The sequence below is a fragment of the Anabrus simplex genome, chromosome 2 (genome assembly GCF_040414725.1).
Source record: "Anabrus simplex isolate iqAnaSimp1 chromosome 2, ASM4041472v1, whole genome shotgun sequence".
Classification (NCBI taxonomy): domain Eukaryota; kingdom Metazoa; phylum Arthropoda; class Insecta; order Orthoptera; family Tettigoniidae; genus Anabrus; species Anabrus simplex.
The window spans coordinates 1,087,806,166-1,088,311,822 of record NC_090266.1 but is presented as its reverse complement, the minus strand read 5'-3'; the positions used below and the strand labels follow the sequence as shown (position 1 = coordinate 1,088,311,822).

At 39.3% G+C, this 505,657-nt stretch overlaps 1 protein-coding gene and 1 long non-coding RNA gene across 2 annotated transcripts; one reads left to right on the top strand and one right to left on the bottom strand.

The window, feature by feature from the left end:
* Positions 1-175,706: 175,706 nt before the first annotated feature.
* On the bottom strand, positions 175,707-473,266 carry LOC136864712 (peroxisomal acyl-coenzyme A oxidase 3). The gene is made up of 15 exons (XM_067142046.2): positions 473,110-473,266; positions 456,972-457,124; positions 432,427-432,588; positions 408,940-409,095; positions 408,696-408,843; positions 356,513-356,687; positions 352,608-352,723; positions 328,520-328,686; positions 301,258-301,380; positions 266,411-266,531; positions 265,845-266,084; positions 255,385-255,539; positions 233,892-234,027; positions 189,406-189,560; positions 175,707-175,924 (listed from the first exon to the last, which is right to left on the bottom strand). The coding sequence occupies exons 2-15, from the start codon at positions 457,104-457,106 to the stop codon at positions 175,823-175,825; spliced, it is 2,091 nt and encodes a 696-aa protein (XP_066998147.2). The 5' UTR covers positions 457,107-457,124; positions 473,110-473,266; the 3' UTR covers positions 175,707-175,822.
* Positions 208,892-277,961, top strand: LOC136864714 (uncharacterized). The gene is made up of 5 exons (XR_010859363.2): positions 208,892-209,047; positions 209,304-209,369; positions 259,241-259,361; positions 277,249-277,393; positions 277,584-277,961. It is a non-coding gene; the product is annotated as an uncharacterized lncRNA (long non-coding RNA).
* Positions 473,267-505,657: the final 32,391 nt, after the last annotated feature.

Here is a 505,657-nt window from a genome sequence, read left to right as displayed (position 1 = left end):
AAAGACCAATTCAACACTTTCTATATTAGGCGGAGCTGTGTGTGTCAAAAAATATGAGCACATTGCAATCATTGTAGAATTGTGGTTCTGTCCTCCGCAGCCATCCGCATAAAGTCGTATAGTTGTGAAGTTTGACAAATCAGTTTGTGATAACCGATGGTAAACTGCAGATGACGTTTCATTAGACCCCTTTTTGAATTCATGCTCCATCCATGTGTATGTAAAAACATTCTCCTTTGTCAACTTGGCCTGTGAGGTACCCCTCACAATGGTAAAATTATAGGTGTACAATTGACTGTAATAGGCAATTTGATCTGGAACTTTTGGATTCACAAGATTCTTTTGGCAGTCAAATGAAAATATTGCCATGCTGTCCCTTTCTTCTTGGAGCTTTTTGAAAAAAGCTGCAGCCCTTAGTTTGTGTACTCTAAGTTCCAAGATTAAATTATTCTTCAGTGCTACGTTTGAACTTTCAAGTTTAATTTTCTCCTTTAGCTCTATGCACTTTGAGCAAGCGTCAGTAACTGGTGTTCCGAATCCTATGTTGTAGCAGTGTGTAAAAATTTCACGGAAGAACCACCGCTTCACCCTGAGTTCTTCAGGCGATTTGTTATACATTTTGTAAAGCTTAGCGATGCTTAAATTTCCGGGTAGATACTGTCTGACCGGTGACTTTCCGCAGCAATAGTGACTTTCACAACACTGCAAACTTTCAATGAAACGTTTCACGGAGTGCCTCTTTTCAGTGTACTCTGGTTTGATCCTAGCTCCTCCCCTCTTTTCTGTTGGAAGTTTCCCTGTCGTGAAGTGATTTCTGGCAATCCTCTGAACCCGATCTTTGCTGACATGCAATACATTCAAGAGTGTCTTTTGGCAGACCTGAATGTGAAATTGTTCTGTATTAGCAAGTTTTATATAGTACTAAACACTGACACCTTTTCTTGAACTTCCCTCCTTGACAGTTCTTTCCCTTTTGGGCTTCTCTATACTCAAATACTTAAAAATGAATGTATCTTGTTGAATCTTATTGTTACATTCATAAAAGTTTCCATGAAACTGCTGAATGTCAATCATCCACAATTTACAACATTTGAAGGTTGGACCATTGTGACTACATTGTGGGTAGTCTGGAGGACTAGTAGGCCCATGCCTGCAATGAAAATGAACGATTTCTGATCAAGGTACTGTATATCGCAAAATTGCTGATGTTTAAGATTTCATAATACAACAATATGCTACTTCTCATTACAGTGAAACCTCATTCCTTCCTCATACTTTTTATTGCTTAGTGTGATAACATTTTACGCGGCCCTGAAAGCATTCTTTGTCCATCCCTTGTGGAATGTGAACCTCCCTTGATCTCTTGTCTAAGCCACAGGACGGACGAAGTTTGCGAGATAACAAGCAGGTAGCTTGACCTTGAAGCTCGTCGAGTTTGTGAATACTGTAACACCTTGTTCCTATGGGTTTGTGTATTCAGTGTGCTGACAAGAAAGTTGAGATGTAGGAGAGAAATTGTTATATCGTTAACTAATGAAGACAAAATTAAAATACCTCCGGTAGACAAGATTGTTCCCTGAGGAAACATGTTATGAGGTTTCACTGTATTTTAAAAGTAGCAGTTCTCAACTAAACTATTAGGATGTAACATTCATAGCATACCTATCTCTTTTTCCTTAGTTTTTCTCCTTGAATCAGGATCACCCTTCCTTCTTCTCCCTTTACCTTCCGCAACCGGAGCAATATTTTCCGTCATCTTAATACACTCTCTGTTCACAGCACAAAACTGCATGAAAGACGAACACAGTTTAAGAACAACTCAAAGAGTGGAGAGAATGGCATAAAACGCAGGTAAGTTGTAGCGTGAGTCACGTGCTGAAATTATCCCTTCCTATTGGTTGATTGTATACGGCGAGTTTTGGAACGACAAGCGCCGTGGATAAGGCGAGTTATGGAACAACAGCCTAAGTTTGGTGACAGATTTTTATGGGAAAAGGCGAGTTTTGGTGCTTAATTTTGTGATACAACTATCACAAACATCACCAAGAAGGCAATGCTACCTCGAACTCATTTTTTTTTTAAAATGGATAAAACGAGTTTTGGAACGGACCACCTTATATATAGTTTACCAGGTCAAACGACAGCAGGACGTTTGTGACCCCACGGTCACGCGTAGAATCATCACCCCTTACACTGCGTACGGCCAGAACAGATCTTCCGGCCGACACACAGACCATACCTCCAAATGATGGCAAAATGTTACAACGAGAAGCTCATTAAAATAAACAGAGACCCAGATTATGACGCACTACGATCACTCCCACAACTCGCACACATGCCATACTCGCCCCAAGTAGAAAGATGGGTCTTGGTCGGCCGTAATAAAAAGAAAAGAAAGAATGATCATACACAAATGATACAAATTCAAAATGTTACATTACCGGCAATATCTATCATCGATTTTAAACCTATAAAACATCCATTTGAAACGTAAAAACGCTGCTCCTGTGTATGAGGGCTCCATGTCTTAATTAGTCAGCTTAATCAGAAAAAAATATTCACTTCTAGGAGAAGATATTAAAAGGTCTCGCTGAGAAATAATCCTTCATGCTCGCGATAGAGGGAGATGCCCTCTATCGACAGAAAGTGGAAATACATAGATACACGGAACAGTCAGATACCTATTCTTTGAGACATCGGTAACATCATCTAAGAAACCATGCTATATTAGCATGTTTCAAAACTAAGACATTTTCTCGGGAGTAGGGAAACTTTGAATCGATCAATTAAGTACAGTCATTTTCAAAATAACATGGCGATTAACTGTAACAAAATTTTCTGGCAAACAGACCTATTAATGCTTTTTTACTGAACTCTAAGGAAGCATTTCTCATTAGCTGCAGCCTTAAATCTACTCTCTCGCTAGTTGACTGTCGGTACTAATAAACCGAGTATCTTAAAAACAGGAGATACATACAAACATAAAGTAAACCATCCTCTGACACAAGTGGAAACAACGCAGGACTCAGCGAAGGGCCCCTTAGACGTCAACCCACACTCTGAATTAAGAGCCCCTTAGGCCACTTGGAAGCCAAACCACACTCCGAAGGTAAAAGCCCCTTAGGCCCCCTAAATCGCATTTTAAGACACGTGGTGGTAAATGAAATAGCGTATGGCTGTTAGTGCCAGGAGTGTCTGAGGACATGTTCGGCTCGCCAGGTGCAGGTCTTTTGATTTGACGCCCGTAGGCGACCTGCGCGTCGAGATGAGGATGAAACGATGATGAAGACGACACGTACACCCAGCCCCCGTGCCAGCAAAATTAACCAACGATGGTTAAATTTCCCGACGCTGCCAGGAATCAAACCCAGGACCCCTGTGACCAAAGGCCAGCACGCTAACCATTTAGCCATGGAGCCGGACACACGTGGTGGTGATTATTGCTATAAGAGCGAGTATAAATAGGCAACGATCCTCTATTAACACTAATCAGAGAGAAATGAAGATATCGGCCAAAGAAAGACAAGGGCCAAGAAGGCAGAGAAAATGAGACTCCCTAGCCCTCGAATCCTCTTATAGCCTCGGGGTCGGAAAAGAAAAAGAGTTGACCATCTGAGGTCGGACATGAGATTAAAAATAGCCTGGCACAAGTAATTGGAAGCAATTCCAGGACTCTGCTAAGGGCCCTGTGGTTGCCAACCCATGCTCCCAAAATGAGAGCTCCTCGGGCCCCTTTCAGTTGCCTCTTACGAAAAGCAGGGGATACTGTGGGTGTTGTTCTATTACTCCCAACTCCACAGGGACTTTTACGACACACAGGGGATATGTGGGCCTTATTCTAACCTCACCCATAGAGGGATATGTATTTTAGGGGTGGTAGTAGTGATTCTTGTTTTAAGAGGAAGTACAACTGGGCAACCCTTCTCTATTAACACTAATTAGGAGGAAAAATGGAAGGGAGCCGACCCTTCGAAAAATGAAAGTATCGGCCAAAGGAAGACAAGGGCCTTAAGGCGTGAAAATGAAAAACTCCCTAGCCCTCGAGTGCTCTGAATCTGTAGGTAAGAAGGGAATGCTTCGAAAATAGTAGGTACAGTACTGCATTCTCCTTCAAAACAAATTTATTCATGGACTGATCAAACAATTCCGGTTTGAAATGTGCTGAACATTCTGGTGTAAGGAGAAGGTATCCAATTTTCCTTTCTAATGGCCTTAATCCACTCTTCTCCTTTCTTCATGAACAGGAAACCTCAGGAAAAATTGACAATGAACAAGTCTAACCTAAAAATTCTTACAAAAAGTGGACGGTGCTTCTGAGACTCCGAAATACTAGCACAATAACAATGGAGGTAATATAATATACTGTACTACATATTACAAGCCATACTTAGAATCTTACTCGTGAAATACACTGACTGACAGAGCAAATGCAACACCAAGAAGGAGTGGTTCGAAAGGGATGAAAGTTGGGGAAAAAACAGAGACGGCACGGACGAATAATTGATGTTTATTTCAAACCGATATGCAGGTTACACAATGCGCACGGCATCGACTCAGTAGGATGTAGGACCACCGCGAGCGGCGATGCACGCAGAAACACGTCGAGGTACAGAGTCAATAAGAGTGCGGATGGTGTCCTGAGGGATGGTTCTCCATTCTCTGTCAACCATTTGCCACAGTTGGTCGTCCGTACGAGGCTGGGGCAGAGTTTGCAAACGGCGTCCAATGAGATCCCACACGTGTTCGATTGGTGAGAGATCCAGAGAGTACGCTGGCCACGGAAGCATCTGTACACCTCGTAGAGCCTGTTGGGAGATGCGAGCAGTGTGTGTGCGGGCATTATCCTGCTGAAACAGAGCATTGGGCAGCCCCTGAAGGTACGGGAGTGCCACCGGCCGCAGCACATGCTGCACGTAGCGGTGGGCATTTAACGTGCCTTGAATACGCACTAGAGGTGACGTGGAATCATACGCAATAGCGCCCCAAACCATGATGCCGCGTTGTCTAGCGGTAGGGCGCTCCACAGTTACTGCCGGATTTGACCTTTCTCCACGCCGACGCCACACTCGTCTGCGGTGACTATCACTGACAGAACAGAAGCGTGACTCATCGGAGAACACGACGTTCCGCCATTCCCTCATCCAAGTCGCTCTAGCCCGGCACCATGCCAGGCGTGCACGTCTATGCTGTGGAGTCAATGGTAGTCTTCTGAGCCACCGCCGGGAGTGCAGGCCTCCTTCAACCAATCGACGGGAAATTGTTCTGGTCGATATTGGAACAGCCAGGGTGTCTTGCACATGCTGAAGAATGGCGGTTGACGTGGCGTGCGGGGCTGCCACCGCTTGGCGGCGGATGCGCCGATCCTCGCGTGCTGACGTCACTCGGGCTGCGCCTGGACCCCTCGCACGTGCCACATGTCCCTGCGCCAACCATCTTCGCCACAGGCGCTGCACCGTGGACACATCCCTATGGGTATCGGCTGCGATTTGACGAAGCGACCAACCTGCCCTTCTCAGCCCGATCACCATACCCCTCGTAAAGTCGTCTGTCTGCTGGAAATGCCTCCGTTGACGGCGGCCTGGCATTCTTAACTATACACGTGTCCTGTGGCACACGACAACACGTTCTACAATGACTGTCGGCTGAGAAATCACGGTACGAAGTGGGCCATTCGCCAACGCCGTGTCCCATTTATCGTTCGCTACGTGCGCAGTACAGCGGCACATTTCACATCATGAGCATACCTCAGTGACGTCAGTCTACCCTGCAATTGGCATAAAGTTCTGACCACTCCTTCTTGGTGTTGCATTTGCTCTGTCAGTCAGTGTATTATTCCAGGAATATTTTTGGATTTCCAATTCGTGCAACCATATGCACAACACGACATTGTAAGAGCTACATCATCATCAACTAAAATATTAGTATCTTTTTACATTTTAGCGTGTCGTACAGTGTTTGCATCTGAAAATTCCTGCAGTTACAATTTGCGTTCACCATATTCACTTGAATGAGCTGTGACAGATTTGACTATCAAAAAATAGCATGCATTCTAGTGCCTATTTACGACCACGCCCCCTATGTAGACCACTCTCATTGGGCTTCACTCTCAGAGCTCCAAGGCATCTCCCTGTATTCTTTACTCCCTGATTGCAACACAGTAAAATGACCCCCTACCCTTGTACGATTTTCCAGCTGGCACTTTCTCTTTTAAAACCAAAAGACCGTTTGGCTCGGCATTAAAAGAAAGCAATGAAGTTTCATCGGCGATGACAATATTGTTAGGTGCCTACAAATTGATTATATGAGTCACGCTCTTTCGTCAACTGTCGGCATCGCCAGTGTTCACGGATTCTGTTTCTCCGCACACTGCCTGCTGCGTGATATTACGGTGTTCCTTAAAAATGTTGAATACGAAAGAATTCCCATTTCACTCGAACTTGACAATTATGAAGCACACTGTACACACACCGAAGTGTGTGAAAGTGCAGAAAGCTATCCCTGCGCGTTCCGGAAGATGCGTTCTATCATGATGCGAATAAATTTTAAATTTAAATAACTCTGTAACATACTAATGATTTAAAATGTAAAGGCAGTTTCGAATTAAAAGTCTGAATTTCGGTAATGAGGCCGACATTGTACTTTGAATTACGACTTATCCATATTTCAAACTAAACAATTTAAAGAACATGCAAAACCGTATCTCATGTGCCGGGAACGAGAGCTTCTTCGAATTAGACAGGATTTTGAATTATCGAGGTTCTACTGTAATTGGCTTTAGAATAGGTAAAATATTCATAATACATTCAGCTTACATATGGGCATATTACAAAGAACTGAGTTTCTTTGAAACACTTGTGAGCATTGTTTCTTCAAATGCAGGTAATAGTCATTCAGAGTAAAATACAAGTATCAGTGACAAAATGAAGGTATCCATTCATACTAAAATCAGATATTGTACTTAGGTGATAGTGTCTGAATTACTTTTACTTAATCAGGTGGAAATATGATTTAAATTCATTTAAATATGTACAGTAAAACCTCGTTAAGACGTTTCTGCAGGGGACAACAAAAGTGAACGTGTTAAGCGAAAAAACGTACTACTGAATATACAAATAAAAATTATCCAACAGGGATATGGAAACACTAGATATATTTTCCTACATGAAGGCATTTTACATCGTTTATCTGCAGGTACAACGAAAACTATATCCACCATTTCTCAAGATAAGAGGTGTGAAAAACACGAGAGAACAACTATGAAAACCTTTTCTGCTGGGGCTTATAAAATACAAGTTCACTGAACAGTGTGGAAAACAACAACAAATATGAAAACATACAGTATGCTCGGGGGCCAATAAAAATATCCAAGTATTGTTGCAGATCACACTCTTTCTAAAACAAATGTTAATAGAAGCCTTTTATTTTGGAGCAGTAGGTTATAAAATATTATTTTCTGGTCACACTCTTAGACAATGAATTGGAGGTTATACTCTGTCATGTGCGATTGCGACAGAATGACTTTTCGTAATCTATAATCTTCATTTCCCTATTGACGAATTGCACAATTAAAAATAGGAGAGGATTTCCACCAATCAATACTTATTTGACCGGTTTCGACCTCATATACAAGGTCATCTTCAGCTGAACCATACATACATATTTATATAATGAAGCTTTGATTAAGATTGTGTTGTTAAAGGAATGCTATATGATGACGATGTACATTTAGTCACATACAAATGGGGCATGTCTTAGCGTGAACTGGCGTATATGTCATTCTGTACAATATTGCAACTGTATGTCTAAAATATTATGTTGAAAGTCTTAAAATTAGTGTATAAAACATATCTTTACTTAAACTAACTTGTACATATATATATATATGTACAAGATAAATACAATATATAAAAGCATTGTATTGTAAAAGTATTGATTGGTGGAAATCCTCTCCTAGAATGACTTTTGCCACCATTTTCAAAAACTTTGACCAAGTCGAATCGATCGAGTCGAAACTTGAAGGTGTGATTTCAACATTCGCGACCTCTGCACGCTTTAAGATGCCAGTGACTTGCTAAAAAATTTTAGTGTTGTCTTCATTAGAAAGGAATTTCACTTTTTCCGTATCCATACCTAAACTATCACAAGACCAATATGCACCACGCTTGTTAATTTCACATTATTATGTTCCTAATCCAGATATGGGCTACCATATCATGCAAAAAAACTTCACCGCAAGCACAAATAGGCTCACTTTCTCCATAATCTTGCAACTCTGGCGACGGCTCTTACCAGAGTTGTAAATCACGTTTCTTTCACAAGGGATGACAAATAAAATTTTCAGGGCTAGGAAAAATGTGATCGTACTAGTAGTAAGCAGTAATAGCGAAAATTCATAGTTCGATAGGTATGTTTATATGTTCCTAATCCAGATATAGGCTATTGCATCACACAACAAATATTTGCGACACTTCACTGTACCACTCAACACAGAATAAATTTCTAACTTCTGAATGGAATGCGAAATACAAGCACAAATAGACTCATTGTGTTATTCAGCAATCTTGCTGCTTACCGGCAAGCATAATTGAACATTCGTGAGACTAACAGCTTGCTCCCTGAACGTGCAACTTATCCTGTGAAGTTCAGGAATTTAAGGCCTTTTTCTCTAATCACGCATCTGTGGCGACGGATCTTACCCAAGTTGGAAATCACGTTTGTTGTGCAATGGATGACAAATGACATTTTCAGGGCTAGGAAAAATGTGATCATACTAAGCGGTTATAGCAAAAATTTGTGAAACAATAAGTGAGGTATTTTACAGATTTAATACGATGAGAATCAGGACTTTGAATTGACAACGTGCTAAGCGGGAAAATGTGTTAATTAGGAACGCACTGATGAGGTTTTACTGTACTCTTGTTGTGCAGTGAAACATTTTTTTCTTTTTAAAAAAGAAAGGTAGTAAGGTGTTCATCGATAGAAATGGAAGAGATGTTAAGCATAGAGATGCAAGTAAAGTGGCTATCGACCGATAGCCTCTTTCCTTTGCTGCCACATTTTTATAATAAATTATATTTCTTGCATAGTGCATATCACAATATTCCGTGTCTGTTAGCAGCAATCTCTGAATTACCAGTAGTTCTTTTCACTACAGATCTTTCAAGATCCAATAATAGTTATATTTGGACAGTGATTGATGCCTAAAGTTCATCATTGAAACCAATGCTTAACTGGGAACTTTGAAATGAGCTTATACCTAATCCAGACTCCCCCCATGTCATGCTGTGGGTGGTGCCACCGTACTATTCAAATTCTATGCTTTATTAGGAGGTCATCAGGCTGTAGCACAAATGATTTCTTATGAGGTAAGATTGACTTCAGTATCAGTCTTAGCGCCATTGATAACCACAACTTGAAGGTCAGACACCAGTTATATTAATGCCAATCTTACCTCGTAAGAAATTGTTTGTCTTACAGCCCAAAGGCCTCCTAACAAAGCATAGTTTTGAATTGAAGGATCAGCCTGCAGTCATCACAGTATAGGCCCTTTTGCCCACCGAAGGAACTCAGGGAGATCTTGACTGAATCTCTAAACCAGGATACATTTTTGGGGGTCAGGTTTTAACATTGCATTAATAATTCAGTTTAGTAGAATTAATCGATGACGACATTTTAATGTATTAGGATATTTGTAATCTTCTTGCAATGTGATTTTATGCTGATAATGTTTGTATTATTTTCATAAGTTAAACATAAAACACAAAGGTTGGAGATTGATGATAAAGTAGAAGTTTCAAGTTATTGATCACCTAAACCATTACAAACCACAGGACAGGATTCTCTTGATAATTGGTGGACACTGAACTCACTGCATCAGCTTTAGGAATAGAGATGCTGTGCCTTTCGCCCCACAGCACTCACCGTTGCCGGCCTCTTGATGTGTGTTATTACAAGAGCTTCAAACATTTTTACAATAAGGCCACCAGGAACTTGATTCACACTCACCCGGGGAAAGGGATCATTAAAAATAATTTTGGAAACCTAAAACTGGCTTGGGAAAAAATTGGCAACATCAGGAAGTCTTACTAGTGGATTTTGAAAATGTTGCATCTATCTATACAATCCTGATATCCTCCAAGACAACATTCTTGAATATAACCCTATGCTGGATGAAAATGATTCAAATATTGTTCAAATGCTGGGGCTGTACCTTAATAAAGGCCTCGGCCACTTCCTTCCAACTCCTAGCCCTTTCCTACACCATCGTCGCCATAAGAACTATCTGTGTCGGTGCGACATAAAGCCAATAGGAAAAAAGAACTTTGCCCTTGAACTCCATTGGTGTTGTCCGAATCAAAACAAATATGAACCTGAAAAGGTCCTAGAGATATTTGGCAGTAAAAACCGCTGAGGAAGAGGACAGTAAGGTCCTCAAAACATGTACGGTATAGTGGGTGAAAATAAGTAATTAGTTAAATAACTTCTAAGTACTGACAAGGCTGATTTTAAATATCAAATGTGAATTTATTGGAGTAAAGATTGTAGTCAATATGGACAGTTATAAAATCAAACCACAACAGTTGAGTTAATAAACTCCAAATACTTGTGATTTTTGATGACTGTCTTTCTCATCCTAAGGTCGCAGGAAACTTGCAAGCTATATGTGTGGTTTTTTAACCACCAAATATTACATCAAAGTTGCAGCCACATGACCAAGGTCTTATAAATAACTTGAAACACCACTACAGAAAGAAATGTGTCCAACAGTTGTTGAGAAACCGGAAAACAGGAAAACAACAATATCAATATTCAGGATGCTGTTGTGATGTTGCAGAAGTCGTGGGATGTTGTAACAGAAAAAAAAAAAAACAATTGCGGACTGCTTCCGCAGGGCTGGTTTTCTTTCTTTCAAAAATGAATTTGAGCTTGAAGAACAAAGAGGTCTGGATGAACCTGTGCCTGAAGAATGGTTGAATAATTGAAACGTTCTTCTTTCTTTTCCTTTTTTTTTTACTTCTGTTTGATGTACGTTGCACTGACACAAATAGGTCTTATGGCAACAATGGGATAGAAAAGGCCTAGGAGTAGGAAGGAAGTGGCTGTGGCCTTAATTAAGGTACAGCCTGGTGTGAAAATGGGAAACCATGGGAAACCATTTTCAGCGCTGCTGACAGTGGGGTTTGAACCCACTATCTCCCGGATACAACTTTACAGCTGTACACCCCTACCCTCACGGCCAATTCGCCCGGTAAACATTATTTCTTTTGAAGAAGATTATGACTTTCATTAACGTTGATACAAATGATTTTTATAACAGAGCATCCCACGGACAGGGAAATCTTAAAAGCAGTGAAAGCGCAATAAGATGGTTCGGAGGAAGAAAACATGGACATCACAAACAATGAAATTCCGCTATCAAAAGAAGTGCGAATTGGAGACCAGGCTCTAGATATTCTGGCCACTTTTCGTCGCTACGTACAGGGACAACCTTTAGTTGAAGAGGATATTTTTCAGCTTTTAACCTGTTAGAAAACTTCATGGAATACCAGCAGTTGCAGGAAAGGAGGCAAAAGAAACTGACAGACTTCTTTTCAAAGATTTGAATTTGTAAGTACTGTAAAATGAAAATCTACTAGCAATATATCTCTCTAGCAGTTTAATAAAATAAGACAATGCAGTAGAATCAATCGAAACTTAAACAGTATGAATACGACAGCATTAAACCCTAGCTGGTAGGCCCACAGGTGAACTTCTCGTAACAATAATAGTAGGAAGTAGCAAAACTTGACCAAGTTTATTAACTTAACCATTGTGGTTTGATTTTACAGTAGTCCATATTGACTAAAATCTCTCCTCCACTAAATACACTTTTGATATTTAAAATCAGCCTTGTCAATACTTAGTTATTTAATTAATTAATTATTTGTTATCACCTCATACACCGTACATGTTTCAAGGACCTTACTGTCCTCTTCCTCAGTGGTTTTTTCACACTACTAATTAACTCTTGGACCTCTTTACTTATTATTAAACACCAAACAGCAAAGTTCTAAACATCTCTTAATTGAAATCTAATATGTGTCGTAATTAAAATATATCGTTAATGTCATAGAATAGCATCGTAGTGTTCTTTTAACGAGTGTCGTACACACTTCAGACGCTGCCGGAATGAGGGATGAGGAAACAATCCTTCTATCAAGCAAAGCTCAAGCAGGGTTATACCCAGTACTTTTTATTGCTGTTTGTTATATATGTGACACTGACGTCTTGTGGCAAGGATGAGATAGGACAGGACTAGGATGAAAGTGACCATGGCCTTAACTGAGAAAACATTACCTGGTTGTGAACATGGAAAACCGCTGAAAACTATCTCTAGTTTGTATTTATTGTTACATTGTGCACTTCTTTGCAGCTTGGGATTTTAGGGGCATGGTCATATTGTGCTGTCCCCATATCATCTCTTCAGCTGCTATCTATGAACACCTCTTCTAAGTCAAAAAGTTATTGAATATTCAGAGGCAGTGAATCTTTGAGAATATATGTGATGGAAATTGGTGCAGTTTGCAAGAATGAAGGTTACATATTATGTACATTATTTCCTGTGCCAAAGTTTTTCAGTTTACTTGTTATATCTAGGTACCTACATTCAAAAATATTTCAAATTAATTTGGAAATCTATCACACATTGACCAACTGAAAAGCCCAAGTTATTGTTCCTGATAGTACCTGTCTAAATATTATTATTGGGACAGCTGTGAAATTGACCCAATGAAAGTGGCTGTCCATAATTAACATTGTTTTATTTAACTTGGTATTCCATTTTATCCATGAAAGGATTTATTATTTTTAAAATGTAACTTTGGTCTTGACATTCATTTTGATAAGAGGATTTTATTATTTATTTCCTGAGTAGCTGCTGACTGCTCACTGGAGTATTGTTAACAGCTGTGTACTGAATTATATTTAAGGATATATCAATGGCAAAATTGTAAGAAAACTACTTATGTGTATTTGCTACATAACTTTGCATTTATATGTGACTACAAGTATATGAAATTATTGATCATTTATCAGAAAATAACTGGCTGCATGTTTATTGATGCATAACTGTATGGCTGTGAATTTCTAAATTGTAATGATGAATGTTTATATTAAAAAATAATCCTGTTGATTTACTATGTTTTTTGTGCCTCAGCAGGAAGAAATGGAAAAGGAAAGTTATTAAACAGTGACCCTTAATTAAGAATATTGGACATCCAATGAAGATGATGATTTTAAAGAACTTCTTCTATTCTTTGTTTTGTTGAAGGAATGCTATCCTTTAACCTTTTCACTGCTGAAATCTTGGACAGGTTGATGCGACCCCTGTACTGGATTATTTCAGCCGACAACCTCAACATAGTTTATCACAAATTAAGATAAAATACAAGCACTAACTACAAAATAATATTTCGAGATAATATTTTAACTCGCCAGATTTTCTTACAGTGTTGGAGACGGTTCACGTTTGGAATCCAGAGTTCGATTCCACACGAGGTGGTAAATATGTCACCCATTATGAAGATATTTTAAAAAATTTCAATGAACAATATTGATGAAAAGTAGAGCAGAACTTGTCTACGAACTTGGCATCAACTGTCTGTTTATAAAATCCCTTCATTCACAAATACCTCAAAATAATCAATTTTAGAGCATCAGGGATCAAATTATTATTTGACATAGCTAGGTGTGGTGCTTGAAATGCATGCACCTTTGGCACAAACTCGTCCGACCATGTGAGCGGTCCTAGGTCAGTGTCGTGGCACAAATCATCACTACTGTCAACATCACTATCACCCCCTATCACTTAAATAATATCCTCAATATTACTACCACCACTATCAAAATCCACATCCAACTCAGTCTCCTCTAAAAGTGTAAGATTTTCTCCAGACGCATTTTACATTCTTACGTGGCAGCCATAATTCACTACTGTTCACAACTGTGTGACAAAATAATGTTTTCCTGCAGACTATACGCGGAAGTAATATGACCTAATTGGTTTAAAGTGTGGCTAATTGATGGCAGAAGCATGTTACACATTTATAAGGCAGATCGAGTATATTCAGTTGCAGCACTGGTGGCGCAAACTCCTGCTCGAAAATACTATATCACAGCACAGGCAGGCCATTTCAGGCAGCTCGAGTATATTCGATCGCAGCAGTGAAACAGTTATTAATATTTTTATGCAGCAAAATCCCTTTGCATATCAGTAGTGACAAGAGTTAATGGTGACTTTTTTTAAAATTCTCATTAATTTTATTAATTGGTGGAGGTTTTTTGTTGAAAAATTTACTACAAATTCTCATTAATTTCTTGCTGTTTTTCAAATAAAATTTGGAGTAATGAGTGAAAGGTAATTAAATAATTAATGATTATATTAATGTATAATTAAAGTAACACTCGTGTTCAGAACTTCATCACCAGATGGCAACATTTATTCATATTTTGGTAATAGGCTTATCAGTCAACAATCACCAAACAACACTAAGGAACTACAGGAGCCTATATATAGCATGTAGTGAAATTTCATTTTTCATACTTATTTTTCAGTCCTTTACAACTACAGGGTGGCGCACGAATAGTTGACACACTTGAAAAGCAAATATAAAATGCAACTTACTTACTATGTTGTTAAAAATTCACGCACACCTTCCCTGTTTCATGGAAATATCTGTACGGGTGACACTGCTGCTCTGTCTCCAAATGCCTGCATTCCAGTGAACTTTCTGCCACGGCCGACCTTCCGTTCAGCAGCGCGCCAAAACAGTTATCTTTTATTGCAAATCAAAAAATGTTACGACGACACAAAGGAAATTGCGAGCTGTATTTCAGATTAGATGGGCACCAGCAAGGAACACCATCCTTCGCTTATACGGAAACTTTGAAGAAAAAGGCAGTGTGAAGGAAGAAAAGCGACTACGTGCACAAGCAGTTCGGTCTTCTGTGGGGCGCCATGCAGCGCAACCCACACAGGTCAACACAGGGACCTCCAAGGGGAAGTGGAATATCGTGCCATTTACTGTAGTTACACGTTACACGGTGACCTTAAATTGTACCCGTACAAAATGACTGTACTGCACAAGCTCACAGATCTTCACAGGCAGAAGAGATTGCAGTGCGCCTTATGGACTCAAGATAAAGATGAAGTACTGTTTATCACTTGGTTCTCTGATGAAGCCTATTTTCATCTCAACGGGGCAGTTAATAAATAAAATTTGCGGTTTGGGGCTACAGAAAAACCAGACATTATTGACCAAAAAAAAAAACACGTATGGAGAAGAAGTGAGTCTGTGTGTACCTCTATCAGGTCATGGGTTAATTGGACCATTTTTCTTCAGTCAGACAGTTAATCCACAGCGATACAAGGCCTCAAATTCTCACTATCCCTAATTATTCGCAGTGGATTATGCAAGATGTTGCAACACCTCACACAACTAACGATGTTTTTGAGAGGAGTATTTGGTGATAGTGTAAAGTCTCTTCGTTACCCACAGTACAACAATAATGGCGGATTCTCATGGCCTTCTTAAAGCCCTGATTTAAACCCTTGTGATTCAAGACCTCAAAGCCGCATGGAAATGCGTGCTCGGATTGTGCAGTTCTGCAGTGAAATTCACGAAGACCTGTGCCGCAAATTTGTCAGAAATATGAGTTCTCGTACTGAAGAGGTCATCCGCCGCAGTGGAGGCCATGTTGAACCTGTGATATACTGAAATGTATTTCCAGGGACCAAGTTGCCTGTGTCTAAAATTTCATTAGTGTTCTGTGAAAAATAAAGTTGTTATTCTAAAATTAAATGTGTCAACTATTCGTGCACCACCCTGTATATTTAGAGAAAAATCTCTCACTGTCAACATTTGATACTGGCAACCAGAGGCATTGAAGGAACTTTTCACAGAAAACATGGTAAGAATCACCTGTTGCTTTCAGTGCTAATAGTGCTGTTACAATATTAGATTTGTTATCTTTGTCATGGTTTAACTATTTAGCAATGCTACTATGCTACTAAGTTAGTAAAAAAAATCAAAATTATTAGAACTGCTTTCATTGTATTTAGTTTGTTGAACTCTGCCATCACCCATGACAGTATTTAAATGATTATTTGATGTAGTAACTAACCTTGAATACCCAAACAAATGATGTAAGGCATTAATTACTATTATATCATCACTTCATCAGTATATTTCATCATTATGAAATCCAGGTTAGATAAAGGAACGCGACCGGAAGCTTTCAAATTGTTCTCCAGTCATTTCTAGCACTGAGTGCTACAAGTTCGATTACTCTATTTCCTAAGTGGCCACACTATTATTTCACATTTGGCTCTTGCTGTTCCAATTCTAGAAAAAACATATGAAGCTAAGGGCTATTTTTAGATTGAAACTCCAAGATTGGATATGATATTAACCTGAAACTATCAGAAACAAATTTTGTCCAGGAATTGAAAGACTTCCTTTCTTAGAAAATAAATAAACAATTACATGAACATATTTTAAAAAGTATACCACTAAATTAAACCAGTGTGTCAATATAGGCAATGTTTAGTTCTTTTAAGCTTTTTTTTTGGCCATATTTTTAATGACAAGTTGAACTTGTGGCACCAGCAGGCGAAACCATAGAAATTATCCCCAGTTATTACTAGAAGAGACTTTACTGATTTCAGTTACGACACTGGCTTTGACATTATTGAAATCAATATTGAAGTCATTTTATGTCTGCAAAATGCCTGAGTTGATGTGGTTGCATTTGCTGCTAATAAAAAATGACAAGAGTCTCTATAAAGGATGTCCTTAAAAAAGATTCCATTACTATGGAGAAAAGGTCCTGTAAACATTGGTCGTAAACCCAATATCTTTGGAGATATGGTCTGCTACCACTACTATCAATGATCACAATATTCCAGTCATTTATGGAGGGCCATATGCAACAAAAGACTGAAATACATTCCTACTTAAACATTGGTTGTAAACCTACTAGCGTGTTCTGTTATGGTCTTATTATGTAGGAGGAGCATATCTTGCACTCCGGGCACTTTGTCACGAAACCATTGTACGTAGACAATTGATGTAGTACATTATGTGTTTGCATTCGTACTGTATCAAGCAAGAACAAAACACACCAGTCAACGTACAGAATTCCACTGCATTCTACAGACCGTATTGCTCTTGCAGTCATGTAGGTTAGTTTCATTAGATGTATGTTAGTGCTCAATTGGTGCATGTCTTGTTTTGACACTGCAGTACTGTAATTTGTTTTCTTGTCTTTCTTCTTTGGCCTTACAGCATGTAATATTATTCAACATGGGAAATTACCAATGTGATCTGTTACTTGCAAGCAAATGGAAGCAAACTACAAGCATGTAATCTGTATGCTGACAAATATCCAATACGCCATACATCATCTGTAAAGATTGAGTACCCTGCTCCAGCGCCTTTTGGAAATGGGATCCTTTGCATCATGACAAGCGATCGTGAAAGTCCTCAAACGATGCACATACGTGATATGGAGCAATGGGTATTAGAAAATGTGGAGGACAATCCCGAAACGAGTGTCCAAAGAATAGCCATAGCTGATGGTATTGCTAAAAGTGGTGTCTGGACAATCTTGTCCATGAGTCAATACAGGCAATGTTTAGTTTTTTCAAGCTTTTTTTTTGGCCATATTTCTCATGACAAGTTGAACTCATGGCACCAGCAGGTGAAACCATAGAAATGATCTCCAGTTACTACTAGAAGAGACTTTAGATTTCAGTTAATGACAACTGCTTTGACATTATTGAAATCATTTTAGGTCTGCAAAACTGCCTGAGTTGATGTGGTTTCATTTGCTGCTAATAAGAAATTACAAGAGTCTGTATAAAGGGTGTCCTTGAAAAAGATTCCGTTATTTACAAGAAGGCAGCACACAACAAACTATGGAGAAAAGGTCCTGTAAACATTGGTCCTAAACCCAATATCTTTGGAGTTATGGTCTACTACCACTGCTACCATTACATATGCAACACATCCAAGCTCTGCTGCCACACAATCAGCCTGCCAGATTGCACTTCTGCCAGTGGTTTCTCCAAACGTGCCCAGGATCTGTATTTCACCGCAAAGGTTTTGTTTACAGACAAAGTGGGTTTCACGAGACACTGTATCATACATACATACATACTGTACCAGTAACTATAGCCCAACTATCAATTATTTTTAAGTTGGCATGAAGTATCTCTCAGGGCAATACCGGGTTATTTCTAGCTAGGGCTTGGTAGAGGAGGAAGGGTCCTATCTACCAGAAACTTTAAAATATATTGGAGAATAGTGTTTTATTCAGAAAAATGCATGTTTTTGAGCACATTACCTTACTGTAGACATATGCTGCCTTCAATATCGCCTATCGGAGGACCCGTGCTCCCAGGTCACCGTGCTGAACTGGACTGGAACTCATTCTGCAGGCTGTTGACGTTATTATGAGATGAGCCTGGAACACCCAGGTCGGCTCGACATGGGATTGAGCTCAAATCTTTGATGTTCTGGATGATCTCCAATGATGTTGCGGGGTATCCACTCGTCACTTAACTCACACGAGTGTCCACAATTGCACAGTCCCCCGACACATTTGTTTAACAGCACTGTTTAATTTAATATTGTCGTGATATGCAGTCAAATTCTCTCAATCCCTTGTAGACAGAATTTATAAGTCTATTAAAGATGAAGATGCAGATAGCATCAAGTTTGGAAATAAATAAAGCATAGTTCATGAATAGAAATAATGAAACTGAAATTGTTCATGCACTAGGCACAGTTCGTGGTGGCTTTCCACTAAATAAGATAGCACTTGACATTTAAAGAAATGTATGACTGCTCTAGAATTTATCAGAGACACTGCTGTCAGTCATGAAATAATAATAAACACTTTGATGGAAAAATAAGGGTGGAAATGATAAAGCACAGTTTGTGGTTATACTCCGCAGAAAGATAGGCGCACTTGACATAAAGTAAAATACGCGACTGATCAAGAGTTTATCAAAAGACACTGCTGACAGTAACGCACAAATAATTAACACTTTGAAGAAGAAATAATACACAGTTCAGAAGGTAGTTCTGTTTGAATCGAATAACATTCACTTCAATTTATAAATTGAAAAATATTAAAGTGGGCAAGTACCGTTGTATATTAACACAGTTTGAATTCAGAATGAACCACTTGTGTCAAAGCACACGACTAAACCTTTTACAGTAGGTAATCACATGCATTAACATTAATGGGAAAGTTTGAACACTTTTATAAACACACTTATTTAATTATGAAATTATGCTGACTGTGATTTTAAAAGAATATCACAGTTCATAGTCTATCGCAGTAGTGTTACATTGAAATTAGTAATATTTGTTCAGAGACCAAGTTCTGCTGACTGAGATTTTAAAAGAATATAACAGTTCATAGTATATCGCAGTAGTGTCACATTGAAATTATTAATATTTTTCAGAGACTAAGTTCCACAATGACAACGTGGTAATAAACAAAGTTCCACATTCACGAAAGTAGGTCACATCGAGAAGATTCAAAGTTCAACTCAACTGATAGACTCAATGTCCATTATAAAGACTTTGTTACATATTGGAGTTTTAACTCGCGCACAAATTCAAAGTTCAACTCGACTGTCAGAGTTTAAGTCCAATACGAAAACTTTGCACAATTCGAAGATACACTCGGTCAGCACTTCGAACAGTAATGCTGCAGCATGGAGAGTCAGGCTAGCATCCCAGCCGTGACTGTGTGATTTGGGTCAAGTGAACTCGCCTTATATTCTGGTTGGGCTCCTCCATCATCAGATAGCATGATATCTTAGAAGTTGATTATTTCAAGAATCCTTCGACGGATTTACTTGAGATTCACAATTGGAGACGTTTATGTGATCCTCTTCAAAATTACTTATCTCTCGAGTCGCTGCAATTATTATTATAATAGAAGTTTTAAAATTTGTTCACATCGAATGTTCGCGAAGGGGTGACGTTCATTACCGGAACATACCAGGTCAGGCGGGTGGCCTATCTTGTTCCTGCCGCTACGTCACACACACACAGCTGTTGCTGGTTCAAGCCGGCTGGCTTCTCCGAGCGTAAACAAACCAAGTTCGCAGTGAATGTCTTGCGTGAAGATGAAATATAATTAATCATCAAAAAATACGGCATGTACCACTCGTTACCGGTATAATACATACATTACATTCAGTCTGCAAGCTTTGTGAATTTACTAAATGTCGTCACAAGCCTCTATTTGCAACTAGTGCTGTGGCCTCGTTTAGCTATATACCTCTTATCTTTAAATCATTAGAAACTGAGTCTAACCATCATCATCTTGGTCTCCCTCTACTTCTCTTACCCTCCATAACAGAGTCCATTATTCTCCTAGGTAACCTATCCTCCTCCATTCGCCTCACATGACCACACCACCAAAGCTGGCATATGCGTACAGCTTCATCCATAGAGTTAATTCCTAACTTAGCCTTTATCTCCTCATTCCGAGTACCCTCCTGACATTGTTCCCACCTGTTTGTACCAGCAATCATTCTCGCTACTTTCATGTCTGTTACTTCTAACTTACGAATAAGATATCCTGTGTCCACCCAGCTTTCGCTCCCATAGAGCAAAGTTGGTCTGAAAACAGACCTATTTAAAGATAGTTTTGTCCGGGAGCTGACTTCCTTCTTACAGAATACTGTAGATCGCAACTGCGAGCTCACTGCATTAGCTTTACTGCACCTTGATTCAGTCTCACTATGTTACCATCTTGGGAGAATACACATCCTACATACGTGAAATTATCTACCTGTTCCAGCTTTGTATCACCAATCTGACATTCAGTTCTGTTGAATTTCTTACCTACTGACACGAACGGCTAATTTTCATACCATACACATTGCACCTATTTTCAAGTTCCAAGATATTAGACTGCAGGTTTTCGACACAATCTGCCATTAAGACTAAGTTGTCAGCATATGCCAGACTGCTTACTACATCCACCTAACTGAATCCCTCCCTGCCACTTAATACCTTTCAGCAGATGATCTAAGTGAACTATGAACAAAGCTGAAAGCTTGTCTAACCCCCGTAAGTACCCTGAACCAAGAACTCATTCTACCATCAACTCTCACTGCAGCCCAATTATCAACATAAATGTCTGATTGATTATAATAATCTACCCTTGATCCCATAGTCCCCCAGTATGGTGAACATCTTGTCCCTTGGTACCCTGTCATATGCTTTCTCTAGATCTACGAAACATAAACAGAACTGCGTATTCCTCTCGTAGCATTTTACAATTACCTGGAGCATACTGAAAATATGATCCTGACAGATCCTCTCGACACTGATCGCACCCTCCCTTCCAAGATGCCAGTGTATACTTTGCCTGGTATACTAATCAATGTGATACCTCGATAGTTGTTGCATTCCTTCCTGTTCCCTTGTTTATAGATAGGTGCAATTACTGCCTTTGTCCAATCTGAAGGTACCTTACCAACACTTCATGCTAATCATTTCCTTTTGCCCTCCCTTCCTAAGATTCTTTATTACTGTCCAGAAAGGTTTCCCTGCTGCTTGACCTAGCTTTTCCAGGTTATTACCAAAATCTTCCCATGACTTCTTTTTGGATTCAAGAACTATTTGTTTCGCTCTGTTTCTTTCATCTGCGTACAATTCCCTGTCTGCATCAGCCCTTGTTTGGAGCCATTTCTCATAAGCCTTCTTTTTACGTTCATAAGCTGCTCTCTTTTCATCGTTCCACCAAGATGTTCTCTTTTTGCTATCTTTACACACAGTTGTTCCCAGGCATTCCCTTGCTATTTCTACTGTATCATAAATTTTCATACTACCCCTGATGCAAATCCACGTCCAGAGGAAGAGAGAGAAAATTAGCACGAATTTAGTATCAACACAAGAGCAGGGATTAGCGGGGACAGATTGATAGATCCCTATGTTCTACGCAACAGTTTGCTTGGTCCTACATATTGTACCTTCTTTTGGGACCAATTACCTTTGTTGCTGGAGAATGTGCTACTACAGGAGCAACTGCAAATGTACATGCATGACGGCGCACCAGTCCATTTTAGTTGTAAGCTGAAGACGACACCTAACACACGTCTTCCATGAGCGATAGATTGGTCGGGTAAGGCCAATACCTTGGCCTGCCAGTTCGCCTGACTTTAACCCTTTAGATTTTTGCCTTTGGGGTCATATAAAGACCATGGCGTATGTGGTCCCCATAAATGCAGTGGATAAACTGCATGAACGTGTGTTAAGTGCCTGTGAAGTGCGTAGCCAAGGAGGTGAAAGTGTGCTTGGTTCACCCTGCAGGTCATTGCTTTGATTCCCCGTCAAGAAGTCAAAAAATTTAGAAAAGATTTCCACTTTTGGAGGGGCACATTGCCCTGCGGTCCACTTAGTCTATACCAAAGATGAGTAACAGATTAACTACTGGGGTTAAAGGCAACCTGACGTAGAGTTAACACCCCATCCCACCTAGTACCAAGGTTGGCTATTATTTTTCTGCTTTTGCTGTACACAGTTGTCCGAGTACCTTTCCGAGGAGGAGTTTGGAGCTTCCGAGGTAGTTACTTTAGCCATGGTAATTATCCAATTCACGTCTTACTTCAAGTGAACTGTAAGAAATCAGAACACAACACATTAGCAACGAAAGCACGACGGAACTGAAAGCTTCGTAGTAAAACCACGAGTTGTTGGGGTAGCCAAAGTGTATTTCAATTTTGCTAGCTCCACATACGATGTTGACCAAATCATACCAAGTGAAGATTAGGGAGCTGAGCGTCAAGAAAATGTGCGCAGATAATAAAAACAGTAAAGATGACGACATACATCTTAAGCGGGTTTCAAATTCAAATATGGGCCGATGACCTTGGATGTTAGGCCCCTTTAAACAACAAGCAACAAGCAAATTCAAATTGGCCATGTCATTTCAACATTTTATCCTTTGCCGTGCGGTTAGGGGCGCGCAGTCGTGAGCTTGCACCCGGGAGATAGTGGGATCGAACCCCACTGTCGGCAACCCTGAAAATGGATTTCCGTGGTTTCCCATTTTCACACCAGGCAAATGCTGAGGCTGTACCTTAATTAAGCCACGGCCGTTTCCTTCCCACTCCTTGGCCTTTCCTACCCCATCGCCGCCATAAGAATGTAAAGCAAATTGTAAAAAAAAAAGGGGGGGAAATGTTATCTTGTCTAGTTCGACCCTCTGGATCCTAGCAGTAAAAGATCTAAATTGTTTACGATAGAAATTTTGTTTTCAAAACACGTTCCCACTGATTTATCCATGCACCTCAGAATATGCATTTCAAGTTCCACCTCTCCACCATATACTGAGATTCGGTCAATTATCTTTTGCATGGCTTTTCATATTCTCAACGTAAGACATGCTTCTTAAAATAGTTTTCAAACTTGGATGCATCTAGATTTCTCATGATGATAATAAGGGGTTTGTAATATGATCGAGAAGGTGGGGTTTTTTTTTTTTTTTTTTTCAGTTTGAGACATCCAGCAAATGCAGAAATAATAGCATACTGAATAATTTTCATTGTTAAAAATAATATTTTAGAAGAAATATTTTAGTAGAAGTATATTTTGAATCTGAACATGTAAGGGGGGGGAGAGGAAGTTTCAGGCAAAATTCAAGAGAATGCTAGATTACCACTGGAAGGACTGAGGTGGTGATTCCAGTTAATGACCACCTGAACTAATTCCTCATGAAATCAAGATTTCCTCTGGAGATAGCATTTAATGTGGACCAAATTGTCCTCATGTTCTGTTCTGGAGATTGAGAATGTGAAGTCTTACCCCTGAAAGCTGAAGGACAAAAGGGGCTCCGATAAAGGCAACATCCGTATTTTACAGTGCTCAAAAATAATTTTATATATTCTGGTTTAGTGCAGCTTTTATTTTGCTATGTGTATGTTTGTACCATTACATTTGAAGGGTATATACAAAGAAAATAACTTGCAGTTAGCTATGGAAAAGCAACAGAAATACAGCAAAAGCCTAAAGTTAGTAATGTGGGATTTTGAACACCAATCATTCATTGTGTGACAGCTCGTTACCATGTATAAAAATCTTTGGCTCTGAGGCATGCTTGAACATGATGAGACATACTCAATGTCAAAGAATCGAACTTGTTTTCGGGCGGATTATCCCACTCTTCGATAGCGGCTTCATTCAATTGCTGAATGTTAACAGGATTAGGACAGTGGGCAATTGCTCTCTTCAGTTCATGCTCTGCATGTTCAGTATATCTGCCGATTATATACTGGCCACACTGTTCGCTCCATGCCATGCATCTCAAGGAACCGATTTGCCACTCTGCCTCGATGGGCACGAGTATTATCATCCACTAGTGTAAGCCCTCACCCACAGTGGCAGCAAATCCTAATTACAGGTTGGAGGATCTTTTCTCTGTATAAAAGATCAGTCCTGTTTCCCTGGATAAGAAACAGACATGTACCTCGAACATACATGATTGCACCTGAAAATATGATGGAACATCCTTGCTGCTAATGGTGCTCAAGGATGAAGGGTTTGTTTCATTTCACACTGGATTGTCTCCAGACTCTAATGCTCTTGTTTGTTTGAGTGCAGGAAAGTGTGTATTGATTGACACATTCACTCCAGTGGCCCTCCGGATATCTTGGTGGAACAAGTTAGCAGTAGTGGTGGGACTACAATGTACTGAAACCAACAAATACCAATCCTCCCTGAGAGTTGTTTTCTAACTGTTTACATCTCCCTGAATTTTTTTTACCAACTCTAGACACATCAATCTGACTCATGCCAACACAAGCAACGATATTCACTTGTTGGTATCCTTCTTGCAGACGTCACGATTTGAATGTGGTCAGTTGCAGACAGCTTCTCTTACCACATTTATCTGAGTCATACATCTGCTGTCTATACACCACCGACTTTACAAGTGTTGTTAAACTGACCGACACGACAAATGCCTTCTACTGTACAAACATCGAACCTGATCTGGGTTTAGCATCGCTGTGTCTCGTACATTATCCTACAGTGTATTCTGTAAACATATTTGAGGTACTGTGACATATACCATGTGAAATCATAATACGCAAAACATATTTTGAGCACTGTATTTCAGAGTTGATCCTCGGGGTCACTGAAGCGAGTCAAATGATTGAATAAACGTATTTTTAAAATTTTATTTTTCAGTGGGTTTTTTTTTGCATAACTCTCACACGTTATCAGAAACACACATACATCATCATTATAGACTGTTATGCCTTTCAGTGTTCAGTCTGCAAGCCTCTGTGAATTTACTATACGTCGCCACAATCCTCGATTTGCAACTAGTGTTGTGGCCTCACTTAGTTCTATACCTCTTATCTTTAAATCGTTAGAAAGGGAGTCTAACCATCGTCGTCTTGGTCTACCTCTACTTCTCTTACCCTCCATAACAGACTCCATTATTCTCCTAGGTAACCTATCCTCCTCCATTTGCCTCAAATGACCCCACCACCGAAGACAGTTTATGCGTACGGCTTCATCCATCGAGTAATTCCTAAATTAGCCTTTATCTTCACATTCCAAGTACCCTCCTGCCATTGTTCCCACTCGTTTGTACTAGCAATCATTCTTGCTACTTTCATGTCTGTTACTTCTAACTTATGAATAAGTTATCCTGAGTCCACCCAGCTTTTGCTCCCGTAAAGCAAAGTTGGTCTGAAAACAGACCGATGTAAAGATAATTTCTTCTGGGAGCTGACTTCCTTCTTACAGAATACTGTTGATCGCAACTGCAAGCTCACTGCATTAGCTTTATGACACCTTGATTCAATCTCACTATATTACCATCCTGGGAGAACACACAACCTAAGTACTTGAAATTATCGACCTGTTCTAGCTTTGTATCACCAATCTGACATTCAATTCTGTTCAATTTCTTACCTACTGACATCAGTTTAGTCTTCAAGAGGCTAATTTTCATACCATACTCATTACACCTATTTTCAAGTTCCAGGTTATTAGACTGCAGGCTTTCAGCACAATCTGCCATTAAGACCAAGTTGTCAACATAGGCCAGACTGCTTACTACAATTCTGCCTAACTGAATCCCTCCCTGCCATTTTATATCTTTCAGCAGGTGATCCATGTAAACTACGAACAGCAAAGGTGAAAGATTACAGCATTGTCTAACCCCTGTAAGTACCCTGAACCAAGAATTCATTCTACCATCAATTCTTACTGAAGCCCAATTGTCAACATAAATGCCTTTGATTGATTTTAATAATCTACTTTTAATTCCGTAGTCCCCCAATAAAGCGAACATCTTTTCCCTCGTTACTGTGTCATATGCTTTCTCTAGATCAACGAAACATAAACACAACTGCCTATTCCTCTCGTAGCATTTTTCATTTACCTGGCGCATACTGAAAATCTGATCCTGACAGCCTCTTTGTGGTAGGAAATCACACTGGTTCTCATCCAACTTTCTCTCAACGACTGATCGCACCGTACCTTCCAAGATGCCAGTGAATACTTTGCCTGGTATACTAATCAATGAGATACCTCGATAGTTGTTGCAATCCTTCCTGTTCCCTTGCTTATAGATAGGTGCAATTACTGCTTTTGTACCTTACCAACACTCCATGCTAATCTTACTACTCTATGAAGCAATTTCATCCCTGCCTTCCCACTATACTTCACCATTTCAGGTCGAATTTCATCTATTCCTGCTGCTTTATGACAATGGAGTTTATTTACCATACTTTCCACTTCCTCAAGCATAATTTCACCAACATTATTTTCCTCCTCCCTATGAGGATGATTTCCTTGTACATTGAGAAGATGTTTCAAATATTCCCTCCACCTCTCCAGTGATTCGCTGGAATCTATTATGAAATCACCTGAATTACTCAAAACACTGTTCATTTCCTTTTTCCCCTCCCTTCCTAAGATTCTTAATTACAGTCCAGAAAGGTTTCCGAGCTGCTTGACCTAGCCTTTCCAGGTTATTACCAAAATCTTCCCACGACTTCTTTTTGGATTCAACAACTATTTGTTTTGCTAGTTTTAATTATTTGAATATTGAAATGTTTTATTGAGGTGAATGTTTTTGATGGAGTGAAATATTATTTGTCAGTTAGTTACATAAGAAGTCTCTATTAGGAAATAAATTTAAAAAAGAATAGTGCAGTAGGAAGAAGAAAGCAAGTAAGTTACCTATAGCCTGCTGAGGATGAGTTGAGCAGCCTGCTTGTACTCTTGTTTACATGCAATTAACTTGCCTGTCTGCTCTCTGGCAAGCATGGGGAAGTTAAAAGCAGAATGTGTATATCTCTGGTTAGAACATCTGTCACTTGAAAGTTGGGACAACATTAATATCTCACAAACCAGCCCCTTAAAACAATATCACAACTTCCACTAACAGTCAGTCAAGGACTTTCTTAGCATGAGATTTTTGACCAATATAAGTCTTATAGCTGGGGGTCATCCGAAAATTTGAGTAACGAAATAGTGTCCTGTGACAAAATGTGCGAGGGGAAAAGTAACCTAAGAATGCTGCAGATGACCATGACTGAGAGACATGTCATATTTACATCATTTGATTGTCCGACTCGTTGGCTGAATGGTCAGCATACTGGCCTTCGGTTCAGAGGGTCCCGGGTTCGATTCCCGGTCGGGTCGGGGATTTTAACCTTCATTGGTTAATTCCAATGGCCCGGGGGCTGGGTGTTTGTGCAGTCCCCAACATCCCTACAACTCACACACCACACATAACACTATCCTCCACCACATTAACACGCAGTTACCTACACATGGCAGATGCCGCCCACCCTCATCGGAGGGTCTGCCTTACAAGGGCTGCACTCGGCTAGAAATAGCCACACGAAATTTATTATCATTTGATTTTCCCACACGGAAATTGACACCATTTTATTCATGTATAATAATGGATTTATCCTAAAACAGGAAGATTTGTGTTTTATGATTACAGTTACACGACACTTAAATGTAATGTTTAGTAAATTTATCCACTATCAGTTTGTTGCTAGAAATAAGTACAAATAAACTAGAATGGTGATGTGTCTTCCCAGCATTAACAGAGACACCTATATAATTTTACTCTGAATCAACTGGCATTTATTAAGAAATTCAGCAAGTTTTCTATTTTACCACTAGGGTTCCATCATAAACCCATAGGTGCTCTTCCCAAGACCAAGGTTTGTTCCATCTTCCAAACATGTTGGTTGGTTCATAAACATTTCTTCACTCAAGTCAACATTTATAGTCTAAAGAAATCTACAGGATGTCAAGTTCTCCCTTTGGCATAGATACTTACATGCAATCTTTCTATGTCCCTTACAACCAATCTTACTATGTCCCACTGGACCACTGAACAGAAGTGGATGCTTCATAAATATCAATGTCCTGTTGTTGAAGAAACTCGTTAGTGACAAGTTCTGCCTTGAACTTGTTATAAGCATCATCTGCATTGCACATAGCTTTGCATCCCCTGTGGCAATCAACAACCTTTATACCAGATGACCCAGGCCACTAGCTGCCAAACTATCTGGACCTAAAAGCTACAGTAAATTTTTGTGTGGCTTGCTATCTACTACTGACCATTGTGCTGACAATTATAATTAATTTTGATTAGAAAAATATTTGTTTATTCCTCGGTTTACAGAAGATAGTAATACCTGTAAGTAAAATGAAACATTCTGAACACAAGTGTTGTGATAGTACATATATCACACCCCAGAATTATATGTAGAAGTTAGAGATATTATTGTCAGTATTCGATTTATTATTATTATTATTATTATTATTATTATTATTATTATTATTATTATTATTATCAGTATTTCATTTGTATATTTTGCCATTTATATTGGTAAGCTGGAAGATATCCACATTTGTAGGTATGAGTAATTTGTTTTGCACGAGTGGGAAAACATTGCTTTAATAACTCTGGTAATTTGAATGAGTCATCTGGCTACCCCAGTGTGTGTTGTGATGTACTTGTGTCAGGAAATTCCATTAGTCATGTATATATCCCAGCCTGATGAGATGAGCTTGTTGTTGTACCAGGGAAGTTTGGTGATTCATGTAAAACTCCCGAGAGTTTGTTATTGTCTTGGGAGGAAGAAGTAGTTCAGGGCTTGGTCTTGACTAGAGATCACTCATGATTGGCGGGCATGCACCAATCCAGACGTATCATCTGAGAGGAGGGGGATGTTGATGTCTATAAAGGTTGATCATACGGCGGCAACCAAGGACATTATGAGAAACATTGTAAGGGTGATTGTAAAGGAACGAGAAGGAAGATAACTACAACTGAGGCACTGTACGGGAAGGAAGTGGTGCTGATACACGGTACTGGAGTGACACGGCTGCAATGGACTGGACTTCAAACGTTTGTGGAGCGTAGTCTTGTTATGTTCGTAGAAAGTGGCTGATTGTGGAGAGTGCTTGTGCATTAAGTATTGTAGCACTTGTGGTGGCCTAGCATTATATGTTGGTGAAAGCTATCTCAGACTTTCCATAATTTATGTTGAGGATCGACAGACGTGTGTATATATCTTTACAAGTGTTAAAATATGTGAACACAGTAGTACAAGGTACAGTATCTGTGTGATGTGATAACTGCCGATTATGAGAATCGGTAAGTCGAATTGATATAGAGACAGTGAAGGGTATTTATCTTCATACATGTACATTGTTCATCGGACTATTTACAAATGGTAACTTAGTTCTCGCTTTCGTTTTCCCACGATTTTCATTATTATTGTTGTTGTAAATATGGAGTCTTCCAGCAATATTTTATGTGTGTACTATATGTATAATGTTGTATGTTGATGAGGTGCTCATGCACGGAATTTGTTCAGAATATAGTTAGCTATTTTAGAATCAGTGTTATTGATGAACCTAGGTGCAGTTCCTACCTAATTAGTCGTTTTCAGGAGGTTAGGTAAGGCCTGCAGCAGATGTACCAGTACGCAGCATTATGTACACGCCCTGGGATATAAAGTTTATCATGCTCTTATCTAAATTCGAGGGATCCATTCTGGTGAACTCTGGTGCCCATACTACGGACATTTCGGTTAATTATGCTTATTAATTTTATTAAGTTTTTGAGTAATTTTTATTCATGATTTATTTTATTATTAATATGATTATATTTATTATTATCATCAATAAAGTTACAGTGTGCTCATGTTAATGGGGTGAATGATACACTCAAACTACAGTTTGAGACTCATTCTAACACAGTTGTTCAGGTGAGAATCAGTCAATTTCAGCACTCATTTCTGATGAGCTTCATGATTGGAAAGATGACCTGTATAGGTAGGTTCAGAAGAATACAGCATTTACCCATAAAGCCACTCGTACAAAAATTGGGCATTTTTCTTTTGCCACAAGGGATCCGAGATGTTGGAACTGACAAAGCCATCTGTTCAGTGATGAGTCATTCAGAAATGTTATCCGTTCAATTTCCAGATCTTCGATGCCTTCTTCCAAAATTTTTGTGACATGATTAGAAAATCTTTCAACATTAACATTCATGTTAGGAGTTAAAACTAACCATGCATGAAGCTAGATTTTTTTAAAGTCAGTAAACCTATGTTGAAACTTTCTTAAGTTGGAAACAGTATCAAGACTATTAAAACTAGTGTAGAAATAAGGAGAGTTTTCATTTTTGATACATACTTTAAAGCAAGGAAAGTGTTATAAGTATCCCCCTGCTGAAATTCTTCTCCCAGAGTTGTGAAGATTCTTGGAGAATGCTTACATATCAGACATCATTTCCCCTAAGCTTTTCTCTTTGCCCTGAAGATTATTTAAGTACTGTACTTTGTCAGTTATGACATTTAGAAAGATATTCTTGAAGCTGCTCAAGAGTCTTAATCCTTTGTAGCTGTGAGCTTGCATCCGGGAGATAGTAGGTTCGAATCCCACTATCGGCAGCCCTGAAGATGGTTTTCCGTGGTTTCCCATTTTCACACCAGGCAAATGCTGGGGCTGTACCTTAATTAAGGCCACGGCCGCTTCCTTCCAACTCCTAGGCCTTTCCTATCCCATCGTCGCCATAAGACCTATCTGTGTCGGTGCGACGTAAAGCCCCTAGCAAAAAAAAAATCCTTTGTAGGGCAAAACTATTTTTTCATTGAAATTTAATTAAACCTTTTTTTATTAGTGTCCATGTTAAGTATTTATACAGATATAAGTGTATGATACCATAAAAAGTTATTTTATTATAAAACTTATTACAATTTTCTGTGGTAAAAAGTAGACCACAATCCATTTAGGCAAACTGAAAATACATGTGGTTTGTGGTTAATATTTTAACCACATTATATAAATTGGTTTTTACTGTGGAGAATAAATATTTTTCACTTCAGAAATGTCATTTATGAAAACCTATAATACTGTACGTAGGAACATACCAATATAAATAACACACTGAACCATATTAGAGAAAATGAAAAGACTAAAAGATTGTATGCAACACACTCGAACACGGTAGAAAGTCTGAAACACGCTACAGAAACCTGAAAAGACTAAAAAGTTATTTGTAACATCCTCTTACACTGTGGAAACTTTCTTTCAAAACATGAAGTAACATCATCAATTTTTCCCCATTGAATGGGGCAAAGCAGGGCTTTTTTTTTTCTGGAAAAAGATGTGCCGGAACTCACAGGAGAGAAATAAGGAAGTAGACATGGGATTTACCGAACATTTAAGAAAGCATGTAATTTTCATCGAAACCTACTTACACTGAATTCTAAACAATTTTCAAATTTTTTACATGTCATCACTCTCCTCAGTTCGTTTTCTGGTCTTGCTTTCTGTATCCATGGCTGAATGACGACTTTGTAACAACCAAGTTTTGACATATTTCGTTGTATCAAATACCATCAAATGAGGTCCAACAATTCTTATAAATAGTAATGACATAGCATACAATTTGTCCATAAAACTCTTAAATCTATTGATGCCAGAAACCTCTTTCATAACATAATAATCTATATAAATAAAATTGTAGGGGGCCGCTGTCTGTAATTTCTTTTTTTTTGCAAATTTTTCAGATATTTATCCGTTTTAGGTCAACTCAAGACCGAATCGGTGGTTTTTACGTTTCGTGTCTGTTTGTTTGTCTGTTCCACCATCACGTCGAAACGGCCGGATAGAACTCAACCAAACTTCATATTTAGAGTATACTCATCCCGGGGAAGGTTTCGATATGCATATCATTTTAAAATCTTTGAATACACGGCGGGGTTTATAGGAAAACCAGAATGGTTTTTTCCACCATCACGTCGAAACGGCTGGATAGATCTCAACCAAACTTCATATTTAGAGAATACTCATCCCGGGGAAGGTTTCGATATGCATATTATTTTAAAATCTTTGAATACACGGGGGGGTTTATAGGAAAACCAGATTTTCCTCCATTTTCTCTTATACTATTGACTTTCTGTAAACTTAGTTTACCGTACGTGAAACGTCTCTTCATTATAAACAACTTTCGTTATATTCATAATTTACCTTACTCTTCACATGACGGAGAAATTTACAATTTTCCGCTGGTATCATGCTCTGCATTGAGTGATCGACAGACCGACAACGAACCTACAGGTTACCATGGCAACGTCTCTGACTGCATGCCAGCAGGGAAGTAACGTATCGCCATTTTCCTCATCATGCTTTTAAATTCGTTGTTGTTCCTTGGGTAGAAGGCAAGAGAGGCGTCAATCGGCCTATCTGCGGGATATTGACGGAATATAGTTGGATGTTATAACCGCCCTCGAATAGATTAAGTAATAACACCATTAGTCATCTTCTTATTATTTGTTTACCTAAGAATCACTGGACCTAAATTTCTCCTCTGTTACCGCTTTATTATATCCATAACTCACACTAGCATAATTTATTGAGGGGCATTTGATTTTCCAATACATTAACTTGGCATTTACATATTTGTCGTCATCCGGCTGTCCTCATTTATAATCCATTTTCTATTACTTTCAACTTTCTTAACTGTATTATTTTCTTACTTAATTACGCCGTATGTACGCGAGTGCTACAAACTACTGGATGTATTTCCACCAAGACTCATATTTAGAATACACCTGTCCTTGATAGGTTTTAGGGCAAATATTGTTTCTAAATCCCTGAACTGACTGGGGGGTTTATACGAAACCGAAACAGTGATTTTGCACTTCCACAAAATATACACAACTAAACTTAATGGAAATCTACCTACCTTGGTAGAAATTAATTTCTAAACCTTTTTTCTCATGTGCATCATTTCGATACGAGGATTAATAAGGGAGATATCATTAACGGACCGTTTTTCTGTACAAGTCCCATCGAACTTAACTCACGAGCGGGTGCGTGTAAAGCGTATTCCTTACAACTTGAAAACTACTGAAGACATTCGAACCAAAATCTATATTTAGCATCCACCTGTCCAAAGGTGGGTTTTAAACGTAAATAACATTTCATGTTCCGGAATAGACTGGCGGTTTATAGGGAACCGAAATGGTGATTTTACTCTTCCGCAATATATACAGAACAAGACCAACCTGACTGGAAATCGACCAAACGTGATGGAATTCCACCTCTAAACCTTTTTTTTTTTTCATGTGCATTTTTTCGTCAGGAGGATTAATAAGGGGGATATCATGAATGGTCACTTTTGCAGGTTAAGTCCAGCGGACATTGCCCAAAAGGTGTTTTACATGTAGCAGATTTCTTATCTATATAAATCAAATCGTAACGACTGTGTGCCTCTACACTGACTATTTTGGCGAAATTTTCGTACAGCTTTCCGTTTAAGGGGTAATAATGACCATCTCCATAATTTTTGGTTTAGTTTCCTGAAAGTCCTAATTTTTACCCGCCTCGCCCAAAATCCAGATTGCGGCATAGTCTGCCAGAAGAAAATGAAGATAATAGAAATTTGACAAAATTATACGTTTTAGCCTGTAACGAACGGAAAACATCCTAGATCATTAAATTTGTCACTTTTGATCCCCGAAGAATATCGAAATATGCAGGCAATTTTAATGATGGTGCTGACCTTCGAAAATTCCTATCACATAACGGAGTGCACAGTCTCCGTTCAATTTGGAATGATCTACAACCTTGGTCTTATGACTTTTTGCCGTATCAGTATCCCTTTTGCGTTTGATTTTTCTCTATTAATCGACGTTAAGTCAATTTGGAATTTTCACATGCATAATTCATACTTTCAATTACTTATATGAAATACAGAATCATCAAACTCTTCACGAAAATTGGCCCACCCAGTAGCCATATGTGAGCCAAATGCTGTATGTAGCTGTCACATAATTATCCGAAAAGTAATGTAATGTGAGATAATCTTACAAAACCTTTACCCTGTTCCACGTTTCTAACTCAATCTGACCCAAGAATAGATGACATATCATAGGACCAGCCATTTAGGCCACTAAATCCGGCGTGTCTTATGGTATAATCCTTTGTCGATATGACGTACATTTAGTAGCAGTTAATCTGTAAATGAAGGTCTTCAATATTGTAAACACGCATATACTTTCGTATGTCGATCTATATATATTCACTGATGTCGATTTTTAGCGATCGAGAAAGGGTGGGTCTGCTATTGTAATCAGTACTCCCCACACCGACTTTGACTGGCAGTAGGAAAGAGTTCCTTCTCCAACTCCTGTGTAACTGTCATTAGTAAGGAAGGCCTACAATTATTGTAATTAATAGTTCCCTTCTCGATTTGACTTGCAGAAGGCAAGTGAGCATGTAGTTTTGTTTAAAACTCCCCTACCCGATTGTGTTTGGCAGTAGGCAAGGGTGCCCGCCATTATAAAGAAATGTCCTCATCTAAAATGTGACTGGCATTAGGCATAGTGGCCTGCTATTTTGATGGAAACTCACCAACTTGGTGTGACTGGCAGTAAGCTGGCTGGCAGTAGGAAAATGGGCCTGGCATTATAATGATAACTGCACAACTCAATTTCGAGTGATAGTAGGATAATTGCCTGCCATTATAATAGAAACTCCTCAACTGTAATCTGTCTGGAAGTAGGAAAGGGGGCTGCCATTTTAACGAAAACTCCCCAAATCGATTCTGTCCGCGTAGTAGGCAATGGGGCCTGCAATTATAGTGTAAACTTCCCAACTCGATTGTGAATGCCAGTAGGCAAGTGAGCCTGCCGTTATATCACAAATCCGTAACAAACACTTTACATTGGAAACAACGTACGGGGACCTCCCCATGCTCTTTCTCGGATAACGCTAAGAGACATGCAATTTTAAAACAATCTTATTTACTGCATGTACACTATTTACTTCGATATTCGAATACAATGTAGAATACCGTAGCGAAGCACGGGTACATTCGCTAGTATATATATATAAAATAACATGTCCTGACATGACTCATCATCGCCGAGCCAAAACTACTGCACATAAAGAAATGAAATTTTGAGGATACATTTATATTAGAGTGTAGGTGCTCACTAAGGAAGGAGTTTCGGTATTCCATCGCTAAAGGGGTGAAATGAGGACATCTGTATCTCAAAAACTTAAAAGTTTACAGACGTAAAATTGGTATTTGGAATCTCCTTTAAAAATAAAGAAACACGTGTTGTTTTGTTTTCGCAAAGTCCCATTAAGGGGGTGAAAAAGGGGGAAAATTGGTTGAATACCTTGTATCTCAAAAACTAAAGATGTTACAGACATGAAAATCGATAGTTGGAATCTCCTTTAAAAATAAAGAAACGTGTATTTTTGTCTTTGAAAAATACAATGAATAGGGGGTGAACGGGAGTGATAAACGGGGTGGAATTAAAAAAAAATATATTTACGCCTACAATATATCTCAGACACTAAACATGTTACAGAGTTGAAAACTGGTACTTGGAATCTCCTGTAAAAGTAAAGAAACAGATAATTTGTTTTCGGAACATCCACTTAAGGGAAACTGAAAAAAAGGGGGTGAATTTTTGAAATGGCTTATCTACAGAACATCTCAAAAAATTAACATGTTAAAGATGTGAAAATTGGTACTTTTAATCGTTTAAAAATAAAGAAACATGTATTTCTGTTTTCGGAAGAAACCAAATAAGGGGGGGGGGGTAAAAAGGACTGAAAAGTGGGTTGATTTGTTTTATTATGACAGCGATATCTCAAAAACTGAAGATGTTACAGACGTCGTGTTTCTTTTTCTCGGAAAATCCACTTAAAGGGAGCGAAGGAATTGAAAAATGTGTTGAATTCTTTTTATGAGGATACTTATATCTCAAAAATTAAAGATGTTGCAGAAATGAAAATTGGTATTTGGAATCTCCTTTACAAAAGCAAGAAACACGGATTTTTTTTTTTTTTTTTTTTTTGCAAAATCTACTTAAGGGGGTGAAAAAATTGAAGAATTAATTGAATTACTTGTATGAGGGTACTTATACCTGAAAAATCTAAAGATATTACTGATGTTAAAACAGGTAGGTCGAATATCTGTTAAAAATAATCAGGCATTTGGGGGGAAAATAAACTTGGGAGGGGGAGGAGTTGAATTCTTTTTATGAGGATAAATATATCTCAAAACTGAAGATGTTAGAGTCGTGATAAATAATATTTGGAAGATCCTTTATAAATACACACCTATTTTTTATTTTAGGAAATTCACATAAGGGGGAATGAGAAAGGAAATAAAACACATTGAATTCTTTTTATGGAGAAAGTTATATCTCAAAAACTGAAGGTTACAGACGTGAAAATTGGAATTTGAAATTTCCTTTAAAAATAAAGGAAACACGTATTTTTGAGTTGGGGGTGTTGGTGATCAAATTAACGGACGAGTGTGGGGGCGGCTGAAAAAGGAGTTGAATTCCATTGATGAGGATACTTACATCTCAAAAGCGGAAGATGTTACAGACATGCAAATTTGTATTTGGAATCTTCTTTCAAAGTAAATAAATACCTATTATTTTGTCTTCAGAAAAACCACTTACGGGGTGGGGGGGAGGGCGTGAATAAATTGGAACATTAATTTATTTCCTTGTATGCGGATACTTATATCTCAAAACTAACGATGTTACAGACGTGAAAATTGGTATTTGCAATCTCCTTTAAAAATAAAGAAGCACGCTTTTTTGTGGAAAATCGACTTAAGGGGGAGTGAAAATAAGAAAAGAAGGAGTTGAATTCCGTGCATGAGGATACTTATATCTTAAAAACTGAAGCTGTCACGGACGTGATAGTTGGTATTTTGAATTTACTTTCAAAATAAAGAAACACGTAATTTTTGTTATCGGAAAATCCACTTATTGGGGAGAGGGGTGGAAAGAAGTGAAGAAGAATGTGAATTCATTTTATGAGAATACTTATATCTCCAAAACTGAAGGTCTTACAGACGTAGGGTGACCAGATGTCCTGCTTTTCGCAGGATACTCCTTTTTTTTAACACCCTAACCCTGCGGTCCGCGAAGAGGCTCGAAAATTGTATAAATATCCTGCTTTTTATAAAATATCCTGCGAAAATATTTTTGCATTATAAATGGTTTCATTTCTTTTGCAGAATATGGTATATGTAATTATTAATGTTTTAAACAAAGGAAAGGGAACGAAAAATAACGAATATTTAATTTAAGATGGCTACAGCTTCAAATATAAACACTCCTGTTTCCGGTTGTCGTTGCGGTCGTTACTTTCATGATGGGAAGAGCAGTTTGGAGCAGTGTAGTTGTGTACTGAGGAGCTGCTGGCTAGTGTACTAATAATTCCAGTCTACAGCTAGCACAGTGCTACAAACCAATGGCAGGAAATCTGTCTTTGAACAGTTTTGAAGCTCCTCTACGTACTCCGAACATTACCGGTACTGCGGCACCATCACACGTCAGTGAAACTAACTTTTCCTTTAGAATATCTTCTGTTAACCCTAGTGCTCCTATAGAAGACGTCAAGCTTTTGTAAAATCCTTTTGCTGTTACATCATCTAACTCAAATCAGTGAAAAGTTTGACCGGTTCTGCCATTTTTATTTATTCAATGTAGGTGCGAACATATACTATCAGAACAGACTTTTGACTTAGAGTAGTTGATTCATCAAGAATAAGAGAGAACTTGCTCTTTGAATCAAGTACATTTTTTATCAATCTGGTTCTCATTTCACTGCCTATGTGGTTTACTATATTTATACAGGCATAACTTGAATGCAAAATTCTCCCCATATCAATCCCGTTCAATTCTTGTAAATCAATTTCAGTTTCAAAATTGTAGAAAGACTGATTCTTTTTTGCCACCTTATAAGCAGTACGAAATACTTTACCAGTAATTTCCTTTTCTCTCTCTAATGACTTCAGACATACTGTTTCAAGTTTTTCTTTTTTCCCTCCTTCGGTTATTTTATTAGCACTATTATGTCCAGCACTTTCTGCGTGGTCAAAAATCTTTTTCCTGAGAGATGTTAACTTCTGTTTACGATTTTCTCCATAAGATACAATTTCACAGTTTATCCACTCTTTTGATAGTCGCATACCCGCATTCTTCTGCACACCTAAACTTCCAACAGTTCTGCACACTGAGCAACCTAACTTGCCGTCATGAAAATACAACCAATCGTCCACCGTTTTTCGGTAAAACTTCCATAAGCGGGCCGGGCATGGCGCGCCTCACACTCTGCTCGCTGTACACGCGGAGACTTGTGTCTAGGGAATGTCGAGAAGCAGCCATCATCGGCTTCGCTCGGGACAGCTCGAGAAATCTCGGCGTTTAGGACCTCCTACCTATCACGGCAATTTCGCGCCACGTGTGGACCAGGAGGAGGAGGAGGAGAAGAAGAAGAAGCAGCTTTGTTTTGCTGTCGAGGGAATGTCGAGGTGCAGCCATAAAGCATGTCCGCCTGTTTCCGCGAGGTGCAGCCGATGCAGTTTTCGTGAAGCCAGCACTGTGTCTCGTGAGCGCAGCGCGTGGAGCCGCTCCCACGTTTTAAAGTATGAATATCCTTCATTCTTAAGCAATAGTACAAATAAAATCTGTCTCTCCAGACGCCGTGCATGTTTGTATAACTTTAAAGCCTAGAGTTTTAACTACGGTACTTAACTATATTTTTAAAGCGTTTTCAAGTCCCTGAAAAATAATCAGGCGGCAAGATTGAACAACGAACGTTAAGTGTTTAAAAATGATAGAAATAATGAAACTAAATAATGATTTTTGCTTCTTCCTATTGCGATAGTTGAATCTTAATACTGATGGTAATAATAAAATTCAATAAGGATTTCAGTTTGTTCGAATCCTTGGCTGAATGGCCAGCGTTGTGGCCGTCGTTTCAGAAGGTCTCGGATTTGATTCCCATCCGGATCGGAGATTTTAATCCCGTCTAATTACTTCTGGCTCAGAGACTGGGTGTTAGTGTTTGTTCCACCACTTTTCTCTTAATATTCAGACAACACACTGAGCCTCCGTGTCTCAAACGGCAGCGCGTCGGCCTCTCACCGCTGGATAACGTGGTTCAAATCCCGGTCACTCCACGAGGGATTTGTGCTGGACAAAGCGGAGACGGGACAGGTTTTTCTCCGGGTACTCCCGTTTTTTTTCTGTCATCTTTCATTCCAGCAACACTCTCCATTCTCATTTCATAGTATCTATCAGTCATTAATAAATCACCTTGGGAGTGGCGATCCCATCGTAGTAATAGCCTGAATATGCTTCATTCATTTCATCCTTGACCCGGTCAAGGAAAACAGGAAGTAGGTTTTTTTTCTTTCTTAAATTCAGACAACATACTGCACTCCCAACCACCGCAGAAACATGCAATAGTGATTACTAGACTTCGGATATTTAGATGTTAAAAGGTCATTTTAGCTGCCTGAAAGACTGTCAAGTAGTTTCTAAAATACTTTTAGGCAGTTTCAATTATACGTATTTTGATAGGCATTAATTAAAATACCATACTTATTTTGCTAAATTGATAATCAATCACTACTGATCTGCATTTAGAGCAGTCGCCCAGGTGGCAGATTCCCTACCTGTTGTTTTCCTAGCCTTTTCTTAAAGGACTACATAGAAATTGGAAATTTATTGAACATCTCCCTTGGTAAGTTATTCCAATCCCTAACTCCCCTTCCTATAAACGAATATTTGCCCCAATTTGTCCTCTTGAATTCCAACTTTATCTTCATTCTGTGATCCTTCCTACTTTTAAACACGCCACTCAAACTTATTCGTCTACTGATGTCTGCTCTAGATTCTAGCTCGTTGTTCCCTAGACACAAGTCACGCCGGAGGCTTGGCGACGGGTGATGCTGTCACCAACTGTTGAGAAAATGTGACGATAGGTTACAACCACTAACTTCACTTTTTCTCGCCGTGCGGGCCTCTCGAGGGGTTCGGGGGCCACTGTTTTCATGACAGAGCTTGGTCTGGATTTACAAAGATAGGTTACAGCTACTAAATTACATTGGTAACCCTGTGGGCACTGATCATGCGACCTCTAGCGGGAAAAAGATATATAGACTTCTTCACAGCTGATCGGAGCTGGCCAATGGGAGTAAAGATAATGGTGGCAATTTCTTCTTTCATGCTGTCTTGCTTTCAATTTTCCTATATAAGAAAGAAAGCTTTTTGGGGCGGGCTGGTTGGTTTATAGCAAGCGTAGAGGAAGGATCTCTCCTCTCTGGTACTCCAGGTATTGTAAAACGTTCCTTTTCAATCTTTACTAATGATTACCAATGCCGGCCCGCTTGCGGAAGCGCCACTCGTTTTTCTTTACAAAATCGTTATTTTGTTCTACAGTCCAACAACTAGGCCACAGACTTTGAAATTCACTTTGAACTTTACAGACCGTTATGGAACTCGTCGACACATCTGTTGCTTCAAGTTCCACACTTGAGTTTGATGGTACTCCAGCTTGATGGACTGACGAACTGCTTGGGCAATTTTTGGGTTTGGTGGTAGGCACACAAAAATATTTTGAAATTCATTTCATTCTCGCCTCGTGGTCGACAGATTTAGGTTATGTCTATTGCCGCGTAAGAAGTAGTACAAACTACGGCTGAGAATGCAACAAACACAGGCAATTATCTACATCAACGAACAGCAATACTCTATATTGTGGGCAATCCAGATGAAACGTAACTAGAACTGGGACCAATATACAAAACAGCTACAAAGTGAACAAAGAAAGAACAAGAACGAATACCGTATATCCATGCTGCCCGCAAACCAGAAGAATGTTTTCGATTTCTATTGATTTCGATTCTCGAAATAATATGCGATATTTCCTTTTCAATTAAGGCAAATACAGTAGAGACAATACACGACACTGAGCGAGATATCGAGGGACAGCTATTGGAGCTCTCTCTAGCGAGTAGACCTGAAAACTACTGATTCTGTCATAAGAGCACGTGTATTTTTGTGTGAAGTTTCTGGTGTTATTTATGCGTTTTCAGTGAGTTGACATAATTAAATAGTAGCGTGTGTCATTCCTTGATATCTCCTCTCAACATGAGGGGAAAGGTGTGTGCTGTGTTTGGCTGGAGTAACTATGAAGTAGAGAAAAATGCTCGGTCGTTCTTCAGGTCCCCTCGTGACAAGAAAATGTAAGTAATATCAAATAGCTTAATATGATAATAATGGAAACTCTCCTCACTTAGCACGCAGAGCAGCGGCGACAGCACGTAGTGCTGCTATCTAGCGGCTCGCAAGGAACACTAACATAACGCGCTATTCAAACACTACACATTTCGACTTCCAACCCAACAAAATACAGATTTAAGACGTTTGCGTCGTTCTTGTAACATAATATAGGGAAGGAAAAAGGTTGATGTTGATCTGAATGAACCAGTGATAAGAATAAAACAAATGTATTATCAAATTAAAACATTAGATCGTCATATTATGACTAGGGCCTACAGTCTTCAAGAGCAAATCACATATGCAATATCTTTTTAAACTTGGTATTTTTACAGGCAATATTTTTCACTGTTGAGTCATTGGTTCAATTCACATATGCCTTTATGAGGATTTTGAAGTACTTGTCAGTCAGTAATTTTGCACAGCTGTTACATATGCCTACACTGCATTCATTCAATGACAAAAACCTTGTCAGTCAATTTTCTTCTAATCCCATCTGTGCTTTCTAACAAAAACTTACAAAAACTATCTTCAAATGTTCTTGATATTTTAGCACCTAACTTTCCCCCACAAATATTCGGAAACATCATTTTAGAATTGTCATACTTTTTTATTTCTATGTGCAAGTTTCCCCATGCTATAATCATTATCATAAGATGACAATACATCCCTACACTCAGCATGGGGAAATTTGCTACATGCCCAGCCCATGACATAATGGTCTGCATTTTCCTGTATTACATCATGATGATAATCAGTTACCTGATCACTTAACTCACACTGTTGAGTGACATTAGCATCAAAATTGCACTTCATCACATCATTATGAGTCAGTAGAAAGTCTGCAACATCAGATTCACAATTGCTGTCATCAGAAGCACAGAGCAATTGATTTATCATAACACTCCTTATGACGCTGTGAAATTTTGTTGCATCTGGGGTTACATTGTTACCTCCTCTTGCTCTGATAATGGAAAAAATGTTTTCAATGCAGTCCTGTGTGAGCCTCCTTGTTAGCAAATAATGAAAACCATAATCACTATATAATTCAGACCACAATAGTTTCAGTGCAGAAATATTGTCTATCCAACCCTGAATACAGAGAAAGTTGCCTTTGCGGTTATTTAAAACTTTGAGTTGTTTTAGACAATCACAAATTTCATCCAGCTTCTTCATATGCCCTGAGTCATATCATGAATACCATATCCTGGTTACATTGTTGGCGCATGGGAGCAGTGATTGGCTGTACAGGAGTATCAACATCAAAGTCTTCATAGCCCTCCAGCTGATCCTTCTGAGGATCATATAACAGTGATGACTTGATGGAAATTTCATCAAATACCAGTGAAATAACCCTCTCCTCCCTTCTCATTTTCTTAGTTTTTATTTCCAGCAAGCTTAGAACCATTTTATTTACTCCAGGTTCCAGTTGAGCATTTTGTAACCAGCTTCTTAATGACCTGGTACTTGGCAAAGAAAAATGCTTTTGCATGAACTTGTATGACTTTGGTGAACAATAATGCAAAGCTAAGGCAAAACTTTTGTCAGTACTTGAATATCTTCGACCCTGAGCTTTACGGTTCCCTTGATTTAGTTGAAAATTTATAAAGTTCTGAGCAACACTGTTATACACAACACTTTTCTCACAGTTACACTTTGACTGAATTTTCTGCAACACACACAATTTCTTCTCAAACTTTTATTCACTGATCTGTACTTGGATAGCAACTTCTGAGAATTCCTATATTCAACATTAAGTTTGAACAGCATTTACTCAGTCTCTCTTCTGCGGGCACTTTATCATCTTCCTGGACTGCACTTTCTGTTGGTACCAGTAACTCATCTGAAATTTCTGGGGTAGGTTCATGCTCTCGTTTCCTTTTCTTTGGGCTACTCCTCAATTTTGTCTGTTTGACATTGTGGCATAACAGTGATGGCACTGCACCTGGCCAGATTCTGTAACAAACATAAAGATTTAATAATCAGGCATTCACTAGTGATAAAAGTAATAATGATGGGAAAATGCAGTGTTTGTACTTCAAACAAGTTCATACGCAAAACTAGAAGAAAATATAATATTATATACCTACCCTTGGCTTAAGAGATTTTTGTTTCTGAGAAGTGGTCCGAGCACACTACATGGCTTTTATTTAAATGTTCTGGTCCTTTGGTCCTCAGAATTTCATCTAAATCTGCTCTTCTGCTCTTCACAACCCACTGAGTACACCTAAAAATCGATTAAATGCATTGGTTTAATCATAACAATACTTTAAAGAAAGTATGTTCTCATAAATAGAAAAAAAATACAGACACGTAAAAACATTAACAGGTAGGCCTATACTCACAGCACTTTGTTGTTAGGAAATCTGTAAAATGACTTGCGATCACTTTGTCTTCTGTAATTAAAACACCCATACATAGCACAAATAACTCCTCTTCCTGCCATTTCCAAAATCGTGATACATAACAAGCACAAAACTATCTGAAATACGAATAAGACACTTCTGGCATGCACAGCTGACAGCAGTAGCAAGAGTAGTTAGCCTCTCAAACCGCTAGATGGCACGCAGAAGCGGTGTCGCCAGTTTCTCGCAGGAGTTTCCACTATTATCATATTGAGCTATTTGGTAATATTGTGTTTGCATATACAGGATGAAGCGTAATTCGCGCACTCGGGCGTCGCAGCGCGACTCCTCACATGCCAGCAATAAAAAATGTCTCTTACAAATTTTCGTCTTGCGAGTATATCCGGCAGAAAAACGACGTTGAAGAGTAGCAATCTGGCAACACTGTAACCACATGTAGGGTAACTACCTCTGTCAGCAGAAGTTAGTCGTACTGTACAGTTGGTGCTGTGGATAGAGTTTTGGGTTAGCATGCAGGAGGTCGAGTGGTCGATCCTCGGTTGAGGCGTACGTTTTTTATTTCGTAAATGTAGTCTAGGTGGTATGGTATCTGGCATCTTAAATCGTCAACAGCGATTGCAGTGGGTCCTCTAGAAACCATTTGTATTTACATACTACTATCCTAGAAATGGACGAACAATCGTTTTCATTGGTCAGCTTTGAAAGGCGCCCTTTCCACGTCGTGGGCGTTAATTTATTCGCACCACTTCATCTACTAGATGTGAAACCTGTTTTCTTTGTATCCTCCTCCAATGGTCCCATAGATTAGTACCAACTATCATTCTTGACTCGTTCAGGTCCATTACATTTCGTTAGGGCCTTACGTTACCAGTAGGCCTAGCAACGTGCTCTGCGAATAATGTCCAAACTCAGTTACAATTTGTATGTGTTATCACCATGGTCCCAATAATTCTGCGGGCCGATGACCTTCGATGTTAGGCCCCTTTAAAAAGCATCATCATCATCAATAATTCTGCCTTTCAACATTACGTCTGGTAACCGCATGCTGTTTAGTACTACCTCAATGTATTATTATTATTATTATTATTATTATTATTATTATTATTATTATTATTATTATTATTATTATTATTATTACATAGATGGGATTGTGGAAACATCAAGTCTATTACTGTTAGGGAAACAGTGTAATTCGAAACCGGCCATTTCACCATGTCGGGATGAATGCAGAACAATATATGTCAGAGAGGTAATGCGCGTTAGGTGGAACAGCGCAGGACTGACGGCGTGTTTAGTACGTAGTGTATGCGCTGTCCACCAGACAGGGACTAGGGACAGCATCTGTTGTCCTGAGGACAAACGTATTCTGTTGTGAAGGCCATGCGGTCGTTAGATGTTGTGTTATTGTACTATGCTATCATCTTTAGCATATCGAAAGTGATGTTTGTGTAGTTAATCTGTCCTATGACTGGTCATTTGTTTCAGCTGTCTATTTCCTATTAGTCTAATCAGGTATTTGTTGTTTCAGCGTTACAAAATGTTGTAAATGTAGGATACATGTGACCTCAGAAACGGTGTCTTACTGTATCACAGTAGGTAATGTCAGATGGAAATTAGCAAATAAAAATATGCGCCACAACCCAGGATCGAACCATCCACCTCCTGCATGCCAACCAAAAACTCAACCCTCTGCACCAACTGTACAGCACGACGAGAAAAGCTGACAGCGGTAGTTACTCCACATACAGTGTTGCCAGATTGCTACTCTTCAACTTCCGTTTTTTACCGGATATACTCGCAAGACGAAAATTTGTAAGAGACCTGTTTTTATTGCTGGCATGTGAGGAGTCGCGCTGCGACGCCCGAGTGCGCGAATTACGCTTCAGCCTGTATATTCTTCCAGTGACAGAGATTTTTATAGTACTTCATAATCTTTTGACCCGCTCGACCCATGTTTTAACTGGCTTAAAATGTAATACGCATATTTTATTGTATAGTGCAGCAGTTCGTTCGTTCGTGATCTGTTTACCCTCCAGGGTCGGTTTTTCCCTCGGACTCAGCGAGGGATCCCACCTCTACAGCCTCAAGGGCAGTGTCCTGGAGCTTCAGACTTTCGGTCGGGGGATACAACTGGGAGAATGACCAGTACCTCGCCCAGGCGGCCTCACCTGCTATGCTGAACAGGAGCCTTGTGGAGGGATGGGAAGATTGGATGGGACAGGCAAGGAAGAGGGAAGGAAGCGGCCGTGGCCTTAAGTTAGGTACCATCCCGGCATTTGCCTGGAGGAGAAGTGGGAAACCACGGAAAACCACTTCCAGGATGGCTGAGATGGGAATCGAACCCACCTCTACTCAGTTGACCTCCCGAGGCTGAGTGAACCCCGTTCCAGCCCTCGTATCACTTTTCAAATTTCGTGGCAGAGCCGGGAATCACGCTAACCACTACACCACAGAGGCGGACTAGTGCAGCAGTTAACCTCCAATATTGATGTGTTGTTGTAGGTGTGATCTGTGGGTTTTGAAATGTCACAGAAGTGATTTGGATAAGGTGTACAAGAAGGAAGGGACGTTACGCTTATATAAGAATTATAAGATCTGTTTAGATCATTTCCAGGCCAGCGACTTTAAAAATCCTCGACTATACAGCCAAGAGTATGTTACATTTTTACTCTAATTGTACGTAAGTATTCCTCAAAGCATCACTATCGACAACATTTTCATACTTTTCTTTCTTGTATCCCTCTTCTCAGATTAAAGCCGGGATTTTATAGATTTTCTTTCTGTTAGTAGGATTCATGTTAAGAGGAAAATTACCGAGCTCGATAGCTGCAGTCGCTTAAGTGCGGCCAGTATCCAGTATTCGGGAGATAGTAGGTTCGAACCCCACTGTCGGCAGCCCTGAAGATGGTTTTCCGTGGTTTCCCATTTTCACACCAGGCAAATGCTGGGGCTGTACCTTAATTAAGGCCACGGCCGCTTCCTTACCCACTCCTAGCCCTTCCCTGTCCCATCGTCGTCATAAGACCTATCTGTGTCGGTGCGACGTAAAGCAAAAAAAAAAAAAAAAAGAGGAAAATTGTCCAGCTATTAAATGTTAATTCATTGCATCATATGTGTAAGGAATGTGCCGATATTTTTATTGACAAGTGTCTTAATGTGATGATACAATGTTTTTAAATGAGCAAAAAGACAAATCCAATCGTAAGAGTTCAGACAGGAACGCTAAACCATAAAAAAAATGCATAAATGAAAGATCAAGCCATTTCACACCTTGTTTATATGTCTAATTTCAGTCTTTGAATAATAACCTTTTAAATAATTCTTCATTCATTTATCCGGAATTGCTTCAGCAACTTCGAAGTTAATAGCTCAATAACACTTTCTTTCTAGACGTAATTTATGTATCCATTTCCGTATATACATTTCCATTAATATTTGAATTTAGCGCGATTTTTCAGGTCAAGTCACTAGGAGCGCCACCGTCGAATTGTCTCCCATTTTAGCAAGGCTAAATCCGTAAGTGTCGCGTATTGTCTATACTGTATTTGATTAAGGTCATTTAGCGCGGGAACAATAAAAATAATATTTTTAAAATTCCTTGACCTGAAAAAATCATATTTGAAGTCTAAATATCTTTTAGAGATTTGTATCCACGAAGAGGTTCCGGAACGCCGTTCCGGTGCGTTCCGCCAGAAAAAATGCCCTGGGACAAAGTATGCAGTACACAAAGATAATTCACATGTGTTGCACTGCAACTTGCTTGTTTTAGGCTTTGCTCGGGTGCTGCAAATGCACACCACCTCGATGTTCGTCCTGAGGGCACAGAATCAGACACATTAGTAAGCTGCTTGGCACGCCTTACTGGTACTGCTTTCCATGACTTGGTCTTAGTGATTATCACTCCTTTAGGATTTGGAATAGGCCCTTGTGTTGACTTTGAACAGAAGTAGTTCGTTAGTTCATCAGATAGTGCACTCCTGAAGGATGAGCGAGTGGCTTCTTTCCCGTGGCTAGTTCGTTTGTTTCTTTGTACAGTATATAAGCATTCACAATAGCCGCAGCAAGGAAGTAATGAGAGTTTCATCCAGCCACGTTGTGCAGAAAGCAAATTGACAGAAACATTGGGACCGAATGGCTCAGGATATGTGAGGCTAGATGATGGGCAACGCTCTCGCTCGAGACTCTCGAGACTCTCGAGACTGACGTCGCAGATCTTGAGACTCGCGAGAATTTCGAGACCGATTCTCCTGTAGTGCGAGCTGTGCAACGTACCAGTAACTACGAGTATAAAATTATATCAGCAGTTATTGCATGAAATAACGTTCTCATATGGAAGCGTGTGAGCCAGTAAGTTTTGTCTAAAGCCTGGAAAAGTACTGCATGTTCAACTTTGAACCCCTTGATACCATTAACGAAAGTGAAAACAGAATTTCAGTATCATAAACTGTTCAAGACTTGTTTGGGGTGGACATCTTAGCTGATTAACCCTGCATAATTTGTGAATAGCTGCAGATAGGACGTATACCTACTTGGATACTAGAGACGTACATTATTCGAACTTGAGACGGGGAAGGATGTGCTTTGCTATGTACGCAACCTCCATTACACATGAGTGGAACGTGTAATCTAAAAAGTTTGCTCCAATTCTTTCGACAGGGGTGATGAGCAACGCTCTCGCTACCGATTCTCGTGTGCTGCGAGCTGTGCGACGTCGCAGTAACTACGAGTGTAAGCTTCATAGTATATCAGCAGCAGTTCTCATATAGAAACGTGTGTGGCGATAAATTTTGTCAAAAGGCTAGGAAAGCACTGCATGTTGATGTATGAGCCCCTTAATACGGTACTAATAACGAAAGTGAAAACAAAATGTCAGTATCTTAAATTGTTCACTAGTTATTTCAGGTGGACTTAGCTGAATAACCCGTATAATTTGTCAATGACTGTAGATAGGATGTACATGTACCTGGATTCTTCGCTATCGACAGGGTAGATTCTTGTGATGCAGACCGAGCCGGAGGTATTCTGTGACGATTCCTCTTCATTGATATGCGTTTTTAAGTGCCGGATCATCCCAGAAGTATTTCTACCAACGTAATTTACTTCTTTTGAACAAGCAACACTGCAGGACATGCTATGTGACATCTCTTCAAAATAACTGATATCCACGACTTACGTTGAGTTTCGGACATCGTCTTCAAGTTGTCGCGTACAACTAGACAAGTAGGGGAGCAAAGGTAGTTCTGTACCACAGGGTGTTCCACAAGTAGGTATACATTTTTGGCGGGAAATTTGAGTTTTGGCGGGAGATTTGAATTGTGGCGCGTAATTTGAATTTGTAAACAATGCCACGTGCTTTTTCTTGACAGCTGTCATCTTGACGGACCTTAACCTCACTTTTAAGGACAACGCATCGCTAATCTCAGTGCTGCCATCTTAACGGCACTAAACCTCAACAACAACAACGCATCGCTAACCAAACTGCTACAATCTCGACGGCACTAAACCTCATCCTTGTGTACGTGGTGGCGGGCAATTTGAAAAATTCCACGTGCGCTTGTTTATAAACAATGCCACTTGGTTTTGACAGCTGTCAACCGCCATCTTTAAACAACAACGCATCGCTAACCTAGGTGCCGCCATCTTGACGGGGCTAAATCTTACTGTTACCAACTTATGCACGAGGTGGCAGGCAATTTGAAAAATTCCACGTGCTTTTTGACAGCTGTCATCCGCCATCTTGCATCGCTAGCCTCAGTGTTGCTATCTTGACGGGGGCAAAATCCTCATGGATGCTACCTTAGGCACGTGGGTGCGCGAAATTTGAAATTCCACGGCTCTTACCTTAGGCTAACCGAAGTAAATGGTTATGCTTCATTGACTTCGGGGGAGTATAGGCTCCTTAGAGGTCTTCCGCCGTAGCGATGTCTCCTCTACTTAAGTGATTGCCCTATGGGGGCAGGGCACGGCCGCCTCTTGCGAGGCAAGCAAGGATGCATTGTCTTACACTAGTATTTATACCCACAGAGTGCTTATTGTAGATCAACATGTGGGTGCGCACCTCCTGCTATCTACTGAGGAGAGCAGTAGGAAATGAGTAAAAACGTTTTTGCAGAGTAAGCACCCGAGCAATGTCGATTTGCGGATTTTGCATAAGAGTGCGAGCCTAACTTTACACTCACCATCTTTAGGGGCGTAACCTTACTTTAACGGCTAGTTGCCCTTCCCGACGCCAAAGAGAGCAAGCCTAACCTCATATCCGCCAACTTGAAGGCGGCTATCCTTAGTTTTACGGCAAGATGCCTTTCCCGACGCCAATTGCACAAGATGGCGGATACACACAGCTTCTTATGAGACGGCCTAGGGGCGCTTGCGCGAGATGGCTGCTGCTCTTATGAGACACTCTAGGGACACTTGCGCAAGATGGCGGCTATACACAGGCTTATATGGAGAAAGCTAGCATAGAGGCTACTGCACAAGATGGCGGCTGCTCTTATGAGACGGCTTAAGGGCGTTTGCGCGAGATGGCTACGAGCCAAGGTCATTGATCATGTGACGTCATCACCACGTGCTCTTGTTTGTAAATAAAGCCACGTGCTTTTTTTCCAGCTGTTATCCGACATCTTGCAAGGGCGCTTGCGCAAGATGGCTGCCGGCAAAGGTCATTGACCCCGTGACGCCATCACCACGAGCTCTTGTTGTAAAAAAGCCACGTGCTTTTTGACAACCACGTGCTTTTTTCAGCTGCCATCCCACATCTTACACCGCTAACCTCAGTGCTGCCATCTTAACGGCACTAAACATTATGGGTGCCACCTTTGGCATGTGGTGGCGGGCAACTAGAAAAATTCCACGTGCTCTTCAAAGCCATGTGCCTTTGACAGCTAAAATCTTTAAACAAGAACGCATCGTTAACCTCATTGCTGACATCTTTACTCTGATAAACTTCATAGATACCACCTTAGGCATGTAGTAGCGGGCAATTTGAAATTCCACGTGTTTTTTGACAGCGGCCATCTTTAATCAACAGAGCATCGTGCTGCCATCTTTAGCTACTACCTTAGGTACATGGTGGCGGGCAATTTGAAAAATTCCACGTGTTTTTTTGTCAGCAGCCGTCTTTAATCAACAGAGCATCGTGCTGCCAACTTTACGGCACTAAACCTCATCATTTGACATGTGGTGGCGGGCAATTTGAAAAACTTCACGTGCTTTTTTGACAGCTATCATCCGCCATCATTAAACAACAACGCATCGTACTCCTATCTTTACAGCACTAAACATTAAAGTTGCTAACTTACGCATGTAGTGGCGGGCAATTTAAAAAATGCCGTCACCTGTAATCTTTAAACAACAAACACTTTAGTGCATTCGCGAACCTAACCTCTCATCCACCATCTTGAAGGAGAGTATCCTTAGTTTTACGACACTATGCCCTTCCCGACGCTAATTACACAAGATAGCAGCTGCTAGCTTAGAGGCTACTACACAAGATGGCGGCTATACATAGGTTGTTATGACTTCCTCCTCTGTCAAGGCATAGCTCTATCGAACAAGTTTAAACATGCATCACGTAAGCAAGAGTGTACACGTGTTGCAGCGATGACGTCATTGTGCGTGTTTAGACTTGTAGACATACTTACGAAGATGCTGTTCAAAATACATATAACTAGAATTACATACTATAGTTAATATCGAACAAGTGTTGAGAACACAAAATAAGTAAATTGCATACTATACTTCAATCTTGTAAGTGTTCAGAACACTGCATTACAAGAAAAAAACAAGACTAGAATCAAACACTGTTCAGAGAGAGATACCTTTGTAGAAAAAATTCCTTCTCAACATACTTACTGAGCTGCTCTTCCTCTGTCAAGGCATATCTCTATTGAACAAGTTTTAAACATTCATCGCGAAGGCAAGAGTGTTCACGTGCTGCAGCGATGACGTCATCATAGATGTGCCTGTTTAAACCTGTTCGTTTGCAAGAGTGTGTACGTGCTGCAGCGATGACGTCATCATACTTGTGCATGTTTAGACTTGCAGATTACAAAAGAAGTGATTGAAACATAAGACTAGAATCGAACACTGTATTTGTTGTCGTTCTCCTCCTCCTACAGAACGCTAGTGCTATAAGAAATACACTGCTTACGTTTAAGTCCCTAGCATTCGAACAAATTATCGGATAAACATGTAACTTGAAATGTTACTTCGGAAATATACTATTTGAATCTGCTGGCATGGGTTTAGCTCATGTGGAAAGTGAAATTAAACAGAACGTCTTGTGCTATAAGAACTACACTGCTTACATTTAAGTCCCTAGCAGTCGAACAAATTATTGGATTAACATGTAACTTGACATTTCAGTTCGGAAAGATTTTAATCTGTTAGTATGGATTACAAGCATGTAGCTTGTGCAGGAGAGGGCTACTATGCAAGATGATTGTAAAAATGCTGAACCGAAAAAATAATCGTGCTACGCACATGATAGGGAATGGAACACAGGGGTCACGTCTTTTCAGAAGGGCAAAAGGATGAAAAGACTCTTCCTCCTAGGGCTAATGGGCTAGGGTCCCTCTCCGAAGATTTTAAATTTCGCGCCTACGCCGTTAAGTTTGTGTACATAGGTTATGCTAAGATAGCACTCGCATACACATGCGAACGTTGTACATTCTAGCGGAAGAAATTGAGTACGATAGTCGATATATGCATAATCGATAGGTAATACGTATTTAGACGCTTTAAAAATATTGCTTTTCTTACGCTGCTATGTTCGCGAGATTTTTAAACCTCGCTTTTCTTACTGCTGCTATGTTCACAAGATTTTTAAACATAGCTATTCTTTATGATTTAAGTTAGCGCGCAAAGGCCCTTCCAAGATAGCAGCACACAATTGCGATCGTTGTACATTCTAGCGGACGAAGTTTAGTACGATTGTCGATGCATGTATTAATCGATAGGTAATATGTACATGCTTTTAAACATTGCTATTCTTACTGCTGCTATGTTCGCGAGATTTTTAAACATCGCTATTCTTACTGCTGCTATGTTTAGCATCACACAATTGCGATCGTTGTACACCCTAGTAGAAGCTTAGTACGATAGTTGATGCATACATAATCGATAGGTGATGTGTACACGCTCTTGCGGAAGAAAAAGGACCTACTGCTGCTATGTTCGCGAGATTTTTAAACATCGCTAGCCTCGCTGCTGCTATCTTGACGGGGTTAAACCTCACTGTTGCTACCTTGGTTATACGCTTTTGTGTTAGTTTACTGTTAATCGTTAAGCTGTTCGCATCATCGAAGTAGAGAGTAACAAGTGTTAAGTAGATTAAAAGGAGAATCTGTTAGCAGAACATAAAGTCCGTCATGGAAAAACCTATTTCTAAGTATATTTGCAAAGAGCGTGGAAAAGCATTTTCCCGAAGCCATTACAAGAGACGTCATGAGATATCATGTAGGACAATTTTTCAATGCAAACATTGTAGAAAAGAGTTGATGAACGCATACAACGCACAACGTCATGAAGCCGCGTGTAATATAGCTTCATCGAGAAGAAAATGCAAGGAGCTCAACCGTAGTCAAGCGAACACTGATTTATTTTTAGAAAGTACACCTCTGCGTGAGATTTTTAATTCTCCCTTGTTGTCTAGGCCTGCTACACGTTCCGTTACTAAGCATACACTTCAAGATAAAGAGAGGAAAAATCATGATTATAATAGTAAGGATAACGATGTTGATAAAAACAGTAGTAAAGGAAAAGGAGAAGAAAAAAGAAAATCTCAATGTTTCATTGCCATTTGAGCTTGATAATTTTACTTCATTTTCCAAGCCTACTACACATTCCGTCGCCGTGCAAACATCTGAAGAAGAGATAGAAGGTGAAGAAGAACAAGAAAATTTCAACGCTTCATTGCTATCAAAACAAGTTAAGTTTGTACCTGGAAACGCTACTCCTTAGCACGTATTACATCAAGACAAGTCCCTACACATGATCTGTCTGCATATAAGCTCATAGTTCACAACAAGCCTCTGTTACCCTATGTAGACATTACATACTGTAAAGACGCCAACGTACTCGTAAAACGTTTGAAAATGTTAAGAGCCTACCAAGATGCTGGTTACACAGAGTACAAAGCAGATATTTTTTAAATAGAGCAAGAATTGCGTCGTGTAGTTATAATTGAGTAATAGCACTCTCTCTCGACAGTACAGCAGCTTAAACACCTTCCCACATTCCCAGCGCTTACCCTTACCTAAGTCATCCTTCTGTAGTATATAGTCGATCGAGTAGCTATATTCGTATAGATTATTTTCTAACATTTTCCCTTCCTTAGGGTGCTAACTCCGCCTCTAGTTGTAGAACCGGTCTCAAGCCCGGGTAAAGAGAGGAGAGGCACCCTAGCCTATTAGCCCTTTAGCTCTTTAGCCCATTAGCCCTTTATCCCTAGGAGGAAGAGTCCTTTCATCCTTATGCCCTTCTGAAAAGACGTGACCCCTGTGTTCCATTCCCTATCATGTGCGTAGCACGATTATATTTTCAGTTCAGCATTTTTACAATCACCTTGCATAGTAGCCCTCTCCTGCACAAGCAACATGCTTGTAACCCATACCAACAGATTAAAATATGTTTCCGAACTGAAATTTCAAGTTACATGTTTATCCGATAATTTGTTCGACTGCTAGGGACTTAAATGTAAGCAGTGTATTTCTTATAGCGTTAGGCGTTCTGTTTAATTTTACTTTCCACATGAGCTAAACCCATGCCAGCAGATTCAAATAGTATATTTCCGAAGTAACATTTCAAGTTACATGTTTATCCGATAATTTGTTCGACTGCTAGGGACTTAAATGTAAGCAGAGCATTTCCTATAGCACTAGCGTTCTGTAGGAGGAGGAGAACGACATCGAATACAGTGTTCGATTCTAGTCTTGTTATGTTTCAATCACTTATTTTGTAATCTGCAAGTCTAAACATGCACAAGTATGATGACGGCATTGCTGCAGCACGTGCACACTCTTGTCAACGAACAGGTTTAAACATCCACATATATGATGACGTCATCGCTGCAGCACGTGCACATTCTTGCCTTCGCGGTGCATGTTCAAAACTTGTGCGATAGAGATATGCCTTGACAGAGGAGGAGGAAGCTCAGTAAGTATGCTGAGAAGGAATTTATTTTCTAAAAAAGTGTCTCTCTCTGAAGAGTGGTTGATTCTAGTCTTGTTTTTTTCCTGCAGTGCAGTTTTCTGAACACTTACAACATTGAACTATAGCATGCGATTTACTAATTTTGTGTTCTCAACACTTGTTCGATATCAACTATAGTATGTGATTCTAGTTATAATATGTTTTGAACAGCAGCTTTGTAAGTATGTGTACAAGTCTAAACATGCACAATGACGTCATCGCTGCAACACGTGTGCACTCTTGCTTTCGTGATGCATGCTTAAACTTGTTCCATAGAGCTATGCCTTGACAGAGGAGGAAGTCATAACAGCCTATGTATAGCCGCCATCTTGTGTAGTAGCCTCTAACCTAGCAGCTGCTATCTTGTGTAATTAGCGTCGGGAAGGGCATATTGTCGTAGAACTAAGGATACTCCCCTTCAAGATGGTGGATGAGAGGTTAGGTTCGCGAATGCACTAAAGTGTTTGTTGTTTAAAGATTACAGGTGACGGCATTTTTTAAATTGCCCGCCACTACATGCATAAGGTACCAACTATAATGTTTAGTGCTGTAAAGATAACGGCACGATGCGTTCTTGCTTAAAGATGGCGGATGGCGAGCTGTCAGAAAAAGCACGTGGAATTTTTCAAATTGCCCGCCACCACGTACCTAAGGTAGTAGCTAAAGATGGCAGCACGATACTCGGTTGATTAAAGATGGCCGCTGTCAAGAAAGCACGTGGAATTTCAAATTCCCGCTACTACATGCCTAAAGTGGTATCTATGAAGTTTAGTAGAGTAAAGATGTCAGCAATGAGGTTAGCGATGCGTTCTTGTTTAAAGATTTTAGCTGTCAAAAGCACATGGCTTTAAAGAGCATTTTTCAAATTGCCCGCACCCACATGCCAAGGTAGCACGTATAAGGTTTAGTGCCGTTAAGATGGTAGTACTGAGGTTAGCGGTGTAAGATGTGGGATGGCAGCTGACAAAAAAGCACTTGGCTATTTTTACAAACAAGAGCCCGTGATGATGACGTCACATGGTCAATGACCTTGGCTGGCAGCCATCTTGCACAAACGCCCTTAAGCCGTCTCATAAGAGCAGCCGCCATCTTGTGCAGTAGCCTCTATTCTAGCTTTACCCATATAAGCCTGTGTATAGCCGCCATCTTGCGCAAGTGTCCCTAGGGTGTCTCATAAGGGCAGCAGCCATCTCGCGCAAGCGCCCCTAGGCTGTCTCATAAGGAGCTGTGTGTATCCGCCATCTTGTGCAATTGGCGTCGGGAAGGGCATCTTGCCGCAAAACTAAGTATAGCCCCTTCAAGTTGGCGGATATGAGGTTAGGCTTGCTCTCTTTGGCGTCGGGAAGGGCAACTAGCCGTTAAAGTAAGGTTACGCCCCTAAAGATGGTGAGTGTAAGGTTAGGCTCGCACTTTTATGCAAAATCCTCAAATTGACATTGCTCATCTACTATACTAGGGTTCAATGTTCTGGCATTGGATGCTGCATTGCTACACTAGTAGTGCTGACTGCGAAAAAAGTGTTGACTCATTTCCTACTGCTCGCCTCAGTAGATAGCAGGAGGTGCGCACGCACATGTTGATCTAAGTATTCTCTAGGTATAAATACGAGTGTAAGACAATGCATCCTTGGCTGCCTCGTAAGAGGTGCCCGTGCCGAGCCCCCCCCCCCCCCCCCAGGGCAATCTTTTTTGTAGAGGGAACATCGCTACGGTGGTAGGCCTCTAGGGAGCCTATACTCCCCCGAAGTCAATAAAACGTAACTATTCATGTAGGTTAGGCTAAGATAAGAGCCGTGCAATTTCAAAATTTCGCGCGCCTACGTGCCTAAGGTGGCATCTATGAAGATTTTGCCCCGTCAAGATGGCGGCACTGAGGTTAGCGATGCGAGATGGCAGATGACAGCTGTCAAAAAGCACGTGGAATTTTTAAAATTGCCCGCCACTACAAGATGGCAGCACTGAGGTTAGCAATGCAAGATGGCGGATGACAACTGTCAAAATCACGTGGCCTTGTTTACAAACAAGAGCACGTGGAATTTTTCAAATTGCCCGTACTACGTGCATAAGGTGGGAACAGTCAGGTTTAGCTCCATCAAGATGGCAGCACTGAGGTTAGCGATGCTTTGTTATTTAAATGTGGTGGATGACAGCTGTCAAAAAGCAGATGGAATTTTTCAAACTGCCCGCCACTACAAGATGGCAGCACAGGTTAGCGATGCAAGATGGAGGATGACAGCTGTCAAAGCAACGTGGCATTGTTCACCAACAATAGCACGTGGAATTTTTCAAATTGCCCGCCATCACGTGCATTAGGATGAGGGTAAGTGCCGTCACGATGGCAGCAGTGAGGTTAGCGATGCGTTGTTGTTGAGGTTTAGTGCAGTTAAGGTGGCAGCATTGAGGTAAGCGATGAGTTGTTGTCCTTAAAAGTAAGGTTAGGGTGTGTCAAGATGACAGCTGTCAAAAAAGCACGTGGCTTTGTTTAGAAATTCAAATTTCGCGCGAAAATTCAAATATCCCGCTAAAATTCAAATTTCCCGCCAATTATTGTATATCTACTTGAGGAACACCCTGTGGTACAGAACTCTCTTTGCTCCCCTACTTAGACACAATTGCACATTGCACCATCATTATCGAAGTACATAATTATGACGCGAATACTCGATAACATTGTAAGGAATTATTTCCTTCGTCACCGAAATATCGGTAAGCACAAACAGTGGTCTTGTGATATTGTAGGTGGGGTTTGATAACGATGTGGTAAGAATTGGAGGAAACTCAAGCATTTTAGATTACACAGTCCACTCATGCGTAATGGTGGTTGCATATGCAGCAAGGCGCATCTTTCCTCGTCTCGATTTCGAATAGTCCATGCCTGTAGTATCCAGGTAGGTGCACTTACAGTAGCCATCAGTTTCTGTACTTACCCTATTCATTCTCTTACCTACCAATGTCAGAATGCCTATCCTTTTTATGTTATACCGCGTCAAAATAGACCTCGGTAGTAATGAACGCCTTAGTCGCTTGTTGACACACATTTACGGAATGGAGAAGGCGCGTGGTTTGCTATACGCATATTCGGCACAAACAGCACTCAGCTCCGATTACCTGTAGGCCTACGACACGCTGCTCGCCACACAATGCGGGGACAACGCTTTCGAGCTCTCTCGAAATTTCTCGCAGGAAATAGTACCTGCGCTAGTTTCGAGAAATTTCGATAAATCTCGAGACCTCGTCTCATACTGCCCAACACTATGTGGAGATGTTGAATATAGTTGGTTTCTTCCCTTGTTTTGAAAATATGTATTGTTTAGGAACTGTTGTTGAATTACCAGATTCTGTTCCTTTCTCAGATTCACTGCTAGCAGCACTGTTGTTTAAGCCTTCATTAGACCTATCTGAAAATCTGGGATCTTCATACTCTGGATCTCAATCGTTGTCATCTAAAGCAAAGTCCATAATCAAGTGCCATGTGAAATTGCGCCTAGATTGTTGGTTAATACTTCCCGATTGCTGATCATATGCTTCCCTGGGTTGGGGCACCGGAAGAACGTCCTAGGAATCTGATCCGATGTCAACCAGCAATTTCCTCGATCTCTGGGGCATTCAAACTCTTTTTTGTCATGATTCTATTCTATAAATAAACAAAAATCAGTAGGTATCAATTTTGCTAACAAAATCATCAATGTTTAAATTGACCCAGTTTCCTTATTTTTAGGCAATTGGAGATGAATTCCGGATTAGGTGTTTGTTGTAGAGCCGGATGCCCTTCCTAACCTAACCTCTAGAGAAGAGTTGACAAGTTGGAAATGACAATGAAACACACACAATCACAGAGTCCTTGACATGAGAGAAGCTATAATTCTAAATAAAATTCCTCACCCAACCTGGAATCGAACCCGGGGCCTTTGTATCCGGAGTCCAGGATGGTATCTACTCTCCTACCACAGCATTCTGACAAAATAGTTATAAAACAGTTAATGCTATGAAAACCCCACTTTCATACTAAGATGCTGTATTCAGTATGTTCCTCAAGTTCACCCACCCAATTTAGCTAATAACATCTTAACCATATATACTGTGTCTAATATAAGTGCAATGTTATAAAGCCTATACTGACAGAAATATGGTTCATGAAAGATCATATACATCCCGCACGTTATTTATTTATAAAGTAAAAGGACATTGTATTTCGCAAGACGTGAGGTTATGGATGAATGATCGGGAATAATACATAATCAACCAAGTTAGACTTCATATTTTACAAAGGGCCTATCAGATTATCTTTTACCATAATCAAAATATCACTGAAACAGAAATTAAATATGAGAAATACATTCACTTACTTCGAATTTTTTTTTTTTTTTTTTTTTGCTAGTTGCTTTACGTCGCACCGACACAGATAGGTTTTATAGCGACGATGGGACAGGAAAGGGCTAGAAGTGGGAAGGAAGCGGTCATGGCCTTAATTAAGGTACAGCCCGAGCATTCGCCTGGTGTGAAAATGGGAAACCACGGAAAACCATACTCAGGGCTGCCGATAGCTAAAAATATAAACCATGCGTCCAACAATCTTCCAGAGTGCACCGTGGTTGATTAATCGACCACAATCAAGGTCTGTCTAGGGAGGTCAAGTCACGAATGCTGCATATGGAGCCGCCATATTGGGTCCTTAAGCGAGCGTAACCAAAGGCAAGTGTATTCGAATTTAGAGGATTTCGATAACGTACATTGAAATAAAAACAAAATACTAACTATTTTTCATAAAGAATTTAAATGGGCATCTACTGTTCATGTATGTATAACTGTATAACACTTAAATGATATGAATACATTCACAGCTATTTGAATAGGAAGATAATAAACAGAGCCTGAAATTCTTTTGTTTTTCCGAGAAGCAAGAATCAACAGAAAAGCTCATGTTCTAGTCTTTTACTTCCTTACAACTGGGTCTTACTGTGTTTCTTATTAATATTATCTGCCAAATATGTAAACTTATTGACAGTAACATAGAAATCTGTGCAGTATCTGTGTCATATTACGATTACCGGTACATGAAATACTGAACATCCGCCTCTGTGGTGTAGTGGTTCGATTCCCGGCTCTGCCACGAAATTTGAAAAGTGGTACGAGGGCTGGAACGGGGTTCACTCAGCCTCGGGAGGTCAACTGAGTAGAGGTGGGTTCGATTCAGCCATCCTGGAAGTGGTTTTCCGTGGTTTCCCAAATGCCGGGATGGTACTTAACTTAAGCCCACGGCCGTTTCCTTCCCTCTTCCTTGCCTATCCTTTTCAATCTTCCCATCCCCCACCCCCCGCCTGGTCAAGGTACTGGTCATTCTCCGCAGTTGTATCCCCGACCCAGGACACTGCCCTTGAGGCGGTAGAGGTGGAATTCTTAGCTGTGTCCGATGGAAAAACCAACCCTGGAAGGTAAGGAGATCAAGAAAGAAGAGAAATACTGAACTTAAAGTACTTGAAGTACTAAAAGGCACTGTAATAAATTACTTTCAGCGTTTTGTTTATTAAGAAAGTAATTACCGATACTGTGTTTCTAAAAGGTTACCCCAGTATGTTGACAAACACTGAATGCTTCTTGAGTTGAGTGCATTAAATTATGCATGGTAACTGTTATTATCCATTCATGTGGTATTTCTTTGAGTTGCAACAAGAGTGATGTTCTTAGCTACTCTTTACTAGTTTATCGATAACCCATGCAGCTATATAGTACAAAGTGGTGGTGGTGATTATTGTTTTAAGAGGAAGTACAACTGGGCAACCATCCTCTATAAACACTAATCAGAAGAAAACAAATGAAAGGGGTCAACACATCGAAAAATGAAGGCCACGAAGTGCATGGAAATGAAATCTTCGTAGGCCTCGAATGAGCTAATGCCGTCGCGGTCGGAAAAGAACAAGTGTTGACCAGGGGAGGTCGGATGGGCTAGAATAGATGAGAGCCTGACACAAGTGAAAGCAGTGTCAGGACTCAGCTAAAGGCCTCGTATATTTTCCCTTGTGGGGGGGGGGCAATAGGATAACACCCACGGTATCCCCTGCCTGTCATAAGAGGCAACTGAAAGGGCGTCAGGAGCTCCTAACTAGGGAGCTAGGGTTGGCGACCACGGGGCTCTTAGCAGAATCCTAGCATACATATTATAATAATGGTTAAGAAAATTAAAGCCAATGGTAGACACGATTCCATAAGAAATAGAAATTCAGTCACTATTAAGTTGAGTTAACCTAGGTTAGGCTATTTTAGGGATTACAGGATATTATGTTAGTCTACGGTAGGTTAAATTACAGTAGTTGGTTAGTACGAGTGAAGCGAGTATTGTGATCATGTCCAGCCACATACTGTAATGTACTCTAGAGAGCATTTTATTTTATTTAATTTTTTTTTTTGCTAGTGGCTTTACGTCGCACCGACACAGATAGGTCTTATGGCGACGATGGGATGGGAAAGGCCTAGGAGTTGGAAGGAAGCGGCCGTGGTCTTAATTAAGGTACAGCCCCAGCATTTGCCTGGTGTGAAAATGGGAAACCACGGAAAACCATCTTCAGGGCTGCCGATAGTGGGATTCGAACCTATTATCTCCCGGATGCAAGCTCACAGCCGCGCGCCTCTACGCGCACGGCCAACTCGCCCGGTTAGAGAGCATTTAAGATGAATGAAATATATATAAACTAGCAAGATACCCGTGCTTCGCTACGGTATTATAATGAAATTTACAATTGAATGCTTATTGTTTTATATATAATCCGCCGAAATTCGCGATCTGACTGGTTATCTGAGAGAATCCGCCAAAATTCGCGATCTGACTCGTTTTCTAATAGATTACGGCAAGTTTCCTCCCATTTTTCAATCTTTCTATCCAGCAATCGATTTCGTACTTCCCGGGCTAGGTCCAGGTATTCCACCCATTCAATTGGGTCCCTAAATCTTTGCCATCTTTTCCTATAATAATTTTTAATATTGATCAAATCCTTGAGGAGATCCGGCGTGGTGTCCTCTTGGGTGCCTTGGCGGTACTGAACCCGCGGCTGGACTGCATTCTTAGTCATTACCCGCCCAGGACCCGTTTCCAGCGCGGTCTGCACATTTGACGACGGTCCAGAACATTATTATTATTATTATTATTATTATTATTATTATTATTATTATTATTATTATTATTATTATTATTATTATTATTATAGATGTTCTGGACCCCACAGCAAGCTGCAAGAAAGCTACTTGGCGGTAAATTACATCTGCTGCCACTGTCATTGATAACAATGTGACCAGCAACATTGTCGCGCGTAGCCAAGTGTGCGGGATTTCTGGTGATACGAATGACATATTCCGTGCATTGTTGACCTTATTATAGAGGTGAACAATTGGACGGTCAATCTCATTCCTATCGTTTATTTCAAAGGTGTTTAAATTTTTATTTATATGCCAGGAAAATGTACTGTAATCTAAGAACGTTCTCCGAAGAAAAAGTTGGCTCTTGAAAACGAACCCAGGAAAGATAAAAAATGATCGGTTTATGATCAGAATAAGTACATCGGAAATCTACAGCCTATTTCCAGTCATTCCACAGGGTCAGGAATGGAATGAATGAAGCCCCCATCTGGCGGCGGCAATAAGAATTGTGCCGGCTGCCGAAACCTGTCGCACTCCTCTGGGGCAATGGATAATGAATGAATGATAAATGAAATGAAATTATATTGGACAGTGTTGCTGGAATGAATCATGACAGGGAAAACCGGAGTACCCGGAGAAAACCCTGCCCCGCCTCCGTTTTGTCCAGCACGAATGTCTCATGGAGTGACCGGGATTTGAACCACATAACCCAGCTGTGAGAGGCACGCTGCCACGTGATCAACGGAGGCTCCTTATAAGTACATTATGAACAGTAATATCAACTGTTCTCACCTCCTTTTACACCCCACCGCCGTTAAGTTTATTAACCCCCCCCCCCACACACAAAAATAACAGAAATGCATGTTTCTTTATGTTTAAAGGAGATTCCAAACACCAATGTTCACGTCTATTACCTTCAGTTTTGAGATATAAGTATCCCCATAAAAATAATTCACTTTTTTCACTTCCTTTCACACTCCCCCCCGCCCCGAATTGAATTTTCCGGCAAAAACCTTGTTTCTTTAATAGTAAACGATCTCCTAAATACCAATTATCACCACTCTTGATTTGTGTGACCTCATGAAAGGAATTCAACTCCTTTTCAAACCCGCCCACCAAGATGATCCCCCCCCCCCAAATAAAACGCGTTTTCTTTGTTTCTAAAGGAGATCCAAATACCAATTTTCACGTCTGTAACAACTTTAGTTTTTATTAGGCGTAAGTATTCTCATACAATTCAATTAATTTTTTAATTCTTTCACCCCCCCCCCCCTTCATTGGATTTTTCGAGAAAACGTGTTTCTATACTTTAAAGCAGAATCCAAATATCACATTTCACGTCTGTAACATCTTCATTTTTGAGATATCAGTAGCTTGATTAAAATAATGGCATTCAACCCATTATTCACCCTTTTACACCCCTCCTATTGGGATTTTCTGAAAACAAAAAATACATGTTTCTTTATTAATAAAGGAGGTTTTAAGTACCAATTTTTACATCTGTAAACTTTTCAAGTTTTAAGATGTAGATACACTCATTTTAAAAATTCATTCCCCTTTTCACCCCCCCCCCCCCATATTTGGATTTTCCAAAAACGAAAAATACCTGTTTCTTTATTTTTAAAGTAGATCCCAAATACCAATTTTCAGGTCTGTAATATCTTCAGGTTCTGAAATAAAAGTAGCCTCATTAAAGGCATTCAACCCATTTTTCACCCTTTTCCACCCTTCCTATTGGGATTTTCCGAAAACAAAAATATACGGGTTTCTTTATTTTTAAAGGAGATTCTAAATACAAATTTTTTACATCTATAAACTTTAAAAATTTTGTGATATAGATACACTCATTTTAAATATTCACCCCCTCTCACCCCCCCCATTAATTGGATTTTCCAAAAACAAAAACACACCTGTTTCTTTACTTTTAAAGGAGGTCCAAAACACCAATTTTCAGGTCTGTAATATATTCAGTTTCTGAGATATAAGTATCCTCATTAAATGCATTCAATCCATTTTTCACCCCTTTCCACCTTTCCTATTAGGATTTTCCGAAGACAAAATATACGTGTTTCTTTATTTTTAATGAAGATTCTAAATACCAATTTTTACATCTGTAAACTTTCAAAGTTCTGAGATATAGATACACTGATTTTAAAAATTCACCCCCCTTTTCACACTCCCATTAATTGGATTTTCCAAAAACAAAAAAATACCTGTTTCTTTATTTTTAAAAGAGATCAAAAGTACCAATTTTCAGGTCTGTAATACCTTCAGTTTCTGAGATATAAGAACCGTTATCCTGATTAAAGGCATTCAACCCATTTTCCCCAATTTTCAGCCTTTTTCACCCCTCCTATTGGGATTTTCTGAAAACAAAAAAATACGTATTGCCTTATTTTTAAAGAAGATTCTAAATGCCAATTTTTACATTTGTAAACTTTTAAAGTTTTGAGATATAGATTCACTCATTTTCAAATTTCACCCCCCTTTTCACCCCCTTAGCGACGGAATATCCAAAAATTCTCTCTCAGCGAGCACCTACATCTTAATATGAATTTATCCCCAAAATTTCATTTCTTTATGTCCAATAGTTTTGGCTCGGCGATGATGAATCAGTCAGTCAGTCAGTCAGTCAGTCAGTCAGTCAGTCAGTCAGTCAGTCAGTCAGTCAGTCAGTCAGTCAGTCAGGACAAGCTATTTTATATATATAGATAATATCTACAGTAGCGTACCGTATACGACTGCTATTAACAATTGTTGTAATGATGGCAAGCTTGACACAGATTGTTGGTTTGAAGTGATAGGCCTATTGTTTATTGTGATTGTAATTGGAAAATGAACAGCATTTCATTTCAAATATCTGTGAAACATTTCTACATTGCATGTAGGGTTAGAAAGTTTACAAGGACAAGTTCGGCTCGCCAGGTACAAATCTTTTGATTTGACGCCCGTGATGAGGATGAAATGATGATGAACATGACACATACACCCAGCCCCCGTGCCAGCAAATTAACCAATTATGATTAAAATTCCTGACCCTGCCGGGAATCGAACCCGGGATCCCTCTGACCAAACCATTTAACGCTAACCATTTAGTCATGGAGCCGGACACATGAAAAGGAAATTTTCATAAACGTCAATACTACTATTACACATTTCTTGTTACTTTTCTTGCTTATTTTGAAAGACAATTCTCTTTCTTTGGTAGGTTTCCTAATATATGTCAAAGACTTGAGAGGATTAGAGACGTTGAAAATTGTTGGGATGGAATTCCACTTGAGTAGTTTCCGTCCATCTGCCCTCTTTAGTTCAAATTGCGATTCTTCAAAATGATGCTAGAAGAAAATACATAATAAGACCTATAAATATAAAACATCGTTCATATAAACATATTATTATTCAGGAATAATATGAATGTATAACTTCACTAACCTCGCACATGACGGAAGTATCTGTAGATTGCCATTTGTCACGCCCACAGTTTTGTACCCACTGAGCTCTCCTTTGCTTATCTCTCGGGAAGCGAAACACTCTAAATCCGTCAGTTGTCTTATTTTGACACTTTGGTGCGGCACAGTATCCCATTTTCCTTAAAAATACAAGTAATTGCGGTAGCGTGACCAGACCTCCCTAGACAGACCTTGCCACAATAACAAAACGGTGCTGCTCTCTCACGCAAATCACAGAAACCAAGGTGTGGCTATGTTTTCGAGCACAAACCATTCCAGGAGGCAGCATTTTAACGTATGGTTGATTATCGAACGAAAATGAAAGAAATATTACATCTAATACTGTGTGGTTAAATTTTAAGCACGAACCTATAAAGGGGTTAAATGTAGTGATGGGCAGTCTGAGACGAGGTCTCGAGATTTATCGAGACTAGCGCAGGCACAATTTCTCGCGAGAAATATTGAGAGATCTTGAGAGCGTTGTCCCCGCCTTGTGTGGCGAGCAGCGTGCCGTAGGCCTACAGGGAGGGGTGGGTGCGACTCACGGTACCTAGAAGAGAGACGGTAGGTGTCACGAAACAGATCCGCAGTAGACTGCCGTGGTCGTGACGTCACTGGACCGTCCCTCCCATTACACTACGCATTGTTTGGCGCGTTAATATGTCTATATACTCTTTGGCGTCGGTGTTTTCATTCTAAGCAGTGAAGTTCGGTGCATTGCTGTTCGTCTGCGGTCTGCACAGTGTTTCTTTAATTATTTAATTACTTTCGAGATGTGCGAATGTTTTGAAAGTCATGAACTTGTGCATATCGTTCGTGAATGAAGTGAATTCCAGGGCATATGTCGTGTTTGTGCGGTTGCAGGCTGTACAAACCATCGCAACAACGCAAAGAATCGTAAGTTGTCCTTTGATAGATTCCCAAAAGACCCGACTCAACTCAAAGAATGGGTACATTTGTTGTAAAAGAAAAGACGCTTTTAACTCTAAAATAGGACATATATGCTCCGAACATTTTCTGTCCTCTGATTTTGAAAGAGATTTGCAATCTGAGCTGTTTGGCCTTCCCCCTAAGCGCTTGTTGAAAAAAGGAACAGTTATTAGAATGAAAAATAAGAGATCACTCAAGAGGTCAGGGAATGAAAGCCGGAATACGGATGCGCATGCTGGCGCTGCACGGAAAAAATCGAAGAAAATGAACAAAATTAAGTCCTGAAAGGTACGCCAAAATTAATAGTGATGCTATTTTTATTATAGCCAACGGCCGTAGCGTGTTGAAACACCGGATCCCGTGAGATCTCCGAAGTTAAGCAACATTGGGCGTGGTCAAGATTTGGATGGGTTGCCACGCGCTGTTGGTGGGGGTAAGGGAATGGAGGAGCGGAAAGGAAGTGGCCACCCTACCGCACGTAAACTCCGGCTCAGGACACCTCAGCGGAGGTTCGGACCTGCCTTCGGGCAGATTACACCCGTACCTTACCTTTTATTATGTAGATTTATTATTATGATCATTATTCTCTTTAACAAATTGAATTTTTAATATTTTGTTTTGAAATATTTTGTGATTATAAACTACAGCCCTAATATACTTTTATGAAATAGGGCTTCATGCTATACTGGATACTTATTATTATTATTATTATTATTATTATTATTATTATTATTATTATTATTATTATTATTATTATTATTATTTGCTAGGGGCTTTACGTCGCGCCGACACAGATAGGTCTTATGGCGACGATGGGAGAGGAAAGGCCTAGGAGTTGGAAGGAAGCGGCCGTGGCCTTAATTAAGGTACAGCCCCAGCATTCGCCTGGTGTGAAAATGGGAAACCACGGAAAACCATTTTCAGGGATTATTATTATTATTATTATTATTATTATTATTATTATTATTATTATTATTATTATTATTATTATTATTATTATTCATGTTTGTTAGTAATAAAAAAGCAATAATGTTAGTATAGTATTTACTATTTTCAGAAAAAGTAACAATATACAGTATTTAATCTTCTGTATTTTATTTATTCTTTATCGGTTAATATTATTTCTTTATAGTTAACCTTTGATTTGTTTAATCTGTACCTGTATAGGGTACTTTAAATTCTTTTAGGTAATCGGGGACTGTAAATACTAAAATTTCCGGTATACTGGAACATTTAAAATTATTTATAAACATATTAACCAAATGTCTCACCATTCTGGATTTCAAAGTAGATCTGCAATATTTACGAAAGCACACAAACAAAATAATAAAAAGAAGTTTTATGCAATATCTTAGTGGTCTTCATGGAAATTATTATATTACAACATAAACGTACTTGTGATAAGGAAGATAAGCGGGGCGCTCGGCACACTGATTTGTGCAGTAAGTTACAGCGCCTGGCAGACTAGGCTCCGCTAATGTTACACGCTCCTGACCAGCTGCGCGTGACACCGTCTCTCTCTAGCTACCGTGGTGCGACTGAAACCTGGAATCGAGAGTGTCGACTCCATCAACTCCGAACACCGGACTCGGTTCGCACAAGACCGACTCCAATCCTCAGACCTTTATGCTACTCTCGATCGTTCAAAGATGGCGAATCGAGTAGCCGGAGTTGTTCGAAATCTGGGTTTGGTTTGGTTTGTTGTTACCGTACTTAGTCTGTGTAATTTTATGAAAGTTGACGATAAATGTTAGTTTCTTTGTAGAATATAAGTGTGCGAGTGTATTTATATAAATCAGTGGACACATACGATCTGTAATTATACGCAGCAATGTGAGAATATGCTTATTTTGATCGTGTTTTTACCCATTAAAGAACATGAGTGCACTAGGTGGACCAGGTTTTAGTCTAACTATGGCAGTGCCTCTCATACAACTATTTTTAAGTTTCCTACGGATTAGAACATTAAGATAGAAATGGATTAGGATTTTACATCGTGATTATTTTGAAGTCCATGACAAAACTGTAGCGTGCATACATCGTTTTGAGAATAATTCTGAGGTTAGGGAAGCCATTTCTCTACTTCCAAACTATTCGAGTTCCTCGAAAAATATGAATTTAGATAGTATACAATTGATATTCTGTTATTCCGTCAGTGTCTATGTGCTTCAAAGTGTCGAGTGATTTAGATGCAAGTTTATTTTACAATATTCTGTGCTTTGCCTGCGGAAATGTTTGGCTGGATCATGGAGTATAACAAAACTTATAAGTTTGATGATTGGAACAATCTGTATACTGTTACACAGAAGAAATAGTGACTTAGAGGGATTAGCTGGGTTTGTAACGTAGGGTTTTACACTACCAGCACCTTCCGATTCATGCTGTGGTTATATGTTATCAAGCAGACTGCGCCGAACTGAAGCTCTTGCATGTGGTTAAATTTCAATGTTTAGTTAATACAGTTTCTGCACTCATGTTCTTTAACAGGTAAAAACCTATTATATCTTTAGTGTCTGAACGTTTCATTACTAAGGTTACTATCAGTGTGTGAAGTGCTATTATGCCATATGTCAACATTACCAGGGCCGTTCATTGGGTCAACATAATCATTTCGGGTGTACTTGGGCTGAGTGGCTCAGACGGTTAAGGCGCTGGCCTTCTGACCCCAAGTTGGCACATATGATCCTTGCTCGGTCCGGTGGTATTTGAAGGGGCTCATATACATCAGCCTCGTGTCGGTAGATTTACTGGCACATAAAATAATGACTGCAGGACTAAATTCCGGCACTTCAGCGTCTCCGAAAACCGTAAAATAGTAGTTAGTGGGACGTAAAGCCAATGACATTATTTCAGGTGTACTTCCCTTTCATTGGGTGGCGAATATAAGAAATTGTCCACTTCAAAAGTAAGGCAACAAATTATGTTTCATAGTTTTTATGAATAAATTGAGAAATAGAAACACTCAAAATTATGTTATAAATATAATTTTTACAGGTATATAATGTATTATTATCTATGCAGCGAAGTGAAATCTCAGAGAAAACGTTGTCTGTCTGTTAGGTCATCAGCCCAGAGGCTGGTTGGGTCCTCAAATAGCATCACCAAAGGCTATGCAGTTATAGGGAAACCACGAAAACCAATGGCAGTACCAAAATGAGGCGTACTAGGCAAGATGAGGAGTGAGGTAGTTTGCCATTGATTTCCTCACTGGGTCAGACAGTGCTATTGTAGCACAACTAACCCTATGAGCAATACCTTTCATGACACTCAGACACACTGGTTGTGCTCTGAATGTCATTAATCAGCATCACCCATACCCCAGTACCTTCCATGTTGTCACAGCCATGGATGAGACTGGGACTTCAGTGGAAGCTACACTTTGCTCTACCCTTCGATTTATCGGAGGCTCTTCCTGTCCGTTGTTGGCCGCTATCCAGGTTCCGTCGTCGTCTACACGGATGGTTCGAGGATAGATACGAAGGTGGGCTGTGCGTTCGTTGTCGACAATGATAGGTTCCTTTTTGCTCTCCCGGAAACCTGTAGTGTGTACACAGCAGAGCTCTATGCTATCCGCGAAGCTCTGCGGTACGCACTGTACAATGAACGCCGACACTTTCTCGTGTGTACTGACTCCTTGAGTTCGCTCCAGTCTATTGATACTTGTTTCCCTCGGCACCCTCTGGTGCAGCGGATCCAGGACCTGCTGGCCGGGTGTTCGGATGCCGGCACCAGAATCACGTTTCTGTGGCTCCCAAGCCACATGGGCATAGAGGGAAATGAATTAGCAGATAAGGCTGCCAAGGAGGCAGTTACACTGCCCCCGTTGCCTTTCAAGGTTCCAGCAAGTGATATTCGCTCTCAGCTGAGACATCTGGTTATGTCCTATTGGGAGATGGAGTGGCAGGCCATTCCACTTCCCAATAAGCTGCGAGCGATAAAAGGAACAACGAAGGTTTGGAGGACTTCCCTTCGGACTTCGCGGAGGGAAGCCGTGGTATTATGTCGTCTTCGGATCGGCCATGGTATCCTGACTCACTCGGATCTTTTGAAAGGGGAACCGCCTCCGATGTGTACCTGCGGCGAACACCTTACCGTGGTACACATCCTTACGGAGTGTGTGGACCTGGTCGATCTGCGCCGTAGTCTTAACCTTCCGAGTACAATCTCCCTTATCTTGCGAGATGACGAGCAGTCAGCAGACCTCGTCATCCGCTTTATGAGGAATAGTGGTTTGTTTTCTCGTGTGTGATGATGTCCTTTGTCTTAGTGATTTTTGTGTCAATAGCGCTTTTATTCCATTTACTTCATTTTAGTTTGTGTTGCGCATTTTAATGTGTTCTTTTAAAGTCTAATGTAAAGTACGTATCTATTTCTGTGCTAGCAAGCAATGCTTTATTCCTTTGTCTCCTGTATTTTTGCTTATTTTATTCCCAAATCAGGCATTGCGAATCAGATCCACTGATTGTTTTAATCTCATACTCATTTTCCATCACCATTTTTTAAACTCTAGTCAGTGGATACGTTTTAAAATTTTAACTGTCATGTATCCTATCGTCCATCTCGTTCCATTAGGGGCCGATGACCTTCGATGTTAGGCCCCTTAAAACAACAAGCATCATCATCATCATCATCATCATCAACACTTTGCTCTGGCCTGTGCCAAGAGATGGATGCAAAAGTACTGTATCCATCAAGAAATGACAGCAGGCAGAGACAAAACGTTATCTGACTATATTAAATTTCTAAATCATCAGCTTGCTGTTATCTTTTCTAGTAGAATATATGTAATTATAGCTGATTGTATGTGGTGCGTCCTTGTCGGCGAAGCGTTTCTACATTTAACATGTTAAATTACCGCCATTGTACGCGATATTTTCGCGTTAGCCAATCCCAGCAATCCGGATACTTCGACCGACATGCTTTTTTTATATATTATTGTCTGAGGATTGGAGTCGGTCTTGGTTCGCATGAAGCTTCGCGACTCCAAGCTAACTTGACTCCAAGCTAACTTGACTCCCGTTGCGGGGCCACTAACTAGGGATGGGACAAATGGTTACTTTCCAGTATCATGTTCCTGTGTATCCGTTACATTGTAGTATTAGGTTGGAGTATTAGGATATAAAAGTAACATAATACAAGTTGCAGGTCAACTTTTGGAAGGAACGTCCTTTATACCTGTTGTCTCTTGTAGCCCCTAACCGCACCTTAGTAAGTACTTATGAATAGCAATACTATATCTTCATCTCTCTTTCTTCTCTCCCACTGTCCCTTTCGCCAGCTCGTCACTCACATTCTTAACTATTCCTAGAAAAATGTTTGCAATGACCCAATTACATTCCGAGAATCAATACTTCGAATATTTCATTTAGAAAAGGCGCCGTGGCTGCTAGGTAGTTATGTGTATTCATAGATGTCCAAGGATCTGTAGTTAAACAAACACTAGGACCAGAATTTATAAAATATGTTGATGAAAGAATGTCACATACACTTCAGATGCCGCCGGAATGGTTCTTGAGGAAATAGCCTTATCAGGCAAGACGCAAGCAGATTTTAACGCAGTAATTTTTTATTCGTTTTTTTACGTCGCACCGACACAGACTGATCTCACGGTGACGATGGGATAGGACAGGACTAGGACGAAAACTACCCCGGCCTTAACTGAGAAACAGTCCCAGCATTTGCTTGATGTGAAAATGGGAAACCACCGAAAACCATCTTGAGGACTGCCGACAGTGGGGTTCGAGTCCACCATCTTCCGAATACTAGCTAACAGCTACGTTACACAAACCGTGTAGCCAACTCGCTCTGTAAAGCCAGCATAAAAGGCTCCAAAATCGTCTTTCTTCATATACAGAAGTTGTGGATATGTGGTAAACAGTGTAAGTGGTTTGACCAGCGTCTTTCTTCCCCCTGTATATCACTCCTCTTTTGCACTGGTAAAAATTACGATAGCAGCTTTTGCTGCACTGCCTCACAGGTTGCAGTCGATGCGAAATTTCAGGACGCACAGATTCACGTCATGGGACTTGCGATAGCCTTTCAGGACCTGATATTTGACTACCATGTACATTATCAGAACCACTGTATATGAAGCGGTAAAATTTTAAATAATTTTAAAATAATAATAATACTTATTATTATTATTATTATTATTATTATTATTATTATTATTATTTTTATTATTATTATTATTCCTCCGTGGCTCAGGTGGCAGTGCGCCGGCCTCTCACCGCTGGGTTCCGTGGTTCAAATCCCTGTCACTCTATGTGAGATTTGTGCTGGACAAAGCGGAGGCGGGACAGGTTTTTCTCCGGGTATTCCGGTTCTCCCTGTCATCTTTCATTCCAGAAACACTCTCCAGTATCATTTCATTTTATCTGTCATTCATTAATCATTGCCCCAGAGGGGTGCGACAGGCTTCGGCAGTCGGCACAATTCCTATCCTCGCCGCTAGATGGGGGCTTCATTCATTTCCATTCCTGGCCCGGTCGAATGACTGGAAACAGGCTGTGGATTTTCGTTTTCATTTTATTATTATTATTATTATTATTATTATTATTATTATTATTTGGTGGCTTATTTCAACGATTTTCTGGAAATAATTTTCGTGAAACACGAGATTCAAAGTGAGAAGACCACGAGTATTTGTTCCGAGGAACTGAGCTACTGTATGTATCACCACCTGTAAGCCTAATACAAAGCACTTCGAATAACTAAAGAATATCTGTAACCGACCAGCAAGTAACAAGATAGGAATATTAGTACTGCCACTGAACTGTTACAAATGTATCGCTCGCGCCTGCGCAGAGTGCGCGCTTAAAGCGAGCTGCTATGCTTCCTAATATCCGTTAGCCAATCAGAAACTCCCTACCCTTCTCTTCGTTGCGCTGAGACAGTTACTTTTGTATTAGGGTCCCCGGAGGAACATAATATTTCTGGAACAGCTTACTGTTATGGATTAGGATACAGTATTATGTTACGATATGTAACTCCCATCTCTACCACTAACATGTCTAAGCGCGGAAAATAACACGAAATATCATGCATGTTTCTGTTCATTTTCCCATTTTCTCATTTTCTAGTGAACTGATTTTATGTTCGTCATAAATATGTCACTTAAATCCAAATTTTTAAGAGTATTGTAGAATGAAGTACGGAATTGTTAACGAAGACGACTAGCGTATTGGTGTAGTTGAAATAAAATTAAAAAAGGGTCAAGTCAGAATGTATCGGCATAGTAGACCACGGTCATTTAATTTCACGTCTTTACTTGTCGTAATCAGTAAACTGATAAACAGATATCGATGGTAAATCATTATGAATTGCTAGGGACCTGAAAAATTAGCATCTATTTCTTTCAAAATTAGCATCTATTTTTTCCAAAATTAGCATCTATTTACGAAGTTAAAATAATTGCATGGTATTATTAATTTTAACGATTCCAAGTCTATGAAGCGCAATTATTGTCCTTGGTTCACGTACAATACAAATTCATTCTTCAAACGAAAGCATTGTCAGTACTTCGGCATTGCCTTTTTTTTAATTGCACCGTCTGTCTGTAACCACTGTGTTGTAATGAGACAACACGCTTTCGCTATCTACATTGTTCGTTGGGGTCCACAAAAACTTAAGGCAGTAGTTAGCAAATATGCTGAACTCTGTCTGAACTGCAGTTAATGCAAGCATGACATCACTTTTTTCACTTTCTTTCATCTGGGTTTGAATTGCATGTTTCAGAGAACAGTGACCAGACCAGATATCGTTTCGCGAGAGATCTATTACTCCAAACAATTTCTCAAGCTCATCTAATGTATCAGTGTTATTCAAAATTATATTTTTTTGGATACAAAGCTTGAGAAATTGATACAAAATGCTTATGGTTGGGGTCTTTAGCTTTCAATGTGGCTAGCTTGCACTGTGAAAAATGAGCAACTTTGACAAATGTGTCTCTACATGCAGCCTGCTGTAGAGTGAGCTTAATCAAAGCATCATTAGTTGCCGCAGAAAAATTCCCCTCACAAATTAAGGTAAAACTGGCGTCAAGGTTATACAGTTTGGGGTAAAGGAGATGAGAGGTAGGATACAGAGACCCTTCACGTTCAGTAAGGAGGTCAACCAATCCAGCTGCATGATCTGTGACAAAAACCATGTGGGAGTGAAGCCTATTCACTTCTCGGTCTCTCAGATTAGTCAGGTACTTAATACCACAGTTGTTGATGTCTTTCATGTCAGACATCTTGAAAAATGTAACAACATCAGTAAATTAAGTACTCAAATAGAAGACAGCCTGAAACCAGCTATTCCATCGGGTTATGACAAGTGCAGGAAGAAGCTTTGCTTCCTTTGAAGCACCATACTTCGATGTTAAGAATTGTAAATAATTATATTTTCGCTTTCTTCTGTTCAAAAATGCAGACTTTACCATCGCAACCACATGATTTAAATCTGTCATCACTGCGACCCAACTATTCCCAACCAAGCTGATCTTATGTGCCCAGCACGGTACATGCATTAAATGATCCCCTATGGCCACACTATAACTGCGCAGAGCTTCTAAAACAGCACGACAGAAGTTTGTAACATTTCCTGCATCAAGATAGTTCACAGAAACAACGTGCAGCTCTCTTTTCGATCCGGCTGGGACTTGGAATATGATGATAAAGACACAACGGCCCATTCTATCTGTAATTTTATCACAAAGTATGTTGATGTTCTTCCCCACTAGAGCCTTTGCTGTTCTTTTTTGGTGGTCAGATGCAACTTCTAGAAAGGAAGACAGACCTCAAATTATAACAAAATAATTTAAAATTACTGGATCAGTTGGGTACGGGTAAGATAGTTCGATATGGAAATCGCACTCAAATTCGGTATCCTTCAATTTTGCGCGTGGTTTCGATGTCGCATTACCTAAACCGTACCCGACCATTGAAATCGAAACTTACCCGGTAAATATACTTCACGTAGAGTTCTCACATATGGCAGCTCTTCATTTGAAAACTCAGTAATCCAGGCTCTTAGCTCTTTGCTCTCTAGCTTTTCCAGAAGTATATTTGCTTTGGTAAATACTTCAACTGTGCGTTTCGCGAAGTTATCTCTGGAAATTTTTCGTCTTTTACAAATATCTAACTGTATAAGCACAGGAGATTGCTTTCTTTGAGACGTACGTGCAGCAGGGTTTGAACTTTCGTTATCGCATCGCTTAACCACGTGTTTTTTAGATTTAACATGTTTCACAATACTATCCTTTTTTCCCATCCAACTCGGCAATTATAATACTTGCAAAACACTGCCGCTGAATCTGTGGCATATAAACCATCCTTTGCATATTGTCCGCTAGTGATGGGCAGTCTGAGACGAGGTCTCGAGATTTCTCGGGATTTCTCGGGATTCTCGAGATTAGCGCAGGCACAATTTCTCGCGAGAAATTTCGAGAAATCTCGAGAGCGTTGTCCCCACAGTGTGCGGCGAGCAGCGTGTCGTAGGCCTGCAGATAGTCGGAGCTGAATGTTGTTTGTTCCGATTATGCGAATAGCCCATGGGCCTTCTCATTTTCGTAAATACGTGTCAACAAGCGACTAGGGCGTTCGTTTATACCGAGGTCTATTTTGACGAAGTATAACATAATTATAAAGGATACGCATTCGGGCATTGTATGCACTGGTAGGTACACGAATGAGTGGTTTAAGTACAGAACCTGACGGCTACTGTAGGTACACGTAACTGGATACTAGAGGCGTGCATTATTCGAACTCGAGACGAGGCAAGACGCGCCTTGCTGCATATGCAACCACCATTACGCACGAGTGGAACGTGCAATCTAAATTGCTACAGAGTATTCGCCTCATAATTAGGTAGGTACTTCGATATATGACGGTGCAATGTGAACTGTGTCGAACTGTACGCGACAACTTGAAGACGATGTCCGAAACGCAACGTAAGTCGTGGATGTCGGTTATTTTTAAGAGATGTCACATAGCACAGCCCACTGTGTTGATTATTCAAAATAAGTAAAATACATCGGCAGAAATACTTCTGGGATGATCCGGCACTTACAAACGCAGAATATCAATGAAGACCGGGCGAGTTGGCCGTGCGCGTAGAGGCGCGCGGCTGTGAGCTTGCATCCGGGAGATAGTAGGTTGAATCCCACTATCGGCAGCCCTGAAGATGGTTTTCGGTGGTTTCCCATTTTCACACCAGGCAAATGCTGGGGCTGTACATTAATTAAGGCCACGGCCGCTTCCTTCCAACTCCTAGGCCTTTCCTATCTTATCGTCGCCATAAGACCTATCTGTGTCGGTGCGACGTAAAGCCCCTAGCAAAAAAAAAACAAATCAGTGAAGAGGAATCGTCACAGAACACCTCCGGTCCGGTCTGAATCACAAGAAACTACCCTGCCGACAACGATTGTGAGGCATCCAGGTAGGATTACATCCTAATAACAATTATTAACAAATTATAGGGGTTATTCAGCTAAGATGTCCACCTGACATAACTCGTGTACAGTTTAAGATATTGGCATTCTGTATTCACTTTCGTTAATGGTAAGGAGCTCATAGTTCAACATGCAGTGCTTTCATAGGATTTTGACAAAATTTATCGTCACACACGTTTCCATGTGAGAGCTGCTGATGATAACTATCAAGCTTACACTCGTAGTTACTGGGACGTCGCACAGCTCGCAGCACTCGAGAATCGGTCTCGGGCCGATGACCTCGATGTTAGGCCCCTTTAAACAACAAGCATCAAGAATCGGTCTCGAGAGCGTTGCCCATCACCCCTGTTACACGTTCCACTCCTGTGTAATGGGGGTTGCATATGTAGCAAAGCACATCTTCCCCGTCTCAGGTTCGAATAATGCACGCCTCTAGTATCCAAGTAGGTGTACATCCTATCTACAGTTATTCACAAAGTATGCATTGTTATTCACCTAAGATGTCCACCCCAAATAAGTCGTGAACAGTTTAAGATACTGACATTCTGTTTCCACTTTAGTTAATGGTATTATGGGGTTCATAGTTGAACATGCAGTACTTTTCCAGGCGTTTGACAAAATGTATTGGCTCACACGTTTTCATAAGAGAACGTATTTCACGCAATAACTGCCAATGATATACTGTCAAGTTTACAGTCGTACTTACTGGTACGTCGCACAGCTTGCGCTACAGGAGGATCGGTCTCGGGATTCTCGCGAGAGTCTCGAGATCTGCGACGTCAGTCTCGAGAGTCTCGAGCGAGAGCGTTGCCCATCACTATCGTCCGCAGTTTCTGTCGTGCGCCCCATAACCTAAATAATCGCTCGACTTTCTACTCTTCACTAGTTTCAATTTTGAACAACAGGAAAACAACGCTGCGCCTATCTCGTTATTTCTGTGACACTTGATTTGCATTTCGATAATAATCGATACAGATCTTATTCCCCTTGCTATTCCCATTGTAAATATCGATTAAAGTCAGCAAGCAGCAATCGATCGGCTTCTTTTCTTCGTCGAAAGGCTTACGCATCATGTTTTGAGTATTTCTGACGGTTTTGCCGAAATATGTTGTTTTCGCCAGTAAAATAGCACATTTTCGCAGAATTCGCACCAAAATCGCATATTCATACTAATTTCGCATTTTGGGTCACAATTCGCATTTTGTCGCACTTCTATTTATGCGTAAAATGATTTTACTCCACATTAGAATTACCGTAGGCTTGGATTCAGTACAAGATTCAAAAATTCGCATTTATTGCAAGTGCGATTTTTTCAGGTCCCTATGAATTGCACATGACAGATGAAAACAAATCTAATATGGGTAATGCCACTAAGATAATTCGAACATAGATGAAACCATTAAAAATAAACACTCTATGCACTCTCCAATTGTTCTTTCTTGTGTCTATTATTTGCAGGGTATACATTTTCACTGTGAGTGTGATATTACCTGAAAGGATTTTACAATGTACTGGTTTTATGTTCGTCATAGATATGTCATTCGAATCCACATTGGCGACTATTTCAGAGTACAGTATTCTGTCAGAATATATTAGTACTATTACCAATTAATTTGGTGTGATCATATACTCTATGTCATATTTTCGTTTTATGTAATATAAGTCCAAATTTGCGGATATTTAAGAGTTTTGTCTTCATATTACATTATTATTGTTATTAACAATAATGGCTTCAAAATTGTTGTAATGTTGCACTTTAAGCAGGATATTATTATAAACAATTACTGAAAAGAAACTGTTGTCAAATTATACGCAATACGCTCGCCGGTGTTTTCTTATTCTGTAATTTAAGTTCATATTGGCAATTACTCAAGATTCTGTCACAATACATTATTAATATTATAAACAATAATTGGTGAAAATGCTGTTATAATATTCCATTAGTAAAAGTTCAAGTTTAAGTTGGCGATTATTGAAGATTATTCTATCAGAGCTTATTATTATAATTTTTATTATTATTCACAAAAGACCCTTTTCGCGACAACATGGCAGGCCTTGGCCTACCAAGTGACCTCTGCCCAGCTGAAAGGCCAGTTAGATTACGAGATGACGTGTGGTCTATGTTTGCTGGCTAATCATCATCTTGTATTCGTCGTATCACAAGGGAGGAACGTGGAAGCTCTGTAATTCCAAGCAGTTCGGAAAACAGTTGTTAGATGGCGTAGGTGCATCAGTGGAGACGACAATGGAGTCGAGAGTGTGTCGGTTCCAGAGGCAGCAGTCTCGACTCTTCGCGACTCCGTTCTCAACCCATCCATGCCTACAAGTATACGGATCTGAATGTTGAATGTGCGGAGTATGCGAACAGCCAACCACGGGCCTTTTCCATTCCGTAAATACATTTCAAGAAGCGACTAGGACATTCATTTCTTTCATTTCTAATGAGGTCTTATTTTGACGCAGTATAACATAATTATAAAGGAGAGGCATTCTGGCATTATATGCAGCGGTAAGTACGCGAATGAGTAGGTTAAGTACAGAAATTGCCGGCTACTGGAGGTACACCAACCTGAATATTAGAGTCGTGCATTATTCGAACTCGAGATGGGGTAAGATGCGCCTAGCTGCATATGCAACCACCATTACGCATGAGTGGAACGTGTAAGCTTAAATGCCTAAGTTTGCTCCAATTCTTTCGACAGGTAGGTGTACATAGTTACCAGACCCCACATTCAATATCATGTGACCACTGCTTGTGTTTAACGATATTTTGGTGGCTAACAAGGAAACATTGGCAATGGTTAAGTCGCCGATCGCGATGAAACTTGGAAAATACATTGAGAAACACGTAAAAAAGATGTCGGCATCAGTTTTGGGTGCCGACATCCATTAGGGCATTAACTAAGGGGCCTAAAATTTGCGACATCTTAAGTTCCGCGCGATCAGCAATGAATATCTGCTGGCCAATGCTAAGCCGGCACACTGCCTGCATGGAGACACACCTCTGCACGTTTTCCCCCCCTCCCCTGCAACTGATCCACCGCCTCACGTTTCCTTTCTCACCGCGCTTGCCGGCTGCTTAGCTGTTAAACGGGACTGGCGCTACACTTTGGTTCTTTTCGTACTATAATTATTGAAATCCTTTGAATAATGTTCCGTTTCACACATAATGATAATAAATAACCTAAACTAATATACCCATATTTTATTCAACTTCTATATTTTCATTCCTGCTAATTCCGGTGAGTTGTCACATTCCTGGGTACAACCCCGAGTTAAGCACCATCGGGCGTGGTCAAGCGTAGGATGGGGTACCGCGTCCGACCTACGCTTAAATTATTTACTTCTAAAACGCCTTAAAACTGTCGGTAGTGTCCTTTAGAGTGGACATACATATGAAATTAATTCAATTAAATCATCCACCATTAAATAAATCACCCACCTTTAAACAACGTAAAATATATTTTCATTTAAGGAAATTACGTGCCCGGGTACAGGATCTCAATGAATGTAATGAGATTCGATACCTCGGGATATCAAAACCTAGTTACAGGTCCAGACCTTCTTTTTATGTCCCCTCTCGCCCCCCCCCCTTTTTGTGTACGCTATCAGTTGTGTCATAACGAAACGAAATCGCGGACAGCAGCAATTATAAACTCCGAGTTTGAAACTACTGGTATTTTCAGTATTGCGTACTCCGGTGTAAGGAATATTTGTGCTTGTACTGAACGATTTATTTATGTTTTGCAATGACAGACACAACATATTTCAATTGCAGGAATGGTTGTCGAATACAAATCAATTTAATGCATAGACAACTTTGATATGAGTATGACATGGAATGTAGTAAAGTTTGACGTAATAAGAAAAGCCTTGAAAAAAAGGTGTGCATTTATATATGACGTAGATATACTGTTACAGTAATCACAGGCAGACCTGTAGTCTTAATTAACGGTACCGATATTAAAGTATCACACTACAGTCTTCTGGATACAATGGCAGTTACATACATAAATGGCAATCGTACGAACTGGTACAACAACAACAAATGAAAAGGCAACACAATAAATGACTCCGTAGACATTACATCGGACGAACTCCCCGTCAATAACTGACAGTAAACAAAAATGATCTTTGGTCTATTCGAAACATTAAAAAGATAGTGAAAAGAAAACTGAAACAAAACACAATTATCAACAGGCACCATACTTTTATCGCGGGACGTATGCTTTACAATAGTGGTGTTCCTCGTAGAAGTGTTTGACGCACAAGTCCTTTGTACACCAAGCACATTTGACAAAACCAGTATTCGGGAACAAAGAACATACCAGGCCAGCACTGTCAAAGGAATACACTACCGGTTGTTAACATTGTCCAGGATGATCATCAAGGTGTCCACTGCGGTACCACGAGTACTTCAACATGTTTTTGAATTGAGGAGAAGTCAGCTGGAAATGTAACAGTGATTGCAACTTTAAGACGGTGTTACGGTGGTGAAGCACGATGCCGGTATTCGTAAGTCGCAGCCCGGAATACATTCGTCCTGTATACGTTTTCCAAATCCGAAACCCATACACGTCAAATGGCTGACAAACTGCTGTAGCGCCGTCTGGAATCGTCATAACTTATATTTTGGTGCCATGGACAAGCGCATTGTGGCCAGAGAAAGAATCTAACAATAAAATGTTTTGTCCATCGGGTAAACTTGGTTTCAAGATGTCATTATACCAGCTCTGAACTTCTGCTTTGCCCATCCTTCCAGACGTGGTGCACACGACATTAATATTTTCGTGTGAAAATATTATTTTCTTAACAAGGGAACCAAAGACACCATTCCTTTCCTTTAAAACTACTAGCAACGGGGATAGTAGCTCACCTTCTGCTGACACGGTAGACATAATCGTGCGTAGTAGAGGGAATCGATTGGACCAACGTGCTAATCGACTCTTCTCCTCGGCGCGCTAAGGTTCTGTCGGTGTACATTTCCAAATTAAAGCCGCTTTGGTCGCTGTTAAAAGCACGTGTAACTGTATTTTTACTCTTATGTTTTCTATAAATATTTCGGCTTCCACCATAACGTCAGTTTCTCTATCAAGTTTTTTCGTTGTCACGACAGCAGTTTGTTGGGACGTGATTCCAAATTTGTTTTTGAAGTCGTACAACCAGCCTGAGGACGCTTTAAAGTCATGGATCCCTCGAGAGCGAGCACTTTGCAATGCCCACTGTTTAATTGTGGCGTCATGAATGGTGGACGTACGGTACTCTGCGTCAAATTTTTCCTTGCAGTCTATCGCAATAAGACCAAATTTGTCTCGGAGAGAGCCTCCTTCATCCACTACTTTTTCCAGGCGAAGAGATGTGCCTCACAATGCAAACGACGGACTTTCTTTTGCACAGTTGCAAATTTCAGATTTTTCCGTTTTCCACTGCTCCAGTAGTTGACTGCTCTTGTTTTTTACTGCAAGAATGCGGTGTCCGTCGAATTGGCACTGTCTTGGCTTTGTCCCGGTTCTGGCTCGCTATATTCAATATCCTTTCGTTTTCCTACGACTGATCAGACCTGTATGTCAAACTTGTAACTTCCTCCAAATAGAGACTGTCACCTTCAAGACAATAACATATAAGCTCTGAAAAACAAAATAAAAAATAATTAAAATACATGTTCTTATATGTATACTAGCAAGATACCCGTGCTTCGCTACGCTATTATACTGAAATTTATAATTGAATGCTTATTGCTTTAGATATATAATCCGCCGAAATTCGGGATCTGACTCGTTTTCTGCGAGAATCCGCCAAAATTCGCGATCTGACTCGTTTTCTAATAGATTACGACAAGTTTCCTCCCATTTTTCAATCTTTCTTTCCAGCAATCGATTTCGTACTAGGTCCAGGTATTCCACCCGGTCAGTTGGGTCCCTAAATCTTTGCCATCTTTTCCTATAAGCATTTTTAATATGGATCAAATACTTCAGGAGATCCCGCGTGGTGTCGTCCTAGGTGCCTTGGCGGTACTGAACCCGCGGCCGGACTGCATTCTTAGTCATTACCCGTCCAGGCCCCTTTTCCAGCGCGGTCCGCACATTTGACGACGGTCCGTAACATTATTATTATTATTATTATTATTATTATTATTATTATTATTATTATTATTATTATTATTATTATTATTATTATTATTATTACTAGCTGATGTACCCGTGCTTCGCTACGGGATTCTCAGAAAGACTGACTTGGTGGTTTTCCTAACTGAATTCAACATAGTTCAATACAAAAACGTCAGTAGGAATGTAGCGATTGAAAGCAATGTTATCATATAAAATACTCGATCAAATGAAAAACCGCACACTTTCTCACTTTCGACGAATAGTACTACGGTGTCGATCTAAGAGTCCAAATTCCAGAGCTGGAATAACCAGGTCGCAGACTGCCGTGAAAACTCCTCTCTCATTATTCCGTTAAATATGCACACTACTCATTCCAATCAGTGCCTCAGAGTAGGGATCGAATAGCTCGAATGCTATGATGAACCAGTGTGTTACGTACCAGATATATCAGAAAATGTATGAACCAGAGGAATGGCATGCTTAAGAAGAAAGTTATCTTACTCCCCAGCTACTTCCCGCCAATATACAGGCAGGCTGTTACAGTCGGTACGACCAGACGAGTTGCCCGTGTGGTTAGGGGCGCGCAGCTGTGAGCTTGCATCCGGGAGATAGTGGATTTGAACCCCACTGCCGGCAACCCTGAAGATGGTATTCCGTGGTTTCCCATTTTCACACCAGTCACATCAGGCTGTACCTTAAAGCCAAGGCCGCTTCCTTCACACCACTATTCATTTCCTATCCCATCGTCGCCATAAAACCTACCTGTGTCGGTGCGACGTCAAGCAAATTAAAAAACCTCGGTACGCTGCAGTAATCCTATCTATAGGGGATGAGAGGAAACAGAAGACAAAAAGCACATCACAACAAACAATGGTCAATGTAATGTTATTGTTAATAAAGTTTATGAGCTTTCTATATTGCAGGCCTTCATATTAGTTTTCTTTCGACTCTGTGATATTAGGGTGTCCAACAAAATGATTTATATCGTAGACTGTAGTTCTTTATTCTCAGACTTTACATACCAATTTTCATTAAATTCTATTTACCCATTCGTGACTCGGCGCTGGTATGGACTTAGTAACAAAAATCCAAATTCATGAATATCTCTGATCATATGCGGTACGGTAACAATGTATAAGACATAAGTGATCGGAAATTTAATAACTACTTACATAACTATAACTAACTTACGACATAACTAAAGTTATGTTAGTTATGTAATATTTATCGATACGACCACTAATAACATAAATAACTTATTTGAGAATTACATTTCAGGCCTTCCCCTACAGTACCATTTCACTCAACGTGAATAAAATAATTTGTAGCCCAGATTGCAGTGGTTCATCACCCGACATTACATACCGATTTTCATTAAATTCTCTTCAGCCGGTTTCTATTGATGCGTGTACAGACAGACAGACAGACAGACAGACAGACAGACAGACAGACAGACAGACAGACAGACAGACAGACAGACAGACAGACAGACAGACAGACAGACAGACAGACAGACAGACAGACAGACAGACAGACAGACAGACAGACAGACAGACATTACGGAAAGTAAAAAAAATGCATTTCATTGTTACTGTGGACATGACAGATACAGAAATGTCATTCATTTCAAATTCTGAGCAATGCACAGGCAAAACACTTATTTTATATATAGATTACATGGTTCAGCTTAAGCCACGAAGGAGAGCAGACGCATGAGTAGAGAGCTCGGGAGTGGGAGTAAGGAGTGAGTGCTGAGTGCAGGAAACTTGTGAGGAGTTTGACAACAATGATTGGAGTAGATCAATACAGGGCGGCTATTGGAGGATGGCAGAGGAGAATCAAGAAAGAAGAAGTAAAATCAGGTGGGTGTAAAGTGGATTTGGTAATCAAAGGAGAAGTAGTGTTAACAGCGGCGGTGGTTATAATGTTGCTACTGATTGGATGTGTAGATCCGAACCCAGGCCCGACATCTAGTGGAAATGAGGGATGGGAAGACATAGAAGAATTCAAAAAATGGGTAAAAGAGACGGTGGTAGAAGTGTGCCCCTTTGAGCAAATTAAGAATATGATCTAAGAACAAACCAGGGAGTTTGGAAAAATGAAGTTATGGCTGCGAGAAATGACGGACGATATAACATCACAAGTGAGAAAGAACGACGAGGAAGTGGCAATATTAAGAGAAAGAATAGGACGACTGGAAGAGGAGACGTTGAAATTGAAAGCGGAAGTGAATGCCAATACAATGAATCGCAGGAAGAAGTGCTTATTTATTTATGGGGTGCCTGAGGAGGTGAGAGAAGACAAAGTACGTACAATTTACAAAGTAGTAGACTTAATACAGGGGAAATTGAAACTTAACTTTAGCGAAGTGGACATAGATGACGTACAGAGAGTGGGAAGAACTAGGGGCAACAGGCCTATCAAAGTAGAACTGTTTTCTACGTTGATGGCTGATGCTGTGATAGGCAATGCGAGTAACATGCAGAGAGAAAAAATATGGATCAAGAGAGACGTGGGATGGGAGGCTATTAGGAATGAGAAAATACTCAGAAAACACAAGATACGTGCGATAAATCAAGAACTGAGAGCTACTATTAAAGGACAAGAGCTAGTGGTATCAGGCAGAAATTGGAAGAGGAACTGGTCTGTGAATAGACTGCTGGACTTAGAAATGAAGATTAAAAAAGACGAAGAAAAAATGAGCAGTGCAACGAGAGGTGGGGAAGTGAGGAGAGATAACAGTAACAGTGTAATGTGTGAAGAGGGTCAGAGAGAGGCGCCAAGTGAAAATGTAACCATTAACAGTGAAGAAGTTCAGGAAGAGGCGACAAGTGAAAGGGTGACCATAAACAGTGAAGAAGAAAGGCAGGGGAGTGAAAGCAGTGAAGTAAGGGAAGTGACGGGCAGAAAGGTGACGTCAGAGGCAACCGGAGGATGTCTCAATAGGAGTTGGGAAAGAGGCAAGGGCAGAAGATTAACGGAGATGATGGGAGCTGAAGGTGGAGGCAAAAGAACACAACAGAGTGAAGATGGTGATGAAGTGGCGGCCAAAAGAGGTGGCAGAGAAACAGGAAAGTATAGAAAACTGACAGGCATGTGGGATTCAGGTAGAAATGAGAAGGGTGTAGTCACTAGAAGTAAAAAGAACATTAGTATAGGGAGTAGTGAAAATATTGTTAGATGTAAGAATGTAGTGTTGAGGAATGAGTGTTTGGTATTTGTAGGTGAAGATGAAGTGATATTTTGAAGGTTGTGATGGTGTATGAGTGTGTGGTATTTGTAGATGGAGATTTATTTGATGGTAGACGAGTGTGTGCTAGGGCTGAAATGTGGTGTTGGAAGTAGAGGTGGTATATTTTGAAATGTGGTGTTGGAAAGGTATGGAGAAGTGGTGGTGCACTCATGAGTAAGTTGTATTTAATGTGATGGTATATGAGTGGGTGGTATTTGTAGATGTTGAAATGTGGTGTTGGAAAAGTATGAAGATGTAGTAATGTAATTTGGCTATTTGTAAATTTTGGTTTGGTGGAAGATGGAGTTTTCGGTAGGTAATTAAGTGTGTTTATGGTTTGTTATGATGGGTAATAGGATGAGTATGAGTGTATGGTAAATTGAGTATGGTAGATGAGTGTGTGCTAGAGATGAAAGGTGGTGTTGGAAATAGAGGTGGTATATGTTGAAATGTGGTATTGGAAAGGTATGAGAAGTAGTGGTGCACTCATGAGTAAGTTATAAATGAAGGTGGTTTGGTATTCAATGTGATATGAAATTTGGAGATGGAGAAGTGGTGGTACTTTTCAATGGCAGATTTTAAGTGTTGAGAGGGACGAGAACTGAGAAGTGGTGTTTGTTTAAGTGTTGAGAGGGATGAGAATTGAGAATTGGTGTTTGTTTGTAAACTTTGGTTTGGTGGACGTGATGATAAATTTCAGGTGGAGTATGGCTTGGTATTTAAATTGATTAAGCATGGCTGACAAGGATAAAGTTGCAACGTGAGCATACGTGAGCATGAATACGCAATGGCAGAATGTAACGTAAGTCTGGACTCAGCAAACTAGAGTGAGTCAAGTCAAATAAGGTAGGAGGAATGGAATGTGCAAGGGTTTGCATGTCTAGTTAAGAGAGGCATGAAGGTCTTTGACATTCTTAATACTGCTGATTTTATTTCAACTTTATTATGTCCTTTAATTATGTTTATTTAAACTACACATTCTGGGAAGACAACAGGAATATTCAGCAAAGACGTTGAACGTGGCATGAAAGGGCCGAGGATGACTACCGTGGTGACCCTCACTTTGGGGGTTACGTTTCCGGAGTATCTGAGGAATTTCATGGCATGTCCATGGAGTACGTTTGATTTTTTTTCTTTCTTATTAATATTGTTTTGTTTGCTCATTTTTGTTCTCTGCGTGTTTTATTTTTCTTTTCTTTTTTCTGTACAGTATGTAGAGTTTGAAAGAGTGAATTTTGGCATGGGCTGAACATGTTATTTTTCTCATTTAAAGGATCAAATGGGTATTATTACTTTAGATCTAGAGAAAAATAATAAAGTAAAGTATTATATAGATTACATTTCAGTCCTTCCCCGAAACTACCATTTCACTCAGTGCAAATAACATTATTGATAGCCTAGATTATAGCGACCTATTCCCCGACTTTGCATACCAATTTTCGTGAAGATACAACCACCAATAAAATAAATATTTGACAATTAAATTTTAGGCCTTCCCCTAAACTACCAATTTTCTCAGCGTGTATAGCCTATATTGTAGCGAATTATTTCCCATCTTTATCTAGCAATTTTCATTAAGACATGACCACTAATAACATAAATATTTGAGAATTAAATTTCAGACCTTCCCCTAAACTACCATTTCACTCAGCGTGATTAAAATAATTTATAGCCTAGATTGTAGCGGTTCATCACCCGACTTTACATTCCGATTTTCATTAAATTATCTTCAGCCGTTTTCTCGTGATGCGTGTACATACAGACAGACAGACAGACAGACAGACAGACAGACAGACAGACAGACAGACAGACAGACAGACAGACAGACAGACAGACAGACAGACAGACAGACAGACAGACAGACATTACGGAAAAGTAAAAAATGCATTTTCTTGTTACTGTGGACATGAGCGATACAGAAATACCATTCTTTTCAAATTCTGAGCAATGTAGAGACAAAACTCTTATTAAACATATATAGATTATTATTATTATTATTATTATTATTATTATTATTATTATTATTAGTAGTATTATTATTATAGATGTTCTGGACCCCACAGCAAGATGCAAGACCGCTACTTGGCAGTAAATTACATCTGCTGCCATTGTCATTGTTGAGGATGTGACCAGCACCATTGTCGCGCGTAGGCAAGTGTGCTGGATTTCTGGCGATACGAATGACATACTTCCGTGCATTATTGACCTTATTATAGAGGTGAACAATTTGACGGCCAATCTCATTCCTGTCGTTTATTTCAAATGTGTTCAAGTTTTTATTTATATGCCAGGAGAGTCTAATGTAATCTAAGAACGTTCTCCGAAGGAAAAGATGGCTGTTGAAAACGAACCTAGGAAAGATTAAAAAAGATCGGTTTATGATCAGAATAAGTACATCGAAAATTTACAGCCTGTTTCCAGTCATTCGATAGGGTCAGGAATGGAATGAATAAAGCCCCATCTACCGGCGACAATAGGAATTGTGCCTGCTGCCGAAGCACTCCTCTGGGTAATGATCGATGAATGACAAATGAAATGAAATATTGGACAGTGTTGCTGGAATGAATGATGACAGGGAAAACCGGAGTATCCTGAGAAGAACCTGTCCAGCCTACGTTTTGTCCAGAACGAACGTCACATGGAGTGACCGAGGTTTGAACCACGGGACCCAGCTGTGAGAGGCCGGCGCGCTGCCGCCTGAGCAACGGAGGCTCCTTATAAGTACATTATGAACAGTAAAATCAATTGGTCTCACCTCTTTTTACACCCCACCGCCGTTAAGTTTATTTACACCCCCCCCCCCGCCAAAAAATTAAAGGAAGACGGGTTTCTTTGTGTTTAAAGGAGATTCCAACACAATGTTCAGGTCTATTACCTTCACTTTTGAGATATAAGTATCCCCATAAAAATAATTCACTTTTTTCACTTCCTTTCATACTCCTCACCCCCCTCCCCTAAGTGAATTTTTGGGCAAGAAATACGTGTTTCTTTAATAGTAAAGGATTTTCTAAATACCAATTATCACGACTCCAACTTCTTCAGTTTTTGATTTATGTGTCCTCACGAAAGGAATTCAACTCCTTTTCACTCCCGCTGCCCAAGATGATTCCCCCCTCCCCAAAACGCGGTTTTCTTTGTTTTTAAAGTAATCCAAATACCAATTTTCACGTCTGTAACAACTTTAGTTTTTATTAGATGTAAGTATTCTCGTACAATTAAGTCAATTAATTTTTCAACTCTTTCACCTCCCCCCACACCTTCATTGGATTTTCCTAGAATACGTGTTTCTTTACTTTTAAAGCAGATTCCAAATATGAAATTTCACGTCTGTAACATCTTCATTTTTGAGATATCAGTAGCCTAATTAACAGAATTCAACACCATATTGAGTCACTTTTACCCCCCTCCAACTCAAATGGTATTTCCGAAAACTAAAAATACACGTTTCTTTATTGTAATGGAGATAAGGTAAGGTAAGGGTTATTCTGCCCGAAGGCAGGTCCGAACCTCCGCAGAGGTGTTCCTGAGCCGGAGTTCACGTACGGTAGGGTGGCCAGTTCCTTTCCGCTCCTCCATTCTCTTACCCCCCACAACAGCGCGTGGCAACCCATCCAACTCCTGACCACGCCCAATGTTGCTTAACTTCGGAGATCTCACGGGATCCGGTGTTTCAACACGGCTACGGCCGTTGGCTTAATAGAGATAAAGAATACCATTTTTCACTCCTGTAACATGTTAACTTTTTTGAGACATACTGTAGAAATTCTGATTTTAAAATTTCACCCCTCTTTCTAGTTCCCCTTAAGTGGAGTTTCCAAAAACAAATCACCTATGTTTCTTTGCATTTACAGGAGATTCCAAATACCACTTTTTACGTCTGTAACGTTTGACGTTTCTCAGATATTCTGCAGATATAGTCTTTCCTAAAGTTCACCCCAACTTGTCGCTCATGTTTAACCGCCATTAATTGGATTTTCCAAGAACAAAAAATATGTGTTCCTTTATTTTTAAAGGAGATCCCATATACAAATTTTCAGATCTGTAATATCTTCAGTTTCCGAGTTATAACTATCCTCATTAAAGGCATTCAACCCCTTTTTCACATCTCCTATTGGGATTTTCCGAAAACAAAAATGCATGTTTCTTTATTTTTAAAGGAGATTCTAAATACCAATTTTTACATCTGTAAACTTTTAAAGTTCTAAGATGTAAATACACTTTTTTTAAAAATTCACCCCCTTTTCACCCCCCATTATTTGGATTTCCAAAAAAACGAAAAATGCCTGTTTCTTTATTTTTAAAGTAGATCCCAAATACCAATTTTCAGGTCTGTAAAATCTTCAGGTTCTGAAATATAAGTAGCCTCATTAAAGGCTTTAATCTGAGAAGACGGATAAAAGAAAGAAAGTTGTGAAAATGTTGTCGATAGTGATGCTTTGAGGAATATTTAGGATAATTAGAGTAAAAAAGCAACATACTTTTGGCTGTATAGTCGAGGATTATTGAAGTCGCTCGCCTGGAAATGATCTGAACAGATCTTATAATTTTTATAAAAGCGTAACGTCCCTTCTTTCTTGTACACCTTATCCAAATCACTTCTGTGGCATTGCAAAATCCACACATCACACCTACAACAACACATCGGTATTGAAGGTTAACTGCTGCGCTATACAATAAAATATGCATATTATATTTTAAGCCAGTTAATATATGGGTCGAGGAGGTCAGAAGATTATGAAGTACTATAAAAATATCTTTGTCACTGGAAGAATATATATCTGCAAACACAATATTTCTTACATTTTCTTGTCACGAGGGTAGCGAAGGAAAGACCGCGCATTCTTCTCTACTTCATAGTTACTGCAGCCAAACACAGCACATACCTTTCCCCTCATGTTGAGAGATGTCAAGGAATGGCACACGCTACTATTTAATTATGTCAACTCACTGAAAACTCACAAACTACACCAAAAACTTCACACACAAATACACATGCTCTTATGACAGAGTCAGTAGTTCTCATGTCTACCCGCTAGAGAGAGCTCTAATAGCTGTCCCTCGATATCTGGCTGAGTGTCGCATATTGTCTCTACTGTATTTGTTAACACTCACCCTCAATCGCTTCATAAAGCTGCAGCTCCCGAAAGTTCAGCGGACCTTTTTCACCGTGACTTCCGTGATATGCTTGAAGGTGATAAATAATTTTTGACACGCTCAACGATATTGCGCTTAAGGGATCGTAGCAAATAATTTCATAAACATTTCAGAAAATGTAAACTGAATAATACAATGTGGAAATTACAAAGGAGAGCTATGAGGAAGGCTGATATAGTACGCAAAGTGTAGCACCGGTTCTGTTCGACAGCTAAGCAGACGGGCCGGCGCGGGAGAAGAGAAACGTGCGGTGGCGTACCAGGAGGAGGGGGAAGGTGAGCAGGTGCAGAAGTGTGGCACAAGGCAGATAGTGTGCCGGCTAAGCATTGGCCAGCAGGTATTCATCGGTGTTCGCGCGGAACTTGAAATGTCGCAACTTTTAGGCCCCTCAGTTAACGCCCTAATAAATGTCGGCACCCAAAATTGATGCTGACATCTTTTTTACGTGTACCTCAATGTGTTTTCCAAGTTTCATCGCGATCGGCGACTTAACAATTACCGATGTTCCCCTTGTAAGAAGAAAATTCCTTACTATGTTATAGAGTATTCGCGTCATAATTAGGTACTTCGGTATATGACGGAGAAATGTGTAATTGTGTCAAATTATTCGCGACAACTTTAAGACGATGTCCGAAACGCAACGTACGTCGTGAATGTTAGTTATTTTGAAGAGATGCCGCATAGCGCAGCCCGCTGTGTTGTTTGTTCAAAAGAAGTAAAATAAATAATGATGTTATTGGCTTTACGTCTCACTCACTACTTTTACGGTTTTCGGAGACGCCGAGGTACCACAATTTATTCCCGCGGGAGTTCTTTTACGTGTCAGTAAATCTACCGACACGAGGCACCTTGAAATATCATCAGACTGAGCCAGGATCGAACCTGCCAAGTTGGAGTCAGAAAGCCAGCGCTTCAACCGTCTGAGCCACTCAGCCTGGCTAAGAAGTAAAATACGTCGGCAGAAATACTTTTGGGATGATCCTGCACTTAAAACACATAATATCAGTGAAGGGGAATCGTCACAGAACACATCCGGCCCAGTCTGTATCACAAGGAGCTACCCTGTCAACAAAAATTGCGAGGTATCCAAGTAAGTGTACATCCTATCTACAGTTATGAACAAATTATAAGGGTTATTCAGCTAAGATGTCCACCTGAAGAACTCGTGAACCGTTTACGATACTGACATTCTGTTTCCACTTTCGTTAATGGTGCTAGCTATAAACACCATTTCTTTCCTTTAAAACTATGTATTAGCAACGGGGAGAGTAGCTCACCTTCTACTGACACGGTATGCATAATCGTGTGTAGTAGAGGGAATTGATTGGACCAGCGTGCTAATCGACTTTTCTAGGGTTATTTAGCTAAGATGTCCACCTGAAGAACTCGTGAACCGTTTAAGATACTGACATTCTGTTTCCACTTTCGTTAATGGTGCTAGCCAAAAACACCGTTTCTTTTCTTTAAAACTATGTATTAGCAACGGGGAGAGTAGCTCACCTTCTACTGACACGGTATGCATAATCGTGCGTAGTAGAGGGAATTGATTGGACCATCGTGCTAATCGACTTTTCTCCTCGGAGTGCTAACGTTCTGTCGGTGTACATTTCCAAATTAAAGCCGTTTTGGTCGCTGTTAAAACATGTGATTCACAAATTATCCAGGATTATTTAGCTAAGATGTCCACCTCAAATAAGTCGTGAACCGTTTAAGATACTGACTTTCTGTTTTCACTTACGTTAATGGTATTAAAGGGTTCATTGTTGAACATGCAGTACTTTTCCAGGCTTTTGAAAAAATTATCGGCTCACACGTTTCCATATGAGAACGTTATTTCACGCAATAGTTGCTGATGATATTCTATAAAGTTTACACTCGTAGTTACTATTACGTCGCACCGCTCGCACTACAGGAGAATCGGTCTCGAGATCTGCGACGTCAATCTCGGGAGTCTCGAGCGAGAGCGTTGCCCATCACTACTGTGACCAGTTTGACCTACGTGAATGACATCCTGCGACCCGTACTCGTACCCTTTCCGCAAGACACTCTAGAACGGCATATTTCAGCCGGGCAATGCGCGACCACATATTGCTGCACAAACACGTGCCTTCTTGTTGTCACAGGGTATTAGAATGTTGCCCTGGCCCGCCCGATTACCGGACTTGCGCCAATCGAAAATGTTTGGGATATGGTGAAACTACGGGTGCGGCGCTCTGACCCAATACCAACCACCAAAGATGAACTGTGGAACCAGGTGAATGCAGCATGGATGGCTATACCCCAGGACGCAATTCGTGCCTTATACGTGTTGATGCCATCACGCATGGAACAAGTTATCAGTGCCCATTGGGGACCCAGTGCCTACTAGGCAATAGGGCACATGCTGAACCTAGGTGACTGAAATTCTAGTCGTTTCTGCAGAACATACTAATGAACGTGTCCTGTGGATTTGAACTTCCTCTCTCTAGTCTTTCAAGGTGTTCTGTTTTTTATGAACATGAGTATATTTCACACTGTTCTCAGTGTTGTGAGAATGTTAATGTTCCTCTTCTGGAAGTCGAATCGAATCAGTCAGAAGCGCTCCAAGCAGATAGCTTGTTTACCGTCCAAATCAGTACAGTGGCTTTGTCATTCATTGTTTAAAAGATACAGGTTTTGCTATGATGATAATATTATTTGTTTTAAGTCCACCAACTGCTTTTTCGGTTTGCAGATACACCAAGGTGCTGGAATTTTGTCCCACAAGAGTTCTTTTGCATGCCAGTAAATCTGGCATGAGGCTGATGTATTTGAGCACCTTCAAATACCACCACAGGCTGAGTCAGGATCAAACTGGCAATCTTGGGCTCAGACTGGCTATAGGTTTTGTGCTTTGGCATGTATTGAACTATACATACATTTTCTCACACATAATTTTTGGAATATAAGAAATAAACAATCTTATACAGGTTGTAAACCAATGTAAAATACGTAGCTCTAAAAACATAAGACATAAAATTTAAGATCTCATGCCAACAATCCTACCTCTAACTAAAGGCATGTACAATAATATTCACGTAACTTCCAGCCCCATCACAGGTAAGCAACACCACTAACACCTAGCATGTTCCAGTGGCGTATGCTGCAATCAAGACATGGGCTATCACTAGACTTAGGTTACCCAGTTTCGATAGTTGGTTTAGTGAACGTCAAGCCTTAAGAGTTTTGAGCTGCAGCTAATAGCCATCGGAGTAGCCTGCTGTGTTAAGGATGGTTCACAAGACCTAGCCTCTGTTACTGCCAATACTCAACACCTGATCAATGTAGATGGTAGCCAACGAATCAGCCTCATCGTACTCTTAATTCCCCTAGCTCGGGGACTGGGTGCTTATGACGTCTTCACCATTCATTTCATCAGGTCACCCTCAAGCCTTTCCAGAGGCTATGCATTATTATTATTATTATTATTATTATTATTATTATTATTATTATTATTATTATTATTTCTTAATCCGTTTGTCCTCCAGGGTTGGTTTTTCTCTCGGACTCAGCGAGAGATCCCACCTCTACACTCAAGGCCAGTGTCCTGGAACGTGAGACTTTGGGTCGGGGGATACAACTGGGAAGGACCAGTACCTCGCCTAGGCGGCTGTTGTGTGTGTCCTCCGCGCCTACAAGCTCCGCAGCCCGCCGAACACAGACGTTTCCAGAGACCACGAGGCAGACTGCAGTGCGCTGACGTGATCGTCGGTGACGTCAGCCAGCGCTATAAAAGGAGCGACGTTTCTCGCCTATCCAAGACACCTACAGTGTCCAACGACTAGACTACACCGCAAGTCAGACACGGAGGTACCCTCTTAAAAATGTGTTCTGAACAGGTGGACTGATTCCTGGTCGTGAGGTTTCACCTCTAGACATTGCCTCATTCATCTTGCATCCCGTAGCCACGTCGAGCACCCATCCAAGCATTCTGCTACTCACTCAAGTCCTCTACAGTGCTCCGACTCCAATCATAGCATTCTGCTATATATGAACATTAGACGCAAGTTCCTTGCAAGTTATACGCCTCCTGTTAGCATTCTGCTAATACGAACTCTCTCTACAAGTTCCACTTGTTATTATACATGACCGATAGTTTTCGACTATCAAGAACATTCTCTCATTTGAACAGACTGTCTCATCAAGACAAGATTGAATGAATATAGGAATCTCAATTTGTAAATATTATTCAGACCCTCAGCCTACTACCTTATATTAACATTAAACGTGTGCAACTCAACACGCTTCAAGAAAAGTTTCGTTCTATTTCATGTACATCTATATATATAAAACTAGCAAGATACCCGTGCTTCGCTACGGTATTATACTGAAATTTATAATTGAATGCTTATTGTTTTAGATATATAATCCGCCGAAATTCGCGGTCTGACTCGTTTTCTGCGAGAACCCACCAAAATTCCCGATCTGACTCGTTTTCTATTAGATTACGGCATATTTACTCCCATTTTTCAATCTTCTTTTCCAGCAATCGATTTCGTTCTTCCCGGGCTAGGCTCAGGTATTCCTCCCGGTCAGTTGGGTCCGTAAATCTTTGCCATCTTTTCCTATAATCATTTTTAATATGGATAAAATCCTTCAGGAGATCCGGCGTGGTGTCATATTGGGTGCCTAGAAGGCACTGAACCCGCGGCCGGACTGCATTCTTAGTCATTACCCATCCAGGAGCCGTTTCCAGCGTGGTCCGCACATTTGACGACGGTCCGGAACATAATAATAATAATAATAATAATAATAATAATAATAATAATAATAATAATAATAATAATAATAATAATAATATTATAATAATATTAATATATATATTAATGTATATATATATGTTATATATTATATTATATATTAATATATATATTAATATATTAATATAATATTATTATTATTATTATTATTATTATTATTATTATTATTATTATTATTATTATTATTATTATTATTATTATTATTATGTGTTGCTGGAATGGATGATGACAGGAAAACCGGAGTATCCGGAGAAAAACCTGACCCGCCTCCGTTTTGTCCAGCACGAATGTCACATGGAGTGAACGGGATTTGAACCACGGAACCCAGCTGTGAGAGGCCGGCGCGCTGCCGAGGATCCTTATAAGTACATTAAGAACAGTAAAATCAATTGGTCTCACCTCCTTCTACACCCCACCGCCGTTAAGTTTATTTACCGGCACCCCCCCCCCCCAAAAAAAAATTAAAAGAAGGCTTGTTTCTTATGTTTAAAGAAGATTTCAAACACCAGTGTTCACGTCTATTACCTTCAGTTTTGAGATATAAGTATCCCCATAAAAATAATTTACTTTTTTCACTTCATTTCACACTATTCCCCTCCCCCCTAAGTGAATTTTCCCGCAAAAAATACTTGTTTCTTTAATAGTAAAGGATCTTCTAAATACCAATTATCACGACTCTAACTTCTTCAGTTTTTGATTTATGTGTCCTCATGAAAGGAATTCAACTCCTTTACACTCCCGCCCTCCAAGATGGTTTCCCCCCAAAACGCGTTTTTCTTTGTTTTTAAAGGAGATCCAAATACGAATTTTCACGTCTGTAACAACTTTAGTTTTTATTAGATGTATGTATTCTCATTCAATTAATTTAATTAATTTTTCAATTCTTTCACCCCCTCCCCCTCATTGGATTTTCCGAGAATACGTGTTTCTTTATTTTTAAAGCAGATTGCAAATATCAAATTTCACGTCTGTAACATCTTCATTTTTGAGATATCAGTAGCCTAATTAAAAGAATTCAACACCATTTTCAGTCACTTTTACCCCCCCCTCCACCCAAGTGGTATTTCCGAAAGCTAAAAATACACGTTTCTTTATGTTTAATAGAGAAAAAAATACCATTTTTCACTTCTGTAACATGTTAAGTTTTTTGAGATAAACTGTAAAAATTCTCATTTAAAAATTTCATCCCTTTTGAGTTCCCCTTAAGTGGAGTTTCCAAACACAAATCACCTATGTTTCTTTAGATTTACAGGAGATACAAACACCCACTTTTTACGTCTGTAACATTTTACGTTTCCAAGATATTCTGTAGATATAGTCTTTCAAAAATTCACCCAATTTGTCACTCCTGTTTAACCGCCATTAATTGGATTTTCCAAAACTAAAAAATACGTGTTTCTTTATTTTTAAAGGAGATCCCATATACAAATTTTCAGTTCTGTAATATCTTTCGTTTCTGAGATATATGTATCCTCATTCAAGGCATTGAACCCATTTTTCACCCTTTTACACCCCTCCTATTGGGATTTACAGGAAACAAAAAATACGTTTTCCTTTATTTTTAGAGGAGATTCTAACTACCAATTTTTACATCTGTAAATTTTAAAGTTTTAAGATGTATACACACTCATTTTAAAAAAATTTACCCTCCCCCCATTTTACCCCCCAATATTTGGATTTTCCAAAAACGAAAAAATACGTGTGTTTATTTATTTTTAAAGGAGATTCTATATACCAATTTTCACATATATAACCTTTAAAAATTTTGAGATAGATACACTCATTTTAAAATATTACTCCCTTTTCACACCCCGCCTAAATTGGATTTTCCAGAAACAAAAAAATACGTGTTTCTTTATTTTTAACGGAGATCCCAAACCCCAATTTTCAGGTCTGTAATATCTTCAGTTTCTGATAAATAAGTAGCCTCATTAAAGGCATTCAACCACTTTTCAGCCCCTTTTCACTCCTCCTATTGCGATTTTCCGAAAACAAAAAAATACATGTTCCTTTATTTTTAATGAAGGTTCTAAATACCAGTTTTTACATCTGCAAACTTTAAAAGTTTGGAGATATAGATTCCTTCATTTTAAAAATTCACCCCCTTTTCACCCTCCCATTAATTGGATTTTCCAAAAACAAAAAATTACGTGTTTCTTTATTTTGAAAAGAGATCAAAAGTACCAATTTTCAGGTCTGTAATATCTTCAGTTTCTGAGATATAGGTACCGGTATCCTGATTAAAGGCATTCAACCCATTTTTCCCCATTTTCACCCTTTTTCACCCCTCCTATTGGGATTTTCTGAAAACAAAAAAATACGTGTTTCCTTATTTTTAAAGAAGATTCTAAATACCAATTTTTACATCTGTAAACTTTTAAAGTTTTGAGATATAGAGCAACTCATTTTAAAATTTCACCCATGTTTTCACCCCGTTAGCGAAGGAATATCCAAAAATCCTCTCTTAGCGAGCACCTACGTCTTAATATGAATATATCCCCAAAATTTCATCTCTTTATGTCCAGTAGTTTTGGCTCGGCGATGATGAATCAGTCAGTCAGTCAGTCAGTCAGTCAGGACAAGTTATTTTATATATATATAGATAAGAGTTTTGTCTGTACATTGCTCAGAATTTGAAAAGAATGGTATTTCTGTATCGGTCATGTCCACAGTAACAAAGAAATGCATTTTTTTCTTTTCCGTAATTTCTGTCTGTCTGTCTGTCTGTCTGTCTGTCTGTCTGTCTGTCTGTCTGTCTGTCTGTCTGTCTGTCTGTCTGTCTGTCTGTATGTATGTATGTACACGCATCACGAGAAAACGGCTTAAGAGAATTTAATGAAAATCGGAATGTAAAGTCGGGTGACGAACCGCTAAAATCTAGGCTATAAATTATTTTATTCACCCCGAGTGAAATGGTAGTTTAGGGGAAGGCCTGAAATTTAATTCTCAAATATTTATGTTATTAGTGGCTGTGTCTTAATGAAAATCAATATGCAAGGTCGGGGTAATAAGTCGATATAATCTAGGCCATAAATAATTGTATTCACGCTGAGAAAACTGGTAGTTTAGGGGAACGCCTAAAATTTAATTCTCAAATATTTATTATATTAGTGGTCGTATCTTTACGAAAATTGGTATGCAAAGTCGGGGAATAAGTCGCTATAATCTAGGCCATCAATAATTTTATTCACTCTGATTGAAATGGTAGTTTAGGGGAAGTCCTGACATGTAATCTATATATATAAAATAAGAGTTTTGTCTGTACATTGCTCAGAATTTGAAAAGAATGGTATTTCTGTATCGGTCATGTCCACAGTAACAAGGAAATGCATTTTTTCTTTTCCGTAATTTCTGTCTGTCTGTCTGTCTGTCTGTCTGTCTGTCTGTCTGTCTGTCTGTCTGTCTGTCTGTCTGTCTGTCTGTCTGTCTGTATGTATGTACACGCATCACGAGAAAACGGCTGAAGAGAATTTAATGAAAATCGGAATGTAAAGTCGGGTGACAAACCGCTACAATCTAGGCTATAAATTATTTTATTCAGCCCGAGTGAAATGGTAGTTTAGGGGAAGGCCTGAAATTTAATTCTCAAATATTTATGTTATTAGTGGCCGTGTTTTAATGAAAATCAATATGCAAGGTCGGGGTAATAAGTCGATATAATCTAGGCCATAAATAATTGTATTCACGCTGAGAAAACTGGTAGTTTAGGGGAAGGCCTAAAATTTAATTACCGGGCGAGTTGGCCGTGCGCGTAGAGGCGTGCGGCTGTGAGCTTGCATCCGGGAGATGGTAGGTTCGAATCCCACTATCGGCAGCCCTGAAAATGGTTTTCCGTGGTTTCCCATTTTCACACCAGGCAAATGCTGGGGCTGTACCTTAATTAAGGCCACGGCCGCTTCCTTCCAACTCCTAGGCCTTTCCTATCCCATCGTCGCCATAAGACCTATCTGTGTCGGCGCGACGTAAAGCCTCTAGCAAAAGCAAAAAATTTAATTCTCAAATATTTATTATATTAGTGGTCGTATCTTCACGAAAATTGGTATGCAAAGTCGGGGAATAAGTCGCTATAATCTAGGCCATCAATAATTTTATTCACTCTGATTGAAATGGTAGTTTAGGGGAAGTCCTGACATGTAATCTATATATATATCATAAGAGTTTTATCTGTACATTGCTCAAAATTTGAAAAGGATGGTATTTCTGTATCAGTCATGTCCATAGTAACAAGGAAATGCATTTTTTTTAATTTTCCGTAATTTCTGTCTGTCTGTCTGTCTGTCTGTCTGTCTGTCTGTCTGTCTGTCTGTCTGTCTGTCTGTCTGTCTGTCTGTATGTATGTATGTACACGCATCACGAAAAAACGGCTGAAGAGAATTTAATGAAAATCGGTATGTAAAGTCCAGCAAAAAGTCGCTACAATCTAGGCCATAAATAATCTTTTTCACGCGGAGAGAAATGGTAGTTTAGGGGAAGGTCTAAAATTTAATTCTGAAATATTTGTTATTAGTTGTCCCATCGTAAATAAAATCGGTATGCAAAGTCGGGGAATAAGTCGCTACAGTCTAGGTCATAAACAACTTTATTCACGCTGAGCGAAATGGTAGTTTAGGGGAAGGCCCAAAATTTAATTCTCCAATATTTGTGTTATTGACAATTTCTATAAAAATAAAGTTACATAGTATTAAATTCCCGATCATTTAGTTCTTAAACATTTTGACAGTACCAGCTATGATAACGGAGATATTCATGTATATGGATTTTTGTTGCTAAGATCATATCAGCGCCGTCACGAGAAAATGGGTAAACAGAATTTAATGAAAATGGGTATGTAAAGTCGGGGAATAAGGGACTATAGTCTACGCTATAATTATTTTTATAAGACGGCCTTATTACAGAGTCGAAAGTAAACCGAATGTGAAGGCCTACAATACAGAAAGCTCATAACATTGATCAACAATAACATTACATTGACCATTGTTTGTTGAGATTTGCTTTGTATTTCTGCTGTCATTCATCTCCGATAGATGGGATTACTGCTGTATACCAAGTTTTTTAAATTTGCTCTACGTCCCGCCGATACCGATAGGACTCATGGCGACGATGGGATACGAAAGGGCTAGGGTGGGAAGGAAGCAGCCCCTACGTTAATTATGTTACAGCCCCAGCATTATCCTGGTGTGAAAATTGGAGATCACGGAAAACCATCTTCAAGGCTGTCGACGGTGGAGTTCGAATCCACTACCTCCCAGATCCAAGCTCATAGCTATGCGCCCCTAACCGCACAGCCAACTCACCCGGTCGTACCGAGTATAACAGCCTGCCTGAAAATTGGTGGGAAGTAGCTGGCGAGTTAGATAAATTTCTGATACTACTGATACGTAATAAACTGGTTCATCATAGCATTCGAGCTATTCAATTCCAACTCTGAGGCACTGATTGGAATGAGCAGTGTGCATATTTAAAGGAATAATGGCAGAGAAGTGTTCACGGCTGTCTGCGGTCTGGTCATTGCAGCACTGGAACTTTGGACCGTTAGATCGGCACCGTAGTACTGTTCGTTAAAAGTGAGAAAATGTGCGGTTTATTAATTTGATCGAGTATTTTATATAACATTGCTTTTAATCACTACATTCCTCCTGACGATTTCAGGTAGGAAAACCACAAGGACAGTCTTCGTGAGAATCCCGTAGCGAAGCACGGGTACATCAGCTAGTATTGTATAAATGTATTGAAGCAATAAACTTTTATGTTTTGCCTTGTATACCAAGTTCCTTGTATACAACAGCGGCCTTACCTGCTATGCTGAACAGGGACCTTGTGGGGGATGGAAAGATCGGAAGGGATAGACAAGGAAGAGGGAAGGAAGCGGTCATGACCTTAAGTTAGTTTCCAACCCGGCATTCGCCTGGAGGAGAATTGGGAAACCATGAAAAACCACTTCGAAGATAGCTGAGGTAGGAATCGAACCCTCCTCTACTTAGTTGACCTCCCGAGGTTGAGTGGACCCCGTTCCAGCCCTCGTACCACTTTTCAAATTTCGTTGGAGAGTCAGGATTCGAACCTGGGTCTCCGGGGGTGGCAGCTAAACACACTAACTACTACACTACAGAGGCGGAGATTGTTATTATTATTATTATTATTATTATTATTATTATTATTATTATTATTATTATTATTATTATTATTATTATTATTATTATTATTATTATTTTCTCAGTTGCAAATAATAAGCATGGCCAACAATAAAGTTTGTGAAGTTCGCATGAGCCACATAACCACCAATACTTTTCATACTTACTTAAGTTCAAATACCCCTTTGTATGGATTCGTGTTTTTCTCCTCCTGTTCACACTGTAACTGTATGAGAGGTGGGGTAGGCTTACCATTTTTAATTATCAACCATTTATCTTCATATTTCAGTTGCGAGAATGGATTATCCAACAACTTACATACGGTTCAGCCATTTCACAAATGTAACATCAAAAGGTCACAGTCACGTTAAACACTATAACTTCAGATAAACTAAAGTTGTTCTGAGATCAACTGAAATATACCAATAATTTCCAACCATAAGCAACCCGTAAGATGTCCTGCGCATGATAAAACAAACTCGTGATACTGTAGCACATGGGTGAATCCCATCAAATCGGACACTTCCGGAGAACTTCGAGTCTTTGGGCCTTCTCTTTCCACCGCTGTCTCTTTCGTTAGCGGCGGCGATTTGACGGACCGAAGCCTAGCCCAGCTCAAGGTTAGGATCCCCTCGTTCCCCGCACCATTCCGACATTCACCAGCAAGCCTCGTGCGGCGGGTCGAGGGGAGTGGGCCGAACGCCTGGGCTGCGATGTTAGTCTCCGATTCCTTGCTCTCAGAAATACGAGCGACGTTCTATCTCAATACTTTCAAGTTTTGTAAATGGAAGAATGTGTACATTACAATAAGATGTAAATTTCCATCGTTCTCATTTGAGGCATGGGCTTCACTGATAGCCTTGGTAGCCCTCCGTATACGCCACTGGCATGTTCGTATGATTATGCTGAAGTTCTCAACATGTAACACTATAATCAGGGATTGTAACCTTTTTGAAACAATCCAGTATTCACTTTCATCTATATGAAACATAGTGGTGCAGATCTTATGACAATTCCTGTGTGAGCAAAGTTACACCTACATGAAGCATGTAACCACTGTTCATTACACATGTACATGCCAATATACAATCAGTCACCACTGATCTGCATTTAGAGCTATTGCCCTGATGGCAGATTCACTTTCAGTTTTTTTTACTTCAAAGAAGTTGGGTAAATTATTCCAGTACTTAATTCCTCTTCGTACTTTCTGTAATCCAGTATTTGCCCCAACGGTGAATTCCAACGTTCATCTTCATATTATTATCCTTCCTACTTGTAAAAACTCCATTCGAAATATTCATCTACTTATGTTATTCCATGCCACCTATCCACTGACAGGTTGAAACATACCACCTAGTTGAGCAACTTATCCCTTTACTCTCAGGTCGTCCCATCCCAAGTTTGCAGTGACAATCTTTTGTCAGAAATCACCTAGGACGAACTGTGCTGCTTTCTTTTGGATCTTTTCCAGTTCTTGAATCAAGTAATCCTGGTGAAGGTCCTATAAACTGGAATAACACTCTGATTGGGATCCTACCTGCAACTTACATCCTTTCTACAACCCCTAAAGAACCCTTACAACCATATGAAGAGATCTTTATTTACAACCTTGTTAATGTGATTACCTCAATGAAAATCTTACATTAACACCAAGGTATTTATAATAATGCACATGAGATACTTTCACCTCATCAAAATAGTAATTAAAACTGTTACGAGGTTACCCGTGGAGCAAAAAGAGGTTAAAGAAGGTGCCGGGGTGAATGGGTCTAACTACAATGTCAAGAATTGGATTAAGACTTTAACAAAGGTTATATTTCTTTTAGGAGTTCAAACTTAACAAATTTTCATAACAATGAAAGAACAGGTACAATTACAAATTTTAAACAAGACAAGAAAAATCCAAAATTTAGTGATTTTTACAAATCCTGGTCTTCACGCCCCTCGCCTTACAATTCCCGAGCTCCTAGCTCAAATTTACAAAAGAGCACAAATTTATTCAAGGGCAGAAATCCCCTAGTTCATGGAGCACTTGCTCCCAAAATCGAATATGTAGCCTTTCAGAGGCACTCTTTACAATTACAAAATTTGAAAAAGAGCTAACAGGCTCTCAATTTCTTACTGCCTACTCAAGGCAACATTACATTAATCTCGGGTCTCTCAAACCACCAATTACAAATGGAACTTTATTTTTATAGGGGTATTAAATACCCAACCTACTGGGCCTTCGTGGAATAAGAATTACAGGTTAAATTAATGGCCCGAACACAAAATGAATGGAGGCGTATACTTGCACTCCTAGATATGAATACTAAAAGACCTAAGGGGCTCTAGGCCGATGAAACAGGGGCTATTCCCAAACTACTGAGGTGACTCGTATAGAAATTACTTTAACATATTACAGTCAAAAAACCGTTACAAAACGAAGTTACCCCAAACCAAGATGAAGGGGAGCTCGAGAGGGTAATTCACTCTCTATCCCCGATTTACAGTTAAAGATTTAATGAAGGTTTTACATTAGCCAGAAGAAAGTTACATTTTAGAAAAGCTGGTTACATAACTAAAGAGTCGGACCTTTCCCTCGGGTTAAACTGCGGAGGTAGCAAGAAAGAAAGAAGTTATGTGGCCATTACCTTGTAGATGTTCTGTTGACCGATGAAAGAGGCCGCCCGCCTTCTGCTTTGACACACGCACTCAGTAAGATGACGATCAATTGGCCAAGAAATGAGAAAAGTCGCAGTTGATAAACCCTCAGGGAAGGTTCGAGATCATTCAAGAATAAACTAGCCACACCCTCTCAATTTTATTGGTAGATTTCAAAAGTAACACTCAGAATCAAACAAGAGGCCTGTGATAGGTGGAAAATTAATTACAGAAATTAGGGATTGGCTAGATTCAAAACTGGCGGAAAGAAAAAGGAAACATTGCCAACCCAAAAATAAATGAACATCATTCAGTTACAAAAACCTAGAAATACAAAACTTCTTTAAATTATAACTTCTTACACCTCGCACCAGGGTGCATGATCATAGTTTTTAGTAGTGTCATCTGTGGAGGACTCGAGGTGAATAGAAATGGGGCTGACGACTAATGGACACCATGCCAGCTGATTCTACAAGCCCGTAACTGGTTGCCGCTGCCCATATATGACGCAGATATCATCTGGATCCGGCCAGCGAACCAAAGATGACTGAATTGGAGTCTAGCCCAGTCCTGTAACGCCAGCAGATAAAAGCTAAGTTCCAAGCAGTTTTATTTATTCAAAGTAACCATAAATGCTTAAATTTAAGATGTAGCGCGTAGAGGTTAGTAATGTGATTTGGTGAAGGTCGTAATTTATATCTTCGAGATTTGATTTCAATGTGCAGTGTCTTCGCAAAGAAATTATCATAATTGCTTTAAAACCATGGATGTAGGTAATCTTCGATTACGTAAACCAATATCCTCATGTAGGGATGCTTATAGTCAAATGTGGAGAGATCGAAAAACGATGTTTTGACGATTACCAAAGAGAAGTGTTACACATAATGTGATATAATCTAATTGTAATGCGGAGTGGAGTTAGATGTTTTTCGTGGGTTATTAAGACTTGGTTATCGCCAGTTCGTGACCACATGTAAGTAAATATGAACCTGATTTGCTCATACATGTATTTCTTTTTCAGGAAAGAGTGAATATATGTATTTGTATAGAAATTTAACCCATTAATTTATCGTTGTCATTTGATATTGGAATATCGAGACGACACGCCGCTAAAGGAGAAATGATTGATATTTATGTGTATAATTAAGAGTATATACGTTGTAATGAAGAAATTATAAGTATAAATATTCTGAGGGATATATATGTTGATATGAATAATGCGAAGTTATAATGTTTTCGTTTGGAATATGGAGAGAGATATATATATTTGCGATTTATTGGTAGTAATTGCGTGACGTGATACTAACCATTGATTATAATTGACGTGTTTGCGGCATGATTTTAATAGCGGCATAAGATGTTTTTGGGTTGATAGGATATTCATACGGTGAAATACGTTACAGAATCCGTAGGCTGATAACCATATACAGTCATCAAAATAAAAACTTCCAAATAATAAATACTAAAGTGTAAATCTGATTTCTTCTAGGAGGATTTCACATGTTGAAATGAGTCTTGTTTGGTATTTGTTATCGAAGCTATGATTTGATAGGGGTAGTGATAGGCAGTCTGAGACTAGGTCTCGAGATTTCTCGGGATTTCTCGAGATTTCTCGAGACTAGCGCAGGCACAATTTCTCGCGAGAAATTTCGAGAGATCTCGAGAGCGTTGTCCCCGCATTGTGCGGCGAGGAGCGTGTCGTTAGGCCTACAGGTGTCGGAGCTGAACGTTGTTTGTGCTGAGTATGCGAATAGCCAACCACGGGCCTTCTCCATTTCGTAAATACGTATTAACAAGCGACTAAGGCGTTCATTTCTACCGAGGTCTATTTTAACGCAGTATAACATAATTATAAAGGATACGCATTCTGGCATTGTATGCACTGGTAGGTACATGAATGAGTGGTTTAAGTACAGAACCTGACGGCTACTGTAGGTACACGTACCTGGATACTAGAGGCGTGCAGTATTCGAACTCGAAACGAGACAAGATGCACCCTGCTGCATATGCAACCACCATTACGCATGAGTGGAATGTGTAATCTAAAATACTTGAGTTTGCTCCAATTCTTTTGACAGGTAGGTGTACGTTGTTATCAGACCCCACATTCAATATCATATTATCTTGTGTTTACCGATATTTTGGTGACGAAGGAAATAATTCCTTACAATGTTATAGAGTATTTGCGTCATATGTAAAGTTAGCATAATTACCCAACAACAACAACAAGAGTACAACAGGCAATTCCATGGAAAGGAAATATTACAAGAAGTACTACTAATTTAACATTCTAAATCCAGCATCATCATGCACAAATTCAGTATTTCCAGTGCTTAACATTACCGCTTACAATACTACAGGTTGAGCTTTCTACTAGCTTAACATTACAAGTGATAATAAAGTGAAGTTAAACCATCATTGCTCTACAACTATAACGACAACAACAACGAAAGAAAATATGACAAGAAATACTACGAGTTTAACCTTCTAAATACAGCATCAGCTTAAGTATTTCCATTACTTAACACTATGGCTTACAATACTATAGGTTGAATGTACTACTAGCTTAACACTACAAGTGATATTAAAGTTAAAACAAAACTACCCGACAACTACAACAACAAGCAATTCCACGAAGAGAAAATATTAGAAGAAATACCGTACTATTAGTTTAACATTCTAAATCCAGAAGAAAACTACAAATTCAGTGTCCGTCATTTGCAGCTTTTAATTTTTTCACTTTACACTAGCATTAATCATCATCTTAAAGGTTTTCATACCGGAAGAGAATCTATCAAAGACTGCTGCAGGTAAGTTATTCCAATCCCTTATGGTCCTGTTTACGAAGGAAAACTTGCCCACATCAGTATGCTGGTTATTATTACACTACTGTTAGTGACAATTGCCACCGGGATATGTCCCATTTTCGATGCATTTGTTATTAATAATAATAATAATAATAATAATAATAATAATAATAATAATAATAATAATAATAATAATAATAATAATAATAATAATAATAATAAGGTACTTCGGTATATGACAGTGCAATGTGTAATTGTGTCTAGTTGTACGCGACAACTTGAAGACGATGTCCCAAATGCAACGTAAGTCGTGGATGTCGGTTATTTTGAAGAGATGCCACCTAGCACAGCCCGCTGTATTTCTTTTATTCAAAAGAAGTAAAATACATCTGCAGAAAAACTTCTGGGATTGTCCGACACTTAAAAAACACATGAGGAGGAATAGTCACAAAACACCTCTGGCCCGTTCTGAATCACAAGAAGGTACCCTGCCGACGATTGTGAGGCATTCAGGTAGGTTTACATCCTAATAAGAGTTATTAACACATTATACCAGTTATTCAGATAAGAAGTTCACTTGAAATAACTCGTGAACAGTTTAAGATACTGGCATTCTGTCTTCACTTTCGTTAATGGTATTAAGGAGCTCATAGTTCAACATGCAGTGCTTTCCTAGGCTTTTGACAAAATTTATCGTCACACACGTTTCCATATGAGAACTGTTAATGATAACTATCAAGCTTACACTTCTCGTCGCCATAAGACCTATCTGTGTCGATGCGACGTAAAGCACCTAGCAAAAAAAAAACAAAAAAAAACAAGCTTACACTCGCAGTTACTGGGACGTCGCACAGCTCGCAGCATACGAGAATCGGTCCCGAGAGCGTTGCCAATCACCCCTGCTGGAAGAATTGGAGCAAAATTGGGCATTTTAGATTACACGTTCCACTCATACGTAATGGGGGTTGCATATATAGCAAAGCACATCTTCCCCATCTCAAGTTCGAACATTGCACGCCTCTAGTATCCTATCTACAGTTATTCACAAATTATGCAGGGTTATTCAGCTAAGATGGCCACTCCAAATATGTCGTGAACAGTTTAAGATACTGACATTCGTTTTTCACTTTCGTTAATTGTATTAAGAGGTTCAGAGTTGAACATGCAGTACTTTTCCAAGCTTTTGACAAAATGTATTGACACACACGTTTTCATATGAGAACGTTATTTCACGCAATAACTGCCAATGATATACTATCAAGTTTACAGCCGTAGTTACTGGTACGTCGCACAGCTTGCACTACAGGAGGATCGGTCTCGAGATCTGTGACGTCATTCTCGAGAGTCTCGAGCGAGAGCGTTGCCCGTCACTAATTCTCTCATTACATGCAGCGCAAGTATGCGAATGAATAGGCTAAGTACAGAAACTGACGGGTACAGTAGGTACACTTATCTGGATACTAGAGGCGTGCATATTCGAACTCGAGACGAGGCAAGATGCGCCTTGCTGCACATGCAACCACGATTACGCACGAGTGTAATCTAAAATGCTTGAGTATGCTCCAATTCTTTCGACCGGTAGGTGTGCATCGTTATCAGACCCCACATTCAATATCATATGACCACTGCTTGTGTTTACCGATATTTTGGTGACAAAAGAAATAATACCTTACAATGTTATATAGTATTCGCGTCATAATTAGGTATTTCGGTATACGGCGGTGCAATGTGTAATTGTGTCCAGTTGTACGCGACAACTTGAAGCCTATGTCCGAAACGCAACGTAAGTCGTGGACGTCGGTTATTTTGAAGAGATGTCACATAACACAGCCCACATACTATCGCTGAAGAGGAATCGTCACAAAACACCTCCGGGCCGGTCTGCATCACAATAAGCTACCCAGTCGATGACAACAACTGCGAGGTATCCAGATATGTGTACATCCTATATACAGTTATTAACAAATTACACGGGTTATTCAGCTAAGAAGTCCACCTGAAATCGGTCGTGAACAGTTTAAGATACTGACATTCTGTTTTCACTTTCGTTAATGGTATTAAGGAGCTCATAGTTAAACATGCAGTGCTTTCCTAGACTTTTGACAAAATGTATTGGCACACACGTTTCCACATGCGAACTGGTGATATAATATCAAGCTTACACTCGTAGTTACTGGGACGTCACAAAGCTTGCAGCATAGGAGAATCGGTCTCGAGAGCGATGCCCATCACCCCTCTCGAAAGAATTGGAGCATACTCAGGCATTTTAGATTACATGTTCCACTCATGTGTAATGGTGGTTGCATATGTAGCAACGCATATCTTTCCTCGTCTCCAGTTCGAATAATGCACGCCTTTAGTATCCAAGTAAGTGTACATCCTATCTACAGTTATTCACAAATCATACAGGGTTATTCAGCTAAGATGTCCACCTCAAATAAGTTGTAAACAATTTAAGATACAGTACTGACATTCATTTTTCACTTTCGTTAATGGTATTAAGGGGCTCACAGTTCAAAATGCACTACTCTCCCAGGCTTTTAGTAACATTTATTGGCACACACATTTCCATATGAGAACTGCTGATGATATACTATCAAGCTTACACTCGTAGTTACTGCGACGACGCACAGCTCGCAATACAGGAGAATCGGTCTCGAGATTGTCGCGAGAGTCTCCTGAGTCTCGAGCGAGAGCGTTGCCCATCACTAGATAGGAGGAAGCATTTTCTTAATTTGAGTCTCTGCCATTGACAAGTAAATAATTGCCATCAACAATATTCTCTAGAATTCCATGAGATAGTAATTGAACTTAGATGCGATCGTGAATCTCGATAGATGTAAGACCTGATAGGATAATGGTTATAATTTATTATTAGGCGATACCTACATTTATTTCTTAGGAAATAATATGGATATATTTATTCAGTATCATGGTGAAACAGATTGATATTTTTTATGCATCAGAATATATTTTGAATAGCTATTTGAAACTATAATATTTGGAAATTTTCTTTCTCTGCTAGCATTACAATTGAAAACAAAACAAAGAAGAATGAGAAGATTAATCACTTAATGAAAAGATAATAAGCACTTTTGATCAAATTCAATTTTGATTTTAACCGCTTTTGATTTTATTTACTTATGATTTTATTCACATTTTAACTTTCTTGACACTTTAATTTCATGAATATTCAGGTAGATTTCTACTTAATGAGATTGATAATTACGACTTACGAGACTTCGTAAACTTTTCCTTGCTTTATGTTATGAGAACCACAATTCTTTAACGAAAGAATATTTTGAGCTCAGTCAAAGACTTTGTTGGATTATCTTTTGAATGAAGAGACGTTGAATGTAATTAAATATTATATCAATATATTAATTCATCCCAAAGCAATTCATGATCATGAATAAATTGAGAATTTAAACTTTTAAATTATTAGTATTGCAATTAATTTCATTATTATAGCATATCAGCTTACATTGAATTCTTGCAGGATTATGTTTGGTTGAATGAGTATGAGTGATGATTTTTTCTGATATTTAAGGAAGGATAGAATTGCTGGTAAATTATATTAAAAGATATGCGGATTCCCAGTCGATCTCACGTAAAAATATACTTTATTGATGCACATTAGTTACCCCTGAGAGGTATCGTGTAGCAAATCGAAGAATATTTTGACGCTTACAGTGAAACGCGGAATGGAGATACTGTATGTGCCTTGATCGGAAATTATGTAGGCGTAATGAATTTATTATTGACCGATTAATAGAGATAAACGTAGCTGCCGATACTTAGCATCATTTTCAATGCATGATCCATTCAGTTGATTCCAATACGTGATGTAGTCGAAAGAGGGGAAACAACCGGTGCAATAGATGGGTCGCCTGTCGTGGCGCAAGAAAGATGTTCCCTCGAAGGATGTTGCACTTACTACCTGACCCCTCACTCCGTTTATCATCATACCATTGTCTGCTGTCCATCTTACAACATTGTCAAGGTCTTCTTACAGCCACTCTATACAGTATAACATCATCTGCAAAAAAGCTTGTCTATGATTCCAGTTCTTCATTTACTCCATTACACTTCATTTACTCCACTTACTTCATTACTCCATTAATATATAAGAAAACAAAGAGGTTCAATAAAACTACTTTGTGGAAGTCTCCCCTTAATGACAGCAAGGTCGGAAAATGCTCCAACTACTCTAATTCTCCGAGTTCTGTTTTCTAGAAATGTATCCATCTATTCTATCACTCCTTTGTCTAGTCCAGTTGCCCTCAATTTTGTCAGTAGTATTCCATGATCTAACCTATCAAAAGCCCTGGATATATCAATAGCAATAGTGTCCATTTGACCACCTGAATTTAAAATACCTGCTATCGAGCTGGAATCCTACAAGTATTAACCCCACTGGAATAACATTTCGTAAACATAAACTGCCTTCTATTAAACCTCTCATTAGTAATTTTGTAAATGTGTCTAATGTAATCATACAGGATGCTTTCCCAAAATTTTCATAAATCATATGTAAATCTGACTGGCATCTAGTTATCCACTTTCCTTTGAACACTGGAGCCGCTGTAGCAACTCTCCATTCATGCGGGTATAGCTCCTTCATGCACACAGTAATCAAATAAGTATTTCACATATTGCATTTAGTATATCCCCAGAAATCTTATCAATTCCAGCTGCTTTTCTAGCTTTCAACTTTTGTACCTTTGTACCTTCTTTATTATCATAGGTAAAATTCAGTACTTTGCTGGTATTATTCACCTATCCCATATGTCTATCTTAACATACTGCTGACTAAATATTTCTGCCTTCTGTAAATCCCCGCATATACACTCCTCTTGGTCATTTATGATTCCTGAAATGTTGTTCCTGGAACCTGTTTCTGCCTTGGATATCCTTCCACTTTTTTGCTAAAATTCATATTGCTGCCAATAATGCTTGCTGTAATATTACCCATACCTGTTTTTTTCTGTTCAATTCAATATGCTAAAATATTCCTTCAAATTCTACTTACTTCTATCCTGCACCTCCTCCTTAAACTCCTCATTTCTCTGTTATAGTATAGTGGGTCTTTACCATCCTTAACCACCTTTAAAAGTATGTACCTGTTTTCACACTCCTCAACAATTTTTTTAACTCATCCCATACTGTGTTTACATTTTTATTTACCATTTTCCACTGATCATAATCACTATTCTAAAACTCTTGTCATGCCTCTCTTATCTATATATACCAGGTGGCTCACGGACGCCGTACTTTCTACTTATAAATGTCCCGCATGCATAAGTGATGTGTGGGGTGTCCACCAACTGATTTTAACAGGGGAACTACTGCTAGCCGGCAGGTTACGTCAGAATATGAAGAGATAAGAAACAGAGTCACACTCGCAGCATGTTACTCAGCGCTGGCGGTCGAATGCACCCCTTGCATTAGTAAACGTTTTCGACCGCATAGTTCTAGGCCGGTGTATTGTACAGCCGCACTATATTTACTGTCTGCTTATCGCCAATGGCTAGTGTGTTCACCAGCGACGAATACATAGACATTATTTTAATCTGGACAACCAGGTCGGAATGCAACCGAAGCTCCAAACAGACGTAGGCCTATGCCTTCTACACAAGTATTTCAACGAACAGTATCGTTTTTGCTTCATACAAGCAACTCTTTTATCGAGTGGAATGTCTACACATGTATAAATTAACAAGTGATTTAATTTCCTTTTCTGCATCTTTGGCGTGTTAACAAACAGTAGCGGCGATTAGGGGGTGGGGCGTGAAGGGAAAGTCGCCCCCGCCCCTCGCCACTTTGTGGAGTAAACATTACATATTCACTTTAGCCACCTGGAACTAGGAATTATTATTATTTGTTTTGCTAATTGATTTACGTCGCACCGACACAGATAGGTCTTATGGCGACGATGGGATAGGAATGGCCTAGGAGTTGGAAGGAAGCGGCCGTGGCCTTAATTAAGGTACAGCAACAGCATTTGCGTGATGTGAAAATGGAAAACGACGGAAAACCATCTTCAGGGCTGCCCACAGTGGGATTAGAACCCACGATCTCCCGGATGCAAGCTCACAGCTAATTTTTTTGTCAAAGAAACGTTATCTGTACAAGCCTTTGTGTCTTATCTGCTAATTCTTTCCTTTATTTTCCTTAATTATTAACATATTTTTTGGCGGAAATAAGCATCAAATGCCGTTCGTCGCGGCTAACCGATTTGTATAGCGCTACGGCAAGTAGTGGAGACTTTGCATGTGCTGTGGGGAAGGGTAGTAGGGGTACAATGTTTTTGCCAAGGTCGTGGACACTGAGTTATAATTCACCGGTATGCCGCACGCATTCGTCAGTCTGGCAGCCTTTTCAGTGTCTGTTAGTTCCTTAGTGTGTATTAAAATACTAAATAACTTTTAATTGCATGATCATGCCGTACTTCTATTTAATTGTACCGGCTGAGCTAGCCGTGGAATTAGGGCCGCGCAGCTGCGAGCTCGCACCCGGGAGATAGTGGTTTCGAATCCCACTGTCGGCAGCCCTGAAGACGGTTTTCCGTAGTTCCCCATTTTCACACCAAGCAAATGCTGGGGCTGTACCTTAATTAAGGCCACGGCCGCTTCCATCTCATTCCTAGGCCTTTCCCGTCCCATCGTCTCCATAAGACCTATCTGTGTCGGTGCGACGTAAAGCAAAATAGTAGAATATTTTTTTACAATTGGTTTTACGTCGCACCGACACAGATAGGAATTATGGCTACGATGAGACAGGGAAGGGCTACGCGTGGAAAGGAAGCGGCCATGGCCTTAAATACGGTACAGCCCCAGCATTTGCCTGGTGTGAAAATGGGAAACCACGGAAAACCATTTTCAGGGCTGCCGAGAGTGGGGTTCGAACCTACTATCTCCCGAATACTGGATACTGGCCGCACTTAAGCGACTGCAGCTATCGAGCTCGGTATTATTATTATTATTATTATTATTATTATTATTATTATTATTATTATTATTATTATATCACCAGAGTAAGGTGCAGTTCAACTTCCCGTGTGAAGGATTGCGTTCAAAGTTTTGCAGTACATTCTGCACAACGCCAGCATTACCGCAGACGGGTCTGTCGCTGCTCCTATGTACCTTGAACGATCCACGAGTTCTTAACTGCAACTCTGTTCGGCGAAATACATGTATAGAAGGCAGACATCTGTTTGGAAACTGCATTGCATACCGTCTGCGAGCGTCGACTGCATTCCGACCACATTCTCCGTAGATTAAAATGATGTCTATGTATTCCTCGCTGCTGAACACACTAGCCATTGTCGACATGCAGACAGTAAATATAGTGCGGCTGTACCATACAACAGCCTAGAACTATGCGGTCAAAAACGATGTTTACTAATGTAAGGGGTGCATTCGACCAGCCGCGCTGAGTAACATGCTGCGAGTGTGGCTCTGTTTCTTATCTCTTCATATTCTGACGTAACCTGCCCGCTGGCAGTAGTTCCCCTGTTAAAATCAGTTGGTTGACACCCCACACATCACTTATGCATGCGGGACATTTATAAGTAGAAAGTACGGCGTCCGTGAGCCACCTGGTATATAATAATATGTCCTGACTTACTGATGCATCATCGCCGAGCCGAAAGTACTTGTATAAAGAGATGACATTTTGGGGATACATTTATATTAGAGTGTAGGTGCTCATTCAGAGACGATGTTTAGATATTCCATAGTTAATGGGGTGAAAAGGGGGTGTATATTGTTTAAATGAGTATTATCTATATCTCAAAACCTTAAAAGTTTACAGACGTAAAAATTGGTATTTAGAATCTCATTTACAAATAAAGAAACATGCATTTTTTGTTTTCAGAAAATCCCCTTAAAGGGGGGGGGGTGAAAATTGGTATTTGGAATCTCCTTTAAAAATAGACGCATGTATTTTTTTGTTTTCAGAAAATCCACTTAGATGGAGGTGCGGGAGGGTGTAGGACTGATCAAGGAGTTGAATTCTTTTTATGGGGATACTTATATCTCAAAAACTGAAGATATTACAGACGTGGAAATAGGTATTTGGAATCTCTTAAAAATGAAGAAGTTTCTTTCTGACTTGAGAAAAGACTGTTTCTTACACGTACAGTTCTATGTCACATGGTCATCTTAGCCCCAAAAGGCAACACCACAAACACGGTTTACAAAGAGTTTTGGGGTAAATGTAACTGAATATTTCGGTGAGTTATTATACTCTAGGGATTTTCATATAATGTTTTAGTATACTACTGAGGAAAGATTACTTTTAACAAATTACGAAATCCATGCAAGCGAAGCCGCGGGTAACTGCCAGTCTATGTATAAAACAACGTCCTGACTGACTGATTCATCATTGCCGAGTCAAAACTACTTAGACATAAAGAAATGAAATTTTGGGGATACATGTATATTAGAGCGTAGGTGCTCAAGGGAGGATTTTTGGATATTCTGTTACTAAGGGGGTGAAAAGTGGGGTGAATTATTTAAATAAGTATATCTATATCTCAAAAACTTAAGTTTACAGACGTAAAAATTGGTATTTGGAACCACCTTTAAAAATAAAGAAACACATATTTGTTTTCGGAAAATCCCATTAACGGGGTGAAAAAGGGGTTGAACACCTTTTATGAGGATACTTATATCCCAAAAACTGAAGATGTTACAGACATGGAAATTGGTATTGGGAATCTCCTTAAAAAACGCATTTTTTTTTTTGGTTATTGGAAAATTCATTGGGGGTGAACAGGAGTGACAAAGGCGATGAATTTTTAGAAAGACAATATCTACAGTATATTTTAGAAACATAACATGTTACGCATGTAAAAATTGGTATTTGGAATCTCCTGTAAAAGTAAAGAAACATAGATATTTTGTTTTCAGAAAATTCACTTAAGGGAAACTAAAAAAAAGGGGTCGAATTTTAAAATGAGCATGTCTACAGTATATTTCAAAAAGTTAACATGTTACAGAAGTGAAAATTTGTATTTTTTAATAAGGAAACACGTATTTAATGTTTTTGGAAAAAGCATTTGAGAGGAGGGGTAAAAAGACTGAAAAGAGGGTTGAAGTCTTTTTATTAGGATACTGATATCTCAAAAACTGGAGTTGTTACAGACGTGAAAAATTGGTATTTAGAATCTGCTTCAAAAATGAAGAAATATGCATTTTTTTAATATCCACTGTAGGGGGAGCGGGGAAGTGAAGGAATTGAAAAATTAGTTTAATTATTTGTATGAATATTCTGTACCAGGAATGCCTACGGCCTGGCACATTGCATTTTTAATTCGTAATTTATTTACGAGTTGATAGCTCTAGCATTTGGAGTCAGCGTGCCGAGCGAACATTCGAGACTCAGCTGCTCGCTATGGGAGTGAGAGAGACAGCGCTACGTCACAGGCAGAGAACCGGCCGGTAGACGTAATCGCCACATGCTGCAGACTCACCCGTCTAGAATGTACTCGAACAGTTTCAATATGTACTAAACGCCCTTAACTACAAAAATATGAAGTACGCCAGCGTGAAGCTCATATTTGAAAAGTAAAGTGGCCAAAATTTGAAGGAAATCCACCTACTAGTTTCCGAGAAAAGAAACCTTTTTTTTGCTTGAAGCAGAAAGCCAGCCAGCTTTCAGTATATAAGAGCCTCGCCTCGATAGTATGGCATGACAAAGCCAAATACCTAAGAGTATTCCTAGACAGAAAGCTCACCATGTTACACCACATCAAAGATATCCACATACGACTTAGCCAGCTATATCCTATACTGAACAAAAAGTCCAGTATAAACACGGAAGTAGCCATAAACATGTATAAGGCCCTAATTAGACCAATAATCATGTACGCAGCCCCAGCGTGGGGGTTCACTGCAATGACGAACCTGGATAAGCTGGAATTAATACAAAATAAATGCATACGAGCAGTGGCCAGACTCCCTTACGACACGCCAATACGCCAACTACGCGGTATTGCGAAAGTCAGCTCAATAAGGCACCACATACGTAAACAGACAACAAAATGTACAGAAAGTCATGGACTAATAAGATCAACCCGTTAGTAAGCGGGATCGGACGCTACGACGTCGATCTTTACACAAAGTATCCCACACCGAAGCACGTTCTGTACAGCCACAGGGTTGGGTGGGCGAGGGGCCGATAGCCAACCCCCTCCCCCCCAAGCTGACACCTATATACAACATAAACCCACACACTGCAGACACCTATGTAAATATGTTTCAGCTGTCCTAGACCCAGGGACCAGGCGAGGAAGATTGATAAGAAGTACAACTTAAGAAGACGACGGCAACGCAGCCGGACGGCCAAGGACGTATCAATCCACCCCCGCCCCCCGACAGACACATGGGAGCTGAACACCAGCCCGCGCCCTACAAACAGCACTAATATCTATCTGTTTAACGAGTTATTTCGCTCCTATTTAGGTAGAACGCTGGACATGAGAGCAGGCAAACAGCCGGCACTCCAATGAGAACCTGTATATACATATGTTATTATTAACCTTAGTTTTAGATCTGGAGTGACAAGTGTGTTCCAACAACACCGCATAGAGGGACATCGACAGGCGGAAGAAGATAGCCCCTTGCATGCAAGGCTTGGCTCTAATTCCCCTTCTCCAAAAGGAGACTTGGCACCAGGGACTGCTGGCTGCTGGACACTGGGACGAACCTGTGGCCCAAAGCCCAGACGCCAGCAGACCCGAGCCGACCCGGCAGTGACATGAAGGACTGATCCCCATAATAACAGAAAATGGCAAGGAAATGGTTATGATTGCATGACACTTATTCCTAACTAACAAAATCTCTGTGGTCTTTTTCCAGCCCACATCTTTGCATGTGCTATCAAAAGATGTCAGGTTTTACACGTAGGCTCTTTCTTCTTTCTGCCTATGTGGTTTTTCCCTGACCCTTCAATACCATACCTCAACACCAACTAACTCTTGCCGTGGTAGCGAGTCTAACTCGAAAACCGGCAGATACTCCTTGTATCACTTCCCACTCTCCCTGCTATCTCTTTTCTACTCAGAAACTAATAGCATGTCGGAGGCAATGTAGATTGTGTTGATTGCCACGCCGGGGGAGCGGGCTACGGAGTACGAGTACAAGAGGTAGTACAAGTAGTTGCAATCCACAACTCGACCATATCAGATGGTACTGTCGCCGTGTCGCATTACGCAAAGTTGTTCGTCGAAGTTATGAGATTTCTGCCGTGCTAAAAGACTTAGAAAAATTCGGCGTGTACTAAGACGATACTTATAAAATTTCTGCTGTGTTGTGAACTTGTAAAAATTCGGTGTGCATTAAGTTGAACTCTGTAACTCTCAAATACAGTGTTACGGACTTGGAAAAGGACTGCGTGTGATGATTTGAACTCTCTCATTATCGGTGTATCTCCGAACTTCATACAATTTCTGCGTGTGTTTAACATTGAACTGAGAATTCTCATAACTTATAGAGTATTTTGATAATCCGAAACTCAGTAATTATCATAGCTTAAATGGGAACAGTTTTCTCAGATATGACCAGTGTTTGAACAGTGATAGCAAACGATTGAGTAAACCTTAAGGACATTTGTCATTTTTAGGAAATACTGACTTATGTGAAGCTAAATAACATTGAAAGCTTCCTTAAGATTTGTGTTGGTGATTAGCTAGAGGCAGTTAAACGCCTCTTGTATGTATAGGAGATGGACTGGACTTACACTCACCATTCCATAAACTTTGAACTTTAAGTTTCTCTTCGAACTCGATACGACGAGTTCTGAATGTCAAGAACATTGTGTTCTACTGTAAATATCCTGCAATATATGAGCTGTGTCTTTTAAAATTCATGTTATTTAAGAAGTGTGAATATTTAAAAACTGTGGATACTTCGAACTGTGACATGTGTTTCAAACGCTTCAGACTGTGCTTTAATTCATTTTAAAAGCCATAACTGTTTCTGATAGTGAGCATTACTTTGAAGTTAGATAATGGACTATTTCAAATTGCACATTACAAACTGTGATTCAACAATTCAATGAATAAACACTTGTTTTCATAAATAACTCTCATATGAAACCTAAAGTTATTTATGAAAACAAGTGTTTATTTCTGAACATTCTAAAGGCTTATGAAACCAGGTTCAACTTATGAATTTCAAGTTTAATTTTCAACTTCATTTATAGGAGAGAATTTTCTGGATTTCAATTTTGGGTTGACTGTACATGGAAGAATATATTTTCAAGTCATTTCTCAGTTTTAAATGCGAGATAGGAAGAAGGTTATTTTTTCGCCTAGATTTTTGAATACATTTTCATTAGCAAAATAACATATATTATTTCACCCTGCGAACTGCTTTCTCTGTACCGGCTCCTAAGAATTGTTCACTACCTGAGACCCTCCACATGCTCAATAGCCCAACAGCTTTTCCTGGTACAATACTTATATACAGTAGTGGCTCGTGTATAACGGAACTGCGCTCGTCGATTCTTCTGCAGTGCGAATTATTCACTGTTTTAAACGATACATACTTATTACTGTTGAACAAAAACTATCCAAAACTAATGCTCTCCACTCCGCAACTGCTAAAAGTGAACTGTATACTAAAATTCTAAACGTGTCGAAAGCTTCACTCTGTGAATGATCACAAGAACATGTTACATGAGGGTAGAAGAATACAAGTGAGTTTGCAATAACATCGCCATAACCCCCACCGCTACAGCTTAGTCTACATTGTCCTTTTTTATTGCGGGCATGTCAAAGCTAGCTCCTGGCTTGACATTTTAAAATGCATTGAAACTTTCACTTTCTCATAGGTTTACTAACCTTCAAAACAGTTATCAATACTCACTGTGAGCAAATTAGGCCGTGTCAGGATAAACGTACAAAACATATAATACAATCATACTTTCATTTTCTCATATTAATTACCTCAGAACAGTGATATCAATTTCGTCTCATTAAATTAATTATCTAAAATATAAATAATATAATATTTCTGAATTCTTTATGTCCAAAAATCTGGTTGGGCTAAGCCCCTTTAGCCCTTAATGACACACCACCCCTGTTTGTAGGCTATCTCATAACTAAAGATCTTGCAGACGTGAAAATTGGTATTTGGAATCCCCCTTTAAAAATAAGGAAACACGTGTTTTCTTTGGAATATTCCCTTTACAGGGTAAAAAGAAGTGAAAAAAATATTTAATTTTTAATGAGGATACTCCCACCTCAAAGCCTGAAGATGTTACAGACATGAAAATTGGTACTTGATATCTCTTTTAGAAATAAATACGTAATTTTTTGGGGGGGGGCAATCCACTTAACGGGGATGAAAAGGAGTGAAAAGGGGGCTTAATTCTATTCATGAGGATACCTATATCACAAAAAGTGAAGACGTTATAGAGAGGGAAATTGGTGTTTGGAATCTCCTTTAAAAAAACTACCACGTATTTCACAATTTTCTAAAAATACACTGAATGAGGTTGAGTGAAAAATTGGTAGAATTTTTTATGACGATAGTGATACGTATACCTCTAAAACTGAATGAAGATGTTAATCTGCGAGTGTTTGGTTCTGTAACGAGCACTCACCTACTTGACCTCGTACGGCTGCTGCTGCTTTGCACATCGCCTGACTTGCTCAACACATCGCTACGTACTTAACTACCACTGGCTTACATCACTCGCCACGTAACTGTGTGTTGTTTCTCGAAGACCTGTGTGCTTCACTAACCTTCTTTTGCCCTATAAATCCTTCCCCCGACCGCTCGGTCTTCAGTCCAGCACTAACACCGAGTGAGGTTGGAGGGTCGTCCTACGAGTTCCCAGTAGTTTGCTGGGAGACTCTGCTTCTCTTTCTTCGATATTGGGTGAGCAAGAGTGTGTGTTATTTATTATTATTATTATTATTATTTGCCCAGTGGACTTTATTATGCAGGCGCAACTTTAACTTCATGAGCATGGGCAGTTTAATTTATGAGTATTTTAACTTCAGTATCCCTTTTTAAACAAAAGAAAGGCATTCAAATGATGCATTGAGTGGTGAGGCTTGAATGATCAAATGTGGACTTCGACTTTAGCAAGTGAAGTTTGAAAAACCTCTGGCTCTTCACATGGTTATGTGCTTGGGCGACTCCCCGTGTTGTGATCCCACCCCGTTCCTTCCTGACCTCCTTTGTTACACACTTTCCCCTTTTATTCTGTTCAAATGATGTTCTCTCTCCTTTTTAGGCTGAGGCTTGGAAATTTGCACGATCCTTTTTTATTATCTTACGTAAATCCTGTGTAAATGGGCTAGGACTCTGTTGTAACTACGTCATTTTTATTCAAACATTGTTGCTGTATTTTCAACACTGTGAAATATTGAGTTTATTTGGTTATGTTTCTACTGGAAAGAATATACTATTTTGGTTAAATGTTACACTTATTTTCCTTGTTCCCTCCATGGACACCTCATTAATCCCAGTTTGCTTCCCATTGGATTGCCCTTTGTTATATCTTTAAATAGTCGCAATTTGGTATATACCCAAACTTGTTACGAATTGGTGTACAGTATTCTGCCCGACATACTCTAATTGTAATAGCTCTTAATGGACCTTTCCTCCTGAACTTATTCTTAAGGGAGGCCTTACCAATGTTCTGTATGCCATAGGATGTTTCCTCTAAGGCAACGCCTTAATAGCCATGATAATATGTGGAGTGTCGATGGATCAACTAAGTGTGTATCAGTAGACTGGTGGAAACCAGCTTTCCAATCGGAAGAAAATATCAATATCACCACAACATTTAACGTAAGAAAGCTATTAAAAACCAACAACAGCACAGTGGTAGGACTGATCAGACTATCACCATATCAGGACGCACAGTTCATTTTTCTGCAAATTTCATTGAAATCAATGCGAGTAAAGCCGCGGATAACAGCTAGTCAACTATAAAGCATTGCTTAATAGTTCTAATTTTACAACCTTCCTTTCTATTACATTTATTTTTAACTCTGACCAAAACGGCTTCGTGATCACATTTACCACCTATCACTTCAGTTTCTTTTTAGAGCTCATCTTCCCTTTATTTTTTATTACTTACTGATTTAGCTATCCTATACTTACTGTCATTCACATTACCTTCCCAGTTAACATTTGAGTCGTCCAGTTGCAAAACCCGTTATGTGCAGACAAACAAATTTTTCAGGAAGTGCAAAAAACTGTCATTTGTTATGCAACGAAGATAGGAGGCTGAAATTTTGTAGATAAACAGTAAGCATTCATCTTCGTCATACCGCAAAATATCCACAAAATTTAACGTATAGAACCCATGTTTTTTGCAAAAAACATTTGGACATAACGAGTTTTGCAGCAGTTTTGTGGAGATAAATGATATGTGCAGCAGTATATGGAATAGCGTGTGCAGATTTATGGTGAAAGAGTTTTAGTAGCTACGTTTGAAAGTATTACACTATGAAAATAGCATGAATGGAAATCATTTAGGTTAGGATATAATGTTTTGATATCTAATCCCCACTCTCTGATTTAATGATTACATCAAGAAATCATCACTCATTCAAAACGTTTTATAAGTTCTTTAACATCTTGTACAGTTATATTAACAATCCGTTATTGTCCTCAACAAAATCTCCCACATCATTGTCACAGTCTGGGATTTCACTGTTTAAATTTTGCCGCTGGTCAAACAGTGCCTTGTAGAACGTGAGGTCATCGTTCCTTATCCACTCTTTCCTGTAATGTTTGGTCAGCTATGTCTGCAGGTCGTTGATCTTTTCTTTCTTAAGAGGAACCCCTTCCTCCACTGGTACTGGCACAATAGCAGAAAAGGATTTCCCATGGTTCAGGATGCTTTATGCTTCCACCACAATCGCTATTATAGTTTACTTCACTTCTTATCACACAGTTGCCTGATTTTCTTCGTGTAATTATGATCCTCTTACAGAGTTCTGCGACATAACGAGCTTTGCTGCATAATACACGCTGGAGATAACGACTATTGCAGCAGTCGTTGTCACCTTTAAATGTATGGATTAAATGGCCTTTTCTCACGCATTACATTATTGGTGTTTGGTGACGAATTGAATGCTGTAGCACACATGTTGTATTACTAAACAGCGATGATTATTCTGGTAGTGGACTGTAGTTTGGTTAAGCACGTGATAAGACCATAGGGCCAAGTCATTCACCAATATTACACGTAATGAAACTTTTATTACAATTGTACATGATTAACAAAATACATAGAAACTATTTACACGTTAAACAATAAACTGAAATGCCTGGATGGCTATTGATTAAGTTGGAGGCCATGTGGCCGTGAATGCATGTCTCGCCGACATGTTGTCTAGTTCGAGCCTCTCTTTTTTTTGCCGGAAACCAGATGCATTCTGGACACTCAATAGAGACGCGGACAAGAGCGCGCTCTGTATAAATTTTCTAAGAGGACGGAACATTCTCCCCTCTGTTGATTGCATTCAATCAAGACAAAATACAGTTTCAATGAAAATAACACTAACATAAAACAAAATGTCATCAGAATACAAATACATAATAATAAATGTTGCACTTAAATGAACGTCAATCACTAATTAACATAGATAAAATGAAATAGAACTATACACTGGTGTGCAGGCTGATGCATTGTTTGTTTTGTTCACAGCTGCACAATGAGAGTTTTTGAATTGTTCATTTTGTTAAATGACTGTACAATATAACTACAAATACAACTTTATACACCAATCAACTAACTGACACTGTAAGGAATCATATTGTCATTTAAAAGAAAACACTACTCGATGGGAAGGGGACACAACTTTACTATTGGTCTCTTGAAAATTCCATGAGCAGTTTTTATGGTGACTGCTCGCACAAGTCCATCGAGACCTGGGTGAAGTTCCTCAACCACACCTAGTCTCCACTGAAGCGGGGGTAAATTGTCCTCCTTGATAACCACCACTGCTCCAAGTTGTATACAAGGTTGCTGGGAGGCCCACTTTGGCCTGTTTTGTAGTTGGGTTAAGTATTCCTTATGCCATCTGGTCCAAAAGTGTTGCACCATTTGCTGCAACCGTTTCCATGCTGAAAGTTTATTGCTGGGTACAAGTGTCAGATTGGATTCAGGAATGGAATTCAAACTGCTTCCAGTAAGAAAATGACCTGGAGTCAAGGGTTGAGGGTCAGTCGGATCTGAGGATAGGACTGTAAGTGGACGTGAATTTAAACAGGCTTCAATTTGTGTGAGCACAGTACTAAGCTCTTCAAATGTTAATGATGAGTTTCCAACAACTCGATGCAAATGATATTTAACTGACTTGATGCCAGCTTCCCATAATCCTCCAAAATGGGGTGAACGAGGTGGAATGTAATGCCAGTTGATACCCTTGTTTGCCAGATTGTTTACAACTTCCTCTTGATGCTGCGGTGATGCTATGAATTGGTGAAGATCTTTTAATTCTCTATCGGCTCCAATAAACGTAGTAGCATTGTCACTGTAGATATCTGCGGGCTTTCCTCTTCTGGCTATGAAACGGCGAAGTGCGGCTAAGAAGGCATCTGTAGTAAGACTGCTGACTACTTCCAAATGTACAGCCTTTGTCGTGAAGCAAACAAATAGTGCGATGTATGCCTTAATACGGACATTGCTCCTCTTGTTAATTGGGCGAAGTAGAATAGGACCTCCATAATCAATGCCACAAACACTGAATGGACGTGCTGGTTGAACTCTATGCTCAGGATAGTCAGCCATGAGTTGATGACTAGTTACGCCTTTCAATTTGTAACATGTTACGCATTTGTGCACTTGCTGTCTGGCTACATTTCTGCCATTCAGAATCCAATAACGTTGACGAAGGGTTGCTAACAACAATTCTGGTCCTGCATGAGCTTGTTGTAAGTGTTCATGTTTGACAATTAGAGTCGTCAGGTGATGTTTTGATGGTAACAGTATTGGATGTTTGGATGAAAACGGAATCGATGCATTCTTCAACCTGCCTCCGACCCTTAGAATATTGTTGTGTAAGAAGGGACATAGGTTCCTTATCTGGCTCTTCTTAGAGACTACGCCTCCGTTTTTCAGGTCTCCAATCTCTTCTGAGAAGGCTGCATTTTGTGCAATACGAATGCAGACTTCTAATGAATGTTCCAATTCTTCAACATTTAAAGGCCCAATTTTCTTGTCCCTGGCATGCTTAGTGTTATGCAAAAATCTGTAACAATAAGCTATTACTCGTTGCAGTCTTATTAATGATGAGAATTTCTCAATAATAGTTTCAGCTTGTGTCACTACTAATAGTGTGGATGATTGTCGCTGCTCTGCTATGGCGAGCGAATCCTCAACATTGTTGTTCTGCGGCCAATTTAACTCAGAAGTGGACAACCAGGCGGGTCCTGACCACCAAATGGTTGAGTTTTGCAGATCTGCTGGTCTGACGCCTCGAGAAATCAAGTCCGCTGGATTATCTTGTGATGGTACATGATGCCAGTCACTAGTGTTCGTTGACTGTTGAATGTGAGCTACCCTATTTGCTACAAAGGTCTTCCAACATGATGCTGGTGATGCTAACCATGACAGTACGATAGTGGAGTCTGTCCATAAATGTGTTTCATTAATGGCCAAGTTTAAGACTGGCATGGTTTTGTGTACCAACTGAGCTAATAATGCTGCACCGAGAAGTTCTAGACGAGGAAGAGTGACTCGTTTAACCGGAGCTACGCGCGATTTAGAGCATAGCAGTTTGACTGATACTTCACCCTCCTGATTCACTGACCGAAGGTAGATGCATGCGCCATAAGCTCGCTCGGAAGCGTCTGAAAATCCATGAACTTGAATATTTGCCAAGTCACCCTCAATTAATACGTGGCGTTCTACTTGTATATTGTCAATGTGTGCTAGCTGCATTTGTAATTTTGCCCAGTCTGATGCTAATGGATCTGGCAGTGGGTCGTCCCAGTGAAGTTGATGTAACCATAAGTCCTGCAAAAATATCTTGTATAGTATCACTAATGGACTGATCAATCCTAATGGGTCAAATATAGATGCTACAACTGACGTAGTGGTGCGTTTAGTAATGTTACTGTTCCCTGGAATGTGTTTGATTCTGTTTGCCGCTAAGAATTTGTCTGACGTAGGATGCCATGATAATCCTAAAGCTTGTATGGTGTCATCATTATCAAACTGGAAAGGTAAATTAATTTCTCTGTCTTCAGGTGGAACAGCGGCAAGTATAGCTTGATGATTTGAGCACCATTTCCTGATGGGAAAACCACCTTTATTGAGTAAGGCTATGAGTTCACTTTGCAATTTTAATGCTTCAGCGATGTTGGACGCACCACACAGGGCATCGTCAATATAAAAATCCCTTTGTAAAACCGTTGATGCCAGTGGAAATGAAGTTGCTTCATCTTCTGCCAATTGTTTGAGGCACTGTGTTGCCAAATATGGAGCTGAAGCTGTACCATACGTGACAGTCAATAGTTCGTAAGTCTTGATAGCTGTTTGTGGCGATTCCCTCCAAATAATTCTTTGCAACTGCGTGTCATTTTCATGAACCCGAACTTGTCTGTACATTTTCGTGATGTCTCCCGTAAATGCAATGTTGTGTGTCCTGAATCTCAACACAATGGAATAAAGGTCTTGTTGTATAGTAGGCCCTACTAACAATGTATCATTAAGCGACACTCCAGTAGTAGTTTTGGCTGATGCGTCAAAAACTACTCTGACTGATGTAGTTGTGCTTTGTTTAAATACTGCGTGGTGTGGCAAGTAATAATGTTCAGAATCATTTGTTGCATGTAGGCCTACCTCCCTCATGTGAGATAACTGTTCATACTCGGACATGAAGTTTGCATACTGTTCATGCAATACTGGATTTTTCTTGAATTTTGCTTCCAGTTGTTGAAATCGCTGTGTTGCCATATCACGAGAATTGCCCAAGGGTGATCGAGTTTCCTTACGAGGTAACCTGACAACGAATCTTCCTTCAGGAGTGCGTGTGGTGTTTTCCTTGAAGTGCTGTAAACACTGTTGTTCATCCTGAGTTTTGGGTTTAGTGTGCAATTCTTCTATTTCCCAAAATTTACGAAGTTGCGTGTCGAGTTGATCTTCCTTTTTGACAAAGAGAGAAGTGACTGTGTTGCATGCAGGATGGCTGTTTGACTGAGGGCATTTACCAGAAATTATCCAACCCAGATGAGTGTCCTGCAATACCGGGTAATCACCTGCACGTTTTTTCCCATCTGTCTTTAAAATGTTAAAGAACATCTCTGCACCAATGATTAAATCTACCTTGCCTGGACTGTAGAATTTAGGATCTGCTAGTGTGATGTCATTAGGTAGGTTCCACGATTTGTAGTCTAACTCCATGGAAGGCATTTCTCCTGTGATGGCAGGAACCACTAAACAATTTATGTTAGTGTTAAAATCTGATGTTGTGGACTGGAGGTGAATATCCACACTGTGTTTCAGAGTTGATGAAGAATTGTTAATGCCTACAATAGAAGTGGTGTCTTCTTTACATTTTAAATTTAATCTGCTGACAGTGTCTGTAGTAATGAGATGAGTCTGACTGCCGCTGTCCAAGAGTCCTCGAACCTTGCGAAATTTACCACTGTGATCCTTGATTTTGACAATAACTGTGGATAACAACACATATGGTTTGTTTCGAGTACATGGATGTTCATTCTTGGTGGTTGTGTGAACGCTGGCAAATACCACCTTGTTGTTCGAAGTAGTTTCGTTAGTTGTACTAGACTTGGGATTTTCAAGATGGAGTAATGTGTTGTGGGCCTTGTTGCATTTGCGACAGTGACTGGAAGTACACTCTGACGTTTTATGTGATGCTCTAAGACAATTTAAACAGAGTTTGTTGTCACGAGCATATTGAATGCGATTTGACACTGTTAACTTGAGAAATGCTTCACATGCAAAAAGTCCTGGTGTATGACCTTGTTTACAATAAGAGCACTGACTGTTAATGCATGCAACATGTGTATAGGACGACGGTTTTTTCTTGTGTGAGCTTTCTTTACTACCGCGCACCTTGCCTTGACTGACAGATGTTTGCATGCTTTCAAGGACTTGGCAGCGATGTTCAATGTAAGATGTTAATTGTTTGAGGGAGGAATTTTTGTTGGCGTTTGCTTCTAGTTCCCAGCCCCTCCTGGTTTCATAATCAAGATGATCAACAATATGTTGTGATAATATTACTTCTTCGAGAGGAGTATCTAATTTCAATGCTTTAAGTGCTTGTAAGTTGCTTGAGAATGTGCCGATGAACTGCCTGAGGTCTTCAGCGGTTTCATTCTCCACTGTTGCAATGTTTAAGATTTCTCTAACATGCTTTGCTGCTATCAGTCTCTTGTTTTGAAACCGATCACATAATAGGTTCCAAGCTACCGTATAGTTTGTTTCAGTAGTTGGAAGGTTCTGAATTAATGCTTTAGCTGAACCTTGAACTGCTCCTAGTAAATAGTGAAATTTCTGAATGGTTGCTAGACTGGAATTTTCATGCACCAATAGTTTGAAATTATCTTCAAACGACATCCAATCTTCATAGTTACCACTAAACATGGGTAGTTTAATCGCAGGTAATTTGATGTTGATATTTTCATGCGACGAATTGGAAGTGTTACTTCTGATACTACCGGCATTTTCGTGTTGGTCTGGCGACAATAATACCTGCATTTTTGCCTTCAAACTGTACACAATGTCATCTACTTCATCTCTATCTACCCCATGATCTCGTTTACTATCCTCCACCTCAAGCTGCGATTGAACTAAATCGTATTTGCTTTCTAAATCAATAAGTGCATCATATCTAACCAATTTATGTTAGTGTTAAAATCTGATGTTGTGGACTGGAGGTGAATATCCACACTGTGTTTCAGAGTTGATGAAGAATTGTTAATGCCTACATTGCAATGTTTAAGATTTCTCTAACATGCTTTGCTGCTATCAGTCTCTTGTTTTGAAACCGATCACATAATAGGTTCCAAGCTACCGTATAGTTTGTTTCAGTAGTTGGAAGGTTCTGAATTAATGCTTTAGCTGAACCTTGAACTGCTCCTAGTAAATAGTGAAATTTCTGAATGGTTGCTAGACTGGAATTTTCATGCACCAATAGTTTGAAATTATCTTCAAACGACATCCAATCTTCATAGTTACCACTAAACATGGGTAGTTTAATCGCAGGTAATTTGATGTTGATATTTTCATGCGACGAATTGGAAGTGTTACTTCTGATACTACCGGCATTTTCGTGTTGGTCTGGCGACAATAATACCTGCATTTTTGCCTTCAAACTGTACACAATGTCATCTACTTCATCTCTATCTACCCCATGATCTCGTTTACTATCCTCCACCTCAAGCTGCGATTGAACTAAATCGTATTTGCTTTCTAAATCAATAAGTGCATCATATCTAACCCTAATGTCTGCTAGGTTTTGAGTAGTGTCGTACTTTTCGACGAAAGTTTTGATTTTTGTGATTCTACCTTTCAGATAACCCCGTTGCTTGATCAGCTTTGCGATTTCGTTCTCGTCCATCGTAAAGCACTGGCTCACACAAATGTAAATAATGCAAGGAAAAGGTAATTAAAGGGAATCTGACCTTGTAAACTGAAGAGTCCCACGTTGCATTGTATGTTTCCAATCCTGCGGATATTTCACACGCGTTTCACTTTTGCCGTGTAATATCGGGCCCGGAAATGGACCAAAATGTTTGGTGACGAATTGAATGCTGTAGCACACATGTTGTATTACTAAACAGCGATGATTATTCTGGTAGTGGACTGTAGTTTGGTTAAGCACGTGATAAGACCATAGGGCCAAGTCATTCACCAATATTACACGTAATGAAACTTTTATTACAATTGTACATGATTAACAAAATACATAGAAACTATTTACACGTTAAACAATAAACTGAAATGCCTGGATGGCTATTGATTAAGTTGGAGGCCATGTGGCCGTGAATGCATGTCTCGCCGACATGTTGTCTAGTTCGAGCCTCTCTTTTTTTTGCCGGAAACCAGATGCATGCTGGACACTCAATAGAGACGCGGACAAGAGCGCGCTCTGTATAAATTTTCTAAGAGGACGGAACAATTGGATTGTGTATTTTCATGAGCTGCATACAATGGCGCTGATAACTCATTTTGAGAAAAAATGGAGATAACGAGTTTTGCAACTGGACGACTCATTTGGTAAATTGATATCACCTGCTACATTCACGTTTCTTTCTGTGTTCTTCTTGATGTAAATCATATCAAATAATTCTGCATCAGCTTTGCCACTTCCAGGTCTGTGCACCCCCAAAACATTAAGTTGACTATAGAATTTCATGCAAAATAGCTGAAAATTGAGAAGCAGAATGCAATATAATGAGAGTATTGAGCAACTGTTATAATTAAAGAGGCAGTAGATTTTTAATTTTTTTAATTTGAAAAATATCAGAATGTACGACCAATGTGCTGCATGATCATACACAGCAGTAATGTCCTAACACATTCTCCTTTCTAAACTTAAGAGGGTGGGGCAAAAGTCATTGCAACCATTTTCTTTCTTGCAGATACCAGCCCAGTTGGAAAATGCGACATATACAGATGAAAGGACGAGGTGGTCACTACCTATGTGGACATTGAAGAATATGTGAACATTGTACCTCACATATTAATTACGGAAGTGTACGGAACAGTTGGTTGGGATGGGTTGTTCTGCCCATGTGCTCCATAATTCTGTTGAACATTCCCTCGATGTATGTTTGCTTACTGATATAGATTCCATTATTTTGAACACTTTTAATTACTTTGCTATATATCGTTGCCGGAACAAAACCTATGTGATAATATTTTTGGAGATATACTGACCCGCAGCACATACATTATGAAGAGCAAGAATGCCTTGACAATATTCATGCAATATTAGTCTGCCTCCGTAGCGTAAAGGTTAGTTTTATTAGCTACTGTCCTTGGAGGCCCTGGTTTAATTCCCGGTACTGTCAGAAATTTAAGAATGGCAGGAGGGCTTGTATGTGGTTAAAATGGTACATGCAGCTCACTTCCATTCGGGGTGTGCCTGAAAAGAGCTGCACTACCTCAGGATGAGGACACGCGTTTACTTACTTCCACCTTAGATGACAGAAACTTCTGAGGTAAAATATTTCACATAGGAGGTTTTGTCCAGCCAGCGACGATATAATGTTTATACTGAGGAGTTAAAACAGTTTTGTTAATTTTCTAGACATTACATATAAGAAGCTCCTTTATCATTCAAAAAGTATGTGGCTTTTGTTTATTCCATGCGTTGAAAGACTGATTCATGTGTTCCCTTCTTTGAAGTCTTACTTCGGTTCTCTGCACCCTATCCCCATTACTATCAATAGACTTTTTGAAGATGAGATGAGTGAAGTGAGGTTATTATTTGTGCATTCTCTGATGTCCACATTTAATGCCAATATTCTTGAATTAGAGAAGGAATCTAAGTGTGTTACTGAAACTGTCTCAAGGTATGTTAGAATGTATAGTGGAAAAATTACAGGAAAGAAGTCATAATTTAGGTCTCTTAAAGTGAGAGAGATTTTTGACAAGAAGAGAGAAGGGGGTTACAGTGCAGTGTGATAATTTTGAAAAGGAAGTTGGAAATGTTTATGCTTCAGGTATAGAGTACCATGATGTACCAGTAACGGCGGTACGAAACTAAGTCCCCGTAATGAAAATTTAAAACTTACGCGTTACGCTCCGGCCCAGCAGCGGAAGACTGACTGAACAGCAAGCAACAGCTGTGTGTGTGACGTAGAGCGGAGTGACGTCACAGCCTGCCTCACCGCAACACAGAGAGCCTAGACTAGTGTGGAATGTTCCTTGAGTTTCTTCGGATAATAACTTTCCCCACAATAATAATTAGATAAAATTAACCACATCATAGTGTAGCCCAATCCTTTATCTACGTTCGTGCAAGGTTTCATATAAATCCGACATGAGACGACGAAGTTATGGAATAAGATGTGAAGGCATGGATCGGATATAAATGTAGTAATGCTTCGCTTAGCAGACCAGTGTGTATGAGCATGCATTGCAGTGGAGTTCGTGTAGTCAGCTCGCGAGGGCCGCGATACAACATGAAGCGACTGTCATATTCCGTCGAGTCCGTGGACTTTAACTCAATAGCGTCGAGTATGAACAAATACGAGTTTCTTTAAATCGTGTGTGATGAACTTCTGCTCCAACGGGGAGTGATATAAATTGTGCTCCATCAAACTCTGAACATTATCAGGCGACTGTTTATTCTGCACGAGTATCTAAGACTTGCGATTAATTTTCCAAGTGCTCGTAATTTAAAGAGTAATGTTGTGGACAGGATTTGGAACAGTTTGCTCCTTACAAAATGATTGAATATTTCGAGTTAACGAGACTGTGCTTTAACGTAGAATTACTCAAATTACAAGCATTAACAAGTGATTGAGTACAGAGTGACTACGTCACTAATTTACAATTTCGTGTGGAGATAATTCTCTAAACTGTGTGAATATTTGTAGGTGATGAACTGTAGACTGTGTATTAGAACTGTGTATTTCAATTCGACGAACATTCGAAATAAGAGCTGTGCATTTTCAATTCCACGAACAGTCGAACTAAGGACTGTTGATAAATGATTAATTTCGCTTTATTTTCATTTCATTTCATTTCAATAACATGCGTGAACAAGATTGACTTCACGAGTAAAACATTCTTACTTCATTTCAATCCAATTGATTACATTGAACGGTGTTCAAACTAAGAAATGTGTCGTGTGGCATAACTTCACATTATGCCAAGTGTCACAAACTTTAGGTGACTATTTATTAGTTAACTTTAATGAAATTCGACGACAAGTTTCGAGTGGATTTTCATTTTATGAGTGTTAAACTTATATACTTATTTGAGTTAGTGACATTCCTTTTCATTTCAAATGATTAATGACTTAACACGGGATAGATTTCAGTGGCATTCTACCGTGTGATGAATCTTCAATCATACAATTCTTACGTGTTATGAACCTTGTTAAAACCATTGTTCTACCTTTTTCTCATCTGTGCAGAAGCAGTTTTTGCATTAACACGCCCCAAGGCTTAACGGTGTTCGTTCACGTTCATCATTTACGTGGTCTATCCCAACACCCTCTACTTCAACACCGTATGGATCTTCTAGACATCGTATGCATCTTCTAGAACTTCCATCGAGGGAGGAATGGTGGTTCAATCGTGCGGAAAGGAGAGGAGCAGCCGGAATTCTAGGACATCGCCAACCCTAGGACGAGGAACGAACACTTCATACTGTTTCTTCTGCACAGAGGTGATACGATTTTGAACTTATTAATAAACTCAGAGAAAAACTTAAGATTTTTCTAAAGAAAACCCTCTCCCTCTGTATGCACTTCAACAGATTGGTACACGCCCTGCGTTTCTCGTGCTCACCAAAGTACCACATTTACTGTTACAGAGGAGAGGGTAAAGAAATTGGCGCCCAAGTCGTGTTAGGCCCGATTTGGAGTCCAGTAGAAGTAGAAATTAGCGCCTCAGCCATATTAGAGCTTAATTATGAGTACAGTAGAAATGAAATTGACACTTATCCATTCTAGGCTGAATTTTGGAGTACAAGTAATAAATTTAGAAGTGCAGTGATAGACAAAGTAGCACTCAAATCGTGTGAAACTTAGATTTCGTAACTTAATCCAGATACATTTACAGTGCTTTGTGTGGAATAGCTATTAACATTCCAGTGAACTTTCTAACAAGATTTAACTTTTCTATCATAAGAAGTGCTATCAATGATATGGGACAATTTTTTTGTGTTAAATGTCTTGAATTTTTTTTTTGAGAATGTTGAATGACTTTGAACATGAGCTTTTAACCATTGGACAATAATGGTGGTACCTGAAATTTTTCATGTGATTTATGATTTACTTATTGTTTGGTTTAAATACATCAAAATGGAAAATATTTTAGCTGCTATTGAGGCTCTTAATATTAGCTTAAATGAAAGTATTGCCGAATCGAATACTAATTTAGGGCGAATAAGCGTGGTTAACGCGGCCACCGCAAAATTAGGAGCAGAATTTCAAGCTCGTATTAGTGAAGCCAACGCCGCAACTGCTCAATTAGGCACTGATTTAAAAGACCGTATTAGTGAGACTAACACTCGTATTAATGAGGCCAACGCCGCAACTGCTCAGTTAGGTACTACTTTAGAAGCTCGCATTAATGAATCTAATGCTGCGACTACAGCCAACTTAGAAAGTCGTATCACACAAGTAACTAAAATAATTGATACCAAGTTTACCGAAGTGAATGCTAATTTAGAACATAGGCTTACTAAACCTGGTTCTGAGATTGAAAAACGATTCTCAGAAACTAATTCGAAGATTAATTCTAAGTTTACGGAAATAAACAAACGCCTCACCCGTGACTTAGAAACAGTAAAGCAGGACCTTAAACTACAAATAGTTGAAGACTTAAAAGCTTCGTTTCCTACCTCACATCAATTAATTAAGGAAGTTGAGAGTTTAAAGGCAGAATTCAAAGAATCTCATGGTCAGTTATCACAGGCACAAGCAGAAATAGCCTATATTCAAGATAACATCCATGAATCTTTTAAGACTAACTTCCAGAAAATAAGCAATGAGGTTAATTTACTTAAAACAAAGCAGGAGGAAACAGATACGCATGTAAAATCCCAATTAGATAGCGCACATACTCAAATCATTCGCATAGGCCACGACGTGAATGAAGTGAAGCAGGTCCTCGAAAAGGAAGTCCAGAGCGTGGAAAACTCCATCCGTGGACAAGTTAAGACTATCAAGGTCGAATTGCAAGGGAGAATGGAGACCATTGATAACACGATATCTCAGGTGGAGATGGAGGTGTCTACACACCAATGTCAAGGGTCTAGCGGAGATACTTCTAGCATTTCCACAGCTTTAAAATTATCGGACGATAAACCTGCAAAACTTTCCGGGAAGGAAGAGTACACAGCGAAAGAATTCCTTCTCAATATTGAAGAATACTTTCAAGAGAATAAAGTACGATCCGATCATAAATTAAGGATAGCTTCTAAATTATTGGAAGGGAAAGCGTTAAATTGGTATACAGCATTTAAATTTTACATTAAAACGTATGATGAGTTCAAGGAAGCCTTGTTGAAGAGGTTTTGGAATTCAGAAATTTAACATTTGATTAAGCTACAGTTGTACTCCAGGAGATACAACACAGCGATTAATTCTTCGCGATATTCTGACTTTCTCATTTCTCAATTAAAAAAGATCCAATTCGTTGATCCTCCTTTGCCAGAACAGGAGTTAATACAGGTAGTAACTTTACAGTTCCCGGCGCACGTGCAAGAAATTCTTGTGGCAGCCAATGTTCAAAACCTAGAACAACTTGATGATTTATTAAGGAAACTTGACACTGCCCATACACAAAATCCGCCCAGGGTTACTAAGACGAAAGAGGTTGCAGCCAACCATGTCGAAGTTAACAACCCGCAGAGATCGAATCTCGAACCCAGTGAAGAAGTAGAACCACGGAGAGATCCGTCATCTCATTTCCGGCGTATTAGGAGACGTCCATACAGGCAAAGTACGCCTTACAGACGTGATCAATCGTGGAGGAAACCTATCGAGCCGCTTACTCGAGATGGAGATTCGCCGAGAGCCGAGATCAAAAGAAGATGGAGAGAAACTCGCGAATATATCCAGAATCGAAACCGGGATGAAGGATTACCTGGCGCTACCTCATTAGAATACCAAGAGCACGCCAGAAGACAGAACACGACGCCTGCGACAAACCCCGAATCGACAGGCGCAATTAAAAAACTTCGACAACACAACAATAACATTGCCTGAAAACCGGAGTAGAGGGGAAATAATTTGTGTCACCAACATTAATTACTGGTACTTGGATGACTCAGATCTCTTGTATGAAGATCCCACTCCCACAACACCGAAGGTCCAACGGAGTCTTCCAGTCATTAACGTTACATTGGATTCTTTTCACGCAACTGCCTTAATTGATTCTGGAGCTCAGGCTTCATTAATTTCTGAGAGATTAATTGAGATGTTGAAGGGGGAAGAAGACATATTATTGATACCGGTCGCACAAATCAAAATTAAAGGGATAGTACCGGACAGACATATCAAATGTAAATTTCAAGCTTTCGTTACATTTGACATAGAAGGTGTCCAATTCGAGCATATATTCTTAGTCATTTCGCCGATGAAATTCAACGTCATCCTAGGGTCAGATTTCCTAGCCAAGTACGGAGGAATTATTGATTATCCTGCCAACGTTATACGATTTTTTAACATCGACTCTATAGAGTTGCAGCTGGTAGACTGTAATAGTTTGAAGTGCCAAGGTCTGGGTACCCCATTTATAGAAGCCGAAGGCAAGATGAGCGATGCTCGGCCTGTCGATGAAAAATATTACGAAGATGGTAGACCCGATCAAGAGGGACCCGTCGAGGGCAAGGAAGTGCCCATTATTGAGGATGTGTTCGTCGAAGGTCGTGATCACTTCATGTTTTTCACCAGTGCGGCTGAAAGCCCAGAGTTCGATTCCCGCGTGGCAGAGGCAACTCGAAAAGTATTCGAGAAATTTCCTGAGGTTTTTGATGACAAACCCGGCGTTATTAGAGATTTTGAATACTAGTTGAATGTCAAGGACACTTCTCCTTACAAGAAACGACCCTATCCAGTTCCTGCGAAGTACCGAGAGGAAGCCAGGACTGTGATAAAACAGATGGAAAATAATGGTATCATTTCTAAATGTGTCATTTCGTATCTAAACCCCCTGGCCATTGTCAGAAAACCGAACGACAGTCTACGTTTGTGTCCAGATGCACGCATGCTCAATAATAGACTTGTATTGGAGAACGATCACCCACCTTCACTCAGGGATGTCATCCGGAAATTTAGAGGCATGAAACTCTTCTCTACTATAGACATGACGTCATCTTACTTCCACATTTTATTGGCAGAAGATAGCAGGAAATTTACAGGCTTTATTTTCGAGAACATTACGTATGCATTCAATCGTCTCCCTTTCGGGACAAAAATTCTGGGGCAATTCTCATCAGGGCTCTTGAGAATCAATTATCCGATGAGATTAAATAAATCGCAACAATTTATGTTGATGATATCCTGATAGCTTCGGAGTCCTTAGGGCAACACATTGAAGATATCAATAAGGTACTCAGCGAACTCAGGACAAAAAATGTTAAGATAAATGCCCGTAAAAGCCAGTTTTTAAGACAGAGGTACTGTTTTTGGGTCACCGCATTAGTGGAGACGGAATCTGGCCAAGATTCAGAGCATTTTGGAATTCCCGAAACCCACAAAAATTAAGCATGTAAGACAATTCCTGGGACTGTGTCAGTTCTTTGCACAGCATTGCCCAGATTACACAAAGACAGTGGCACCCTTGCAGCTGCTGCTCAAGAAAAATAACAGGTGGGAATGGTCAAAGGAATGCGAGGAGGCTTTTATCGAAATGAAGAAAATGTTCAGGAAAGCGTGCAGTTAGCATATCCTAATTTTGTTTGGCCCTTTTGCCTTGAGTGCGACGCCAGCTCCGTGGGCATCGGCGCAGCGCTATACCAAATGGATCCTGAGAAGCCTGATGTCCGCATCTTCATTTCATTCATGAGCAGGAAATTAAGACCACATGAGAGATTTTATACTATCACTTAACTAGAAGCTCTTGCTATCGTGTATTCCTTGTTGTACTGGAGGAAGATTATCTATGGGTATCCCGTGACCATCTACACGGATCACAAAGCCCTCACATTTATCATGTCTTCTAATCTAACTAGTGAGAGAGTAACCCGGTGGGCGCTCTTTATTCAGCAGTTCAACATAACTGTTATCCACAGACTAGGGAAGAACGTCCTGGCTGACGCTTTAAGCCGCAATCCGGTCGATGTCGTCACTATTAATCATATAGAAGTCATGAGCAACGAAGATGAGGAATTTCTTAGGAAATTACAGTACTTACCTCAAGCATAGGGGAGAGATAAGAAGTCCCGAGAATTGATTAGATTTTTTAAGGGTTTGATTCCTACTAATGACGATTACTATCTCCGCATCTCACAGTTGGCTCAATCTTTTTGCTTTCATGACGGATTGTTATACAAGTCTCTTGATCATGCCAAAACGAAACGCCGAATTTATGCTCCTCCGCGCTTAAGGTCCAACATTATCTGGCACTGTCATTCAATATCCGGACATGCCGGCACGGATAAAGTAATGATGATCATAAAGAAAAAGTTCACATGGGAGTATATGAGACGTGATGTTAGAAATATTCTCCGAACTTGTGATGTCTGCCAACGGACTAAGCCTAATAATAGATTATTGAGGGAGATTCCGAAGCCACTTCTTCCCGAAAGAAATATTGGCTTTAGACCTATATGGGCCGCTCCCCAAGGCGAACCGCGGCAACAGGCACATCGTGGTGGCAGTAGATGTCTCCTCTAAGTATACGATGCTACTGCCCATACAGAAGGCTAATGCCGGAAACATCCTCCGAAGGATCAAGAAAAGCATATTCCAGAAATGGGAAAACCGGAGTTCCTACTCACCGATCATGGACCCCAATTTACATCTATGGAGTTCCAAACGGCGCTTGAAGAACTCGGTATAAGACACATAATGAATTCTATTCGACACCCAGAAGCCAATCCCGCTGAGAGAATCATGCGCGAGATTGCAAGGTTTTGCCGATTTTATTGCAGAACTCAACACTGGAAATGGATCGAATTCTTACCCCTGATACAGCATTGTGTTAATTCAACCAGTCATGAGTCTACTCAGGACATCCCCATGACAGTACATAGAGATGTCATGCCCGACAGGCCATGGGACCAAGTACTACCATCACCTCAAGATCCAGCAATCACTCATCAGACTCGCGTGGACGTAACAAGGGAGAAACTCAGACACGCTGCTAGGATTAGGGAAAACCTATACCGAAAGCGCGCGTTTCGACAACCACTTATGGTCAAAGATTATGTTTTGATAAGAAAACCAGCTGTTTCGCACCCCGAACTCCGCATTTATATGAAGTTCTGCCAACTTTATGTAGAACCATATAGAATTGCAGAGGTTCTCGAAAACGGGGCATACAAAATTAATAAACTGGATGGAAGCGTCGAGAGCATTTACAATGAAGCCAACCTAAAGACGTATTTCAGGAGGCAACATCATTGAAAGAAAATCCTATCGAATTTTCTTTTCCCCAGGAGGAGGGGGAGATGTACCGGTAACGGCGGTACGAAACTAAGTCCCCGTAATGAAAATTTAAAACTTACGCGTTACGCTCCGGCACAGCAGCGGAAGACTGACTGAACAGCAAGCAACAGCTGTGTGTGTGACGTAGAGCGGAGTGACGTCACAGCCTGCCTCACCGCAACACAGAGAGCCTAGACTAGTGTGGAATGTTCCTTGAGTTTCTTCGGATAATAACTTTCCCCACAATAATAATTAGATAAAATTAACCACATCACAGTGTAGCATAATCCTTTATCTACGTTCGTGCAAGGTTTCATATAAATCCGACATGAGACGACGAAGTTATGGAATAAGATGTGAAGGCATGGATCGGATATAAATGTAGTAATGCTTCGCTTAGCAGACCAGTGTGTATGAGCATGCATTGCAGTGGAGTTCGTGCAGTTAGCTCTCGAGGACCGCGATACAACATGAAGCGACTGTCATATTCCGTCGAGTCCGTGGACTTTAACTCAATAGCGTCGAGTATGAACTAATACGAGTTTCTTTAAATCGTGAGTGATGAACTTCTGCTCCAACGGGGAGTGATATAAATTGTGCTCCATCAAACTCTGAACGTTATCAGGTGACTGTTTATTCTGCACGAGTATCTAAGACTTGCGATTAATTTTCCAAGTGCTCGTAATTTAAAGAGTAATGTTGTGGACAGGATTTGGAACAGTTTGCTCCTTACAAAGTGATTGAATATTTCGAGTTAACGAGACTGTGCTTTAACGTAGAATTACTCAAATTACAAGCATTAACAAGTGATTGAGTACAGAGTGACTACGTCACTAATTTACAATTTCGTGTGGAGATAATTCTCTAAACTGTGTGAATATTTGTAGGTGATGAACTGTAGACTGTGTATTAGAACTGTGTATTTCAATTCGACGAACATTCGAACTAAGAGCTGTGCATTTTCAATTCCACGAACAGTCGAACTAAGGACTGTTGATAAATGATTAATTTCGCTTTATTTTCATTTCATTTCATTTCAATAACATGCGTGAACAAGATTGACTTCACGAGTAAAACATTCTTACTTCATTTCAATCCAATTGATTACATTGAACGGTGTTCAAACTAAGAAATGTGTCGTGTGGCATAACTTCACATTATGCCAAGTGTCACAAACTTTAGGTGACTATTTATTAGTTAACTTTAATGAAATTCGACGACAAGTTTCGAGTGGATTTTCATTTTATGAGTGTTAAACTTATATACTTATTCGAGTTAGTGACATTCCTTTTCATTTCAAATGATTAATGACTTAACACGGGATAGATTTCAGTGGCATTCTACCGTGTGATGAATCTTCAATCATACAATTCTTACGTGTTATGAACCTTGTTAAAACCATTGCTCTACCTTTTTCTCATCTGTGCAGAAGCAGTTTTTGCATTAACACGCCCCAAGGCTTAACGGTGTTCGTTCACGTTCATCATTTACGTGGTCTATCCCAACGCCCTCTACTTCAAAACCATATGGATCTTCTAGCCATCGTATGGATCTTCTAGAACTTCCATCGAGGGAGGAATGGTGGTCCAATGGTGCGGAAAGGAGAGGAGCAATCGGAATTCTAGGACATCGCCAACCCTAGGACGAGGAACGAACACTTCATACTGTTTCTTCTGTACAGAGGTTATACGATTTTTAACTTATTAATAAACTCAGAGAAAAAACTTAAGATTTTTTCTAAAGAAAACCCTCTCCCTCTGTATGCACTTCAACAGATTGGTACACGTCCTGCGTTTCTCGTGCTCACCAAAGTACCACATTTACTGTTACAATATTATACCTGCAAAATAATTCAGATATCAAAATTGATGATTACTGTGTTTTGATCAGTTTTGTAATGTTCTGAATTTTATGAAAAACTGTTAAACGAAGTAACAGGAATCAGCAGCACAATTGTGGTTCAAATATTTTGACAAGTCTCCAAAACCATCATGCCATTCAGAACTCGTGAAGTTAGCTGAATTTTTCTTTTGTATTCCAAGTCATAATGCAGACACAGAGCGAATATTTTCACTGCTTAATTCACAGTGGACCAAGGACGGGAACAGGTTTACAATTGAGACTGTGAAAGGTGTAGTGTGTTTGCAGTATAACTTCAAACATTTCAGTTGCATCCAGTTTCACCACTATTTGTTGGAGAATAAAATACTTTTACAGAGGATTTTTCCTTCAGAACAGCATGAATGCCACAGGAAAGAAACCAAAAACAGTAAAGACAAAGGCCTGAGATTAAAGTGAAGTCAATAAAAGTGATTAAGGTGCAGTGATTCCAACAGTAGACTGTGTCCTCTTTTCATAGGTTGGTGATAACGTATCCCTAGCTTTAAGCAGTGTACGTTCAAATAGTTGATTTTGTAATAATTTAAAAAAAACACACAAAATGATTGCATTACAATATTCATATAAGCTTCCACAATTTTATATGAAGGGAAAATATTAATTCAGCATAATTATAACCATTAAGAATTGAAGATGTCATTAAAGCGAGACAGTGAATGTCACCCATTTAACCTCACTTTCTCAGTCTTAATTCCCTTTAGTTGTGCTGGGTTCTTTTTTCTATGTTATCCAGCATAATGTTCCAGGTTCTTTTCTTAATTTGTTAATTTAAACCGAACCATGTATTTTAAAACATCTGTGCACCACAACTGTACTTAATGTGACAGTATTTTATGATTAGAAAACTAGGCCTACTTATTAATTCATAGAGCAATGTCACTGATGGTCCGACTTGTTGGCTGGTCAGCATACTGGCCTTCGGTTCAAAGGGTCCAAGGTTCTATTCCCGGCCGGGTCGGGGATTTTAATCGCTTCCGATTAATTCTTCTGGCTTGGGGACTGGATGTATGTGTCCGCCCCAACACTCTCCTCTTCATTATCAGACAACATACCACACTACCAACCACCACAAAAACACGCAATAGTGATTACTAGAGCTCGGAAGTTCAGGCATTTAAATTTGCTAAAATAGTCAGGCAAATAAGCACTTGACATTTAGGGAATAAGCAGTAAAATAATTAAAATAGGCATTTATAATGAGAAAAATGGGCATTAAAATAATGAAGATGCTCTAATGAAAGCTACGTAACACACATCTGCATCGCATTTTAGTACTTAATCTTACATCCCCCTGTGGGTGGGGATGATAGAATAACGTCAACGGTATCCCCTGTCTGTCGTAAAAGGAGGCGACTAAAAGGGGAACCAGGGCCTACGGAGTCTCATTTTCATGTTCTTCGTGGTTCTTCCCTTTCTTTAGCCGATACCTTAATTTTTTGAAGTATCGGACCTCTTCCATTTTCCTTCTGATTAGTGTTAATAGAGGATAGTTACCATATTCTTCTTCCTCTTAAAACAATAACCACCGGGCGAGTTGGCCGTGCGGTTAGGCGCGCGGGGCTGTGAGCTTGCATCCAGGAGATAGGGGGTTCGAATCCCACTGTCGGCAGCCCTGAAAATGTTTTTCCGTGGTTTCCCATTTTCACACCAGGCTTTACCTTAATTAAGACCACAGCCACTTCCTTCCAACTCCTAGCCTTTCCTATACCATCGTCGCCATAAGACCAATCTGTGTCAGTGCGACGTAAAGCCACTAGAAAAGAAAACAATAACCAGCACCAACACTTAATTTTATGTAGCAAGGACGGGACCTGGCAACACTCTGGGCCATTTGGGTTGTGGAGTTTTCATTAGAGACTTGTGTAATATGAAAATATTGTTTTTGTAAATCTTTTATCTATTATCTATTAATTAATTAATTATCTATTAATTTAAATAAAGTAAATTCGTGTCCTCATCCCGAGGTGGTGCAGCTCTTTTCAGGTACACCCCCATATTAACCACATACCAGCCCTCCTGCCAGTTTTAAATTTCTGGCAGTACCGGGAATCGAACCCGGGACCCCGAGGACGGCAGCTAATAACACTAACCGTTACGCTACAGAGGCGGACATTAATTTAAATAATAATAATGTTATTTGCTTTACGTCCCACTAACTACTTTTACGGTTTTTCGAGATGCCGAGGTGCCTGAATTTAGTCCCGCAAGAGTTCTTTTACGTGCCAGTAAATCTACCGGCACGAGGCTGACTTATTTGAGCACCTTCAAATACCACCGGGCTGATATCTATTAATTTAAAATTAAATTTCTTCTTTATTATTAATACAGTACATTGGAATTAATTTCCTTTCCACTGATTAATTTTAATATATAAATAACAGCTGAAAATATCGACGATTCATAACAGGCGAAAAAAGGCATTAAACCATCAAATAGGCTACGGAGGCTAAAATAGGCAAAAAAAGGCAAAATAATAACTGGTCCTACCATTCCCAAACGAACGGAACAATGTTTGTCTCTTTGTGATACTTCATTCTATCAACCCAGATAAAAAAGGCAGTTTGCCTAACTATCGGGCTCTAGTGATTACATCCCTCCATATAGGGTTGGCGTTAGAAAGAGCATCCGGCCGTAAAATAGGACCAAATCCCCATGTGCGACACAGTTCGCATCCACGACCCCACAGGTGTGGGGAAAACGGTAGGAAAAGAAGAGGAAGATGAAGAGCAATGTCACTGATGAAATTCCTACTAGAGTTAAAACATACATGACCATCACTAAACACAGTTGTACACAGTAAACAGTAAAATACTGACTGACTTACTGTAATATCTATATATATAAAATAAGAGTTTTGTCTGTACATTGCTCAGAATTTGAAAAGAATTGTATTTCTGTATTGGTCATGTCCATAGTAACAAGGAAATGCACTTTTTACTTTTCCGTAATTTCTGTCTGTCTGTCTGTCTGTATTGTACCGGGAAATGGTTGTGGGGATTGAGCATTGGAAGGATCTCAGGTAGTGTTCGGTGTTTTTTGGAGCAGGTACAGAGACGGATAGTATCGCAGGGCGAATAATAGATGGCAATTCTTTTTTTGTAAAATTTATTAACAATATCCACAGATATATCACCCTGCAGTCGGAATGGAAAATTCAAATTCGTAGTTAATATTTGCAAAAAATGTGAAGTAAAAGATTTATGTTGTGATCTTCTTGATGTCTGTCTGCTTAAGAATTAAAAAAAAATATTGCTCTTCCATAAATCATGAACAACCTACAGTCTTTCTAATTTTCAATGTAAACACAAAATATCAATTTGCACCTGGGATCAGTTCATTATTTATGCTGCTGACTTAGTCTTTTTCATTTTTAAACCACAAAAATGAACACACACTTGTCATGGAAAGTTTGATAAATTAAATAAAATATTTGGTCTCTTGCTGTATGTCTTTCAGTTCGTTTAAATTGCAAAAATGAAATTAGTTAAGCACTTGAAAATCCTAAAGTTTATCTAGGTAATGTGAATTAAATTAATTAATAACTTTGAAAATAAATTTATAGCAAACTATGAACTTCTTTTAAATGACGATAAAATTATGAATTGATATCCACTCAAAGCACTTGTAAGAAGCGCTTTGTAAAAGTCAGTCAGTTGTGATTACTCACTCAGAATACGAGAAGATCTGCTTACAAGTGTTGGAATTGGTGACTTGGTGTCTGGAACATTCCGCGGAGTGCGGGCGAAGGCTCGAACTCAGCACCGGCGATGTTCAGTGAAGATACCATGTCTATCTCCTACGTCGACGTCCCTCGATGGGTACCATAACTGAAGAAACCACGTAAATCCCTCGTTGGAAGCGACGTTCGATGTAGCAGGATCTCGTAGTACTTTTGCCAAGATTTCCGTTGTTCTTGGAGGTATATCGGAACACGGAAAGTTCAATTGGCACTATTGAATTCACAAATATCACGGATATTACTACTACACACCGTCGTAATGCGCAGTTCTATTTTTACACTGATTTTATGGTGTTGAATTAACATTCACAGTCCATGCTGCAGAAAACACAGTTCTTATATACACGGTTCATGGGTTTGAGATGTAACACAGTTCATAATCGTCACTAATTATGTCTGGAATACGATTGTAAAGTAATAAACACAGTCCATAAGCACTTGAAAATGTGATTTGTAACAGTCTTTATCACAGTCTCTGAACAAATATTATTCACAAAATTAAGGTGACTTTATGGTAGTATTTACACCACACTAGTCTGTACCATTTAATATTCTTGTAAAAAGTCCTTAATGTTCACTGGGTTTCTCACAGTGGTGATCGAAAGATCGAGAAAGTGCACAAGGAAAATAGTTAAGTTTTGCCCTGTTATGGGGCGAATGTCGAGTAAATAAAGTTATACACAGTTCACTGATATATTATCGTAAAAGAAATATGTCTTATACTGAATGAAGTTGTCGTAAATTAGGATGTCAGTTTACCACACGCAATGATTTTAGGATATTGTCACAGTTTTAGTATTATGTGGAATTAGTTAAGTTCACGATGTCGTGTACTAGTCCGTAAAATATTGGGCACTTCAATTCTCACTTCAAATTATAGTTTTATTCTGTTAATAAATTCACAAGTATTATATTACGATAATTCACCTTGAGAAACATCTAGAATCTTACCGTCGGCGCGGCGCGGCGCGGCGGAAACTTTATGTACGGTACGACGTTCTTGGATTATTTCAACAGTGTTCGAGTACGGCCACGATTATGTCCTCGCAAATCGCGACGGAGCATACTTTCTGCACACACTGTGCACACACACAGGGCTCTGTACGTGGGACTGGTTATGGCCTTGGCCCAGTGACTTATTTATACAGGTCTGGCGAGCAGTGCTCGAAATCAGGTGATGAAGAGGCGAGTATTCCTCCCAAACATTTAAATTATTATATTTCGGAAACTACTGGATGGATTGATTTCAAATTTGCAGGGTTTTACTTTCAGATTATTAGCTACAATTCGGCGTTGGTCTCGTGTTAATCGGTCCAGGCATTAAAAATTCATAAAACTAGCCGAGAAACTTCTGTAGGGGAAATAAGCTGCAATCGGCGGTGACGTCACTTGACCTTGCTTGACTTGCGTTCTCCCTCGTGGAGTGCAGTAGGTACGAGAACATTCTCTCACACAGCTGTTCACGTATCGGAACTGAATTGTATGCTAGAAAATAAAATTTATAATTTATATGTGCCAGGGCCTATGCTTCCTGATACTGTATGTATGTATGTACGTATGTACACGCATCACGAGAAAACGGCTGAAGAGAATTTAACGAAAATCGGTATGTGAAGTTGGAGTTGGGGGATGAGCCATTACAATCTAGGCTATAAATCATTTTACTCACGCTGAATTAAATGGTAGTTTAGGGGAATCTCTACAATTTAATTCTCAAATATTTATATAATTAATGGTCCTATCGATAAATGTTACAAAACTAAAGTTATATAGAATTACATTTCTGATCATTTATGTCATACATTGTTATGGTACTGGCTTTGATAACGCAGATATTCATGATTTGTATTTTTGATGCCAAGTCCATATTGACGCCGAGCTACGAGAAAATAGGTTAACAGAATTTAATGAAAGTCAGTATATAGAGTCGGGTAATAAGAAACTACAGTCTAAGTTGTAAAAATTGTATTCACCCTGGATGAAATTGTAGTTTAGGGGAAGGTGCCCAAAATTTAATTTTTAGATACCTACGTTATTGGTCCTATCGAAAAGTACTACATAAAGAAGTTTTTATTCAGTCTTACCGTACCGACTATGATAAGAGTGGTATTTCAGAGTCGGAAGAAAACTAAATATGAAGGCCTACAATACTGAAAGCCCATAACATTGATCAACAATAACATTACATTGACCACTGTTTGTTGTGATGTTCTTTGTCTCTTACGCTGCCGCTCATCTCCGATAGATGGGATTACTGCTGCGTACCAAGTATAACAACCTGACTGAATATTGGCGGGAAATAGCTGAGGAGTTAGAAAAGTTTCTTCTTTAGCATGTCATTCCTCTGGTCCATACATTTTCAGATACCGTACTGATTGTATAACACACTGGTTCATCATAGTATTCAGCTATTTGATCCCTACTCTGACGCACTGTTTTTAATGAGCAGTGTGCACACTTAAGGTAGAGCCTCACTTAGTAGTAGTGCTTTAGAATTACAATTTAGGTGTATTCCTAATTATAGCACCACAATTCACTAAATAACTCAAAATTCAACCCTGAAAAGAGCCGTTTCTTAAAACGAGCTTCTTCCTTTTCACTTTTATTAAATTCTACATTAATTTTATTCAAAATTAGCAGTGAAGAGGGGGTTTCTCCTCTGGCTTCGAAGAAAAATTTGTCTGCAAGTCAGATAGATTTTTCCGCCGCCAGTGTAGTGAATTGAGATTTTCCGACTCATCGGGTACTCCTAGGAAACAGATTAGTAAAAGGGCATAGTTTTTGACCTGGGACTCTCCACTATTCGACCCCCTCCCGAAAAGAGACTACGAGTGCTCACGGATCACGGCTGTCTGCGGCCTGGTCATTCCAGCTCTGGAACTTTGAACTGTTAGATCGGCGGCGTAGTGCTGTTAGTTACAAGTGAGAAAATGTGTCGTTTTTCATTTGATCGAGTATTTCACGTGAAATCGTTGCTTTTACTCACGCCATTCCTTCTGATGTCATTGCAATGACCTATGTTCATTTCAGTTGGGAAAACCACTAAGACAGTCTTTCTGAGGATGTAAACAAGCAGATGGAGAGTGAGTATCTGCCATTATAATGCAATTCCCCAACCTGATTGTGACTGATGGTAGTCAAGCGGGCCTACCATTACAATGAAAATTCCCTAACAGAGTCTTCATATGAGAAAAGACGTTTGGTGATTTCTCCGTCGCGGTTCTAGGGTAACGTTAAGAGCTATGCAGTTTAATTAATACAGTCTTGCTCACAACGTGTACACTACCTAACCTACAATTCTGTATACAATGTAGAATTCCGTAGCGAAGCACGGGTACATCAGCTAATTTATTTATAACTTTCATAATGTATACTGTAAGAAATGAATTTCTTTCTTTCTTTTCCATGCTCATCAATTATCTGAAGATGCTTCACAGACACAAAGGCCCCTACTCATAGGCACCCATAACGGCGGACAAGGGGGGAAATTCTAAAAAGGTTGATGTTCAATTGTTTAATATCATACCAGATTACTTCATAAATTGAACTTACTGACAGTCATCTAACACCTGTTATAACTGGAAATTTTTGTAAATAATTTAATGTTGCTGACGTTATATTGGTTTTTATATTCAAGAAAAATATTCTAATAATGTCATACATTAGGCTACTAATGGAAACAATTGCTTCTATTTCCAATATGGTTACGTCTACCCTAGTTTTACGTATGTTTCCATTACACTAATAATAATAATAATAATAATAATAATAATAATAATAATCATCATCATCATCATCATCATCATGAGTGGCGACTACCTACTTTTGCCACCCCTCGTACGGTGCCTTAGAAATTTGCCCTTAGGACCATAATCAAAAGCACGTTCTGGAGATATTTTAAGAAGCTCAACCCCTAAACTAAGGTCGTGTTTGCTGACTGGTAAGACATTAGTACCATAAGGTCGTGTTTACAAAGTGGATTATTTATTGTGCTCTCGCCTGATTTTACGCTGTTTCATCTTACCGCAATCTTTGTTCGTGTTGTGAAATTCTGTATGTTGTTATTTTTAAGGCGTGCAATAATACGGTGGTTAATTTCTTTTGAACAAAGTGACGATTGCTATAATAGAACGGCAGCCTGCCATTGTTGTTGTACAGTAGGTTTTAACTTGTAGTGTTAATCCATCTACAATTGAATCATTGTATAATACTTCATTGATTCCGCGATGTTTGTGTTGTTATCAAAGTGGCTATTATAGTGAGAAGTGATTTAGTAATTTTTATCTATTTAACTTACCGGTTATAAATTATTGCTAATAAAATAAAACGGTTTAGCGACTTTTATGCATTTGGAATGGATATAAGAAGTTTTTTCAAAAAGGCTGAACTTAGTAACTTAAGTGAAGGGGCTGGAACTTCTGAGGAAATAAGTGCGTCAAGTGACAGTGTTGTACAGAACAAAGAGTGCAGTGTTCACGAACTGGAATCTTCACAAGATATAGAACAATGCTGTGATAAAGCGAAACTTCAAGGGGGGATTATTAACGAAGTGTTTCTGAAAGATGAAAGTGACGGAAAAAACATTGGCATGTTCTTAATGCAGGAAAATATATGTGACACTCTTAAGTGCGAATTATTGTTAAAACCATGGGTTCCACAAGTAACTTACGATTTCGAAGGTGATTTGTGTGCTGGAACCAGCCATGCTTTCAGTGGTTGAATGAAGGATTATTCTACGTGGCTATGTTATTCTCGTGAACTGAAGGGCGCTTTATGCCGAAAGTGTGTTCTGTTTAAGCCGAGCGTTAAAAGAGGTCTTCAAGGTTCATTCATTATGAAACCTTTCACAAAATATAAGGACTTCAATGCCAGCGCCAAAGACCATATAAAATCAAATTGACATAGAAAGGCGAAAAACTTTGTGGACATCTATGAAGGAAGGCAACTCACGGTATCGGTAGCTGATCAAAACAATAGTAGTTGTTCCATTCAAACCAGAAAACCTACCTGACAGACTGGTTTGTCAAAAATGCAGGCACTTCTTATTTTCGGAAACAGTAACAACAAATTGATTTATTCAAGGTAAGACTGTACTTCCGACACATCTATATACACAACATAACCATAACTCCAAGACTGTAACAAGTGACTGTCTCGTGTCCGTGCACCAAAGCCCATCAAACGTAAAGTTATTTCACTCAGCTAGATCTCTACAAAAGGACAGAACGTGACATACCTCCCACCTTGATTTTTTGTTATACAACAAAATCAAACGATCACCCCAAAAAATTATCATCATTAGATTACTCCCTAAACCGAACTGGTACATTCACTGAACGCCCACTCCTAGTCTTCAAGACTGCAGGCTCTACAGCTGGAACGTCAGTTCTCAGGCTGACATCACTATCTCTTTCCAGATGTGGTACATCCTCTGGTGAAGACACCTCCAAGGGAAAAATTCGTTGAATAGGTCTGATGATATCTCTTCCTGCAACTCTAAATTTCACTACTCTCACGTGACCATCTTGTCCTGGGATTACCTCTACCACTCTAGCAACAGGCCATTCCAGTCTTCTTTTATCATCAGAACCAACCAGAACTATATCACCAACCTTCAAAAGTTCCTTGTTTACCTTCCCAGTCTGCTGCTGCACCAAAACACTCAGATACTCCTCCCGAAACCTTCTCCTCAGCTGCTCCCGCAGGTGTTGGACGTACTTTGCTCTCTTCCTGATATCTATAGCATCCAGGTGGTCAAGATCTGCCACCCCAACTGAAAGATTGTCCTGCAGGAACATTGCAGGGGTCAGTGGTGTCAAGTCATCTGGGTCTTCGGACAGGTAGGTTAGGGGTCTGGCGTTAGCCACACTCTCCACGTCGCACAAGACTGTAGACATCTCTTCATAGTTAAAAGAAGCCCTTCCAAGTGTCCTCCTTAATAGTTTCTTTATCATCTGCACCACCCTCTCCCACCATCCACCCCACCATGCCGCAGTGGGTTGGATGAATTTCCACTGGATTTTCTGAATGGTTGCAACCTCCTTTAGCTTGCTCCAGTCTAGTGAGGCCATCAAGCTATTTGCTCCGGTGAAATTTGTGCCATTATCGCTATGAATTACACGAGGCCTTCCTCTTCTTGCGATAAACCTCCTCAAACCCTGGAGGAATGCATCTGTCGAGAGACTCAGAACCAGCTCCAAATGTACAGCACGATAGACAGCACATGTGAATAGCACGATCCATGCCTTCTCACCACTCTTCAGGTAAAGCGGGCCGGCGAGGTCCACTCCAGTTACTTCAAAAACTAAAGCATCATTTACCCTGTCCTTTGGCAGCGGTGCAGGCTCAGCCATTATCTTGTTTGACTCAAATCTTCTGCAGGTAACACATTTGGATATTACTCCACGACGTGTCTTCCTGCCTCTTAAAATCCAATATTTTTCTCTTAGCCCTCCGAACGACATCTGAACTCCAGCGTGTGAATGTTTCACATGGTACTTTTCTATCAGAAGTTGTGTGATTCTGTGTTTGGAAGGTAATATAATAGGGTATCTGAAGTTTTCATCGTCCTCCCTTCGAGTAATTTTTGTTTTCAGCCTTAGAAGGCCATCCCGATCAATGAAGGTGCAAAGTGATTTCATACTGTCACTTTCTCCTTTTCCCAGTGCTTCTGTCTGGACGAGCTTCAGAAGCCTTCTTTCAGCCTCTTCTATTTCATCAACTGTGAGGTCATCGCTTTCACACCTTATCTGCCTCAGCGTTCTGGCAACGAAGCGTAGTATCCAAGCTACAAGTCTGACAATCTGAGTAAATTTGGAAAATCGTCGTAGATACCATGCTGCGTCTTGGTGCGAAGTACTAACCAAGCATGGAGATGACTTTTTCTTCTCTTGCCGAATTTCTTCTTCGTCTGCATTAATACATGATAGGGGCCAGTCCTTTTCTTCCAGCTTTAACCAACCTGGCACCTCCCACCATCGGGAGTCAATCAGAGATCGCACAGAAGATCCTCGCGATGGAAGGTCGGCAGGATTCAGGTCACCGGCTATGTGTCTCCAGTCTTGTTGTCTCGTCAGTGTTCTAATCTCTTTCACACGGTTACTGACAAATGGACCCCACGAATCATTTGTCTTGATCCAGTGCAAGGCTGTAGAAGAGTCAGTCCAGAAATATTCTGGGATGTCTTTACCTAGAGTCTCCCTCACAGTGGCTGCCAAACGGCTCCCTATACAACAAGACAGAAGTTCCAACCTGGGCATTGTTAAAGTCTTCAGAGGCGTAACTTTCGACTTCGCCATGGCAAGTTGCACCAGAACAGATCCTTCCAGTCCACTTCTCAGAAAATAACTGCGGCATAGGCACTTTTGCTGGCATCACAGAAGGTGTGGAGGCTCCAAGTTTCTTCAGTTTCACAAGCACTTATGCGTCTTGGTACCCTCAACTCAGAAAGCTGCGGAATTTCTTGCTCCCACCTTTTGAATTTCTTTTGCATCTCTTCAGGCAATGGATCATCCCATCCCATCTTGAGGTTCCAACTACTTTGTATAAGAAGTTTCGGGATCAAAGTAAATGGACATGAAAATCCAACAGGGTCAAAAATCCTTTGGGCCATAGACAGGATCTTTCTTCTGGTGATTGTCCCCGTTTCAGTCATCATTCGAACGTCACAGAACAGTTCATCATTCTCTTTATCCCATAGCAGGCCAAGAACGGGATTAACACTTTGCAGTCCTATAGTCCTTTCCAAGCAGTTACTTTCCCAGCCTCGAAGTTCGAACTTTGCTTCTGCAAGAAGTCGTGTGGATTCATCAATGAACTGGATCAATTCTTCTTCGGTGTCAACGGACGCAACACAATTGTCAACATAGAAAGATCTCTTTAGCATTTCAGATGTATTCCTTAATTCGGGTGGACTCTTCTCCAGAAGAAGGTTAAGTACAGCACTCAACAAAAAAGGGCTACAGTTGAGTCCAAACACTACTCTTCTATGCCTAAAAACCTTGAATTTTCCTTGGGAAAAATCCTCCCACCACAGAAACCTGAGAAAGTCTCTATCAGGTTGAGCAACAGAAATTTGGAGAAAGGCCTTCCTGATGTCAGAAACTACACCTATTCTCCCACGGCGAAATCTTGTCAGAATCGGTGGAATTTGCTCCAGTAAATTGGGACCCTTTTCTAGGCACTCATTCAAAGATGGAGATCACTTACCCTTGCTGGAGGCATCGAATACCGGCCTGACAGATGTAGTGGAGTTGTCTTAGAAAACTCCCCGGTGTGGTAAGTAGTGGCATTTCTTATTCATTTCTTTGAGTGGTACTTCTTCTATCACTTCTTCTTGTTGCCATTCTTTAAGTACCTCATCATAGTCACGATACTTTCCTTCACAGATCAGTTTCACTGAAGTAGACCTGCACCTCTTCTCAGCAATTTCCAGGTTTTCTTGCAGATCCTCGAACCTCTCATTCCAAGGTAAGCTGACCTCATAGCGTCCCTCACTATTAATAGAAACGGTACTCTTAAAATAGTCAAGTGTGGCCATTTCCATTTCTTCTCGGGACTTCTTTTCCACAGGATCTTTGATTCCAAGAGTGTCTAATTTCCACAGTTCAGTCACACTCGAATTCAATGTCAGCAAGGATGTTACAAACATGTTAGCGCTACAGGAGGAATGACGACCCGCCAAACTTCCCATAACAACCCATCCCAAACGGGTTTCTACAGCTACTGGCCCACAGTTCAAAGTTTTATTTCTCCCGGTCAGTAACAGCCCATACACGTCAGCTCCCAGAAGCAGTTCAATTTCAGGTCTATTGGGACCACAATCAGAAATAAAAATGTTGTTTTCTTTCAGTTCCTTCATTAAGGGACCCCTCTGGAGCCTAGGAATTTCACCACAAATCACAGGCTGATTGAGCACAGGAATCTCACAATATTTTCCATCCATGCTGCAGATCTTCAACTGGTAGGTCGAATGCAACTGCCTGTCCGTTTCAGCACCTCCAAACAAAGCATGAGTTAAGGTCTCTGTACCTGAGGATTGAAGTCCAACAGACAGAGCAGTTTTATCCAACAAATAAGATCGCTGCGATCCACTGTCGATCAAAGCCCTGACGATGCGTTCTTGTCTTCCAGATAGGATCTTCACCATTAGAGTTTGAAGAAGAACCTCTTGACCATAGGTTTGACTGCTCAAAGTAGCACTTTGTCTTTCCGTACTTCGCTCCTCCTTCTTCTGCTCTTCATTCGACTCCTTCGATGGCAAGTTTGGACACACAAGAACACGGTGTCTCTTCCCACATACTTGACACCGCACAGTCGTTTTACAAGCCTTAGCCGTATGACCTTGTTTCAGACACTGGTAGCAGCACCCCGTTTTCATCAATATACTTTTCTTCTCAGACAAAGTCATATTCTGTGCCTTGAAACAATCGTTCGTATCATGGTTTCTCTTACAGAAGACACAATTGCTTCCATTTGATGAACTTCTTGCTTCTCCAGAAAACAGATTACTAGCAGTAGGTATAGATTCAGGTTGAGGTGATTGCTCTTCTGCTTTCCCGGTTTCTGTGAGGATATGTGGAATCCCCCTTGGGCTAGAGAAATTCTCTGTTCTCCCTCCACTTCATTCTTCAGAAAAAGTGATAGCTGTGACAATTTCTCACAATAAAGATTCTCTGCTGTTTCACTGATAGGCAAAGAAATGGCAGTTCTTAACCACACTCTTAGCAGATCTTCTGGGAGTGATGATTCAACTAGGGGGAATAAAAAGGCTGCATATTTATCACTGGTCATTCCTAACGATTCCAGCGACCTAAGATGCGACTCTAATCGATCATGGAGTTGCAAGGGAGTGAGTTTCTGAGTCGCTGTGAAATTCTGAATAACTAATCCTAACAGTTCGCGAACATAAAACTCCACCAATAATTCTTCTCTTCCGAACCTACTCTGTAAACACTGAATTGCTTTCTCATAGTTATCAGCTGTAGGCGGAAAGCTATTTACGACGTCTCTCGCCCTACTGCCCTCTGTAGTAACTTGAATTAGGTACTGGAATTTATCTTCCCTTTCTATGTCCGGATCATCGTGTATCCTACGGAACTGGCTCCAGAAACCTAACCAGTCTTTAACATCACCACTGAATTTCCTCAGTTCGATCTTAGGCAACTTAAGTTTTTTCTTACCGGAACTGGAATTGTCACTCAACACATCGACACCTTCACTCGAGACAGTTGCTACATTCACTGCATACGAGTTCTCGACCTTCTGACGTGCTTCGTCTAATTTATCGCGGTATTCTTGCACTTTATTGTATTCACTTTCATAATCTGCGTCATCGCTACTGTTGAGAAGCACGTCTAAAACTTTATCATCAGCTTCTTACAGTTCAACAGCCAGTCTTTCTAACTTAGTTAAATATAATCTTACCTTGTCGAGTTGTGTTTCCGTCATCAATGAGTCAAAAGTCTTCGTAAATGCTGCACGTATGGGTTTTCTCGACTTTACGAGTCTCTCCATCTTGACTTGCTTACAGTTTCTTCACGTCGAATCGAATACGTCCTGTCACGGTCGCCACTAATGTTCCATTCAAACCAGAAAACCTACCTGACAGACTGGTTTGTCAAAAATGCAGGCACTTCTTATTTTCGGAAACAGTAACAACAAATTGATTTATTCAAGGTAAGACTGTATTTCCGACACATCTATATACACAACATAACCATAACTTCAAGACTGTAACAAGTGACTGTCTCGTGTCCGTGCACCAAAGCCCATCAAACGTAAAGTTATTTCACTCAGCTAGATCTCTACAAAAGGACAGAACGTGACAGTAGTCTCTCACAATCAGATTGAACAAAACAGAAAGAAGCTGGAGTCAGTTTTGTCAACTATAATTTTTTGTGGCACCCATGATATCTCACTTCGAGGGAAAACGTCAGACAGCGGAATTTTCTATGATTTATTGCAATTCTGCCTGGAGGCGGGAGATGCTTTACTACAAGAACACCTCTCAAATTCTGCAAAAAGTGCCAAGTACACTTCTCATCGAATTCAAAATGAAATAAGATTTTGTGAAAAGGAATTATGAGAGATACTGTTTGCGGAAGCAAATTCACGCAATGCTTTCTCTGTTATTGCTGACGAGACAGCTGACATATCAGGAATCAAAGTAGCTGTCTTTTGGAATTCGGTTTATCAAGAACACATCTAGTGACGATTTAAAAGTATGTGAAGAATTCCTTGGGTTTCAGCCTTTAGAAGAAATGAGTGCCGAGTCAATCGCAAATTCAGTTTTGAATTTTTTTAACAAGCTCTGGTCTGGATTTAACCACACTACGTGGTCAAGGATATGGCGGTTGTGCTACTATGGCACGACATGAAGGTAGAGTTGCAAAATTAATACAAGATAGGTACCAAAAAGGCCATTTTCTGTCACTGTGCTAGTCATAAACTTAACTGGTAATGAACGACCTCAATGAACTCTGTTGTGAATAATGTGGCAAGTACCATCAAGGAATAATTCACTTTTTTCGTGAAAGTCCACTCTGAAGAAAGCCAATCTGCAACTTACCTTTTTTCTGTGAAACAAGATGGTCCTCAAAGTAAAAAATTATTAGGCTCTTTTCAGAAAACTTTTCCAGTATCGTGAAGGCTCTCGAAAATATTTGTTTTTTGCTAGTGGTTTTACGTCGCACCGACACAGATAGGTCTTATGACGATGATGGGATAGGAAAGGCCTAGGAGTTGGAAGCGGCTATGGCCTTAATTAAGGTACAGCCCCAGCATTTGCCTGGTGTGAAAATTGGAAATGACAGAAAACCATCTTCAGGGCTGCCGACAGTGGGATTCGAACCCACTATCTCCCAGATGCAAGCTCACAGCCGCGTGCCTCTAACCGTACGGCCAACTCGCCCGGTCGAAAATATTTCTAACTGGCGAAGTTTCAATTCCAAGACTCGACAATGTGCACATAACCTTCACTGTTCAGCATCGAACTCAGCCTTTATTGTTGCAATACACGAATGGCAAAATACAGTGGCATTTTAGAACCTGTAACAAACTCCCTTCAAGCGGAAGGACAAGTTAGAGAACATATCTAGCTACTACTGGACCTTTTTAAAAAGCAATGATCAGATGCAATTACCCGCTTTCAAAGAATAATGGTAGATGCTGAGGACACAGCTTCTAATAGTGGATTTGAAATAACACTGCTGCGCCTCGCTGCCAAGCAGTGTCACAGGGCGAACCACAATGAAGCTAGGGCTGAAGATTATTACAGAGCTTCAATCTACATTCCCTACATGGACTCACTCATACAGTCTCTAGAATCACATTTTGGAGAACAAAACAAGACCATACTGATACTGTATTCTCTCCATTCGTGTGTTATGGTTATGAAGACCTTAAAAAAGGAAGATTTTTTCATTCCATGAAAGTTGTTTCTAATATCTACAAAATAGACAAGTTAATGGTGGACGCAGAATTATAGTATGATGTGTGGCAAACCAAAGACTGTAAACCAGATATGAATTTCCTGGAAATTTTAAAAGAAAATAAGGATTTTTACCCAAATGTAGGTGTTGTTTTAGAAATTTGTATTTACCTGCCTGCGACAACATGCACAGCGGAGAGGAGTTTCAGCTCGCTTCATAGGTTGAAATCTTGGCTTAGATCAACAATGATAAACAATCGATTTAGTGGGCTTTGCATGCTGTCTTTGCACCATGAAAGAGTGGCAGAGGACAAACAGAAGTTTATTTAAAACGTTCTCTCACGATTTTCTAGAGAAGCTCCTAGAAGAATGCAACTTCACTTACCTGATTCTGATGTTTAGTTTAAGGACATATGTTAAAAAAAAAAAATTAAAATATTAATCAGGTTTAAGCGTGGTTTACGTCCATTTATACAAAAATAATGGATAATATTTGTCAAGTGATGTTTTGACAATGAATGTGTGTGCTGGAAATCGTATTACGAAACCAAGCCTTCATATTCGTAACGCTGCTAAATTAATGAAGATATTTTGATTCATACTTTTCTCCTTCTCATTTAAAGTAGACAGAACATTTGCGTAGCCAGTGCTTTTTACCACTACCGTGAAACTAAGTGTGTGAGGAAATAAAATGAACATTACAAAGTTTGTCACTTTGTACAACTGTTTTCTTATTCTAATAAGAGCACTGCAAGATATTAATGATTTGCTGTGAAGAAGAGGAAAAAGCATGGTGATCCACTGTAATGGCGAGTTCAAAACTAGATTTAAAAAAGAAACATTTGGGAACATTATATTTAAGTAAATGACAAATTATTCCACTGTGTGTGCTATTCGAATAATTAGCTAGGTTGAGTTTTAGATATATTTCTACAGTTTAATTTAACATAGTGACCTGGGGTTATCTCAAGATATATCCATTTGTTTAGAAAATCAGCCAACTGGGTTAATATTACCATTTTAAGAACTGAACATTTTGATAATGAGTCACAGAAGAGGAAAAACAAAATTTTGTGGTCAAAATCTCTTAACTAAAGGCTAAATATCCATCCATTCTGTCCATAAATAGCCAACGGTTTCAGAGCAGCAAAGTGCTGCATTTAACAAAGCAAGTAAGAAATGTAACGAAAATGGGTGGGGGTGGTTGTGTATCATCATCATCATCATCATCTAGGTAGGTAATGAAATGAAATAATGTATCTTCTTTATAGCAGGAAAGTTGATCTGGAAAAGAGTTAATTCGCCCCCCCCCCCCTCCCGGAAAAGATCTTACGGGCGCCCATGCCCCCACTTCATATTAAAACTAATTTTTATTGAAGATCGAATGCTGACTAGCACCCAAACCTGCAATTAAAAGCTTATCATCAAAATCAGTAAACTGTCTCTTATCCTCTGAAATATTAGATTAATTATTATTATCATCCTTAGTTGGGAAATCTTCCTTAAAATGATAAAATTAATGTTGTTTTGCCACTTAGAAAGAAATAATGAAAACACATTACTAACAACAGAAACGTCGCTTCAATGTGATATAGGAGGCAGTGCATTACCCAGTGCATAAAAGGACCATAGTGCAGGCTGGAAAGTTAGAGCTGTGCATGTTACAAACCAGAGAAATTGTCATGGCACCATATCGATTAGAGCCTCCGTGACTCAGACAGCAGCGCACTGGCCTCTCACCGCTGGGTTCCGTGGTTCAAATCCCGGTCACTCCATGCGAGATTTGTACTGGGCAAAGCAGAGGCAGGACAGGTTTTTCTCAGGGTACTCTGGTTTTCTCTGTCATTTCATTCCAGCAACACTCTCCAATATCGTTTCATTTCATCTGTCATTCATTAATCACTGTTCCAGAGGAGTGCGACAGGCTTCGGCAGCCGGCACAATTCCTATCCTCGCCGCTAGGTGGGGGCTTCATTCATTTCATTCCTGACCCGGTTGAATGACTGGAAATAGGCTATGGATTTTCATCATTGTATCGAATCGCACTAATTACACACTCTTGAGCAGGGTCAAATTGTCAGAATGCACCAAGCCAGATGGTCAGCTCGATGTATAGCTGGTTATACTGGCCATGCAGTCACACTGGAACACGGTGTCAGTAAACATAGATATGTACAGGTCATAATGTCACAGATCGGGTAATGGTCCCATCAGATGCATTACAGACAGAGAAGATTGTCATATCTGATGTCCAGCAATAGCAGATGGTGATGCCTCATCCATGAGCTCCTGCACTTTATTTACTAATCTCAACTCAACAAGAACCATCTATTGCCGTTTATGATTCTAGACTACAGTAATGGCAACCTCTGCAATGTTTGCTTTAGACTCCTGAACACTGTGCGATACGCCATCAATGTAGCAATGAACGTCGCAATTGGATGCAAGAATGACACATCGTTTTCCCCGACAAGTGATGCTTCAATCTTGTTGCAGCTTGAGGTCGCCTCGGACTTTGGTGCCACAGAGGACAACGCACCAATCTAGTACAGATTTGTCAACTCCAAGTGTTAGCCAAATGTTGTTTAGGGTGCCATCAGTTATGGTTCTCAATCACCTTACAAGTTTGTTGAGATACAGACGGCACAGTGGCACAGTGATATGTCAACAAGGTTCTGCAGCCCCTTTTTCTGCCATTTTTCAACAGCATACCAAATACCATTGTGCAGCAAGATAATGCTTATGTCCATACAACTTACATCACCTAAGAGGCTCTAGGAGGTGTGGACATCACTTGGCCTTCAAGGTCACCAGATGTTGCCAATGAACACATTTGGGACAACATTTCCACTACAGTCACCAACCTGCACAAACATTGGATGATCTATACATGCAATTGCAGCTGAAAGTACCTCAGGGCACTATTGGAAAATGTGTGATGGAATACCTCGTCACATCACTCTGTATAGCAGTGCATGGTTGGCTGTGAAAGGATGCCTTACCCCATACTGAATGGTGCTTTGCAGAAGCTGAACAAGGCATACTCTGTGCATGAAGGTCAAATCACTGCCTGTTTGCGATACAATCTGCCAACCAGCGATGGTTTCATAGAGTTACAAATGCAGTAGAGGAAGAATGTGTATCATTTTCCATGTCTATCGGAGAATGTATCAACAACACAAAGATAAACCTTCAATCTTATGGAATAAAAATATACAAGTCCATTCTAGACAGCAATCTATGGAAAAATGATGGCACTAGAACTGAGAAAGAACAATCTGGATTTAGACCAAACACACTGACCCTTTAGATCTTGTTTTCTCTATCAGAATACTCTCTTTGATACAACACAAGACTGGAAATTCCCAAGGGGCTAAGTTCCATATTTTGAAGAAAGAAAAATAATTTTGACCCAGGCCAATGCCTTGTCACATGACTGCCTGTTTGGCTGTGAAGGGAGGCCTTTACCCATAATGAATGGTGCTCTGCAAAAACTAAACAAGGCATACTTTATACTCACCACCTGGGTGACAGCCCTAATTGCAGATTAGTGGTGATCGGTGGTTGGTTATATGTCAAACTAAGTCCAGAAATGCTCATGCAATTTTCAAATGATAGCTCAATGTGGTATTGGCACCATGTCCAATGGATTTGAAATGCCTAGTCCAGTTGCTGCTACTGAGCAGTCTGTTGTTTTTCAGTTGTCAGTCATTATGCAAGATGACAAATATTGTACCTCACGACTGTGTACTGTGATAAGATGGAAGCAACGAATATGATTTCTGTATTTGCTTTGCTGTGTTTTTAACATTGCATTAACTCTTCTAGGTTTTTTGCAATGGGGGCTGGGGCTGGGACTGGAGAGGTAGCAGCTGAAGCTTTTTAAGGTGCATTTATCTTGTATGAAAATGGGAAACCATGGAAAACAATCTTCCAGGCTGCCGATGGTGGGACTCAAACCCATCACCTACCGGATGCAAATTTACAGCTTCCACAGTCCATAATGTGAAGCCAAGTCATTCCAGAAGCAACATTTTACATGGTTTATGCCAATGTGACAAAAGAACTGAAAATTCCTAAAGATGTACAAGAGTAGTGGAAGACAAGAGTGACACCAGTGAGTAAGGAGGCATGGTGGTGAAATAGAGATGTACAGAAGGAAGTAAATCTTGGATGCAAAGAAATAAATGGGACAAGACAGGCTGTTTGGTAGACAAAGAAACATGTGTATTAGCAAAGGAACATGCAAAAAGAGCTATGGTCAAGGCAAAAAGCGATAGATGCAGCATTTGCAGACTTAGATAGAAATCAAGGACTCAACCAGCTGATTCGAGTAGCAAAGATGCAAGAGTGCGACAGGCCTCAGCATTATTATTTATAAGTTTCATATTCTGTATTGATTGGATTCAATGTAATAGACAAGAAAAATGTTCCACCGGCCTCAGCAACCGGTACAATTCATGTCCTTGACGCAAGTTGGGGGGGCTTCATTCGTCCCATCCCTGACCTGGTCATTGACTTGAAAACAGGCTGTAGGTTTACATTTTCATTATTATTGTTTCACTGATGTGATGACTTTGGATGCATAATGATGATAATGTTATTATCATTATTTTGACCCAGGCCAATGTCCTGTCACATGACTGCCTGTTTGGCTGTGAAGGGAGGCCTTTACCCATAATGAATGGTGCTCTGCAAAAACTAAACAAGGCATATTCTATACTCGCCACCTGGGTGACAGCCCTAATTGCCAAGTTGGGGTTAGAAGGCCAGCGCCTCAACCGTCTGAGCCATTCAGCCCGACACCAGTAAATCTATAATACCAATATAATGGTCCGTTATTGGACATTATAAATTTTCCAGCTAACGAGGGCAAAACACAGGCAACCAAGAATGAGTTAGCTGGAAAATTTATAATGTCCAATAACGGACCATTATATTGGTATTATAAATTTACTCATTCAGGACAAATATTTTAGGTTCCCTATGGGAATCAACATCTACATCATTTGATGGCCAGGCAGGCATTTATTTTTTTGGAAATGAGACATAGCTCTCATAGTGCATTGGCACTGCTGGTGGCTTCAAGTAGCCTATGCAGTGGCCTCCACGGTATGCACTAGCCTTGCGTCTTGGGTGGTGTGCTAAGTCCCAACTGATGAGCCTAACTTAGCACACAAGGGCGAAACGCAGGTTTGAAGATCTTCATCCTCCTGGAATCTCTGCCCTCCCCGCCACTTTTTCAGTCCCGGGAAGAGGTGGAAGTCACTCGGCGCTAAATCGGGACTGTACGGTGGGTGGTCAAAAACGTCCCACCGAAATTCCTCCTGCAGAAGTTGTTGGGTGACACGAGCACTGTGAGGGCGTGCGTTGTCATGAATGAAGAGGATTCCAGACGTCAGCATGCCTCGTCGTTTGTTCTGTATGGCCCTCCGCAATTGTCGTAAAGTCTGGCAATAAACAGCTGCATTGATCATAGACCCCCGTTCCATGAACTCAACAAGCAACCCACCTTTTTGGTCCCAAAAGACTGTAGCCAAAACTTCTTCGGTTTGTTTGGTGAGTGAGTGTGCATCCATTGACGTGATTGTTGTTTTGTTTCGGTGGTGACGTACGAAACCCAAGTCTCATCGCCAGTCACAATTTTCTTCAACAAATTGCCACCTTCAGCCTCATGACAGGTAAGAAACGTCAACGCTGCTGCCATCCGGCGACTTTTGTGGTCATCAGACAACATCTTCGGTACCCATCGGGCGCACAATTTCCTGTAGCGCAACTTGCGAATTTACTCAGCTTCAAGTAAAGTTTAAGTTAAATTCATGTATATATTGTATAAAGTCATACTGAAGCAATAAATATATGTTGTGTTCCAGTATACCTGATCTTGTATAAAACACAACACTTACCAAGTTCTACTTTTTTATTACGTAGCATGCACATATGTGTCCAGTGAAAGCATCAAAACTCATTTCCTGGTTCTGTAATATAAAGGCAAGATATTGTGCTGTATTTATACATTGTGAACTTACAATTTATTTTGCTAATATTTCAAAATGTTGATTTTGGCTCTAAGCATCCAGTTTCCATTTATAGATAATTCCAGACACAACCATGCAAGTGTACACACGAATGTTTGAGACATTGACAGTCCCAGACAGATACTTATTTTGTTAGTGGTTTTAAAGCTGTACTAACACATCAAAAGTTGTCAGCGATGCAGGGATGAGAAAGGGCTAGGATTGAGAAGATAGCAGTCATGGCCTTAATTAAAGTACAACCTCAGAATTTGCATGGTGCGAAAATGAGAAATCATGGAAAACCATCTTTAGGGCTGCCGACAGTGGGATTCAAACCCACCATCAACCGAATGCAAGCTCACAGCAATGCAACCCTAAGTGCATGGCCAACTCTCTCAGTTACAAGACACTAGCCATAAAGACAAATGTATCAAGAAACAGAGTATATTCTAACAATGAAGTTGTATGCCACAATTATCTACAAGCTCAACCAAATCACAGGCAAACAGATGAAGGGCACTGGATATCAGTCAAAGCAACAAAGCTGATAAATAGAATTACTTAAACAATGCATCAAAGAATTGGGAATTAAGAAATTATATTATTTAAAACATACGTATTAAGATCGACTTGTTTCTTCTGACACTATTCTAAAACCGGAAATTAACAGCAGAATACACACAGCTTCAAGACTCTACCAGTTGGTTGGTATACATTGGTATAAAACATTCTCACAGATTTTTTGTTACCAAAAACAAACCAAATAAAAAAAACAGAGTTTGACCTTTGAAGTGGGAGCAGTAATGCTGACCAGATGAGACTACCAACATCCAGAGCAATAGTCTTCAGGAAACCACCTTTTGAAAAAAATTCCTTTACGTCACACCATCACAAATGATAACAATGTGGCAGGAAAGGGCTAGGAGTGGGAAAAATGCTGCCGTAGCCTTAATTAAGGTACATGAGAAACCGCAGAAAATCATCTTCAGGGCTGCAGACAGTGGGGTTCAAACCCACTATCTCCCAAATACTGGAAACCAACATGAAATTCCTTAGTTCTTGACTTCAAAACACCAAATAATAAACAAGAACATTTGGAATCAAAATGGACTGGAATGGAACCAGTTGGAAACTGTAATGAACAATGGTGTTACGGTCAAATGAAGTAAATAGCTTCCAAGTAGGGCTTCAAGAGCACCCTTATCAAGCCAGGAAAGCCTTGTGATGTTGTCAGAAAAAGGAATTTGGAAGGAACTTGCAAAGTATGAGACACTGAAGAAGGGCAGAGTGTGGAGGGATTGGGGGAGTGAGCATGGCTGCAGAGGCGACAACAAACACTTCACATGCACAAAACCACCTGGAAAAGGCTCATATGCACCAGTATCAAGCTTGTGCGAATAAAAAGCAAGTCAAATGCAATATGCGAGTGAATTCAGCAGCTATATTGAAATACAGCGGGCATGAGGAAAATTACTACATAGCAAAGAAGGTAAGGAAAATGACTGTCAGTAATTAGATTACTTTTATTGAATTACTTGCCAACAAAATGCTTTCTGATAAAAGGTGTGTCTAAAAATTGCGGTCAACAGACCGATATTGCAATGGCAACATGTGGTAACACTATGTGCATGCGCTTGTGAATAGATGGACATCTAGGGAAGAACCATGTAGCAATGGGCAAATGGAGCTTAAGCAGGTTAGTCTGCTAAGGACAGTCAAATGTAGTGTGCATGAAGACTCGTGTCATTGTGAAATGGTGCAACGGTAAACATAAGCTTTTTAATAAATTGGTAAAACTGGTAATGGACACACATGCGATGTTGGTGCAAGTGTACAGAACAGAAGCCATAAGCAGAAAATGTGTTTATGGAAGGCTTCTGCTAATGGCTTCTTTTTCATGCACTTGCAACCAACATTGCATGCGTCTTTGTCGCCATTTTCCCAATTTGTAACAAAACATGATGTTCACCTCCTTGTCACAAAATTGTACAAAACTATTTTAATCCTCCTTGTCAGTACTATATATTTTTATGTCCAATTAAGATTAAGGTTAATTCTATACCCTATGCCACAGTACATACAGTCCATTACAGGGCCAAATAAACATATTAGTGTGTGGAAGCTATCAAGTATGCAACCTTACCACATCCCAGGCAATAAGCAGTAAAATTAAAAGTACTTGGATGGGATTCGGAACTTCATGCCCTGTCCACTATCACATATCCCACAGTACCTCTGTAATGTGAGCTACTGCCTACACAATACCTGCCCCTGGTCTGTGTGTGCACCTCCTCTTGTAAGGTACGTGTTATTCATATCTATGCTCATTCGCGGTACCTATAATGAAATAATAGTGGCGCTCACAATTCCTGCTGTCTTCTAGCCCATAACCACACATCTTGTTACATTACTCCGGTTTAGTGAAAAGGACTGATGTATTCACAATGTGGTCTGTTTTGGTGTTTACGAGACTTAATCTTGGGTAGTTATGTATTGTACATGGTATACAGGTCAGCATTTTAAAGACACAGCTATGTCAGCATGGAAAACCAAACAAGAGTAAATTAACCACATTACTTCAAGTAACGTACAGCAAGTTATCAAGGGCAGTATATAAACTTTCTTCAGCTTTTCCTAGTTATTTCTGGAGCCACTTGAATGGACCTGGCTCACTTTGGGTTTTGGCCGATTTCTTTTAAAAGCAACGCCTACTGCCAGATGATAACTCCGGTAAAATTTCACCCTATGATCAATCGGAAATTGAGCCTCAACCATGTGGGTAGTAAACCAATAGCTAAGCCACAGTACAAATCATGCTCAACTTGCCTTCCAAATCCTCCTCCACTAGTTGCAGCGTGTAGTATTTACCATGAATACGAAAGGAAGCTAGTACCGAAATATTTTTTTTTCCCTTTACAATTTGTTTTTCATCACAATGACTCAGAGAGGTCTTATGGTGATGATGGGATAGGAAAGGGCAAGGAGTGGGAAGGAAGCAGCCATGGCCTTAAATAAGGTGTGAAAATGCCTGGTGTGAAAATGGGAAATCATGGAAAACCATCTTCAGGTTCGAACCCACTATCTCCCGAATGCAAGCTCACAGCTGTGCGATCCTAAATGCATGGACAACTTGCTTGGTTATTGATGTACTGTTCAGTATTCTGCCCACTTTGCTTTATTAGAGTGAGTGTTGTATAGCATATAGCAGTCTAAATTATAAAATGTAACTGAATAAAAGTAGAAAGGAAAATTTCAGGATCAATTACAGAAACCAATGCAGAAATGGCTGACAATCCCATTGTTTTCCCCTCAAAATAGCAATCATTGACAGAAGGGGGTGAAGGTTACGTAATAAAGGAAAAGTTAGAGACGAACACATTGGATGAAACCGAGTACACGTTCTGCAGAATTAGATGTTAGGGCTGTAAGAAGTGCAAATAAGAGGTCTTAAGTCCGAATTGAATGGGCTGAAGTTGTAGAGGATAAAAAGATGAGGCAAACCTAGAAATCTACATATTATATATTCCAAAGTTTTTCCGTGGAAGCTATGGACATAATATACAATACTACAAATAAGAGGATTATGGTGATGCTTAGTTCTTTGATAATTCCACAGTGAATACTGAAACGTTTGAATGAAAATGTACATGATCCTTCCAGAAACATGCTCCTGTAGACAGTTACTACATGTTTCCAATAGGGGTAGGAACTTGAAGCAAGTAAGGTGCTGAAAGATATATATTTCCACATCAAATCAACCACACAGTTAAACATTTAAACTTCTTAAGTACAGTATGTTCTTCACAATAAAATGTGTTGTTGAAAGAAGATTTGCTTTTGCCACAATGTAACAAAATACTGAATCAAGTTTTCCTGAATGGTACATGAGCTAAAGTGAAGCGACTGTATATGGATACATTTAGAGCATATACCAGAAATCTTTGTACCACCTCATTCCTTTGATAAGAAACAATGTTGTATAGAAATGTAGTTCTTATTTAATTGTGTTTTTCAAATTAATTGAAGTTCCATATGCTCCACAAAAAGTTGATTTCCTAATTCATAACAACAACTGCAGAAGAGGATTTAGAGACAAATCACATTATGTGATATAGATGTTGATTCCCATGTCCAATAATGGACCATTTATACTGGTGTTATAAATCACATTAATTACACGATAGTTCATTGACAGTTGTTTCTTCCTCTGGGGTTCAGTCTTAGCAAACAAAATCTCAACCATGAGGCTCAGATTTTATTGGACACTGGAGCAGCCATGGTTATAAACATACAATTAACATATATAACAGGATATTCTTTTGGTGAGTATTGCTCCTTTACAGACAGGTAAATAATGGTCCCAAAAACCATAACTTTACATCCAAGTATAAAAAATGAATGAAATTTTGATTCTGTTTAGAGGACCATGTTATCCCAACTCCAATAAGTATATACTGTATTTGTACTTGAGTTTGCTGGGCTGAGTGGCTCAGACAGTTGAGGCGCTGGCCTTCTGATCCCAACAGGGTAGGTTCAATCTTGGCTCAGTCCGGTGGTATCTGAATGTGCTCTAATACGTCAGCCTCATGTCAGTAGACATGTAAAAGAACTCCTGTGGGACTAAATTCCGGCTGTCTCCAAAAACCATTAAAATAGTTAATGGGACATAAAGCCAATAACATTATTAGTAGTACTTAATTTCTGGGATTTAGACTAAATTAGCATCAAGCTAACATACCAAGAACAATGGGAACCTATTAGACTTTAATCCCAGTTTTGTTCTCCTAGCCGAGCTAACAATTCCTATACATTAAACAAAAATATTTCATTACTCTTGCATTACTATATTTGCTGCACTGAAATCCACCTTTGAAGTATGATATTCCTATTGGTAGGGACTGGAAAATTTTGCTATACACAATAAATGTGATCTAAATTATTAATTTCATGTGTTAAATGTAGAAGCTGTAAAGTTGTCCATAAGAGATACTATAGCCCGGAAAGTAAACAAGAGTCATTGGAGGGAACGCAATGCTGTCCGAGTCTTGAGCGAACGTGAACACCGTAGCGTGCCATTCATGACCACGCGTAATATCTCTCTGGATTGGACAGCATTTACACAGGCTGTGTACATCATGACAAGTTGGAAGGGGAAGTTGGAGGTCTATAAAGTTTGTGTTTGGTGCAGTCCAGTGTCATTAATCAAGGGTCTGTCAATGAATGATCTATAATCTATTTTTGTTGTCTGTTTTAAAGTGTTCATGGGCTATAAGGTTCAGTAGCTATTGTCTACTGTTCGATAGCTGGTATGTGTTGGTGAATGGCCACTAAGTCTACAAGCTGTAGACGAGTCTTATGAAAGAGACATGTATGTGGGTATTTTATTTTTTTAAGCAAACAGTGTGATTGTACCAGTGTTAAAATCAGTGAGCGACTACAAAAGCCACAGTGTATCTGAATAGGATACTACATGTCTGGAACGCTGGCCCCGCTGTGTAGGGGTAGTGTGCCTCCATCATACCCGGAGAACCTGGGTTCGATTCCCGGCCAGGCCAGGGATTTTTACCTGGATCTGAGGGCTGGTTTGAGGTCCACTCAGCCTACGTGATTACAATTGAGGAGCCATCTGACGGACAGATGGCATCCCCGTTCTAGAAAGCCTAGAATAACGGTCAAGAGGATTCGTAGTGCTTACCACATGACACTTTGTAATCTGCAGACCTTCTGGCTAAGCAGCGGTCGCTTGGTAGGCCATGGCCCTTCGGGCCTATTGTACCATGAGGTTTGGGTTAGGGTTTTATGTCTGTGGAACAATCCCTGAAAATTGTGTATGTTGAACAAAATATCTAACTGTGTTGCCGGTTATTATTCACCGTTACTACCATTGCCTTATTTCCCATGTATTTATTTCAGCTTTAGATTTGTGTTTATATGTTAATGTGTTAGGGGAAAACCCAGTCTTTCGTTTGTTTATTTTGAAGCTTTAAAATAAGTTTGTTATAAGAGTCTGATGAAGCGGATTTCTGTGAATGTTGCCATTAGAATATAGCAAGGTTATTTCAAGTCACTATGGAGGTTTTATTTGAGGTAGATAACTTTGGTGCAGTTCCCACCAGTTTAATCAATGCACCAGGACGCAGCTTCATGTACATGCCCTGGGAGAGAAGATAAAATTTATCATGCTCTGTGTAACTTCGAAGGATTCATTTTGGTGATCTCTGGTGTCCAAATTATGGACATTTCAGATTTTATAATTGTTTTATTCAGTTCAGGTCAAGTAAAAACAGTAAAATTATAAATGATGACCAACGTGGTTGCATTAATATTACAAGCCACAGTTGCCAACTTCAGCAACAAATCTCTAGCTTTCACGAATTTGATTTTATACTTTGTTATATGATCCAATTGGTTGGTGCATGCATTTCAGTGGGCTTGTTAGACTGATATATAATAGCAACTTCTGGCTACGGGAAACTACCTCACTCCTTATTTCCCTGTCTTGGCCATCTACGACAGCTGACAGCGGAGCTGTTGAGGTTCCAACCAACCTTCGGGCTGAGTACTCAACATAGATATATGATCCGATGTGTTTTTATATTAAAGAGTATAAAAATTTAGAGACTTCTCACATTCCTTTAGTAGCACAAATAGCAATCTATGACAATCTGATGGTAGCATATCTAGTGCATTATATTATTTGGAGTTTGGTTAATCCTAAGTAGCAATCAAAGTACATGAGCAGATTTTGTGGCAAGAGTTGCAAAATACGTGTTTTGTGGAAATGAGAAGACATGCAATAATGGCATATGAAAGAGCTAAGCAGTACAAATTCTAGGGTTTACATTAAACAGACAAAGAGAAAGTAATGTGCAAATTCTGCAGCTGCTAAACAACATCGATCAATGTGTAATGTCAGTTGAACATGTGGCTGAAAAAAGAATAACAATGTTAAACAAGCTGAAACATTAATTCTGAAAGACAACCAAAATTGAAAGGGGAAAGAAAACCCAAACAAAAAAGAGAAAGAAAGTCACTTTGCAAAGATGACTGGAAGAATTTACAAAGGCGAACATCCTCTTGGAAAAACTGAAGTACAAAGCTTTGAGAGCATCAACACAAGAGTTTACAGATAAAGGTTGAGTGGGGGGAGGGCTGCCATGCATGAAAATGTTACGAGAGAGATATCTACCAGGTAATAATACTAATTGTATTGTGTGCACAGCATCTCCGACTATTTATTTTCTGTGCTGTTTTATACTGTGTCCATCTATGATAAGAACTAAGAACTTATGTGACATTCTAAAAAGTTACTCCTCTGATGGTCAGATGGCTCTGCCATCTGTTTTTTAGCACTCTCTTTGAGTCAAAGCCCATTACTTGTCATGAAGAATGTTTTTACTTTGATATTGGTAAACCTATCTGTATTCTGTTGTTGTTACATTTTTCTTTAGTTGTCAAATCTACCTCTATTCTATCTGCCTATCAGAAGCCAGAATATAAAATGATTCACCAATCAGACATTAATAATGACTTGAGGTTGCCCAATCAAAACATTGGATACAAAACATCTAGATTATTCTATCATCTGCCTATATAAGCAGTGAATATTTTGGCCACATGCTCTGATATTATTCGGATGATTGTGTGGGCACCTTGACGGAGGATATAGAGAATCTCCCTAGGGAGATAGGAGACGGGAGGGGCGGGGGTCTGGCCTGTGGAAATCCCAACTAACAAGGTATGGCAGAATAACATTACTAAGTGATAAGAGTTGCACATGTGAGGTGTACAGAAGGTTTCAGCGGCTTTCGTTAGCATGTAATAGTTAGGGCTTATGTACATATTTATTATATTATATATTCCCTCATGGGAAATAGTTTAAATGTTTAGATGTGGTTACCCTCGTAAACTTCCCCTCAAATTCGAACTGTGTGAATGAGTTTTTCTTATCCTTCTAAATTTAACTTGCGTCTTTTGGCTCTAAACATTCCCCGACTTACGTCGCCCAGTAGCATCAGCCTAGCCTCTGTTTCATTGGGCCTTAAGCCCACTTAGTTTTTTGCATCTTAAATTTCAGGAGTGGTTCATTTTCTGCCTCCTTTCGATTTTGGTTGTCAGCCAATTGTACATAAATAAATAAACCCTTTCTTCACGTTTTATGTGGGCAAATACTATGGGCCTCATGGTCTGTATGTGCTTTTCTTTGAGGGTAACTTTGACTTTAAGCAAACTATTAGGTACTGCAGTGTAATAACTTTTGTGATCTCGAATGTAATTTCTCTAGCCCATTATGGGGCAATTTTGTACTACTGTGTAACATGTATTACCTGTTTGTGCCCTGTGATTTGTAAATCTCCTATGAGACGTGGTCTCCTTCCCCGGTAGGAAACTTCTCGAAAATATTGAGGCTAGCCTCCACTTGGTATACCGCAAAACTGGCTGTTTTGAAATGGAAGTTTCCTCTGCTACTGATTGTAATTTTCTGGAGCTCCTATGTTCTCTTCGTAATTTAATCAGGGGGCTAAGAAGTTCTCTTACATTTGATATTGTAATATGACAAATTTCTAAATTGTAAATATTGTTATTCTTCTTGTTATTGTTCGAGATTCCAGCTCTCTTTCTACTATCTTGTTAACTTGCCATAGTGTATTAAATCTTTTTATCCATGGGGAGACAAATAAAAGTTAACCCCACAATAATAATAATAATAATAATAATAATAATAATAATAATAATAATAATAATAATAATAATAATAAAGTAGGTTAAAATTTGCTTTGGTAATCCAGCACATTTGCTTCAGTCTTTTTTTTTCTTTTTCCAGATCTTGCATTGGATTACCAGATAACAACTGCAGTTGCGCTTGGTGGCATGGTGATTGATATCTATGTGATGAAATGACAGATAAGATGGGTCGTTGCATATCTGTTAGTTCACACCAGGCAAATGCTGGGGCTGTACCTTAATTAAGGCCACGGCCGCTTCCTTCCAACTCCTAGGCCTTTCCTATCCCATCGTCGCCATAAGACCTGTGTCGGTGCGACGTAAAGCCCATAGAAAAAAAAAAAAAAAAATCTGTTAGTTTTCATGCACCAGACAGTGAAGAGAACCATTTACTGGCTGTGTGTCCTATTCAGATGCTTGCAATGTGACCACTTGTTTCCGAACAGTCTGAGATGTGTTAGGAAAGTATAAAATAAAATGTACTAAATGTACATAACACAACCTAATAAGTTGAAAGTTAATTTTGATTACAATACGGTCGTGAAAATTCAATATTCATTGACTTGGCCCACAACAGGCGACTTGAACGCACTCTACGGGGTGATGGCAGTAGTGCCAGACCTGTAGCTTAGATCCTTTCCAACAGAACAAGGATGACCTAGGCCACCATAGCTCAATTGGTAGAGCAACCGACGCGAAATTGGGAGGTTGTGGGTTCGGATCTCACTGGTGTCCGGTTGGCCATTTTTGTTCTGTATTTAACATCTCTTCTACACATACTAAATGTACACAACACGACCTAATAAGTTGAAAGTTGATTTCGATTCAATGCGGTCGTGAAAATTCAGTATTCACAAAATGTGAGAACGTGAGTGTGTTTGTAACTCACAGTGCTGCATACATGAACCTTGGTTTTGAAACTCTACAGGTTGTGATTGGAGATCATTTCATTTTTCATTTTCACAATGTGCTTTATGTTGCACTTACACAGATAGGTCTTATGGTGATGATAGGATAGGAAAGGGCAAGAAGTGGAAAGGAAGCAGCCCTGGCCTTAATTAAGATACACCCCCAGCATTTGCCTGGTGTGAAAATGGTGAAACCACAGAAAACCATCTTCAGGGCTGCTGACAGTGGGGTTCGAACCCACTATCTCCTGAATGCAAGCTCACAGCTGCGTGCGCCTAACTGCACGGCCACTTGCTCGGTGATATCACTTCAAATAGGGAATGTTTTTGGTGTCGTGTCATACTTAAACCAGGCTGTTACCGCAGTTAAGTCTTCATTTCTTAACACAAGAAAGAGGGATATATAAGTATCTTGATTACTTGGAGGACAAGTATGAAAATGGGAAAAATTGAACCCCTTTTTCCTCACCAGTACTCGCGTGTAGAGAACAGTTGTTTTGTGCTGTTATCTGTTTGGCTGACTTTCTACAATATTATTCAGTTCATTCAAACACCAGACATGAAAGATGTAGCAAATGCATTGGGGTTACTTTCTTATTTCATCTTGGTAAGAATGAAGTGCTGAACTTCCAGGCTCAAACCACGTTTATCAAAGAACTTGCAAAAGGTTTGATTGACCTATTGATCTTTCTCAAAGGTTTGAAGTATCCCAATGCACATTTTCTGTTGCCAAGGTTAGATGAATTTAACCATGACATATGAAGACAATATTCAAAGGAAGTGTTTACCTTCCACAAAGGAAGCCTTAGCTAAACTAAAAAGTGCCTTTTACAGCAAAAGGCAAGCTTGCAACTCCAACGGAGAACGACCCTTTACGCACGGCACTTTTAAACATTACTAAAGCACTCTGTCAAAAATTCATCATTCAAAACAGAAATGAATATGCTGGCCTGTATAAATTTTCTGAATCTTCATACAGGCAGAAATTTCTGCTGCATACGGGGAACTGAAATCTCCGACTGAAAAGGAGGCCAAAAAGGACAAAGAAATTGACAGAGTAAATACTTTTTGCAGTGTCCATTGATCACAAGCTTTTTTCTAAGCAGTGCCTTCTAGCCTTGTGGACACCAACAAACAACATTGAAAGTTAAAGATATTGTTACTGTGGCAGAGCAGTAACTAATAAATGAAACAGGGTGATGAAAAATAATGCTGAACTATTCACCATGCTCTCTTTTCATTATAAGCAGAACATGGTATCTAAATTAAATGCTTGTAATTTTGTTAATTTGCAAGGAATAATTATCAAAGTATTTTTGAGGGTGGGGTGGGGGAACACACTAATTGTGTGAACATAGATGTTAGTTTCTTAGAAAGTAACTGCTAAATTTTCCAGTCTCTGCCTGCTGGATAGGGGAACTGTACTCTGAATCCCATTCACAATATGAAGAGAATTGAAGAACAATAAGATAGTGTAACTTGAAAAATGATATCGGTTAAAAAGGTCTTCACTTCAGTTCACATGAAATTACAGTGTCATGGCCTTAGCATAGCATGATTCTCAGAAACAGATATATAAAATGCTAAAAAATAAGTAAAATTCCTTGATATTAACATTTTTGGACACATTAAGATCGTCCAAGACATTAAGTGGCAGTAACATGATTACAAAAGACTTTAAAATTTTCTATATTTATATCAAATATATGGAAAAAGTACAAAATTTAGTTGTTTTATAAGAATGGGTGACCTGACCCAGATTATATATATTTTTTATATTTTACATTGGCTATAATTTACAAGATGGCCTTGGTATGATTTCACTCCACCATGAAGGTCTTTCCATTGCTCCTGGATTGTGAAAAAAAGCTGCCTGCAGGTTTTCATACACCTGAAAGAAAACATAAAACCAGATTTGAAGATCATGTTTCAATACTACAATGGGAAGGAAACTTTACAAATTATTATTAAAATCCACACAAGAATATAATTTCTCAAGCCATCAGCAACTGTAAAAGTTAGCACAATATATGTGGATAATAATGGTGGTGATGATGATGGCTGCCTAACAGGGATTGACTAATAACAAGAAATAAGAAAGAGAAATTCTTCAGTCAAGGTGAAATAAGGTTCAAAAAACCAGAACCATCAGAAATTGACTTCACTGATTCCTTAATTAAATAAAAAACACTGGTAAAGAAAGTGAACTTGTGTCCTCATCTAGAGGCGGTGCTGCTCTTTTCAGGCACACCCCCAAGGGAGGTGACGTCCATGTACCATTTTAACCACATACTAGCTCTCCTGCCATTCTTAAATCTCTGGCAGTACCTGAAATCGAACCCTGGCCTCCAAGGGTGGTAGCTAATAGCACTAACCAATGAAGACAGACAACAGAACTGATTAAAATGGACATTAAGGTACACACAAGCAGCTATGAGTGTTACTTGAAACTGAAGGAAAGGTTTCCTTTCTTTGCTGCCTGTTTGACATTGCAATAATTCAGACAGGCTTTTCAACAATGCAAAGCTAGGATTGGGAAGGTAGCAAACATGGCCTTATTTTAGGCAAAACCTCAGCATATGCCTGGTAACGGGAAACCATGGGAAAACCATCTTTTAGGTTGCCAAGGATGGGGTTTGAGACCACTATCCCCCAAATGCTTATAGTTACACTCCCCCGTCTCTCATTTGGAAAGGATTGGTATTTCTGATACCTTTATATGTAGAGAGTAAGCTATCCTCATATCTTCAACGTGAACGTGGGCAAGGTTTCTCACCAATAAACTAAATTTTTATATCAGAGGACATTCCTTGAAGTTAATACTTTAAAAAATCTGCTCCTTGTCATGACTGTAGCACCACCATTAATATTTTTCAACCATCCGGCACATCATCGAGGAGTTTAATATGAGAGTCTACACGGATGATCTGAGAGATGTTTTCAGTGCTACACCATCGAGCCTTGAGTGGATAGCTAGACTGAATGTTCTCTTTTGTTTTGTGTCATTCCTGTAATTCTTTAGTTATTTGTATGTATAGCTGTTCTGGAGATAAACATTTTTCTTCCTTGTGTAATGCCATATGCTAAATACAGGCATAAATAAATAAATAAATAAATAAATAAATAAATAAATAAATAAATAAATAAATAAATAAATAAATAAATAAATAAATAAATAAATAAATAAATAAATAAATAAAACAAAACTTACAAAGAAACAGGATGATACGGCAATAATCTATTTACTGTATTCGGATGATTAACATCCAGGTTGTGGGGGTGGCAAGTGAAGATTTGAACTTAATAATAATAATAATAATAATAATAATAATAATAATAATAATAATATCATTTATTACATATTTACATCTCACTAACTACATTTTTATGGTTTTCAGAGACGCTTGGTGCCGACATTTTGTCCCGCAGGCATTCTTTTATGTGCCAGTAAATCTATGTACAGGCCCAAGGCTGGTTTATTTGAGCACCTTCAAATACCACTGGACTGAGCCAGGATCGAACCTGCCAAGTTGGGCTCAGAAGACCAGCGCTCTACCATCTGAGCTATTCAACCCAGCATTTGAACTTCTTATGTCATGAGCTGTGAGCCATGCCTAATGGCATGTTCATAAATGTGACGTATTTTCAATATGTAAATGGCTTCCTATGGCCTCAATTCGAATAGCTTATGTGTTTCTGACAATGTACTGGAGAAGGCAGCACTGTGTGATATAAACACGGAAGATCGTTCCTTTTGCAAGACGAGATGTATTATCTCTCTAAAGGGTACCTTTGCTTTGTTTGTGGGAGATAAATTAACAATGGAGCCCACACAGAGTAGAGCTGCATTCCTATCTTATAAATGGGTGTTTAATATATTCAAACCTTGCTCATGCATCTTATTATTTTGATTATTCATATCGCAGGTACGTTAATTCTTGTTTAACTTTGGTTCTGCAGTTCTTTAGTATTACTATTGGCCCTATTGATTATGGCTGATCGTTATGCGTCTTCCGCCCCAAACAGCATGAATGGGTCATGTATTTGTTAGTATGTTTGTGACTATGCCATGATGATAACTGAGTCTCTAATTGATTCCATTTATGTGCACTGCATTGTATGGTATTTTGCCGTCAAATATATCTGTGCTCCCCGTGTCGACTGGAAGCTCCATTCTCGTCGTACGGGGCACGTGACATGGTGGTTTTGAGTGCGGGATTCTTCCGATCTTGTTGTTATATTGTTTGCGTCGTGCACACTGCTGTCTGGTGTACGAGAGACCTGCAGTTCGTGACCAGGTGAGTCACCCTATATGGATTGGTGTTGGACTATATTAATTGGAGTAACCACTCGTATTGCCTGCCGTGCTGGCATATGTGTGTGAGTTCGGGAGTGTGTGCGTGAGTGAGGGGAGCGGAAAGATGATGTACCGGTCAGTTCTATTTTAGTTTTCAATTTAGTTTCTGTACCTTTTTTCTGTTCTCGGAACAGTATCACTTATTTTTGTCTTGGTCTCTGTCTCGGGCGCTTGCTAGCCCGTGAGGCAGCCATGTTTGTTTACTTTCATTCTTGTGGGCGATGCACGTGCCTGTGTTTTCTCCTTTGATTTTAATACACTTCTTTGGTCCAGAGACATTCCTCTCTCTGGCGTGATATTGTCTTTCATATTTGTTTTAACTGCCTTTTCTTCTCCATGATGCGGAGAGGTTTTTTCGTAGAGATATGGCTATTGTTGTTGTGTGGATAATGAGCAAAAAGAATAAAAGAAGTCAATCTCATAAAAAGAACGACCTAACTGGGCCGTGTGAGCTGTATTAATACCTGCACATGATGTAACAAGGTTATATTTGAGGCGGCGAGCTTCTGATAATAGTTATCTGTATCTTGGAGTGTAATAACGCCGCGGTCACGTTATAATGTTTTGACATCCATTGAACGAGGTATGCTTATGTTACAATCCCTTTCCCTTTTTAAGTTATTGACATCACTATTTTGCTTATCTGTTTCAAATATACTTCACCAATAAACCCGCATTTAAGTTTTATTCGGATTTTATTGCTGTAGAATTAGATTGATATCCTTATTCATCAATAATGAGGGACGTTTTCAGCTCAAGGCTGTGTTCTCCTGGCCTTTCCTAGTCGTGGTCCACGCCCCATTTTCCCCCTATGTGCGTATCATTTTACGTCTCACGTCATCGGTAGGGAAGGGTGTGGTTCAGCTGATATGTATGAATATTGCTCTGTGAAACTAATAAATGTTGCCAGGCCTGCTTGTCTTTCTTTCCACGATACCAATGCTGTTAGCTGAGAGTAGTCTTCGTCTCCGTCCTCTTGGCTATGACGTAATCGATAATGTCATCATCATCATCATCATCATCATCATCATCATCATCATCATGGGAGAAAGTGACGGGAGTAGAGCTGTCGATACCAAACGGTTCGCTAACTTCTCTCTCATTAAGACTCACTTTTAATAATAATAATAATAATAATAATAATAAAAATAATAATACACTAGTGTCCAAAAATTGAGCATAAGTTACGAGTAAGCAGGGCAACAGGAAATAGACCGCAAATCGCAGGACATATGCACCTACCAACTTTCCGTGTTCACTCTGTATAGGATAGGAGTGTTCCCTGCTTTGACTGGCAGCGTAACCGCAAGGTAAACACAGCCAGTGCCTGCGCCCCATATTCCACTCAGTCGTGTTTGCCCTGTTATAGCGTGCGGAGTGTAGCCTCGTGGTGAACATGACAACATAATGGCAGAACAATGCCATTTGGACCCCGTTTTGCAGGGTAGAATACTCGGCCGCCTGGAAGCAGGCCAGACACAGACTGAAGTCTCCGTATCTTTGAATGTGCCACAAAGTGTCATTTCCAGGCTTTGGAGATGATTGAGACACAGGGGATGTTAGTCGTAGGCCAGTACCAGGTAGACCAAGGGTAACCACCCCACAGCAGGACTGATATCTGGCCTTAACCGCCCGACAAAATGTGAGTGCACCTGCAACACAATTGTTGGCGGAGCTTTCAGCCGCCTCAGGGGTTGCCGTTTCCTGGCAAACTGTGTACTGGAGGCTCAGAACAGCAGGGCTGTTTGCCTCACGTCCAGCAGTGTGCATCCCGCTCACTCTAGCACAGAGACGGGCCTGTTTATTGTGGAACCGTCAACATCGAAACTGGACCATGAATTAATGGAGGCATGTGCTCTTCACAGATGAATCCCGCTTCAGTTTGCAGAACGATTCCCGTCGCACATTAATCTGGAGAGAACCGGGTAGCTGATACAACCAAAGGAACATTGTGGAACGGGACCAGTATGGTGGTGGTGGTGGTGGTGGTGGTGGTGGTGGTGGCGTCATGGTGTGGAGCGGCATCATGTTGAATGGCCGTACGGACTTGCACATATTCAAGGGTGGTCCGAGGAACACTGTTAACGCTTGGAGATACAGGGATGAGGTACTGAGACCACATGTTCGACTCTTCAGAGGTGCGGTTGGTCCAGATTTTCTCTTAATGGACGATAATGCCAGACTGCACCGCGCTGCTCTGGTGGATGAATTTCTGGCTGGGGAAGACATTCATCGCATGGACTGGCCAACGAGATCTGTGGATTTGAATCCTACAGAAAATGCCTGGGATGCACTGGGGAGGTGAACTGCATCCCGTCAGCCTCCACCATGGACCCTCCAAGACCTTCGCATTGCCCTTTCGGAGGAATGGGATCAACTGCCACAAGAGAGCATGCCAAATCGCTGCGAAGCATGTGTGGCCGTTAGGGGTAACCATGCACCCTATTAACAGCATATTTTGTTGTGGAAGACAATGCCAAGTTTTGTTAGTTGTTGTCAAAAGTGTACTTTAGACATCAGAATCTTTCCGACACTTTTTTTTTTTTGGACAAGTTGTGTGACATATGTGCAAGTCAGCTTCCATTTGTTCAGCAATCCGTGTGACATTCCTATCAAGCAGTAAAGCAGTATGGCCTCGTTTAGTGATTATGCTTGATTGTTGGACACTAGTATAACAACAACAACAACAACAACAACAACAACAACAATAATAACAACACTTTTACAGTTTTTGGAGATGCCAAGACAAGTTTCCTTGATTGTAGCATATTGATTATTTCTAATATATCAGAACTTTTTCATAAAAAGGGACTGTTGGTTCATTTTGAAGTTGTAGATAACACCTTGGTTCATAGGGTGAAGAAGGCTTGAAACAATGAGAGGGAGAAATAGGATGTAAACATTCTCACAGACTAAATCTTCAGTAGAAGAATGAGTATGGCAGTTGTCTAGCAATAAATACACAGCACTTTCAGATAAATGTGCTTTGATGCTTGGCACAAAACTTCATGGAACCATGCCCTGAATAGATGGATGCTTATGACATGTTTAATAAACCTTGTATTTTGGAATTTTCCTGTAAGAGCTGGTTTCAATTTTCGCATACCTGCAGCATTTGCAGTCCTTATTCTCTCTGAATTTCATAGGCAATGTTTCATTATCATAGACAAGAAAGAAGAGTTGTAGGCAGTTGCCTCCACACTGATACTGTCCCATCTGCATTACCATGCTGCTCAGCATTGATACCCTCATCTTTCACTATTTTCTGAAATGTTTCTACAAATTCATTAGCATTTACTTCATTGACACTACTATTCACCTGAAACATCTACCTTACAGATATCATGCCTCTGTTTGAAATGGTTAAGCCAGCCTACAGAGTAAATAGTCCCCAGAGTATCAATTTTTTAAATGATATTCCCTTGCCTTTTCTTGCAGTATTGCTCTTGAAATGCATACAACTTCCAATCTCTTAAGCAAAATCTATGAATAAAGCAAACAGTCAATTTTACTACACTGCATAACTATTGAAGATTTTGACAGTTTTCAACTGTTTTTTTTTTTTTTTTTCTGATTTTGAATTAACTAAGAAACTTTGAAGCCAACTGCCTTGCTTCCTAACACCATACAATATTGAACATTCCATGAAAAATTCTTACAGAAATTGCATCCTACTAACTCCTTCTTCCATCTTTTCCACCAATTCCAGCTTTTGCTTAATGTCAGAACATTTTTTGAGGCTTTGTGGATTTATCCATTTTGCTGCAATTCCACACACTGATAAACTGCATGCACCAAGTCTTATACAGAATCTACTGTTGGCATACTGACATTGGACTTCACTTAAGATGAACTGTTTGCTACTGAATGACGTGAGCACGGTCATTAACAATGGCAGGACTAATAAAGGACACCCAAGACTGTAGCATCAGAGTTTCTTGGAATTCCTGAAACTTTATTCTTTTCTCCTTGAGAAAGAATGCCATCGATTTGGAATTGCCATTTATTTGAATGCCAGAAAAGGGGGATTCTCCCTAGTGTAGAATTATACATAACAGCAGACTTGTGAAGGACAAAGAAGTTATATGGTTAAACATGTAAGAGAGTGCAGTAACAAAATAGGATAAGTTGAAACAGATATTGCTATGGTATATACAGAACTGGCACTTAAAAAAAAATGGAGCTGGGGAAAGCTGTACACATACAGGTCAGGAGTGTATGAAAGAGAAACAGGTGGAGTTTCTAATATACCTTGCTGTACCAGTAGTTCTGAACTACTGTCCTGGGAACTACCATAGGCTTTTTCAAAATCAATAAATCTACAATGATCAACCAATCAGGTTTTAACAGCTGTAATAGTGCCAATACCGTGCTAAATGATATTTTCTTAAAATCAATAACTGTCAATGTTGTCCCTACAAACCAGGGCAGCTATAAGGCAAATCTCAGCCTATGCATGTAAGATTTTTGTGATGGAAAGGAGAACAGCTCTTGGAACTCTAAAGGTATAACAAGAATAAAATAATGGTTTCTCATAATATGGAAAATACTATGGCTTATGATCACAAGATTAAATGTTGCATACCATTACAAATTTGTATCATTTGTATGCTGTCTTATTAATTTTTTTGTACCCATTTGTTTCACAACAAAAACCAGAACCACTGTTCATCATCCTCTTCTTATCAAACTGTTCTTCTAATAGAAGTATTTCCACAGTTTCTCTTTTTCTCTTATTCTTCTTTGTAGCATTCTTTCCATTATTGATAGCATGGGATATTTATGGGATTCTTATAAAATTATTACATACATTCTTATCACCTTTTGAAGAATAGGCATTATAATTTCCTGTTCCCAAGCGATGTATTTGAAATGCTGCAGTTGCGTCATGATGCAAATAGACTAACAGGCCAAGAAATAGTGACAGATGAATATAAAGAGGGAACAAAGTCAGTGTATTATGGAGGTGACAGAGTGAACATAGTGCTAATTGCAGATGGTCTGATTTGGGAAAAGGATGACAGAGAAGTTCAAGTACAGTTTGATGTAGTATATGGGAAGAGTGAAGCATGAGGAAATGAGAAACATATTCATGTCTGGGATCTACTACACGTAACTCACTAGGTGAATGCTGATATAAGCATCCATGATATTGATAGAAGATGCTGAGTAGGGGTGAAGTGACCTAGCAAACCCCAGTCTGTAATGGTGAAGTTCATATAATTCAGTGTGTGCAAAGAACTATTTACTAGTGTTGGGAACGGTAGGAGCAGAGCAGTTGTTTTTGCTACATCTCCAGAGGTCTCAGCTTCTTAGAAATGAATTCCACTGCTGCAGAGGTAACAATGTGCCTTGAGGTTCACAAGTCAGATACTAGCTTATTAGTTATAGGTACTTACTTATTATACTCTAAATTCATTTTTTTAAGGATATCTAGTTATTCTTAAACTGAACTGATTCTCTCAGCATTATTTTTAGTGTGCAGATATTTAGTTTTGTATTACTCAACTATATCTTGTTCTCTTTTAGTAATTTACTTATCTACCACTGCAAAATTGGTATTTAGCAGTTCTCCCTGCACACTGAGTTCACAGATTCTATGATGCTGCCAAAATCCTGTAACCCACCCAGAAGAAGTGTTGGAATCTGCTTCTAATCCCACTGCCTCAAATAACAAGTTGGTTTCCTCTGAACAAATTACTCCAGTGTGACATCTGCCTCCATAAGTAGACTTTTTAAAAAGCTTAAATTTGAAGGTTCAACCGCACCATATCATTTTATGGTACATTTGCCTTTTCTGAAGTCTTCAAGTTCCTAGCCAACTCTTATCTACTAATTATTACTCTTTCCCATCATGTGTTATTACCACTATGTAATCTTTCCTTATTCCGGTAGATGGCATCTCATACGTTATCATAGGTCAAAGCATTTCTTTTCTGCTCCGTCTCGTTGGGTTATCTTTCTGGTTGATGGGGTGTGGAGATTTTTGACTTGAGAAGATGGAAGGATTGGATTTCCAAGTCGCCTTCGTGGCATATGAAATATATTTTAATAGATTCAAGATGTCTGTACACATCTCGGCCTTTCGAGAATGTGAATTGCTTATATAATCGAGGTATTTATTTTTCTTTAATCTTTTTTAGTTGGGTTAGAAAGGCTTCCCTCATTACGTGTTTTTTCTAATTTATTCGTGTGTTAACCTTGATTTTCTTTTCTGATCCAATATGTTTATTTTGTGAATTGAAGGTAACACGGATTCGCGTGTGTGTGTGTGTGTGTGTGTATGAGATTGTTTGCTGTGTGTGGCCGAGACCTTTTCTCATGTCACTTCACTAACATTCCGCTTGAGCTCATGTTGTATTATTTTATCGCGTGTTCTGTATAATTCATGTCCAATTCATAGACCTGGTATGAATTCAAGCTAACTACGCGATTTGCTTGCTTCTGTGTGTTTTGGTGTTGGAGATACTCCGTCTCTAAGATGGATAACTTTCTGGTTCATATTGTCTGAGCTCGAGAGCGGTTGTTTATTTTATTATGTGCTGTGCGTTGACGTTCTTATAGATCCCTTTATTTGCGACGACCTGACCCCTTGGTCTCTGTGTAAGCGTGGGTGGTTCTGACACTTTATTCATGATACCTTTTGTGCCTAATTTACTTATTTATTGCTCGTTTCACATTGCCGTCATAGGCTTTCCTTACCTATTTTCTAGTTTAATATGTTTTATTCCTTGAGGGCTGCCTTTCCATATTTTTGTTGTTTTGCGTGAAACCATGGTAACCGCCCTTTTTCCCTTTTCTTCTCTCTGGTTGAATTTTAAGAGCTAGGTGCACCCTTCCCTCTTCTCCCATTTTATGCTCCTTTTACTTTATGTGATTGTATTCTCTGGGGACGTGATTTTATTGTTGGGAGTCTTTGTGTCTTGACCGAGGAATTGAATGAGAGTATGTTATAAAATGAAATGTCGTATGGCTTTTAGTGCCGGGATATCCCAGGACGGGTTCGGCTCGCCAGGTGCAGGTCTTTCTATTTGACTCCCGTAGGTGACCTGCGCGTCGTGATGAGGATGAAATGATGAAGACAACACATACACCCAGCCCCTGTGCCGTAGGAATTAACCAATTAAGGTTAAAATCCCCGACTCAGCTGGGAATCGAACCCGGGACCCTCTGAACCGAAGGCCAGTACGCTGACCGTTCAGCCAACGAGTCGGACAGAGCATGTTATGATGCTATTACTCTCTAAACTTATGACTGTCTTGACCTGACGTGCTACAAAGAAATGTTTTGTACCCACCTAAATTCATATTCTTCAACCAATTAATATAGATGCCAAATCCTTATACCAAACTTTTCGTCACGTCCTTTACAAAGGTAAGCGTGTGTGAAGATACTATTATCATTGAGCCTGGTGTATTTTGATCACGGGCCACATATGATTGATATTACCCATTTGATTTTTGGCCCCCTTGTTTTACTTATACTATTTTCTTTTGATTTTTACTCCATAATAAATTTATGTTCTTACCCTTATTACTGTTATGTTTTTGTTTCTTTGCATCTCTTATATGTTTTTTATCTGTAAGAGACCCGAGTCCAGTTCCTGGCAGTTTTCTTTACGCTAGTTTTGACCGAATCCACCGCACTGGGTCTTCGTCGCGCTCTTAGTGTCAGTTCAAGGTTCACCACTACTATCACTATTGTGCACATAATCCTCTTGCTCTGCTTCATTTTTCTTAAAATTGCACTTAGTTTTTACTCCCATTCTATTATCTGCCACCAGCTTAGCAGCCAACTCTCCCTTCTCAAGTTTCTAACTATGGTACTAATTCTTTTATTGTTAAAATAGTTTTCTAACATTTTTCTGACATGATGAGACAAGACTGAAGATCATGCATAAGATTTAACAACAGAAAGAAAAAAAGAGAGCTATTTTCATGAACACACTAGATCGATAACACTGGTATGGTTGTTGTGCAGTGTGCATTTATTACCATCATAAAAGCTAAATTTCTTAACAACTCTTACTTACAGAAAGCTGGGATCAAAAGTGGGGGTGATAAAAGTACAATAATTACATTTTTCTTTTTAGGTTGCATGAATATCTGTCTAACTGCATAATCAAGAGTTCGCTGGATGTGTATGTAAGCATGTAGTAAAACTGGTTATATGTAAGAAAGTGGCTTAACAGTCCTATCTTGCCAGTATAAATAAGTCTTTTTTTTTTGCTAGTTGCTTTACGTCGCACTGACACAGATAGGTCTTATGGCGACGATGGGATAGGAAAGGGCTAGGAGTGGGAAGGAAGCGGCCATGGCCTTAACGAAGGTACAGCCCCAGCATTTGCCTGGTGTGAAAATGGGAAACCACGGAAAACCACTTTCAGGGCTGCCGACAGTGGGGTTCGAACCTACTATCTCCTGAATACTGGATACTGGCCGCACTTAAGCGACAAAATAAGTCTATTATCTATCCATCTAAAGTCTTCATCACTTCATCTGAGATCTGATCCATCACACTCTCAGCAGTGCACAGCAAGCATTCTAATAATAATAATAATAATAATAATAATAATAATAATAATAATAATAATAATAATAATAATAACCATCATCATCATCATCATCTTTGAAATTATGCTTCCGTGGGTCTCCTAAGATCTCAACAGCCTGTATTTAATTAGTGTGCGATATTTCTTGCTTACCCCATGGTCTAGGGCAGGGATGGCGAACCTTTTCCAACTAGTGTGCCATTTTAAGTCTGGTTTATTATTCTCAACTGTTGACTGTGCCACTTGTTTTCCATTAAGGAATGTCTACAAACACCCACCCCAAGATTACCTTTCTAAATTCCCCATTGTGTTTCATAATATATTATTTATTTATTTATTTATTCATTTATTTATTACACAGATATCTTGCAAATACATTTGATTGCATGTTCCGTGGGGCTGTACCTCAATTAAGGCCATGGCGATTTCCTTCCCACTCGTATGCCTCTCCTATCCCATCGTTGCCATAATACCTATCTGTGTTGGTGTGACGTAAAGCAAATTGTGAGAAAAAATTATTAGGTATAAAAATCAAAAGTATTAATATTGCGAATGGACTTCACTTCCTCCATTAGCTTCATTATCTTTCCATGTTGTCGTAGTTTGTATGCTCAACAATTAAACGAATTTCATCTTCATCACAGCTATCCTTGCTTGTAAAATCACATTCATTCTTTCATCAAAACATACATGTGGGAGTTATCCAAATTAGCTTTCAATTGCTCGGAACTTCTTCACTCATTTTGTTATTATTCTACACTTGACAGCAGTTCAGCTGGTTGACATTCTTTTAATTCTGTTAATTACTAGTTGTTTGTTAGGGAAGTTTTCAAATAAATTGTCGGACGTCAATAAGAAAGTTTCATTCAACAACTCACCTTGAGAAATCGGTTTCCCATGCATGCTGTACTATGCAGTGAGACAGATGGAAACAGCCGCACTGATATTATTCCTTGGCCGGAAAGTTGATACAAAAGAACTAGTTAGTTTTGTGTAATGCTCAATATTTGTGAAAAGAACTCCCTTCTTTCTTCATTTGAAATAGAACAAACATTTGAATGATTAGTCTCGAAATTGAGCTTTACATTAAATGTGGGGGGTACAATTGTTTTCGAACACAGGCAACACCTCTTTCTATCAGTCTGAATTCCCTTGTCCAGAGTTCTTGAAAAGTACGGTCACCACCTTTGATAAGTTTCTGTTCTTTTCGGCACCGAAAACATGTTTGCGATGTCCGTATACAAAACCACCAGAAAATGACACTATTTCACTTGACTTTCGGACCTATCAGTGTAGCAGTGTTGCCATATTGCACATCCGAATGGAACTAGTATTTAGATTTTCGATATTTATTTCTTACACGTGAAAAACTATAAGATATGTAATGTCTGTAGTACAAGACTTATATAAAAACATTATTATGTTCATATGGCGTGCCACCGAAATCGTGTTCGCGTGTCACCTAGTGACACGCGTGTCATAGGTTCGCCATACCTGGTCTAGGGGTAAAGAGTCTGCCTTCTGACTACAGGCACCAGGTTCGATCTCCAGTCAACTTGGCATTTTATCTGGATCTATCACAATTTAAAGAATAAAACTGAAGTCACTAGATTTAGTATCATTCACCACAGCACTTATATCACTAGGATGTAAATGGCTACCTTTTCTCTTTCTCACATTGAAAAAAAAAAAAAAAAATACATAACACAATAAAACATTAGAAAACCTCAAATATTTTCAAGAGAACTGTGCAGATTTCTACAATGCACGCTAATGTTGACATTCGTGACTTCCAACATGTTGATGTTACCACCTGGTGAGTGTGTTCCTTTAGGAAAAATATTACTAAAAAAATGCATAAAACTTGAAACAAAGGAAGCATAGAAATTTAATATTGGAAGGATTCAAAAACTGGCCATCAAATAGTGGCATATAACAGAAACATATGGTATCTTATTATTGTCGACATCGGAGCAGCAGCAACGTCACTTATCGTTGGTGTGTCGACATTGTAGTACAAATATTTAATGGCTACTGCAACATGAAAGACTGCATGTTGGCATTTCTTGATGGATGCAATACTTCAGCATCTGTCTCTTGGCACAGGCTGTAGCAAAGTGTGGTTTCCATGGAAGTCTCAATCTCATCCATTGCTGTAACAATATGGGAACTACTGGGGTATGGGTGGTGCTGAGTAATTACACTGAGAGCACGACTAGTGCGTCTCACTGTTATTAAGTGTTAGTTGTATTGCAGCAGCACTTTATGGCAGTGTGAGGAAAGCAATGTAAGCTACCTTTCCCATCCTGCATAGTATGCCTCATTTCGGTGCCACCACTGGCTTCTGTGGTTTCCCTATAATCACATAACTTTTGGTGGTGCTATTAAAGGATCCTACCAGCCTCTGGGCTGATAACTTAACAGACAATAGGAAAGATAATAGAATTTCCTTCTAGTTACTGACCTTTCCATCTGCTGTTCCCAAAATGGAGTTTAAAATGTAATCAGGAGGTGCAAGGGCATCAACGATTCCAACTGCTTCATTCTTCAGTAAGCTACACAAATGTAAGATTCCTCCCTTTACTAGATCTGCTAGATTAGGACCAGATGCATAAGAACCTAAAAAGAAAACAAAGAATACATGTATTATTTTATAGTAGCCATTACAATGTTTTCTTCAACAAAAAGAAACAGAAACTTGCACATGAACACTACATTAAAAACACACACAGTTGGGGGTGGGGGGGTGGGGGGGTTGAAGGAGGCATCACTGGCCACTGGCTAACAGTACATAGTACCACTCTCAAATTAACTAGAGAATTCTTCTATGTACATTGTACAAAAGTACAGTTACCAGATTTCAGGACATGCCCTCCCTTCTATCTGGTGGCAGGGAAGAAAGTTTTAACATTCCTTAAATGTCCTTTTTTCTAGAAATTCACAACACTCGCTTGTTTAAGAAAATATTTTCCAGTCACAAAAGAAGTAATAAATTTTTAAGTAGCTTGACTGCATGGACAACTGTAGTTTGAGCTGGAATAAAGTTTCCAGGTGGTATGTGCTTCCATGTGATAAGCCTTATAATCATTATAAAATATCAAAGCCATCTTATTAACAGTACTGATGGTAGTAATTTATTATTATAATTAATCATATACAGGTTGTTCACAACCTTCAGGTGACGTATTATCATGTGCTCCCAGCTTGCCTTGTATTTAAAGCTGAACGTTAGTCTAATACTAGATTAACAGCCCGAATACAAGAATAAGCCAGCCCTTCCTATGTTGATCTCAACAGGGCTCCATTTTATCTGTTTTAAAATTACTTCAACTAATTTTGACAACACATCAATGTGAAATCAAATGTTTTTAAAATAATTTTCAACACTGATGATGGACCTTAAGAGCCCGAAAACTGGTTTTGAAATAAAATTTAGTGTGCTGATACGACTCTATATGATTAATTATAATGATAAACCTTAGTCAGCATGATCAAAGGTTGTCAGAAAGTTCTGACCAGCTGTGTAATTTAAACAAATTTCTTGGAAAAGTTCAAGCCTTGAAAAGTCTTTGTCATCATCTAATGATAAGTGGGCAAGATATTTTAGTGCTAGTAAGTATGTAACTTGCCATTCTGAGTTGTTGAAACCTGTAGAATATGTTTTCACTATTCCTGCACATAATCCGAATGTAGAGCAGGTTTATTCATTGATGATGTTTGTTGTTTAAAGGTGTCTAACAGCTAAGTCATTGGCCCCCTAATAGTACGAGGTGAACAAAAAAGATTCAAAACTTCAAAATGTATCCACTGACCTGAATCTAAAATGGATGATGAAAAAATTATCATGAAAAAAATAAATCAGTGGATCCAATTCACAGTGGCTTCATTACTGGGATGATACTCATTATCTAAAGGGGTCCAAAATCCAGGTCAACAGCCCCTCAATGGTACTAATCACTGGTAAAGCAGAACCATGGTGTTCCTCCTATAGTGGTACTAATCACAGGTAACGTAGACTCATGGTGTTCCTCGCATGGTGGTAATCACACGTAATGTAGACCCATGGTATGTAACACACAATGGCACCACTCACAGGTAACAAACCTATGATGTTTTGCACAAAAGGGCACTACTCACAAGTGATGCAGACCCGTGGTGATCCTCACATAGTGGGACTAAACACGGGCGTTAGTCAAACCCGTGATGTTTCTCACTTAGTGGCACTAATCACAGGCAACGTAGACCCATGGTGTTTCTCATAAAGTGGTACTACTCATAGGTAACGCAGGTCCATTCTGAACACAGTGGAACCGACTGGTGGCATACACACGATGACCATGATCACAAACAATGCCCAGACCTGTAGTGTTTCTCACATAATGGTAATGCTCCTACGTAACGTAGACCCATGGTATTCTGCAGTTAATGGTACTAATCACAATATTCTCATGGTTCTAATTTCATCATCCCTTGGTTGCTTCTTTTAGTGGCTCCTTACGACAGGCAAGGGATACCGTGGCTGTATACTTTGTCTGTAGCCCCCAAGCACAGGGGGTTTTAGTCATTGATTTCCACCCAATGGACAGATGAGAGAAACAGGCTATCTGCAAAGGGAATACTTTTAGTTAAATAGGACTTCAAACATTTTAACTGTTTCGAGCTGTAATTATGTTTTAAAGAGGCCGGATATTCTGCAACAAATTGGTACATCTTTTAAATATAACTGAATAATAATAATCCCGTATTGTCGATAATATACTTTTACAGTCAAACGTTCCACCTTTAAATACTATCTTTTTTGATTGTTTAATTAGCAATTAATAAGTGTCGGGATATGTCTCGTCCTTCCTTTTGGACGTCATTAGCCAAAATTACTTGTGAGATGAGTAAAATAGACAGAGTCACAAATACACATTAAAATTTGATTCGGGTTACCATATACGCCAAGTTAAAGCATGATAAAATTCAAAGAATGTTCATTTCAACAGAACTAAAAAGCAGCCGAGCTCCAGCATTTTAAGAACATTCTTCGAATTTTATCATGCATTTTAACTTGACGTATTCAGTAATCCGAATTAAATTTTAACGTGTATTTGTGACATTGTCTATTTTAATTGTCTCACAAGTAATTTTGGCTGATGTCCAAAAAGGAGGATGAAACATGTCCCGACACTTGTTAATTGATAATCAAACAAAAAGAAATTAATATTGTAAAGGTAGAACCTTTGACTGTACCTTTAAAGTATGAGCCACTCCACCCGGCAAATACAAATGATGTTCTACAGTAAAAATAAGACTGATTTTGTTCTTCGTTTATTTAATGTAAAAAAAACCTCTTATTAAATACAGGTTGTTTCCCTGTATTTTTGCTTTTAGTTTAAAATTTCCCAATGTCCAAAATTTTAGAGCATTCCAATAACAAAATCTGGTAGCCCTGTAGAAAAGTATACATGAACCTGCCAACATTAGTTTCTCAACTTTGACAATACATAAACCAGTTTAAACCTATTGAATATTCTTGCAATGAGAGGAAATAACATTTATCCACAGACTTTGACTTACATATTGTGTGTGTTCGAATTGAGAGAGTAAACAACGCACAGGAAAAACCAAACTAAGGTTCCTACGAAAATGTCTAATGAAATTCAAAGTTCTTGGCAGTGAAAATTGAATTAACATGTCTCAATAAGCAGACTAAAACCAGCATGCATCTAGGGTGATAAGGTTGATAAACTTGAAGAATCTACTCACCTGGTCTCAAAAGAAACTACAAAAATAGGTTGCACTGTTGAGATTTCCAGCACAGTTTATCAAGTGTTTGATATGACTGGCATTGAGAAGGGTGAGATGAAGGGCATACAGAAATATGAACAGCACAAATCATGTTTTATTTTAAAATTGCTTTCATAGAAATTTTATCATATCAAGTTATGTGCTATTATCATTAAGTTATAAAATGTCATATTTTAGTTATAGATAATCTCTGGTTAAGAAAGTGACAAATATACAGGGTGTTTTGCCTAACTTTGCAAATTGAAATATATCTGAGATGGAAAAAGATAATGAAGAACTGACTTCACAGAATGCTGACAAATTGAGAAGATAAACATATTCCAGTAAACTAAGAAAATACCCCTTTCAACTCAAAGTTACATTTAAAAAAATGAAATGTACATATTTTCATTGCCAAACTACAAACTAGGCAAAAAATTATGGGCAACAGAATTTATTTTGACGCACAGTACAGTGCACTGCTCAAGGTTGTTGGTGTCTCTTGCAGTACTCTGTGTTGTCTTTGGTAGTACAATAAGGTTAACAGTTATTGCAGATCCAGTAATGTACAGTAATGAAGAAAATGTGGACATGATCTGGCTGTACAGTGCCATAGAGATGCAGTAAGAATGGTGTTATTCTACATGGAATGATACCCTGATCAACAACAACCTTCAACTTGTATAATCACCAACATCTGCAAGAGTCTAGTAGCAAAATGATGCTGAACTCCAAAATGGCATCAACAGAAAATGGCCGCAAATAACGAAGAAAACAATGTTAGTGTTCCGACTTCTATAGCCAACAACCTACATGTCAGAATACATTTTACAATTTACGTCGTACCGACAGATAGTCTTATTACAATGTACAATTAAGAAAATGGAAATTGCAACACCATGAAGGCATTGGTCATTTGTGTTGACTTTCAAGATATGGAACGATGCCATGTAGGTATGTAAACGATCAGTTTCAGACCCACTGGATTGTTGCTACAGGTCTCCCCACGTGATTGGTCGTGGAGGAATCAACTCCAGTATACGGACTCTGGTGTAGCGTAGTTGACTTGCAGTCTGTGCAATGAAGTGTTCCCCGTCAAACATGCCTCGACGACAGAGAAGAGCACGCTATCAACAACTGTCGCCGTTTGAGAGGGCTCGGATAATTGGGCTGTGTGAGGCTGGATTATCGCTAAGGACTGTCGCTGCACGTGTTGGCCGACTGGTATCTACGGTACAACGTGTATGGCAGCAGTGGTCAAATGAAGGTACCAACACTCGTAGACCTGGCACAGGCCCAGCGCGACAGACAACTGTGAGAGAGGATCGTCGCATCATTCGCATGGCCCGGATGGAACCCCATGCAACAGCAGCGCAAATTCAAGTAGCTGTGGCACCCCACGTTACACAACAAACAGTTAGTAATCGCCTGCGTGCACCTGGCTTACGAGCCCGTGTCCCTGCAGAAGGTGTTCCACTGACCCCACAACAGCGACGTGTAAGGCTGGCCTGGTGTCGAGAAAGATCGACGTGGGTCAACGACTGCCATAGGGTCGTCTTTAGTGATGAATCGCACTTCTGTCTTGCCCGCAGTGTGCGCCGATGTACCGGGGAGAGGGGTCGCCCAGATCTTATTGTCGAGAGGCACACAGGGCCAACACCAAGCATTATGGTCTGGGGAGCTATTGGCTTTAATGTGAAATCACAATCAGTGCTTGTTGAGGGCACTATGACTGCTCTACAGTACGTTGATAGGGCACTCAATCCAGTGGTTGTCCCTATGATGGCGAACATTGCTAATGGGATGTTTCAGCAGGACAATGCCCGGGTTCACACTGCACGCATCTCCAGAGAAGCTCTCCACGACATCACAACCTTAGAATGGCCCGCAAGATCCCCGGACCTCAGTCCTATTGAGCATGTGTGGGACATGATGGGTCGACATCCGGCCAACCATCCTCAGCCATCCACAACTCTGGAACAACTGACGCGTGCAGTGCAGCAAGCATGGGCCACAATTCCTCAGGAAGTGATCCAGGGCCTCATTGACTCCATGCCTCAAAGAATTCATCAATATATTGCAGCTCGTGGTGGGCACATCCTGTATTGATTGTTGTCCAAACTTGCGGTCAGAGGGACCTGAAAGTGTAATCATCGAATCACAACTTTTTTTTTTGCTAGGGGCTTTACGTCGCACCAACACAGATAGGTCTTATGGCGACGATGGGATGGGAAAGGCCTAGGAGTTGGAAGGAAGCGGCCGTGGCCTTAATTAAGGTACAGCCCCAGCATTTGCCTGGTGTGAAAATGGGAAACTACGGAAAACCATTTTCAGGGCTGCCGATAGTGGGATTCGAACCTACTATCTCCCGGATGAATCACAACTGAACAGTCGTCCTGCATGTTCAATTGCAGCAGTGTAGCACCACTCCTTCTGGGTGTTGCAATTTCCATTTTCTTCAGTGTATATTGATTGGGCGGACCAAACCTAACATTGTTTCTTAGATAGGTCTTATATGAAGAATATTACAAGAATATTTAATAAGACCACTTACTCAATACATACCAAGAATTTTATAATTAAACTTTTACATAATATTAGAGTGTCTTATTATTAGGTACATGTTTCACCCTCTATTAGCGGCATCATCAGCAGCCTTAACTCAACCTTAAAGTCATTGGTCTTGGACCTTAACAATCCTTGTAATATAAAAAGTTTACAATTCATAACCAATTTAACAATGTGACATCTTAAAAATAACGCACTAGAAAACATCTAAAATATATGGACAGAACAAATGATGGTTGATGGAGGAAACTAGTGATAAAATACACTTTTTTTTAAAAATTAAAATTTAGAACATGATCAGTCCTGACTTATGTGGAGTGTAGAATGTCTAAAAGCAAAATGGATCTTCTTCAATTTACTCTACCATTATAATATTAAAAGACGTGGGTCCAATGACACCTTCTTCTAGGGGAACTTTTGTAGTTTAAAACCTGAGTATAACATTAACTTGTGCGTGATGTGACCTATGCAACATCAATTTTAAGACAAGAGGCATAAGTCAGACCGTGCTGTGCAATTGGATAAGGAGTATTCATTGTAACGTTAGAATAATTAATGTTGTGATAATTGTTATAGGAAAATCTTGCTTCCTGCCATGTGCGTTGATACTGAACATGTAACAGTTACTACAGTGGTTACACGAAACAAAACACTAAACACAATAAAGGGAGGAAAGTAAGAGAAACTACACAATACCCAAAAACACTACACACTCAGTGAAACATCAGCTGAAACTACGCGAGTCTCCGCCGATAACAACTTTAGTAAATATCAGTAGGGCCAACTAGATGACAATAAACTAGGAAGGTGGGAAGAGGTTGGGAACCTACCAAAGGCATGGATATGGCTTAGGTCGCAGATTCTGAAATAATCAACTGTGATCCTTAATTTTCAAATATTATTTACAAATGGATTTTACAAATAAATTCCGAACAAATTCCGCAATGCGGAAGGTACTGACACATAACGATAATAAAATACAACCTACATGTTCAGCTGAGACACACACCAATTATTAATACGCGTTCATTGACAATAGCTTCCTACAAGTTCAAAGATTCAAACAGACTATACATCTAGTTACAAATCCAGTTGTACAATGCAATTTAGTAAGTAAGAAGAAACGTAATACGGCATTACAATTTACAGTGAAGTTAAACGTACTTTTCAAAAACTCAGGCGTACATTAAGTGACATGGAACTGTTGTTGTTGTTTGAGTCATCAGTCCATAGACTGGTTTGATGCAGCTCTCTATGCCACCCTATCCTGTGCTAACCTTTTCATTTCTACGTAACTATTGCATCCTACATCTGCTCTGATCTGTTTGTCATATTCATACCTTGGTCTACCCCTACCGTTCTTACCACCTACACTTCCTTCTAAAACCAACTGAACAAGTCCTGGGTGTCTTTTGTCCTATCATTCTATCTTTTCTTCTCGTCAAATTTAGCCAAATCGATCTCCTCTCACCAATTCGATTCAGTATCTCTTCATTCGTGATTCGATCTATCCATCTCACCTTCAGCATTCTTCTGTAACACCACATTTCAAAAGCTTCTATTCTCTTTCTTTCTGAGCTAGTTATCGTCCATGTTTCACTTCCATACAATGCCACACTCCACACGAAAGTCTTCAAAAACATCTTTCTAATTCCGATATCAATGTTTGAAGTGAGCAAATTTCTTTTCTTAAGAAAGCTCTTCCTTGCTTGTGCTAGTCTGCGTTTTATGTCCTCCTTACTTCTGCCATCGTTAGTTATTTTACTACCCAAGTAACAATATTCATCTACTTCCTTTAAGACTTCGTTTCCTAATCTAATATTTCCTACATCACCTGCCTTCGTTCGACTACACTCCATTCCTTTTGTTTTGGACTTATTTATTTTCATCTTGTAGTCCTTACCCAAGACTTCATCCATACCATTCAGCAACTTCGAGATCTTCTGCAGTCTCAGATAAAATAACATTGGCAAATCTCAAGGTTTTGATTTCCTCCCCTTGGACTGTGATTCCCTTTCCAAATTTCTCTTTGATTTCCTTTACTGCCTGTTCTATGTAAACATTGAAAAGGAGAGGGGACAAACTGCAGCCTTGCCTCACTCCTTTCTGGATTGCTGCTTCTTTTTCAAAGCCCTCGATTCTTATCACTGCAGACTGATTTTTATACAGGTTGTAGATAATTCTTCGTTCTCGGTATCTGATCCCTATCATCTTCAGAATCATAAATAGCTTGTTCCAATCAACATTATCGAATGCCTTTTCTAGATCTACGAATGCCATGTACGTGGGCTTGTCCTTCTTGATTCGATCCTCTAAGATCAGACGTAAAGTCAGGATTGCTTCACGTGTTCCTACATTTCTTCTGAAGCCAAATTGATCTTCTCCCAACTCAGCTTCAACTTGTTTTTCCATTCTTCTGTAAATAATACGTGTTAAAATTTTGCAGGCATGAGATACCAAACTAATGGTGCGGTAGTTTTCACACCTGTCAGCACCGGCTTTCTTGGGAATAGGCATAACAACATTCTGCTGAAAATCGGATGGGACTTCTCCTGTCTCATACATCCTGCACACTAAATGAAATAACCTTACCATGCTGGTTTCTCCTAAGGTAGTCAGTAATTCAGAGGGAATATCATCAATTCCAGGTGCCTTGTTCCTATTTAGGTCACTCACAGCTCTGTCAAACTGACCTCAAAATTGGGTCTCCCATTTAATCAGCATCAACAACCTCTTCATGTTCCAGAACCAAATTATCTACATCGTTACCTTGATACAACTGTTGGATATGCTCCTGCCATCTTTCTGCTTTGTCTTCTTTCCCTAGAAGTGGCTTTCCATCTGAGCTCTTAATATTCATGCACCTAGATTTCCTTTCTCCAAAGGTTTCCTTGATTTTCCTGTATGCAACATCTACCTTTCCCAGGACCATACAGCCTTCGACATCCTTGCACTTCTCCTTCAGCCATTCTTCCTTAGCTATCTTGCACTTTCTATCCACTTCATTCTTTAATCGCCTGTATTCTTTTCTGAGTTCTTCATTTCTAGCATTCTTGTATTTTCGTCGTTCATCAATCAGGTCTAGTATCTCCTGAGTTATCCACTGATTCTTAGTTGATCTTTTCTTCCTTCCTAACATTTCTTCAGCGGCCCTACTGCCTTCATTTTTCATGACTCTCCACTCTTCCTCTATAGTGTTTCCTTCAGCCTTTTTATTTAGTCCTTGTGCAACATGTTCCCTGAAACAATCCCTCACACTCTTTTCTTTCAACTTGTCTAGATCCCATCTTTTTGCATTCTTTCCTTTCTTCAAGTTCTTCAACTTCAGATGGCATTTCATGACCAACAAGTTGTGGTCAGAGTCCACATCTGCTCCTGGGAAAGTTTTGCAATCCAACACCTGGTTTCTGAATCTCTGCCTAATCATAATGAAGTCTATTTGATACCTTCCAGTGTCTCCAGGTCTCGTCCACGTATACAGCCGTCGTTTGTGGTGTTTGAACCAAGTATTGGCAAGGACTAAATTATGGCAAAACCCCAAGGTAAATATATTAAAGTACAATTTACATATTTAGTGAAACAAGAAATGAGGAATGCCTCGAAAACAAACAGGCAAGCCCAGCTGAAAAGCTAAGGCATCATAAATAATTAAGTGGCGAATCTAGGTGAGGTTAGGGTAGACTCCTATATGAAAAGGCAAGCGAACATTACAGGAAATTTAAGCTGGAATGGAAATCAAGAGTGCTCCCCACAGCGAGACGTCAAAACTTCGGACAACCAGACAGACTGCTGACAGACTTAGCAGACCGGTCGGACCAAGACAGACCACAAAATGCTGCCTCGCACTCTTTATAAGGGGAACCCTGGCCTTGGAGTAGCCAATCAGAACGCATGAGCCCGCCTATTGTCACCCAGATTCACCAATCACAACTCCTAGTTCAGTCGCGAACTTTAAATAAGTTCTTGAATACACACGCTCGCGAACCTTCCATTTCCAGAACAGTCGGAAAATACTTTCTAGAATACATAATCAACAAAAGGCAACACACCCTGTTCAAAAATTCGTGTCACGTTTTCTGGACACTTCCAGTAAATATAGAACTGAAATGTATTATTTACAAATATAATATGTTATCAAATATTACACTGTACAGGTTAGGTTGTTACCAATAAAACATTATCACCATACTTCATATCATACAGCAAGTACTACGGAAGGTTTACAAATGAAGTCTTCAATAAACACTTTCCACTTTCCAACACATTCTACACCTGTGACAGAACGAATAATAAGTTCTCGAAAATCTCAACTGGAACTGTTGCTTAACAGTGAAGCAGTTCTTAATGACTGTCTTGTGAGGACAATCGGCCCAGTTGTTGTGTGTTGGTTAGCCTTAGATATGACCGAAAAATTATTTGTTGATATCGTGTTGGACGCGTCTAACTGTTCTGGTATTGCCTGCTTGACTGACACTTCTACTCCTGATGTTGTACTGGTGTGGAAGTGGCAGTGAAGAAATTAAAATGTTACATAAAAAGAAGGCACAATTAAACTTTCAACTTTATAAAGTACATATAATAGTAGCTCAAGCTTTAGCCCCGTTGGAATGGAAAGCTTTTCAATTACATGTGGACTATAAATTAATGTATTTACTGGATAGGAAGCAAGCGATGCTGGCCAAAAAACTAACTCAACTAAAAGAATCTCAAACACAGTTTTCCAAACAGAATATAGACATACAAATTAATTAACTTAACGAGTATTCAGTTCTCTGAAAAGGGGGTAGCTAAATAACTTCAGACAAATTTTGATCCCATTCACACAAATTTAATCAAGAATGCAAAAACCAAAATAGAAGATCATAACATTATACGGTAGTTACAAAAGCAGATAAAAGAGGGTCCATAGTTTTATTAGATAAGAACACTTACATCCGGAAAAAAAAAAAAAAAAAAACCAGAAGAATTCTTCAAAGACAAGATATGCACAATAATTAACAAAGATCCAATCGTAAGAATTCAACGGAATCTAGAAACTTTAATCATGAGTTCTAACCTTTCTTTTTAATGAACAAGAACAACAGAAACTTTATAATATGAACCCAAGTATCCTGACTGCCAGAGCTCTGCCTAACATCCACAAGAAAGACACACCAATACGCCCGATCATCAACTGTAGAAACAGCCCAACCTATAAAATTTCAAAATTCATCCATGTTTTTTTAAAAATCATTATGTTTTCAATAACAAACAACCCCTAAAGAACTCAATTTTTGTGAAACATTAAACAAATTTAATTTACAACCCAACCATATAATGTGCTCCTACGATATCATAAACATGTATCCAAGTATACCAACCACAGAAACTGTCAAAATCATTAATGATAATCTCATAAAACATAGTGACCTTAGTAGGCTAGAAATTGAAGAGTTTATGAAGATTCTAAATTTTGTATTAAATAACAACTATTTCTCTTTTAATGGAAAGTTTTACCAGCAAATTGCCTTAGCTATGGGGGATCCATTATCTGGAATCCTAGCCAACATTTATATGGATTCAATGGAGCACACGAAAATCATATCATAAATAAAAGGTATATTATTATGGCTTCAATGCGTGGATGATACTTTTGTAGTTATTGACAAAAACATCACTCATAGTAACGAGATCCTGGATTCTTTAAACAAAATTGATCCCAATGTAAAGTTCACTAAGAAGGATGAGATCAAGGAATCCTTGAATTTTCTTGACATAACTGCTACACGCGTTAATAGTACTTTTGAGTTTCGAATTTTCAGAAAACCTACACATTCTCCTTTAACCATTAAAAATTCCTCTTTACACCCCAGTACTCATTAGTGTTGGCTAAAGAATGCATGATTCAAAGCAGTGTATCGATTCATTCAAGTGTCCGAATGAATCGATTCACAGGAACGGTAAGCTCACGGCACACGATTCAGCTTACTCCCAGCGGACAGTGCTGAGTGGCGCACTCACTGGACGTTGACGGGGAGCCGAGCTTCTGCTGCAGCGAGACAGTGAATCATGGCACATCGAAAGAATCGTGAACAAGCGCGGCTCAGTGAGACACAAGATACACACGGCTCCTTATCGGCTCACTGGACACTGGCGGGTGGTGGAGAGCCGAGCTTTCGCTGCAGTGAAGCTATGGCACACCGAAAGAATCGTGAACGAGCACGGCTCAGCGAGACACAAGATACACATGGCTCCTTATCGGCACACTGGACAGTGGACACTGGCGGAGAGCCGGGCTTCCTCTGAGGAAATGCATCCAGAGCCATGGTGCATTGAAAGAATCGTACGCTAAATGGACTCCCGAGCTCAGCTCATTTGAAAATAATACCCACTTGCATTCACTGTCCTCTTCTTACAGGGAGGTTTAAATAATAGATGGATTTATTTTCAGTGTTAAAAAGGTAGTCAAAACATAATTCTAAAGTAGCTAGTAAGTAGGTAGGCTATTAGGTTATACTATTTATTAGTTTAATGAATCTTAGTATTATAACTTAGTTGACATTTGACAATTAATTAAACTCGACTCTAGCCTGCCCTATGACTATGAGTCATGCTCATGACCACTCAAAAGTACCTGTTTTATACTGGGAAGAACGGCTCAGTATTGTCTCAGTTCGTATGTCACATCATTGCACAAGACTTCAATAATATGTGGACAGTAAGTGAGCCGAATGACGCAATAACTTAACCAACAGTATGTTGAATCAGAAAACCAGTGGGCTACTGTACATCTCAGGTAGCCTATACAAAATATGATCATTTAAAAAAAATCCTCTGCTGATAGAAAAATACAGTACATATTTTCAAAAATGACTTAGTAAGTTGGACGTGTGGTTAGTATCGCGCAGTTATGCGCTTGCATTCGGGAGATGGTGGGTTTGAATCCCACCGTCGGCAGCCGTTAAGATGGTTTTCCGTAGTTTCCCCATTTTACATCAGAAAATCCTGGGACTGTACCTTAATTAAGGCCATAGCTGCCACCTTCCTAATCCAGGACCTTTCCCATCCTGCATCGCCATAAACCTTCGTTGTATTAGAGTGACAAGCATTTTTTGCTAAGAAAGAAGTTCATGGTATGAAGACCAGATGGCAGCAGCGAACAATGAATGCTGTTGCTGCTGCCTTACAATTATATACTACACAGATGCAGTAGGAGCGGTGACTCTAATATGCCGTGAATCGGATCACTGTATCGATTCAGTAACATGAACGGAATCAAATGAATCGATTCAGTAAAATGAATCTAATGTCCCATCACTAATACTCATAAACAGGCATCATTCTATAGTTTAATATACAGAGCTTTAAAAATTCCTCTTTCTGCCAACAAACTGAAATCTGAACTCAGTTATATAAGGAATCTGGCTAAACTTAATGGGTTTAAAAATGATATGGTTAATCGTTTAATCAAAAAAGTCAAGCTTAAATTGTCCACTAATCTCGTTCCAGCTAAACCTTAAAAAAAACTAAGTTCGCCACGTTTACACATAATAATCCAGCCATTCATCAGATTGCAAATACCTTAAGAAACACAACATTAATGCAGCTTTCAGGACAGTGAATACTAATCAAAACATATTCTTTAATCATAATAAGGTCAATCATAATAGCAGCTGTTATTCAGGGTCTGGGATTTACAGGTTAACATGTACACAGTGTGAATATTCTTACATTGGACACACAGGTCAGAGCTTCTATACGAGATATATGCAACATTACAATGCCAATAAGCATAATAAATACTCGGTGATGAGCTCGCATATGAAGGAAGTAGGACATCATTTCACAACCATAGAGAAAGACCTTACTATTATTAGAGGAATAGGTAAAGGAAAACTTATGAATGAACTAGAAAAATTATACATCTTTTTAGACCAGGCCTATAATAAAAAAGCAAAATCTTAATGATGTTACTGAAGTTAAAAATACTTTATATGAATTAACACCTAAATTATTATGCATTGTGAGTTCAAAACAGATTAATATCCCTAAACAGTACAGCCTTGTTAATTTGAACTAATTGGGACCGGAGTCTGTTCAGATTAACCGGAAAATATTTTCTAATAATTATGTTATTATTTTTACGTCCAACTAACTACTTTTACAGTTTCCGGAGATACCTAGGTGCCGGTATTTTCTCCCGCGGGAGTTCTTTTACATGCCAGTAAATCTACTTACACGAGGCTGATGTATTTGAGCACCTTCAAATACCACCGGACGGAGCCACAATCGAACCTGCCAAGTTGGGGCCAGAAGGCCAGCGCCTCAACCGTCTGAGAAAAATAGTTTCTACAATACAGTTCAGTACACACTGTAATTTGAAATGCCCATTCTTAGCAGTTACATTGATCAAATATTGTATAAAATTACAGTAGGGTAGTTAAGAACCTGCAGAGGAGAAAACGACAATGAAAATGACATTAGCGAGTGGATGGAAGCTGACTGTCATCGGTTACAAACAGACTAAGGAATTGTAGCTATGGTGGAAAAAGAATCTGGAGTTGATGAGGAACAGAGTGACGACGAAGAAGACCACAATGAACAACTAGTGTTACATTCAGATGCCGCGGTCGCCTTAGAACTTGCTGTTTGCTACATCGAGCAACACTCTGCTGCTACGCCCACTGATGTGATGTTTATGAGACGCTGCTTTAACACTGCATCTTAGAGTAGGTTCCAATCACTACGGCAAAAGTAACTAACAGACTTTGTAAAGATAAACGACCAGTGATTGATGGTTTATGATGTGTAATTATGTTTACATTAAGTTATTCTAGTAAAATATGACTAATAAAATGCAAGTAAATCTTCACTCTATAGTATGTTTTTTCATTTCAATAAGGATTTTCTTTTAAATTGAACATTTCAGTTCGGATTAACGGAACTCTAGTGTATTTTTAATTCTTCATACTTAACAGCTCCCTTCACCGTGCTAAACACTACGTCTTCCCAAGCCACTCCTAGTAACTCCCCTCAGACAACAGCACCTGCGATCAAAGCTCCGCCTACTCTCTTCCCCTCCACATTCCTCACCGCCACTTCCGCACCGGTACAACACCAGGAGTAGAAGTGTCAGTCAAGCAGGCAATACCAGAACAGTTAGACATGTCCAACACGATATGAACAAATAATTTTTCGGTCACAACTAAGGCTAAGAACCAACACACAACAACTGGACCAACTATCCTTGCAAGACTGTAATAAGAACTGCTTCACTATTAAACAACAGTTCCAGTTGAGATTTTCGAGATATTATTAGTTCAGTATCAACACATATGGCAGGAAGCAAGATTTTCCTATAACAATTATCAAAACATAATTATTCTAACGTTACAATGAATACTTCTTATCTATTTGCACAGCACAGTCTGACTTATGCCTCTTGTCTTAAAGTTGATGTTGCATAGGTCGCATCACACACAAGTTAATGTTGTACTCAGGTTTTAAACTACGAAAGTTCCCCTAGAAGGTGGTGTCATTGGACCCACATCTTTTAATGTTATAATGGTAGCATAAATTGAAAAAGATCCATTTTGCTTTTAGACATTCTACACTCCACATAAGTCAGGACTGATCATGTTCTAAATTTTAATTTAAAAAAAAAAAGTGTATTTTATCACTAGTTTCCTCCATCAACCATCATTTGTTCTGTCCATATATTTTAGATGTTTTCTAGTGCGTTATTTTTAAGATGTCACATTGTTAAAAAGGTTTTGAACTGTAAACTTTATATATTACAAGGATTGTTAAGGTCCAGGACCAATGACTTTCAGGTTGACTTAACGCTGATGGTGCCCCTAATAGATGGTGAAACATGAACCTAATAAGACTATAATATTATGTAAAAGTTTAACCATAAGATTCTTGGTATGTATTGATTAGGTAGTCTTATTAAATATTCTTGTAATATTCATGATATATGGTCAACTTCAATACGGAACAAATATGAGAGTTTTAACTTGTAAGATAGGTCTTATGGCAACAATGGGATAGGAAAAGGCTGTGGAAAGGAAGAGACTGTGGCCTTAATTAAATTACAGCCTGATGTGAAAATGGGAAACCAATCGAACTATTATCCGAATACAAGCTGAGGATGGTTGCCTAATTGTACTTCCTCTTAAAACAATCACCACCACCACCTAGCTACATGACTCAAACCGTGCAGCCACTTGTTCGGTGTGTCAGAATACAACAGACTGCACATGGTTCAGGAATAAGTTCTGCTAGAGTTGGCTGCAGTTTACGCCGTCATAAATTTCATCCATCCATTTGTCACTAAATCAAGAGCTGCATGGGAAGGATTCTGACGCTTGCATTATATTTTGTTGCTTTGCGCTTCAGCAGTTACACGGCAATATAATTAACTCCTTAGGACTATTTTATTTATGAATGAAGCTATGTTCACGAATCATGGAAACTTGAATTTACAGAACATGCACTAGTCCGTAAAAATCCTTCAACTCATTGGGCCCGAGCCACAGAACCGTTCCGTGCTTCGTCTCGGTGGACCAAACGCCAGACCACAGAACTGTTCCGTTGTCTCATTTTACTACGTAATTCTACTTTTCCTCAAGAGATGGCAGAGTGACTTGCATTTGTGATTTGTGTAGGGACTCTTTCTTTGCAATGTTATATGCTCTTTGGTAATATATATCGATAGTGTGCTTGGTAATATTAGTTTGAAGTGGGCTATCTCTACCTTTGAGATTTGCTTGTAAACAAGATGGCTGCCAGTATAGATATTTACAGATATAACCCCTTTTAGGAAGTAATGATGATTAGGAATGTAATTTTTTCAGTGAAATTAGTAGTAATATTAGTACTAGTGTGAGCAATGCTCCTGAATAACAAATAGATGTGGAAATCGAAGAGAAAGTGCAAAGAGAAAACTGGGTTACAGCTCAGCAGGCGGACTGAGTAGGCCTACGGTCCCGTGATGCTAATAAAATAAAGTGTTTTACTGTATTCCTTGTTCCGCAGTTTGTGGTATGGAAGCCTTTTGTGTTCATGTATATTTAAATCTTTAATGGTCTTGTAACTAAGAAATTTCTCATGATATGAAGCGACACTATATTTCCTCCAAAATAATCCCAGCGCCACTGCAGTTTCAATCCAACAAATATGCAGGGCTCAATGGGTTAATGGCGATGTCTGGCTGACCATCAGGGAATGCTGAACAGAGCACAATACGCATTGTTTCTCTGAGGCATACTACCAAGCCTTAGAGGACGTGGAACTGGAATACCGCCTCTAAATGTGGTTCCAGCATAATGGTTGTCCCGGCTACTTCGCACGTGTGAACAGAGAGGTAGTGAATGACCGTAGAAGATATGCTAGAGTGTATTTCTGCAGAGTGACAATATCTGGGAAAGCAATATGATCTGTGCAACGTCCTCTTGCTGAACATCTCCCCAGAAGCACACGGCTAAATGGCGTTCACATTTATCATCATCTTAAGTGATACTATGGAGTTCCAGTGCTTATTTCTTCAGACAAGGATAAATAAGCACAATGTTTATGAAAATACAGTTTTCAAAAAGGTCGAATTGGGTATTAAATGAACATTATGATAAGATTTTTATTTTGTTATGAACACTGTAATTATACTGGTAGAGAAGGAATTTTTGCCGAAAGAGGTAAATGGACTGCAAGGTGGAGACTGACGTGCTGATTTCAGATCTGGTTTCATTCTTGTCCACACTTGTATTTTTTTCTATTCTTTCATCATTTCTGGTCTGTTTATTTTCATGCGGCTGACTGCAAGACTTCCCCACAATGCACTTGTCATTTCTTTCTTAGCTTCTCTTCTGTTATGCCAGCCCCATGGTGTATGGGTAACATGCCTGCCTCTTATCCGGAGGCCCCAGATTCGATTCCCGGCCAGGTCAAGGATTTTTACCTGGATATGAGGGCTGGTTCAAGGTCCACTCAGCCTACGTGATTGCAATTGAGGAGCTATCTGACGGTGAGATAGCGGCCCCTGTCTAGAAAGTCAAGAAAAACGGCCGAGAGGATTCGTCTTGCTGACCACACGACATAATCTGCAGGCCTTCGAGCTGAGCAGCGGTCACTTGGTAGGCCAAGGCCCTTCAGGGCTGTAGTGCCATGGGTGGGGGTCTCTTCTGTTGTCACACAACTTTCTATCACAGATAATCATCCACATGGAATCATCTTCCTCAGCCACAGTTTGTCTAATGAATATAACACATTCGTCTTGTCAGTAATAGTGAATCATGGTATAGTGATATAAAGATTTTGTGGTACTGTGTAATTTACATCAAATGAATTAGGTGAGTGGCTCTGTATCTTACACCAGGCAATGCAGGTTTTTCTATACTCCTTGCTTAATTTGAGCATATGCCTACATATTTTAAACGAAGTAATTTATTTGGATAAACTCAAAGGAAATAGGTATCGGTACTAATAGGGTTTATTCTGTTGAAGATTAAATCATTTATTACACCCTGAAAATATCTAAATTAATCCTAACAACTTCTGCTACATGAGGTTCCTTCATTCGAAAATCACTAAGACGTACAATCACTTCAGAAACTGTACCTTATTTGGTGATTCTCTTTGTGATCACATGTAGGTAGACCTTGTTCAATGGGCTTAGGGGACTGGGTGGAAAACAAGAAAATGTCAACACCATTTGCCATCCCAGTGATATGGAGGGACCTGAAAAACTACACCAATTGTTATTTTTGTTGTGTACATATTAAGGGTTTCTCATAAAAATAAAAAAACACAAAATTACATACCCAAAGATGGAATCTGCAAGAGGCAAGTCCCGCATGAGGACAGCTTACTAATTCTGAAACCTCCAGAAAATGAAACAGAAATTTCCAAGGAAATGGAATGTCACATGGGTATTGGTAGTTGAAAATTAGAATGTCCTTCTGATTCTGAATACAGCCCAGAGGTGTCTAGTTCTGAGCCACAGCAATTTACCCAACGTGATTTGAACAATCTCACTAGAAATCTTTCAATGCCAAAAGATGAAGTGCAACTTCTAGCTTCCAAGCTTAAGGAGAAATGTTGTTGACAATGTCAGCATCTGCCATTACAGAAAACAAACAAAGGCATTACAAAAATGATTTTAGTTAGATGGTCCAATGGTCTTCTGCAATAATGTGCCTGGTCTCTTTGAGCTACTTAAGCAACAGATTTCACAATTATGTGTTATCAGGTTTATCACAGGGCAGTATCCTTGGACCCGTGCTCTTTGTTCTCTATATACCGGGCGAGTTGGCCGTGCGCGTAGAGGCGCGCGGCTGTGAGCTTGCATCCGGGAGATAGTAGGTTCGAATCCCACTATCGGCAGCCCTGAAGATGGTTTTCCGTGGTTTCCCATTTTCACACCAGGCAAATGCTGGGGCTGTACCTTAATTAAGGCCACGGCCGCTTCCTTCCAACTCCTAGGCCTTTCCTATTCCATCGTCGCCATAAGACCTATCTGAGTCGGTGCGACGTAAAGCCCCTAGCAAAAAAAAATGTTCTCTATATAGAAGACATAACTCTGTGCTGAAAACATTCTTATGTTCTCTCCTCCTGTACACTGATGACCTGAAGATCCTAAGGCAAGTGCCTATGCCCAATGATGATGAATTACAAACAGCACTAAATTTGTGTCGTGACTGGTTCGAGGAATGGAATCTATATTGCAATGTTAAGAAGGTTGTTACAATATATTCACTGCTAAAGCAGGGAATGAATTGGCTTCTCAGGTAAGAAACTTAGGGGTTTTAATTGATAGTAAACTGATCTCTGTTCATATCGAGTCAGTAAAATCTCTAGCTATCTGTAGCCTAGGCATTCTTTACAGTTTATTTGAAATTAATGTTATTAATGCCTTAAAATTATACTTCGTCTCCTATGCTCCCCACACTGACTTTTATGGCCCTATTTGGCCCTCATCTGCAATGACTATATCTCAAATAATATTTTACTCTTCGGTGTTAAAGTTCGGAATTCTGTTTTTAGGAACTCAATTACGAGGGCTGTAAATAAAGAAGTGGCAACGTATTCCAGACAATCGCAGGAAATCGGGTATGTGCAAATAGGATACGAGAGCAGTCAGGCAGTGCTGTTGCCGATGTGTACAGAGCATCTGATGCGCATCCAGTTGAGAGCGTTGTTAATGTGTGGCGTTGAAGTGAAGAATGTCGACTGCACCACTCTAAAGCATGTTTTCTAATGGTTATCAGCATTTGTTCATAAAAATTAATTTTAATCAACAAGTCATTCACTGCATCATTTGAATTTCTATATTAGAGATAAAAAAGAATACCCACTTTAAAGAAAATTCATGCAACATTACAGAGTAATGAATATCAAAGGAAGTGTAAACACACTCCAAGAAATTCTTGGCATTTTAGGATTCATGTGGAAAAAGACAAGGAATAACCAGTGGACTCCAAGAACAATGCAATATCAAACAAATTGCTTCTTAAGTAGAATCCGAAAGTACAGGAATATATGTCATCTGATTGTCTATATGGACGAGACTTACATTCACACTCCTCATATAGCACCATACGGATGGAGTGACAATTCACTACAGGACCCGTTTAAACCTGTTTTGAAAAGAAACACAATCATCATCCATGCTCATGGGGAGGACAGTTTTCTACCGAATCTGGCCAGAAAACATAACAATGACATGGACTTTACAAATAATGAAAAGTGGCTTGGGAAGAGATTAACCTTTTCACTTCCATGCCCGAGTTAACTTGGACATTCGAGTATCTTCCGCTGTCCCAACCACAAGTTAACTCTTATTTCAAATGCCCCGCTCTCTCCCAGTGCCCAATTTAGTCGTATGTTCTAGTTCTTTGCAGGATACTATCCTCATTTTTCCGTACTGAAAGTCAGTTAAAGGAGAACAAAATCAAAGTTTTATTGTTCTCCTGTTCCAGTTCTGTCGCTGAACGTGAGATGGCATCATCTGACAATGCTCAGAGAAGAACACAGCTATCTCGATACATCGTAAGCGCCGTATATTTAGTCTCGACCCTTCTTTGACAGCTGTCTTGAGTCACCCAACATGGTTGCATCCACAAGCACTAGTAAACAAAGTTTGACGGAAAGTGATATTTTAGATGTTTTAGGTAATGAAGACGAGTCTATTACGAGGATAGTGAAGATGATATATTAGTGAATGATTCTGTGGAAAGTGATAGTAGGAGTGATTTATCTGAAGGTGGGGAGGAGGAATTAGAAATCCAACCTGATCGCATGGTACGGAAACGACCGAGGTTAGTGCCACCACATACAGTTTCTCGTAGAACCTGGATAAATGATGCTAATTTTACACCAATAAAACATGATTTTGACCCAACCCAGTCTGGCATTAGGGACGACCTTAACCTCAACGAACATTCTACCGAATACGAAATATTCATTACGTTATTCACAAAGGATTTGTTTTCCCACATATCAAAAGAGTCAAATATAAATTTTTGCGAGGTGCAAGCAACTCCTAATGTCCCACAACAGCAAATGAATGCATGGCATGATGTAGATGAGGCTGAATTGATTGTATTTTTTCTCTAACCATGTTGATGGGTCATGTATTTTTTTTTTTTTTTTTTGCTAGGGGCTTTACGTCGCACCGACACAGATAGGTCTTATGGCGAATGGGTCATGTAAGGAAGCCCAGTGTTGCAGAGTACTGGAGCCTAGATCGTCTCATAAATACTCCAATATTTGGAAACGTCATGTGTTGCAACAGATATCAGATGATTCTAAGAATGCTACATTTCAATAACAACAGTACAATGACACCTGGAGATAGGCTACATAAAATTAGACCAGTAATAACAGCTCTGATGGATCCAAATAAAGTGATAATGCCATTTGAAAACCTTGCCATTGATGAAACTTTAGTGCTTTCCAAGGGCCGTGTGTCATTCCTCCAGTACATACCATCAAAAAGGTCAAGGTTTGGTTTGAAACTCTTTGTGTTAGCTGACTGTGGAACTAGTTACATTCTGGATTTTATCATATATGTTGGTAAAGGTACAGAAATTGACTTTGAGGAATTGAAAGAGGCTGGAATATCAGGAAGGGTTGTTTTGACATTGATGAGGCCATATTTTGACATGGGGCATAAGCTTTTCATTGATAATTGATATATGTCTCCATTTCTTTGTGAGAAACTCCACAAGAAAGGTACAAATGTATGCGGAACTGTGAGAAGAAATAGACAAGGCTTACCAGGACCAGTTGAGAAGAAACTCAAGAAAGGAGAGATAGAAGTTGATAAATTGTTATTTATTCGCTGGTGTGACAAGAGAGAAGTGTATACACTTTCAACAATGCATGACAGTGAAATGGTGACCGTGACAAAGTGTGATAAGCAGACCCTAAAACCCAAATTGATAGTGGATTACAATGAAAACATGGGACCAGTGGATTCTGCTGATATGCAGCTCAGCTTCATCGAGTCGGGAAGAAAGTGTATCAAATGGTACAAAAGAACTTTTCTTTCATATTCTGGACATTGTTAGGAATGCCTGCATAATAATGAAGATACTAACAGGATCAAACATGTCCCTGAAGGAGTTCAGACTGAACCTCATTCGCCAAATGCTGGAGCAGTTTGGCAGCCATCAAGAAACTACCAGGAAAGGAGGCCGTCCATCAACCTGTCCACCACCAATGAGACTTGTGGAAAGACGCTTCCTGTCTCCTACACCAGCTACAGCGAGCAAGAAAGGGCCTACCAGAGAATGTGTAGTGTGTTCCAGGACAAATAAGACAAGCCATAAGAGGAAGGAAACTAGATATGAATGTGTCAAGTGTAGTGCTTCACTTTGTGTACACCCCTGCATGGAAATTTACCACACAATAGTGAAGTTTCGATGAAAATGTGAATGGATAATGGTTTTTTTTTTTTTGCTAGTTGCTTTACGTCGCACCGACACAGATAGGTGTTATGGCGACGATGGGACAGGAAAGGGCTAGGAGTGGGAAGGAAGCGGCCGTGGCCTTAATTAAGGTACAGCCCCAGCATTTGCCTGGCGTGAAAATGGGAAACCATGGAAAACCATTTTCAGGGCTGCCGACAATGGGATTCGAACCTACTATCTCCCGAATACTGGATACTGGCCGCACTTAAGCGACTGCAGCTATCGAGCTCGGTTGATAATGTTTTAATTTCATTTTTGGTCATAAAACTTTGTAAATACAGTAGAGTCTCGCTCATCCGACCTTCGCTTATCCGACATTCCGTGTTATCCGACACTGGTAGACTTAATTTGAACTTTTGGTGGAGACTAAATTCAGGCACACCCGCTGTGGAGGGTGCGACCATGGGACAAGCACTGGCCTGACCGCTGGCGGTAGGACAATTTTTTTCTCAAGGATAGGTGCAGTGAGTCTTCAGTCATTGTTCATTGTAGTATTGGTTGGTTGCGGATGTTGTAGTTTTCATATCCTCTGTGAGTATAGCGAGTAAATGGAAGAAAGTGATTGTTTCTATGGAAGACAAGTTGAGTGCATTAAAGAGACTGGACAAAGGGGAAATTCTTCAAAATGTGGCTTCAGATTATGGATGTTGGATGTGTTACAGTGGGAGACTGGAAAAAAAGAGAGGGAAGAAATTTAAAAGTGGTGCTCTACCAGAGCAGAGAAAAAATGAAAAATGTGAGTACGAAAAAGTAAGTGAAGCACTATTTCTTTGGTTATCTCAACACCGGGAGAAGGACCTGCCAATATCTGGCCCCATTCTGCAGGAAAAGGCTGTGTATTTCCAGAAGGAGTTTAATGAAGGGGACCCTAATTTTCCTGCCAGTGCTGGGTGGCTTGACTGGTGGAAGAAACGGTAGGCATTAGGCAGCTTAATAGAAAAGTTTCTTTTCGTAAGACATCTCGAATGTTTTCGTTCAATACTGCATGTACTGTACCATTGAACTGATAATTCAATAAACAGAGTACCGTAAAACATGTCATTGTTTTAGTACTAGAGTATAGCCTTCCTGTTTGTTTCAGTTCATTTTCAAAGTTATTCTGTATTATCCGACATTTTCGGTGATCCGACGTACTCCAGGTCCCGTTTAGGTCGGATAATCGAGACTCTACTGTAGTTGTAAATATAAAATAAATATTAGCTTATTTCAGCTAGTGTGAAATTATCCAAAATAACCTGGAATGGGGTATGCATAAGCAGGAAAGATACTTGGGAGTGAAAAGGTTAATACCTCATTTACTACCACATACTGTCCTCGTTACAGATAATGTTTCCTCCAGAACAGGCATCTAACTCGTGCTCCTACATCAAACTCTAAAAAGGAAAGAAGTGTCTGGTAGGCAGGTGCAGGGACAGGATAGCCACGGCTGGTCCATGGACCTACAAACTCTACATTCCAACCAACCGAGCAAAGGACTGGTGGCAACCTCTGCATTCAGGGGACGGACGGGGGTGTGATCCCCACTGTCTGCTGTCGTGAGAATGGTTTTCCGTGGTTTTCCATTATTCTGCACTAAGGCAAATGCCGGCACATGTCCATTTATAGACCACAGCTGCTTTTCCTCCTTATCCTTCTCTATACCACCATAAAAAAAACTTCCCGCCCAATCACTCTTTTACAGGCCCGCCGTACCTCTTCTGGGTATGGAATGAAAACATGAGTGAGTGAGTTAGATAGATAGATAAAAGCCTTTATTATCTGTGTTGAAGTTAGTGCTCCTTGACCTTTCTTACACTTAACCACACACGTTATTGCTTATTAATATTATGGGAACCAAGCTCGATAGCTGCAGTCGCTTAAGTGCGGCCAGTATCCAGTATTCGGAAGATAGCAGGTTCGAACCCCACTGTCGGCAGCCCTGAAAATGGTTTTCCGTGGTTTCCCATTTTCACACCAGGCAAATGCTGGGGCTGTACCTTAATTAAGGCCACGGCCGCTTACTTACAACTCCTAGTCCTTACTTGTCCCATCGTCGCCATAAGACCTATCTGTGTCGGTGCGACGTAAAGCAACTAGAAAAAAATGGAAACTGACATACTTAAAATACTAAGATCTACATATAAAATTAGTATGAATATATACACACAAACAAGAAAGAGAAAAATAAAAGGAAGTGTCTACACAATACAGATTTGAAAAATACTAACTTCAATACAACAACTCAAAGAAATACAAAAATAAAAATACTAATAAACTTAATAAAAAACATTAAATAAAAGTAACTAATTTTATTCTAGCAGTAGTAGATATAAATTAAATACTGTAATTACTACTAACTATGTTTACTGTACTACTTTTTTCCTTTTTGCTAGTGGCTTTACATCGCACCGACACAGATAAGTCTTATGGCGACGTGGGATAGGAAAGATCTAGGAGTTGGAAGGAAGCGGCCATGGCCTTAATTAAGGTACAGCCCCAGCATTTGCCTGGTGTGAAAATGGGAAACCATGGGAAACCATGGAAAACCATCTTCAGGGCTGCTGACAGTGGGATTCGAACCCACTATCTCCCGGATGCAAGCTCACAGCTGCGCGCCTCTAACCGCACGGCCAACTCGCCCGGTACGTTTACTTCTAATTGGTAAATACTGATATTTTAAATTTAATTGTCAATATACATTGTTAAATCAGAAAGTCATTATTTAAAAAAAAAGCTTAATCAATCTAGTTACGATGAAAGCTACAGATTTAATGTAATTTACTACTACCCGAGAACTAAATTTGAGTTATCATACTAACCCAATATTTTCTTTAACTGCACAATAATCTCATAACATTATTTTCACACACAATCACTTGTTCCACTCATACAGGTACCTTGCTAAAAGCACTTAACAACGAACTGCTGATAAGAGGTTTTAAATATATTTTTGATGCAGTATCCTTGATGTCTTTGGGGAGCGCATTCCACCATCACGAGACAGTGACGGTGAATGATCGGTGGTATGTGGTTGTGGTTGATGGCCAGGCAGATATCAATTTTTGAAAATGAGAAAGTCTTTCATAGTGCATTGGCATTGCCGGTGGCTCCAAATAGCCTATGCAGTGGCCTCCACGGTATTCACTAGCCATGCGTCTTGGTGGGTGTGCCATTTACCAACTGATGAGCCCAACTTGGCACACTGGGGCGAAACGCTGACAACAGGAATGAGTTAGCTGGAAAATTTATAACGTCCAATAACGTAACCAACTATATTGGTATGTGGTTGTTTGGTGGACAGGTATTTCTAGGAGGGACACTGAGCAAGTATCATGGAGATGTAAAGAACCAGGATGATGAAAATTTCTGGAGAGATAAGCAGGCATGTCTTCCGAAAGCACCTGGTACACAAGAGTAGTTGAATGTACTGTAGTTTAAGCCTGTCGTCTAGTCGTAGCTAAGATAACTGTTTATAGTACGGAGAACTAGAGCGCCATAACCTAAATCCATAGCTTATCTAAGGCAAGTATTTTGTGTGCATTGTAGTTTCAAGCTTAATTCATTTGTTATATCCGTAAAAATTACATCACAGAAATCGAAAATGGGAAATAATGAATGAACAAGCTGAATTTTTAGTGATCGAGGGAATATATTTCTGAACAGTTTTAAGTGGTGCTAACACCTTTTTACAGATATTTGTAACTTGCGCTGACCAATTTAGAGTTTCTGTTATAATAACTCCAAGGTTAGTAATTTATTCAAAGGTATAATAGTATTATTTAAAGTTATGGGAGGAATGCAATTTTGTTTTAAAATATGAAGATTCTTTGATGTCCCGATGATAATGGCTTGCATTTTATGGGGGTTTAATTTTAGGTTGTTTTTAATTGCATAGCCATCAATTAACTCCAAGTACACCTTTAAATTGCATATTGCTTGTATATTGTTAGTTCTAGTGTGGTAATAAATTTGCAAATCATCATCATAAAGAAGATACTTGCAGTGCTTAATTGATCTGATGATATTTATATAACCGGGCGAGTTGGCCGTGCGCGTAGAGGCGCGTGGCTGTGAGCTTGCATCCGGGAGATAGTAGGTTCGAATTCCACTATCGGCAGCCCTGAAAATGGTTTTCCGTGGTTTCCCATTTTCACACCAGGCAAATGCTGGGGCTGTACCTTAATTAAAGCCACGGCCGCTTCCTTCCAACTCCTAAGCCTTTCCTATCCCATCGTCGCCATAAGACCTATCTGTGTCGGTGCGACGTAAAGCCCCTAGCAAAAAAATATATTTATATACAGAGTCTTTATCTATGCTTGGCAAGGACTTTCTCGCTCGACCTTGGCCGCCAGTGATGGTTCAGTTGCCGGCTACCGCGCGTGCGTATGTACGGCAGAATACGGTGCTCAAAATCATTACCATGCATTTTATTCACCATGTTTACAGTTTATGTTCAAAATCATTATCATGCATTACCATGCATTTTACTCACCATTTTCACAGTTTATGCTGAAAATGTTCCCCATGCGCTGCCAAACATAATCGGCATCTCCTAATGAAGTTTTCGGTTACTCTACCAAGTTCTTCAGCACTGATGGATGCAACTGCAGCTCTTATATTGTCTTTAAGTTCATCTAGTGTATGAAGGTTGTTCCCATAAAGTACATTTTTTAACATTCCCCACAAATAAAAATCACATGCCGTTAAATCTGGGCAGCGAGGGGGCCTCAGATTTTTACTTACGATCCTCGTACCAAACATGCTTCAGTAAGGAGATAATGACCTTTACATCTATTTTTATTGTTTACTGAACCTGTACGTTTGAATCTCTTTTATTGTACGATTGATAGGAATGGGTCTTCCTGGAAATTACGCTCAAAACTTTTGTCTTGTCCTAGTGCACGATTTTCTGCACTTAATGTAAGTATTGTGCAGATATACACATTCATGTATCGAATATTTCACACACATTACAGCACTATACACAATCACAATAAAACACTATACAATACAACATACAGTACGCAGTAGCTTCATCGAACACCCTACTATCTCGGTGCTCAGCTCTCAGTAACTGCAAGAAGTGCCAGAAACCACGTGCGCCAGCGGCCGGTAGAGGTCTGTCATCGGCGGCCAAGGTCGAGCGAGAAAGTCCTTGCCAAGAATAAATAAAGACCCTATATAAAGTGAATAGGAGAAGGCCCATGACTGACCCTTGTGAGACACCAAGAATTTTTGTTTGCCATGTTGATTTATTATTATTTACAACTACACACTGCCAGCAGTTTGTGAGGTAACTGAAATTCTAGCACTTTTTGGGTAAAGTTTTAGGGCTGTAATTTTGAAGGAAGCAACATTGGATCATCAGTATCAAATACGCTGCTGAAATCTAAAAGAGTAGTAAGTATTGTCACTTGTTTGTTGTCCGTTGTATATCTAATGTCAGCTGTCACTTTTTCAGCAGAGTTGTCGCGGTACTGTGGTTTTTTTAAAGCCCGACTGGTAAGAGTCAAGTAAAGCACATTTATGTAAGTACGTAAGGATATGCACTCATGTACCAGGCATTCCAGCACTTTGGACAGGATTGGTAGGGTAGAAACTTGTTGGTAATCTGAAGGAATACTTCGTGCATCTTTTTTCAGGATCGGGAAGATGAGGGCTTACTTCCATGCCGTAGGGAAAACTTCCTGGGTCAAACAGTAGTTAATAATGTGTGTTATGATCAGCAGATGGCACCAATGACATATTTGTAGAAAGACAGAGGTATGGCATCGTGTTCAGTGGGATTTGATCTGAGAGAATAAATAACACATTTTATGTCATTTATACCAAATTCTTTAAACACAATTTATCTTGAATTGACATGGAAGTTGTTATTATTATTATTATTATTATTATTATTATTATTATTATTATTATTATTATTATTATTATTATTATTTTCTGTTATGGTGGACTTGGCCGACATGAAGTGTAAATTTACAATATCAAGGGATACATTTGGTACCTGCTTTCATAACTTTCGACATATACCCATCGTTTGTAATTGTTTACATATTTCCATCGATTGGGAGCAAATCTGCCATGCAGTTCTAATACCAAACTAGACATTTGTTTACCATATAATCTCAAGTACCACTCGCCACCGAATAAGACCCGCACCCTTATTTTGAAAAAACAAAATTAAAAAAAAGTGAAGTCAAAAAAATTCTTTACAATCTTTACTAAAACACAACAAATGATTAGAAAATACAAATAAAAGTAAACAAACATTTCCAGAACGATATCCAACGAGTTCATTCATCATCATCAGTACCAACTTCGGAACTTCACCTTCCCACAAAATGTCGTCATCGCTGTCATCCATAACATTAGAAATGCTACATTTCCTGAAGCTCTTCCGTATGAGGTCTCCAGGGATACGATTCCATGCCGTCAAAATCCATGAACACAGCAGCTAAACTTCCAGGCGCTGAATGCGACCAGTTGGCGTCAGTGTGTGATTATCAGTCGTCATCCATTCTATATAGAGCTGTTTCAAGACTGCTTTAAATGGACGGTTCACGCAGACATCCAGCGGCTGTAGCATAGATGTCATCCCGCATGGAATGACTGCTAGGTCGGTTTTCCCATCCTTGATATGTTTCTTCACAGCATCTGTTTGGCCGCGGTAAATGTCGAGAACAAGCAAGCTCTATTGTCCCAATAATGCACCAGGGCGACGTTGCCAGACACACTTTACCCACCCAGTCTTCCAAAAGTGAACTGTCCATCCAGCCGGAGTTCTGAGATCTAACGATAACACAAGCGGGTAGATTTTTAGGAAGTGTCTTTCGCTTGAGAACAACGTACGGCGGAAATTTGGTTCCATCAGCGAAAATACACAACATTACCGTACACCGTTGTTTTTCATTACCACCTGTTCTAATGGTAACACTTTTCGCACCCTTAACATTCACAGTCCTGTCCACTGGCATTTCAAAGCAGACTGGCGTCTGATCTGCATTGCCAATTTGGGAAAGCAAATATGCATTTTCCTTCCGCAACCAAATTATGTGATGCTGAAACAAAAATAACTTCTCAACGCAGGCACCAGGAAGACGCTGTGAAATTGAGGTACGCCTTCGTATGCTCAACCCATTTCTTTTATAAAAATTACAAACCCATCCTCGACTTGAAGAAAACCCTTCCGATGAAAGTTCCTTTGCGATCTCTAATGCCTTTAGCTGACACATTTCGGTTGACACACCGTATCCCAATTCCCGCCTTTCTGTCACATATTTATAAATTTTTTTTCTATTTCTGGAAACTGTACACTCAGTCCACAAAAAGCTCTACGATCACCACTGCATGTTAATAGCACAATTTTCTTCTTTCTCTAATCGCGAATACATGACTCGTTAATACCGTATTTCCTACCGGCGGCACGATTTCCAATAATTTCGGCTTCCCGAACTACTTTCAGTTTCTTACTCGCAGTAAAAGATCGCAAACGCTTTGTGGAATTCATGTTAATACTCCGAGAACGTGCGTGAGACTGACTCCAAGCGCGGAAGTAGCGTATACTGAGTGCGGAGACAGCACTGTTAATACCAATATTAATGATCCTTTACTGTGACACCTCTCTCCAAAGAAATGCTGTTACAATGTCGTCTTTGTTAGCAAACCGTTGTCCACGTAATGGCTTCTTGACTTCGGGGATTAGATCATAGCCACATGGGCTCAGATCAGGCGAATAAGGCGGGTGTGGAAGAACATCCCATCCCCACAGTTGTCAATGACGCTGAATGATGGCTGCTGTGTGAGCTGTCGCGTTCTTGTTTGAATGTCTCCACCCACCTCGCGACTGTTCTGTAGGGCATGGCATGGACACCCAATGCTTCCCACAGCTCTGCATGGCATTGGCGTGCATTTCTGCCGTGGAGAACTGCCATTTTTTAGTATAAGATCGTTGCTCCTGCTTGTTGACTTCCATTTTGTGACGCACTCACTCACACACTGAACTTGGGAGCATGCCTAGACCCACACTGTTGTTTACATATACCATCTAGTGGCATCATACACACTACCTACCGTATGTTTCCAAATGCATATCTTAGATTTTCCGTGTTATCTCCTGCTCGCGAGAAAAAAACCAGTTGCCATGACTTATAACTCGATCTACGTACTATTCACCATAAAGAACTGAAAGTATTGGCGTGCGTAGTGTTTGAATGGTTACAGAAACTAAGTCTCACAGGAGCAAGTAGTCGACCCGCACAACGCTGCTTGCATCATCGCCTAGCCAAGCGCTTGCCAAGGACAGGTTACATAATACCTTCTCGAAACATCCAGTCAAGAAATGTTTCTAAATCTTGAACCAATTGAGATATCAATTTAGAAACAACAGAATCTTACAGTATACATTTGAAATATCTCCTCATGTTAATGTCTCCAAAATCGATTCAGTGATTATGAGGAGATTTACGGTTTTATAAAACATTACGTTAGAGCCACTTCTACATATATAAAAGGGCACCTCCCTGGATACTGTCAAAGCAGTACACCAACAGTTCAACAGCGGTCTACACCTCGACGATATTGGTTCGCCGTGTGCTACAAAGTCATACATACAAGACGAGACTATGTCCGAGTGAAGTGCGAACTTTGGACAGAATAATTCCGGTGTTACGGAACTTATACATTTTCAGTGAGTAGAACCTGGTTAAGGAACTTTTAAATATTCTACTTCGACTCCAGGACTTATGAATCATAGTATAACCAATACGTACGTGTGTCACATATATGTCAGAACAGTTTTAAACTGAACTTAATTGAAAACTTTAACATTACGACTTGAGTGATTGAATATTCAGATAATGGACTTTTCATATTACAAGTGTTCTAGTAGCTCACTTCAGACACTGTGGAGAATGCAGTCATTATAAGTGATATGCTCAAGTGAATTGAAGTTTGTTAATAGAAAATAATAATAATAATAATAATAATAATAATAATAATAATAATAATAATTACAGAGGAATATCTTTGCTACCCGTGACTTACAAAATTCTATCACTTGCCATCCTGGAGCGTTTGGAAGCACAAGTCGAACATCAAATAGGTGAATACCAAGGAGGGTTCAGAAAAGGTCGCTCAACAGCTGAACAGATCCAAAATCTCAAAACGATCATCAGATATTGTACAATAACGTCCAAGCAGTATGTGTCTGTCTTTGTGGACTTTAAGAAAGCGTACGACTCCATTGACCGGGAAGTCCTGCTAAACATCTTAAATGAATTTGGAATCGATTTGAAACTGCTGGCATTAATTAGAGCCACCCTGACCGATACAAAATCCAAGGTGAAGTTCCACGGATGTCTCTCGCATTCCTTTGACATCAAAACAGGAGTCCGACAAGGTGATGGGCTATCCCCGATACTCTTCAACTGTGTTCTTGAAAAGATCATCAGAACCTGGCGGGTGAGATTACAGGAAACCAACTACAGTCCATTGAGAATAGGAACCAAATCCAAGGGGATCGCAACAGACTGCTTAGCATTTGCCGATGATATTGCTGTTCTCTCAAACGACATAGAAACCGCTAGAGCTCAAGTTGAAATTTTAAAGGAAATTGCCGAACAAACTGGTTTGCAGATATCGTTTGAGAAAACAGAAGTAATGACTAACATCAAAGAGGCTCCACCAAAACTCCATACAAAATACGGGGACATCACCCGAGTAGACAAATTCAAATACCTGGGTGAGATCATCATGAAAAATGGACTGGACAAAGAAGCACTTCAGGAGCGAGTACGCAAACTGGAAATAGCCTACCAAACATCCCGCACAATCTACAACAAAAAATGCCTTTCCCAAAACACCAAGATACGTCACTATGAAACAGTTCTGAAGCCAGTAGTTCTATATGCAGCCGAAACCCTGTCTCTAAATGCCAACAAAGGACTCCTTGAAGAACTGGAGAAAAGAGAACGCAAAATTGTGAGAGGAATCTTGGGATCAAAGTACAGAAATGGAATCCATCAAAAGAGATCCAACAAGGAAGTCTACAGCAAAATAGAGAAAATTACTGACACAATCAGAAAAAGACGGGCACGATTTTACGGTCATCTGAAAAGAATGGACCGAAGAAAGTTAACTAAAGAAATCTTTAACTTTTTTGATTCAAACCCCAAAACCACAATTCCCTGGTTTAGAAATACCAAAGAAGACCTGCAAATGCTACATATCTCAGCTGAAGACGCCCTTGACAAAGATCTCTTCCGCAAGAAAATATTGACGAACGGGCTAAACCGAGACGAGCAACCGAAGAGAAGACACGGTGCCCCTTGGACAGAGGAGCGTAAACAGGCCCACTCACAAAGAATGAGGGAAATTTGGGCTCTAAAGAAGGCCAAGTTCAGTGTCAAATGCAACAAGACTTAACGTGGTCCTTGATGGCCCCAGCGAATTATATATATATATATATATATATATAAATAATAATAATGTGCTTTGTGTAGAACGCAGTATTATAAATGCTATTTCCAAGTAAATTGTACTTTGCAAATAGACATTTAATATCACAAGTACAGTCGTAGATCGCTTTAGACATTCGTGCAGAATGCAGTGATTACAGTGATATTTCCATTTTAAATGTGAGATACTAATTGACACTTTATCTCACAAGTGCTTTTGGTTGGTCGCTGCAGACATTTAATTTCCTTATAGAACATTTAGGTTATTGGGGACTATCAGAACATTTTTCATAGTAACAGCCACTACAGACAACATATTTGCAATTAAGACTTAACGATTAGGTGTGGAAACACAAGGAGTCGGTTCATTATCTCCTTATAGATTTCTTCAAGGCATATGGTTTAATTCATAGAGAAAGGCTGTGGAACATCATGATGGAGTTTGGCTTTCCCATAAAATTAATTAACATGTGCAAGCTGTGTATGGATGGCAATGTTAGCTGTGTTTTACTCAAGGGCAGAAAATCAAGTTTCATCCAGAATAAAACTGGTCTGAGACAAGGGGATGCACTACCTCCTCTCCTATTCAACATTGCACTGGAGAAGATTATCAGGAAATTAGCTCTTGTACATGTGTGGAACTAGAGGAAATGGCAGCAAGAACTGGCTTACGGGTAAATGATAAAAAGACACATTGCATGGTTGTACAGAGACCAAATCATGAGGAGGTTGACAGATTGCCTTTGAAGATTGGGAAATATATATTTAAAAGAGTAGAGGAGTTTAAATTCCTTGGTGTATTAATCGATGAGCAAAACTGAAGGCAACAGAAACACCAAGCTAGAATTAAGAATGCAAATAAGGCATTTTACTCTATGAGCCCTATATTTGGCTCAAAGTTTTTAACAAGGATGCAAAAATGATTATCTACAATACAATCATTCGACCAGTACTTCTGTATAGTTCCGAGGCAGAGTATAACCAGGAAAGAGCAGCAGCAGCAGTTGCAAGTCCTTAAGAATAAAGTTTATAGAAAAATATTTGGCCCATGGTTCGATCCTATCTCTCAAAGCTGGCAGAAAAGATCTAATGATGAGATTTACACCCTCTCTCAACAACACACTATAATGGGTGTGATAGAACCCAACAGACTGCGCTGGGCTGGACATGTACTGAGGATGCAGGATAATAGCACCAGTAGATCTACACACGGGATCTCTTAATGGGAAAAGACCTTCAGGAAGACCCCGAAGCACCTGGAAGAAGATCAACAAGGTATGCCGGACCCTCCAAATTGATAACTGGGAAGAGCAGGCTCAAGATCGAAAAGGATGGAAGGGGATTTGGAGATCGGCACGGGAACATCACGTCCCTCTGAAGCCTACGGAGCGAGTATAGAACATTTAGGAATCATTCTAAGTTAAAGTTAGCCTCCGTGGCTCAGACGGTAGCGCGTCGGCCTCTCACCGCTGGATACCGTGGTTCAAATCCCGGTGACTCCATGTGAGATTTGTGCTGGACAAAGCGGCGGCGGGACAGGTTTTTCTCCGGGTACTCCGGTTTTCCCTGTCATCTTTCATTCCAGCAACACTCTCCATTATCATTTCATAGCATTTATCACTCATTAATAAATCACCTTGGGAGTGGCGACCTCATTGTAATAACAGCCTATATATGTTTCATTCATTACATCCCTGACCCGGTCAATGACTAGAAAACAGGTTGTAGGTTTTCATTTTTCTCATTTTCTAAGTTAAAGTTATTCCATCAGACACTATATTTTCTGACGCAAATAGGAATAAACTGTGTGTTTATTGGTGCAAAGGAACAGTGTTAGTTTCAATTTAGTGGGAAGACACACCACACAGGTGAAGGGATTCAAACTTTTTTCTTTTTCCGTGTGTGTGGAAACAACCACAATCTTTAAACACAAGTGCAACTTATTTTACCAAACTAACATTCTGGTTCTAAGTCAGAGCTGAGTCAATGATTAAATATTACATTATGATTACGGGGGACAGTTAAATGTGGACACTCGTGTAATCTAATCAGCGAGTGGTTATCTTGCGCCGAGACCTTCTAAAATTGATGACGACCATTGTTGCTTACAACAGATCGTGGTTCCACGGTTGGGTCGCCATTCAACAAGGAGTATCTATGGAGACAACTTCACTGTAACCAACACAATTGTAAGGTGATCCTTATGTGAATAACTTCAGTATTTTCAATCATTGAACTCATTGTAGTTAGGACCTCTCTTTGTACCCAGCTCCAGGTCTACACCGAGTGTGCCCTGTGGTTGAGATATTTTCAACTCTCCAAAATAACTAGTCGTGGCTTATCATTCAATAATTTCCCGGTTCAATATTCAGTTTTTCTTTAATCGTTATTACTTTGGTGTACACGTCTTTACCGGTGCTTCCGGGATGCCTAGCCAAATCAGACAGTTTCAGTGGCTATCTGTTCACTTTGATTGTCCAGCTTTTGTTCTATTTTTAAAATATTGTTTTTTAAATGATATCTTGGTTAACAGAAAAGGTAATTCCTTTCCCCAAGGACATGCTGAGACTCCAGTTATATTCATTAATCAAAATGAACAAACCAGTTCAGTGCAATTATAAAATAGAGTAGAGAGTAATTTAGTGGAACATGGTCATATCGTATTATGTCGTCCTCTATACCACCCAGAATTGAATCCTATTGAGCTGATATGGGGAAGAGTCAAGAATGGCATTTCGAAACATAATGAGGCAGTCTGAATGGACACTTTATTGTATCTTACGGATGAAAAAATTGCTTCCGTTACAAAAGAGGACTGGAAGAAACACTGTGAGCACGTAATGAAAACTGAAGGCCAGCACATTTCAAGTAAAGATTTCCTGGACCAAGCGCAGGAGATGATCATAAATTTGGGAAGTAATATGGACTTCAATAGTGGCAGTGATGGAAGCAATACTGATACTGCATGTGACGGTGATAGTAAATCCACCGACACTGTCAACAGACACTGCTGGACATTTTGAGCAGCTGCAGTGAGTGTTCTTGGAGAATCCACGTTTCATTTGCATCTTTTTTGCAAGATCTTTTCTTCACTGAAACGAGTGTTTTTTTAATGTTGTTCTCTTGATGTCGTTTTAATAATCTAACATAAAATAATAAAGTATAATTCCAATACCGGTCAATTAAATGCCACCACATGGAAAAGTTTACTACATTAAACTTAGAACTTCTAACATGAGTTTTTCAGACTCACCTCATTCTGTTTTTACTGTTTACTTTTACTGTTTTTGTGCACTATCCTTTCCTCCCATCTATGTTAATGAATAGCATATTTTAAAAATAGGACAGCTTCATTTATTATGTCATTAGTCATTCTTCACTGTTATGCGTTTCATTCGCACCATGTTATGCTGACACCTAGGCTGAGCCTGATAAAACTTGCAAGTATTGTTTCTTCTTCCACCTAGATTATTTTGTCATTATGCTGTTGGCAGTTCTGTATTGAAGATGTGCTTGTTTCATTATTGTAAGAGTGACTAAGTAAACATTGAGTTTCATAAGTAACAGTTCATCCAAGATTAGGAAGAGAAAGTTGACAAAATATAAAATTGGTATGATTTTAGAAGAATGCGAGGATGATTCGAGTGAAGATGGTTTCAATGAAGATGAATCGCACTGTATACCAGAAGATGATGAAAATAAGTGAGAAGGAACATATTGGTGTAGTGAGATAAACAATATAGGATAAATACAGGACAATAGAAAAAAAGGGCTTTGTCTGGAATATGCACCCTTCAGAACCAACCAATGTAAGTAAGCACAACATTCTCAGATTAGGACTGTCAAGCTGCCATGTTTGAAAACCACTGAATCCCTTGTAGACACTTTTGATTTACATTTCATATCATATATACTTGAAAAGTTGTCCTTTACACCAACACAGAACCTGAGTGTGTTTACATAATAATAATAATAATAATAATAATAATAATAATAATAATAATAATAATAATAATAATAATAATAATAATGTTATTCGCTTTACGTCCCACTAACTACTTTTACGATTTTGGGAGATGCTGAGGTGCCAGAATTTAGTCCCACAGGATTTATTTTACATGTCAGTAAATGTACAGGCACGAGGCTGACGTATATGAGCACCTTCAAATACTACCGGACTGAACCATGATCAAACCTGTCAGGTTGGGGTCAGAAGGCCAGCGCCTCAACCATCTGAGTCATTCAGCTCGACGAGTGTGTTTACAGTGAGAAAGGAAGTAATAATTGCTGGAAAAAATGTGACAGTGTTGAACTTAGAACACTGATTGGGCTGCTCATTACTGCAGGTCATTTGAAAAGTAACCTGTCTAACATCAGAATTTTATGGAGTAGAATGTTGTAAAGTGTTCAGTGTAACAATGAGTAATCACACAGTTGAGGAACTGTTGAGGATCTTTGCGTTTTGATAAGTCGACAAGAAGAGAATGAAGGATGGCCAAATTTGATACTTTTAAGGACATATGGGAAGCCATAAATCACAAGCTTTGCAAATATTACCTCCCAGGCAAAAATCTTGTAGTGGCTAAACTGTTAGTTCCTTTCTGAGGGTACTGTGGATTTCAGCACTATATGTGTTCAAAGCTGGATAAATATGTAATCAACATCTGTGGGGTTTGTGACTGAAAATATTTCTATCCTTTCAGAGGTTTGCCATACTTAGGAAAAGAAAGGGAAAGAGAAGTACAAATGTTGGCTTTATTGCTGCCATCAGACTTACCTCAGACTTTGGAAGTCAACAGCAAAATCACAGGGCATATATATATATATTACATCAATGGTGTTGGCAGATAATTTACTCCACAATGGTCTAAGATGATTTACTCCATACTGGTCTTAAGAATTGTGGGAACCGTTCAGAAGAATAGGGTCTTTGTCCCTAAATAATTTTTGCCAAATAAGAACCAAGAAGGGGAAAAGCTCCATGTTTAGACTCATTAATTAACATTCTTTTGTATCATATGTGCCTAAATGGGAAAGTGCATTGTATTTCCTGTATTTCTTTCTACAATTCATCACACACCAGATGTCATAACTGAAGAGGATGAAAAGCCTGAAGCCATTCTTTACTAAAATGAGATCAAAGAGGACGTGGACTCTCTTGATCAGATATCTCATACATACACATGAAAGCGAAAGAGTAGAAGGTGCCCACCTGCATTGTTTGTGAACTGCATTGATGTGTGTGGAATTGCAGCATATGTATTTTCTTGGAGAAAAACATCTGGAATTATCAAGAAAAAAGAAATGTGGACGTCAGGTATTTCTTGCTGAGCTGGCAGAGAATTTGATGAAACCCCATATCAGCAGATGTCCAAAGTTAGGAATCCATAAATCCACAGTTCATTGCACTGCACTGAAAGTGTTGAAAATGACCCTCAGAGTTCATTTCCTGTGATGTCAACAGGAGCATGGAAGAAATTATGCTACCTATGCGATCACAGGAAAGGAAGAATACATAAAAGTGTGGGTTGCAAATGTATGTGGTAAACATCCAAAATCCACCACAAGGTGTGTCAAATGGTTACAGTACTGTATAAAGGATTCTGTACCAGATATGTAGAGAATTTTCTATACATTTTTCTTAGGCCTGGGAATTTTTCAAAATTATCCTAGATTTTCTCATTCCGGTACTGTATTTTAATATTGGTAATGCGTAGAGGCATGATATTTTTCACATTAACGATAAACACTACAAAAAATATTTTGAAGCGATTGAGCTATCTTGACGAATCATATGATTCTGGCAAAGAAAATCATGATTTTTCTTTTGCTAATAGCAGTGAATTAAAGCAAATGTGAAACTTGAGCAAAATTTGTGGAAAATAATGAGCTTGAAATTGTATTACGATATCATGAGTGTTAAGGGAAATGAAAGACAGAATAAGGGTTGCTCAATTCTATAGAAATAGCTGTTTCAGTTTAATATTCTAGGAAATCCCTTAATGGTATGGCCATGGCCATGTAGGGTGTAAGGGTAATTTATTAAGTAACATTGATTAGGGCTATATTATAGTTCTAATGAACATTACATAAGGAATAAAGAATGGTTACAATATTGTTTATATTTATCTACCTTTCACAAAAATAATCACACGAATTAAACTTCTTACAAACAATATTAGGAAATGATTGAAGCAAAAGTAAAGTAGTGGGGTCAGTCCTACTTAGCGAAATAATGCACAAAAATATTCCCTTTTTGTAAAAGCGTATATAAATTAATGAGAAAAATCGTGCCTCCACTAATGCTAACATAAGTTGAATATGAATAAATTCTATTTTTTTGATGAAGCCACTCATATGCTACCGCTTTCATGGTAAAACTGAATTTTACCCACCTTGAAACAATCTGAATCCGAGAGACTCCTCTTGGGTGTTAACATTACTAAAATGCATAGGAGTTATAGGGTTAATGATGGAGAGCTTTACAGTCTGGATATCCAAGGTTTGTATTCCAACATTCACAGTGAAGCAAATAATACCAGGGTGGTACCCACTTCAGGTCCCAGGAAACCTATCCTAACAAGAGGCATACATCATGCTCTTGCAGCTTGTGCGAGTTCACTTCTGATTAGCTGACTTGTATTAGACGAGCTGGCGGATTGTCAGATCATCCAAGTAAATTCAACCCACCATGTGGAGCACAGGTCACAAGGCTGAAATAGAGGAATGAGCTAACATGCTGACTTTAAAAAGCCTAAAGTCCGAACCACTTGTATTTATATGACTACATAGGCTACTAATACTTGATATAATACACAATCAACTTCAAACTTACGTGTTAAAGACACAAATGATATAGAAATGTGATCTTGCTTTAGCATAATACAACAAAACTAGGGTGAGCTGGAAGTTGTCGGTCGCTTATTGGATCCATCTCTTAACTATGAATATAATCAGTGTCTAAAGCTGTTGTCACAGCAAATGAAGTACCTGTGCTTCAATACATGATAGAAAATTTCAGTGCAATGAAGAGTTTGGTTTTGAGTTAATGCTTCCAAGAATAAGGTTATGTTATTTTCTAAGAGGAAAATTCAGGCATCTCTGCTGATAAATAGCAAATATCCTCTATTAAACACTTAGGAACTGTGTTAAATGAACAGTGATTACAAGAGTGAAATAAAATTTAGAACTGATCAGGCCAAGAGGAAACTTATAAGTATGAAACAATACATGTCAATACGGAATTACGATGAAGTTTACTATATGTAATAGATCAGATCTTAGCTTGCAAGTGAGAATCCCAATGATCTGTTGTTAATGAGTTCTTTGTTTTTCTCTATGGATGTAAAAGCCAGACCCTTGATCAAATATAGAGAAAAGAATTCTTGCTTTTGAGTCCTATCTGTACCATCACCTCTTATGAATAACTCTGGCACTAAAAATTTCTAATGACAAAGTTCTTCACTGGATAAAGAAACAAAAAAACTGCTACTAACTATAAAATACTCAATATCTAGGACACATTACGAAAGGCAGCGAGAGGTACCAGCTATTCCAATTTATAATCTAAGCTTTCCATGCTGCAACATAATATTCAAAGCTGGCTATGTGGACCATCAACTTCTGTTAATTTTTTCTACATTCTGGTTTACATTGCACCGACACAGATAGGTCTTATGGTGTTGATGGGGTAAGAAAGGCCTAGAAGTTGGAAGGAAGCGGCCGTGGCCTTAAGGTACAGCCCCAGCATTTGTCTGGCGTGAAAATGGGAAACCATGCAAAACCATTCTCGGGCTGCTGGCAGTGGGGTTCAAAACTGCTACCTCCTGAATGCAAGATGATTGCTACGTGAAACAAACCACACAGCCACTGGCTCGGTCCTCTGTTAAGAGAAGACTTCTTGAGAAGAAAATAGATTTATAATATAAGAACATTAGGACACGCCAATCAGTTACAACACAAATGTGAAGTTCAACAGTCTTCCAAAATAAACACTGTGCACCAACAGGTAATTTACATTCCAAGAGCTATCTGTACTCCTTTTTTGGCGATGTTTGGTTTTAGCTTGCTGAAATTTCTTTTGGCCGAAGCACCTCCCGTCTTCCTACTACCTACTACCACAGGGTCAACCGAACACACAGCATGCTGATACCATGCATACAAGCTACAACTCTGCTTGTTGCACGTGGCACTCTAGGTGTCATGATGAATAGCTAGCTCGCCAGAACTACGCTGGCACAAGCTGCAAGAGTGCAATGCATGCCTCACATCCCAACCTAACATTCTAATAATTACAATTATGTACACGATTACAGATCCCACAGTTAAAATGTTACAGTTTCCACATCAATGACCTAAATATGCCTAGCCCCTAATATGAATGAATAACAACTTATATTGATAACGAAACTAGAAATAAAGTTCACCTGAATAACTGTATAGTTTCTGAATTTCTCTCTCTTCTCTGTCACTCACCACTGCAGGCTCTTTTGCTGATAATTAAAACTGCTCTCCAATAGCCTCAAGCTGTACAATGGACAGTATAGTACCAAGCATAATAGGAAATGCTACTGCTGTCAATGCAGTGCAGCCACGTATTCTTGATCAAATTCTTCCATAACCATGCGTGACAATTTGGTTTATTACAACATGTCACTTTGCAGGCTGTGAGCTACTATCAGTTTTCCTTTGTGCACTCATACCAGGATCGTACATTTTCATCTTACTCCTGCTTACCTCCCCTCATTTGGCAAACAGCAGCCACATTCACTCCTGCTTGGAGGAGGGCAGTAATATCTAATGCCACAACTACCCTAACCACTCTTCTAACCAGGCAGTACAATCAAATCCTGGTATACCTGTTGTCAGCTGCTCTAGTGAAATGCGGGGAAGTTTTAATTTGTAAAAAACAACCCAGATTCGAACAGAAATTTGTGGATTGGTGGATTGCAAGTATGTGAACAGAAGACAATGGACACGATTATGGAAGTACAGGAAAAAATTGGGATCAGGAGAATTTACTGTTGTCAGCAAAGGAGCCCATACCCGGGGGCAAGGTGGGACCGCGGCCCCCCTCCAGCTCTCAGGGAAAGGCAAAAATCTAGTGTAGTCACGTGTTTTCCTTTCAAGAAAATGATTTAAAAGTCATTATTACGTAAAAGCGGTAGTACCGTCCACCAACAACAGGCAGCGGATACCGTGGATTATTCTCCCGCAGAATACAAATCCCCATTTTCTTCCAAAATATTAAAATTACTACGTACCCCCAGGTCTGGGCCCCCCTCTAGAAACTGTCATATGGGTGCCCATGGTTGTCAGGGAAGAAAAAAAAACACTGATAATGACACCCAAGTTAGTTGAATATGGGATAAATTTTCCTGTATTATGAAGGAATTTTCTGTACTCGGTGCAATACTTGTATGAAGATAATGAACAGTGCATGGGCCAAATCTGGATTATTGCACCATCTGTGCAAAAGAAAGAAGAATAAAGAGAGGTTTAAATATCTGAGGATGAAGATAAGGGCCAGTACAATCACACTCGCCTATAGGCTCCACTATACTACAAACAACAGTACTAAGTGATCGTGTTTCGTCTTGCCCAGGACAGGAAATTTGTCCTACCCAGGTGTGAAACAACTTGCTTGCTCTAAGGCAGTACACCCCCAGCGAGTGGTTCAGACAGTTAAGGCACTGGCCTTCAGAGCCCACGTTGGCAGGCTTGATCCTGGCTCACTCCGGTGGTATCTGAATGTGCTCAAATAAGTGAGCCCTGTGATTTACTGGTACGTAAAAGAATTCCAGTGGGGCAAAATTCCGTCATCTCTGTGCCTCTGAAAACCACTGTGGGATGTAAAACTAATAACATTATTATTATTATTATTATTATTATTATTATTATTATTATTATTATTATTGTAGTACATCCCAATCTTTTAATGCCTGACCAGTCAAGCAAGAGTAAGCACAACAAACAGTGGAAATGAGCATGCCTGACTCCTTTTCTCCTATGTAGTGGAGGGATAGGAAAGAAGAACAAAATGGTGATCATTTCCTCCTCACCTTGCAATAACAAAAACAGCATGCGAGTATATACACCAAAGGGTTAGAAACCTAATAAAAAGAAGTGTGAAGTGTATGGATGAATATACAGAAAGGAAAATGAGCATTGATCTGAATGAGTAACACAGAAAAGTAGTGCTTATATACATAATATTCATATACAAACTGGTCCACGAAAGGCTGTAAATTCTTCTATATAATGAAGAAATCTTGTTCCTGCAACTGAAATTTAATATAATATGAACCCGTTAGCAGTTGCTATAAGAACTAAAGCTCACCAAAACAGTCGTATCTGCATTTCCTGGATTCGCGGACATACTGGATCCATCAGAAATGAGAGAACTGATCAACTAGCAAAAGCTGCTGCTCAATCAAATCTGAAAGTCATGTATAATAGTTCTCCCTTATGCTATGCAAGAAGACAAATCAAAGAACTTATCTTGAATCAACGGAACCTCCTTTGGACCTCTGCACCAAATGGATCCGTTACTAGAAGAATATATTTTCCCACAGTTTACAACCAACTTAAGTGCAAACTTTTGGTGCCAAATTTTGAGTTAACACAATTTATGTCAGGCCATGGAAATTTCAAATCATACTTTGAACGTTTTAAAATTATTTTGACAGGTGATTATTCTTGCTTTTTTTTTTGGGTCTACTCAAACAGCTGATCATTTAATATTTGATTGTCCTGTGTTTACAAGAGCAAGATTTGATTTGGACTCTCATTTGAACTGCTGTAATATTCACTTTTCCCAACCACTATACCATATTTTCATACAGAAACGCTGTTACAAACATTTCCTAATTTTCTGATGATGATGATGCTTGTTGTTTTAAGGGGCCTAATATCAAAGGTCATCAGCCCCTTCCTAATTTTCATTCATTGCATCTTTCATAAACTGGTTCTGTAGATCACCATCATTATGTTTAATTTATAATTGTATGTTTCAATTATAACCCTAAAATACTTTGCAAAATAGGGTTCACTTGTATTGGATAACAACAACAACAACAATAATAATAATAATAATAATAATAATAATAATAATAATAATAATAAAGCAAGATATGTTTGTAGGAAAAGACAAAAATACATGTACATATATATACACTGAAAACAAATAAGGTAAATATTATTGGATATTATACTTTAGTTACCTTGATATAGAATTGTTAGATTTTTGTCCAAGCACCAAAGTCCATATAGCAAATATAAATGTTCCAAAACTGGCCTCAAGTTGGGATCTAAGCTTGGATCACAACACTTGTCCCAGAAGTAAACAAGTGCAATATTCTGAAAGAAAAAAGAGAAATTCTCACAACTGGTTTGAAATGTTCAATGTTCTCAAATAATACAAACTTCTCTGATTAACATCAAATACCACCACCATCTACTACTCAAGAATAATGCTTTCGAAGAAGGATGACAGATATCTCTAACACACTACCCGCCGCACTATTTTTGAACTTACAAACAAATAAAATGAAGACAAAACCTATTTGCCGCGACATGACTAGACCTGAACAAGAGAAAGTAGTGTGCAAACTTTACTTCCTTCCAAATTAAGACCATTATCCTGCTAGATATCTGCCTGGCTCCTTGGTTGAATGGCCAGCATAATGTCCTTCAATTCAGATGGCCCCAGATTCTATTCCTGACCAGGTCAGAGATTTTAAGAGCATTTGATTAAATCCTCTGGTCCGGGAGCCAGGTATTTGTGTTAGTTTTAATACACATTCACATACAAAAAATTACAATACAAACCACCACATAAACATGCGATAGTGAATACATCCCTCCACATAGGGCTGGCATCAAGAAGGGCATCTAGCGATAAAACCTGGCCTAATCCATATTACTGGCAATCCCAGGTAATTGGAAAAAGGCAAGGAAAGAAGAATATCCAGTTAGCTATCTATTATACCTCTTATGTGAGGAATTTATGGCATAGTTTACACTGTTAAGTCGTGCCTCGCATTCAGATATTTTAAAAAACTTGAACATTTTTCAAACTTACTGAACTCTAAGGAATAAGGATATGTAGTTACTCAGAATAGCTTAAAATCTCCAAACGCTGATAATTCTTCAGAAACATGGCAGTACTTACTATGCAATCGTGTAATAATCAGCATAAGATGTAGCAGTAATAACACAATGTTATCTCAAGACTCTGCATTAAAATTACAGTTGAACCTGCTTTATACACAACTCTGTTCTGCGTAATTTGTATTTGTACGTAATTTCCTTTAGTTCCCAGCAAAATGTTATTTAAAAGCGTGTTAATTAAACGTTATTTATACGTAATCTATTTATATGTAATTCGCTCTTGTACATATTAAGTGTCAGTTAAATATAACTGAGTTTTACATAATTATAATGAGCACGTGCTTTTTTAAAAGAAACTACTGTATTTTCGAAGTTTCCTCTTTGTCAGCGTAGGCGGAAGTAGAGCGGTCTGGTTTCGGTGCTGAAACTGAACACAAAGAGTTTCGCCCAGTAACATTGTTGACCCTTACTTACTGGCGGGTTAACAAAGGCCAATCGAGCGAGTCCCCTTCACTCTCTATCTCGCTCCTCATCTACCTTAGCCATTTTTTACCTTCACAATGCCGCCAAAGATTAAGATACATTACAAGCAAAGTGGGCGGTTTTGGTGCAGAAACAAAAGAAAATACAGTAAATTTGTTTGAATATGAGAATTTCTTTCGTGGGAACAATGAAGAAGTAAAATGTCCATGGTGCCGGTATCTGGTGTTTACTGTTGAACAGTAGTTTTGTCATTCAGTTGCTTTTGATTAGCCATGGAGAACAGAACAAGGAAAAGTTAGGCCCCATTCACAATGCAAACGTAACCGTAAACTTAACGACGTAACGTAATCGTAAATTTAACGTAAAATTTGTGGTATTCACAATGTAAGAATGTAACATTAACATAAAGAGTACCGGTACACAGCAGCCAATCAAAACACTACCACGTTATTTAGCACGGAAGTCGGGTTTTGGGCTATCTCGCAGTTTTATATTTCAGTACCTCGATGGAATCAAACAACGTGGTAGCGGAATTCATATTACTTCAAACATCTATTGCTTTGCTCCTGGGAGCTGTGTAGGCCTACCTGAAAAGGCGATCTAAAACACGGTGCAGAAAATGGGTTGATCCCTTGAATCAAAGAAGGTTATCTCAGTGCGATTTCGGTAATCTACTGTAAGAAATGACCCTCGTCAGTTCGTTTTGGACATGCGGATGAAACCTGAACTGTTTGCCTTTCTTACGATTTGCTTCCCCTTTTCTAATAAAAAGAAATGTAAGGTCTCCTTTACCGACATCTATGCCCCTATCTATCACACCCCGATGAGATGTTTGGATCTATTTGTTTGGATGATATCGTTTTCGTAAACTAGTAGTCCGTCATAATGTTAAGAAATATACAGGGACACTGTTTTATTTATGAAAGGGATAGTCTCTCGTCCGTTCGCCAGCGCTGCGAGCTTGTCTCCCGCCATTTACCGTCAGATTTCATTGCTACAGGATATTTATTTCCACCTATTATTTTTCGGTACATCGTCTTTGTAATTCTTTTTCCTTTTATCATACATACACACAAAGATTATTTTGAAAGAGAATTACAAGTGTTTCGTTGAAAGAAGTCAATTACATCGTGCACAAAATACAATGTTACCTCTGCTCTGATTGGCTGGTTCTTAAAGTTAACATAAAATTAACTGCAAGAGCTTGGAGTTTGCAATCCCTTAATTTTACAGACTCACAGTTAAGTTTACGTCGGCGCATTGTGAATGGGTCCATTAGATAAGATGGCCGCTAACTTCTAAGTTTACCGGGCGAGTTGGCCGTGCGCGTAGAGGCGCGCGGCTGTGAGCTTGCATCCGGGAGATAGTAGGTTCGAATCCCACTATCGGCAGCCCTGAAGATGGTTTTCCGTGGTTTCCCATTTTCACACCAGGCAAATGCTGGGGCTGTACCTTAATTAAGGCCACGGCCGCTTCCTTCCAACTCCTAGGCCTTTCCTATCCCATCGTCGCCATAAGACCTATCTGTGTCGGTGCGACGTAAAGCCCCTAGCAAAAAAAAAAAAACTTCTAAGTTAACGTTAATTTTAAGTTTACGTTAAGTTATGTTTGCATTGTGAATGGCCCTTTATACCCTAGATGAAAAAGTAAAATTTATACGAGAAGTGGATGCTAATCCACACAAAACAAAAACTGAAATTGCTTCAGACTTGGTGATTGCTTATATCATTCTATGTACAGTCATCAGTAAGAGAAACGCTATTTTGGACAAGTTCTTAAAACTGGGTTCAAAATCAGCAAAGTGCAGCCGTCAGCAAGAAGGACGGTACGTAGATTTGGAGAAAGCACTTTTCACATGGTTCCAGCAAAAGTGGGCTGCAGCTCTACCAATTAGTGGCGACATGCTGATTTCAAGGCTTCATCAGGATGGCTGCAAGGATTTAAAGATAGTCATGGAATCACAGGGAGAACAATTTGCAGCGACTCAAAAGCTGTGGACGATGCCACGGTGCACCACTGGAAAGAAGAGGTTCTTCCGGATATCACAAGCAATTATCAGCCTCCAAACATCTATAACTGTGATGAGACCGACCTATTCTACAATCTCCTTCCTAATAAAACATTAGCTCAAAAAGGTGCCTCATGCCATGGAGGGAAGAAAAGTAAAAGTCGTATAACAGTACTTCTCGCCACCAATGCAGATGGATCTGACAAACTTCCTCAACTTGCGATAGGAAAATCGAAGAATCCGAGGTGTTTTAAGGGTGCAAAAACAAAACCTACGGAATATGAATCCAACAGAAATTCTTGGATGACTTTGCTTCTAATGGAACAGTGGTTGAAAAAACTGGACATTAAAATGCAAAAGAAACAGAAGAAGATCCTTTTTCTTATGGATCGATGAGCAGCTCATCCACCTCAAATCGTTCTGGAGAATGTCCGAGTGGAACTTTTCCCTCCTAACTGTACCAGTGTTCTACAACCGCTTGACTTGGGCACCATTGCAAATTTCAAAGTGCATTATAGAAAAATGCTGGTTCAACATTTAACAACACTGAGTGATGCAGGAAATGAACCTATCTCCATTAATTTGCTACAAGCCAAGGACTTTATTTCGGCTGCCTGGAAACAGGTGTCATCCTCCACAATCAGCAACTGTTTCCACAAAGGTGGTGTCTTACTAGAAGAGGCTACCTCTAATGATGATTATGGAGACGAAGTTTTGTCTGGCAATGAGCTAATGCTACCGGAGAGTGTAGAATTCGATACTTCGGTGCATTTCAATGATAATCTGGCTGTATGTGGAGAACTAACAGATGAAGAGATTATTGCTGATGTATGCCAACAATGTGATGGTGATGGACCAGCTACAAGCGATAGTGACAGTGATGGAAATTGAGATAATGTAGGCATTACATCAGTGCTAAAAGTTGTAGTGAAAATGCTTTGAATTCATTACTAAGTTTGCAAAAGGAGGTTTATACTCTCAATGCAAGAAAATTGAAATAAGCCAAACTAATCTGATTTCTTTATAGCCGGACCAAGTTCAAAATAATATTTTCTGTCTTAATGTATCTATTATCTGCAAGGATTTACACATGTAGGTCTATTTAATTGGTTTTTCAGTACGTATGTGATGTATTGTGCAAGTCTGATTTCTAAGTAATTCTGAGTTACAAGTAGTTTTTTCTCTTCCTCTTGATATACGTATAAGGGTACGAACATGCCGAGTGGATTACTCCTCGCTCAGCGCTCATCACTCCTGTGTCTTCACACAGGAAGCTGAGAGATGCAAAACCCATACATTTCAATAGTAGCGTTCATGCCGGCACTTCACTCATCCCTCTTCTCTCCACTCCTCCCTCAAGAATCAAATCGGTTTGATTTTGGAGCGATGTGCTTCTTGAGCGCTGTTCTGTGATTGGCTGGCTCAAGGCCACGGCCGCCTACTCATAATATTATCGGCCTGCGTTCACTGAAGGTAAAATATCCATGTTGAATATTAATCTTTCGATGAAGTACAGATTGCTTTATTGAAGTGGAGAATAATATTATATTACTACTGCTTACGTTATTGTAATGACCAGTTCTTCTTCAATGCAAATATGACTGACATGAAAGCTGCTGTACTTCCGTGGTTTCATATTGCCTTCAATTCCTTTCAGCAAATATTACAATGTCTGCATTCTTCTTCTTCTTTTTCTACCGCATTTTGCCACACCTTGTGGGGCCGCGGATGCCAACCGTATCACACATGTTGACTGACGCTGTTTTACGGATGGATGCCTTTCCTGACGTCAACCTTATGTGGAGGGATGTAATTACTATTGCGTGTTTCGGTGGTAGTTTGTAGTATGGTGTGTTGTCTGAGTATGAAGAGGAGAGTGTTGGAACAAATGCAAATAACCAGTCCCCGAGCCAGAAGAATTAATGTCGCAAATAAAATCTGCAACCCGGCCGGGAATCGAACCCGGGATTCACTGAACCGAAGGGATCAACGTTGGCCATTCAACCAAGGAGTCGTATACTGAAATGTCTGCACTGACATTCTTCAATAGTCGCGACATTTCTGTGAGTCTTTCTTCACTTCTTGGTATAAATGATGGAATTCACCCAATCTCTGCCTTCTCTTATTAATTGGATGTGCGCTGTATCTTCTGTCAGAACTTGAAATCAAGTACAGTTTGCTTGCTATCATATGCTCATCATCACTTCTGCTACTATACTTAACTATTATGTATGCTATTTTGCTTTACGTCGCACCGACACAGATAGGTCTTATGGCAACGATGGGATAGGAAAGACCTAGGAATGGGAAGGAAGCGTCCGTGGCCTTAATTAAGGTACAGCCCCAGCATTTTCCTGGTGTGAAAATGGGAAACCGCGGAAAACCATCTTCAGGGCTGCCGACAGTGGGATTCGAACCCACTATCTCCCGGATGCAAGCTCACAGCTGCGCGCTCCTAACCGCACGGTCAACTCGCCCAGTATTATTATGTATACAGAGGAGTATCAACATTTTCACGAAACAAAATTACATTTAGAGAACACAACCCTATCTTCTCGTGAATGCTGCACAATCATAACTGGATGGAAAACTTTTCCTCATTAATGAAGAAAGAGCGAGGGTCTCCTACCCGGTATGTGCGCCTTTGAATGATGAGTGATGAGTGAAGAGCACTGCTATGAGCACTGAGTGAGGAGTAATCCACTCGGCATGTTCGTACCCTATGCCAGGTTCAACTGTACTCCCCACTATTCCAATAGTTCCCAAAGGTAAAAGAACAATAATTAACTGAAGTAGTCAAAAGCTTAACAATGGTGGTAATTCTGTATGAAAGCAGTTACTGTGAAGAAATGTAATATGTATTATGAAATGAAGTTAAAAATTGTGAGGGCAGTATCAGGTATGAGATGCTGGGTGTAATCTTGGGTGGAATACTCCCAATAACAAATATTTACAACTACTCATTGATTAACACATAACTATACATCACAATATGAGTAAACTGTCAACCTAATTCCAAAAATAAAAACCATGTAATATTTTCTGATTGTCTCATTCAACTCTAATGCATAATCTGTTAGGTATGTTAAAATTCTTACTTATGCACTTATTAGTTCCTCTCCGGTCTTATTCACGACTCAAACATGCAGCTTATTAGGCCCTTCTCAAAGTCAAAGAAGATATTTTTTTTTTTTTTTTTTTTGCTAGGGGCTTTACGTCGCACCGACACAGATAGGTCTTATGGCGACGATGGGATAGGAAAGGCCTAAGAGTTGGAAGGAAGCGGCCGTGGCCTTAATTAAGGTACAGCCCCAGCATTTGCCTGGTGTGAAAATGGGAAACCACGGAAAACCATTTTCAGGGCTGCCGATAGTGGGATTTGAACCTACTATCTCCCGGATGCAAGCTCACAGCCGCGCGCCTCTACGCGCACGGCCAACTCGCCCGGTAAAGAAGATATTAAAAGGGCTATGGATTGAAAAAGTAAATCTCTTCAATTTTTTTTTTTTTTTCACCATTTCCCCTGATCCAGTTGCAGTCAGGTCAAGGAAAATAGGATTCCTCTTTCTTTTCAAATGTTTTCCATCCAGTCTAGGTTCTGTTGCCTTAGGCTGTTCACCAAATTATCCATTTTTGTGAGGTTAGTCCTCAGTTTCTCTTTTCTTTCACATGCAATTTCATAATTTACAATAGTCCTCTTTTCATCCATTCCTTTGTTTAACATGTTCAAAGTCATTTCAGTCAATTTTTGACCCATTCATCACTTAAATTTTTCACTTTTAATCAGAATCATTAATGATCTGCATTTAGGGCTGTAGCCCAGTTCCAAGGAGGACATTCCAGGAATCATTAATGAACAAGGGAAATGTGTATGCAAGGATTTACAGCAGGAAAAGTATTCAGTTAGCAGTAGGGTAAAGATCATTGGTACAAGGATAATATCCAGATAGAGGAGGTGACTATTACTAATGAAGTATTGAAATTTACCTACAGTAACAAAAATATTTACAATAAGATACAAAAGTTGAAACCTAGAAAAGCAATTGGAATTGGTAAGATTGGCACTGCCGGTGGCTCCAAGTAACCTATGTACTGGCCTCCACGGTATGCACTAGCCATGCATCTTGGTTGGTGTGCTATTTACCAACTGATGAGCCTAACTTAGAACACTGGGGTGAAAAGCTGGCAACCAGGAATGAGTTCGCTGGAAAATTTATAATGTCCAATAACGGTATTATAAATTTACTCATTCGGGACAAATATTTCAGGTTCCCTAGGGGAATCAACATCTATACCATCTGATGGCCAGGAGGATTTTATATATATATATCATTATTTGTAAAGAGACCTCCTATATTGGTATTATAAATTTACTCATTCAGGACAAATATTTTAGGTTCCCTATGGAAATCAACTGCCTTTGCTGGCAGGACCTAGTGTTTACCGTGCACTATGTCTTCTGGTATGGGCTAGAGCAATTTTGTTACTTTCATTGATCTGTCTCTGTCTTATCCTTGGCTTTGACAATATGAAAGTGACTGAGGTATGAGCGATGTTAGTAATGCCATTCCTTCTGCAGCCAGCCCCTGTTATGAATGGTGTGAAAATGTTGCTCATAGGGTCGGTTGGTAAATGCATTTCAGTGGGCTTGGCAGACTGATATGTAATAGCAACTTCTGGTTCGGTGAGGAAAGCAACGGGGAACTACCTCACTCCTCATTTCCCTAGTACACCTCTTCAGTGATGCCTAGGCCATCTATGACAGCTGATGGCAGAGCTGTTGAGGATCCAACCAGCCTTAGGGCTGAAGACAACATACATACATACATACATACATACATGGAAATCAACATTTATACCATGTAATGGCCAGGCAGGCATCAATTTTTCGAAATGAGAGAAAGTCTCCCATAGTGCATTGGCACTGTCGGTGGCTCCATGTAGCCTACGCAGTGGCCTCCATGGTATGCACTAGCCATGCGTCTTGGTAGGTGTGCTATTTACCAACTGATGAGCCCAATTTAGCACACTGGGGTGAAACGCTGGCAACCAGGAATGAGTTAGCTGGAAAGTTTATAATGTCCAATAACGGACCAACTATATTGGTATTATAAGAGAGTAGCGTTGCGAAAATGTTGCAAAGTTTGGGCTGGGAAGACTTGGGAAAAAAGGAGATGAGCTGCTCGACTGAGTAATATGTTCTGAGCTGTCAGTTGAGAGGTGGTGTGGAATGACATTAGTAGATGAATAAGTTTGAGTGGTGTCTTTAAAAGTAGGCAAGATCACAATATGAAGATAAAGTTGGAGTTCAAGAGGACTAATTTTGGCAAATATTTGTTTATAGGAAGGGGAGTTAAGGATTGGAATAATTTACCAAGGGAGATGTTCAATAAATTTCCAGATTCTTTGCAATTATTTAAGAATAGACTGTAATCCACAATAAAGAATCTGCCACCTGGGCAACTGCCCTAAATGCAGATCCATGGTGTTATACCGTCTACCACTTCAGTTTCTCTGTAGAGCTCATCTGGTTTTATCAGCACTACATCCAGAATATTTTTCCCTCTAGTTGGTTCTATCATTTTCTGATTCAGCTGTCCTATACATATTAACTAATTCACCAGTTGTTTGCCATGCTTTCTGTAGTTTGCATTCCTTTCCCAGTTAGCATTTGGTAAGTTCAAATCGCCTACTACAATGCTGTTCCTTTCTTTGTCGTTCCTCACATAGCTGATTATCTTATCAAATAATTTTGCATCAGAGTCATTGCCAGACTTGCCAGGTCTGTAGACCCCATAAACATCACGTTGCCCGTTATCTTTAAGAGATAAGTCTTAAACCTAGAATTTCATGTTTCTCATCCTTAACTTTTTCATAGCTTACAAATTCTTCTTTCACTAGTATGAATACCCCCTCTATTGTTCCTAACCTGTCTCTACGATATACACTCCAATTCCATGAGAAAATTTCTGCATCCATAATATCACTTCTCAGTCATGACTCAATTCCTATTACAAAATCCGGTAAATATACACTGCCTGACAAAAAAGTTAAGCATCCAGAAGGAGCGGTCCAACATTATCCCACTTTGGTATAGATGCATATCACTGATGTGCGAGTTAATGATTAGATTTACAAGGATCTGTGATGTGTAGAACACCCATCATAGTGCATTTGTGATGGCACTACTCTGTTGTGAAGTAGTTACCAGTCAACTGCTGTGAGTCAGAGAGTTAAGCAATACATGCAGAGAGGACTACGTACAGTACGAAGCACCCGTGATGCCTTGCAGATGCATTCGACAGCCTATCCACCAATTGACAGTGCTTGACAGAGGCCGCATTGTGGGACTGCATGAGGCTGGTTGGTCGTATCTTGCAATTCCCAGGCACGTGGGCCATTCAGATGTCACAGTTGCCCGATGATGGACTCAATGGGTACATGGGGGCACCCAATCACATTGAGCAGGTACGGGTCGACTAAGAAACGCGACCCCGAGGGAGGACCATCGTATGGTGCGCCAAGTATTGCGGGATCCCGTAAATTCGGCACCTGCCATCTGTGAACATTTACTGGAGACTCTCCAACATCCTGTGAGTTTCCGCATAGTGTCTTGACGACTCGCATACTCTGGATTGGAGTACTACCGCGCCATGCGTCGATTGCCATTGGCACCAGAACACCAACGCCTGCATTTGGAATGGTGACTGGCATCGCATCATGTTCAGTGATGAGTCCCCCTTCTCCATAACCTCCAATGACCATCATGTGTGGGTTTGGTGGCATCGAGGGCAGAGGGCAGATCCTCGTACTGTGGAAAGACACACAGGCGTAATACCTGGCATCATAGTGTGGGGAGCCATAGGATATGCGTTCAGGTCACCTCTAATGGTGCTTCGGCAGACTTTGATGGCAGAGGAATACGTCCTACCCCTTATGGCACAGCACCCTGGGACAGTGTTCCAACAATATAATGCACGTGTGTGCATGGACTGCCTAGAGCATGTTGTGGTCTTCCATGGCCAGCAAGATTCCCGGACCTCTTTTCCATCACTGAACACTCCGTCCCATTACCAACCTATGGGACATGGAGAGACAGCTGCAACAACTGTGGATGAACTTGCCTCAGAAGAGGATCCGAAGGCTGTTTGACAATATTCCGAACCACATAAGCCTGGAGGGGGGGGCAACACCTTACTTACCTGGCGCCAACATTCCACCTGTAATTGCAAACGGCCTTGTTTCTTTCATCCTATATTGTAACCAGTTCAATAAAAGCACATGATCTTTCAGCATATGTAGTTTTATTCACTTTCAGCCACTCCTTCTGGGTGCTTTAATTTCTTTTTGTCAAGCAGTGTATATATCTATCAAATTACTTAATTCTATTCCTTTCTTTACTATACTTCTACAATTAATAATAATTTTATGTCATCCTTAATTGACTTCATGCTTCCCACACTGTCATCACCACTCCCTAGTCCACCCTGTTTCCCCTGAATGTACCTCCCTATAACTCTCCTAAACAAACCTCATAACTTACATGTATCATTGTGGTTCAAGTGAAAGCTTTCTGAATGTGAATTCCTCTCTCTTGCCTGCCTATTAGGATCTACAAATCTCACTCCCAATTTCTCATGTACCCATTCCAGTCTCATTTAAATTCGGATGTGGAAATTTACCACCTCCTCCTTACCCTCATCCCTCCCTTATATTTTCTCAACATATACCTTAAGCTAATTTCTTGATAACACTCTACCCTGGTCCCCTTTCCTCCACACACTTTCCCCATATTCCAAACAATTGAATCACCCATGACCACAGCCTCAACCCCACCCTCTTCATTAGATCCCCTCTTCTCCAGGTCTCCCTTAACTTCCCTGATGCCTGCAGAACCCACTTCCTCTCACTACCCTGTCCCAACTTCTCCTCTCCCCTATTCTCTACTCTTAAGTTTCCCTTTCCTACCAGTCCCTTTCCTGTTGTCCTGTACTCTCCTTTATAACACTTCCCTGATCTTCATCTTCCTTCTGCTGATCTACCTGCAGTGACTCATACAGATTCCTCACCGAAACCTCTCTAGGGCCCACTCTCTGAGGGAAACCCTTAGCCCTCCTTTTCCTTAAACTAGCTCACCTGTTTTCCAGAAATACTCCCCTTCCTACCCCTCCCTCTTGCCTACTTACCGTATCCAGTGCATTGACTGAGGGAGACCTATCTTCATTCCTGTCCTCCCTTACAAGCCTAATAATCTCCCTCAAACTCTCTCTTCCCTCATTTTCCTTAGTTCCCACTAATACCCACAGTCCTTACACATGCCTCTCTCAGCAATTCTTTCATGTCTTCAAGCAAATGTGAAATAATATGGAAATATCAACAGAAATAAAATAGCGTATTCTGTGAATAGAAGTAGGTATATATGTCAGGAAATAATGTATAATACACAAATATTTAATAACAATAATGCAAGATAAAGTTGGAATTCAAGAGGACAAATTGGGGCAAATATTCGTTTATAGGTAGGGGAGTTAGGGATTGGAATAACTTACCAAGGGAAATGTTAAATAATTTTCCAATTTCTTTGCGATCATTTAAGAAAAGGCTAGGAAAACAACAGCTAGGGAATCTGCCACCTGGGCGACTGCCCTAAATGCAGATCAGTAGTGACTGATGATTGATGAGCAGGAAACCTACTGATAAAATAACTACACTAAAATTATTCTGGTTAGATGTATTCTGATTATAAAATACTAGAAATAAGAGGCACAACAGAAATGTAGAGCTACACTACAAATGTATAGTTATAGACATTATTATTATTATTATTATTATTATTATTATTATTATTATTTGCAAACAGAAAAGGCAAGCAAGATACTATCTAATCAGGATAGTTATGCTACAATTCTAAACAACTACTACTACTACTACTACTACTACTACTACTACTACTTAAATTCTAGTAAGAGCCAACTTTCTACACAGATATTTGCCCTACTACACAAACGCTTCATTGTAATAAAATAAGCATGCTAATTTCTAATAAAATAACTTGAAATGATGAAAAAGTACTGGGAGGACAGGAAAACACGACTCACTAACCAATGATAGATCTATCGTACCCCAAAGAGGGTGAAACGGACAAGAAGAAGATAACTACACTACAGTAATTCTAAACTATGCCCGCATGTACCCTAATTTAAAATACGTTATTACTACGCGCAAACAGATATGAAAATTGCCGTTAAAAGTTGAAATTTGGTAGAACTTCACAAGGACTACACAACAAAGCTAAATACGTAGACAGATTATTATTGTTATTATCGTACTATTTTATTCTACTATGCTCTAACAGAAATGAAAACTGCGGACATATCAAAAGGGTTACCATACACAAGGTTAACATGCAAATATTGCAGGCAAGACACTATCTAATAAAATAAATAGGTACAATACAATTCTCAACTGCACTTAAGTGTATCCTAATAAATTATAACAGGTTAACTGAAACAATAGAACTGGAGTTAAAACACTTGATATTTAGTCACATTATTATTATCTTCTACCTACACTATAACAGAAGAGAGATTTTTATCCTACTGGACAAATATTACCCATTGATACATCAGGCACGATAATCTCTAATAGTATAACTACACAACAATAATTCTCTCCATACGTCTCCAATTCTCACATACTTCTCCCCCTTCACTTTGTCTCCTATAACATCTCAGAAAATTCATTTCTGTTACTCGCAATTAATTTTAATTCTCCTTTGTCACTGGCCTGGACTCAGCCATGTCATAGGTATGTAGTAGCCCATGGTGTGCTATTATTTTTAGCCTTTATTGGTATCCCTGCTTTACAGCAAATTCTGTATTCTGTACTAGAAACAACTGCCATGTCTAAAGGCATGAAAATACTGCAACCTCGATAAATGCAGTCAAAATAAAATGCTACATTTTTACACCTTTTTAAACTTTTTTTTACATCTCATCATAATTGCAACCATTTAAGGCCAATTTCATTGTTGGGAATTTATGTGTAAGAGGACATTATGCCGATAAACTCTATTTCCAGTGAAATATGAGCTAATTCGAAGAATACATAATCTCAAATTTAAAACAAAAATTTTTGGACTGTTTCATTCTTTACTTATGACTAGAGCCCGGATTTCCATGAAAATGCACGTTTTTAAATAAGCTAGTTACATTTCTCAAACCTTGCAAATATTTGTTTTATGACTTAACAATTCCAAATAACCATTCTTTTTCCTGCATGTTTGCAAGTTTTGGCCTTCTTTTTAAAGGAGAAAATTCAAGCATAATGCATATTCTGAAGATTTTGGAGTTAATAGCGAATATTTGGACGTTTATACTGCATAATCCGACTTTGGTGCATATATAATGAGTTTTTTCTACAAGTTGCTTTATGTCGCACCGACACAGATAGGTCTTATGGCGACGATGGGACAAGAAGGGGCTAGGAATGGGAAGGAAGCGGCCATGGCCTTAATTAAGGTACAGCACAAGCATTTACCTGGTGTGAAAATGGGAAACCACAGAAAACCATCTTCACGGCTGCCGACAGTGGGGTTCGAACCCACAATCTCTCGAATACTGGATACTGGCCGCACTTAAGCAACTGCAGCTATTGAGCTCTGGCATATATAATGTTAGGTTGCATGGTAGTGTCTTTTATAAATGTTGGTTTGCAGAATTTGGGACAGTTTTTCCACGTTATACATCTATTATTGAGAGATGGAGAGAAAGAGAATGTATTTGTGACATCCTACCTGACAACCAAAGTTAGTACATATGGTAGAGATCCTATAATCCAATTAGCCAAGCACTTTCTTATCTCTTGCAAGAGAAAATGTGGACCTAAGCTGGAAGGCCCCATGTTGACCGGTGTAATTCTTACAAATAATGTATCCCAGTATAAACTTCTATAAATTGAACTATAAATTTTGCGTTACTAAATGACTGCTCATTTTTTCAGTCTATGTTAGACGAACAAAACAAAACTTACAAACCTTGGTTTTACACTGAACCCTCTTGTATAGTTATCCTACCTGGATCCTCTCACTCGTCACATGTCTGAGGCCAAAATTATTGAAAGAAAGAAGGCAGTTGGGAATCAGCACGCTTTCAGGCTTCAGATTACAGTTTTTGTGTTGGCTGTGTTGTGAAGTGTTATTGTCATGCCACCTGTTGAAAGTGTAAGAAGAGACCTCATGTCTAAATGGATCGAAGAAAAGGAATTCCTAATAATGGATGGTGATATAGTTTATTGTGTTTGTTGCAATAAAGATGTATCTGTGCTTTCTGTTACTTTTCTTTAATAGTTTCTTTTTAAAATATTTCTATTAGCACCTTATACTAGACACTGACCCACTTTATTTAAATTTTACTATTTCTGGAAAATGCAAACATAAAAAGAATGACACATTTCGTTTGCAGATTAAATGTTAAAAAAAGTTTCTAGTTGATCAACATGTAAGTTCTGTTTTTCTGTTTCACACACTGCAAAAATGTAATAACGAAGGGATACCAAAACGGAATGTGTCCGAACATTTATTACAACACCAGCTAAGCTAGGCCCTTATGAGATGCTCTACCAGGGGCAAATATACCACTTAAAAAAACTGGAAAATCCTGTATCGAAATAATTTTTAGAGAAATATACGAAACATGATATCCCAGATCCAACAACCTTAAGAAAAAAATATCTTCCAGTATCATATGCCAGGTACAAAAAAAGCAGATTATTAATATATTCATTTATGCTACTTCTTACATGATCTCCGATTAATATTATTTGGAAATGTGAAATTCATTTTTGAAAAGAGGTAACTTCAAACTTACTTTGTTTACATGAACAGTATTTTACTTATGATTCTGCAAAGTAGGTTTTAGATGGAATTCAATACGACTTGGGAGACTCAAACATATGGGCTTCTGTGGACGAATGTCTCTTGCCCTCTTTCCTCCTATCTTAGCCTCTAGCAATTATTTTGGTATCCTTTCCTCCTGTATCCTCATAACATGTCCAAACCATCTCAATTTATTCTTCTCTGTCCTATCACTCAGTTTTTCTACCCCTATCTCCTTTCTGACCTCAACGTTTCTTATTCTGCCTCTCCTCGCCTTCCCTACCATACTCCTCAGGAATTTCATCTCACTGACCTAAATTTTACTCTCATTTCTTGCTGTTAATGTCCAAGTGTGTGATGCATACGTTAATTTAGGTGTATAGTACACCTCGTGCATTATCTCTTTACATTTCATAGGAACTTCTGTTACACACCAGGTTCCTTACATTGTGGCAGAATGTATTTCCTGCTTGTACCCTTCTGCTGATCTCCTTATCCAACCTTGCATCTTGCATTATTTCACTTCCCAAATATTTGAAGTATTCAACAACCTCAAGGTTTTGTCCTTTGATACTAAAAATTCCTTTTCTTTCTCTTTCTCCTTTTGTTCTTCTCCACACTGATTTTCATACCATATTTCTCAATATTATCATTTAAAGCCTCTAGTTGGATTTGCACTTCTGTATTGTTGACTCCCCAGATCACTATGTTATCTGCAAACAACAATACTTTCATACCCCCCCCAATATCTTGCTTTTGTTTCTTTGAGAATTACATCCATAATAATTATAAACATAGTCCATTGGTTTCTAAACCAATCTGTTCTCCCCACTGGAATATGAACACAAGTGGAACAATTCTTATACATTGCTTTCACTAGTTCCCTTGATTGCCTTCTACATCCTTTTTTTTTCCAGGGTTTCCCACACCTTTTCTCTATTAACACTATCATATTCAATCTCTAGATCACGGAGTACTATCACCAGATCTTTTACATATTCCCACTGTTTTTCCATTAGTAATCTCATAGTAAATATAGGGTCTATCCTTGTTGAAACCCATACAGCTCTTCTGAATTTCTTTCCACCCTTCCTCTCATCCCCCTTTCAATTATTCTCTCCAATATTTTGTGACAACAAACATACCTTTCTGTCACCTTTATAAAATACTGACATTATTACACCTTTACACCAATTATCAAGTACTTTGCTTTTTCCTCCATATGCACCTTCGCAGCCTATATAACCAATGTAGACCAATAGGTCCTGTTGCCTTTATCATTTTCACACATATTTCATCCATGCCTGCTAATTTTTCCTCATTTTATTTGTTTAACAGCCATTTCCACCTCTGCATTGCAATATCACTCCATTTCTGGATCTTTACCATTTACCGCTATGCTCTCTCCTGCACTATTTCTCACATACAGGAGTTTATCAAAATTATCTTTCTACCTATTCTTTATTTCCTCTGGGTCTGTTATTACATTTCTACTCTCTTCCTTCACTTGTTTTGTGTAGATTTTTTTCTTTTTTCTCTTTTTAAATCAATCCATACAACATCCCCTTCCTACCATTTACATCATTTTCAACTCTTGTGAGAATCTCTCCCAACATTTCTCATTTTCCTCATGTACAACTTTTTTACACTTTTAGTTTCCTGATACTTCATTTTAAATCCTTCCTTCCTATCTCTATTCCATTCTTGCTATGCTTTCTTCTTTTGTTTAACAATCTCCTTTCCACCAAAGTGTAGATTTTCCTTCACTCTCACACAAGTTCTGCCACAAATCATCTCTGCACAGATTACAAACATGTCTGTAAATTTGGTCCTTTCTTCTTCTACACCTTCTATTTATGATATAGGGACGTGTTGTTTTAATTCCTCCTGAAATTTCTCCTGAATTCCTTCATCTTTTAATTTCCATACTTGTATTTTCTTCTGTCTTATTTCTTTTACTCTCACAATTTTACCTATTTTCAATTTTGCTACCACTACTCTATGGTCTCCATCAAATGGTTATGCTGTTATATCCAGTAACTGTTTATGATTTACTTTCTCAATAAAAAAAATAATCAGCAACTGTTTCTGTCCTTCCTTCACCCCAGCCATATCTAGTAATCTTTCTTACTATTCTTTCTAAACTGTTACCCACAATCATTCCATTTCTCTCACAAAAATTAATCAACATATCTCCTCCACTGTTTCTTTTTCCATATCCAAATGGAACAATCATGTCTTCTTTACCAATTCTGTTATTTCCAACCTGCACATTCTGGTCTCCCATGACTATCACTTTCACATCTGTGATTACTTTCTCAAGTGTTTCCTCACTGTTTCCAGTTTGGGGTGCATAAACTTGGATGAAATCTTTCACTCTTTCTGTCCTAAGTCACACACTGATTATTCTATCACTAACTAACATAGTCTACCCTATCCTCATTTTCATCCAGGATTTTGTTAATCACTCCTACTCCATTCTTTGCCTCACCTCCTCTACTCCAGTGTAGGGTGTACCCTCCACTAATCCTCTTCACTTCCTTTCCCCTCCACTTGACATCACTCAGTCCCATCACTGCAACATTCTCCTTCTCCATAAAATCAATGAACTCTTCTGATCAGGGTCATAACATTTATTATTCCCATCTTCGTAATACAAAGGTGGAACTTAAATAGTGGCAACTATTTATTTACAACAGATACAAAAGAGTTACATGTTAGCAACCTTTCTTGTCCTTCAATGTAGTCACCAGCGTTGTGTATAACCTGTTGCCAGCGATGTGGAAGTCGTAGTATACCTTTAACAGAGCTTGTTCTCTTGATGGTGCGAATGGAGCGGTCTACTGCCTGTCGAATCTCTGCAACAGTTCTAAGCTCATGAATCGTCTGGTTTCGATCATTGTCCAGTAACACGGCAACTTCTTCTTCACTAATGCTCGTAGGACGACCTGTTCGTCACAGTTTGCCGACCATCGCTGAAGGCTTTTACCCAACATGCCACTGTTCCGTAAGGCAATGCAGTTTCCCCGCAAGACTGTTGAAGACCAAGATGACACTGTCGTGCTGTACGACCTCTGGCACATTTAATCTTGATCCAACTCCGTTGTTCCTGTTTGGAAAACATAGTGACAACGTTACGTTAGATCACTAGCTCACATGTGACTGTGTTTCTCTCGCTTGTGCGCACGCAGGTGATGTGGGAAGGGTGAGTCCATTTGCTCTCAGGTAAGGTAGGTATGTAACCAATGTGTGCTATATTAGATTCCGTTGCATAGCATCTCCACAGCAGTGTTGCCACTATTTAAGTTCCAACCCTTGTATTAACGGCTGGTTGTCCACTTATCACAGCGCTCCCCAGCACAAAAAAACGTGCGCTGTTTTTAGCAGGGTACACTCCAAGATTTTCCCAGGCTGATAATTACCACCACTCATTTTAGGCTACTGTTACGATGGGGTCGCCACTCCCAAAGGCATCCAGCTACTATGGATACACTAATAATGTTCAAAAACTATCAATGGGTTGCATGAAGTTTACAACATATGCATGCATTCTACTTTCATGCAAAACCCACACTAACAAATTTCTCCATACTCTAACCAACTAAGAAGCCAACTACATGCCCAATGTCCACTGTTTGATTCTAGTTTTCAGGCACCCAGGTTTACCAATGAATTATCAGTGATACATCCAATGAACGTCCCCTTCTCATAACAGGGTCAGACATACAAACTCTACCAAAATATTCAGATATATGTTTTATATGAACACTTTGAAAGTACAGTAAATCTAAACAAAATTTGATATTGCCCGTAAGTCAACAACACTCATAGCAATTCCTTTTTCATTGTGTGGAATAGTGCCCAAATTATAACTCTGCCACTATGAAAGGTCACTGTTTCTTGAAAAAGAGTGGAGAGCGAATGACATTCTACTAGCCTCTACAAGTACATTTCTCAAATTTATAGCACGAATGTCAAGAAAGCGCTACGTGCAAGGACAACTGTACTGTACTCCCGAGCCTCAACTTCACAGGAAATTCAAATTTGAATAGCAGCGATGGCAGTCACTGAACCTTTTGAATTCTTACAAAGGCCACGGCTACTCAGCAGTAGAGTTATAATGGATTCACTATATATTGGGAAGAACTTGTCGGCATGGAGTCCTTGGTTCTTTCCACCAAAAAAATTATGTCCCTTTTCTAACACCCTTCACTTTACTGTCCTAAAATATAGTACAATACTTTGTTTTCTTGTCCTCTTGGACACAGGATGTGTATTTTCCTGTCAAGACGAAGAATCAACATCAGAATTACTCCCATCACATAAATGCCCATAAATGTCATTGCTGTGCATGCCGTGACAAGTAGATACCATGTTGCTGGAGACACAAACATGTCTGCAATTTTCCTGCAAATTTATGATAAATCTAACCTTAAAATTATAGGTTGGACCAGGTCCAACATAGGACCTGAACTACACATGAGAAATGTCAAATGGAATCGAATAAGCACCCCAAAGGGTTGAATTTCTGTTTAGGGAACTATTCAGTCAGAACATTATCATGAGCACTGTTTCTATTATAATTATTGGTATTCGTATTTAAATAAATAAATAAATAAATAAATGCTATTTTACATCAACATATCTCCACGAGGGTATATTTTCCGCTACAATACTTGAATGTTCAGCCAGACTTGCAAAATAAGATAATTTACTATTGGACGAGATTCAGGCAAAATAATAGATGTGATACAAAAATGAATTAATCACAATCTTACCAGAAGTCTGAAAATCTGCCTTCCTTATCACAACAAAAATGGATACAATAATTTTCTGATCGTGTCTATTCTCCGAGTCAGTATATTCAGAAGATAAGACTGAAATGAAATATCCCAACTTAACAGCAATACTGAATTCAAAAAAATGAAAAAGCATTTAATGTGCAGAACAAGTTTACACGAGAAGTTTTAGAATTAACAAAATGAAGCATGTATATTTAATAGATGTACGATATTTTGAAAATCCAAAATCCCTAATTTAATAGTAAATATTTATGTTTTTGGTTGCATATCCCACTATCGTTTAATGGTTTTCAGACATTCCGAGGCCCCGGAATTTTGTACGCGTAGGAGTTCTTATATGTGCGAGGAAGTCACCGAAACAAAGCTGGCATATTTGAGTACCTTCAAATACCATTGTACTGAGCTAGGATAAAAATAACCAAATTAAGATCAAAAGGGTGCTCTATTATCTCAACTACTCAGCCCGACTTAATTTTGAAACGGTTCTAAATAATAATAATAATAATAATAATAATAATAATAATAATAATAATAATAATAATAATAATAATAATTCGCTTTACGTCCTACTAACTACTTTTACGGATTTCGGAGACGTCGAGGTGCCAGAATTTAGTTCCAATGGAGTTCTTTTACATGCCAGTAAATCTACCGACACGAGGCTGACGGATTTTAGCAATTTCAAATACCACCGGACTGAGCCAGGATCGAACCTGCCAAGTTGGGGTCAGAAAGCCAGCGCCTCAACAGTCTGAGTGACTCGGCCTCGATTAAAAAGGTTCTGAAATTGAAATAATTTGTACTAGATAATATTAACAACTAATCGTAGAATATTACGCCAAAAATCTAACTTAAAAGAATAATTATAAAAGTTGTCATCAAGTGATTTCCTGCTGTATAAGAACATTTTTACCACGTTCAGTCTCACTAAATCTAGTTTTCTCTTGAGAATCTCTTGAGAATAAGAATTATGTATTTAGGAATCAGGTGAGTTGGCCATGCGTTTAGGGGCGCACAGTTGTGAGGTTGCATCCGGGGGACAGTGGATTTGAATCCCACTGTCGGCAGCCCTGAAGATGGTTTTCCGTGGTTTCCCATTTTCACACCAGGCAAATGCTGGGGCTGTACCTTAAGGCCACGGCCGCTTCCTTCCAACTTCTAGGCCTATCCCATCGTCGCCATAAGACCTATCTGTGTCAGTGTGACGTAAAGCCACTAGCAAAAAAAAAAAAAAAAGAAACTACACACGACATATGGAGTCTTTCAAAAACTGCTAACATTCACAGAGTGAGGACGGTTTACCACAGAAATGAGGGAAAATACTACATAACAATTAACTTAAACTTGATCATTTTAATATGAAAATTGAATATTTTTCAGTTTGCATATTAGGCTAGCTTTAGGGCTTCACACTTCAAACACTGGACAGTACTCACTTCTGCATAAACCAGTGACATGGTTTTGGCTTGATATACTTGAACATTGTTTCTGGCTGTGAACCTGTCCTCATTCTGGTCAAGGTACCTTCGGAATTTCTCCTCAGTTGTTTTCAATAACCAACACAACAGCCACTGAAATGCTTCTGAAACAACTGAAATAAAACATGGAAAAATTTTAAAAGAAGGAAGGATCATAATATGAAGATAAAGTTGTAAATTCAAGAGGCTTTGAGTTATATGTATTTTTCCTAAGCAATATAAGGAAAGCTATGACAATGGGAATAAACGCAAATATCTAATATCTGGTATGTTAATACGGTAAAGAGGTTCTTTAATGTGCTGGTAAATCTACTGACAGATCTTGTTTTTAAGCACTCAACTGCTAATCAATTGAACTGGGATTCAATTCTAGCCTTGAGCACAGATGATGCCTACCTAATCACCTCCGCTATGCAGATGGTTCAATATGGTAAGACAGAAACAAAATTAAAGAAAAAAAATTATCTAAGCTAATGTGTCAATTAATTAGTACATATGAATGCTGAAGGACAACCTGAGAACAACTATAATGATACTAACATTCAGATGAACATAACTTCCAACAGAAATATTTAATTCTTCTTCCACGTTGAGCCGTATTGTTTTCTGTATATTCCGTACAGTTTGCCGACGCTTCAAATGCATTGCATTATTCTTTGCCAAAGTGACTGAAATATCTCTAATCAATCCGAGGTAATCTGTCTCCCAGGCAGCAATCAAACTACGAGAGTAGTTACTGACCTTGGCCTTAAACAGGGTTATTACAAACGATTTGAGTGATTCCAAAGCTCTACAATAACTATTATTTGACACATTGTCACAAGGTTTTGCACACACATAGGAAAAAAAAGAAAATTTTTTTTTTTACATTTACAAATGTTTGGTATGTGCACCTTTATTGATTCTGCAGACATCAAGCCTATAATCAAGTTCGTCCCACACTCGGCGCAGCATGTCCCTATCAATGGATTCGAAAGCATGGTTGATACGAGCACACAGTTCCAGCAAGTTTGTTGGGAGACGAGGTGTAAACACTGAGTCTTTCATGTAACTATACACAAAGAAATCGGATGGGGTTAGGTCAGGAGAGCGTGGAGGCCATGACACGATTTGCCGATCATCAGCTCCATCACGACCGATCTATCGGTTTGGCAATCTCCTGTTTAAGAATTGACTAACATCACCATGGAAGTGGGGTGGAGCACCATCCTGTTGGAAGGTGAAGTCCATTATGTCCTCCAGTTGCGGCATGAGCCAATTTTCCAGCATGTCCAGATACATGTGTCCTGTAACGGATTTTTCGCAGAAGAAAATGGGCCGTACACTTTCAACCGTGGGACTGCACAAAACACATAACTTTCGGTGAATTTCGCGTGAGGATTCTCTACCCCTCAGATTCGCACATTGTGTCTGATCACTGCACCATTAACAAAAAAATGTTGCTTCATCCCTCAAGACAAGTTTCATAATAAACTCATCCTCTTCCATACACTGTTGCAACCACGCCAAGAATTCAAGGCGTTTGACTTTGTCATCAGGAGTCAAGGCTTGTAGCAATAAGGTAAGGCTTCTGCTTTAGTCGTTTCTGTAAGGTTTTCCAAACGGTCGGCTGTGGTATGTTCAGCTTTCTGCTTGCTATCTCCGTTCACTTCTGTGGGCTACTTGCCCGCACGCAATTAACTGTTTCTTCAGTCACTGCAGGCCGACCCGTTGATTTCCCCTTACAGAGGCAGCCTGAAGCTTTAAACTGCACATACCATCGCCAAATGGAGTTAGCAGTTGGTGGATCTTTGTGGTACTTCATCCTGAAGTGTTATTGCACTGTTACGACAGACTGATGTGAGTGCATTTCAAGCACAACAAACTCATTCTCGGCTCTTGTCACCATCTTGTCTCACTGTACACTGCTCACCGCTGCTGTGCTCTCGTGGTAGAAATATGAAGTGAGACTTCAGCAGACCAAAACTTTGAGTTTTTCTACATGACTGTTGAGTTTCATGACCATATGTCAATTCACTGAGCTACAGTGAAATTATGAAATCCTTCAATCATTTGTAATAAGCCTGTATATCTTTCTCTCTGGCTGATGTAAGCCCTTGGCAGTTTTGTGAGAATTCTGGAACATCATGTGTCACAGCCAGGGGGTGGGAATTGCTATGCTGTTATGTAACTTGAGGTTAGTCCTGCATGTTTATGTTATGGTCTGCATCTCATTATCTATGTATGATAGGCATCCAAATATTGCTGATTTATATCCTCCTCCTAAATTCATATTGTTCGGGTGTTTAATTTCGATAGCCTCACAGAACTGCCTGTCGAGATTCCAAGAGATAGCTGCTAGGATCTTGGTCCTCTCAAATGATGTTTCATGTCTCGTTTCACAGGAATGCTTGGTTACAGCTGAAATATCTGTCTTGGTTTTCGGTTTAAGGAGGGTAGAGATCAAACGTTTAGTTTGACCAACGTAACCCGTTCTGCAGCTACATTCAATGTGGTTGACTCCAGGAGCCTGTAATTCTACTGTATTATGTCTTTTGCGGTTAACTTCCGGTGTTATTTATAGATGGTTTTATGTTATATTTCACCAGTATCTTGCAGATCCTGTTTGTAGTGTTTCTAAGGAAGTATCGCTGTTTTTGGGCGGGTGAATTCTTCCTTCCCTTTGTTTCCTTCTACGGTTCTGGTGCAGTGACTTGCTTAGCCTTCATGTTATAGTTGTTTAACGTTAGCCAGTTATTCTTTGTATACTTCGACGTTGTGTACACTGAGTGGTCATATACTAGGTCCCACCAGGAGCCAAATAAACAAGAGCCCATTTCCAAACAACACTTTGCAGCAAATATCGGTCAGACTTGAACTTCATTGATGTAACAGGATATGAAACAGAAGAATTCGCTGGAGACCCGATAGCAGTGGATAGACCTTGTTGCTCAATGTGTTCAACAGCACAGGAGGAGCTGAGAATGAAATCTAAGGCCTAATCCAAAAGTGAATGTTAGCAAACTATTCCCTACCCCAGTTAGGCCAGGGGAGCCACTGATCAGGCAAGTTCAGTCAGAGTTTACTTCTGGTAGGATAGTAAGTTCCTCCCTGCTCCTCTCTAAACAACAGCCAAGGGCTATCTATCCATGTCCATCATTGTTTAACTTAGGATATATCACAAGTTATGACGATTTAACATGGGTATAATACCAATATAATGGGTCCATTATTGGACATTATAAATTTTCAGGTTAACTCATTTCTACTGCCAGTGTTTCACCCCAGTGTGCTAATTTGGGCTCGCCAGTTGGTAAATAACACACTTTCCAAGACACATGGCTGGTGCATACCGAGGAGGCCACTGCGTAAGCTATTTGAAGCTACCAGCAGTGCCAAATCACTATGAGAGACTGTCTCTTTTGCAAAAGTGAAGATTGCCAGGGTATCAGATGATATGGATATCCATATTAACATGGGTATACCATTGGCTTGATAATTAAGGTACAGATCATAATTTAATGAACACATTAATACATATTTCATAATATCTGGTAAAATACAATTATACACTAAATACAAACAAGTCCAAATCAAGTCACAGAAAGACAAGAATACTAAAATGAACACACAATAGGTTGAACATCTGATAGGATAAACACAATGAAAGGTCAGTTTAGGGAGAGAAAGAAAAAAGAAAGAAAAAAAACGAAAGGACAAGGAAAATCTCTACTTCTTCATACACTGCCATCTTCAAATAAACTGGCTCTTTCATCAATCCCAGTTCTACATTCTTTTATTCTCTGACCCTGACAAGCTCATTTCTGCTTCCCAGCTTCATCAGGAGGACAGGCTTCAAAACTCAATCACGGCCGTTGTAACAGATCTTCAGTCTTGATGTGAGAAGTGTAGGATAAGAAGAAAGTCAAACATAGGAAAAGGGAAGGCACAAAAAGGTAAATATGAATACAGTTTTTCTTTTACCACCTGTATTATGTAATATCTGTCTATCCTTGCCACACAGTGTATACTAAATCAACATCTTTTTAAGCATACTAATATACAAGAGTACGGTTTTGTTTTACACAACATAATGAAACAAAATGCTACTTCCTAGGTTAACTGAAAGTTCATGAGGAGTTCAAATGTAATTGACAATACAATTCATCAACCACTTTCATCCATGAAGAAACTATACAGATTTATTTAGGTTATGTTTTATTTCTTGTTAATTAAATCCAGAATACTGAATGATTTTACTTGACAGTTTTGTGGCAAGCTTACAAAAGAGCTACAACTTAGTCTCAAAAACCAAAATGCACTAAAATTAAACTACAGTAGAAGTCCGTTATAGCAGGATTTTCTAACGGCAAAATATGTACTCACTATAGCGGATTGCAATTATATCTGATTTTTTGTAAAAGTTCAGGAAAAAACTGACACAGATTAAAATCGGTACGAAACGGCAATCTGTTTGTTCAAAACATGCATTTTCATAGATGATATCCACACTACGGCTTGTTATTTTTCGAATTCCGATATGTGAACGCGCATGTTCATTTTCATTCTGCAAAACTGTAGTATCATTCCAGAGGCTTCTGTGGCAAACGTTTCAGTTATTTTTAATTCAAACAGTGTCACCTAACCTAACTTAACTGTATATGGACTATGAAAACATATTTCAAGTGCCAGTAGAGAAATAATAACCTTCTCGCTATAAATTTATGAGGGAACAGCCTTTGAGATTTAACCAGACACGAGAAAATTGAACTAACCTCTCAAATCAGTGATGCACTCTGCGATATCTTGAGATCTATCACATTCTTACTTAATTCCAGTATAAGATTAAGCAATCGTTTACTTCAGCCATAATTTCTAACGGGTTAACAACATCTATCATCCATGTTATTTGATCGTTTATTATGAAAACGCATTCTCCTCTTTTATTTCAATTTTTTTTTTTTTTTTTAACAGAACACTAGTCTGTGGATGTTACTAATTGACTTTGACATCACCTTCGAATTTCTATAAAATACTTTCCTGCCTTAATACTTTACATATTTTATTATACATAATTCCCATACATGTTTCGAGAGCCAATTACCCTCTTCCTCAGCGGTGCCAAAACATCAATATTCTTTGGACTTGGTACATTGTAACAGATATGATGATGCTGATGATGCTCGTAGTTTAAAGGGGCCTAACATCGAGGTCATCGGCCCCAGATATACTTATCAACACAACAGTTGTATATAAAAATCTTGAAATTGTTAAAATATTTCTTTGTGTTTCAACTTACTTACTATGTCAACTTATTACAGACTTTAAATAGAAAATTTCTAACCATAAAATGGATATCTATTAAATTAGTCAACTATATGTTAAAATTTTAATCTGCTCTGCCCTTTGAACTTACGTCCTTATTACAGCTAAAAAGAACTAAAATGTTTCTTTGTGTCTAAGTTTACATTTACTTTGTCATTTAATAAAAACACTTAAAATAGATTTTTTAAAATAAATAAATAACATCTATTAAGTCAGTCACTATGTTGAACTTTAAATATTTCTGCTCTCTTCTTGAAACGTTTTTCTTTTCTTTAAGTCTGCTATATTTCTGAGACCTCTCATATAATTTGGAAATTACTCCTCTTAATCATGTCCAACCATGTCAGCCATCTTAACCGTCCAATTCTTCAGTTTCAACTAAATTTTCCACAAATTCAAATGGCATAACACTGGTCTGAACCAAACAATATGTACTCGCTTGCTGTCAATGACCTTAGGGGGCGAGCTGCTACTATGCTGCCGGTTACGTAATGACCTTGCTAGTCTTCAATCTCAAATGGTTACCAAATTTATTCATGAACAAAATATTATTACACTAGTATGAATCAAATAAATGTGTTCTTGCTCTTTGTTTGGATTCAGACTAGTGTAATAATATTTCGATTGTGAATAAATTTGGTAACCATTTGAGACTGAAGACTAGCAAGGTCATTACGTAACTGGCAGCATAGTAGCAGCTCGCCCCCTAAGGTCATTGACAGCAAGCGAGTACATATTGTTTGGTTCAGACCAGTGTTATGCCATTTGAATTTGTGGAAAATTTAGTTGAAACTGAAGAATTGGACAGTTAAGATGGCTGACATGGTTGGACATGATTAAGAGGAGGAATTTCTGAATTATATGAGAGGTCTCAGAAATATAGCAGACTTAAAGAAAAGAAAAAAAGTTTCAAGAAAAGAGCAGAAATATTTTAAGTTCAACATAGTGACTGACTTAATTTGGATGGGTTGCCACGCGCTGTTGGTGGGGGGTAAGGGAATGGAGGAGCGGAAAGGAACTGGCCACCGTACCACACGTAAACTCCGGCTTAGGAACACCTCTGCGGAGGTTCGGACCTGCCTTCGGGCAGAATAACCCTTACCCTATTTATTTTAACCCATTGAGCTCTGCATATTTGTTGGATTGAAACTGCATTGGCGCTGGGATTATTTTGGAGGAAATATAGTGTCGCTTCATATCGCGAGAAATTTCTTACTTACAAGACCATTAAAGATTTAAATATACATGAAAACAAAAGGCTTTCATACCACAAACTGCGGAACAAGGAATACTGTAAAACATTTTATTTTATTAGCATCATGGGATCGTACTCAGCCCGCCTGCTGAGCTGTAACACAGTCTTCTCTTTGCACTTCCTCTTCGATTTCCACATCTATTTGTTTTTCAGGAGTGTTGCTCACACTAGTACTAATATTACTACTAATTTCATTGAAAAAATTACATTCCTAATCATCATTACTTCCTAAAGGGGGTTATATATCGGTAAATATCAATTCTATAGTGGCAGCCATCTTGTTTACAAGCGAATCTCAAAGCTAGAGATAGCCCACTTCAAACTAATATTACCAAGCACACTATCGATATATATTAGCAAAGAGCATATAACATTGCAAAGAAAGAGTCCCTACACAAATCACAAATGCAACTCACTCTGCCATCTCTTGAGGGAAAGTTGAATTACGTAGTGAAATGAGACAACGGAACAGTTCTGTGGTCCGGCGTTTGGTCTACCGAGACGAAGCACGGAACGGTTCCGTGGCTCGAGCCCAATGAGTTAAAAAATCTATTTTAAGTGTTTTTATTAAATAACAAAGTAAATGTAAACTTAGACACAAAGAAACATTTTAGTTCTTTTTAGCTGTAATAAGGACTTAAGTTCAAAGGGCAGAGCAGATTAAAATTTTAACATATAGTTGACTAATTTAATAGATATCCATTTTATGATTCGAAAATTTCTATTTAAAGTCTGTAATAAATTGACATAGTAAGTAAGTTGAAACACAAAGAAATATTTCTACAATTTCAAGATTTTTATATGTAACTGTTGTGTTGATAAGTATATCTGTTACAATGTACCAACTCCAAAGATTATTGATGTTTTGGCACTGCGGAGGAAGAGAGTAATTGGATCTCAAAACATGTACAGGAATTAGGTATAATAAAATATGTAATGTATTGACAAGGCGGGAAAGTATTTTATAGAAATTTGAATATAAGTCAAAACGGACAGGAATAACCAACATGGTGAAAATAATCAATTCTATCACCTTCGCATGTCGACAAGAGAGATTGCTACGTACATAGGGAGAAAATGATACCGAAAATGATCGATCACATGCAATATAATTGCTGGAGTGCCTAAATAAAGCTAATGGAAAAAAATAGCACATGTTTAATCGCTCGTAATAACGGATGTATTAGTGGTAGTGTTCTCGCTATAAGCAGAGGATAATACATACGAGGGCTATGCCGAAAGTTTTTAGCAGAGTGTGAGAAGAAAATGTATTTGCAAAACAATTACAGCTTTTCAAAATACTCTCCATTAGCACGTATACATTTTTCCATTCTCTGAAACCACTTAGAAAACGTTTCAGTCCAAGCTTCTTTCGGGATGTCACTTGGTGCACTCTCGTACGCTGCAATGGCCTCTTCATCTGACGAAAACCGCTGCCCACGTATTTTTTCCTTGGTCTGCGGGAACAGAAAGAAGTCACATGGGGCTGGTCAGGTGAATAGGGAGGATGAGGTAACACTCGCACTTTTTCCTTTTCCAAAAAGTCCATTGTTCTGGCAGCCCTGTGTGCAGATGCATTGTCGTGATGCAGCAGAAAGTACCCACACTTGGACTTTGGGTGCTGTGACCTCCAAGTGGCGAGAACTTTGGGAAGACAGTCATTCATATACCATTCAGCACTGACTGTACGACGTGTGTCCAAGGTCGCAGAGGTGAGATGCTCCATTTTCGTAAAAAATGTTGCCACCATCTTCTTTCCGGAGCTCCGACTTCGAACTTTTGTGGATGGTTCCTCCCCTGGAAAGCACCACACAGAAGACTGTCTCTTGGTTTCAGGGTCATAATGGTAGACCCATGTTTCATCACCTGTGACGATATTGTACGCGTCTTCGGACTGCCCTCCATTGAATGTTTCTAGCATGAAATGACACCAGTCCACTCTCTCCTCCTTTTGGCTTTCTGTCAGGGAATGTGGCACCCAACGGGCACATCTCTTGGTAAGGCCTAAATAATCGTGGACGATGGTCTGCGCTGCCCTTGACCCAATATTTAAGGTCCCTTCAATGTCACAAAATGTAAGATATGGATCTGCTTTGATCATTTCCCTCACAGCATCAATGTTTTCTTGAGTCACAGCTGTTGCTGGGCAACCGGGACGAGGTTCATCTTCAATTGACTGCCGACCCCTTGCAAACTCGCGAAACCAATTTCCAACTGTGGCTCTAGAAGGGGCAGCCTCACCAAAAACAAGCAGCAAAGAAGAATGGTATTCTTCGGCACTTAATTTCTTTTTATCATAAAAAATCATTGCTCGAAAATCGCAGCGCGACAGATCCATCTTGCACCGTGTCTGACTCAGCACTGCCTGTGCTTTCTTCCCTCACTGTGGAGGAACTACCGCTAGGAGGGGTCGCGCGCACATGTTCCAAGGTCGAAAAACATCGCTCTTTCAAATGAAAATAATCCCATTGTCCTCAGAATTACGGTTTACGCGCTGCTAAAAACTTTCGGCATAACCTTCGTAGTTAATACAGGATGCTTCAACGGACAGAAATATCTGTTGTTATAACAGGGTTCTCACTATATGCTGTACTTGCTATAGCGGTCTTCTACTTCTTTCCTATGCTCCTTAACAAATTCAAATTGTAATGAAGTACTGAATTACTTATACTACCTTTGCTGTAATAAATTAATACCTCATGTTTGGAATATTGCAGTCACTGGCAAACAAATACAGTATAACAAGCTACAAGCTAACAACAAATGGAGAAACATAACGAGAACCTTCATCATCTGTCACCACTGATCTGTATTTAGGGCTACTGCCCATGTAGCAGATTCTGTATCAACTGCATCAACTCATAAATGACTTCAAATAAGTTGGAAATTTATCAAATATATCCCTTGGTAAATTATTCCAATCCCTAATTCCTCCTCCTATAAACAAATATTTGTCCCAATTTGTCTTCTCTGAATGCCAACTTTATCTTCATACTGTATAATGATCATTCCAATTTTTAAAAATTCCATTCAATCTTATTAGTCTACTACTGTTATTCTATGCCACTTCCCCATTACAGCTCAGAACACACCACTTAGCTCGGCAGCTAGTCTTCTTACTCCAAAGTCTACCCAGTCCAAAGTTAGCAACATATTTGTAACACTACTCTTTTTTCATGCTGCCTTCTTCTGGATCTATTCTAGTTCTTGAATCAAATAATCCTAGTGAGAGTCTCATACGCTGGAACCATACTAACATTGGGGTCTTACCAATGACATATGTGCCCTCCTTTACAACCTTACTACAACCCCTAAATACCCTCATAATCATATGAAGAGATCTGTAGCCTTTATTTACAACTTTGCTAATGTGATTACCCAATGAAGATCTTTCCTTATGCTGTATATCTTTTATTAAATGAAATTACTACCCTCTTAGTTGGTTTGTAATAGGAGTGGTACAACACTTACTCTCTTCATCTTAACTGAGCTGTCACCAGAATAGTTGTCATCCAAACATAGCACAAATAATATCGACTACTGTCATCATTCTGCGAAAAATTTATCTTTATGATATTACAGCATTTCTCGTAAGAGACTTAACACACAAACGAATGCACATTATAATAAAAAAGCATGTGACTAATGAGTGTCGCAGCTTCACTGTATCGTGCAACTGCCAAGAGTGAAATAATGTTGAACTCCGGCTAGCTCAGAAGACATAATCATTCATTTGTTTTTCATAAGTAGAAATGCCAATGTAAATATCAATTGTCATGTAAAATGTTTTAGTAGTGCACATGTAATACATAAAGGCTATTTTCAAAAAAGTACTAAATCAAGGGCTGGATGTACATACATGAATGAGACAGAACATCCTCCAATTTAGTGCCAGTGAATTTCTTCTTCAATATTGATTCTGCATTAGACAAAAACTGGACTGAGTTAAGAGGTGACGCTACTTCACAAGTTCCATTTTCAGTAGCTAATCTCCATTGTCTCAACAACCAGTTGCTTGCTTGTTGAACAAGTACGTTGTTATCTCCTTCATAAGTGACTTTTGCATCATGATTGTTGCGCAGTTCACCCAGTCCTGCAGCTGGAATGTCGTAAACAGCACTATTATTGAAGATACATTAAGAATATTCCAAGACAGTTTTGAAAAATTTACTGCATGTTTGGGAGAAAAAAGAAATTAGACTCACTCTCCTTCTGTGTGTATATGTGTGTGCCCACGCGTGTATGCGTGTAAAGGATCAAGAAAATATAGACAAGGGACTGATAATCCTATTGTTGTGCACCTTAAAACACACCACAAAATATAGACAATGATGGAGGTTTAAACCATGACAGCAAATTTCCTCAATGAAATATAATGAATAATACATGGATATCCAGACATGTACAGCATTATAATTGTAATACCTCTTAGGTAACCATTTCCTCCACATGCTTCCCTACATTCCTGTATGGCATCATTGCAGGTCCATGTCATAAGAGGTTTGCATGACGTTACTATAGCATGAATCTCTGCTACCATCACACTCTAAAACAAAACATGAAAAAGAAAAACATTGGTCAGCAAATATAATTATTTTTAAAAATAAAGTTCTGAATAGGATATATGTCTACAGGCATAAATAACACAAATTAGAGAAAACCTCATATGTATATCTTCCTTAAAATCAGTGTTATTTTAATGAACTAATAATTAATGTTACTGTTTTTACATCCTACTAACTACTTTTATGGTTTTCGGAGACCACAAGATGCCGGAATTTACTCCTGCGGGAGTTATTTTACGTGCCAGTAAATCTACTGACACGAGGCTGACTTATTTGAGCACCTTCAAATACCACTGGACTGAGCCAGGATCGAATCTGCCAAGTTGGGGTCAGAAGGCCAGCACCTTAACCGTCTGAGTCACTCAGCCTGGCAGTGATATTTTAGGTCACATGGTCACTTTAATTACAAGATACCACAAAGTCTTTTCTTTTTTTTCTGAACACATTTCTGGTAACTGACTGGATGATTCTATTTTTAATGACTGGACAACTATTCATACATCTTCCATAGGTCCTGGAAACTGGTTATTGATGTATCAAAGTATAAAATAAATTATAGGAACATAGTGATGAAGATACTGTAGGCTTAGGAAAATGCTATAATTCTGATCTTCACACCCACAAGTAATACAACAGTAATGTATATGAGAAGTCCTACATCAAATGAGATGTAAGACTAAGGGGAAGGAATGTACAGATTACTACTGTGCTCCAGTTCTTTCCTTCAGGGAAAAAATCAGAATCATTTCTGAGAGCTGCATTTGATTTTGCACCATGGCTATTATTTCACCATTTTCCCTACCAGATGCAGATAGGTCAGAGCAAGGATGATCCTCCCAATTTTACTCTATCTTTCCATCCCTTCCTAACCAGCAACATGTTGCAGTCAAGGTTTTATTACTTTATGGGGTTTTTCATAATAATGCTCTGTTTTTTAGTTTTTTTTTAAAACGCTATTTATTCGGGGCGTCGTCCTAAGAAGATCTTTTGCCCCGACTTTGCACCATATGTTGTGAACCTGCGTATTTGGAAATGGCGGAAGTGTAAAATGTTGAATGTGAGGAAAAGAACATTAAGGACAACACGAACACCCTGTCCCCAGGCCAGGGATATTAATCATTTACAATTCAAAACCCCTGACCCGACAGGGAATTGAACCCGGGGCCGCCGGGTGACAGGCGGACACGTTGCCCCCTACACCGCGGGACCGGACTTGCTCCAACTGTTAACAATATTAACAGATTTGGTAAAATGAACGTACTTAGAAGGTTTAATGCAATAACTTGGTTCCAATGCATCCAAATGACGGACTGGATGATGATACTTGTTTAAAGGTGGCGTCTAGGTCATCAGCCCCTAATGGTATGAGATGAAACAACATGTAATCATAATTAAAATATACCCACTGACTAGAATTTAAAAGATAAAGACGACGATGATAATGATTATAAATTTAAAATAATCAGTGAATCTAATTTGCAATGCCTTATTTTCTCACAAAATGATTTAAAACAAGTTACAATGTATTAAAATGAAATAAGGTATTGCCTCTGAAACAAAACAATATATTTCATTCAAAGTAAATATTTCAAAAACACGTTAAAAATATACAATGCTGGGCTGAGTAGCTCAGACGGTTGAGGCGCTGGCCTTCTGACACCAACTTGGCAGGTTCGATCCTGGCTCAGTCCGGTGGTATTTCAAGGGGCTCAAATATGTCAGCCTTGTGTCGGTAGATTTACTGGCACGTAAAAGAACTCCTGCGGGACAAAATTCCGGCACCTCGGTGTATCCGAAAACCATAAACATAGTTAGTGGGACATAAAGCAAATATTATTATTATTATTATTATTATTATTATTATTAATTAAAAATATACAAGATAGATAAAAAAGTTAAAAAAATAAAAACATGGAAAACAAAATTAAAAACAAATAAAACCTTCATATTGAAACACAATAAAACAGGCCACTATCCCTCAAAACATATGACGAAGTCTGCCGATTGCTCATCATCTCGTAGATTTTTTTATTCTTTTTGCTAGTTTCTTTACGTCGCACCGACATAGATAGGTCTTATGGCGACGATGGGACAGGAAAGGGCTAGGAGTGGGAAGGAAGCGGCCGTGGCCTTAATTAAGGTACAGCCCCAGCATTTGCCTGGTGTGAAAATGGGAAACTACGGAAAACCATTTTCAGGGCTGCCGACAGTGGGGTTCGAACCTACTATCTCCCGAATACTGGATACTGGCCGCACTTAAGCGACTGCAGCTATCAAGCTCGGTATATCTCGTAGATTGAGGAAGATGGTACTCAGAAGTTTTAGACAAGTACACCAGGGGGGGGGGGGGGCTTCTCCCTTCAGTAAGGAGTGCGTTGCTATACCATGCCTGATCTGAAGATGACATAATACCACTGCTACTCTCTGAGAAACCCGAAGGGAAGTCTTCCATACCATCGTAGTTCCTTAGATTGTTCTCAGCTTATTTGAAAGAGGGGTGGCCTGCTAATCCATCTCCCAATGGGACATAACCAAATATCTTAGCTGAGAATATCACTAGCTGGAACCCTGTAAAGCAATGGGAGCAATATGGCCGCCACCTTGGCAGCCCTATCGGCCAATTCATTTCCCGCTACACCAAGTGGCTTGGAAGCCACAAAAACGTGATTATAGTGCAAGCACTCCAACACCTGGCCAGCAGGTCCTGGAGCCCCTGCACCAGAAGGTGCTGCAAGAACATGCATCAATAGATTGTAGTGAACTCAAGGACTCTGTACACAGCAGAAGGTGCCGACATTCACTATACAGTGTGCACTGCAGAGCTTCACAGATAGCAGAGAGCTCTGCTGTGTACACACTACAGGTTTCCAGCAGAGGAAAAAGGAAATTATTACTAACGACAAACTACCGAGTCTGGACACCGGCTAACAACGGAAAGGAAGAGCTTCCAATACATAGAGGGGTCCATGTTCACTTTTGGGCCATTGTGCAGATCCAGGATGATTTTAGGTAGTCTTATTAAGCACAGAGGTTCCTTACTTGGTCGTCTAACAAGACAAGGAACTGAAGGTACATCAAACAATCTGTAACTGTTATCCAAGTGTATACCAACCAGCTGCGATGCTTGTGGATAAGCAGCATACAACCAATAGTTTCCACTGTGGAACACACAGGGATAGCTTAGGTGAAGTAGTATCTGTTGCAAATTCGCAGCATAAGACAATAGCGTCTGTTGGTGTCTAAGGTGTAGGGGCAGCACACCAGATTCAGCGAGCAGGCTAGCAATGGGGCTTGTATGGAATGCTCCCATTGTCAACTTAACTCCACTGTGGTGGATGCTATTCAGTTTCACAAGGATGCTTTGCCTTGCTGATCCATATGCTACATTGTTGTAGTCCAACCTGGATAAAATGTGTGCCCTAAAACACTGTAGGAGCGCCACATGGTCAGCCCTCCACGTAGTGCCACTAAGAAACTTCAAAATATGCAACTTTTTAGCACGACTTTTGACTGATGAACGTGCGGCTCCCATGATCAACTTACTATTGAAAAGGAGCCCAAGGAATCGTTACGTGTCAACTAATGGAAGAGCAACTCCCCCTAAATTAAGTTTTTTTTTACAATTGGTTTTAGGTCGCACTGACAGAGATAGGTTTTTCTGACGGCGATAGGATAGAAAATGGCTAGGAGAGGGAAGGAATCGGCCATGGCCTTAATTAAGGTACAGCCTCAGCCAGCATTTGCCTGGTGTGAAAATGGGGAAACCACGGAAAACCATCTTCAGGGCTGCCGGCAGTGGGGTTTGGAACCCACTACTGTATCTCTCTAATGCAAGCTTTCAGCTGCGTGCCCCTAATCACACAGCCAACTTGCTCGGTCCCTAAATAAAACTCAAGATGTGGATGAAGGGCGCGCTTCTGGCAGAAGTGAACAACGGAGGTCTTTGAAGTTGAAAACCAAGTCATGTTCTAAGGTCCACTGTTCCACTTTCCTAATAGCTTGATTTAATTGTCATATTTTGTGAGCTATAATGCAGAGCAAAATCATCCACATATAGTGATGGTACGACTGCTGAACCAGCAGCAGCGACAATACCGTTTATAGCTATCGCACACAGAGTGACACTGAGAACTGATCCCTCTGGGACTTCATTTTCCTGAACGTGGTATTGCAAATATGCCCTCCCTACCTGGACATGGAATAGACGAAGAGACAAAATAATTCACAATATGACGGACTGACTGGAGAAAATCTAGGAATGTCCAAAAAGAACAGCAACTAGTTTCAAAAATGGATGATCCAACAGCTGAAACAATTTTCATTATGAGACAAAATATAGTCGCTGCTGGGGAAAAATCTCCTATATGCAGCAATGGGTGAAAATAAGATTTTGGTACTACTGGAAAGCCCATACTGCATTCTATAATCTTACCTAAACATCCTATGCGACATTTCAAAGTTATAGCTGCTACTCCAGAGAATATTCTACCTCCTACCCGACAGATTATTCATTAATTCATGCTGTCATAAAGGAAGCAAAACAATGTAGTTTACAAGTAACATGTTAAGTGAGAGTGTAAGTTTACAGGTATGAATCTGCAAGTGCGCTTGTGTGCGTGCGTGCGTGCGTATGAGTGTGGGATCATGTATTTATGTACTGTATCATTATTCCTTCTATCATTGTAATCTGAACTACTGTATTAATTTGGTAAACACTTTAAAACAATAAATGATGTAGTTTAATAAAATAAATCTCCTGTGTTATTTTGCAAAACATGAAATCTCCTTCATGCAACTTCTAACAGAATCATATTAATTTTGTAGCGAATATCAACATTCTGCAGATATTTAAACATCAAACATAAGCTAAGGGGTAATGATAAGCAATAAATGTCCATAATCTTAATCTTTAACTGCATCTCTTAAAAACGAAGGAATTTTTTAGTCTTTCCTGTAAAATTTTGCTTTAGGCGTAGCAGGTTTCTTCCCAGCAGTAACGATATGGAAGAGCACTGGAAGTAGGGAAATGATATGACATTTATTAATTTAGAAAGAGCCTATGATAGGAATTCCAAAAAGAAAACTTGAAAAAGTCTAGTACAGAAAGATATTGGAAAGGATGGTAGAAGCAGTGTATTTCAAATACTGTGGTTATGTCAAGACAAATGTGCAAAACCAGAATGACTTTTAATTGAGACCAGATTTAGACAAAAAGTGTACCATCACCTTTATTGTTTGTAAACAAGACAAAAATTTTATGTGGCATGATACTGTGATCAATGCCATAAAACCAACACTTTTACAAAGAATCTGCTCGCATTTCAGCGACATGTCTTGAATTTAAGGAACATGCATGATTATAGCATGGGAGCAATAGGAAACGGTGACAAAACTCCTGTATATTTTTAAATGCCTGAGGAAACTACGGTCAACAAAGCAGGCGACAAAACTGTTCAAGCTCAAACTGCAGGGGCCAGAAAAACAGCATTGTACTATAATGTTGTGCATCACCACTGATGGGGATGAACTAATGGCTTTTGCAATTTTTAAGTGAAAAGCACTCCCATGGGAAAAGCTGCCCCCTGGGATGCAAGTGAGAGTGCAAGAAAATGAGTGGACTGGTTAAAAACAGTATGGTTTCATCATCCTGGTGCTCTGTTATGTTAGCCATCCAAGTTGAAGATTGACAGCTTCCATAGTCACTTGACACAGAAAGTGAAAACGATGATGAAAAAACAGTGATCTGACATGGTTGTAATTCCTGGTGTAATGACAGGAATACTGCAACCACTAGATGTCTCCATCAACATGCTGTTTAAGGCACATTTGCTGCGTATCTACCGCGAATGTAGGTGCAATTCTAAGGAAATTACATCAAGTGGATGACTCAAGAAACCTTCAGTTTCTCAAATGTGTGAATGGATCCTGGATGAGTAGAAATTAATCCCAACAGAGATAGTAGCCAAGAGCTTCAAAACCACGTCAATTGCCAACACAGTGAATAGGACCGAAGATGACGCATCATCTACAAGTAGCAGTGACAGTGATGAAGTGTCAAGTTATGAATACCTTAAACTATTTTAATCATATTTAGATGCAGTAGGTTCTATGGTATGTAGATGCTAATGCTTTATACTAGTATTCTAAACTAAAGGGTGTTTACTGTGTTTATTTTTAAAATTCAGAGTACAAGCCGCACCCAATTTTTACCTACACGTGTAAATACGGTATGCAGCTTCTGAAGAGGAATTACACAGCTTCATTGAAGAATCTGCTACTTTCTTGACAAAAACTCAGTTTGACCTTTGGAACTGGGAGCACATAGGTCAAGATTCTTTTAAAAGGACTCGTCAGATTCAGGAAAAATCTCAGTGCTGGGACTTCTAGGAACAAGATACAAGATATCCTTTATTGTGAGAATACTGTTGTGATGAAGAATGATGAGAAATTCACTAGGAGAAACATACTGGCTGCTTTGCAGATAATTTTTAATCCTATAGGTTCACTTGCCCTGTTACGCTAATACCAAAGCTACTGTTACAGGCAAGCTGGAAGAAGAAAATGAGCTGGGATGATGAAATGGAAGCTGACATGAAAAATAAATTGAAAATTTGTCAGGAGGAGGTGGAAGTATTTTCTGAAATAAAAATCCCAAGAAAAATCATGACAAATGAAGAACATAACTGGAGTCTGAGTATTTTGCAAAGCAAGTTATTTGATTACGCGGCAGTAGTATACCTGCATTTCAAAGATGATGAAGTATGTTACGCTTTTCTTTGCAAACTCTTGTGTTGCACCGTTGAAGAGGATAACCATTTCATAGCTGGAACTCATGGCGCACTTAATACGAGCTTTCTTGTTCATTCAGTTAACGAAAATTTAAGAGTTCTGAATCCTTCCAGGTTTAATAATAATAATAATATTTGTTTTACGTCCCACTAACTACTTTTTAAGGTCTTCGGAGACGCCGAGGTGCAGGAATTTAGTCCCGCAGGAGTTCTTTAATGCGCCAGTAAATCTACCAACACGGGACTGTCGTATTTGAGCACTTTCAAATACCACCGGACTGAGCCAGGATCGAACCTGCCAAGTTGGGGTTAGAAGGCCAGCACCTTAACCGTCTGAGCCACTCAGCCTGGCAACCTTCCAGGTTTTAGTGGCCTGATTCCATGACTGCACTCTGCTGAAGGAAAGGAAAAGAAGTCTGGAGAACTTACATCGTGAACTGTGCCAGAGAAATTAAACAGTCATAAAATCCTGATTGCTGTCATCATGTACCGGGAGCGAATAATTTTTCTGAAAATAGGGGATGTTCAGCAATTAATCTCCTGTCCTCGAAATGGTAGGAGGAACCACCTTTGTTAAAGAAATCATGAATCTCAATGGCAAAACGAGAATGTAGAGCCTAATATGTAAGGATTAATGAAGAAAGGGAAAACTGTATTTCAACCGTAATGATTTCTACCAAGACAAAATAAATGGTATCTTACATATTTTTCAATTTATATCAAATGCCTGGATTCTAAGATTTATTCAGAATACAAACATAAAAGAAGAGAAGATAAAATCAGCAGAACTACAGGAAGGACAAAAGACAATTTTGAAGATAGTTGAACAAGAGATGCTTAATGGGAAGGAACACACTTCCAATTCTCTAAAGGAGTTTGAAGACAGGCATCGATTGCTATGTGTACAGACAAGAACAGTAAGAAGGAAAGATGAAGAACAATTCCTACCACCGTACCTGCTGCAGTCCAATCATAAATTAGTTCACATATTGATACTGGAAAAAACACAGAATTACCTCACGCTAGAGTACAAGTCCTACTTTCTGCACTATGAGAACGTTTCTGGATAATAAATAGTAGAATAACTATAAGGAAAGAAATTTCTGGTTGCATCAGTTGCAGGAGATATCAAACAGAAGGACTTAATACAGAAGCTGCATCATTACCTGAAGATCGGGTTCATAATGCTGCAGTTTTTTAAACAGTTAGTGTGGACTTTGCAGGCCCCTTGTATATTTGAGGAGGTGAAAAGGTGTAGATTTTAATATTAATTTTTGCCATTCTCAGAGCTGTTCACTCTGAATCAGTGAAGTCTTTATCAACTTTACGGTTTCTGCAAGTGTTAAGAAGGTTCATTGCTCGAAGAGGAAGACCATCTTATTTAGAGTGATAACAGTACAAACTTCGTAGGCACTGAAAATGTATTCAGTCAAATAGATTGGACCAAGTTAAACTATGGGACTACTAGTATGAGAATTATCTGGAAGCTAAATCCACCAACAGCAGCCTGATGGGGAGGATTTTGGAAAGTACAATTCAAATGCTGAAGAAGTTACTGCATTGTTCTTTAGATTATGAAGAAATTTTATCGGTATTGATGGACTGTGATGCAGTGATCAACTCCTGGGCTTTGACCTATATATGTGTGCGTGCGCAAGAAAAGGGACTACTTCTCGGTCAACAGTTCACGAAATAATTGTAAAAAACCACCGAAGAGAGTAAAATGTTGAATTTTCATTTTTGATACCTATGTATTGCTTAGACAGTCATCTATTCACTGCGTGAATTTAAAAGCCCTCTGATAATAATCACTGCTGAAACATGAGGTTTATTTAATATTAAGAAGAGGGACCACCTTTCGCATCGTAGGCGAGGGTCCACACACTCACTCCCTCGCGCTCATAGGTGCGCAAGCATAAGATGACTTGGATGTCTTATGATAAATAAACCCTAGCTGGGCACTTTTAATAAAGGTAGTAGGTTTCATAAACATCCTCTCTGCTCCAAACCTTATTATTCATGTAGTTGTGTATTTAAGTTTATTAAAACATTTTAATAAACTTGACTAGGTTCCAAAATAAGGAGTAATAATTCTCACTATGTCAGGGCCTAGTGATGCAGCAGATGTTATTGTGAAAGCTTTAAAACAATATACAGACAGTGACTTGACGCCGGAACTATCAAATTTTATTTCGGATTATTTCAGTGCACCCCTGGAGTTTGAAAGTGAAAATTCTGGTGAGGATAGTGATTTTGAGGAAAGTGAACCTTTTGAAATATCCACAACAGACGAGTTGCAGGAGGACGCTGTTGATGCGGACGTAAGTGAGGCCACACACCGGACGCGACAACATCTGCAACGCAACATGAAAAAAGACTCACTTGTTTGTCGCACTCGTGATGCAGACTTGTACCCGCACAACACAGAAGCATGTGTCTGCATCAATACGCTACGCATTATCAGCTGTTAACATGGCCTCCTCGAGTGAAGATGTTTTGCTGTACATGTGGTTGAAATTGCGTAACAAGAGGAAAAGAAAATTGATTCACGATTTTAATATGTCATGTGCTCAGCATGGTGCTTATACCTATGCGCATGATTTACTAAAAGATCCAGTAAAATTCCAGTCATACTACCGAATGTACCCCGAAAGCTATACAGAACTTCTTCAGAAAATTTCTCTATTATTAAGAAAACAAGACACAAACTACAGGAAGGCTATAAGTCCTGATGAAAAGCTACTTATAACACTAAGGTAAGTTTAAAGCTTAGAATAATAATTTGTTATTAAAAAAATTAAATTATTTATTAGATAATTAACACAGCTGTGACGAAGTATATAAATAATATATGGCAATGTTTTGGTTTTTTCACTTATAACTCTATACCACACAATGCTGTCTTTGTAACTACGCCTTATCAGTATGAGTGACCACGTTCTTCCTTGTTTTCTTCTGGTAAATTCACAGCATACGATAATGGTGAGATAGTATATGAGGAGCCCGGCTGTCCACCATCGTATTGCAATACGGAAGTTGAAGGATGGGAATGAGTATCACACTACAGTGAACATTAGTGGCTGATCCGTTAGAGCATGTCACTGAATTTTTGCTGCACAAGCAACTTAAATGAGCTTTTAGTTGCAGGTGATAATTTAGCCACATCTGGTAGTAGGCTTTTGAAAAACAACTTATCTGGGTTATTACACTCCGCTTCAGCTGTACGTTTTGCTTTCATCTGAAGATATGAAGAGAAAACTTTGTCAATATCCATATTCGAGGCGCTTCTTTTTGTATCTCTTCTATGTGTTTCAGGTAGCGGCTGCATAATTTCTTGAGCACTATTCTCATCATCACTTTCTTCTGTCATGGTCGCTGATGATGTTTGTTCCCCTGTAGCAGATTTCTCCTCTTCAAATGGATTTTCTACGTTTCCCACTTGTCTTCTTGATTTTGTAAATGGTGTCAAAAATGCCAAGTAGTCTGCAAGATAGTAGGGCTTTTTGGTTACTGCTGCTGAACCACTGGTAGGAGCTTGCCTTAAGTATCTGGAGAAACAGTTCCTACAGTTTCTCCATTTGTCTTTACAGGTGACCACTGCAATGAGAAAATACACTTATTATCATTATTATTATTATTATTATTAATAATAATTTTTTATTTATTTATTTTATTTCATATAAAGGATGTCCTTGAGGGCAGAGCCCTATAGTAGGACTATACATACAACAGCTATACCACGGAATGCTTCTTAACACATACAAAATAAATTCACAACAAACATTTTATAACAAAAACAGTGCAATTCAATTATATTCAATTTATAGAAGGTAAGTATCTGAGTGCAATTGTCAATAGTTTAATTTGGCTGAATTTTTTTTTTTACAAGCTTTTCTAAATTTATTTCCAGGTACTTAGCTACTGGCAACAGCTTCAGATGCTTGAGCTTTCAGTTTGAAATAGGAGAAACAACAATCGGCAAAATTGTGGATGAAGTGTGTTCGGCAGTATGGACAACACGTCAACCTGAGTTTATGCCTGCACCGTCAAAGGAGGTATGGGAGAATATTTCCGAAAGATATTTGTAACTCTGGAATATGCCTAACTGCATTGATGCCACAGACGGGAAACACATTCATATCCAGTGTCCCAGAAACAGTGGCTCATCCTTCTGTAACTACAAGGGCTATTTTTCTATTGTTCTATTAGCTTTGGTTGATGCAGATGGGTTTTTCATTGTTATAGAAGCTGGTGACTATGGCAGAAATAGTGATGGTGGCGTGTTGCAAAACTCAGCTTTAGGAAGAAACCTTCAGCAGGGCACACTGAATATACCTGATCCCAAGAGGCTACCGAAAGATGATGATCACTGTTCACCATTTCCTTATTTTTTCGTTGGTGATGAAACTTTCCCATTACAGAAGCATATCATGAGACCCTATCCTCGAAGAGATCTTACAAATGAAAGGCGGATTTTTAACTATAGGCTTAGCAGAGCTAGAAAGAGTGCAGAATGTTGTTTTGGTATGCTTGCTTCTGAATTTAGAGCTCTCGGTACAACTATAGCCTGCAAACCTGATAAAATAGACAACATAACACGAGCAATTTGTGTCCTGCATAACTTCATTAGACTAAAAGACGGCGTTTTTAGTGAACCGAGTGTAACAGATAAGGATTAAAATACTGACAATACGATGTGTGTGTTGCAGAGATTGCAACCCTGTAACAGAAGAGCAACAGCTGAGGCTCTTGATTTAAGCAATCACTTGTGTTCTTACTTTATTTTATTTTATTTTTTTTTTTGCTAGGGGCTTTACGTTGCACCGACACAGATAGGTCTTATGGCGACGATGGGATAGGAAAGGCCTAGGAGTTGGAAGGAAGCAGCCGTGGCCTTAATTAAGGTACAGCCCCAGCATTTGCCTGGTGTGAAAATGGGAAACCACAGAAAACCATCTTCAGGGTTCCCGATAGTGGGATTCGAACCTACTATCTCCCGGATGCAAGCTCACAGCCGCGCGCCTCTACGCGCACGGCCAACTCGCCCGGTGTTCTTACTTTATGAAACCAAATGTAGCCCTTTCTTGGCAGAATAAGTATGCTATAGAATAAATATAAATATAGCTGCACTATACATCATTATCAGTAATTCTGGTATCATATAAATAATGCACAGTAGAGTTTTCCACCTATTCAATACTAAGTTGTATTTACAATATTTACATTACACGGGACTAGTTTCAACCCTTCTCGGGGTCATCATCAGCCATATTAAAACATACAAAATTTTTGGTGAAATCCTGAAATATGTTTTTTAGCAGTAAGAGTCTTATGAAAATATAATTTTACAATATGAAGTGTGGTTGAAATGTTGCAAATGAAAATGAAATATTACGTGTGATAAGGTGATATTAGGTGATATTATGTGTGATAAGGTGCTCTGTGAACACCTTATTGGTACTTTTGTTCCAGAATTCTCTGCATGTATAATGTACTTGTATTTAATTATTACTCACCTACATCACACGTAATATTTCATTTTCATTTGCAACATTTCAACCAGACTTCATATTGTAAAATTATATTTTCATAAGGCACTTACTGCTAAAAAACACGTTTTAGGATTTCGCCAAATATTGTGTAGCCTATGTTTTAATATGGCTGATGATGACCCCGAGTAGGGTTGAAACTAGTCCCGTGTAATGTAAATATTGTAAATACAACTTAGTATTGAATATGTGGAAAACTCTACTGTGCATTATTTATATGTTATCTCAGTTCAATACGGACCAACAATATGAAGTTCATAACCCTTAATAATAGTAATTCTGGTTGCCCAAGAAATGTTTATTCTTACATAATTAAACATGTCATTACTGTACATAGTTCTAATTAATAAATATGTTACTGAATGTAAGTTACTTACCATTTAAATTTAATTCTTTGGACACTGCATGCCACGCTTTATCCACCTCATTCTTATTCAAATGTCCTAGTAGCGAATAATCATATATTATTCGATATTTCTCCATGGATTGCACTAATTTAACGTTGATTAGTTCTTCTTTCATGCTGGCACTTATTTGATTCGTTCTTCTATTCATGCTGGCACTTGTGTTCACTGGCACTGCTCAGAAAACGCAGGAACAAAACTATACCAGAAAGTGTTTGCTTAAGACATGACGCATAGAAATGGAACATGCAGTGTCTTCTCGCCTGTGTCTGCAACAGGATGCTGATGACATCATCAAGACGCAGACCGGTGTGTGGCGATTTTTGTTTTTCCATTGCTTATCACCGTGCTCCTTTCTGATGTGTCATGTTTCTGTTTCGCTGACGTGACTTGACGCGTCCGGTGTGCGGCCTGCCTAAGTGTTCTGCACGATGTTCCCAAAGTTCAAACAGCCTCCGAATATATGGAGGAGGTTAAAGAATTTATAAATAAGGGTTGTGGCTGTACAAGAAATTGCACTGGTCTTTTTCCTGAAAGCTTCATTCATTCTTCGAGAATAGAATGTCAGGAACTGGATTACAATTGTGGAGAACATGTCAATCACCACCACGTATTAATGATGGGTGCGAGAGAATAGAAAGAATTCCTGTATAACCTTCGTCTTGGTATTCCATCTGGCGTACATTTTGCAGTAACATAGTAGTTCAGAATCCCAAGACTGATCTTTGTATGACTGTAAAAGCAATCAAACTGTAATAGTGAAACTGTCAATTATGGATGAGGAGGAAAAAAGAAATCTGATGAAGAAGGCTATACAACATCTTAATCACGTCCAAGTAGAGTAGACTGCTTATAAAAAAAAAAAAACATAGACAATTGCAGACAATGAATTAGACTACTGGAAACTCCTTTGTCTCTTGGGCCACATAGCTGTAACACATACAAAGGCACAATGCCTTATAGTTATGATTTTGCCCAACAGGTTCACATAGCTCGCGACGACGCCAAGAATGTAAGATCACAACTTAAACATACACTAGGGAAGCTGACCCACACTAACGTTTTTGTAGTGAACGTGCCCCACAGGCATGATTTGAGTAGAGACTCGTGTGTGAACATTGAGGTGGACAAGGTCAATACAGATATTGTTAAAATTTGTAAACATTTTCGGAATACTCAGGTTATTGAATGCAGCAGTTTTGAGAGATACTGTTATACAAAACATGGCCTCCATCTAAACAATTCAGGTAAACGAAAGATAGCAAATATTGTTCTAGATTTTATTAATCTTAAGATATGTACTGTAAAACAGGCAACTCCCTTGAGTTATAATACTGACCAGGAAAACTAGTAGAAAGAGCCAGCTGTACTTCAAGCTGGCTCAGTCAACTAGAAAAAGAAACTCAGGATAGTAAGGAATTTCAAGTTACCCAATTGCAACAGTCAAGTTTTAGGGAGGAAGGGGGTCTGAGATTGCTCTTGGTAAACTGTCAAAGTGTAGTAAATAAACAATTAAAATTCGGTACATTGATGGAATCTTATGAGACTGATGTGGTGATAGGAGTGGAATCGTGGTTGAAAGAAGGGGTGGGTAATAGAGAAGTATTTCCAGAAGGGTACACAGTCTATCGTAGAGACCGAGGAGATAAAAAGGGAGGGGGGTGTTTATTCTGGTGAAGGAAACTTACTGTTCACATGAGTGGTTTACCGATGAAAGGGATGAAATATTAGGGATAAAATTAGTTTGTGATAATATGAAGGAGGTGGGAATTATAGGAACATACAGGCCTGGAAGAGAGGAAAGAGACATGGAAATCTTTGAAAAAATAATAGATTATACTCATAAAAACAATAATAATGATATGGTAATAATTGGGGGAGATCTAAATTTGCCTGAAGTTGAATGGAAAGGAGTTGCAAGTGAAGCCCATGAACAGAAACTGGCAAATAAGTTAATTTGGGAGGGAGGATTTACACAAGTAGTACAAGAACCGACTCATCTCAATAACTTACTAGATGTATTCTTGGTTAAACCACGGGAAATTGTTGATAAAACTGAGGTAATTGAAGGAATAGGAGACCATAAGGCTGTAATAATGGATGTAGGACTCGTACCAAAAAGGCTTAATAAGAGGGCTACACAAGACAAGAAATTGTACAGAAAAACTAAAGTTGATGAATTTGGGACTTACCTTAAATCACAATTCAGTTGTTGGATAAGTGAAGGGAGTAACGTGGATACACTTTGGGCTAAATTTAAAGGAATTATTTGGGAAGGAGAGAAGAGGTTTGTACCTGTTAAGAAGGGTAAAATGACCTCAGACCCTGTTTACTATACAAGGGAAATAAGAAAATTAAAAAGAAAATGTAGAATAGTAAACAGGAAAATCAAAGAGGGTAGGGAGAGTAGAGAAACTAGAAAACAGCTAATGAGGGAACTGAATAGAGTGAAAAAGGAAGCAAAAGAGAATTATATGAATGGCATACTTCAAGAGGGTAATGACCACAAAGGGAAATGGAAAAAGCTGTATTCATATATCAGGAATCAAAAAGGAAAAGGAGTCCAAATTCCTACAATGGTGGGAGAAGGGGGTGAACACTATTTAACAGATACTGAGAAAGCAAACCTATTTAGTAGGGAATTTAGAGATTCAGTAGATGATTGTCAAGAGTTGGAAACCGAAACAGAAGATAGAGAGGGAGAGAGACAGAGGGAAACAAGAAGCTTCTCATTCACAAACGAAGATATTTTCAGAGAAATCCAACTGCTTCAGCAAGGAAAAGCTGCAGGAAGTGATCAAATTACTGGGGAGGTATTAAAGACAATGGGGTGGTACATAGTGCCTTATTTAAAATTTCTCTTTGACTATGTCATAAATAATAGTGTAATACCAAAGGATTGGAAGGAATCTATAATAATACCAATTTATAAAGGAAAGGGTGATAAAAGGAAACCAGAGAACTACAGACCAATCAGCCTGACCAGTATAGTTTGTAAAATTCTGGAGAGTTTAATATCGAAGTACATCAGAGGGATATGTGATGATAAAAATTGGTTCATGAGGAGCCAGTATGGATTTAGAAAGAAATTTTCTTGTGAGGCACAACTGGTGGGATTTCAGCAGGACATATCAGATCAGTTGGATTCAGGAGGTCAGTTAGATTGCATAGCCATAGATCTTTCCAAAGCCTTTGATAGAGTGGAACATGGAATATTATTACAGAAATTGGAGGGAATAGGATTGGACGTAAGGGTTACACGTTGGATAAAAGCATTTCTAAATTCAAGGGTTCAGAAAGTCAAAGTAGGAAATAATGTATCTCAGGAAGAGAAAGTTTGGAAGGGAATTGCACAGGGTAGTATAATCGGTCCGTTACTTTTCTTAATATACGCAAATGATTTAGGGAACAATATAACATCAAAAATAAGATTGTATGCAGATGACATAATTGTTTATAGAGAAATAAACAACATTGAGGATTGTTCAGAATTACAAAGGGACCTTGAAAGTATCCAACAATGGGTTGAAGAAAATAATATGAAGGTTAATGGAGGCAAATCAACTGTTACAACTTTTACAAACAGGAGCTTTAAAACTGAATTTGAATATACTTTGGATGAGGTAGTTATCCCAAAAGATGGCAAGTGCAAATACTTAGGTGTGAGATTTGAAAGTAATTTGCACTGGAAGGGTCATATTGATGACATTGTTGGGAAAGCATACAGATCATTACATGTCATAATGAGGCTACTTAAAGGATGCAACAAAGAATTAAAAGAAAAAAGTTACTTGAGTATGGTTCGTCCATTATTGGAATATGCAAACAGTGTTTGGGATCCTCACCAAGAATACCTAATAAAAGAAATAGATAGTGTGCAGAGGAAAGCAGCAAGATTTGTAACAGGGGATTTCAGGAGAAAGAGTAGTGTATCAGAAATGTTAAAGGAACTTGGGTGGGAAACTTTAAGTAAGAGAAGGGAGAAAACTAGACTTACAGGATTATATAGAGCCTATACAGGAGAAGAAGCATGGGGAGATATCCGTGAGAGGCTTCAGTTGGAAAATAATTATATCGGCAGGACTGACCACAAATATAAAATTAGAAGGAATTTTAGCAGAAGCGATTGGGGTAAATTTTCATTCATTGGGAAGGGTGTGAAGGAGTGGAACAGTTTACCAGGGGTAGTGTTTGATCCTTTTCCAAAATCTGTACAGATATTCAAGAAGAGAATAAACAGCAACAGAGAAAATAAATGAAGTGTTAGAGGGCATTCGACCGGTGCAGGTTATTGTAAATAAAAAAAATGTGTGTGAATAAATTAATTCCATCCCCTGGTCTAAGGAGTTTGGACAGCCAAAGTAGGGGACTGCCTGTAGGGGTGAAGTACAGTGGGGACTTCGAGGGCCCTGGGACCGCTACGGTAGCTGTGAAGGCCCTTCAGGAACTCTGAAAAGTGGTGGCAAAAGGGGCTCTGGTTAAGACGCAGCAGGTCGTTATGCTACTTAGGATCCAGAACGGGTAAAAAAAAAATAGTAAATAAATAAATGCAATGTAAATATTAATGTTATACCAGTTTTATAGTATCATTTGAAGCAATTCCACATACTGTATATCAGTTGACTATATTTGTAAGTAGTACAGGAGATATTATAATTAGAATTTTGTAAACAATATAAATTTATTAAGGATGAGCTGTGTGTGTAATAGAAAACATTGTTAGCGTAAATTGTATAATATTGTATTATAGGAAAAATTTTCTTCTCTTGTTAATGTAATATTTAGTGCTTGACAATAATGTATTTTAGTGTACCATTTGCCACCGAGGTAGACACCTCATTTGCAAATAAAGAGATTTTGATTTTGATTTGATCTGCAACAAGTTGGACCCATTTTCTTTCTTACAGGCTACAAAGTGGGTCTCTCTGATGTAGCTTGTGAACCACTTAACAAATTTGTTTTTTACATTATTCCAGAAGCTTGTATTGCAGGTAAAGGAGTAAATACTGTCTTATCTCTTGTACATCACTTCTTGGAAAATTTTACAGTAGGTGAGGAGCATTTAGAATTCCATGCTGATAACTGTGTTGGGCAAAATAAGAACAACTTAATGAGATACCTCATGTGGAGAGTTATGACTGGAAAGAACAGCAGTTGTAAAATTTCATTTTTGCCAGTGGGACACACAAAATTTCAACCTGATTTGTATTTTGGTTGTTTCAAGAGAGCATTCTGGAAAAATGTAAGTGAATTTATTGAAGATGTAATTAATTGTCGCCCGTAAAAGTTGTCAGGTTTCTAGCTCTATTATTCCTGTCGCTATTGGCAAAGAATCCGGAAATGTAACATTTCCTACTTATGACTGGCTAAACAAGTTCCGTGCTGGAATGAAAAACATTCCACAAATAGCCCAGATACATCACTTTTTGTATATGAAAGAGCACCCTGGAGTAATGTTGACAAAGAAATCCAGAGTTTCTGACGAAGTACCCTACACCATCCTTCCAGAAGATCCACCGCCTGACTTCAGTGACCTTCCGCAAGTCATCAAACCTCAAGGACTTAGCATCGATATACAGATGTATATCCATGAAAAAATTAGACCCTTCGTATCAGAAGATAAGAAAGATGTACTATGTCCTGCTGTAACATCTTTCCCTGCTACAACAATGCCGCTGCCAACCACCTCAAGTGAAAATCTTACCGAGCCGGCTTCTGTTTCTCCTCCTCTGCCATCATCATCTTCAAAAAGTGTAACGCCTAAAAAAAACAAGTAAGGCTCAAAAGAGAAAACCACCAACTCCAAGAAAATTCTCGCCAAAGAAGAGGTCTTGACCCACCTGCAGCTACTGTGGAGAGGTAGGACATTGGGACCAAATGGTGAAAGGGCATATAATATGCCCAAAACGCAGGCTTCAGCATGAATAACTTATACCCCTGTCTTATGCTGGCTGTGATTAACGATTATTAAAGTATGTGATAATTTTTGTAAAGTGCTGTAGTGTTGCAATTAGTTGTCTTCAGTGACCTTCTGCAAGTCATAAAACCTCAGATACTTAGCATCGATAGATAGATCTCCACAAAAAAATTAGACGGTAAATAATATATGTTAGTAATTTTTGTTAAAAAAAATTGTATGTCAGAATACCGGTGACCATGAAAATGTAAACGCCAGCGTAAATTCCAAATAATTTAGTAGTTATTTGTGTCACAAAGTAACCAAATTTTTAAACAGCTCTACTGAAAAGTTATGAAATCTTATGTTGTAACATTACGTGCTAATATAGGGCCTTAATTTCTTTCGGAGGTATTCAATTCAATTATATGATTTTAGTTACATATTAAGGAACACAACAGTACCTTTATCTCAATACCCGACATGTGGTCCCTTTTCATATGCACGCACACGTATAAGATGACCCAGACAATCTGGTTGTGTTGACACCTGCAATGTTCTTTCAGGATATTCCCACAGTGCAACTAACTGATACTGATCATGTGACAGGAAAGTTCTTGGCCAAAGACTCCTACATCTCAGGGAAGAGCTGCGAAGTAGATTCAAATTAGAATATATGGGACAACTAACTAGAGAGAGCAAGAATAAAACCCACATGAAGCTGAAAATTGGTGATGCAGTACTAATTGGAAGCGATTCTTGTGATAGGCATTGTTTCAATTATAGCATGACAAAGGTATTTTATGTGAACTAAGTTGGCAGTACAAAAGAAAAGGATTATGGTTTATCTTTAGAATTGTTACAGGAAGTTGTGGCATAATGTCAGAAAAGAGAGAAAAGTGAAAAGAATTGAAATATTTGTATTTTGATAACTCTTATCAGAATATTGTACAGGGACATTCTTTTATCTACTGTATTAGAGGGAATTGTCGCTCGGCGGTCGCCTGTGCTGCGAACCTGTCTCCCACTAAGCAGTTTGCCGTAATGTGGCCAGCTCTTGGCTGGCACAGAGTCAGAGTGTTTTCACACAAGGTTTATTGTACTTTATGAAGGTATTATGTGCGCGCACACACACACACACACACACACACACTCTCTCTCTCTCTCTCTCTCTCTCAATGAAAATGGCATTGGAACAAAACACCGAGCACTAAACACAGAAATACTTGACTAAACGTCTTTTGAGTGGAGGGGAAGTTTGGTTGAAAATCAAGGGCTCTAATGCTGTTTGTATTGTTTATAGATTTATCGTAATTCCTTTCTAATAATTCTAAGTATCCTAAGATATGCTCAAGTATACTTTATTCTCAGTTAGTATTACATTCAAAACAAGAGGTTACATTCAAAAGAAGACTAAATTAGATAGCGGATAAGTTTTTAATAGTTACTCTTAAAGTTGGTGTAAAGTGTAAAGATGGAGTGAAGAATACGACGTGATGTGTCAATGATAATGTCCAGAGAAGATGAGGTCATTCCTGAAAATCTCCTAATAGCTAATTACTTGGTATAGGAACATATTTAATGAGCAGAATAGCCTGGTGGTAGACATTATCGACAACATTGACGGTTCTCTCTCCCAAATTAGCCACAGAAAATTTCAGGAAAGAATTAAGAACTTAAGGAAAAGTAAGTTGACAGGGCCTGATAATATTGCTGGGGAGGTTCTGAAACTGGGAGGTAGAGCTATTCTATTGCTATTTGAAAATACTATTTACTGTGTCTCTCAACAATACGCAGATTCTAGGTGACTGGAAAAAGAAACAGTAGTCCTGATTTTTAAAGGGGGCAACAGGCTGCTAATGGGCAACTCGAGACCCATTAAACTTACATCCATGGTATGCAAACAAATGGAACATCCCATCTCAGAATATCTAAGGGAACAATGGGAGAACATTTCGTGGATTAATAGCCATCAACATGGTTTTAGAAAAGGTTTCTCCTGCAAGAGCCAGATGCTGTCGTTCTTTCAAGATGTTGGTGAGTCATTAGACAAGGTGTGCAAGTTGTGCTATTGAAATTGATTTTGCTAAAGCATTTGATGTAGTACCACATGATATTCTGATCCAAAAATTGGTGGAAATAAACATTGATAAAAGGATGGTTCTGTGGATCCGGGAATTTTTGACAGACTGCACACAGAGTTGGGAAGTAAATAAATACTCTTACAAAGTTTCTATAACATCGGGAGTAGTACAGGGTACCGGTAGTGTTATAGGGCTACTCCTATTTACGGCATTTTTTTTTTTGCTATTGGCTTTACGTCGCACCGACACAGATATGTCTTTTGGCGACGATGGGACGGGGAAGGGCTAGGACTGGGAAGGAAGCGGCCGTGGCCTTAATTAAGGTACAGCCCCAGCATTTGCCTGGTGTGAAAATGGGAAACCACGGAAAACCATCTTCAGGGCTGCCGACAGTGGGATTCGAACCTACTATCTCCCGAATACTGGACACTGGCCGCACTTAAGCGACTGCAGCTATCGAGCTCGGTTTTACGGCATTTATCAATGATGTGATACAGATGTTGATTCCCATAGGGAACCTGTACTATTTGTCCCAAATGAGTTAATTTATAATACCAATTATTGGTATTATTGGTAACATCTGTATCATCTGATGGCCAGGCAGGCATCAATTTTGGAAAATGAGACAAAGTCTCTCGTAGTGCATTGGCTCCAAGTAGCCTACACAGTGGCCTCCACGGTATGCACTAGCCATGCGTCTTGGTAGGTGGGCTATTTACCAACTGATAAGCCTAACTTAGTACACTGGGGTGAAATGCTGGCAACCAGGAATGAGTTAGCTGGAAAATTTATAATGACCAATAACGGACCAACTATATTGTTATCAACAATCTGCCGAATGAAATTCGAAGTGAATGTAGATTGTGGATGACTGCATAATATACAGAAAAATTCAGAATGCTTTTGATAATAGATTAATACAAGCCGATCTAAATATACTCCATAAGAGGGCACTCTACAACGAAATGAAAATAAATTCTCGAAAATAGTGTCTCATAAGAATGGGAAAGAAACACAGGCAAGGGAACTATCAATACAGTCTTGGATTGGACGCTCTTGTAGAGAGTGACTCATGCAAATACCTAAGAATCCACGTAGGAAGTGTAATTTCTAAAGCGTACAAGTCCTTACACTTCGTGATCAGGGTGCTAAAGCGCAACAGTTCCCAGGCAAAGGTGCAGGGCTATATTTCACTCATTAGGCCAGTCCTGGAATATGGAGCAGCCGTATGGGATCCATACAAATCAGGACTCATTAAAGAACACTAAAAAGATCATGGGAGACTACTGGTAAAAATGAGTGAACTGGACTTGACAAAACAGTGACTGAATTGGTGGCTATGTTTCTGAAAAATAGAACTCAGAGAATTAGAGTAGACGAAGCTTTATCTGTCCCTGTAATAATTAAGAGACGAATTCTTCAAGGCAGTATTAATGGACCTTTAAGTTTTCTTATATATATTGTACCGGGAACGCCGCTACGAGAGAAGTCCGAAGTATGTTTATTGAACTTCGCGCGAGGTGGAAGGTATGCAACCCGCCGAACTCAATGACGTACACAGCGAGTGACGTGACCTTCTTGAGCACGCTATACGTGACCATGTATGGTAATGTCCTAGCTTACCCGCAAAAGTCTATTTTGCGCTAAACTATCGCTATTTCGACACTGCCATCATAAAAACCATTACTATGGACGCAATCTGTCAAGATTTCAGGGAAATCCACCAAATACTTTAGGAGATAATACACGGGTTCTAGACACTTCCACGCGAACGGGTATAAAAGGAGGACCACCCGACCTACGAATTCAGTATCTGTCGCTCCATCGTCTCTGCGACACGGGTGACGGGAGGAGCAATGTGTGTGCCGAACTTATAGTTGAAAAGTCTTCAAAATCCAAGTGTTGGAACTTCGTTAATTTCTCAAGGTGTCGTGTTGGGACTTTGTCATATTCTTCGAGTGTCACATTGGACTTTGTTATTTTCTTAAAGTGACATAGGAACTTCGTCATATTCTTCGAGTGTCACATTGGACTTTGTTATTTTCTTAAAGTGACACAGGAACTTTGTCATATTCTTCGAGTGTCACATTGGACTTTGTTATTTTCTTAAAGTGCCACGTAGGGATTTTGTCATTTTCTTGAAGTGCCGCGTTGGGACTTGATTATCCGACGATGATTGAAAGAACTTAGAATTTTCATGAGTGTTGTGTACCATGTTGGAACTTATGTTTCGAACTTATTCGAACTTGTATTTTCGTGAACATAGAAATTTTCCGAACGTGTAGGTTGAACTTGTGTCCTACCAACATAAACTTTCGTGTGAACGATATGACTTTTTTTTCTCAAGTGCCCCTCGAATTTACGTTCTGTGAAGAATTTTGAAACTTAGGGACGTTCAAACATTACGTTTAATTGTCAAAATATTCAATACTTTCCAAGTACTGCATCGGGACTTGTGTTTAGATTCTTATCCTCATTAAAGACCGTGATAACTCAGAACACGCATGTCACGTTCCCAGAAAGCATAGAACTTTCCAGCATTTTGAGTGAATCCATAATTTATGAAATTAGACTTTTTTTTTTCAAATATCATTATTTGCTTTGCCTATTGACGGAACAGTTTCAGAGTGTTATTTCATTTATTCAGTTCATTGCCAATGTGTTCTAAACCTTCAGAAACTATGTGTTAAGAACTGTGGTGACTGTAATCCTACAGAACATTCTGATTTACTGCAAGCTTTTCAAAATCATCCTGTTCTCCGAGTGATTATTGCAGGACGTTTTTGATTCAATGTTAAGAGTGTAGTAACAATCATTGAAAGGTTGTATCTGTTTAAACAGTGCCATGAATGTGTGGAATGCCATGCAGAAAACTCGCATATGAATCACATCTCAAATCGAACTCTGAACGTGTGCATCCAGAACTTCGAGACATTCCAGAACTTCTCATCCAAGCAGGCGTGGTCCCCGCCCAGGCCGTATCCGGCGCCATCTCAGGACTCGGAGTTGCTAACCAGCCACAACACTTCCATGCTGCTGTACGAAGGTGATATCAACTTGCTTTCAATAATCAATAAATTCAGATTATTAAAAAAAAATCATTAAGATTGATAACTATACCCCTCTCTGTACCAACTCCAATGATAAAGCCACTCCCCAGATAGAATTCATGCTCATTAATTTAATATCAAGCGCCTCAAAGATATAAACCAATGAGCTAGAAAGAGGACTATAGAGTGGCTATTGGACCGCCATATTTGAATCTACTTGAAAGCCACGTCCACCATATTGTAAGCGATCAAATCGAGTGGGCGTGTGATGAAGCAAGTACAGAAGCTGCGGGAATAAATACAGTTTCACAGTTTTCTTTACTAGAGAAGCACTCAAAGATGCATAATGCCTGTTTAAAGGGACATTAAAAATACAAGGTACAGACTACATACTTACATTTTAAAAAATTTTTTTTTTGCTATTGGCTTTACGACGCATCGACACAGATAAGTCTTATGGCGACGATGGGACAGGAAAGGACTAGGAATGGGAAGGAATCGGCCGTGGCCTTAATTAAGGTACAGCCGCAGCATTTGCCTGGTGTGAAAATGGGAAAACACAGAAAACCACCTTCAGGGCTGCCAATAGTGGGGTTCGAACCCACTATCACCCGAATACTGGATACTGGCCGCACTTAAGCGACTGCACCTATCGAGCTCCGTCTTACATATTGTATAAAGAAAGAAAATTAGTGCATTTCCAGTACGGTAGCCCTAATTACAAAACATATCACAATAGTACATTGCCATTAAACAAATTTAGACCTACATACAGGGAATGAAAATATAGAACAGAAAACCTTGAACAAAGTAATATAACAACATCGAGAAATAATGCATATAACTTTAATGAAAATGAAAACCTACAACCACCAGGCGAGTTGGCCGTGCGTGTAGAGGCGCACGGTTGTGAGCTTGCATCCGGGAGATAGTAGGTTCGAATCCCACTATGGCAGCCCTGAAAATGGTTTTCCGTGGTTTCCCATTTTCACACCAGGCAAATGCTGGGGCTGTACCTTAATTAAGGCCACGGCCGCTTCCTTCCAACTCCTAGGCCTTTCCTATCCCATCGTCGCCATAAGACCTATCTGTGTCGGTGCGACATAAAGCCCCTAGCAAAAAAAAAAACAAAAAAAAAAAAAAAAAACCTAAAACCTGGTTTCCAGTCATTGACCGGGTCAGGAATGTAATGAATGAAGCAGATATAGGCTGTTAGTGCGATGGGGTCGCCACTCCCAACGTGATTTATTAATGACTGATGGATGCTATGAAATGAGAATGGAGAGTGTTGCTGGAATGAAAGATGACAGGGAAAACCGGAGTACCCGGAGAAAAACCTGTCCCGCCTCCGCTTTGTCCAGCACAAATCTCACATGGTGTGACCGGGATTTGAACCACGGTATCCAGCGGTGAGAGGCCGACGCGCTGCCGTCTGAGCCATGGAGGCTCCGATAACTTTAATAATAATAATAATAATAAATCCTGGTATTTTGCCAGTTACCTGGATTTGGCATTTGTATGGATTTAGCCTGATTCTACGACCGGATGCCCTTCCTGAGGACGACGCCAACCCTGAGTGGAGTGATGTATTTACTATTACATGTTTCTGTGGTGGTTTGTAGTATGTTCTGTTGTGTGTAGATGAAGATTGTTATCCAGTCGCCGATCCAGAGGAATTAACTGTCAACTACCCGGTAAAAATCCTCAACTCGGTCGAATCCGGGGCCCTCTGAACCAAAGGCCAGCACGCTGATCATTCAGCCAAGGAGCCGGACACAAAGCAACTTGGCAGGTTCGATCCTAGCTCAATACGATGGTATCTGACGGTGCTCAAATCCCTCAGCCTCGTGTCAGTAGATTTACTGGCACGCAAAAGAACTCGTGCGGGTCTACATTCAGGCACCTCGGCTTATCAGAAAAAGTAGTTAGTAGGACGTAAAACTAATAATAATTTACGAAAAATAAGTATTTGTTCACATTACTTCTTTTTCAAAATGCTGGGGAAATGTGCTCTGTAGGATACAATGTAATAATAAATAGTGTTATTAGTTTTTCGTCCTGCCAACTACTTGGTACGGTTTTCGGAGACGCTGAAGTGGCGGACATATGTCCCGCCGGAGTTCCCTTACGTGCTAGTAAATCTACTGATAGAAGGGTGACGTATCTGAACACCTTCAAATACCAAATATGCCAACTTAGCTCAGAATACCAGCGCTCTACCGTCTGAGCCACTCAGCCAGGCAGGATACAGTTTATCGTGTCTGGCTGTCTGGTCAGTTCCTACAACAAAATAAAAGTAGGCCTACCCTACACGTGCTGGATTGTGCTACACAGGCAACGTAATTCTGCTAATCGCCCATAACTGTGTACTTTAGTAAAAAAAAAAAAAAAAAAAAAAATCTTATTTGAAATATGATTACATTCTTCGTGTTTTTTTCTACAATTTATGCATTAGCTTGCCACACACGTAGAGAGCATAATCTATTCGATCTAATCTATTAAAAGTAACGCATCGTAAGCGGAAGAATGGCGCTTAAAGTATGGAGTCGCTATTTCGCCTTGGCACCACCCAGAGCGCTGTAGCAGCCATTTTAGCCACTCTATAGTCCTCTTTCTAGCTCGTTGATATAAACACTTTTCTGGGTACAATATGTACCGGATAATCTTGAGAACCACCCGCACTGGTTTTTCTAAAATATCGCTTCCAAAATTGGGTGCGGGTCTTATTTAAAATTTTGGGAAATTTAACTTTCCGAATGCGTGTAAATCGGGCATCACCGCCGGCGCGACTTTGCAACAATGCTCTCTCCGCTCTCAGTATATGCTACTTCCGCGCTTGGCATCAGTCTCACGCACGTTCTCAGAGTATTAACAGGAATTCCACAAAGCATTTGTGATCTTTTACTGCTAGTGAGAAACTGAAAGTAGTTCGGGAAGCCGAAATTATTGGAAATCGTGCCGCCGGTAGGAAATATGATATTGAAGAGTCCTGTATTCGTGATTGGAAAAAGAAGAAAAATGTGCTATTAACATGTAGTGGTGATCGTAGAGCTTTTCGTGGACTTTATAAATATGTGACAGAAAGGTGGAAATTGGGATATGGTGTGTCAACCGAAATGTGTCAGCTAAAGGCATTAGAGATCGCAAAGGAACTTTCAACGGAAAGGTTTAAGGCAAGCCGAGAATGGGTTTGTAATTTTTATAAAAGAAATGGGTTGAGCGTACGAAGACGTACCTCAATTTCACAGCGTCTTCCTGGTGCCTACGATGAGAAGTTATTGTTGTTTCAGCTTCACATAATTCGGTTGCAGAAAGAAAATGCATACGGTATTTGTTTTCCCAAATTGGCAATGCAGATCAGACGCCAGTCTACTGTGAAATGCCAGTGGACAGGACTGTGAATGTTAACGGTGCGAAAATTGTTACCATTAGAACAGGTGGTAATGAAAAACAACGGTGTACGGTAATGTTGTGTATTCTTGCCGATGGAACCAAATTGCCGCCGTACATTGTTCTCAAGCAAAAGACGCTTCTTAAATATCTACCCGTTGGTGTTATCGTCAGATCTCAGAACTCCGGCTGAATGGACAGTTTACTTGTGGAAGACTGGGTAAAGTGTGTCTGGCAACGTCGCCCGGGTGCATTATTGGGACAAAAGAGCTTGCTTGTTCTCGACAGTTACCGCAGCCACACAACAGACGCTGTGAAGAAACATATCAAGGATGGGAAAACCGACCTAGGAGTCATTCCGTGCGGGATGACGTCTATGCTACAGCCGCTGGATGTCTACGTGAACCGTCCATTTATAGCAGCCTTGAAACAGCTCTATACAGAATGGATGACGGCTGATAATCACACACTGACTCCAACTGGTCGCATTTCGCGCCCGGAAGTTCAACTGCTGTATTTGTGGATTTTGACGGCATGGAATCGTAAATAACTTTGACATCACGTTTTTAAAAATTTTGTTCTTTCAAAATAAGGGTGCGGGTCTTATTCGGTGGCGGGTGGTATTCGAGATTATACAGTATCTATGATGTGTGTTCCGAAGTGGAATCAGAGATAAGGCTTTTTGCAGACAATGTTATTCTGTACACAGTGGTAAATAAGTTACAAGATTGTGAGCAACTGCAAAATGACCTCGATAATGCTGTGAGACGGACAGTAGACAATGGTATGATGATAAACGGGGTTAAAAGTCAGGTTGTGAGTTTCACAAATAGGAAAAGTTCTCTCAGTTTTAATTACTGCATTGATGGGGTGAAAGTTCCTTTTGGGGATCATTGTAAGTACCTAGGTGTTAATATAAGGAAAGATCTTCAATGGGGAAATCACATAAATATGATTGTAAACAAAGGGTACAGATCTCTGCGCATGGTTATGAGGGTATCTAGGGGTTGTAATAAGGATGTAAAGGAGAGGGTATATAAGTCTCTGGTAAGACCCCAACTAGAGTACAGTTCCAGTGTATGGGACCCTCGCTAGGATTATCTGATTCAAGAACTGGAAAAAATCCAAAGAAAAGCAGCTCGATTAGTTCTGGGTGATTTCCGACAAAAGAGTACCATTACAAAAATGTTGCAAAGTTTGGGCTGGGAAGACCTGGGAGAAAGGAGATGAGCTGCTCGACTAAGTGGACTAATATTATTAATTAGAATCCTACAAGTATAGTATCTTCTATCATCATCATCATCATCACCACCACCATCATCATTTCCCTTTATCCAGCTGTAGCCGGGTAGGGGCAAATATGGTTCCTTTCCACTTTCTTCGGTTTTTCCACCACTCCTCCTCCAATAATGTGTCCCAGTCCAGGTTTCTTTCTATAATACTGCATTGGATTGTGTCCTTCCATCTCAATCATGGTCATCCACGGCCTCTCCTTCCTTGCATTTGCATTTCCATAATCTTTTTTGGCCTTCATTCATCACTCATTCACTTTATGTGCCCAAACCATCTTAATCTATCTTCAATACGGAACCATAATGATATTTATCACTTGCAAGTGGTATGTTCCGAGCTGTCAGTGGAGAGATGGCGTGAATTGACATCAGTAGACGAATAAGTTTGAGTAGTGTCTTTAAAAGTACGGAAGATCACAATATGAAGATAAAGTTGGAATTCAAGAGGATAAATTGGGGCAAATATTCGTTTATAGGAACGGGAGTTAGGGATTGGAATAACTTACCAGGGGAGATGTTCAATAAAATTCCAATTTCTTTGCAATCATTTAAGAAAAGGCTAGGAAAACAACAGATAGGTAATCTGCCACCTGGGCGACTGCTCTAAATGGAGATCAGTAGTGACTGATTTAATTGAGGAACTTGAGATGGTACGGAGAAATTCTGCAAGATTCGTGCTTAACGATTTCAACTCTAGAAGTAGTATGACAAGTATGATAGAAAAACTTGGGTGGGAGACAATGGGGACTAGAAGGAAATGAACACATTTGTGTGCCATGTATAATGCCTACACAGATAAGCCAGTTTGGGGAGAGTTGAACACTCTACTAGAAAAGCCCTCTTACATTAATAGGGCATAAAGTAAAAGGTAGATCGCAGAAAACTAACTATGGTAAATATTTGTTTGTAAATCAGGGAACTGATGACTGGAATGCATTACCAGGAGCTTTCTTAGAGCCTTTTCCCAAAAATGTAAGATTTTTCAAGAATAGACTCCAGCATTCTGTAAATTGGGGGTAAATTTCTATGTGATGGTGTCATATTTTAATGAAATGCTCAACCCACTGTAAATTGTAGTATTTAGGCATCTGAATTATTTAACGTATGTGTGAATTTGAACATGAATGTGTGCTGTATTTACAATGCTAAGATAATAGTAATATCAAGACTTACAGTACGTGTGAATTTGTACATGGCTGTGTTGTAATATTAAGCTAGCAACAAGCTCAACCTATAGTACTATAAGCTGTAGTGTTAAACACTGGAAATACTTTTAAAGTTGTGCGTGAATTTGTATATGATAATGATTGATTTAGAATGTCAAACTAGTAGTATTTCTTGTAATATTTTCTTTCCATGGAATTGCTTGTTGTACTCTTGTTGTTGTTGTTGTTGTTGTTGTTATTGCTGCTGCTGGGTAATTATGTCTTAACTTCACTTTATCATCACACTACTGTCAATGATCATTGCCACCGGGATATTTACGAATCGCGATGAATTTGTTGTTAATAACAATAATTTAAAATCCCACAAATTTTCAACCCTTTAGGACTGGTTTGTCCAGTTCTGATTAATGGAAAATTACTTACACAGCTCATGTGGGCAGATGCATTGAAATGATGATATCATTCACTGCAACAGAAATATCTTAAAACTAGGAATGACCATTCTTCCTCGGAGCAACTGAACCAAATCAAGATTATGAGAAACTTTAATCCTCATACTCCCACAAACAAATTTGACCTATTCGGTTTTGGTGACGCTTCTGAAAAGGCATTTGGAACTTGTCATTAGGCAGTTTTGCAGGACAAACGATGGTGACTATGGCTCTTACTTAATTTGTGCTAAGATCAGCTGAGAACAGCTATGCTACCTAGACTTGAGTTAGGAAGGTGTCCTTTTACTTTCTCAACTCATTCAAACGGCAGGAAATTCATTAGTAGAGAAAATCAAAATTAGCCTTTGGAGTAACAGTACAACAGCCTTCGGTTGGAAAGGTACGGAGCCTCGATCGTTGAAAATTTTCGTACCTAACTGAAGTGGCAAAGATCCAGGCGTCAACTGAAGACACAACCAAAGGTCATGGCACCCTCAGAAGGGAATCAGCAGACTGCGTGTCGAGAGGAATTGCATCAATCAAAATTCAAAGTTAGAACTCTTTGGCAGTACAGACCTGCTTGGCTTCAAAAATGAAATCCTTGTCTAGAATCTTCAGAGGAACCTGAAACTTATTTGCAAGAATTGAAGACCACTATTGTGATTCTGACGGCAATGATCAACATAAGTTTTCCAAGACAAAGTCATCTTCATACAGGCTATCAAGGCCATGGGAGGCATGGTGAGTAAAGGCTTCCACTATCCGCAACCTTAACGCTGAGGTAGAGTACATAGCTCTATGCCAGGCCACCTTGCCCCCAGGAATTAATCTGATATTCAGTTTTGGTGTAGGCTGAGTGAACCTCAGGGCCATGTGCTCCTCCGGAAGTGGAAATACTGTTTCTTAAATTTTTAGACTTCCTGTCAGGAAATTGAACCATGTCCTTCGGGGTGAACCGAACACATCTTTACAGCCTTGGTCAGGCAGTCCCTTCTACATGACTTTATCACACCAATTTTCATCATGTTTGAAGATGTGTCGTGTCGAAGCATATTGTCGAAGATTTGTTTTTAATAAGAACAAGAAAGGATCTGGTATACTTGAACAAATGGAAATTCTCCAAGGGGAAAAGTCATAAATAAATGGACACAGAGTGAATAATTTAGGCAAATAATCAAGATCTCCGAAAGAAAAGCCCACTAAGGTCGCTTAGTCCATATCAAGATAGTGATGGGTTGATCAAAGTGGGAAGAAGACTTTGCTTTCCAGAGATCACAGAAGGATAATGGCACTCAATAAGGAAGAAGCTTATATAAAAAAAAATTTTTTTTTTGAAAAGTACACCAATGAAATAGTACGTAAACATATTACATTGTGGTTAAGTTCACAATAATAACTAAACTTATGTCATAATGGTCCACCTTTTCAATACTATATTATGCAATGTTTACATTACATTTCTAATCTATGGACTAGTTTCAGCCTTGGCTGGCCATCATCAGCCTTAATGCAAAACTGTACAAACACAACCAATAACTAAAACAAACGTACAAAAACACTCAAATGACATTAAAAAGTGTTGCAAATATCTGGAATGAACTATGTGCGCAACACGTAAAATACGACAAAATTAAATTTTTTTACAAGTTGCTTTACGTCGCACCGACACAGATAGGTCTTATGGCGACGATGGGATAGGAAAAGCCGAGGAGAGGGAAGGAATCGGCCGTGGTCTTAATTAAGTACAGCCCCAGCATTTGCCTGGTGTGAAAATGGGAAACCACAGAAAACCATCTTCAGGGCTGCTGACAGTGGGGCTCGAACCCACTATCTCCCAGATGCAAGCTCACAGCTGCGCGCCCCCAACTGCACGGCCAACTCGCCTGGTGGAATATTTTCGTGATGGATCGTTGTATTGTAAAGATACGTGGAACAGGCATTGCTAGCAAATTTTCAAACAGTTCTCGTTGATATTATGATGCCAGTTTTAACTTACTGATTATTGAACACGTGGAAATGAAGAATAAGTGTGCAGCCGCAAGAAAATATGGCATAGGCCTAACTAAAGACACTCTTCGGCGTTAGCGTGAAGAAAAAAGATAGTTTAAAAAATGCATACTGTACAATAAATGCATTCAGTGGCCCACAACAAGGACACTTTACAGAAGTTGAAGATAGATTGTGAGGTGTGTGCGCAAAAAATGCAAGGGCGGAATGGCCATACCACAGCGCAGTAAACTCGTTCGTTGACCTTTAACGTCTGCGTCGTTATTAGGCCTATACATTGCTAGCTGCTGAAGTAGGCCAAACCCGGCAAGCAAGACGTGCTTGTAGCGGCAGCCGGTTGTACCTGACGCTGAGAAAAAGTAACAGTTTTATACACAGCAGGAATATTTTCCTGATGGATCGTCGTATTGTAGAGATGCGTGGAACAGGTATTGCCAGCAACAGGTTTTCTTTGCTATTATAATGCTAATTTTAAGTTAATGGTGATTAAACCTGCAGAAATAAAGAAAAATTGTGCAGCAGCAAAAAATATACAGCATAAGTAAAGCCAATATTTGGCGTTGGCGTGAAGACAAAGATAGTCTAAAAATGAGTACTGTACAAGAAAGGCATTCATATGATTTTACAAAGCACTTTTTAAGCCCACTGCAATATTTTTGAAGGAAAAATTGGGGGTTGTCCTGCATCAGGGTCGTCTTGGATTCGGAGAAATACGGTATGTTATTGTTTTTAAAACAAAGAAGCAAATCTTTCCGCAGATCCCCATTAACTGACATTGTAACATTACACTCTAGAAGATTTCACTGTTTTAATCTAGAATCTAAAAGCACAGCTTTGTCTTTTGCTGGGTCCAGGTCTCAAATTACAGGTAAATCACTTAGTTCACCTTAAGTACGTCTGTATGGTTCACCCACTGACACCGGTATGAAATCAGGATCCTGTGATGTCGAAGCCTCAGGCTATGGGGTCTGATGTCGCCCCTCCATACTGTTTTCATCTTCATCAGAGTTCAGAAGACTTCTCTGGAGGGTTAGGTTCACGCAGATTGCCCTCATGTAGCAATGGTCGGAAAGCTGACAATGTTGGAGTATTTTATGCTCAACTTCTTCTTTCTTGATATATCTTCCTTAAGAGGAGGGACCAACCCAAAATAGCACGAATTGTCGGTTCCCTCTAAATTATAGAAATGCTGAAGGGCACAGAACATACACTTTTGCAGATCCATTTAAACAGATTCACAGAACAAAAATTGCAGCAAATGTGGTGCACCCATGTTTTGTCTTGATTCCCACTACATTTTCATACCAAAATAATTGTGGTAGGCTGTAAATATCATATCGCCACATATATAACAAAACTCATCAAGGTTGTTTAAGCATTTACATGGAATCCTAGCTTTTCAAGAATGACCACAAAGTAAACATGCAAACAACAAACAAAACAGACAATGAACAATGGAAGATCTACAGTGACTCCTCATTCCTTCTCTCAGATTTTCCAACCCCTATATTTGCTTCACAAATAGCTGCTTGAAGCACCACATGCTCCATTCATACATACCCTCAAACAACATAAATGGCTGATATCTCGGAAATGAGAGCTAATCATTTTTAATGTCAAATTTGTTTTGATACCAATATGAAATAAGCATTTTCAAGTCAGAAACATTTTCCTTATTGGTCAGTGATACAAGCAAGCAATGTACAAATTGTTGAAGCAGTATCCAGACCCGTGTGAGGACAGAATGGTTTCAAAATGTAACTGGATTAAGATAAGGAAGTGTACTGTCACCATTAATAACTGATTAAACTGTGAAAGAGACAAAGGAAAAATATGGAGACAAGGAGCAGAAGGTAATGTTTGCAGATGACAGTGCTCTAGGGAGCAAATCATGAGGAGGTAGGTCAACTAGGCATATTGGGCGAGTTTATTGGTAATTATGGAATGAAAACTGTAGTGAAAATCACAACAATGGTGTTGACTAGAGGAGAAAGAGAAGGGAAGGGTACCATAAAACATAGGGTCGGTGGGGAGGGGAGACCTTGAAATTATGGAAAGCTTCAAGTACTTGGGAAGCAAAACTGTTGCAGGATGGGACATGGCAATCAGTAAAAGCATTCAGCAGGAAAATGCATTTTACCAGAGTTTGAGGAACTTTACTGGGAAGAAGAAAGTACCAAGGAAGCGTACAGAGGTGATGTACAATATATATAATTGCCCCCATACTGAAAAGTGCAGAAAAGACCTGGACATTGATGAAAAGACAGAAGAGTGATACCAGGCTGGTGAGATTAAATTTTTAGGAAGTATGACAGGAAAGATAGAAGGCAGGGTAAGAAATGAGGATGCCGGGAAGGATATTGGAGAAGACAAATTTTCAGACAGAATACAGTATAGAGAAATAAACTGAGGGAGTTTTGGACTTGTTAAGCAGATGGAAGAGGGAAGAAGCAGATCATGAAGGCTATAACAGACCATGAGATCTATAAAGGTATAGACAAACTAATAGAGGCAAGAATCTAGCCTCACCAGATAAGAGACACGTACCGTATGTGTAATATTCTCTCTACTGAAACTAATACTCAGATTGGGTGCAATGATATTGAAAATATTTTTAATCACTCAGAGAACAGAGAAATAAGATACTTACCAACTTATTTAATTTTCCTCCCGAATTGGATTCTTCCACACAGTCAAGGTACTGGTCAGTGAACGTTGAAATAAATACCTTCAAAGCACAGGCAGCTGCCAAGTATGGGAATAAACGCCATTGCTGGAGACAAATAAAGATATATCAAATTTCCATGAGTAAACCTGACAGAACATGTCATTCAGTAGGCTGGCTAATAGTAATGTTATGGTTTCACATTCCACGAATTATTTTTTAAGGTTTTTACACACCAAGAAAGGTGACAGAAATATTGTCCCACAGTAGTCCCATATGCCAGATGATGATGTTTGTTGTTTAAAAGGACTTAACAGCTAAGTCATCGGCCCCTAATGGTACAAGGTGAAATGAAATGAAAATTAGAACTTCGAAATGTATCTACTGACTAGAATCTAAAATGAAAGGTGATGAGAAAACGATCATGAAACAAAAACAATCAGTGGATCCAATTCACAATGTCTTAATTACTGGGAAGATGCTTATTATCTAAAGGGGTCTAAAATCCAGGTCACCGGACCCTCACAATGGTACTAATCACAGGTAACGTAGACTCATGGTGTTTCTCGCATGGTGATACTAATCATAGGTAATGTAAACCCATGGTATGTCAAACACAATGGCACCACTCGCAGGTAGCACAAACGCATGGCGTTTCACACATAAGGGCAACACTCACAAGAAACGCAGACTCATGATGCTCCTTACCTAGGTGTACTAATCACAGGCACCGGTATTCCCATGGTGTTCCTCACTTGGTGGAACTAATCACAGGGCATGTACTTTCACGGAGTCACTCACATAGTGGTACTAATAATAGGCAATGCAAACCCATAGTGCATCACACATTACGGTAATGCCCACAGGCAACACAATCCCATGGTGCTCCTCACATAATAATACTACTCTCTGGCAACGCAGACCAATGGTTTTCCTTAAATAGTGGTACTAATCACGGGTGCCACTATTCCCGTGGTGTTTCTCACATAGTAATAATAATCGCAGGCAACGTAGATCCATGGTGTTGCACATAAAGTGGTACTATTCATAGGTAACGCAGACCATACTGAACACAGTGGAACGGACCAGTGGAATACACATGATAACCTCTTTCACAAGCAAGACTCAGACCCATAATATTCTGCACAGAATGGTACTGCACCTATATAAAGTAGACCCTCGCAAGGTGGTACTAGTCGCAAGTAACGTCGACCCATGGTGTTCTGCACGTAATGGTACTAATCACAAGTAACCTCATGGTTCTAATGTCATCATCCCTTGGTCACCCATTTTAGTCTCTTACGACAGGCAGGGGATACCCTGGGTGTAGTCTACGTCTGTGTCCCCCACCCACAGGGGGTAGAGAGAGAAAGAGAGAGAGAGAGAGAGGAAAAAAGGAAAAAGAAGGGATCCAACCCTTCGAAAAATGAAGTACCAGACAATGAAAGACAAGGGCCACGAAGGGCGTGAAAATGAAAGAACCCCTAGGCCTAGAATGCTCTAATACCGTCGGGGTCAGAAAAGAACAAGAGTTGACCAAGGAAGGTCAGACAGGATAGATAAAAGTGAGGAGCCTGGCAGAAGTAAGTGGAAGCAATGCCAGGTTTCAGCTAAGGAGCCCGTGGTCGCCAACCCACACTCCCAAGTTGAGAGCCCCTGGTGCCCCTTTTAGTTGCCTCTTACGACGGGCAGGGGATACCATGCGTGTACTCATCTGCGTCCCCCACCCACAGAGGGTCCACATGCCAGTAAATTTACCAAAATGAGGCTAGCATATTTGAGTACCTTCATACTCTAAGTGGCAGATCTGGGATCAAATCTGCCTCCTTGGACACAGGGAGCCAGTGTTCCACCATCAGAGCCACTCACTCACATGACTAAGATGGCGGACGGTTGCAGGCATGTTGTAAGCGTGTTCCTGATAATAATTGTGTTTCTTGTGGTCCGAGCGGTTTTATCGCGGTCACATGTGAATGAAAGTGAACCGACAAGCGTATACTTTGATGTTAAGTGCGGTAAAACTTGTTGGGAAGATATACTCTTCCAATAATAAGCTGCAAATAAGCGCCCACGTGTTGTGTATTAACGGCGAGCAGCAGCGAATGGCGTCCAGTCAGCGTGTAAAGCACAAGCCTTCGGCCAGTGACACATCAATCCTGACGCTGAGTATTCTACTACTAACAGTTGCCGGCAATGTCTAGCTGAACCCAGAACCGGAGGTAAATACCAGCCTTAGCATCTACTGCCAGAATGTCTGTGGTCTGAAGAAATCACTTGTGGACTTTAACGTTGTTCTGAGTGACATTCATTACGACTGCTTGTGTTTAGCGGAGTCCTGGCTCGACTCTTCAATCGACAATAGTGAAATACTGCACGACGATTATGTTATTTTCTGCCAAGATAGGCAAAATATCATTACTAGTAAGAGCAAGGGAGATGGGATTTTAATAGCAGTGAACTCTGGGTACAGTCCAGTGGAACGGCCTGACCTAACGGGAGACTGGGAATGTGTTGTTGTGAAAGCCGAGCACTGTACATAGTCTGCTGTTACCTGCTCCCGGATGAGGTGAAAGTACAGCTCACAGACTTCCGAGAAACTCTGGCTCGAATCAATCACGAAGCAAAACAAAATGACACTATTATCGTGTGCGGTGATTTCAATATAAGCCAATTAGCCTGGGCCTCAGACGATTTGGGATCTATTAATCCTAGCCTCGCCCATGTCAACGAGGAAGCCTGCTTTCTTTTAGAGACCACCAATTAATTTAACCTTCGCCAAGTTTGCGGTTTTCCAACACGAGGAAATAACTTCCTGGACCTTGCTTTCGTGTCTGAAAAAGTCACTAATAATATCCTGCGTGAAGCAACAGAACAGGTAGTACAATCAGATCATTCTGCGCTTGACCTCAGACTTCATATTTTCCGTGTTCCTCGTTTACCACAGACTACAAAATCATTATTCGTTTGGACAAAAGCAGACTTTCCTCATCTACGAAATATCTTATCCTACTGTCCATGGAACTTGCTCGAATCCTGTCCATCTCTTGATGCCGCAGTCGACTTGTTTTATGACTTACTGCACAGCGCTCTTAAGGATGCCATACCTTCCCGCATATTGAAGAGTAGGCATCTTCCCTCTTGGTATGATTCCGAACTTACAGACAAAAATGCGGCCAAATGAAAGAGCAAGGAAACAAGCTGCAAGGTTTTTACTTCCCTCAGATTACATCGAATTTGCGACGCTGAGAAAGGAATACAAACAAATGCAGCGGAGAAAGTATACGAATTATGTTGGGTGTGTTGAGGAGGATATTATCAGACATCCACAGAGATTTTGGAAATTTATTAATTGCAAATCAAAATCTAGGTGACTACCCTCTATGTTGATTAATGAAGACAAGGAAATTAGCTCGCTGAAAGAATTTATGGATAATTTTGCCGACACTTTCAAAAAATTCCATCCACCCAGTGTTCCCTGTAATTCTCACACCGAACAATTCGGGGAAATTAACTTATCATCAGTGGTAACTTCAACATCGGAAGTCTGCAACATCTTGAAGTCGATGGATACGAAGAAGTCTTGTGGTCCAGATCACATTCCAAGAATTGTGTTACGCGAGTGTGATGAGGTGGCAACATCACTTACCACAATAATCAACTGGTCTCTTCATACAGGCAATTTCCCGTCCGAATGGAAGAAAGTATATGTTATTCCAGTCTTTAAGAAAGGTGACAGATCTTTATTTGTCAATTACAGACCAGTAGTTCTTCTTTCACTCAATTCCAAAGTAGCAGAAAGAGTCTTATACAAAGCCTTGTACAGTGCCCCCAGTGGTTTAATTAATATTAACCAGCATGGTTTTGTCCAGAAACGCTCAACTATCACCAATCTTGCTGTGTACTCCCACTTCATATCTAGCGCTCTGGACAATTGCAAGCAGGTTGATGCCGTGTACACAGACTGTTCCAAGGTTTTCGACTCTGTGCAGCATAATGCTCTTTTGACTAAGTTGTCAGCATATGGCATTCATGGAAGCTTGCTTGAATGGTTTAAATGCTATCTTTACGACAGGAGGTATTCAGTAAAATACCAGGGTATAATTTCTTGTCCATATCAGCCTATGTCTAGTGTTCCACAAGGGTCACTACTGGGACCTCGTTAATGATCTGCCATCACAATTCCATTCGAGCAACTACCTGCTCTATGCTGATGACCTTAAAATCTACAGGGTGATTGAAAAGATGAGTGACTGTGAATTGTTACAGTCTGATATAAATAATATTAGTGATTGGTGCAAAAAGTGGCATTTAACCCTAAATATTTCAAAGTGCAGTGCAATATCCTTCACGAGAAAACTGCAAGTTAATGTATTCAATTAACATATAAAGGATCAAGAAGTGAAGCATGTTAATAAAATTAACGATCTTGGTGTTACTTTTAGTAATCAAAAGGGTCTATCTTTCAATGAGCATGTGTTAAATATCGTTAACAAGACATCTAAAACGTTAGGCTTCCTCAAAAGAAATTGTAAGAGTTTTAAATCTGTTGTCCCATTGAAAACCCTGTATTTCTCACTTATACGATCTAGTCTAGAATACTGCTCTGAAGTGTGGATCCCCTCACAGCAATACTTAGTTAATACTTTAGAGTGAGTACAGATCCGATTCTCAAAATGGATAAGTAAAAAGTGTTTGGGTATCAAGCTGTCATCAACAGATTATGACTTGTTTTGTACAAACATATGTATTGAGTCTCTTAGGACTAGGCGCAAGTATGTCAATGCACATTTCATACACAAATGTATCGGTAATTTCATTGACTGTCCCAATTTACTCCAGTTGCAACCAATTCATGTTCCTTCCCACAATACCCGACAGGCTGTCGCCTTTCACTTACCCAGATGCAGAACCTAATCACATAGGAACTCTTGGTTTATGCAGGCCCCGAGATCCCTGAACGAAATTAGCGGGATAGTGGATGTATTTCACTCGTCAGCTAGTGAAATTCACAGACATCTTATGGACGCTTCATAGACAGAGTATTCCTTGTATCTTGTTCTGTGCATTTCGTAACTGAAAGTTATACTTCCCCCTTTCAGTCATTCAAAATGTATAAACACTTTTCTGTTTACACGTCTTTTTTTTTTTCTTCCTTATGTTTTCTGTAAATATGTAGACCCTATATATTATATATTGCTTAGTTATAATTAGTAGTAGTAGTAAGTGCTGTTAATATTTTTATTATCTGAATGTATTATATCATCTGTAATTGGAGAATTAGTAACTCTTGATGATAAATAAACAAATCACTCCAGATACTAGGTAAACTGTAAATGATCATAACTACTACTATTACAAACTATTATTATTATTATTATTATTATTATTATTATTATTATTATTATTATTATTGTTACGGAGTTATCCGTGGTAGTTAGAGGTGAAAGAAGGTGCTGGGATGAACAGGTCTCAATCTACGAAATTAAAGTTAATTTAAAATTTAACAAGGTTATATTTTCTTTTTAAGATCAAGAAATAACAAATATAATAGGTACTTAGTAGCCTAGCAACAAATCGAGAATGTACAATTACAGTGATTACAGGATTTGGGCTCCGAGAGCCAGACACACAATTCTTGAGCTATAAGCCCAACTTGACACGTATACGAGATTCAACAAAGGGGCAGAAGACCCCAATTATGCCCAGGAGCTCTTGCTCCCAATTACACAGTAAAGCCTCCTCGAGGCACGAAGAAACAAATTTTTTGGGAAGAGCAACCCGCTTTCAAAGTTCCAGCCTATCAAAGGCCACACCAAACTCCACCTTCAACCTGACCTCCGAGCACATGAAAACTGGTAAAAATACCCAACCTACTGAGGCCTACTCAGTAAAGAAATAGGACAATTACATGGCCTCCAAAATACCAACTTGAGGGGAGGCGAAACTGCACTCCTAATACATTTTATTTAAAACCTATTTGGCACTAGGCCGCATATGCAAGGGCTAATCCCATACTAAAGAGGTGACACGATAGGAAAACTTATTACATTACGAAACGAAGAAAAATGGTTGAGAAAACGTAGTCACCTCAAAAACAATATGAAAGGGAGCTCGAGAGGGTTAGGCACTCTCTATCCCAATTTGTAGTTTAAAGAGATAGAATTTATACCAAGAGTCTTTTACATTTTAGAGGAAAGTTACATGGTAAGAGGTATCGAACCTGCCCCGAGAGTTAAACTGCTGAGCTAGCAAGAAAAGAAAATATTAAAAGGCCATTACCTTATTGAAGAACTGCTGCCCGACGAAAGAGGCGCTTCCCGCCCCCTGCTACATACCGTATTTCACGGCATAATCATCGCCACTGCGTAATCGTCGCATCCTTTATTTTCAATACAAAAATCGGACTTTAAACCTTTAATTACATAATTTTAGAGGAAAGTTACACGGTAAGAGGTATCGAACCTGCCCCGAGAGTTAAACTGCTGAGCTAGCAAGAAAAGAAGTTATTGAAAGGCCATTACCTTATTGAAGAACTGCTGCCCGATGAAAGAGGCGCTTCCCGCCCCCTGCTACATACCGTATTTCACGGCATAATCGTCGCCACCGCGTAATCGTCGCATCCTTTATTTTCAATACATAAATCGGACTTTAAACCTTTAATTACATAATCGTCGCACGTCCAAATTTTGTTCACTAATCTGGTTAAAAGGTAAATGGAACTTCAACGTAAGTCGCACATGAATGCGCAATTTAAATACGTGTATGGTTTATGAGCAATTTGGCAACACAGTCACGTTTGCGACATGTTGCACAACGTATAAATAAATAATACCGGTATATGTACGACGCATGGCTTACCGGTAGACTATCTGCAGTTTGACAACGTGGTCGCGAGACATTGTACTATTTATTCACCACCTACATATTATGCTTACCGGTAGGCTATCGACAGTTTGACAACGTGGTCGCAAGACAGTGTACTATTTATTCACCACCTACATATTATGAGTTCCCATTTGAAATACGTAAGGCTGTAAGTTATCGCTTATCGGCAATGTCGCCAGGAAATACCGGCTAGGTAGGTTGAATGGACCTCGAACCAGCCCTCAGATACAGGTAAAATTCCCTGACCCGGCCGTGAATTGAACCCGAGGCCTCCGTGTAAGAGGCAAGCACGCTACCCCTACACCATGGGGCCGGCTCCTTTGTTATTGCGCACGAAGTGAAATCCAAGACTATAACGCAGATTTCCACGGAATTATTCAGCCGAATTATTTACGATGTCTCAGTTGTCATCGCTAGACTCTTATATTACTACTACATCAAAAGTGTCCGGGCATGGGATGAAAACTTTTATCCAAGCAGTCAAGATAATTATTATCCAATGCTATTAAAGTTTTATTTTATAAACTCGTCAGTAATGTAATGTAAAATCATCAATAACTGGGAAGAAATACTAACCTAATTACCGTATGTTTAAAAGAAATTGAAAAAATTAATGTTTGTTACTGACGTCTCGGAATACAGTCAACTATACAGTAGATCTACACCGCGCTAGCTAGAGCTCCGGTTTGCGAGCTTTGCGCAAGCGCAGTAGTGTGTCGCAACCAACGAGCTAAACTGATAAATTGTTGCATGCTTCCTTGCTGCCTAACAGTATTGGCTGCTCTGGAATGGACAGATCACAGATGCATTTATTTGTTTCAGATTTACGTGATTACTGTAGACATGTGTGCGTGAGAATTTAAGTTTTTAATTTGTGGTTTGGGTGTTTGCAGAAATAATTTGTTTTAATATTGAACAATTACGGAAAGTCATTTATATCGCAAAACATTAACATGTGAAGCATTTATAAGCGATTATGGGTAAATATAGAAACTATTCTGCGGGCTTCAAGCTAAGCGTAATTGCCTTCGCTGAACAGCACGGGAACAGAGCTGGAGAAAGAAAATTTTCTTTGAGTGAAAAGTTGGTGCGTGACTGGCGGAAAGTAAAAAACAAGCTAAAAAGCACAAACCCTTCTAGACGCACGTTTAGAGGTCCTAAAACAGGGAAGTTTCCTATAATTGACGAAGAAGTGTTTAGGTACGTTAGTGAAATACATAACAATGGCTGCAGTGTATCATATGAAATGTTACAAATTAAGGGACAGGAGGTAGCGCGCAAACACAACATACCGGTAACTCAGTTTAAGGCGACTCGTGGGTAGATTAAGGGGTTCATGCGACGACACAATCTGTCAGTGCGAAGGAGAACAACACTAAGCCAAAAGTTGCCTGCTGATTACACGGACAATATTGTAAATTTTCACCGATTTGTCATACGTTTGCGCAAGAAAACTTCGTACTTGCTTTCTCAAATCGGTAATGCCGAGCAGACTCCAATCTTTTTTGATATGCCTCGCAACAGCAGTATTGCACTAAAAGGATCACGGAGTGTATTAATGAAAACCAGCGGTAGTGAGAAGTTGCGTTGCACGGCAATGCTAGCCATTACAGCTGATGGGAGAAAGTTGCCGCCCTACATCATTTTCAAGAGGAAAACGATGCCTAAGAATATACAGTTTCCCCCGTGGAATTCATGTACGAGTGCAACCAAAGGGTTGGATGGACGTAGAACTCATGCTGGACTGGGTTAAAACTGTGTGGAATAGAAGACCTGGTGCACTACTAAAACAACCAGCTCTGCTTGTTTTAGATAGTATCCGAGGTCACCTCGTGAACGAAGTGAAGCAAATTCTCACTACAAATAAGACACGACAGATAGTCATTCCTGGTGGCCTAACATCTGCTTTGCAGCCACTAGACGTATGTGTTAATAAACCCACTTACGTCGATTTTACGAGTGGATGATGAGCGGCGATCAGCAATTGACGCCCGCCGGAAATATCAGGCGTCCACCCTTGGACTTGTTATGCTCGTGGGTGAAGAAGAGTTGGGATCTTATACCACCTGAACTAGTCTCCAAGAGCTTCAAAAGGACTGGGATTTCGAATGCACTAGATGGTTCCGAAGATGACGCAGTGTGGCAGGGAGACGAAGAATCTGATACTGGTATTAACAGAGGCGAGGACGGCGCATCAGATAGCGAAACCTGCGATAGCGACACCGAAGATTTGGAATAAACTGCGTACCGGTAAGTCCGCATTTCACAACAAAGCGATAATTTTTTGCAAGTGTAATATTTTAACTTTAATACTCAAATTAATGACAAATTAACTTAATACGTTCATTTTTATTTTCAGGTTGGAAAAACGTTCGCTGAATTGTTGCGAAAAATTATGAATTTTGTTTTAGACTATTTTAATTATTTTGATGTATAAACGCGAGTATTACGTGCATCTTAAATTTGTATCAAATACAATTTAGTTATAAATACATTTTTTGAGTAATACAAATACTGGTATTAAATATTCATCGTATAATGGTCGCACCCTACAATTTTTTTTCGAAAATTTTGGTATAAAAAGTGCGACGATTATGCCGTGAAATACGGTAATTTACACAATGATAGATGTCACTGAAGTGGCGCAGAGACCCGAAAATCAGCAGTTTATATACCCTCGCGGATTATTCAAAACCTTTCATGAATGATAACACCTGCCCACAAGCTTTTTATTGGAAGGCCAAAAGATTACAAGTCAAAACTGAAGACGACATCTAGGATTGGTGGAAAATTAATTACAAAAATTTATGATTGGCCAATTTCAAAACTGGCGGAAAGAAAGGGTTAACGTTGCCAACTTAAAAAATGGCAGAAAGAAATTTAATAAAGAACAAACTTATAAATACTAAATTTCTTCCAAAAAAAGTTCTTTCACTTCGCACTAGGGTGCACAATTGTAGTTTATAAGAGGTGCCATCTAGAAGAGAATGTTCACACTTCTTGCTACCGGGAAAACAAAAATACATCGAAAACGACACAGTTCAGAACACTTCAAAATTTACAAGTAGGGACATCTTCTGAGAAACTTGAGACTTAACACGGTAGTTAAAGTTCAGGCTTCCTCCAGTAGAGGAGTTTCAACTGGTGCAAAGTTTGAATTAGCGGCGCGGAGGTGTACCGCCCGGTACAGACCTCCCCCCCCCCAAAAGTCCCTCCAAGGGGTAACACAGAAGAAGATAAACTTTTGTTTTAAAACAAGGTCCAAGTTATGCTGTTGAAATAGAAATTAATTGCAGAAGGATTTACAACCAAATTTTCTTAAATGATTGGGTCCAGTTTCAAACTTCTTTGTAGTAACGTTTGAAGGAATGTCTTTATGCTTGTAGAAGTTGAATTCAGAAGGAAAAAGTTTTAATACTTGAAAGTGAAGAAAAAATTTTCTAAGTCCACCAAATATTGCAGTTGAATTAAAAAATGTAGTAATTGTTGATATTAAATGTCCATGTAGCTGATTAAGTACATTCAATGTTGATTAAGTTTGACGGCCAGACCAGCCACCGCTGCTTGTGTCCAGAGGAGACCGCTCGGACCCATCAAGTACCCTGAGATACCGCTCGCCCGCACTATACAGGTCGCGGGCAAGTTGCAGGTTGTGCGCTGCACATCAGCCTAGGCCGGGAGGAGGACTCCGGCTCGCCGTACACTGGCTGGCCTCACTGGAGAGGGGCGGGCCCATACCCCACCTCAGTGGCGGTACGGCGCCGCGCTGCTGCTGGGGGCACTGAAACATTAAAATCTCGGCGGCAGAATTTTGTTGGACCAGATGATTTAGGGTACAGTCTTTGTGGTGAGGTTGAGGGGCCAGCGGCGTGGAGTTTTGTTTTTCATTTAAATAGCCACAGTTTTATGTGAGCAGGAGACGGGAGCATGGTAATGGCCATGGCAAGGACAGGATGGCAGCTTAACTGGTCGGGGAAGGTGTACAATAAATGCTTAAAGAACCTGACTCCAAGGGCAGAAGGCCTCAAAATGCAACCAAAAAAAAAATATATATATATATATATATATATATATATAACCTTCCGAATTCTTTCAAAAATGTTAAAGCAAATCTAAAATCAGCTACGTTAGCGCGGAAGCTACACAGGTTTCACCTGCGACAGGTGAACTCTAAATATCCTCTCGGTGGCTGGATTGCTTAGTAACAACGTAACCGGCGTAAGAAAATCGAGGATTATGCACGGCCCATGAAATCTGGGGGCAAGCTTACCCGCGGGAACAAAATTCTTGACCATCAGCTGGTCGCCTACCTTCAAATTGGTGGGTCTCCGTCCACGATCATATCTTTCCCTAACCTTTTCATGAGACACTTTAAGATTGGCTTTAGCCTTCTTCCAGAGATCTTTAATATTATCAGGATCTGTTGTCTCGGGTAGAATGTCACTCAGAGACCAGAGGTTAGAGAGCGGCGTGTTGGGAACAAACTTGAACATCAGAGAAGGTGGAGGTAATTTATGTGATTCATGAACCGCCGAATTTAGAGCGAAAGCTAACCAATGGAGGGACGTGTCCCACCTGGAATGGTCTTCATGATGATAAGCAATAAGAGCCGACCTGAGGTTACGATTGACTCTTTCGGCAAGAGATGGTTGGGGATAATAAGCAGAAGTAGTCACATGAGATATGGACAGATCAAAACAGAATTTACGAAATAGATTGGATGTGAAAGCCTTAGCGTTGTCAGACACAATATATTGACACGGACCAAAAGAAGCAAAGATTGAATTTAAACAAGTAATGGTGGACTGAGCGGTAGCCAGCTTAGTCGGGAATAACCTAGAAAATCTTGTAAAACCATCTACACATACAAGGATGAACTTGTTGGCATTCCCCTTTGACTGGGGGAAGGGTCCTACGTAATCAATGTAGAGACGTTCCATGGGGCGCGACGCTTGATGAGAAGACAAAAGGCCTACCTTGGTAGACATGGTGGGTTTACTAAGCAAGTAAGATTTACAAGCCTTTACTAGTTCACGAATTTCACCGTCCATACCCTTCCAGATAAACATTTTCACGGGTTTTAAAGATACCTAAATGCCCCCCTAATGTGGTCTCATGATAGTACTTGAAGATCATTGGTACAAGAACAGCTGGAACTACAACTTTCATCATCTGATCATGCCTCGAAGGGCAACATAAAACACCATTCCTCAGTACATAAGGGACAACATGTTCCCCAGAAGAAAGGGTTTCCATGAACGGAGCCAGCGTTGGATCTTCTCGTTGATATTTCTCAATATCCCTAAAGAGCATGGGAGCATCTGTTAAGATGGCATTAACCTCAGATAGCATGGACTCGGGAGGTGATGAACTATCGACCGATTTATGGGTCGCGCCGTCATTGGAAAACATACGGCTGAGTCCGTCTACGACAACATTTTCAGTACCTCTGATATGCCTAACGTCAAATTGGAAGGCAGAAATTCGGATGGCCCACCGGGCTATACGACCAGTACGACGCGGCCTACCTAAGATCCAGCTTAGGGCTTGATTATCTGTCTCCAAGTCGAATTTGACATGTTCCAGATAGAGATGGAACTTTTCTAAGGCAAATAAGACTGCCAAACCTTCAAGCTCATAGATGGAATACTTGGCTTCTTGAGCCGATAGAGTCCTAGAGGCATAGGCGATGGGTCGCCTCCCTCAGTCTCTTGAAGAAAGATTGCAGCTACCACCGCCGCCGACGCGTCGGTTTGGACGATGAGTTTCTTCGAGAAATCTGGCATAGCAAGGACAGGGGCATTACAGAGAGCTAATTTCAGGTCTTCAAAAGCGGCTTGTTGCGAAGGCCCCCACTCGAATTTTATACCTTTCTTACGAAGAAGGTTCAAGGGCGCCGCTCTATTGGCAAAATTTGGAATAAATTTTCTGAAGAAATTCACCATACCAATGAACCTAGCAATACCTTTGACGTCCTTGGGAGGCTTGAAATCACTGATGGCCTGCGTTCTACAGTGATCGACTGCAACACCATCGGGCGACACAATATGCCCTAGGAATGACAGAGGGCTTAGCGAATGCTACCTTGGACAACTTCACAGTTAGCCCCGCCTTACGAAGGCGACTGAGAACTTCCTTTAGATGATCTAGATGTTCTTCAAACGTCTCCAAAAATACGACGACCATCATCAAGATAGTGGTACAAGTACTCAAATTTGATGTCGGAGAAGACCCTATCTAGTAGCCTCGTAAGCACAGCTGCTCCGGTGGGGAGCCCGAAAGGCACACGGTTGTATTCATACAAATTCCAATCCGTGGCAAACGCTGTAAGATGTTTGGATTCTTCAGCCAGAGGAATTTGATTATAGGCCTGATTTAGATCCAAGATGGTGAAGAACTTAGCTTTGCGAAACCATGAAAAACAAGAATGAAGGTCAGGAAGGGGCACATATTGTAACACCACCTTCCGATTGAGAGCCCTATAATCAATGACAGACCTGAAGCCACCTTGGGGTTTCGAGACTAGAAGAGTAGGCGAAGAATACGCCGACTTAGAGGGCCTAATAATACCATCCTTTAACATTTGATCGATGATCTCTTTCAATGCCTTCATTTTAGGTGGAGATAGCCTATAAGGTGGAAAACGGACAGGAACCGAATCCGTGACCTCAATTTTGTATTCGATCAGGTCAGTAACACCAAGAGTATCCGAGAACACCTCTGGAAACGACTGACACAACTTACGAATACTGTCAGCCTGCTCCTCACGTAGATGTCTAAGATCTAACAACATCTCATCCTGGGTAGGCGAAATAGATGAACATGATACAGAATTACATTTCAATAAGGGGATTTTACAATTAGAAGCAAATTTCAATGTGCATGACTTACTTTGAAGATCGAGCACTAGACCCGTATGGGACATGAAGTCGGCTCCCAATATAATGGGGCAAGATAAGTGCTTGGCCACAAACAATTTAACTTTCCAAGTAAATTTAGAAATACGAATTTTGGTTTTAAGGAACCTAAAATTTCTAATGGAGAAGAATTAGCCGAAACATATTGAACAGAAGATGAGCAATAGTCAGGAAGTTCACAGATAGATTTCAATTTCGAATACCATTCCGCCGAAATAATAGAACAAACACTGCCTGAATCTAAAAGAGCAGTTATAGGCTCATTATTTAACTCAATTTTGAGAAAAGGCACAGGTGCGGGGGTATCCACCGCAATCCTAAGACATTCTTTGGGACCTTCAAAGGATAAATTTGAAGACAGAGTTTTTCCTGAAATTCCGACATGTTTACAAAGGGCTGAGTCTCGGGAAGATGGATGAGTTGACTCAGCCGAAGCCACTAGTCACTTATTATTATTGGCATTGGTGGAAGTTGCACCAGAAGTTAAGCAGGAGGGGGTGCTATTAGAGTTTGGGCAATTCTTGGCGATATGTGAGAAAGCCCCACATTTAAAACAGCCTTGTGATGAACCTGCTCCATTATTTGTCCTACTAGATTTGACCAATGGACTTTTATTGCGAAGATGGTCAGGCGACCCGCAAGCATAACATTTACGGGGTGTGGCTGGTCGGAGAGGTGGAGGCCGGGGATTACTAAAGGAAGGAGGGGGTTCTTTCGCGACACGCAAGTTATCGGCGCATCTAACTCCTTCGGCGGAGACGGCCATAGCCTCTAACTCGGCAAAAGTTTGCGGACGCGACGCAAAACACAAGTATGATCTGTAAGATGGAGAAATGCCTTCCACAATGGCCTGTACAATCTGATCCTCAGGGAAGTGAAGAGCAAACACCCTGGTATAGAATTTAATGTCTTGTATGAAATCAGCAAGATTTTCATCCAGTCTCTGTACTCGATAATAGTACTTCTGAATCAGAGATGACCTCGCACGAGCAGGGATGAAATTTGCAAGGAGGTGTGCATGAAAATCTTCAATAGATGACTGTTCCGCTATTGCCCTAACAATTTTGTCCGAGAGAACACCAATTGCATAGGGATAAATTATCTGCAAAATTTGACATGGAGAAAGAGAAAAAACAAGAGCATGGTCCTGAAATTCAACTAAAAACCTTAAGAATGAAATAATTTCACTGGTAGAGTTAACCATAAACTTAGAAATACTTCTGAGCAACATTGCTAATGGATGAGGTAAGCTGCTGAACCCGGGTGACATAGTAGGTAAAGGTTTAAGTGGCAAGGAAGCTAATTCAGAACGTACATTATTCAATGAGGTACGTCGTTCAGATTCATGGTCTAATGCGGCAGAGGTTTGTTGAACTCCTATCGATTTAGTACTTTCTTCCCCGGTGGGAGAACGGTCCTCGCTGACTACGTTTACCGTAGCGGGTTGGTCGGTTTTTGGAGGAACCTCCCCAGTTAACAATTGGGTAACCTTACTGGACAATTCAGAAAGATTTTAAAGAACACGCTAGCTTCCTTCCTCTGAACGTCATTCAACTTCAGAGACAACAGATCGTTAACTCTATTAGAAAAATGGAATAACCTTGCTTGCACACGTTTAATTTGATTAGGAGAAGGGTCATTTTCTTCAAAAAAGGTAATCACAGATGCCAGCTCAGTAGTATTATCAGTGATCGTGGAAAGAGAGTCGTCAATTTCTTTCTCTCCCAAAGTGGGGATGGAAATGGGCAAATGAAGGGACTCTCTAAGCTTATTTGTGTCTACCGCAACCGTGCCTCCAGATTGCACATTTCTAATTGTTAATTCATAGATTAACTCCTCCTTGCGCAAATAGTTGAGATGGAGGACATCGTGAGGGCCGGGCATGATGACAAACAATTTTGAAAAAAAAAAAGGAAAAATCAAAAAATTCCAGCAACTGAGAAAATTGTTAGAGTTCGAAAACAAAGCACTGTTTAGCCGTCAAAAGAGGCTAATTTGAGACCCATTCAACCACGCTCTGCTACCACTTGTTACGGAGTTATCCGTGGTAGTTAGAGGTGAAAGAAGGTGCTGGGATGAACAGGTCTCAATCTACGAAATTGAAGTTAATTTAAAATTTAACAAGGTTATATTTTCTTTTTAAGATCAAGAAATAACAAATATAACAGGTACTTAGTAGCCTAGCAACAAATCGAGAATGTACAATTACAGTGATTACAGGATTTGGGCTCCGAGAGCCAGACACACAATTCTTGAGCTATAAGCCCAACTTGACACGTATACGAGATTCAACAAAGGGGCAGAAGACCCCAATCATGCCCAGGAGCTCTTGCTCCCAATTACACAGTAAAGCCTCCTCGAGGCACGCAGAAACAAATTTTTTGGGAAGAGCAACCCGCTCTCAAAGTTCCAGCCTATCAAAGGCCACACCAAACTCCACCTTCAACCTGACCTCCGAGCACATGAAAACAGGGGTAAAAATACCCAACCTACTGAGGCCTACTCAATAAAGAAATAGGACAATTACATGGCCTCCAAAATACCAACTTGAGGGCAGGCGAAACTGCACTCCTGATACATTTTATTTAAAACCTATTTGGCACTAGGCCGCATATGCAAGGGCTAATCCCATACTAAAGAGGTGACACGATAGGAAAACTTATTACATTACGAAACGAAGAAAAATGGTTGAGAAAACGTAGTCACCTCAAAAACAATATGAAAGGGAGCTTGAGAGGGTTAGGCACTCTCTATCCCAATTTGTAGTTTAAAGAGATAGAATTTATACCAAGAGTCTTTTACATTTTAGAGGAAAGTTACATGGTAAGAGGTATCGAACCTGCCCCGAGATTTAAACTGCTGAGCTAGCAAGAAAAGAAGTTATTAAAAGGCCATTACCTTATTGAAGAACTGCTGCCCGACGAAAGAGGCGCTTCCCGCCCCCTGCTACATAATTTACACAATGATAGATGTTACTGAAGTGGCGCAGAGACCCGAAAATCAGCAGTTTATATACCCTCGCGGAACATTCGAGATCTTTCATGAATGATAACACCCGCCCACAAGCTTTTTATTGGACGGCCAAAAGATTACAAGTCAAAACTGAAGACGACATCTAGGATTGGTGGAAAATTAATTACAAAAATTTATGATTGGCCAATTTCAAAACTGGCGGAAAGAAAGGGTTAACGTTGCCAACTTAAAAAATGGCAGAAAGAAATTTAATAAAGAACAAACTTATAAATACTAAATTTCTTCCAAAAAAAGTTCTTTCACTTCGCACTAGGGTGCACAATTGTAGTTCATAAGAGGTGCCATCTAGAAGAGAATGTTCACACTTCTTGCTACCGGGAAAACAAAAATACATCGAAAACGACACAGTTCAGAACACTTCAAAATTTACAAGTAGGGACATCTTCTGAGAAACTTGAGACTTAACACGGTAGTTAAAGTTCAGGCTTCCTCCAGTAGAGGAGTTTCAACTGGCGCAAAGTTTGAATTAGCGGCGCAGAGGTGTACCGCTCGGTACAATTATTATTATTATTATTATATTAATTTACGGCCATTTGAGACTGCATTAAACAACAATCACACATTACTGGAAGCTTTCTTCGCAGCCCAAAATCTCTACATTCTTTCTCTGGCAGACTATCTTCCTTCCTCTGTCCATCCCCTATTCAGTTTCTGTTCATCATGGAAGCCTCTGGAGCTGTCTATCACTGATCTATACTTTGTTCGGTTTAGGATATCTTCCCGATTTAATCCAGATTGCTCAAGACCCTTTTGTATCTTCAGTGAACCATTCGTTAGAAACCTTTCTTTCTTTTTTAGAATTTGCTTTACGTCTCACCAACACGGATAGGTCTTATGGCGACTATGGGGTAGGAAAAGACTAGGAGAAGGAAGGAAGCGGCCATGGCCTTAAGGTGCAGCCCCAGCATTTGCCTGGTGTGAAAATGGGAAACCACAGAAAACCATCTTCAAGGCTGCCGACAGTGGGGTTCGAAACCACTATCTCCCAGATGCAACAGTTGTATTCCTCCACATATTGAACGGTCTAGATTATATATCGACCAGTGAGGTCTTTTATCGAACATGATTTTTATATATCGAAAGGCAAAGTTTTAAATACTGAACAAAATATTTATTATAAATCATTTTACCTTCAGACATTATATGGTTGCAATAACGGTCAACAAAATAGAATGATTCTTAAATATAAATCACAAAAGTAGAGGAGGCAATATTATATTAAAATATTCTGAGAAATACAAAAATCAGTTTCTTATCTCTATCATTCCACAGAGAGCAGAACATGTCTTTAGTCTTCCTTTTTCTTTTCTTTCTCTTCAGTTCTTCCTGGTATCCTTAGAAGATATCGCTATGATTTCCTTAGTCTAAACTGTTGTCTGGTACTTGAACTTTGAGAAAATCTTTGAAAAAATCCTCACTACTACTTGAGGTGAGTGAGCAAGCAAGTTCCAAAGCAAATTTCATGCTCATTCAATAATTTTGGCTTGTGAACTTTTACTCCATTCTTCAAAAGATCCTTCCTGAGAGAAGATACATACACCTCTTAACGTTCATCATTCCACATGAAATCATTTCTCTCCTGATCTTTTTCTTCTTCTTGTGAACTGTCTGTAATCGTTTCATTCTGATTACCCGATATTGTTTCACGTGTTGCATTGTACCGAGTTGTAACACTTTTCTAATAAGGGTACAAATCTGGTTCACCATCATTCTGTTTTTCTCCATCACGTCTTAGTTTGTCATTGAACTTATCGAGAATACGAGGAGGCAAGACTTCTTCCAGGTCATCAAGCACAAACTAACTTCTGAATGGAAGTGAAAGGGAATGAAGGGCTGGCTTTGTCACTCTCTTGCTGTTGCCTTTTCAAAATATCTGCAATACATTTTGTTTAGTCCACAGCTTTGGGATATAGTGGCTAGAGACCACACTTACGAAAGGCACTTTTCACAATATCTGGCCTAAGAGCATCATCCCAAACTTTCTTTAACATAGGTGCAAAATTTACCTTGGTTACTGATGCACCGAAAGTTTGTATTTTCCCATGTTGAAGAGCATTTTCACATGCTCTCTTTAGAGGTGCAAATACCCCCCACATCTGCTGGTTGCAGAAGATGGGTGGTATTAGGGTAAAGACAGTACAATATTCTTCCATGGTCAATATGCACTGACTTGAAGGGATAAATGACTCCTGTGTCCATAAAGAAACAGACTAACAGGAAGTGTAATTTTCTCTACCTCTAGCCATGATCTAAAGTGTTGAAGGTAGTTCAGAAACGTTGGGGCTTTCATCCAGCCACTTTCAGTTTTTTGATCCATGGCTCAGCCACACTATCTTTGATAAGTTGCTGAAGTCGTATGGTGCTGTAGACTATCATTGTAGGGGCACAATGCCCGTCGGCACAGAAATTTCCGAGCACTGTTATGCCCTCTATCTGTTTAGAGGTTGCCGTAATTTGAAGCTGTTCCCCTCTGACTCCAAGGTACTTTCCTGAAACCTTATGGAACAGAAAATTTTTCTCGTCTGCTTTGAAGATCCTGCTTGTGTCTTCCATAATTGATCTTACATCCTCAGATTCCAAGTAGCACGACAGTCCAGCAAACCAAATTCTCTCTTCCGAGACAGCAGCCCTGCCCTTGCTAATGGTTTCACCCTTTTTCTGACACAGAAGGATGCCATCTCATAAAACACTTGCACCAGGTTTTATTATGTCTTCCATGCTTAAACGGTGTGCTCCCTCCTGATGACTGCACAATTTGTTGAACAGTGTAAAGTAAATTCTTTTTCTTCAACGGAAATCCTGTCTTAGCCTCTTGATTATCCATTCACTAATACCCTCCTCTTCTCGTGGACTCAGGAACGGCTTCCGACCAAGGGCAGTCAATCTTCTGATGTCCAGATAGTTCAGGGACCTGGTATGTTTTAGATACCTGCCTTTGGGACATCATACCAGACTTAACCTGTTGAACAGCTTCAGTTAAAGCAGATAACGAATACTGACTCAGGTTTTTTTTCTCTCTTTTTTTTTTTTCTCTTTACAGGTTTAACTTTGGCTTTTGGGACATTTCCCTTGGTGAGCATCTTAATTGAATCATTTATTTCAGAAACCACCTAAATAATTTTTTTCAGAAACAACTTATGTTCCATATAAACGATGCTGTTAGACAGCTGTGTAAATAATGTGTTTATTTCAGAAAGAACCCAAGCGCCGTCGCTTAGGTTGTTTCTGCTGTAAATTCATTCCTCCACTCATGACGGTTGGTGGCCCTGTTAGTACAACCTGTTTTGTGATCTTGTTTTGTTTTTACTGAGTTTGTTGTTGTTGTAACTGTAAACACGGAGTGGTAGAGTGTGTGTGTGTAGCGGATATAATAGTGTATTTAGCGATTATTAAGTAGTGATTAGTTCTTAAACCATGTCTGACAGTTCAGAAGATGAACCTAATCCTAAGCGTAAACGTGGAGTGAGACATGAAGGAATATACAAGTGGAACGTTGTATGGAAAGCTAGAGTACAAGGACTGAGATACGTGTCCTGCAAAGGAAAAGAGGTCCGCCAGGAAGCCCTGCCGAACTATGTAAACTGTATGTGTAACTTTAAATGTCATTTAAAACTAACTGACGAAACTATACAGGACCTCTGGAATAATTTTTGTTCTCTGGACAGTAAAAACTTTTATGACAGCATCATTCAATGGCCAACAACCGAGAAAGAACATGCCGAGGATATGCCAGAGGCTGAATAAAGTCAGAAAGCCTATTATTGTTGTAATTTGTATTTAGTGGTTCTTTAACTGATGTCTATTAAATTTTGATGAATAGAACGGTGTTATTTACTTAACCTTTCATCTTAAAACTTGCATAGATTAATCAATTAGCTGCTTTTTAAACAACTGCTACATAAATTAACAGGAAAAGTTGCTTATTTCAGAAACAATCTAAGTGGAATGTTTTAAAAAAATCTTTATGGCATTTAAAAATTTCAAAACATTTCATGTTTACTACACTTTTCTACCATATTAAAGATTCATTTAAAAAATTTGGAAGGAGATGAGACTTCAACTTATACTGCCATACAGTTTTTCTTATTTGCCCAACAGTTTGAAAAACTGCATTTAGGTGGTTTCTGCAATTAGCGATTCAATTTTGATCATTGTCCGGCTCTGAGCATTAGTTAAGAAAAATAAGCAAGAACTGTAAAAATGATAATATTCTGCTTTCTAATTGTAAATGTCTAAAATGTAATATAGTTTTTCCAAAGAGTGGGGGGGGGGGGCAACTGCTCCCGCATACCCCCTCCTGTCACCACCACTTTATTTGCCGACGACAACCCTTGGAAAGTTACAGGATTGTTAAATAAAGTGATTAGCACAACGCATGACATCAAACAGACACAAGACATCGTAAAAGAAATCTAACTATAGCCGATGAGCTTTCAAATTCAGGCCCTCTCAAGTTACAGGTAGGTGCCTCAGCAGTCACAACCACAGAAATGTGGACTTCGATGCTAAAGAAAACAATACTACAAATTAAAATCAAACAGCCCATCAATTTTCAGTGGCGTTCAATATTAAGGGTTGTTTTAGTACTGAATGAACCTCATTTATCGAACGACCTTTCGATATTATGAAATGGGAGTAAAGTATCGAAAAGTATTTTATTTTAGAAATAAATATGAAGACAGGTGCAAACTCGCAACACAAGAAATGAATAAATATGTATGTATGTTAATACAACCTATTATTTAAAGGATGCCTTCTGAAGACACTATTTTACTGGCAAAAACAGATAATCACAGGGACACTGCACCTTAGTAACAATACAAAGATCTCATCAAAATCCCGCCAACACCAAAGTTTTGCGACTTTCTCGCGTTCGCCAACATGGTAACGACTTCCGACCTATCAATTGACAAAGTTAGGTTTGGAGGGGTGAATTTAGAAATCTCAGATGTTATGTAAACTTATCGATATTGTTATTTTTAATGAGATGTGTGAAGTGTTCGATATTTAAAGGGCGTTCAATATATAGTGCCATTACCCTATAAAGCAGCCATCTTTCTTCGCCTAGTGTAATTGGCTTTTCTTTCGCTAGTTTTCAACAGTACGATTTTCCTGAGGTACTTGAAGCTGTTAACTCTTTGTATCTTAACATGCTCTGTCTTCAAGTGATGAGGGGCCATTTTGATGTTGGTCATATATTTGTTTGTTTTTGTTTTCCGAAGGAAATTTGGAGTCCTGCTTTATTCACTTCCTGCTTTAGTAGATTTATCTGCTCTGTAGTTGTGTCATTGTTTCTAGATGGAATCGCAAGGTCATTTGCGAATGCACAGCAATTGATCTTGATACAGTTTTTTAATCCTCCGATGTATACTTAGTTGAGCAGTCCTTTTTTGTCCAGTTCTTTTTCCAACTCACGGATGATCTTCTCCAAAACACAGTTTAAGAGGACTGGAGACTGCCCACCTTGTCTGACCCCTGTTTTGATTTAAAACTACTTCATGAGCTCCCGCATGAACATTACCTTCGAACAGGTGTTCGTTAATGTCTGCTTAATAATTGCAATTGTTTCAGCATCTACTCTGAATTCTACCAGTATGTCGAACAACACTTCCCTATAATAAACTTGTTCATTTTCGGTTCCTATTACACTGGCTGACAAAAAAAATTGAAGCACTCAGAAGAAATAATCGGATGTCAATGTAACTTCGTAAATGTACACACCATCGGCAGTATGTAAACGATTAGAGTTGAAATTCTCTGCAACAAGTAGAACAGCCACCAAAGTGTATTAGTGTTCATGTTTAGTGTTGCTACCAGGCTTGGTAGGGTATGTAAGGAGCGCGAATAGCATCAGATGCCGAGTGATCACTGTGAAGGACGTGGAGATGTCGCGTACTTGTGTGAGACAGCATTAACAGCGCTGATGTAGTAATTTTATTATTATTATTAATTATATACAGTTGTATCAGCACACACTTTATTAAAACATAACTGGTTTTCGGACACTGAGGTCCATCATCAGTGTTAAAATTTAAATTTAATTTCACATAAGTGCGCCGTCAAAATTTGTTAAAATGAGTTTGAAATGTAGCCCTGTTGACATCAACAAAGGTTAGAGCTGCAAAGCAGAACTTAGGCCTCTAGTATCCTGTGTGACACCACCATTGGTCTGGATAGATTAGGGTAGGTTAGTGACAAAACAATTGGTCTTGATAGGTTAGGGTAGGTTAGTGACAAAACCATTGGTCTTGATAGGTTAGAGGTCAGACCAACAGCCTAAGCATGAGGAAAAGCCACTCAGCTGGCTCACAGGGTTTGTATCTACATAGGAGGTGAATTGTACTGTATAATTAAAGTTAAGTCTGATAAAACATTAAATGCAAGAACATACAATACCATGGATTCATTTATTTTTTGAATGATTGTACAATTTTTTGTACTTTCGGCAGTACCGGTAGTTAAGAAAAAATAAATAAAAAAGGACCCAACAACTTCATAGTATTTGGATTTTTATTCCAAATTCTGGCTTTGAATGCTTTTGTTGAGCACATTTTTTGTTTATTTCATTCAACACAAACACTCAGCATTCTAATTTATGTTAGACACAGCAAAACAACACACTTCAAAGATTACAATTAAGAACAATACAACCATAAAATATCTGGCAGTTGCTAGTGGTTAAACCCACACTATCATTGCTAGCCTTCTACATAACATAAAGAACAAAATTACAACACATCCAAAAACCAGAACAAAGTTGTATATATATAAACACACACACGCGCCTAAAATTTAAGAAGCACCCAGCACACAGATATGAATAAGTAACCTGGTACAGTATTTATAAACTCAAAGGAAGTGAATGTTCAAAATTCTACAGTGGATAAGCCAGCCAAAATTTAAAAATGAGGTACACAGAATACATCAGAGTACTTGAATATAAAACAATCTACAGTTACCAATCACTTTCTAGGTAGCAGACAATCATACATCAATAAGAGCATTGGAGGTCTTCTTGTTAACCCTGAAGATACTCTATTCAATATTCTATAACAATATGAAATACTTTATTGTGCTAGTTTTTTTAACGTCACAATAACACATCTAAGAATTTTGGCGATGCAAGGATGGGGAAGTGATAGGACTGGAATGGTAGTGTCTGTGGCCTTGGCATTTGCATGGTGTGAAAATGGGAAACCATGGAAAACAATATTCAGGGCTTCCGATGGTGGGATTCAAACTTGCCCTCTCCCAAATCGCACGGCCAACTCACTTGGTCATAAAATACATTACGGAAAATGGAAATTACAATACCTCGAAAAAATTAGTCTTTTGTGTTAATATTAGAGAAATGGAATGGTGGCAGCTAGGTACGGAACTATACAGGTTTCAAACCAGATTGGATAGTTCATACGTCACTTCCTACTTGGATGGTCATGGATGAACCACCACCTATATCCAAAACCCAGTAGAACTTAGCTGACAAGTTTGTGATGAGCAGTGACATGAAATGTAACTGGTAATCATTTGTGTGCAGCTAGCTGACGATCCCATGTGCCTGCAACAAATGTTCCAACAACACAGACATGCGAGGCTGTACTGGTGTCTAGAACAGTTATGCTGAGCAGACGAAGAGCATAGCGTTATCTTCGGTAATGAATCGGGCTTTTGTCTTGGTCGCAATAACTGTTGCAATCATATCTGACAACCAACCAGGAGAGGAGCTCCAACAATCTTATTGTCAAGAGTAGGGCCCGGATTCATATGCACCAGAAACTCCAAAAATATGCATGCAAATATACATGAAAAATATTGAAAACATGCACTAAAAATTTAAAAAATTCACCTTCCAAACGCATTACTTAATTTTAACTTAGTGTTAAATTGATTAACACGTTTCATTACTTGCAGAAAGATGCATGGCAGTAGGTTATCAACAGTTTTTCGATATTTTCAGGGGTCAATGACTTTCTGTTCAGACAGAATTAATTTATACGCTGAAAATGACGTCGACGGACGTAACTCAGCAATACTTGTACAATGGCACTAACTGCTCGGAACATTCTTCTGGAAAAGACTGCCTGATCCCACTTATGTATTCTCCTTGTAGAACGTTACTCCGGATAACCAAGTTTCCCATCTTGTGAGAGCAGGTTCCGGAGGAAGAGAAACCTGAGGCAGAATAGTTTTGTACAACTGAACACGAGCCGGTGCTTTTATGGACAGATTTAACCTCTTGAAATTACTTTGTTGACTGAAAAAAAGAGGGTACGTATCTCTTCTGCAATACAATGCAAACCATGGACCAAACATGACATGGATGAGATTTGGAAAAAAAATACTTGGAAAGAGCTTTCAACATATACGAAGCTACATCTGTGAATAAATGACACACTTTTTAACAATCACTCTCCAATTCACTAGGCCACAGAAGTCATAGGGAATCGTTAAGAAATCTTGTAACTGTAGCATGGTTGTATTTTTCTAGCACTTTGTACGAAAGTAAATGAGGTTTGCCGTGTTCTTCTGGAAATAATTTACCCACTATGAAGTTCGCAGTCTATCGACCACACGAATTGGTTGTTTCATTTACAATATCCAGACACAGTTCTCTCCTATGTCATATCGTACTGAATCCACAACAGAAGCATGCAATGAAAGTAAACACTTCTTCCTTAAGGTTAGATTCATCTGGTATTCTTTGATTAGCACAATACTTTTCAAGAAACGAGCGTAGATATGGATTATTCAATTTATGCAGCAGAATGTTGCTGCATACAAAATATCAGCAGAAAATGTACTAACTTCACACCGTATTTTCACGTTGGTTAAAAGTAGCCGTTTCGTATTCTTACTCTGTTCTTTTTATCTGAGATGTGAAGTTGTTTTCGAATGCTGTCCAATTTGAAATTTGTTATCGCATTTTTCACTCTTGTCGCACATACGACAGTACACTACATCGCTGTCAGTTGTATAGTCACTATTGCCTGATATTCACTGTTTAATTTAAAAAGACCTAGTAGCCATTATCTTTAGGCATTTTTACAGTTTAATCTGGTAAAACACTGCAATAGACAAAGAACAAGTTAACAGATGAACGCATTTGTTTAAGCAAAGAAAAGAAGGAAATAGCTACAGTATTGGCTATTGGGAAAAGGGCCATTATCTGCCTACCTGCTTGTATTGCGACAATGAAAGCACTTTCCTTGATCAAGAAAGGCTTCTCATTTTGCCAAGCGATGTACAAAATATACAGTTCATTAGATTTTTCATTTCGTTCAGAAATCTTAGATAATAGATCACAACTAAGAGAAAAATATATATCTGTATATGTACTAACATCCAAAATATGCACTCATGCTCAAAATATGCATTTGCATATGAGTATATGCATTGTTTTAAATCCGGGCCCAAATCATGAGGCACAGGGGGCCAAACCTGAGGCATTGCAGTCTAGGAAGCTATTAGCTTTCAAGTGAAATTACCATTAGTGATTTTTGAGGGCACAATTATTGCTGAACAGTATGTGTACTTGGTTGTCAATTCAGTAGTTGTCCGTCTGATGGTGTCCATTGCAAATGGGGTGTTTCAGCAGAACAGTGCCTGCCCACAAACTGCAGGCATCTTCAGGTAAGTTCTCTGAGATGTTACGCTTTTACACTGGCCTGCCAGGTCCCTGAATCTAAACTCCATTGAACATGTATGGCCACCACAAACTGTGGACAAACTAATCATCATGGTGCAGCAAGCACGGGTCTCAATTCTGCAGGAAGTAATCCAGGGTCTCATTGACTCCATGTCACGCAGGATTCAGTAATGTATTGCAGCTCGGGGTGGGTACACATGTATAGACCTGTGTCCATACGCGCATACAGAGGCACCTGAACATGTTATCAATCACTGCCTTGCACCCATTCACAATTGGGGCATTGTAAGCACACCCTTCATGGTGCTGAAAGTTTCTTTTTCCCTACAGTTTGTACACCCTAAATCTCAAGGGACCAGCATTCTCAATGAACAGACATTCAAAGTATGTGTTGTATATGACAAAATCACATTGGACTGCTTTCTTCACCATATTGTAACGCATATAAAATATTTCTGTCCCAATTCCAAATGTTTCTGTGCCAGGAGTTAGTTGCTAAAGACAGCTGTGCAGGAAGTGATTGAAAGCACTCCTTAATATAATTCTGAGTCCAAGAGTGTACATAAGAGACTTTATTTATTTTTTACATTTTCATCTATGCTGAAACAAGATTGAAATGTAACCTATGCAGTAGTAGTCTATACTTGTACAATCCTCACAGATACTGTGGGTAAATCTGCTGATACACAAATCCTTTCTGGTTGTTACATACTTCAGCTAGTAAACAAATGTTTAGAACAATGAAATTTAATTTTTTTAAATTTACCTGCAATTGGTATTCTATTATAGGCAATTCACAATCCTTGTCACTGGGACCAAATTGTCTTCTTACTGCTGAATAACGTATAGCAATACACAGAGCATTAGACAGTGTATTAGCACTTTCCTGCATAATACCCACTCTGCCAGTGGAAAGATTTTCAAGTGCAGCACCTAAAAGGAAGGAAATACAAAGCAATAACCAAATCAATTCAAATCACTCACCCACAACTGACCTGTATTTAAGGCTTTGGTCCAGATGGCAGATTCCCCATCATTTGTTTACCTAGTCTTTCCTTAAATGATATCAAGGAAGTTTGAAATATATCTAACATCTCCCAAGTAAATTATTCCAATCCCTATTTCCTCTTCCTGTATGTATGTATGTATGTATGTATGTATGTATGTATGTATGTATGTATGTATGTATGTATGTATGTATGTATGTATGTATGTATGTATGTCCACCCCTCAGTCTTGTTTCCCAATATAGGGTGGGGGATGATGTGAGATGAAATTATGTGGCAGGTTTTTATAGGCAGATGCCCTTCCTGCCACCAACCTCAGTTGAGGAGCTAATGAAGATGAAATGAATGATTGTGAAGGAAATTGGAGGTGGAAGGTATCTGTCATGACCTGTTAATAGGAACTGTCCTGGCATTTGCCTGGAAGTAAAAATGACACACCACAGAAAAAAATTCTCAGGACAGTTGACAGTGGGTTTCAAAGCTAATCGTCGCCGCAACGCAAAGTTGCGTTCCATAGCCAAATCACATTAACATGTGTGGCAATTCTGCATGGTAATTCCTCTTCCTATGAACTAATGTTTGCCTCAATTTGTCCTCTTGAATTCCATCTTCATCTTCATATAAAGATAATTTCTACTTTCAAATAACTTCATCTATATATATAAAATAACTTGTCCTGACTGACTAACTGACTGACTGACTCATCATCGCCGAGCCAAAACTACTGGACATAAAGAAGTGAAATTTAGGGGATACATTCATATTAACATGTAGGTGCTCGCTAAGGGAGGATTTTTGAATATTCCGTCGCTAAGGGGGGTGAAAAGGGCGTTGAAATTTAAAATGGGGATATCGATATCTTTCTTTGAAAATAAAGAAACACATATTTTTTTGTTTTTGGAAAATCCCATTAAGAGGGGTGAAAAATGGGGGAAAATAGGTTGAACACCTTTTATGAGGAGACTTATATCTCAAAATCTGAAGATGTTAGAGACATGAAAATTGAAATTTGGAAACTCCTTTGAAAATAAAGAAACACGTATTTTTTTGTTTTTGGATAATCCGATGAATAGAGGGTGAACAGGAGTGACAAAGGGGGTGAATTTTTAAAAAGAGTATATCTGCAAATTATCTAAAACAGGTAACAAATTACAGATTTGAAAACTGGTATTTGGAATTTCCTGTAAAAGTACAGATACATAAATATTTTTTTTGGAAAATCCACTTAAGGGGAACTGAAAAAGAGGGTGAATTTTTAAAATTAGCATATCTACAGTATATCGCAAAAACTTAACATGTTGCAGATGTGAAAATTGGTATTTGGAATCTCCTTTAAAAATAAGGAAACACATATTCTTTGGTTTTCGGAAAAGACCCTTAACGGGGGAGGGGGGTGAAAGGATTGAAAAATTAATTGAATTATTTGTATGAGAATATATACATAGCAAAAAAACGAAAGATGTTGAAAACGTGAAAACTGGTATTTGGAATCTGCTTTAAAAATAAACAAACATGCAAACACGCATTTGCAGGGGGGGAGGGGGGGGATCAACTTGGTAGAGGGATATGAAAACGGAGATGAATTCCTTTTATGAGAATATACATCTGAAGATGTTAAAGAAGTGATAACTGGCATTTGGAAGCTCTTTTAAAGAAACGAGTACTGTGTGTTTTTGGAAAATTCACTTGAGTGGGGAGTGTGAAAGGAAGTAAAAAAATTGAATACTTTTTCTGGAGAATCTTATATCTCAAAACTGAAGGTTACAGACTTGGAAATAGGTATTTGGAATCTCTCTTAAAAATAAAGGAACACGCACTTTTTGGGTGCGGGGAAACCAACTTTACGGGCAGGGATGGAGGGATAATGGAGATGAATTCTTTTCATGAGGATACTTATATCTCAAAAACTGAAGATGTTACACACATGAAAATTTGCATTTGGAATTTTCTTTCAAACTAAAGAAACACATAATCTTTTGTCTTTGGAAAATCCACTTAAGGGGGGTGAATTAATTGAAAAATTAGTTGAATACTTTGTATGAGGATACTTATATCTCAAAAACTAAAGACGTTACATATGTGGAAAATTAGTATTTGGAATCTCCTTTAAAAATAAAGAAACACGCATTTTGCGGGGGAGGGGAATCAACTTGGGGGCGGGGGTGGTGAAAAAGGTGTTGAATTATTTTTTATGACGATACATATACCTCAAAACTGAATATGTTACAGTCGTGATAACTGGCATTTGGAAGGTCCTTCATAAACAAAGAAACAATTTATTTGGTTTTTGGAAAATTCACTGAAGGGGGAGGGTGAAAGGAAGTGAAAAATTTTGATTCTTTTTATGGAGAAACTTATATTTGTAAAACTTAAGGTTGCACATGAGAAAATTTTTACTTGGAATCACCTTAAAAAATAAAGTAACATGCATTTTTGAGGGGGGGAATCAACTTAACGGGCTGGGGTGAAAAAGGAGTTGAATTCTTTTCATGAGGATACTTATATCTCAAAAACTGAAGATGTTAGAGTCATGAACATTTATATTTGAAATTTTCTTTCAAATTAAAGAAACACGTGTTCTTTTGTCTATGGGAAATCCACTTAAGGGGTGAATGAATTGAAAAATTAGTTGAATTCCTTGTGTGAGGATACTTATATCTCAAAAAATTTAAAATGTTGTCCGCCTCCATGGCTAAATGGTTAGCGTGCTGTCCTTTGGTCACAGGGGTCCCGGGTTCGATTCACGGCAGGTTCGGTAATTTTAACCATCATTGGTTAATTTCCCGGGCACAGGGGCTGGGTGAAAGTGTTGTCTTCATCATCATTTCATCCTCATCACGATGCACAGGTAACCTACGGGCGTCAAATCAAAGGACCTGCACCTGTGAGCCGAGCCCGTCCTAGGATCTCCCGGCACTAAAAGCCATACGCCATTTCATTTCAACTAAAAATGTTAAAGACGTGAACATTGGTATTTGGAATCTCTTTTTAAAATAAAGAAACACGCACTTCTGGGGAGGGGGAAACAACTTGACAGGTAGGAAGAGGGGTGAAAAAGGAGTTGATTTACTTTCATGAGTGTAATTATATCTCAAAAACTGAAGATGTTACGGACGTGAAAATTAGTATTTGGAATCTCCTTTAAAAAATAAAGAAACACGCATTTGTTGCTTTCGGAAAATCGACGTAAGGGGTGTGGGGTTGAAAATAAGTAGATAAAGAGTTGAAATACGATAATGAGGATACTTTATCTTAAAAATTGAAGCTGTTACAGACGTGAAAGTTGGTATTTTGAATTTCCTTTCAAAATAAAGAAACATGTACTTTTTTGTTCTCGGAAAGTCCACTTAAGGTGGGAGAGGGGTGGAAAGAAGCGAGGTAGAAGGAGCAGAATAATTCTTATGAGTATACATTTATCTCAAAAACTGAATGTGTTGCAGATGTACAAGCATGAAAACTGGTATTTGAATATCCCTTAAAAACAATGAAACCCTTATTTCTTTTTGCTTTTGGAAAATCCAATTGAGGGGCTGGAAAGAATTGGAAAAGTAAGTGAATTTTTAAAATGAGTACCGATATATCTACATTATATGTCGTCCGGCTCCATGGCTAAATGGTTAGCGTGCTGGCCTTTGGTCACCGAGGTCCAGGTTCGATTCCCGGTAGGGTCGGGAATTTTAACCATCATTGGTTAATTTCCCTGGCACGGGGGCTGGGTGTATGTGTTGTCTTCATCATCATTTCAGCCTCATTGCGATGCGCAGGTCGCCTACGGGTGCCAAATCAAAAGACCTGCACCTGGCAAGCCGAACCCGTCCTGGGATCTCCAGGCACTAAAAGCCATACGCCATTCCATTTTACATTATATGTCAAAAACTTAATATGGTCAAGAGACAAAAAACTTGGTATTTGGAAAGTCTTTTAAAAATACAGGAACCTGTACTTTTTTGATTTCCAAGAGGGCACTTAACAGTGGGTGAAAAGTAGTGAAAAATAGTTCAATTATTTTTTATGAGGATACTCATATCTTAAAGACTGAAAATGTTTCAGATGGGGAAAACTGATATTTGAAATCTCCTTTAAAAATAAGGAAACATGTATTTTTGTTTTCGGAATATACATTTAGATGGGGGTAGGGGAAGGACTGATCAAGGGGTTGAATTTCTTTTATGGGGATACTTATACATATCTCAAAAACTGAATATGTTACAGATGTGGGAATTGGTATTTGGAATCTCCTTTAAAAATATAGAAACATGCATTTATTTTTTGACTTGAGAGAAGACTCTTTCTCGCATGTACAGTTCTATGTCACATGGTCGTCTTAGCCCCAGAAGGTAATACCACAAACATGGTTTACAAAGAATTTCTGGGGTAACTGAAACACAATTTTTAGGTGAGTTTTTATACTTTAGGAATTTTCAGATAGTCTCTTAGTACAATGCCAAGGAACGATTACTCTGATCAAATTACAAAATCCACGCGAGTGAAGCCGCGAGTAATTGCTAGTATCATAACATGACCTCTCCTAGTTGTAAAAACTCCATTCAAGCTTACTTGTCTACTAATGTCATTCCATACCATCTCTCCACAGACTGCTTGGAACATACCACTAATGGCTGGTTCAACCATCAGCTGGTAAACTAGAAGGCAGCTAAGCGAGAGGTAAAGTATCTGAGGGTGTAAATCAGCTGGTACTTGGCTTGCGTACTACCACCTCTGCTTAAGCGCTAGGTAGCTACCCAGAGCTAGACACCGATATACGGGGTTGGCTAGACAGATTTTCAGAGACTTCTCGCATTCACCTGAGGAGCTATCTACCGTCAGATGTATGAGGCTCATTTCGATCTTCTTATTTTCCTCTTTTCCTGTGCTGTCATCTGCTGATTATCACCAAAAAGCCTAACGAGGGAAGTCTGTGGAGTTACTGACAATTTACATCAAGCTTTTGCGAGTTTAATCTATCAGGTTCAAAATCAATACCTAATAGCGCTTAAAATCTTGAGATTTTCATGTTTAAATTTTCTTCCACCAATTATAAGCTATCTTGTACGGCGACACAGGTTCACTTTTTTCTTTTTATACACTATCATAGTTCATGGTGTGGGTTACTGCAGTCACGTCCTAGTTCGTGAACCATGGGCAACGGCTGAGTGGCCTAGTAAGTGGTCTTGAGGGTCGGGATTCCAGTTGCTACAGAATGGGAGTGGGCATCTCTGACATATTCTGAGTCATGGCCCTCCTTGTGCTCAGGCGGCTAGGACTACAGTATACAAACCACCAGTGGTCCCTAACCCATTAGAGGAGAGATCCTCACTTGGACTATGCGTGAGCAGGGTAGCGTCCTGCTTCATGAATTTACTGAGCTCAGAACTTTTTAAGCAAGCCTCAGACCTATGGGAGTAACGAAAGCCCCTCCCATTTCACATGCAAGGGACTCCTTGGAAACAACTTGGCAAACGAAATGGAATTCGATGGGGAGCTATCAATATTAATGGGGTTTATGGAAGAAAGAAAGTAGAACTGGCTGAGTCAGCAAAGAGGATGCATATGGATGTGCAAGGAGTAAGTGATATTCGGGTAAGGGGAGATAACGAGGAAGAGATAGGAGATTATAAAGTGTACTTGATGGGTGTTAAAAAAGGGAAGGGCAGAGTATGGGGTAGGACTGTTCATCAGGAATACTACTGCACACAACATAGTTTCTGTTAGGCATGTAAATGAGCGAATGATGTGGGTAGATTTGGCAGTTGGAGGAATTAGGACGAGAATTGTCTCCGTGTATTCACCATGTGAGGGTGCATATTAGAATGAAGTTGACAAGTTTTATGAATCACTGAGTGACATCGTAGTCAGGGTGAACAGCAAGGATAGGATAGTGCTAATGGTATATTTCAATGTGAGAGTTGGAAGTAGAACTGAAGGATATGAAAGGGTGATTTTTAAATGTGGGGAAGATATGGAAGCTAATGAGAATGAAACGCGTTTGCTGGACTTTCTATGCTAGTATGTGTTTAGCAGTTACAAACACATTCTTCAAGCATAAGGCTATTCACCCCTACACATGGGAGGCTAGGAGTACCAGATCCAAAATAGACTACATCTTAACCGACTTTGAATTCAGGATATCTGTTAGGAATGTATTTGAGGAAGTGGAAAAGGAGGTAAATAAACTCCATTGTCATAAAGCAGCAGGAATAGATGAAATTAGACCTGAAATGGTGAAGTATAGTGGGAATGCAGGGATGAAATGGCTTCATAGAGTACTAAGATTAGCATGGAGTGCTGGTAAGGTACCTTCAGATTGGACAAAAGCAAGGGAACAGGAAGGATTGCAACAACTATAGAGATATCTCACTGATTAATATACCAGGCAAAATATTCACTGGCATCTTGGAAGGGAGGGTGCGATCAGTGGTAGAGAGGAAGCTGGATGGAAACCAGTGAGGTTTCAGACCACAGAGGGGCTATCAGGATTAGATTTTCAGTATGCACCAGGTAATTGAAAAATGCTACGAGAGGAATAGACAGTTGTGTTTATGTTTCGTAGATCTAGAGAAAAAGTCTGCCTCTGTGGTGTAGTGGTTAGTGTAATTAGCTGCCACCCCCGGAGGTCTGGGTTCGATTCCCGGCTCTGCCACGAAATTTGAAAAGTGGTATGAGGGCTGGAATGGGGTCCACTCAGCCTTGGGAGGTCAACTGAGTAGAGGTGGGTTCGATTCCCACCTCGGCTATCCTGGAAGTGGTTTTCCGTGGATTCCCACTTCTCCTCCAGGCAAGTGCCGGGATGGTACCTAACTTAAGGCTATGGCCGCTCCCTTCCCTCTTCCTTGTCTATCCCTTCCAATCTTCCCATCCCCCACCAAGGCCCCTGTTCAGCATAGCAGGTGAGGCCGCCTGGGCGAGGTACTGGTCATTCTCCCCAGTTGTATCCCCCGACCCGATGTCTGGAGCTCCAGGACACTGCCCTTGAGGCGGTAGAGGTGGGATCCCTCGCTAAGTCCGAGGAAAAAGCCAACCCTGGACTATAAACAGATTAAAAAAGAAAGAAAGATCTAGAGAAAGCATATAGCAGGGTACCGAGGGAAAAGATGGTCACCATACTGGAGGAATATGGGATTACGGGTAGATTATTAAAATCAATCAAAAGCATTTATGTTGAGAATTGGTCTGCAGTGAGAATTGATGGTAGAATGAGTTCTTGGTTCAGGGTACTTACAAGGGTTAGACAAGGCTGTAATCTTTCACCTTTGTTGTTCGTAGTTTACATGGATCATCTGCTGAAAGGTATAAAGTGTCAGGGAGGGATTCGGTTATGTGGAAATGTACTGAGCAGTCTGGCCAATACTGACGACTAGGTCTTAATGGTAGATTGTGCCGAAAGCCTGCAGTCTAATATCTCGGAACTTGAAAATAGGTTCAATGAGTATGGTAAGAAAATTAGCCTTTCAAAGACTAAATTGATGTCAGCAGGTAAGAAATTGAGCAGAAATGAATGTCAGATTGGTGATACAAAGCTGGAACAGGTAGATAATTTCAAGTATTTAGGATGCGTGTTCTCCCAGGATGGTATTATAGTAAATGAGATTGAATCAAGGTGCAGTAAATCTAATGCAGTGAGCTTGCAGTTGTGATCAACAGCATTCTGTAAGAAGGAAGTCAGCTCCCGAACGAGACTATCTTTACATCAGTCTGTTTTCAGACCAACTTTGCTTTACGGGAGCGAAAGCTGGGTGAACTAAGAATATCTTATTCATAAGTTAGAAATAACAGACATGAAGGTAGCGAGAATGATTGCTGGTACACACAGGTGGGAACAATGGCAGGAGCATACTCGGAAGGAGGAGATAAAGGCTAAGTTAGGAATAAACTCGAAGGATGAAGCTGTACACATAAACCGGCTTTGGTGGTGGGGTCACGTGAGGTGAATGGAGAGAGATAGGTTACCTAGGAGAATAATGGACTCTGTTATGGAGGGTAAGAGAAGTAGAGGGAGACCAAGACGACGATGGTTAGACGCAGTTTCTAACGATTTAAAGGTAAGTGGTATAGTACTAAATGAGGCCACAGCCCTAGTTGCAAATAGAGGATTGTGGTGACGTTCAGTAAATTCACAGAGGCTTGCAGACTCAGCACTGAAATGCATAACGGTCTATAATGATGATGTATGTATGTACTTTAAAATCAAATTTATTTTCGTTCCCTTCCATTGTTCTTAACTCTCTTTAATTATGCGATTCCATATACATATATACACATCTTTCTTGAGGACTTACTGCCTTTGAGCATTCTATCTGCAGTCTTCTGTGATTTAATTGCGTGCCTCCATGATCCTCTAATTGCAACTAGCTATGTGACCTCATTTAGCTCCACATGCTTCCCTTACTGATCATTTATTTAATTCTAATGTTCAACTTTATGAAGATAAGATTGGAATTCAAGATGACAAACTGGGGAAATATCCATTTATAGGAAGATGTTTTTGGAAATGGAACAATTTATCAAGAGAAATGTTCGATAGATTTCCAAGTTCTTTTAAACTATTTACGAGAACACTAGGTAAACAACTGATAGGGAATCTACCACCTGGGTGACAGTTCTAAATGCAGATCAACGACGACTGGAATTAATCATAACATCAATTTCTATAAATAGCACAAACATGAAGGATTTTCCTAACGGACATAATACTGTTACGAATAAAACTCCATCTGTTTCATTACTCTAATTTATTTCAGGATGACCTAATAAATGCACACATACACCTATATACACCCACATAACTCTAATCAGTTATGAATGGCCACACTTACTAATAATAAGTCTATTCACAAGTTCCTCTTCCTTATGGCGCAGCAGGCGGTCCAGCCTGTTGCTATACTTAATCCTTACTTTCACTTCTCCAAGTCCAGTTATCTCATACAGCAGCTGTGTGTAGACTGCTGGATCTGAACACAGGGCTACGGGCCACTTGACACACGATGACTGTTCGTTGGTTTGATTCCAGAGACAGTCCAGTAATTCACGCAGTAACATTGCAGTGAACAACTAAACAGTTCAACAGTATTCAACAGCAGGACGATATTCACAACAGCGAACATTAACACAGGATCATTTACCCTCACACTTACGATAGCAGGTTTCCTCATTGATTCACGGCGATCCTCAGTCCACAAACACACTTGTTTTTTTTTTAAATTTTTTTTTTTGCTATTTGCTTTACGTCGCACCGACACAGATAGGTCTTATGGCGACGATGGGATAGGAAAGGCCTAGGAAGTGGAAGGAAGCGGCCGTGGCCTTAATTAAGGTACAGCCCCGGCATTTGCATGGTGTGAAAATGGGAAACCGCTGAAAACCATCTTCAGGGCTGCCGACAGTGGGACTCGAACCCACCATCTCCCGATTACTGGATACTGGCCGCACTTAAGCGACTGCAGCTATCGAGCTTGGTCACAAACACACAAGCACACAGTACTCTCAGGTAGTACAAGTCTTCCATTTCATCATCTCCAGCCCACCTACTTACTGGATTCTCTGACACCACAACAACAGCTCCTGGTTCAAACCTCTGTGGGACACCAGCAACTGCCAACACCTCTGTCGCCCTCAGCCCAGCCACCGAACCCTAACACACTGAGTCTCACAATGACTTCGCCACGCAGTCCAACAATGACCTCAAGTCCAGCACCAACACTGACTCTACCACGGAGCTCAACACTGAGACTGACTGTCCGTGGCTAGCCTCCCTTTTTATAGCTCAGGTGATTTGAGCCGGAATTTTCCCGAAGTGACTGGAGGCAGAATATTCCTGCTGAATCTCCAAGAAACTCAGAGGTAAGCGGCCGACGAGAACAATGCATGGAAAGGACTACCCCACCCCACAAGCAGACTGGGAGATCTCGGGTCGTGTGAGTCACCAGCCCCTTCCTGGAAGTACCGAATGTTGCTACCATGGGCTGGCACATAACAATACTGTATTTAAATATTTCACTGATATATATTATCAACAAAAGAAGGTATAAAAATAGGCCTGCAGATGAATACCATAACTAATTATAAAAATAAAAACATTCGCCATTATGAAAACTCGAACCTACATACCTCGTAGTACGAAGCGAGCGCCGTAGCCATTATGCTACAAAAACACTTGGAGTGACCCATGTGCATATTATAACTTATATCTGGTGTTTGAAAACTGAGAAATAAAAATTGGAAAGTTAAAGACCATACGAGATGATTACCAAATAGGTTTCAATTTTATATCCTTGTCTAGTTTCTTCACAAAAGCTTGAAATATAATGTATCCCCGATGCTGTATATGCGAGAAGCTGATGTGGCCGTTGCAACTCAAGGGAGGCATTCATGTTTAAAATCCTGCAATACAATACCGATCACTGTTACGGTATCATGCTTTTATCAATATACTAAGCTAATTTAAGCTGTTTGTCACAAAAAATACAGCTAATAATGTTCAGCTTTCAAAACTTGCCCAGCAGGTAAAGTCTTATTTGACCTTTGCAGTGGCCGATTAATTGCGTGCCTGGTAACTATGATTTATACTGCTGATGGCACTATGCGGGAGGGGTCGAAAGGAAATATCCTTTTACGCGGAGGGCAAGTTACGCGCTACTTTACTCGTATGTGGTAGAACCAGCCCTTAGTTGAGCAGCTCAACTTTCTCACAAGTCTTCCCAGTCCAAAGTTCGCACAACATTTTCGCAACACTACTCTTTTGTCATTCTCGAATCAAGTAATCCTGGTGAGGGTCCTGTACATCGGAACCCTACTCTAATTAGGGCCTTATCAGTGACTTACACATACTCTACGTACACCCATACTACAACTTCTAAATTCCCTCATAACCATATGAAGAGACCTGTACCCTTTATTTACAACCTCATTAAAGTGATTACACCAACGAAACTCTTTCCTTATTTTAACACCTAGGTACTAACAGCGATTCCTATAAGGTACTTTTAACCCATCAACACAGCATTTAAAAGTTTGAGGACTTTCCCTCTTCGTGAAACATGCAACCAGACTTTTCACTCCATTTACGATAATACCCTTGTCTAGTGTCAAAAATTTCATTTTTAGGTTCCGTATTGAATCGAGATTTACATTCAAAATTGTTAGGTATGGGGATCCTCCTATTCAATACAAGAAATAGTGATAATTTCACAGTCATCACATATTCATTTTTTATTTATTCGGGACCAGTTTTGGCAATAGGGTATGCCATCATCAGCTTAGGAATTAAGACAAAGACTTTGGACATAGAGTACATTACATTTCTTCAAATTATTAACAATACTTTTTTAAATGTACGTGCTTAAACTAAATTATTTTACATATGTACAAGGGTTTCTATCATTAAAATTGAATATGGAAAGGTGTACACCAAATGTTTGTACAGTTAAAATTACCAAGTGGAATGAGTTTTCTTCACATTGTAAGAACAATATGGGTCGTAGCTACTATGCAGTCATTATGATATATATGAAATTGAGTTTCTTACTTCAGTAATAACATTAGCAGTCATCATAGATAGGCTGGTGGACTAGTTGCATCAACCAGTTGTTTACTTAAATTTCCTAGTAGATGTTCAATAATTATTCAACTTAGATATACCGGTAACAACGTGTGAAGTTTAAATAAATGTCTCATAGGCTAAAATATAGTAAGGCTTCTGTGTAACAGGCTATATCCACAAGGGTTCAGTAAACAGAAAGAATAAGTCCACTGTGTAGCTTGGTCTGCGAGTCCACATGTGTTAACTACTTTCCAGTTCTTGTGGTATATGTAAAGTTTGGTTTATCTATTTGAACATCTTGATGTCAATTTTTAAACATTTGTAATCAATATAGATATGCTGATGAACTAATTGATACAGCCTGTTATTCAAGTGAAAGAAGTTCCTCAAACATGTGTACTAATTAAAATTTCTGAGGCATTCAATTTGGACTCGACATTGTATGGATTTTGTATAAAAATCTCGTATATAACTAAAATCTGATGATATGACACAGTATCACATGTTGTTATATCCCTAAAATTTCATTAAGTAAAATGGGTAATTTCATTGTATGGCTTGGTTTTTTCGTGACCGTAAACTGAGACTTAAAAATTGTAAGTTAATATAAAAGAGCAGATGAGATTTTGAGAGCATAGTATTATCGAGTGGATCTTGCAAAAACTCTGGAAGTATCTCCTGTTATTCAAGTGAAAGAAGTTCCTCAAACATGTGTACTAATTAAAATTTTTGAGGCATTCAATTTGGACTTGACATTGTGTGGATTTTGTATAAAAATCCTATTTTACTCTTCAACGTTCAACTTGGCGCTCGAGGTTCCGTCTTTAGTTTGAGATACGTCCAGAGTTTTTACAAGATTCACTCGATAATACTACTCTTTCAAAACCTCATCTGCTCTTTTATACTAACTTGCAATTTTTAAGTCACAATTTATGGTCACAAAAAGACCTAGCCATACAATGAACTTACCCATTCTACTTAATGAACTTTTTTTTTTTTTTTTTGCTAGGGGCTTTACGTCGCACCGACACAGATAGGTCTTATGGCGACGATGGGATGGGAAAGGCCTAGGAGTTGGAAGGAAGCGGCCATGGCCTTAATTCAGGTACAGCCCCAGCATTTGCCTGGTGTGAAAATGGGAAACCACGGAAAACCATCTTCAGGGCTGCCGATAGTGGGATTCGAACCTACTATCTCCCGGATGCAAGCTCACAGCCGCGCGCCTCTACGCGCACGGCCAACTCGCCCGGTTTCTTTTTGTTTACTGAACCCTTGTGGATGTAGCCTGTTACACAGAAGCCTTACTATATTTTAGCCATATAAGACATTTATTTAAACTTCACACATTGTTACCGGTATATCTAAGTTGAGTAATTATTGAACATCTACAAGGAAATTCAAGTAAACAACTGGTTGTTGTAACTAGTCCATCAGCCTATCTATAATGACTGCTAATGTTATAACTGACGTAAGAAACTCAATTTCATATATATCATTATGACTACATAGTAGCTACGACCCATTTTGTTCTTACAATGTGATGAAAGCTCATTCCACGTCTGTAATTTTAACCATACAACATTTTGGTGTACACCTTTCCATATTCAATTTTAATGATAAAAATCCTTGTACATATGTAAAATAATTCAGTTTAAGCACATACATTTAAAAAGGTATTGTTAATAATTTGAAGAAATGTAATGTACTCTATGTCCAATGTCTTTGTCTTAATTCCTAGGCACCGGGCGAGTTGGCCGTGCGTGTAGAGGCGCGCGGCTGTGAGCTTGCATCCGGGAGATAGTAGGTTCGAATCCCACTATCGGCAGCCCTGAAAATGGTTTTCCGTGGTTTCCCATTTTCACACCAAGCAAATGCTGGGGCTGTACCTTAATTAAGGCCACGGCCGCTTCCTTCCAACTCCTAGGCCTTTCCTATCCCATCGTCGCCATAAGACCTATCTGTGTCGGTGCGACGTAAAGCCCCTAGCAAAAAAAAAAAATTCCTAGGCTGATGATGGCATACACTATTGCCGAAACCAGTCCCAAATAAATAAAAACTGAATATGTGATGACTTTGTGTAATCATCACTATATCTTGTATTGAATAGGTGGATCCCCATACCTAACAATTTTGAATGTAAATACCCTTGTCTGCTGTCCATCTCACAACATTATCAATGTCTTCTTGCAGCCACTCACAATCCTGTGACTTATTTATTACTCTATAAAGTATAATTTGCAAAAAGCCTGATCTGTGATTCAAATTCTTTACTTGTATCATTTATATATAAGAAAACACAAAGGTCCAATAATACTGCTTTGAGAAAACCCCTCTTAATCATTAAAGGATCAGATAATTCTGTATTTCTCAGAGTTCTGTTTTCCAGAAATACAGCCACCCATACTGTCACTTTTGCTTAGTCCAATAGCACTCATTTTTGTCAGTAGTCTCCCATGATCTACCCTATTAAAAGTCTTAGATAGGTTAATAGCAATGTAGTTCATCTGACCACCTGAGTCTAAAATATCTTGCTGGAACCCTACCAGTTAAGTCTCATTGGAATAACCTTTTCTAAACCTGAACTGCCTTCTATCAAACCAGTTAATAATTTCAAAAATATGTCTAATGTTGTCTTCGTTTGAATGGATTTCATTTCCAACTACATGTGGACTATACGTTGAATATTAACGATTTTATCCAAGATTCCGGTGTTGTAAAAATTCTTATGACTCAGGCGACTATAACAGCTAAAGAAACCCCAACTCACGCAGTGATAAATTCTAGTCAATACTATTGAGAAGCCCCAATTCAAGCTGTGATCAATCCAATCTGCAATTGTAGGTCTGGTCATTGTAAAAAATGTAATTCATTGTTCATAAATTCTGGCAAGGTTAATGCACTTATTGTACATACTGTACATATTGTAAACTGTGTAAATAGCATAAGAAAATTGTATTTAGTATTAAGTTAGTTTACTATAAGTTCCAATGTTTATAGTTTTAATTCTTGACCTTAGGATTTTTTTTTTTTTTTTTTTTTTTTTTTGCTAGGGGCTTTACGTCGCACCGACACAGATAGGTCTTATGGCGACGATGACCTTAGGATTAATATAGGCTGAAGATGCCCATAACTAGAGCGAAACATGTCCCTAACTGGTGTGTTTCATTCATGTAGAATTTAACCACTAAAAATATATATTTGTATTGAAAAGGTGGACACAATCATTTTAATCTTGAAAGAGTTTACTTATGTCTAATATAGTCAGAAAGAATGTTTTCCCAGAACTTACATACAACACATATCAAGCTGACTGGCCTGTAATTATCTACTTTATGTTTATCACCTTTTCCTTTGTATGATGGAGCTACTATACATCGAACACTATAGATGTGGTCCCTCTCAAAAGCTGTATTCACCAACAAAACACATGTTAGCACGTATTTACTATATAGGAAGATTGCAGAAGGTAAAGTGATCTCACTTGGACCAAATAGTTTTCAATTAAGAGTGAATGCCTTAACCACTCTACTACAAGTATGATTTACGAAAATCTACCTTACAGGACTGCTTATAACTGGTGTGTGAAAATGTTAACTTTAAAATCTCAAGATTATTAGTATTATTAGCACTTGATCAGCTAGTCTATAATACTCCTTTTGTTCATACGCCACATAACAGCTTCACATTTATCAGACTTTTGCAAGAAGGGTCACGTTTCACAAGGAAGAAGGAATGATCAACATTACCCTACTATATTTCCCCATGTCAAGATCAACTTATATGATTTAATATTGCCAACTTCAGTGACTCTTGAGATACAGGAACCTTTGGAAACCAACTTGACTATTTCATCCCTATAGGGGCTGAATTTAAAAAAAAAAATGACCAAACACAAATATTTTCAATAAGGAATTCATATGCTGAATGTCTCGTCTTCGAATTTAGTGACTTGCAAGATATGGATACCTTTAAGAAAATAAATTCTTCACCCACCCTCTTCTTTTCACTCCTATTAAAGTTGAAATCTGAGAAACACTTGAACAAGTATTTCATTGTTGCAACTAGAAAAACCGCTGTGTGATAATATTTCAGATTAGAACTCTGACCAGAAAGGTTCTGTCATCTAAGGTTCAGTACTGCATGGACAGTATCAATGAATTTTCATTCTAAGTGAAACATTTGCTGCGTGACAGTATTTCTTCCCTAAATATTGTCACATAACTGTATTTTTGGAAACAACAATGATTTATTTATTTTCAATCAAGAGTTCATATGCCAAATTTTACCTCCCCAACTTAAAATAACTTAACGTTCCACTGCTATTACGGTTGAATTTTGAAAAATACTCAAACATGTGTTTGTGAATTTTCCATTTTGAGTTTATATGCCACATTTCACCTTTCCAATTAAAAAACTTGTGAGAGATCGATACTTCTAGTGAAAAACAGTCCCCCTTTTGCCCCTTTAAAGGCTGAATTTTGAAAGACACTCAAATGTATGTTTATTTTTAATGGTAAATTTATATCCCAAATTTTACCCCTCCAACTTAAATGGCTCACGAGATATGGGTATTCTTTAAAAGGTAGACTAACCCTGTTTTCACCCCATTAGGATCCAAATACCCAAAAATTGCTTACTGTCTTAGGCCTGTGACATGAGTGAGTGAGTCAGCGAATGCTTTTATATATTTACCATAAGACCTTCTGTGTTGGGGCAATGTAAAGTAAATTGTAAAAAATATATATAGGTAATCTTAGGGCTAGAACTGAAGAACATGTTCTCAAACTTGAAATAAAGAACTGTTTAAATATTTGCTATCAGAGACCAGAAAAACACTGGAGTTAAGAAGTACAGCTAAGGTGGTCTACATTATATTTGATGCAGCAGCATAAATCAGTGTGAGAGGGGCTGAAACTACAGTAAATTATTTTCTAAACAGCCCTGGAAAAAGAAATTTTCACAAATCTGCCATATTAACCAGGACCTTACTTTTAAACACGCATTCTTCCAATACATGTTACAAAAGCGAGAAGCAGCATTCAAGGAATTTGCAGCGAATTTCATAATTTAAACTCCTTCTAAAACATAACCTATTTATTGGCAAAGTGTAAGTAAATCTCCATTTATTAGCTAGCCACGAAATCTGTTTGTCAATGGGCTCCTTTTCTGCCATAAGCTTTTACTGCTACCTGGGCATTTTCAGCCAATCATCTTTTGCATAACGAAGTGTACAATCCGTTCTCATCTTTCAGTTCAATCCAAATTCTTTTGCTACTTTCAATACATAAAATAGTTTGTACAGTCGAACCTTGATATCTTGAACCTCCATTACTCAAATTTTCAGTATCTTAAGTAACTTAAATTTCCCGGCCGTCTGTCCTATTCTTCACGTGTATTTCTTTCTGTATTACCCGAAATTCGGTTACACGAATTTCTTGATTTTTCAAAGCAAACATTTCCTCCCTTGAAGCAAAAAATACTCTAATTTGAATTTTGTGCAACATTATCTGTGCAATACAGCATCTGTGGTTTGTGAGGAACAGTTAACAAGTAAGGAAAGGGTTATAGTGATGCTGTGAGCTAATATGACTAGAACAAAAAAAACTAAAATTCTAGTGATCGGAAAATCGGCAAAATCTCGCTGTTTCTCAGATGTGAATTATTACCCGTCACATACGAAAGCAACCTCCAAAGTCAGGGATGACAAGATCCATTTACAAATCTCGGCTGCGTTGTTTTGATTAGAAGTTTCAACGTGAAGGGAAGAAAGATTAACAGATTTTTTTCCAAAGATGTTAACGGAGGTATGTTTCTTGTTTCACTACTGTATGTACTGTATGCTGTCTTCTAAAAAGTTACTATAATAAGGGTTATAATTGAAGTGATGCCGTAAAATAGAGGTTGTTTGTGTATTTTTAAATACTGTTAATATTATATCCGGTGTAAGTACTACCAAAGGGTAGAGAAGGGTCCATGTATTCAATACCATTAATATAAGCTCGTAGAAACATACGATTAAATTATGTGCTATACGTACTCAGAAACGGTATTCTCTATATCTAGAAATTTCTATAACTAGAAATAAAATGTACCTCCTGAGGTGATTCGAGATATCAAGGTTCCACTGTATTTAAAAAGGAATGTCTTACTATAATACAAATCGCTGCTTTACATATATAGAGAAATATCCATCTTTTTTGTAGGCCAAATGTTTTCTCCAGCCTATTTTTCCTCTGGTCTGTCTTTCTTTAAAAATAGATTTTCTCAGTTGTTAATCAATATATAGTATTTTCAATTTGAGCTGGGCAGATGAAGTACATGGATATATTATATGTATTTGAAAAATTCACATTATGAACAAAGCATGCGAGTACACCGAATATAGTCATAGGCTGACACGTCTCATTTGTGTTTAATGCTGACTAACTGCACGGAAGTACCACTAGGGTGCATATATGTCCCTCCCTTATTCACATATGCAAGACAACGAATAAGGCCTTAAAAGTAGTGTGAGCCACATAGCTAGGTTGAATATACAATTTCCTTTTCTTCAAATGAGTATCTCCAGTACTCCCCTCTTCATATTCACACAACACACCCAACCACTATAGAATCACGCAATAGTGATTATATCCCTCCACATAGGGTTGGTGTCGGGAAAGGCATTTGGCCGTAAAATGGGGTCAAATCCACCATGTGTGACACCCATAACCCCACAGACGTGGGAAAAGTGGTGGTGGTGGTGGTGGTGGTGGTGGTGGTGGTGGTGGTGGTGGTGGCGGCGGCGGCGGCGGAAGAAGAAGAAGAAGAAGAAGAAGAAAGAAAGAAAGAAAGAAAGAAAGAAGAATGTATTTGTAGTGGGTCCGAAATGATGCAAGTGGATTTTGAAGTGCAATTTAAAATAAAAGAGAATAGCATTTACCATGTCTTAAAATGTCACAGATCAAATTAATGACTATTTGTCTGTTTTAACAAAATGTTATGAGAAGACTCATTCAGAAAATACCAGAGTCCATATCTATGAGATGAAAATATCTCAAGGTTGATATGTTGCTGTTAAATGTAAATTACCTTACTACAGTAAAATGCCATAACAACAAACACCAGTTTTGCAAGTGATAAAAATGAAAAAATGACAAAATGAAGAGGTGCCAAGTCCCAGCTATATCGCTCTGACTCTATAGTTACCATATACATTCTAATCTCTCCACTGCAGTTCATAGCATAAGCAACTCCATTCTATTTCACTAGACCAGCAACAAAAAACAGTAACTTCGTCCTGAGGTCCTTCATACTTTCATTCACGAAATAATATCAATTTAAGTCTCACTGGCATCTCACACCGATGTTTTCACACATCATTCCAAGCTACAAGAAGTCAACTAAGAAAAAGCGAAGGATTCAACCCGCAACATATTCCCAGTAATACAATTACCTACAAATAACTGCCATCATTGTTGGCATTCAAATGCACCGTTTACTCAATGACACCCATTGAGTCTCTGTCCACGCTGACAAGTTCACCGTACCGAACCCGGTGCTTCAACCAGACAACTTTCTGTTTGATGCCTATAGAACCTCATTTGGCTATGGAATATTTTCCCTGCCCCCTGTGATTATAAACTAAGATTAAACCACTCTGCATATTTCTGATATGTCAATGCTACAATCATCTTCCAACGATTAAAACAACGGGACGCACTTGGTACTAGACTTTTTTTTATATATCCTTGCTCACCACGCTGCTCTCTTGTAAATATGTATATTTACTGTATAGTTACCAACCACTGACAGTAATTTTTGTTACAAACATTGACGCCGAGCTCTATACCCTTTCCCCCTGACTGTTATACTGTAAATAATTTCATAAACTTTATCATTTCCTATGAGTGCGTCAATTATTCTTCACCACTGCTGAACTCTGCTATAATTACCCAGTAATTTTAAGCATTGGTGCCGACTTCTTATTCTTTAAACTTATATTGTTTAACCATCATCACTGTACAAGAGTTTCTCGTACTTAATTTTCCCATTGTAATGTGTATTAATTTGTGCATGTTAAATACTAATCAGGTACCTGATTTTTGCCTTGAGGAGGTAATTCGACTGATGATGCCCTCAATGAAGGGCGAAACATGTCTCAAGCGGAATTAATAATAAATTCCTAAATGTAAAATTTATATGTATTGAATAGGTGACAAAATAAACCATTTAGCATCCTACAAACACCAGTTTAACGAAATGTTCAGAATAGCAAAATTATTTTTAGGCCCCCTCCCTTTTCCCTATTTACGGTAATGCGTGTTAAAATATTTCATTGTAATGAATTTCGAACTTTCGGTATAACAAATTAAAATGTAGTCCTTTTGCTTATATTTAACATCTTTTTCCTTCAAAATATAATTGAAATTAATCCTGTTTTAATCTCCGTCTATTTTGCACAACATGTCTCTATACAGCTAACACCAGACGGCACACACTAAACAACACAGGCGAAACTACCCTGAGGATTGGTAAGCAAACACATTACATTTCTGACAAGCGGTTAGTCTACCCAACAGCAGGTGAAGATTATCTTATTCAGTTTTGGATACCAGTACTGAACGTCATTATGTAGGATTAATTTCTTATATATAAAACACAAATTAAAGCCAATTTTCTATTCATAAAAATATCTTCAAATATTGGGGTGCGCAGATTGAATTACAGTATTCCCATTTACACGATACCATCCAGGCAGTCATTTTCCATACATGTACGTGATTGGTCGAGCTGGATATCGATTTCAATGTAACCAACACGTAAGAAGTAATGCTATTGGCTGGGTAGGAACGCCACATTTACAATCAACCAATGAACATTATGATTTCACGTCTGTATACTGAGTACTGCATTCCGTTCATTCATGTCTCATGACGCGTTCATTGTTTATCTTTAGTTCGTGAAGCAACGTGTGTATTAGTGTGCCAGTTAACTCTTTCGCCAATATGGACCAAAAGAAGCAAAAGCCGTTTTCTTTAAAAGAAAAATGTAGAATACTTCGGGAAGTGGAGAAAGGAGGAAAGAAAGGAGAAATGACATCAGCCCTTCAAAGTCGAGAAATTCCTTACTAATGAAGATAAAATTTAAATCTGTCAGAAAGCGGACTGGGCGTCCGCATCTTGAAGCATGCAGAGGTCGCAAATGTTGAACTCGCACCTTCGGGTTTTGACTCAATCACTTAAGTTGGTCAAAGTTTTGTTCGATTCAAAAGGGCGCTAAAGTCACTCCTGCCAGTCGCACATGGTCAAGTGTAACCTCCAATTCATTGCCAAAGGATGTGACCAGAGAATAATATTTAATAGCCCCCTGCTCTGAAATAAAAGGTTTCTACTAACATTTGTTTTAGAGTGTGATCTACAAAAATACTTTGATATTTTTATTGGTCCCCTTGCACATGTTTTCATATTTGTAGTTTGGTGTTTTTCACAACTTTCAGTGCACTTGTTATTTTATGAGTCCCAGCAGAAAAGGTTTTCATATTTGTTCTCGTGTTTTTCACACCTTTTAATAATACTTTCCTCTCATCTTTAGATATGGTAGATACAGTTTACACTGCACCCACAGATACACGATGAAAAGTGCCCTTATATCGGAAAAGGTCGTATTTAGTGTTTCTATATCCCTGTTGGATAGTTTTTATTCGTATATTCTTGCTCAACACGTTCTTTTTTGTTGTCTCCTGTAGAAACGTCTTAACAAGGTTTTACTGCATGAGAAATTAACTGACAAGAGGGTCCACCTTTTCAATACAATATATTAAGTTCTTATAATTGCACTTCAATACGGAACAAAAATGAAATTTATAGCTTATCATTAAGGTTATACTGTATATCATAAATGTCATAAAAGAATACTAAAACTACACTATTCATAGTTCATAAAATAAACATACACTATGTGATCAAAAGTATCCGGACACCTGGGTGAACATGATGTACAAGTTGGTAGCATCCTCCATCGGTAATGCTGGAATTCAATCTGGTGTTGGCCCACCCTTAGCATTGATGACAGATTCCACTCTTGCAGGCATATGTTCAATCAGGTGCTGGAAGGTTGCTTGGGGAATGGCAGCCCATTCTTCACGGAGTGCTGCACTGAGCAGATGTAGCGATGTCGGTCGGCGAGGCCTGGCACAAAGTCGACGTTCCAAAACATCCCAAAGGAGCTCTATAGGATTCAGGTCAGGACTCTGTGCAGGCCAGTCCATTACAGGGATGTTCTTGTCGTGTAACCACTCCGCCACAGGCTGTGCATTATGAACAGGTGCTCGATCGTGTTGAAAGATGCAATCGCCATCCCCAAAGTGTTCTTCAACAGTGGGAAGCAAGAAGGTGCTTAAAACATCAATGTAGGCCTGTGCTGTGATAGTGCCACGCAAAACAAGGGGTGCATGCCCCATCCATGAAAAGCACAACCACACCATAACACCACCGCCTCCGAATTTTACTGTTGGCACTACACACGATGGCAGATGACGTTCACCGGGCATTCGCCATACCCACACCCTGCCATCGCGTCGCCACATTGTGTACCGTGATTCGTCACTCCACACAACATTTTTTCACTCTTCAATCGTCCAATGTTTACGCTCCTTACACCAAGAGAGGCGTCGTTTTACATTGACCTGCGTGATGTGTGACTTGCTCGACCATGAAATCCAAGTTTTCTCATCTCCTGCCGAACTGTAATAGTACTCAGAGTGGATCCTGATGCAGTTTGGAATTCCTGTGTGATGGTCTGGATAGATACCTGCCTATTACACTTGACGACCCTCTTCAAATGTTGGTGGTCTCTGTCAGTCAACATACGAGGTCGGCCTGTACGCTTTCGTGCTGTACGTGCTCCTTCACGTTTCCACTTCACTATCACATCAGAAACAGTGGACCTAGGGATGTATAGGAGTGTGAAAATCTTGTGTACAGACTTCTGACACAAGTGACATAACACCACCACCTCCGAATTTTACTGTTGGCACTACACACGAAGGCAGATGACGTTCACCGGGCATTCGCCATACCCACACCCTGCCATCGCATCGCCACATTGTGTACCGTGATTCGTCACTCCACACAACGTTTTTCCACTCTTCAATTGTTTGAAGTTCGTTAGTTCCGCGGGGCACCCCATTCTGCTCTCTCACGATGTCTAATGATTACTGAGGTAGCTGATATGGAATACCTGGCAGTAGGTGGCAGCACAATGCACCTAAGATGGCAAACGTATGTTTTTGTGGATGTCCGGATACTTTTGATCACATAGCATATCTGTAAGTTCAATAGAAAAATTTCAGAAATAGTCCAACCTATATGATGGCAAAATTTATACAGCTTTTTTTTTTTTAAAGAAGCATTTTAAGTTTACTTCAACAGCAGTACTCAACAACATAATTGAATTTTGCAACAGAACCAAGGATTTTGAATTAGAGGAAAGTAACACAAAGTAACATATAAGTAACATAAAAGACATGTATTCCAACATACCGATTTCTATAACAATAGATATTATAAGTGATAGGAACCCGTGTGATGATGAGGAGGAAGAGGAAGATGTACCTCAAAGTGTTCGAAAGAGTCTGTCATATGAACCATTCAGCCTGGCAGTCCAAGTTCTGTTCAATATAAAACTATAGATATTTTGACTATTATTACCATGTAAAGATATTGTATCATTCATTATAAGTCTTGTAAGCTTACACTATTATACAGCAAGACTGTCTACCATAGAACGCAGAGGAAGAGCAAATGAAACTAGTCACAAACACAGCCATAAACAGCACAAAATTCCTAAACTCCTCAGCTTTGAGCATTTTTTTCTTCATGCCCAGGTTCAGAGAACTTGGGTGCCTTAGGTGACAGTGATTGCTTTAAAGGGAAAAGAGAATCATTCACTAGTAAGACACTGATGGGTAGAGTACTTTTTAGGTTAGAAACTGTACCACCTTTCTGAACTAAACTTGGAACAGAAAGCAAGGTTTTATATTGTTCTACTCACAGCTTCTTTTAATTGACCACCATTCATCTTTACGGCAAGTACTTGCACCATGCTTTTAAATGAAAGTATATTTCCAGCACAAATTTTATGTAAATTACTCTACAGTATGATAAACATTACTTCGACTTTCCTGTTACAAGTAGGCTACCATGCAGTTATTGTATTTGCCCACAACCACTGACTACATGTGTGCATAGCATTGATATAAGACTATTAAACTGCTTTCATAATAATTCATCAACAAAAGGTACATCAAAATTATCTGGAAGGTGACAAACCTAACAGCTGCTGAGGATTTGTGAAGAATGTCTCATATTCTCCTTCTGGAGTGACATTGCTTATTCTGTTCAACAAGTTCTCTCTTGGTATCCTATAGTTCTGGAAGAGGATGAACCTAACAAAAAAAAAAAAAAAAAAGAAACATGCATTAACATGAGTAAAAGGTAGCTGCAACAAACAAGGTTAACAAGAGCCCACACAGAGAAATTTTATTTTCCAGGCAGACATAAGGATGCACAGTAGTAGGGCACTGATATGCATTTCTATTAAACATAGTCACTATACTTGTCCAAACTTTTGTACCAATTGTACACCAAGGCATCAATGCTAGCATAGAAGAAATTATCACCCAGGTGCATCTTACACGGTCCAAAGAGATGGAAATCATTGGGTGCGAGGTTGGTGCTGTACCTCCCACCGGAAGTGCCGTAACAATTCACGCACGATGTTGCCTGCATGTGGTCTGGCGTTGTCGTGCAGCAACATGATGCCTGTTGAAAGAAGTCCAGGTCCTCTTTAATGACTTGCTATTTGCAAACGCACCAGTGTGTCATAGTAACTGGCAACATTCACTGTTGCTCCTCCAATGAGAAAATCAACCAGAAGCACGCCCTATGGGCCCAAAATAACGTTGCCATAACTGGAGCTGTTCGGACTTTCTTGCGAAGTGGGGATGGGGGGGTGTTTCTCTGACATGGATTCTCATTCATCTCTGGTGCCACTCAATGTACCCATGTTTCATCTCCTGCAATGATACAGTGCAGAAACGGCTCTTTCCTCATTAAACCACATCATGTTCATGAAAGAGAACCCCATCTGAGTGGTTTCCTGATCTTCGTGAGGTGTCTTGGCATCCAATGTGAACACGTCTATGTAGTCCAGCTGCTTGCCAAGATGTCGAGCTCATTAGCAATATCGCTAAGTCAAATGCAGCAATCATCCTAGATCAGTCCTTCAATACGGCACACACTGTCATCTCTGAAGGACGTGCTTGGTAGGCCATATGGTTCATTATCTTGCAAATCTATCCTATTTTATCGAACTCAGTGCCACCAATGCCAAACCTAGTTCAGAGACATGACACTTGCACCATACACCTCAACAAGTTACCCATAAATTTCCACTGATGGGGTGCCCTTCAGACGCAAAAACTGATTGCACTATGCACTTCCAAGTTTGATCACGTTCACATGCAAGCAACCATCTTTCACCCAATATTGAAGGGTTTGACGCAGCACATGCACCATCTAAAGCTGCGTTTACACTAAGCGCAATTTCCTCGCGAAATAATTTCGCGACAGAATTGAGCCTAGTGTAGACGCTCCCTCACCCCTGAGTAATTGCGGAGGGAGGGCCCTTGCTGCGAGCCGGAGCTCAGTCGTTTTTGTCCATGCATCAAACAGTTTCGCTCATCGAATTTTGCTCAATGTAAACGTGGTCCCCATAGTTGCGCCAGGGATGAATCAAGAACAGTGCTTGCAGCTCATCGAGCTCTACAAAAATAGAGATTTTATGTGGAATCCGAAAAACAAAAACTATTTCAATCGTAATGAAAGAGAAGATGCATGGAAGGAAATTAGTTCTCAACTAAACTTTCCTATTTCTGCAGTGAAAGGAAAGATGAAAGTGCTACTGGGATCATATTGAAGCAAAAGATCGAAAGAAAATAACAGCAGAGTCACTGGATCAGGTAAGCAATTACTATTGGTTTATACTGCAAAATTGTGTCATTTTATTACTTGTTTGAACCTACCAGTATCTATTTTGAAGCAATCTTGGGTCATTGTGAAGGACTTACACTGACCGGCACGAAAAATGCAACACTTCAATTTCTTACAAAAAGTGAAATTTATTTCAACTTTACGACACTTTTATGACACTAATCTACTATATGATGATGAAATATTGTAGCGGCTGGAGGGACCAAGTTTCCATGTTGGCTGGAAAACCAGAACTGAAGCTTTCAGGCTTGTCGAAAGCAGCTCACCCCACTCGCGCTATTTTTCGCTCTGAATTGCGCTCCGTTTTTGGTAGTGCGAAATTTCACTTGAAGCGAGTAAGTTTCACCCAAGCGACTTTCGCGAGGAAGTTTCACTAGTGTAAACGCAGCTTAACACCTGTATGATAAAGCTGTGGTCTTCTGCTCCAGCCCTGACAAAATATTCAAACACAAGGGGGAATACGTCACCCGCGAGAGCTCTTATACTCATTTTTTCAAGTGCCTTTGTATACTGATAAGCAATTGATTAGAGATACCTGACTAGCTGCGTGTAGTGCCCTCTCACCCAGATGATGGATTTGCGGTGTGACAGGGACTCAATACAATACTGGAAGCAGGGAAGTCAATGTTCTATTACCACTACACAGCTTTCCAGAAACACACAGAAATTGTTTGGAACAAGGTCAACGGTGCACACACCTCTCGACAGCATCTTAGATGTGCTCAATTTGACTAAGGTCGGGTGACCTTAGAAAGCAGGCAAGCACACTCGTGTCCACAGAGTGCTCATTGAACCAATCAACCACAATTTGGGAGTGATTGCAAGGTGCACTGTCTTACTCTATGTACAGGTCTCCTGAAATGTCCTGAGGTGAACAAATGTATTGACATGATCTGACAGTAGGTTCCTGTATAGTTCGTCAGTGAGGGGCACTGTCAGACGTACCAGGGGTCCCATTTCAACCCATGTGAACAGTCTGCACATGATAAGACCTCCGGGCTGAACTGTACCCTGCTGACAAGAGAATCCATTGCCTCGAGTGTTTGGTGACGCAGTCATACCCTGCCATCGGCATGTACTACTGGCTGGTACCATGACTTATTTGTCCAGGAGATCTTTCTCCTTGTGACATGCGGTGAGCAGTGGTACCCAAGTGGTATGGGTGCTCACACTTTGTTGTTATCTAGCATTGAATTTGCGAGTAATCTACTGCACTTTGACCTGTCTATCCGCTCTTACCATCCAAGTCAATCACTGTCATCCCTGTGAACCCATTATACTCTATGGCAGCTGACCCTGACAATGGTGGTTTTGCATTAATCTACGTACTCATGGCACACTCTGTACTCTGTGGTCCAAGTCTGCAAAACTTCGGAAATTAAATAGCTCATACATATGGCATCGACTATCTGGCTGTGATCATACACACCGTGATCTGGTGTGTAACACGTCCTGTACTCACCTGTTACTCACACAGTCAGTTCGAGGACCGACAACATTGCATTCATGACCATGCCAAATTATTACGTTTGCCAGGCCTACCACAGAACCATTTGCCAAAACAGCAGTTATCTTTAATTCAATTTATCATCAGTGTATATAAGAACCAGACAATAAAATATGGCTTTCTGTACGTGAAAACATCTACAGAAGCACATGTTTTGCAATTACTATAGAAGATTTACATAACCTGCAACACCACATAAATCACGAAATCAAAAATTCAATATAACTGGACTGACACCAAAAGGTTCATTAGAACATTTGTATTAACTACTCATAATACTCAGTTATGTGCGTTTAACATCCTTTTAATTACTGTGAATTATAGAGACCCCAGAGGGGCAGACTTTTACCGTAAGGTGTTCTTTAATGTGCAATTAACCTAAAAACACAGGCATCTCATATTTATGCACTCTTAAATGCCAACAAACTGTAGGTCAACCATCACAGTGAAGGTAACACACATATTTACAGAAGGTCATAATTACTAAGCATATACTTATAACTTTTATAATTTCATTGAATTAATTTACCAAAACCAGATCAGTCAGCTGGGACCCGATTTTCACAACAGCCATGAAACAACTTACAATTACTCACTTCCGTATTAAATAACACTGGCACTAAATACTCCTAAGTTTAAATCATTCACAATTAAGCAAAATAATGAATTAAATTACCCATTATCTATTCCATTGAGCCCAGTCTTCTCACCCATGTCCCCAACTATAATTCCAGAGTAAGGCAGTAAGGTCTTTGGATCTCGTATCGGAACAATAAAAACATGTAGCCCATGACAAGTACCATCTGCTGTTATAAGTTGTGCAAACAAAATTGCATGTGTACAAGTTTTTCCTGAAACATATGGAAGGATGTCATTAACTAGGAAACAAAAGGCAGGAAATGAAATCACTTGTAGGAAGATCACATCACAAACAGTAGTTGGAAGAAAACAGAATGAGAATGGAAATGCCTGATGAAAGGAAATTATTGAAGAGTGTACTAACAAAAGCAGAAAATTAAAATGAAGAAAGAATACATTAAAATGAGTATCAAGCAAGAGAAAACACCCCAGTAAAAGAAAGAAACAATTTTCTATGACATTTTAACATGTTCAAGTACATTTATATTTTCCTCTGAAAGACAGAATCATCACTAAACCAACAATGCTGTTATAAAATTCAGATTTTGCAGCAGTACCTAAGAGACATACTTATGATAAGCATTAAAATATCAATAAGAAGAAAATGTCCATGAATGTATAGAGAACAATATATACAGAAACTAACAAGAAGGTCAATGCTGCGTGCACATGCACGTACACACACACACATACACACATTAATGATAGCGAGGAAGAAGATAAGTACCTCACGGAGATGCAGATATAACTATTAAAGAGATTTTCAATGGCAGAGAATGCTTCACATACGAGAATAAAAATAATTTGCAGCCACTTGCACTATCACCCATAGCATGTTTCACAACACAAGAACTGTAACACAACTGGCAATGTTTACAGCATGATATGTATGTTCTGGCTAACATTGGGACAACTGTTTCACTTACCCCATAGCACTCTATATATCTTAAAATGATGAAAGTTGGGATGATCTATCTTAATTATACAGGACTAAGCTTACACACTGACAAAATACTGGCAATACATGTGGAGAGAAATATTTTAATATCTGTAATAGATTTTTCAATCCTTCCCATTATATTCTACACATTTTCAATGGGTTTAAGGTTCTAAGGCCAAGCAGCAATAAGAGCTTCCTTTGAGATGTATGTTGTGTCTTGATCAACCAATTAATATACAATTATGGAGCCATCCTGGTGTTCTGAATATCTGTATTAGGGGCATGGCATTAAAAAAAGATAAATAATATTTTAGTCAGTACTGAGAAAGTTAAAGTCAATACATTTCATAATAATTTATAATTTTATTGCTCATACATATTTTGCCCTCAGGCGCTTCAATTAATTTACTTCTTTTGATCCACAGTATTTTCAATACAAGGTCATGTCATATGCTTGAAGATAAATGATGGTAAGTACATTCATACTGAAACAAAATATGAACATGAAATTATTCTCAATGTACCGAGTTACAAAATCTCGAAAACGTTAAAAGTAATTCAAGTGACAGAAGAACAAAGTATAACCTGTTAAAAATGGAAAATATGACAATGAAAATGACAACCAATATAATGGGAGTAAGAAGAAATCTCTTCAGTGTTTCACTTTCCTGAATGATAAAAAAGAGTTGAAATAAAGAGAATTACAGTACCTAGGTTTACACAATTGAAGTTGTGATCATTTTTTTAATTGAGAAGCAGTACCGAAAAACTGCAACGAAAATAACAGCAATAATACTGAGATTAGAATTGAGAGTATCCGAAATTAGACTACTAAAAGATGAACATACTGTCTTTTGACAAACTAAATCACAGTGATTGCTTTTGCATTGTATCAAACAAATATTATGGATAGAAAAATAAGATATGACACTAAAAATGTTCACTAAAATGAATGGGGGAGAGACTATACAAATGTTACAACAAGTTTCCCATAAGTCATTTTGATACATTTGACAAACCACATTTGCTCAGGATGTTCTAAGCGTCACTATGCACTGAAAACTGGAGATTGTTTCTTTGTGCCAATTCCATAACGCCTTGCTAGCATGGGCTGAAACTTAAGTTTATCTACATCTCAGTTGGCAACACTGACCAGGAATAATTAATACAAACATTCAAAAGCATGAACACACATAGTATGCACTAACATGCACTAACAGTGTCAAAATTCTCTCAGTGTTACTGTGATTTCTCTTCTGATGTATTTGTATTCGTCACAGGTAGGATTTGGAAGGAGGCAACCACGGTCTTCAGAAATATAACATCCCACCACATTCCAGAAGCTACAGCAGGTAAACCATTTCAAGGATGGTTAATAGGGGACTCAAGCTCTCCAGCCTCTCAAACTCAACATACCAATTTGTGTTCTAATGTGATGAGGCACAGTGCTCACTCTATACTACTCCTCTTATATAGGGAGATATAAAAGTGAAGACTGTGGTGTAATCACTACAGCAAAAATATCTGGAGGCACGTAAATATAAGGAGATTGGAAAATAGTACTTACGGTATCAGGAGGTCACAAAGGGACGCGCAAAGTGAAAATTAGGGGCAAATTTCTGTGGTGATATTTATATATCAGTACCAAGAATGTAGCATTTAAATTTGAGATATTCAAGCAGCATTCAAAGTAGGAAAGGAGAGCTGTGCTACCATCCCAGTATTTGCTTTTGGTGTGGAAAGGGCCATATATATATATTGGCAACCTGGTCCTCTAATCGGTGGTATGGAGTTTTCTAACTCAAAGGTTGCATACAAGGAATGAACCTAGACCTCTCTCATGCTATAAACAGACAAGATGGAATGAATAGCTGAAGAAGCGATTGAACATAAAAGCAGATATCCCTTTTAATCAGTGTGCATTAATTTGGGTAGGCAACATCAGATTATTCTGCAACTCCTGTTCTTTCTTAGGGGATTGGTAGCATTATCAAAAAACTAAGTGGTATGGCTATGGAAGTCATTATGCCCAAAATGCAAGTTTCTAAACAGAACACTTGAAGGAGGTTCTACTTTTAGAACCTATCCAAGTTGTGATTTGTTGGAAGTTTGCAGATGAAACATTCATAGTATAGATGGGAAGTACAAAGAAATTTACTTTCATAAATGTCCAATTATGTCCAATGGGTGTTTACATATTTTTTTTTTTTTTTTTTTAAGAAAGCAGATGAATTCCTAAGGTGCTGTGTCTATGACATGTTTACCCACAAGAAAATTGCTACATTCCGTATACACAAAGCCTCACCACTGCACAGCACAAAAGGAAGGAATTCTCACCAGTCTAATCACATGAGCAAAGAAATTATCTTGAATCTGCTTCGGCCACTTGGAAACTACTTCAAAGAGCAATGGTTATACCAAGTTCTTAGAAAACATTTAAGAAAAGGCTAGGCAAACAATTGATAAAGTGTCTGCCACCTGGGCGACAGCACTAAATGCAGATCATTGATGACTGAATTAGACATTTAAGGATGCTGAAATGGACATTAGAAGCTAGTAATTTACTAATACATTAAATTTTCAGGGTAAATTTCTTGGATTTTATATTTTTTAAAGTAGTGAAAGAGACAGTAAAACATTAAAGACATTAAACAGTTACAGAAATAGTAATGATATTAAATCATCACCATCATGATATTTACTAAACTGCCAAATTGTAACAACCAATGCTGGACTACCCAACAGGCAGAATAGGCTGCCATCTATGGGCTCCGAGACAGCCGATCATCATATAGTAAATTATATGGCTGTGCGAACACGGATATGTTTATGAACAAATCTGCGAGTAGTTTATGTATTGCAATGTGATCCAAGTTTCTTTAAGATAACATTTTTCCTGCGAATAGCACTTCCCTTCCATGCAGTTCATGAAGTGTAGATATGAAGGGAAGCATGCAGTTTGACACCTGCTGGCATGGTTGACTCACAAGGAAGTCCCCACCAAATGGTTTAACAGTCCTAATTTTTTGTCCCTGTGTGTAATCCCTTCATTAGTAATTAGTCACCTGTGGTCCAACTCTAGATAAATCTTAAAATATCCTAGTATTGCTAAAGAGACAACCTTCAGTTCATTTAAAACTGTATTACAGTTTGAGCTACACAAGCATGCACACTGCTGTAGTGAATAGTATAAGAGTGTGTACCTTAGTGAAGAAAATACCATGCAAAATAAATATGGAAATATTAATTACTGGAAACAAAAGTCACTGATGCTACGAATAAGTTCTTCTGAAGCACCCAGGTAACTACGCAGCCTGTTTTTCTTTCATATTTGTTTCTTACGATAGATACTAGTGGGTAAATGCAGGAGGCAGTAACTTGCTGGTGCAGTATTTTAACTACTGAACATTTATTTGAGTTATTATTCCTCTCTTATACAAGTGTGAAATGTGTGCTAATGTCTGTGAGTATATGTAAATTTGAGTGATGTAGTTCAATTTTATTGCTTGTACCATATTTCTGCTTACTCATTTGATTTACTGCATTAGCATTCACGAGTGCTGAGTGACTGAAAAGCAATATTTTATCTGTTAAATAAGCAGCAGTGAAAAACATTGTGGCTTTTCTCAGTTCTGTATATTGTACGGCCATATCACATTTTGTTCGCCAAAGAATTGAGGCACGCTATTGACATGCCCTCTAGCTGTCTGAAAGAAGCAACAATGAAGACTTTTTAGTTATGCTAGTGAATAAAGTTTGTAATTTGTTACAGTGGAAGTCATTTCCTTTCAGTTTTGACTTAGGGCCGGTTCTACCACCTACTGGTAAAGTAGCGCGTAATTTGCCCTCCGCGTAAAAGGATGTTTCAATCCGACCACTCCCAGGTAGCGCTATCGGCAGCATAAATCGTCGTTACCCGGCGCGTAATTTCTCGGCCACTTCGAGGGCCCGATAAGACTTTACCTGCCGGGCAAGTTCTGAGAGCTGAACATTATTGGCTGTATTTCTGGTGATATGCAACTCAAATTAGCTTAGTATACTGAAAAAAGCAGTATACTGTAACAGTGATCGATATTGTATTGCAGGATTTTGAACATTAATGCTTCCCTTTAGTTGCAACGGTCACACCACCCTCTCGCATCGGTAGCGCAGGGAACACATTTTATACGTCAAGCTTTCGTAAAGAAACTCTAAAAGGATGTAAAATCAAAATCTATTTGGAAATCATTTCAAATGGGCTTTAATTTTCTACTTTTTCAGTTTTCGGACACGAGATATATATTACTGTATGTATCCTACCTAACCCAAGCGTTTTCGTAGCATAATGGTTAACACGTTCGATTCGTAATACGAAGTGTGCAGGTTCGAGTCTTTATTACGACGAATCTTTTTTATTTCCATTATTAGCGTTGTGTTAATCTGTATGCCTCTTTTCATACGTTCTTATCACAATATTATGTCTACTAGGAAAATTGCTTTATATGTATGCTACCTATAGCAAGTGATGTTATGATTAATAGCACATAGGACTGTCGCCCAGGTAGCAGATTCCCTATTAGTTGTTTACATAGGCTTGTAAATTATTTCGAAGAAACTGGAAACTATTCCATTCCCGAATTCCTCTTCCTATGAATGGATATTTATCCCGATTAGTTCTTTACATTTACAGTACCTTCCAACTTTATCTTCATAAAGTTAAAAATTAAAATGAAATGCTTTATCAATAAATGGAAGCATCTGGAACTAAACGAGGTCACAGAACTAGTTGCAAATAGAGCATCGCGGAGATACTTAATCAATTCACAGAAGCCTGCAGATAGAATGCTCAGAGGCAATAAGTCCGTAAAGAAGATGTGTGTATATACGAATATGGAAGCGCGTAAAAGAGAGTTAAGAACAACGGCAGGGAACGAAAATACACTTTAAAATGTAAATTAGAAATACGATGAAAACCTGCGTACCTTCTATTACGGAGCGAGCGACTTGACCAGTCTACTACGAGAATACCTTCCAAAAACGCTGCCTTGCACGACAGGTTATAACTAGCGTAAGAAAATGTAATCTCGAGATTTTAATCCCAGGTATTGATATTGAAGATCATAGATTAAAATCACGAAAGCTTGACATGAATCGTTGTCCATAACTCTTAAGACTCCCGTTATTAGGCTTTTTGGTGATAATCAGCAGACGCAAGCACAGGGAAATAAAGACAATCGAAATGGGTTTCATGCATCTGATGATAGCACCACACTCGAAAGCGAGAAATCGCTGAAAATCAGTCTAGCCAACCTCATACATCGGTGTCTAGCTCCAGGTAGCTACCTAGCGCTTGCGCGGAGGTGGTTGGACGCAAGCCAAAGTACCAGCCGATTTACACCTCCAGGTAGTTTACCTCCCGGGCAGCTGCCAGCCACTTTACCAGCAGATGGCAGAACCGGCCCTTAGTTGATCTATAACTGTGCGATGGTTCAGTATGTCAAAACTGATGCAGTTTATAAAATTAGAAAATACAGTTCATAAATTTATAAAATACCTGGAAAAGAAAACGTTTTATAGCGGATGATACATGAAAAATAAACTTCCACCAAAACGCAGACAAGCAGGAACTAGAATATGAAGATGACATTGGATTATGGTGAAAAATTACTAGTGAAGTCCCGCAAACTGTAATAGAGATTCTGTCGAATGTCAATTTGATAGCGATTTCTCGGCTTCAGTCAGGCAGTATGAAATAAAAGATACTTTACGCATTTCATGGTCTTTCGAAAACATTTCAGCAGTGAACAGATCAAAAGAGTGTGTCTTATGTATACTCTATCCTTGAGGAATTTTACTGCTTTCCATGCATCCTGTTTGGTAGAGCATAAAAGGTTGCATACAATTTTCAGGTGGATTCTTTCTGACTGGAAGAAAACGCCTTGCAGCAATTGCAGATTCAAAAGGACAGTGCAACACATCACACATGTGCACAAACACTGATTAGCAGACGGTGCACACACGGTCGAATTGACAGCTTTTTGGAAATTCTATTCAGCCAAGAGCAACAATACTGGTTCAAATTTCTGCAAAGAGCAGTATTAGCAATCTCATTCGTCTCACTGCATATATTAGTTTTTCCGTGGTGAGACAGAACATCCTGGTTATCAGCATAATGGCAACTACTTGGGAATAAGTTGGTAACCAGGTTCAAAGGAAACCCTCTTATCTATCTTCTGCTATTTTCACCTTTTCTCACCCCCGTTAACAGGATTTTACAAGAAGAAAAAAAGTATTTACTGTATTTTTAAAGGAAATTCCAAATACCATTTTGCACATCTGTAACATCTTCAACATTTGATGTATAAGAATCCCCATAAAAAGAATTCAAGTAATTCACTTCTCTTCACCCACCCCATGCCCCTAAGTGGATTTTCCGAAAAACAAAAAAATACATGTTCGTTTATTTTTAAAGGAGTTCCTAATATCAATTTTCACATCTGTAATATCTTCATATTTTGAGATACCAGTGTCCTAATAAAATTAATTCAACCCCTCTTTCAGTCCTCTCCCCCCAAAAGTGATTTTTCCGAAAACAAAAAAGTATGTGTTACTTTATTTTTAAAAGAGATTAAATATACCAATTTTTACATCTGTAACATACTACGTTTCTGAGATATTATCGTTTAAAAAATTTACCCCCTTTGTCACTCCCGTTCACCACCCCTTAAGTAGATTATCCAAAAACAAGAAAATATGTTTATTTTTAAAGGAGATTCCTAATACCAATTTTCATGTCTTTATTCAGTTTTTGAGATATAAGTATCCACATAAAAGGTATTTCACCCCTTTCCCACCTTTTTTCACCCCCGTTATCAGGATTTTCTGAGAACAAAAAAATGTGTTTATTTTTAAAGGAAATTCCAAATACCATTTTGCACATCTGTAACATCTTCAGTATTCGATGTGTAAGTATCCCCATAAAAGAATTCAACGAAGTTTACTTGTCTTCAACTACCCCAGCCCCCTAAGTGGACTTTCCAAAAACAAAAAAAATAAGTGTTTCTTTATTTTTAAAGAAAATTCCAAATACCAATTTTCACGTCTTTAAACTATCCAGTTTTCGAGATATACAGTCATTTTAAAAATTCACCCCCCTTAGCGACAGAATATCCAAATATTCTCCCTTAGTGAGCACCTACATTGCAATATGAATGTACCCCCCAAAATTTCCTTTCAGTCAGTCAGTCAGTCAGTCAGTCAGTCAGTCAGTCAGTCAGTCAGTCAGTCAGTCAGTCAGTCAGTCAGTCAGTCAGTCAGTCAGTCAGTCAGTCAGTCAGTCAGTCAGTCAGTCAGTCAGTCAGTCAGTCAGTCAGTCAGTCAGTCAGTCAGTCAGTCAGTCAGTCAGTCAGTCAGTCAGTCAGTCAGTCAGTCAGTCAGTCAGTCAGTCAGTCAGTCAGTCAGTCAGTCAGTCAGTCAGTCAGTCAGTCAGTCAGTCAGTCAGTCAGTCAGTCAGTCAGTCAGTCAGTCAGTCAGTCAGTCAGTCAGTCAGTCAGTCAGTCAGTCAGTCAGTCAGTCAGTCAGTCAGTCAGTCAGTCAGTCAGTCAGTCAGTCAGTCAGTCAGTCAGTCAGTCAGTCAGTCAGTCAGTCAGTCAGTCAGTCAGTCAGTCAGTCAGTCAGTCAGTCAGTCAGTCAGTCAGTCAGTCAGTCAGTCAGTCAGTCAGTCAGTCAGTCAGTCAGTCAGTCAGTCAGTCAGTCAGTCAGTCAGTCAGTCAGTCAGTCAGTCAGTCAGTCAGTCAGTCAGTCAGTCAGTCAGTCAGTCAGTCAGTCAGTCAGTCAGTCAGTCAGTCAGTCAGTCAGTCAGTCAGTCAGTCAGTCAGTCAGTCAGTCAGTCAGTCAGTCAGTCAGTCAGTCAGTCAGTCAGTCAGTCAGTCAGTCAGTCAGTCAGTCAGTCAGTCAGTCAGTCAGTCAGTCAGTCAGTCAGTCAGTCAGTCAGTCAGTCAGTCAGTCAGTCAGTCAGTCAGTCAGTCAGTCAGTCAGTCAGTCAGTCAGTCAGTCAGTCAGTCAGTCAGTCAGTCAGTCAGTCAGTCAGTCAGTCAGTCAGTCAGTCAGTCAGTCAGTCAGTCAGTCAGTCAGTCAGTCAGTCAGTCAGTCAGTCAGTCAGTCAGTCAGTCAGTCAGTCAGTCAGTCAGTCAGTCAGTCAGTCAGTCAGTCAGTCAGTCAGTCAGTCAGTCAGTCAGTCAGTCAGTCAGTCAGTCAGTCAGTCAGTCAGTCAGTCAGTCAGTCAGTCAGTCAGTCAGTCAGTCAGTCAGTCAGTCAGTCAGTCAGTCAGTCAGTCAGTCAGTCAGTCAGTCAGTCAGTCAGTCAGTCAGTCAGTCAGTCAGTCAGTCAGTCAGTCAGTCAGTCAGTCAGTCAGTCAGTCAGTCAGTCAGTCAGTCAGTCAGTCAGTCAGTCAGTCAGTCAGTCAGTCAGTCAGTCAGTCAGTCAGTCAGTCAGTCAGTCAGTCAGTCAGTCAGTCAGTCAGTCAGTCAGTCAGTCAGTCAGTCAGTCAGTCAGTCAGTCAGTCAGTCAGTCAGTCAGTCAGTCAGTCAGTCAGTCAGTCAGTCAGTCAGTCAGTCAGTCAGTCAGTCAGTCAGTCAGTCAGTCAGTCAGTCAGTCAGTCAGTCAGTCAGTCAGTCAGTCAGTCAGTCAGTCAGTCAGTCAGTCAGTCAGTCAGTCAGTCAGTCAGTCAGTCAGTCAGTCAGTCAGTCAGTCAGTCAGTCAGTCAGTCAGTCAGTCAGTCAGTCAGTCAGTCAGTCAGTCAGTCAGTCAGTCAGTCAGTCAGTCAGTCAGTCAGTCAGTCAGTCAGTCAGTCAGTCAGTCAGTCAGTCAGTCAGTCAGTCAGTCAGTCAGTCAGTCAGTCAGTCAGTCAGTCAGTCAGTCAGTCAGTCAGTCAGTCAGTCAGTCAGTCAGTCAGTCAGTCAGTCAGTCAGTCAGTCAGTCAGTCAGTCAGTCAGTCAGTCAGTCAGTCAGTCAGTCAGTCAGTCAGTCAGTCAGTCAGTCAGTCAGTCAGTCAGTCAGTCAGTCAGTCAGTCAGTCAGTCAGTCAGTCAGTCAGTCAGTCAGTCAGTCAGTCAGTCAGTCAGTCAGTCAGTCAGTCAGTCAGTCAGTCAGTCAGTCAGTCAGTCAGTCAGTCAGTCAGTCAGTCAGTCAGTCAGTCAGTCAGTCAGTCAGTCAGTCAGTCAGTCAGTCAGTCAGTCAGTCAGTCAGTCAGTCAGTCAGTCAGTCAGTCAGTCAGTCAGTCAGTCAGTCAGTCAGTCAGTCAGTCAGTCAGTCAGTCAGTCAGTCAGTCAGTCAGTCAGTCAGTCAGTCAGCTCAAATATGTCAGTCTTGTGTCGGTAGATTTACTGGCATGTAAAAGACCTCCTTCAGGACTAAATGCCAGCACCTCGGCTTCTCCGAAAACTGTACAAGTAGTTAGTGGGATGCAAAGCCAATAACATCATAATTATTGTTTGTAGAATTTAAGTCATTTCTTGGGGATTTTGAGCATCTTTAATGATCGCTGAGAACGAGAACAGGCCTTGCTCTCGAAACATGTACGAAACCAATACGCATGAAATAAGTTTATATATATATATATATACTGTGTGTGTGTATATATATATAGATATATAAAATTCGTTGGGGCCATCTAGGACCACGTTAAGTTTTGTTACATTTGGCAGCCTGCTTCGCTTTCTTTTGAGCCCAGAATTCTCTTATACTCTGTGAGTGGGGCAGCTTGGGTTCTTCTGTCCAGGTGATACCTTGTCTTCTTTCCAGTTGCTTGTCTCTGTTTATCCCATTTGTCAGGGTCTTTTTGCGGAAGAGATCTCTATCGAAGGAGTCTTCGGGTTCTATATGCAGCATTTGGAGGTCTTCCTTGGTGTTGATAAACCAGGCTATTGCAGTTTTGGGTTTGGAGTCAAAAGAGTGAAAGATCTGTTTAGTCAGCCCGTTTCCGTCCATTCGTTTGATATGACTGTAATATCGTGCCCGTCTCTTATGGACTGTTTCTGTAATTTTCTCTATTTTACTGTACACTTCTTTGTTGGACTTTTTATATTGGGTTCCATTCTTGTATCATGGGATCCCATGATACTTCTGATGATTTTGCGCTCTTTTTTCTCCAGTTATATATATTTTTATGTAATTGCATTGACAAGTCGAACCTATTACAGCCCTGCATCACAGGTTTTTCGATATGTGTTACTAGTCAATATGGATCAAATAGAACTGAATAGGGTCAAGTTCATTAACAAAGGTAATGCTGACATTCGTTAGACAATGTGCACCACAGGGCCTCCAAGATGGTATAAAGTAGACAAGGAACAGACAATATATTAAACATTTTGTCAATCCTATACATTCATATTACAACTGACTGCTTTGTTTGTGGATAAGCAGCAAACAGTTGGCAAATCTTATTTTCAAATACACAAGGGTAGGTCGGATGAAGTGGCATTTGCCATAGTTTTGCAGCATATAACAACAGCGCTAGCTCACGTCCCAGGTTTAAAGGTGTATACACTGGACTCAGCAAGTAGACTTATATTCCCACTGCCAGCCTACTTCCCTGTGGTGGATACTATTCGATTAATAAAGAACAGATTTGTATGTTGATCCATATGCTGCACTGCCATAGCCTTCTCGGAATAAAATATGAGTCCTAGAAAAACGTAGGGACATTTTGCAATTAGTTCCCCGTTTTGTGCCCCTAAGAAACATCAAAATATAGAGTTTCTTAGTGCACTCTGCTTCTGATGCATATGTGGATCAAAATATAATATGCTATCAAAAAAGAACCTGAGGAATCAGTACACGTAGTAGAACGACATTCCCTATACAAAGTTCAACATGATGATGGAAAGTGCACTTCCAGCATAAGGACAACAAAGGTCTTGTCTGTCGAGAATCGAAAGCCATGTTAGTGTTTCACTCCCCAAATACCTTCTTGTGTCTGTCACTCTGCAACTGCCACATTCAGTGCACTGTAACGTAGAGCAATACAGTCTACATACAACAACAGAATGCCTGCTGAACTTGCAGCAACGACTATACAGTTCATGTCAATTGCAAACAGAGTGACGCACTGTACCGATCCTCGAGGGATGCTTATTTTTCTGAAAAAAGTATTGCAAACATTCTCTCCTTATTTGGACACTGAAGAGGACTAAAAATTTGCAATAAAAACAAGCAAATTTCCACTGATACACAGTTGAAAGGTTGCTAAATGCTACGTGGTGTCATAGCTTTTATTCAAATCAAAGAGAACAGCCACCAAATGCTGTTCTCGGTAAAAAGAGTCCTAGATGAAACTCTCCAGTCATATTAAGTGGTCAGTAGCAAATCAAGCAGCTTGAAAGTCACACTGTTACTCATACAACAGTCCTCTTTTTTTTTTTTTTTTTTTTTTTTTTGCTAGGGGCTTTACGTCGCACCGACACAGATAGGTCTTATGGCGACGAGGTCCTCTTTTCACTGGGCACCAAACAAGTAATCATTCACAATCCTCGCAAAGAATTTTCAAAGACAATTTTTCAGACAGATTGGTTTGAAGCTCCCTCCAAATTTTGGGTCTTTGTCAGACTTTAGGAGAGGAACTACTATTTCCTCTTGTCACTGACATGGAAACTTACCCTTCAAACCAGTGGCGAAGCGTGCTACTATCCGCTGTTACCACTGGTAAGAGTTTAAAAAAATAAAAATAGAATGAAAATCCACAGCCTGTTTCCAGTCATTCGACTGGGTCAGGAATGGAATGAATGAAGCCTCCATCCAACGGCGAGGATAGGAATTGTGCCGGCTGCCGAAGCCTGTTTCACTCCTCTGGGGCAATGATTAATGAATGACAGATGAAGTGATATTGGAGAGTGTTGCTGGAATGAAATATGACAGGGAAAACCGGAGCACCTAGAGAAAAACCTGTCCTGTCTCTGCTTTGCCCAGCACAAATCTCACATGGAGTGACCAGGATTTGAACCACGGAACCCAGTGGTGAGAGGCCGGCACACTGCCGCCTGAGCCACGGAGGCTTATAAAAATAGAATATTCTTTAATATTAATATTTAATATTTTTGTTTCTTCGCCTGGGGCCTATTCCACAAAAGTATGGTCTTGTACATTACAAGTTACTAGTGTGGGTTCTTGTAATGTATGGAGTTGTACATTCCTGTTCCACAAAAGATTGATAATCTCTTGTATATTACTAGTGAATTGTTACAAGTTTTACAAGTGACATCATATCAATAAACATACTACTATGTTGCAGCATGAATCAGCTGTTTATCTTCATATTCCATTTGTTGAATTAGGTTATGCTTGCCTCATTTATCTTAATATCATATTTTAAGTTAAGTTATGTAGCAAAGATTCAAAGAACTCTAATATTTCTGTGAATTTCTCAATGCTACAATGTTATTTTTTAGTTTATTTCTTTGATGATAGGAAATTACTCCGTTATTATCACCCATTCTGTTCTTCCGCGATCCTCGCATATGTTCCACGATAGTCTGACATACCCACCTTGGTCTGTCATTTGGAATCAGATGCCGCTAATAGTGACATTCGGCCACCAAACTTAATTGTTACAAAATTGCACACTCTGCATGAATTGTTAAAATGGTGTCAAGGAAAGGAAGTTATTCATTTTGAAGGAAATAGACAGAAGGAAAGATATTCATTTCGGTCCATTCAGCGAGAGTCTGAAAAAACAAGACAAAATAAAGGGTTGGATGGAAATGTTTGATTTGGAAAAGCTCATGGAGCTTTTGAGGGGAAATGTTGGATTGATGATTGGAATTACTTGGAATTAATGATTCCAGGAATGTCCTTCTTGGAACATGTTTGTGGAGTATTTTCAGGTCAATGAACAATTTGAGGAAATTTTATATCATTTATTGCAGCTACCACAGAATGTATTGACCTACAGACCGAAGATTTTGTCATCCCATGCATATGTGCAATACCATGGTACTGACCACCATTTCCTAGCCAAAGCAGTGTTGTTAGTAGGCCTAACTGTTGTTTAGCAGAGAGAGATTTATTTCTGTTCATAGGATGTTTCAACCTATGCCCAATATCCAACAAAAGTTCTTCCACTTGTATTGTGCTTAACCTAAAACACTCATAGTATTCAAATACAGTGTTAAACTGGAAGTTTATTCTTTCCCTGTACAGACGGTAGTTTTCATTTTCATCACCATCACTGTCACTACTGCTAGACCACATATTTATCAAAATGTATCTGAAATAAGTATATTTAAATAGCACTAGTACATTTATATATTATTGCCCTTTCACTGGTAGAGAATACTTCCCAATTCACTAGTAATTTAGAAGTACTACTACTTTTGTGGAACATACCTATAAAAATTCACTGGTAATTTGTAAGTACAGAGTAGTAAAGTACAACTGTAGAAAATTCTTTTGTGGAACAGAAACTCTGATATTTGTACTGGTTACTAGAGAATTTACTTGTAATGTACAAGACCATACTTTTGTGGAATAGGCCCCTGGACATGTTGCGAGAACTATATTTCATCAGATTGCCACCGTCAAAGTTGAGCGGGAGACTGTTACCACTCCATGCAGTGGTTACGCTTTAAACCTCTTCCAACAGCTAGGCGAGTATTACTGCGCCTGCGCCAAGTGAAGCCCCTCTCCCCTCGCCACTGAGATGTATCATGCAACGTTCTCCGTTCGTGTTACCACAGTGGAAAGTGGAAACAAAAGCCTATAACGTAGGAGCTGAGCTGTTCCGTCCGTTCTGTTCTTTCCGCCACGCTCGACAGCGCATTGTTATAAATATCGTGTTATTGTTTTCTATTATAATACGATGTGACTTCTCCTGTTAAAAGTGTTAATTTATATTAGGTAAGGATAGCCTATAGGACTGCACAATGTATTAAACATTAAAATGAGTGGTGTCTCTTCCACCTCAAAAATAAGCGAGTTGGTGGGCCCAGAATGTTCATGTATAATAGAAAACTTAATGAACACGCCATTTTCGTTAAGAAATTTTGAAGAAAAACTTAATTGAAAAAGGTAGACCCACACCTTCTCTTAAAAATTCAGTCAAGGAATCTAAGAGAACAGTACGATATTTCCATGACTCTGGGTACATAAATCTGAACTGGATATGTGGTTGTGCGAAAATGAATAAACTGAACTGTTGGCCATGTATTCTATTTTCCTCAGAAAATAATGCTTGGAGAAAAGATGGTGTGGACAATTTAGATAGTTTCAGAGTTTTAAAGAGACGCCATGAGGTGTCTCAAGCACACATCAACACTGTTGCCGATATGATTCGGTTCAGAAGGTCCAGAATAGAGTTCTCTTTGAGTACAGCTTACAGAAAGAAAATTGACGAGGATAATGAGCTAGTAAAATATAACAGATATATTGTCAGCACTTTTAATAGATATCGTGTTTTTTCTTTCAAAGCAAGGATTACCTTTCAGGGGTATTGAGAAACTGATAACAGAGGTAATTACAGGGAGTTACTAGCATTAATGGCTAAGAAAGATGACGTACTTCGGCACCACTTAGAAACATATACAGTTTTTTCAGGACTTTCATTTGACATACAAAATGATATTATTGAAGCCATAGCTGCTTCTATGACCAGGAAAATTAAAGACGAGGTTAAGAAAGCAAACTTTATTTCCATTATTTTGGATGAAAGTATGGACGTTTCTAACAGAACACAACTCTCAACTGTATTTAGATATGTTAGTCCCAAAGGAGAAATTCAAAAGATATTTTTGAGATTCACTGAAGTAAGTGGTGACTGTTCTGCTGTTTCTCTCTTTAAACATCTCTTTGGAGTACTACAAGAATTTCAGTGTGGTGAAAAGTTAGTAGTGGAAACATTTGATGGTGCAGCAGTGATGGCAGGACAGCACAGTGGGTTGCAGGAATTAGTCAGGGATAAATATGACCAGATTATATTTGTCCACTGCTATGGTCATAGGATCAACTTGGTATTACAGCAATCTGTTAACCACATCAAGGAATGCAAAGGATTTTTTCAGACCTTGTCCGGGTTAGCGGCCCGCTGTTCCCGACAAAGTAATAAAGAGATGATTACCAACAGTACTGCCTACCTGACGGATATATGCTGGTAGGCTGGTTGAAGTTGTGTCCTCTGTCTATACAGACCTCCTTGAATTCTTCAGAAAAATGAAAGATAACGCAGACGAATGGTACGATGGAAGGAGAATTCAAGCTAAGGGTTACTATGTTACCCTGCAAGACTTTGATTTCTATTTCCTATAAAATTTGCTGAAGTGCTCCCTCAATTTGATCTTCTGTATCATATCCTTCAGAAGCAAATATGTAATACTGCCTTCTGCTGCAAAGAAATCCAGCAGTTTAAAGCATTTTTGCAGACAACCAGAAATAATTTTGAAACTGTGTGTTCAAACTTGCACAACAATGCAGGGAGGCAAGATTACCCTCAAAAGCGCCAGAGGATTGATTTTATAGGAACTAGGAAAACGTCTTACCTCCGATTGTATTTGGAAATAATTGACATCATATCCGTGCAACAATCAGATAGATTTTCTGATATTTAACAAGCTAGAGTTCCTTCGGTTAATTGATATTGACCAGTTTAACGATTTCGCGAAGAAGTTCCTGAACAGTGCCTATCAGTTGTCAGTGAAGACCTATGGACGAAATTTCGACTCCATGAAACTTAAAAGTGAACTGTCTGTCCTCTACACGAAGCTGGATGTTGTGGAAAGTAGTGCATATGACCTCTAACAATATTTGAACACCAGTGGTCTTAAAAAAGCATATCCAGAAACAACGAAATTGAATGACCTCATTCTCACCATCCCAGCAACAAGCACTTCCGCTGAAAGAAGCTTCTCAGTCTCAAAAAAGGATACACACCTTCCAAAGAAATTCACAAGTATAGGACAGGCTCTCTGCACTTTCTCTGATTGCGATTGAGAAGAAATTTCTGAGTGACTTAATGAAGAGGCCTAATTTCTATGATGCTGTGATAGACATTTTAGATGCCACAACATGTCGCCGTATTGACCTGAAGTACAAATAGGAAATACTGAAGTAAGCCTCAAAGCTCCGTTAGAAATTAATTTTAAACTTTATGTTTATGAGTGCCATACGTTTTGCATGACGTGAACTATTTTCAGTTAGTGCATGATCGAGACTGCTAGTTTCTATGATGTTGATGCTCACTAGTGTTCAATACATTATGTGCCATTTCATCATTTTCAAATGATATTTTCTTATACAAAAGTAATATCAATTATCAAGTATTTCACTTTTAATGACATCTGTACTGCTCATAAAAATGCTGCGGTGCGAGCGACAATATACTCTCAGAAGGAGTGTGGTAACACTTTTTAAAATGTCACGCGTCGCCACTGCTTCAAACATTTGATTGAACACTCTTAGAAGACAGCAGGGAACTTTCTAACTCAGTCGAATACGAGTTCTCGCCTTAGTGCAGAGTTTCTTAAAGGTAATCAAATCGGCCACAGTGGGCTGCCTTTGATAGAGTTTGTGAGCACGGCATATGTCCTCTATAGTTGCTGCTCTCTCTGTTCCAACAGGGAGCAAAGTTTACACCAGGAGTCCCAAAGAAAGATGGAATGCGCCCCTCAGCAGCAGCCAGAATTAATTCTGTGATATATATCACACACCTGTCTATGCTCTGTCTATGAACACCAGAGAAGATGGCGCGCTGTGTGAACTTTGGCCAATCGGCACATTTCAGAATCCATTGGTGGGAAGCCTTGATCGATGTCAGTTTCAACAAATTAAGAATGATAGGAAATGATCAGTCAGAGAAATCATCATCTACACCCCACCGAAACAGGACAAAGAACGTACAACAGCATGGATCAATGTCACGAGCTTCTCACAGGTGTGATCAACCCAGCGTAATCATCAAACAAATTATGTTGCTTATTGTTTGCATTTGTGTTTTGTGGGAAACTGCACATCTTGCCGATCATGATCAACAGATTTAAAACATATAAACATTGATTTCAAGGTTAACTTAATTCGTTTAAATTCATCCTTAATAATAATATTATTAATAGACATGAAATGAAATGTCGTATGGCTTTTAGTGCCGGGATATCCCAGGACGGGTTCGGCTCGCCAGGTGCAGGTCTTTCTATTTGACTCCCGTAGGCGACCTGCGTGTCATGATGAGGATGAAATGATGATGAAGACACATACACCCAGCCCCCGTGCCTTTGGAATCAACCAATTAAGGTTAAAATCCCCGACCCGGCCGGTAATCGAACCCGGGACCCTCTGAACCGAAGGCCAGTACGCTGACCGTTCAGCCAACGAGTCGGACATTAATAGACATGATACTGTATAGGCTTTTGGGCTTATGCCGTGTCAAGAAAATAAGGTGAAATTCTTTACATTTCGCAGAGAACTGTGCTCTGCATCATCAGAAGAAATCTCGACTGTCCACGAGAAAGGCTTCTTAAACAATGACTCTTTAAATTTAAACGTTATAATAGAAGTGGAAATGGTACGTTCATTCACCACCAGATGGCTCCCAGGACGTGGCACAGCGCTAGCGTTCGAAGCGGAAGCTGACCGAACCATCAGAATCAGTCTAAGAGGTTCACATAACATGTGTACATAGCATATGACATTGACAGGTGTGTGACATTTACACAAGCCTGCAATGAAACATCTGGCGATGAGGAATGTACAAATTTGGAAAACGAGACGAAATAACAATAGTGAAGGGACAGGGAAGGGAACTACCTACATAATTTCTTAATGGCTGGCAACCAGGTATTACTTAATTGATACCCGGTGTCCCTGTTGAAATTGATAGGATTTCTACGTATTTTCACAGCTTCCCGTATAATCCTGGACCTGTAGTGTCTAGTGTGGGTAAGAGCTCGAGCATCTTGGAACATGACATCATGACCCGACGATAGAGCGTGCTCAGCTATTGCCGATTTGTCTGGATGAGACGAATATTATGTTCATGTTCCTTGATACGGGTACCAATGGACCTGCATGTTTGGCCGATGTATACCTTACCGCAAGTACAGGTAATTTCGTATACACCAGGATGTAAAAGTGGGGATAATTTGTCCTTGGTTTTACTCAGACTGTAAGTAATTTTAGTGGAGGTGCCAAACATGGTTTTTATATTGTGTTTGCGGAGGACCTTGGCAATTCGGTCTGTGGTGTTGTGAATGTAAGGCAAGTAGGCAGTTCCCTTCACTTCTTCCTTCTGTGAGCTTTGCTTGGTCATTTCTCTGGGATGCAAGGCTCTATGTATCTGAAATCGCTGTAACCATTACCCTTGAACACGACTTTGAGCATGTCCCTCTCCACCTGGATATTTGATGGCTCACAAATTTGTCTCGCCCTCTTGGTGAGTGTTGTGAGAATGCCTTCAATATTCAGCAAATTAAGGAGAAAGAAGTCTATTCTTCTTTCTTCTTTGTGCTTTCTACTGAGATGCAGGGACCATAACATCATTCCCAACTTGTGAAGCTGAAGCACACGTTAAATACATCGAAGACCAGGAGAATATGTCAACGCGCTAGCAAGGCTCTTGTGATCGAGAGAGTGCATTACACTCATAGAGAACTGGATTCAGTCTCCCGAGAGTTGTCTCGTTTACACCTGCTGTTAAGCAACACTCTCTCGCGGGAATTGTGGTTGACTTTCGATCACATTACTGCTATACAGGCTGAACGAAAATTCAACCAGGTGTCATTCAGACAGAAATCAAAGTTCTTCCGTCTAGCTCAGAAACAGGCGGTCTCTCGCACAAACCTGGATGCTAGTAAAACTGTTGTCAATCTTTCCAAGAAATCCTTGGACAAGAACCAAACGGCCGTTCTAGCTAGGGGTCTTGATTTTGCTATCGCTCCCTCTAAAATTCCCACTGAAGAGTTAATTACTTCCGTGGAGGCAGCCATCCACAAACTACCTATGGATGAGGCTGAGGAGTTAAGACAAAAATGTGTGAGACTCATAAGGTCCGCTGTTGTACCCGCGCCCAATTTAACAAGAGGCGAAAGGAGAGCTCTGAAGGAACTTAGAGATGATTCTGAACTGACCATTCTCTCAGCCGATAAGGGTAATGCGACAGTGGTTATGGACACTGACGAGTATAAGAATAAGATCTCGGCAATATTGTCAGAGCCTGTTTACAGACTGAGCTCACGTGACCCCACCACTCATGTCCAACACCACCGTGAAGCTCTTAAGGCAAACTTCAATTCCAAAAGAGGAGGCTAAACATCTGTCCCAGGGGGATGCAGTGCCACCTAGATTATATGGACTGCCTAAGATCCATAAAAACGATGTTCCCCTCAGACCTATTGTTAGTGCGATAGATTCTCCTACGTATGCACTGGCTAAATACCTAAGCAAATTGCTTCAGCCACACATAGGACGTACTGAATCATACGTCAGGGACTCTCGGTATTTCGTCAACAAGCTGTCAACCATAACCCTTCAACCCAATGCACTTTAGGTGAGTTTCGATGTGGAGTCCTTATTCCCTAAAGTGCCGATTGACTCGGTCATGTCTCTCATTGAACACCTGTTTCCTGGGGACATTACTAAGCTATTTTACCACTGCATGACTTCCAGCTATTTCTTGTGGGGTAGGAATTTTTACGAACAGACGAACGGAGTGGCTATTGGGAATACCACTTTCCGCCCGTAGTGGCTAATTTCTTTATGGAGCATTTTGAGGAGGAGGCTATTGTTTCGACACCCGTCAAACCTATGATATGGTGGAAGTATGTTGATGATGCATTTGTGGTCTGTACAGAAAATCCTGACAAACTTCATCTATTTCTAAACCACCTAAATCAGCAACATCCTTCAATAAAATTCACTATGGAGATGGAGTCGGACGGATGCCTTCTTTTCTTGGATGTTCTAGTAAGAAACAAACCGGATGGCTCCTTAGGACATACTGTCTATCGTAGGCCTACCCACACAAATCGCTATCTTCATGCAGATTCTCACCACCATCCAGCAAAAAAACAAGGCATTCTCACGACACTCGCCAAGAGACTTACAATAATTGAAAATCTTCCACCTTTTTGATACTTTTTATTTGCTTTTTAGTAAATTAATTAATTATAAACAGTACATGTTTCGTTCTTATTTGAGAACATCTTCAGCTGTGGTATAGCTTAGGTGAATCACTGAGTTTTTGAGTATATTATTTTCAGGTACCTTGTTCCTCTTAAAAACTATTTGAATATAAATTGAATTAAAATGATGTTAAAACAATGTGGTGGTTAATGGGTTGGTGAAATGAGACAGGATGAACACATAGTTAGCCTACTTAAATATATATATATATATTGATTTGAATAGTTGTTGTTAAAAGTTTCACACTTTGTTACACTAAAAAATATCTGTCTGTCTTCTAGTTAAAAGGTTTTTAAAAATGTATGACTCCTTGACACTGTTCTAAATATTGTTGAATGTTCACTTCTTTCACTCCTTCCAGGTTGGCTGTTATTTATTTTGAGCTTAGTTAATGTGTCTTGAATTGAGTTTAATGCAGAACTTTGAAGCTGATTGCCGTTCAATAATTGAGAAGGGAGCTTCGTCTCATTTTCTGAAATGAAATGAGGAAAATAGGGATTTGCTTTTATAATGAAAACATGTGTCTTTATAAAGTAACTTAATGTGTAAAATGATTCCATACCTTACTGTTGTTAAACTCCAATTCTACCGTGGCCCTGGAGGAGCTACGTTTGAAGCTGCTTTACATCTTGTATAATAATGATGTGTGTGTTACAATGTTTGCTCCACCTTCCAGAGAGGCAAGGCTGTGGAGAGGGGAGAAGGCGTGTCGCTTACTGTCATGGCTTTGGCTTTAGAAGGGTGGGAGGAGTGGATGTACAAAATGGCGGAGGCTCGTTCTTATTCATCCTTTTATTGTCTGTGTTGTTTATTTTGCCTAAAGTTTCAAGATTTGATAATATTCCTTCAAATATAGGGTTCCTATTGTCAATTATATCATTCAGGTTATTGTCCTGATTGCTTTTTTTGTTCTAAATAAATGTATAGATTTTCTAATGTATTTAGAAGAGCTCCTTTGTTTATTTTATGTAATATAGTTAAATCCTGCTCTATAGTTGTGAACTGATGTCTAGTTGTACTCATGTGTTGGCCCATCGCAGAAATTTTTTTATGCCTTTCAACACTGACATGTTCTAAGTATCTTACAGTACATCTGCACCCTGTTTGCCCAACATAAGTTTTTTCACATTGATGACATTTCAATTTGTAAACTCTTGATTCTGAATGTTTGTTTTTTCCTAGCAAATTAACATTATTGTAATTAAAGAATGTTTGCTTTGTATTATTACTGGTTGAATACGCAATCTTATAGTTATATTTACACATTAAGTTACTTTATAAAGACACATGTTTTCATTATAAAAGCAAATCCCTATTTTCCTCATTTCATTTCAGATAATGAGACGAAGCTCCCTTCCCAATTATTGAAAGGCAATCAGCTTCAAAGTTCCGCATTAAACTCAATTCAAGACACATTAAGTAAGCTCAAAATAAATAACCAACCTGGAAGAAGTGAAAGAAGTGAACATTCAACAATATTTAGAACATTGTCAAGGAGTCATACATTTTTAAAAACCTTTTAACTGGAAGACAGATATTTTTTAGTGTAACAGAGTGTGAAACTTTTAACAATTATTCAAATGGATATATATATAAGTAGGCTAACTATGTATTAATCCTGTCTCATTTCACCAACCCATTAACCACCACATTGTTTTAACATCATTTTAATTCCATTTATATTCAAATAGTTTTTAAGAGGAACAAGGTACCTGAAAATAATATACTCAAAAACTCAGTGATTCACCCGAGCTATACCACAGCTGAAGATGTACTCAAATAAGAACAAAACATGTACGGTTTATAATTAATTTGCTAAAAAGCAAATAAAAAGTATCAAAAAGGTGGAAGATTTTCAATTATTGTAAGTCTCTGTAATTAGAATTAGATACGGAAAATGAAGTTGATTACTTGCAAACTCGCCAAGAGGGCGAGACGAATTTGTGAGCCATCAAATATCCAGATGGAGAGGGACACGCTCAAAGTCGCGTTCAAGGGTAATGGTTACAGCGATTTGCAGATTCATAGAGCCTTGCATCCCAGAGAAACAACAAAGCAAAGCTCACAAAAGGAAGAAGTGAAGGGAACTGCCTACTTGCCTTACATTCACAACACCACAGACCGAATTGCCAAGGTCCTCCGCAAACACAATATAAAAACCATGTTTGGCACCGCCACTAAAATTACTCATAGTCTGAGTAAAACCAAGGACAAATTATCCCCACTTTTACATCCTGGTGTATACGAAATTACCTGTACTTGCGGTACGGTATACATCGGCCAAACATGCAGGTCCATTGGTACCCGTATCAAGGAACATGAACATAATATTCGTCTCAACCAGACAAATCGGCAATAGCTGAGCACGCTCTATCGTCAGGTCATGATGTCATGTTCCAAGATGCTCGAGCTCTTACCCACACTAGACACTACAGGTCCAGGATTATATGGGAAGCTGTGAAAATACGTAGAAATCCTATCAATTTCAACAGGGACACCAGGTATCAATTAAGTAATACCTGGTTGCCAGCCATTAAGAAATTACGTAGGTAGTTCCCTTCCCTGTCCCTTCACTATTGTTATTTCGTCTCGTTTTCCAAATTTGTACGTTCCTCATCGCCAGATGTTTCATTGCAGGCTTGTGTAAATGTCACACACCTGTCAATATCATATGTTACATACACATGTTATGTGGACCTCTTAGAGTGATTCTGATGGTTCGGTCATATTCCGTTTCAAACGCTAGCGCTGTGCCATGTCCTGGGAACCATCTGGTGGCAAATGAACATACCATTTCCACTTCTATTATAACGTTTAAATTTAAAGAGTCATTGTTTAAGAAGCCTTTCTTGTGGACAGTCGAGATTTCTTCTGATGACGCAGAGCACAGTTCTCTGCGAAATGTAAAGAATTTCACCTTATTTTTTTGACACGACATAAGCCCAAAAGCCTATACAGTATCACGTCTATAAGTACGGGCTGTGAAAGCATCAATGGCAATAATAATAATAATAATAATAATAATAATAATAATAATAATAATAATAATAATAATAATAATAATAATAATAATAATAATAATAATAATAATAATAATAATAACAACTTATATCAGAGCTTACAGAGGAGCTGAGATAGGATCTGATCACAATATGATAATTGCTTGTCAAAGACTGAGAAAAGATGCAAAGTTGACACTGAGAAATTGAAGCAGGAGGATAAAAGATTGAAATGATGGAAATTACAAACAGGCTTGATATTCTGGGGGAAGATCCTACGGAAGACATTGATGAAACAAATGAAGTTTGTGTATGAATCTGGAATAACCCGAAACAAACCATAACACCAGCAATGGAAGTGATACCAAAAGGCGTTAGTAAGAAAAATAAGTTGATCGATGAGGCATGTCAAGATGCAGTTAATGAAGTGGCGATATGGTGTCATAAGTGCTGCAGTCTAATAAAAATGTAGATGTTGAGGAACTACACAGAGAAAAACAGAATGTAGTAAATTAATTCTTAGGAAAAAAAAAAGTCTTCCTGAGAACAAATAGAATCAATCCAAGATGACTACAGAAACAGGAACATCCGCAAGATGTAAGATGTATGGAACTGTCAACACAATCAAAGAAGTATGTCAACCAAGATCGAGTATCACGAGAGATAAGTCTGGAAATTTAATCGCTGATCAGGACAAATTATTAAATAACTGTAAGCAATACATCGATTCCTTGCTGGATTGTGATGATCCAGGAATCAGTATTGGTAAACCATCTAGTTCCCCATCAGAAGAACAAATACTTGAGCCATCATATCAAGACGTATTACAAAGTATTATATGTTTAAAAAACAATACAGCTTCAGGTAGTGACAACATTCCTGCTGAGCTTGTTAAATACGGTGGAGGATGATTACATAAATACATATACAAGATTATTCTAAGGATATGGCACGATGAAGTTATTCCAAAATAATGGAAGGAATCACTTACTGTCCCAATTCATAAAGGAGGGTATAACAAAGAACTTCAAAATTACCGTGGTATATCTCTTGTAAACACAGCCTACAAAATTCTGTCTCTTATTCTTTTACAGTATTTAAAACCATTTGCTGGAAGTGTTATTGGGGACTATCGGAACTGTTTTCGTAGTAGCAGATCCACAACAGACAACATATTTGCAATTAAGACCATTGATGATAAGGTGTAGGAACACAAGGAGTCTGTTCGTTATCTCTTTATAGATTTCTTCAAGGCATACGATTCAATTCATAGAGAAGGGCTGTGGAACATCATGATGAAGTTTGGCTTTCCCATAAAATTAACATGTGCAAACTGTGTATGGATGGTAATGTTAGCTGTGTTTTGCTCAGGGGCAGAAAATCAAGTTCCTTCCAGAATAAAACTGGTCTATTCAACATTGCAGATCTTTTCTGCCAGCTATGAGAGATGGGATAGAACGATGGGCCAAATATTTTTCTATAAACTTTATTCTCAAAGACTTGCAAGATTATCAGGAAATTAGCTCTTGTACCTGCTGGCATCATATTGGGGAGACAACATAAATTCCTTGCATATGTGGATGATATTGTTCTTATTGGCCACAATGAATTAGAAATTAGGCAGTTATTTGTGGAACTAGAGGAAATGGCAGCAGAAATTTGATTACGGGTAAATGATAAAGAGACACATTACATTGTTGTACAGAGACCGAATCATGAGGAGGTTGACAGATTGCCTTTGAAGATTGGGAAATATATATTTAAAAGAGTAGAGGAGTTTAAATTCCCTGGTGTATTCAATGAGCAAAACCGAAGGCAACAGGAACACCAAGCTACAAGCTATTACAATTAAGAACGCAAATACAGCATTTTACTCTATGTGCCCTATATTAGGCTCCAAATTTTTAACAAGGAATGCAAAAATGATTATCTACAACACAATCATATGGTTCCAAGACATGGAGTATTTTTTTGCAATTTGCTTTACGTCGCACCAACACAGATAGGTCTTATGGCGACGATGGGACAGGAAATGGCTAGGAGTGGGAAGGAAGCGGCCGTGGCCTTAATTAAGGTACAGCCCCAGCATTTGCCTGGTATGAAAATGGGAAACCACGGAAAACCATCTTCAGGGCTGCCGACAGTGGGGTTCGAACCCACTATCTCCCAAATACTGGATACTGGCCGCACTTAAGCGACTGCAGCTATCGAGCTCGGTGACATGGAGTATAACCAAGAAAGTCTTTGAGAATAAAGTTTATAGAAAAATATTTGGCCCATGGTTTGATCCTATCTCTCAAAGCTGGCAGAAAAGATCAAATTATGTGATTTACACCCTCTCTCAACAACACACTATAATGGGTGTGATAGAATCCAACAGACTGTGCTGGGCTGGACAAGTACTGAGGATGCAGGATAACAGAGCACCAGTAGATCTATACAAGGGATATCTTAATGGGAAAAGACCTTCAGCAAGACCTCAAAGCACCTGGAAGGAGATCAACAAGGTATGCCGGACCCTCCAAATTAATAACTGGGAAGAGCAAGCTCAAGATCGAAAAGGATAGGATTGTGAGATCGGCACAGGAACTTCACGTCCCTCAGAAGCCTACGAGTGAGTGAGTAATAATAACAATAATGTTATTGGCTTTACGTCCTACTAACTACTTTTACGGATTTCAGAGACGCAGAGGTGCCAGAATCCTGCAGGAGTACTTTTACATGCCAGTAAATCTACTGACACGAGGCTGATGTATTTGAGCACCTTCAAATACCACTGGACTGAGCCAGGATCGAACCTGCCAAGTTGAGTTCAGTAGGCCAGCGCCTCAACAGTCTGAGCCACTCCCTCTGTTAGCCCACAGCTTCAGTGTCATCCATAAAACAATTCTCTAGAATCTGTCCTGTATTTTTGCACTACACTATCTACAAAAATAAAAAATGTAAATGGACCTCTGCCCACAAAGTTTGTTCGATGGTTATAGCCCAGTTAGAACCTCGACCTCATAGTGACATCTCTTGTGGCTGTAACAGCAACCACTCTGTCTCGAATGGTCTTGACGAGTGTGTGCAGTGTGTGGTCTTATAATGCGACTGTTGCTCAGCCCGAAGGCCTGCAGATTACGAGGTGATATATGGTTGGCATAAATTCTGCATTCTCACCATCAAATCACTATTGTCCTCACGTATGCTGAATGGACCTCAAACCACCCGTCAAATCCAGATAAATATCCCCAAACTGAGCAGGAATCTAACTCAGGGCTTAGTAGTAAAGTGAGGAAAAATTTATCAAAGAAACAAGTTTACAGCAGTGCTTAATTTTATTAAGACAGAAGTGAATTTGTAAGTGGACCCATGTTTAAAGTGCTCTGTTTTCAGCCTCGGTAGCATATACGTGTACTGTATTTTGGACACGTAACACATATGCTAGAAATAGTGTGGCAAGAATGATTGCTGGTACATAAGTGGGTTGATACAATGGTAGGAGGGCAATCACACTGGGAGGGAAAAAAAAAAAAAAAAAAAAAAAAAAAAAAAAAAAGAGGCTGTGGTAGGAATGAATACCGTATTTACCGGAATAATCCCCGCACCCTAATTTTAGGACTGCTCATTTTTAAAAACAAAAAAAATTATACAAACTAAAATTCCTTCCATGACAAGAGTAACGTAGGTATAAACAAACATTTCACATCACTCCATGAGGTCCACATTGTCTTTACGCAAAAATGAACATGTAAATTTACAGATATAGCTGCTTTGCCTGAGATGATAAAAATACATTATCACTGCTATGAAACATACCGTTATTTTCCATGAAAATGAGCAAGTAGGCCTACTTACGTGACAGGTATTTCATTAATCTGAACTTGCAATAGGCTCGATTCCCTGTAGGTGGTAAGATTTGTTGTCTCTTGCATCACTAGAGTCCTCTCCTAAATTACTTACAAGTTCGTCACACTTCACGTCTAAAACACTTCTCACACGTGGTCCCTTTTTACTGGACAGTAACACGACTGGTGGTGGATAATTCTTTTCGTGCAATGTAAACACTTGAAATAGACACACCGGCGAAATCTGATGTTAGTTTTGCAATACAGTAAGACCTCGTTAATTCAAAGTCTTTGTAATACAGAAATCGGACTTCCAAATACGTGATTTTGAATTAACAGCCATCTTGTAATTCAGAAATGCCAACCCTCACCAGTTTTTGCGGATTCTGCTTTTCTGCGTGATATTGTGGCATTCCTTAAAACGCTGCATACAAAAGAATTACGATTTCACTCTATTTTCAACCATGAAACACACTATACACAAACCGAAGTGAGTGAAAGTGCGGAAAGCTACCCCTGCACATTCCGGAAGACGCGTTCTATCGTGATGCGGAGAAATTTTGAATTTAAATTACTCTGTAAAATACGGCACCATTAAAAAAAATTACTTTTTTTGCTATTGGTTTTACGTCACATCGACACAGATAGGTCTTACAGCGACAATGGGACAGGAAAGGGCTAGGAGTGGGAAGGAAGCGGCCGTGGCCTTAATTAAGGTACTGCTCCAGCATTTGCTTGGTGTGAAAATGAGGAACCACGGAAGACCATCTTCAGGGGTGCCGACAGTGGGGTTCGAACCCACTATCTCCCGGGTGCAAGCTCACAGCTGCGTGCCTTCCCCCAACTGCACAGCCAACTCACCCAGTTAAAAAGAAAATGACTGAGCTCGATAGCTGCAGTCGCTTAAGTGCGGCCAGTATCCAGTATTCGGGAGATAGTAGGTTCGAATCCCACTGTCGGCAGCCCTGAAAATGGTTTTCCGTGGTTTCCCACTTTCACACCAGGCAAATGCTGGGGCTGTACCTTAATTAAGACCACGGCCGCTTCCTTCCTACTCCTAGCCCTTTCCTGTCCCATCGTCGCCATACGACCTATCTGTGTCGGTGCAACGTAGAGCAAAAAATGGAAAATGTAAAGTCAGTTTAGAATTAAAAGTCTGAATTGTTTTCCGTTTAGATATGACATATGGGGACAGTTTTCTTTCCTCTACAGTTGCACAAAGCATAACTGTACACTCAGCATCGAAATCTAGGTGAGCCAGCAGCGTGTTGGAACCTTGACGCAAATAAAACCTGCACCCCAATTTCGTGCCTCAAAATTTTTTTAAAAAATATGCGGGGATTATTCGCGTAAATACGGTAACGTTGGAGGAAGCTGTGCATAAAAACTGATTTTGGTAGTGGGTCAAATGAGGCAAATGAAGGAGGATGTTGCATTGGGAGGCGATGGGAAGACTCCATTCTTAAAGATGTCAACCTAAGAAGCATACAAGCAAAACTTGTTGCCAATGTGGGAATAAGGAGGTAATTGTTTAATCCACAGAGACCTGCCGACTGAAAGGCATAATGAAGATGAATGGACCTGTTTGTTTGACATATCACAAAACCAACATTCAATAATTTTGCTATTTGTTTTACATCGCACCAACAGAGACAGGTTTTATGGTAACGAGGCGTACGTCATGGCTAGGAAGCGACGATGGCTTAAATTAAGGAACTAGGAATTTAAATTGAAGAAAAAGTCACTGGAACCCAGGCTGGAACCATTTATTGCACAGTGGAGTGATAATTTAGATGTACTCTGACTTATCTGCATTACAGACAGTCTAATTGAAAAATTGTACAAAAAAAAAAAAGTTGACGCAAATAATTTCAAAATTCGGTCATGTGCGTCCCATTCAACTGAAGCAATTTATTGTCCGTCCCCAGCTATGGTCGATAAAACTGTCATTGAGCAGGAAATGTCCGCCGCATGTTACAGATGTAGATTTGTCGCAAATTATTTTGATCAAACGTGCACTGTATTTCACTGAATGTTTTGAAAAGAATACTTTCCTCGAAATACTAATAAAATGTATTTTGTATCTCAACCTTACACATCTACTTTAGTATGATATGCCTCGAAACGGGTTGAAGCACAACCACGGCACATTTCCAAAGGCAGCGCACATTGTTCTTACCTCTTTCCTAACACCTATGTTCTGACAACAAATCCTCGGCTAGTATATTTTTTCTTGTCTGTGGATGAATCTTGAAGATGAAATGTGTCTCTTTTAACCTACCACCATCTCTGAAATCAATATCATTGTCACTGTCTAGTACATCTTCACCAAAATACGTTGTAATTTCCACGCCACTAACATTCATTATACACTGCGAACCACTCGAATTGCTGAAGCCATACCTGTGAGTGATAGTGATCCGACCTAAATATTCAAGGCATATTATTTGCATAATATAATGTGCTATTTATAGGTATTGAAGTTTATTTTTGTAATCTCATGTGTTATATTACAAAATAAGCAAATGCGTCAAACAGACCTCTGCCCGCACTCATAATTCGTAGCGAGAGCTAGCCAGCATATCTAATTTGTAGTTCTGAGCAGGCAGTTCAAATCTCTGGCATAATTTATACTTACACCATTGAACTTTCAGTAGTTAAGAGCTGTTTTAATTTCTGTTAGCTTGTACGAATAAAATAAAAATACTTTCTAATAAGGATGTAGGCCTCTGATACGTTTTTTTGCTTTTTACTACTTTTAACTACATTTCTGTTGTCTCAATCAGTTTAAATTAGAATACATCTAAACAAAGTTTAGAATTACTGTAGTGTAGTTATGTTAGAAGTTATTATGCTTACTGTATCACTGTGTAATATTTGTCTAGCAGGGTAAAATCTCTCTTCTGTTAGCGTGTAGGTAGAAAAAAAATAATAACCCAACTATCAATTATTTAGTTTGAACTCCGATTCTATTGTTTCAGTAATCCTGTTATAATTAGGATACACCTAAGTGCAGTTGTGAATTGTAGTTAGTGTAGTTGCCTGATACATTCGTGTGTTATCCTTGTGTAAGGTAACCATTTAGACATTTCAGCATTTCAATAAATGGCAGATTTTTCTATTGGAGCATAGCAGTGTAAAATACTACTAAGAATAATAATGATCTGTCTACACATTTAGCTTTATTGCTTAAACCTTGTATACCTAGGTAGTTCTTCCAAATTTCAACTTTTAACAACAATTTCATATGTATGAACGCAGTTTAGAATTATTGTAGTGTAGTTATCTATAGTTGGGATGGAAAGTATGGAACACTAATCGATTTTTTTCTTTTTTGCTAGGTGCTTTACGTCGCACCGACACAGATAGGTCTTATGGCGACGATGGGATAGGAAAGGCCTAGGAGTTAGAAGGAAGCGGCCGTGGCCTTAATTAAGGTACAGCCCCAGCATTTGCCTGGTGTGAAAATGGGAAACCACGGAAAACCATATTCAGGGCTGCCGACAGTGGGATTCAAACCCACGATCTCCCGGATGCAAGTTCACAGCCGTGCGCCTCTACGCGCACGGCACTAATCGATTTTATAACAACAGATGAGAATGGGGAAGATATGTCATGAACACAAAGATAATCCCCCAGTGAAAGTATGGAAGGTGATCAGTGATCATAGATTGACTGGAATTAAAACAAGTAAAAAATCCCTAAAATTGTATTGAAGAAGAAACCAAAGATCAGGATTTGGGAATTGGAGAGAGGAGGATAAAAGAATGGCATTCCAAGATTGTATAAAAAGGAAGTTGCCTAACATGGAAATACAAAGTGGAGAAGAAGAGTGGGACAATTTAAGACAGACATTTGTGAAAGCAGCAATTGAGGTATGTGGGAAAGCAAAAGCAAAGGTTAAGAGAAAGGAGACACAATGGTGGACAGACAAAATAAAAAAAGAAATAAAAGAAAGGAACAAGGTGAAGAAAGAAATGGATAAGGAAAAGAAAACTGTAGTCATGCACTGTGGAAGAGAGAAAAAGAGAAGCCAAGTGAACACAGACTGAGAACGGTTAGAGAATGTAGAACAGTTTACATATCTGGGTAGCATTATTAATTGAAGTAATGAAATCAACCCTGAAGTTAATAACAGACTAAGTAAAGGTACAACATTTTATTATCAAGTCAGAGAGCTTTTATGGGATGACAAAGTACTCATTTTTTTTTTTTGCTATGGGCTTTACGTCGCACCGACACAGATAGGTCTTATGGCGACGATGGGATAGGAAAGGCCTAGGAGTTGGAAGGAAGCGGCCGTGGCCTTAATTAAGGTACAGCCCCAGCATTTGCCTGGTGTGAAAATGGGAAACCACGGAAAACCATGTTCAGGGCTGCCGATAGTGGGATTCGAACCTACTATCTCCCGGATGCAAGCTCACAGCCGCGCGCCTCTACGTGCACGGCCAACTCGCCCGGTCAAAGTACTCAAGAGAACGAAATTAACATTATATAAACGGTATTTCATACCAATTGTAACATACGGACTAGAAACGCTGGTAACTAATAAGAGATAAGATAGTAAAGTCCAAGCAGTAGAAATGAAATTTTTTAAGAACATCGGTTAAAAACACAAGAAGAGAGAATTCAAAATATTAAAATCAGAGAAGAACTAAATATAGGACCGTTGGTACAGAACATACAGAAAGCAAGACTGAGATGGTTCGGATGTGTAAAAAGAATCTGAAAGAAACGGGTAGCAAGAAGGGAATTGGAAAGAGAAGTTAAGAGAAAGAGACCAGTTGGAAGACCGAGAAGAAGGTGGATGGATCAGATCTGGAAAGACATTAGAGAAGCTGGATTGGATGTGGAGGAAGTAATGGAGCAGGAAAAGCGGAAGGACAGAAAGGAGTGGAGGAGGCTTGTTAACCACACCCGGGCGACTGGAGTGGGACATTATTGACGACGATGATGATGATGACGATGAGTTATCTTATTAGAAATTAGTGTTCATATTTTATTACTGCAAAATATTTGTGTAGTAGGGGATGCATCTTACTACTGTCGGATTATTTTTATGGACACTCAGGTTTAAGCTTTAATTACAAGCGAACCGATAAGTCTACTGCAAAGTGAGTTATACCAATATTTTCCATGTTTAATTCTGTATTAGGGTACATAAGACACATTGTTTTTGAAGTTCACTGAATAATTTTTATTTACGGTTGTAGAAAATATTGTCCGGGTTTTTGGTTTCTTCTCTAGGAAGCCGCTCACTTAGGAATATATACAGGGAAAACTACTTGTCTGATGATAATTAAATTTTTACCCGTTATAACCACATATATCTGTAGTGTAATACTCAAGTTACAATTCCTTTCAAACACACCAAAAAAAGATATCATTTATCTAAAGCAACTCTTTCTCAGCCCAGGATAAACATACAACAAGAAACTTGGGCTTGTTTTGAAGCACTCACTCATGGTTTTCAGAAACTTCAACTACTGTTACCATACAGTATGGTACTGAATTTAAGAAGAGTAATATTGAAAGGTTTTGTGTACGCCGGACCGTGCGATTAACAGCAGGCCGGGTGGTGAAATCGGGCGCGGTGTTGCCGCATTCAGTAGTAATCGCGAGCGCAATAAGCACGGCTTTTCGTTTACTTTCAACCTTTAATTTTATTTCCTCTTATAAATTCCACTTCTCATCACCTTTTCTCATAAGGACTTTGGACCTTCAATGGCAGGTTTAAAAATGGTTAGCTTCCTAATTTAGAAATATCATACTGTAAAATTTTTACGAGAGTTATTTATATTATGATTTACATAATATATTTACAATATTTAATTCTATCAATTTTCTTTGTCTGAAAAATCACTGTGTTCCGATGAATCGGTGCTGCTGTCATTCATGCTGATTATGACTGGATGGAAAATTCTAAATTCCCATAGAGGGAATTAGATATTTTTCACCAATAGAGCATGTCAAAAACATATCAGATGTAAGGCCTTTCAGGCGTTTGCTCTATCAACCAGCGTTCCGTCTTAGGTCTGACACTAGACTCGTCAGAGTGGGATGTGTCGGACCCTGGTTGATAGAGTTGATATGTTTTTGACATGCTCTATTGGTGAAAAATATCTAATTCCCTCTATGGGAATTTAGAATTTTCCATTCGAAATTGCTAGGCGGGCAATAATTCCATTGAGGAGATTTGTCTCCCGTATGCAGTTATGAGACTGTGCCTCATAAATTGGCTTCTGATAAGCTCACCTGCATGCACCCAGCGTCAGTGGGTAGGGTCTGACACACAGACCTAAGACGGAACACTGGTTGATAGAGCAAACGCCTGAAAGGCCTTACATCTGATATGATTATGACTGGCTCGAAATAAAGGACATTTTCAGACAGTCCATCTTTCTCCCAGTAGTGGTCTTCAATTTTCTTAGCATGTTCAATGCATCGTTTCCAGAGTTTAGGGGTCATGGTATGTAAGACTTCTCGGCGTAAAGCATTAATTGCTTCCATACCTCTACCATTTTCTAATGTATTAGCCATATTTGTTTTTCCCTTTTACGTAAGCCCAAATGAGCTTGATTGGATTAAGCTCGCAATAGGCCACTGGTAACCAAACAAGCTGTACATCTAGGCAAAGTCGTTTAGTCAGTTGTTCTACTGTCTTTTTTTATGATGGACACTTGAGTTAATGCTTTATTTACAAACGACCTAATCAGCCTATTGCAATGTGAGTTATACCAATATTTTCCTTGTTTAATTCTGCAATAGGGTATATAGGACACATTGGTCTTGAAGTTCATTATAAATATTTTTTATTTGCAGTTGTAATAAATATTGGTATAGATGTGGATTCCCATAAGGAACCTGAAATATTTGTCCCGAATGAGTGAATTTATAATACCAATATAAATGGTCCATTAATGGACATTGTCATCAGACAAGTAGTTCTCCCCGCATATATTACTAAGTGAGCGCTTCCTAGGAAAGAAGCCAGAAACCTGGACAATATTTACTACAACCGTGAATAAAAAATATTTCATGAACTTCAAAAACAATGTGTCATATACCCTAATGCAGAATTAAAAAAGGAAAATATTGGTATAACTCGCATTCCAATAGACTTATCGGTTCATTTGAAATTGAGGTCTAAACTCAAGTGTCCATAATAAAAAATCCAACAGACATTTATGTCTTACTAGAATTCTATTGTCGTAATTAGGATACGCTTAACTGCAGTTGGTACCAATCACGTAAGGCAAGCAGGAATAAGTACTAACATAGTTAGGGATATGTGGGATCTGGTTACAGCAGCATGGATGAAGTTTAAGGAAGCACAGACTGTTACCAGTGGGACACTGTGTAGGAGAGAGAATGACTGGAGGGTAATTGCAGATTTAAATGAGAATATGGAATGGGTACATGAGAAATTGGGAGCGAGATTTGTAGACCCTAATGGGTGGGTAGGAGATAGGAATCTATGCCTTGATGGCTTTCACTTGAACTGCAGTGGTTTGTATAATGTAATAGACAAGAAAAATGTTCCACCGATCAATACATTTATTGTGAATGAATTATTGCACTAGTACCGGTTTCAGCCTATCTTGGCCATCATCAGCTAGCACACAAATTTACAGTCATTAGACAAAATTACAAAGATGTTACGTTAGAGCATCCAGATGTCTAATGAAAAATGGAAGTAAAATATATTGCAGTATGTTGCGTTAAAATATCTCTGATTAAAAGTGGTGATGGTTATAATAAACTAAAACCTATTGATTGAGCATGGACATGAGTATATAAACACATTAAAATATATATGCCACATCATAAGACACTAAAAAATATCACACATTAAAACATGGTATATTTTAAAAACGTCTATTAAAATTTGAGTTCATGTTGCGTTGCATTCATTCTTCAATCCTTTTGTAGTTCTTGTGTTGATTAAGTTGTATTAGGTGAATATCGAGAATGTTCTATGGCTGATATATTTTGTATTGGTATGTTATAAGAACTCTTGTCATTAAAATTTGAAAATTGAGTACTGTGCAATTCAACTGTTGATGTAGTCAGGTAAGATTTATATATACAGCAAGATAGGGTTTAATTTTAGAGCAGTTGGTGGTGACACCTCTCTCGTCTATGCACGTTATATGGTTGTTATCTGTAAAGAAAAGCTAATATGAGTATAGCGTATGTATGAAGGAATGTCTGGATGTATGTGTGAAATGAAAAGAGTACTTACTGTTGTTGCTGTGGAGGTTGTGTACCGATATGTTTGGAGATTTGTTGTGTTCTGCTACGAGTACGTCTGGGGCTCATGTTAGCTGTGTGGAGGGATGTTGGTGGAAGGGATGGAGGAGTGGCTATTGTGAAGGTAGGGGCGGGGTTAGGTTTGTGATTCGTCGGTTTGTTATGACGTGTGTTTACTAATTTGAGATAGTCATTTTTTATTGCAGGAATGACTTTGTCAAAGATGATACTGGTTTTCTCTGTAATGTCGTTAATGTTATGATTGGGGTTAGCGTATTGATCCAAAGAAATATAGAAATCTTCGGTTATGTTGAGCAGGGGGCCCTTAGAGTTTATGTTTAATATCATCATGTCATTATTGATGTCTGTGAAGTTGTGCTTAGATTCTTCTACATGTTGGCCTATTGATGAGAAATGGTTGTGCTTTACTGCATTTATATGTTCATTATAACGGACGGTGAAGTTTCTGCCTGTACGTCCAATATAGCTTGTGTCACAGTTGTTACATTTGATGCGGTAGACACCTGATTGGTTGTATTTATTATTATTATTATTGACTGTTTTGGTGTTGTGTATAGTGTTGGTGCTGTTGTGTGTGGTTTTGAATGCTATTTTCAGGTTGTGCTTCTTAAAGATATTAGTTATAGTATATATATATATATTGGTGTTGTTGAAGGTAAATAGGACATAATCTTTTTTCGGTTTGGCTGTTTTGATTAATTTAGTTTTAGGTTGGGATTTTATTTTGTGAATGATTTTGTTGACCATTTCTTTGCTGTATCCATTGTATTTGGCTATGTCGTGGATTAATTTTAATTCATTATTTTGATCTATTGTCATTGGGATATTGAGAGCTCTATGTATCATACTATAATAGGCTGCTCTTTGATCTTCTATTGTCATTGGGATATTGAAAGCTCTATGTATCATACTATAATAGGCTGCTCTTTTATGTGTGTTAGGATGAATGGAGTCATTTTTTATGGTATTTAAAGTGTGTGTGGATTTCCTATAGATCTTGTAAGATAAGTGAGTGTCATGCCTGGTTATTGTTAAGCCCAAGTAATTTAAGGTACGGTTATTTTCTTTTTTCTTTAGTGAATTTAATTTGGGGGTCTAAATTGTTAAGTTTGTCTAGTATAGTATCTGCATCAGTGAATCTATTATCTATAATTACGAAGATATCGTCGACAAATCTACACCAAAAATATATATTATCTATTTTATTAATTGACGTGTGTTCTAGGTAGTCGATATATATTTCTGCTAATATTCCGGAAGCAGGAGATCCCATAGGTAATCCTTGTTGCTGATATATGGTATCATGAAATTTGAAGTAGTTATTGTTTAAGGCGAATTTAAGCAGAATCACGAATTCTTCTATTTCTAAGGTGCTCAAGTTACTATGGTTTTTCAGGTTAGATTCAATTATTTTGACTGTTTGTTTAATAGGAATGTTAGGGTACATGTTTGTTATATCAAATGAAGTAAGGGTATGATGTTTTTCGATCTTTAGTTCTTTAGTTCTGTTGCAAAAATCTATTGAGTTTTGTATTGTTTTGTTTGCTAAAAATGAATAATGCTTTTTCAAAAATTTCTGAATGAATTGTGATAACTTATAGGTTGGACTGGCTTTATAGTTTACAATCGGTCTCATGGGTACATTTTCTTTGTGTATTTTAGGGTAGGCCCTTGCGGATGGTAATTGGGGGTTCATAGTTATAAGTTTAGCAGATTCTGTTTCGGTGAGAATAAAGTGTGTGTTCTTGAGTAGATTTTTTAAATTCCTTTGTATATTATTGGTTGGATCTCGGCGTTTAATTGAAAAAGTGTTGTCCTGGAAACATTCTTTAGTCTTTGTTATGTATTCATTCTTATCCACAATGACCGTAGTGTTGCCTTTGTCGGCTTTTGTTATTAGTAGATTGTTCTGTTTTATTTTGTTTTTGAGTTTGTTTAGGTTCGATTTATTGGTGGTATTCATGTTTAGGTTATTATTGTGAACATTATTGATATATTGCCGGATCTTTCTACTGATTTTGTGTCTAACTTCATTTTGTATATCGTACGGAATTTTCTGTAAAGCGAGTTCTGTTTCGGTAACGGCAGTTATAATATTCTGATAGGATGATGCATTACCCCAGTTATGTTTGGGTCCCCTGTTCAACATAGCCGTCTCTACATCGTCAAATACGGTTAGTGTGAGATTTTTTACGGGTGGGTGGAATTTATGTTAGGAATTCTTGTTAAGATGAGAAGGATCTTTATTTTCAGTTATGGTTAGTGGTTTCGGTTTGCTTTGTTGTTTCAGTGTTTCCAGTTTTTTGTTTAATGTGTTTTGTTTCTTTATGGCTAAATCTTCTATTTTATTTCTAGAAATTTGTTGAGAGTAATTCCAATAGCTATGTGGGAGTTCATGGGATACTTTGAGATTTGTTGAATAAAGTTCATTATTGAGATGTTGTTTCTTATGATATAGGAATTTTATTTCTTCTTTTAACCAAATTTCATTAGTCTTGTTTAGTGTTTTGCGTGTCTGAGCAGTTTGTCTATGTTTGTTATTGTATTTCTGGAGAAATTTTGGTGTTAAGTTGTTTGAAAGGCATTCCTTCAAGAAGGCAATGCTTTTGGTTGCGTTCATTAGTTTGATTTTTAGGTTTTGGTATTTGTATGCATTACGTTTTGCCTGGTTGGCTTCCGTATATTATTTATAAGTTTCATATTCCGTATTGATTGGATTCAATGTAATAGACAAGAAAAATGTTCCACCGATCAATACATTTATTGTGAATGAATTATTGCACTAGTACCAGTGGTTTGTATAAGTTAGGAAGTTTGTTTAAAAGGGTTATAGGGAGGTTTTCCTCCAACATTATACGGAGAACTTTTAACTATGCATTTGGTAAACAAAGTCGATGTCTGCTTTAGAAGTAAGAATCTAGGTGCGAAGATTCATGCAGAAAATATGTCCTTTGCAAACAACTTTATCTTCACCTAGAGCTCCATGAAGAAAAATAGAAAGTTTTATCATCAGACAAAAATTTTGACTGAAAGAGCCAGAAATGAAAATGGTTTGTAAACAATAACGATGGACTACACACAAAATGTACCATTCCCACAAATCTGTTTGGAATACATACCACATCAGGTTTTTTTTTTTTTTTTTTTTTTGCAAGTTGCTTAACGTCGCACCGACACAGATAGGTCTCATGGTGATGATCGGACAGGAAAGGGCTAGGAATGGGAAGGAAGCAACCGTGGCCTTAAGGTACAGCCCCAGCATTTGTCCGGTGTGAAAACAGAAAACCTTGGAGAACCATCTTCAGGGCTGCCGACAGTGGGGTTCAAATCCACTATATCCCGAATACTGGTCGCACTTAAGCGACTGCAGCTATTGAGCTCAATCATCAAATAATGAAGCTTATATGTATCCACATACAGAACTGCAAGGAAGAGTCCATACATCACGTTCTATCGATGTATGTGCCTGCATATGTAAAAAAAAGCTTACTTTTTTTTCCTGTGCTTGCAAGAATCAAAATAGAAATAGCACAATGGTATATTTTCTGTCTAGTTAAGTGCAAACTGGGAGTTTTTCATATATCAAATACTACTATCCAGCCTTCTGACAGAGACTTTACAGTTTTAAGTAAAAGATTAAGAAGGGAAAGTACTCTGTATAGTAGTGAAGAATGGATAGGAAAAATTAGAAATGTGTCATTGAAATGTCAAGGTCACTGAAGTGAAGCAAGAAATGCTCAAGAGACTTTAAAGGTTTATTGGAATCTCTCTTTAAGGAGAAATGCCACACCACGAGAGGAAAAAAACAAAATAAAAAGGTGATACAAAATATAAAATGTATATAAAGGAAATATAGTGATGGTATCAACTCTTAATAACCTTGCTATACACTACACTAAAGAACTTTGTATCAAACCTGCCAAAACTGCTAATATAAAGAAATATCTCAAATTTATCCCTCCCAACCATAGTTCAAGGGCTTTGACTGAATGCTTGGCTAAGTAAATATGTTATATGCAACTATAAGATTAATATTTTTATTATTTCCATAAGAGATTTGTTTTATCATGTGTTAAAAACAACTAAGGATGTATGTTTCCGTTATGTATTGAACCCATAATTCTACAATGAGAAAATTATTTTTTATTTTTCTCAATATTTATTTCAAATAACAAGCTACTCTTATTTGTTTGACGGCGGCCATTTCGTGAGTCTGGCTGCCTCGTGGGAGCGAGCGCCCCGTGTCAGGCCGAGCCGCAAGCTCGTGAAATACCGTGACACTTCGGTGGACTGCGAATATTCAACAATATTTTATATTCACGGAATTCTTCGTAACGAGAGATTTTGGCAACACAGTAAATACAGAAATAAATAATCTAAATTATTCTTAAACCCTACGTGAAGACAGGACCCAAGGGTAAATATAAATGCAGTTAAGCCTAGGTACAAATCAGCGTCAGATCAGTGGACTAGCTCCACGTGCCAAAGTCAATGGATGAAGAAAACCCGCGAAAAGCCCGGGCAGAAATAATTTATTTCACCTGTCGCGAGTGTGGTAAAATTATGAGATTAACATCTAAATAAATCGCAAGTCTGTCCGGAATTCTGGAACAAGTTTCATGAAAATCGGTCTATTGGACGCGAAATTAGCAGACTGCGTAATCAAGCTTAGTGGTGTGAGTAGCGTCACCTCATAAGACTATAAAAGAAACCCCCCTCTGCATATTTCTCAGTATCGGTTTGGTTACTGAAGCAGCGGAAGCTTGCGCCCGTCGTCGGCAGAAAAAGTATATAAGATTGATCTCCAAATAACTTAGTACATGTTCGTGACTATGGTTCACATCTACTGTTAGAAAGGGAAGGTGATAGAAAATTTTCTGAACTTTCGCCGACAAAACTGTGAAAGCATAGGCGTCTGTTTAAATACATAGCTGATTTTATTGTATCACCTCGTGTGTGTTGGAAAGTGTTAAGGGAGTTGGGAAGCTAGTCAGAGTAGTTTTGATTTCGTTATCGGTGGAACACCTGTTGTATTAGGGTGAATGAAGCCGAGTCTGGGGAGAAGGGAGACAGTTGCAGTCGACTGCAGAACGAAGGAGGTTTGCTGTACAAAATCATAACGAAGGAAGTGCGTGATTTATGTTGTCATTTAATAACGTGTGAAAAGGCAGTATTTGTAAGATAGATATGTTTAAGAAGATGATGTTCCTTGTATCCATGTGCGGCTAAGCACGAGGGCAGCTGGCTAAATGTAGCCAGAATATTGAAGATGACATCAATGCAGGTCTGTCTATATTTTGTATTATGTTGTAGTTAGACTTATTGTTTGTCCCAACCAATTTTTCAAGGCGTGTCGGGTGATATTTGTAATTATCAGGCGAAAAGTGTTATAATTTTTGGTCAGCGTGTGAAAATTTTAGTTTTGTAAAATTCACGTCAAGAAACTATAAAATGCAACGTTGGAATCTTGTGTTATTGTTCTTCGAGATATTGTCCGAAGTGAGTAAAATTAGGAAGCTGATCATGATAAAGTAGTCGTGGCGAATGTCAATTTGAAATATCATTTGAATTCAGAAATTTTTGTCAAAATTAATAATAATAATAATAATAATAATAATAATAATAATAATAATAATAATAATAATAATGTCTACCGCGGGATAAAATTTTCCTATCTTAAAAGTGCATTTAACAAGTATGTTTTACAAGGATCGCAGGCATTTAGAAAATTTCCAGTGAAATCCGATAAAGTTATGTTTTATTCATGGGAAGTAAAATTTTGTGACATCGTGTATGTCGATGATACGGAAAATCGCGGTGTGTTCTTGTTTTCTCGAGGTCAGAAAGTTGTAGTAACAGTAAAATAAAGAGGTGTATTTTATAATGGTTATTGTTTTTCACAAGAGGATTGAAATTTGAAAAGGGTCTTTAAATATAATAAAAATGGATTGAGAGCTAAGAATTTATATATGTGGAGATGAGATTGGTAGAAATATTGAAGGTGAAAGGGAGCCTGGATTTTAAGTAATACCGCCGGGATAAGGCGAGGAGAATGAGTTTTGAGACAGGCTATGTTTGCTGAGGAAGGATTTGTGAGACAGGCTGTATATTAAATGTGAGATTTTATGTGGCAGGCTGTAGTGTATTCCGCTAACAATCCGAAAATTGAGACGACTACTGTGTGATGGACAGTAGATTTCTAGTAAGATCCCAAATGAAAAACGATTCTAGTAAAGATTTAAAATCTTGGTAGTAAAATTCAAGCGACTAGTTACGTAAAGTCAGTATGAATATTAGGATAATGTGACCTCAAGGATAAAAGAGCATTTAGAATACACGGTTGGTGTTGTTTGACCGTGTAAATTTATTGAATTTCGTTTCACTGGATAGTCATGGATATGAATATTTGGAAATGACGGTAGGCGATTTGAGGGTTTCCATTGCGGTGGTGATTATTATTTTTGGACAACATCCACTAAATGGTAGACGTGTGTTGGGAATTATTATTCTTCCTAAAACTTCATTGCGCATGCTGAGATCGTGTTTGAGTTGGGGGATTGCTCACCACACAATATTTATTTTCGAGTTCACGTTTTGTAACGAGATAGAGACTTACTGCATTTTCCGACTTGCGTTCGTTTAATAGTAAGAGACGTTGTTCCATTGCGTGTTATTAGTCTGACCAGGTTTACAACTGAAATGTCAGGGTTTGTTTGAAATTGCTAGTTCGCCTGATGTGCCAGGGGAAGCATAATACGACCCAGTTTCCGCCCGACAATAGATTTAGGACGTCACATGTTATCCTAGGAGTATAGGTCTGGGATGTCAGCCGTACATACTCAAGTCTCAGATTAGATGTTTTTGCGAAGTGACCTGTGGAGACAACGATCGTACGACATTAAACATTATGATAATAAAATGCATTAACGCCACACCTGCAGATATCCATAAATGCAGTAAACTTTCCTGTTATTTATATTTAATCTTCCCGTCATGGAACTTCTGGCACTACACGGGCTACTTTATAGCATACCTAACCGAAACAATGTGATCTCTCTTATCTCATTTACAGCTGTTTAGGTCAATCCTGATGTGATAAATGTGGAAAACAAGCATGAAATATACTTAAAAAATCAGGGTTTGGTTTTCAATAACCGCAGTTATGCAAAAAACGCTTCCAGTCACTATGTATTACATTCAGAAGTACAACTCGTAACATACGCTACTTATCAGCTGGTGGTTTGGCACGCTTTCTGTAGCACGTCTTTATTCGGAAGGAGTGGCTTCTGCTAACACAAACACAAACTCTCCAGAAACCATCTGGGAATCACAATTTGGACTCAATAGTCGGGAACTAAACTATTTTTAAAAGTATTATAAAGACGGGACCTCGAGTGCTCTCGATGCATGGCTGACGAGATGGCAGTGAAGATGACAACATACCCGTACCACGGAAGTTGGCAACACAACACGAAAATTCAAATTAAAGCAGTGATTAAATTTACTCAGGTTTACTGTGCGGTAGGCTTAGTGCTCAACTGACAGAGACAAATGACTGGCCATTAAGTTCTTTTCTATCAATATTGCATATTATGATAATACGATTCGCTTATCCCTTTTCCTTACAGGATCGAGTACGAAGCGACACAAATTTTCGTAGCGAGTTTTTACGATCGTAAGCCCTTCCTGACATCAAACTAATCAGAGGAATTAATGAGATGAAACAAATGACATAGTATACGAGTAACTAAAACCGACTATACTTTCTTTATATGTACGCCTAAAAGTCATGTACACTATTTATTGTCTTTTTACATTTTACATTTAGAAATACTGCTTACCAATGAAAATAGCCAGTATAACTCAAATACATTCATAAGTTTGTTTAAGAATAGTGTAGAATGTTTAGATGTACAATTTACAGCTCCTTATACCCTAGAAGCCATCCCCCTAACTTTTTTGGCTGTAAAAGTGGAAGAAAAATAGGTCTAATACGCGAGTAAATACGGTATTTTATTGCTTTGATTTATAGCTAAGCTATCCCACAAGCAATATGATGTTGATGGTCCACCAATATTCATAGAATATTGTTACATTCACTAAATGGACTGGCATTCAAATGTCTAATAATATTTCCAGAAATTAGTGGGGTAAAATCTCTACTCAACAAATTTGAACTATTTTCCCCATAACATTAATAAAATAGGCTGATCTTAACTACCTTGCATGCGCCGAACACGAAAATGACAGTGAAAAGTTTGTAACACATTACGTTTTTGTGTTATAGAATTTACTTGATACATTGAATAAATCAGGATTTCTGATCTATTAAAAATTACTTTGTTCCCATTTTTGTATGAAAAATGTCAATGGTAGCTTAGATAAGATAGAAATGGTATATTAATAACTGACCAGCTATTAAGACTAATAAAAACTACTCTTCACGCAACAAAATAGAGAAAAGTACCTTATTTTTTTCTCTTATGTGAACTGGAATCTTCCCTTTGTAAAAACCAGCAATAATTCCCCATCACTGGAGGATCCTATCCTCCTTGATACTGTTGCCCATTGTAGCAATGTCTTGGTGAAATCTCTATCCCTGCTCATCACTTTACGCGTTCAGTACCTAGCCGATTGTAGCACACTGCAGTACTCCACTGGTGCCAGGCATGAATTTCAAGAGTATTCCACTAGTGCCACAGCAATTATACGCCTTGTATGCAGTTTACATAATCTTGGGATATATTGATATGATGTACTAAGTAAACTTTATCTCACCATACCATGGTCATGTGTGACGCCATATAGTGTCACAGAAGTTTTTGATGCTTTATATGGAATGCACAACACAAATTTCAAATACGTCAAATTTACGTGCTAATTCAAACTAACACAATATTTATGAAAACGTACTGAAATGCAAAACACGTCCTTAAAAATTTGGATAATAACATTAAATTCACTAAAGAAGATGAAATCAATAGCTCTTTAAATTTCTCAGACATCAAAATCACACGAGTATCAAACAAGTTTGACTTCCAAATATACAGAAAACACACCTTTTCTCCAACAACCTTAAAAAATGATTCTTTACATCCCAACTCTCATAAAAAAAAAAAAGCCACTTATCACAGTCTAATATACAGGGTGGCCCACTTAAACGTTTCACCGCAGATATATCTGGAACAACAAGAGATGCTGAAAAATGACTTTCATGGGCATGAAGGCATGAAAGGGGCTAATTAAAGTAAATACTATGAGCCAGTCTAAAGCGTAGGAAAATAGTATTTTCAACATCAACTTACGTTTTTTAAAATGGACTCCCTGTATTATTTCGTGCGCAATCGTTAATATGAAAAATCACATAAGTAATGGCGTTTGTTTCATCGCAATAGGTCAATTACATCCCGAGATATTGCAACGTGAAGTTGACGTTTGAGATAAATGAAACGCGCAGCAGTTGCACATTCCGAGATTCCAGCGCGAATCTCACGGTCCTCTTACTCAGGATATGATTGCCGTACTACAATGCGACAGGCGCTATACTTAATGCTATTTGCACTGCTATCAAGAGGGATGAAAATAAGAGAATTTCGTTACAGTAACTTTGCTGTACGAATTATGTACATTCTGAAGTAGTACAGTACAGAGTACTGCAATGTACTGTGTAGGTAAATAAAACACGCAAGAGAGAAACCGTTATTTACATATCCTTTTGATGTGGCAGGAAATCATTATCTTATTTTCATCCCTCTTGATAGCAGTGCAAATAGCATTAAGTATAGCGCCTGTCCCTTCGTAGTACGGCAATCATATCGTAAGTAAGAGGACCGTGAGATTCGTGCTGGAATCTCGGGATATGCAACTGCTGCGCGTTTCGTTTATCTCAAGCGTCAACTTCACGTTGCAATATCTCGGGATATAATTGACCTATTGCGAGGAAACAAACGCCATTACTTATGTGATTTTTCATGTTAACGATTGCGCACGAAATAATACAGGGTGTCCATTTAAAAAAACGTAAGTTGATGTTGAAAGTATTATTTTCCTACATTTTTGACTGGCTCATAATATTTACTTTAATTAGCCCCTTCCCTGTCTTCATGACTGTGAAAGTCATTTTTCAATATATCTTGTTGTTCCAGATATATCTGCGGTGAAACGTTTAAGTGGGCCACCATGTATAGGGCATTTAAAAATCCCTATGTCCTCTAGTAATTTAAAGAAAGAATTACAATTCATTAAAGAAATAGCTAAATTCAACGGATTTAATACAGATATAATAGATAAAATCATCAACAAAACCAAATTAAAACTAGCTACAAATTTAACCCCATTGAAACCTGCCAAACCAAAATACGCTAGATTCACGTTCACTAACCATGGTATTTATCCGATAACCAATTCATTAATGAAGCACGATGTAAAAATATCCTATACAACAAAAAACACTAATCATAATTTATTCTTTAACCATAACTCTATTAACATCACAGACAATAGTTACTCTGGATCAGGGATATACAGACTAAAATGCTCTACATGTAATTTTTCTTATGTTGGCCAAACTGGCCGCAGCTTCTCCACCAGATATGCCAAGCATTATAATGCACAAAGACATAATAAATTTTCCGCAATGGCCAACCACATGAGGGACACAGAACATAAATTTACTATAACAGAACAAGACCTTCATATCCTCAAAAGAGTCGATAAAAGTAAACTTATGACAGAGTACGAAAATTTATTAATTTTCCTCGACCAGCATTTTAACAAAGATAAGAACTTAAATGACATTATTGATTAAAAAATCCCCTTGTACGAGCAGATTTTGTGTATTACAAGAATCAATTCCCCTCACCAATATATTCTTAAAAGTTTTCAACCTCAAATTAATAAGCCCTCCTACCTCCTCTACAACTAATACACTCCCCTCCCTTCCCCTCACCATCAGCACCTCTAATTCAAATGCAACCAATACACTCATAGCCACACCCACTGTAATATCGCTCCCTCCAACGACATCTCACCGTTACAATACGCGCAGCAATACACTTCCCTCTTTCTCTCCCACCAATAGTAGCTCCCCTCCAAGTACTACAAACAAGCCCATAGTCACGCCTTCGCAAACAGATCCCCCTCCAACTCAACCCTACAGCTATAACACTCATAGTAAGAAGCCGACAGTCGACAACAACGTTCAGTTAATAACGTAACAAATTACCCTCACCATCGTCAAATGGTAAGTGCACACAATTTCCACTTAAACATTTTATTACAATTTTTTCACACAATTAACACCACGTTTCTGGTTTTCTTTTACAGATTCAACTGTCACACTGCCGTTTCGACTAGAATGTCAATAAACCCACATTCTTAACATTTTAGCATTGCATCAAATTGACATGGTTCATAAAGGTCCAATTTAATCATAGTTCTTCAACCTTCAACTACAACTTAGTATTTTTTTATCAAAGTGAACCTCATCACCATATGCCATCGACTTTCGACTCTTGTAAACAAATAATTGCAGGTCACTTGACCATCTTTCATCATTATTTCATTCAACATTATTTTTTATTAAATACGATTTTCTTCGTCATTTTCGTTGTAACCGCTGGTCGGCCAACATTATTTTGTAGCAATCTTATCACTTGTTCATAACAGACTATTGCATTGTTCATTTTAATTATAATAGAAGCCTTCGAATGTCAATATTACAAATACTCATTGTAATATCTTTAAAACCAACTTCATTACAAGTATTTTACCATATGTTAATTTTCGTTCAAGTCTCTCCAAGGCTTTTTAAAAATTTGTTTTATTTCATGTATATGTAAATCAAGTGCCTAATTTCATTTTAAGGTTAAAGTAATGGCTGATGATGCCTAAATACAAGGCGAAACATGTACCATTTTAGTTAACATGCCAGCTTGCATCCGGGAGATAGTAGGTTCGAATCCCACTATCGGCAGCCCTGAAGATGGTTTTCCGTGGTTTCCCATTTTCACACCAGGCAAATGCTGGGGCTGTACCTTAATTAAGGCCACGGCCGCTTCCTTCCAACCCCTAGGCCTTTCCTATCCCATCGTCGCCATAAGACCTATCTGTGTCGGTGCGACGTAAAGCCCCTAGCAAAAAAAAAAGTTAACATGCCAATGTAAATCAACTAAGACAAGACTTATTGTATTGATTAGGTGGTCAAATTAATAAATTAACTTATTGTTATTATTCCAACCAAATATCATCAATACGGATCAAAAATGATATTTATCACATGTAATACTTTCAAATCGCCACAAATTGCCCAGCGATATTCATTATAATTTCTGCATTCAAAATCAGAGACACGTTTTTGTAAGTTTCTCTCATAGCGACTGAATGAGCCACTAGAATGGAAGGTTTTGTATTGCCATTGTATAATAAAACTGCTTTTAAGCTTAGTTTTGATGAATCGATGAACAGTCTCCATTCTTCTGGATTGTATTCAATATCAAATTCATCCATCAGCCCGATCACATTTTTGCACGCACAAACAGTATTTTCCATTGCAAAATAAGTAGTCAACTTATCATTTCATTTTCTGAACACTGAAATCTTGGTATCTCTTGCTAATAAGTTCCATTCTTATATTCTAGAACCTAATAGTTCAGCACGTTGCTTGGAACGACCTAAGTCTATAACTAGATGATTAAGTTCTGCCTGTCATATCAGATGTGTTTTATGATGTTCGGGAATGTAGGTAGGATCAGCGGAAGTTGAAGGGTATTCTGAGGATTCTGATTGTTCATGTTCCTCTGGAATGACAATCTTCCCCACTGGGGGGGAGGGATAGGGACGGGAAGCTCCAGACAATGTGGCACGGGTCTTGTGGCTGATGGCAGATTAGGATACATGATGTTACCTTTAGTTTTCCTTGAAAATCCCTCTGTTTTGGTAATACAGAAGTAACAATTTTCCAGATGACCGGTAGGCTGACACCAAATCATTGGAACAGCAAAAGACATTGTCATATTATCCCCGCAACCACTCTGTTAATTTCACGTAACATGTTACACAACACACGTGTGGTGCCCAATTTTTTCCTCGATCACCTACTTTACAGCCAAAATACAAGTATAATACGCGAACCTTTTCTTGATCCCTGAGCTCCATAGTGCTGAATGCGAACTTGGGCTCAAGAAAAGGTTCACATACTATAATATGCTCTTTTTACATTGTCTATAATTGATTGACATTGTGATTTCAAGGTTAATTCCCCACAAACATAGCAGAAACTATTTGGAGAATTCTTACATCAATCAATCAATCAATCAATCAATCAATCAATCAATCAATCAATCAATCAATCAATCAATACTGATCTGCATTTAGGGCAGTCGCCCAGGTGGCAGATTCCCTATCTGTTGCTTTCCTAGCCTTTTCTTAAATGATTTCATAGAAATTAGAAATTTATTGAACGTCTCCCTTGGTAAGTTATTCCAATCTCTAACTCCTCTTCCTATAAATGACGTTTGCGATCCATTTAACACTATTGCAGAATAACTACTACAGCTCACAACACTTCCACAATCAGAACTAAACATCTGTCTCACAACAAAACAGCAAGCAACTGTATTTTCACAATACAATGGCAAGCAACAATTTTTCATTCCATTAATCAGTTACAGCCGGATGTGCCTAACCTCCATGCAGTTGCATAATAAGGGTAATAAAACAATAAAGCACCGCGAAGGGTAACACTTATTCAAACCACAAAAGAGAAAGTATATTTCAAATGATACTTTAAAAGACCAAATTACACGTATTTGTGTAAAAGATCTATATTAAAGAACATAACCTCTTTCAAAGCGGGTAGGTTTTAACACATTTTTATATGATTCACTAACTAAAAATATGGTTATAAAAGAATGTGACGTGTAGGCAATTTTCCACGGCCATATTTGTAATCAGGACATACAAATTACCTAAAAATAGTTATTCTTGTCAATGTTATGAAAACCTTGTTGAGTAGTGAAATCAAGGAGGATCTTCCTTCAGGTCCAAACGTTTGACGTTTGGAAGATTTTAACTATGAGCACTTTTAAATGATGTTGAGGAGAATGAGGTAAGAAGAGTTTCCTAGAAGTAGTATAAAATTTAAGGAAAAACAGAAAACTCTGTGAGCTTCATAATGACTTTATTGACATCCTACAAGAAACGATTGGCTAAAAGTCACTGAGATTTCATTTCTTTAACACAGAGGTGATTGATGAACCTGGTGTTCATATGAAACAACCAAAACCCAATTTTAGAAAAATATTACAAAGAAAACTAAAAGTAGGGTTGCCTACTACAGCTGATTAAACATCAGTGATGTTCCTGAACAAGAAAACAACAGGAAGGTAAGCATACGGCAAATCTGATCAAGGTAAGCAACAAAGTATTAGAGGATAGACAACAATAAGTAGATTTTTTTAGGAAAGGAATATATTGTAATTAACACTACGCTGGGGCCAAAACATGCATTTCTATTGCCAAACATGTGTTCAGCATTTCACTGTTTTAGATAGATTCCATTCAGGTCTCAAATAAAATGTAAAAATTTGTTGTCCAGTGTAATTTATGAAATTTATGTTATTACAGGGCATGAACTCAGATGTCCAGTGAAGGACGGACTTTCAACTGAAGATACTCAACACTATTTATTTGGCTTCTTTCAAGTGGCGCAGTTATGGCTCCTGGTCCTCTCTTACACTACATTTACAACACTTATCTGCAGATACAGTGACCTATAATCTAGCAGAGTTGCATTAAAATTAAAATAGTATACTGTACATTAATCAATATGAAAAAATATTGCTCACATGCAGATAAATTAAATTTACATATTACACAACTATCAACTAGGTCTACACAAACAAGAGAGAGAGAGAGAGAGAGAGAGAGAGTGTGTGTGCGTGTGCAATTTAGAGGAAATGTACTGAGGCAGGTTGCTGTGTAAGAGTTTGTGTATGAATACAAGTTTATGACATTTACGTTTTTTGTCAGGTTTTCGCCAGTGGAGTTCTTGATAGTAGGAAGTTATATGGGCATCATAGTTAAAAATGAATCTGGGGCAACAGTTCAAAGCTTGCTCAACTTTCATCATTCGATTCCTAAGTTGCGTCAAAAATGATTACATCACAGTAGACGAGGATAGGAAGAATTAAAGTCTGGACAAGTCTTTGTTGCATGTCCGGTGGTAAGACGTCTGTTTCTTTACAATGGATGAAGAGAAACAAAAACCTTTAGACATAAATTTCTGGTTTCTTCCATCAAATTTAGAGTTTCAGTCATAGTCATGCCAAGGTTTCAATTTTATCGTTTATTAGAAGGGTTGAATATGTGTACTGTTGTTCATGCATAAGAGCTTCTAAGAGCCAAGAATTTTGTGTTTTTGATGAGTTTGTGAGAAGCCTCTTCTACTGTATTGTATTCAATTAGTTGGTTCAAGTCAGCATTTATGTTTTGTACTGAATCTGGTAATTTGCTTAAGGATCATCTGCATATGAATGGTAACTACATGATTTTAGTATAGATGAGATGTCATTGACGTACAACCAAAAAAGTAGTGGTTAACACTATCCTGCAGGGTGCCTACTTTCCTAGATCCCCATTCTGAAATGCTATCATGACTGTTACCCACTGCCAACAATCATTCAAATAAGATGTAAAAACTACTTGAGTGTTAACTAAGAGTCAAACCAGTAAGATTCGATTTTCTTCAGTAATTTTTGTAATTCTGTTGTGTCAAAAGCACCACTGAAATCTGCTAGTGTTCGGGTTCATCTGATTTTCTCCTCACCATACTATTTCATGCTCATTACATAGTATGTGGGCAATTTTAAGGAACTGTTTTAAAATTTTGCATGCAAAATCTATCATTTATTAAGCTGCAATGTAAGATCTATTTTCGTATAAAAGCCAACCGTAAAAAGAACTTATCTCACACATGGTCAATGAAGTTCTTCAAATACAGTTGTGATTTCTCGAAGTACAAAAATGTTAATTTAATTACCTAAATTTCCGACCCAACATTTTGCTGCAAGGAAATCTGGGGTGTGAATCACAAATTCTCTTGTTTTAGGATCATACGTTGCCGTTGTTCTCATCTTCTTCGTGTTACTACCATGAGACACCTCAGTTAAAGCAAGGCAGCTTAAAATCTGTGAACACCATGAACAGAAAATACTAACTATATTAGAAATCATATTCCAAATATTAACAGGAGATGATTGAGATTCATGATTAAAACTTTATACCTCTCCAGTCCAGGCTGCTTTATAGAATGGTAAATGTCGCTCAGTGCCCAAAGTTAAAACTGTATTTGTGCAGAGACCAACTCCCACAGCAAATTTTACCGATAGATCCATGTGAACAGCTGCTGTGGCTTCATTAATTGTCATCATACTTCTTGTCTGTAAAAATAAAAAATAAAAAAGCAAGGGTTAATATATTTTACAACAAAATAGTTTACTAGTACATCATAATTCTAAATATTACAGTATAAAAATCCACAGCAGTCATAATATATTCACATATTGATTCCTTAACAATGCACATATAGTCAATGATTCTTATGAAATTACATAATGCAAATTTACTCCCCATAACAGTTTTCAAATAAACTAGCTGTAGTACCCGCCGTTGACAGGAAAATCACCCAGCATGTGCATTATGACATTTTTGTCCACCCTCACACAGTTCTCCAGATTCCGAGTCTCATAAGCGGGCATGTCTTTCCCCAACTGTGGCATGTTGTGAAGCGCACTCTTCCTTGCTCTGCGGCCCTGTGAAGTTTCATTTTTTCTCGTTATGTCTAATCTTGGTCTGATCTCTCCCTTCCAGTATAAAAGAAAGCCAGGTTCCATTAATAGTAAAAGAATACTGGCAGGTTTATAAAGACTTTAAAATGTTGCCAGAACAACCTCCTTAGCAAATCTCTTTACAGTCTATAGAGCTAATTACTGGCCCTTGATCTTAAACTTCCACATGACAGCCACTGATATTTCCCTTATTTTTCACAAGTATATAACAAAAATACGCCATGATCTATTTTCGTGTAAAAGCCAACCGTAAAAAGAATTCCAGTTTTATGCTTTTGAAGCAGCCCCTCCTGGTGAAATGTATTGGACAACTAATAAAGATTTTACTCTAAACTGAAAATCAAAGTTTCATTAACATCCAGCTATCACTTCCCCATGAAGCTGTAACAGACACAGATAAATATTAAACCGAACTTTACATACAAAGATATCGGTATTCTTGTCAGAATACAATATTAACCAACTGGAATGTCGTGGGTAAAAGCAATGCAAATCATTTGAAATGCTCCATCAATGAAAATCGATTTTTGTGATATCTGAAGCCATCTCTTCAGTTCCAACTCAGTTCATTTATAACTGATAGGTTCCTCAGTCTGCCGCAACCATTTTTTTAATAAATAAATTTATAAACTACCTGGAAAAAAAGCAAAAACCATGTGGTAAGAGAATTATATCTGAAAAAGAAACAACTTAATTAAAACAGAATGACATGTTTCGTTCTTGAAATCACATTCAAAATATTTAGAAATGTGTTAATGTTTATTTCTGTTTAAATCCTTAAAAACTTTAAATTTGGAACTTATCTTAATGAAGCCCTCTCTTCTCTCCACTCTAGCATAGAATAGAAAGTCGTTGGCTGGGCTGGTAGTCAGTCTGTTGACCTTCTGCCATGGTTCGCCTCCCACCCTGGCTAGGTCAATGACATGCTATATTTTACTTTTGAGGCATTTTATTTTTAGTGCGCACATTATTATTATTATTATTATTATTATTATTATTATTATTATTATTATTGTGTGTTCAGTCCTCAGCCCAAAGGCTGGATGGATCCTCAACAGTTCCGCCATTAGCTGTCGTAGATGGCCTAAGCAACACTAAGTGTACTGGGGAAATGAGCGAGGAAGTTTCCCATTGCTTTCCTCACTGAGCCAGAAGTTATTACATATCAGTCTCCCAAGCCCACTGAAATGCATGCACCAACTGACCCTATGAATAACATTTTCACACCATTCATAGCATGGACTGGCTGCATAAGGAATGGCATTAGTAGCATCGCTCATACCTCAATCACTATCATATTGTGAAAGCCACGGGTAAGACTGAGACAGATCAATGAAAGTAACAAAATTGCTCTAGCCCATACCAGAAGACATACTGCACCATAAACACTAGGTCCCACCAGCAAAGGCATTAATTATGGTTATAATTTAATTTGTTTTTAAAACAATTTAGGGGTTGTCTAATGACAATATGTCAAGTAACACACTGCAATGCCACATACATACGCCAAGCAAAACTAAACTTCCACACCAGATTTTTTATAATAATAATAATAATAATAATAATAATAATAATAATAATAATAATAATAATGAATCCTCCTCCGTGGCTCAGGCGGCAGCACGCCGGCCTCTCGTCACTGGATACTGTGGTTCAAATCCCGGTCACTCCATGTGAGATTTGTGCTGGACAAAGCGGAGGCAGGACAGGTTTTTCTCCGGGTACTCCGGTTTTCCCTGTCATCTTTCACACCAGCAACACTCTCCATTAAAATTTCATTTCATCTGTCAGTCAATTATCATTGCCCCAGAGGAGTGCGACAGGCTTCAGCAGCCAGCACATATCCTATCCTCGCCCCTAGATGGGGGCTTCATTCATTCCATTCCTGAAATGGTCAAATGACTGGAAACAGGCTGTGGATTTTCATTTGCAATAATAATAATAATAATAATAATAATAATAATAATAATAATAATAATAATAATAATAATAATAATAATAAACTGCAAGTACAGTTCCAAAACAGTTGACGTAAGCAAAAATGACATAACGTAAAATTACTGGTATAATAGGCAGCCCATTAGATTTTCAATAAGAATCCCTACATAGTTTACAAAACAATTTTAACATGATGCTAACAACAACAACAACAACAACAACACCAACAGCAACAACAACAACGTGAGCACTAAAAATAAAGCACCTAAAAGTAAAATACGGCATCTTATTTATCTAGCCAGTGTGGGGATAGCATGGCGGAAAGTCAACGGACTGACTACTCAGCTGGACTCGCGTCAACGACAGAGCAACTGTTTTGCAACAATGCTCATTCTATGCTAGAGTGGAGAGAAAGAGGACTTCATTAAGATCCCTTCCAAACTTCAAGTTTTTAAAGATTTAAACAGAAATAAACATTTATATATTTCTAAACGAGCAATGGATTTCGTAATTTGATCAAAGTAATCGTTCCTCGGCACTGTACTAAGACATTATCTGAAAATATCTAAAGAATAAAAACTGACCCAAAAATTGAGTTTCATTTACCCCAGAAATTCTTTGTAAACCATGTTTGTGGCATTACCTTTTGGGGCTAAGACGACCATGCGATATAGAACTGTACATGTGAGAAACGGTCTCTCAAGTCGAAGAAATACATGTTTATTTATAAAGGAGCTTCCAAATGCCAATTATAACAAGTGTAACATCTTCAGTTTTGAGATACATGTATCCTCATAACAAGGAATTAAACTCCTTTTCACCCATTAAGTTGGTTTACCCCCACCCCAAAAAATGCGTCACCGAACTTGATAGCTGCAGTCGCTTAAGTGCGGCCAGTATCCAGTATTCGGGAGATAGTGGGTTCGAACCCCACTATCGGCAGCCAGAATATGGTTTACCGTGGTTTCCCATTTTCATACCAGGCAAATGCTGGGGCTGTACCTTAATTAAGGCCACGGCCGCTTCCTTCCCAATCATAGCCCTTTCCCATCGTCTCCATAAGACCAATCCGTGTCGGAGCGACGTAAAGCCAATAGCAAAAAAAGCGTGTTTCTTTATTTTTAAAGGAGATTCCAGATGCCAGTTTCCATGTCTGTAATGTTCAGTTTTGAGATATAAGTTTCTCCAGAAAAAGAATTCAATTTTTTACTTCCTTTCACACTCCCCAATCAAGAGAATTTTCCAAAAACAAACAGTACCCATTTCTTTAAAAGAGCTTCCAAATACCAATTATCACGACTGTAACATCTTCACCTTTTGAGATATGTGCATCCTCGTAAAACGAATTCATCTCCATTTTCACACCCCCTCCCCCCACCAAGTTGATTCCCCCACCAAATGCATGTTTCTTTATTTTTAAAGGAGATTCCAAATACCAGTTTTCACGTTTGTAACAACTTTAGATTTTGTTGGTATATATGTATATATTTTCTCATACAAATTATTCAACTAATTTTTCAATTCATTCACACCCGCCCCATAAGGTTTTTTTTTTCTGAAAACCAAGGAATACGTGTTTCCTTATTTTTAAAGGAGTTACCAAGTATCAATTTTCACATCTGCAACATGTTAAGTTTTTGAGATATACTGTAGATATGCTAATTTTAAAAATTCAACCCCGTTTTTAGTTCCCCTTAAGTGGATTTTCCAAAAAAAAATATTTATGTTTCTTTACTTTTACAGGAAATTCCAAATATCAGTTTTCAAATCTGTAATATGTTATGTGTCTGAGATAATTTGCGATACTGTCTTTTTAAAAATTCACCCCGTTTGTCACCCCTGTTCACCCCTACCCATCGGATTATCCAGAAACACAAAAATACGTGTTTCTTTATTTTCAAAGAAGATTTCAAATATCAATTTTGATCCCTGTAACATCTTCAGTTTTTGAGATATCTCCCCATAAAAGGTGTTCAACCCCCTTTCCCCCCTTTTTTCACCCCGCTTAATGGGATTTTCCAAAAACAAAGGAATACGTGTTTCTTTATTTTTAAAGGAGATTCCAAATACCAATTATTACGTCTCTAAACTTTTGAGATTTTGAGATATAGATACCCTCGTCTTAAAAATTCACCATCCTTTTCACCCAATTAGCGATGGAATAACCAAAAATCCTCCCTTAGGGAGCACCTACAGGTTAATATGAATGTATCATCAAAATTTCATTTCTTTATGTCTAGTAGTTTTGGCTCTGTGATGATGAATCAGTCAGTCAGTCAGTCAGTCAGTCAGTCAGGACAAGTTACTTTATATCTGACTAGCAAGATATCCGTGCTTCACAACGGTATTATACGGAAATTTATAACTGAATGCTTTGTGTTTTAGATACCGTTTTCTGCAAGAATCTGCCAAAATTCGCGATCTGACTCGTTTTCAAATAGATTACGGCAAGTTTCCTTCCATTTTTCAATCTTTCTTTCCAGCAATCGATTTCGTACTTCCCGAGCTAGGTCCAGGTATTCCACCTGGTCAGTTGGGTCCCTAAATCTTTGCCATCTTTTCCTATAAGCATTTTTAATATGGATCAAATCCTTAAGGAGATCCGGTGTAGTGTCGTCTTGGGTGCCTTGGCGGAACTGAACTTGTGGCCGGACTTCATTCTTAATCATTACCCGTCCAGGACCTGTTTCCAGCACGGCCCCCACATGTGACGACGGTCCAGAACATTATTATTATTATTATTATTATTATTATTATTATTGATGTTCTGGACCCCACAACAAGATGCAAGACCGCTACTTGGTGGTAAATTACATCTGCTGCTATTGTCATTGTTGACAATGTGACCAGCACCATTGTCGCGCGTAGGCAAGTGTGCGGGATTTGCGGCGATACAAATTACATACTTCCGTGCATTATTGACCTTATTATAGAGATGAACAATTTGACGGTCAATCTCATTCCTATCGTTTATTTCAAATGTGTTTAAATTTTTATTTATATGCCGAAAGAATCTACTATAATCTAAGGATGTTCTCCAAAGGAAAAGATGGCTGTTGAAAACGAACCCAGAAAAGATTAAAAATGATCGGTTTATGATCAGAATAAGTACATCGAAAATCTACAGCCTGTTTCCAGTCATTCGACAGGGTAAGGAATGGAATGAATAAAGCCCCATCTAGCGGTGACAATAGGAATTGTGCCAGCTGTCCAAGCACTCTTCTGGGGCAATGATCGATGACAAATGAAATGAAATATTGGACAGTGTTGCTGGAACGAATGATGAGAGGGAAAACTGGAGTATCCGGAGAAAAACCTGTCCCACCTCCGTTTTGTCCAGCACAAATGTCACATGGAGTGACCGGGATTTGAACCACACAACCCAGCTGTGGGAGGCCGGCGCACTGCTGCCTGAGCAACAGAGGCTGCTTATAAGTACATTATGAACAGTAAAATCAATTGGTCTCACCTCCTTTTACATCCCACCGCTGTTAAGTTTATTTAACCCCCCCCCCCCAAAAAATTAAAAGAAGGCGTGTTTCTTTATGTTTAAAGGAGATTCCAAACACCAATGTTTACGTCTATTACCTTCAGTTTTGAGATATAAGTATCGCCATAAAAATAATTCACTTTTTTTTTTCACTTCCTTTCAAAATCCTCCCCCCCCCCCTAGTGAATTTTCCGGCAAAAAATACTTGTTTCTTTAATAACAAAGGATCTTCTAAATGCCAATTATCACGACTCTAACTTCTTCAGTTTTTGATTTATGTGTCCTCATGAAAGGAATTCAACTCCTTTTCACTCCCGCCCCCCCAAGATGATTCCCCCCCCCCCCAAATGCGTTTTTCTTTGTTTTAAAGGAGATTCAAATACCAATTTTCACGTCTGTAACAACTTTAGTTTTTATTAGATGTATGTATTCTCATACAAATAAGTCAATTAATTTTTCAATTCTTTCACCCCCCACCCCCACTTTATTGGATTTTCCGAGAATACGTGTTTCTTTACTTTTAAAGCAGATTCCAAATATCAAATTTCATGTCTGTAACATCTTCATTTTTGAGATCTCAGTAGCCTAATTAAAAGAATTGAACACCATTTTCAGTCACTTTTACCCCCCCCCCCCTTTCACCCAGGTGGTATTTCCGAAAACTAAAAATACACGTTTCTTTATTTTTAATAGAGTAAAAATTACCATTTTTCACTTCTGTAACATGTTAAGTTTTTTTAGATATACTGTAGAAATTCTCATTTTAAAATTTCACCCCTTTTTAGTTCCCCTCTAAGTGGAGTTTCCAAAAACAAATCACCTATGTTTCTTTACATTTATAGGAGATTCCAAATACCCACTTTTTACATCTGTAACATTTTACGTTTCTCAGATATTCTGTAGATATAGTCTTTCAAATATTCACCCCAATTTGTCACTCCTGTTTAACTGCCATTAATTGGATTTTCCAAAAACAAAAAAATACGTGTTTCTTTATTTTTAAAGGAGATTCTAAATACCAATTTTTATATCTGTAAACTTTTGAAGTTTTAAGATGTAGACACACTCATTTTTAAAATTCACCCCCCCCCCCCATTATTTGGATTTTCCAAAAACAAAAAAATACCTGTTTCTTCATTTTTAAAGTAGATCCCAAATACCAATTTTCAGGTCTGTAAGATTTTCAGGTTCCGAAATATAAGTAGCCTCATTAACCCTTTCCTACGGAATATCTTTGACTCACTGTCGGGCGAAACCTAGAGTAATAATTTGCTCGTCAGGTATAGTTGTGGAGTACTTTCACTAAATAATTTATTCTGTAAAAACCACTTAAAATATCACTTTCAAATTTTGTAACAATGGAAAATACACTATAGTTATTCTAAAATGATACAATGAGATCACCTAATTACACGCAATAACCCCCCCCCCCCCCCTGTTCAAAATGATACATCAGGAAGCATCCAACATGGTGCATAATGTTAAATTGCTTGTTCTTGAAGTGAGTCTAAATTGCTGGACATGATGGGGCTCTTATTTTCTTGGTAATGCAGAGAACGCAGGAATTCACCCTGAATCTTCCAATTTATTTCATTTTCGGGATCAGTCGGATGAAGATATTTAGATAGCAAATCATGCTTCCTCTCGGACATACAAACAATAAACAATTTTTGACTGAATGGGATTAGAAGATAAATTGACATTAGTTGGAATAGGCTATTATGTAATTAAGTAGAGGCTCATAGTCCGAAACAGAATTAACTGAAGAATTAAAACTGATAATTATGTTTTTTACAAGTAGGCCTAATATTTTAAAAGGAGACGGTACCTGAATGAACATTTCCTGTCCTGTGCCGTATTTCGATTTCTCTCAGATTCATATCCTGTCCCAAATGCTTCCCATACCATTTTTATTATCATACCTATAACATCAAACTCACTACCATTGCATTTGTCAACATATTGATCTAATTTGTAACAAATATCCTCCGCCATCAACTGGTTATGGGCAGCCATGTTGCTGCAATGTATTTACATTCAGTCAGCTGTCTGTTCTATCTAAGAAAACGTATAAAAGAACACTTTAGTAGTATCTAGGAAGCATAGGGAATTCACTGGTTCCAAAAAGTTATATGTTTAGCAGACAGATGGCAGAGGAATTCGGTTTGAAAGTCGAGTACGCTTTACTACGCAACCCGCGGGAGACACTGTGCGACCCCAGTACGCTTTACTATGCAATTCATGGGAAAGAGTTAAAGGCATTCAACCAATTTTTCAACCCTCCTATTGGGATTTTCCGAGAACAAAAAAAAAATACGCGTTTCTTTATTTTTAATGAAGATTCAAATACCAATTACATCTGTAAACTTTAAAAGTTTTGAGATATAGATGCACTCATTTTAAAAATTCACCTCCCTTTTCACCCTCCCATTGATTGGATTTTCCAAAAACAAATAAAAAAGTGTTTCTTTATTTTTAAAAGAGATCAAAAGTACCAATTTTCAGGTCTGTAATATCTTCAGTTTCTGAGATATAATTACCGGTGTCCTGATAAAAGGCATTCAACCACTTTTTCACCCTTTTTTACCCCTCCTATTGGGATTTTCTGAAAACAAAACAAAAAAATACGTAAAGAAGATTGTAAATACCAATTTTTACATCTGTAAACTTTTAATGTTTTGAGATATAGATGCACTTATTTTAAAATTTCACCCCCCTTTTCACCCCCTTAGCGATGGAATATCCAAAAATCCTCTCTTAGCGAGCACCTACATCTTAATATGAATACATCCGCAAAATTTCATATCTTTATGTCCAGTAGTTTTGGCTCGGCGATGATGAATCAGTCAGTCAGTCAGTCAGTCAGTCAGTCAGTCAGTCAGTCAGTCAGGACAAGTTATTTTATATATATATACACTAGCAAGATACCCGTGCTTCGCTACGGTATTATACTGAAATTTATAACTGAATGCTTATTGTTTTATATATAATCCGCCGAAATTCGTGATCTGATTCTTTTTCTGAGAGAATCCGCCAAAATTCGCGATCTGACTCGTTTTCTAATAGATTACGGCAAGTTTCCTCCCATTTTTCAATCTTTCTCTCCAGCAATCGACTTCGTACTTCCCGGGCTAGGTCTAGGTATTCAATCCGGTCAATTGGGTCCATAAATCTTTGTCATATTTTCCTATAAGCATTTTTAATATGGATCAAATCCTTCGAGAGATCCGGCGTGGTGTCGTCTTGGGTGCCTTGGCGGTACTGAACCCGCGGCCGGACTACATTCTTAGTAATTACCCGTCCAGGATCCGTTTCCAGCGCGGCCCGCACATTTGATGACGGTCCAGAATATTATTATTATTATTATTATTATTATTATTATTATTATTATTATTATTATTATTATTATCGAGGTTCTGGACCATACAGCAAGATGCAAGACCGCTACTTGGCGGTAAATTACATCTGCTGCCATTGTCATTATTGACAATGTGACCAGCACCATTGTCGCGCATAGGCAAGTGTGCGGGGTTTCTGGCGATACGAATGGCATACTTCCATGCATTATTGACCTTATTATAGAGGTGAACAATTTGACGGTCAATCTCATACCTATCGTTTATTTCAATTGTGTTTAAATTTTTATTTATATGCCGGGAGAATCTACTGAAATCTAAGAACGCTCTCCGAAGGAAAAGATGGCTGTTGAAAACGAACCCAGGAAAGATTAAAAATGATCGGTTTATGGTCAGAATAAGTACATCGAAAACCTACAGCCTGTTTCCAGTCATTCGACAGGGTCAGGAATGGAATGAATTAAGCCCCATCTAGCGGCGACAATAGGAATTGTGCCGGCTGCCGAAACCTGTCGCACTCCTCTGGGGCAATGATCGATGAATGACAAATGAAATGAAATATTGGACAGTGTTGCTGGAATGAATGATGACAGGGAAAATTGGAGTATCCGGAGAAAAACCTGTCCTGCCTCCGTTTTGTCCAGTACGAATGTCACATGGAGTGACCGGGATTTGAAACACGGAGCCCAGCTGTGAGAGGCGGGCGCGCTGCCGCCTGAGCAACAGAGGCTCCCTGTAAGTACATTATGAACAGTAAAATCAATTGGTCTCACCTCCTTTTACACCCCACCACCATTAAGTTTATTTACCCCCCCCCCATAAAAAATTTAAAGGAGGCGTGTTTCTTTATGTTTAAAGGAGATTCCAAACACCAATGTTCGCGACTATTACTTTCAGTTTTGAGATATAAGTATCTCCATAAAAATAATTCACTTTTTTAACTTCCTTTCACACTCCCCCCCCCCCCCCCAAGTGAATTTTCCAGCAAAAAATACTTGTTTCTTTAATAGTAAAGGATTTTCTAAATACCAGTTATCACGAATCTAACTTCTTCAGTTTTTTATTTATATGTCCTCATGAAAGGAATTTAACTCCTTTTCACTCCCCCCCCCCCCCCAAAACGCGTTTTTCTTTGTTTTAAAGGAGATCCAAATACCAATTTTCACGTCTGTAACAACTATAGTTTTTATTAGATGTATGTATTCTCATACAATTAAGTCAATTTTTCTATTGTTTCAAACGACCACCCCCCCCCTTCATTGGATTTTCCGAGAATACGTGTTTCTTTTTTTTAAAGCAGATTCCAAATATCAAATTTCACGTCTTCATTTTCATTTCTTTATTTTTGAGACATCATTAGCCTAATTAAAAGAATTCAGCACCATTTTCAGTCACTCCCACTCTACCCAAGTGGTATTTCCGAAAACTCAAAATACACGTTTCTTTATTTTTAATAGAGATAAAAAATACCATTTTTCACTTCTGTAACTTGTTAAGTTTTTTGAGATATACTGTAGAAATTCTCATTTTAAAATTTCACCCCCTTTTTAGTTCCCCTTAGGTGGAGTTTCCAAAAACAAATCACCTATGTTTCTTTACATTTACAGGAAATTCCAAATACCCACTTTTTACGTCTGTAACATTTTACGTTTCTCAGATATTCTGTAGATATAGTTCTTCAAAAAATTCATCCCAATTTGTCACTCCTGTTTAACCGCCATTATTTGGATTTTCCAAAAACAAAAAGATAGGTGTTTCTTTATTTTTAAAGGAGATCCCATACACAAATTTTCAGTTCTGTAATATCTTCAGTTTCTAAGATATATGTATCTTCATTAAAGGCATTCAACCCATTATTCATCCTCTTACACCCCTCCTATTGGGATTTACAGAAAACAAAAAAATATGTGTTCCTTTATTTATAAAGGAGATTCTGAACACCAATTTTTACATCTGTAAACTTTTAAAATTTTAAGATGTAGACACACTCATTTTAAAAGTTCATCCCCATTTTCACCCCCATTATTTGGATTTTCCAAAAAGGAAAAAAATACCCGTTTCCTTATTTTTTAAGTTGATCCCAAACACCAATTTTTAGGTCTGTAATATCTTCAGGTTCTGAAATATAAGTAGCCTCATTAAAGGCATTCAACCACTTTTTCACCCTTTTCCACCCTTCCTATTGGGATTTTCCAAAAACAAAAAAAAATACGTGTTTCTTTATTTTTAAAGGAGATTCTAAATACTAATTTTTTCATCTATAAACTTTAAAAGTTTTGAGATATGGATACACTCATTTTAAAAATTCACCCCCTTTTCAACCCCCATTAATTGGATTTCCAAAAACAAAAAATATGTGTTTCTTTATTATTAAAGGAGATCCCAAACATCAATTTTCAGGTCTGTAATATCTTCAGTTTCTGAGATATAAGTATCCTCATAAAAGGCATTCAACAAATTTTCACCCCTATTCACCCCTCCTATTGGGATTTTCCAAATACAAAAAATACGTGTTTCTTTATTTTTAATGAAGATTCTAAATACAAATTTTTACATCTGTAAGCTATTAAATTTTTGAGATATAGATACACATATTTTCAAATTTCACTCCCCTTTTCACCCCCTTATAGATGGAATATCAAAAAATCCTCTCTTAGCGAGCACCTACATCTTAAAATGAATATATGCCCAAAATTTCATTTCTTTATGTCCAGTAGTTTTGGCTCGGCGATGATGAATCAGTCAGTCAGTCAGTCAGGACAAGTTATTTTATATATAGAGAGAGATTATGATCTCTCAAGAACAAAACATGTAATTCTGTCTTAATTAAGCTGTTTATTTTTCAGGTAGTTTATAAATGTATCTATTCAAAATTAGTCTTGGCAGACTGAAGAACCTAACAGTTATAAATTCAATGAAAAATGGCACACTTGGTCCTTTTCACGAACAGTACTATGCTGGCATTCTAGCAGTGCCAAGATCCACAGCTGGCTGGGATGACCTGACCACAGACAGTGGAGACACTGTTCTGCACACCACTCATGCAAATCAGCACCTCAGAACAGGGACTGAATAGCTGGAAAACTATGATGAACCAGTGTGTCATGTACCAGTAGTTATCAAAACATATACGAACCAAAAGAATTGCATGCTAAAAAAAAAAAAAAAAAAGTTATCTGGCTCTTCAGCTCCTTCGCACCAATACTCAGGCAGGATTTTCTACTCGGAACACAACAGTAATCTCATCTATCGGAGATGATAGACAGCAGTAGAGACAAAAGTACATCACAACAAGCAACAGTCAATATAATGTTATTGTTGATCATTTCTGTGGGCTTTCAAAGTTATAGGCTGAGCATTTAGTTTTCTTCAGACTGTGATATTAGAGCATCCAGTGTAAAAAGAGTCCTTCTTCATTCCTTTTCTTATTCTTCAAGCAATTGTTCTTTCAAGATTTCTTCCTCATTTTGACAATTACCTTCAAAATTTTCCTTTTCCATATGGGCTGATGACCACACAGTTTTTCACCTTAAGACAATCACAACAAAAACGACCACCAATGCCAGTTAACACAATTGAACAATATTTCCATATTAGCAATTATCAACGATGACATGAACTTCGTTACAAAAGTCTAATTTCATGAACATCTGTTATCATAACTAGAGCCCTGCACAGATGCAGATATCCGGAAAGATTGTGTCTTGGCGGATGCAAACTGTATGGCAGTGCGGATTATTTTGCTGACAATTTCTAAATACTGTAATAATGTTTACTGATTTTTACCCAAAGTAGTCTTTCATACATTTCATACAGTTCTTTTTGCTTGTGGTGAAGCGACCCTTGACATTAGTATGCAAGAATGGCAACATACAAAGAGCACCGAGTCCATAAAGCCGTAAATCTGACCTAAAGGCTAAGTGGCTCCTTCCCACAATTAGTGGAAGGGAGGTACAAAGGTTCCCAAAGAGAACCGCTCAATATGTCGGTAGTTGTCGCAAGAGGAAATCCCTCATAAACCTGGCACTGTAGGGGTGGTGGTACCGCCAGGTATCAGGCCTATCGCATTATGTTAACAGATCTATCCAATTCTTTAGCTTGGGTGTAATATAGTCAAATAGTTGCAATATCCACGTATAATCATTCATGGAAGCGGATGAAGGAAGTGCAGATGAGGATAATGTTTTGTGTATCCACGCAGGGCTCTAATCATAGCCAGTAGAGTATAACTGCTTAAGATATAAATGCCCAGAAATTGTGCACAACTTTTGTTATATAGTATTTATTGATAGAAAATAACAAATAACGAACTTTAAGGTATTAAAAATAAGCCACAGGCCAAAACGTAATACCTCTCTTAATAAGTAATATAACATAATAGCCTCAAGTGTAATGGCCTTTTCTCCAACTTTACATACTTATTTTAATCAAATTCTCTTCAGGCATTTTCTCATGGTGCGCACGCACAAAAAAATAATTAAAAATTCAATTCCTTCTTACTGTGGGCACAACTGATACAGAAATACCATTCTTTTTTAATTCTGCGTAATGTACACATTAAACTCTTATTTTATTCACATGTACAATAAAACCTCGTTAATTCGAAATCGTTGGGACGCAAAAATCGGACTTCGAATTACATGATTTTGAATTAACCGCCAACACGTACTTCGGAAATGCCAACCCTTGTGGCGTCACACGTTACTGCATGCAATTAACCTTGATTCACTGTTTAAAGCTCTCAAATGCCATGCAAAAAAACTATTTCAAAAATGTATCCAACAAGGTGCATTTACAGTATTCAAATAATGCACTTGGATAACTCACTGGCAAACATAACCTCACGCAATGAAATCAAAAGAAAGAAAACATGATTCAAAGGTGAGGAGAAATCTATACTGGCTCCCCTGTGCAAGTGCTATATTCATTGGATTACTGTACTGTACGCATTTTAGATTCCTTGTGCTTGCACGGAAAGTCCCTGACGCCCTTAAAACATCGTGGCTTTGCAAGTGATAAAAATCATTGTTTCCGTATTTAAGATACTGAATGTAGGATGCTAAATGGTTTATTTTGTCACCTATTCAATACATATAAATTTTACATTTAGGAATTTATTATTAATTCCACTTGAGACATGTTTCGCCCTTCATTGAGGGCATCATCAGTCAAATCACCTCCTCAAGGCAAAAATCAGGTACCTGATTAGTATTTAATATGCACATATTAATACACATTACAATGGGAAAATGAAGTACGAGAAACACTTGTACAGTGGTGATGGTTAAACAATATAAGTTTATAGAATAAGAAGTCGGCACTAATGCTTAAAATTACTGGGTAATTATAGCAGAGTTCAGCAGTGGTGCTCTGAAGAATAATTGACGCACTCATAGGAAATGATAAAGTTTATAAAATTATTTACAGTATAACAGTCATGAGGGAAAGGGTATAGTGTTCGGCGTCAATGTTTGTAACAAAAATTACTGTCAATGGTTGGTAACTATACAGTAAATTTACATTATCCAATAGCATTGACATATCAGAAATATGCAGAGTGGTTTAATCTTAGTTTATAATCACAGGGGGCATGGAAAATATTCCATAGCCAAATGAGGTTCTATAGGCATCAAACAAAGTTGTCTGGTTGAAGCACCGGGTTCGGTACGGTGAACTGGTCAGCGTGGACGGAGACTCAATGGGTGTCATTGAGTATATGGTGCATTTGAATGGCAACAATGATGGCAGTTATTTGTAGGTATTGTATTATTGGGAATATGTTGCGGGTTGAATCCTTCTCTTTTTCTTAGTTAACTTCTTGTAGCTTGGAATGATGTGTGAAAACATCGGTGTGAGTTGCCAGTGAGACTTAAATTGATATTATTTCGTGAATGAAAGAATGAAGGACCTCGGGACGAAGTTACTGTTTTTTGTTGCTGGTCTGGTGAAATAGAATGGAGTTGCTTATGCTATGAACTGCAGTGGAGAGATTAGAATGTATACGGTAACTACAGGGTCAGAGCGTAGTAGCTGGGACGAGGCATCTTCTCATTCTGTCTGCGAAGAGGAGTCGTAGTGGCACGCCATATTCGTGCCGATGTGCGCTGGAATTCTAGCGTGTTGTTGAAAGTTGGATTGTATGAAGTGGAAGTTATCTGTAATCGAGATGTTAATAGTATTAGTTGGTATGTAAGAAAAGATCATGGTAAGTAATGAAGAGTAAATGTTATGTTACATACCTGATGTGTCGCTGCGAGGCAATTTGTTGATGGATGTTGGTTGACTATGAAGGAGGCTCAGTCGGTAATACGCACATGTGGTTGGCAATGGCGGCGGGAGGGGCTGGGGAGCTTTGGGAGGGAGGAGCATGGGCGGAGTTCATGCGCAGAGGTGAGCTATCGGAATGGAGGCAGGTAGAGTGAAGGGGTGAGCTTGTTATGTGTTGGGAGTGCTGGTTGATAAAGTGTTGGTTTGTAAAAAGAGAGAGGGTGGGGGATGAATGGACTCTAAAATTACGTGGATAGTATTGATGTCTTTTTATTAATGCGGTTGAATTTTATTCACTTGTGTTGGGTGTTATAGTGTTTTTGATGGTCGGGTGGCTTTTATTTCTCATATTGTATCGAAGGGGTCATAGTGGAGGGGGAAGTGCTTGGGTGGGAGGAGGTATGGGCCTGCTGTCATTGCGTGTGGGGGAATTGGTGGGAATGGGGGAGGTGGGGGGAGGGGGGTAACTGTCGACGTGCTGGGTGAGTTAATATGGTATTAAAGATTTTAGACAAGATGTTGCCTTGAAAATTCATTTTTTGTAGCAAGGTGGGAATTTGTTCATAAAGGGTTTTTTTTTTATATCTATTATCTCGTTGAGGTTTTTGTCTTTATTGAAGTATTGGTCTAGAAAGATGTATAGGTTCTCAAACTCGGTCATTAGTTTACCTTTCTCAACTCTTTTTAGGATTTTTAAATCTTGTTCTATTGTGGTGAAGTGGTGGGCAGTGTCCCTCATGTGGGTGCTCATTGCGGAAAATTTATTATGTTTTGGGCATTGTAGTGTTGTAAATAATGGGTTTGGAAGCTTCAGCCAGTTTGTCTGATGTACGAGAAAGCATAAGCAACTCCATTCTATTTCACCAGACCAGCAACAAAAAACACTAACATCATCCCGATGTCCTTCATACTTTCATTCACGAAATAATATCAATTTAAGTCTCACTGGCATCTCACACCGATGTTTTCACACATCATTCCTAGCTACAAGAAGTTAACTAAGATAAAGCGAAGGATTCAACCCGCAACATATTCCCAGTAATACAATACCTACAAATAACTGCCATCATTGTTAACATTAAAATGCACCGTATACCCAATAACACCCATTGAGTCTCCGTCCACGCTGACCAGTTCACCGTACCGAACCCAGTGCTTCAACCAGACAACTTTCTGTTTGATGCCTATAGAACCTCATTTGGCTATGGAATATTTTCCATGCCCCCTGTGATTATAAACTAAGATTAAACCACTCTGCATATTTCTGATATGTCAATGTTATTGGATAATGTAAATTTACTGTATAGTTACCAACCATTGACAGTAATTTTTGTTACAAATATTGACGCCGAACACTATACCCTTTCCCCCATGACTGTTATACTGTAAATAATTTTATAAACTTTATCATTTCCTATGAGTGCGTCAATTATTCTTCAGAGCACCACTGCTGAACTCTGCTATAATTACCCAGTAATTTTAAGCATTGGTGCCGACTTCTTATTCTATAAACTTATATTGTTTAACCATCACCACTGTACAAGTGTTTCTCGTACTTAAGTTTCCCACTGTAATGTGTATTGATATGTGCATGTTAAATACTAATCAGGTACCTGATTTTTGCCTTGAGGAGGTGATTTGACTGATAATGCCCTCAATGAAGGGCGAAGCATGTCTCAAGTGGAATTAATAATAAATTCCTAAATGTAAAATTTATATGTATTGAATAGGTGACAAAATAAAGCATTTAGCATCCTACATCGTGGCTTATCGAACTTTCCTATGACGAGGGGAGAAAGTCTCTCGCTTCCATCCACATTACAACAGTTTACAGTGATTATACTTGTACGATTTCCCGCCATGGCACTTCTAAGACCCATTTAATGCATGCAATCACCTTGATTCTCAGTTTAAACTTTTCAAATACCATGGAAAACACTATTTCAGAAATTTATCCAACAAGGTGCATTTACATTATTCGTATAATGCACTTGTATAAAAACAATGGCTAACATAACCTCACACATTGAAAGGAAGAATAACACGATTCAAAGACGAGGAAGAATTATTCTGCCTCCCCTGTGCAAATGCTTTATCTTTTGGATTATTGTACTGTCTGCATTTTTAGATGCCTTGTACTGGCATGGAAAATGCCCGACGCCCTTCAAACATCGTGGCTTTTCGAACTTTCCTATGACGCGGGAACGAAGTCTCTCGCTTCTCGATTCTGCTCGAACATAGCAGATATGAAGCACACTGTAGACACGCCAAAGTAGGTGAAAGTGCGCGAAGTTACCCCTGCATGTTCCGGAAGACTCGTTCTTTCATGACGCGGAGAAATTCTGAATTTAAATTACGCTGTAAAATACTACTTTTTTTCAAAATATAAAGGCAGTTTCGAATTAAAAGTCTGAATTTTGGTAATTGGACCGACACTGTTCTTTGGATTACGAATTATCCGTATTTCAAATTAAACGATTTAAATAACATGCAAAACCGTACCTCATTTTTACGGGAACGAGAGCTGCTTCGAATTAGGCAAGATTTTGAATAAACTGATTTCGAATTATCGAGGTTCTACTGTAGATGTTTAACAAATTCAATATTTTGGAACTGACATAATAAAAGGTACAGCAGAAGCCGAATATAACGTGGTTGTTGGAGGACATATCTAATCTCCATGTTATAACTCAACCGCAGAATGCAGGGAGATGGCCTGTACATTTACGAATGACAGGGTGGGAGGACATGGGAAAATACCACATCATAGTACTCCTGTGATTAATTTGCCTTTGACTCCCCGTTCTTGATACGATCAATTATTTTGAGTTTATTACTTACAAAACATGCCTTCCTTTTCTGGGACATCACGCATATGCCGTGAATTTGGAATTCAACACTATACACGACAAAAATGTAATATAACAGCCTACACTTGTTGATGGAAGGAGAGGGCTTTATTGACTAGTTCCAAGAACACCACCGTTTGCCTTGGCAAAAATTCTTACATATAGTTGTAAATAGGTAAGGAATTGTTTGTTCCCAGTTGTTTCTGTAATATCCCAGGAATGCAGTCCTACATCCCACAAGGATAAGACCATAATAGGTACTGTAGCATACTGCTTCCTGCTGACCAGGGCCTTGAATGGATGAAGGAACTGCTGAGTTATAGCATTAACATGCTCGTTGTAGTGAGAGGGCAATACACTAAATAGTAAAACAAGATGTTAACCAACCACTACAGTTCAGGGACTCAGGAGAAAGTGTGTTCTAACCAATGAGCACAGAATAGTAAAGAGATGAAGTGTACTGGAAACCATTCACTCGCTGAAGTAAATTTTTCCGCTCGTCACCATTTATAAAAAAGGTTATCAGAGCCAGCTTATTCCTACGAGAGTCTGTCATTCTAAGGGTATTTCTATGTTGTTATTTTGAAGTTTCACCTATTAAAAGCAACAAAATTTTTCATCATGTTGATCAATCAACACTTTCGATCCCAGAAATACCTGGGATAAACTGAAGAAAGGGAAAGAGATTCTGTTTTTCTATCATCTACTCTAATCAAGTATCAACATTAACGCAGACCGGCCATGTGCAACAACCCTCCCCTGGGCCGAACCCAGCCCACTGAATCCTATCATCCGGCTTGCCTGATGAGTTATATAAAATGTATTTCTTACATAATCTGTTAAACTGAAGTGTAATTATTAGATAACATGGCAGATGACATCACATCAAACATGGAGGACATTATCAATGCATTCTCAATAACTTTGGATGAAAGCTGTGATGTTGCAGACACAGCTCCGTTTTCATAGAAGGTGTCGATAAAAAAAGAGTTCCATTGCACAGAAGAAATTCTTGCCTTGCAACTTATGAAAGGGGCAAGGATAACTGATGTCCACCTTGAAAACAGCCTCCGCAATGGAACATTCTCTGTACCATTGAACAGTGAGACACCGATTCAGAACATGGAGGGTCAAGTTTCCCACTAAAATGATGTGTAAATAAATTTTTTCTGCTTTTCTTTAGTAAGTAAATATTGTGGTTACCATTATAACATTATTTTGTGTTATTTGTTAAGTGTATGATGAACAAATTTCTTCACTGAATGTGGTGGCTATTAAATATTAGTGAATATGTTCTAAATTCACTGCTACACTGGGCCAAAATGCTGGTAATTTCACGATTGAAAAAGCGTAATTGTCACATACGGCCTACGATGCCAGTTGAGTCCTTTGTAATTGGCCCACCCATCTGGTCCACTTGCAAACTGCTGCTTTAGATAATATACTGTGGATGATATAACATGTGAAAAGATTCAACTCTTCACCCAAGGTGTGTCACAATGGCTGAATTTTGCACTGAAAATTAGTTCTTTAACCCCTCAGCGCCGACCTCTATACGTTGTATAGACCCTCTTTTCTTCCGTAGCCGCCGACCTCTATACGTGGTATAGACCCATACATGGTTTCTCATTTACGGCTATAGCGCGAAGAGTTTTGGAATTATGGATTTGCAAATTGTTTTGTTTCCAAGAAGAAACGTTGGGGTTTATCAGTGTTGTGACTGGTGTAAAATAAGAATTGAAGATCGTTAAAATGTAGTTGTTTTTGCAAGGGTAAGTATTTGTCAAGTAAGTTCTGAGCACTAGTAATCTCTGCTTTTTTAAAGGCCTGTTTGCTTCATTCTTTCCCACGTAATAAAATAAAGAAATGATGATCGGAGAAGTTTGTCTTTTCACGTGATGTTCTTTGCTCTATTTGTACGTTGAGAGTGCGAATAATTTATTGTGTCTTTATTTCTCGGCTTGTAATATTTTCGTAACTCTCCACGAGCGCTCTGTGTAGGCATCAGATAGTGCTGCTTTCTGTCATACGATACGAGAACCAGTTGTTCATGGTATATATCTCGCTTGAAAGACGATGTCTCGACCTTTTATCTGAAATATGTATAGAGTTGGTTTGTTTCGTCATGAATGTTATTCCCCTCATTCAGTTTCGTCCTGCAGCAGCTTCATCAGGCCGTATGACGCGCCGCTCTCAGCCGTGGTTTGACTGACAGTAATGTGCTTGACATATTGTATAATTCAGTTGAAAGTTTAGTCGGAAGTAGTAGTGACAGTATTAGCAGCAGCGATAATGAAATAAATGATGCAGCCGTGGCGTATGCAGTGATAAATGATGAGAGTGACGATGAGGAGGAACCAGTACTTGGAAATTTCGTGTAGGAGACTGTTGATAATTATACATGTCAAAGGAAAGTTTTCAACAGTGAATTCGGATTCCTAAATTGCCTAATAATATCCAGACAAGTCGCAGGGACAAACGCTGAGCAGTTAGGCCTATCTTATCGCGTTCAGCTGGAGGAAGGTTTGTTTACAAAATAAGCTTGCTCGGACGGGGAACGAAATATTCAAGGCCGGCGCGCATCAGATAATACAGTTCCAAGGTTGCAGGAAAGACATTTTATCATGAAATTATCACCCAAGGGTGAGAAATACAAACCTCAGAGACGTTGTATCGTATGTTCAAAACACGGCAAAATGACGACGTCGGTGTACTGCTGCCAGAAGTGTGACGTGGGTCTCTGTCTCGAAGAGTGCTTCGAACTCTATCACATGAAACTAAATTACTACGGTAATGTGAAACAATTATGTCATTATATGCATGTACATAGTTTTATCATAAGGAATTCAAAATTTCGTAAATATCGGGCTACTCTTATACTTGTAGTAACGCTTTAAGTGAATCAATGTATTTCAGTCGCGCGTAGTTGAAATCTCATCTGGCCGCGGGGTAGGAAGCTCCTAAAATGGCTGCGATGCTGAGGGGTTAATGTGTCAGAAAATCTGCTAACATGGTTCTCCTGCAATTAAGCAATCTTCAACTATGTTGGGATTTAATCCTGCATCTTGAGATTAGAAGGTACAGGGAGAATATAAGTGTTCAGACTTCTTCTCGCACGCCGTGGGAAGTCCCGAGCGAGCGCCATATGGCTTCTGTCAACACGGCGAGATAAGAAGTGTTCACTGCAGCGCGCAGCTGTTTAGCACACTGTCCCTCAGTTAGTTAGAAAATATTGGACTTTTAAGGTGTGTTGTGAGGTTATTATCATGATGGTTAAACACACTACAGAGCAAAGAATATTTTTGGTCGAGTGTTATTTGCACAAAAAGAAGAAACCAGTTAAAAGGTGCCTTCGAAAATTCCGTAGACAATTTCCTGGTGTGACAGTACCATCAAAACGTTACGTGCATCAGCTTGTTTACAACTGGCGTAGTACTGGTTCCGTAAGAAATAAGAAAAAGAAGCGAAGGAGAACAGCTCACACATGGGAGAGGTTAGAAGATATACAGGCAAGACTCCAGGTCAGTCCACATAAGTCACTTCGGAGAATAGCTCAGGAAAGTGGTATTTCACCTTCTTCAGCACGTAATGCAAGAAAATTGTTACGTTTACGACCTCATCGGACTCATTCAGTCCATAACATACTGCCTACAGATTTCAATGCAAGAATACGATTTTGCAATTGGCTAATAAATAGTGCCCACGACGGTATTGTGGATCCGAACTTTCTTTTTATGAGCGACGAAGCCTGGTTTCATTAGAGTGGATATGTCAATTCACAGAACAATAGAATCTGGGATACAGACAACCCGCACATTTTACAGCCAAGACCCCTGCACAATGTTAAGGTGGGTGTGTGGTGCGCTATCAGTGCCCGACGAATTATCGGTCCAATATTTTTTTCAGGACACGATTACCTCTGATGGTTATATTCACAACATTCTGGAACCATTTTTTGCTGATCTGACTGAAGAAAAGAAAAGGTACGGCTATTTCCAGCAGGATAGTGCAATGGCCCATACAGCACATGGCTCTATGCGACGGTTACGGGAAATGTTCGATGATGTTCAGATCATCAGTAAAGGCTTATGGCCCCCTTGTTCACCTGATTTAAGCACATGTGATTTTCATCTATGGGCAAATCTTAAAGGAAAAGTTTACAGGAATAATCCTCGAACTGCAGAAGAATTAAAAACTGAAATTAGGAACACTGTGCGTTCTATCGGTGTCCATGAACTACAAAGTGTGTTTCGAAATCTCATTATAAGATGTGAAGCTTGCATTGCAGCTGAAGAAGATCACTTTCAGCATCGTCTGTAAATACTGGTGAGTTCAGTTTAATTTCCTAGTTGATTTATTTATTTGTTTATTCATTTACTTATTTGTCCAGAGCATCTATGTAGCTGGTGAGTTCAGTTTCGTTTAGTTTCTATAGGCGTAATCATGCCGCTTCTTTGAGCCGACTATGCCTGCTTGTCATGGCGGGCACTGCGCTCGCTGCCTCCGCTTCCCAGCGCGCCTAATCCTCGGCATTCCGCTCTGAACTTTCAAATTAATTACCCTGTATTTGCCTAACCAACTACACAATCATACAACTAGAAGAGAAAATGAGGAAAAGAGAAAGGCAAATAGAGGCTGTAGTTTAATGTTATGGCAGTGTACTTTCCTACACTCTGAGTACCATGTGATATCAAATATCTGAGACAATCACGATGAGGGGGGAGCTTTAAAAGAGCAACTATGCTAAGAAATGGTAAATCATCTAGTTTATTCTACGAAAATGCACTTTGCAGAAGAGTACAGCCATTAATTGCTGAAGTCAGCTGCCATTTGTATGGAATGTTCTGTCACTTCTTGCTGATACTGTCTCCAATGTTGGTACCTACCAATGGACTGAGTGGAAAACTTCACCACACTGACCTTAGGTTCAATACTGGTGTGTTAATTTTTATCTGTATCACCCAATTTCTGAGAGAATTAAAATCACTAAATTTAAAGAAAGGTCAATGAACATTAATCATACCTTTTTCTTGTAGTTATTTTTAAGTATTTCATCCGTATAAAACCTAAACTGGTGATACTTGGCCAACTGAAGAGCTGCACGACGTTTTTGTTGCTCAACACTCAAAGTGGTAGGAAGATGATGAAAGAGCACATCTGTCTGTAGCATGTCCCAAACCTTCATCTGAAATAAAAAGGAAATATTGTACCTTAAATCAGACAACTAGCTTTTGCAACTTGTTTTTAAACATATAAATTATTTATAATTATTAGGTTCCACAGTCTGGCAGAACTAGTTTTGAATAAATAGATTTATGAACTTACTGAAAAAGAAAACAATTATGCTAACAGAATTCTACCTGAAAAAGAAGCAACTTAATTCTACTTTAATTAACAACTTAATTCTATTTTAATTAAGTTGATTCTTTTTCCAGTATCATTGCTATCACATGTTTTCTTTCTTTCAGGTAGTTTAACTTTATTTACTCAAAATTAGTTTTGGCAGAGAGAAGAACTGAGTGGTTATAAATTAACTAAGTAAAAACTGAAGAGAGACTGCTTCAGATATCACAACAACAAAAACACATAAATGATACAAATGATTATAATAAATGACCAGAAAGAAGACTGACAATATAACTTGCTCCATTACAGTGAGATAATTGTACTGCTTCATTTGCTACAATAGGCAAAAGGAAAGGGAGTATTTCTAAGAAGAATTTTAAACAGTCATCTCCAATTTCATATTCCCTATCTGACATTCAATATTCATAGGTTTCTTCTATCTACCTCATTTGAGTTTCTGCTTCTTACAATTTGCTCTATGTCGCACCAATGCAGACAGGTATTATGGTGACAATGGGATAGGAAAGGACTAAGAGTAGGAATGGACTGCCCGTGGCCTTAACGGGGGTCATACAGTAGATTATACTAAAAAATGTCATTTTTAAAAATACATCTTAGATGAAAGGTTGAGGCTTTCTAAACATAGATACGAAGCTTTATGCAAAAATTCCTCAATTTGAGAGATATTTGCATTTTAGTGACAGCTTGTACATTGTGATGGGCGTGGCTATGTAGCAATGGATGAAAATGTACAGCGCCAGACGGTTGTGTGGTTTCTCTTTTCGTCAATTTCTTTCAACACTGGCTGCATGGGTAGTATACATGTAGGCCATGCCTGTATCCTTGGTTTAGTGAGTTGTCTTTGAGAGCAGAAAGCTTTCAACTTCTGTTTCAAAGGTTTCTGTTGTGTACTCCTTGGCGGTAAAAGCAGTTTGTTCTGAAACTTTCCACATGCTTTTATTACATTGTGTTGTGAATTGTGATCATAATGCCTAAGAAAGGGAACGTTGCAAGTCGGAAAAAGAGGAGATTTTCTGATGAAGAGAGAGGTGATAATGGCAATGTTATTATTGACGTAACCAGTAGGCCTAGTGCATCAGCCAGGAAACTTAGGCCAGAGGTTTGGTCACCTGTCAGTGATGCTAGGGATACTGACAGCGTGTCATACAGGATTATAGATTTTTCTTCTTTAGTGGATAATATAAGTGTTGCAATTGTGTCATGGAAATGTGAAATTAACTGAAAGTAATATATTTGAGTGGGCCAGCACATTTTGTTTATTGTGTGAGAATTGTGAATTCAAACATTATTTCAAGAACAGTCCTCCAAATAATAACAGAGTCACTAAAATAAACAGGAGAATAGTGTATGCTATGCAGATTTTAGGTCTTTCTTTGTCTTAGGGGGTTGGAAACTTTTTGTGGTCTTATGCTATTTTTTTTTTGCTAGGGGTTTTACGTCGCACCGACACAGATAGGTCTTATGGCGACGATGGGATAGGAATGGCCTAGGAGTTGGAAGGAAGCGGCCGTGACCTTAATTAAGGTACAGCCCCAGAATTTGCCTGGTGTGAAAATGGGAAACCACGGAAAACCATCTTCAGGGCTGCTGATAGTGGGATTCGAACCTACTATCTCCCGGATGCAAGCTCACAGCCGCGCGCCTCTACACGCACGGCCAACTCGCCCGGTGTGGTCTTATGGATCTCCAACCAGCTATAAAGCAATCTACTTATGCCCTGATCTGTAACAGACTTCTCTCTGCTACCAGGGATGTTGCTGAAGAAAGCATGAAAGTAGCAGCAAAATAGGAGGTTAGTCTCACAGAAAACCCAGAGAAATGTGAGATTTCAGTTTCTGGGGATGGGTCTTGGAAAACTTGTGGGCACATGTCTCGCCATGGCTGTGTCTGTCATTGGGGTGGAAAGTGGGAAATTGATTGATGTAGAGGTCAAGTCATCAAAGTGTTCTGTGTGTGACCAAAGAAAGGGACCTAAAAAAAGAGCAGGATATAATACATGGATTGAGAAACACCTTCCTCATAGTACAGCAAATCATAAGGGCAATGCAGCTAGCATGGAGTGTAATAGTATGGTAGATATTTTCAAATGCTCAGTCGTAAAGCATGGGTTGAAATACTTACAGTATATTGGTGATGGAGATACTAAAGGCTTTAAAATGGTACATGATTCTAAGCCATATGGTCCAGAAGTAGATTTTGTTTTTTTACAACTGGCTTTACGTTGCACTAACACAGATAGGTCTTATGGCGACGATGGGATAGGAAAGTGCTAGGAGTGGGAAGGAAATGGCCATGGCCTTAATTGAGGTACAGTCCCAGCATTTGCCTGGTGTGAAAATGGGAAACCACAGAAAACCATCTTTAGGACTGCCAACAGTGGGGTTCGAACCCACTACCTCCCGAATACTGGATACTGGCTGCACTTAAGTGACTGCAGCTATCGAGCTTGGTGAAGTAGAAATAAGGAAAGTGGAATGTGTAGGTCATGTCCAGAAAAGGATGAGGACTAGACTAAGAAATCTCAAGAAGAGCCTGAGTGGAAAAAAAAGTTGTCTGATAACAAGAGTATAAGTGGCATGGGTACCAGACTTACAGATACCAATAGACAAACTGTAAGTTTATTATGGCAATGCAATCAGGGCAAATGACTCTCTGAGTGACATGAGGGCTGCAGTGTGGACAATCTGGTACCATGAGGGTTCAACTGAACTGAATCCCACTCACTACTTTTGTCCCAAGGGCTCAGAATCTTGGTGTGGCTATCGATGAGCTGAATCAGAGGGGACAGTTAGTACTTACAAGCACCCACATCCAATTCCCAAACCTCCAATGGACACCATAAAGCCTATTTTTAAAGATCTTAGCAGAATAGAGTTACTGAAAAGATGTCTAAAAGGGAGAAACCAAAATGCAAATGAGTCATTCAACTGTAAAATTTGGTCCATTTATCCCAAGACATCATGCAATGGCAATAAAATTGTTCAAATAGCAACCTACAGTGCAGTGGCCAATTTTAATGATGGAACTAGCAGTAGTACTGAAGGCATTGGGAACGAAAGTTGGGAAGAATACAGTGGAAGCTTTGAGCAAGTTTGACAAGGTAGTGTAAGATTCGGCTGGGAAAAAAAGTAAAAACCAACTTTGGAGGCTAGAAATACTAGGCAAAGACTCAGACTGGAAGAACAATCCAAGAACAAAGAACAATTTTCAGGATACGTGGACAATGTGTGTAACATCTCAGACAAGGTTCAAAACCTTTTATCAACCAGAGAAGATTCTAGCAGACTTCTATTTCCAATAAAACTTGCCACTATTCCCAGAGAACAAAGTCTTTCCTATAATCTAATCATAGGAAGCTGCATTTGCTTAAGTGCGGCCAATATCCAGTATAATATAGATGTTGATTTCCATAGGGAACCTGAAATATTTGTCCTGAATGAGCAAATTTATAATACCAATATAAATGGTCCGTTATTGGACATTATAAATTTTCCAGCTAGCTCATTCTTGGTTGCCAGCGTTTCGCCCTCGTGTGCTAGGGTGGGCTCATCAGTTGGTACCTAGCACACCTACCAATACGCTGGCCAGTGCATACCGTGGAGGCCACTGCGTAGGCTAACTGAAGCCACCGGCAGTGCCAATGCACTAAGAGACTTTGTCCCATCACTAAAAATTGATGCCTGCTTGGCCATCAGATAATATAGATGTTGATTTCCATAGGGAACCTGAAATATTTGTCCTGAATGAGCAAATTTATAATACCAATATAAATGGTCCGTTATTGGACATTATAAATTTTCCAGCTAGCTCATTCTTGGTTGCCAGCGTTTCGCCCTCGTGTGCTAGGGTGGGCTCATCAGTTGGTACCTAGCACACCTACCAATACGCTGGCCAGTGCATACCGTGGAGGCCACTGCGTAGGCTAACTGAAGCCACCGGCAGTGCCAATGCACTAAGAGACTTTGTCCCATCACTAAAAATTGATGCCTGCTTGGCCATCAGATAATATAGATGTTGATTTCCATAGGGAACCTGAAATATTTGTCCTGAATGAGCAAATTTATAATACCAATATAAATGGTCCGTTATTGGACATTATAAATTTTCCAGCTAGCTCATTCTTGGTTGCCAGCGTTTCGCCCTCGTGTGCTAGGGTGGGCTCATCAGTTGGTACCTAGCACACCTACCAATACGCTGGCCAGTGCATACCGTGGAGGCCACTGCGTAGGCTAACTGAAGCCACCGGCAGTGCCAATGCACTAAGAGACTTTGTCCCATCACTAAAAATTGATGCCTGCTTGGCCATCAGATAATATAGATGTTGATTTCCATAGGGAACCTGAAATATTTGTCCTGAATGAGCAAATTTATAATACCAATATAAATGGTCCGTTATTGGACATTATAAATTTTCCAGCTAGCTCATTCTTGGTTGCCAGCGTTTCGCCCTCGTGTGCTAGGGTGGGCTCATCAGTTGGTACCTAGCACACCTACCAATACGCTGGCCAGTGCATACCGTGGAGGCCACTGCGTAGGCTAACTGAAGCCACCGGCAGTGCCAATGCACTAAGAGACTTTGTCCCATCACTAAAAATTGATGCCTGCTTGGCCATCAGATAATATAGATGTCATGTCACTCAGAGAGTCATTTGCCCTGATTGCATTGCCATAATAAACTTACAGTTTGTCTATTGGTATTATAAATTTGCTCATTCAGGACAAATATTTCAGGTTCCCTATGGAAATCAACATCTATATTATCTGATGGCCAAGCAGGCATCAATTTTTAGTGATGGGACAAAGTCTCTTAGTGCATTGGCACTGCCGGTGGCTTCAGTTAGCCTACGCAGTGGCCTCCACGGTATGCACTGGCCAGCGTATTGGTAGGTGTGCTAGGTACCAACTGATGAGCCCACCCTAGCACACGAGGGCGAAACGCTGGCAACCAAGAATGAGCTAGCTGGAAAATTTATAATGTCCAATAACGGACCATTTATATTGGTATTATAAATTTGCTCATTCAGGACAAATATTTCAGGTTCCCTATGGAAATCAACATCTATATTATCTGATGGCCAAGCAGGCATCAATTTTTAGTGATGGGACAAAGTCTCTTAGTGCATTGGCACTGCCGGTGGCTTCAGTTAGCCTACGCAGTGGCCTCCACGGTATGCACTGGCCAGCGTATTGGTAGGTGTGCTAGGTACCAACTGATGAGCCCACCCTAGCACACGAGGGCGAAACGCTGGCAACCAAGAATGAGCTAGCTGGAAAATTTATAATGTCCAATAACGGACCATTTATATTGGTATTATAAATTTGCTCATTCAGGACAAATATTTCAGGTTCCCTATGGAAATCAACATCTATATTATCTGATGGCCAAGCAGGCATCAATTTTTAGTGATGGGACAAAGTCTCTTAGTGCATTGGCACTGCCGGTGGCTTCAGTTAGCCTACGCAGTGACCTCCACGGTATGCACTGGCCAGCGTATTGGTAGGTGTGCTAGGTACCAACTGATGAGCCCACCCTAGCACACGAGGGCGAAACGCTGGCAACCAAGAATGAGCTAGCTGGAAAATTTATAATGTCCAATAACGGACCATTTATATTGGTATTATAAATTTGCTCATTCAGGACAAATATTTCAGGTTCCCTATGGAAATCAACATCTATATTATCTGATGGCCAAGCAGGCATCAATTTTTAGTGATGGGACAAAGTCTCTTAGTGCATTGGCACTGCCGGTGGCTTCAGTTAGCCTACGCAGTGGCCTCCACGGTATGCACTGGCCAGCGTATTGGTAGGTGTGCTAGGTACCAACTGATGAGCCCACCCTAGCACACGAGGGCGAAACGCTGGCAACCAAGAATGAGCTAGCTGGAAAATTTATAATGTCCAATAACGGACCATTTATATTGGTATTACAATATCCAGTATTCGGGAGATAGTGGGTTCGAACCCCTATGGTTTTCCGTGGTTTCCCATTTTCACACCAGGCAAATGCTGGGGCTGTACCTTAATTAAGGCCACGGCCGGTACTTCCCATTCCTAGCCTTTTCCTGTCCCATCGTCGCCATAAGACCTATATGTGCCGGTGCAACATGGAGCAACTTGTAAAACAGCCTAGATGTGTCCTGGCATCATTTTCTCCCACGGCTTTTCCCACACCCTGGTGAGCTTGCGGGTGTGCACTGTGTCACACATGCGTACTATTTTACGGCCGGATGCCACTCCTGACACCATAAAACATATCTGTGACAGTGTGACGTAAAGCCAATAGCGAAAGAGAAAAAAAAGGCTCTTTTCTAGTGCCTTTCCCTTTGATAAAACCAGCCTGTTCCTGCGGAAACTGAGAAGTAAGGTAATTTTGGAGACTTCCTTTCAGAACATACAACATGATCTGGCCTCACTTGAGTAGAGGAAATAAAATGTAAAGATCTAGGAACAAGGATAGTACAAGGGTAATCACAATGACAGGTCATGTGAGAGGAGGGAGCAACAGAAAGGAGGGACATGGACAAATATTAAAACACAACAGGACAGAGAAATACTCAACTGCTTCACACAGATTGTTTTTCCTCATCAATCCTGTTGTGTGTCCTTCGCGATCTCAGCTCTGCGCCTGATAGTCCGCAACACGCCGCAGCCCGGATCTTTCCAGACTCTACGAGGTGACTGCAGTGTGCTTGCTTATAACGTCAGCCAGCACTATAAAAGGAGCAGCATTCTGCTACTCCCAGGACTCCCCAGTGTCCAACTCCAGATTACACTGAAAGTCGAACACAGAGGCTATTCTACTTAAACATGTGTATCGAACAGGTGGACTGAATTCTGGTTGTGAGGTTTCACCTCTGGCACTGCCTCACCTCCCGCTTCCTGTAGCCACGTCGAGCCCCGATGCCAGTACTCTACTCATCCCTCAGTCCTCACTTATGCTCCGACATCAACATTAGTATTCTACTAATTGTGAATATTTATGTCAGTTCCTGACAAGCCTACGACAATTACTAGCATTCTGTTAGTGCGAACTTTCATTGCAAGTTACACTAATAATTCTACAAGGCAGATAGTTTTCGACTATCTTGAACTCTCCTTTATTTGACAGACTATCTCCTCAAGATAGATTCGTGTGTATATAGAAATCTCATGTGTATAAGTGTATATTTCAACAGACCCTCAGTCTACTGTTAATATCATCATTAATTGCGTGTAAGTTCATCCAGCTTCAAGAGAAGTTTAGTTATATTTATATACATATTGTGTAAGAAACTTATTGAAGCAATAAATTTATGTTGTGTTTCTGTATACCGAATCATTGTATACACCAAGTCCCAAATTTAAAAATCATTTCCTCCTAGGCACTAACAAGATTGTTTCAGCTTCCTGACTTCCCCAGGGTGGTAGACTACTTCACTCAATGAAAAGGGTCTTCTTCATGCATATTCCCACGTCCAAAACCATCGACCAAACCTACCACAAAGCATTTCCTACCCCCCCCCCCCCCCCCTCAGAAGCCAGCAACGTATTTCCACACCACATCATCACCCCCAAACCACCCATCGTATTGCCCTCAACCCTGCCAAGAACCCAACCATTGCAGCATCGCAGAAGAAGTCGACTGCACATCCCCTCTGTTCTGCGTTTGCAACACCACCATCTTCCCAGTCTCTACTAAATGTATGGTCCTCATATTCCCACTCACAGATCCCGACCTAATTCCCATCACCTGCAAAACCATAATTAGAACATTCTAGCCCATCTTCAAAGAACACCTCGCTGTAATAGAAGAATCCAACAACAACCTACTCATGGTCACTCCACTCCGCAATACATCAGTCCACCCTATCCTGGCAGCCCTGGAACACACCACAACCCTATTCCAATAATTATAAATTCCAACAACCGTACAACAAACCAGAAAGTAACTATCGAACCCCAGACCGAGTACCAAGAATCTTAAGACACCCTCCCCCATACCCCCCGGCCCACACCAGTAAAACATGCCCACGGATGATGCCACCACACAAGCAACCTCCTGTCCACCCAAGATAAAAACAAAACAAAAGATCAACCACTGTGGAACTCAAAGAGACAGCCCCTCTACCTGCAATTTCTCCATCAAACAAACCTGCCAACCACAGATAAATACTTCCAAACCAACCCTCAGACTGAAGAAAAATCACTACCAAAACAAATTTCACGCACAGAAGGAAAAGTCCTTCCAAGTCACACCAACCAACCAACCAACCAACCAAGGCATGCAGTCCCAAACCCCCTTCCCTCCCCCTCCACCAGTATCAACCTAAAAAAAAAAAAAAAATTCAATCCAAACAGACACCTTATCCCAGCCCCGACACAAACCCAGGTCACATCCATGTCCCCCACAACCCTTGCTCACCATCCTCTCCTACAACTGTTTAAATCTGGACCACCACACAGCTAGCTGCAAGATTAATACCCGCTGCAACAGGTGTAGCGGTCCCCAAGTGCCAAGTACCACGAGACCAGGCGAGACGCACAAACGGCCACGGCAATCACGTAGCCTAGATTTATGGCTGCCCGTACATCAAACAAGCCATCAAGGCCAAACACCACCACCACAAGCACTCCAACCCACCCACCCACACCCTACCCAACCACCCCCACCTCTCCTTCCCACACTGCCGACCACAAGCTCCATCCACCTCCTATTACTACTTCACAACTTTCTCCAGAACCACTACCTACCACATTCAGGGCCACCTCGGTATAATGAGTGGCCGAGACCCTGGAGAAAAAAAAAAATACCCCCCACCAAGAAATACCAAGCATAAAAAACAAATAACACACCAAGCTAAATATCCCTCCCTCCCCCTCAAATCCAAATACCCCGCCAAACTAACAAACACTCAGTATAAGTCTTTCCTTCAATATAATACCTTGCACCCAGTAAAATCTCACTTCCTTTAGCTGCAAGTCTTCTGAACAGTTATGTACACCAACACACGCCACCACTCCCAAAGAAGCACTAGTAGAACAGGACACTGAGACGGGCCACCCACAACATGCAATAGCTGCTAAACAAAGATGCTTAAATATAAAATAACACCTGCAATCATTTAACTCCTACAATAAATAAGTTGCGCAAATTTTACTGTGGAGCCGTTGCAACTTCAAAGCAACATCGGGTGTGGCTAGTACCTGGATGGGTCACCGTTTGGTTCTACCACACCGTACACACTAATTTACTGTGTCACCCATATACAGCAAGCAAGTGATGATCCTGGTCATACAACACACACAGACACCACACACACACAAACACACCTAAAAACGCTTTACACACATCGAATTATTAGCATAAATTTAAATTACCTAAAAATTTAACAAACATCAAACAGATGAACACACACATAGATGACCGACAGAGGAGTGCCGCCAGGAGCGCACCAGAACTGGTACCACTCACACTACCTATCTCTTCGGAGATAGGTGACACATAGGGATAACCAGAGAATAAACTTGATGATGATGCTTGTTGTTTACAGGAGCCTAACATATAGGTCATCGGCTCCTAATGGTACGAAATGAGACGAAATGTTATGACAATTTAAAAATCCATAATCCTCCACTGACCAGAATTCGAAAACGTGAGGACAAAGAATTAATGGATGGATATGAAGTTAACACAATCAGTGGATCCGACCCACAAGGCCCCTCATCCCAGAAACTAGCGTTAAACAATAGTATTACTGACCAAGGGACTGCTTCTAAAGCACAATAATGAATCGATGATGCTTATAGTCAAAAGGGGTCCAAAATCCAGGTCAATGGCCCCTCATAATTGTACTTATCGCTAGGAAAATAGAACCACGCTATTTGTCATGTTGCGGTACTAATCAAAAGTAGCGTAGACTCGCGGTATTCCACACATTATGGTACTACTCACAGGTAATGAAATTTGCACATGTAACACAGACCTATGGTGTTTCGCACACTGCGGCGCTATTTACAGGCAATGCAAACCTATGATGTTCCTCACATAAGGGACTTGCACTATCCAATGGTGTTCCTCACATAGTGGGTACTAAGCACAGGCAAGGCAGAACCATGGTGTGGCTCATCCTATGGTGTTGCTCATATAGGGGTACGAATCACAGGTACTGTAAAATTGCATACTGAGCCACACAATGTCGCTACTAATCACAAACCTATTTTGTACCTAACATAGTGGTACTACGTGCAAGTAAAAGCGACCCATGGTGTTCCCAGCGTGATGGTACTAATTACAAGTAGTCTCATGGTTCCAATTTGATCATCCCTTGGTCACAACTTTTAGTTGCCTCTTACAACAGGCAGGGTATACTGTGGGTGTATTCTTCATCTGCATCCCCCACTCACAGGGGGGTAATAAACTTGAGAATTGAATTAAAATTTAGACCATTTTCACAATTGAATTATATTTTTATTGCTTGTATTTTGTTATACTTTGTATCATATACTGCATAAATTCAAATTACAACAATGCCTGCATCTACTTATTTGACCAATGAACTTGCTGCTTAGTTAACATCTGTATTCCATTGTGGTTGTTTGTCATACATAACATTAGCTTTAGTCTTGTATATTTTACTGTCAAACAGGGACTGTGATGGCTAAAACATAAACCTGAAGATTTAATGAACAGCTTCAATGGTTTAGATATTTTGAGACTTGAGACAAAATTCAAAGACAAATCTTGTGTTGTGTATAATACATGTGGAGTAGGTTTTGCAGTGTTGTACAGCGGAAGAAGTGACATTAACCAATATACTCGTATCCAAAAATGTAAGGATGCTGAAACGTTGAAATTTAGCTCCCCTAGTTCAGCAACACTTTTTTGAAAATTCAAGATGACAAAGTTTAGGCTCTTGAAGGCGTGTTTGCGTATTACTCTGTGAAACATGGGAAGAGCTTCCATTCGAATGACTGTAAGTCAAAGTTAGTAATGAAATTTTGTGAAACAGAGTTTTCGACAGTGTGTGTTAAGAACAACACTATTATGTGTAACGTGCAAAACCCAATTTCTCTGGAAGATATATAGCAAAACTTAAAAATCCTGTTCTAGCATTATGATTAGGGAGTGGTTTTTACGTGCTAAAAATGTGAAAAATACTTTTTTTATGTGCTAAAAATACTAAAAATATTTGATTAAAAGTTTAAAATATTCTGCTTTAAATATCACAACCACTCACGTTCAAGAGGTAAATCAAAGTATTGTATTAAAATATGGTGCTACCAAACATGCTCCTTAAGACAAATTGATGTCTGTACGGAAAAGTGCAGTAGAAGTAAATTTTTGACATGCTATAGTACATATTATGGTATTCACACACAAAAAAAGGTAATGTTTTGTTTACACATGACAAAAAATACCTACCATATTTGAAAAATTTGTACTGATTCGTAATATTAGATGCTAGAAGTTCCCAGAATTACAGTGAACAACAAAGGTCATCTCCAAATTGACCATCACAAATACATGCTGGTTATCTTTAAAGAATGCATTATACTGCAAAAACAATGGCTACTTAAGCATCTTCGCACATTTTTAAAACCCTCTGTTTTTCCTATTTCTAAGTTTGATATTTGATCTTTAACAGTCCCTGTATCTCCGAGGCTGATTGTGAAAGTGAATCTACACTACACTGTTTTGGTCAAAAGGTTAGTGGATTTTTCAAGTACTGTACTTAGTATTTGAGGTTATACAAATTTATAATACATATTTACAGGAAATCCATGTATTAGTCATATTAAACATTGAATAAAAGATAATTTAGCATTTAATAAAATATATTAAACCCCCTAAAACTTTCAATATTTATCCTGTACATTCCTTACTCTAGGTCTCAAATTATATCTAGGTGTCCTTATATCTATGTCTTCATATCTCTTATCCTCCAAGGAAGGTATCGGTGTGTACTGATCCTCCATGAAGTCCGAATTCTTCTGGGGCCCCGTAGAAAGCGTCAACTCCTCGGTCTCTCCGTCTTCTTGTAGGGGTTGAGATAACACCTTCAATTCCAACGTATGCACCTTCATCGGCGGTAGTCTTCAGGAGATACACAGAATTTCCCAACTTCTTATCCACCTCGAAAGGTCCGAGCCACTCTGATGCCATCCCAGCATGGAACTTCTAAAGATTGTTGCTGAGGGGATGGTTTTGACGAAGAACTAGTGCTCCAGGTCTGAACTCCCTTTCCTCCAGTGTATCATTCTCGGCTTCTCTCCTTGAACGCTCTTCGGCTTGACGGTGCACCTGTTGAATCTGCCGCTGGTTCTGCACATGTCATGTATCAGGATCCTCCGGTTTCTCCCTGTGTCCATGGATAAAGATGACCTTGTATATGGGGTCGAAACCGGTCCTGTAGCTTAATATAAGCAATAAACAAGTATTGATTGGTGGAAATTCTTTCCTATTTTTAATTTTAAATGACTGAGCTCTTCAAATGTTTTTGGTTGTGCCACCTTAACAAGCGACTGAACCTTATCATGTAGAAGATCAATTATATAAGGGATGCGCGTGTCAATATTTTCCCCTCGCTGACTCTCTTAAAGAGCTGGAGTTTTTTAGTTACGAAAGCTCCTGCTCTCATCCCACTGGGTTGTGCTTCAGTTAAGAACTTTTTTTTTTTCCAAAGTTTGGACAGCCTCTGAGTCAAATCTCTGGACTAATTATTTCTTGAATTCCTCCCAGTCGAGGCTGAGCCCTTTACTGTTCTGCCACCAAGCCCCTGCTGACACTTTTAGTTGCTGGCTGACAATTTGAAAGTATATTTCCGTAGGTATATTTGTCCTACCCAGCAGAGACTCTGATGTCTTTAGAAATGTTTTAGGACACTCCTCGAGCCTCCCACAAAATTCCGGAAGGCTGTCTTTGATTACTCTGAAATCAACCGGTATCCCAAAGGGGAGGTCCATACCTCTGCCAGATTGACTACTGCCTACAGAAATGATTTTCTGCGGGGTTAAAATTTTTCTATTAACCTCGGATTCAAACTTCGTTTATTTCTGGCCTACTTCAGTTTTAAAATTGTTGGATTCTTGCTCAATTTCTCCAATCTTCTCATCAACTTCGTTTTCCAAGGTGTGTATATCACTTAGGGTAAAGGGGGCTACGAGTTCGCAGAGTCTAAGAGTACGCATAGTTGTTTTCGTATAGTTGGGAGCACTGCAGTTCTGTTTTGGCGGTCGTACAGTGAAGTTATTAGCGATCGTGACTGTATCCCAAAAGTTTGTGGTTTTACCTCGAGTGGTTTGATTTCTACAGGTAAATATCATATTAGTACATTCTAATGAACTTTTTTCTTGGTTCCTTACTTAACTAGCATTAATTTTTAACACATACCAGGGGTAATTTCAGTCCATCACGAAGTAGTGCACTCTATAGCCTCGCTGATGGTATGCATGCTGTCTGCTTGTTTGACAAGTGGTGCGATCTAGCGATGATTATTTAAAACTGTTGCAAAGTGGCCAAGAGTGCGCACTGGTTGGAAGCCCAAGAGTACGCGCGAACTCTTACACGCTTGTCGTGCGTACTCTTTGACGCTCGCCTTGTTTAGGGAAGGAAACGATTGAAGCACTACCTCTTTCACTCACCCTAATGTCAGATACAGGCTATATGAATGCTGATCTCTTTGCTAATAACTGGCTTCCACATTTCCAACATGTTAAGGCGTCAAATGACAACCCGATGCTTTTGATCCTCGACAACCACAGTTCTCATTGCTCACTACAAGCAGTGGAATTCTGTAGAAAGAACAATATAACACTTTCGATTTCTCCACACACCACTCATAAGCTTCAACCTTTGGACAGGTGTTTCCTTGGGCCCTTAAAATCTACTTATGCAGATGAAGTAGTCAAACACATGGTAGCCAATCCTGGGACACCTACACGCAAGACTGTCATAACCAGTCTCTCAGAAGAGCCTACAGTAAAGTTGCAACAGTTCCTCTGGCTGAGAAATCTTTTGCTTGCACTGGAATTTTCCCCTACAACCCAGATATTTTTACAGACATTGATTACAATCCAGCCACAGTGACAGAGATTCCAGCACAGTGTGTGACCTCGGGAGAAAGTGAGACTTTGTCACAAAATGTTACGCCAAAACAGCCCGGGACTGCACCTCATCAGTCAAATTCTCCACCACGTAGCTCACTAAATAGGATTTCTGTTCAAACTCAGACAACACCACCTACAGTTCCTGCTCGTCAAAACTCAGAATTCACAGAGCAGGTCAGTATGCAGCCTTTATACCCCCTGCCCAAACGAGCGGACGAGTCGACAAAGAAAAGAAGAGATTTAGGTCTAAGGTCTGAAATTCTTTCTGATTCCCCCTACAAGAAACAGCTCGAGACAAAATTAACAGCAGCAACGGAAAAGAGTCTGATAAAAACAAAAAGAACTCTGAAATATTCAAAGCAAAGTAGCACCAATAAACCAGCAAGTTCTCAACAGTCAACATCAGGAACAGCAGAGGGTAATGAAAAGCGAATTACATCGAGAGAGGAAGAAGAAACTTATTGCGCTGGATGTGGTGAAAATTTCGCCGAGGAATGGATGAAGTGTTGTATTTGTGATCAGTGGTGGCATGAGGAATGCTCTGGTTATGAAGGGATCGATGCCTTAGTGTGTGATCGTTGCACTTAGATGATTTCTTAAGTGCGAACTCTTAGACGGATTCATCGCGTACTCTTACCCGACAGTTCTGCCAAGAGTACGCAAATACATATTTCATTATTTTTGTGATTTTACGATTTTTGTGCCATGTTAATAACACTTTGATACTGTATATATGTAGGCCGATAGACAATGTATATTAAGTCAAATGTACATGATTATTATTCCAAACATTAAAAATTTATAAGTGATTTTGTGTATAGTGCGTACTCTTAGCCCCCTTTACCCTACTACTACATCTACGTCCAATTCTAAGCTGCTGATTTTGTCTTTAATTTTTGAAATATATTCTTTCAGATCTTCGACCAAAGAATTGATTCAATCCTTTATTTCTTGAGACTGGGCCTCGATTTTCCCCTCGAGATTTTCAGACCAGGCCTCTATTTTCCCTTCGAGTTTTCCACACTGAGCCTCGACATTTTAGACTGAGCCTCGATATTTTAGACTGGGCCTCGATATTTTCAGACTGGGCCTGAATCAAAGCAGTTAGTTGTGCAAACTTAATGCTTACCCGGTCATTTGTTTCTTCCTCCGAGGTGTCTATGAAGTCGAAACTGCCTGGGTCCTCCTCATTGTCTATCAAATCCTGGTGCAGCCTCTCTTGTAAGTCCGCTTTGCTTCCAGCCATCGGTAAACCTTGTAAATTTTGAAAAAATTGCCACAGTCACTTGGTCGATCGTGGCATTGCTGAGTCGCGAAGTGTCCTGTCGCGGTCGCCAATTTATCGCTCTCAAATGCGATTTTATTTGACGTAAATAAATATCACACGAGAACACGTTCACTTCCTTGTGTAAGCTACTTTACTGTCACTGTAAGTCACAACACACAATTACACACAATAGCAAGTGACACTACAACACTTAATAGCGGAGTACCCTGGAGTCTATTCAGACAAGTACAGATATCAACAACACTGACTCACTCACTATAACACACATTCTCTTGAACTGACTGACTCACTGACTGACAGCTCGATACATATACTGTTCGATCAACCGTCTAGAATTATAGATTTCTGGAAGGGTTCTTACAACAATCTAAATGGAACACACTCGAAACATCGATCGACCAGCTAGTCCAGTGGAGTACTCCAGTAATGGATCCAGCTCGAGCTTTCGTTTACTGTTTACCAATACACATGAAAATCTCTCTAACATTCCTAATGTGTCTACATGTATCTGGATAATAAACCTTACAGTAAGTTTCCAGAACCCTTCATATGTACCAAATTATAGCAGAATACACCTAATATATGAACATTAAGCGTTTTCTACAGCTTTCAACTATATGATAGATTTTGAGGTTAAACTTATGCACAATACGTATTTGAGATTATACAAATTTATAATACATATTTACAAAACCCTGTATTAGTCATATTTAACATTTAAAAGATAATTTAGCATTTAATCAAATATAAGATAAAAGTAGCGGTTTTGTAGTAGTTAATTATTGAACTTGGGTACAATGTCAAAGCAACGAAAAGTCGAGGGAGTGTTTAGTCACATGAGCTTCTGAGCATAAATGTGTGTACGATTTTCATGTCCATTATGACTGTAGATTTACCGATTGTTATGTCTTACTGCAAAAAAACATTCAACATTTCACTTTTCATAAGTTCCAGGATATAACTAAACCGACTAACACTCTGTCTGAAATATTTCCTGAACTTTATCCCATCAGTTAAAAGATGACTGTTATGGCATCTTTCCTCGTCGTGTGATGCAAGTATACTGTTAACTTCCCTTCTTTTCCTGCCGAGATAACACATTATTTCTTCTTATTCTTATTATTCTATTAAAAAGTCACGAAAAGCCCTGCCACTACCGAAATCGCCTGTGCTCTTGTCCATTCCTGACAGACTGGAGTGCGTGACTGGCAGCTGGAATTGTGTCTAAGAAAACACCCCACATGCCTGTCGCTGGCGGCTGCTGTTGCCAACGTGTATGGAGACTCCAGCCGCGTTGCTCTGACCGCTGTGGTGGCTATTACAAGTAACTAATCTCATGTTTGTTCCATATTGAAGATAGCAATAATAAGATTCTATCAGAATAAAATTTATTGTGGTGGCTATTGTCGCACCTTAACTCAAGTCAGTGAGGGAAACAACTTGTGCAGCAAATCAAATCACTGTCTAAAGGTAACGACGTAGCCAGTGACCAGCAAGGCTTCATACTTGCTGAGAGTAGTTCACCAATAGCCACATTCAGAAATATGGCGTTAGTTACACTGTTAGAAAAAATACCTTAATCGTAAAATGTGAATAAAAGCATAAATTTATAACACAGAAGCATATTATATTTTACAGAGTAGCAAATATTGCCAATTTATGTGCTTATTATGGATTTTAAAAATATTTGGAGGCTCCAATACAGGATGAAAGTCCATTTCCCACATTTTTCAGGAGATGAGAAACAAGTTTTACACACACTACAGCCTTTTATTTCTGCAATAAAATTATCATAACATTACATAACAAAACAATAAAACAGGCAGAAGACAGACAACACATTTAAAAGGAACTTATCTGTATTACAAGGTTTATTTTTTAAGAAAAGTACATCAGCAGTTGCCCACTAACACCCCTTGCAGAGATAGTGCACAAACTCATCTTTCCAAAAAATGGACTTAATGATACTTTGCATTAGGCCCTCAATTTATTTACATCTAAAAAATGCTTGAACCTGCATGTCAGCTATTTTTCAATGATCAATTTATTTAACATTTTTTTTATTCATACTGTCTGTCATTAGCACTACCATCCTAGATAATTACACTCCATTGTTGAAATCATCTGTACCAGGAAAATGTCTCCGAGCATTACTACAATCGTGGACATGTGGGACCTGAAAATGACATCTACTTACATAAGGGAAGAGTAGGCAAACATTGCACCAAATGCTATCCTAATCAGAAATATGATAGACTTATCTCGATTAAAGATGGGGAGCCTCAGGACATGGAATATCTACTACAGTTCGTTCGTCAGGAACACTTCAGGTTTTATAGAACAACTCTCTTTTGTTGGAAAATTACTGTGACGAACCGGTACATAAAAATGTATTGCGCCACCAGACGGCCCATTTATTCGCATGTATGTTTGGTCCTCGTACAGTTTATTCACTATTTATAGCAAAGATAGAGGTAAACGTTTCAACTTGGTGCTAATTACGTACGGTTCTCACAAGATGATAAATTATTTTCTTAACCTAATAGGCAGCTATAGTCTTGAAGCTTAGGTGTATCGTGGTTGAAACATTCTACATTTTTGTTATATCTGCATCGGGTACACTGTAGATTGGTTTAGAATCTTAGATTAAGAGTACAGTGACCACGTATTCCTTTCATCTGAATAAAACTTGAGATACATTCCTCAGTTAAATTGACCACTATTGCTTGATAGCACTCTTGAAAACAATTTATTAAAATTAATATCCAAAGTAAATAAGTCCAAATTCATTTTTGTTATTTTTAACTTCCCTTTCCCTAAACTAAATGGTGGACGATATGTTGTAGTGCGCCAGAAAATTAAAATTTTGGCACAGTTATAGCTCTTGACCTGCAACCGATGGAGAAATTCCAAAGAGTTCCAATGTTTAACTTTTTACCTCCAAAAATAATTAAGAAGTGGAGGCAATTTTCATGATGGTGCAGCCCATCGTTTCAAGGTTTTTTTGGTTAAACAGTATCGCCAAATGGACAAGATACTCGGAACCCATCATGAATGGATCCCTTATGCCTTAGACAGAGCTGCATTTTCACATTTTACGTCCATTTTTTATATCTTCCATAATTAATTTTACTGTTTTACACACTTACAAGACCGATAGAATCATGAAATTCGGCAGGCACATTGGAACATCCGTGGGTCATATGTGAGCAAAATGCATGATTCTAGCACCATGTAAGAATGGAAAATGAAAATATGTTTTAAAGTGAAATAAGATTTGGGTTTTATGCTTGGGGATGCACAATAGGAATAATAAACTTTGTAAATTGTATTAAAACATATAAAAGAAAAATATGTAATTACATAAAAGTCCAGTCCCTAGTTATGATATGCATCAACGAATCCAGAATGAAGTCTGCAAAGTTGCCATCTCACTCACGATGCCCTTTATATGGCGCCCTTCACAATTAATTTCCAAATTCAATTTTAATTAATATTTGACAACAATCCTTTTGAATAGGATTCCAAATGTTAGTCTTAAAAGCACCATCCTCGAGCTCAGGAAATATGTTATGCCCATGCCTCCAAACACAAAGAGCATTGAGCCCATTAAGCCATAAATCTGATCTAGGCCTACCTGACTCGTGCCCGCAATTAGTGAAAGAATGGAACAAAGGTTCAGAAAGGGAACCACTCGACATGGCTGTAGCTGAGACAAGAGAAAATCCCTCACAAACCTCTCACTGCAGTGGGGCTAGCACCAGGTATAACACTCTCCCTACTCACAAAGCTAAGTATAGCAGCATTTTTGATCTACAAAACACGATGGCTTCCTTACGATTCAATTTATTACAGTGCCATAAACTACCTATCATGACAGAGTTTCACCAAGACGACAATGGGAAAACAAATTTGCCCACAAAGTAACTTTAATCCCAAGAAAGCTGTGCTGCAAACAATGAACATGGTTAGATGCAGCAGCACTACATTTGAACATACATACAGATCATGTAACAGAAAGAGAGATGCATCACTCCTATATACAAAATAGCCCACAACTGAGAAAACAACTCAAAGAGATAATGAAGGTTCTTCATATGCAGTTAACATAAAGGCCGGTCTCCACTGATTAACATTTAACAACAACACGTTAAATGTTAAAAGTGTTCAATGTTAACTGGTGACACCATCAACATGTTAAATGTTGAATACTGTTTCATTTAACATCATGTCCACACTTAATAAACATGTTAAACTTGACTTTCTTTGTTTATATATAGGTAGTTCATCATATCAATTTGCGGTAATACATTTAGGTGGTGTCTAGTATTTTCAAGCAAGGGCAATGGACTCAAATGAAGAGGATGTGGCCTTTGTTATTGCCACTGTTGCTTCTTGTTATGATTTAGGAATGCAGTTTTATTAGACACATTTCCTCCCCTCATACTGCTCATTGCTTCAAAAGCAAACCTCTATGAACTATAAACTTCGCCAGCTCCCACCCCCCGACCTCAGACTTTTCTGAATTTTTTGCAATACTTGACTGAACTGGGAGCGGAGGGACGCTAGGTTTTTTCGATGCACTCGCGGGAATAATTATAGATAATTTTTTTTGCTAGGGGCTCACATGAGCCCCAGACGTACTCTCATCGGTACACAACCTCCACAGCAACAACAATAACAACCATATAACGTGCATAGACGAGAGAAGTGTCACCACCAACTGCTCTAAAATTAAACCCTATCTTGCTGTATATATAAATCTTACCTGACTACATCAACAGTTGAATTGCACAGTACTCAATTTTCAAATTTTACTGATAAGAGTTCTTATAACATACCAATACAAAGTATATCAGCCATAGAACATTCTCGATATTCAACTTAATCAACACAAGAACTACAAGAGGATTGAAGAATGAATGCAACGCAACATGAACTCAAATTTTAATAGACGTTTTTAAAATATACCATGTTTTAATGTGTTTAATGTGCTATATTTTTTAGTGTCTTATGATGTGGCATATATATTTTAATGTGTTTATGTACTCATGTCCATGCTCAATCAATAGGTTTTAGTTTATTCTAACCATCACCACTTTTAATCAGAGATATTTTAACGCAACATACTGCAATATATTTTACTTCCATTTTTTATCAGACATCCGGATGCTCTTACGTAACATCTTTGTAATTTTGTCCTATGACTGTAAATTTGTGTGCTAGCTGATGATGGCCAAGATAGGTCGAAACCGGTACTAGTGCAATAATTCATTCACAATAAATGTATTGATCGGTGGAACATTTTTCTTGTCTATTACATAGGGGCTTTACGTCGCACCGACACAGATAGGTCTTATGGCGACGATGGAATAGGAATGGCCTAGGAGTTGGAAGGAAGCGGTCGTGGCCTTAATTAAGGTACAGCCCCAGCATTTGCCTGGTGTGAAAATGGGAAACCACGGAAAACCATCTTCAGGGCTGCCGACAGTGGGATTCGAACCCCCTATCTCCCGGATGCAAGCTCACAGCCGCGCGCCTCTACGCGCACGGCCAACTCGCCCGGTATATAGATAATTTAGAGTTCCGGGAAACTGTCGGCTTTCTTCACTTTATCTCTATATTCCTTTGATGAGACATCCCACAAACATTATGTCATTAATTAAGTCCAAAGTAATCTTGCTCCACTTCATTTCTGACTATAAATTTTAGTATAGTGCAGAGAGAACGACACGCATGCACGTACCGGTACTGTATTTGTAGCTTATAACAAAGCGAATGAGTGTTGCAGAGTGTTGTAACTATAATCCTACTTCACGAGAAGCACGTTGTTTGTGTCGTTTGGCTATCTGTTGACATGGAAACGGCAAGGAAGTTCCCGAAGCTGTGCCAACATCTCACGAACAACAAATTGACTTGACATGTTTTCCACTTGGAGCGGAAAACACGCCAACATGTTAAAAGTGTTAACCTCAACATTCTGAGTTAACATGCAAAGTCAACTGGAAGACACAATCACAATATACATGTCAATTGCAACATGTTAAATTTAACATGTTGGTGTTAAATATTAATCAGTGGAGACCGGCCTTAAGGAAATAAATCCTGCGAGAGTACATTCTACTTTACTTGACAATAACAGCTGTTACTCTGTTAAATTAATCAGTTAATTAGCAAAATAAATTCTATTTTGATAGCAAAGCAGCATCACAGGATATCATTCGTGTCATTTACATGAGTATATTCAAGTTACTTTTGTCTGTCATACTTCCTTTACGAGAGGCCTTAACACCCAAATGTCCCAAATGTTTGTATTTTACATTTATTTTTTCTTCTATTGTTTACCTTGAATATTATTTAAAATGGTAATAATATTCATATAAAGGCAGAAATCGCCCATACTTACCAAGATCCCGCCGTTATATAACTTCATTCTATTGTTCAACAGAGTTTGATAAATTGTATGGAGTGTCTGGGGATTGTGAAGTCTTACAGGTGCTTTGTAATAGTTCAGCAACACCAAACTGGGAATTAGATATATAAGGTAGAAGATTATACTCTGCTCGAAAAAAAAAAAGGTAGGTACCAATGAAAGAATTTTGGGCGCCATGATGACCTAATGCCTGGGGTGTGTCATGCCCTCCTCTAGACTCTCGACATTACCTGTCTGAGGTGCATATACTTGGATAAAATCCTTCAAACCACTCTCCAAGCCAAATCTGATTTTTATGATTGTCATTTATCTGACAGACTGTCACTATGTATTGTCTTCCCTCACAACGAAACCTACTCCATTCATGCAGCTCACATCTCCACCCCAAAACAATTAGAATCCCTTCCTCAATCCCTTCTGTACCTTTCCTTGCCACCGAGTTTCACTCAGTCCTTACCATGTATTATTAGTTCCTCTATCTAAATGGTTGCAATCTTAGTCACTGGTTGCCCACTTTTCACAGCTCCCCCAGAACCAGAACACCAGGAACTGAGCGTCACTTTTGGGTGACTCCTTAACCATTTCTGAGGCTGCAACTCGCACTCAATCATTTTATATATTATTAGTACAATTGGCTTGTCACCCCCAAAGGAATTTTATTCCTACTGTCAGGGTTGTTTCAGGCTGCCCCTAATATGGGAAACAGATGCCTTTTACAGCCACCACTAACATGGAGTAAAAACGCTGCTAGATTGACTCTTATTAATCCACAAGTCCAGAACTGCCTCTTCCGCCATCTCCACCGTATAAAAGTCCACCTTCTCCACTGTAGATGCTTTTGAGTTCTTCACTTGTAACCCCAAGCTGGGACCCTTAGCAGATGTTGCACACCAAGTCAGTGTGCTCTGGGACTCGCATAAGCAGGGGCGCCACTCCCTGGTAGGACTGCCTCCAAAAAGGATTCCTACCTGTTCTGTGCTATTTATTGATGCCAAATCATCAGCCACAAAAGCTGGTTTAATCGTCAACAGATCTACAACACAGGCTGGTTGAATCCTCAACAGATCTACAATCACCAGTTGCAAGCCACTCCCATGATGGTGTGAATGTGTTGCACATAGGGTTGGTTTGATGTGTATTTCAGTGCTATTGGCAGACTGATATGTAACAACACTGTCTGACTCTGAAGAGAGTACTGGCCTTCACTGCACAACCTTGGAGGGATTGCAACATAGTAAAATCGGCTGTGTTGACTGAGTATCCAGCCTAATGACTTCTCAAGAACTTCCACCAAAATGTTGTGATTTTATTTCTCCTTCACTAATTAAGATAGGAATTTTAAAAAATTGAAGTTGTTTTCTTAGAATACCATCTTCCACCACCAGTTTAACAGACTTCATGTATTTCAATTACACCCTGTATTTTTCTGAACACTAATGGCATCGACAAAAGGCGTTGTTGTTTGGGTCATCAGTCTATAGACGGGTTCGATGCTGCAGCCCCCCATGCCATCTTATCCTGTGTAATATGCACCAAATATCTTATTAAATCTTGTGGAATGATTGCCTTATAGAATCTAATTAACATCCTAGAACATAGAAAGTGAAGGGCTATAATTATACTAATTAAGTTCACCGTGCATAAACAAAGTTTAAACCTGGGAAAGAGAAATATATGTCACTCTTTTAACAATTTCCTTCTCTTAACCAAGTTTTCAACACTGAATTTTTTCCCCACTATTTATAACAGTATCCCATATCGAACACTGTGCTGCATTTCCTATCTCTATGAACAGGTAGTCATTCTCCCATGTGGGGTCATAAATCATAATACGAACCAGACAGTCATTTTGACATTACTCACACTTTGGGGATGACCCCACCCTGTATTCACGAACAACTGCAATGGCCTAGCCAGCCCTGCGCTGCGACATTACAGTCACGCTCATCATTCATCAGTCTTCACTCCAGCCTCTAAGCTACGCTGGCTCTGAGAGCACTCTCGACCTACCTGTGCACAAAAGCACTAGACAGTCTAAGGAGGATCACCATCTGACAGCACATTCATGGGCTTCCACAGTTGAGAAGGAGCAGCAAAACTGAACTAGTGTGTATATATAACAATGTTTGATACAAATAGCACAATTACAGCTATATTTTATGAATTACAACTAGTACATTGCCCACCAGATTGTTTACAATAGTATTTTATCTTGCTAAAAGAACACAATATTCAAAAGGTATTACCTTAAAGAATTTTAATAAAAATAATAACTGAATCTGCCAGATTTTTTGTTGTTTAGACAAAAGAAGGTATCAAGTCTTTTCAAATACATTGCATATAATAAAACACATTAATTCATCTACATGTGAGACTTGAAAGGAAGAAATATACCTTAAGTTTCAGCATCTCAGGGTCTTCAAACACAAGTTTCAGTTTTTTCCAATCATATGATGCTTTCTTCCTGTATTCATCTAATGGTCCAGATGGTAGATTTGGTATGAAGTCTACATCCACGTTGGATGCCATGCTTCATGCAGCTTGCCACTAAAATATAAATTGAAGAACAGACCTTAAGAATCATTGCATTTTTTTGGATTCAGCAATGTATTTGTACAGCAGAAAATTAAATGAAGCTGGTTTAGATAATGAAGAGCATGCTAAGTACTTTCCAATCAGAGTAAAGTAGTAATTACACCAGTTCTGAAAGAAAGAAGAAACTGAAAAAAATGCACCTATTTTATTTGTATGCAGGCATAGTGGAAGGAAGATCAACTTAAATAAGTCAAATGTAAACAATTTCAAAAACCTCACATGAACTGGCTGGGATTCAAGCCATGGCCATGTTGGTGAGAAGCTACTGACTACCATTCAGCAATCACACCCCTCACATAAGTTATTTTTAGATCATTGAATAAGGAAACTCTGTGTGTGTGTGTGTGTGTGTGTGTGTGTGTGTGTGTGTGTGTGTGTGCGCGTGCGTGCGTGCGTGCGTGCGTGTTGAAAAAAATGTTTTACTACCTCTTTAATTATACATGCTCAGATTCAACTAGGTAGTCATCCAACAGCTTCTGCTGTTTGAAACCACAGTTCAATAAGATGAATACTGTCACACATACAGGTCACAGCAATGAGCTAAGAATGAAACTTCTTGTCACACAGTTCACACAGCAGAAGTTCAGTCTGAAAATCTTCTGCATTAGAAATATTATCAACAGATTTTTACTTTACGGTGTTTATAGAGGAACTATTACTGATGATTTTAGGGATAAAAACAACATTATAAGCTTTCAATAATGTTAAAAGGTAGAAATTTAAGCTGAAATAAAGTAATGGACAAGCTAAGCACTTGCATATGATCAATCACCACTGATCTGCAGAGAAGACCTCCATTCGTAACAGTCTTAAAATTAAAAAGGACTGGGAACAACAGCTCTCAACTTAGGTTATTCAAGTGTAGCGAGTAAATTGATCTCCAGAGGAGGGATGTATTATTGGAATTTACATTTTTTTTGATTATCGTCTCCAAAATTAAACATGTTCATTTATATTTAATTATACTAATGTTAAACTATGGTTAAATGTCAAATGAAAGAAAATTCAAGAAAAATTAAAATGCAAGCACCTCACATTCAAAGTTCATGGGACAAAAAATTAGTCACTCCTGGAGAAATCATTGCAAGCATCATCTAATACTGTGCAACTCCATCTCTGGACTTGATAACTGCCTGGATTCTGTTAGGAAGAGAGTTCACAAGGTTGTAGAGGTACGTTACATCTAGGTTAAGCCACTCGCTGAGGATCTGATCGCGCAATTCCACCAAATTGCGGGGATGCTGATGTCTGCATTTTACCCGCTGTTCCAACCTGTCGCACAGATTTTCAATGGGGTTCATGTCAGGTGATTTTGCAGGCCAATCGAGATGTAATAGGGTGGGGGAGTGTTCATAAAACCAGTCAGATATGAGGCCAGCCCGATGAACTTTGGTGTTGTCATCTTGAAAAAATCGGGGTATCAACAGTATACTCATCATGCAGATGTTGACGGAAAGGCAACACCTGATCATCCAGAATGTTTAAATAAACATGCTGGTTCATGTTAGTGGTCACCTCAGTGACTGGGCCCAATCCATGAAACAAAAAACACCCCCAGAACATCACGGACCCACCTCTGGCTTGAACCTGACCTCGTACCCATCCAGGATGAAACGCTTCACTTGGACTTCGGTGCACTCAATGACGTGCATCATTGGAATACAGCAAAAAATGTGATTCATCAGAACACACTATGTTCCACCAGTCAGCTACTGTCCACGTTCGACAATTTCCAGCCCAGTGAAGACGCGCAGCTTTATGTGCCTGTGTGAGCAATGGGCTCTTGCGAGGTGACCGACTCCAGTGTTCACTGCATTCAGTTCCCGTCACAATATTCTCTTGCTAAGAGGTTGGGATAGGCCTTCATTCACTGACTGCAGCAATTTCTGTCAGGTTTGGAAGCAATTTTGATTCACAAGCCGTGAAAAGCATCTCCGGTCCCTCTGTCGGGATCTTTTTCCTACCACAATTCTGATGATTTGTTTCGTGGCCACGTGTAGTACAGCACTAATTGTAGACACACTGAACAGTCTGTTGCAAAACACCAACAAATCCAGCAACTTCAAGTACCGTATGGCCATGGGCATGGCCAAATACGATTGCCCCTTTTTGCCAATCTGACACCATCCTTACATCTATCGATGTTGATGTACACTGTCTGCTTGATACATTAATGTCTTACTGATCACTACTGCCTTATGCTCATGTAGAGGCAGTGCACATCCAGATGAGTACTGGGACTCATTCGCTGCACCATCTGTACAGGCTTAACTATCTATCAGCGCATGCACACTAGGGTGACTAATTTTTTGTCTTGTGAGCTTATATTACTTACGGCTTAGTGAAATTCTTTGACAACACTGTCATTGAGCCATAATCTGTAGGTAGTTCAACGCAATTATACATAATTTATTGATGTTAGATTCAAGAGAAACTGGTTCATCAAGAGACTTGAAAGCACATCTAGCAGATTTTCAAACAGATTTACAAAATGGGATTTTATGTGTCAATGGATCAGCTGCTAAACTTGATTCTCAAGCTTCTAGTTTTATGTGACTGTTGATATTGTAGAGCCACAGTACCTCCCATTTTATGAGGCATCTGAACCACAGGGATGTAACTTTTCTTTCAAAAATCCCATATGCATTGGACAAGATTCAAACCACAGTCACCTTGGGGAGAATCCAGTGACGATGCCACTCCCCATTTATTAAGTGATGTCCCACAGAATAAAATAAGGTGATGGTGGGGGAATGGTTGATCAGAAATACAACAGAATTATTCAGAATTATACTAGGAAGAAGAATATACTCCTGACACTGAACGTACACCCATGCGGCAGCTTCTGATCCCAAAACTTGGCCCGCCCAAGTGATAATGAGGGTTGTCAGTTGGCCCGTCCTGGTGATAATGAGGGTTGTCAGTCAGATTCTTTCCTCTGGACACAAGGGGTGCGTGTCGTTTAAAAGGCAAGTGAGCACTGTCAAGAGCAAGGTTGTCATACTTTGCATCGATTATTTAAATATGTTACCATTTAATTTATTCTTAAGACAATATAAAAATAAAAACCCGATCATGAACCATAGCCCAACCCGATATTGCAGAATATTTTGTTTCGTGCATAACCTGTGCAGTGGTCGCAGATGTTAGAACAAAGAAAGAAAGAAAGAAAACAGAAGGAATTGGCAAATAAACTCGAGAAAGAACTTTCAAATAGCCGTAAGTGATTGCCATCAGCTATTTTAAATACAAATAGCAGGACTCCCTAAATACTATGCTTGAATTCATACCAAAGTAAACCTAATGGAAACTAAAAAGGGGAGTCCACCTATTCAATACAACACAATGTTATAAGATGAATTATAACATTTTATTATTAAAGGGACCGGTTTCGATGCTAGTGTGCATCATCTTCAGCCACAAAATTTGAAAAACATACGACAACTTACGGTTGCAAAAACAATGCATAAAAGTGTACACTAGTCGTATAATTTACAAAAAAAACATGAGCCATGAACATTAACTTGTAACATTAACCTAAAAGTATACCTATTAAAATATTACTTTTATGCAGCTATTATTTAGAAATGCATTTATTTCTGCTTCCCCCATTTGGAGGCTGCCAAAAAGACAAAGCTTACATAAAAATTTTGATTAGTAATTACAAGGACCATTTAAAATGTGTCTATAAATAGGTATACTACAGTAAAGCCTAATAATAAAAAATTGTATCAGTCAATAGTTATGAAATCCATGAGAAATTCCTCATAGGACAAAGATATAACTAGTAGTATAGTAAAGGAAAAGTAAAATCACGAATCATGGACTGGAATAATAATAATAATAATAATAATAATAATAATAATAATAATAATAATAATAATAATAATAATAAACATTGCCTACACTGTTCTTCGTAACGTATTCGTATGCATTACATATCAGCCGCTGACTTTGCTTATTTAAAGTTTTAGCCTTTCTTTTCTTCGCAGTACTACTACTACTACTTGCTTGAATATAACTCGTGGGCATGGAACCACTGCTACTCTGTCGAGTATCACTTGCGGGCACTGAACCGGTATTATTTGTTTGTGTGCACTGGCAGATTTAATTCAAGATCTTTTGGTGCATTAATTTCCAAGTTTGATTCCCACGGCCTCCACATCATTGCATAAAGCTATGTGAAAAGCAATACACTTCACAAATATTAATTAACTAGCAAGATACCCTGCTTCGCTACGGTATTATACTGAAATTTATAATTGAATGCTTAATGTTTTATATATAATCCTCCGAAATTCGCGATCTGACTTGTTTTCTGAGAGATTATGGCAAACTTCCTCCCATTTTTCAATCTTTCTTTCCAGCAATCGATTTCGTACTTCCCGAGCTAGGTCCAGGTATTCCGCGCGGTCAGTTGGATCACTAAATCTTTGCCACCTTTTCCTATAAGCATTTTTAATATGGATCAAATCCTGAAGGAGATCTGGCGTGGTGTCGTCTTGGGTGCCTTGGCGGTACGGAACCCGCGGCCGGACTGTATTTGTAGTCATTACCAGGGCAGGACCCGTTTCCAGCGCGGTCCACACAATTTGACGACGGGCCAGAACATTATTATTATTATTATTATTATTATTATTATTATTATTATTATTATTATTATTATTAGATGTTCTGGACCCCACAGCAAGATGCAAGACCTCTACTTGGCGGTAAATTACATCTGCTGCCACTGTCATTGTTGACAATGTGACCAGCACCATTGTCGCACGTAGGCAAGTGTGCGGGATTTCTGGCGATACGAATGACATACTTCCGTGCATTACTGACCTTATTATAGAGGTGAACAATTTGACGGGCAATCTAATTCCTATTGTTTAATTCAAATGTGTTTAAATTTTTATTTATATGCCAGGAGAGTCTACTGTAATCTAAGAACGTTCTCCGAAGGAAAAGATGGCTGTTGAAATCGAACCCAGGAAAGATTAAAAATGATCGGTTTATGATCAGAATAAGTACATCGAAATTATACAGCCTGTTTCCAGTCATTCGACACGGTCAGGAATGGAATTAATAAAGGCCCATCTAGCGGCGACAATAGGAATTGTGCCGGCTGCCAAAGCACACCTCTGGGGCAATGATCGATGAATGACAAATGAAATGAAATATTGGACAGTGTTGCTGCAATGAATGATGAGAGGGAAAACCGGAGTATCCGGAGAAAAAACCTGTCCCGCCTCCGTTTTGTCCAGCACGAATGTCACATGGAGTGACCGGGATTTGAACCACGGAACCCAGCTGTGAGAGGCCGGCGCGCTGCCGCCTGAGCAACGGAGGCTCCTTATAAGTACATTATGAACAGTAAAATCAATTGGTCACACCTCCATTTACACCCCACCGCCGTTAAGTTTATTTACCACCCCCCCCAAAAAAATTAAAAGAAGGCGTGTTCCTTTATGTTTAAAGGAGATTCCAAACACAAATGTTAACGTCTATTACCTTCAGTTTTGAGATATAAGTATCCCCATAAAAATAATTCACGTTTTTCACTTCCTTTCACACTCCTCCCCCAGCCCCCTAATTACTTGTTTGTTTAATAGTAAAGGATCTTCTAAATACCAATTATCATGACTCCAACTTCTTCAGTTTTTGATTTGTGTGTCCTCGTGAACGGAATTCAACTCCTTTTCACTCCCGCCCCGCAAGATCCCCCCCCCCCCCTCCAAATGCGTTTTACTTTGTTTTAAAAGGAAATCCAAATACCCATTTCCACGTCTGTAAAAACTTTATTTTTATTAGATGTATGTATTCTCATACAATTAAGTCAATTAATTTTTCAATTCCTTCACCCCCCCCCCCCCCCGCTCCTTCATTGGATTTTCCGAAAATACGTGTTTCTTTATTTTTAAAGCAGATTCCAAATATCAAATTTCACGTCTTTAACATCTTCATTTTTGAGATATCAGTAGGCTAATTAAAAGAAATCACTATTTTCAGACACTTTTACCCCCCCCCCTCTCTACCCAAGTGGTATTTCCGAAAACCAAAAATAACACGTTTCTTTGTTTTTAATAGAGATTTTAAAAAATACCATTTTTCACTTCTGTAACATGTTAAGTTGTTTCTGTAGAAATTATCATTTTAAAATTTCACCCCTTTTTATTTCACCCCTTTTTATTTCCCCTTATTTCCAAAAGCAAATCACCTATGTTTCTTTACATTTACAGGAAATTCCAAATACCCACTTTTTACGTCTGTAACATTTTACGTTTCTCAGATATTCTGTAGATATAGTCTTTCAAAAAATTCACTCCAATTTGTCACTCCGGTTTAAGTGCCATTAACTGGATTTCCAAAAACAGAAAATACGTACTTCTTTATTTTTAAAGGAGATCCCATATACAAATTTTCAGTTCTGTAATATCTTCAGTTTCTGAGATATATGTATCCTCATTAAAGCATTCAACCCTTTTACACCCCTCTTATTGGGATTTACAGAAAACAAAAAATATGTGTTCCTTTATTTTTAAAGGAGATTCTAAACACCAATTTTTACATCTGTAAACTATTGAAGTTTTAAGACGTAGACACACTCATTTTAAAAATTCACCCACCTTTTCACCCCCCATTATTTGGATTTTCCAAAAACGAAAAAATACCTACTTCTTTATTTTTAAAGTAGATCCAAAATACCAATTTTCAGGTCTGTAATATCTTTCAGGTCCTGAAATATAAGTAGCCTCATTAAAGGCATTCAACCCCCTTTTCACCCTTTTCCAACCTTCCCATTGGGATTTTCCGAAAACAAACTTTTTTCTTTAAAGGAGATTCTAAATACCAAATTTTACATCTATAAACTTTCAAAGTTTTGAGATATAGATACACTCATTTTAAAAATTCACCCCTTTTCACCCCCACCACCCCCCATGATTGCATTTTTCAAAAATACAAAATACATGTTTCTTTATTTTTAAAGGTGATCCCAAACACCAATTTTCAGGTCTGTAATATCTTCAGGTTCTGTAATATAAGTAGCCTCATTAAAGGCATTCAACCCCTTTTTCACCCTTTTCCACCCTTCCCATTGGGATTTTCCGAAAACTAACTTTTCTTCTTTAAAGGAGATTCTAAATACCAAATTTTACATCTATAAACTTTCAAAGTTTCGAGATATAGATACACTCATTTTAAAAATTCACCCCCTTTTCACCCCCACCCCCATTAATTGGATTTTCCAAAAACAAAAATTACGTGTTTCTTTATTTTTAAAGGAGATCCCAAACACCAATTTTCAGGTCTGTAATATCTTCAGTTTCTGAGATATAAGTATCCTCATTAAAGGCATTCAACCCATTTTCACCCCTCCTATTGGGATTTTCCAAAAACAAAAAATACGTGTTTCTTTATTTTTAATGAAGATTCTAAAGACCAATTTTGAGATCTGTAAACTTTAAAAGTTTTGAGATATAGATGCGCTCATTTTAAAAATTCACCCCCCTTTTCACCTTCCCATTAATTGGATTTTCCAAAAACAAATATATGTTTCTTTATTTTTAAGAGAGATCAAAAGTACCAATTTTCAGGTCTGTAATATCTTCAGTTTCTGAGATATAAGTATCCTCATTAAAGGCATTCAACCCATTTTTCACCCCTTTTCACCCCTCCTATTGGGATTTTCTGAAAACAAAAAAATATGTGTTTCCTTATTTTTAAAGAAGATTCTAAATACCAATTTTTACAGCTGTAAACTTTTAAAGTTTTGAGATATAGGTACACTCATTTTAAAATTTCAACCCCCTTTTCACCCTCTTAGCGAAGGAATATCCGAAAAAACTCTTAGCGAGCACCTACATCGTAATATGAATCTATGCCCAATATTTCATTTCTTTATGTCCAGTAGTTTTGGCTCGGCAATGATGAATCAGTCAGTCAGTCAGTCAGTCAGTCAGTCAGTCAGTCAGGACAAGTTATTTTAAATATATAGATGAAGCAAATATTACAAGACTTTCAAACAGCGAACAAAGCACGTGCGAACTGTCTGAGCTGATAAAAGAGACTGACTTCTATTTAATGAGAGGTGCACTGGCAACAGAGCTGTGAGGATTTCTGTTGGGGAATCAGAACATCCGTTTTAAAGCCCACTACAGTCAAAGATCACCCCCTGCTGGGCAAGCAAGTGGCTGAGAAATCAAACGTTTGCCGAACTCTTTGAATACTGACGGGTATGCGTTGTCCGTCTTGCTATATCATCCAGGATTCAAAACCAAGTGGTAAAAAATGCATATTTCTTTTGAGAATAAGAAATCAATCTATCGCTGAATTTTACTTTACTTCTGTGAGAATTAACATGCAAATTTCCTTACAGCAGATATCGCGAGAGTGACTTTACAGAACAGGCTATAGTGAACATGTAACAAAATATTAAATGAATTTAACATGGAAGATCTAAATCTTTAGAACAAGCAAGGAAGCTTACAGTTGTATACAACTTAAACCAAATCACATGCCACAACAGCCTCGAAGGACCACAGCGTACCAAGCGACCGCTGCTCATCCCGAAGGCCTGCAGATTAAGAGGTGTCATGGGGTCGGAACAACGAATCCTCCCGTCCGTCATTCTGGGCTTTCTAGCCGTGTTTATGCAACTTGGAATTTTGTAAAAAGGCACAGAAACTTGAGACATTCACAGAAAAACCTCTTTTAAATAGATTGAATATCTTGCATGCACTGACCAAGGTTCAACCCCCTTCAATGTAAAAATTAGGTATAAGGCAAAATTAAGGTAGGCTAATACAAATACTGGATCATAGGTAGGGTGACCATATGCAAATAGATTAAAAAGAGGACAAAACTATTTAAAAAGGAGGACAATGCTGAAAAGAAAAGAGGTCCACACAAAAATCCTGCATTAAGAGTCTGAATTTAGACTTATATATATTCTAATTTCCACATACATAAACGAAATTTATCTATTTCTATATTATACAGTAAATTCTTACAAAACGTAAACAATGAAACTAATTTACATGCTTTGCAGGTACTTTTCTGAAAATGCAGTTGCCTTTAGGAGTTTCGGCATGTCTAATATAAAAAAATACACATGTAAATTCCTTTAGATTATATTAAACCGTTAAGAGGATTTTCACAGATTCTGCTTTGGAACGATTCCTATAGTCAGTCCATTGTGTTGAGATTAATGAAAATACTCTTTCTACATTTGCATTGTGCTGTGGTATAGAAAAAAGTATTCTGCAAGTTTTAATAACTCTTGAACTACAATCAACTTTTCCCATTTCTGACTACAAGGTAACTTGTTATATTCAGAGTCGTTTCAGGAATTGGTTTTAAATTGCAAAATTGATCAAAAGATTTCACACTATCAACCTGAAAGCCAAATACAGAATACATTTTTCAACATCACAATAATCAATATTACTTCCAGTGCCATCAATTTAAAAACAGGCTCCTTCAAATCCAGACGATCTCCTGTCACTTATGTTGTCAGTTTTCAAACATTAACATAGCAGTGTTCTGACAGGGCATTGCTGAGAGAGAAGCCTTCAGTATACAGAGTGGTAAATACATATAAAATAAGAGTTTTGACTGTACATTGATCCAAATTTGAAAATAATGGTATTTCTGTATCGGTCATATCCACAGTAACAAGGAAATACACTTTTTTAATTTTCTGTAATTCCTGTCTGTCAATCAATCAATCAATCAATCAATCAATCAATCAATCAATCACTACTGATCTGCATTTAGGGCAGTCGCCCAGATGGCAGATTCCATATTTGTTGTTTTCCTAGCCTTTTCTGAAATGATCGCAAAGAAACTGGAAATTTATTAAACATCTCCCTTGGTAAGTTATTCCAATCCCTAACTCCCCTTCCTATAAATGAATATTTGCCCCAATTTGTCCTCTTGAATTCCAACTTTATCTTCATATTGTGATCTTTCCTACTTTTAAAGACACCACTCAAACTTATTTGTCTACTGATGTCCTCCCATGCCATCTCTCCACTGACAGCTCGGAACATACCACTTAATCGAGCAACTCGTCTCCTTTCTCCCATGTCTTCCCAGCCCAAACTTTGCAACATTTTTGTAACACTACTCTTGTCGGAAATCACCCAGAACAAATCGAGCTGCTTTTCTTTGGATTTTTTCCAGTTGTTGAATCAAGTAATCCTGGTGAGGGTCCCATGCACTGGAACTATACTGTAGTTGGGGTCTTACCAGAGACTTATATGCCCTCTCCTTTACATCCTTACTACAACCCCTAAATACCCTCATAACCATGTGCAGAGATCTGTACCCTTTATTAACAATCATATTTATGTGCTTATCCCAATGAAGGTCTTTTCTTATATTAACACCTAGGTACTTACAATGATCCCCAAAAGGAACTTTCACCCCATCAACGCAGTAATTAAAACTGAGAGGACTTTTCCTATTTGTGAAACTCACAACCTGACTTTTAACCCCGTTTATCATCATACCATTGCCCGCCGACCATCTCACAACATTGAGGTCACCCTGCAGCCGCTCACAATCTTGTATCTTATTTATTACTCTGTACAGAATAACATCATCTGCAAACAGCTTTATCTCTGATTCCACTTCTTTACACATATCAATGATATATATAAGAAAACATAAAGGTCCAATAATACTGCCTTGAGGAATTCCCTTCTTAATTATTATAGGGTCAGATAAAGCTTCGCCTACTCTAATTCTCTGAGTTCTGTTTTCTAGAAATATAGCCACCCATTGAGTCACTCTGTTTTTAGTCCAATAGCACTCATTTTTGCCAGTAGTCTTCCATGATCTACCCTATCAAATGCCTTAGATAGGTCAATCGCAATACAGTCTATTTGGCCTCCTGAATCCAGGATATCTGCTATGTCCTGCTGAAATCCTACAAGCTGAGCTTCAGTGGAGTAACCTTTCCTAAACCCAAACTGCCTTCTATAAAACCAGTTATTAATTTTGCCAACATCAGAATGAATGCTTTCCCAAAGCTTACATACAATGCATGTCAAACTAACTGGCCTGTAATTTTCAGCTTTATGTCTATCACCCTTTCCTTTATACACAGGGGCTACTATAGCAACTTAAGAGAATTTAATGAAAATCAGTATGTGAAGTCGAGGAATAAGTCGCTATAATCTAGGTCATAAATAATTTTATTCACGCTGAGTGAAATGGTAGTTTAGGGGAAGGCCTAAAATTTATTTCTCAAATATTTATGTTATTAGCGGTCCTATCGATAAATACTACATAACTAAAGTTATATAGTATTAAATTTCCGATGATTTATGTCATACATTTTTACCGTACCGGCTTTGATAACAGAGATATTCATGAATTTGTATTTTTGTTGCTAAGTCCATATCAGTGCCGAGTCACGAGAAAATGGGTAAACAGAATGTAATAAAAATCGGTACGTAAAGTCAGGGAATAAGAAACTACAGTCTACGCTATAACGGAAAGTAGCTGGGGAGTTAGATAACTTTCTTCTTCAGCATGCCATTCCTCTGCTTCGTAAATTTTCTGATACTACTAGTACATAACACACTGGTTATCATAGCATTCGAGCTATTCAATCCCTATTCTGAGGCAAGGATTGGAATGAGCAGTGTGCACATTTAACGGAATAATGGCAGAGGAGCGCTCACGGCTGTCTGCGGCCTGGTTATTCCAGCACTGGAACTTCCGACTATTAGATCGGCACCGTAGTACTGTTCGTTAAAAGTGAGAAAATGTGCGGTTTTTCATTTGAATGAGTATTTTAAATGATAACATTGCTTTTAATCGCTATATTCCTACTGACATTATTATTATGACCTACTGTATGTTGATTTCAGTTGGGAAAACCACAAAGACAGTCTTTCTGAGAATTCCGTAGCGAAGCACGGGTATATCAGCTAGTAGCTTCTATTATCATAATACAAGGCATGCATAGAATAATCGTATATTCTGTACAGCCATTATCACATTTCTATATATCGATACAGTATTAAGGATATTGTTGCGTAATGAATACTTCTAAAAACGAAGTAAGTAAAACAGATCATCCCAAAATAACCAGATTCACTAAAAGAGGAGGGCATTTCGGGTTTTTTAAATAATCCACCTGCACCCCAGACAATGGTCTAAAAAGGAGGACATGCCTGGATAAAAGAGGACATCTGATCAACCTAATCATAGAGAGAATTTCAGAATTCCCACCAGAAGAGGAACTTGAGTTTTAAAATGCAAGTGTGTTTAAATAATATTATTCTTATGTCCCACGAACTACATTTACAATTTCTGGAGATCCTGAGGTGCCACAATTAGTTCTGCAGGAGTTCTTCGACGTGTCAGTATATCTACAGACATGAGGCTGGTATAATTACCACTTGATTGAACCAGGGCTGATACACCAACTTGAGTTCAAAAGGCCAGCACTCTACCATTTGAACTACTTAGCCCACCTATGTCTAAATAAATGTAACTGGTGCAAATGGAAATTTTTTTTTTTTTTTAATTTTCCTTCTTTAGGGGGACGGAACAGATGGTGAAAGTAATCATGCACCAAGAAGAAAGAGCTGAAAGTGTTTCTGTTTATTTTTTGAAGTTACATCATAAGCATTTCTAAGTAAGAGTAAGTTCAGGATCAGATAGATATTGAAGAGAAAATTGGAGAGAAGTGATAGTGAAGCAGAATGCAAATAAAAGCCTTTCAATTTCCTTCAGACTTATTGGCCGATTTCAAAAGAGGTATAATACTTTAACCCTCAACTTGCGAGATCATATTTCTGGTGCGTACGTTAAGAGTTAAGGTCTCAAAAGACTGCTGGTGTTTATCCTTACTTGACAGCCATACAAGACAAAGTATTGTACGTACAACTTTTAGTGATAGCCGGTGTTACGGGGGGTGAAGAGTAAGGAGAGAGCACTCCCAGTTCCGGTAATACTGCCAACTGAATGGAAATGAAATCTGAATTGAATCGATAGTATGATCGATCGATATGAATTTTCTAACCCTTCATTATCTTCAGCTAACGACTATATCACACACACACACACACACGCACACACATTATATAACATTTCTCGATGCAAATCTTGTTCATAGCATGAATTCTATAGTTTAGCTTTGCTGTGTAAACAATAACAGTACTAGTACGTAAGTGTACGCCAGATGTCTCACGGCGATGAATAAGCGATTCACAGTTTGTGTTTCAAAGGTTGCCAATACGAATTTCGAAGATAATAGAGGTCTACCGAATCAGTACTAGCGGTCCATGTATCACTAAAAGTTGCGCGTACTATAATTTACAGTATGTGCACTGCTAGTTAAAGTTATTTGCCATTAGGTATATGCATATTTACATTTGTGGTAAATGTGAATCACAAACAAGTTGCAGTCTAAGATAATGCAATGTTTTATAATGAAGTTAGATTTTTTTCAACAGGTAGAACAGTACTGAGCCAGGGAGAGACTTGTGAGTTAAGAGGATGGATGACAAAAATGGACAGAAACCAACTATAGAAGGGCACGTCTTTCAACTTGAAAATATTATTGTGGTCTAGGAGACTGCATCTCCCAAGATGAAAGTTAATTACTTTTAAAGAAACAACAGACAAGATTAAGCATGAGTAGGTACTATGATTATGATAGTTCAGTAAAACACTACCTACTACATAGTTTGGCAATCATATCTTTCTGCCATTTAAGCAACAAACAGTGAAGCTAACTTCATGTTTATTAGACCTGAAAATTATATGGATTCATCCCTTGAAAACTAATGTAAGGTTGCAAAAGATAATATACGAATAAGCAAGGAAAACAAAAAAGAAATGCAATTAATTAATTAATTAATTAATTAATCAATCAATCAATCAATCAATGGTGTGTGATCTCAAGCTGCTGCAGGTTTTTTGAGTTGATGCCTTATAGCCAATCTGCACATCTGTGAGGACAGTGCCCTATCTATGATGAATTCTAATGCTGAAGACAGTATGCACGCATGCACATGCACGCACATACAGCCCCCCATCCCATCGGAATTAACCAACGCAGGTAAAAATCCCTGACCCTGGTGAGAATTGAAGCCAGGACACCTTGGACCAAAGACCATCATGCTAAACATTTAGCCATGGAGCCACACAATTAATTAATTAATTAATTAATTAATTAATTAAATAATAGCTCCAGATATCTATCTCTTCAGTCATGGTTAATCCAACAGTTTAGGAATGCTCTGAAGCAGGGACTAACTATAAAGACTTTCATGACTGGATTTTGAGGAAGAAGAGCAGCATAGAAGTTAAATGCTTAGTATGACACTTGGACATTTGCTAAAATTGCTAACAATACTATCACAAGACCATGCCCACAAACGGAAAAACACATGCTTAACTTTATCAAATATACCTAAGGAAGTAGGAAAATCTTTACGATTAACATTAATACTAGCAAATATTATTTTGAATAACTTTAAAAATGCTTGCCTTAACACTGTCCTTTTATTCCAAAGCTTTCTCCAGTATAATGAAGCCAATCCTCTCATTCCTTTTATATTATGAAGTGCATCTTTATTCATCCTTTAATACACGTGTCATGCAATGGTCCACATAAACACATCAATGTAGCCCATGTGACCATTCAATTAATTTAAGCCTTAACCATTTCATGATTTTGCATAGTCCTTCTGGATACATTTGCACACAGAATAGTGTGTACTATATTCCAAAGGAATTATGAGCAACTCTTAGGCGGCAAAGCTCATTTCCAATTCATCACAAATTAAGTTACTTTCTGAATCATCTTCTAATTAACTGAAGTTCTAATTGAGAAGACAAGCAGTACTGGTACTATATTTACTGTTTTCTATTCCTATCACAAAGTGCAACAGTAAACAAAATCACACATAAAAAGAGATTTATGTACCACTCACCCCTGCACCACAAGCCTTCAGCAAGTTCTCTTGCTTTCATAATAAGTAATTACTTCCAAAATGAAATAAATTAAATATACAATTCTAGCTAGAAATGCATATGTGTCTTTCTAGGAGCCTTTATAACTTTAAATACAAAATAACAATATATAAATGAATACACTAGTTCATTTGGAAAAGTATCAGCACAGTGAGTTATATAACTTTTTTTAAAATTCACTTTTTGTGCTGGCCAGCCAAATGTTTCCTCTTTTTCTCAAGAGGCCAACAAGTTAGGCTTCGAGAAGAAGAAGAGAGGTAATACGTAGGCAGTTTGTCTTTGTACATAAGCAGGCTAGAAGGTATTTTCGATCACTTAAAAATAACCGATACTCTTACAACTTGGAAGCACATCATTCAAACAAATATTGATCGGCTTCAAATCAATTCCGTAAGTCTCCTACGGCAGGAAGGAATTAACTGTTGCCCTATTTCCTAATTATATTATTATCACACAATAAGTACCGGTACCGGCTTCGATATACTGTTCATATAAGTAACCGGTATCTAACTTTAAGAAACAAGTACCGTACAAAGAATATGCTAAGACGAGATTAAGAGTTTGGCCCTTGGAGGCATACCATTCATTCATTCATTGAATCTTCTTCAAGTATTACAGCAGAATAACACTAAAGATGTGAAAGGCCAGACTTCTTTCAAACCTATACAACACCGGGTATACCGTAACATATACACACGAACAATTTGAAATATACAACAGCTGTTCACATCACACCTACCTATTTGACTTCTATCAAATACAGTAGAGACTGTATTTACTTCTATTTACGTCAAAACATAACCACTTAAAAACTGTTGCAGAAGACACCTAATCTCGGACTTAAACAGGAACATACAACTAGCAGTGAAATTATATTTGTTACAATAAATACAACACCTGTTTCATTTTATTATAAAGGTTTATGAATAATGCAACAATGACCGTGTACCTTGTTTCAGTGGCTTCAAAGTTCGTTAAGTAACATCAAACCTATTTGAATTTTCGTGGATTCTTTCAGCACGTGTTCTTCCCAATGACGTAAGAATTCATATGAACGCCTGTTGCGTTCCAGCGACGCCCCCCGCCGACGGCTTTCTTCTTTTTCCTCTTCCCATCTTTGTCACTCCCACCCAAATGTTTGACCTTGATTCTCCCCGCCATGCTCATGTCGCCAATGACAGGAGAACAACGTCCCGCGTCTAGGTTATTGAACATACAGTACCGGATATTCGAACCGCTTACACCGTACCGTAGAGTTGCGGTAATTCATTTCCAGAAAAATCAAGTTAATGCCACCCTTCACTGAGAGATAACGATATTAACTCTGTAGACGATTAGGAGAAAATGGACACCAATAGACTCTCTTTCCACACGTTTAAAAAAAATATGTCATCGATAAATTCCCAAGTTTTTTGAAAACGTTTAAGAAAAAGGTAGGTAAAGCAATGTGAATATCGCTATTTTTTTTGCTGTGTGCTTTACGTCGCACCAACACAGGTAGGTCTTATGGCGACAATTGGACAGGAAAGGCCTAGGAATTGAAAGGAAGCGGTCGTGGCCTTAATTAAGGTACAGCCCCAGCATTTGCCTGGTGTGAAAATGGAAAACCACAGAAAACCATCTTCAGGACTGCCGACAGTGGGGTTCGAACCCACTATCTCCCGGATGCGAGCTCACAGCTGTGCGCCCTAACCGCACGGCCAAATCGCCCGGCAATCTGAATATCAACATAATTTACTTGTATCGGTGTCCTTATAATGATACTCTTGCATGCGCGTACGACCAGTAGTGGCGACTAAGGGGGGCGAGGGGGGGGGCGGTTGCCCATCCCCCACTTTGTAGAGAAAACATTACAATTAATTCCATTTATCCAGCTGAAACTAGGAATTATTAAAAAAAACAATTTGTGCAAATTTGTAATTATTAACAAAATTACTATCGAAAATACTCACAAAATTTCGTTCGTCGCGGCTAACCGATTTGTATAGCGCCAGAGCAAGTAGTGGAGACTTCGCAAATGCTATGAGGAAGGGTAACAGGGGTATATTTTTTGCCAAGGTCGTGGACACTGAGGTAGACTATGATTCACCTGCTTGTCGCGTGCATTCGTCATTCTGGCAGTCTCTTTAATATTGTCTGTTAGTTTCTTAGAGTAACTCTCAACCTTTACCTCTTAGTCGAATTTCGCTCAAAGACTTACCATTTTGTAGCTTTTTTTTTTTTTTTTCAGTTTTGTTGTGTATAAACACCCCTCCCCCCCCCCTCTTGCTGTATCCCTCAATCCGGCTACTTTCTGTTGTCTGTACATTTTTGCCCCTCCCCCCTCCCCTTCTAATTCCCAATCGCCGCTACTGCGTATGACACACGCACAAGCACCTTCATTATATTCTACCATCATTTTGTAACGTCCGGCTCCGTGGCTAAATGGTTAGCGTGCTGGCCTTTGGTCACCGGGGTCCCGGGTTCGATTCCCTGCAGGGTCAGGAATTTTAACCATTATTGGTTAATTTCGCTGACAGGGGTGCTGGGTGTATGTGTCGTCTTCGACATCATTTCATCCTCATCGTGACGCGTAGGTCGCCTACGGGAGTCAAATCAAAAGACTTGCACCTGATGAGCCGAACATGTCCTCGGACACTCCTAACACTGAAAGCCATACGCCATTTCATATCATTTTGTAACGATAACCCCCCACCAATTGGTCTATCCTGGCTACGCTACTGGATCTGCATTTAGGGCAGTCGACCACGTAGCAGATTCCCTACCAGTTGTTTACCTAGAGTTTTCTTACATTTATCGAAAATCTCGCTTGGTAAATCATTCTAATCCCTAACTCCTCTTCCTATAAACGAATATTTGCCCCCATTTGTCCTCTGAATTCCAACTTTATCTTCATATTGTGAGCGACCCTACTATAGAACACCACTCAACCATATTCGTCTTCCAATGTCACTCCACGTTCTCTCTCCTCTGACAGCTCGGAACATACTGCTTGCAGCAGTCCCAGCCCTAAGTTAGCAATATTTTCGAAACGCTATCACTTTGTCGAAAATTGCCCATTTCAAATCGTCAGTAATCCTGATTGGGATCCCATACATTGGAACCGTACCCTAATTGTGGCCTTATCAGTGACTTATGCCCTCTCCTTTACACCGGGCGAGTTGGCAGTGCGGTTAGAGGCGCGCGGCTGTAAGCTTGCATTCGGGAGATAGTGGGTTCGAATCTCACTGTCGACAGCCCTGAAGATGCTTTACCGTGGTTTCCCACGACCGCTTCCTTCCAACTCCTAGGCCTTTCCTATCCCATCGTCGCCATAAGACCTATCTGTGTCGGTGCGACGTAAAGCCACTAGCAAGAAAAAAAAGTCGCCTCTCCTTTACATCTTTATTACAACCTGTAAGTACCCTCATAAGTAGGTGATATCAAAGTGCGAAATATGTACTGTACATAACAATGTAGTATATATCAGTGAAATATGTAATTTTCATAAAATATGCAGTAGTATTCATGCATTAAAATGACAAAAATATTCGTCTATTCCTTTTATTATCACATGGTTTTGATGAGATAATAACATTGTTTTAAATGCCTCCATATATTATAACAAAGTTCTCTAATTCTCTAATTTTGACAGTAAGTCAGTATAGTTACTTTTTAAATAATCAAATTAAAGACGTAATCAAAATACATCAGAATGTTAAGAACAATGCTATGCACTGTGAATCACGGAGTGTATATGTCCAACACTTCCCCCGTTTCCTACAGGGTCAGGTATGAAGAGAGATTAATCTTCGTAGCGGATTTTATGACCTCCTAACGTCAACCTCATCAGAGGAGTTAATCTGATGAAATGAATGACGTGATATTGTATAGTAGGAAGGGAGAGAGCGTAACCCGGTGCGGGCACATAACCTTCTCCTGTCGAATAGCACAAGGGGACTGCTCAAAGCTTAACATCTCCATCCGACGGACGGATCACCATTAACAGCGTCATATGCCCGCACTCTATATGAATACCGCGGAGAGTTTTGGAATTGGATCCAGGCTTTTGTCTCGCAATCTAGTGATTAGAAATTGTATGCTGTTGTATGTCCGGCGCTCCCTTTCTCGCTCCTCCAGCCAGCTGCACGCGCGCCTGTGTATCATTCTGCTAGCTTCGACGCGCAGCCCTCAGTGCGCGTGCCTGACCATCGAGTGTACTATAAATAGGAGCTCCCTGTCTGCTTCCCTGCTATCTCTTTCTTCTTCTTAGAAATAATAGCATGTCGGAGGCCATGTAGATTGAGTCGTTGGTCACGCGGGGGGAGCGGGCTTCGGGGGCCCCCCCGAAAAAAAAAAAAAAAAAAAAAAAAAAAAATGCTCACTTGCCCACTTGCCCCGGTGTCCAGCTCCAGAATACACCCTACGTCGAGCACGGAGGCTACTCCTCTTGAAAATGTGCTTCGACCAGGTGGACTGAATTTCTGGCAGTACGAGGTTTCACCTCTGGTCACCGCTCCCTTACCTGTTTCCGCTGCCTATGTTCCGTAATTCTTTTACAAGCCATTTTCATTCCCTAAGTTATGCTAGCTCCCTTAGTTTCGCTAGGTGGAATTTCTTCAATCAATTGAACTTGCTTTTTAGGAATTCAGGCACTTCAACAAACAAGGACTCTCAAAGACATTCATGTTAGTGTGCCAGATAGTTCTCGACTATCAACGTGTCAATTCACAAAGACTATCTTTTCAAGATAGAAGTGTATATAAAGACTGTAAACCTGTACATATTGTATAAAGACAGACTTTTCTCAAGATTCAATATTCCTTTTTGCTTCAGAATAAATTTCAGTTATTTATGTAAATATCATAAAGTGAAGCAATAAAAGTTGTGTTTTGTAAACTTCAACCTTGGTTACAACATATGCCACCACCTATTCTACCATGCGGCCAACATTCTGATGGTGAAACTTTGTTTCAACCAATAGGACGCAAACCAGCTAACCACGGTGTCAGACCATATAGATTTGACGCCTCAACGATCATTGCAACCAGGGGTCTGCACTGTAAATCACGGAGTATTTTACATATTTTACTGTTATAACTAACTTCCTGTTGCCCTCATGCCCTGAAAATAAAATACAACAACCATCATCAATGATCTGCATTTAGAGCTGTCGCTCAGGTGGCAGATTCCCTATCAATTGTTTACCTAGCATTTTCTTTTAAGCTCTCAAAGAACTTGGAAACGTATCAAACATTTCCCTTGATAAATTATTCCAAACCCTCATTCTTCATCATATACACTGACTGACAGAGCAAATGCAACACCAAGAAGGAGTGGTTCGAAAGGGATGAAAGTTGGGGAAAAAACAGAGACGGCACGGACGAATAATTGATGTTTATTTCAAACCGATATGCAGGTTACACAATGCGCACGGCATCGACTCAGTAGGATGTAGGACCACCGCGAGCGGCGATGCACGCAGAAACACGTCGAGGTACAGAGTCAATAAGAGTGCGGATGGTGTCCTGAGGGATGGTTCTCCATTCTCTGTGAACCATTTGCCACAGTTGGTCGTCCGTACGAGGCTGGGGCAGAGTTTGCAAACGGCGTCCAATGAGATCCCACACGTGTTCGATTGGTGAGAGATCCGGAGAGTACGCTGGCCACGGAAGCATCTGTACACCTCGTAGAGCCTGTTGGGAGATGCGAGCAGTGTGTGGGCGGGCATTATCCTGCTGAAACAGAGCATTGGGCAGCCCCTGAAGGTACGGGAGTGCCACCGGCCGCAGCACATGCTGCACGTAGCGGTGGGCATTTAACGTGCCTTGAATACGCACTAGAGGTGACGTGGAATCATACGCAATAGCGCCCCAAACCATGATGCCGCATTGTCTAGCGGTAGGGCGCTCCACAGTTACTGCCGGATTTGACCTTTCTCCACGCCGACGCCACACTCGTCTGCGGTGACTATCACTGACAGAACAGAAGGGTGACTCATCGGAGAACACGACGTTCCGCCATTCCCTCATCCAAGTCGCTCTAGCCCGGCACCATGCCAGGCGTGCACGTCTATGCTGTGGAGTCAATGGTAGTCTTCTGAGCGAACGCCGGGAGTGCAGGCCTCCTTCAACCAATCGACGGGAAATTGTTCTGGTCTATATTGGAACAGCCAGGGTGTCTTGCACATGCTGAAGAATGGCGGTTGACGTGGCGTGCGGGGCTGCCACCGCTTGGCGGCGGATGCGCCGATCCTCGCGTGCTGACGTCACTCGGGCTGCGCCTGGACCCCTCGCACGTGCCACATGTCCCTGCGCCAACCATCTTCGCCACAGGCGCTGCACTGTGGACACATCCCTATGGGTATCGGCTGCGATTTGACGAAGCGACCAACCTGCCCTTCTCAGCCCGATCACCATACCCCTCGTAAAGTCGTCTGTCTGCTGGAAATGCCTCCGTTGACGGCGGCCTGGCATTCTTAGCTATACACGTGTCCTGTGGCACACGACAACACGTTCTACAATGACTGTCGGCTGAGAAATCACGGTACGAAGTGGGCCATTCGCCAACGCCGTGTCCCATTTATCGTTCGCTACGTGCGCAGCACAGCGGCGCATTTCACATCATGAGCATACCTCAGTGACGTCAGTCTACCCTGCAATTGGCATAAAGTTCTGACCACTCCTTCTTGGTGTTGCATTTGCTCTGTCAGTCAGTGTAAATGAATATTTTTCCAACTTCTCCTCTTGAATTCCAACTTTATCTTCATATTATTATCTCGCCTACTTTTAAAACCTCCACTCAAGCGTATTCGTCTACTAATATCATTCCGCACCATCTCTCCAACGACAGTTCGGATCATGCTGCTTCGTCAAGCATCTCACCTCATTATTCCCAAGTCTTTCCGGCCCAAAGTTTGCAGCATTTTCGTAACACGTCTCTTGTCACAAATCACCAAGAACGAATCGAACTGCGTTTCTTTTTCCAGTTCTCGCATTAAGCAATCCTGATGTGGGTCCCATACACTGGAACGATACTGTAATTTTGGTCTTACCAGAGACTTATACACCTTCTCCTTCACATCCGTACTACAACCCTTAAATACCCTCATAACCATATGAAGAAATGCAAACAGTACCGGTAATAAAATATTCACATATGGCACTATGTGCCAACCAATTGCCATAAGTATATCCCCAGAAATATTACCAATTCCAGCTGCTTTTCTAGCTTTCAGCATTTGTTATCTTTTTATAGATGTCTTTATTGTCATAGACAAATGTTAGTAATTCACCAGTATTAGTCGCCTCTTGACCTTATCCTTATACCCAAGTACCATTGCATACTGCTGGCTGAGTACTTCTGTCTTCTGTAAGTCCTCCATGCACACTCTCCTTCATCATTAATGATCCCTGGAATATCTTTCCTGGAACCTGTTTCTGTCTTAAAGTATCTACACGTATCCTTCCATCGTTCCCTAAAAGTACCGGTAATATGACTGCCAATTATGTTCACCATCATGTTAACTATAGCTGACGTTTTTGCTAAATGAATCATGTTATTTGCTTTTACATCCCACTAACTACGTTTACGGTTTTCGGAGACGCTAAGGTGCCGGAATTTAGTCCCGCAGGATTTATTTTATGAACACCTTCAAATACCACAGGACTGAGCCAGGATCGAATCTGCCAAGTTGGGGTCAGAAGAACAGCTCCTCAACCGTCTGAGCCACTCAGCCCGGCTTTCCTAAATTCAACTTCCTAGTAAGTTCCTTCAGTTTCTCCTGAGTTCCACAATCATTCCTATTTTTACGTGCCAGCCCGCTGGTAGTCACTTTCGGTACTTCCTGGAAGGGGCTAGTGAGTCACACGAACGGGGGAGCTCCCAGCCGGGGTGGATGGCAGGGCAAGCCTTTCAGTGTATTGTTCTTTTCGGCTGGTTTGCCCCTGAGTTCCTGGGAGATGCAACGAGAATGTTCCGGCTCTAACCATATCGATAATATTCTGGTACACATCACCCGAGCTATAAAAAGGAGGCTAGCTGCGGACAATCAGTCAGTGTGGGACTCAGTGTTTGACTCAGACGTGGAATCAGTGTGTTGGGGTTCGGTGGCTGGGCTGGGATGACAGGATGTTAGCTGTCACCAGTGTCCATCTGAGGTCTGAATGAGGAGTGGTTGTTGCGTTGGAACACCGAGTGAGTGGCTGGACTGAAGACGGCTATTTGGCTGCTGTCATCAAGATATCGTCGGGTACGGGATGGAGTACTGTGTGTTTTTCCTGTGGACTGAGTACTGCCGTGGAATCAGCGACTGGAGCAGCTATCGTGAGTGTAATTGGAACAGTGTGAATAGTCCTTTTGTGAGAAGTACTGTCCAGCTGTTTAGCACTGTTGCTGTTTAGTTGTTCACTGTATGTGACTGTATGAATTAGTGGAGTCTAGCTGTCTGCACGCAGTTGTTAAGTGGGTTAACAACTTGGAGAAGCGAAAGTAAGGCGCCCAGGCAAAAGTTGACACCTTGCCACCCGAGGTTTGTAACATTATAAGGAAGTATAAATTATGCAAATCTTACTTGAAATTCCTTTCAGAGGAGAGATGTGTTCATTGCGATGTCTAAGAATCCACCAGCACCCCCTCCCTCTCCCCAGAAGGACATTTACTTTCATAACCTAATAAAGAGCAGCACCCGCCATTGTCCTTTGCTGAAATAGCTACTTGCCTTCTTATTGGGCAACGTGAAAAGGGATGTGACGCCATTCCCATCAATGATGATAATTAAATTGCGTAATCAACCCGGGCAGAATAAAAGCACAAATAAGCAGAGCGCATATAGGAAACAATGTGGAATACAGAACAAGAAAAATTTTATATGAAACTTACCTTAATTCAGTGGCAGATACAGGGCTGCGGTAGCCGTAAAGAATTCGTGCAACCTCGCGTCTCGGTGCAACACTCCCTTCAAGTGGCTTTTATCCATGGCCGTGGCGCATACTGTCCGCAAGGCAAGAAAGTAGTAATTCACCTTGCGAATTAGTGCTTATCTTCGTTCTTAAGTAAACAAGTTGGCAGCATTGTTGCCTGTGCGGCAAATAAGTGTTACTAAATAAAGTTAATTATGTTTATATGTTCAAAAATGTTACATTCTTCATATACGTAGACTATGTGAAATATGTAATACTACTAAGAATATATAAAATGAAATCCAAGTATAACCACTTCAGAACTACAATTCATCGACATTTTTCATTTTCTGTGTTGCACATAATTATGTAGGAATGAAATATGTAATTATATAAGAATCCGGGCCCTACTCATTCCGTTTGTGTAATTAACTCAATGAATATCATTCCTCATACTAGCACCTACGTACTTACAGTGATCCCCGTGAGGTACTTTCATCCAATCAACGCAGTAATTAAAACAGAGGACTTTTCCCCTTGTTGAAACTCACAACTATCATATCATTGCCAGCTGTCCATCTCGCAACATTTTCGAGGTCATTTTGCAGTCGCTCACAATCATGTAACTTACCCGTATTACTCTATCGTCCGTAAAGAGAGCCGACCGAGGTCGATAGCTGCTAAAGTGCGGCCAGTATCCAGTATTCGGGAGATAGTAGGTTCGAACCCCACTGTCGGTAGCTCTGAAGATGTTTTTCCGTGGTCTTCCATTTCCACACTAGGCAAATGCTGGGACTGTATCTTAATTAAGGGCACGGTCGCTTCCTTCCCACTCCTAGGCGTATCCGATCCCATCGTCGTCATAAGACCTATCTGTGTTGGTGCGACGTAAAGCAACTTGTAGCAAGTAAAAGACAGCCTTATTTGTGATTCCAGTTTTCTACTCATATAATTTATATATAAGAAAACATAAAGGTCCTTTTAATGATTACAGGATCAAATAATGCTTCGCCTAGAAGCAATTAGTTATCATTAACGTCACCAGGGCGGTGATTGGGAGGGGGAGGGTGAATTCAATTTTTATTTCATTTTAAACGCCTTAAACTATCAATTATAGGAATTATTAAAAAACAATTTATACAAGCTCTGTTGTCTTACCACATAATTACCGTTCCTTTAATTTTTTACTGGTTGGATTGAAGGAAATTAATTTGTATGTTTATTTTCTACAAACCATATTATTTTTTAATGAAATTACCATTGATCATTTGTAAATTCTCAAGGTACTTCTATTTAATTGTAATATGTGTGCAAATTGTTATTTTTGTGAAAGTTTCATTGCATAGTGAATGAATGAAAACCTACAACCTGCTTTCCAGTCTTTGACCGGGTCAGGAATGTAATGAATGAATCATGTATAGGCTATTAGTACGATGGGGTCGCCACTCCCAAAGTGAGTTATTAATGACTGATAAATGCTATGAAATGATAATGGAGAGTGTTGCTGGAATGAATGATGACAGGGAAAAACCGGAGTACCCGGAGAAAAACCTGTCCCGCCTCCGCTTTGTCCAGCACAAATCTCACATGGAGTGACCGGGATTTGAACCACGGTATCCAGCGGTGAGAGGCCGACGCGCTGCCGTCTGAGCCACGGAGGCTCTTTCATTGTATAGTATTAATCAAAATTTTAAAAAACCGGTTATTACCGCAGTACAACAAAATGGCGCATGGCTTTTAGTTCCGGGAGTGTCAGAGGACAATTTCGGCTCGCCAGATGCAGGTCTTTTGATTTGACGCTCGTAGGTGACCTTCGCGTCGTGATGAAGATGAACTGATGATGAAGACGACACATACACCCAGCCCCCGTGCCAGCGGAATTAAGCAATTAGGGTTAAATTTCCGATCCTGCCAGGAATTGAACCCCGGACCCCTGTGACCGAAGGCCAGCACGCTAACCATTCAACCAAGGCACCGGACATAACCGTAGTTAAGTTGGTATACTGTTAATGTTCACTTGTCTAGCCAAATTTTCTCAGAAAACATAAAAATAATATCATTTTGGAGCTATTTGTTTAAAAAAATGTTGTCTACCCCGTATATCCTCCTCCTCCCCCCCCCCCCCCCCGCCGCTACTAATTCTCAATCGCTGCCACTGAACGTCGAGGTCATTCATTCCACGACATCGCCTGATTCAAGAAGAAACTACACGATGGAATTCAAGTCTTCGTACACTAAAAATACTCAAGAACAGAAGGAAGCCATTGTATTCGCATCTACCTATCTCACCCTTCCAGTAAATCTTACAGTATCGCAATGGGACCATACTGATTAATAGACTGATTAGATTAATATGACTGATCAAGCAACACTCGCTCTAAGTTCTTCTACAGCGATAGTGTCATATCTCCAGAAGCCATAGCACTATGGGTCAGGAATTGTGACAATAAGACAGTCATTGATGGATTCAATTAATATGCGGTACGAAGACATTGAAGAGAACGAAATATGTTCCATCGCAACGCCGGACTGAGCCGGGATCGAACCCGCCATATTATTATTATTATTATTATTATTATTATTATTATTATTATTATTATTATTATTATATTTACACTCTAGGGTTGATTTCTCCCTAGGACTCAGCAAGGGACCCCACCTCTACCACCTCAAGGGCAGTATCTTGGAGCGTGAGACTGGGTCAGGGCGATACAACTGGAAAGGAGGACCAGTACGGGCGCCACTTCCTACACCTTGTTACTTTTTTTTTGTTAGCGCTCTACCGCCTGAGCTACCCAGTCTGGCATACTTTTTTAACATTTGGTTTGTGGAAAGGTGCATAACTAGCTACTAACTAGAACTACATACCACAATATGTTTTAATTTAATTCACAATTCCACAGATATCGAAGTGTTATAAAAATGCCTATTTGATCAATGATATTGCATTGGTCCACTGGAGTCACGCGGCACATTGAAGGTTCAACTGCGATTTTGGAGACGGGCGCCACTTCCTACACCTTGTTACTTTTTTTTAGCCACAAATTAAATCCCACTTCACTTAAGATAAGCTGTTAGTATCATATGATGTCAAAATACTGGCTAGGTTGTATATGAGGTCTGTCCCTTAAGTCTTCAGTCCGGAAGCTGGTTGGATCCTCAAAGAACACCACCAAAGTGTGTGCGGTTATAGGGAAACCGCAGAAAATCTATGGTGGTGCCGTAATGAGGCGTGCAAGGCATCATGAGGAATGAAGTAATTTGCAATTATTTTCCTTACTGGGCAAGAAAATGCTGTTGCAGCACGAGAGGCTCTGTGAATAATGTATTTCATAACATCCAGATGCACTATTCGTGCTCCGAATGTCATTAATCAACACTACCCATATCGCACCAACTTCCTTACTGTCACAGTCATAAATGAGACTGAGACTTTAGTAGAAGCTACATTTGGCTATGTCCTGTGCCAAAAGTGGACGCAAAAATACTGCATCCTTCAAGAAACGGCAACAGACTTTTATACGAGATCACCACACTTAAATCTTTTACCTCTGTGTAACCCTGACACCATAACCAGCCGGCCTTGGAACTGCCAGGCGGCGCTACATTTTGATAACGTCATAGTTGGCTGGCAGAGAAATTCCTTTCACAGCCTGAATAACAGTACCGCAGAAACGAAATACGGCACGGTAGGCCTACAGCGTGATGTATTTTTTTAAGTTGAGACCACTGAACAGACTATGCTGTTAAAATGAAAAGAACAATGGACGAAAACTGTGTGTTATATTACATAAATGCACCGTGAGTTTTTTTTTTATACCGTTTACAACTTCAAAAGACTTACTACTGCCTCATTGCACCAGTGGTTGAGTGTCAGCCTCCGGAGACCAAGATTGCGGGCTTGAACCCGGATTGCCGGGCTGAGTGGCTCAGACGGTTAAGGCGCTGGCCTTCTAACCCCAACTTGGCAAGTTCGATCCTAGCTCAGTCCGGTGGTATTCGAAGGCGCTCAAATACGACAGCCTCGTGTCGGTAGATTTACTGGCACGTAAAAGAACTCCGGCGGGACTAAATTCCGGCACCTCGGCTTCTCCGAAGACCGTAACAATACTTAGTGGGACGTAAAGCAAATATTATTATTATTATTATTATTATTATTATTATTATTATTATTATTATTATTATTATTACGAACCCGGATTTTTGAAAGGCGGAAGAAAGTCCATTTGGCACGCCATGCCGTAAGATGTTAGCGTGTAAACTCGATGTTTACTCCCCCCCCCCCCACCAAAAAAGAAAAAAGAAATTAAAAACGCAGCAATATGGCGCTTGACGGCTTCTGGTAGATTTAAAGTAAGCGTCGAAATTAACACACAGGCAGCCTAAATAACGTCAAATCAAATTGCCTGCGATGATGACGATTATTATTATTATTATTATTATTATTATTATTATTATTATTATTATTATTATTATTATTATTATTATTATTATATTTACACTCCAGGGTTGATTTCTCCCTAGGAATCAGCGAGGGACCCCACCTCTACCGCCTCAAGGGCAGTACCTTGGAGCGTGAGACTGGGTCAGGGCGATACAACTGGGAAGGAGGACCAGTACTTCGCCCAGGCGGCCTGACCTGCTATGCTGAACAGGGGCCTTGTTGGGGGCGGGGGGAGGGGAGATTGGAATGGATAGACAAGGAAGGAAGCTGCCGTGGTCTTAAGTTAGGTACCACTCTGGCATTTGCCTGGAGAAGAAGTGGGAAACCACGGAAAACTACTTCGAGGATGGCTGAGGTGGAAATCGAACCCACCTCTACTCAGTTGACCTCCCAAGGCTGAGTGGAGTCCGTTCCATCCCTCGTACCGCTTTAGAAATGTCGTGGCAGAGCCGGGAATCGAACCCGGGCCTCTGGGGGTGGCAGCTAATCACACTAACCACCACACCGCAGAGGTGGACATTATTATTATTATTATTATTATTATTATTATTATTATTATTATTATTATTATTAGGCTCCAACGTAGGGCCACTTATGTTTCTCATCCATATCCATGACCTCCCAAATTACATAAAATACTAGCTGTTTATTGTATGCTGACAATCTTAAGATATACAGGCAAATTACGGTACTACAGTTCAATATTGCTACCTCTTACGAAATGATTTAGATAAATGGCCTCACATTTAATATACCAAAGTGTAACACACTGTCGTTCACCAGAAAAAAAAATCGTTTATATTTCCCTTACAAGATGGATTAGAAGAGCTACGACGCGTTGAGCAGGTGAATGACCTTGGAGTGTTATTCAACAACAGAATCATTTTTACCTTCCAGGTGCTAAAGGTAATAGTCGAGTCGTACAGTACAAAGTGCTGGGTTTCGTCATGCGGAATATGAAAGCATTTACGAAGACTTTGTCGGTGATATTGATTACTCTCTACAGCACACTTGTTAGACCCACGGACACAGATAGGTCTTACGGCGACGATGGGATAGGAAAGGGGTAAGAGTGGGAAGAAGCGACCGTAGCCTTAGGGTACATCCCCAACATTTGCTCGGTGTGAAATGGGAAACTACGGAAAACCATCTCCAGGGATGCCGATAGATGGGTTCGAACCCACTATCTCCCGAATACAAGCTGATATGTGACCCAAACTTTGCGACTACTTCGGTATTACGCAAACAGTACGGTTTCAAATGTATATGTACTGTAATATAACGCTTCTACATAAGAATCATTTTTAAATATAACATGTTCATTTAGTTAGGTTCAAATTATATAAAGGTACCGGTAATGTAAATATTAGATCGCACGTAGTTAATTAATTACATTCCTTTATTACTTTTGTACAATTATACTTGTTTGTAGTCTCTGTATTGGATGGAGTGCTGTTAATTTTCATTATTATGATTATTGTCATTATTATCATCATTATTGTTAGCATTATTATTGTGTAACATTATCTGTATACATAATACAATCATTTATGTTGTTATTATTGTCTCCCATCACCCATCAAAGGCGGCCTTATACATTTGTAAAATATGCAATGTACCTGTGCAGGCGTACTGTAAATGGAGACATTTGTTCCCTAACGTATGCCAGATTTTTTATTATTATTATTATTATTATTATTATTATTATTATTATTATTATTATTATTATTTTTTTTTTTTTTTTTTTTTTTTTTTTTTTTGCTATTTGCTTTAAGTCGCACCGACACAGATAGGTCTTATGGCGACGATGGGATAGGAAAAGCGTAGGAATTGGAAGGAGGCGTCCGTGGCCTTAATTAAGGTACAGCCCCGGCATTTGCCTGGTGTGAAAATGGGAAACCACGGAAAACCATCTTCAGGGCTGCCGACAGTGGGGCTCGAACCCACTATCTCCCGATTACTGGATTCTGGCCGCACTTAAGCGACTGCAGCTATCGAGCTCGGAATTATTATTATTATTATTAACAGCATTCTTGTTACTACTCCAAGTCTCCTCAAGACTTACAATATTAGTAATATTCGAAATATTTATTCTCACATAAAATATTCCTCTTGAATCACTATACATTTCTAAATCTATTGTGGCCTGCCTAGCGGTAAAGGCATGTTTGGTTTACCTGGAAGGACATGAGTTCGATTCGCCGTCTGCAGTATAGTTTCTACCTGTAATTATTTGCATCTAAGATTCGAATGACGAAATCCAAAGCTATCCCCGTAGAAGCTATAAAAGCTTATGGAGTAGTAGAGGGTAAAGTAATCAACTGCCCTTAACCTCAGCAGTAAATGGGAGTCGAAAGTTGAGTGACCTCAGGGTTATTGCTTTTCCAGAAAGAAAGAAAGAAATAAATAAATAAATAAATAAATAAATAAATAAATAAATAAATAAATAAATAAATACATAACTAAATAAATAAATAAATAAATAAATAAATATAAATAAATAAATAAATAAATAAATAAATATTTTTTCTTGGAAGTTGCTTTACGTCGCACCGACACAGATAGGTCTTATGGCGACGATGGGACAGGAAAGGCCTAGGAATGGGAAGGAAGTGGCCGTGGCCTTAATGAAGATACAGCCCCAGCATTTGCCTGGTGTGAAAATGGGAAACCACGGAAAACCTTCTTCAGGGCTGCCGACAGTGGGGTTCGAACCCACTATCTCCCGGATGCGAGTTCACAGCTGAGCGCTCCTAACCGCACGGCCAATTCCCCGGGTAATAAATAAATAAATAAATAAATAAATAAATAAATAAATAAATAAATAAATAAATAACTTAAAACCATTGATTATGAACTAGCAGCATTCCCAATATTTACATGTACAGAGAAATAAAGTAGCTTAGATAATATACAAGGAGCTGTGTAAGCAGTGTGAACTACAGATGCAGAGCCAAGTTAAAGACTCCAACCACAACCAGTAACTAAAAGTATATTGGAATTCCTCTGCACGGTAAGCGTAACATATTGCATTCAATAATAATCTTACTGGTTTTACATCCCAATAACTACATTGTTAATTGTTTTCTGTGACGCCCAGATGCCGGAAATCAGTCCCGCAGGAGTTTTATACGTGCCAATAAATATACCGACACGAGGCTGACGTATTTGAGCACCTTCAAATAGCACCGGACTGAGCCAGGATCGAACCTTCCGAGTTGGGATCAGAAGGCCAGTGCCTCAACCGTCAGACCCTCCAGGGTTGGTTTTTCCCTCGGACTCAGCGAGGGATCCCACCTCTACCGCCTCAAGGGCAGTGTCCTGGAGCGTGAGGCATTGGGTTGGGGGATACAATTGAGGAGAATGACCAGCACCTCTCCCAGGCGGCCTCACCTGCTATGCTGAACAGGTGCCTTGCGAGGGATGGGAGGATTGGAAGGGATAGACAAGGAAGAGGGAAGGAAGCGGCCGTGGCCTTAAATTAGGTACCATCCCGGCATTTGCTTGGAGGAGAAGTGGGAAACCACTTCCAGGATGGCTGAGGTGGGAATCTATATTTAATTAATGTTATTTGCTTTACGTCCCACTAACTACTTTTACGGTTTTCGGAGACGCCGAGGTGCCGGAATTTAGTCCCTCAGGAGTTCTTTTACGTGACAGTAAAGCTACCGACACGAGACTGATGTATTTGAGCACCTTAAAATACCACTGGACTCAGCCAGGATCGAACCTGCCAAGTTGGGGTCAGAAGGCCAGCGCCTCAACCGTCTGAGCCACTCAGCCTAGCGAGGTGGGGATCGAACCCAACCTCTACTCATTTGACCTCCCGAGGCTGAGTGGCCCCGTTCAGCCGGGAATCGAACCCGGGCCTCTGGGGGTGGCAGCTAATCACACTAACCACTACACCACTTAGGCGGACATGTATTTTCTGCAGTTCCTAAACATATGTTGAGTCATAAGCCCGAAGTCTGGTTGGATCCCCAACAGCTCTAACATCAGCTGTCTCAGCCTAGGCGTAACTGAAGGAAGAGCCAATTTACCGTTGCTTTTCTCGCTGAGTCAGGTGGTACTATTAACCATCATTCGGCCAAGCCAACCGAACTTAATGTGTCAACCGACCCTATGAGTACCAATTTTACACAGTGGAGGCGCGTGAAGTTTCATATGGAAGGGTCACATTATGGTTTAAATACATACATAGGTAATATAAGTTAAAGTACGCATATATTCATCATCATCATCATCATCATCATCATCATCATCTATTTACCCTCCAGGTTCGGTTTTTCCCTCGGGCTCAGCGAGGGATCCCACCTCTACCGCCACAAGGGCAGTGTCCTAGAGCTTCAGACTCTTGGTCGGGGGATACAACTGGGGAGTATGACCAGTACCTCGCCCAGGCGGCCTCACCTGCTATGGTGAACAGAGGCCTTGTAGGGGGATGGGAAGATTGGAAGGGATAGGCAAGGATGAGGGAAGGAAGCGGCCGTGGCCTTAAGTTAGGTACCATCCCGTCATTCGCCTGGAGGTGAAGTGGGAAACCACGGAAAACCACTTCGAGGATGGCTGAGGTGGGAATCGAACCCACCTCTACTCAGTTGACCTCCCGAGGCTGAGTGGAGCCCATTCCAGCCCTCGTACCACTTTTCAAATTTCGTGGCAGAGCCGGGAATCGAACCCGGACCTCCGGGGGTGGCAGCTAATCACGCTAACCACCACACCACAGAGGCGGACACGCATATATTCACGCATGCAAATATAAACTTTATATCAGTACTCGCATGGTCCGGCTAATTGGCTCCAGCGTCGAGGCCTTCGGTTCAGAGAGTTCGGGGTTCGATTTTGGCCGGGTCGAGGTTTTAATTGCATCTGGTTAATTCTTCTGACTTGGGGACTGTTTATTTGTGTTCGTTTCAACATACTTCTCTTCACATACACACAACACACCACACTACTAACTCGCACGGAAACACGCAATAACGAATACATTACTTCACATACGGTTGGCGTCAGGAGTGGCATCCGGCCGTAAAATAAGAATAAGTAAGCATGTGCGACACAGTGCACACCAGCAAGCTCACCAGCGTGTGGGAAAAGCCGTGGGAGAAAATGATGCCAGGACATATCTAGTCTGTTTTACAAGTTGCTCCATGTCGCACCGACACATATAGGTCTTATGGCGACGATGGGAAAGGAAAAGTCTAGGAATGGGAAGGAAGCGGCCGTGGCCTTAATTAAGGTACAGTCCCAGTATTTGCCTGGTTTGAAAATGGGAAACCATGGAAAACCACCTTCAGGGATGTCGACAGAGGGGTTCGAACCCACTATCTCCCGAATACTGGATACTGGCCGCACTTAAGAGACTGCAGCTATCGGACGCGGTCATGTAGGCTTTTTTAATTTCGTGTGGCTATTTCTAGCCGAGTGCAGCCCTTGTAAGGCAAACCCTCCGATGAGGGTGGGCGGCATGTGCCATGTGTAGGTAACTGCGTGTTATTGTGGTGGAGGATAGTGTTTTGTGTGGTGTGTGATTTGCAGGGATGTTGGGGACAGCACAAACACCCAGTTCCCGGGCCACTGGAATTAACCATGAAGATTAAAATCCCCGACCCGGCCGGGAATCGAACCCGAGACCCTCTGAACTGAAGTCCAGTACGCTGACCATTCAGCCAACGAGTCGGACACATGTAGGCTTACCCTGTGACTAATACCTGTACAGTATTCCATTCATTTTCCACATTATTCACAACATGCATTCAAACTAATCTCAGTTTAATGTTATACAGTGGAAGAAATCGGCCTCTGTACAACACTGCTAACACACTCGAGCACCAGAGTTATACGAAATTTTTCTTTTCGAACATCTGAAGTTCCATGTTTTTTTTTTCTTCAAGTTGCTTTACGTCGCACTGACACAGATAGGTCTTATGGCGACGATGGGACAGGAAGGGGATAGGAGTTGGAAGGAAGCGGCCGTGGCCTTAATTAAGGCCTGGTGTGAAAATGGGAAACCACGAAAAAACATCTTCCGGGCTGCCGACAGTGGGGTTCGAACCCGAATACTGGACACTGGCCGCACTTAAGCGACTGCAGCTATCGAGCTCAAGTTCTATGTTAATACAGACACTATACCGTCAGACCACACAGGGTGCAAGCTACAAATACAAGTCAGTGAACCAATGTGTAGCTGCCCTTCTCGGACACAGTTTGCTTGTGACCGAGACTTTCTCACTACTATCATGAAAAAAGTATAGACACCCGAGTTTATACATTAATAAAAAGTTTATACTTTGTCCCACATAGAAACAAGCTACACCAAAATTTAGCTTATTTTATTCTTTTTTTTTTGCTACGTTTATTCTACGTTTAGAAATTTTTAACCTACCCAGTTAAAATTTTAACGCAGGTTGAACAAAAGAATGCCGTTATTTTTCCCATTTCCGACGGAGCGCTCAATTTGAAAATTCATAACTTTAAAAGTAATGATCTGATCGTTACCAAACTTTAATAGGTCCAAAGTAACTTATTGTTGATCTGAATACCAAGATTTTATTTCATCTGATATTTGTAAAAAAAAAAAAAAAAACTGTTGTAAATTTTCTGAAATAACATTTTCTCATTACTGGGTAATCATAGCAGTAAAAACATCGGCTTGTTATGAAGCTCATGAGAATATCAGGCTAAAAATAAAACTGCTTTTTTCATGCATGCAATTTGTAATTGTATATATTATTTATATTTAACTGAGTGGTTTTGAGAGAAGAAAGCAGTAGCAGAGCACAACTTTTCTCCGAGAAACATAGACAACGGCAGCATTTGCTGACCATGTATACAAAACGTCTGCTCTACGCTCTATCCTGAAGGCAGATTTCGCAGTTTAGAATTACAAGTCACTCTCCTTACAAGGTTAAAATCTGTCTATAATGTGCCAAGAAGCGAAAATGTAAATATTGATTTATATTGGGTAGGCATGTGACCGAGTGATCTCATGGGCCGGCAGCTACTGTTTTTACACTATTCATAACAGAAACTGGTTACATAAGGAATTGCGTTACTAACATCTCATACCTGTCTCGTTTATATTGTCAAATTCAAATCTGATACTCAAACAGGACAATGAAAGGAACAGTTCTGTTCTAGTCCATACATAGTGCACTGTAAACACTGTCTCGCCAGCAATGGCGATTCCGAAATGAAACTTAAGAAATTTCTATCATTTAAGTACAAGAATGAAGCTTTTCATTTTTGACTATTTTAGTCTGTCTTTATCTCAATAACCGTGTACAGACTATTTACTATCTATACAGCTAAAATTACAGTGTAGATTTTGCACAGGCTCATCAGAAATGTAAGACTTCCGCTATATTTAGATTTTATCGATGGCATTTATGCTAAAATGTTAGATAGATATGATAATAATGTACCATAACTTGGGACTATTTCACTCCAATAAACGAGAAGAAATACAGTACATATCATTTACATTATGATTGCATATTGATTTGTATTGGGAGGGCATGCGATCCGTGATCTGATAGTGCAGTATTCTAGGCGTTTTACTTCGGTGCTCGGCGTAACGGGTTTTAATCCAGCTGGAGGTTGTTTGCATTTAACAGGGTTGGAGTAAGGAAGGACTTGAAACAGGGCCAAATCCACATGTGCGGCACATTTCGCACCCGCGACTCCATAGGTATGGGAAAAGCGGTAGAAGAAGAAGTGCTTAAATGCACATACCTGTGCAAGTAGATACTTCAAAGAATTCATTTTTGTGACAAAATTGCATCTTTTAATACCCATTGTAATTGAAGGGACGTTTAAGCGTACTTTTACTATTGTTTCCCTTTCTTATTCACTAATGACGGCAATTTAGTTCAGAACCGCTGAACAGCGGTCGCTTGGCCCTTCGGGGCTGTTGTCCCATGGGGGTACAACGTTTTACCTGTTCTGAGGAAATTTGGCCTTCATTTTCGTAGGAGATCACACCTGGGCTGATTTCATCACTTACTGATAACTGATAACTTGATAACACTTAAAGACTAAAAAGACGTAATTCCACGTGCAGTAGTCCATCAAGATAATTGTAAAATGGTACATTGAAGTAATATATACAAGTTAAATCCAATTACTTGACAGTGCTGACAAGGGGAGGCTACAATTGCGGAGTAACCAATTTCGTTCAAACTTCGGGAGATGTCTACGCCAAAAATAAGCAGACATGTGTCCGAGGGTGTGCCATTGGCACTTGTTTAGCGATAAAATTTCCCTTGAAATGTAACAGCCTGTATACATGTTGGCAGTTTGTGTGTGTTAGAATATCTGTAGCACCACTGGCTTTGACCAGCACGCCTGACTTCTCCGCTGACGTCTTGTGTTCGTGGCGCGCCAGCATCTCATGTTTACTCTTACCATTTGGTTTTACGTCGTACTGACACAGACAGTTATTATGGCGACGATTGGATAGGGCTAGGAATGGGAAGGAAGCGTTCACGGCTTCAATCACGGTACAGCCGCAACATTGAAAGGTGGGAAAATTTGAAACCACAGAAAAGCATCTTAAGAGCTGCCGGCAGTGCGGTTCAAACCGCCATTTCCCAAATGCATGCTGACAGCCACATGAACCAAGCTGTGCGGCCAACTTGCTCGATTTCCCGTTTTATCTTTTTCTTTCATCTGTCCGGCTCCATGGCTGAATGATCAGCGCAGAGGGTTCCGGGTTCGATTCCCGGCCGGTTCGGAGATTTCAATCTTAAATAGTTAATTCTCTTGCCTGGGGGACTGTGTCTTTGTGCTGTCCGCAACATCCCTGCTAGTCACACACCACACAGAACACACTCCTCCATCACACTAACACGCAGTTTTCATTACACGGTAGATGCTATTCCCTCCTTCGTCGAAGGGTCTGCCTTTCAATGGCTGCACCAGGCTAGCCATAGCTATGAACAATTATTATAGTTATTATCTTTTATCTGTTTTTGTCTTTTTCCATGTGGACTAGGAAATGATCAGGTTAAGTGTAACTGTATCACAAAATCGTTTACCCACACGGCATGACAGACCTTCACTATTTACATAACCACTGCTGCAGTTATGATAAGAGATGGAAAGCGAGGGAAACTGTTTACGTTTTACAACAAAAATCAGTAACAGAAAGACCACTCATTCTATGAATTGCTTTGAGAAAGTTTTATTTACAACTAGCTGCAGTACTCGTTGACGGAACAATCACTTAGCATGTGCATGATTATATTTTCATTCACCCCCCACGTTGTTTCCTAGATTCTGAGGCACATAAGTGAGCATGCCTCTCCCTGTCAGCGAATTGTCGTGTCGTACGTACTCTCTTCCTTACTCTCTGGGGCCCTTTGCAGTTTCATATTGTTTAGAATTATTACTGATTTTGATTTGATCTCTTCCTTCCGGTATAACGAAAAGCCAAGTATCAGGTTCATTTTCAAAAGATTACTGACAGGTGTACAAAGCCTTTAAAACATTACCGGAACGATCTGCACAGCAACTTTCTTTACATTCTATGGAATTAGTTACCGGTTCTTGGACTTAACCTTCCACACGACTGTCACTGATATTACCCTTATTGTTTGCTATATCGGAAAAAAGTATAGGACTATAACAAAAATGTCACGACCCATTTTCTTGTAAAACCAAACCGCAAGAGTTGTACATCGATTTTTGTGTTTTAGGCCCCTTCTAGAGCACCCTCCCCCTCCTCCTGGAATTTGTTGAACAACTTATAGCTAAAATCAGACTCGACCTTATTCTAAACTAAAATACCAAGTTTCATTAAAATCAACCATCCATTTTCCCATGATGTGGCAGACACAGGCAAATATTAAACTTAACTACCGCGCGAGTTGGCCATGCGTTGGGAGCGCGCAGCAGTGAGCTTGCATCTGGGAGATAGTGGCTTCGAACGCCACTGTCGGCAGCCCTGAATATGGTGTTTCATGGTTCCCCATTTTCACACCAGACAAATGCTGGGGCTGTACCGTAATTAAGGCCACTGTCGCTTCCTTCCCACTCCTAGCCCTTTCCTATCCCATCATCGGGATAAGACCTATCTGAGACGATGCGATGTAAAGCAAGTTCAAAAACTGAACTTGATATAGGTCATTGCAATGATGTCAGTATTCTTGTTAGAATACAATATTAACAGACTGAAATGTCGAGTTTAAAAGCAATGGCATCATATAAAATGCTGGATAAAATGAAAAATGGCACAGTTTCTCATTTTTCACGAAACGTCCTATGCTGCGGTTCTAACAGTACCACGTTCAAGAGCTAGAATGGCCCGGCCACGGACACCGGTGAACATCGCTCTGCCGTTTTCCGTGCACACTACCTATTCTTATCAGAGCCTTATAGCAGGGTTCGAATAGCTGAAATACTATGATGAATAATATGTCAGGTAAAGCAAAGCAAAGCAAAGTCATCTCCGTACAGGCCATGAAGGCCCTTGGAGGGGTGGAAGGTAAAGGCTTCCACTATCCGTAACCACGGCACTTGATGGGGTAGAGTGGTTAGCTCTACGCCCGGGCGCCTTTGCCCCCAGGAATGAACCTGGTACTCATTTTTGGTGTAGGCTGAGTGAACCTCAGGGCCATATGTACCTCCGGAAGTGGAAGTCTCATTTCTTAAATTTTACGACTTCCTGACGGGGATTCGAACCCACGTCCTTCCGGGCGAGCCGAGCACGCCTTTACCGCCTCGGCCAGGCAGCCCCTAATATGTCAGGTACCAGTAGTTATCAGAACATGTATGAACCAGAGGAAAGGCATGCTAAAAATAAAGTTATCTAACTCCCCAGCTACTTCCCGCCTATATTCAGACAGGCTGTTCTTCTTGGCAAGCAAGAGTAATACTATCTATCGGAGATCAGTGGCAGCAGAAGAGACAAAGCACACTACAAAAACAGTAGTCAATGTAATGCTATAGTTGTCCGGCCCCGCGGTGTAGGGGGCACCGCGTCCGTCTGTGTTACCCGGCGGCCCCGGGTTCGATTCCCGGCCGGGTCAGGGGTTTTTAATTGTAAATGATTGATATCCCTGGCCTGAGGGCTGGGTGTGTCTTCTTCCTTTCCTCACATTCACCACTGTACACTTCCTTACATATTATTGCACGCAGGTTCATAACATATGGTGCAAGTAGTGGCAAAAGATCCACAGGGGTCGACGACACGAACAAATATCATTTTTAAAATGTTATAATTATTTCATCATTTGTATAGAATTTCGATATTGTAGGCCTTCACATCTAGTTTTCTTCTGACTGTGATATTAAGACATCCATTGAAAAAGGTGTTCTTATCCTCATTTCATGACGTTCATTCAACACTTTTCTCATTTCGATAGTCATCTTTACAATTTTCTTGCCGATTTGGGCTGATAAACACACGGTTTATCACCTTAAAACAATCATGAAAAAAACACACTATCGCCAGTTAACACGACTGAATAATACCGCACTTCCATGTTAGCGATGCTCGGCGTTGATATGGACTAAGCAACAAAAATCTAAATTCATGAATATCTCTGCACTCGTAGCCGGTACGGTAAACGTTTATAATACCTAAGTGATCGTAAATCATATGATCTATAACTTTTGTTATGTGGTGTTTATGGCTAGGACCAATAATAGCAGATATTTGAGAATTACATTTTAGGCCTTTCACTAAACTACCATTTCACCCAACGTGTATAAGATGATTTATAGCCTAGATTGTAGTGCCGTATTCTCCGATTTTGCATACTAATTTTCATTAAATTCTGTTCATCCATTATCTCGTGATGCGCGTACATACATACATACATACATACATACATACATACATACATACATACATACATACATACATGGTGTATAAGAAATATACAGACAAAAAATCAGGGATGCTCTTTGTGTTATGTTAAGAACAATGGAGCAATCAGATTGGCGGAAAAAATTTCTTTCCGAGAAAATGAGGTTACTCTGATACTTCCGGGCACCGGATTAAAATTGACGAACTGTCACTGTAATGTTTTGTGTTGGACCAATTTGGTATTATGGTATCACTTGTGGATTAAAATAAATAAGTGTGGGATGGTATGAGGAAGTTAGGATGCCCTCTAAATGTTGATGGACCGAGCTTGATAGCTGCAGCCGCTTAAGTGCGGCCAATATCCAGTATTCGGGAGATAGTGGGTTCGAACCCCACTGTTAGCAGTCCTGAAGATGGTTTTCCGTGGATTTCCATTTTCACACCAGGAAAATGCTGCGGCTGTACATTAATTAAGCCCACGGCTGCTTTCTTCCCACTCCTAGCTCTTTCCTATCCCATCGTCGCCATAAGACCTATCTGTGTCAGTGCGACGTAAAGCCAATTGAAGAGTCCACTGCAAAAATTATGGATGTCACTTTTTCTTCGAAAATGAGCTGAGGTCCATCCGACCGTGCCGCAGTTTCAAATGTTCATTTCAAAAGATTCCCGCCACTGAATGAATGTGAACGTACACGTACCTTCTGGCGGGAAGCCAGTTGCGCTGTACACTTAGGGCCGGTTGCATAAAAATCGCTAACTGTAGTTCAGTTTTGATCAAAGATCGGAAATGAACTTCGTTCTTTTCTCTGTGTGAGTTGTATAACACTAATCTGAGATCACTGAACCAAGTTCAATTTTGATCTAAGGTCGACGAAACAGAGTTGACAACATCGCTAAACAAGAGAGATAATTGCGATTGTATCGAATCGCGTTGTATCGAACATGCGATTTAGATAGAAACGATCGACAATTCTCGACGCCATTCGACATTCATTTGTCTGCGATACGTAAACAAAGCCGCAAAATGGAGAAGAAAGATGAGTAACAAGAAGACGCGTACTGCAAATTTTAAGAAAGAGGAAAAAGATATGTCCTTCTTACTTCACCCTCCTCAGCAGGCATCTTGATGAATTGAGGTTTAAGAGCTGCAATCTCTCTAGTGACTTTGTGTATAGTCCTATTTGCAGTTCCTTTATTTACATTGAATACATCTCCAATTACTATTTAGAAGCTTCCAGTTGGGTAAAATCTTAGTGTGAGAAGGATCATGGACATTGGATTTAGTGCATGATTTCGTTTAGTTTGTGTCCTTAATTGTAGATGTAATCTTTGTTCTAGTTCTTCAACTACACGTTTTCCTAATCGAAACCGTATTTTAAATTGTCGATCATTTAGTTCTAACAAGGGATTCCTTCTATGTTGAAACACGCGAGGAGCTCTTTGGAGTTCAAACTCTCCATTCTCGGATGAAACGTCAGAGTAATCTGAAATCTGAAAATAGCATAACCTATAGGCCCTAAGCATAAAACAGTGGAGAACAAACAACTTGTTAATAATAGGATTATTGTTCAAATAATTACAATTAGCATTACTTACCATTTTACTTTAATCAACAGTAGGCCTATTTATTATTTTTCTTTGTTATTATGTTATAGACACCTAAACAGATTTATTTCTCACAAAAATAATAATTATATTCCTTCTGCTGAACTTAGTTCAACCAGGTTAATCTGAGAAAATTCACCAGTCAGATTTGATCTTCCATCAAGAAGACATGATCTTGGATTAATGTTTATACAACCAAAATTCTAAGTTCAGTTTGACTGGAGATCAGTTTCAGGTGGTTGAACTTAGATTAACTTTTATGCAACCGGCCCTTAGTGGCGTTAAGTTATTTCTTGCAGTAGTCAAGATATTAGGCATAGAATATCGCACTTCTGTGGTAGCGTGATTGTTTCTATTCGTTCTCAGAATGGACTCTAGAGAAGGTCTTTCGCATAAGGTCAGAGTTATTGATGAAAACTTTGATGACACAGTACTTGAGTGGATGGAGGATGACGATAGTGAAGTTGACTATGGAGATGAACAAGATTACGTCCTTGAGAGTGATCATACATCTGGTTCGGAGTTATCAGCTGACGAATGTGAGGAAGTCTCGTGTTCTAGCAGTGAACCTGTGAACCAGAAGAATTACTATGGTAAGAATAACTATAAGTGGTCCTCAGAAATATTCACAAGTCGTTCCAGAACAAGACAACATAATATTGTAGTACGTCTCCCTGGGTTACGCCCTCCCGCTCGAACAGCTACTAAAGAAGATCCTTGCAAAGTGTGGATTTTTCAAATAACTGAGACTATGCTGCAAGACATAGTTACATGGACAAATGTGAAAATCCGGACGAAAAGAATAAAGTATAAACACCAACTATTTTGTGATATGGCTGATGTTGATGTCACTAAAATAAAAGCTTTTATTGGCTTGCTACTATATTCTGCCATATTCAAATCTAATCACGAGGATATTCGATCTCAGTTTGCTACTGATGGTACAGGACGTGATATATTTCGGTGTGTTATGAACTGTAACAGATTTGCATTCTGCGTTTTGACAATCCTAGTAACCGGACAGAGCGAAAAGAATTAGATCCCGCTGCTCCCATTTCACAGATGTTCGATTAGTTTGTTGAAAACTGTCAGAATGTTTACACCATTGGGACTGCTGCTTGTGTGGATGAGATGCTTGTAGCTTTTCGTGACCGCTGCAAGTTGAAAGTTTTCATGCCTAACAAACCAAGTAAGTACGGACTAAAAATCATGTGCCTTACCGATGCTCGCAACAGCTACTTTCTCAATAGGTATATATATGTTGGGAAAGATTCAAATGGAACTACACTCTCCCCCGAAGAAAATAAGCTAGCAAAGCCAACTAAACAGTGCTGCGCCTTTCTTCTCCTATACAAGGAACAAATAGGAACGTCACAGCTGACAACTGGTTCAGTTCAATCGAATTGATGATTGCACTGAAGGACTGAGGGATAACACACGTAGGGACCTTGAAAAAAATAAGCGTGAAATACCTAATGAGTTCCTGCCCAATAGATCGCTAAAAGAAGGTACCTCGCTTTTCGGTTTCACGAAATATGCAACAATAGTGTCCTTTGTTCCAAAAAGGGCAAGGCCGTAATACTAATTTCATCAATGCATCATGATAGGTTGATCGATGATGAAACAGGTAAACCATCGATGATTTCCTACTACAATGGTACGAAGGGGGAAGTAGACTCACATGATGGGAAATGTGCTATCTACCCAACAAGTCGCCAATGGCGATTTTCTTTCGAATTCTGCACATAAGTTTTGTAAATGCCTTCATTCTGTTCAGCTCCTATAAAGACAATCCTGTAATTAAATTATTTGATTTTATGAAAACCTTGGCAGGACAGCTCTTGGAAGAACATATGCAGCGCAGGAAGTCCGAGGGTGCATAAGAAGAGTTCTAGGAATTCGTGACGATCTCATCATGGTGAAACGAAAAACAGGCTACACTTGTGACCCACGGAAGAAGAGAAAAATAGCGTACCTCTGTCAAATGTGCAAAAAACCGGTGTGCTTGGAGTGTACAAAGAAAGTGTGTAAAACGTGCATGGAAGATGTGTGATAACCTTGAGAAAAGAAAAGTTGACAGTAAACTTTGAAACTGTAAACGCAAGAGCGCCACGAATGTCTTGAGCGTTCATTTAATGCCTGTTGAAAGTAGTGTTTTAAACATTCCTATTTTTTCTTTAAACATATCCTAGTTCAGTTTTTATTTCATTTCATAATTAAATGGATAGTACTCCACTAATTTCATTCCACAACGAACATTACTACTTATTGAATTTCGATAGATACGTCTATATGCACACTCATGTGTTTCCAACTAGTACGAAGTAGTTGCTAGCGGTACGGCATTGAGCATTTTTATATTTTATAATTAAAATATTCCATATATTGCATCTCCGCTTCTTAAATCAAGCAAAGGAGTATAACATGACTATAGTTATTTCACATCCATTGTTTTATTATTGTGCCAACAATACTAAATACAACAGCGGTATCTGAGACCGCACGTCTGTGTTGACGGCTCATACTACGCACGTCTGTGGTTGAGGGTTAAATTTAAATGATTCTATTTCAACCGGAACGCCCTGTGATGAGCAGCCGGTGAATATCATTTTAAGCTGGAAGGGTACAATGTAGATGTTAACTGTACAAGTTTGCTGTACATTTTCTTGGCAATATTGTATAAATCACTTTCATTTGTCGTAGAATAATAATTTTTTTCCCACAAGTTCCTTTACGTCGCACCGACACATATAGACTACGTCTTATGGCGACGATGGGACAGGAATGGGCTAGAAGTTGGAAGGAAGCAGCCGTGGCCTTAATTAAGGTACTCTTGCCTCGTGTGAAAATGGAAAACCACGGAAAACCATCTTCAGGGCTGCCGACAGTGGGGTTCGAACCCACTATCTCCCGAATACTGGATACTAACCGCACTTAAGCGACTGAAGCTATCGAGCACGGTGAGAATAATAATAATAATTGAGGGTTAACATTTTGGGACAGAGCGTACGTAGGTATGATTTTTTTCTTTTTTGCTAGTTGTTTTACGTCGCACCGACACAGATAGGTCTTACGGCGACGATGGGACAGGAAAGGGCTAGGAGTGGGAAGGAAGCGGCCGTGGCCTTAATTAAGGTACAGCCCCCCAGCATTTGCCTGGTGTGAAAATGGGAAACCACGGAAAACCATTTTCAGGGCTGCCGACAGTGGGGTTCGAACCTACTATCTCCCGAATACTGGATACTGGCCGCACTTAAGCGACTGCAGCTATCGAGCTCGGTTGGTATGATTTTCAAACAAACATATTATGAATTAGACATTTATTAGAACGTGGATACTTCTTGTTTTGCAATTTGTGGAATATTATACCACATATTCTTTAACAAGAAGTAGTACTCGTCAAAGAATACCAGTGTTCGTCTAGAAAGGAAGAAGAAAAGAGAAAACAGGGGGTGCCACTCCTTGAATCCGAGATAGCGGCGTAGATGTCACGGACTCCGACCACCAGTCCAACGGTGCTATAGGTACACATATACAAATTGCTAAAAGGTAGGCAGGCTCTTAAATTTAGGGGACAATTTCTTGTTAAATAACGGTCAATGGCACTAACCCTCAGACCAGCGTTGCCAATCGTAGGGACGTGTCCCTACCCGTAGGGAATTTTTACTCTTCCCTGTAATGGAGCGTCATAGGGTAGGATTTGTGAATCCACCTGAAAACGTAGGGAATTTTTGGCCAAACAGTGAAAACAAAAATTGTGAAATAAAGAATAAATAAGCTTCACTGTACAAGTCCACCTCCATCCTACGTTTGCGCAGGTAAGGTGGTGGGAAAGATCTCATCATTTGCGGCGAGGTGTGTTACGTCAGTGGTACTCCAAGTGAGGTACGCGGGGTCGTCTCAAGGGGTACGCAAATTTATCGTAGCTTCTAACTATTTCCAGTGAGCATTTCAGACAATGAACACCTCGTAATTCCGCTCACGAGAAAACCATGTTTCTCAGTCTGCCTTGTAAAGACTTGCCGCGTCGCCTGAGAAGGGAGCAGAAGACTCCGATGGTCGAATAATTGGGCTATCATTAAGCAATGAAAATGCCAGGAACAGTTCTCCGGTCATTGCTGACCGCTCAGGTTTGGACTTCTGCAAACTTTACTCCGAATGAGTTACGAGGTTCCTTTGCACAGTGAAAATTACATACAATACATTATTGTTATTAATGGGGAATAGGGTGGTGTAGCGGCTTAGCTGCTTCCCGGCGACAGTGGTTTTATTCCTGGTGTTCCTGGGGTGAGATTTTCAGTTGAAAATCCCGCGGTGTCAGGAAGGGCATGCGACCTTAAATTCCCGGCCACAACTCTTTCATGCCTCAGTGCATGCAAAGACCTTGAGTAAGCGGAATAAGCTGCGGAAGATGATGATGACGACGACGACAACGACGACAACGACGACGACGATGATGACGAAAGTCAATATTATTTTGCATCCAGCAACAATCATTTGTTATTTCTGGTATAATCACAATATACTCGTACTTCAGGGGTACGAAGGTAGAACAATTGGATTTTGTGGGTACCCCAACTGAAAAGTTTGAATATCACTGACTGTGGTACGTGAATCCTCTTGCTTTCTTCCTCCCAGAGGTCATTTGCGTTTACCAGTCAAGCCGTACATACAGTCGGCCGTGTAATTACGTAGTATGATAAGCAGGTTACACAGCTGTAAATAAAATCCCGCTACGGTAGAGGTAATTAGTGACTTTTCATTAAAATTTCAAGGACGAAGAAGGAAAGGAAATCTCGGGGTGAACTCAAACTGAGCAGCCAAGCCAGGAAATAAAAAGCAACAGGGAAGTGAGGCAACAAGAAAATGAATTGTAAGGGTGTTAACTTAAATTTCTTAAATGCACGGCTTTACATGCTCCTTGTCTTAAAACATACCAATACCCATTGGGCACTTTCACGTTTTAATAATAATAATAATAATAATAATAATAATAATAATAATAATAATAATAATAATAATAATAATAATGCCGGGCTGAGTGGCTCAGACGGTTAAGGCGCTGGCCTTCTAACCCCAACTAGGCAGGTTCGATCCTGGCTCAGTCCGGTGGTATTTGAAGGTGCTCAAATACGACAGTCTCGTGTCGGTAGATTTACTGGCACGTAAAAGAACTCCTGCGGGACTAAATTCTGGCACCTCGGCGTCTCTGAAGACCGTAAAAGCAGTTAGTGGGACGTAAAGCAAATAACATTATTTATTATTAATAATAATACTAATAATAATAATAGTGATGATGATGGTGAGGACTTTTAGAACGTAGATAGGGACAGTTTGATTGTTCTGTAGGAACATAGTGAGAAATTAGTTCGCAACACTGCCTCGGACAAGTATCCGTTTAATTTTGATGTAGATTAACCTCCCAAAATTTGGGCGAAATCTGTGATCCCATAGCTGTTAGTAAGGAAAATGTATTCATTCAGAGATGCATGCTTTTAAACGTCTGTAATTATTTAATTATTGTCCGGCTCAATGGCTAAATGGTTAGCGTGCTGGCCTTTGGTCACAGGGGTCCCGGGTTCGAATCCCAGCAGGTTCGGAAATTTTAACCATAATTGGTTAATTTCGCTGGCACGGGGGCCGGCTGTATGTGTCGTCTTCATGATCATTTCATCCTCATCACGACGCGCAGGTCGCCTGCGGGGTCACATCAAAAGACCTGCATCTGGCGAGCCGAACTTGTCCTCGGACACTCCTGGCACTAAAAGCCATGCGCCATTTCATTTCATTTTTTTTTCATTAATTGAAGCAACAAGGTTATTTCGCTCCATTTACTATAAAATACGCTGCTATCGCAATAAAAAAACACAATCAATTATATCAATAAATATCAACGCTAATGATAGAACTACAATAAAACATAAGAGAGATCAGTTCTCTGTAAACGGTACTGAGTTAAAATACAGGATACAAGTTTCTCAGTTCCCGAGTGCGGTAATCAATATTCAAACTTGACGTTTTGGAGTGAAATGAAGCCTCCTACCACTGCTATAAGCAGGGAGCAATACCAGAAATGTTGATCTTTAATTCGTCCAAGATAGATAATCTCAGAGGATGATAATATGTTAATAATGTTATTCGCTTTACGTCCCACTAACTACTTTTTCGGTTTTCGGAGACACCGAGGTGCCGGAATTTTGTCCCGCAGGAGTTCTTTTACGTGCCAGTAAATCTACCGACACGAGGCTGACGTATTTGTGCACCTTCAAATACCACCGGACTGAGCCAGGATCGAACCTGCCAAGTAGGGGTCAGAAGGCCAGTGCCTCAACCGTCTGAGCCACTCAGCCCGGCGATTTAGAGGATGATATTTCCCCTTAAGTAAATAATCACACCACTACAGTAATAGGTGTACAATGGAGTGGACCTATTATTATGTTACTTCCTGAAGTGGTTTGAAACCATTATTATTATTATTATTATTATTATTATTATTATTATTATTATTATTATTATTATTATTATTATTCTCTCTGATAGGAAACAATTTGTATCTTATAAAGGATTAACTCTGCGTGTGATAATACTCGATCTGGTGTACCACAATTCAAATCTTGGACCATTACTTTTTTTTTTTACTAATTAATGATGTTCCTAAATGCATAGGGTATTCAAACATATTGCTATTCGCAGACTATGTAAAAAAAAATTCAAACTATTCAGTCACAGGAGGACTGTAGATTTCTTCGGAAAGACC

Excerpts from the sequence above, each read along its gene's own strand:
- LOC136864712 (XM_067142046.2), bottom strand. The coding sequence starts at position 457,106 with ATGGCATCCAACGTGGATGTAGACTTCATACCAAATCTACCATCTGGA. Across the intron at positions 409,096-432,426 it reads AAAATAACTACAAGAAAAAG|ACAAGAAGTATGATGACAAT; the intron begins GTATGATTAATG and ends TTATTTTTACAG. Across the intron at positions 255,540-265,844 it reads GGATGTTCTGTCTCATTCAT|TTGTTTCAGAAGCATTTCAG; the intron begins GTATGTACATCC and ends GTTTTATTTCAG.